The sequence below is a fragment of the Acomys minous genome (genome assembly GCF_964271855.1).
Source record: "Acomys minous genome assembly, chromosome: 13".
NCBI lineage: Eukaryota > Metazoa > Chordata > Mammalia > Rodentia > Muridae > Acomys > Acomys minous.
This window is the reverse complement of record NC_140495.1, coordinates 56984098-57391951: the sequence shown is the minus strand read 5'-3', so window position 1 is coordinate 57391951 and position 407854 is coordinate 56984098. Positions and strand designations below refer to the sequence as shown.

Here is a 407854-nt window from a genome sequence, read left to right as displayed (position 1 = left end):
CCTGGCTCACAGCTGGCTAGAACCGGTCATGTCAGGGACCCTTGTTCTGGCTTCCCTCTGCTCCCGGTGGCCGGATGCTACTTTGAGCTCCCTCAGAACCCTCTCCATCTCCCTGGCATGGCCTGCAGAAGGCCCAAGCTGCTCAGGGTTCACCTAGTCCCTGGGTCCCCTTCTCAATCTCAGCGCCCTGTCAGAAAAAAAAAAAAAGGAAACAACACTTTCTCCATTGTTCCATTCTCACCGTGGTCTATTCTGACACTCCACTTAGGTCTCCTGGTGCCGTAGGGCAGGGGGATGTCCCGTTAACTCTCCTGGGGTTGCTTGGTACTGACTGTCCTACATGTTCGCAGGTTAGCATTTTCCAAACTGAGCCAGGCCCAGGTGTCCCTTAGGTGAGGCTTTGGCAATTCCACAGGTCCCCAGAAGACACTCCATTTGAGTGGGTCTTAAGCCAAATCTGACCTTTCATATCCTAGGACCTGGCTACTACATGCTTTCCACATTCAGATCCACATAAATACCCCTTCAGGCTTTGCCTATCCCGTGCCCTGTCCCCAGGTTATCTGCTCCTTTTTTTTTTTTTTTCCTGTAGCCTAAGTTCTTCAAAAATAACTGGTGTCACATGTATTAGTACCTAAGGGCCAACGACACTCCCAGACCCACACTGAGGGCGCTGTCTCACGTCATCAGGTGCAGTATGCCCCTCCATTTCATAGAGAATCCTATAAGGCCTTAGTTTCTGCACCTCCCTCCCTGAGTCTTAGAGATGGTGTCCATTTCAGAACCCAGACAAGGAGACCTGCATTCTGCAGCATGGTGTCTCGAAGTCACATCATGGTAGCCACGACATTTTCCAAACCAAGGCTTTGAGATTCTTTCAGAGTTCTGAAATGTTTCCAGACAGCAGAAGACAACCATCTGCTTCCTGCCTTTCCTGAGGACAGGCCAGTGGTGAACAGCTTAGATTTGTAGCATAAGTCAGTGGTACTACAGGAAATGCGTCGCTTCCTGATGGCAAAGACAAAGCAATTGCACATGATAGCTGGCCTGCGTCAGAGACCCTCTGGAAAGTGGGCTCTGAGCCTCCTGCTGAAGACAAGCCTTACAAATTTATGTTTTCTCATGCACTGAGTTAATTTCAAGTCCCTTCTTAGAACATGAACAGTAAAACAAGCATCCTCAAAGCCACCCATTCTCATGGCTTGGATTTGAACTTTTCCTGTTTGGTTGGTTGGTTTCTGGTGTGAGTTTGCTTTGCTTGTTCTTGTCATTCTGTTTCCTCGTATTTTGAGACTTGGCGACTAAAGTTGGGCTAGAACTCACTCTGAAGCACAAACTGCCCTCACATGTCAAGTCCTCGTGTCTTCTCAGGGCTACGATTACAGGCATGTGCCGCCACACCAGCCTTCAGCTCTGTTTTGCTCATTTGCATGTCTGCACCTTCTCTCTGAATCTCTTGAATCTAAACCAGCCAGAGAATTCCTCAGAGGATTTTTTTTTCTTGGCTCTGTTTCCTGTTTTTACGACGAATGTAATGAGGGCTCACATGTGCACCCACTTATCTTTTTTCCTAATTCTTAGTTTTCAGTCTGATGGGTATGTTCAGGAAATTTCATAGAAGCACCTTGGAGAAATTCCAGTGTGCTGATTGCTGTAGAATCTGCAATTGTGGCATTTTTTTTTCTTCGTGGTACTGGCCATGAGCTCTTGGAACTGAAGACACTGCCCAGTCCTTGTCAGACAGGTAGGCTCAGTTTGCCCCTGGGACCTGCTGCAGGGGTTCAGAGCCAGAGATGGCCACTGCCGGTGACATAGAGACGAGATTCCTTCTTTCCCCCTCCCCCTCTTCCTGCCTCTTCTTCAACCTTCCCAGCAGGGGGTTGAACCCAGGGCTCACTTGCTAGGCAAGTGTCTTAGCAATGGTGTCCTGTTACACCCACACCCACTGTGCATAAATCTAATTTCTGGAATATAAAAGCTAATTGCAAAAAGGTCTAAGGAGAGCTTAACCCCTTTGAATTCAACACAGAGTAGGGAATACTAGCTGGGTTGATGGGTTTAAACTTTTGGTTCTGTGAGTCTATAGCAGTGCTTCTCAACCTTCCAACTGCTACAGCCCTTTAATACAGTTCTTCATGCTGAGGTGATCCCCACCCCAAACATAAAATTATTTTTGTTGTCTCTTCATACCTGTGATTTTGGTAACCTTATGAATAGTAATGTAAGTATCTGATGTGCAGGATATCTGATACGAGACTCTCCCCAAAGGGATCATGACCCACAAATCGAGAACTGCTAGTCTAGAGTCTACTTTGATAAAGGAAAATAAAAACTGTAAGAATATACATCCCAAGAGGAATTTGTTTCTAAAAGCCTCACTAAGATTGTAGGTGAGTGTAGTTCACACACACACACACACACACACACACACAGAGACCTTAAACTTCAAGGTCCTTGCTATCCTTACTCAGTGTGGACTACTGAAAGCTGTCTGTGGTGGCCACTGGAGATCAGGAGAAAATCCAAAGTTGACAGCTGGACCTTTGCTTTCTTGCTTTCCACCACCTCCTTGTCCTTTGGAAGAGACTTGAATACAAGTGAGCGACTTCCTTTGAATCTCAGACGCCTGGGCTGACTCTTCTAGTCAAAGGAGACAACAGGTTACTCCTCCCGCCGCCGGCCCCAGAGGACGGTCCTGGAGATGAGGAGCTGAGGCGCAGAAGTCCGAGCTGCTGCCCAGAGGGAGCAAGTGGACGCTCTTCCAGATCCAGAAGCGCTGAAAAGCCCAAACTTTGACGGGGGGTAAGGACTTGAGGGGGGTTGAGCTTGGAAGTTGCCAGGGCGCTGCGAGATGCTCTGGGAATGCAGAGTCTAGGCTGGTTCTGAAACAGCGGCGCCAAGCGGGTCGGGTGTGAGTCGGCGTGGCGCTGTCCGCAGCCCGCGGTACTGAAAGGGGTTTCGTCTGGGTGGAAACAACCGCCTGCCCCAGAGGGACACCCCACACCCTCCCTGTGCGTTTGGAACAAGGGATCCCCATAGCATCCCTTTCTGTAGACTCGCCGACACATCTAGGTAAGCCCGTTAAGCCGTCGAGGAGCCAAATACTATGCTTAAAGGCAGCATCTTCACTGACACTAAATCAAGAAGCGCTCAAGGTCTGCCTGGTCCCTGTGGCTCACCGGATTAGAGTTTTCCATCGCCAATAACTCGCTGGGGACACTGGGCTTAAAGATTTAAAGAAGTCACCCTGAGGCAGCAAGCAGGGGGTGTGAGGCACCTCTTTAGGTGGATTGAGGAAGGAAGCGTCTTTTTTGGTTTAATGGTAAAATTATATCTGACTTAGCTGCAGGGCCAGAAGGCTTCCTGGCTAGAGCGCAGGGAAGGCATTGGTAGCCCCTGATCCCTTAAAATCCGCTTATCTAATAGAGTGCCTGGTTCTGTCCTCAGGGTTTCTGCAATAGCTCGGCACTTGTCCTTATCTGCCACTCCTTCCTCCACTCCCAGCCCATCCCTGACACCCGCAGGTTGCTAGTCTGCCAGCCGGCTTGGGCTGGGACTGTGGGAGACAGGAAGTGGGAGAGCTGATCCAGTTTTGTTCCTCATTACCTCCCTCCCTGCTGCTGTCGGAACTTCGGTCCTCAGAGGAAAGCCTCTTCCTAGGCTCATCTTACCTCCTGGAAGAAGGAGGTGTAAGCAGAATGGTGTGGCGCCTGCAGCCTTGACTAGGTGCTGGGGAAACTGAGCCTCCCAGGTGAGACCTAATCTGCTCAGGACTTTCCCTGTAGCTCGACCCTGGGTAACATCTCCCCAGAAGCTAGACTGCCCCATGTGGGCAATCACCATCAAGTCTTGCTCTGGGCTGGGACTCTGGGGTCTGCTTTACCATCTCCAATCCCTCAAGCCTTAGACAGCAGCCCATCACCTGGGTGCAAACAGCATCCCACAGCAGGCAGTGCAGATCTATGCCAACACTCTCTATGGACCATCTTCTTCTACCCTCATACAATATCATTCGTTGAAACAGTGGTACAGTTGTTTGGTTATAGCACTCACTAATGGTGGTGCGCTTTGCTGCCCACACCTCCTAAGTGAGGATTCATGGGAAAAGCAGCCTGTAGGAAGTTGGACCCAGAGAGGGAGATGCGTATCATGACCAAACTAATCCTCTATGCCAAAATTCTGGCTGTAAGAAATTTAGTCACATCATTGTAGAGCTGAGTTTTGAGGGATCCTCTGGTGTGAGTGGAGATGGATATGAATTTTGCTCTGTTTTGCATCAATACACAGACATGCTCTTCCTCTTCAGCCTCTTTTCAGCCATGGAGGGGGCGGGTGTCACCTGTTGCCCTGAACACAAGGGGTTGCTTTCTGATGGCTGTCTGTATGGCACAGTACCTCAGTCACTTTCCCAGGACTTTGGCCAGGACTTTTTGTGCCTCTTGCCTTTGATGCACCTGATTTTATGCCTATTCTGTTCTCATTCACTGTCTTCTGGAGGATATGCTTGTGGTTAAGAATGGGGGTTGCTATGGTGACCAGTCTCAGGTTGCCATGGTACCCAGGGGTAAACAGTTGGAAGCTTCTCTAGTTCTAGAAGATCGCTCTGGCTGCCAGCTTCCAGCAGGAGTTTAAGGATGACAGTAGCCAAGTCCCAGAACCTTGCTCTGACTTGGCCCCAGCATGCTGCCCACTTGAAACCCTCACTAACTCCCACCACAAGGACTCAGGGTTGAGATGGGTCTGCCTTTTTCTCCCCTCCCCACCATTACACACCCTGGGGCTGGAGACAAGGGGAAATGGTTTTCCCTCTGGGCTCACTTATTTCATACTGGTGACTCCTTAGTACAAAACAAAGTGCAGTGGGAGAAGCAGAATTAAATTAATTAAGCAGGCACAGTCCCTGCCCTTGGGGACTTCCCTGTGCAATGTGATCGATGAGGCTTACAGCACCTGTGAGTGGCCTGCTTTCTAGACAGTCCTGAGGTTAAATAGATGTTGAGGGTTATTCCTGTCAGAGAACCTCTCAGAGAAGGTCATCTTGAAGCTAACTTCAAGCTGAAGTTGAGGAACAACGAAAGGATTCTCTTAGGTGAACGTGCCAGTAGAAGCAAAGGTGTGTGGTTGATCGGAAGATGGGAGGCCCGGAAACACATGACTCCAGCACCGCAGTAGCTTAGCCTGTAACTCGTGCCGCATTGATGCTATGAGGTATTGGGACCCTACATCATGGGTTCCTGAGCAATATGATTAGAACTACCTTTCAGAAAGACCCTGCAGCTACTCTCAGAGGCTCATTCATTCATTCATTCATTCATTCATTCATTTATTCATTCTTCTCAAACTCAATGAGAATTTCCCTATCCTAAGCACCAGGCTCTGGATGGATTTCAGGAGTGAAATACTAAGAAGAGTTCAGGGTATTCCAACAATCCTAGAGAGAGGGACCAAGGGCCTGCGCAAAGGTGGGTCTCAGAAGAAAGCAGCTAGGAAGCTGCCTCTGCCTGATTCCCAGCTAAATAGCCCCTAGTCCTCAAGCCGTTTCTGAATTAGTGAGTGGTGGACAGGGTAGAAAGTATCTTTGGCTATTTTGTGGTAACTGAACGGGCTTGGAAAGGCTGCCTCTGAGGCAGTAGGAAACACTGGGAGTGAAGTCTCATAGCCTTACTGAGTGGCCAGCTGGCTCTGCCCATCTTCCAAGTATCAGCCGAAACACGGCTTGAGCACATGCCTGGGAGTGCTTCAGACAGAGTGCTGCCTGCCCCCCAGGAGATCTCCTCTTTAGACATGCCGCACCCTTCACAGAGCCCTGTGTGGAAATAAACTCAGAGGACCACCTCTGTTGTCTGCAGGCCTTACATATTTCACCTTGAAGTACCATATTACAATGGAGGGGTTGAGAGATTAGAAGGACTTTTTTCTCACTTGCTGTCTAGTTCTGGTGCAGGGTGGCTTGGAACAAGCTACTTAACCATTCTGAATCCCAGGTTTTGTAAATCTTAAGTCATACTTGCATTTCATTGTCGGGGTGTGTGTGGGGGTGTCTGTTATTTCCTTCTGACATGTGAGTCCTGGAAGTCAAACTCAGGTCTTCAGACTTGGCAGCAGTCACCTTTACCCACTGAGCCAGCGCGCTGTCCCGACGCGAACACATTGGAACAGTTCCTGAACTCAGATATAACTATCAGTATTTGCAACCATAGCAAATCATTGCTTTCATAATCATGCCTTAAAGGTTAATTAGCAACAAACACCTCCCGTAGTTGGCATGGGGAAGTCATCCTTGGATAAGAAGCTGAGGCCCCCTGAACTGGCCTTACTGGTACAGGATATGGGGCAGGATAGACAGTAGCTCCCAAGAGGCCAGCAATGGGTTGACTTTGACTATAGGGATCTGGCTCCCTGGCTCTAGAAAAAGCTGGGAACCACTTTCATCTTCCTGTGATGCCAATTCAAACAGCTGGCTCTTATTACAACGCCTTGTGAGTGAGCTTGGACCTGAGGAGCCCAGGGCCCTGGTGGCTCCAGCCATCCCTGGAGAAGATCAAGGCACTTGCTAAGTATAAAACAGACCTCTAACAACTGTAATTGGTAATCTTGTTCCAGTGTCAGAACACTCTCTTTCACCCCAGTCCTTTCCTGTTCCTGGAAACAGTGCTCATTTCTCTTCTCAGGCAGGAATTGAAAATCTGCAGCTGGCATCTGGAAGCTTCTTGCTTCTGTTATGAAAAGGCATAAAGTTTAGAAGATGGAGGATCCCCCTCCACGCCATTTCCTTGGGTAACAACTGAACCCTCATAATTCAAGCACACTGCCTCCATCTTGCTGCTGGGGCAGGCTTGGGCTTCGGATGTCTACACACTCTGCAAAGACATCCCTTACCTACCTCCTTCCGTCAAAGCCCTGAACATAACCTAGTACACCCCGATACACCTTATCTAAGACCTGAGGTGTTCTTTGGGATGCTGTGAGTAGGTAGAGGATGCTGTGCTATTTATTGGCCCCAGAAATTTCCCTTGGGATTAAACCTGAAGAGTCATCATTAGATTAGTGCTGACTAGGTGGTCCTGGCTGTGTGAGTTCTTTACCTAATCTCACTGATTGGTAAAGAATATCATCGATACTACTTCATAGAGCTACCGGTAGGATTCAATTAGCTGATACAAGTAAAAGTTTGTAGTGTGGTACCTAGCATAGTCCCTTCTTGAATTGTCTTGGTGGTGGTGGTGATGTTGGTTTTATCGTTACTGTTCTGTTGCTTTGGTAAAACACCACAACCAAAACAAACATAAAATAAATAGAGTTCATCATGGTGAGAAGGTACAGGAGCAACAGGTATGGCAGTCAGAGCACCAAGTAGAGAGAGGCTGGGAGCAGGCTGAGACTGAGTACTCTCAGCATGTGGCATGCTTCTTCCAACAAGGCTGGACCACTTAAACCTCCTCAAATAGTACCATCAACTGGAGACCAAGTGTCCAAATATACAAGCTTCTGAAGAGTACCCTCATTAAACCACCATGGTGGTGGTGGTGGTGGTGGCGGTGGCAGTGCCAGTGGTGGTGGTGGTGGTGGTGACAGTGGTGACAGTGATGGTGATGATAGTGACGGTGGTGGTGGTGGTGGTGATGGTGGTAGTGGTGATGGTGATGATGGTAGTGATGTTGATGATGATAGTGGTGGAAAGTGCTGGTGATTGTGGTAGTGATGAATGTGCTATTTTGATATTTCTCCCTTTAATTGTTCTTTTTTGTATATATTGTGTTTAGTCAGGTCCTCATTGCAGATATTATGAGTTCTGCACTTCAGGGTATTTAAATTTTAGATTGACCATTATTTCTGGTAAAGAAATAATTGACACATTACTAAGATTACTCACTTAGAGTATTGAATTTTTAGTACAGCAACAGTTTTGGAACCATTACAATATAATTTTAGAACTTTTAAAACACCTCAAAAGGACACCCTGTACCTATCAGCGTCTGTCTTCTTTTTAAATTCCCTACTCCAACCAGACAATTAATCTTTCGGTCTTTATGAGTTTATCTGTTCTGCAAGTTTCTATGAAATTATGTGTCTCCCATGTCTGGCTTTTTCCACTTGGCACAATGCCTGACATGGACCAGCGTTTTATTTATTTTCATCGGCAGGTAACAATTCATTGTGTGGATTTACCACGTACTTGTCAGCTGATTGACATGTAGGCACATCTGTAGATAAGAGATATCTTTCCACTGAGTTATAACTCATTAAATATTTCTTAACTTGTCTTTTGTGTGAAGCCACTTAAACTCTTAGACATGGTTTGCCTTGGGAAGCTTGGGTTTTTGTTTTTTGTTTTTCCTTCTATACAATCCTAAAATTGAGCGAATATAATTCTTGAAACTGGGTATTGCAATGTCTGTCCCATGGCTAGCTGACAGGTCTCAGAGGGAGACAGGATCTGTAACTGAGAATTTCTCTCCTACTCTACAGTTTTGGGGTAGAAAGGAAGACTATAAAGACCATTAAACGTGGGTCTAGAAACAGTTCCAGACATGAGACACCATGGGAACTGTTGGAGTTTGGTTTGACAAAGTGAGCCTGTTCAGCTGCCCATTTCCAACTGAGATGGAAATTTCCAGTGTGAATCACTCATGGGACTGTGTGAGAATCTAATAAGTTAATACACACGTCAACTTATCAGAACAGAGACCAGAACCTGGCAGAGAGCAAGTGCCCAGGGCACGTGAGGCGGTCTATGGTACGTGTCATCCTTCAGATCAGCCACTCCACTCTCCCCACACCCTTCCTACTGGATTTCACATGCAAGCGCACGAAATCTGGAGAAGCAGTTTTTTAAGTAAAATAAAGGTTTTCTCCAAGGCCTTGGGTATCAGAAAGGGACAAAATGACTGATGTGTGTGAGGCATATTGATACTGGGCTTAATCACACTGCCAGGCAAACAACAAAGAGGAACACAAGTTCCATGGTATCAGATTCTCAGCCAGGTCCTTGAAGACCCACAGCGGGATGATTAATGGGGGATGGGGTTGAGCGAATATTGTGATTGTTTTCGAGAAGCTCCACACTGGTCCCTAAGGCAGGGCTGGGGTTTCCCCCACCGTCCACATGGCACTCCATCCTGCCTCTGTCTCAGCCTCAACACCTCTAGCACTAGCCTTTCCTACTGTTTCACACACGTGTTAGCCCACCTGCATATGCACACACACACACACATCACTGAATGCTGCGATCCCAGAGACACAGACCTGGTTTGTTTGTTTTTTTGTTTTTTTGTTTTTTTCCGCCTTCATAATCCTTAGGCACAGGTCTGGTTCCTGACCTGGTTCCTAGTTCCTGATACATATGGTCAAGGAGTCAATAAAAGGAACAGGCCATAAAGAAAATATGAGTTTCCTGGTCAAGTTCTAGAGCACACATATATATTTGGAAAATGGCTCACAAACCACTTTTAAGCTCTGACCTGTGAGTCCCCTTCAAGGTCACCTTCACAGCTGGCAGGATGTATCTTTTTCCTGTCTTGGAAAATAAAGTTATATTTGCACATTGCTAATCCCTTACAGTGTGGACAGTAAAAAAAAAAAAAAAAGCCCCACCTTCAGAGCCAGGCCGCACCAAGCTCCCTCTTCTCCATTGCAACAACAGCGTCTCTCCTGCCTACCTCGTGCGCTCTCAGGCTTAGCAGCCGCAGACGTGGGAGCCAGGCCCGCTGGGAGCTCCCCAGCACGGCAGTTTCTGTCCTCAGCGTAGCCTCAGGGTCACTGGTCTGTCTCATGAGAAGTCTCTGAATGCAGACTTAGGAGATGTGGCGGTATTGAGAGTCCACAACAGAAGAGCCGGTAAATAAAGAGAAAGAAATGAACCCCTGTTCTACCCTCTATGAACTGTGCACTCATCAAGTAACTAAAAAGTTAGGCTTTTTCTCTTTTCAGAACGTCTCAGCTTGTTGAGGCAGAGTGGTAGAGAATCACGGACTTGCAGCCTCTAATGATAGGCCTGGTTAGCAATCACCACCTAGAGCTGTGGTCAGGTTCAATATGGCTTCCAATAGAAGAATGAAGCACACCCCCCCACACACACACACACCCCACCCCCCACCCCCCACCCCCCCACACACACACACACCCCCGTGAAGTTACCTTACCAAAAAAATAAAACTGGATTCCGAATTTTAAACACCTCTTTGTATGTCACCAGACACAGGACATGGCTTAAAGTTGGACCTCAGAAGAATCTGTAGCATAGGAAAAGTCACTAAGACATCAGTCACTCAGAACATGTGCTCCCTATTGAATTCTGATCCATTTTACCTTTTTTTTATAAAGATGGTCACTTATGACACTTAAGAACCGATTAGAACAAAGTCTTATGATATGCATGTTGCCCTGTCAAATCCTAAAGATTAAATTATAAGAGACATTAGGTTTACCCCTAAACACTGAGGAACCTCATAATAGCTCACTCACTTCCCATAGGTTTAAATATCTAACTATCGCAGTGGTGATAGTCCTTACCCCGAAACCTAAACAACCCAAGACGTGGGCCAGAACACGCGTGCATGTGGCTTATTTGGAGAGTGATTTGAAGGAAGGGCAGGAGGGGCCTTGGACAAAAACAGAAGGGAGGAATGGAAGGCCAAGCCAGTGTGTGTCACCGGACAGACCAGGGCTCTAGGTGGCAGGGCCTCTCAAAGGAGCCTGCAGAGTGTTCGTCAGATTTCTCCTCCTGAGGGATAGAAGACTACACGTCCTCTGAACCCTGATTCAATTAATCAAGCGTTGCCCAAGGGGTATTAAGTCCGTTAAGTTTATTGAGGGAGGGGCATCAGTCTTTCTTGGCCGCTGCCTTCCTTATGGCTGCCAGCACGTTGCTAAGCTCCTCCTGCTTCCTTTGGCCCGGATGTGCGTGCCCACCCTCTTCTTGATTCACTTGAGCACACACTTGTCCTTGGACACCTTGAGCAGCTCCATGGCGTGCCACTCATAGGGCGCGAAGCCGCACACCTCCCTGATCATGTCCCGCACGAACTTGGTGTGCTTGGTGAGGCGCCCTCGGCTTGCTGACGTTGTTCATCACTTTGTGGCCCTTGTTGAGGCCCACAGCCATGGGGTAGCACAGGGCCATGGCTGCAGCTCTCCGATGGCAGCCGCGACAGCCTGCCTGGTACACTTCAAAGCCATGCTTCCACCTTGTGTCACAAGGGTCCTTATGCACATGCACTCGGACACTCTGCCCAAACTTTCACACTCCATTCCCTCATCCCTCGGAGACAACTGTCCCCCCTAGTCGCACCTGGACCTAGAGGAATCCACAGTGGGGCCCTGTCCTAGTATATTTCTGTTACCATGATAAGCCATTCGGGGCCAAAGCAACTTGAGGAGGAAAGGTTTCGGCTTTATTTGGCATACATGTCCGGATCATAATCCAGTTAATACTAGGAGAAGTCCGGGAAGGAACTCAAGTAGAAAAATGCATGTAGGAACCAGAGCAAACGCTATGGAAGAATGCCGTTTGCTGGCTTGCTCTTTGTGTCTTACTCAGTTCACTATACAATTCAACCCAGGACGGCCTGCTCCGGGATGTCACCACTCCCTATGGGCCGGACCATCACACATCAATCAGTTGTCAAGGAAACACCCCTAAAGATTCACCTACAGGCCTCTGATGGAGGCATTTTCTCAACTGAACTTCTTCTCGAATGACACTAGCTGTGTCAAGCCCACAAAAATGTAACCAACACCTGCCCATAAACGGGACCCGGTGGGTCTGTGACAGGTCAGAGCCTCAAGAGAATCGGGAGGGGCAGGGTGAGTCCCAGGACTTGGCACCCATAACCGTAAGGACCAGAGTTCTAGGTGAGCGTGTCCCCTTTGTGGCCAGGGGAGGAGCAGCAGCCCACTGCTGCTCAGGCCTAAGAAACACACCAGTTCTTTGCTGCTGTCAGCTTGCACTCAGGGCTGCTGGAGTCAGCCAGGTTGGCATAAGCAGCAAATCTTAGGCATCTGCTTGGCGCTGGACACTTTCATTTGTAAAGCAGGAGGCGAAACGGTTTTGAGACCCCAGTAAGGAAGTGTCTAGAGTGTCTATCCACAGCTGCACAGACAGAACGCAGGCCTGTAAGGGGACAGAACAGTTGCCTTAGTGCAGCAGCACTGAGCCAGAGTTTATGCCCAGAACAGAGGGCGCAGCTGAGGGGCAGAGGGGGGAAACAGGAGCTGAAGACAGAGTCCTTTATTTGGTGCCATTCGCTGCCAAATAGAAGAGTCACTTGATTGTTTTTCTAGACAGTGCCCAAACTGCTTTAAAACTTGCTGTGGACGCACTGGACTGTTAGCTCCTTCCGCAGAGAACAGAGAACATGCTAGCAGCTGGTGTTTATAATTTATCATTATCCTCCGATAAATCCCAGCTTCTAGAGTGTTCGCCAGTAGGTAGTTAAGCACTCTGATTAAAAACGCTGACTGGACAATTTTACATTAAGTTCATTGCTTTTTAACCAATCTCGTGCAGGGCTCTAAAGTTTCCACAGATGTGATGGATTGGATGAGAGATGCCCCCGTAGTCGGTCGTCTGAACAGTTGGTTCCCCTGTTTGGAGAGGACTGGGTTGGGCAGCCTTGCTGGAGGAAGTCACAGGGGCAGGGGCAGGGCAGCCTTTGAGATTAGGATCCTTGTACCTGTCCAGTTGGCTCTCTGCTTTGCTTTGCATTTGAAGGTGTGAGCTCTCAGTTTCCTGCTTCGGCTGCCACGCTTTCTCGACACAAGGGACTCTAATATCCCTCTGAAACCATAAGCCTAAGTGAACTCTCTACAACTTGTCCCGGCCATGGGGTCTTATCACTGCAGCAGAAAAGACTACACCCACCGGCAATCCCCAGCTGGAGTCACTCTCTTCTTTTTTTTTTTTTTTATTAATTTATTCAGATTACATCTCAATTGTTATCCCCTTGCTTGTCTCCTCCCGTTCCTCCCTCCCTCCCTCCCTCTTTCACCCTATTCCCCTCCCCTAGGTCTGTGACAGAAGGGGACCTCCTCCCCCACCATATGGTCACAGCCTATCAAGTCTCATCTTGGTAGCCTGCTTATCCTTTCTCTGAGTGCTACCAGACCTCCCCACCAAGGGGTGGTGGTCAAATATGGGGCACAAGAGTTCATGTCAGAGTCAATGCCCATCCTCCACACAACTGTGGATAATGTCCTGTCCATTGGGTAGATCTGAGTAGGGGTTCAATGTTTACTCCATGTATTGTCCTTGGATGGTGCAGTAGTTTGAGCAGACCTCCTTGGGTCCAGATCCACCTGAGTGAGTTAACCCAGACTCAGAAAGACTCACATGGTATATACTCACTTATAATCGAACACTGGCCCAAAAGGGATGTCCCATGAAAATCTTCACTTACAAGGAAATTGGGATAGATGCAGGGATATCCTACTGGGACTCTAGATGAGAAAAGTATGGGAGAATGGGGAAATAGAAGGATCCAGAGGGCCCTAGAAACCTACAAGAAGAGTCACTCTCTTCTTAAACCTGTCCCCCTTCCCCCAGTTCCCTGCTGTGAAAGCCAGCTGTCATGACGTCATCCTCAGCTCCTCCCTCTTGACCAGCCCTCCTCCTCCTGAGTCCTGGCAATCCCTCTCACTCACTGGTTCTTCAGTTTGCCCAGCCCATTATCAAGGCCAGGTGACTGTTTAGTACAGGTCACTAGTCTCTCTCCTCCTGAGCTCCTGCAGCAGATTTGAGCTGCTCCCCTCACTCACCCCCACCCCCACCCCCACCCTCATGCAGCCAGAGTGACCTTTGTACCTTTGAGCACATCCTCACTGGCATCAGAGTAAAGCCCAAGTTTCTTGGTGCCACCTGCAGGGCCATGTTGCAGCAGGCGCCTCTCTAGGTCCTTGGAAAAGGTGACCGCGTTAGTTTTTGGCAACTTTGATGCGTTAGTTTTTGTCAACTTAATGCAAGCTAGAGCTGTCAGGGAGGAAGGCTCTCGGTTGAGAAAAATGATCCGGTGAAGATTGGCCTGTGGTCAAGCCTGTGAGGTATTTTCTTGGCTGATGATTGATGTAGGATGGTCCAGCCCACTATGAGTGGTGCTACCCCTGGGTAGGTGGCCCGGGAGTGTATAAAAACAAAAGCACTGAGCAAGCCAAGAAGCACAGCCCCTCCATGGCGTCTGCATCAGTTCCTGCCTCCAGGTTCCTTGTCTTGAGGTCCTGTCTTGACAACAAGCTGTAAGATGAAATTAAACCCGGTCGTCCCGTAGTTCCTTTTGGTCATGGTTCCTTATCACAGCAATTTAAGAAAGAAAGAAGAAAGGGAGGAAGGAAGGAAGAAAAGAAGGAAGGAAAGCTGGCTAAAACAACAGGCTTTATTTTTCTTTTATTTATAGAACTTATAAAATTTAAAATTACAGCCAGGTGGTGGTAGCACACATCTGTAATCCCAGCACTTAGGAGGCAGAGGAAGGCAGATCTCTGTGAGTTCAAAGCCAGCATGGTCTACAGAGTGAGTTCCGGGAAATCTGACTTGAAAAACCAATAAATAAATAAATAATAAAATAATGAAGTGACAGGTTGAAACTATCAAACATCACAGATGAGTCAGGCCCCAGCCAAGGCAGGGCTGCCCTGTACAGCCAGGTGTCCTGACCTTGGTTGCAGGGCCACCGGCCACTTCCAATAGTGTCCTGGGCAATTTTAATTGACCTTCCTTTGGAAATAGAATTCATTTAATCCCTTGAGTCACTGGGCTATTTCTAAATTACTGCTTCTACTGACATTTGATACACTTGGGCCATGGGGTTCCTCCAGAGAGCCTGTGCTGGCCTGTCTCAGTGACCCCCAACCTCAGGGGACTGTCTTGAGGCTGCGAGAGTTCTCCAGCCAGTCACGGCAGCTGTGCCCTTTGCACCTCAGTCGTGGGGACACCGTCCCCTTTCAGCTTAGCCAACAGGCCACAGTGAAAGTTTGATCTGCTGTTTTGGCCGGATGCTCTAATTCACATCTCAGAGTCTTGGTTTGGCCACATATGAGAAGGGACAACATTGACAAAGTCTCCATGTGATCATTAAACGGGATGAGTGTGGCTTGCTTGATATCTCCTGTTTTTGTTTTTGGTTTGGTTTGGTTTGGTTTGGTTTGGTTCTTTGGTTTTGGTTTTGGTTTTTGGTTTTTCAAGACAGGGTTTCTCTGTGTTAGCCTTGGCTATCCTGGAGTCGTTTTGTAGACCAGGCTGGCCTCGAACTCACAGTGATCCACCTGCCTCTGCCTCCCAAGTGCTGGGATTAAAGGCATGTGCCCAGATTGCCATCTCCTGTTTTTAAGGAGGATCTCACTATGTAGTGTTGGCTGGCCTGGAGCTTACCAGTAAGCCAGGCTGGCCTTGAACGCCAGCAGCTCTCTATCTCAGTCTCCTGGGTGCTGGGTGGGGCACCACCACACCAGACCCAAGCCATCACCCCTAAGGGTTTATGAATACCAAATATTGTTACTTTCTTTCAAATGCTAAGCCCAAAGTCAAAACTTTTTTTTTTTCAGTGCTAGTGACCAAACTCAGTACCTTACATATGCTAGACGTGAGAAATGTGGACCCTGACGTCACAAGAGCCCTGAAGGCGCAGAGTAGCAACAATGGAGCTTGTTTGTTTTGCAGCCTTGCAGAGGCAGACATCATAGAGTCATAGAGCCGGCACTGACAGAGTGTGGAGAACAGTGTTTAGGACTCTGACTCAGGCCCCGCCCTCCCTTTTCTCACTGGCTGGGGGTGCGCTGAGCACCATCTGGGTTGTATCTTTCACTCTGCAGATTACATTACATTGGTTTGGTTTTGTTCTCAACAAAAACCATATGTGGTTTCATCTCTGTGTTTTATATCCTGTTTCCTTTAGAGCTTACGAAGTACCTGATTGTTATGTCTGCAGATTGTCAGCAAAGCTTGACTCAGAAATCTCTCAACTTCTAACAGAGTCAGCACAGGGGCTAGATCTGCGGCTCCCACTGTCTTCTGCTTGTCTGCAATTGAACCCACGCTCCTACAATGACTCAGGAACTTTTATTTTGAAAATAAATCCTCTGATTTTGTAACTTACACTAGGCAAGTCCAATCTACCAATTTTACTACTGTTATTTATTTATTATCACTTACATTAAGCAAGTGCAATCTACCACTGAGCAGAAAACCAACTTTAAAAGGTATATTCAGGTTGGAGAGATGGTTCAATAGTTAAGAACACTTGCGGCTCTTACAAGGGAGCCAGATTTGGTTCACAGCACCCATAAGATGGCTCTAAGCTGTCTGTAACTCCAGTTCCTGGAGATCTGCTCCCCTCTCCTGGCATCCATGTGACACTGAGCACACACATGATGAACAGACATAGATGAAAAAAAAACATTTATATATATACATATATAATAAAAATAAATCTTTTTTAAAACAGTGCTTTAAGAATTATAAAAAATGAAAATAAAAAGTGTAGCCCAGGCTGACCCTAAAATCATGGCCCTCCTGCCTCGTCTTCCACAGCTGGTTGATGTCCAGCATGTGCCACCATAATCCACTGCACTTTATGATAAAACATGACTCAGGGGAGTTACTGGAATATGTAGCAAATGACAGGATGAACATCCGGAAATGAGGCAGGTGGGGCCAGAGGGGACAGGGCATTGCCCTAGAGAACCCAGAGTGCTTGGGCTTTCCCCATCAGAATCCCACCCAGGCTCTCGTGCATTATTCATTAACTTCTCACTTAGCGCTGAAGTCTGAGCAGCTCATAGGCCTGTTGGATTGTGGGAAAGGCCTGCATGTGCAAGAAGACTGCAGGGGCAGCAGCAGGAGGGGGGGGCTGCAGAGGAACAGGTGTCAGCGGGAGGTGGAGGGGCTGCAGAGGAACAGGTGTCAGCGGGAGGTGGAGGGGCTGCAGAGGCACAGGTGTCAGCGGGAGGTGGGGGGCTGCAGAGGCACAGGTGTCAGTGGGAGGTGGAGGAGCTGCAGAGGCACAGGGGTCAGCGGAAGGTGGGGGGCTGCAGAGGCACAGGGGTCCTCGGGAGGTAGGGGGCTGCAGAGGCACAGGTCTCAGAGGGAGGTGGAGGGGCTGCAGAGGCACAGGTGTCAGCGGGAGGTGGAGGGGCTGCAGAGGCACAGGTGTCAGCGGGAGGTGGAGGGGCTGCAGAGGCACAGGTGTCAGCGGGAGGTGGAGGGGCTGCAGAGGCACAGGTGTCAGCGGGAGGTGGAGGGGCTGCAGAGGCACAGGTGTCAGCGGGAGGTGGAGGGGCTGCAGAGGCACAGGTGTCAGCGGGAGGTGGGGGGCTGCAGAGGCACAGGTGTCAGCGGGAGGTGGGGGGCTGCAGAGACACAGGTGTCAGCGGGAGGTGGAGGGGCTGCAGAGGCACAGGTGTCAGCGGGAGGTGGGGGGCTGCAGAGGCACAGGTGTCAGCGGGAGGTGGAGGGGCTGCAGAGGCACAGGTGTCAGTGGGAGGTGGGGGGCTGCAGAGACACAGATGTCAGTGGGAGGTGGGGGGCTGCAGAGGCACAGGTGTCAGCGGGAGGTGGGGGGCTGCAGAGGCACAGGTGTCAGCGGGAGGTGGAGGGGCTGCAGAGACACAGGTGTCAGCGGGAGGTGGAGGGGCTGCAGAGGCACAGGTGTCAGCGGGAGGTGGAGGGGCTGCAGAGGCACAGGTGTCAGAGGGAGGTGGAGGGGCTGCAGAGGCACAGGTGTCAGCGGGAGGTGGGGGGCTGCAGAGGCACAGGTGTCCTCGGGAGGTAGGGGGCTGCAGAGGCACAGGTGTCAGAGTGTGCCTGAGGACACTACACTGAGTAGCCCTCCCTCTACAGTAAGTCAGTTGTCCTGATGATGCCCCTACTTTGTGTTCATGTTTTAGCAGCCGCCTTGGGGCTGAATGTGACAAAAGTGAAGATGGCCAAGGTCAGCACCCAATGCTCCCAGCCCGCCCTGCCCCACCTTTCAGTAAACACCAGGGACAGAGACCGCGATCGCATAGAGAACAGCCTCGGCAGGTAAGATGGGCTTGTTCCGTGTGAGTTCATGGGCAGTTCCCATGATCCATATTATGGAGAAGAATGTCTTAGTGTTGGCCAGCCACATGATGGCGCCCGAGGGACTCAGGGTTCACTGTACTGTCTTAGTCTCTTCTCCTGTTCTTGTGATCATGTACCCTAACCAAATCAACTTAAGGGAGACAAGGCTTGTTGTGGCTCACAGTATGAGGCCATCATGGCGAGAAGTCAGGCAGCAGAAGCCTGAAACAGCAGGTCACATCGCATCCATAGTCAGAAGGCAGAGGGCAATGAATGATGCTGGTCATCACCACTCATACCCTCTGCCCCAGATCCCAGCCAGGGAATGGTGCCACCCACAGTGGGCATGTCCTGCCCTCAGTTAACACAAGATGACCTCTTCTGTATGTTCAGAGGCCCATTCCCCCAGAGGATTCTGGGTCGTGCCTGGTTGGCAGTCTTCACACTAATCCTCACAGACCCAATTCATTCTTATTTTAGAATAGCTCCTTATTTAAATGCATGTTTGATTTCCAAGTTTAGCGTAAAATGAAGAAAATGAGGCTCAGACTGCTACATTGCAGAATGGGGGGGGGGGGGGAACAGTTCAGTCTGGTAAAGTGCTTGCTTTACAGGCATGAAGATCTGAGTCAGAGCCCAGCATGCACCAACTCTGGGGAGGAGAGACAGGCAGACCCGTGGGGTGAACGGACTCAACCTAGCCTTATTGGTCCCTTGAGGCCAGTGAGTTACTGCCTCAAAGGAAGTGGATGTTGTTCCAAAGGGTGATACCGTAGGATGTCCTCCAGCCCCCACACGCATGTACATGTGTGCATACTCATGCATACACATGTATGCATGCACACACAGAGACACAGGCGTGTGCATGCACACATGCATGCATGCGCACACATACACACATGCACATGTATTCATGTGTGACACACACACATACACACACTTGCACACATGCATTAAACACAGTTTTGTTACTTTAAGAAGGTGAGCAAATGAAGACTCAAACGGTACCAAGTATATTTCTACCATAAAAATGTAGCCAGGCTACCACATGATCCCAGGGAGACACAGTAAGTGGACTGGACTGTCATTCTCCACCAGCCCCTGCCCTGACCACAGGGAGGCCCTGTTAAGTCACATGCTCTGCCTTTCATTTCTAAGGCAAGGTCAGGAAGCAGACAGTGACCTGAGCCCTTCCCTGCCAGGCACATCAGTGGCATCCAGACACAAGTAGCCATATAAAAACTTACTAGTAATATTGAGAGAGACGTCTGTGCCTCAGTGTTTTCATTTGTGAAATGGAGCAACATTTTCCCTCAGCTCTTGGTCAAAGAACACAGGAGCAAACCTAATTGGTGACTGCTTCATTTATTATTTTTTCAATTTATTTTATTTTATTAGGGGTATGTAGGTGCTACATGACACATGCGGGGGGCATAGGGGTTGGCTCTCTCCTTGTGCCATGGGGGGGGGGTAGGGTTCCGGGAATCAAACCCAAGCTTTCAGATTTGCATGGCATAGCCTTCCCCTGCTGAGCCATCTTGTAAGACCACAGTTCTTAAGTTCCTCCTGAGGGGATTGGGTTGGACCACAGGAAATGTTCTCCTACTTGTCATTTTGTCCCACCACTATAGAAATGCCCTACCCATATAAATCTAGAAGTTTCTCCCTGCTATCAGACATAAATACATGGTAACTAATGGCTCAGCGCAGCAATGACAGTCCCTCATTCCCCAAGCCCTCATCCATCATTTCTTCTTTCCCTTGCAAGCCACCTTCCTTTCTCAGATACATGTTTGCTTTTTTTTTCTTTTCTTTTTTTTTTTTTTTTTTTTTTTTTCCTTTGCCTAGGTTCTTAATCCTCAGGTCCAGAGCAAACCTTTAACAAATGTGGTGGTTGGCGTTGGTGGCCAGCTTACCCGGCTCCAACATCAGCTAGAAGACGCACTTCTGTGCATGTCCAGGAAGGAGCTTCAGGGTTAGGTCATTTGAGGTGCAGAAGAGAACCGCCCTAACCGTAAACAGCATGGCATGGGCTGGCTCCCAGGCTAAATGAAAGGGGAAAACTGGCAGACACCAGTATTCACCTCTGTCTGCCTCCTGGCTGTTGTCCCGGTGTGGGCAGCTGCCTCCTCATGGGCCGTACTCTCAGAGCCCAGATCCACCCTTAAGTTGGTTTTTTTTTTCCGGTTATGCAGCAGTGAGCAAAGTAACTGGCACAAGAAGTGATGGTCAGCAGTTTCTAAACACCAGTCCCTCTTACTGCAAACCTACGTCATAGTTCTAAGATGCCGTGAGGGGAAGGAACGTCCCAAACCCCAGGAGCCTGACGGTACTGCCGGGCCCTGTGCTGCGGCTCTTTCTCCTACACTCCCAAACCTGACATGGAAGCTCTCTTCAAGGACATGCATTAGACGGTGTTGGCCCCACCCCGGGGACCAATTCCTATTGCTTGAGTCATCGCTTCTTATTTCAAAGCAAGATGAACACCATTGGAACGTGTCTAGTGCTAAAAGCTTTTGCCTGCAAAACCATTTCTTTCCCATGATCAGCTGGTAAATAATATCCTTGAAGTGAGCATCCACGTCAGCTTGAGTGTGTAGGAGAAAGAGCCGCATGCAGCACAGGGCCCAGCAGTACCGTCAGGCTCCTGAGACTTCGGACTGAGGGGAGGAAGCACAGAGGCTGTCAAAGCCAAATGGAACTCCTCCCCCACCACCACCACCCTCCCCCACATACACGCCTGTTGCTTCCTTATTTCCCTGGGCAGAGAAGACAGCCTCGAGGTCTCCATCTGCTTCCTGACACCGAGATAAGCCACAAAGAAAGGCAGGCCCATTGGGAAGTAGAGAGCTGCAACCGCAGCCCAGAAGCTTGCTTAACCAGAAAGCACTGTGGCTCTTGTCCAGACTCTGCACTGACCGGTAACCTACGAGCCCTGTCTGACTTGTGAGATCATGGGAGCTCTTGATCTTCTGACAGATGCAGGTAGCACCATTCTATGGAGCCATGCTGGCTCCCTGCCATGGACCTCTGGCTCCCAGCAGGCTTCTACTGTGTTCTGAGCAGCCAAGGGTCATTTACACTCTGATGGTGTTGGCATCGTGGTCACAGGATCTGAACCGATGCCATCTTCGTGGATTTGGAACTTGAAATATCGCCCAGAGGCCCGAGTGTTAATCTAAGCTAATCTGGTTTGGGCTAAGGGAGGCGTTACTGGGGGAAGGCAGAACCTCTAAGAGACGGCTTTGTGCGAGCACCTTAAATCACTGGATGCATAATCCCAAAGGAAGTTGTGGGGCTCTGGCCCTATTCTTTGCTGCACTGTGTATGATGCCCAGCAGTTGGCTCAAAACAACAGAGTGGGTCTGTTGTGGACTAGAGTCTGCGAAGCTGTGAACCAAAAGGGGCCTGTTCTGTTTTCTAAGTGGATTATCACAGGTATTTCCTTATAATGACAGAAAGGTGACTCAGATATCCTCTGTTCCTTCCTGCCCTGCTTTCTATGACCAGCATGGCCCTGGGCAGACTGCCTGAGCCTGAACACTGGCTCTGCAGTTGCTTTAAGCCTCTGTGTCCTCATCCGTGGAAGAGCTCAGTCTAGCGCTGACTTCCTGGGTTGTGGTGAGGCTAATCTACTGATGAGCACTGAGCTCTTGCCATGGTCCTGGCTGCACAGAGCTGAATAGTCCGCCATCTTCTCGGCTACATTTAGGAATCGCAACTTTCCCTGGCCAGTCTTCCCGGGCCTCTCACATGGGAAGCCTTTTCCTCCTCTTTTGCTCTCAGACCTCTCAGGTGGCCAGGCCTGTGCCCAAGGAGTGCTTTCTCAGCCTGGCCACTCACTGTCTCACTGAGGCCCACGTGTGTCTGTATCCGAGCATTCCCGCAGTGAAAATGTGGCAACAGGTGAATACACATCCCCTGGGCTCGTACAGGTCTTTCCACCGAACAGCCAGGAAGAACGCTTCCTTTGGGAGAGAAAGATACTTTTTCTCACACAAGCAGAGGTTAACCTAAAAAAGAGATGCCACAGAGGGCGCTGAGCTAGGGACATTCCTTAGGGCTACAATATTTAGTTAATGCATGGCAAGCAAATCGACAACAGCATGGCAGGGACTCTGAGGAAAGGGAGCCTGGGTCCATGAGGACGGAGGAGATTTCACAGTTCAAGCTTGCACCCGTGCCCTCTCAGACCCAGGCAGGAGACAGAGAGGAGGGTGGGAAGCAGGATGTGCGGCCACCAATAAATACCCACTTTGATTTAAACTCACTTCTCAGGTAAGGTGCTGACACAGGGACACCTGCTATCCGGAGACTCCCAGTGTCTTAGTCAGAACCTGTTAGACTGGAAGAGAAATGCTGCAAGGCCCCGTTGCCTGAGCAGCCTTCGGATTCTAACATTGCATGTATACGAGGAGTTCTAGAATGTTCCTTGGGATCGGCAAGGAGAACCGAGCATGTGTTCAGGATAAAAGCAAAGCTGCCTTGGGACTGAGGCAGAGTTTAGGTTCCTCCGAGACATCCCAACCCAACCTAGCACTTAATTATTCTCCATGTAATTAATATTGGACAAATGGGGCTGGGGAGATGGAGCTAAGAGCACTGGCTGTTCTTCCAAAGGACAGGGGTTCAATTCCAGCACCCACATGTTGGTTCACAGCAATCTGAAGCCACTCCTGGGAAATCTGATTCCCTTTTCTGGCCTCTCAGGCACCAGGCACATATGTGATACATGGTCACACATGTGATACACAGGCACACATGTGATACATAGGCATACATGCAGTCAAAACACCCATGTATATTTTTTTTTAAATTTAAGCAGATTGAAAAAGTACTCTGACACATACACAAAACATTTTAAGTCTAAAAATCACAATTTTAGAGGAAGAAGTAGTGTTTGGACAAACCACATCATTGCCTTAAAATTCACGTCCTTTGGAGGAAGCTTTTGAAATAAATAATTGAGACTTGGTTACTGAAATACAGCACTTTGCTTCTTCCCAATCATAGAGAGGGCCTGTTGGCACCAGTGTGCCATGGCCCCTCCTTAAATACCCCTAATAAGAGAGAGCTGCCAATGCTTTGCCCCCTGAGAAAGCCTTGCCAGCAGATCTCTCACCTCATTGGAGACCCGGTTTTCTTTTCTCTTATTAAGTTTTCAGGATGATTTTCCTAAGGGAACATCATAAGAAAGGATGAAAGAAAGGATGCTTCCTTTGAATGAAAAAAAAAATACACTTTAAAAATACCAAAAACAAAAATGTCTCAACCTGGGGCCATGGTGGCGCATGTCTATAGTCTTGGTATTTGGAAGCTTGAGAACATACAATCATGAGTTCAAGACCAGCCTTGGTGACAGAAGAAGACTGTCTCACAAAAGTCTTGAACTTTTCTGTTTAGTTGTTTGGCTCAGTTATCTTGGAGCCATCCAACATATTTCTAAGGTACTACAATAGCAGAGGACTTCAGAATGTGCTAGAGAGAGCTACAGTGAGGTGAGGGCAACCCAAATCCCGACCCATTTCCTGGTGTAGCTATTTTGAGTGACCCTTGGGGCACAGGGCTCTGTGTCTTACACAGAAGAGGTTTTCTTTATGCTGCTGTCTGAGAAGAGCCCAAAGCAATTATCACCAAAGGAAACCATTTTCACCCTGCTTCTCAAGTACCAAAGGCTTAAAATTGCACTGGATTCCGTTCCCTGGTCACATGGGCCTAGCAGCACTGGATTCTCATCATTTGGAGCCCCCGGGCTTGAGAAGAAGAAAAGCATAGTGTCACGTTCTCTAGCCTGGAGCCAGCAGCTCCTGTCTGTTTGCTCTCGGGTCCCTATGTCACCTGAGTAAGACAAGATGTTACAGAGTGCAAAGTCAGCTGCAATTCTGTTATTTAAGGTATCTCTGCCCTTGCCCAGAGACAGGAGATGTTGAAACCCTCCCCAACACTCACTGCCCTCTACAAACAGACTTAAGAGAGCAGACGCCACAATCTGAAACTACTCTCATGATTTTTTGTTTTGTTTTGGGTTTTTGTTTGTTTGTTTGTTTGTTTTGGGTTTTGTTTTTGAGACAGGGTTTCTCTGTGTAGCCTTGGCTGTCCTAGACTCACTTTGTAGACCAGGCTGGCCTCAAACTCACAGCGATCTACCTGCCTCTGCCTCCCAAGTGCTGGGATTAAAGGCGTGCGCCACCACACCCTGCTCTGCTCTCATGTTTTAAACATCATCTCAGTGTATTGTACCAGCTGTTATTGTCATCCATATAGCCGTTGGCTTCAGGGAGCTTCTCATGCTGGGAGAGGAAGAGACTGAAACCAGCCAGAGGGGGACTGATCTCCTGAGAACAGATTTCACACATGGTTGGCAGTTAGCCAGACCACCTCACAGGAGGCACTGGAGCCCAGAGAAAGGTGGGCTAATGACCTCAGCCAGAATGACTTAGCTGTGTATACCTCAGGCCTTACTTCATGTCAGGACATCAAAGATAGGTGGGGGGAGGGGGCGGGGTGATTGCATCTCTCTGTCCCTCTTCCATGGCCATATTAAGTAATCTTTTTCTGCTTTTCACTATTAATTTGTCTCTTGAATTGGCTTATTTAGGGCAGATGGCTAAGGCTGGCTGTCAAGGCTGCCAGGGTCCAGCCTGACCTTATTAATAGTTTGTTCTTGGAAGGCAGTGTCACACTTGAAGTGCGACCAGCGTGGGGGTCAGATTCTGCTCCCTGGCAGCCCTCCCTGTCTTCTGCCTCTCGGTTTCCTCGGAAGCCCCTGTATCCCCATCGCCATATTGATTACCTGGTTGCTCCTCTTCAGTGCTGTGTCTTCTTGGGGGCTCAGAGGTCATCTCAGACACTCGGTTCCTCCCTGCTCTGTCTACCTCCCCTTGGTGAGAAATCAAGCAGTTGACAATCGGGATACCTTCCGGGAAGACTGTGTGTCCTGGTGATGTGATCAGAAAGTGTACGTTACTAGTTGGTGGGAATTCTTCGGTCCGTGGTACTCTGATAGGTTCGCTGTGGTCTGTGTGTTCCCTGCTGAGCTGAGCATATTTGGGAGGTATGGCCTATATTTAGATTTACTATGTAAAAAGTCCCCAGGCATTTACCAAGGTTAGAAGCCAAAAACAGAAATAACAGACAGCAGAATTTCAGGCATCCTGAAGCAAACGAGGAGACGCGTCAGGAAGAAAAAGCCTCCTTAGATCCCTGCCTTCACATCATAGAAAGGCCTGCTCATCCTGAGGGCATAGTGTGCCTTGCAGGGCTAGAGTATCTGGACAACACTTAAAGCGGCGTGGGACTGCGCATTCTCAAAGCGTTTCTTTCTGGAGATCAGGACACTTAAGTTCAGGGAGAGTAGGTGACTTAGTCCGCAGGTTAGGCAGTGGGCAGGGACTGGAACAAGAAGTGAAATCCAGTCCCTGACTCTGCATTCTGCTACTTCTCCTGAGAGTAGTGTGAGGCCGCCTGTACGCCGTGTCTCACAGCTCTGCCTTGCCCACCTCACGTGCCATAAGTCTGATTTCCCAGTAAGTCTGGCACTATACATCAAATAAACAGAAGACTGAGTGGAAACAGGGATAAGGGAGTGTACCTGAAGCCTAGAGCCTCCCCTGAGAGCTACTGTCCTTGGAATTGCCTCTGCATCTTCCGGGCACATGTGCTCTTTCAGAGCTCTAGCCATCAACTACTACCCGCCTCCCAGGGCATGGTGCCTTTTCAGATTCAAGGACTCAAGAGGGACACCCTTTTCCCCTGCTGCTGCCTCATAAAGCTGACCAGGGCACTGTGGGAGGCACTGTGGGGTGTACCTCCAACCTCTGTTGTCTACAGAATGTCAGGAGGACAGCCACAGCATCTACGGTACAGCAAGGCCTCAGGCAGGGTCTCTTCTGCACACTGGTAAGATATGAATTGTCTCTTAAGGGTGCAGGGGAGATTTGCATCCAGCAGTTTGAAAATAGAGCTCCACCCGTCATACAGCCAGGTGGACCATAGCCATGCCTCTGACAGCGTGCCACGGGGACCAAACCTCAGCCGCTAAAAGCCCCACTGTACTTTGTTTTCATGTATGCTGTCAGTGAAAACATCAAGGACAGCCCCATGAGGTAGATGAGGGAGGCTTTCAAAATGGGGTGGAATAACATTAGAATTGCCCCTTTGCCATTTGGCCTGGTGACCTCGGGGAAGGGCATAAACCCTCAACACTTCCGTTTCCTGTCTTCCAGCAGTTCTGCGTGGTCACCCACACAGTCAAATGGTTGCTGCTGCTGATAACACAGTTTGTGATCATGTTGGGGGCCACAGGAGCGATTCCTTTACATTCCAAAGATCCCAAAACATCACATGACTCAGATAAATGGGGGGGGGGGAGGGAGCCTGACATTCAACTCTAAAAACAAAAACAAACAACAACAACAACAAAAAAAATCAATCACACTTGTGCAAGTCAGGGACATGGAAGTCACCAGCAGTTTGTGTTGTAAGGCTTCGGGTTCGGCTGACAGCCGCCAACAGCACGCAAACCAACACAGACTTCCTGGCTTGGCCCCAGTAATCCCAGGGCAGTTTGGGTTTTCCTGCATGGCCAAGCCAGACCTCAGGAACGCAGTCACAGTGAGACGGCTGTGGTTAGGGGAGACTTGAACCTGAGGAACAATGACTTCGGCCTGTAGCCTGAGCAGCCGAGACACTGCACAGATCCCCATCTCGGAAGATGCTTAAATCCACGTGGTTCCACCTGGGAGAAAGCTGGGTGGAGGGAGTACCTGCTGGAAACGTGGCTATCCAGAGACACCCTGGATGCACTGTAGCATGGATGAGTCCCCACCCCGACTCCCACCCCGTCCCTGTGGCAGGCGCGCTGCTAGAAGGCACTCAGCACCAGGATTCAAGGACCCAGACTTCTAATCACTCACCACAGGGAGTGAAGCCTTTCCCTGAGGTTAACCGTTGCCTCCCGCTTCCCCCACCTCGTTAAGAAAGCCGATTAGTTTGGAGTAGGCCGTGTGGTAGAATTAATTTACCTTGCTGTGCTTCCTCAGGAGTCATGCAGTGAAGTGCAGCTCCTTAGGGACCGGTGCCCAGCTGGCTTTTAATCGGGCTGTCAAATTCAGCCTTAGGAGGTTTTTTTTAAAAAGAAAGAGACGTGCTCCTGGACACATTCCTGGTCTTCCTCTAGGCAGTTCATCGGACACCAGGCTCCATCGCCAGCAAGGCAGGTGCTGCGCGGAGGTGTGGTCGGCTGTCCTGTTGGCACGTGTGCTGTTTCACCCTGGACGTACAAAGGAAGTGGCTCCCCTTTGCTGTTGTATTGCTGGGGACAGAGACGGGGTTAGCCCAAGGGACAACGAATTTGTTTTGAAAGCACTGTTCAAATTATTTTAACTGTGCTTGGAGTGGTAGGGCAAATGCATGCAATGGTCCAGAATGGTAGGACGTCTGCCAGACGAGTGCATAGCTGCCCAGAGACTGCATCCACATTGAGTAGGAAGCAGGTGGGGGGGCAGGGGGGGACACAGGGGGGGAGGTGGGGGGGCGGGGCATCTAGAAGGAGGCAGTCTTGCCACAGAAGTCGATGACAGACACATTGGAAGCAAAAATCTTTGTTCAGGAAGCATTATATGGCAACGACTGCCATAGTCCAAGGCCGCAGGTACCAGGACCTCCCTTGGCTCCAATCTCTGATGGAGACCATGCTAACTGTTGCTGCTTCCTTCCCCACCTTCGCTTATCTCATATCCAGTAACTGATGAAAAGCTACTCTCCTTGGTCAGAACTGCTGTAAAGAAAGTGGCACTTAGGGCCAACAATATGGCTAAGCGGGTAAAGATGCTTGCTGCGAACTCTGAGAACCTGAGTTCAATCCCAAGGACACACATGTGGAAGGACAGGGCCAACTCCCACAAGTTATCCCCTATCTCCACACTGGTCCGGTAGGTACATGCACACGTGTACGTAAACCATAATAAATACATGTGAAAGAAAGGGTAGTTCTATCTCTGGAGTCAAGGTGTGTGACAGACCTCTGGTTTGAGAATCTGCAATGGTGTCTTTCCTCCTGCTGCAGGCACCTGCCCTCCTCACTCCTGACTGTCCGGGAGGAGGATGAGCTTGAAATCAATTAGCATGCTGCATATTTCATTTCCTAGGTCTCCCTCACCATGTGAGGAGACATCTTCCACACTGCAGCAAGGGATCGCCATGGAGACCCGAGGACTGGCTGGATCTGCCCGGAGCTTAGTCACAAGCCAGGCACCAGCCAGGTAACTGACCCAGCACAACCTTCACCTTGAGAACAGAGAGACAATAGCTCAGAAGGCATGCCAACAGGGCTGAGGATTTGCAGAACAGGGCAAGGCGCGGAGCACCCTGAGTAAGTAACTTCTATCCTCTTGGGCCAGATGTTCTTAGCTCAGAAAAGTTGAAGAAAAATAGTTTTGGTTTGAAATTACTATAATGATAATAATGATCATATAATAATAACAATGAAAAATAACATTGAGTGTTTCTCAGTCCTGGAGAAACTCAGCAAAGCCAGCAGAGACCGTCGTGTAAGTCTGGGTAGCTTTGGAGACAGTGGATGGACACAGCGACATGCTGAGGACAGTGCTTTCTGAAATGACAATGCAGAGTTCCCAGTCTAGACTCTGTGGCATGCATTCCTGCAGAAGCACGTGACAGATTAGCAGATGTCTAAGCTGCGGCTCCCTCCAAGGACACCAGTGCCTGGCTTTAACAACACTGGTACACGAAGAACGTCATTTCAGCTTTCCCAGCCTTATCTGAAACTGCTCCCAACCAGGGATGCCCCATGGGTAGCTAGGGCCACACCAGCAGCCTTCTCGTGGCTGGTGCTCCACAAATGCTGTGTTTATTGTTTTCTAACAAATTCATTTATCTATTTATTCATTATATTTTTTAATTAGGGGAATATTTTCCCACTCCGGTATGTGTCTGCCTGTGTGTCTATGTGTTTATGTTTATTTGGGGGTGGGGTGGGGTGGGTGTCTGTATATCTGTGTGTATGTATGGGTAGGGTATGTGTTATGTGTGTGGTGTGTATGTGTGTCTGTATGTCTGTGGTGTGTGTATGTCTGTGGGGGTGCCTATATCAGTGTATGTATATATGGGTAGGGTATTGTGTGTGTATGGTATGTCTATGTGAGTGTGTGTGTGTGTCTGTGTGTCTGGTGTGTCTGTGTGAGTGTGTTTGTGTCTGTGTGTGTGGTGTGTCTGTGTGAGTGTGTGTATGTCTGTGTGTGGTGTAATGTGGTGTGAGTGTGTGTGTGGTGTGTCTATGTGAGTGTGTTTGTGTCTGTGTATGTGGTGTGTCTATGTGAGTGTGTATGTGTCTGTGTGTGGTGTGATATGGTATGTGTCTGTGTGATGTATCTGTGTGGTATGGTGGTGTGTGTGTGTGTGTGTGTGTGTGTGTGTGTGTGTGTGTGTGTGTGTGTCAAGGATTGGCATTCAGTGTCTTTTTCCATTGCTGTCCACCTCAAGTCAATGAGTCTGAAGGTCATAACCAGCCACTCACTGCCAGAGTCCTCCTGTCCCTCAGTACTGAGACAACAGACACATGCCATCCCTGCTGGCTTTCTCATGGGTGCTGGGATCTGAAGTCAGAGTCTTTGTGCTTGCATAGCAAGGATAAAATGCTGTTTTTTTCTTTTTTTCTTTTTCTTTCTATATTTTTAATTTGTTTACTTCACATCCCAATTGTGGCCCCTCCTCCAGTGCCTCCTGGTCCCACCCTCTCTCCCTCCCTCACCCGCCTCCTCCCCTAGTCCTCAGAAAGGGAACCAGCACAGTGGGGCTGTGAGTTGTTCAGAGGCAGGAGGGGTGCAGTGCTGGCTGGGGCTGGAGCTGGAGAGAGAGGAAACTCCCTTAGCAAAAGGTGGGAGGGAGCACTCTCCAACAGCACCACCAACTGGAGACCAGGTGTCCAAACACAGGACCCTATGGGGGACCTTTCACACTTAAACCACAAGTATGTTTTTACTGCTCCTATGCTTAGCAATATTTTTCAAGTTTGATTTTTTAAACATTTTCCGTGTATGAGTGTTCTGCTTGGCATGCATGTGTTGCGCCATGTAAGTGTCTCGCGCCGCAGAGTTCAGATGAGGGAGTCAGACTCCCTAGAACTGGGATCACAAGTGGATGTAAGCTGCTTGGAAACAAACCAAAGAGCTCTTCAAGAGCAACAAGGGCCCTTAGTGAGGAGCTATCCATTCTCACTTAGCAAGAGATCTGCCCCTGGGGAAAAAGGAATAGTGAGTAGGCATGTTTGCTGGCGCCCATCGGAAGAAGCACAGCCATGGGAAAGTTGACAGGACAAAGCCATAATAACGAGATGGTGTAACTGAGCACGAGGCTCTGCCCAGACTGCAGAGGAAAAGGAAGAAGGGGAGAAAAGGGGCACAGTAGAGAGAAGCCGCAAGCCCAGACTCACCTCGACTGGTCACTTCTGCTTCTTCTGGGCCCCTCAAGGCCGGTTCAGGCTCTTTTCTTGTCCCTCACTCCTCAGCCGCTGTCTGTCCTTTTCCCTCCCAGGGTGTCACGCGTCATCGTCTCACTCCGTGCGTGGGCCCACAGGCACTTACACCACGAGGACCAGACACCTGATTCCTTCTTGGATCGTTTTCATGGAACTGAGCTTAAGGAGGTGTCCAGCCGGGAAAGCGATGCCCAGCCCAACCCAGGAGGACAGGAACCGCCAGACGGAGGGTAAGAAACAGAAAAGGGAGAGAGGGTCACCTGCACACCAGCCGAGACAGCTGAGAAGTACGTGGGCCCAGCTTAGCTGCCCAAGGAGACACCACCCCCTCCCCGAGCAACATCACTGTAAGACATTTCTGAGGCCGGGTGTGGTAGTGCACACCTTTAATCCCAGCACTCGGGAGGCAGAAGCAAGTGGATCGCTGTGAGTTCGAGGCCAGCCTGGTCCACAAAGCGAGTCCAGGATAGTCAAGGCTACACAGAGAAACTCTGTCTCGGAAAAAAAAAAACCAGAAACAAAAAAAGACATTTCTGGAAGGAAGCATATGTCTTTCAGGGAATGCTACATGCCCTTGTATTTTCCACCCCAAGTCCAGTGAGCCCTTGAACCAGAGTTCCCAGCCTCATTTAAACCTGACCCATCCTGCATAAAGCTCCAGGGATTTCTGGCCTCAACCCTTTCTCTACAGGGACCCTCATCCCCCGTTGCATTATGACCCATCTTGCTCAAATGCATGGCCTGTTTTGTCCGAGGAGACCTGAGCAGGCACCAGGACATGTGTAGAGGTGCATGCCTTTTCCTAGAAAGATTCACGGGTTAGTGTGATCTCCTGATAGAGTCACTCACAGTCAGTAAGTACCAGGTGGGGGAAGGCTGTGAGGGTAAGCACAGAGGAGACGGAAGATGGAGAGCTTGCTTCTGGTTGGAGTGTCTCTCTGAGCCATGGCTCCTGTATTCCTTCCTTCATGACCCAAACGCTCCTCCCCCAGGGAGCTGCAATTGTGCTCTTGAGTAGGGCTTGTCTCTCTGCCCCCACCAACACATGGGAATCTCCACCTCTCTTATTTGTGGAAAGTGTCTGTAGCCATGAAGCTACCCAACATCAAGGTCTTGTACAGCTCACATCAACTCGCTAATCGCTGAGCATCCAAAGGCCTCCTTAGGGTGTGCATGTCAGTCTGAAAGAGAGTCAAGGGTGGACCTGAAGAGAAAGCTCACACACATGTATGCATGCATGCACACACACACACATACACACCAACCCCACCAAGGTTCATGAGCAGGTGGATTCTTGCCCAAAACTTGCTTTATGGGAAGACACACACACACACACACACACACACACACACAAGATTTAAGCATTCTCTTTTGTCAGGCTCCTCTGAGAAACACATGTCCAGGTGCGCATCTACAACTGGAAGCCAACATGCTCTGCCATCCAGAGCCCTCTGATTAGTAAGGTGTGAACACAATGGAAGAATGAGTTACTTCCTGTATGGTTTGGCGGGGCTTCCAAGCGAACATGCAAGGCCCCTGGAGAGAGACACAATGCGACTTCAGGAGAAGCCTCGTGGATCTTTCCGGAATCTCCACTGTACTTCCATGTTTGCATACGAGGGGGCATCTTTTTACTGGAGGGCATGCAGTAGATTGTGGAATACACAACCACTGACACTCAGGGACCTGGGGAGAGAGCTTCGTCAGTGAAGCGCTTGTTTTGCAAACCTGAGGAGCCAAGAGCGTAACGTGGGGCAGGCAGAGACAGGTGAGACCTTGGGGCTTGCTGGATGGCCATCTTAACCTTCTTAGTAAGTTCCAGGCCAGTGGGAGACCCTGTCTCATGAAGAGTAGATACTGTTAGGATAGATGGTCCAGTGATAGAAGGTGCTGGCTGCTGCTTCAGGAGACTCAGGTTGGATTAGCAGCACCTAGAAAAGAGGCTCCTAGCTTTCTATTAGTCTTCGGAAGAGTGCCAAGCCAAGCACCATGACAGGCCCAGAAAAGGACTCAGCAGGATCCCTTTCCTCTGCACTTGCTTGCTTTTCAGGTGAAGGGAGTCTGGAACTTTCTACAGCTGGCTATGCTGGCTCTATTCCTTAGCCGATCTGATGTAATTATCTTCATACAACCCTAGACTGATGGAGACAGCTGCTGACCTGAATACATGACCCAGTGTGACCAGCTAAGGGGAGGGGTTGGTGAGAGCCACTTAGGGCAAGATCTGGCTAGCCTGGAAACACCTGGCCACCACCAGAAGGCTCCAAGCGGTAGATGAATGTGACGACGCAGGATGGGAAGCCTCAGGGGGGAGGAGGGTTCTGAATTTTTGGAGGCCAAGTCTCAACTAGAAAACAAAATATATGCTGAGATACCTCTCCATGTGGTCCTAACCTTGTGGAATTAGGGCCGCTGTACTCCAAGAGCTGAGTGTCCTCTCTAACATCTTCCAGGTATTTATAGACCTTGGGGAATTTTCAGATGAGTAGGACAATCCAGAAACAGGCAATTTAAGCCACATCTTAGATGGGGAGAGGAAGACTTGGACAAGGATAACCAAAATAGCAGAGAAGAAACACACGAGATCAGACCGGGGTGTCACCAGCCACTGGCTCCCACCGTGGTCTTCGATGACTGCTGATGGGCAAAGTCAACTGGCTTTCTTTTTCTTTTTCTTTTTCTTCTTTTTTAAAAAATATTTTTTTCAGATTATATCCCAATTTTTATCCCCTCACTTGTATCTTCCCATTCTCCCCTCCCTCCCTCTTTCACCCTATTCCCCTCCCCTGGACCTGTGACAGAAGGGGACCTCCTCCCCCACCATATGACCACAGCCTATCAGGTCTCATCTGGATAGCCTGCTTCCCCTTCCTCTCTGAGTGTCACCAGGCCTCCCCTGGTGGGAGTGATCATATAGGGGGCACCAGAGTTCATGTCAGAGGCAGTCCCTGCTCTCCCTACAACCATGGAGAATGAGCTATCCCTTGGCTAGATCTGAATAGGGTGTCTAGGTTTACTGCACACATTGTCCTTGGTTGGTGCAACAGTTTGTGCAGGCACCCTGGGTCCAGATCTGCCAGCATTGATGGTCTTCTTGTAGGGTTCCTGGGTGCTCTGGGTCCCTCTATCTCCCCATTCTTCCATACCACTCTTACCTGGAGTCCCAATAGCAAGTCCTAGCATCTATCCCTATCTCCCACTGAATGAAGACTTTCAGGGGACATCCATGGTGGGCTAGTGTCCAATTATAAGTGAGTATATACCATGCGTGTCTTTCTGGGTCTGGGTTACCTCACTCAGGATGATCATTTCTAGTTCCATCCATTTGCCTGAAATTTTCAAGATTTCTTTGTTTTTAATAGCTGAGTAGTATTCCATAGTGTAAATGTGCCACAGTTTCTTTATCCATTCTTAAACTGAGGGACATCTAGGTTGTTTCCAGATTCTGGCTATTGCAAATAAGGCTGCTATGAACATAGTTGAGCAAATGTCCTTGTTGTGAGGTGGAGCATCTTTCAGGTATATTCCAAGGAGTGGAATAGCTGGCTCTTGAGGTAGCCAGATTGATTTCCAAAGTGGTTGTACAAGTTTTCACTCCCACCAGCAATGAAGGAGTGTTCCCCTTTCTCCACATCCTTGCCAGCATATGCTGTCACTTGAGTTTTTGATCTTAGCCATTCTGTTGGGTGTAAGATGGAATCTCAGAGTCATTTTGATTTGCATTTCTTGATGACTAAGGACATTGAACATTTCTTTTTTTTTTTTTTATGATGTATTTACTTATTATGTATATACAATGCTTTGCCTGCATTAGGCCTGCAGGCCAGAAGAGGGCACCAGATCTCATTATAGATGGCTGTGAGCCACCATGTGGTTGCTGGGAATTGAACTCAGAACCTCTGGAAGAGCAGACAGTGCTCTTAACCTCTGAGCCATCTCTCCAGCCCCATCAAGCATTTCCTTAAGTGTTTCTCAGCCATTAGAGATTCCTCTGTTTAGAATTCTCTGTTTAGCCTGAACCCCATTTCTTAATTGGGTTATTTGGTTTGGTGGTATTTAATTTCTTGAGTTCTTTTTATATATTTGGAATATTAGCCCTTTGTCAGATGTAGGGTTGCTGAAGATCTTTTCCCAATCTGTAGGCTGTCACTTTGTTCTGTTGACAGTGTCCTTTGCCTTACAGAAGCTTTTCAGTTTCATGAGGTCCCATTTATTAATTAGAGCCTGGGCTATTGGTGTTCTATTCAGGAAGTTGTCTCCCGTGGCAATGAGTTCCAGGCTCTTCCTCACTTTTTCTTCTAAAAGATTTAATGTATCCAGCTTTATGTTGAGGTCTTTAATCCACTTGGATTTGAGTTTTGTGCATGGTGATAAATATGGATCTACTTGCATTTTTCTACATGTAGCCGTCCAGTTAGACCAGCACCATCACCTGGGTTTCTTACCTCTTGTGTCAAACGCTTATCCTGGAAGCATTCGCTTGAGAATAACACCCATGGGACGCTGTGAAGGACTGTGTCTAATTTGTATGAAACTGGCCCCTACCACACTGTTGTGCAGCTCAGAGACAGGGGACATAGGCCTAAAGCAGAGGGATCCCTGAAGGGGCTGGGAACAGAGAGGACAGAAGACTGACCGGGCAGATGAGTTTGTCTGGACATGAGGTCAATTGTCTGGACATGAGGTCAATTGTCTGGCCTGCTGATTAAAAGAAAGAAGTTACTGTGACTAAATTTCTAAGAGCGCGCACCCTGGAGAGCCATGTCTGGTCTGTGCAGATGAGGACAGCAAGTAGCTACTCCTTGGGTAGTGTGCGCCCCTCCCCCCAGGGTAGAAAGTTCTAGGCTCGATTCACCTGAAAAGGATGTAAGTACAGAAGGCAGAGGTCCCACCGAGTCCTGCTGTGATACCCGGTTCACATACACACACACACACACATACACATACACACACACACACACACACACACACACACACACACACACCCCGCTCAGGGTTGAACATAAGGAAATCTAGATGAATTTGAAACTTAGAAACTGAATGGGATTCAAACCATTAATCTTTGTTTACTGAGAGGCCTGGATTTAGCCAGGGGCTTTTCCTCTCTCTTTGCCCCAAGTCTGTTTGTTGGTTGGTTTCTTTGGCTTTTTGAGACAGGATTTCTATGTGTAGCCTTGGCTACAAGTTTTTTACCAGACCTCAGTACACACACAAACATGCATGCATGCATACAAAAATGCATGTGTGCACACACATACACACATACATGAAGCATGCATGCATGCACACATATACACATACAATACACACATACACATGCACGTACACGCACATACACATGTACATGTGCACACACACAGTTTGTTCCTGGAAATGATGCACTGTGAGCCAACAGTTGTGAACAGAAAGGCTGGGGAGAAGTGGGTGGGGTTGCTGCCGTAGTCACCTCAGTCGAGATGGTCTGAGTCATTAAAACCATTCCCAGTCCTGGACTGCTGCTGTCTCTCCGCCTCCCTACAGGGCCTGGCCCACAGCCAGAAATGATGCCAACACTTGCAACAACTTACCAGAGGAGAAGTACTCAAGCTCCAGCTCAGCATACTGGCCACCCCGCCACGCCACCCCTCCACCCCCCACCACCCCAACACCCAACACCCTGCAACCTCACCCCACCCCAACCTCCCCACCCCACCACCCACCACCCACCACCTTGAAACCCCACCCACCCCACCCTCCTCACCACCCACAACCCCACCCCCCCACCCCAACACCCAACACCCAACACCCTGCAACCCCACCCACCACCCTACAACCCCACCCCACCACCCACCACCCACCACCTTGAAACCGCACCCACCCCACCCTCCTCACCACCCTGCCACCCCACCCCACCTGCCACCCCACCACCCACCACCCTGCAACCCCATCCCACCCTCCCCACCCTGCCATCCCCCCACCCCGCCACCCCCCTTTGCCTCTCCTCTGCTTCTTGCCACATTCCCCACACACCAGGAAACCATTCTAGAATCATTCCTTTTGTTGGAAATCCACCCCCAAGGGCCGAGCAGGGGTGGGCTGGGCTGCACAGTCTGTTTGACTTCTCTAAGGAAGTCATATTACTTTTTCTTCTTTGTTTTTCTCATCTAAGAAGCTACGGGGGTTCAGGAAATAAGTCCTGTCAGCTTTAATGCCTTCTTTCACTACCATATTCCAGGGTTCTGTTGCCGAGCGGCGGGCAGCCTCCTGGCTATGAGGATGCATTTCTGTGGTACAACCTCAAGGTCCTGGCTTAGGGCCAACTTGAGCTAATCTCAAGGGAACTATCAGAGTGACCTGAGGGCTTCATTCCTTCCCTCTGGTGACCAGCCTCTTGAAGGGGTGACCTGTTGTGACTAGCTTCTGTCACAGATGCTGAGCTGGCTGTTGAGTTCAGTGTGAGTACCACAATGCCACACAGAAGCCCTGGGACTGTGTGAATGCGAGTGGCCCTGAGTGACAGCAGGCGTGTGTGGACCCATAGGTCCCTGGCTTCTGCCTCATAGGACCACCTGGAGTCCTCACCTTCGGTGAGGGGGAGCCATCAACATCACAGAGAAATGCCAATTGCTTGACTTCCAGTTGACAAAGGGCCAGAGCTTCGTACTTCCTTTCTTCCCTTCTGTTGAGTAGAACTTTAATTCCTTCCAGGAAAAAGGGGTGTGTTTGGTTTATAGAAACTATAACAGCAAAGCCAGAGACCCAGATGTCATCAATCAAGGAAAACAAAATTATTTCACCACAAAGCTGTGGCTGCTATGATATGTGCCTGCTCCCTGGAAACGCTGGTATCCAGGCGGGGAAGGGCTGTTAAGGATGAAAGCCACAAACAGCTTCTGGAATTCCTTAACGCTGTGCTGGCTGCCCCGGGCCGTTTCGTGGGTCCACACTGCAGCCACAGACCAAGAGATGACACTGAAAACGGTCATCAAATAAGGACATTTGACCATCGATGACAATTCTCTCTGGGTCCCTTTCTTTATACCTCCTTCTTTGTTTTTTTCTAGAATTTTCATTTAGTCCCCAAATATGGAATAAGGTCTCCCTTTAGAATCAATTGCTCTTGGCTCACGCCAGCAATATTTTTGCAAGTCTATATAAGGTTTGGAGGGCAGTGCTGGGTAGATCCATGGTGTAGCTGGATGACCCGGGTTAGGTCCTCAACTGTTGTGTAGCAGGAGTTTTAAAAAGCCAAAGCATTAACGGTCTCAAACCTGACAAAAGCAAGCTGAGGCTCTGTGCAGCCTAAAGTGGAACCAATCAGCTTGTGTGCACCGCCCTCTAGTGGTGACAGTCATTAAAACGCCAGTGGTCAAAACCACTCCAGCTGTGAGGACAGACGACTGGTGACTTTGTTCTCACCCACTGTCAAAAGATAAAATTATTTTTAATATCTCAATTGTTTCATCCACAATGCTAGAATCCAGTGGCCTGAAAACCTAACAGGATCTCAGAGCTGTAGCCTGTACCGACTGGCAGCATTTATGGCCAGGGTCGCGGTATGGCTGGAGCTTTGCACTTTGTCCTGTTTGAGTCAGGTGGTCACGTGTCGTGGTGAGGTCGGCTAGGTGATGCCTTCTGTGACTCCCCTCCTATGAAGGCAGGTTATAGTCCCACACCCAAGGACTCCTTCACAAAGGCATCCTCAGGCTTGGGTTGAATAAAGACCTTTTTATTTTTATTTTATTTTTTATTTTATTTTATTTTATTTTTTTGTTTTTTTGAGACAGGGTTTCTCTGTGTAGCCTTGGCTGTCCTGGACTCGCTTTGTAGACCAGGCTGGCCTCAAACTCACAGTGATTCGCCTGCCTCTGCCTCCCAAGTGCTGGGATTAAAGGTGTGTGCCACCACGCCCGGCTCATAAAGACCTTTTTTTAAAAAAATATACTTATTGACAAAACTTTGAAGGGCTAGACTGCTAATAGCTCACACTGAATATGGAAATGATGTCAAAAAAACAAGAAATGACATAGCTGCTTCTGCCATAGTGGCCTTTTCTCTCTCTCTCTCTCTCTCTCTCTCTCTCTCTCTCTCTCTCTCTCTCTCTCTCTGTCTCTGTCTCTCTCTCTCTCTGTCTCTCTCTCTCTCTCTCTCTCTCTCTCTCTCTCTCTCTCTCTTTTTGGGTTTTTCGAGACAGGGTCTCTCTGTGTAGCCTTGGCTGTCAGTATGGCCTCGAACTCACAGCGTTCCGCCTGCTCTGCTCCTGAATGCTGGGATTAAAGGCATGCACCACCACACCTGGCTTCCTTCCTCTTCTTAATAAGCTCAGGCCCATCAGCCTAGGGATGGTGCCGCCCACAGTGGGCTGACTCCCCCACATCAATCATTAATCAAGACAATTTCTCACAGTCATGGCAATAATTCAGACTCCCTCAAAAGACTCTGAGGTGTGCCAAGTTAACTAGCATTAGAAGAGTAGACACTATTTTTTTCTTTTTTCTCTCCTTCCTCCTCTTTCTTGCAAGTGTACATGTCTGTCTGTCTGTCTGTCTGTCTGTCTGTCTGTCTGTCTGTGTGGGTGCACACACATTTGTGCATGTGGAAACCTGAAATTGGGCCAGGTACCTTCCTCCATCCCTCTACACTATACCTTCTGAGGAAGGGCCTCTCACTGAACCCACAGCTCAACACTTCTGAGCCAGCTTGCCCCAGGCACACCCTGTCTCTGCCTCCTGGGCGCTGAGAATACAGGCAGCCACCATATCTTGCCGGCTACTACACCAGTTCCAGGCATCCAAACTCTGGTCCTTGTGCTGGTGCAGCAAACACTTTACCCACGCAGCCAGCCCCATGGCGCTGCCACTGCATCATGAAGCTAGGAATGGCTGTGCCTTACAGGCAGCCAGAACACGGGAGCTGCAGGCCCACGGGTCCTGCCAACACTACAAACAGGGAATGGGAAAATTGCTTCCTCTAAAACCTCCAGAAAAGATCACAGCTCTGTGTTCATTTTTCTCTGGCAGGATCCATTCTTGACTTTTCCAGCTATACATCTGCAAGGAAACAGGCTCATCTTTTATACCATATATCCTGAAAGCGGTGTATATGAAACGAGTTTGGCTATTATTTAAAGCGCCTTAGTGGCCTGCTTATCTTGGTTTGGTTGTGGTTTTGTCAGTGTCCTAATTAGCTTCAGCTGTCAACCTGACACAGACCGGAGTCATCTGGAGGAGTCTGAACTTGGGGATTTCCTAGATCAGATAGCCCTGTTTCCACATCTGTGAAGCGTTGCCCTGATTGAAGATTGATGGCTGAGTGAGGATAGGATGGAGCCCACTGTGGGCAGCACTGCCCCTAGGCTGCTGGGCCAGAGCAGAGGAGGAAGGTAGCTGAGGCAGTGAGAGAGAACTGCCTCCCTGTGGCTTTCTACTCCAGGTTCCTGCCTTGAGTTCCTGTCATGACCTACAAGTGTAAGTTGAAACAAAGCCCTTCCTCTCCCAAATTGCTTTAGGCCGTGGTATTTATCACAGCTACAGAAAACAAACTAGAGCAGTCAGAGTGTCCTATGTGGCGAAGGCTGCCCTTGAGCTTAACCCTCTTGTTCTAGCCTCCCCCGTGCTGAGGTTACAGGCATGCACCCCACATATGACCATCACAGCCAGCCTTGTAACAGAAGCCACTCGGCCAGTTGCCATGTGGCTGTGTGACTTTTAAAACCCCTCATGGCAGTTCCACCCCAGTGTGTGGATTTCGGTTCATAACTCATTGCTTTGAAACGCCTCTGGCCTTAGGCTGTGTGTTACTTCCCAGGGGTTGTGGGAGTGGATGGGAAAGTGTGTAACATTGGCCTGAAGCACTAATTTCTCAACCTCTGCCCTCCAGGATAACAGACAGTCATAACGACACGAGTAGCTCTGTCTTATAAATGGAGCAAGAGCTGACAAGGGCCCCGGGACACATTCCAGGGGTTTCAAGCTCAGTGTTGTCAACTGCCTCAGAGGCACCGAGTGCTACCCACATGCACACTTACGGCCTCAGTTCTGCAGAAGGCATGGGGTGGTCCCTGGGAACGGGCATTGCCCGAAGCTCTCCCCAAGATTCCATTGTTCCCTCACCAGCACTCAGCCACACTGCCATGTTGCCTTTTCATTCCCAGAACAAATCCTGAAGGGCAAGAATGGTGCCAGGGGTTCACATGGAAACATTGGCATCAAGATTTACTATTATGGAGGTCAGGCCGGGAGGGAGGAGCCTCCCAGTCCAGCCTGGAGCCCAGCCTGCTCTCCCCACAGACTGTTGTGACCTCCTCTACCTCTTCCTCCTCCTCTTCTTCCTCCTCTTTTTTTTTCTTTTCATTTTTTTTCTTTTCTTTTCTTTTTTTTTTTTTTCTTTTTCTTCTTTTTTTGGTTTTTCGAGACAGGGTTTCTCTGTGTAGCCTTGGTTGTCCTGGACTCACTTTGTAGACCAGGCTGGCCTCGAACTCAGAGATCCACCTGCCTCTGCCTCCCGAGTGCTAGGATTAAAGGCATATGCCACCATGCCCAGCTATGACCTCCACTTCTTTATCTTCACTCTAAAATTGTTCCCAGGTCACTGAGTTAATTGAGGCCTTTAGATGCCCTGCCCAAAGCCTTTTCATACATAGCACCGTATGTCTGTGTTTCCAGAAGGAAGAAGGACGCCGTGGTGGTGGACCCCTCCAGCAGCATCTATTACCGCTGGCTGACCGTCATCGCTGTGCCGGTCTTCTATAACTGGTGTCTACTTGTGTGCAGGTAGGCACTGGAGCAGGGACATCACTTCAGGATGCCGGGGTGGAGGGACAGGAGAGGTGAGGCCGGCAAAGCCTAGAAGTGCTGGGTCTCACCAGAGAAGGTTTCTCTCCTCTCGGTCACCATATACAGCTCTGTTGCCTTAGACTAGTGGTTCTCAGCCTCCCTAAGGCTATAAACCTTTAATACAGCACCTCATACTGCGGTGACCCACAGGTTGGGAGCTGCTGGCTTAGGTTCTTCATCTGTTAAGAAAACAAAACAAAAAAAACCCAGTCATTTCACAGAGGATTCTGAACCATGTCTGCAAAGGGCTCCAAGCTTGAAATGGATGCTGAAGGTTCTGGCACTCTGAAATCTGCCTTTGGGTTCTGTGAGGAAGGGGCAGTGGTTGGTCACCGTCCAGGGGGTGTCAGGGACACATCTCGAGTTAAGCTGCTGTGGGTTAAGCTGCGTAGAAGTGGGTTTTGGGGTGCTCCTAGGTAAGCCTGTTAGAAGGAGCTGTTGCCTTGTTGCAGAAGATGAGAGGCAGAAGAATTTCTTCCTGGGTGAACTGGTGAAAACGGAGAAAACCTGGCAGGACTTCACCAGCAAGTAGGTTGGTGAACCTGGGCTATGGCAGTACAGAGATTGGAGCCTTGGACCAGAGCTATAACTTTCTAGTAAGCATTTCCCCCTGGGAAGACTGTTGCTATGGTTACCAGGGCAGGATGCCTCCTCCCCTAGGGTTGGGGGAGTGGCAGGGGCTTTCCAAAGCAAGCCTGCAGGGTGTGCCTCCAGAGGGAACCATGCTGGCCTTTGAAATATTCTCCCCCACCCCTATTTATTTATTTATTTATTTATTTATTTAATCACTTTACAACCTGATCCCAGCCCTCTCCTCTTCTCCCAATCCAGCCCTCATACCCCCCCTCCGTTCTCCCCTTTCCTTTCTTCTCAGAGAAGTGGAGTCCGCCCTCCCCCATGGGTACCAACCCATCCTGGCACCTCAAGTCACAGCAGGACTAATAGCATCCTCTCCCACTGAGGCCAGACAAGACTGCTCAACTAATAGAAAGGGATCCAAAAGCAGGCAACAGAGTCAGAGACAGCCCCTACTACTCCCATTGTTAGGGAACCCACATGCTGACCAAGCTGCACATCTGCTACATCTAGGTCCAATTCATGCATGCTCTTGGTTGGTGCTTCAGTCTCTGTGAGCCCCCATGGGCCCAGGTTAGTTGCCTCTGCAGGTCTCCTTGTCATGTCCTTGACCCCTCATGTTCCTTCAATCCTTCCTCCCACTCTGCCACAAAACTCCCCGCACTTGGCCTATTGCTTGACTGCAGATCTCTGCATCTGTTTCCAATAGCTGCTGGATGAAGCCTCTCAGAAGACAGTTATGCTAGCTTCCCGTCTGCAAGCAGAGCAGAGTACCATTAACAGTGTCAAGGGTTGGCTCTCTCCCATGGGATGGGTCTCAGCTTGGGCCAGTCATTGGTTTTCCAGTCCCTCAATCTCTGCTCCAACTTAATCCCTACACTTCTTGTAGATGAGAGAAATGTTGAGTTGAAGGTGTTATGGGTGGGTTGGTGTCCCCTTCCCTCCACTGGAAGTCCCACCTGGCTACAAGAGGTGGTGACTTCAGGCTCCATATCCCCTGCTGCTACCAGACTCAGCTAGGGTCACCACCATAGACTCCCAGAAGCCTCCCCTCTCCCAAAGAGTTACCAGCTAAGGATGCTGGTGAAGGGGCCTTTCCTAAGCAAATCTACAGGGACCTGAGATTCCTGTTCCTCTGGGAAGGCCCTTCCTAGCAGGACTACAGGACAAGAGGTGTCCCTAATTAAGCATACAAGGAAGTCCTGCAGAGGCAGGTCTCTGTACTTGTAAGAGTAAGTTAGGCAGGGCAGCATCTCCTGAGCCAACCAGGATACAGCTCTCTGAGGATGACTGCATCTTCTAGTTTACCACGATTCAGCAGACAGTCCTCTTCTTTAAGTAAACAGTGGGGCCTGGGGTGTTCCTGGGAAACTCTGCATGACAGACACAGCTGCTCTGGGAGGCTAGGCAGTGACTTTTGGAACACTCCTGACCCTACTCCTCAACTGGGATGCAAAGAAGACCTGTGCTCCCTGCAGTTAGGCAGCGTTCCATTGATATGACAAAAGATCAATAGTGTAAAAGAAAGAAAATGAATCTGGCTCAGAGATTGAGAGAGTTCAGACAATGGTTTCTTAGTGTCACTGTTCTGGGCCACTAGGACAAGACATTGTGGCAGTGAAGAAGTAAAAATAGAGGAAAGGAACAGGCAGGGGACTAATATCCCTTTTAAAGGTAAGCCTCCTTGACCTACCAAGTGTTGGCGGCTGTGCAGGATGAACAGCAAAACAGCTCTAGAACTCTTGGAATAGGGCCCACCTGTTAGCATCGCCACGATGGGCGTGTCTCAGGAGGCAGAACCCCGAGAACCACGTGTCCTGAGGACTTCACGCTGCTATAGAGCACAGCTCTGCTTGTCATCCTTGTGGTCCTCATAATCCTCCCAATGCATGAACAATGTGAGTGTTATGAAGGAGGCTCCCAGCCCCTCACTGGGCAGTATCACTGGCATATGCAGTAACAATGCTTGATCTCTCTCAGGCGTTGCTGCTGGAGCAGGTTATTGATTCAACCACCACCCTTGAAAAGAACCTATGGATGTAGATTGCTAACAATGACCCTTAGAAAGAATTTGGAAAAATAGGCTGTTCAAGCCGGGCGTGGTGGCACACACCTTTAATCCCAGCACTCGGGAGGCAGAGGCAGGCGGATCGCTGTGAGTTCGAGGCCAGCCTGGTCTACAAAGTGAGTCTAGGATAGCCAAGGCTACACAGAGAAACCCTGTCTCAAAAAACCAAAAAAAAAAAAAAAATGGCTGTTCAACAAGGTTAGGTTAAGGTGTTTTTTGCTAGTGGCTCTAACATAGAAAGTCGTAGGGAAAAATAGATTGCTTAGCAAAGTTAGGTAAAAATGTTTTTGCGCTTGGCTCTGATGCAGAAAATCTTAGGGAACAATTTGAAGTTAAGAAAAAGTACACTTGCCGGGTGTGGTGGCGCATGCTTTTAATCCCAGCACTCGGGAGGCAGAGGCAGGCGATCGCTGTGAGTTCGAGGCCAGCCTGTTCTACAAAGTGAGTCCAGGACAGCCAAGGCTAATATAGAGAGACCCTGTCTCAAAAAACCAAAAGAAAGAAAGAAAGAAAGAAAGAAAGAAAGAAAGAAAGAACATTCTTCTTCTCCCTTGTCCCATTAAACTTGTTTTAATGGGTCTCAAAATCCTGTGACAGATTTTTGGTCAAGTTGTTTCCATTCAAAAGTACTGATTTTGAAAACTAATAACTTAAAACACACACACACACACACACACACACACACACAAATAAAATGGTCCACAAAACATTCTCCTTTCCTTCTGAAGGTTTTACAATGCATTGTTATCATTAACCAGTCTTTCAAATATATGGAACACTTCACGGATTTGCGTGTCATCCTTGTGCAGGGGCCATGCTAATCTTCTCTGTATCGTTCCAATTTTAGTATATGTGCTGCCGAAGCGAGCACAAAAAGTACACTCTTAATAGTGAAGCTAGGGGCTTTATGAGGTTGCTGAGCAAAGACAGCACCCCAATTAGTACTAGCTGACGTGACTCTCTCACACAAGGTGGACTTCAAGGTGACTAATTTCTTATACTTATTTTTGCCCTCAGCTTCCTGATATGATTTAATAGAAATTATTAATGAGTAGACGAGCACCTTTAGGATTTAAAGTAGAAATGGCTGGGATTTTTTTTTTTACATAGAACTTTAGATTTGTGATTCTTTTACGATTTTTTTAAGATTACTTTTTAAGATGATTCTTCATAACTGCAAATTGTAGCCTGCTAATAAAGAAAAGCTGGCTGAGAAATTACGTTGCTTGCTTATTCTGTTAATATATAACAAGTTGCTCAGTTACAAATGTATGTGGGTTCTTGGGAGTAATCTCCTTTTCATATTTGTTTCTCACCCCGTAATACATGAGGCATTTGATCATGTGACGGTATTGAAGAACATGTTTTTCTTATGTTTACTCACTCTAATCATTCACTTAAAGAAAATGGAATGTAATAGCATTGTGATTTTGTACTGCTTCAGAGATCTTGCTGGGATATATAATCTGTAGGAAAACTAATAAAGTTGTTGGAATCTTTTCCAGCCACACATATGTGTGTATGGGAATATATATGTGTATAAGTTCGTTGGAGCTCACTCTTTGGAGTTTGTTCCACTCACCAAAGTACATTTGTGTAAGTACAATAGCTGCTTGGGCTGGAACCTGCTCTTCAGAGTTTGTTCCATCCACCGTGTGTGTGTGTGTGTGTGTGTGTGTGTGTGTGTGTGTGTGTGTGTTTTCTCTCCTTCTTTCCCTTTCCTTTTTAGATGTTTGCCACCATCCGTGAAAGGCCCCTACACACTAGGAGTGATCATCCCTAGCCCCCCCGCTTGCCACCATCAGTGGCCCAGTTGGTCTGAGCCTCTTCCAGGCCCCTCAGTCAGCTGATCTCGGCTTCTTCCAGGCTGACTGGCTTGTCTGAGGATTTTCCTTGCAGCTTGGCTTGTCGGAGGGTGACTCTCAGCGGTCTTTACTGTTTAATACTCTTTGGGGAGGGAGGGTTCTAATGAATGCGGTCAGTCTCAGGGACTTCCTGAAGCTACTTTGAGTTGTTTACTTCCTGTCTTAGTGACACCCATGCGGTAGTTTACCTCCCTTTGCAACATGTGTTGCTTCCCCTCTCTATGAGAATCCTATCTTCAGAAAGTTCCTTCCAAAGAAGAATGTTGTGACCTCAGAGGAAATTGCCACGTAACATGTGTCACCCCACAGGGAAAACTGAGGCTGGTTCCAAGGAGCCTGTTCACAGCACGGGGCAGGGACACCAGGCCCTCCTGTCACATCTCACCCTTGGCTTCTTTAGGGCCTGTTTTGATGAGCTTCAGTCAGAGCAGCTGATGCTGTGGCTGGTCCTGGACTACTCCTCAGATGTCCTTTATGCTGTGGACATGCTGGTTCGAGCCCGGACAGGTGAGTGTTCCCCAAGCCCCAGGACTTAGCCCCTCAGTAGGGGGTCATAGCGTACTGAGGAAGACTCATGGTGGTAGACTGGCTGCTACCTACCTTTGACTAAGAGGTGCCTGGGAGATCTGGAGACCCATCAAACACAGAGTGGGGTGCTAGCATGTTGATGCTAGTATGCTGAATCCTTCAACAAGACCTGACAGGGGTTAAGACACCTGGGCTCTGGGATCTACTGTCCCAGTATTAAACGAGAAAGTCAAGTGCCTCTCTGGACCTTATTTTTGTCACCTGTGACATAAGGCTAAGCTATCATATCAAAGAAAACTTTTAGTTCTGACTGTGTGAGGTGACACTCAGTTCATCGTCTGAGTTCCTCTCCACAGAAACGTGGAAGGACCATGTAACTCTCAGAGGGGTTTTGCAATTTATTTTTTGTCTGTTTGTTTTAAAGATTTATTTATTTATTATTTGTATAATATTCTGTGACCCAGAAGAGGGTACCAGATCTCAGTATGAACCGCCATGTGGTTGCTGGGGATTGAACTCAGGATCTTTGGAAGAACAGCCAGTGCTCTTAACCCATGAATCATCTCTCCAGCCCTAAATATTTTATTTTTAATTAAGCGATGTGTGTGTGTGTGTGTGTGTGTGTGTGTGTGTGTGTGTGTGTGTGTGTACGCATGAGTGTAGTGCCCATACAGGCCAGAAGAGGGCATCAAACCCTACATGGAGCTGGAGTTACAGGCATTTGTGAGACACAAGTGCTAGGAACTGAACGTGAAACCCCGAAAGCGCACTGGGCACTCTTAACTGCTGAGTCCCCTCAAAGAAGTTTTAACATGTGAAGAGCTGAAATTCAAAAGTGGGCCCGGGAAGATAATTAGCTCTTTCAAACAGCCTCTGGGTGGGGTTGAGACCAACCTATATGTGAGAATTAGGGCTGTCCAATTCCAGGGATCTTTTTCTAAAGTGCACAGACATGTCCCCTAAACTTGTATAGGGCCTTCATATTGCTTCTAAGATTTTGGAACTCTCACCCACACCACCATGCTCGTGCTCAATAGAAACACACCAAATTGTACCATAAATTCACAACTTCCAAATCCTCTCAGCCCATCTTGCTTTCTTCGTAAAACCAGTACATGAGGCAGGAAGCAAGGCTGCCTCCACCTTACTGACTCAGAGACCAAGGCCCTAAGTGCATATTCACACCACGGTCAGGCAGACTGGCAGCTCCTGCTTCCTTCCACACTGGCGCCCAGTGTCTTAGCCTGAAAGATCTCAAGCACACAGCTAGAGGCTGGCCTCCGCTGCAGTCATATTGGCATATACAGGCACAGCGGTCTGTGAGTAGCCAGGGAGACCCTGCCCTTTGTCTCAGGCAAGCTTGAGTAGAATAAAATGCCCTTGTTCACCTCACTCAGACATCAACTGTACCCCTTCTCGGACTTGGGTACCTCCTTGGCGATGCCCGATTCAGGAGGAAGCTGGGGAAGAGAGGGGGCAAGAAAGCAGGTGGCCACGATCACAGCCCACAGGGAAACAGTCTTCAGATTTGGGAGAATCATAAGAGGACGAGGAGTCCAAAAGCAAGGATGCTACGCAAGGCACCCCGTAAACACACGCACAAGCACCCGTGCCGTCTGTACATCTGTACCTGGGAGCCAATCAACTGAATAGAAAATACTTGAAAAATAATTCTGTAAGCCGGGCGTGGTGGCACACGCCTTTAATCCCAGCACTCGGGAGGCAGAGATAGGCGGATCACTGTGAGTTCGAGGCCAGCCTGGTCTACAAAGTGGGTCCAGGACAGCCAAGGCTACACAGAGAGACCCTGTCTCGAAAAACCAAAAAAAAAAAAAAAAAAAAAAAAGAAAAATAATTCTGTGCTGAACATTTAGAGGTTTTATTTTTCCTTGTCATTGTCCTTACACAGCACAACATGACTTTGTAGTACTTATGCTATATTTATTGGGTACTCTAAGAAATCTAGAGAGAGGGCTGGAGAGATGGCTCAGCAGTTAAGAGCACTGACTGCTCTTCCAGACGTCCTGAGTTCAATTCCCAGCAACCACATAGTGGCTCACAAACATCTATAATGTGATCTGATGCATACCGTATACATAATAAATAAATCTTAAAAAAAAAAAAAGAACTATCCTAAAATAAATAAATAAATAAATAAATAAATAAATAAAACAGTGAGGATCTTGTAAGACATGGGTCCTTTAAAAAAAAAAAAAAGAAATCTAGAGAGAGTGTAAAATAAATAAGAAAATACGCATAGGTAATGTGCAAATAAGGACATCATTCTATGGAAGATACTTAAGCATCTAAGGGTCTTGGAAAGAGGCTAAGAGATCCTGGAGCGAGTCACTCTGTGGACCCTGAAGGGCAGCCATTTAACAAGAGTGAACTGAGGAACAGGAGAGCCGGAGCTTGTACGGGTCGTATATGACAACAACCTTACTTTGCATTTTTAACAAAGGTCTTGGGCTAGCAGCAGTGACACCTTGAATTTGTAAAAAGTGCCCGATGGCTTACGCTCTGGGGGACAAGCCCAGCCCTGTTCCACTGACCACCACTAGTGGCAATACCAGCTTGGTGGGCTTTATCTGAGCCTCTGAAGTTGCATGCTTAATGTTTTCAAGCGTATGTGAAAGGCAGAATGGCACTTCGAAGGCTCATGCTTCCTCACCCACCCCAATGGGCATCTCACATGTTTGTCTTTTAACACTCAGCTTTCATTCTTTGCTAATATTCAGTCTATTCTCAAAGTCACCCAATTGATGTGTAGGCTCAATTTTCTTAACAAATATATTTTATTATGAACTTATTAACCGAGAGTACCTCACTTATAACCCGACAAACCTAAACAATAGGAAAAGAAGATTAAAGAATACAATAATGCCAAGTGTGGTGGCGCACGCCTTTAATCCCAGCACTAAGGAGGCAGAGGAAGGTGGATCGCTGTGAGTTCAAGGCCAGCCTGGTCTACAAAGTAAGTCCAGGACAGTCAAGGCTACACAGAGAAACCCTGTCTCAAAAACAAACAAATATATATATATATATATATATATATATATATATATATATATATATATATATATATAATGAAACCGTAAGGATATCAGTTCCAAAGAACATTTCTCCTGACATAGTCAGCAGGATTTATTCTGCTGGAACCTGGAGAAACCAGAACCTGGAGCCTGAACTAAAGCCCGGAACCCCAAAGCCTTCCCTCGAGCGGTTCTCTCTAGAGGCTTCTCGAAGTGGAGCGACAAACAGCCAAAACTATCCCAAGTCTCCAAAGTCCCTGCCTCTTGTTTTTGGCTCATTTTTATACCTCCTTTCAGAATTTATTTGAGGATGTTTTTCAGCTGGTTAATAACCAATCTCCCCACATGGTGGTTTGAATTCTAAGGGGATAAACATCACCTGCGCTCACACAAGTCTTTTTCTCATCCTCCACTTGTGATATAAACAAAAAACATGTTTATCTCTTCTTCATTGAAACCTGAATGGAGAACTGGGGATGTAGCTCACTTATAGAACCCTTGCTTATGCAAAGCCCTGGCTTCAATTCCCAGTGGAGAAAAAAAAAAAAAAAAAAAAAAAAACAGAAGAGATTGAAACATTATAGAAAAAAATACCAGAGAGTTTCAGCATTAATGTGTTATGTCTAGTATTGTTTGCATCATATACACATCGCTGTCTATTGTATAACCACGATGGGAAATAGCTTTCTATAGCCAGTTTAAGCCTCTTTGGTGCCCAAGTAACCGTCCCCTTCTCCCTCCCTAGGTTTCCTTGAGCAAGGCTTGATGGTCAGGGATACCAAGAGGCTGTGGAAACATTACAGAGAGACCTTGCACTTCAAGCTCGACATCCTGTCTCTCATTCCCACAGACCTGGCTTATGTAAAGATGGGCATAAACTACCCGGAACTGAGGTTCAACCGTCTACTTAAGTTCTCTCGGCTCTTTGAATTCTTTGACCGCACGGAGACGAGGACCAACTACCCCAACGTGTTCAGGATAGGGAACTTGGTCCTCTACATCCTCATTATCATCCACTGGAATGCCTGCATCTACTTTGCCATTTCCAAGTTCATTGGTTTTGGGACAGACTCCTGGGTCTATCCGAACATCTCCAAGCCGGAGTACGGGCGCCTCTCCAGGAAGTACATCTACAGTCTCTACTGGTCCACCTTGACGCTGACCACCATTGGTGAAACCCCTCCCCCTGTGAAAGATGAGGAGTACCTCTTTGTGGTTGTAGACTTCCTGGTGGGCGTTCTGATCTTCGCCACGATAGTGGGCAATGTGGGCTCCATGATTTCCAACATGAATGCTTCGAGAGCCGAGTTCCAGGCTAAGATCGACTCCATCAAGCAGTACATGAAGTTCCGCAAGGTAACCAAGGATTTGGAGACCCGCGTTATCCGATGGTTTGACTACCTGTGGGCTAACAGGAAGACGGTGGATGAAAAGGAAGTGCTCAAAAACCTCCCCGACAAGCTGAAGGCTGAGATCGCCATCAACGTGCACCTGGACACGCTGAAGAAAGTCCGAATCTTCCAGGACTGTGAGGCCGGGCTGCTGGTGGAGCTGGTGCTGAAGCTTCGTCCCGCTGTGTTCAGCCCTGGGGACTACATATGCAAGAAGGGCGACATTGGCAGGGAGATGTACATCATCAAGGAGGGCAAGCTGGCTGTGGTGGCCGACGACGGCGTCACACAGTTCGTGGTCCTCAGCGACGGCAGTTACTTTGGGGAGATCAGCATCTTAAACATTAAAGGGAGCAAGTCGGGGAATCGCAGGACGGCCAACATCAGGAGCATTGGCTACTCAGACCTGTTCTGCCTGTCCAAGGACGACCTGATGGAGGCCCTCACCGAGTACCCGGATGCTAAGAAGGCCCTGGAGGAGAAAGGTCGGCAGATTCTGATGAAGGACAACTTAATCGATGAGGACCTGGCCAAGGCCAGGGCAGACACCAGGGACATCGAGGAGAAAGTGGAGTACCTGGAGTCGTCCTTGGACACCCTGCAGACAAGGTTTGCACGACTCCTGGCTGAGTACAACGCCTCACAGATGAAACTGAAACAGCGGCTCACCCACCTGGAGAGCCAGATGAGCGCGAGCAGTCATGGATTTGCACCTAACGGGGAGACTTCCGGGGATGCCTCAAAGGCAGAGTGAAAAGGCAGGTGGCTGTCTGCCCCCTGCTTCCCAGGGCCAGCTGCCAGTCAGACACCATCTACTTCTGCGTGGCACAGGGCGTGGCTGCGCTTTTACCTCAGCGCTATTGATCCTTTGCAAGTGCTGTGACAGCAAGAGAGTGCCTTGGTTCCCTTGCCTAGGAAGAGAGCTCGTGGCTGTCGGCTGGATGGAGTTGTAGATTGTTGTAAGCTCTACGTAATACGTAGCAAGGAGTGGAGCTTTGGAAAGCGTGAAGCGTTCACAACCGAGTGAATGAACGTATTATGCAGGATTCTAATGTTTTTAATTGTGTATGTGGGTACGTGCAGTTGCCTGTGGAGGCCAAGTAAGGGGGTAGAATTGCCTAGGCTGGACTTACATGCCTGCTGTAAGCTGCCCAGCGTGGGGTCTTGGACCACTCTTCATTAGGGTTGCTACTGCTTTGATGAAATATCATAACTAAAAGCAAGTTGGGGAGGAAAAGGTTTATTTGGCTTACACCTGGTTTTTTGGACAGACTCCTGGTCCCTCACTGAAGGAAGTCATTTAATGAAATCTGTGAGGTGTTTAAGCCTCTTAGCCTAGCTTTCTCATAATGAATATTTATTTAATCTCCTCTCTCATTCTCACTCCATCACCATCTGTGAAAGCACAAAAGGATATGGAGATATGTCGGTGGTAAAACACTTCCCCCGTGCGCACAGTGGCTCTGTTTAAACAGAGACTCTAAGTGGAAAGGTGGGGGAGTGGCCTAAGTTTTAAGAGCCGACGACAGCTAGGGTCGGAGGGATGATTCGGTGGCTAAGAGTATGTGCTGCGTTCCCAGAGGACTTGGGTTTGATTCTCAGGACCCAAACTGTGGCTTACAACCATCTGTTGTAACTCGACTTCCTGGGTATCCAGTGGCCTCTTCTGGCACTACACACGCATGTGGTACACAGACATATATGCAGGCAAAGCACCATTAGACACAAAATACTCAGCCAATGTCCTTGGGACCTGAGCCTTTACCCCGAAGAAGCTTCAAGCCCCCCACGGAACCACACCCTCAGGCCAAACCTCTTAGCTAGCCAAAAGCTTGCACAGGGCAAGAGCTAGCAACAGGTACTCCATTCTCCTATGTGCCCTTGGCTTCTGTGACTGTAAAGCATGGCATGGGTATTCTGCCCCTCATGTTAATACATGTTGGAAATTCTTTCCTCCCTTCCCATCTTTCTTCCTTCTTTCTCTTTCCTTTCTTCTCCCTTCATGCTTCTTCTGTCTTCCCCCTTCCTCCTCCTCCTCCTCCTTTCTTTTCTACCAAACAAAATCCTCCAGATCCTTGCTTTGACAGTGTTGCAGTCTCAGTGGCCAGATGTTATAACCTATAATTCGATCATAATGTAGTTCGTACAAAAGATGCTGTGTGTTCCGTTACGCATTTGGGTCTCTTCTTGTGGGTCACATGACCATCTCCTGTGCATCATCTGATGTTCAATGCTTTTAAATGGTTAGGGGAGGTCTATTAAAGAGCATAGATTCAATTTCATATCGGCAAAACTGTAATCAGCTATGCTATATATTTTGTAACATTGAATATTTATAACAATGAATTTGTTTTAACAGCCTTAGCTATCAATTATGCCCGCACCCGTATTTATACAGGAAAGATGAAGGGCAGGATTAAAATGTGCTAAGGGACTTCTGATTCAGCTCTTGTCATAAGGGCAGATTCAGCACCAGGGTGCATTTGTAGGGCAATGGCTTCCCTACAAAGATCAGGAGATGATAAAGGATAGCATTCACTCCACAGGAAGGGACACACACAGCCAGAAGCAGAAGAGACAACGCCCTGGGCACATAGACTCATGCACAAGTATTTACTGTAGCATAGATCCTAAAACAAACAAACAAACAAACAAAACACAATAGAAAAGAAACGAACATAAAGCAAGAACAAAAGAAAACTATGACACACTAAGTTCTACCAAAAAGAATGTATCAGAGGGAACTGACCACGTCAACAGTCTGAGGCAGCAGGAATGGGTGCTGAGGCTATTCAGGGGCAGTAAGTGCAAAGGGAGCTGACTACCCCCAGGCTTGGAACTAAAAGAAGGAAGGTACTAAAGGGCGTTGCCCAGCAACTAGAGCTCATACCGCTGAGGGTGAGTTACTGTTGGCTGTTACTGATAACCCAGAAACTTAGAGATGTCTGTAAACAAAGGGATGCTGGCAATATGTAGTGGGTGGCATTGCTCTGGGTGTTAGGTTCTAGAGTCCAAAAATGAAGCTAGAAGCAGCCCCCTTGACCAGATTAAACAGTGGCTGCTGCCTCTGTACCTGTTGGTACTTAAGCTCCAAACCCAGAGAATCATACAGGTAAGCAAAGGAAAGCCCACTCTCCCCTCCCTCTGCCTGCCTTCCAATCTCCCCGGGCTGCCTCTTAGAGAAAGTTCTAGAAGAATGAGGACAGTGAGAAGAACTTTTGAGTTTGACTGACAATACCTTCCACATACTTAAGGTCCCACCTTCCATGCACCTGGAACACATCCAGGAAAGAATCCTAAATAAATAAATCAGTCGGCATCAAATTCACTAGTCACATAAAACATGTACACAAATGTTTATAGTATCTCTATTTATAAATACACACATGGGGGGGCGGGGGGAGGACCCTGTTTTCACTCAAGAGGTGGAAGCCAGAAAAACATACAATCCAACACTGCTCAGCAATAGGAATGAACAAGCTGTTATACCGATTCATGCAAAACCATTCTAGAAAAAGAAAAACAAAGATGGAAAGGAACTCACTGCTTGTTGGGAGCTGGGAGAGGGAGAGTGGGTGGTTACAAAGGAGCTAATTCCTACTGTGACATATTTTATGGTCCTGGTGTTGTAGGTGCATGAGTTTATGCCCTTGCCTGAACTCCCATAGCTGTACATCACAGAGAGCCAACTCGAAGCCAGGTCTATAGTCTCAGCACCGGGAGATGGAGGCAGAAAGATCAAATGTTCAAGGCCAGCCTCAGCTACAAACAAAATTCGAGAGTAGCCAGAGCTACATGAGACCCTACCTCAAAGAAAAAAAAAAAGAGTAAACTTTAGGGTAAACAATGTTTTCAATATCAACAAGGATGTAGGGACATGCCAGGAAGGAAAGAAGATTCTAACAAATGAGTCTGTCTGTATTACGAACACAGGGCCTAATCTTATTGAGTCTATAGGGTAAAATGAAGGCTAAGTATCTTTTAAAACTGTAAGGTAAGGCAAAGGACAGAAGGAAGTGGCATGAACTCACATACTATAGATGTAAATTCTTTTTTTTAAGGATTTATTTATTATTATGTATACATTGTTCTGCCTGCACATACACCTGCACACCAGAAGAGGGCATCAGATCTCATTATAGATGGTTGTGAGCCACCATGTGGTTACTGGGAATTGAACTCATGACCTTTGGAAGGGCAGACAGTGCTCTTAACCGCTGAGCCATCTCTCCAGCCCCTAGATGTAAATTCTTTAACATGGAGGTATTGGTGAATACTTCTGAAATTACATGTATACTATGTATGGGTAAGTGGACAGATGGAAGGCTAGTAAAAATAAAAGACAAGATTACCATGGAGAAGGAAGTTTCAAATAGGTAAGGAGATGCTTTTGTTTTATTTCCATTGCTGTGATAAAATTGCTCTGGCGAAAAGGCAACTTAAAGAAGAAAAGGTTTATTTCAGCTTACCATTCCTCATTACAGTCAGGGCAGGAGCCTCAAACATCCAGTCACATCACATCCACATCGAAGAGCAGAGAGAAATGGATGCGTACACTTGCTTGCTTGCTTGCTTGCTTGCTTGCTTGCTTATCCTGGTTTAACCTCTCTTATACAGTTCCGATTCCCAGCCTAGGGAATGGTGCCGCCCACCGTGGGCTAGATCTTCCCACATCAGTCAACAAAGACAATCCCCTATGGACCACAGGCCCACCCAATGTAGACAACCCCGCATTGAGCCTCTCCTCCGAGGTGGTTCTGCAACGTGTCAAGTTGGCAATTAAAGCCAACCATCATAGGGGGCAAGAAAAAGTCCTGTGGTATAAATTTGTTTTTCTAGACAGATACACACACAGAGAGATCGTGTGTGTATGCACATAGATAGATCCCTAGCTCTGACTAATATCTTTTGTGAAGAACACAACTTGGTTCCTAAATATCTTTTTCCAATAAAAGGTACCCGGATGATTCTAGGGATAAACCATACACCCGGACCATCTTTGTGATGCTAGAAAGTGCTGGAAAAACACAAATGAGTATGTCAAAGGGACCCTGCCCACTGGGAATTTCTTTTGGTGTCATTTTGAAATTCCCAGTGCCAAAATTAAAACCATCTAGCAACATTAAAAAATTAGTATGAGATTCTAATCTAAACTACAACATGAAGGTCACTGAGTCTGTGCTCATTTTATAAATGACTGGAAAATAAACTAATGAGAGGGAAGGCACAGATATGTTTACAAGAGAATTCCAGGAAACATCTGTGAGTTATTTGGTGTTCCTTTTGTTTGAAGTAGATGTAGCCATATTTACATATCTTAGAATCAGAACTGGAGTCAGGTTTCTGTGTTTTGATAGAATTAAATGTATCAGTCTTTGATTTTTGCCATTTCGGTGTCATATTGAAGGCCTTTCATTTAAGACATAGATATTTACCCACACATACCTTTGTTACTTTTTACAGTTTCATCTCATATCAAAATATTTGGCCTACATTTTTCTTCTTGCTCTTTTTAGAAAGACTGCTTTTAGGTGAAAGTGGTCAAGAGAGAATAAGACCCCAGGGCTCGGGGAATGTTTAGTTACTGTGTGACATCTATACAGGGGAGCAGGCAGGTCCCACACCAGGAGTGTGACAGACATTTACACGTGGATATGTCCTCACTGCCCAGCATTTATAAGTGGTTAGGATAGATAGCCCAAAGCAGTAGCATTAACCAATAAAAAAATATTAACCTTGTTCTGACTCTTGTAGCATTTTCAACCGGTGGCACTTGATGATTTTCTCACTTCACATAAGTATTCACCTTGGTTCGTGGTTTTAAATGTGTAATTTACGCCTCTCTGCCTCTTACTTTTCCTCTCTCTCCCCTCTCTTCCTCTTCCCGCCCCCTCTCTCTCATACCCCTCCCCCGTTTCCTTCTCTCCCCATGCTCATTAAATAAACCTCATATTCTTAAAAAAAAAAAAAAAAACCCTGTAATTTACAGTTAGCACCCCCAAGTTCCAGGCCTTACTTTAATCATTAATGTCACTTCTGAGGTGACATGCACAGTGAGCTTGTCATAATGAAGTTAGGATAGGAGCCTCCCTGGGTACCTTGAATACTTAGATTAGGGTCTCAATATTAAAATCTGTGCTTCCATAGCACCCCCCCCCCAATATAGTCACTTCTGATGCTGGTGAGGCTGAAAGGCTACTCTGTAAAATGTCAGATAGTCAGAGCATGACTGTCCACTATGGCTAGGAATCCTCAGTTTGATATAGTCCAGCGTCACACCCTGGCTAAGGCACGCTGGAATTTCCTTGCCCAGCAATGGACAAGGAGAATGCACGTTCTGAGCTCCAAGGAACCAGACAGCTGGAAGGAATGGGGGTACTCAGACCCTGTGGTGGTTAAAATGAGAAATTACTCCCATAGTCTTGAACATTTGAACACTTCGTCCCCAGTTGATGGCTCTGTTTGGGGGAAGTTTAGGTGTTGCAGACTTGCTGGAGGAAGTATGTCACTAAGGGACAGCTTTGGCGTTAGAAGCCCCATGCTGCTTCCAGTTTGCTCTCTCTGCCTTGTGCTTGGGGTTCAAGATGTGAGCACTCAGCTTCCTGTGTCTGCCATGCCATGCTGCTAGCTGCCACAGTTCTCTGTGGCGGTGGGCTCTTAAGGCCTCTGGGAGCCTACGCCCAAATAACCCCTTTCTTCTATAGGCTGACTAGGCCCTGGTGTTTTATCACAGCAACAGAAAAGTAACTAATACAGTAAGATGCCTTACTGTGATGACATTGACCTGGAATGCATCGAGTCCCCTTCTGGATTCCAATATACGTCTTGGTACTTCTTCCCCCACTGCCTCATCCCCTGAAATATGATGGTGTTTTAGTGTACAGGACATTAGAGAATGGCTCAGACTCTCACACTCTGAGCCTGGACCAGGTGCCTGTCCAAGGCTTTCTGCCATAACTTGTACCCACCACCAGAGGTCAGTCTCCTGAAACAGTGAGCTGAAGGTAGCCTTCCAAATCGCCTTCCTCATGTACCCACAGGATACCACGAGAGCTACATTAGCCCTAGGCAAAGAAGCCTCATGTCAGTTTACAGGAGAAAGCTGACCATCTTTCATTTTTCACTTGTAATGATTCATCTTCGTTGTCAGCTTTATGGGATTAGGATCAACAAAGAAACACACCTCTCAGAGGGTCTGTCTTTTCCAGGAAGCATTAACTGAGGCAAGAAGACCCTCCCCTAAGGAGGATAGTACTTTCTAAGGGGTGCAACAACTATAAAACAGTCTGGGTGGGGGGTCTTGCTTGCCTGCCTGCCTTCCATTCTTGCTGATATGTGCACCTACCCCCATTGATGGCGCTGTTCCTGCTGCCGCCACCATCTTCTGCAAGGCACCAGACTCCAGCTTCTCTGGGTTTCCAACATGGACTGAAAACCAGCAGCTCTTGAAGGAGCTTCTAGGGCTTCTGCGCCTGATTAGGACTGCTGAGGCCGCCAGCCTCGTGGGCTGAGATGCTAAGAGGTTCTCAGACTCTGCAGCATGCAGACAGCCACTGTTGGACTGGCCAGCGTGTGTGTGATAATCTGTCAGTTCAGTTGCAGCATGCAGACAGTCACCGTTGGACTGAGCAGCGCGTGTACGCGTGTGCGCGTGCATGCGTGTGTGCGTGTGCGCGCATTAGTATATTATATATTCTAACAGTTCAGTCACTCCAGAAAATCTTGCCTAATACACTTTTCCTCCACAAAGGTTGCTAAAATCTCTATTCCTTGTCGTCCCTATTTGGCTGCCTGCAGACATTAGTGAATAGTAAGTCACATTCATGAAGACGGTGCTGGCTGCCAGGATGAATGGAGCCCAACACTGGGTGGCAGATGCCACATAAGTTTCTTATTCTGCCACTGTGCTGTGAGGGTGCACCTGGTTGCCACCGTGCAGTGAGGGTGCACGTGGCTGCCACCACGCAGCGAGGGTGCACCTGACTAGCACAGACCAGGGCACTGCTTTTGGTTTTGCTTTCCCCTTGATGCCAGAGTTCTGCAGCCTCCAGACAGAGCCTGGGGGTGTGGAGAGGCACTTTTGTTGCATCTTCATCTGTCCTAAAAGAGATACCCACCCTCTCGGTTTGACATTACTTCATACTATGGTGGTGCAATAGAGTCGGTCACATGCTTGTGCTCATTAACCATACCTACAGACATTTTCTATCTGAGTAGAATATTAGGTACATCAAGATTATCCCAGGGAATCTTTTGACCGTTCACTGTATATATATAGTCCAGGATGTCGTTAGGAGCAGTATAGACAGTGTCCCCTCCAGTGGGGCAGACTGTTCAGTCTTTGACTAGGAGCCAGAGGAAAAGTTAGCCTGTCCTTAGTGACCATGTTTGTTCAAGAATACCACATAATGGTTTGCTTTAGTTGGACACCACCACCAAATCTTTGAAAGGATTATTCTGTTGTTTTGATTATGACAATCTTCCAGCAGATGGCAGTAGAGGGTCCTGTTCCAATAAGTGATTCTAAGCAGTTTGACAATTTTTGTCAAGAGCCACAAAATCTTATCTGGACAGGGTGGCTGTATTTTATTCCCTTCTTCACAGCGATAAAGACAGGAGTTCCTCAAAATATTTGTCTATTTTCATTTTATGTATATAACTCTTTTCCCTGCATGAATCTGTGTGCCTGATACCCACAGAGACCAGAAGAGGGTGCTGGATCCCCTGGGATTGGAATTCCAGCTCATTCTGAACCATCAAGTGGGTGCTAGGAATTGAACCAGGTCCTCTGCAGGAGCAACAAATGCTCTCCACCTCTGAGCCACCTCTCCAGCCCCAAGGCAGGGGTTCTTAGTCATTGTCACTGTTCAACTCCCCCAGATACTGCAGCAACTCCTCAAAATGATATACTCCATTTCTGAGCTCTTTAGCACGCATTTGACTTTGCCAGTATCAGTTGCTAATGGATAACTCAGTGTCTCAAAATTTGAACTATTTTTAAACTCCTGAAGATTTACAATGTTGCCAAAACAAAACAAAACCAAGCTATGACTTCCATAAACAAAGGGATAACAAGATGTACATGCCTTAAAACTCAAAGAATTTCATTTTTACAAAACCAGTTATTTGTTTTCATACCAATTTACATATTTTAGTGACTTTAAGTTCTTAACTGTGACTAGGAATTCAAAAATATCCACGTTGGGTAATTTGTTTTCCATCATTTTAAAGAATGGCTTTGTTTGTTCCTTGGGGTTGGGGAGTAGAGAGGCCGCAAGAGGGTGGCAAGTTGGCGATCAGCCTGGGGTACTTAGTAAGACCTTGACTCGCTAAAGAAAGGAAAAATCAAAGAAAAGGAGCAAAGGTAAGGAAGAGAGAAGGGATATTAGATTAAAAGGTGATGTTTGTCCTGCTGCGGGGGGCGGGCTGTCCACATGATGAGCTGCTGAAATGTCCACCTCAGCTGAAGGACAGTGGGCTGCCCAGAGGAAGGGCATTCTGTATTCCTGCATCTACCTTCTTCAATGGACCCAACCAACCTTAGTCCTATGACCAAGGTAGCCCTGACCCAGTGTTTCCCAACATTAAAAAACAAAACAAAACTGTTCGGGCTGGGAGGAACTACTAGGGGAAAATTGTATTCACACTTAGTTGGATCTGTAGGAGGAAGGAACAAAACTGTTGTTTCCAGAAATTCTGTCAGCAAAGTATCCTGGTTTCGGGCTCTGGGGCTGTTGTGGGCTGGTCGTGTTGCAAAGCTATTGCATCCTTGGCACAGGGCAAGGGAATTCTGGTCAGCCAGGCCCCAAGGCTCCTGTAGTTCTGCTGCCCGCCTGGCAGGGGAGAGGGCGAGAGAGGGGGAGAGGGTGCCCATGGCGACTCACACCTGTTTTCAGCTCTCAGGAGGCTAAGGTGGGAAGATTACCACAGTTGGAGGTCAGCCTTGTTGGCTCTGGTTCCTTAACAATTCGATTTTATTATGAATTTATTAAACAAAGGTACCTTCCTTACAACCTGACTACTCTAAGCAAGAGGAAAAGGAAAAGCCGGGCGCGGTGGCGCATGCCTTTAATCCCAGCACTCGGGAGGCAGAGGCAGGTGGATGGATGTGAGTTTGTGACCAGCCTGGTCTACAAAGTGAGTCCAGGACAGCCAAGGCTACACAGAGAAACCCTGTCTAGAAAAACCAAAAAATGAAAGGAAAGGAAATTAAAGACAACCTTCCGGGTATCAGTTCCACAGGACGAATCGCTAGGTCTCTGGGCCTGCTCGCAGATCCTCTCCCCTAGAAGCTGTCTTAACTCCTTCAGCCTCTTCCCGTAGGTCCACAACCCCAGTCTCCTCTCTGGTTTGGTCCTCCCAGCAATGGTCGATTTGCAATACAATAGCCCGGCTGGAGTCCCCGGTCCTTCCCTTTAATCCCGCCCCACACCCCCCAGCACCAGGTTGGATCCTCTCAGTCCGTCACGATGTTTATCTCAGTGGGGTATCCATGGTGTCTCAAAGGGGTAAAGCCGGTCAAGATTGCCTTCCCCTTGGGCTCAGCCGTTTTTCTTCCACACAGAAACACAGAGGTTTCTGTCTCCTGGTCCTGGGGTGAGCCGTCTGAGCCCCAGCTCATTGGCTTGTGGTGGCCAGTGGTCCTATGACTAAGGTAGCTCTGACCCAGTGTCTCCCAACATTTATAACTGTCTTCATGCTGTGGGAGAAACAGGAACTGAAGTGGCTGGTTCTGAGTGTTCACAGGCAACACCTTTGTCTTGCGGCCAGAGGACACTGAGCCCCTCCCAGACACTAAAACACAAAGCAAGCACAAAGCCCACCTCCTACAGTTACCTTGACAACCCAGCTCCCCCTCCCTCACGCTGCGGGGTGGGGGGCGGGCAACAGGAGCTGAAGAGGCTGGTTCTGAGAGTTCACCGGCAACACCTTTGAGATTGTCCTGTGGCCAGAGGACATTGAGCCCCTCCCAGACACTAAAACACAAAGCAAGCACAAAGTCCACCCCCTACAGTCACCTTGACAACTCAGCCGCCCTCCTCACAGCTCCAGAACTCCTGGGGGCTGGCTGAGCGGCAGAGATGATCCCCTATGCAGTTGGCCTCAGACTCAGTACTGTTACTGAAACGGACCTCAAACTCTCAGAAATCGTCCTTTTGTTATGTCGAGATTACCCAGATCGCGAGACCCCCCAAAAAGACCACCAGGACTCGATACCGATGCAACAAACACAGGGTCCTGTATTTCGGGCTCAGAGCTTCGGCTCATCATCCTTCCTGACGCAGCAGGATAGGAGAGTGATCCCGGAGCTTTAAGGGCAATGGGTTTATAAGGAAAAACTGTAATTAGGAGTGGGGGTCACCGGGAAGCAAGGACAAAACCATAAACCGGAGTCGTGAGTCTCAGGAGTGCAGTCCTTTAGGCAGGCTGGGTGGGAACCGGATCTCCAGGGAAAAGTTGTGAGTCTCAGGAGTGCAGGCATTCCAGCAGGTTGGGTCCAGGAGGCTGAATCTCCAGGGATCATTGGGTATTAGTTGTATTTAATTGTTCCGGTGCAATTTCTGGAGAGTGCTGGCAGGTGTCATTCCCAAAACGCAGGAAGAAGGGCACCTGGAGGACAGGTTCTCATACAGACCATCATTAATTGCAGAATATAAATTATATATAAGATATGGCATTAATTTTGCCCCTACACTATTTCGGCCCTTGAGTGCTGATTGACTCATTAATTTGGCTTTTTAACAATTACTTGGGAGAGGGGTGTTCTATTGATTTCTATAGTTCTAATTAGACATAAGCTTGCATTGTTGGGGGGCTGGTCTGGGGCTATGCTTACAAATGCTAATTTCTGGGCCCCTAAGATCTGGTTGAAGTCCAGACCAGTGCAGTGCGTTCTCAGGAACACCAAATGATGTTGTGTAGGCGTTGCTCCCCAATATTCTCTGATTGGTTAAATAAAAGAGGCTGCACAGCCTATAACTGGGCAGAAGAGAAATGGGCGGGGCTTCAGTTTCTGGGCTTGGGGGTCTCAGGGAGGGGCAATGAGGAGGGAGGAAGAAGAAAAGAAGAAAGGAAAAAGATGGAAAGAAAGGGCGTGGCCTGATGGAGCAGATCCAGCCCAGACATGATTAAGTCTGGCAACCAACGCGGGGAGTGTGGTTGGGAGAACAATTTTAATCATGGCGGCATATTACTTTTGTCATTGTTTATTTCTTTAGTGTACCTGACTATGTGTATGTTTATGAAAGATGCAAATAGAATCCTGGACCAGGGGCCCTCAAGACCTTTAGTGAAGAGATCTGGGTCCTCCCCTTTCTGTCCTAGCCAGTGAGGACCCTGTGAGGTTGTTATTTTTTTATTCTCCTAGTCTTCTGATTTATCGATTTGCCTTGAGCCTGTATTTGCTAAATGGCATTGTTTTGAGGTATCTCAACGGGAGAGGACATGGACACGCTTAAAGCCAGGTAGGAAATCTTTACTTCATAGGCCAGTGGCTGCACAGGGAACTCATCCAAACCATGCAGAGCTGAGCCTTGCCAGTTTTGGCTTTATACATAAAAAATAAATAAATAAAATAAAATGCATCCTTGGGGCTGGAGAGATAGCTCAGTCATTAAGAGCACTGTGTACTTTCCCAGAGGTCCTGAGTTCAATTCTCAGCAACCACATGGTAGCTCACAACCATCTATAATGAGATTTGGTACTCTCTTCTGGCGGACAAGTGTACGTGCAGGCAGAGCGCTGTATACAAAATAAAAATGAATTAAAAATATTCTTTAATGCATCCTGGTTTGACACTGTTTAATTAGCAAGAACAGTTAGCAATCATTATAGCGATAGAAACCATGAAAGCAAGATTAGCACATTTAGAGACTTTCCTAGAACTGTGGATGGATCGTGTCTTTGTTTTGTTGTGGCAAGTGTCGGGGTGTATGCATTCTTAGGTGAGGATGGTGCCTCGAGCACGATGTCAGTTGTTTAAGGTCTGGAGCCTGTTATATTCCTTATTAGGCGTGAGCCAAATTGGACTCTGTATCATTTCCTCAGTATTAACAATTTAACAGAATTTATTCTCTGTCTCACATAGCTAAGTAGGCAGTTGAGCAAGCAGGATGCCACAGTAAGAGCTTGGAGCAAAAAGATTAATAGCCTAGCCATGGCCACAAGTAAAGGGCTTAGAGACACCCAGGGGGCTAGGGCCAGTGCAGAGATGTGGGCCTGAAGAAGGCCTCAGATGCTTTTTTTAGGGGTCACTCTATGTCAGGTGTGGTGGTCTACACCTGTAATCCCAGCACCAGGGAAGCAGAAGCAGGCTGATCCCTGTGAGTTCAAGGTCAGCCTGGTCTACAAAGGGAGTCCAGGATAGCCAAGGCTACATAGAGGAACCCTGTCTGGAAAAAAACAAAACAAAACAAGTCACTCCACATTTGGCTGGGTGTTGCTGGTGCTAGTAACACAGTGGCTTAGCTAGCTCCACAAACCGGGTATGCACAAGCAGCAATACCTGACTGCACTCGTAAACTCCTATGTCTGCTTCTTCGTCTCAGGCAAGGGAGCCACAGGATAATTAGTCTTGGTACAGAGTCTGCTTGCCTGCTTCCAACGGTACCCCAAGTAGGCGACAAGGCTAGGCCTTTTGAGTTAAGATCTGTAGTCTTTTTTAGTAGGCCTTCTGTGTCCTTTTTACATTTTTTTTTTCCTGTTTTTGAAGCTCTGAGGACATCATCCACATGCTAAAACAGAACGTTCTCCAGATACCTTTGTTGGAAAGTCAGGAGATCTGCATTCAGGGCTCATCAAAGCATCTGGGAGAGTTGTTTTATTTTGTTTGTTTGTTTGTTTTTGTTGCTGTTGTTGTTTTTCAAGACAGGGTTTCTCTGCATAGCCCTGGCTGTCCTGGACTAACTTTGTAGACCAGGCTGGCCTGGAACTCACAGCAATCCACCTGCCTCTGCCTCCTGAGTGCTGGGATTAAAGGCGTGCGCCACCACCTCCCGGCTATCTGGGGGAGTTTTTAAAGCCCTGAGGCAACTGAGTCCAGGTCAGTTGGCCTATAAGCTGTCCCTCAGAATCAGTCCATTCGAAGGCAAAAGTGGTTTGACTTCTAGGTGCTGAGTGGAGGCAAAGGAAGAGACCCATTAAGACCAGAACTGCATATACTTGTTTTTCAGGGGCAGGAGACTCAGGAGGGTGTGGGAGTTAGGAAACATGGGGTGCATGGTCTCTACACCTATTGGCCTCTCTGAGATCCTGTACTTGCTGGTAGCCCTAACTGCCCAGCTTTAGGACCAGGATCAGGGGGTATTCCAAAGGGATCCCTGTATCCCAGAGCCCATTAGTGTGTCTTGCAGTTCCCTGTTCACCTTCCCAGCTCACAGGATACTCTTTGACCCACGCTGGGGTAGCAGTACTTAGCAGTGTTCCCACCTTAGTCACCTAATCCAGGTGATGCCCCACAGTCAAGCCCAGAAGTTTGTTTCCATGGTGATTTGCAATAGTGTGGTCCAGTGCTTTGTGTTTGATTGTCAATTATTTTGCTTCCTGAGATCTGGCTGCTGCCCAGACAAGCACATTCTCGGGAACGGGCACACCTGTCCTTGTTGTGTAAACCTTGCTCTGCCTAGCTTAATGTTGATTGGTTAATAAAGAAAAAAAAAAGGTCTACACCTGGGAAGGGTAGACATGAAGGGCAGAGCTAAGGTTTGCAGGGTTAGGGACAGAAGAATCTTGGGAAAGAGGAGAAAAGGGAGGGGGTGAAGGAGGGAGGGGGAGGGGAGAGGGAGAGGAGAAGGGGCAGAGAGGGCAGGGGACCGGATCCTCATGGGATAGGAAAGAGCCACGTGGGCCAGGAGTCAGAATTCTGAATGGAAAGAAGCGGCCCAGATGAACAACCTAAGCAAGTGTATTCTGGGAGAATTGATGGGGAAGTAGCCAAGACAGAAACAATCAAAGCAAATGACATGAGATGGGGGCTGGGAGATAACGGGAGGTAGTTTATGGGGTTAATATCTGTCCAGTGCCAGGCAAAATAAGGCTTGTTCTAAAATGTAACAGGTGCCTGTGTCTTTAATTGATTATGATAGTGGGTTAGATAATACTGCTGTAATAATTATAGACCTTAATAATAAATGTTATTAGCATATTTTTATTATTTTCTACAATAGTGATTCTCCATCCTAAAGAAGTTGACAGTCCAGATTAACTAACTATTACTGTGCTCATGTGTCTGAGAGCTAGAAGTCCAAGTCAGGGCCACCAGCAGGCCCTGGGGAGCCCACCTCTTGCCTCGCTGCACCATGTGTGTGGCAATCATGAAGCTTATTGGCTATTCACACCTGACTGCCGTGGCTTTAGATGCCGAGGGTAAGGGTTTCCTTTTTTATTTTTATGTATTTATTTATTTATTTTGTTTTTTTGAGACAGGGTTTCTCTGTTTAGCCTTGGCTCTTATTGTAGACCAGGCTGGCCTCGAACTCACAAGGATCCACCTGCCTCTGCCTCCCAAGTGCTGGGATTAAAAGTGTGTGCCACCACCGCCTGGCAAGGGTTTCCTTTTTTAAATGAGGCGTCCATGGTGAAAGAGTAGGATATGAAAACTTCAAAGCTCTTCTGAAAGCCCTTTGAAATCATCTAAGTTTTCAATAAGGCAGGGCTTGTTAGATGAAAATAGTCTTAGGAAAAATCTCTTCACTTTCCTCTATACTTCCAAGTATTAAACATTAAAAGCAACATTTGCTTTATGTGTTAACAGAACTCTTACATTCCCAGGGACATTTTCTGAGATGGTGATGAATGACACACTGTGAGTCATCGGTAACATTTTTCTAGGGCTTCTGGTACAGTTGCTGATGCGTGAAAGTCCTGTTCATCAGGTGTTCCTGGATGAGGGTGGCAGTGGGGAACTCGTGGCCCAGATAACCAAGTCGACACCAACACAGTGGCTTGGTTCTTCTAGCTACTTCTTGTGGCTACACACAGTCTGCATTAGAGATACAACTCAGCATTCACAGATCTGGTGGTGATGCTGGGCTCTGGTGGAGATGCTGAACTCCTTCTGATGGTGATGCTGGGCTCTGGCAGAGATGCCTGGCTCTGGTGGTAATGCTGGCCTCTAGTGGAAATGCTGGGCTCTGGTGGAGATGCTGGCCTCCAGTGGAGATGCTGTGCTTGCTCTGATGGTGATGCTGGGCTCTGGTGGAGATGCTGGGCTTGCTCTGATGGTGATGCTGGCCTCCAGTGGAGATGCTGGGCTCCGGTGGAGATGCTGGGCTGGGCTCTGGTGGAGATGCTAGGCTCCAGTGAAGATGCTTGGCTTGCTCTGATGGTGATTCTGGGCTCTGGTGGAGATGCCTGGCTCTGGTGGCGGTACTAGGCTCTGGTGGCAGCGCTGGGCTCTGGTGGTTAAAGCACAGCCCACCTGTCTCCTAAACTTGTCAAAGAAGAGAAACCGTGTGTGTGTGTGTGTGTGTGTGTGTGTGTGTGTGTGTGTGTGTGTGTGTGTATTATGTATGATTATAGTACCAAAAAGAGTGACAGGAAAGGAGATTTGTAAAGAATGCCTGCCAGTGCTTTGAATGTAAGCAAGGCGTCTGGCGGAGCTATGCGTGTATTCCCACCCAAAGTCTCCCTCTGTGTAGGGAGCATCATTGAAAGACAAATCTGAGGAGGACCTCAGAGCTGAGTCTCTGAGGGGAAAGCTGCTTCCCACACAAACCTTTAAGTTGGAGGCTGGTAATGAGGCATCGCTGGTCTTTTAGTAATCGAGGCAGGGTTGCGAGGTAAACCTTCTGATTGATGTTAAGATGCAAGGACTGATAAGAAATAAATTACTAAGTGTGTGTCCGTCTCGGTGGACAAGAAGGCTTTTGACGATGGTCCTCTCCTTCTTGTCTATGTGAGGCAGACTCTATTTGTAGTTAGGCACCTTGGATCACATCCCCAGCTGGGTGAATATGAGTGGAAGTGGTGTATGTGTCTGAGTCTGTGGGTACATGTTATTCTCCTCTTTGGTGAGTGATCTTGTGGTCCTGATACTGAAGAGCTGGAACCTAAGCCCTTGCTGTAGTCCTTAAAGGTATGTGTGATATGGGGGCCAGCAAGATGCTTCCACCCATAAAGCCCTTGCTGCCGAGCCTGATGGCCTGAGGTCAATACCCAAAACCCACATTGGAAGGGGAGAACCAACCTCCCAAAGTAGATGTCTAACCTCTATGCATGTTTTGTGACACTTGTAACTACCCCCGGATATGAACACACACACACCACACACACACACACACACACACACACAGAGGGAAAGAATAAATAATAAATAAGCATAATAAAAAAGAACGTGTGTAGTGAAAGTGGAAAAATCAACCTCTGGGAAGCCAGTTATATTTGCTCTATGTAATTTTTTTTATATCATCTGCTTTGATTTCTTTTAGGTGGTTATTATAAAAATGTTAAGAGTTGTTGCAGGAGATAGGCATGCTTATTGCCTTGATCATTCATGGTGTTGGCATCACAGGCACATGCATATGTCTCAAATTGTACCCATTAAAACAAGCACTTTTTTGTTTGTTTGTTTGTTTTTTGTTTTTTGTTTTTTGAGACAGAGTTTCTCTATGTAGCTTTGACTGTCCTGGACTTGCTTTGTAGACCAGGCTGGCCTCGAACTCACAGCGATCCACCTGCCTCTGCCTCCCGAGTGCTGGGATTAAAGGCGTGCGCCACCACGCCCGGCAAAACACACACTTTTTGACTGTCAGTTTTACCAAAAAAAAAGGGGGGCTATTTTAAAAATCTACCTTCTCATGAGAAAAAGCACATCCTGTGCCAACAAGAAAGGCTGTATTTATAGTTGGCCAGTGTCACTTTTATAGTTGGGTTTGGTGCCTCATACCTGTGATCTCAGCACGTAGAAGGCTAAGGCAGGAACATCCGTTCAAGGCCATCCTTAGCTACATAGAAAATTTGCAGCCAGCGTCCGCTACATAAGACTCTTCATCATAAACGAAACAAAAAGCAAACTTGCCACCTGCATTCTAGTGCTCCTGAGGGCACTGTCCTTGTCCCTACACTCCCACGGTACACTTTGCCTGTTCCATGACATCTGGAGTTGAGGGGTCTCTGCCGTTGTGATTCCTGGGGCAGCCAAGGGTGAACTGGGGTGGGGAGAGAGATGTGGGATGAGGAGAAAGGAGCTTGAACTATACTCATTTTCAGGTAGAAAACTGAAAGTTTAGCAAAATGACTCAACTTGTTGATAGCATATGCCTTCAAAGTCAAATGAGGACTCTGTCACCACTGTCACCACGGTGCTAAGTTATGCAAGATAGAGTTGGATCCACTTCATAAATCTAAGCAGAAGACACCCAAATGCTTTCCTTTCAAATTTACTATGATTCTACTGAAAACTTAAAAATAAAATGTGGGTTGCAATACATTCTTCTTGAGTCATGGAATCAATCAAATTGCAAACTTGAAAGGAGTACAGTGGAAAATAAGAGGCTGCGTTGACACTGCTCTAGAAGCCCTGTGCTGATTGTGTCTGTTATACACACAGACCCACACATCTAGTAGCCGCACTGTGGCTGGAGAAATGGCTCAGTGGTTAGGAGCACTGGCTACTTTTGCAGAGGACATCCCTTCTGTCCCCAGCACTCACAGGAAGTTCACAACCATTTTGTAACTCCAGTTCCAGAGGATCCTATGTCCTCTCCTCACCTCAGAGGACACCAGGCACACGCATGGTACATAGACATCCGTGCAGGTAAACACTCATACACTGCAAAACTAATAGAGTCTAAAGGTACCTCAGAAGCTCTAGGCTTTAAACCTTTGTGAAGTTAGCAAATGTGAAACACGTGATGGGGCTGCGGTTCTGCCTCAGTCAAGAGGCTGCTCTCTTCGCATGCACAAAACTCTGGGCACAATTCCTAGTACCCCAAAATCATGCGTGTAACCCTAACTCTCAGAAGTCAGAGGCAGGAAGATCGGGAGTTCAAAGTCATCCTGAACTACAGAGTAAGTTCAAGGCTACCTTAGGATATATGGGACTCTCCCTAAAACACCAAAAACCTTGTTTGAAGGAAATTCAGAGTGTCCAACTGTTCCTTGACTGCAAAGCATGAGCTGAATGGAGCTGCACTGTCTTTAAAAAGCACCAGTGAGTCAATGTGTTCCCTGGCAACAGGATCCGCTTGCATGTTCCAGCCGGAGGGGCTGTGGCATCTCTCCAGCACACCTGGATCTTAAGGGAAGAACGAAGGCACGGAGGCTGTCAGAACAGACAGCATCCTTTCTAAGTAGCCCGTCAAAGGACTGCTGGAGGCTGAGCCACAGAGACTAAGAAGACCCCCCCACTTCCACCCCCCACCCCTCACCCCCCCACCCCCCACCTTCCCCGTTCCTTCCACACTCAGGGATCCTTTCTCTGCCAATCTCATTCTACCCTACCTAGCCTCAGCCTGTTTCAGACTAGAGGTCCCGTTTTTTTTTTTTTTACTTTAGAAGAGAATGGATTATGATAACACTCTTTGCAAGGGAAGCAAAACAGAGTGGGTGGAAAAGGAAATACAATTTATACCGAACAAGCAATTAAGCATGCACGGAACTCATCTGGGGATTTGTGCGAGCAAGACAGCGCGTCAGTAGGAGCAGGCAGGGCCTGACAGTCTACATTCATTCTACATTTCTAGCCTGTTTCCTGGTGATACTGACCCTGCTGGTCCCCGGGGCACACCTGGAGTAGCCCTTTGGTATTGAGGTTGTTACATAGTTGCCTCAGGAAGCTTTAATTGCTGATGTGGCCTTGGAGTTTGCGCAGAACACACCCAGATACCAAATCCTCAGCACAAAGTTTTATTGCCCAGAGGGACAAGGGGGTAGGGGCTGCCTCTGGAAGGAGCAAAGACAGCCGCAGCAGGTGACTTTCAAAGAGCAAAGGGGACGTCTGTGTTAGGATGGGTTGGTGAGGCCTGATTGGACATGTTCGGCAGTGTTGCCGTTAATGAATTGTGATGGCTGGACGTTGGTGTTTTGGTAGCAGGACCTTGGTGATCAATCTCACGAATAAGTTGGACATAAGGAAGCAGCCAAGCAAGGCATCAGACCTTGGTGGCCAGCTTTAGGAGTGTGGAAATGGCTCATAAAGAAAAGCTAAACCACTCAACGAGGGAAAAGGAGTACAAGGCCCACCAGCACCATGTTTGCCGAGCTTGGGCCTGTTAGGGCCCTTCGAATGGCGCCCGCAAAGCTTGCTGTAGTTACGTTGGTTCCTCTCCACATAAATTGTGTCATTTTTACATAATTAGCCCATCAGCATAGGCTTGGACTTAAGGTTTCATTTTCTTGTGTTGTTCTCTTTTTTAATTATAAATCTTTTATTTCGTGTGTATGAGTGGTTTTGCCTAACGTATATGTACCAGGTAACTTCCTGATACCCTTGGAAGTCAAAAGAGGGTGTCATGTCCCCTGGAACTGGAGTTATGAATGGTTGTGATCCATGTGGGTGCTGGGAACTAAACTCACATCCTGTGGAAGAGCAGCAGGAGCCCGTGTATGTGTGTGTATGTGTGTGTTTGCACATATGTGTGTGGGCACATTTCAGTGGCCTTCCTGTGGAGGCCAGATGACAGCCACTTGCAGGAGGAGTCAGTTCTCTCTTTCCACCATGTGGGTCCTGGGAAGTTGGACCTAGATCCTCGGACTTGGTGACAAATGACTTTACCCACTGAACCATCTCACAGGACCCCCTTGAAGTGTTTCTTTTAAGGTGGGTCTGCCAGAGTTAAATTCAAGTCTTAGTCTCTCCCCTATTTTTGATGGCTAGTTTTGCTAAAGGTTAATTCTAGGTTTGAAGTCTTTTCCTTTCACTGCCTGGACAATGTTAGTACAGGGTAGTTTTATATCAGCTTGACATAAGGCACTCTCATCTGAGAGAAGGAAACCTCAAAAGAGAAATTGCTCCCACAAGATGCAGTTGTAGTTGTAGACTGGCAAGCCTGTAGGACATTTTCTAAAGTAGTGTTTGATGGGAGAGGGCTCAGCCCATGGCGGGTGGTGCCAACCTAGCGGGTGGTCCTGGGCTCTATAAGAAAGCAGACTGAGCAAGCCATGGGGAGCAAGCCAGTAAGCAGCACCCCTCCTTGGCCTCTGCATCAGTTCCTGCCCTGCCTGAGTTCCTGTCCTGACTTCCTTTGGTGATAAACTATGATGTGGAAATATAAACCGAATACACCCTTTCCTCCCAAAATAGCTTTTGGTCATAGTGTTTTATCACAGCAACAGTAACCCTGACTAGGACAATGTTGCTGGCTTCTCTTTTTAAGAGAAGAGCTGTAAATTTTACTGAGCTCCATGTGTGACAAATGTCTTCCTTTGGCTTTCAGAGCTCTCTCTTCCTTCAGGATGCTGTGTTAAGGTGTGAATCTTCTTGACTCCATTTCAGAAGAAATCTATCTGTTGGATTTCTTGGATATAAGGGTTAATATTTTCTCATCAAACTTGGAAAGATTTTAGTGGTTATTTCTCCAGGGACTCCTCCATCTCTCTGTCTCCTTCCCCACAAAGCTCCCACTATGCTCCTTCCCCCTAAAGCCCCCACTATGCATAGCTAGAATGTTTAATGGCATTCTTCACACTTTCAAGCTCTTCCTATTTGATATTTCTCTGTAGATTTTCCTGTGTGTCCTCAGACTATGCAGTATCAACTGGCCAAACCCCTCATTTGCTAATTCCGTTTGCTGCTCAGACGTCACTGGTTGTGTTTTCCATTAAGTGATGCATCCTTAACTTAAAGCATTAATGTATAGTCTCTACATCTTTAACTTGCAGCATTAAGGTATAGTTTCTATATCTTGGTATTCTGTTTTTGGTGCAGTATTAGTCTTATAATTTGATTTTTGTTTTTTTGAGAAAGGATAAATCGTTTTTTGACTATATTTATAAGAGCTCATTCAAGATCTTTGTCTGGTAAACCCAACATTTATGTTATCTTTGGTTCAGTTTCGATTACCTCTTAGTCTGTGTCCATTCTTGACCCGTTACGTGTCTTGTAACTTCTTGTCAAAAGTTGGATATTTAAAATAGTGTGACAGCTGGGTGTGGTGGTGCATACCTGTAGTCCCAGCACTCAGGAGGCAGAAGTAGGAGGATCTCTGTGAGTTCGAGGCCAGCCTGGTCTACAAAGCGAGTCCAGGACAGCCAAGGCTACACAGAGAAACCCTGTTATGAAAAAGAAAAAAAATCATAAAAATAATGTGACAACTCTTGAAATAATATTTCATGCTTTCCCAGGGTCCATTGTTGCTACTATTGGTTGTTGTTGCCTTTGGCTTGCCTAGGGAGCCTCTTTGACTAACTCTGTCGTCTGTAGTTGGTCACTTGTGTCCATGGTCTTTATGACTTTCCTTGTTACTTTGACCAAACGTTCGACAAGAAGCAACCCACGGGAGACAGGATGTATTTTTGCTTACAATCTATTATAGTGGAGAAGGCATGATGAGTGGCTGGAGTGGCTTAAGGCAGCAGCAACTGGCGGCATAGATTGCTCATGTCTGAGCAGCAGGCCAGGAAGCCGAGAGGGAACCTGAGACTAAACCTGAGGGTCTCTGCTTCAACCTGTTAGCTGTGCCTCGTGACCCACTTCCTCCAGCAAGGGCCCACGCCTTTCTAAAGCAGCGCTACCAGTCAGTGTTCACATACTTAAATAAGCCTTAGCGGGGCATGGTGGCTTCCGCCTGGAATCCCATCTCTTAGGAGGCCAAAGAGCCCCCAGTCAGGCTGGGAAATACAAAGCCTTTCAAGTCAGCTGTGGCTGCTGTGGTGAGAGAAAAACTGAGTAATATAGCTGCTCATATCCCGTTTGACATTATTGTTGTGCTTTGAGGCAGTGTCTCACCCTGTATCCCTGGCTGGCCTGGAACTCTTTATGTAAAAAGCAGTCTGAGCTCTAACACACAGACATCCACCTGCCTCTGCCACCCAAGTTCTAGGATTAAAGGCATGTGCCACCTTCCCCAGTGGCTGGTGTTAAGATCAGTCATCTCTTGTTGTTTGTTTGTTTGTTTATTTGTTTTGGTGTTTTGAGAGAGGGGTTCTCTGTGTAGCCTTGGCTGTCCTGGACTCACTTTGTAGACCAGGCTGGCCTTGAACTCACAGAGATCCACTTGCCTATGCCTCTCTAGTGCTGGGATTAAAGGCGTGCGCCACTATGCCCAGCCCTAGATCAGTCATCTCTTGGATTAAGTTTCTCCATATTGTATAGAAGAGTGACTGTTCAGACTGTGTCTGGCTCTGACAAGCAGTGTTTGACTTCGTTCTGAGGATGAAGGATGACTGTGCACCTGGGCGAACATGTGAACGGTACCATCTGTTCACACAACCTATGTGGCACAGACTGATAAAATGTCTTATTTCTGGGAGTAAGAAGGATGTCACCCTATAAATTTATCAGGGGGGAATTGGGACTACAAGAACACACGAGTGTATTAAAATTATCTCAGGAAAGCCAGGCTTGAGGACCTGTAGGCCATACCACACTGAGGAAAAGTATAGACTCCCTCATTAGGAGGAGGAAGACACATAGCCCTTTGAAGGCAGTGTCCCCCACATCCTGTCATCTGACCCTCTGCCCTGGGCAGCAGGGGCTAACAGGCAGAGAACTCCTGACTATGCCAAGGGGGTCTCAGCTTGGTTTCTGCTATTACTATTTCCCATTGCAATTGTGCCTGCCTGTCCTCCTGTTTGTCTGTCTGGACCATCTCTCCATCTATTGGACACTCAGCTCCTCTGGGCTTCATCTCCTGCCCTTTTGCCTCTCCAGCTGGACTTAACTCCAGCCTTTCTCAAACCTGTGACCCACATCAGCCCAACTGACAAACAGCCTCTTCAGAAGCTCTCCAGGTTTGTCATCTTTTTCTAAAAAAAGATTTATTTATTATTATGTATACAGCGCTCTGCCTGCATGTACACCTACAGGCCAGAAGAGGGCATCAGATCACATTATAGATGCTTGTGAGCCACCATGTGGTTGCTGGGAACTGAACTCAGGACCTCTGCAAGAGCAGTCAGTGCTTTTAACCACTGAGCCATCTCTCCAGCCCCAGGTTTGTCATCTTAACTCCTATGATGGCTGTTTTGGTTTTCAATTTGGCCACATCTGGAATGAACGAAAACCCAAAAATGGCTGGGCATGCCTGCGAGAGATTTTTGCTTAATTGAATCATCGGTGGTAAGAAGACAAGCCTCTAACCTGGGCCACACCTTCTGCTGGGAGCCTGTCTAAAATACGCGGAAAGAGGAAGTCTGTTTGCCTGCTTGCTCTAGCCCTCCCTAGCAAGTCCACTCCTTCACTGGCATTAGAGCTTACTGGGGATTCCAGGATATACAGAGGAGCAGCTGGGACATCCATCCATGGGCACTGAACAGCTAGGACATCCTTAGACCTTCTGTTGATAGACGGCCTTTGTTGGATTAGCTGGACCACAGCCTGTAAGTCATTCTAATAAATCCGTCTGTCTGTCTGTCTGTATGCATGCATGTATGTATGTATGTATGTATGTGTGTATGTATGTGTGTGTGTATATGTATGTATGTATGTATGTGTGTGTATGTATGTATGTATGTGTGTGTATGTATGTATGTATGTGTGTGTGTGTATGTATGTATGTATGTATGTATGTATGTATGTATGTATTATTCATTTTATAAGTTCTGTTACTCTAGAGAACCATGACTAAAACACCCATGTTTCTTATCCATCTGTCTGTCTGACACAATTAGAACCATCTGAGAAGAGAGAACATAGCTGAGAAAATGCCTTCACCATATTAGCCAGAGGCACACCTATAGCATTTTTCTTTTCTGATGATTGATGTGGGAGGGTCCAGCCCATTGGTGGCTGTACCATCTCTGGGCATGAGATCTTTGGTTGTACAAGAAAGTGAATTGGGCACAAAGTGAGCAGCAATCCTCCATGCCCTCTGCCTCAGTTCCTTCCTCCAGGTTCCTACATTGAATTCCTGCTCTGCCATGCCTCAGTGAAGAACTGAGATTGGCCTTTTGGTCAGAGTGTTTATCACAGGAACAGAAAGGAAACTATGACAAAACCCTTTCCCGTGTGCAGATGTTGTCTTCATTTCCTCAGATGAGGGGATGAGATGATAGCTGTTCCCAAATCATTCTAGATCTTTCTGAACTCTCGCTGGCTGGTTCAACTCAGCTGTTCTGGCCTAAAACTCCTCTCCAAGCTGACAGATTCAAAATGGCTTTTCTTGGCTTCTGCCTGAACTGCTCTGTTAGACCTCAAACCAATTCTAGCAATATGTTTTAATCTTCTGCCTCCTTCTCATTCTCTGGCACGTTCGGTCTCCACCTGCGTTTTGCTTGTTCTCTCTGCAGCCTGTCTCTGTAAAACTCTCCCAGTAACTAACTCTTGGTTAAACAAAACAAAACAACTCTCTTCTCTCTCTCTGCACTGTTTTTTTTGTGTGTGTGTGGGTGGGGGTTTGAAACAGGGTTTCTCTGTGTAGCCTTGGCTGTCCTGGAGTCGCTTTGTAGACCAGGCTGGCCTCGAACTCACAGTGATCCGCCTGCGTCCGCCTTTATTGTTTGGGATTAAAGGTGTGTACCAAGGGCATGTCTGTATTCCAGTGAGATCATACTGTAATCCAGAGTGTGTCTGCCTTGCAGCCAGATCACATAGACCTAGAAGGTCTTTAGATGTGATCCCTTGTCGGAGCAGCCATGTTGCCACATTAAAGCTCCTGTACACTCATAGCTTTGCATTCCTATCCATTTCCCAGGTTTGAGGTCTCAAGCCTTTTAAGTCTTTGCAGCCATTCCATACCTAAGTGGGTACATCAGATACATTTACATTTATTATTGTGTAATATGTGATCAGAGAGTTAATATCAGTAATTAAGACTGGAATATATGAACTGGAGTTTGCTGGAAAACAGGACTATATAGCAAATTGCTGCCACTGAAAACATTGCACTTTGTGAATTTGTTATTCAATGGCTTCTGACATTGTAGAAAGACACAAACATGTTTGTCTCTCTCTGATAAAGTACACTCACCCGTGACAGCTACGAAGCAATACTCTGTTGTAGTGAAAACAAGAACAACAAGACGCAAATAAACAAGACCTCACGTTTCCAAAACAACAGGAAGTCTACATGAGTGTCAGGGCTGGGGGTGGGGCACATCCAAACCACCTCAGGTTCTGGCTCCCCGGTGAGAGGAGAATTCCTTAAGCCCTTCCTTCCTGTGTTTAGAGTTGGGGCTGTGTGTGCATGCTCACTGGGCTTGACGTCAGTTCCCAGGCAGACCCTGACAACTTCTGTAAGCTTCATATCCTGCTTGCTCTAAGTCTTGAAGTTAGCTGGAGGGGGAACATGGAGGATCTTTCAAGTCTTTCCTAGGCACGTGCTCAGTGGTGTTCAAGAGAAAATCATTTAGAATTTCAGAAACATTTCTCATCTTTTCAACTCCTTCCTCCATGGACATCTCACTTCGCATGTGTTCCTTTTCACAAATTTTAAATTAAGTTTATTTTTTATGTGTATGGATGTTTTGCCTGCATGCATGTCTACATGCCACATACACACCTGGTGACTGAGGAGCCCAGAGAAGGTCGTTGGCTCCCCCCCCCCCCCCCCCCGAATGTGTGTTACAAATGTTGATAACTGTGTGGGCACTGGGAATTCAACCCTCATCCTCTGGAAGAGCAGCCTGTGCTCTTAGTAGTCGAGCATTTCTCTTTCCCGTCTTTTAAAGTTTTAAAACTGTATTATAACTTTTTATAATTTTGAACATGCACATTATGTGGTTTGATCGGCCCCATCTCCAGAGTCCTCTTCCAGGCCCTTCACTGTCCCTCTCACCACTGCCACTTTCCCCTTCTTTTAATTTTTTTTTTCCTTTTTAAAATTATTTTATTTTATTATTTTATTTTTTTGGTTTTTCGAGACAGGGTCTCTCTGTGTTAGCCTTGGCTGTCCTGGACTCACTTTGTAGGCCAGGCTGTCCTCGAACTCACAGCCTCTGCCTCCCGAGTGCTGGGATTAAAAGCATGCGCCACCACACCCAGCACTTTCTGTTTTTTCAAGACAGGGTTTCTCTGTGTATCCTTGGCTGTCCTGGAACTCACTCTGTAGACCAGGCTGGCCTCGAACTCACAGTGATCCACCCGCCTTTGCCTCCCGAGTGCTGGGATTGGGTTTCTCTATGTTATCTTGGCTGTCCTGGACTCGCTTTGTAGACCAGGCTGGCCTCGAACTCACAGCGATCCACCTGCCTCTGCCTCCCAAGTGCTGGGATTAAAGGCATGTGCTGCCAAACCCGGCTTTCTTTTAAAATTTTTAAGTAAGTCTTTGTTCGGCTCCAATCAGCTCAGGCAGCTGCAGTGTTTAACACTTGTGGCTGGTTTTTTTGGTTTTGTTTTGTTTTGTTTTTTAGACCTGGCAAATAGCTCCATCTTCTAAGACAAAGTTCTCAGACATGCTACTTACAGACAAGCCCTGCCAGGGTGCTATTGGACAAATCCAATAGTGCTAAATCTTGGGGAACAGGCCTTTTTTAGGTGCTCACGTCCCTGTGGTCCTTTGGTGGACTTTGGGGTAGGTACTCCTCTTTTCACCGCTCTTTAGGGCTTCTGGACCCACGGTGCTCTAGTCTACATAGATTTCCTAACAAAGCTACCCATACATACGAGCATCGTATTTTCTGGCCTAAAGACAACGTATCATGCAGGACAGCTCTAGTCCTAATGATTTCACTGCTGAGCCCTTAGCTCTTTTTTTTTTTTTCAAGATAGGGTCTCTCTGTGTAGCCTTGACTGTCCTGGACTCACTTTGTATACCAGGCTGGCCTCGAACTCACAGCGATCCGCCTGCCTCTGCCTCCCGAGTGCTGGGATTAAGGCATGTGCCACCACGCCCGGCTATGAGCCCTAAATTCTTGTGCTAAACCGGCTATTTATTGAGCATAGATGGTTTAAGTTGGGATGCTCCTCATTACCCTTTACCGGGCTTGTTAAAATAGTTTGTCTTAGCTGGGCGAGGTTCACTGGCATAGTGTTTTGCACCGCTCTGCCCGCTGCAGTGCTGATCTGCAAGAGCGAACTGTAGCTGTTCCTGAAACAGCCCTTCTATTCACCTGAGTCAGGTCTGGCCTTTGTGGCTGCTGCCTCACTGGGTCTCCCTCCACTGCTTTGCCTCAGCTCTGGAGCCGGGTTGCAGCTGTAAACTGATCAGGTGGGGTGAACTATGTTCACCTGCACTGTCTGCGCTAAAGAGGCTGTTTAACTAACAAAGCCAGAACACGTTGCTTCGGAGAAGTTGTCTTCTCCCGCACCTCCAGCGGGACCGCAGGTCTTGTGGCATGGATTGTGTTCTGTGCTCCGCTTTTCCCCGCTCTGGAGCCCGACGTTCCTGAGGGAGACAGCACTCTGGACATGCATGTGTCGGTGGTGGAACTGAATCAGAAGACAATTTGTGGAAATTGGTTCTCGACTTCTACCATGTGGAGCACGGGGTTTGAACTCAGTTCCTCAGGCTTGATGGTAAGCACCATTATCTGCTAAGCCTATCTGGCCCCTACCTAGTCAACTTTTGAGGGAAAATTGAAGCTGCTTCTAGAGTTATTAGTGTCAGTGCTTGAGGTCTGACAGCCCTGGTTGGCTAGACTCAGCACAAGTCCTCAGCAGGCCAAATAAACAGACAATAGTGAAAAAAAATTATTCAGTGTCACTACAAAAAAGATCTAATGGCATCCTCTAGCACCCTTCCGGACCCCCCAGGCCATCTTCCCAGGTCCTAACACAAAGGTTCCATTTAAACACAGCAACAGGTCTGTGCAGCTAAGCAGACCCAGTCAAGGTCTGTCTCCTTCACCATTTTCTAGCCTCTGCAGCAGAGTGTTCTGACAAGTTGTGAGGCGTGTGTGAAGTCTCTTTCTGGGAGACAGGCTACACTTCTGACTGACACCAGATTCCCCGACCCCTTCTCTCTTCCAGCATGAGTGATTTGTGAGGCAATTCCAGTTTCTTGGATTGTGTTAGCTCAGTGGTTTGATGGTTAAGAGGAAGGGGCACTTGCGTCTGCTTGGAATGCTTTCATTCCCACCAACATGTTTACCCTGAAAGGCTGGGTACACCGTGCCACGGCTAAGTCTTTCTGTCATGTTGTCATGTATAGGGAATGCACTTTGTCATGTTTGTCCTCAAATGTGCCCCCTTCCCTTGCTAATTTTCATTCTACAGTGGAATGGGGGTGTCCACTGGCACACTGAAAACATGACTGATCTTTTACTATTATTCGGAAGTGCCCAGGAGTTGGAGGGACAAATATTGGAACTGTAGTCAGGTTTGTTACTGTCTTGAGTGACAGTTGAAATGAGATTGGTGTCTTTAAATTTATAATTTTTTTTTTTAAAAAAGGGAGGCTATTGATTTGAAAGTAGTAGATTTATAAGTAGATTTATAAGTAGTGTAGCTGTAGTAGTTTGCTTCTTTGTTTCTTTTCTTAGGTTGACGCAAACTAGAATCATCTAGGAAGAGGGAACATCAATTGAGAAAATACCTCCATCAGATTACTCTGCATCTCTGTGGAGGCATTTTTAAATTAGTGACTGATGTGGGAGGGCAGAGGCCCGTTGTGGGTGGTGCTACCCCTGGGCAGGTGGTCCTGGGCTGTATGAAAAAGCAAGCTCCGAATAAGTGGCCGAATAAGTAGCTTTTGTTTCAGTTCCTGCCTCTAGGTTTTTGCCTTGAGCTGCTGCTACTGGACTTGGAGTCTGTAAGTCAAGTAAACCTTTTCCTCCCGCAGTTGTTTTTGGTTATTGGTTTATCACAGCAATAGAGAAGCTATCTAGAACACTGGCCATAAAACTTATTATCTATATGGGATGCTTCTGAGAGCAAAAGGGCATTTCTACTAATTTTACTGAGAGAAAAATCAGATGTACCAGTCACTCGAATTCGAGAAAAAAATAGCAAAGTCTTCTTCATTTTTTACAAGCATGCTTGATTTTCTTGGGTCTTAGGGTTAAGGTTCTGTCAATATTTTCTCCCACTCATCTGAATAATAAAAGATAAGCATTTTGTTAATATGTTACTCTTTAGAAGGTAAAGGTAGGCGTGGCAGTACGTACCTGCCACCTCAGCATTTGGGAGGCAGTAGCAGGAACTTGAAGACAATCTCAGCTACAAAGTGAGTTGACGACCAACCCGGGTTACACGAGACCTTGCTTCCAAAAACAAAACTAAACGAAACAAGCAACAACAACAAGAAAACAAATGATGTGTAAAAGAACTGAAAAATGTTTTTGTTTAGCCTAGTAGTTTCCCTTCCACAGGCAAAAATGTTATAGTTAAATTAAAAAAAAAATTATCAGAGGCAGGGAACCCCTGTCCCAATTGAATAAGTAAATAATAAAATGAAATTAAAATAAACCTATCTCCCGAAAGTTCTGACTAGTCTTTTTCCCTATGGAAAAACAGAACTTTGAGGAAACCTAAAGACCATTATCTCTTGGAAGTCTATACTTGTACAAACAAGCTAGAACAGGATTCAAATGATGATAGCTCGGTTGATAACCACGCCCACGGAGTGATTGATTAGGTACACCTGCACTTCCCTCCACTGCTTTGCCCTAATCACCTGTTCTCTTGGCAGAAGCCTCAGGGCTAATGAAGGGGGAAAAAACCGCCCACTCCTTGATGACGTCAAAAGAGGGTGTTGCCTTATGGAAGGTGTGGTCTCCTGGGGGCGGAGTCAGCGAGGGGGGGCAGGGCGCCGGTCGGTAGCGGGGCGCGCATGCGCGGTGAGGGGGCGGAACCGGGGCGGGGCTGTGCGCTGCGTTCTGAGTGAAGGCGGCGGCAGGGTTCGTGCTGCACGGGGACAGCAGGTTCGGGTCTGGGGTGGACGCCACGGGCCGGAGCAAGGTGGCCTGCAAACAAGCCAGGGCCAGTCTGCAGCAGCAGCAGCAGCAGCAGCAGCAGCAGCAGCAGCAGCAGCCGGCGGGGCCGAGGCCGAGGTGCACGGCCTGAAGGACAGAGGCCGGAGCTGAGCAAGTGTCCGGGCCGGGGAGCTCCAGGTAGGTGGGCCGAGCTGGGCCGAGCTGGGTCCTGTGGTCCTGGGCTGACCTGAGCGGGCTGGCGGCTGGGAGCCAGGGACACTGGGGATTCAAGCGGATGGCGCCCGCGGTTGTCATGACAGTGGCACAGCCTAGCAGTTCGCTGGCTGCGTCTTTGGAGCGCGGTCCTAGACTTGCCCCTTGCCTCTCTGATTTCTCGGTGATCTGTAGGATGCTAGACACCGCGCCCTCTGGGCGCATCTCTTCTGGATCCCAGGCATCCGACGCTGAAGGCCTCGCGGTATCTCGGGTGTCAACACACCGGGTAAAAATAAACATGCATCTTGGTGGAAGACACAGACTCTGAGCCCTCGTAACTCTTCAGGCATTTTCTGTCCGCGCATCGTCCGGGACAGGATCTCCCTCACCTTTGCTTTCTGTATTTTGTATTCCTCCGGCTTTCCTACTAAGCTAATTGAGGCCTGAGAGGTTTGCAGGGATTCGTGGTTGTCTTTTGCGAAGCCAGTCATGAATGTGTAGGCCATGGAAACATTCAAAATGTCAGACACAAATTTATATCTTTGTGGGCGAAGGAAGGGAGCGTTGATGGGCCTTGGCTTCTCTTGCCCCCTTGTAGCCTGCCCTCTGACATTACATAACGGTGGGTTCCTCCTGCCCAGACTTGACGGCTCATGAAAATGTCCCTCTGGGTAAGAAGGAAGTACTGGCCGTGGCAAATCCCGTCTTCTTGTCCTTTGCTTTGCCTCTGAATGTGTTTGGTGTTGTTTGGTGTTGGGAATGTGATCTGTCACCTGCCAGTTAGGGCATCTGAGCCAAGGGAATGGGGGGGGGGTGGCATGGAAGTTGGGGTGTTGCAGTGATATTCTGCTTGGTTCACTCTTGTGCCCAGTGGGACACCAGGGGCCTGGGGACAGAGCGGGCTGATCTAAGGTCTGTCACTTGCTAACTCAGCTTTTCAACACTTTCATCTCTTAAGAGGTGAAAACGGAACCTCGTTTGCCGAGTTTGGAAACCTAAATGCCCATGTCGGGCAGTGAACAGTTATAGGCTGTCCTAGTTTTTCCGCCTAATTGTTGGTTAAAGACAGGCAATTTTGTCTTTGGATCTGGGCTGAGTACCTTGCTTGGGGAGCACTTTGACAAAAAGGTTTCTCCAGGAAAATTCAGTTCTTTGAAGGGAACCGGTGCTTATTCCATGAGGTCTGTGTGTTGATTGGTACATGTGGTGGTGTCAGGAGATCATAATGTCGTTTCCTGGGTGCCGCTGTGTGTGGACAGCATTGCCAGGAGGTGTTCCCTGTGTCTTGTCACCATGATGTAGAAATGAGTCAAAGTCCCTCTGAGGGTCATCTTAAAGGCTGGCCTTACAGGAATGGAGCTGGATGAATATAGGGAAAGACGAGGGCTACGTTTCTGCTGTGAGAGCATTTGTCATTCTTACTTAGCTGCTTTGCTTACCTAGTTATTTTTGTTTGTCATCATCCATCTTGGAAGTCGCTTAGGTAACCCCTGGCTCTCGGGCACTAGTCAATGGAACTGTTTATTCCATTGCTTTGGAAACTAGGGACTTTGTACTTTGTAGTATCACTGTTAAAATGGATAATTAGTTGTTAAAAATCACTTCAAGGAAATAACACACAGGCGCTTTGTATAAATGATGGAACACTGGAGACACAGGGAGTGTGTGGTGAAGAGTTACTGGGCCTCCCAGCTGCCTAAGCAGGAGAATTCTCAGCCAGCCTCTCTGAGTGCACTGAACTAGGAAAGCGCGGGGGGACCAGCCAGCTTCCATCTCCACACTCTGGTTTAGCTTCTCAAGCACGCAGTAAGGCAGAGTGGAGGGGAAAGCTTCCCTTTGAGGCTGTTTTCTCTCAGTTTGGCTTTTTAATGAGACACTCCTCCCCAGCTCCCATATTGGAGAGGGGGGCCTCAGCATCATCAGTACTTGACGGTGTCAGGGGTGTTGACTTACACTGTGACCGGCATGGTTCTGCAGCTGAGGAGGCTGGATTATGTTCACACTTCTTTTGCAGAACTTGATTGATGAGCAGGGGACCCGGTCATGGAGCAGACGCCCTGAGCGCAGCATGTGTACCCGAGACCAGTATTAACGCCTTGCAAGCTAGCTTCCCTTTACCTGTCTCTGTGCTGAAAGGGAAAGGCCGCTGTGGCCCCAATCCTCAGAAATCCCTGGAGTGCCCCCTGGCTCTCTTAACTAACTTTTCTTTTGTAAGTAGATGTCTGTTCATACTCTCATTAAAATAGTATAAATGTGAACAATTTTGGTGCCCTTTGTCCAGATTCTCCTAATGTTAGCATCTCGCCACATCTGTCACCCTTCTTCCACATTCATGCTTTTGTTTTTGTGCTGGGGTTATAGGCATGCGCCACCGTGCCCGGCAGAATCTCTTGGTTTTAAGAAAACTCCCTCAAAAGCCCACGAGCCATGTTCCCACTGACTATAGAGAGCGAGGAAGCTACTTCTGAGGGGATTACCAACGACTGCAGGTGCATATAGTTGAGAAACAGGAGCATGGAGGGCTTCTGTGACAATCTCTACCCTGATCCCCGCCCCCCACCTCCCAAAACCCAGCAACCTAAATAGGAAGCATCAAGGAGAACTCTTAGAAGGTGTGGTAAGGATGCTGAAGTGAAGCTCTCCACAGCCGATGGCTTCGGGCGGAGGTGCGGGAGGAGAGCTCAGTTCTACTTAAGGGGCAGCCTCTGAGAGTCTGACCATGCTCCAGTGAATATATAGGGAGCACAGACTGAACTTGTTTGTTGTTGTTTTAAATTTTTATTTCTATTTTTTATTCTATTTGGGGGCAAGTCCGAAGGATTGGGGGCAGACATGGAAAATGAATCTGATAGGGGGCATGATGGGAAATTCCCAAAGAATCAGTAAAAATATTATATTGAAAAAAATTTTTAAAAAGAAATCCACCTAGAAGTATTTAGAGGTACCGAGTATTCAGTATCAAGTTATGATTAAGTTGTTTTTATTAAAAAAAAAAAAAGTGGTGAAGCACATCTTTAATCCCACCACTCGGGAGGCAGAGGCAGGTGGATCTCTGAGTTTGAGGCCAGTCTGGTCTACAAAGAGAGTTCCAGGACAGCCAGGGCTACACAAAAAACAAAAACAAACAAACAAAAACCCCAGACATTCTGCACACCCAGTACTTAAACTCCAGGAAATGAACATTGACAAGATGCCGTCATTTAATGCATAAGTCTCATTTAGATCTTAGAAATTGCTCCAACGATGTTCCTTATCCCAAAAGAAAACCCTAGCTTATTGGTCGTTGTCAGCATTTTGTGGACGTAGTCTCTGTTAACTAGCGTCTCTCTGTATTTAATGACATGGGCGTGCTGGAAGACTGCCAACCATTTCAGATGATGGCCCGCAGTTTGGGGTTCCTGATACTTGGGTTCAGGTTAGGTGCTTCTTGCGGGAGCAGCAGAGGGTCGCCGTCTTCTCAGTGGGCAGAGACTGCTGGCTGTCTCCTTAGACTCCACACCAGGCTTGCTAGGTTTCCTGTCCTGATGAGGATGGTGTGGGCCTCACTGAGAAGTCACCTTTTCCCCTCTGTGATTGTTGCGTAGCCCTGAGTGATCAGGACAGTGTTACCTCCTTACTGTTTCCAGCCACAGCTAGACGCCATGGATGCCTTTTATCTGGCTCTTGTGAGAGTTGACAGACAGGGATTTTCAAATTCCCGCTTCCTTCTCACATGTATCGGTTGGCTGGTACTACAGCGCATCCCTTCTCTTCTTGCCAATGTGCACTTACTTTTGAGTTATATCCCTGAAATCTTGCCTCAGTCATTAAACGTCAGTCTGTTGCTGTCATTGCTTCTTTATTACCCAGTGCCCCAGACGTGGCCTTTGGGAGCCCCTGTCTTTGAACATGTTCCCGTCATTCCATAAGGATCTCTTTTCCATTCTGGTACAAAACCTTTGAGACTCAATCTTGTATTTTCCTTGCCCCAGCCTCAGAACCAGATGTTTCCAGAACTCTGTTCCTTTCGAGGAGTTGTGGCTTCAGACTCCAGGACGCCAGCAGCAGCTGTGCTAGTAGAGGTGGTGTCGCTGCCTTTCCTGCGTGTGGATTTGCAGTGCAGGAGAGCAAACCATGGCTTCATGTGTGCCAGGGGAGCCCCTGCCACCGACTCGCACGGCCAGCCCTTGTGCCCTTGCCTCTAGACCCTTCCGGTGGACCAAGGGCTCTTGTTAGAGCTGGCAAGATGGCTCAGCAGGTAGAGACACTTGCTTCATAGCCTGGCAGCCTGAGTTCAGTCCTTGGTGACTCAAAGTAAATTAAAATGTAGTAAGTTTAAGTTGCAGCTCACGTAAACGTAAGTTTCGTCATGTGATATACCATTTCCTCTTTTGCTTTTCCAGTCTCGCTCTGTGCTCTGGAGCACTGTCTGTGATGAGTTTGGCCCTTTTTGGAAGCAGGGCTCCGTTTTCCAGAGTAGGGCTGTGCTGGGACTCATTGAACCATCTTGTATGTGGGCCTGTGGGTCTGCTGTGAACACAGCTAGTTATCTGTGGGCCAGGCCCCTTTCAGTTGTGTGGGCCCCTGGTAGCACCAGTAGGACAAGGAGTAATTGCAAAACAAAAGTTTTGCTAAATTACCCCTCCTCTCTGCAGAGAGGGCCCGTTACTCACACCCTTCCATTATTTATTTCCCTTTAACTCTGCGGCGTTGCCGTCTTCGTTTTGCCAGCCCAATGGCCCACACGATATCATTTTAAAAATTACGTCTCCCAAATGGCCCAAATCATTGAATTCCTTTATATGTTGAACTCTTTAGTTTCTCTGAATGGCCTATTCACAGCCTTTGTGGCTTTTCATACTAGGTGGGTCTTATGTTACTAGAGATGGTTTCTTGGCCACTTTAAGTACGAACTGTTTCCCCAAGGAAAAGGAACCCAGCCTTTTCTGACCACACGCATGCCAGACAGAGGCTGTCAGTCCCCAGGTATGCTTTGAGAGGTCCTGTCAAGTGGTGAGCTTCGATCTTGAAGGGATGCTGGCGGGAGGTGTGACTCGGCCACTACCTGATGGTGCTGACAGAAGCCAGGTGGGGTCCGAGCCAGGTCTGTCCGGTCAAGGATTGTGAGATTTGTTCTTAGAACTTCATGAACTCTTGGCCGAACTTGCAGAGGCCTCAGAGAGCCGTGTGACTTTGGGCTATTCTCTCTGCCCATATATCTCATCTGCAAAACGGGGCTGATGGTGTTTGTCCAAAACCCTGACCTGCGTTTGACCTTTTATTATGCGGCTGTTCAGTGAGGATCCTGCTAAAGGCTCAGGAGTAGGAAGGTGAATCATACATGTGGGGCTGGGTTGAAGAGGCCCCTGCCATCACCTCATAACAAGAGTGACATGTCTGTGTTCTGGGACAGAGTCAGGACAACAGAGAGCTGTCCTCTGATCTCTGGAAGGAGGGGTGGGGACTCTGGTGGAGTAAAGTGTTTGTCCCCTCCGGTCCCTTCCCGTCCCCCCCCACCCCACCCCCACACCTGAGACTTCTGACCTCAGTTTCCCACAACACCCCTCTTGCTGTACCTGATAGGTAGGGTGCTGAGGTCTTCTGAAACCCCTGTCCAGTTGCTGCTCTGCACCTCTGGCGGCAGCCTGGCGCAGCTGGCATCGGCTGTTACAGAGGCTGTCTGGTTGATAGGTTGATAGTTACTAGGTTGTGGGCCACTTTCTTTGCCTGTCCTGCATCGCTTGCCTTTTAAATGATTTGTTTTGTAGCTCACTGACTCCGGTTTTTAAGACTGATGAGCTAGGCATGTAAATTCTGGACATCAGAAGGAAGTGTGTGTAGGCATGTGGACATCTCTGGGAGGCGCGTCCTCGTGGGAAAGGGAGGGGCGGTGCCCTGGATTAGAAGGTACCTGGCTGCGATGCCAAGTAGTCACGGCAGTGTTCCTGCGTCAGCAGCTCAGCAGTCTTGTCAGGGACCTGGATTCTTCTCCCCTGTCTGCAGCTGTCACTGCCGCTGCCTCGAGAACATGGGGCTAAGTGGTTTGTTCTCTGCCCCTCAGGGAGGGGAAAGAAGCAGACCGGTTGCCCAGTCCTTGTGCACGCCAGCCATTCTCTGCTCTGACAGGGAGCAGGGTCTTTCTAGACTAGCAGCATGAGAGTGCTGTGTGCTGATTGGCTTAGAGCAGGTTTCTCCAGGTGCTCCAGACCAGCAGCATCAGCAACACCTGAGAATGTGTTGGCCATGCAGCGGGTCAGCCCCACTCAGCTATAACTCACAAACCAGGATTGGAACCCAGAAACCCTCTTCAGTAAGCTCCCAGGAGGCTACCCTGCAAGGCAGTTGTGAAAGCACTACCCCCTCCCCCACACCCCCTCCAGATGAAGATGGGACCGGAGATTAGGACTCTTCCTAAAGAGAAAGTAATGCTGGGTGGTCAGCCATGATGTGAGCTGACAGGCGACTGAGGGCTACAGAGCTTTGTCCCCTCGGTCCCCTCTGCTCTGTGCCCCAGCTTACCCACCCAGCTGACTTTCCTTGCTCTGTGCCTGCATCCTGCCAGCTCCTTGTGGCTTGTGTCTCCCTGTAGACTGGGCACTAAAGGAAACAGTGAGGACCACATCCCAGCCCCAGGTAACACGTGTGGGCTCCGCTGGGCCTGGGCTCCCTCTGCTGAGTCACTGTTCCTCAACACTGCTGAGTGTGTTCTGGTGTGTAAGGTCCATCCAGCTCTCCTGCTGCTTGTGCTGTCAAACAAAACAAAACAAAACAAAACCAACAACAACAACAACAAAACCCAGAAGCAACCCCCCCCCCTGGCAATAACAACAACAACAACAAAACAAAACGCCCCCAGAGAGAGCAGTATGGCTGCAGGGCTGGCCTGGGCACAGCACAAGCGATGACTTTTGGTGGTGGTTGGTAGCACTCTGGTTTTGTCTACACACATCAGGCTGTGTTTCCATGTTTCATCAGCACAGTTCCTGCTCATGTCTGGGTGAAATAACAGCCACCACAACTGTGCTCAGAGTTGCCCACCCTTGCTTTTGCCCTGGAGTTAGGGAGCTGGGGTGTGGCTAGTTTTCTTGACAAAATGACTCAGCTCAGCTCACCAAAGCAACAGGAAGAGCAGACTTACCTTATCCTCGAGGCCCTGTGCACTGACACTGAGGAAGGAGGTGGCCAGAGAGCCTGGAGGAGGGGCCACTAGTGTGTCTCAAAGGGTGGCTGTGTAGAAATCAACTTGAGGTTGTGATCAGCACTTTAAACTTTTTGGAAATAAAACAGCAAATATCCAAGTGTGTTTCTTATGGGAAGAGTAAGCATTTTTTAAACAAAACGTTTAGTTATTTACATGTGGTATATTTTAAATATTGTAATAATGTGAATATCTCTTGCTGGGTTTGATAAAGAATTGTCAAACCTTAGGGGTGAGCGCAGGGGGAGTCTAACTTGCAGTTCGGAGGGGTATGACTGTGTGCACACATGGACCTTTCTTAGGGATAAGGCCTGCGACTTCCATGAGAATCTGGGTGTCTGACCTTGGTGTCAAGCACAGGGCCAGGAGAGTGAGGCAGTGGGGCTAGTGAACTTACATGCATGGCACTTTGTGGGGCTCACTCTCACCTGCATGGTACTCTGTGGGGCTCACTCTCACCTGCATGGCACTCTGTGGGGGCTCACTCTCACATGCATGGCTCTCTTTGGGGGCTCACTGTTACAGTGCTTTCCCCCAGTGCTCCAAGGAGGGCTAGTTATGGTGAAGGCAGAGGCAGGCAGGTCTCTGTGGGAGGTGAGCCTAGTTTACTAGCGAGTTCCAGGCTAGCCAGCGCTGTGTACTGTCTTAGAAAGAAAGACAGAAAGAAAAAAAGAGAAAGGAAAGAAGCAAGGAGGGAGGGACAGAGGGAGGGACAGGGGGAGGGAGGGGGAGAGAGAGAGAGAGAGAGAGAGAGAGAGAGAGAGAGAGAGAGAGAGAGAGAGGAGAGAGAGAGGAGAGAGAGAGGAGAGAGAGACACGAAGAAGAAGGAAGAGGAGGAGGAAAGAAGGGAAGAGATGGAAGAAGAAAGTGCTAACAGGGCTGTTGCCTGTCCCATCTCTAGTTACCACTGGGGACATAAATGTTGCAGAAGAGAGAGGTGGAGAGGTGGGGACTGCCAGCAGAGGCCAGGGAGCAAAATGTGGGTGATGGTGGAAGGAACAGGGGGAGGGGAGGGGATATGGTCGGGTTGGTCCATGACCTTTCAGTTTCTTTACCAACCCAGCTATTTTCCAGGAACTCCTTCAACACATACAAGTCTGTCATTGTGTGCCATGATGTGTCAGGTTTTCTCACATTTCCCACACACTGCTTTGTGTTCTACATACAAAATATCAGAGGATGTAGTCCCATCACATGACGGCATGACAAATGAAATAGGGCAGGCGGAATGACAGGCAGAGCTTAGTCAGAATGAGGCTAGAGGACAAGAAATGTCAAGGGGCCTTGGTTGGGAAAGAAGAGGGAGGTGGGTGAGAGGGCTGGCCATGGGCTCAGCGCCCCTCTGAGACCCCGTGCATGGGGAGGGAAGGGCTTGTGCCTTCTGGGTTTTGACTTGTACCTGAGCCTCGCTCTCCTCCTGCCTTCCCCATGTGGGCTGTATCCCTTTGTTTTTGCTGCTCTCTGCATCTTCTGAGATGACCAAATGGAGTATAGTGACTAAGGGCTGTGTGGGTAAAGTGTTGTGTATTTTTGATCTAGTTGACAGTGGGTCTATCCATCTGTGCATATTCTCTCTCTCTCTCTCTCTCTCTCTCTCTCTCTCTCTCTCTCTCTCTCTCTCTCTCTCTCACTCAGCCCGTTTGGGGAAGTTTTGCTTTCCTGCTCTGCCTCCCTGGACGCAGGCCTCTTCTTTCACTTTCTCCAGCATGACTTTCTATGAGTCTCCTCCTGATTAGCAAGGGTGAGTGGTGGGGAGGGGAGCTGCCCTCCCACCTGCTCCTCACCCCTGCACCTTCCTGCAGAGGCCTTTTCTGATAGCCCCACTACATCAGGGCAGCCCTGCAGTCCAAATCCCATGAACAGATGGAGACCGCCCTGCCTCAGCCAGTTTTCCCCTAATATTTTGTGCACCCAGGACCTGTGGCGAAGGTCTGTTTCCTTCCTGGTGGATGGATGCCATTCTCTGACTTCTCTGCTCCTCTCTGTCTTTGATCTGTGTCTCCTCTGACTGTTCCCCCCATTTTGGCCTAGTTTACTTACCTTTTTATTGTACTATTTTTAATCGACACCACAGGGTACAGAACATCTCGGAAACAAATTCATGATCAGGTGAAGGTAATTGGCATGTCTGTCACCTTGGTCTTAGAACAGTTCAGTACAACGCAAAACACTTAGTAATTGTTGTCAGTCATCACCACCATATTGTGCTGTACAACATGAAACACTAGGTGCTGCCAGTCATCACTAGCATATATTGTACAATGTGAAACACTCAGTAATTGTCAGTCATCACTAGCATATTGTGCTGTACAACGTGAAACACTATGCATTATCAGTCATCACTAGCATATATTGTACAATGTGAAACACTTGGTAATTTTCAGTCATCACTAGCATATTGTGCTGTACAACATGAGAAGACATTGTTGTGTCTGACTGAGCTGTGATCATTCACCAGCTACAAAGATGTTTCCTTGGCTCCACTAATCAGTGCTGTATTATCTACTTTAAAATATTTAAATAGGTTTACTTATCTTATTTTGTGAGTATGAGTGCTTGCCTACTCATATGTTCTGTGCACCATGTATGTGCAGTGCCCATGGTGGCCCAAGAGGGTGTTGCATCCCCTGGATCTGGAGTTACAGATGGTCGTGAGCTGCCATGTGGCTGCTGGGAACCACACCTGAGTCCTCTGCAGACAGGCAGTGCTCTTAACCTCTGACCTGCGTCCCTGGCTCCGTATTGTCTACTTTGATGTCACCTTTACGCTTCCACATCCACATGAGGATGCATGATACTGCCTGACATTGAATAGACTGTCCTCTAGTTCACTTACACTGTTGTGAATGGCAGGAATATGGCTGAATAGTATCTCCCCCCCCCCCCCGCCCGTGTGTGTGTGTGTGTGTGTGTGTGTGTGTGTGTGTGTGTGTGTGTGTGTGTGTGTTTCTTGTTCGGTCTTTAACTCTCGGGCTCAGCCCTCTAACTACTGGAACTTGAGGCACACTTTCAGTCTTTTCGATAGCTAATTGGGGTAAGATGATATTTCATTGTGGTTTCGATTTGCATTTTTCTGATTAGTGATGTTGAACATTTTTCATATGCTTCTTGGCCATTTATACATCCTCTTTGAGAAATGTCTGTTCAGATCATCATGTGTGTGTATGCTGTGTTCTCTCTCTCTCTCTCTCTCTCTCTCTCTCTCTCTCTCTCTCTCTCTGTGTGTGTGTGTGTGTGTGTAAGCTGGAGGTCAGAATCAGGTGTCTTCCTCTATTCTTCTCTTTGTATTTTAAGACAGGGTCTCTCCCTGAACCTGGATCTTGCCAGCGTGACTGGCCAGCACTTCCCAGGGCTTCTCTCATCCACTTCCCAGCATGGAGATTTCAGTTGTAGGCTGGTCTGCCTGGCCTTTATGTGGGAGCAGGGGATCTGAACTCAGGTACTCATGCATGCGTGGCAATCACTTTACTCACTGAGCCATCTGGCCAGCTCTTCTTTGATTTGGGTTGTTGGGTTGTATTTTTTTGCGGGGGCTGTTGTTGGTTTTATTTGAGTTCCTCTGGACATCAGTTCCTGTTTAGTGTGAATTTGCAATGTTTTCTGTCAGCTGCCCATCACTTCCTTCACTCTGCTGACATGAGGTAGTTTGATGAAATCCCACTGGTCATTTTTGGCTGTTGACATTGTATTAAAAAAACACCCACACTTATGTCCTGAAGCATTTTCTTTTTTGTAGTACATTTTTAGTTTTATGCAATAAGTGAGTCTGACTCCCTCTCTGCATGTGCGTTTCCAGTCTCCCAGCTCCAGGTGTTGAAGACACTTGGCCTCCCATTTCTGGTCTTGCTGCCTTAGTAGGAAGCCTGTTGGCTGCACATGCGTGGGCTGCACATGTGTGGGCTGCACATGCGTGGGCTGTACATGTGTGGGCTGCACATGCGTGGGCTGCACATGTGTGGGCTGCACATGTGTGGGCTGCACATGTGTGGGCTGTACATGTGTGGGCTGCACATGTGTGGGCTGCACATGTGTGGGCTGCACATGTGTGGGCTGCACATGTGTGGGCTGTACATGTGTGGGCTGCACATGTGTGGGCTGCACATGTGTGGGCTGCACATGTGTGGGCTGTACATGTGTGGGCTGCACATGTGTGGGCTGCACATGTGTGGGCTGTACATGTGTGGGCTGCACATGCGTGGGCTGCACATGTGTGGGCTGTACATGTGTGGGCTGCACATGTGTGGGCTGTACATGCGTGGGCTGTACATGCGTGGGCTGTACATGTGTGGGCTGTACATGTGTGGGCTGTACATGTGTGGGCTGCACATGTGTGGGCTGTACATGCGTGGGCTGCACATGCGTGGGCTGCACATGTGTGGGCTGTACATGTGTGGGCTGTACATGTGTGGGCTGTACATGCGTGGGCTGCACATGTGTGGGCTGCCTCTCGTTCTGCTCCGTCATGCTAATACCATGTTGTTTGCTTACTCTAGCTTCATGGTATGTTTTGAAGTCGGGTATTTAATGCCCCCACTTTGTTCTTTTCTTAAAGATCAAGATGGCTTTGTGCACTTCGGTCTTTTGAGGTTGCCTGTGAGTCTCCCGATGGTCTGCCCCGTCTGTGAAGATTGTTAGCGGTACTGTGATGGCCTGTCCTCTTTCCTGTGAGCTATTCTTGACTTGTGGCAAGAGGAGAGCTAAAGCACAAGCTGATTAAAGAGAGGCAAAACGCTTTACACGGACCCCAGCCAGCTGCGTGCTGCCCCTTCCTGAGCAGAGCCCTTAAGGGCCTCGCCGACTTTGCCGAAAGCATCGCGCTCTTTAGTCGGAGCCCTCTCTCCTGAAACGCTGCGCTGTACCCAGGTCTGGGGCCTTAAGTGCTCAGAGTCCAGCTTGCGTCCACCTAGCTATCACCCAGGATGTGTTCGGAGGCTGTTGCTGCGGGTCCCTGGGAAGTTTACAGTGTTTTGAAGAGCTCTGCTGGGAGGAGGAGGAGGAGCTTTTGTTCTGAGCCACGCTAATTAATGATCTAGTCATTTTTTTTTTCAATCAGCTAAATACCAAGCTAAGATTAACTTTTTGGTCAGAGAGAAGTCAGAGGACATCCTGGCTAACACAGAAAGAAGCTGCCAGTGGCCACACATCCAGTGCTGACCTGACTAGCGAGTGCTCCAGGGTTTCAGGGTAGCCTCAGTTTCTCGGAGGGATAGCACTGGCCTTTTGCAGTGAGGAGTTGCGTTGGGGTGTCCTGATTCTGTCAGGGTGCTGGGTCACACTGTGCTGTGCAGGTCTGTTCTTACAGCAAACATGGGTTCAGCCCCTTTGATAACAAAGAGAGCTCTCAGTATGGTGGCTAGGACTCATTTCAAACAGGATTTGCTATGCTGAGCAAGGTCTAGGGTAGCAGTTGTGCATCATTCATTCATATTGGGAATCCTGGGCTTTGACCTGTGCTATTTACTCAAGTGCTGGCTGATTAAGAAACTATTAGGGATCACACTGTCCTTTCTCAGGGTGTCTAGCAGCTGTGGCTTAGATCACGAACCTCTAACATAGTGGACTAATAAGTGTAATGACTAAAGCCAGGGCTTGTTTGTACCCTTGAACCTTGATTTGCCTGCACTACATATGTGAGCTGAGCTATCAGATGTTTGGAGTAGCAAACAACAATTTGATATATGAAGCTTTTTGTACTTGCTACTTAGGCAGGCCAGAAATAGGGCTGGTAGGTTTTGTTTTGTTTTGTTTTGTTTTTTAAGGTTTGTTGACTGTGGATTATATTATGGAGAAACTGGTTTGTAAAGAAACTGTAGCAAAGAGAATCTTGGTATACTTAAGAGGTCGTAGGGTCATGTTCTTACCCTAGCTGGAGCCCTGGGTAGATTTGAAGATGTTTTATTTAAGGACCTCTTTGTGGAAGCATGGAACAGTCACCAACCTTTAACCCAAAATAGTAGTTTTTTATTCCCAGCCCTTAGCAGTCTAGGGTGCAATATTCTGTGCTTTGGATACACAAGGGGACTGCCGAGGCCATTGGGACTTGACATGGTTGTCTCTAACAGAAAGAAGCAGAAGGAGAGAGACTTGCTCAAAGTATCACTTATGTGTGTTTCCTGCACTGAAAGTAGGGCTAGGCAGTCAGCACTTTCGCCTTGCTGTCTTCAGGATGAGGCCCAGGGCTTTGCGTGTAGGCGGTGGTTTAAGGTGAGGTCAGTGTGCAGGCATTCCAAACACCAGGCTAGGGGTGGAGGCACAGGTCAGTGGTAGGACGTGCCACCCTTGCCTAGCATGCATGAGGGCATGGGTTTCATTCACAGCACTGCAGAGAAAGAAATGTAAAATACTGAGCCAAGGAAAGAAGTGTTATTAGCACTCTCCTCAGTTCATCAGCCTTGTGGCTCTGTGACAAGAACTGACAGAACAAGCCTGCCCAGCTGCAAGGGAGGCAGGTAGCTGTGGGCCAGCTACAAGTTCCACACTTGTTACTAAGGAAGAAGGGAAAGGGAAGACACTGCCCACAGCGCTCTGAAGTTAAGGGGTTTTCTGAGTGATTGCAGAGGTAATAGTGAAAATAGGCTAATCTGTAGTTAACAGTTTTTCTTAGCTTTTAAGCTCTCTTTTTAACTTTACTTACATAAAAGCCCAGAATAGTCAAATAGCCCTCTACCCTTTTCTACCCTGGGCAGGGTGGGGGCTGCTGACTGCCAGTGAGCGGGATCCATTGTCTCCAGTCTCCCAGGTCTTTGGTGCCTATGATGTTCAAGCTGGTAATGATTACCAGAGTTATTTTTAGTTAATTCTTTCCCAATAGAAACGTTACCCCCCTTTAAAAAAAAAAAAAAAAAAAGAACAAAGCACCTGGCCTGAAGGATCATCCTGTCAAACTTCACAGAAATCCCTCTTCCGCTCCCATGGCTATGCTGCTCTGTGTGTCACTTGGAGCTTACCTCCTTATTTGCCTGGTGTCCCAGGTGGGCATCTGACTTCACTGTATGCTTTTGTTTAGAGGAAGCAAAGGCTACTGGGACACCTAAGCATACATCTTGTGTACAGAAAGCAAGGCCAAAGCCAGGAGGATCTAATACCCAAGTATCCTCTGGCACTCTTTCCCCCCGAGACAGGGTTTCTCTGTGTTATAGCCCTGGCTGCCTCAACCCACTTTGTAGACCAGGCTGGCCTCAAACTCACGAAGATCTACCTGCTTCTGCCTCCCGACTGCTGGGATTAAAGGTGTGTTCCTGGCTCTTCTCGCACTTTTTTTTCCTCCTTTTTTTTCTTTTGATATTTTGAGACAAGGTTTCTCTGTGCAGCGTTGGCTGTCCTGGTCTCCCTTTGTAGACCAAGTTGGCCTCAAACTCACAGAGATCCACCTGCCTCTGCCTCCTGAGTAGTGGGATTCAAGGCGTGCGCTACCATATCCTCTGGCACTCTTACGTGAGGAAAGTATTGCTGCAGGGCAGAGGAGGTTGAGGTCCTTGAAAGCTTGACCCACCAGGGATGGTGACTCATGAGTTCGTTGTGAGGCCACTGGTTGTGGTCAGTGCTTGTCAGGGACATTTCCAGTAGCCCTTGGAAAGCATCTCAGTTTAAGATGGCAGCCAGCACAGGCCTCAACACCAAAGCTGTCGATTTGTAGTGGCTTCTGCTAAGTTTGATGCAGATATGACTCAGGGACCTAGGTCAGACTGTAGAGTGCTCAGGCAGAGCTTTGCCTTTTGGGAACCATGCTCCCTTGGGGCAGACTGAGTGTTACAGATCCGCAAGGGAGTCCAGCTCACAGAGTTGACCCAGGCCTTGCCCTGAGGCCTGGAGTCTTCTGGCACAGTCAGCATTCTGGATGTCTGGCTAGGCCTCTGCCTACCCTTCCCCACCACAGTGGAGAGGGTGTGTGGTGCAGTTCCTTCCAACGGGGCGCAGGGAACTGTTATTTGGCAGAGGGTATGGAGGAGCTAGAGGAACCAGTGTGTTGTGGTTAAGTGAGAAGCAGCCTAAAGGTGAAATACTCTTGCCAGATCACCCTGAACAGTCAGTAGGTGACATGGTGTGTGACTGACTCACCCGCACTCAGGCTTGGGACCCCTCAGACTTGTTCTTTCTTATCCCTTCAGGGCTGATGAGGACCACTTGCAGTGTTAGTGCCTGCTGTCTCATTGAGGACAGGGGCCCCACAGTGGTATTCACAGGCGTGGAGATCACAGGGTTGTCTGGGGGACATGCTCCATGAACATTGTGGATCTATGGTAGAGTAAGACTTAAGTGTCCTGCAGGGCAAAGACCAGAGCTCTGCTTTTCTTGTGTCGCTAGTGTCTCACAGTGCCTGCCCCAAGTGTATAGCCGGTGTTGGTAGAGTCACTGAAAAGCCTTGGCCTCCCTGGAGACAGCCTCTTTCCAGAGGTGTATCTGGAGGTCTCCTTCTACCGGAGGAAACGAAGTTGGGACCAGAACCTGTGGCCAGCTCTTGTTTTGGTGACTTCTCTGTGAAACCGAACTGTCACTGCGCTCTCTGTAGTTCACAGGTAGAAGCCTGTTCTTAGCAAGGGCTTTTTATGTTCTTGTCACATGAGCCCCCTCCCTGAGCTGGCGAGGGCCCAAGGGCTTTCCTGAGCTTTTGGGTCAGAAGGTGCCCTGCTTTAAGGCCTGGGCATCTTACTTTTCAAGTTTAATTTCCTTAGAGCCCCCTCCTCCCCCCCAAAAGGTAAGTATTCACAGGTCTACATAGCAAATTCCAGGCCAGCCAGGCCTACGTAGTAATACTGTTGAAAGAAAGCCATTCCATTGTTACTGTCATGGTATGAGGAGAGCCTTGCTCAGATTGGAGTATTTCTTAAAACCGTATCTGTGCTCTCCCAAGATTGTTCTGTCTGTTTGCTTGTTTGTTTTATTTTTTGTCCCTCTCAGTGTTGCCTCTGAGACTGTAGGCATTGCTGACAGTTCTGAACGGCTGTGGCTCATGGTGAAGTGTGGCAGCAGTGTTGGGCTGAATCCATGTCCGTGAAGTGATCGAGGGAACCCCACTCTGAGCAAGAATAGTCTGTCCCTCCAAGCTACTCGTGAAACACTGCTGGCTGTGAGGAAGAAGAGTACCCCCAGATGTGTGTGGGTCCTAGGGTACTTACATCCAGGGCTCTCTCTGAAAGGCAGGGTGGGTTGTACTGCTTCGGCAGTGCCTGCCTTTGTAGCCGCACTGTCCTTTACGGAGTCTGTCTTGGGTGCCGTGCAGGCAGAGAACACAGTGATAACCTGTGAGCCCGTGGCTATGAAGGGTGGCTTCAGAATAAGGCACTATAGGGACAGAGGTGGCCTTGTGTTCTGCTAAGCCACCCTCCTGCCTAAGATCCCAGGACCTTGCTGCAGCTTGGAGCGTGGGCTTCACTGTGCTGTATGTCATGTGGCATAGGAGGGAGCCATGTTGGGAGTTGGGAAAGGATGGAGGGCAGCGGATGCTGTCAGTGCTGAGGTGGTAATGGCTATGGCTGGCAATGATGGCATGACCCTTTCTTCAAGTCTCTCACCTGTGGGGGTGACATGGCCCTCGAGACGGGGCCCTAGAAACCCACTTTGCTCTTATTTAGTGGCTTTGTACTAATATCACGTTGTGGAAGTTCTTAAAACCTGCCCAGACTTATCCTGACTTGACAAATTTGAAAATAATGTGTTTTATTTTAGGTTTTTCAATAGGAAAACGTATTCAAGGCTTAAAAATTGTAGTGCAGGCCTGAGGAGACAGTTTAGTCAATAAAGTGCTGCTGTGCAAGGATCGGACTGAAATCCAGTCTCAGAACCCTTGTGACAATGCTGGGCGTGGTAGTGTGTGCCTGCAGTCTCAGAGCCAGGAGGAGGCAGTGGATTGCTGGGCTTGCTGGCCAGCTGCTCTAGCCTCTTCTCTGAGTGCCTCTTCAAAAACAAGATGGATAGCCTCTGAGGACTGGTGACCAAGGTTGACATGTGACGACCTTTATACTACATGCAGGTGCGTCTGTGTGCATGTGTGCACCCGTACAAACAGCCTTCCACTTATTTATATGTACACACACATATGCACACACATGCACATGCACACGCACGTTATAATATGCAGCACTACATATGGTAAAGTCTGTTTCTCATCTCATCCCTGAGCCACCCAGATCCCTTCCCTGCAGGCACCAGTGCCATGTGGTCTGCAAAACTCTGTAAAAAAAATTACATATATTTATATATATATTATATATATATATATATAGTTTTATATACACACATATACACATTGACCACTTTCTCATACTCATGTATACTACACACTTGAGTGCAGTTCACTTTCCTCATTACTGTACATCACTGAAGCACGAGGAAGTGTGCAATCTTCTGTTTGTGTGTGTGCTAGGCTCTTTACAACCTGAGCTGGCCACCAGCGTGTTAGCAGTGTGAGAGAGGCTGGCCTGTGCCCTCTCGTCCCTCCTCTGGGGCCAGAGCTTTGTAGGAGTGAAGATCACTCTGACTGCAGGGCCAGTGTGGGCTTGGATGAAGCTCTTCCCCTTTATTTCAGTTGTGAAATGGCCTATGACTTTTTGTTTATAGAGGGCAGTTAATGATTCCTTGTTACTTATTGATACTAGTTACACATTTTCTTTTTCTTTTTTATTTATTTTTATTTTTTTTATTTTGGTTTTTTCAAGACAGGGTTTCTCTGTGTAGCCTTGGCTGTCCGGGACTCGCTTTGTAGACCAGGCTGGCCTTGAACTCACAGTGATCCGCCTGCCTCTGCCTCCCAAGTGCTGGGATTAAAGGCATGCGCCACCATGCCTGGCTTAGTTACACATTTTCAGACAGTGCCTTTCAGTTGCCACGTGAACCTTTAAAAATAAGCCCTGGTAGCCTGAGTGAACTTGGTCAGTGATGCCTTTAACCCCAGCTTTAAGAACAGTGGCTCTGAGGAACTTTGTTGTACCTGTCCCCAACAGAGCAATGCCAAGCATGTAAGGAAGGATCTCTCTGATAGCCAGGAGAGTCTGGCTGAGGCTGCTACTGGCTGGGCACGCCTGTGTATCTGTGGCTTCAGCCGGTGTGAGCTGTGTCTGAGGGGAGGGGAACAATCTGGGCAAGGGCGCCATAAATGCACTTTCAGAGCAAAGTGAGGATGTCCTCTTCAGTGTCTGCATCTCTGAGACGGCATGGAGGCTTAGGACAAGTGGATGTATGAGGAGTCGCAGCAGTGTCATGGAAGCAGAGGATTTCTCTGGTTACTTCAGGACTGTAGGTGGAGGCATTCTTGGGCACTTCAGCAAGTAGTTGTGGGGCAGACAGGAAGCCACTCTGGTAGTCCAGAGAGCAGAATGGATTGCTGTGTGCAGAGAGTTCATGGTATGTGCCTGTGAGGCTGCTGTGTGGACAGCGTTCACAGTGTGTGCCTGTGAGGCTGCTGTGTGGACAGTGTTCACAGTGTGTGTGCCTGTGAGGATGCTGTGTGTCCAGCACTCACAGTGTGTGTGCCTGTGAGGATGCTGTGTGGACAGTGTTCACAGTGTGTGCCTGTGAGGATGCTGTGTGGACAGTGTTCACAGTGTGTGCCTGTGAGGCTGCTGTGTGGACAGCGCTCACTGTGAGTGTGCCTGTGAGGATGCTGTGTGTCCAGCACTCACAGTGTGTGTGCCTGTGAGGATGCTGTGTGGACAGTGTTCACAGTGTGTGTGCCTGTGAGGATGCTGTGTGTACAGTGTTCACAGTGTGTGTGCCTGTGAGGATGTTGTGTGTACAGTGTTCACAGGGTGTGTGCCTGTGAGGATGCTGTGTGGAGTGGACAGTGTTCACAGTGTGTGTGCCTGTGAGGATGCTGTGTGGACAGTGTTCACAGTGTGTGTGCCTGTGAGGATGCTGTGTGGACAGTGTTCACAGTATGTGTGCCTGTGAGGCTGCTGTGTGGACAGTGTTCACAGTGTGTGTGCCTGTGAGGATGCTGTGTGTCCAACGCTCACAGTGTGTGTGCCTGTGAGGATGCTGTGTGTCCAGCGCTCACAGTGTGTGTGCCTGTGAGGATGCTGTGTGGACAGTGTTCACAGTGTGTGCCTGTGAGGCTGCTGTGTGGACAGCGTTCACAGTGTGTGTGCCTGTGAGGCTGCTGTGTGGACAGTGTTCACAGTGTGTGTGCCTGTGAGGCTGCTGTGTGGACAGCGTTTACAGTGTGTGTGCCTGTGAGGATGCTGTGTGGATAGTGTTCACAGTGTGTGTGCCTGTGAGGATGCTGTGTGGACAGCGTTCACAGTGTGTGCCTGTGAGGCTGCTGTGTGGACAGTGTTCACAGTGTGTGCCTGTGAGGATGCTGTGTGGACAGTGTTCACAGTGTGTGTGCCTGTGAGGATGCTGTGTGTCCAGCGCTCACAGTGTGTGTGCCTGTGAGGATGCTGTGTGTCCAGCGCTCACAGTGTGTGTGCCTGTGAGGATGCTGTGTGGGACTTAGGGGAGTTTGGAGCCATGTGATCCTGTGGGTAAGTAGAAGCATGGTACACTTTAGGAATTAGCCCTTTGAGGTCTGCTGTGTGTGGTTCCAGTGATGGGACACTAAGACACTAAGCTGCCTCTTGCTCCTGTCCAAGGCTTATTTTGTGCACCCATTGTCAGCTTCCTGCTCTCGGAGTATCAGCTAGCTTTGAGCACAAGGTCTCCACCAAGGGAACCCAGCCCTGACAGAAGGTCAGAGAAAGGGCGCAAAGGTGCCAGATCAGATGGTGGCTTTTCAGAAGGGAATACGTTTTTCTCTTGAGGTTTGGGGTTCCACCCTGGTCTTGGTGTGGTGGAGGCTTCTGTGGCTTTGTGATAGGGGTGATTATCAAATATCAAATCACATGCAAGCTAGGGAAGTGGGTTAGAGTTGGGTGGCACAGTCCCCAGGATAGCACAGACATGATTCTGAAACCAGAGGAGACAGCAGGCGGCCTGTCAGGATCACAAGACCTCGTCCTTAAAAAACCCAGAGGAAGCTGAGGCTGCAGCCTGCAGGGTGGGGGCGCCTTGAGAACAGTCTAGGAAGTAGAAGTCTTGCACATAGTGGGTTTCAACTTGTGTTCTCAGTCCTCAAGAAGGAAAATGGAGAGTTGGGGTGCCTTGAGCAAAGGCTGAAGAAGTCAGAAAAGGGCTCTGGAGGGAAGCTGCCTGCATGAGAACGCGCTGAGGGGCAGCCGAGGGCAGAGGCTAGCCAATGCTGACTCCTGCCTGTCCGCCTGCCCGTGTCCCGCTGACTGCCCTTACCTGGACAGCAGGTGCTAGCTCCCCCTCAGTAGCTGCAGGGCCTGGCATCAGGAGGGTCTGCTCGCTCCATAAGACCGTACCACAGTTCATCTGCAAACTGTTTGACTTCATCATAGCAGACACGAAGACAAATGTCTGTGGCAAAACCGTGTTCTTGTCGAACGGGCTGAGCCCCTGGGCAGCCTTGAGACACTCCTTTTAAAGACAGGATCAAGCTAGACAAGCCCCAAGAAGGATCTCTTGTTTGCACAACACAAGCCTTCTTTGGAGAGAAACTGCTGGTCCAGGGAGTGTGGCAGGACTCTCCTTACTGGGCGGAATTTCTTGAGTTCCTACCACATGCCAAGGGGGTGTGGATTGCTTCATAGCACTTCCTGTCTGCTTCTCTGTGCTCCTTTCTTTGGGTGGCCTCCATAGCAAATGTGGCTTAAAACACCATGTGGCTTAAAACACCAGTGCTGTTCTTTCTCACAGTCATGGAGGCCAGCTTAGAATCCGTATCAGCAGACAACTAACGTGTCAGCATAGCCATGTTCCCCTTAGCTCTAGGGGGATGGTATCTGAAATCTGACTGACAGACAGACAGACACATGCACACAGACAACACACACACACACACACACACACACACACACACACACACGCGCACACACACACACACACACACACACACACACACACACACACCCTACCAGATCTGTGATTTAACAGTGGGGTGGTTCTCCTTTTCTGTAAAGGGCCAGATAATCTCCCATGCTTTGTGGAGCACTTCATTTGTCACTGTTTCCCCACCATGAAGGTGTGTAACAACTGGGCATGACCCTGTGCCACTAAAACATTGTTCTACAGCAGGTTGCTAGGATTTGACCCTTAACCTGCACTTTGCCTGACTCCTTTGACACATTGTTATTTCCTTTTTCAAACACTTATTTTTGTGCACCAGTAGGTGTGTCCTTGCTGTGTACATGTGTGTGTACACCTTCCAAAACATACAAGTAGAGGTCAGGTGACAACTTGTGGGAATCAGTTCTCTCTTTCCAGCAATTGGATCCAGTGATCAAACTCAGGTCCCCAGGCTTGGTGACAGTCATCTTTACCCATTGGCCCTAAACTTCTTGCTTTCTCCTCAACCCCCTGACATTTCTAGCCTGGACTCTCACCCGACAGAGCATCCTATATTCCACTTTCCAACCTGATGCTCCTCATCTGGTTCTCAGCCTCCTGCCTTTCCCCTTAGCGGTCCACAGAGCTTGCTCCCAGCCTCATTAGGTCTTTGCTGAGATGTCACTTTCTTAGTGTAACTTATCCTGAAAACCCAGTAAAAACAGTTTAAAGATGGCCAGCAGTGTCAGGGCACACCTTTAATCCCAGCACTCGGAAGGTAGAGGCAGTTGGACCTCTGTGAGTAGCCTGGTCACATTGTGAGTTCCAGGCCACACATGGCTGCGCAGTGTGGTCTTGTCTCAGAAACAACAGGGGCTGGAGAAGTGGTTCAGCACTTATGAACATTGGTTTCTCCTGCAGCGGGACCTGTGTTTGGGTCCCAGCACACCCAGTGTGGCTCACAGTCACCTGCGGCTTCTAAATGACCCAGTTCCCTTTTCTGGTCTCTGTGGGTACCATGAATGCAGGGAATAAAACACTCACATACCTAAAATAAAATGAAAAAATAACTAGCAGCAACAAAAAGGTTTTAAAAAGGCCAGGTGGTGGTATTCCTTTAATTCCAGCACTTGGAGGCAGATGCAGGCAGATCTCCAGAGTTGGAGGCCAGCCTGGTCTACAGAGTGAGTTCCAGGATAGCCAAGGCTACCCAGAGAACCCTTGTCTCAAAACAAAAGAAACAAAAAGTATCCCCTCCTCAGCCTGTCCCATTAGTCTTGGCTGAGGTGACTCAGCTGCCATGGCAGGGACATGGGATGGGAGTTGCAGAAGGCCTGGTGTGTAGGCATCTCTTTTCAGATCCCTGTTAACAGGGCAGTGACCATGTTTGCCTCTAACAGGGGGTGAGAGTGGTGGATGGTGCAGCCAAGCCTGTGCAGTGAAGTCGGGTAGGCGATGAGGACCCCTGTGGAGCTTGCTTCTTCTTGATAACAAAGGCTATTTTGTTTCTCATTAGTAGCTTCAAAGCCGCCTCCTCCGGGTAGGGTTGGGCATGGGGTCTTTCTACATAGACCAGGCTGACATTGTGCTCACAGAGATCCCCCTGCCTCTGCCTCCCAAGTACTAGGAGGATTAAAGGTGTGCGCCACCACACCTGGCTTCAAAGCCCTCCTTTTTTTTTTGGTTTTTCGAGACAGGGTTTCTCTGTGTAGCCTTGTCTGTCCTGGACTTGCCTTGTAGACCAGGCTGGCCTCGAACTCGCAGCGCTCCGCCTGCCTCTGCCTCCCGAGTGCTGGGATTAAAGGCGTGCGCCGCCACCACTGCCCGGCTTTCAAAGCCCTCTTAACATCATGTTTGCCTTAGATGTATCAAGGGGACAGCCCAGACTGCAAGGATATTGCTGGGTCTGGTTGGTCAGTATTAGACTGACTGCAGCATGCAGGATTCCGGCTTCCAAGAGGACTTTACCCATCTCCCCTCTGCACCCCAACTTCTTGTTGTGTGGCTCTTCTCGAGGAGGCAATGCTGTCTGTTCACCCCAGTAGTGCACTGACCACAGACCAAGTCTCACACAGTAAAGCAGAGTGTTTATTGGGACTACTTATGAGAGTGTGGGAAAAGAGTTCCTCGTGTTAATGCCTCAGAGGCAGGGCCGCACACTTCCTGCTGCATCCATGGAGCTCTTGGCACAGCTTCCTGCTAGCTCTGGGGGTTTATGTCAGGGAGTCTCCTCTCCCGGGCAGCCTTGGGGGACGGGCTCTGTGACCCTTTGAAGTTCCAGCTTTCTGAAATTTCTAACTGTTGTACTTCCCAGAGTGTTAGGAGCCTCTCTCCAGGATGGAAATTTTCAGTTGCAAATGAATTGCTGCACAGTGTGGTTTTGGTCCTCAGGGAACTGGGCCCTGGCTCAGGTAGAGAGGGCTGTGAGGCTGAGTGAAAGGACACAGGAGCAGCTCCATCCAGTACCTTCCTTCCTGGGTGCTCCCCTTGTTCCGAGCCTCAGGAAGGCAGAAGGCATAGGCTGTACCCCAGTAACCTTCCCTTTTCCTCTAGATGGGGCCCTGTGCACTTTACCCAGGGAGGCTTAATGGGTCCTTTTCTCTTTGCTCCAGACTCCTCAGGGGCAGGCGCAGACTGGAAGGAGCAGTGGTGGAGAGTGGGATGCGGCCTTGGTGCCGCCTCTGGCCACGTGTGGTTCAGGGCCCTGCCTTGCAGAGTTACTTCTCCACTCCTCTGGGTCTATTTTTGCTATAGCCTTGCTGACCTGTAATTTCTGAAACAAGAATGGTTTGGGCTAAGTTTTTCATTGGGAGTTGCACTAAAATAATGCTTACTGCAGATGTTAGAGATAGCACATCTTTGTGTGTGTGCGTGTGCGTGCGTGTGTGTGTGTGTGTGTGTGTGTGTGTGTGTTTGTGTGCGTGTGTGGGGTTCTACCATGGATGACCACCACAAATGACATCTTTATCCAAATTCTTTGAGAAATATCGTTTAATCGTTTCCCTTCATTCTGTCAGGAAAGAGAAGGGCTGACTATGTAGTGTTAAAAATATATAAATTTTGAAAAAGCTTTTTTAAAAAAATTTAGCAATCTCGACCATGAAAATATAGAATTGAAATATGTAACAGGTAGGAGTGTAGATTTTTAAAGTTACCCCTGTGGTTTCTATGGTCCCTCCTCATGGAATCATTTCTGAGACACGGGAGAATTAAAACCCTGGTAGACAGATGCAAGTTGCTATTAAACGGAGGTTCTGGCCTCTCACTGGTCAGGTGCTGGGCACAGAAGCGTGATGTTTGTTTGCTAAGTGGCCTAAGCTGATTTGAAAGGCTGAGTCTGGTGGTTGGTGAGCCTCGGCCGCTTTCTTTAATATCCGTTCAGTGTCGAAGCCCTCAGGATATTGTTGACCTTGTAGGTGGATTTACCCTAACCCTCTTGAACTCCATGCTGGCCAGGAACTCCTGAGAGGACACTGCCACAAGCAGGACCTGAGATCCAGGACTGTAGACCTGGGTTTCTGTTCCATGCCAGGCATCCAGGCCAGGGTATGAGCTGACTTAAGGAACAGACATGGATGGACTGTCAAAGGCTCTGGAGAGTTCTTGTAGCTGTGGTGTTGGTGCTGGGACTCTGTCAGAGGACGGCCTGCCCTTGCCCCTTGTGAGGGAGCAGCAGCTGACTAGGCTGTGGCCCGACAGGTCCATTCCGCAGCTCTTTTTGCGTTTCCATTCTGCGGTGTCTCCTACAGCAAGGCCTGTTTCTGTAAGTTCTGGAGCAGCAGTGTTGTCTACTTGGGCGGAGACCTGGGAGACCATGGATATGGTGAGCCGGAGACCATGGATATGGTGAGCCAGAGCCCTGGGGACAGACCAGGAGGGGTCAAGGCACACAGCTGGGTTCCTTCCCAGCATGCCCCAACAGTCTCCATGAGGTCATGGAAGTGTCAGTAGTGTGAGCAACACTATGGGCAGAAATCTCTACTGTCCCTGTGCCTAGCCGTGCCCTAGCATCCCCATGTAAGTGCTAGGAGAAGGAGGTACAGTAAAACTTCCTGGAGATGTGCACTGCCTGTGGCAAAACCAAGCCACCATTGGAGGGCCATGTCCTGTGGTGAGGGTCTGCTGAAGCAATACCTCTCCCGTGTGTAGCTTTTCCTCTAGAAACAATAATGACTTCTCAAGGGAGTTGCCTTGCCCACAACCTGCAGCACCTCCTGCAGCCTCAGCTAGGCCTCGTGACCGTCTGCGAGGGCCCGTGAATTGATGGCTGTGCAGCACAGAGCATCTGCAGGAAGGAAGAGGGAAGTGATGAGAAGCGCTCAGAGCTACTCCCATTTCAGAAGAGGGAACCAAGGCCTAGAAAGGGCGAGGGCCTTGCCCAAGTCTCCAAAGTTAGCCAGGGTCATAGCTGGTTCTTAGGTGGAGGATTTCCCTCTTATTGAGGGCCCTGTGGAAATGTGTCAGAGATGGGCGCCCTGTGGGCGGCTGCAGAGATGGCTCTGGAGTCCACAGTGCACCAAGTAAGTGCTGCTCCCTCCCAGCCCCAGTGCCCACCAAAGGGGCTTAAAAAAAAACTAAATTAAATTTATTTCTTTTAAAGCAGAATTCAGACATGAAAGTATGTCCTCTGAGTTGTTAGGCTTGGAAGCCTAGTGTCTGTATTTTACTGTGTTAGCTCATGGAAATGCCTGAGGTTCTGAAGCAGCCTGGGTAAGCTGAGCCCCAGCTGCTACTGCATGACCCTTCACTCCAAACATGTCATCAGGTAGCGTCCGGCCTGCCAGGCTGGCTTGGTGACTGACAGACAAGGCCCAGACAGGCATCCGATCCTGCTCTGGCCTCATGCTATACATGGGTGTTCTGGGAGCTACCGAGCCATTTCAGCCGGCTGACCTCACCTGGATGTCTCGAGACCTGGCCTCTCTGTTGCCAATAGTGTGGGCCTAAGTAAGGTACAGGAAAACTGGTTCTAGAGAGTTTATAGTTACACTCTTTTTTTAAAAATATTTTTTATTTAATTTTAATTTATGTGCATTGGTGTGAGGGTGTCAGATCTTGGAGTTACAGACAGTTGTGAGTTGCCATGTGGGTGCTGGGAATTGAACCCGGGTCCTTTCAAAGAGCAGACAGTGCTCTTAACCACTGAGCCATCTCTCCAGCCCCACCACTGAGTCATCTCTCCAGCCCCTATAGTTACACTCTTAAGACACACTCTTGGTGACAGTTTACTTTCTTTCTTTCTTTTATTTTGTTTTTTGAGACAGGGTTTCTTTGTGTAATAGCCCTGGCTGTCTTGCAACTCTTTATAGACTAGGCTGGCCTCAAACTCACAGAGATCCTCCTGTCTCTGCCTCCCTAGTGCAGGGATTAAAGACGTGTGCCTCCATGCCTGGCGACAGTTTGCTTTCTGTTGATGTGATAAACACAAGTACTGAGCAACTTGAGCAGGAATGGTGGCTTTTATCTTACAGGCTACAAGGCATCTAAGCAGCTGGGTCACAGGCTCATTTGAGACAATTTCGCTTATGCACCAAATCTTTCTGGGGCATTGAGGATACAAAATGTAATAATTAAGAAAGCTTGTCCAGGGGTCCTTTTGTAGTTGGCTTTGTGTTCAGTACTGAGGCACCAGTGGTGACAGTGGAGTATTAGGGAGCTGAGGGTTTACATAGGACATTTGAGGTGGTGTCCTTAGGGCTGGCTGCAAAGAGCAGAGGGCGTTTCTTCTTTCCTGGAGAGACTGTGTTTAAATAGGCCGCGGAGCGTGAGTAAGAATAGTGTGCGAGCAGCCGAGCATTCCAGGCAGCAGCAGGGGCAGCGTGAGCAGAGGCTGGGGAGGGTGTGCGGCTCTGAGTGCTCTGTAGGCGTGGCGCTTGGGGAGCTGGGAAAGGTAGATGGCCTCCTGGGTGCCCACTTGATGCCACCTTCTATTTGTGCTAAGAGCCATGGAAATGACCTGAGCCAGGTGTTAGCCCTAGATTTATGAGTTACGAGAGCCCTCTAAACTCCATGCCCTGCACCTCACGTGCCTACACAACCCGCTTCCCGGGATGTCAGATGAGGCTAGCAGTGGGCACACAGAATGATGGGCAAAGGAGCCAGGCGGAATCCAGGCTGGTTAGAGTTACAGGTGAAGCTTAGTGTCCTGTTGCACTTTTACAAGTGGATGTGGCTTTCCTACTATAGGACCTGGTGGCCTTTGTCGGCTGTGCCTGTGTGGGGCAGTGTGGGCAGGTTAGGACCAGCAGCCCGCCCTCAGTCCAGCTTCTGTCAGCTGGGAGCATGGAGGAGGGGAGTACCACCCACGTGGGAGAGGTGGACAGGCCTTCCTGGGAGGCTGAGGGACCCCTTGGTTGCCCCTAATTCTAAACAACAGTGTCACAGTTATAATGGTTTAGTTTTAATCCTCTCCCCAAGTGGTTTTTTTTTTCTTCCCATTTGTTTACTGAGGCAGCCCACAGATGTTTAATCCTCTTGCGGGGTAACTCAGATGTACTGGCAGCCTCCTGATCAACTCTGCGCAGATTTTTTTTTCCTATTGAGTCTTCTTTGTAGCAAGAGTTTGCCAGTATTTTTCTCCTGAGTAAAATGAATCAGACTTGCCACCTGGGAAAAAAAAATCAAATATTTAAAATGAGTTTACTGTGTACATTAGCAAAGAACACACACACACACACACACACACACACACACATACACAAATTTAAAAAAATGACAAAAAGCCACAGATGAAAAGAAAAAGTAAGCACCAGTGTGATGTCCCCAAGTTTGAGGACCCAACTTCTGTCCCTGGAACTGTCATGGTAGAGAGAGAGAACTGACGCTTTTGTTGTTCTTTGACCTCTACACATGTGCCACGGCACATGCACACAAACACGCGCACACACACACATGCATGTGCAAACACATCAAGTAAACACACATAAATAAATTTGAAAACTGACCTTTAAAAAGATATCAATGAACCATACTGTAGAAACTTTAAGAGGCAAGGTTCAGTCACCCCTAGAATTCTAATTTCACTGACTTAGTGTTAGACAGTTCCCACGTTTGGACCAGGTATTACCAGGATGCAGGTTCAGCCTACATGTTAAACTATAGCCTGGTGGGTCCCCAGTGAAGCTGAAACACAGCCACATATTTGAGCAGTCTCCGGCAGGTACTCTCCTGCTAGGTCTGGGAAGAGCCCAGCCTGTCTCCTTCCCCGCAGAGAAGCAGAGCCAGGGAAGCCTTTGGCTGCAAGCACCGCAACCCAGCACTGGGTGGTAAGGGCCCTCCAGAGGGCAAATGGAGTGGGCTTCTTGGAGACTTCCCCTTGATGGGGCTGCATCCCAGAAATTCTCAGTGTTCCTGACCCACTCCCCTCCTGGCCTCTGAGGACAGAAGTACTTAGAGCAGGGCTTGTTACCTGTTGTAGGCTTTTCCTATTCTCCGGCTGCTAAGAGCCCCTTCCTGTCTTTGGTGTTGCCTGCTCTCAGGGGCCTTGTTTCTAATGGATAGAACACCACAGATGCAGAGCTCGAGAGATGGCTTAGGGTTTAAGAGCACTCACTGCTCTTCTGAAGGTTCTGAGTTCAATACCCAGCATCCACATGGCAGCTCACAACTGCCTGATGCTGTCTTCTTACATAAAGCTGCGGAGGTACATGCAAAGTTCTGATACACATTAAATACATAAATAAATCTTTAAAAAATCTATCAAGAAAGAAAGAAAGCCACAGTAACAAGAAGAGCAGAAACCTACACAGCAGTTCCACATTTCTGGGTGCCCAGGACTGAGCCAAAGGGAGCCAGTCTCTTTGCGCCTATCTCTTTTTCCAGGTGAGGCCTATGATGAGGAGAGGACAGTATTTTAGTCAGGAGAACTTGTGGCCAGCGCCTTAGTCTCTGGCCCTTAAAATGGGACTGGAGAGGGACACACGCCATCTGTAGTCCCCACCTCTGTGATGACTTACCAAGTGTTCCAGCTCTCGAAACCCCAGGTCTGCTAAGTGGCCAGTTTCAGAGCTGTTTGGAGTTCCCTAAAACAGAACGTGCTATTTTGAACACTTTTTTTGAGGGATATGTGTTTAAAACTAAAATAGAATGCACTTTTTAATTTACGGGTGTTTCTGTTCTCTTTTTCTGTCTTAGCCAAACTGTGTGTAAGCCCCCTTCACCCCCGGAGGACAGCTGCAGGCAAGGCTTTCCACTTGGTGACAGAGGAGCAGGAAAGGTGGACACAGAGAGAAGGGCTCCTGCCTGAGGGAGGCCTAGAGTTCCCGAGTTTCCCTCAAGGGAACTTTGGTACTGCTGTATTCATCTGGGGACCACGTCACTTGTCCGTGATGTTGAGAGAGTCCATGGCACAAGAGGGCGAGCCTGCTTCAATGCCCAGCTGAGAGGCTTTCTATCAGAGCTGTGCTGCACTGAGCATCTAGCCGGGGAGGGACAGGCCACACCCCTATTTACCAGTTCGCTGAGAAGCCCATGGCACCTGTCAGAACTCATCTTCTCCACCTTACAGCCAACTGTGGCCTCCTCTGATGGATGCTTGTGTGACTAAGAGGCCTCAGTTGGGGTGGGGTGGGCGAGTGTAGAAGGTGAGCTGCCCGTCCCGGTCTGTCCTAGCTTACTCTAATCAGTTGTCATTATGGTTTGTTAATGCCACTCACGTTTATGACTGTCTGCTGTGGTGCTGTTTTCTAATTTTTGGAAAAGAGAAATGTCCATTAAAAATCATCAGAAATTATTTTACGCGTCCTTATAAGAAAAGCAAATAAATAAACATCATATACTGAAATTAAGCAACCAGTGAACCATATACTGTTTGAGGAGCCACTCCGAATGGAAGCTATGAGGCTCCATATTGGATTTTATATTTTCACTGTGGAATATATTTTTATGTACTTATTCATCATCAAAAACGAAAAGAAAACCATGACAGTTAGAATTGGAAAACGACCTCACTGTTTATCCTCTCTCAGAACTGTCTTCGCTACCTGTTCCGCCCTCCCTCATCTCTTTGTATTTGGCTTTTTTTTTTTTCCTTTCTCATCCAGTGATTGAATGGCCTAAATTTTCAACTGGACAAAAGGAGTCCTTTGAAGTCAGAAGGAAAAGTATATGTAGTGTGTGCATTTGCACCCCAGCCACTGAAGAGTCCCCTGAACCTTTGTTGAGGTCCTTCTAGGAGGGGCACTCACTCTAGGGTCCCGGGCATGGCTGGCAATGCAGCCATTGGCTACTCTTCTCCAAATCCTGAGCTGCCTCCTGTGCCAGGCCACGATCAAGGTGTCTGAGTATCCCCACCAAGCCAGAACAGGACTGGAACTTCCGGCAGGAAGCAGTGCTGATGGTGGGAGTTGGCCTCACTTGTGCAGAAGCCTCTCCTGTGTGCCTTCTGAGGTGTACCAAGGGACCTTCACTTTGTGAACTGAACAGGATGTCCTAAAAGCCAGGATCTAGGCTGTTCTGTCACAGTTGTCCTATGCCATCTGTCATCATGGGGCCTCCGAGTCTAGAACATAGTCTGGCCGACAGCATCTGTGCATGAGGACTTGAGCTGGCTTGTCTCTGTTCTGGGACCACAGGTGCAGCCCAGCTGCTCACAAATCAACAGTGTGAGCTGCAGCAGTCTTCCCAGGCTTGTCAGGAGGCACAGAGCCACCATTAGATCGTGGTGTCTGCAGCACAAATGGGCCGACTACACACCACAAGAACATGTGGAAAGAGCGTAGGCTCCTGTGAGGACAGGTCCCTTGTTAATTGTGTGACATTATCAGCTTCTGTAGAACGATTTGCAAATGGAATTTGGGACACTAGAGATAGTGACAGATCTGTTCCCTTCTGGTATCAGGCAGTCCCTTCGGAGGAAAGCCAAGCTAGACATTTCCCTTGGCCCCAGCCACAGCTCCTCCTCTAGTGTCTATGGCTCAGGCTCTGCCTACATCTGATGCTGTCCCTATATACTTAGGACGTGACTTCCTCCGCAACCTAGGATCCTATGGTCACAAGCCATGGAAGCTGTCCTGGTGGGGCAGGGAAGCTGCCTTCAGGGGGGTGCTGCCCAGTGCCGCGATCGAACACCTGAAGCTGTGGGACTTCCTCATTGGACAGTTACCCCTCTTCTGTTCCCCCCGGCCCCCCTTCAAGCTGTCTCATTCTCTGCTGAGACTTGAAGTCTTCCCTTCGTTCTGTTTCTGAAGGGCTCCTGGTTGAGCCTGTCTCCGTGCTTTGGTCCTCTGACTGCCTAAGATGAATGCATGGTCTTACATGTCTCCTTCATATCAGAGTAGGCTTGTCACACCCACAGCAGATGTCATGTCCACAGCTGGGGTTTGAGCCTGGCATTCGTCATGGGTCGTTTATTACTCCTGGGCCACCCACTGAGGTCATTACTATCCACTTGTGTTTTATAGAGTAGGGAAGCCACGCTCAGATTTGCTCTGATTTTTACCCAGTGCTATGAAATGTGCTCGTGGCGCTGTGTGGTGCTTCTTGTTGTAGAAAGGGTGGTGGTGATTTCACTCTTGTAGGAGCATCATTACTAACGTGGCCCTGCGTCCAGTGCTAGAGACTTCCGGCCTGAGTTTTGCTCTCCTTTGCCTCTCTACCTTGTCATGCAGCCCCAGCCATTGGTGGTCCCCTGTGCATAAAAGACCATATTACTGAAGTGGCCAGCTAGCTCCTGTCCATTTAGTTCCTCGATCCTTCTTTCCTGGCAGCAGCATCTGCCAGGCACAGGGTCCCCATCTCCAGTCCCTTGGGTCTCCAGAGCAGTAAGTCTTTAATCTTTTAGCCTGGTTGGTGTCTGCTGTCCGTGTGTGCTTGGATCTGATTCCCAGCTGTCTTAGGGTTTCTATTGCTGTGAAGATACACCATGACCATGGCAACTCTTATAAGGGAAATAATTTAATTGTGGCTGGCTTACTGTTTCAGAGGCTTAGTCCATTATCATCATGGAGGGAAGCATGGCAGCACATAGGCAGACATAGTGCTGGAGAGGTAGCTGAGAGGTCTACATCGGGATCAGCAGGCAGCAGGAAGAGCATGTGAGCCATTAGACCTGGCTTGAGCTTCTGAGACCTCAGAGCCCACCCCCTAGTGACATACTTCCTCCAAGAAGGCCACGCCTCCTCCAACAAGCAGTCCACACCTCCTAATAGTGCCACTCCCTACGGGCCAAGCATCAGACACGAGTCCATGGGGGCCATTCCTATTCAAACCACCACAGCAGCCAATGTCAACTTCTGCTGTACTGGCCTAGGGAAGAACGAGCATTTGAGTAGGGACCACGTCACCCCTTGGACCTTCACATGTCCAGAAAGGAGATGGCCAGCACTCTGTGCTTACAAGCTGACCAAGCTGCTGTGTGGACAGCCAGCTGCCAAGCAGCCACACCTTCACATACAAGCCGACACCCAGGAAGTTAAATAGTGCCTGTGGATTGGCTCTGGGTCACACAGCCGTGCTGCAAGTTCAGCGCTCTTAAGATGGCACCCAAACAAAATACTTGACTGGAGCCTCTGTAGAACCTTGCTGCTTCACCTGCCAGGTTGCTCTAAACTCTGTGGTTTCCATTTCAAATATACATAGTTACTGATGCCAAGGAGTGGACCCAAGGCCTCACACGTGCTTCGCCAGCACCCCACTACTGCATGGTTGCCCTCGCCCCCACTCTGGCTCCAGTCTTCTCATCACTGGCTTCTTTCTCACGGTGATGGCCTCTGAAAGCAAACCCATGGTAACTTATTACCCATGGTCCCCCAAGTGCTCCTGCTTCCATCTCCCTTCCTGCAGTACACCCTCGCTGCCTCGTGTCTGCTTTGTGGATGCATGGAGTCTAAGTGAGTGTGGCCTTGTCCCACTAAGAAGGCCACCTGTGTCAGTGGAGACCATCCCCTGGCTGCCGTGTAAGGAATCCTGTAGGGTAAAGTTTTTGATATGGTAATCACGCAGCCTGGTTGCATCATGAGTGTCCTCACAACCTTAGATGCCTGTAAAGAAACAGGCGCTTCATCTGTGTGCTGATCTTGCCTATGTAGGGTATAGATAAAAGTATTGGCTTCAACTAAGGTCTGATCTGCTCCTTATCTTCCAAATGTTGATTAAGGAACTGTGGTAGTTATGATTCTAAAACAGAACAAAACAAACCCTTCTCTTATTGCCCTTGTTGGGCTATGTGAGGTGGGCTTGTGGACTAGAGTGTGTCTAATGCACCTGGCACACTTGGGACCCGCTCTCACGCAGGACTCTACCGACTGGCATCTGGTGATAGGAACCCAGTTGTAGATTCCTCTACTTCTTTGATTCTCATGGTAAGGGTTTTATCATTTGTAAGTATTTTGATTTTCAAATGCTTCGTGTTGCGGCTGGAGAGATGGCTCAGTAGCTAAGAGCACTGGCTGCTCTTCCAGAGGACCCAGGTTAGATTCTTAGCACTCACATAACAGCTCACAACTGTCTGTACTCTACCCCTAGGGCATCCTCTTCTGACCTCTGTGGGCATGAAACATGCATGTGGTGCACAGATATGCATACGTGCTGGTAGAACACCCATACACATATAAAAATAAGTAAAAGAAATAAAAATAAGGAACTTCCCTTTCCTTTGAATGGTCGGCCCAGGAGCTGGTTGTGAGAACGCTCCTCTTCAGATGCTCCGTGCCGAGGGTTTCCACAAATACTGCTCTTTCATGGAAGAAGTGATTGTCACGTCTAGGTTCTCCTCTTTGATGCTTAATATAATAAAGGGAGGGGCCTCCAGATGAGACTGCTAAATTAGAGGCAGGACCGTGTTGAAGTTCTGAAACCCAGCTGTCAGCGGGGAATTTGAATTCCACACAACAGGAAGTGAGCAGGTAGGCGGCCTCCTGACAAGAGGGCTGATGACTAACTTTCCCCACCCTGCTCCTGGGGATCTTCATGGACTGCTGTAATGACATCAGCTGCCTGGGGTTCGTCCCTGGAACTCATTCATAAATCAGGCTGACTGTTATGGAAATGCAGGAGCACTGTGAGCAGCCGTAAGATGCAGTCTGGGAATTATGTGTGTCCCAGAGACAGCCGGTGAAGTCCTGCGAGATCTCTGCGGTTCTCTCACAGGAGAATTTTCCTCCTTGTCCAGGCTGGCACATGACAGTTTACCCTCCTTTCTTTCTGAAAAGATCTATTATTTTAAAGTGTGTGTGTGCGCGTGCGTGTGAATGCAGAGTCTAGAGAGGGTACTGGCTCCCCTAGAGCTGCAGTTCTAGGCAGTGTGAGCCACTCTCTGTGGCTGCCGGGAGCGCGTACACTCTGGTAACTGCTGAGACCTTCAGCCCCTGCCCCTTCCTTTTTCCTCTGTCACTTGATTTCTCTGCTCTCGGTGATATTCTGGAATATCTCCCCACCTCTCTCAGCCATCTGTGTACAGCTTGTCCACTCCTGAAATGCTTGGAACAGAAGAGTGTCACGTTTTGGAGTCTGCCCTCTTTGAAATGTTTGGCATAGATAAAGCAGACCAGTTGAGCTGACGTTCGAGTTTGAAGCATTTCCAATACTGGATTTCCAGATCGGGGTTGCCCAGCCTGTGCTCCTGTCTTCCCAGGCAGTGGTCAGCCTCACAAAGGTGTGAAAGCCACTGACTTCTTGACGGGCTGTACAGAGCACCTTGGTGTTGCCCAGAGGCCTATGGCCCGAGGTGGAGAAGCAGGTTCAGATCAAAGGCTCCCCAGCATGTCTGGATTGTTGCGGCAGCGGGTTGCATCAGAAGGCGGCTAGAATTCCTAGAAGGCTGGTTGCATAAGGCAGAGTGGAGAAGGTTCACAGACACCAGCTCTTCTCAGATGTCTGGCTGCTCTGCTTCTGCTAGCCGCCTCCTGAAGGGAGCTGACTTGGGGAATTTGCCTGCCATGACCTGCCCTATTGACAGAGCATTGCGGTGGTGACATCAGGCAATGACAAGATGCCAGCAAGAGTGGGTCTATAAGCTGATGCTGGCCCTCAGGTGTGCTTTGGTAGGCTGAGGGTCAAGGATAGTGATGTGCTGGAGTGGAAGAGATCAAGCCTGGGTTACCACCCTCATGCTAAGAAAATGAGAAGGGCTAGTTCATTTAGTGGGTGGGGTTGTTTAAAATAAACGCAAGAGGCACTAGGTGGCTGACAGCGCTTGCTTCTCCTGCAGAGGTCCTGAGTTAGGTTCCTAGCACCCACAGCTGCCTGCGACTCCATCTCTAGAGGATTCAACACCCTTCTCTGTCTGACTTCTAGAGGCAACTGTACACACCCATATTCATTGTCTGTCTGTCCGTCTCTCTGTCTGTCTGTCTCTGTTTCTCTGTGTGTCTGTCTGTGTGTCTGTCTGTCTGTGTGTCTGTCTCTCTCTCAACAAAAGAAAAACCTAATTTAAGAGTGCCAGCCCCAGAGCCCCACTTGTTTAGCCTCTTAATTGCCATGCTGCATTTGTCGTAAACCAAATTGATATTAACTGAAGCAAATATTTTATTTTCATTTAGCTTTCTTTAACTTTTCATATAATGAGCCCTTTCCACTCCAGAGTTCCATCCAAGGCACTTTACATTATTTGTCGCCTTCTTAGGCATCTCTTGGTTGTAACCGTTTCTCATAGCATCCTTGCTGTAATGACCTTGGCAATGTTGGGGGCACATGTTCAGGAATTTGCAGTGTCTTTCAAATCTAACATTATTAGGCCAAGACTGAGTTTAGGGGGAGGACCTCATCACATTCCATCAACAGCACACAGTCAGGCTGCAGGGACAGCTCAGCAGTTAGAAACACCAGCTCACAGCCACCTGCAGCTCCAGCTCTAGGCGTCTGATGGTCTCTCTGGCCTCTGTGAACACCAGGTACACACTTGGAGCACAAGCATACAAAGGGCACAATAGCTGTACATGTTCAACTAACAATGCACAGCCAATAGAGCTTGGTCACCTGGCGAGGGTCACACTTGCGGAGTTGTTACACCGCACGTGTGGATTTGAGTGAGGAACATTTACATGGACTGTGTGCAGTGCTCACCTTACACAGTGTCGCCTTTCCTCCCGTTTCCTGTTTCCCGGGTCACTTGTTCAGAGTAGATGATGGCTGTTCTATTCTTGGGTCTAAGCCAGTACTAGGTGATTGTCTCACTGCTCATGTGGTTCCAGTTTTGCCATTGAGGGCTTATTCAGGTTTCTCCTGTGGTCTTTTGACACATACCGTCATCACTGTATCTGTGTTGTTTTTGTTTTTCAAGACAGGGTTTCTCTGTGTAGCCTTGGCTGTCCTGGACTCACTTTGTAGACCAAGCTGGCCTCAAACTTACAGAGATCTGCCTGCCTCTGCCTCCCAAGTGCTGGGATTAAAGGTGTGCCCACCACCACCCGGCTCTTTTTCTCAAGGTCTTCTTGCTTTTTGACACGAGGCTCCAGGCTCATGTGGTGTATTCCTTGACTCAGCTCTAGCATCAGTCATTTCTCCCAAGAGTCCCCATCAACTTGTGTTGCAGCATAGTGGGTACCAAGCCCTGGGACACTGCATCCTAAATTCCCTGTTGGGAGCTGTCTCTGTAGTGCTGATGGCCTATTCCTTCTCCCTGGCTCCAGGTGGGACCTGGAGTCTTGGGTCTTGATGATTGAGCCCTGCTCACTGCTCTCTGTGCCCTGTAGTGGCTCTGGGTTAATTACAGAAAACTCTCTAACTGAAGAGAAAACACCTGGGGAAAGAGTTTCAGAAGCCTGAGCACTGCAGACAAGAAGCAGGCTGGAACTCCTTAGAGGTAATGCTCGCCTGAGGGTAGATTCATAAAGAGGACTAAGAGATGGTGTTGCGGCCGGAGCCTGCAGGCTACAGCACGGCACAGGACCCGAGTGCTGGACATGCTAGACGTGCCTGATTTGCATACTTGCCATTGCGTGCACACAGACATTGGTGGGAAGGGAATGCTCGTACACACTGGGGCGGTCAGCCTGAGGCGGAGGCCAGCTTGGAGCTTTATCCTGTGTGGTGTTCTGGTATAAACAGCAAAGGGGGTAACAGGAAGCAGCTGGTATGAAGAGGGGGGCAGAACTCTCACTGGCGAGTGTGTTGGATAGAGGCGTCTGCTCTGGCCAACCTCCCACGAATCATGGTGCCTTGAGGGAACAGACACAGCAGAGTTTCTGTGTCATTAGTTCCAGGGACGTGGCTTGGACAGGCAGCCTGTGCCCCAGGAGAGTTGTTAGGGCCACAGATGTGCGTGACAGTGACTTCAGGAGTAGCCCCAGCAAGGGTGGAGAGTAGAATTATGTGTTAAGGACCACGCCTGGGCCTGTGGGTCTCAATGTTCTGGTATTAAAAAGAAGATGCCTCTAAGTGGCGAGTGTACAACTTGGGGCCTTGAGGCGGCTCAGGGAGCCGTCCCTCGCACACCAGCTGAGGCACTGTTGCTGGTAGTGGGTTAGAGTTCCTGCAGATCCAGGCCACTGAGCTAGAGACTGGGGTGCCAGTCTCCTCCTGCCAGCAGACTCTGAGGGGGAACTTGTTCCAGGTTACTTTTTGGTGCAGCAAACTCTTGCCTCCCTGTCCTTCCTGACGTGTTCACTGCTGGGTGTGGTGGCGCATGCCTGTGATCCCAGGAGTTAATGACAGCCCAGCTACAGAGTGAGTTATATAGGACCCAGTCTTAACAGTCCCAACAAATAAAAAACAAGGACAAAGTTTGCTGCTATATGATTATAAAATATAATTTTTAAAGATATTTTACTCTTTGAGAATCTCATACAATATATTTGGACATATTCACACCCAACCCCCTTCTATAGTCAACCTCTCCACCCTCATCTCTTCCTATATAGCTTTGAGATTTCTTTTCTTTTTTTTTTTTTTTAATTCAAGTTCAGTGTTGCTCAGACAGTCCTGGGAGTGGAATCTGCCTTGGAAAGTGGTTCCCAGGGCTCACATCATTAAACAAAATGAATTCTCCTCTCCCAGAAGCTGCCAAGACGCATAGCTCTTCAGCTAGTGATGGGATCTAGTGCCCACCCTCTCCCCTCTGTGCTGGGATCTTGTCCAGGTGGAGTTTGTGCAGGTCGTGCGCACACTGTCACAGTCGCTACCTACGAGTTCATTTGTGCAATTGCCCTGTTGTGTCTGGAAAACACTGTTTCCCTGATGTTATCCACTACCTCTGGCTCTTAAAATTTTTTTCTGCCTCTTTTTCCATGAGGCAGCCTTAACTCTGGTTGGAGGGAGCATGAGGTGTATGTCTAATTTAGGGCCGAGCACACCACAACCTCTTATTCTGTGTTAATTGCCGTGTGCTGCAAGGAGGACTGTGGACTGTCTTTAATGAGGGTTGAGAAATGATCTGTTCACTGGGTATGTGATGAGTTACTGGGGGTTGTTTTAATTGTATGCCCATAAGCCAAATAATAGCATTGGGTTTTTCCCTAGGGCCTGTGACCTATTTTGCCCCAGGTTCTTGGCCCCTTTAACAATTCCAGGTCTTAGTTCTATCTCATGGAGTAGGCCTTAGATCCAATCAGAAAGTAATTGGTTATAGACATTACATTTGTGCTACAGTTGCACCAGTGGGTGGAGATGTAATTTATGACTAAGTGGGAGTTGGGGTGGCGGCATCTTACGGTATCAAGTTTTATCCTTGCATGACATAGTGTTTCATATATAGTTACATATCCTGCCTTACCCAACAACAAAATTCTGACTGTCCTTTCCTCTCTTTCATAAATAATTAATGTCTTTGTACATCCCTATGGTTGTTGGGAAAGGCAGGGGAACAGTCTACAGAGGTTCAGCATGATGGAGCTCATCCAGAACTCAGATGTAATGGAGACCAAGGTGGAGCCATGGCCAGGTGAGAAGGGTCTGGTCCTCTATAGATTGCCAGATCGTTGGGAAGCAGGGAGCTGGCACAGGAAGAGAGGTCTCCATATTTTTGCCTTGTTCTCCTGGAAAGCTGTGGTACCATCCCCTGAGCTGCAGATGAGAGATGGAGAAGGCTGGCCACAGGAGCAGTGTGCACACCCCCAGGAAGCTAGCTGAAGCTGAAGCTGGTAGGTAGTGTCCCGACCCCAAGCCCCGTGCCTGTGCTGCTGTGGTTATAGCTAATAGATGTGCTGCCACAGGTGTCTGTGCTCTGACGGTTTGTTACCCTCATGGGGGTGCCTTCTTCCTGCTCTTGCCCTAGAATTGCCTCTCGCTCATGACCGCAGGGCCCTTGAGTACACAGAATCTAGAATCTAGAACAGCTGCTGCCTTCTCTGTCAGTGGCCACAGGGAGAGAATAGGGCAAGGTTGTGCCTGAGTCTGCCCACATCATAATCAGAACCTAATGCATCCTTTGGGTGTCAGGCCATGTTTTTGTTTTTAGAAATTACTATTTTACAGTGTGTGGACTCTTTCTGCTTATAAAACAAAATATGTTCCAAAGGAAGTAGGCACTCTAATGATAGCTTCTTAAATTGAAATGCCACAATAGGATAGGAAATGAGGTTACATTTCTTTCTTTGATGGAAAAATGATGAAAACTCAAACTGGGTCAGGCAGGTTGATTGTAGGAATAGTAGGTCCCCTCAGTAGCCAGTTGCAGCCACATCCAGTTAATGAAACTAAGGTGCATTTCCAAAAGGGAAGTTGGGCTTGGGGCTGGGACATGAGCCTTGTGCCCTTTGGAGGATTTGATGGTATGGATTGTCAGGTAGTCTGGTGGCACAGGCTTTTGAGTCTGGGGTAAGTTGTCTGTCTTCATCATCTGCTTCCTGTCCTGGCTGCCCACTGACCTGGTAGCATGGTAACGCCAGCCATGAGAGCCTCAGGAGCACTAGGGTAGGACCACACATGGCCTGCTCTGCCCTGTTCCTAGTCTCTTCAAAGCATTCACACATACCTCTCTGGAAGGCTTGGCCTCTACCCCACAGCCAGGAAGCACCAGTGCATGTCAGTTGACAACAACACTGACAACTCAGTGGGGAGAGAGGGAGCGGGGGGGGGGGGGGGAGAGAGGGAGGGGGGGGGAGAAGGAGCGGGGGGAGAAGGAGCGGGGGGGGGGGGAGAGGGAGTGGGGGGAGAGAGGGAGTGGGGGGAGAGAGGGAGTGGGGGGAGAGAGGGAGTGGGGGGGAGAGAGGGAGTGGGGGGGAGAGAGGGAGTGGGGGGAGAAGAAGTGGGGGGAGAGAGGGAGTGGGGGGAGAGAGGGAGTGGGGGGAGAAGAAGTGGGGGGAGAGAGGGAGCGGGGGGGGGGGAGAGAGGGAGTGGGGGGGGGGAGAGAGGGAGTGGGGGGAGAGAGGGAGTGGGGGGAGAGAGGGAGTGGGGGGAGAGAGGGAGTGGGGGGAGAGAGGGAGTGGGGGAGAAAGAAAAGGTGGATGAAGAGAGGGAGTGGGGTTGAAGACTGAAAAGAGCAGCAAGCCAGGTGCATTTAGTGCGAAAACCGAGCATATCCGCCCAGCTCAAGAGACGGGCCCTCTGTGTAGGGTTGTGCTGTTGAGCCACAGACGACCCTGGGGTGAGTAGCAGCAGTGCTCCAGGAGGGGACTTTGAGGGACACACTAGCCATGAGTAGATGGACCTGTACTCTTACTTTAGCTGTTTGGAGTCTTTTTTTTTTTCAGAGTTCCCTTCAGAAAGGAGTCTAATACGTTGTTTTCTAGTATGGTATGCTGGTTGGGTTTAATTGTTAGCTTGACACAAACTAGAGCCTCTCCAAAGAAAGAAACCTCAACTAAAGAATTTCCTCCATCTGATCGGCCCGTGGTCATGCCCGTAAGGAACTGTCTGGATGATTGCTGTGCGGGGCTATGATGGGCTGCTCCGTGCCTAGGCAGATGGGCCTGGGCTGTATGAAAAAGCAAGCTGAGCAACCTAGTACAGAAAGCAAAATAAGCAGCTTTCATGGGTTCTTCATAAGTAAGAAACTTCATGGTTTCTACTTCAGTTGCTGCCTTGGATTCCTGTCCTGACTTTCCTCATTGAAAGACTGAGGCCTGGAAGTGTAAGGCAAATAAACCGTTTCCTCTCCACATTACCTTTGATTATGATGTTTATCATGGCAACAGGAAAAGCAAACTAGGACATGGGGTTTGCTTTAAACTAGTTAACTAATTGTGTGTGTGTGTGTGTGTGTGTGTGTGTGTGTGTGTGTGTGTGTGTTTAGATGCGTGTGCATGGGGTCAGAGGTTGATGTTAGATACATTCCTCAATTACTTTCCACTTTATTTTTATTTTTTAAAACATATTGCTGACATGTTATCTATAGCACAATTCAAGTTTATTCCATTTGTTCTTGCAACACGAAACTTAAACACAGTATTAGTTAGCATTTGGATGTACATGAATTAGGATACTTATGAGAAACCCAACTGTGTCAAAGGGAATGACATTGTTCCACTTTATTTTTAAGAATTATTTTATGTGTCTGTGTGTACCTAAGTGTATGTGTGTGTGAATGAGGAGCCAGCAGAGGTGAGAAGAGGCATGGTCCTCTGGATCTGGGGTCACATATGTCTGTGAGCAAGTGTGTGTGGGTGCTGGGAACTAGCCTGGTCTTCTGTAAGAGCAGTAACTGCTCTTAACTGCTGAGCTGGCTCTCCAGCCAGACACCTCATGGTTTGAGAGAGCTTATTCTTTTTTTTTTTTTTTTTTTTTTTTTTTTTTACTTTTTTTTCTCCTATTAATTTATTCTTGTTACATCTCAATGGTTATCCCATCCCTTGTATCCTCCCATTCTTCCCTCCCTCCCATTTTCCCCTTATTCCCCTCCCCTATGACTGTTCCTGAGGGGGATTACCTCCCCCTGTATATGTTCATAGGGTATCAAGTCTCTTCTTGGTAACCTGCTGTCCTTCCTCTGAGTGCCACCAGGTCTTCCCCTCCAGGGGACATGGTCAAAGGTGAGGCACCAGAGTATGTGAGAAAGTAATATCCCACTCTCCACTCTACTGTGGAGACTGTTCTGTCCATTGGCTAGATCTGGGTAGGGGTTTAAGGTTTACCGCCTGTATTGTCCTTGGCTGGTGCCTTAGTTTGAGTGGGACCCCTGGGCCCAAATCTGCCTATCATAATGTTCTACTTGTAGGCTTCTAGGACCCTCTGGGTCCTTCTACTTTGCCATTCTCCCATGATTCTCTCATCTAGAGTCCCACTAGAATGTCCTCCCCTCTGTCTCAGTGTCCTGGTAAGTGAAGGCTTTCGTGGGCCATGTCCCTTGGGCTAGTATGCAGATATAAGTGAGTATATACCATGTGAGTCTTTCTGCTTCTGGGTTAACTCACTCGTTATGATCATTTCTAGCGAGAGAGCTTATTCTTGTTGAAACTGGTGCTTGGCATTCAGTTAGACTGGCTGGCCAGTGAATCCAGGAGTCCTCCTGTCTTTGCGTGCCCCATGCTGGAATTACAGGTGTGTGCCAGAGTCCTCATACTTAGACAGCAGGTGTTTTGCTGACCTATCCAGCTTCCCAGCCCCAAGATGCCAGCCAAACTGGATCAAACTGGCTAGAGGCAGTTGCCAGATGTCTGTTCTGACATGGTGTTCCTTGGAGGCATTTTACTCAGAGTCTGTCCTGTCAGGTACCTGGGAGGGGATCTCAAAGGAGGCAGGAATCTGGAGACTCTGGGCCTTTGCGAAGATGGAATCATTTTGTCTCATCATGAACGTTTGAGCAGCTGGGTTCCAGGGAGAGTACAGGCAAAAGCTGACCCTGGAGTGAGTATCTTGGGGCCTACACACACAACACAGACCTTGTATGAGCTTGGCCCTCCCAGCATTAGTCACTCCTATCTGGAGGAACTCTTATGTACAGTAGAGCCCACCAGAGCCTCTGTGTAGAGGAACAGCAGCTATATTTGCGAAGTATTGACTTTGGATGTTATTGATGGTCCCTGATTTGTAGATGCAGAGTTTGGGGCTGGAGGGCATCAGTCCAGCTCTGCTGCATTTTCTGCACGTCAGGGCAGAGTTGGCATCAGAGCCAGTTCCCATGTATCTGCCCTGGTGCTGTGGACAGTGACTTCATCCTAGAGTTTCAGCCTCTGGGATCCCCCTACCTGGCCACCAGCTGCCCATCAGAAAGATGTGGTTGGCTGATAGCTTCACATTCCCAGCTCTCGCTCTGACGTGAGTTCCAGGCACTGCCCCGGGGACTTCACAATACTTAGTAGAAGAAAATGCTGGTGACTCTCTGAGGCCTAAACTGCTTGGTTTTTTTCAAATGCAGGTTAGAACCTTTCTGACCTCCTCAGGGCGTGGCCCAGTTGAAAGGAGCCCCTTGAGGGCTTTTACTGTGAGGGATGTGCAGGTGTGTCTGCTCGGCTAGCTGCCTGATGGCTTGTGAGTGCACACTTCACACAAGGACAGATCCTCTCTCACACTTCACAAATGACTTGTGAAGTAGAATTTGTGTCTTGAGTGGTTATTTAAAGAGCCAAAACCAAAACAAAACCTATGGCCTTTTAAAAATTAACTTATTCAGATTACATCTCAGTTGTTATCCGCTTGCTTGTCTCCTCCCGTTCCTTCCTCCCTCTCTCCCTCCCTCTTTCACCCTATTCCCCTCCCCTAGGTCTATGACTGAGGTGGACCTCCTCCCCCACTATATGGTCATAGGCTATCAAGTCTCATGTTGGTAGCCTGCCTATTCTTTCTCTGAGGGCCACCAGGCCTCCACACCAAGGGGAAGTGGTCAAATATGGGGCATCAGAGTTCATGTCGGAGTCAGTCCCCGCTCTCCACACAACCGTGGAGAATGTCCTGTCTATTGGCTAGATCTGAGTAGGGGTTCAATGTTTACTGCATTTATTGTACACCCATCAGAATGGCTAAGATCAAAAACTCAAGTGACAGCACATGCTGGTGAGGATGTGGAGAAAGGGGAACACTCCTTCAGTGCTGGTGGGAGTGCAACCACTTTGGAAATCTGTCTGGCACTATCTCAGAAAACTGGGAGTAAGGCTTCCTCAAGACGCAGCTATTCCACTCCTTTGAATATACCTAGAAGATGCTCCAGCACACAACAAGGACATATGCTCAACTGTGTTCATAGCAGCCTTATTCGTAATAGCCAGAACCTAGAAACAACCTAAATGTCCCTCAGTCAAAGAATGGATAAAGAAACTGTGGTACACTTACACTATGGAATACTACTCAGCTATTAAAAGCAAGGAAATCCTGAAAATTGCAGGCAAATGGATGGAACTAGGAATGATCATACTGAGTGAATTAACCCAGACCCAGAAAGATTCGCATGGTATATACTCACTTATAAACCTATGGCTTTTTAAGTGCATGGCTTAGCACCTGCTAGGGGAGAAAGTCTCCTCACAGCGTGTGAAGAAATTGTTGTTTAGTGGGAACATAGCTCTTTAACATGGAATTTTACAGATTAACAATTAAGAAATTTAGAGTAAGTGAATTTAAACTTGGATCCACACTGGACTGGAGGTGTTAGGAAGTCTGCAGATCCACTCCTCAGTGAGTCATATAAATCATTAAAACTGTCACCAGTTGCATGTGACAGGCTGCTGCTAGCTCTCTTAGGTCTGGAGACTTTCTCCCCAGTGACATCTACTCAGGTGAAGCCAGGGCTTTGACTGGCCTGTTATTTATTTCTCTATTTAAAGAATTTTCTTTTGTAACTGAAACTGTAAGGTGGTTATTTGTGAGGTGCTTGGAGAAGAGTAGAACTTAAAGGATTTCTTACTTTGAAAAGGGGTTAAGATGTATTTAGTTTTTGAGCAAGGAGGTAGACACGCATAATTAGTATAACAGAAGCTATATTTTATTGTGCTGAAGGTCATCACACAAGGTTCACACTCTAAATTCCTAACTAGGGTCCTAAGTCTATCTCCTCAAGGCTGTTCATGGGTGTGACCTGTCTAAGCTGAGGGTCAGGTCCGGTCTCTAACAGAAGTCTCTGATTGAGGGTCAGGATCCTGGGGGAGACTCTCCAGCTACAGGGCAGATCAAGGTGGCATCTCTCCAGATGTGCAGAGCAGAGCATGGCTCTTGGTCTGTGCTTATACACTGTCCAGTGGGGCCATGGGGTTCCAGGACTGTGCCTGGTTATCTTGAGGGAGTGATGCTACTGGGTTCTGGTTATTAGGTGCAGCCTTGGGCATAGAGGGGTTCCTGGCTAAGCTATTTTTACATGTCTAAAAGGCCTTTTTTTTTTTTTTGCTTGTTTTTGTTTTTTTAAACTATGTTCATTACAGACAGGATCTAGTTAAGCATCAGCTGGCCTTGCTGAGGTTAGCCCTGGCACTTGCTGAGGTTAGCCCCAGGCAGGATCCTTGTCATCTTGCCTTCACCTGCCAAAGTGCTAGGATTATAGGCATGTGCCTCCATACCTGGCCAAGACATATGTTTTGATCTTGATCACGGTTCCTAAGCTGCTGTGATATTCTTGCTTGAGATGTCTCTCAGAAAAGGGAGTGTGGTCTATGTATGAGGTCTTGCAGTGGTTTTTGTCAGTTGTTTCAAAATTCCTGATGTCAACCAGTAAGAGATACAGGGAATAAGGAGCTCTTTTCCTTGTTGTGCCCTCTAATTGTCCCTTCCTTTCTGCCCTGCTTCAAAAATTATTTTAAGAAAGCACCCAGTTAAATTTTCTGGCAAATGTCCTAAAGGCATACAGCAAATGAGGTGACACATGTTTGTGAAAATCTCGTAAATGTTAGTAAGAAGAGCGGCAGAGGCTTTGTCACCAGAGCCTAGCGCATTCCTAGGCTGAGTTCTGGGAGAGCATGTTTAGAGCTCACTTGTCACCTGTTAGCACAGCGGCTTGAGAACAGAGATTCTGTCTCAGGAAAGTGGAGCCAAGGAGATAGTCTCACCTAGCATTCTGTGTGTGACATGGAAGTCATTCTGAAAGAAGCAGTCACTGTCCCTGTCTCTCCCTCCAAAGAATTGACTCGACGGGTGTGCTGAGTGGGTGTACACACACACACACACACACACACACACACAGCAGCAGCAGCAGCAGCGATCCAGAGAAGTATGTACTAACTCAGATAAAGCTGTTGTCACTGAGATGGGCTGTTTTGTGTACTCAAGGCTATTCTCCTGAGGACCAGCATTAGAGTGGATTATGGTGTGAAGATGCAGAGTACAGAATTCACTACACTAGCCCCAAACACCACTGAAGAATAAACAGATAAAAGGATGCCCTAGAAGAGAAGAGATCCAGGATCAGTGCCCAGGGTTGCTGTAAGTGAAACTGTAAGGCATCCCAAGAAGCAGGCCACAGATACTGCCTAACGGAGGGCCCAGTTATTGGACTTACAGATGTCAAACCTTTAAATGCTTAAAGTAAGGTATGGCAGCAGCGCCTTTCCAAATAAAGAGCATCATTAAGAAGATAGAATTAGTTAAACAAACAAAACAGAAACAAAACCTAAATGGAAATGCAAGAATTGCAAAACACGATATCTGAAATGAAAATCCACATGGGGCTGCATAACAGATCTAAGTGAAGAACATGAGTGAACTTTGTCCAGACTGACAGCATGATTGCCCCACAGTGTGTGTGGCTAAAGGGAAGGTTTTACTCCAGATATGAGAGAAAGAGCAGACAGAGGCACTTGGAAGAGCCCAGAGCAGAGAGAAAAATTAGAGTGAACATGGCCAGCAGATTGGACTTGCCATGAGGGAAGCAGGAGCAGATAGAGAAAGAGGAAGGGAGATGGGGGAGGGGCAGAGAGAGGGAGAGAGGAGGAGGAAGGGAGATGGGTGGTGGTGGGGGAGGGGCAGAGAGAGAGGGAGAGCAGACAGAGGGCAAAGCTGAACTAGCAGGGTCGTAAGGAGAGTGAGTGGCTGTGGAGAGGGAAGCCATGAGCTGCATGAGGTGGAGGGAGGTGAGGGAGGAGGTGAGAAGGGCTGGGATGCTCATGGACTTTGAAGTGTTTAACATGTACTTGTGAAACTGAGGGGAACGGGGCCAGCACATGCTTTGGTATGCTGTCAGGCCCCACAGATAGCCGTTTCCCCTTTTGGGCAGATGGAGTTTCCTTTGGACCTGATATAAGAGAATTAAGAGATCATGTGACCCAGATGACCGAGAGGAGAAAGAGGTGTAAGGAAGGGAGCGAACTAACAAGCATGGGTTTAGGAAGGAAGAGCTAACAAGCATGGGTTTAGGAAGGAAGGTGCTAGAAACTCCCAGACAGAATGAAAACACTTATCCTTACATCCAATAAATACAGTTACCTCCTAGTAGGCCAGACTCAAAAGATCCATGGCAAAGCTCATGGTAAAACTGTGGAAAGACAGAGGAAAGGGGCCTGATGCGTAGAAAAGGATCCCAGGAACGCTAATAGCTGACTTTAGAAACAGCGAAGCAGGAAACATGCTCAGAGTTCAGAAACAACGCAAGTCACCTCAGTATCTCATACAGCAAAACTTCTCTTCAGAGGTGAAGATGAAATAGATGGAATTAAAGGAACAAAAGCCCAAACTATACAGTAAAACCCCAGGACTGCCCTATAAGAAGTACCAAACAAGTGCTTCAGGCTTAAACCAATGGAGCCGGCCGTAATTTCAGATTAGATCAGAAGGAGAAAAACAGAGTGCTTGTAAAGGTAATTATGCAGTTGTAAAGCCATTACAATGCCTAGTTCTTTCCTTCTTTCTAATGACTGTCCAAAACAGTTTGACAAATAATATGCACATAGTTATGCCATTGGGCCTACAACATCTAGACGTGCAGCGTATCTGGGGCAGGAACTGGGGGGGCAGATGGGGCTGAGCAGTATCAGAGTGGTGTGGGGATGAGGCCAGATGGCCGCCCACAGCCTTAAGAAGAGGGAGGGGGAGAGAGAGAGAGAGAGAGAGGGAGAAAGGGAGAGAGGGGATGGGGCGAAAGGGAGAGGGTGCAGAGATATTTGTCCCTTCAGGGAGGGCAAGGAAGAGCTTGGACACCAAGGACGCCTCTGGATAGAGGAGACAGATGCTGTAGGGGAATGTCGGTTTATAGAGGTAAAAGGGGCGAACCCCATATTAGGATGAGGTGTTAATTAGGTGAGCCAAAGGGGGCCTTTGAGTGCTAGGATTCAATGCTTTGATACTTCAATGCTTTGATAGCTGGACCTTGGTAGTGAGCCTCAGGAGGAGGAAGTGGACAAATAAGAGACTAGGCCATGGTGGCTAGCTTTAGGAATGTCATCTAACAGTTTTTAGTAAGGCAGAGGGGGCAGGGGAGAAGGGCCAGGCCGGCCAGAGCCCTGTTTGCCCGCCGCTGTGCTCGAGCTTGAGTTGGCTAGAGTCCTTTCAGTCAAGACATAACAACGCGAGAGAGTGTAATACTGAGCATGTGTTACAGTGTTTGCACCATGTTTGGATGTAACATGAAGCAGTGGCTGATGGACAGGGCAGAAGTGGAGCTGGGACTAGCAACAGTCATGCTTTTGTGTCTCATGGGAAGCCTGTACTTAGAGAGCAGAGGTGACACTGGAAAGTGGCCTCTTAATACAAAGGAAAGACTGCATAGGAGCACAGGCAGAGCACCTGTGTCCTTGACACCCTTATGGTGTTTTATTGGCTTTTAAAGATTTGTTTAAATTGAATGTGTATGGGTGTTATGCCATGTGTATGTCACCATGTGTGTGCCTGGTGCCCATAGAAACCAGAAGAGGGTGTTGGATCCCCTGGGACTGGAGCAGCCAATTTTCATAACAGCCAGGTCTTTCCTCCAGCCCCTCTGTTCGTTTAAAAGATTTTTAACGTAAGAGTTGAAATGTTACTGTGTATAGAGAGTTCTACTAGGAAAGAAATTTTCTCAGCCTTCTGGCTGTTTTCCAGAGGTGTGTTTTAGTACTCTGGTCAGAGCACCTTGTACACCTGGCCTGGGGGCTGTGAGGTTTGTATAAAGAGCTGCAATGCTTGTTTCCTGTCTGGGATGGACCTTTGGTTCGCTTGTCTCTCTGACCTGGAGCTGGGCGTGGGAACCTTTCCCTCTCCTGGCCCTGGGACTCACATGTCCTGAGCTGGAGATCAACCGCAGTTTCCCCTCCTCAGCTCTCTGTGGTCTGGTGTGTGAAGGGAGCGAAAAAACTGTGCCCCATTGTGAGGCTCCCACACTCACCCTCTGCAGCTCCTGGGCTCCTTGGCTTCCCACTGGCAGCATGCACTGTGTCAGAGTCTGGACTTGCACAGTATGATTGATACAGGGCATGGCACAGAAGGCACTGGCTATGGACGATGCTCTTCCTGGGCTTAAGTAGTGAAGCCCTAACCCCCTGAGACAGCACTTAGTGGTAGAGTCCATAAAGAGTTAAGTAAGAGTCTATGAGATCACAAAGGTAGAACCTTAATCCCAGAGGATTATAAGAAGAAACACACACAGAGAAATGCTCAGAGGAAGATCAAAATGTGGGTACCCGCCAGGCACAGAGAGCGCCACTTGGAGTCCAGTCATCGCGGCACCTTCATCTTGGCCTGAAGAACTGAGAACACATCTGCTGTTTAAGGCCCTGGTCTGTGACCCTTAATTATGGCAGCCTCAGCCCACTAATTCTTGTCTAATGTGGAGCTGCATTACCGCACAGCCTCTGCTCCGGGGAGCCGAGACAGCAGCCCCTTTGGACTCATCAAGAATGTGCCCGGGAGGAGATCATCAGGCTGCTCAATTGTCTGCACCTTTCTCTCCTCCTGGCTGTTTACTGACCAGCCCGTGATGGAGGCCATCTGCCCATTGCTTTGGGGTCTGGCTGGTGTGCCCATTGACACGTGGGCACAGGATTACATGTCTACAGCTGGCCTAGAGATGCGTGGTTTGCTGTAGATCCTCTGTTTCCCCCACAGCTGGGAGGTGGCTCATCGAGGCTATTTTCAGAACAGCCTTCCCCTGGCCCCATGCAAGCCTCATTGAGCCTCCTGAGCAGCCTTGTTTAGTATCCACTGAGTGCTGCATTTGTTTGACTTTATTTGAAAATTTAAGGCTTTTCTGAACATTGTTCCAAGTAGTCTGATGAATCCAAAACTCCAGGATTTATACCTTAAATGGCAGATGGTTGGAGGCTTTTTTTTTTTTTTACTTACTAATCCCTGCCCTAGACCATGTGGGGCAGAGTTGCTATAACCTCCAGACTTAGTGTCAGAAGTCCTTCTTAGTTAACAAACATTATTTTAAGTCATTTTTGGGTCATACCAGAATTAATTGGAGAGGGAAGCTTCCCTGATCCGCTCCACGCGTAGACATCTGGTCCTGCTGCTGCGGCTGGAGGAGGCTGCAAAGGAGCAGCGGATGTCTCAGTCTGGCTGCTGACCTTACATGCTCAGAGCGTGCAAGCGTCAGGCCTCTGACCCTTCCGCAGCCCCCTGGCTGGCAGCTACGGTGCAAGTGCTAGGGACTAAACTTGGGTCCTCTACAAAAACAAGTGCTTTTCACTCCGAGCCATGGCTCCAGCCCCACACTAACTTTCTTATCTAGATTCCACAAACATGGAAGAAGGGACTGTCCTCTCTGCTATGTGGCTGTGAGCATGGCTTCGGGGTTAAGCTTTCCGTAGCCAGACGGTTGGGATTAAGACAGCAGGCTGTACTCCATGTGGCTGCTGCAAGGCCCTCTTAGAGGCGTGACTGCTGTTAGGGGACGGGCACTCGTGGGCACTGAGGAAGCTTTGTAAGGAAGACGTGAGCCTCTCAGTAGGTTCGGGGCCCCTGGGAAAAGGTGTTTTGGGCAGAAGGAAGATTGAAGCTCTGAGTACAGCATGGATGAGTGGGGATTTACAGGGCGGGAACAAGTTGGGGGTGAAAACTCAGCAAGAAGGGCATCAGGGATTACGGGATTTTGACTAAACTGACCTAGAGGAGTTCTTGCTGAGGGCGGGCGGGGGTAGAACGCCGGCATAGATCCTAGGTGAGGGGTGGAGGGGGTCAGATGTGGCTGGTGGTTCGCCACCGAGGACGGTGGTTATTTCTATGGCCACTTAGAAGAGCCCTTCAGTAAAACTGGATTTGGAAAGGGATGCAGGTGTGGAAATAGGAGAGGGTGCAGGTATAAGCTCGCAAGGAGAGAATCATTGTCGCTGCCCGGGTGGTATGGCTGAAGATATGAGTAGTTAAATTTGTGTATACATGTGCAAATATTCCATGTAGTTCCAAATGTTCCATGTAGTAAGTTTTAAGTTTAAAAATAAAGAAAAATGCCAGGCAGCGGTGGCGCACGCCTTTGATCCCAGCACTTGGGAGGCAGAGGCAGGTGGATCTCCGTGAGTTTGAGGTCAGCCTGGTCTACAGAGTGAGTTCTAGCACAGTCAAGGCTACACAGAGAAACCCTGTCTTGGAAATAAATCAAATCAAATCAAATCAGTTAATCAAAGAAGAACCTGGCAAGGTACTACAAACCTTTTTTTATTTTTTAATTGACTTTACATCCCAATCCTTGCCTTCCCCCTCTTCTCTTCCTGGCCCCACCCTCCTTCCCCTTTCCCACTGTTCCTCGCTTCCCTACTCCTCAGAAAAAGGGAGCCTAACCCACCCCAGCACATCAAGTCGCATCAGGACTAAGTGCGTCCTCATCCACTGAGGCCCAACATGGCAGCCCAGCTAGGGAAAGTGGTCATAAAGCAGGGAACAGAATCCATGTCAGAGACAGCCCCTGTCCTAATTGTTAAGGGACCCTCATGAAGACTGAGCTGCCCATCAACTACATATGCGTGTGGGGCCTACGTCCAGTCCATGCATGGCCCTTCATTGGCGCCTCAGTCTCCGTAAGCTCCCCTGGGCCCAGGTTAGTTGGCTCTGTTGGTCTTATAGAGTTCTGGTTCTCTCCGGCTCCTTCTATCCCCGCCCCCCCCCTTCCATATGGGTCCCTGTTCTCCGCCTAATGTTTTCTGTGACTCTCAGCGTCTGTTTAGATCCACTGCTGGTGAGGCCCTCAGAGGGCAGCTATGCTAGGCTGCCGCCTGCAAGCATAGCGAAGTATCATTAGTAGTGTCAGGATTTGGCTCTCTCCCGTGGGGTGGGTCTCAAGTTGGGCCCAGAATTGGTTGGACATTCCCTCAATCTCTGCTCTGTCTCTATCCCTGTACATCTTGTAGGCAGGGTCAATTTTGGGGTGAAGTTGATGTGGGTGGTTTGTTGTCCCTTCCCTCCACTAGAAGTCCTGTCTAGCTAGCAGGTGGCCTCTTCAGTCTTGACGCTCCCTGCTGCTAGGAGTCTTAGCGAGAGTCATCCATATCCTCCCATGAGCCTTCCCGGCATAGGTCTTCAGCTTGTCCCAGAGATGGCCCCCTTCCCCGCTTCTCTTCTCTCTCCAAACCTTCTGGCCTGTCCTCCCCTCTCTCCACATCCGACTCCCCACCCTCAGACCCCTCCCCACTCCTTCCCCTGCCCTGTTCCCTCTCTTCATCCACTTCCTGCTTCTCAGTGAGATTCAGGCATCCTCCCTTAGGCCCTCCTTGTACTTAGCTTGGGTCTGTGAATTGTTGTATGGTTATCCTATACGATCTGGCTAGTGTCTGCTTATAAGTGAGTGTATACCATGCGTGTCTTTCTGGGTCTGGGTTACTTCACTCAGGGTGATCTTTTCTAGTTCCATCCATTTGCCTGCAAATTTCATGGTGTCCTTTAAAAAACATTGGAGTAGTATTCCATTGTGTAAATGTACCACGTTTTCTTTATCTGTTCTTTGGTTGAGAATATCTGGGTTGTTTCCAGTTTCTGGCTATTACAAATAAAGCTGCTATGATTATAGTGGAGCAAGTGTCCTTGTTGTGTGGTGCAGCATCTTTTGGGTGTATGCCCAGGAGTGGAATAGCTGGGTCTTGAGGTAGAGCTAGTCTCAGTTTTCTGAGTAAGAAATTTCCAGAACATCAAAGGCCATACAGAGATACACTGTCTTGAAAAAAAAAATCAAATAAATAAATAGTCAGGCAAGGTGGTGCAAACCTTTAATTACAACACTTAGGAGGCAGAGACGGGTATATTTCTGTGAATTCAAGACCAGCCAGGGTCACACATCTCAAAAACAAAAAACCAACAAATAAATAAATACAGTGGTCAGCCCTGAAAATATGCATAAAGGTAACATTTTACAGACTAAGCAGGTTGTGTTCATATTTTAAGGAGTGTGTGTGCGCGTGCGTGCGTGCGTGCGTGCGTGCGTGTGTGTGTGTGTGTGTGTGTGTAAACAATTAAAGGAAAAGAAGTAGGTTTGAAAGAGAACAAGATAAGGGGTACATAGAGTTTGGGGTGAGGAAAGGGAAAGGATGTAATTATAGTCTCAAAGACAATTTTAAGAACCACAGTTCAAGGTCACGGAAGTGACTCTGAAAATGCAGTAGCATCCACAGCACCCGTGTGAGAGTAGCAGAGATGTCACATGCCCTCTTGGAAATAGGAAGTGGTGATTCCCCACTGTGGGCAGGCTTTGTTGTGGGTACAGGACAAATCCCAGGCATTGTGGTTGTCCTCATTGGGCCACCTTCACCAATGCAGCGTACTACACTGGGGAGAGGAGGTGAGATTTGAGGAGGAGGGAGCCACATATGGCAGGGAAGCCTAAATTGCTGAGTTTGTGATGAGACCAGAGAGCTAAATAAAAGCCTCAGCCATACCAAGAGCTGAGAGGTTCTGACTTTGTGTCTGCCGTGCGTCCACTGTGTTTCCTGCCTCTCATTTGTGGTTGAAAGGCCCCGCACTGTTGCTGAGCAGCACCATGAGAATTTTTGACTGCACCGCTGTTAGGAGCTTTGGCTCAGTGCAGGTGTCTGTCTCCACACAGCATGTCCCTCTCTCTCCAGTGTCCTGGAATAATGTGACTGTCTTCACACCTGCCCACTGCGTGTGCGTTTTGCCTCTAAGAGCCTAGTCCTAAATCCCTGCTGTAGTTCCAGCGTGGTATAGTCAATACCACGTGCTCCTCTGGCCTGCCTGAGTTCTCAGGTAAGAGAATGTCTCACTCGGCGGAGGTCCACTCATCCTGCTCTACTGCCAGGGATGCACTAGGGAGTCAGGCTCAGACTAGCTGGGAGAGGGCTACCTCAAAGGGCCCGGAGTGTATGCCTGCTACATGCTGGCTTCCAGGTTTTTATTTTTCTACAGATTTCTTCCAGCTGGACATGAATAGTTGTTAAAAGTGAATTTTGAGGGGCTGGAGCGATGGCTCTGTGGCTAAGACTCTTCTGCTCTCGCAGAGGACCAGGTTCAGTTCCCAGTGGCCGCAGCGAGCAGCTCACGTCTGCCTGTGGTTCCAGCTTCAGGGGTCTGACTCTTTTCTTCTGGCTTCTGCGCTCTCTCTCTCTCTCTCTCTCTCTCTCTCTCTCTCTCTCTCTCTCTCTCTCTCACACACACACACACACACACACAAACACAAACACACACACACACACACACACAAATCTTGATGGTACATCTCTCCCAATCCTTTTACCACCCAATTGCTATGCATTTTTAAAAATACGGAGGCAGCAGAGAGATTTTAATTAGCCTTCACTGTCACTGCTTTTGGTGATGGCAAATTTCCATTACTTCGTGGGAGCTTTTATTCTCTTTGCTGCAGAATTCAGCTGCAGATTGTGGAGAAAGGGATGATGGTGACGCGCCCTTGACATTTTTCCTCTTTCTGGCCGTTTGCAAACAATGCACAAACAACCTGTGGATCTTTCTGGAACAAGCTGCAGCGGAAAGAGAGGCAGTGGCAGCCATATTATCGAGAAGCTCCACTGCTGTACCAGTTATAGGGAGGCCTAAGAGACCAGGCACAGAGGCAAAGGATGCTTCCCCTCCCCCCACCCTCCAGAAAGACATGGCGGTGCCCTTAGTTGCTGTTACTGTGGGTTTTATGTATACAGAATCAGTGCTCACGAGCATGGCTCACATTACCTTTCCTTGTGCTGATGCCAAGCTCATCTGTGGAGTCCCTGAGTCCCCTGGGTCTGCCCTGCCTGTGTGGCTTGGTGGGCACCATCTTGACTCATGCATACCCATCCATAACAGGGTGGTTTCCTACAAGGTTTGTCCCTAGCATGCAAAGAGCTTTGTGCTCAAAAGCCTATCTGGAGAGAGAGGCTTAAGAGTGGCAGTACTTTGTCAATTTGTTTAAGGATTAAGATCCTGAGAGGTTTCCTTTCCCTCTGAGTTGACTCCTTTCTGGCTTCCCAGCTCTGCCTTCTCTGTCCCATAGAATGCTGGGCTTCCTGTTCCTTCAATCAGTGCTTCCCCTAAGTATGCCCGCCCGTGTGTGTAAAAGTCAGCTCTGGGCACACCTCACCTGCAGCATCGTTTGTACTGGATTCAGGCGTCGTCCTTGTTTCCCTCAGCACAGGCTTCACTGTATCTTCCATTCATTTAAATGACTTAGTAGTTTCTTACATTGTTGACTCAGCCATGTGGCTCTCTGTGGGTACCTGGTGTGGTGGCGTCTGCTAAGCAAGCGAATGCACAGCCGTAGTTACAGCTGTGGGTACAGAGGGTATCCCAGGCGGCTGAGCCGTGTGGACCAGGGGCCTGCCGGAGCCACTCTTTGTCCTCTGCCCCTGGGGCCCCCTTTTGTTGGTATGATCTTTGATAGTGCAAGAAGAATTGTCACCTGCAGGGAAGATATTACTGTTGAGCACTAGGGTGACACGGCCAGCTGGTACCTCGCCCTGCCCTGTTGAGGTTGGTCAGCAACAGCATTAGAAGGCAGCTCTGGAAGTTTCCTCAGAGAAGTGCATCAGCCTGAGTCAGGGCTCGAAAGCTGTGTTTATCGATGTGCCTTTTCTCCCTGGGCTCCCATCATTGCTGTCGGCTTTGCAGTGGCAGCTGTAGCCTGGCCGCCTTGGGCTGGACCCTTGGAAGGACCAGCTCAGTTGTGCTTCTTGTTGTGATTAAGGACCCACAACAGCCTGAGGGAAGGGACATTTGTTCTAAGTGGATATAGTCCACTGTGGTGGGAGGGATGGCAGCAGGAGCATGTGGCTGCCCTCACTTCACCACATCCGAGAGGAACAGGAAACAGAGAAAGAGACATGTTGGTGATCACGTGATGGGCCCCACCCCTCTTAGGCCATGAGATGGTACCACCCACACTGACGGCATGTCTTCTTGCCTCAGTTAAATTTCTCTGGAAATACCCACAAAGCCATGCTCCAGAGTTGTGTCCCCTGGGTGACCCTAAGTCCAGTCACTCTGTAGGTGACGATTAAGTGTCACAGGCCCCATTTCACCAAACACAAAAGGATAATAGCTGATTAGCTGAAGCTGCCGACCAGCTCTCCAGAGGAGTCCTGCATGAAGTGACACCACTGCCTCCGTCTCCTCCTCGCCACCCCCACCCCTCACTCTCCCTTTACTGAGAGCTTAGAAAGAAGCCCTGCCGGTGTCTGCCGCGTGTTCTCCACAGTCGGGAATTGCTCAGTGTTCCATTGTTGTAGCCGAAGCAAGCAGACAGCACCCCGCTTTGCTAGACATCTCCGCACAGTAGCACGTGCAAGCTGCGTGTCTCCTTTATGTGTCCATGGCACCTAGGCGGCCAGAACATCTCTCCTCAATTTTGATTTGCTGGAGTGGAATCTAGAAATTGGATGGTGTTACCCATTTGAAGGCCTTGGGCAGACCGTCCCTGGCCGCCTGGCTTGCTGCCTCGTCTCAAAAATAGCTTTATCTTCCTGGCACCTCATTGATCTGTGGTTGTTGCTTCGCATTCAGAGCCCTTTATGGAATTCTCTTGATACTCAGGAAATGTCATGCTTCCTCATGAAACCAACTTTGACAGTTTTGAATTAGAAAATAAGTTTTCCCAGTGATTATAAGAATAAACCAGCCGGGCGTGGTGGCGCACGCCTTTAATCCCAGCACTCGGGAGGCAGAGGCGGGCGGATCGCTGTGAGTTCGAGGCCAGCCTGGTCTACAAAGTGAGTCCAGGACAGCCAAGGCTACACAGAGAAACCTTGTCTCGAAAAACCAAAAAAAAAAAAAAAAAAAGAATAAACCTGGGGCTGGCAAGGTGGCTCACCGGGGAGAGGCACTTGCTGCCAAGTTTGATGACCTGAGTTCAATCCCTGGTCTTTATATAATAGAAGGAAGTAATCAATTCTCAAGTTTTCAAAGTTGCCCTTTGACCTCCACACATGCCTACATGTGCATGTGTGTACACACAAACTAATAAATGAAAGTAATAAAATTTGTAAAGCTTTTGGGATGGAGAGATGGCTCAGATCAGTGGTTAAGAACTGACTGCCCTTTCAGAGGATACGAGTTTGATCTCAGCATGCATATAGTGGCTAGCAGCCATCCATAACTTCAGATCCTTGGCTTGGTACCCTCTTCTGGCCTCAGCAGACACTGCATGCACATGGTGCACATGCATACTACATACATACATACATAAATACATACATATATACATACATGTGAAACACCCATACCTGTAAACTTTAAAAAAATTTCAAGCTTCTAAAAGTTAACAAGTCCCACCAGCTCTCCACACCTGTCCTTGTCAGGGTTCCTATTGTGCGATGAAACACCACTGACCAGAACCAGCTTGGGAAGGAAGGGTCTATTTCATCTTATACTTCCAGGTCATAGTTCACTGCTAAGCAAAGTCAGGGCATGGACCTGAAGGCAGGAGCTGATGCAGAGGCCATGGCTTGCTCAGCCTATATTCTTAAAGCACCTAGGACCACCAGCCCAGGCGTGGCACTGCCCACGTGAGGTGGGCCCTCTCCCATCAATTGTCAGTTGAGAAAACGCACCGCAGCCTTGCCCACAGGCCAGCTGATGGAGGCAGTTCTTCAGTTAAGCTTCTCTCTTCCCAAACAACTCTGGCTTATGTCACGTTTCTGTCAACGGAGCCAGCACAGCATTTAAAGCACAAGGACTTCGGGATTCTTAGTTCATTCTTTTTGTGGTTGTCTAGAAAGTGACTGTGCTCAGGGTGAGTGTGCAGGTGCCTCTTCCGGTTCCTACGCCGTCCTGCTGCGTATGTGGAGGAGAGGGCAGGTGTGCTGGGCTGCCTATGGCCTCTCTCTAGTGTGCTGCACAGGGCAGATGCTAGCACTGCGGTGGGCTTGAACCCATCTAGGTAGGTGTTTGTTTTCCCAAAGCGCCGTTAGTCTGGAGTTTTGGAAGATGTCTGGGTATAAAGACATTATGCTAACAAAGCCTGGCATCATGGCATTAGTGATCCACTATAAGCTATTAATCTTCCCACTCAGAACAGTCCAGAGTGGCGTTGAGCCTGGACCCTCCCAACCCTGCTGTGATGCCAACTGTGCTTTGCTTTTATGTTTGATGAAACTGGGATTGTTGTGTCCCACATGAACTGACCTTGGCCAAGGCCTGTGCTTTCCTGCAGTGGCCGGCCAGCCCTCCAATGGTGAGCCCTTCCCTGAGGGGCTTTGTAAGCCTGAAGCAGGACGTGGGGTGGTTGTAAGGAGGCAGGACGCATGCTTTGAGGACTGTGGAGTGTGTGGCCCTGTCTGAAGCACAGCAAGGTGACTTTCCTTAAGACCCTTCTGCACAATCTACGTGTGGCCAGTGAGTGAATAGCACCAGTTGAAAACAGCAAAGGGAGGGATATTGCAAGTCCCTGTGCAGAAACAGCAAAGGGGCCTGTACATAGCGCCTGTCACCACAGGGACCCAGCCTGGAGACAGGCCTGCCTAGTGGTGGGGCAGTGCCTAGTCCAGCTTCTCCCTGAGACGTGCTTAGGTTAGTGCTGTTCCACCATCAGGAACACAGGACCTTTGGCTTAGTTGTTATCGTTGACTAGATGTGTCTGTTTATCTGGTTAACTCACTCTTACTCTCTTAAAAGTACACCTTGAAATATTTTCAATACAAATACAGACAAGCTGGGTGTGGAAGTGGGGCATGTATGTGATCACAGTACTTGCGAGACTGAGGCAGGAGGATTCTGTGTTTAAGAGCAGCCTGGCTTATACTGGGATGCTTTGTCTCATTGTTTCAGAAAAACCAAACCAACCAACCAATCAAAGAAAACCAAACACACACACACACACACACACACACACACACACACACACACACACACACAAGGATCAAGCATCCATAAGTGACAAATGATCCAGACAGAGGCTTTCCCTCTAGCCCCTTGCCTCCCTTTTTGCTTTTTCTAGAAGCCATTTCTGCCTGATATCTGTATCCTTCGTGTGAAAGCTGGAGATCTGGTCAGGGCTTGTCAGGATGATGGGCGGAGACAAGGAGGCTGACCCTGCTTTGATGTGTTGAACCTGAAGTATTGTCCTGAAAGGAATGGGAGGAGGAAAGTGCTAATCCAAGAAACTATGTAAGATGAAAATGAGGTACATGAATGTGCTGAAAATGAGGAACACTAGAAGTGAAGATTGTTGAGATTGTTGATGCCTGAGCCGATGAGCTCAGGCTTAGGAAGGCCTACTGCTGGGCTCTGGCTTCCCTCTGTACTCTGTGGCCATGAGGTGGTCCCTCTCCTGCTTATCACTCAGGGTCACCACCCTGGCTTAGGGATGTGGTTCGGGGGCAGAGTGATTCCTAGGTTCCAATCTTCACCGTCCTCTGTGTAGCACAATGACCCAGGGGGCTATGGGCCAGGGACAGCATTTGTAAGCTGCCTGACAGTTGTCTGCACTTGCACTTCCTCCCTGGTGAGAATGCACCAAAGAGGTCTCTAGACAAGCTGTGTCTCTCTGTGCAGACTGGAAGAACCACCAGAAGGGATCACAAGCCTGGCACTTGTTGGTCTCCAGCTGTGTAACCCTGGAGGTCATTTACATGCAGTGGCAGGGAGCACTCCCTAAGACCTGGAGGTCATTTACATGCAGTGTCAGGGAGCACTCCCCAAGACCTGGAGGTCATTTACATGCAGTGTCGGGGAGCACTCCCTAAGACCTGGAGGTCATATGCAGTGGCAGAGAGCACTCACTAAGACTTGGAAGTCATTTACAGGTAGTGGCTGGGAGCACTCCCTAAGACATGGAGCAGCACAAGTCTATAAACAGACAGAGGGAGGAGTGGTGACTGCTCGCACGTCAGGAAGGAGTCGTGGGCAGCACGCTGAGTTAGCCGCTCTTAGTGGCTACAGCGTAGAGTTGCATTAAAGTCGATGAGTATTGAGGTGCCCAGCATTTTCAGGGCTGTGTTTTATATAGCAACTCAGATTGTTTTGTTTTGTTTCACAGCCATATTGATTTTTACTCCAACACTAAAAACAAGTACAAACCGTATGCTGAAGTGCAAGCTGTTTGGGAAGCTTTGACTGGCTGTTCACAGTTAGGGGAGATGTAGCCATAGCCTGTACCTCTGCTCTCTGCTCACGAAGCAGCTTGCAGTTTGGAAATCCAAAAGACTTGAGTCTTGGAGTTACTTGGCTTTATTCCTTTAAATCACATAGTAAGGAGACTGACTATTTGGTTTTTTTTTCAAGACAAGGGTTTTTCTGTGTAGCCTTGGCTGTCCTGGACTCTCTCTGTAGACCAGGCTGGCCTCGAACTCACAGAGATCCACCTATCTCTGCTGGGAATACAGGTGTGCTCCACCTTGTGTGGCAGAGACTCTTATTTAGTAATAATAAATTCAGGTTATGCTCTCTAGCTGTCTTTTAACCCTGGAAAAACCTTGCCTACACCTAAGCTCATGGTTAATATGGGAGTTGCAGGGACTATTTGACCCCAGCCCTCCAGCCGGAGTCACCTGGCTCCAGCTGAGTCCAGGGTCTCCCTTCCCCGGAGAAGTGCCGAGACACCCATGCAGTGTCTCTGGGAGCTAACACTGGAGCGTTGAACGTAGGGGGTTACCTTCTGCTCTGCCATGCAGGTAGCTTGTCTGCAGAGAGGGGGACTGGCTGGGATAAGTAGAGGGGAGCTGAGAAAGTCGTCTGTACTGCTGGCATCAGGCCACACGAGCCGTGCTCCTGCTCCGGTGCTCTCAGTCAGCTACTGGCTTTATGGCAGATGTGCCCTACTGCTTAAGCTCGTCCAAGTTGGGTCTCCCTCCTGCAGTGCAGTGTTCTGGCTGCCAGCTAGTAGTTTTCTCTTATCCTTAGGTAGACCCTTGTGGGCACTAGTACCAAACCTTATACCATGGTTTTTCCTAGACACACATATTCATGATAAAATTTAAGTTTCATAAATCAGGCAAAGAAACAAACAACAGTAACCAATAACAAGACAGAACAGCTGCTGTGTTGTAGTAAACAATTACTGTATTAAGTAGGATGAGGACTGCATGAACACAAACGCTGTGATACCATGCAGTGGGTCTCGCCATTGACATGGCACATACATTGAGGTGGCAGGGAGATGACACAAAGAGATGATTCATGTCATGAGTGGGACAGCAGGACAGCGTGAGGGCCCATCATGCTTATCTCAGCGGCGTATAATCTCAAACTCATCAAGTATGTCTGGAACTTACTATTCTCCAACCATAATTGCGTGTGGGCGCCTGAAACCCCAGCAGCTGAGTTGCAGAAGAGGCCCAGTGTATCTGGCGCGAGTCACGAGTCTTGGTGCCGCCTTCATCATGACCCCGTCATTGGGTGGGTGATACGGGCCGCATGGGGCACTGTTGTGGCTGGGGCGGCCTGCTGCCCAGGAGGATGCCCCCCTTTTGCACTGCTGCCCCAGGATGCAGGAACAGCTGTGCAGCCATGCCGCACCCTTGGGGAAGGAGGAGAGAGGCAGAGCTTGGGATAGAGGCTAGCCTGCTGTCTGGAGGTCCGTCTCCCAGTGGCCAGCTCTGGACAAGGAGAGGGAGAAGCTGTCACTGAGATTGGCTTCCTGGCTTTGAGGCTTGTTGAAAGAAGAGCGGGAAGAGGAGAACCTTCCGGTGGAGCATTTGGGCATACTCAGCTACTGTTGGGGTGCAGCGCACCCCACCCCGCCACAGAGGAACTGGGTAGGTCATGCTCTAAAGTCCTCTAGCTGTGCCTCCTAGAACCCAGACTGAGAAAGTGCTTGGGTGGGTGGGTGCTACCTTTCCCACTGACTGATGGCACATTATGGGTCACAGACAAGCCATTGTCCTCTTGACTTTGGCTCTTAGCTATTTGGAAACTGCATGTCTCAACGGGTGTGGGCGAGTTCATAAAAATTAATTTTGGATGGTTTCCATTTTTTCCCCCTGCATATCTGGAAAGTTGTGTGGCATTAAACCTTTACCCGCCAAAGTACTGGGAAACTCTCAGTTCATTGTGTGAGTTTCAAGTGGCTAAGCTAACAATAGTGAAGGAACCGAGAGCGGCCCTGAGCGGCCGGCATTGTCTCCAAGCAGCCCTGACACCGCTCGCTCATTAGGTTCCACACAGTGTGTCCATTGTCTTTCCACACTGGGACAGATGACGAGTGGAGCTTAGTGTGTGCCCATGAATGGAGATTGTGTAAGAACAGGGCTGGCTAGCCACAAGAAGCAGCCTCCATAAGCCCTGGTGCTGGCACCAGAGGATGGGGTGCTCTGTCTGGAAAGGAGCAGACTCCCTCACACAGGGGAGGGTTCAGAAGATGCTTGTCCAGCACCCATGTTTCCTGAGCTTGTTTTTGTCTCCTGTGACATAGCTCCCGAGGACGCCTCTATTTATCTTTGTGGTACCAAGGCATGCTTCATAAGGGACCCCCAGCTGCTCATTGCAGCGCCTGCCAGTTTGTAGGAAAGAGACACATGAGATACAGAAGCAAGAAAGTGTAGGTGTAAACAGGTGGCCGAAGTGTGAAGCTTAAGAGTTGCTTATAGCAGGGGCAGCCAGGGGACTCTTCACCAGCGCACATCTGCCCCTGGCGCTCCTCCAGCGTCACACGTCAGGATGGGCACACCTCTGACAGGCACCCAGACCGGGGCCTGGGCCTGCACCTGTGCTGCTCAGCACATGCTTTGGTTATTTCTGTTCGGCGGTTCTTCTCAGTGCGTTGCATGTGCTAGCAAGTGCTTAGCTTCAGCCACGCCCCCAGCCCTTTAGTTCCTTTCCTTTCGTCTCAGCTGGCCACAGACAACTCCATCCTCCTCCTTCAGCCTCCAGATTAGCTGGGACTTCAGGCTGCTCTGGAATCACGCCACAGTGCTAGCTCAGCATACATGACTTAAAGTACTCCTCCAGCGCATCTTATGTTTAAGCTGCTTCTGATGGGTCAATCTCCTGAAGGGTCATGGTTTGAAAGTGACACAGGGACCGGGTGCTGGCTCTGAACTGGGTTGTCCCTGACGGCCTTCTCAAGGAGACCGGTGTGAAGAAGAGCAGTCATAGGCTAGGCCCAAAGCCGTGCCAGGTAAAGTGTGTGTAAAAGAGGGTGCAGCAGGGCGCCCAGCGCTCACTGTTGCTTTTGTGGACAGAACAGTCTAGAACACAGAAGAGTCTGTGGAAGTCCTGGGACTTGAGGGGCTGAGCAGAGTGAAGCTGTGATGGACTGACGGGCGGAGTGAGAGGAGAAGGGGGACCTATGCTGTTCTAGGCACAGAGGAAGAGAAGGAGGGGAGGAGTGCATCCACAGAGACGGGAGCACTTGAGTGCAGAAAGAAGGCAGAAGCAGTCAAGACTAGTGTTGGAGCACTCCTTGGCCCCGTGTAAAGGTGCAGCCAGGCTTTTCCGACCACGTAACCAAGTGTCTGAGACTAGGTGATTCATCAGCGTCATTTCTTACGTTCTGAATTCCAAGGTTGGGGTGCAGCACTTGGTATCCGGTGAGAGCCTTCTTGTTGTGCCCTCCCACGGTGGGGTACAGAAGTGTGAAATGGTAGTTATGTTAGCCCCTTGTAGGGCACCCGCCCTATCGATGAGGATGGAGCTGTGGCACCTGGCTTCTAAAGGGCCACCTGGTAAGCCATCCACTGACTGCCGAGTTTCAGTACATGATTTTAGAGGGTGCGTTAAGTGACTGAGCTCTTGAATAGGGATAACTGGGTTCAGACACTGCATTATATCAATTACCATATTCATTAACTTACAAGGCATGTTACTTAAGTGGTGTTAAGCCACTACCATCATTATTTATTTATTGTTGTTAGCAGAAAACAGGAAATGGGAAGCAGGAGGTAAATAATTGGATTACTCTGTGAGAACAAGCGTGTATACACACACACACACACACGCACACATGTGTGTGTGCATGCACATGCATGTGTGTGTGTGTGTGTGTGTGTGTGTGTGTGTGCATGTGCTTGTGTGCTTGTGTGTGTGTGTGTGGTGTTTGGGTGAAGTTGCTTGTGCCCATGGATGAGAAGGGTTGTGCGTTGCTAGTGCTTTGTTTTTGCTTGTGCTTGACTTCTAAAGCACTTTCTTCTCTGCTCTTTAAACACTAGCCATACCGCACTGCTTTGTGGCATGGCTGCCCTGAGGCAGAGCTTTACACCTTGTACTGGTAGAAGTACGAGGTCCTCTTAGCAGAACAGCGCCGTGTGGTAGAGCAGTAGTTCCGCTGTGAGTGGCCATCACAGCTTCCCGCTGCCACTCCTCCTAGACAGTGGAATGCGGTTCTGCCCTGCTTGGTTCTGCCCTGCTTGCGTAGAGGGGTAGGGAGGATGGGGGCGGAGCTTCTAGAGCACATAGGTGCGAGGAAGTTGAGAGCAGCTCCCTCCATCTGTGTGGCTGAGAGGAAGCCGTCATCCATGCTGGGTTAAGGCTTTCTAGTGCAGCTGTTTTGGGGTCCCCTCTGCCCCTGCCAGCAGCCTCTCACCCATGCTCTGTAAAGTAAGCGCAGGGTGGGCTTTGGTTCCGACTCCCCGAGAAAAGGGTTTTTCCCAACACCCTGCAACTGTTGCTGTGGTGTTGGACTGTTGTGCAGACTGCTCTCCCCTCGGAAGGTAGTGTTCAGGAGCTGGGACTTGGCAGGAGACTTTTCACCAAGAGTCAACATCCGGGCTTCAGGGCACATGTCTCTTGTGGTTGTCACTCATAGTGACTTTTGGTGCCAGTGAATGGTGATGCCACAGTGATCTACGACTTTTAGCTCTTCTGGATTTGGAGCTTTAAGAGAAAATTCCTCATTTCCATCTTCTAGAGCAGGCTCTCCCTGGGGCCTGCTGACTCACTCTGACTCATGGCTTTCTTGCTACTTTCTCTCCCATTGCTTGTGTGTGGAGAGAGTGACGTGGGATCTGTAGGCACGGTCAGCGGTAGGGCCAGGCTGGGAGAAGAGTCCCATTTATATATTTGGCCTTTTTTCTTTCTCTTTTTTCTTCAGCTACCTTTCACTTCCATGTGATTTTTGAGAGGGTGCTTGCTCCCTGTATGTAGTACTCCCTGGCCCCATTCTTAGGAGCCCAATTTTAGAAAAATGCCATCGTCCTAAGATGGGCTAGAACAGCTCTTGTGGCTCGCCCTCCTCCGCCAGCGCCAGCCCACAGCCTCCGGGAGGTTGCTAGGTTACAGGGAGGCCCCAGCCCCTTCTCAGCTTGAGGATCCTTAGCTTCAGTGAGGAGAAGGAAGGCAGGCCTTTCTTCCCAAGACTCTTTAGAAGCCTCTGAGGTGCCTTGCAATCTCTCTCTCACTCTCTTTTTTAAAAAATTATTTTAAATTTATCCAACCATAGCTCCTCTCTTCCTGGTCCCCCGCCCATCCTTTCCTTTCTATCCCTCCTCTCCTTGTCTTCAGAAAGGGGCGTCCTACCGCCCCGCCCCGCAATCCACCTCGGCACATCGTCACATCAGGACTGAGCTCCCTCTTGTCCTCTGAGACCAGGCCTTGCCATCTTTTACATTCTAGTTGTTTCCCATAAGAATCCTGATGTTTCCCATATTTCTACCCTTTGCAGTCATCGCCCCTGCCCCTGCTTGGGGTTCAGGACATTGGTGTTTAGGGCCTCTCTTTGATGACTTTTGCTGTCCTGTCAGAAGGGATTCCATCCTCTGTAGTCTTGGAAGGAGGCAGGTCTCACCGGCTGCTGCCTTCTTTCTTCCAGCTCCTTAAGTCTTTCCCCAGAGTCTAGGTCCTCCTTGATTTAAGTGCAATTTTTCTTCTTCCTAATGAACTTCAGTCTTCAAATAGAACTAGGAGGAAAATTTGGGACACTGGGAATTTAGGATTCCTTGGTGAATTATCTTGAATTAATGAGACCAAGGAAGAAATCAAGTTCAGCTGTACAAATTGCCTTGCGTTCTGGGCCTTGATGACTTAAATTGTAGATTATAATTAAATGCCCCCAAATAGAACGAGAAATAGCTGTTAAAGTCATTGACCTAAAAGTTCCTGTGACCTATGAACTAGTATAAAATTAGTATGTAAATACCCTTTCTGAGAATTTCGATCTTCGGAGAACTCCCAGTGCATCTGCCACAAACCACCCTCCTCAGAGACAGGTGGGCAGAGGGAGGAGACAGGAAAGAGAGGGTGGGTTGTCAGCTGTGTGGGGCAAGATGTCAGGCTTTAGATGGGGCTGTCTGTTAGTGGCACATCTCTGCTGACCCAAGGGAAGGGCTTGCTTGCATCTTCCCGTTATGCAGAGAGAAAGGTAGCCAGGCAGGGCGTGGGGCACTAAGCGTACACTGAAGTGACGGTCAGGAGGCAACAGCTCCTTCCACAGACCAAGCCAGAGCCAGTGTGTAATGCAGCCTTTTAAACGTATGAAGACCACAGCATGGAAGACGGAAAACAGTTCCCTGGAACTACGCCAGACCTGGTGGCCATCTTGTTACAGCCTTCACAGGCTCTGTGCCTGTGTCTTTAAGTTGTTGTGGGTGGAGCAAAGCTGATGGGAGCATTTGCTGTGCTGCTGTGCTGTTACCATTGGTATAAGAATTAAGTACACTTCTCATGAAGCACAGAATCTACGCGTGAACTGGGCATAGGTGCCACTCATACACTTGCCCAGGGAACCTGGGCCCCAGCCAAGGATAGAACATCCTCAGAGGCCAGGAGCCACACACACCTTTGTAGTGGCCACCCAGCTCTGCATGAAATCCTTCTTGACTTCACAGCATAGACTCTGTGGCCGCTACCTGCCCATCACATCAGTGGACTGTCCCTGTCGGGCTTGGTATGGCCGCCTTTCCCAGGGATTCATCTGTTTTGCTTTGTACTTTTTACAGATGATGAACCTTTCTGTTGTCTCTAACATCCTCATCTCAATGACTGTACTGTTCTAAACAGCCCCCCCACCCCCGTGTGTGTGTGTGTGTGTGTGTGTGTGTGTGTGTGTGTGTGTGTACATACATACACAAACGAGCATTTCTGCCAGCAGTTACACACGTAATCATATCCCATGTTGTTGATGGATCATATGTGCCACTTGAGTCCGAACTGCCAGTTGTCCAGAGTAACTCCACTGGTCCTGCTGTACCACAGCACGGGTTCCAAGTGTCCTACACCCTTGTCAGCTCTTGGCTTTGTCTGTCTTTATCACTGTAGCCACTTGCGAGGTTGCTCTAGGCCTTATGGCTTCAGTTTATGTTGAGTGTGACTTCTTAGAATCATTTTGGTATCTCATGATGTTCCAGAATGTACTTTAGCTGGGCACTTGGATTGCTTCTAGTCTTCATTATTTACAGTAAGCAGTTCTATGCATGAGTCTTTATCACATTTGAAATGCTTGGCAAGAATTTTTTGTTTACAAAACTTAATAAATTGTATTCTGAAAATTTTGTATCACAACAAAATGTTGTACCCAGTATAGAAGGGTCCAGGCCTGCCAGCAGTATCTATTTTGGTAGAACAGTTGGACAACCTTGGAGAATTAGCTTAGGTGGGATAGTTGGATTTAGTGTTACTTTGCTGGAGTTTGACAGTTTTTCAAAGCATTTACCACACGTATTCCTCTTTCCTGAATTCCTTCTCTTGGTGCGCGCACCATGATGGCTTTGTTCATTCCTACAGCATTACTGCAGACTTCAGTAGTTGTCCTAGGGTCACTTCTGTTGCTATGACACATACACTGACGGAAAGCAACTTTGAGAAGAAAGGGCTCACTTGACTTACAGTTCAAAGGGCATCACATTATAGGCTGGGTGGGGGTAGCCAAAGCCGGACATCACTTTATAGGCTGGGTGGGGGTAGCCAAAGCCGGACATCACATTATAGGCTGGGTGGGGATAGCCAAAGCCGGACATCACATTATAGGCTGGGTGGGGTAGCCAAAGCCGGACATCACATTATAGGCTGGGTGGGGTAGCCAAAGCCGGACATCACATTATAGGCTGGGTGGGGGTAGCCAAAGCCGGACATCACTTTATAGGCTGGGTGGGGGTAGCCAAAGCCGGACATCACATTATAGGCTGGGTGGGGTAGCCAAAGCCGGACATCACTTTATAGGCTGGGTGGGGTAGCCAAAGCCGGACATCACATTATAGGCTGGGTGGGGTAGCCAAAGCCGGACATCACATTATAGGCTGGGTGGGGTAGCCAAAGCCGGACATCACATTATAGGCTGGGTGGGGTAGCCAAAGCCGGAGCTCAAGCAGGCAGAGGCAGAGAAGCAGGTGCATGCTTGGTCACTGACCGACCGCTTTCTCAGCTAGCTTTCTTCAGTGGGAGATGGCACTGCCCACAGTGGGTGGGGTCAGGTAGCTGTCAGGAGCATCTGCCACAGGCTTGCCCACAGACCAACACAATCTATATAACGCCTCAGCTGAGCCTCTCCTGCTGTGGTTCAAGGTTGTGATAAGACAAGATCAGCCGTGGAGGTAGTCTTGGTGCTTTCTAAGTTTCAATGTTTGCCTTGCAAATGGTTTTACTTGTGTGTCTTTTGGTAATAGCAGACCAGTGAGTAATTTCTTCCTTTTAGCAATATCTAGAGTGGCTCTCCAGCCAGTCTGTAGCCCTGTTGGCTGAGGCTCACAGGACAGAGAACTTTGGGTACCCCAGGAGGAAGTTACAAGCGCAGCCTGCAAAAGAACTTGCTGGGCCCTGAGACCTGCTGAAATGGCTCGGGGCAGTCCCTGGCCTGAGTGGTCCGTTCTACAGGAAAGTACCTGCTCACCGTGCAGTGGTGGCCCGGTACAGTGCACTGAGCCCCCTCCCACGACTATGGATTGGGTTCTCACTGTAGTTCTATGAGACAGTACAGGTAGCCTTATCATAGACACCAGAGAGCAGAGCTGCAGAGCTGCACTGCAGCCCCCCCCCCCCCCCCCCAGGCTCTGTGCCTGGTGAGAGGGCAAGCCAGGACCTAGCTTTCCTCACTTTCTCTGAACCACATTTTCCTCTTGGATCTTCAGGGTAGGCCCATACTCCATGACAGATAATCCTTGGAGTGGAAGGAAATGTACATTTTTCCTTCTCATTCTTTTGGGTGAAAAGTTAGATATAACTGTTGGCTTGCTACCATTCTGGGTGTCATGCGCTTGGGAGCTTGATGCTTGGTGTGCTCATCAAATTGTGCTGTTCTGTTTCTAGATGATGGATTTGGGTGTCCTATGAAGCAATGCCTCGTGATCCAAAAGCGAACATGTCTGGTAAGTCACTTCTTAAACTTGGGGAGTAGGCTAGGTCTTCAAGTGTGAGCAGAAGATGGTGTGAATTGACTGGAGCAGTAGCCCAGGTCTTCAGGTGTGAACAGGAGATGGTGTGAATTGACTTGAACAGTAGCCCAGGTCTTCAGGTGTGAACAGGAGATGGTGTGAATTGACTTGAGCAGTAACCTAGGTCTTCAGGTGTGAGCAGGAGATGGTGTGAATTGACTTGAGCAGTAACCCAGGTCTTCAGGTGTGAGCAGGAGATGGTGTGAATTGACTTGAGCAGTAGCCTGGGTCTTTAAGTGTGGGCAGGAGATGGTGTGTTTGGGTCTATGGACACCTTAGAGAGGGTTGTCTTCACAAGGCTAATGGCTCTGTTAGCTATCCTAACTTGTGAAGGCTAGTCCCTTCTAGAACCAGCAGGGCTTAGTGTACATGGGGTTGGATAAGCCTGAAGCTCCGCTCTTGCTGTTAAACATGAAACATAGTGGGAGCTCTGTGCTGAGCCAGGACAGCCTCACTCAGTCAGACTCAGCTGCAGTGGAGTTCTGTCACAGCCTCTCCCATCCCCAACATCCTCCCCTTTGGTTAAGGGTAGATTATCACTTGATGCTTTGGGAAAGTCTTGAGACCAAGGCACACCAGGACTTGGCTAGAAAGTCACGCTGGAGCTTCAAGCTTTGTCTCAGTCTGCTTCGAAGGTGGGCAGTGCCCTGGGCAGCAGAGGTCTTCACACAGTCTTTGTCCTTCTAGCCGAGGCTGTGCTGTGGGAGCTCATAGAAGCTCATAGAAGAGTGTAAAGATCTGTGACACCTGCCAATAGGAGGGCGCTAGAGAGCAATAAGGAGCTCGTGAAAGCCTTGTCCTGTGATTATAGTTAGGCCATCATGTATTGCGGCCCACCTTGTTAAAAGTGGACCCCCGGGTAGAGAAATGGGGAGGAGGAGCAGAGTAAACAGTGTCAGACATCTGAGCCAGTTCCACACTGTCACAAGACACTGGCCTCAGCATCTCGCCAGGGTTAGGTCCTGTTCTCTTCCCATAGGAACACAGTTTCTTCACTGGCACACTGCAGGCTCTGATCAGTGTTTGCTTCCATGTCTCAGGGCTGCTTCCACCTTAGGACTCCAAGGCCCGGAGACGGCTCTTCCTCGGGGAATCAGGTGAGGTGTGACCCAGGAACAAGAAGCATATCCTCACCAATGACAACATGACAGCAAGAGAGCACAGCCCTCGCCATGGGGCCAGGGCCCGTGCGATGCAGCGGGCTTCCACCATCGATGTGGCGGCTGACATGGTGGGCCTCTCTCTGGCAGGTGAGCCTCACAGGTCTGTACTAGACATGTATGCATGAACGTGAGGGATGCAGGCTGCCTGCTGTAACAGTGTTGGCAGGGCATGAGGTAGCTGGTGACCAGGCCTTAGAGACAGGGTGTCCTGCTGTGGTAGCCTTCTGGTTGGAGCAGGACACAGAAGGGACAGCTAGCGCTTCTGGGAACTGGTCTGGTGAAACTGATTGTCTTGTTTTTCTGTTTTTGTTTTTCCAGTTTGGGCAAGCCCCCTGGGCTTGTCTTCGAGTAGGCAGAATGGAACGGGTCTGAGAGTTTTTTCAGAATCTCTAAACTGTTTAAAAGATTAGAAATCATCTACTGTAACATTTTGGGGGTGGGCTCTAGGAATTAGTGTTTCTTGTTTCCATTTTTGTACAAAACAAATACAATCTACATTCCGGGGGAAGATTTATTTTGGGTGACTTTTTCCTGTCATTTCTCTTCTACCAGGAAATATCCAAGACCCGGACGAGCCCATTTTAGAATTCAGCTTAGGTGGGTGCCTCTCTCCTGCTTGTTTGTAGTCACCGTCAGTCTGTCTCTAGGCTGTCAGCACAGCGCTGAGCTGTTTCTGAGGAGATGCAGAGACGGCTTCTCGCAGCTGACTGCTCTTCTGTGATTGAGCTGCCTGCTGATGGAGATCTGAGTTGTGCTCAGATCAGACTCTTATGAGTAAAGTTGGAGTTGACACTGGGGTGTCAGTCTTTTTGTGGGGGCAAGTGTCCATGTCTTAAGAATGAAGCGTTTGCTCAGTTGTGTGCACAGGGCAGGCTAAGTGTGGCTGGCCACACTGTCCTATCTGCTACCAGTCACTTGTCTCTTTGGAGGGAGTGGGCGGTCACTTTCTATAGGAAGTGTCACCTGAGTGGAGGCTTACACCTGGCAGAATGGACAGGGGCAAAGGAGGGAAGACGCGAGAGTTTGGGCTCAGGTTCCCTTTAGTGGTAGGGATGGCGGGCGGCAGTGTTCTCACCTTAGCAGTGGGAGTGGCTGCATAGAGACAGGGACCTATAAAAGCCATTGAGCTGTGCACTTAAAATGCGTGTGTGCGGTAAGAAATGTGTATCTTAAAAGTGATTTAGAAGAAAACAAAAGAAGCGAAAGGCCAGCAGCCCCCTGTGATAGGCCAGCAGCCCCCTGTGATAGGCTTGCAGCCCCTGTGATAGGCCAGCAGCCCCCTGTGATAGGCCTGCAGCCCCTGTGATAGGCCTGCAGCCCCCTGTGATAGGCTTGCAGCCCCTGTGATAGGCCTGCAGCCCCTGTGATAGGCCTGCAGCCCCCTGTGATAGGCCAGCAGCCCCCTGTGATAGGCCAGCAGCCCCCTGTGATAGGCCAGCAGCCCCCTGTGATAGGCCAGCAGCCCCCTGTGATAGGCCAGCAGCCCCCTGTGATAGGCCAGCAGCCCCCTGTGATAGGCCTACAGCCCCCTGTGATAGGCCAGCAGCCCCCTGTGATAGGCCAGCAGCCCCTGTGATAGGCCAGCAGCCCCCTGTGATAGGCCAGCAGCCCCCTGTGATAGGCCAGCAGCCCCCTGTGATAGGCCAGCAGCCCCCTGTGATAGGCCTGCAGCCCCTGTGATAGGCCTGCAGCCCCCTGTGATAGGCTTGCAGCCCCTGTGATAGGCCTGCAGCCCCTGTGATAGGCCTGCAGCCCCCTGTGATAGGCCAGCAGCCCCCTGTGATAGGCCAGCAGCCCCCTGTGATAGGCCAGCAGCCCCTGTGATAGGCCAGCAGCCCCCTGTGATAGGCCAGCAGCCCCCTGTGATAGGCCAGCAGCCCCCTGTGATAGGCCAGCAGCCCCCTGTGATAGGCCAGCAGCCCCCTGTGATAGGCCAGCAGCCCCCTGTGATAGGCCAGCAGCCCCCTGTGCTAGGCCAGCAGCCCCCTGTGATAGGCCAGCAGCCCCCTGTGATAGGCCAGCAGCCCCCTGTGATAGGCCAGCAGCCCCCTGTGATAGGCCTGCAGCCCCTGTGATAGGCCTGCAGCCCCCTGTGATAGGCCTGCAGCGTGAAGCAAGGGAACTCGGATGAAACAGGCGCTGCAGAAGTGGAAAGTGCCAAAGAAATTGTGACTTGCACCTTTAAGAAAGGAGGATGTGCTGGCCTCTGTGGTACAGGCTTGTAATCCCAGGACTTGGGGAGATGGAGGCTGCAGATGGATCTCTAAGTTTGTAAGTTCGAGACCAGCTTTGTTTGCAAGGCGAGTCCAGGAAAGCCAGGGCTACACAGAGAGAAACCCTTTCTCAAATTTTAAAAAAGAAAAAGAAAGGAAGATGTGCCTGCATGTGCTCCCTAGCAGGGCACTGCTTATAAAAAGCAGCTGGACAACAAAGGACAATCACAGGTGAGCTTTACAAACCCAGTAGGCCTGGAGATATCCCAGGAACTGTCTCAGCAAGCAACACAGGGAACAGGAGCGGGCTGGACAGGCCAGGATGCCATCTTTTAAGAGAAAACGGAAAAGTGAGTGCAAAGAGGAAGTCTAAAAATAATACAAGAAATCCTTTAGAACTGAAGAATGTGAGTCTAGTTTAAAAATACCTCTCAGGCATCTTGTTTTCCATCCACTCTGGGAAGAGCCTGGCCGTTATGTTGTCAGTGTTTGTTTTCCCTCTCCTTTCAGGACTCTGACTAAGCCTGTGTTGGAGAACTTGATGACCTATCTTCAGGGACCTCTGACACTACTTTTTCTTCTTTTTCTTTCTTTCTTTGCTTCTTATTATTTCTAAGTAATCTTAGCTGATATCTCCCCAAGTATGCCAACTCTTTTTTTTTATCTGCCCACAGTTAAGCCCCTCTTAATGACTTTTTCAGTCCTGTTGCACTTTTGAGTATTCTCTATGTGGCTGGTTTTATGACCTCAGTTCCTCCACTGATGGACTCTATTTAATAAGACATTTCCTCGAATGTCACCTACTCTCCTAATAACTCAAACACCGTGTTCCCCTCAGGGAAGGGCACTCTTCACTATTTTAAAAATTAATTTATTTATCCACTTAACATCCTGATCATAGCCCCCTCCCTTCTCTACTGCTGATTGTTTTTTAGTTATTGAATTCATCCACGTATGAGCAATGTTTCTCTTGTGTGTTTTATTTTCCATGTTTCATAAATGTTGGTTAAAGATGAGACATTTTGAGCAATGTGATGTAGCAACTTTGGAAATCAAATTCTCCCCTTCCTCAGTGATTTCTGCTGCCACCACTCTTGTTACTAGCTTATCCGTGTGTGTGTGTGTGTGTGTGTGTGTGTGTGTGTGTGTGTGTGTGTGTATTTATTGGAGACAGAGTGTCACTGTGTAGCCCTGGCTGGCATAGAATTCACAGAGATCTCATACTAGCTGGATAGAAAAAATTTAAAAGCTCAAGAAGTAGAGACTTTTGGTGTGATTTTTGCCAGTGTGCATGTTGGCACATGACTTCAGAGTTCACTTCCTGTTCATGGTGAACACTAAAGGTAGGTAGTCTCATAATCTCCTCAGTTCTTTCTGAGCATGCAGACATCCTCAGACACACACACAACCCTCTCCATTGCTGGCTTCCATGACTGCGTCCAAGCTTTGCAAAGGCCCCGGTCCTGTCATGCGCTGCTTGGCTTGTCTCTTTTTTTTTTTTTTTTTTTTAATATTTTTATTTAATTTTTAAATCTATGTACATTGGTGTGAGAGTGTCAGATCTTGGAGTTACAGACAGTTGTGAGCTGCCATGTGGGTGCTAGTAATTGAACCCGGGACTTTTGGAAGAGCAGCCAGTGCTCTTAACCACTGAGCCAACTCTCTAGCCCCTTGGCTTGTCTCTTAAGTATCCATTTTCTGGTAAGCTTTTCTGGACAGCTTCTTGTTTGCCTCCCATGTTAGTGTTGCCTTCTTGAGCTGCGGCATGAAAAGAAACAGCTGTTGATTTTGGTTGCTGCTGCCATGGTCATGGTGGTAAAAATGGGATCCGGGCTTCATGTATTTTACAAGTGTGTGTGTGTGTGTGTGTGTGTGTGTGTGTGTGTGTGCACGTGCGCGTGCGCGTGTCTGTGTGTGTCTGTGTCTGTGCTTGTGCTTGTGCCTACAGAGGCCTGATGATGGCACCAGATCCCTTGGCACTGGAGATCCTGGCATTTGAGAGCAGCCAGACCTGGGTACTAGGCTCTGAACTCTAGCAGTCGAGGTAGAGCAGCAGGCACTGCCATCTCACCAGCCCCATCTGGATGATTTTAATATCTTCATTTCCCATTTTCTGACATTTTGTCATGATAAAACTTGCTAAATGTTCTTTTTGGAGCTGAGATAAACTCCAAAGAGAACCACACCTGCACTCATCCTAGCTAAACTGTAGAAAGTCAAGGACAGAATTTAAAAAGCAGCAAAAAAGTGTGTGCTTTACATTTAGATCCTGCTTAAAAATGCCAGAGGCCAGGGAGAGGGAAGAAGAGCAGGAGGGGAAAGGAGAGGGAGGAAGTTCAGAAGCAGTAGGGAAACACTCAAGTTCTTAGAAAGGCAGCCAACCTAGAATTAGATGTTAACCAAAATCATTTAAAACAGACGAGGCCCTATGTTCAGCAAGAACTAATCCACAGGTGTTTACAGTATCATTTGTAGTAACCAAGAGGCAGAAGCAATCAAAACATCCACTAACTGATGAACAGTATGTGGCGTGTTCATTCGGGCAAAGTAGTGACACTTGCTGTAGCATTAGTGAGGCCCCCAAAGCTGCCAAGTGGGAGGAGCCAGCCACCAAGTGTGTAGGCTACGCGTTCCTGTTACAGAAAATGTCCAGAGGAGGCAGGTCTACGTAGAAGGAGGTTCGTGCTTCCTGGAGGCTGGAGAAGAGGAGTGGGCAGTGCTTGCTGGTGGCTATAGATTTTTCTCTTGGAATGTGGCCAGATTAAGGACGTAGACAGTTGTAGTGGTTATGCAGCACGGGGTGGTGAATTGTCTTAAAAACACCGCAAAGCAAAATGAGCGCTGCTGAAGACTGAGTCGTGCAATGAGGGAGCAGCCCCAGCTCCAGAGTGTTAGCAGGCAGGCTTTCGAGTGAGAGAGAAGACAGCCTCTGCTTGTAACCTGTGGCAACTGAGAGATGAGCGATGAGAGAGACGGAAAGAGGAGCAGCAGGCCCAGGGCTCGCCCTAGTAGAAGGGCTGCTGAAGGCCCAGTGTGTCTACGAGTAGGTGTCTCCTGAAACCTCCAACATTGCACTGCAAATTCTTTAAAAGGCAGCCAACCTAGAATTATATATTCAGCAAAACCAGAGACCTTACATAGCCCCATTCTTAAGATAACTATCATTACTTGACTAGTTTCTGTGCGCGTGCACACACACACACACACACACACACACACACACACACACACACACACACACACACCTCTAGGGCTTGGCTCTTTTTGGCCAAAGCCAGAGTTTACTAATAGAACCCCCCCCCCCCCCCCCCCGAATGTCAGTCAGAGCAATCAGGTTGGGCCAGGGCTTGGAGCTCAGTGGTAGATCACCTGCTGCTGCATCTGCAGCTCGGATCCCATCCTTACCACCATGACTACAGCAGCAGCAACGAAAATCAAGTAGTTTCTTTTCATACCTAGCTGAAGAAGGCAACACTAACATGTTGCTGGCCAGAAAAGCTTACCACAAAATGGATACTTAAAAGAGAAGCCAGGCAGTGCATGACAGGGCCGGGGCCTTTGCGTAGCTCAGACATAGTCATGGAAGCCAGCAATGGAGAGGGTTGTGCATATGAACCAAATGAGCATTACAGAATTAAGACATAGAATAACCAAAGCTGAAAATCTATGGATAGGTTAAAAATTAAAAAGCGAATTTGAAACAATTGAAGAGAAAATTGGTGATTTTAGGTATAGGAGAAAATGAAACTTCCAAAATGATGACAGAGAAATGAAACAATAGAAAAAAAAAAGTTTACAGTATTAAAAACCATAGCAGGGCTGGGCATGGTGAACACACCTATAAATCTAGCACTTGGGAGAGACAGGTCAGTCCCTGAGTTCAAGTCCTCCTTAGTCTCTGAAGTCAGTTCCAGCCAGGGCTACATAGTAAGATCTTGTCTCAAAAACAAGCTAACAATCCCATAGAAACCACAGTTGTATCCAAGATAAAACAAAGAAGTGTTTAGTATTTATAGTTGAGCATTTCTTTCAAGCTAATAAAGTCAAAAAGGTTTCTAGGTATATCATAGTAGAACTATTGGAAGCCAATCTTGGAAAAACTGTGCTCAACATAACAGTAATTACATTGACTGTCAGTTTTATAGTGGGAAAAAATAGAAACTCTGAGACAAATATATTTAAAGATCTTAGAGAAAATAACTACCTAGGGAAAATACCCTTCAATCATCCAGGTGCAGTAAGATATTTTCAAACCATACAAGCTGAAACGTTGTGTCAGCCCCTCCCTAGCCTTGTGGTCTCAGCAGTGCTGTGGGGTGCCCAGGAGCAGACAGACGATTCCAGATAGAAATCCACAGTCGAAGAAAATGAGAGTCCAAACCAGGACTTATTGACAAACTGTGAATAAGTGAATAGTGACTATAAAATGGGTGTGATAGGGAAAGGTAGCTGGTACGGTAAGATTAAGGGCATGCACTGTAGAATTGGAACGCTGGAGGCCAGAGAGGCCGTAGAATTCCCTGGGAGTGGTGTTCGAGGCACACCTGCCACGTGGGTGCTGAGAATTGAACCTGCGTCCAGCCGTATCTTTCTGTAAGGAAATGTACTGTTTTCAATGGCGTTAGAGGTCAGTGACTGAGCCTCTTCTCGCCCTTCATGGTGATTTTATATCATGGAGCATGTGGGAGTCAGTGCAGTGTGGTGATTCTCTCCTGAGTCATTTTTGTGATAGATGTGTTTCAGACTTGGGATGTTTTTCAGGCAAGACAGATTTGTCTAGTCAGAATGCTCCTAGTCCTGTTTAGTTCTAAAAAGAAACATTTAAGAAATCTTACAGCTGATATGGGTTAAAAACAAGCATTGACCCTTTCTTTTAAAAAGAGCTTAAAGAACTTCAATTTTATTACAACACCTCCCCATCTGTATGCTGGGATTTTCATGGCTATCAGGGCTTCTCAGCCACAGCTGTCAGTATGCAGACACATGTTACCTGGGAGCTCAGAGAGGCTGCCGGTGTCTGAATCAGAAGGCCACCATGGCACAGGTTCCACCCCACTAGTGTGTGTGTGTGTGTGTGTGTGTCGGGGGGGGGGGGGAAAGAATGAGAAGACACAGTGTATATATACCACAGTTTCTTTATCCATTCTTTTACTGAGGGACACTTAGGCTATTTCCATGCTCTGGCTATTATGAATACAGCCGCTATGAACATGGTTGAGCATGTCCTTGTTGTGTGGTAGAGCATCTTCTGAGTATATCCCAAGGAGTGGAATAGCTGGGTCTTGAGGTAGACCTGCTTCCAGTTTTCTGAGAAAGCGCCAGATTGATTTCCAAAGTGGTTGTACTAGTTTGCACTCCCACCAACAAGGAAGGAGTGATCCCCTTTCTCCACATCCTTACCAGCATGTGCTGTCACTTGAGTTTTTTATCTTAGCCATTCTGAGGGGTATAAGATGGAATCTCATAGTCATTTTGATTTGCATTTCTCTGATGACTAAGGACATTGAGCATTTCTTTAAGTGTTTCTCGGCCATTCGATATTCCTCTGTTGAGACTTCTCTGTTTAATTCTGAGCCCCATTTCTTTTCTTCTTTTTTTTTTAAAGATTTATTTATTTATTTATTTATTTATTATGTATACACTTTGCCTGCATGTACACCTGCAGGCCAGAAGAGGGCATCAGATGTGGCTGTGAGCCACCATGTAGTTGCTGGGAATTGAACTCAGGGCCTCTGGAAGAGCAGACAGTGCTCTTAACCTCTGAGCCATCTCTCCAGCCTCCTGAGCCCCATTTCTTAATTGGGTTATTTGGTGTGGTGGTGTTTAATTTCTTGAGCTTTTTATATATTTTGGATATCAGTCCTTTGTCAGATGTAGGGCTGGGAAGATCTTTTTTTCCACAGTCTGCAGTCTGTCCCTTTGTTCTGTTGACAGTGTCTCCTGCCTTACCGAAGCTTCTCAGCCTCATGAGGTCCAACTTATTAATTGTTGACCTTAGAGCCTGGGCTGGTGAAGTTCTGTTCAGGAAGTTGTCTCCTGTGCCAATGAGTTCCAGACTCTTCCCCACTTTTTCTTCTAACAAATTTAGTGTCTCTGGTTTTATGTTGAGGGCTTTAATCCACTTGGACTTGTGTTTTGTCCAAATAATATTCAGCTATTAAAAACAAGGAAATCCTGAAATTTGCAGGCAAATGGATGGGACTAGAAATGATCATCCTGAGTGAGTTAACCCAGACCCAGAAAGATACACATGGTATATACTCACTTATAATTCGACACTAGTTCAACATGGATGTCCCCTGAAAGTCTTCACTTAGCAGGAGATTGGGACTCCAGGTGAGAGAGGTAAGGGAGAATGGGGAAATAGAAGGATCCAGAGGGTCCTACAAACCTACAAGAAGACCATTAAGGTTGGCGGATCTAGACCCAGGAGGGGTCTGCTCAAACTACTGTACCAACCAAGGACAATGCATGCAGTAAACCTAGACCCCCCTATTCAGATCTAGCCAATGGACAGTACATTCTCCACAGTTCTGTGGAGAGCAGGGATTGACTCTGACATGAACTCTGGTGCCCCCTATTTGACCACTTCCCCTTGGTGGGGAGGCCTGGTGGCACTCAGAGGGAAGGGTAAACAGGCTACCTGATAGCTGTGAGACCTGATAGGCTGTGATTATATGGTGGGGGAGGAGGTCCCCTTCTGTCACAGACCTAGTGGAGGAGAATATGGTGAAAGAGGGAGGGAGGGGAAAAATGGGAAGATACAAGTGAGGGGATAACAATTGAGATATAATCTGAATAAATTACTGAGATAGAAAAAAAATAAATAGACAAAAAAGAATGAGAAGACAGTTTTTTAAAATCCTCTTTCTGAATGCAAACTAGTACAACCACTTTGGAAATCTATCTGGTGCTATCTCAGAAGACTGGGAATAGGGCTTCCTCAAGACCCAGCATTTTCATTCCTTGGAGTATACCCAGAAGATAATATACCTGAAATTTGTAGACAAATGGATTGAACTAGAAATGATCATAATGAGTGAGTTAACCGAGAAGCAAATGGTATATACTCACTTATATCTGGACACTAGCCCAAGGGGCATGTCCTATGAAAGTCTTCACTTACTAGGAGAGTGGGTCAGAGGGGAGGACATCCTATTGGGACTCTAGGTGAGAGAAGTATGGGAGAATGCGGAAATAGAAGGATCCAGAGGATCCTAGAAAACTGCAAGAAGAACACTATGACGGGTGGATCTGGGCCCAGGGGTCCTGCTCAAACTATGGCACAAGCCAAGGACAATACGTGCAGTGAGCATCAAACCCCTATCCAAATCTACCCAATGGACAGGACATTCTTCACAGTTGAGTGGAGAGTGGGGTCTGACTTTCACATGAACTCTGGTGTCCCATATTTGACCACGACCCCTGAATGGGGAGGCCTGGGGGCACTCAGAGGAAGGACAGCAGGCTACCAAGAAGAGACTTGATACCCTATGAGCATATACAGGGGGAGGAGGTCCCCCTCAGTCACAGTCATAGGGGAGGGGAGGAGGGGGAAAGTGGGAGGGAGGGAGGAATGGGAGGATACAAGGGATGGGCTAACAATTGAAATGTAATATGAATGAATTAATAAAAAATTATAACGCAAAAAATTAAACTAAAACCCCCTTTCTCGCTGCCAGTGTAACCATGGTGTCTCCAGCGGGGTGTCGTTTTAAGCTTCTGGGGTTTGTTTAGAACAGTGAACTAACTAGAACGCTGCCTAAAAGGATTCTTTCTCCCCATCTTGATTCTGTAGCTTGTAGTGAGCTGCACACTCCATCGCTAGACCGAAAACCAAATAGTTTTGTGGCTGTGAGTGTCACCACCCCTCCGCAGGCGTTCTGGACGAAGCATGCGCAGACGGAGATCATTGAGGTGGGTGCTGCCAGCCCCTCTCCTTCGAGGGAGCCCTCATGCTCACGGTTGCCTGTGTCCCTGGTGGAAGGGCTTCGGTAGCTACACTTCCGTTTCCAGTTCATTTATCCTGTGTGCCACACTCCCCTGGGTGGCCCTTAGTCTGCCACATCCTTCATGAGTTCTGATCAACTGTTGGGTGCTGTTTTTAAGAAGTGATCCAATAAGACTGATTGATTTTTGAGAGGTGAGACCTAATTCTTCCTTTCACTTCCAGCTGCCTGCTGTGATTAGAGAATTATGCTCATTAACTGATGCTTGAAAGGGTGTTGGCTGTTAGGCTAGCACACATCTGTATTCCTTATTAACTTTCACTTTTGCATCTTTGGTGTTTTGTGTTGTGTGCTTTTAAAAATTTATATGGCTTTAGGGAAGTTTACAAAATCTTCTTAGTTGAGCACATTATATGAGTTACGGTTTAAAATGTAAGAGTTTCTGATACGGAATTCCACAGGGTTTTATTTATAATAGGAATAATTACCAGATTGAACTTTTAAATTTTTTAGTATTTCTATACTTTTATATAAGCACTCAGTAATATATACTTTTATACCAAGTTTTCCAATTTAGACGCCAGCCCCTTCTGGTCTCTCTCAGAAGCATATTTCCAAGTCAGGCTGTATGTGGCCTAAGCATCTGTTGAGCACTGGCCTCATGCCAAGCACTGTACTGACTGTTGGTACCTGTCCCACAAGGGCACAGTTCTGGCCCTTGAGAGTTTCCGCAGGTGGGGTGGGGTGGGACAAAATTGACCAGGTTACTTCCACGTACAGGAAAGCATGTGGGGGGCACTAGGGTAGCAGGGTGAGGACACAGAAGCAGGCTTCCTAGGTTGGTCTTCACAGTGAGTCCAGGCGGGGGCCCGGCTCTGGGTTGTCCATAGTTCTGACGCAGGGCGATAGCGGAGCACCACGGGGCTTAGGAAATAGCTATATCTGCTTAGCGTGTGTGAGAAACCAACGCTTTGCAGGCTGTGCAGGGGCACTTATGATACAGTGCAGCAGCAAGCTCTGTCATGTCTCTGACAGGTGTCTGGGGGAGGGAGACTTTAGCGGAAGGAAGGCGTGGGAAGAACAGGTGTGTGGGAAGAGCCACCAGAGGCGATTGTGGTCTCCCGGTCAACACCTGCTCAACAGACAAGAGGGCACCAAGGCTGAATCCCAGACCCCTCCCAGGGCACAGCAGGGCAGGGAAGACTGGAGGAGGCCTCAGAACCCCAAGGAGGGGCTGCCCAGCGGGCACTGAGAGACTGGGCCTGGAGCTGCTGAGGCCCGGGAGGCATCGTCACTCGGGTACAAAGCCCGGTGACTGTTCGCTGTGCTTCGCTGAAAGAGTGAGAAGAGCCAGGTGGAGCTCTGTGGCAGAGCTGCCAGAAAATAGGCACCCGTGACCTGGAAACCAGAACCGGCTCTTAAAAGAGGAGAGCTCTTAAAAGCCACTTTTAATTATTCCAGACACAGGACCTAGAAATACCAAAACCGTCCGTTTCCTCTTTCCTCTGCCTTTGCACACATTGAAAGGAGTGCACCTAAGTGACAGTCTAAATATAAGCACACCTGAAACTGCACCCCCTGACCTCGTCAGGGTTAGCATGAGTTCCGGGCGCGGCTTCTGCACTGCGCCTGGTGCTTGTGTCAGATCAGTGATTCTCCTCTGTGGGAAGCAGACTTCTTTGGTTCTTGTGCTGCCGTTAGCATTTGTGTTGATTTCCTCCTTCTGAAAACATTCGGGCAGCTCAAAAGCATTTCCTTAAGATGAACTCCAACTCTGTTTTCTGTTCTAGGGAACCAGCAACCCCATCTTTCTAAGCAGCATCGCCTTCTTTCAAGACTCCCTTATCAATCAGATGACACAGATCAAGCTGTCTGTGTATGATGTCAAAGATAGATCTCAGGGAACAGTTAAGTAACGCGTGGCTGCGGGGCAGTCTCCCTGCACTTACAGTTACGTAATGGTCCGAGCGCGATGCAGCACAAGGCTGAGTTCACTCCTTGCTTGTGAATGAGCCCATCTCGAAACATACTTGTCTCTGGAATTCACTTCCAGAACCTTGTTGTGGGTCGATGGGGCGAGGGTGGGAGGGAGGGGTTACGGGAACCACAAAGTTCCCTGTGCTGTGGGACATGGACCAGAGTGACGCCGAGTGTCCTTATGTTGCATCTCCCTGTCTCTGTCAGATGTATTTGCTGGGCTCTGGAACATTCGTTGTCAAAGATCTGCTCCAGGACAGGCATCACAGACTGCATCTCACACTGAGGTGGGTGTTCGCGTTAGCCCTTTGGAGGTTTTGCCCCTTCCACCCTCTCAGGGGCTGTCTAGTGGGGGAGGCCATGGCATCTGCCGAGGAGAGGTGAGGTGAACCTATCAGGAAGCCGCCTTGCTGCTCCCAGGACCCTGATGACCCAGGATGGCTAAACTTAGCCTTAAAAAGAGAAGCGGCCCAGCCAAACCAGCGCTTATCAGGGTGATGCTTCTGCAGGTCTGCAGAGAGTGACCGAGTGGGGAACGTCACTGTGATCGGGTGGCAGATGGAGGAGAAGTCAGACCAGAGGCCCCCTGTGGCCCGCTCTCTGGACACCGTCAATGGGAGGGTGAGTGGGTGCCTTTCTCACCTCCCTCACAGGCCTGGGAGAGTTGACTGTCTTCATGCATGTCTGCGCTCAGAAAGGGCTGCTCCCTGACGCTGCCTTCTAGGGGCCTCCCAGGTCTTTCTTGGCTTTGATGCCACGTGGAGCGGAAGGGCTCCCGCTCTGAAATACAAAGCGTGGCTGATCAGGAATGGCCTCCACTCTCCGAGCCACACTGGCCACTCCTGTGGCACAGGATTGAGAGCAGAACATCTTTGCTAGAGTATATGTGGGGGCAGCGGGGAGGGCACGAGTGGAGAGGTGATGGAGGCATACGCTGCCTTCTATTATACCCTGTAGTAAGTGTCCTTCCCAGTCACCCCCTCCACATTCCCATCCTCGGGACCCTCCCTTCCTGTCCCCCTTCCTCATGGCCCACACAGTCTCTCACTCAGCCAGTTATCAAATGAGAATTCCAACTTAAGGGCCCAGCATTGTCAAGGGGAGCATTTTTGTTTGTTTGTTTGTTTTGCTTTGTTTTTCAAGATAGGGTTTCTCCATGTAGCCTTAGCTGTCCTGGACTTGCTTTGTAGACCAGGCTGGCCTCGAACTCACAGCCATCCTCCTGCCTCTGCCTCCCAAGTGCTAGGATTAAAGGTGTGCGCCACCACGCCCTGCTCAAGGGAAGCATTAAAAAAAACATTTTGCCCGAAGTATGCTCAAAACATAGCACTGAGGATATTCTTGGTATCATCCGTCCTTCTTTTTAATTTTGGATACCACAGCACCGACACCCAAGGTGAAGTGACTTTAGAAGGCAGACATACCTGCAGTATGGGGAGGGACGTGTGTGTGTGTGTGTGTGTGTGTGTGTGTGTGTGTGTGTGTGTGTGTGTGTGTGGTGTGTGTGTGGTGTGTGTTGTGTGGCTTGTGCAGTAGACCAACACTGCATGATCAGCTGCCAGATCTTGTGTGATGCACAAGGCCCATTTCTGTGGATGCCCTGGAGTCCTCAGACCCAGTGTTCTTGCGCATGTCTCTAACCCAGATGGTTCTGCCTGTTGATGAGAGCTTAACCGAGGCCTTGGGAATCCGATCCAAATATGCTTCTTTACGAAAAGACACCTTACTGAAATCGGGTAAGCAGCACCCTTTACTCCCCACCCTCTGTGATTGTCACACACATGTCCCAGCTGCCACCTGCCTGCTGCTGTTCATCAACATGGCATTGCCTGCAGCATGGGAGTCAGAAGTCCCCTGAGAAGTGGCTCCGTCATTTCACTCTATTTGACACTGGTGTTGGTGGCTGACAGTGTCCCTGCCCCAGCTCCCCGCACTTTAGTTACCTCTGTCCTACCTGACATGGGGAGGAGTGGCCAGTACAGCCACTTGGCAGGGCCTGGTTCAAGTGGGTTTGGGTTTCGTTGTTTCTGCTTGCTTGCTTGTTAGTGCTCTTGGGATAGAAAGAGCTGAGGTCACTGAGGGCCTGAGTGGGAGGAACCTTGCAGGCGGGTCTGTCTGTAGCCGTTTCACCCACAGCCTGTCTCCTTACATTCCTATCTCAGTGTTCGGTGGTGCCATCTGCCGCATGTACCGGTTCCCAACCACTGATGGCAACCACCTACGGATCCTGGAGCAGATGGCGGAGAGCGTCCTCTCCCTGCATGTGCCTCGGCAGTTTGTGAAGCTCCTGCTGGAGGAAGATGCAGCCAGGTGAGACTGCATGGAGAGGAAGGACACTCACCATCCCATGTCATGTGTGCATGCCTTCCCCCCACCCCATGTCATGTGTGCATGCCTTCCCCCCACCCCATGTCATGTGTGCATGCCTTCCCCCCACCCCATGTCATGAGCACATGCCTTCCCCCCACCCCATGTCATGTGCACATGCCTTCCCCCCACCCCATGTCATGTGTTCATGCCTTCCCCCCACCCCATGTCATGTGCACATGCCTTCCCCCCACCCCATGTCATGTGTTCATGCCTTCCCCCCACCCCATGTCATGTGCACATGCCTTCCCCCCACCCCATGTCATGTGCGCATGCCTTCCCCCCACCCCATGTCATGTGCGCATGCCTTCCCCCCACCCCATGTCATGTGCGCATGCCTTCCCCCCACCCCATGTCATGTGCGCATGCCTTCCCCCCACCCCATGTCATGTGCGCATGCCTTCCCCCCACCCCATGTCATGTGCGCATGCCTTCCCCCCACCCCATGTCATGTGCGCATGCCTTCCCCCCACCCCATGTCATGTGCGCATGCCTTCCCCCCACCCCATGTCATGTGCGCATGCCTTCCCCCACCCCATGTCATGTGCGCATGCCTTCCCCCCACCCCATGTCAGGTGCGCATGCCTTCCCCCACCCCATGTCATGTGCGCATGCCTTCCCCCCACCCCATGTCAGGTGCGCATGCCTTCCCCCACCCCATGTCATGTGCGCATGCCTTCCCCCCACCCCATGTCAGGTGTGCATGCCTTCCCCCCACCCCATGTCAGGTGCGCATGCCTTCCCCCCACCCCATGTCATGTGCGCATGCCTTCCCCCCACCCCATGTCATGTGCGCATGCCTTCCCCCACCCCATGTCATGTGCGCATGCCTTCCCCCACCCCATGTCATGTGCGCATGCCTTCCCCCACCCCATGTCATGTGCGCATGCCTTCCCCCCACCCCATGTCATGTGCGCATGCCTTCCCCCACCCCATGTCATGTGCGCATGCCTTCCCCCCACCCCATGTCATGTGCGCATGCCTTCCCCCACCCCATGTCATGTGCGCATGCCTTCCCCCCACCCCATGTCATGTGCGCATGCCTTCCCCCCACCCCATGTCATGTGCACATGCCTTCCCCCACCCCATGTCATGTGCACATGCCTTCCCCCCACCCCATGTCATGTGCGCATGCCTTCCCCCCACCCCATGTCATGTGCGCATGCCTTCCCCCCACCCCATGTCATGTGCGCATGCCTTCCCCCCACCCCATGTCATGTGCGCATGCCTTCCCCTCACCCCATGTCATGTGCGCATGCCTTCCCCCCACCCCATGTCATGTGCGCATGCCTTCCCCCACCCCATGTCATGTGCGCATGCCTTCCCCCCACCCCATGTCATGTGCACATGCCTTCCCCCCACCCCATGTCATGTGCGCATGCCTTCCCCCCACCCCATGTCATGTGCGCATGCCTTCCCCCCACCCCATGTCATGTGCGCATGCCTTCCCCCCACCCCATGTCATGTGCGCATGCCTTCCCCTCACCCCATGTCATGTGCGCATGCCTTCCCCCCACCCCATGTCATGTGTGCATGCCTTCCCCCCACCCCATGTCATGTGTGCATGCCTTCCCCTCACCCCATGTCATGTGTGCATGCCTTCCCCCCACCCCATGTCATGTGTGCATGCCTTCCCCTCACCCCATGTCATGTGTGCATGCCTTCCCCCCACCCCATGTCATGTGTGCATGCCTTCCCCCCACCCCATGTCATGTGTGCATGCCTTCCCCTCACCCCATGTCATGTGCGCATGCCTTCCCCCCACCCCATGTCATGTGTGCATGCCTTCCCCTCACCCCATGTCATGTGCGCATGCCTTCCCCCACCCCATGTCATGTGCGCATGCCCTCCCCTCACCCCATGTCATGTGCGCATGCCCTCCCCCCACCCCATGTCATGTGCACATGCCTTCCCCCACCCCATGTCATGTGCACATGCCTTCCCCCCACCCCATGTCATGTGCACATGCCTTCCCCCCACCCCATGTCATGTGCGCATGCCTTCCCCCCACCCCATGTCATGTGCGCATGCCTTCCCCCCACCCCATGTCATGTGCGCATGCCTTCCCCCCACCCCATGTCATGTGCGCATGCCTTCCCCTCACCCCATGTCATGTGCGCATGCCTTCCCCCCACCCCATGTCATGTGTGCATGCCTTCCCCCCACCCCATGTCATGTGTGCATGCCTTCCCCTCACCCCATGTCATGTGTGCATGCCTTCCCCCCACCCCATGTCATGTGTGCATGCCTTCCCCTCACCCCATGTCATGTGTGCATGCCTTCCCCCCACCCCATGTCATGTGTGCATGCCTTCCCCCCACCCCATGTCATGTGTGCATGCCTTCCCCTCACCCCATGTCATGTGCGCATGCCTTCCCCCCACCCCATGTCATGTGTGCATGCCTTCCCCTCACCCCATGTCATGTGCGCATGCCTTCCCCCCACCCCATGTCATGTGCGCATGCCTTCCCCTCACCCCATGTCATGTGCGCATGCCCTCCCCCCACCCCATGTCATGTGCGCATGCCTTCCCCCACCCCATGTCATGTGCGCATGCCTTCCCCCACCCCATGTCATGTGCGCATGCCTTCCCCCCACCCCATGTCATGTGCGCATGCCCTCCCCCCACCCCATGTCATGTGCACATGCCTTCCCCCACCCCGTGTCATGTGCACATGCCTTCCCCCACCCCGTGTCATGTGCACATGCCTTCCCCCCATGTCATGTGCACATGCCTTCCCCCACCCCGTGTCATGTGCACATGCCTTCCCCCACCCCGTGTCATGTGCACATGCCTTCCCCCACCCCGTGTCATGTGCACATGCCTTCCCCCCATGTCATGTGCACATGCCTTCCCCCACCCCGTGTCATGTGCACATGCCTTCCCCCACCCCATGTCATGTGCACATGCCCTCCCCCCACCCCATGTCATGTGCACATGCCTTCCCCCACCCCGTGTCATGTGCACATGCCTTCCCCCACCCCGTGTCATGTGCACATGCCTTCCCCCACCCCGTGTCATGTGCACATGCCTTCCCCCCATGTCATGTGCACATCCTTCCAAAGGCTGGAGCACAGACCCGGGCTTCCCCTTTGCTGGCCCTGTGGCCCCTGCCTTCCTCTCAGTTTGCTCCTCTGTTTCACAGTTTGCTGCGTAAGAGTTTTATAAGGCTAACATTAACACATCTTCTCTTCTTTGTCTGTCTCTTTTCCTCTCATTCGTCCTGTCTGAGGCCACAGAGATAAGAGCTCAGAAGATGAACCTCAGGGTCTTCTCCCCACACAGAGCAAAGCTCTCATCCTGAGGCATATTTTTTCAGTTCCTAGTAAGGGTGAGGCTGTTCCCTGTCTCAGACTGTCCTCCACAACTTTTTCTAAGTCAGTGTTAGTGATTGACACCATGTAGCTAGAAACTCAGGGCCTTAATGCAGTTTTCAGTTTCACTCTGAAAAAAAATCAGAATTTGAGAAAAATATCAAGAATATAGTGAGTACCACATACCTTTCATCTAAATTTACAAACTATTATTTTGCTATTTTATTGTTTATCTACACATTTATATCATAATTTTAACTTTAAAATTGTCTTTATTTATATACATTTATTATAACTATAATCAGTTTCTCTGTGCATTTTCAGTTTTCATGGTGTAATTTTCACCAGGCAGGGGGTGGGGCATGTGTGTCATGGTATTATGTAGGAGGTCAGAGGACAGCTTTGTGGACTCAGCCTGGCTCCTGAGGATCTACCTCAGCCAATGAGCCCCGCCCCCCCCCCCATGTTGTGGTTTTTATTGTTGTCTGCTTTCCGTTTGACTGTGTTACTGCTTGAAGGAGCTCCTCCATTGGGCAGGTGCTTTAGAGCAGGTTAAGTAGGCAGCAACTGCACATGAGGCGCTAACACTCAGTGTGGGCAGCAAGGGTGCTCAGGAAAGGAGATGGCGCCACTCCCAGAAGTGAGATGCTGTTGTTGTGCACTTGACATAGAAAGGGGGTTGTTGGGATGAGGGTGGGGAGGTAAGTGGTTTCTCACATCTGTCCATTCTGTTCTGGAATAATTCACCATCCTGCAGAGAACTGGGCCAGTACCTCAATGGTGTCTTCATGTGCTTCCCATGTGCTTCGTGACCTCTCACGTCACCCTGTGCTCTGGCCAGCCTGGCCCTCCCGGCTGCTTCTCGCCTGCTCCGTTGTCCTAGTCTTAGCTCCAGGGGAGTCAGCCCCGTGGCCTGACATGTGTCTCATTTGCAGAGTATGTGAGCTGGAAGAGTTGGGGGAGTTGTCTCCTTGCTGGGAGAGCCTCCGGCGACAGATTGTCACCCAGTATCAGACTATTATCCTCACCTACCAGGAGAATCTGACTGACCTCCATCAGTACAAAGGTGGGTGTGGCCTGTGCTAGTGCCTGCATTCCCAACTCGATATCTGGGGTGCTCACAGACTCTCACTGATTATCTTGAGTGGGTCTTTAAAAATAGATTCTCATGTAGGTGTGAATTCTTTCAACTCTGGGGTTTTCAGAGCTTAATTAAAATGACAAATTAGTGACTTGAGAGAAGCCTTTCTCCAGTGTTCTCCTAAAACAGCTGCTGTAGAGTGGGGCTGAAGTGAGGCAGAGTCTCGACCTTGGTTCATGTGGGTTGTCCATCTTGGTGTTACCACCAAGAACCCAAAGGATATGGGCTGTTGGCCTGAGCAACGCCATTCTCTAGTTTACACACTCAACGTCACCTTCAATGAGTGTGTAAGTTGTCAGAGTACACACTCTATTTTAAGACTCCAAAGAGAAAGCCAAGTTCAGACACCTCAGTGTTCTTTTCTTTCTTGCCTTTTCTTCTTTCCAGCTGGAGTCTGGGGGTCAAGGCCGGGGCTTAGTGCATGCTAAGAAGGCACCCTTCTTGAAAATGATATTTGACTTTCAAACTACACGATTTCATTTTCTTTCTATTCCAAATGGGAGGATTTTTTTTTTGTTTGTTTGTTTCTTAATTGCTTTAGTCTTTCAAAGTACTTGTTACTTCTTATGATTTATTTTATAAAGATGTATTTTATTTTATTTTTGAGAGAGTAATATAATTATAACATTTCTCCCTTCCCTTTCTTTTAGAGTATTCTTTACCTTTGGCTTCTTTCAGTATATATAATGCTTTGTAGGTTTAAGGAAAAAATCATAGGTTTATGATTAATGTGCTTTTCACACAGAATATAGGGACTTGTCTATAAACTTAGAAAGATGGTGGTATGTGGGACTGGAGCAAGTCCAGCTGCATCACTTAGAGAGATGGCAGCATTTGCCTGAAGGGTTGAGGCACCGTTCCATGCTGGATATGCGCTCCTGAGGAAGCATGGAACCCATGTAAACTGGAATTCTCTAGGATGGAGCATCTCAAATGCCAGGAGCATCTTGCTGTTCTGAGAGTCTCAGCTAAACACAGGCCTTGGCTTTATTTTTTGCAGTGTCACAAGACAGGCACACTGCAGGTGTGAGGGTCACAGCATGGCTACCAGACTCTGTGACAGAAGGCAGACTATGCAGCTGCTCTCTGCTGAGCTTCTGATACATTGTTGTTTCCTACTAGTTAGATTGTTTCTTTCCTCACTCTCCTGTTGTCATTTCTGCCTGTAATTCCTTTGGCTGGTAGGTGTGTGATGCCTCATTTCGTTCTGGATTCTGATTCTAGAAATAAGGTTGTGGCTACTGGTTGCATCATCTGGTCTCTCTCGCCACAGCATGTGTGAGGGAACCTACTAAATGTGTTGGAGAGGTCAAGCAGGCTTCAGTGCCACCTTGCCTTGTGGATCTGGATGGACCCTAAGGTGAAGCACAAACCTCATCACTTCAGACTGAGATGTGCTGTTCCAGAAAGACCAGTTTCCAGGTGCTGGGAAGATAGCAATCTATAGAGTTGGCAGAGGGCAGCCTCTGGCATGGTCCACTGGCTTTTTATAATGTTGGCATCACACTGCCTAAGATCACATCTGTGATGTGTGTCACGTCTGTGAGTTGGACTGTGTCACAGGAGGGATGGCCTTATCACTGCTGCAGCCTTTGCGTTCAGAGCCAGTGCCTTGTACAAGTCAGCCTCCAACCTGCTCTCTTGAATGGCCACTCATTCTTTCTGGGCCCCTGTTGAGATAACCCCGCTTACATGCGGCGGCAGCAGCTCTAGGTCACTCTTTGTTGTTGGTGCTTGTTGACGGCCAGTTTCTTGCGTTCCGTTTCTTAGGTCCTTCGTTTAAAGCAAGCAGTTTGAAAGCAGATAAAAAGTTAGAATTTGTTCCCACAAACCTGCACATACAAAGGATGCGAGTTCAAGATGACGGAGGCTCAGGTACTTACTTTTCTACCCTGCTGTTGGCTGGTGGTCTGCTCCTTCCCTTCGGTGTACTTGGTCCCTCAGTTGCCCTATATCTGGCCCATGTTTCCTTTATGCTGGGCAACTAGAGAAAACTTTCCCTCCCTCCTCCCTCCCTCCCTCCCTCCCTCTCCCCCTTCTTCCCTTTCTCCTTTTCTCCCTCCTCTCTCTCTCCCAAGGACCTTTGAAATTTTTTACTTACAAGCTGCAAACCCCTTCCTTATCTCTTCAGCTTCCTTCTGTTTTTATGGCCTAGAGTGGCCATCAGTGAGCCTTCCCGAAGAGGGGTGGGTGGGAGCATTTAGCAGCCCAGGTGGCTCTACCTTCGGACACCAATAACTGTTCTTACTGAAAACTCAGTGTTGGCTCCAGCAAGCCCTCTTTTAGCCTCTAGAAGAGGGATTGGGGAGCCAGAGGCTGTTTCATGTGGGCGGTAGGTCCCACGGTGCTGTGCATGTTGCTGTAGCTGGCTTGTCTACAGGCGTGAGCCCAGAGTAATGGAGGAAAGCTCTCTGTCACTCAGATCAGAACTATGATGTCGTCACTATTGGAGCCCCAGCGGCACACTGCCAAGGTTTCAAGTCAGGAGGTCTTCGAAAAAAGCTGCACAAGTTTGAAGAGACCAAGAAACAGTAAGTGAAGGAGGGTATATGTGGTCCTTGCACAGCTGTGTCTGATGTTTGTGAGTTAAAATAAGAGCCAAAAACAGAAGTGCAAAAACATCCAGCCATCTGATCTGCTTCCGCGTGCGGCTGGAGGAGCTGCTTTAGGGACCCTGTGCTACTCCGTGTGTGCGCGCACGTGGCTAAGGAGAGTGAGTGCTCAGGGCACCTAGTCACCAGCCCAGTTCTGTCCATGTGAGCTGCACAGAGAGCCACCTCTGAGTGTTGCTTCAGGCAGTGCCTGTGTGCAGTCCTACCCTCAGCTGCCTTTATAACCCCGCTCAGCCGGTGGAGCGCCAGCCTTGTAAAGCCTCTGACAAGACTACACTTTCAGGGATTGTTTTGTAGTTCCTAAAGCCCCTGGCACTCTGTGTTCTTTCCTAAAGCACGGCAGTGCCAAGCATCCCCAGTATGGAGGTTTGTCCTGTTCTGTCCTGAGCAGGAAGCTGGAAGAGAGGCAGGGTGGGGAAAGGCCTCAGATGACACACTCTTGGCATAGCTTCCCAAAGTCACCCAGAAAAATGTAAGTGGGTCAGAGGGGCGCAACTGTAATAGACGAGAAGAGACGAGTGATGATCTTGTGACATGCTTGGGTAGAATGTGAGGTGGAGGAAGCAGCCCAAGGTCTCAGTTTCAGAAGACTGACGATGGTCTGGGTGTGACTGGGCCACTGGGGAACATGCCCGTATGTAAGGTGAGGTAGAGAGAACAGACCAGCTTGGTTTTCCCAGAAGGGAGAAGGTAGCAGGTGCGTTAGCAGAGAGGCCTTCAAGTGTGAGAGAATGAGACAGTGTTGCTGGAATGCCGCTGCAGAATGTGGTCTTGGGAGTACAGTGGTTTGAAAGACATGAAACAAAGGTCTGGGGAGCCCCCAGAGCCTCCTACACGCTGGCACAAGTGGCACTTGGTTGGTCATTGTCCAGTTCTGCTGCTGTGGCCAGAGTGAGCACACGACACCAGGATGCTGGCAAGTTAGCCCACAGCCAGCCCATCAGGGCCTGGTAGAGTCAGGAAGGCAGACTAGAGGCCACCGATGTAGGTGATGTCAGGGACTGAGCAGGGAGCAAGAACGGACATTCTCAGAGCGGTTGCCCGTGCAGTGTGTGCCAGCCAGTCCTGGATGTGGGGAGGAGATGCGTGGAAGTGCTGGGTTTAGCAAAGCCATTTCATTGTGCTCGTGAGGCCTTCGGACAGCCTTCATTCCTTCCTACCAAGTACACAAGCTAGGTGATCAGACCTCCTCAGCACTCATGACCACAGTGCCCTAGGGAGCAGGAAGAAGGGCAGGGCTTTCAGTGCCCACCGCAGATCTGCAGTCGGTCAGTGTGTGTGTATGTGTGTGTGTGTGCGCGTGCACGCGCGCGCGCCCCACCATTGCCTGTTGATGTGTGTAAAGTGTAAATGGATGAACTGAGGTGACGGGGTTCCCTGACAGAGAAAGTCCATTCATTCTAGGTGGCCAATCAGGAGGGGCCACCAGACTGTCCTTTGGTCAAGAAAGGCTGTAGTTTGGATAGCAGACCACTTTACATTTCAGCTTCAGGACTTATGGATTTTCTGTAACTTTGTACTAATGCCCTAAGTCCACTTTCTGACAGTTTGCACTCTGAGCTTTCCGTCAGGTATAGATGTCTGTGCCCCCAGTGAGAGGTCTCTGGGGTGAGCACAGGCCACAGACTGGCTCCAGGGAGTAAGCATTTGGGACTCCTAGTTTGCCTACCCTGTAGCCATGGCCTCAGCAAATTACCTCTAAGTATCTTGAGAAAAGAAAATCAGCCAGCCTTCAAATTGTGCTTTGCCTGTGATATTCGCTAACAATGGCTAATGCTTCGTTTGGTTTTTTTTTTCTTTAGCAGTTTTGAGGAGTGTTGGTGAGTTTTCTGTCTGGAGAGAGTGTATGTTGATTCTCGCTCTTGTGCAGAGAGAGCTTGTGCTGTCCTTCATCTGGGTGGCTACATCCCATTTGCCGCGTGCCTCCCAGTTACATGTCCTGTAGACGGAGCTCTTCCTTCCAACTGCAATGCTCTTTGTTAATGAATAGCTGGGCTGCAGGCTGCAGCCTTCCTTTCAAACCTGACAGCAGTTTCTTCCTGGGCTCGGTAGAGCCAGGGTCCAGTTGGCCCTCTCCCAGGATGCAGAAGAGAGGGCCAGGGTGCTGAGTGTCACATTATCCCGCGGGTACATTTGGCAGCACTCATCTTTACCCAGTGAGTCATTTTGTCCATCCAAGGCCATTTGGAACATTTTTTATTTTCAACACATGGTAGGCAAAGCTATGTCACTGTGTTCCACCTCTACCGTTTAAAATTTTTTTCTTTTGAGATAGGGCTCACTAACTTTCCCCAAGCTGGCCTTGAATTCATCCTGCACCAAGACTTTTCTCAAAGTTGTGATCCTCCTGCCTCAGCCTTCAGTAGCTAGGGCTACAGATCTGTGCAGTCATCATGCTCACTTCAGACAGCGTTTCTCTGTGCAGTGTGGCTGTCCTGGACTTGCTTGGTAGACCAGGCTGGCCTCGAACTCACAGTGAAGCAAGAAGCCTTGGCGTTTTCCTGTTCTCCTTGTCTGATGGAGTGTGCCTCCAGACTCCTATCCATTTCCCTCCTACAGCTTCTCTGAAGGGAGGCGCACTCTTCCATAGTAGGATGAGTTCAACCCCTGAGGGCCTGAGGGGTGAGCAGTGAAGGTAGAACACAGCGAGCCAGGGCCCCACTGCCCTTGCTAAGTTCCAACCCAGCTGGTTTATGTGAACCTTATCCGGAAAGTTCTGCAGGTTCCATCTTAACTGAAGATCCTGGATCTTCCCTCTCATAGGAAGGGCTTGGTTTCTCCTATCTTTCCACTCTCTTCTCCCAGAGTGCTGAGCATTCCCAAGACAGGTGGAGAACCTTCTGGCCTGAGAGCAAGGCCAGGCAAAGAGGCCCTACCCCAGGAGTGGGGGACCCAGTTCCATGAGACTGTCAGCTCTGCAGCGTCAGCCTTCCTCTTCCTATCCAGAGCGACTGCACGTTAGGCACTCTGCTCTTACATGGCATCACCTTTAACCCACGGCCTCCACTGTGAGTAGGTATATGTGGCCCAGCAGACCTGGGTCTAAGAAGCCCAAGGCCACACATAGGCTTTGCCTCCTGGGCTGGTGCAGGAAGAGCTGAGGGTAGGACACTCGGCCCCTCCCCTGGTGGCCTGTGTACTATAAGGCAGATGGCCCCTGTGCCCTGCTCCATTGCCTTTGTGTGGCTCCTGATTTTGGACCTAGCTCAGTACATGCACATCCCCAAGAGCAGGTCTTTGGACTTGCCCATTTGTGCCTTCACCGTGTGTCAGTCATAGGGGTGTCGCTATGACAGAGTGTGCACAGCCATGGCTATATGCAACAGTAGACCTACACACATGGCACATAAGCCACATAGACTCCAAAGGTTGGGGGCTGGAAAGACCAGATGCTGCTTTTTAGTTCTTCTTTGAAATGTGTTTCCAAGACCTGGTTGTCCCAAGTGGCAGCTATTCATTTGGGAGAGAGATTGCAGATTGGAAAGTGGCTCCTGCACGCGGTGCTGTGGCATGATGCTCCTGCTGCACAGGCGCAGTGGCCATGCTGCATGGGCTTCTGGCAATCCATCATTGTCTGCTGTGGGTGTGGGCTTGTGGTGGCGGTGTTTCTCTCTGGGGCAGTTTGGTGTGTGGTGTTTGCATGTTTGCCCCCTAGTCCAGAGAGAGAAATGGCAGAGGTGGTTTCTTGCTTCCTGACTTGTTTCTGGGTCTCCCTGGAAAGGTCTCAGGTGCCTCTCACCTCCAACAACCGGGCAGGGTGTGATGAGAGCGCCCTTTTGTTCTATGTGTTGTCCCTCTATTTCAGCCTTCATTTCAGAAGGGACAGCGTTCCATCTGGGGCTCAGAATCCGCAAATCCCAAAAGGAGACCTTTGCTTTGATGACTTTCATGTCTCCTCCTTATTTTCTCAGGCATTCTCAGGTGGCCGCAGAAACAAATTTATAGTCTTTGGTTGGTTGGAACCTGAGCTAAGAGACATAAGCTTATCACTGCCATCTTGGATGACCACACATGCTAGGTCCTCCCATGACACTAGAGCATGTGGAGTCGGCCCTCAGAGGCTCCTCATCATGCAGGGCAGCAGCTGGGCAGCAGCTGGCCTGGCCCTTTACATCCCGTTCCCAGACACACATGCCACGTGGTAGTGAGGGATGGGAAGGAGGCGCTGAGTTGCTGGGCCTGCCTCTGGTCAAATGCCGTTGTCCACGTAGGGAAGTCCTGAAGCAGGAAAGAGAAAGGAACCCAGTGCTGGGAACTTGCTACGGGTCACTGTGTGTGAGAGAAAGAAGTGGGCTGCTCACTCACAGGAAGCCTAAAGACCCTATTGGCCAGATGAGGAAGCAAGCCTCAGGGTGTGGTTTCGGTTCTTTGGGTTGTTCTTTTAAAACATAGTTCGGCATCTATTGTAGTGTGGTACTTGATCCCTTGTGGTGTGAGCAGACCCCATCTCCGAAGGACTGCTTATGAGTTAAGAGATGAAGCTCCCAGGCAAGATCCCAGCATTGGGTAATTGTTAGTGAGATCCAATATATTTATACACACCTACAAGTGTGTGGTAAATATACAGACACATACAGGTACAGGTACACACAAAAGTCTCAGTCTTACATCTATTTTATACCCCTTCCTTTGATTAAAAAAAAAAAAGGCCTTCTAAGATTGACCTTTGCCATTAGTGACCAAACTGCCCAGGAAACACCTCTTTCTTTGAGGGGCAGCTGTGGGTGGGTCGGATGATTGGGAGAGCCCCTTAGGACCTGTTGTTCCTTTCAGTACGCCATCCAGCTGCCAGTCCATAATCTACATACCACAGGACATCGTCCGCGCCAAGGAGATCATTGCCCAGATCAACACCCTGAAAACCCAGGTTAGCTACTACGCAGAACGGCTCTCAAGGGCGGCGAAGGACAGGTCTGCCACTGGCCTTGAGAGGACGCTCGCCATCTTGGCAGACAAGGTAGGAGGGGTTGCCAGGCTATGCGTTGGGTGGAGAGGTACCTTGGGATTCTGAAAGCTGCTGGGCCACCCAGAAGTGCCTGGAGCTGGCCTTAGGGAGTGGCATTGTGGTGACCTTGAAGGCTTTTCTTTTAAATCCACAAAGTTACAGGGAAGGCTGTGACTGTGACTCTCAGGCGTGGCTTCAGGCCAGTGTGTTCATGTGTCTTCCAGCAAGTAAATCTGCACTCATTTCCCCAGGACCTGTACAGCAAACAGCTTCCTTAGTGACATCCTGGGCAGCACTGACATAACAATTATTGGCTTATATATAATTAATTTTAAAAATTCTATTTAACGATAACCCAATCCTGATTAAAACGTATAAACATTGGTGCGCACTGAGAGAGTGGCTGATGGGCTGCTGATGCTGGCGCTCTTTCCCTTCACACACGCATCCTGATTCCACCTCTCCGCCCAGACCTGACTTGATGGTGGGTGCTGTTGTTCCTGCTTGGAATGTGTTATATTCTTCACATGAGTTCCCACAGTCAGAAGTCAGACCAGGACCACTGGGAAAGGACGCTATGGTTGTCAGCAGTCTCCAAGACGAAAGACGTGATGCCAGAAATCCAGTCGTTTAAAGTCTGCTGCATTAAAAAATGCTTTAGTCTTTGAACCCAAGTAATGTGTGACCCTGGGGACCAGACCTCCAGAGGCTGGGGCACAGTCCGCCACGCTGTCAGGCTGGGAATGAGCCCTTTTCTCTGGTGATGTAGAGTGAAAGGCAGGCAGAGACAGAAGAGGTCAGGTAGGGTTCCTCAGCCCCTTCGCATCTTCCTGGACCACTTCTGGGCTGAGCAGCCTTCAAGCAGACCCCTGCGACCTCTAGTCTTGCTGAGATTATCCTCCGATCACATGCTACCTTTGTGTTTAGAGAATGCTGTCCTAGCAGGCTCTGTGGGACCACAGCGGGGGTGGGAGGTGGCCTTGGCTTTAACCTGTCTACCCTCTAAGAGAAAGCATGCTTAGTGGCCCTGGTTTGTGTGTCCCTGCAGACTAGGCAGTTGGTCACTGTCTGCGACTGTAAGCTGCTGGCCAACTCCATCCATGGGCTGAATGCAGCACGGCCTGACTACATCGCTTCCAAGGCCTCGCCTACTTCAACTGAGGAGGAACAGGTGATGCTTCGGAATGACCAGGACACCCTCATGGCCAGGTGGGCAGGGAGGAGCAGCCGGTCTTCCCTGCAGGTGGACTGGCATGAGGAGGAGTGGGTGAGTCAGCTGCCCCTGCCCGTTGTCCTGCTGCTGGTTGTAAACTGTAGAAGTGCCGCCTGTCTTCCTTCACAGAGTGCCCCAAAGGCCAGCTGCTTTGTTAGCAAGCTCCAGGTCTGCTTCCCAGACTGCTCCAGGCCCCCTGATGATGAGGTAGACCATTTTCAGACCTTAGCGTGTGCAACGTGACATGATTGTGCTGGGAGCCAGGCCTCTCCTCTTCCTCAGGCCTCTTCTGCTCATCCTTTGCCCTTTAGGGGTCTTAGCGTTGAATGCAGGGGCTTAAGTGCTCAGGCTACAGTGACCCCTGACCACTGTTCCCGAGGTGTCTCTTTAGGCAGGGACACATCCTACTACAACTTGCTGTCATTTGTTGGGGCCGCTGCTCAGAGACATCCCATGAAGCATTGAATTATTAATTGGCAGCGAAGTGTTCCTCCAGCCCTGGCAGCCTGTGGTCTGTGTGGGTTTCTGCAGCTCACCCCCAGCCTGCTCTCCCCTCCTCCTGCCCTCCCAGCTTCCCCACCCCCTGCCACCAGCTGTTTCCATTCCTGCCCATCAGAAGGAAACTACGCTGTTTGTGATGGCTGTAGGTGGCCGGCAGTGGCCGGAGGCAAAGGGATGAGCTCTTAGTGCCCTCTGGCCTGTTAGTGAGACCGGAAGGCTGGCTGTCTCCCATAGAGTCGGCGGCAGATGTCTGCCAGGCTTTCCAGTCAGCGACCACAGGGCTGCAAGCTGTCTTTGAAGAACAAATCTGTCCTGAATGGCAATGTGGCTGTCGCTGGGCTGGGACAGGGGGAGAGATGGGTAGGCTGTGTCCTGCGCTTGGTTTTCCTTTGCACAAGCTGACCCAGTCTTTCTGGTCTCAGGAGAAAGTGTGGCTGAACGTGGACAAGAGCCTGGAGTGCATCATCCAGCGGGTAGACAAGCTGCTGCAGAAAGAGCGCCTGCACGGGGAGGGCTGTGAGGACGTGTTCCCCTGCCCAAGCACCTGCGCCAGCAAGAAAGGTAACCGGGACAGCCAAGCCTACTGGATCAGACCGGAGGACCCCTTCTGTGACGCCCCCTCCTCCATGCCCACTGCTGCATGCCATCCTCACCCAAACGCACGTGCGTATGCGTCCACACTTCCCACGCTTTGCCTCAGCTCGTGCCTCATCACTTCTGTGTGTCTGTGTCTCTGACTCCATGCCTGCCTCCACCAAGCCGACTGCAGGGAGGGCTGACAGGAAGTGCAGCAGTCAGGGGGAGTCCCCAGGCATAGAGCCGCAGACGGCAGGGTGGAAGCTACTGTCGTCTTCCCGTGCGGCTGAGCCCTCTGCATCTGCATCGCCATGGGCAGGTGGGCCGCGCGGGCCGCAGTGCCACGGTGGGAAACCTTCTCAGGGTTGTAAGTCACCCGGAGAAGCTGCCAGCCAGCGGCTGGATGCAGATGCCCCTGGGTGTTATGTTTGTTGTGTTGGGAATGGGTGCCGGCAGCCCGCAGGCTCTCATTGGCTGGACGTGCTCTTACCCAGCAGAAACATGTCACCTAGAGTCTCATAACTCAGGCAGATGGCAGAGAAGCTACCTTGACCTGTCCGACACCACTCTTAGAGGGGGCCCTTGAGTGTACAGCAGTGCCGCGCAGCAGCACACTTCAGACACAGGGCATGTTCACACCGCCCACATGATAGGCAGGGAGGCTGAGGACTGATGTGTCCCTCTGCGTTAGGGCCTCTCACCTTTTTCTGTAAGAGCTGGAGAACACTTGGGTGAAGTCATGTGAGTGCTGGCTGCACCCAGCTTCTGCCTCCTTCGCTCTCCACGAGGAGCTTTCAAGCTGCTGTGAGTCCAGCCAGGGTGTGCAGGCTTCCTGTGATGAGGAGCGCAGTTAGACAGTGGCCAGCAAGCACAGAGTCAGTGTCTTTCTCCGTCTCCTGATAAATCCTTCATGTGTTCATGCCCTTTGCCTTTTCTCTGTCCCACCTGAACCTCTGTGTCAGCAACGTCCACATGATCTGCCTTCCATCTTGGGGGGGGTGTGGGAGGGGGTGGTTACAGCTGGCACCTTTTCAAGCCTGTGATCGATTCATGGAAGTAGTTTGTGTCTGTTTTGTTCTCATTTTCCTGTTTATTTTATTTCCTGAAAGTTTACTTTTAAACATTTAATTATTTCATTACTTATGTCTCCTTCATATTCACTTGTTTGGAGGTCTAGAGTTGTAGTTATGTGGTAGATCACTTTCCAAGAGTGAATGAGGCCACTGCAAGACTGAAGAAGAAAAAAAAAAATATATATATATATATAATTTTGTTTGTAACTTTAAATATTTTCTGCAGATACAGAGGAAAGCATGGCTAGAAGTTTTAAAATTTAGGAGCAAGTGTGCTGTGTGATAAGGCGGTTTGTCTTTGACTCACTTGTCCGTGGTGCTCATCCCAGCTAGGGATTCTATGGCTCTGACAAAACACCATGACCAAAAGCAAGTTGGGGAGGAAAGAGTTTATTTCAAAGCTTATAGCTTACAGCCTGCCATCCAGCAGAGTCATGGCAGGGACTCAAGGCAGGAACCTGGTGGCAAAAAATGATGCACAGGCCATAGTGAACACGCCTTACAGGCTTGCTCAGCTTCCTTCCTTACACACCTGCCCAGGGGTGGCTACACCCACAGTGGACTGGGCCCTCCCACAGCAATCACTAATTAAGAAAATGCCCTACAGGGTTGCTGACAGGCCTGTCTGGTGGGAATATTTTCTCCATTGCTGCCCTGTTAACCCAGGACCTATGCACACACTGGCCTCATGTACCTATGAGATCACATGCTGAAATTTTAAGTGAACAGGAAGAAAGTCTAGAGCGTCATCAAATCTCTGCGACCAGTTAGGAGCCACTGATTGAGAATAATGGAGTCTTCTTCCTCCCTCTGCGTTGAAAGGCCTGTTTAGAGCCGGGCGTGGTGGCGTACGCCTTTAATCCCAGCATGAGGGAGGCAGAGGCAGGCGGATTGTTGTGAGTTCGAGGCCAGCCTGGTCTACAAAGTGAGTCTAGGACAGCCAAGGCTACACAGAGAAACCCTGTCTCGGGAAAAAAAAAAAGGCCTGTTTACCCACTGGATGGTCGCACCCTGCTGTTTGAGATCGCCACAGGCACTCAAAAGGCAGGCTACTAAACTCTCCTCCTCAGTCATAGACCAGAGTCCTGACGTAGAAGCTATGGATAGCAAAAACAAAAAAACACATATAAAAACATGTAGTGATTCAAGGCTTGGGATAATTTGCATTAGCCAGATAGAGGCTCAAGAGCGGCTGCCTCTACTGACTGCAGCGCGTCACACCTGAGGGGCCCTGTCCCTTAGCTAGCTGGGCTCAGGCCTTGAGTCCTGACAAAGAGGCTGAGCTCTTCAACTTACGAAAGGCTTTTCTCTCCCTCTTGCCAGCTTAATAAGTCATGTCCAAACACAACAGAGGAAGGAGCCCTATTCCCTCCGTCCCTGACAACCCCCTAAAACTTGTTCTGGCCAGTCTTGGGACCCTGAAGCCATCTCACCTCAGTTTCCTGTGGACAGACAGCCTTTGAACTGAAGTTCAGACATAATATGAAATACAGATTTACTCCTTTGATGCCTTTTCGCACTGTCTTTCCTCAGACGGCACATCCATTTAACCAGGAGTTTTAGCATTTTCAAGGGAAATGTGAAAATGAAATGAGGCACCCCAGTGGTGGTCTCTGAAGACCATGAGGGGCAGCCCAGATGGAGGAGTTTCCTCCTGGAGCTGCCTTCCAAATCCAGCATTCAGCTTCGTTGCATTTTAAGGACTGTCATAAGGTTCTCTGGGCATTTTTATCTTTGGGCTTTACCAGCTTAGCACTCAGAAGTCTATCTTGAGCTCTGGACTCCCTAATAAGTCAGGGCAGTGGGTTCCACTCATTTGATGCTAACACGGGTCTCCATGTCTGCGTCATCATCAATGTGGCATCCGTGCATTGTGTGTTGGCTCACTCGTCTTGAAGAGCACTTTATGTTGAAGGGTTAGCAACATGGATGTTGACTCGGGTGACTCACTGATGTTCACCACTGAGAGGGCTCGGCTGCTCCCAGCAGCAGGACCGCCCGGGGGAACCTGGGTAAGAGGAGCCTGAGCCCCAGGCCTCTTCTCTCTCCATGTGTTTAACCACCTTGCTGGCAGCTGCTGATGCAGCAGCTCTGAGACAGAGCTGCTCATGTTTGAACTGTGTGTTGCTCCTTAACCATCCCTGTACCCTCCATTTCTGTGCAGATTGCAGCCCCCCTCCTGAAGAGTCCAGTCCAGGTACGTGGTTTGCATTCAAGGCTCCGGCTGGTGTCTTTAAATATTCAGGTAGCGCTCGAAGCTCAATTACCAGAGGTTTTGTGCGTGTGTGTGTGTGTGTGTGTGTGTGTGTGTGTGTGTGTGTGCGCGCGCGCGCACACGTGCATTCCATAGTTGGGAGAATATCTCAGGATTTCCTTTGTTTTGAGATTTGGTGAGGGACCCGCGGGACTGAGGGAGTTATGGCCTGCAGCAGGCAGCTGGACACTGTGTTTTTCCTTCTACACCCTAAAACCTTTTCACTTGACTTATTTCTGAGTATGCTGGGCTTCCTGTGGCGGGCAATCTGATTTAGAAAGCTATAGGCCTGTAAATATTCCTGTAAATTTTCCTTGTAAGCTCACCTGCACTTCTGCTCGCAGCTCTGAGGGTGCAATCGGATGGGTTGTGTCCGCTGAGAGTGTGGAGGTGCACGTCTGCTCCCAGCTCTGGACACAGTGCAGCTTTGAACTCTTACCGAACGTTGATCTACTAAATTTTCATGGAGAGCCTAATGTTTCTAGTTCTAAGGGTCGACAAGCTACGTATGGTCTTGAGCTAAATCCTGGCCACAGCCTGCTTTATGCTTTTTTTTTTTTTTGGTCTATCACCTGCTGTTTTGTTAGTGCAGCAAGCAGAGTCTCTGTTGCTCTCATAGTCTGTAAAGACTCTATTGTAGGGTTAACCAACCCATGATGTAGTTTTCTTACCATGTGCCTTTCTCCCCAAAACAATTTTTTTAGTCTTAAAAAGAAATCAGCTATACGATCAGCCCAATGATTGCATATTTCTGAGTAGATATATAAGACGAGAGACACCCGATTTCAATCTAAAGTACAGCACACAATGGACGCAAGATTTACTAAGCCAGTTCTGCCCACTGACATAGTGACCTGGCATGAGCCCAGAACCACACCTAAGTCATTGTCTAACTGGGCTCCCCATGTCATCCCAGTTTGCTCTCTCTCCCCAAACATCAGTGCAGCAGCCCCGAGTGGGTCTTAGATCCCAGTGTCATGGATGAGCTGTCAGGGTCATCAAGCTTAGCCGATTCACAGTTTACCCTGCTCTCTACTTGTCTGCTGCCTGACTCAGCCAGAGCCTTCGGGTAGCAGATTTCACTGAGCCTCCGTGATGGGTGAGGCGGAGTCTGCGGCCATGGCCAGCAGTGAGGACCAGAAAGGGAGGCCTGTGAGCCTGTGGCAGGAGCTCAGGGTCGTCCTCCACCCTGGGTTTTGTCAGCACACAGATGATGCGTTTGAAGCAGAATCATTTTGGGAGGATTTGCTAGGCTCCCTTTCACTTCTAATTATCTATTAGGCGTTTCTACCCGACTTTAGACAGTTTAGTTCCTGAATAAAAGACACAGAAACTTTTCAGATATATAATAAGGTTTAAAGCACTAGAGCTGGGCAGATATCAGTCCTCTAAGCTATTTTGCTATTTCCTAGCCATGTCCCCCAATATTACTTGCCATATTGTTCCTGTCTGGGCTAATTCTGCTCATCAGACCAGCCTTCATGACCATGTGTTCATGGTCCACACTGCCCCATGGTGGCTTCGTTCTTCTTCTCCTTCTGCCTTCTGGTGGTCCCTACCTGAGACGCCCTCCCCCAAGCCCAGGAACCGAGGCTCTGCCTACTTCTTTTCTGCACAGCTATAGGCTGTCTACCTTTTCATTAACCAATTAGAGATAATTGGGGAGCAAAGTTTACACGACATAGTTCAGTGTACATGTGAATGCACATGTCTGGACTGCAGCCAGATCTTGGGGCCAGATCTGAATATACAGAACCAACCCCCAACATTTCCCCCTTTTTGTCTAAATAAAAACTGGCAACAAATGTAGTTGTGATGTTACAATGCTGGTTTTAAGAGCTTGGTGATTACTGGGGGCCTATGAGATGCATGTGTACCTGAGACGCTCTTTCTCTTAGCCAGCGGTACACATAGACTGTAAAAATGTGTATTCAGATGGTTCTGAACCAACACTGTCAGCTCAAGCAGGAAACCCTGGAATATGCCTTGGGTCTTGCTTAGAAAATGGAGTTTCTTCAGTGTTTTGGCTCACGGGTACCAGCACGCTAACAGGCAAGGTGTTCCTTCTGCTGTCCACACTCAGAGTGAACTGCATTTGGTGAGCTTGGGTTTTACCTTGTACTGCATTTACATGCAAAGTCGTCCAAGTTGATGACCTCATAACTGTAAAAGTAAACCTAAAAAAGTGACATGGTCCCTCGTGGAAGACTAGAGAAAGACACCAGGCACAGGTATTAAAAAGTCTCATTAAAACAATGTAGTCTTTTATGAATTATGCCTCAATTAAAATTTTAAGAAAAGTAGCCCTAAAATAAGCAGCTCTGAAAAGGAAAGTCTAACTTACGATATCTTGGGAAGACAAGGTGAGTACTGGTTCAAAAAAAAATTAAGACACATTTTCCAGGAATAGGCTGTAAAGAATTCTACCATTTCAATTTCACCACTAGCTGCTAGATGTCAGTTTACAAGTAAGGTGTTCATTTTTTGTTCCTTTATATAGAGAAAGATAAGTCTACCTTCAGACTAGATGATGAGGGTGGTGTTGGACGTGGTGATGGGGGAGGCAGGGGAAAAGCTAGAAAACAAGATCCAAACAATCCTATGTAAATATCACATTTCTCAAACGGAAGAGCTCTCGTTGTACTAGAAGTTTCTATCACTAAGACATTTCCCATTGAAATTATTTTAAGTACATATATAAAAGGGCCTAATACGGGCCTGACAGCCAAGTCTTTATTTTCTGGAAGAAAGGCCTCAAAAGCCTCGCTCAGTTCCAGGTAACAATGTTTTCAAAGACCAATTTAATGAGTTCTTAATTTCCTTTCATGATTGCTTTTTGGTTTCTAATCTTAAAGGCTAGGTTAAAACTTAGTTCAATTCCCAGAGGGCAGTGCAGTGCTTTACTTTGCTCTATCAAAGAATCCACAAAGACTTCTTCCTCAAAACCAGCTAGCTCCCAGCCTCCAACCTGGGCTTGCGACACATCTTTTTCAACATTTTGAAAAGATAATGTGCTCATGAACATGAAAACTAGTTGTTAGGAAGACTTGGCTAGCTTTATAATTTAAGTTTTAAAACATAAATACTTGCAGCCGACGTCCTCGCTTTCCATCTTCTTCCTTCCTCTCCCATTATCAACATAGAAAATGACCATCTTCTTTAATCTTAAAATCTCTCCCTAAGGACCCCATTTTCTTATATTTAAACCAAACACTTCTTCCTATGATTTTTCTTCCTTATACCTAGCTTCCCTAGTGGTTTTTGTTTGTTTATTTGGTTGTTTGGTTGTTTGGTTTTGTTCTTTCCCGTGTCAAGTGCTCAGTATATGGCCCTGGCTGGCTCTGCCCCAGCCACCCCAACTCAGCCCAGCTCTGGGTAGCCAAGATTTTTTTCTGTGGGGACCCAAATTGGGCTGTGGTCTTCAGAAAGTGTCCCCTAAGGGCAGCAGCTCAAGCAATCCAGCAGCTCCTGGGGAAAAACTCAAACTGCCGAGCTCTGAGGCTCCACCCTGTCTGTCCCAGGTCTACTGCAACTCTAGAAAGCCTTTTGTCTGTAGGTCATGCCCAAGACGCCAGTCTTAAAGAAATGGATAGGAAACTGTTCTGGGAATTGCTTGTTCCCTGCCTTTCCATCCAGGAATTCTCAGGTTCTAAGCCTGGATTTTTAGAGTCCCATGTTGGGCGCCATTTGAAGTAGAATCATTTTGGGGATTTTGCTATGCCCCTTTTTTCTTTTAATTATCTATTAGGGGTTCCTACCCTACTTTAGACAGTTTAGTTCCCAAGTAAAAGACACAGAAACTTTTTAGATTTATAATCTTTAAAGCACTAGAGCTGGGTAGATAGTCCTCTAAGCTATTTTGCTATTTCCTAGCCGTGTTTCCCAGTATTACTTGCCATATTGTTCCTGTCTGGGCTGCTTCTGCTCATTAGGCCAGTCCTCATGACCATGTGCTCATGGTCCACACTGCCCCATGGTGACTTCCTTCTTCTTCTGCCTTCTGATGGTCCCTACCTGGGGGCCTGGGCTCTGCCTACCTCAGACCTATAGGCTGTCTACCTTCTTATTAACCAATCAGATAATTGAGGAGCAAAGTTTACACAATATAGTTCAGTGTATGTGAGAATGCACATGTCTGGACTGCAACCAGATCTTGGGGCTAAATCATAATTTAGCCTCTGAATACACAACCCCCAAGCCGCCTTCAGGTAGTGGATTTCACTGGGCGTCAGTGATGGGTGATGTGGAAGTCTAGGGCCATGGCCAGCGGTGAGGACTAGAAAGGGAAGCCTGTGAGCAGGAGGTCAGGGGTCATTCTTCATTCTGGTTTCTCTAAGCACACAGGTGATGCCGAAGCACTGGTGGCTTTTCCACGGTTGATGTTGAAAATAGTTCCTTGCCAGGAATCCTGTACTGTGTATTGAACATGTATTTAGCACATACAACCCAGGGGCTGGAGAGATTACTTGATGGTTAAAGCCCTTGCTATGCAGTCATGGGGATCTGATGTCACAGGAAAAAGCCAGCAGTTGCCAAGCATATCTATGACGCAAACACCAGAGGGAAGGGGTGCAGATGGGCTGGGACCAGAGCTTGCTGGCCGGCCAGGATGTTAGCCTGCTGGTGAGCATCAGGTTCATTGAGAGACCCTATCCCAGAAAGTGAGGTGGGGAGTGATAGAAGAGAAGACAAGAGACATCAACTTCCGGTCTCTACACATCCATATAGGGATGCACATAACCTACACGTTTGCTCATACATGCATATACATAAAATCATACAAACATACAGACACTCATACATTCTGTATCTCATTCCTTGTTCATACTAATGGATTAATTTAAAAAAAAAAAGGAGCAAAAGTAGGCTGTGGGTTGAAAGAGCTCCTGAAGTTATTGAAAGCAGTGTAGACCATGGGTTGTCCAGGCATCACGTGTCACAGGTTAGCAGATAGCTACAGAGTTTACACCCAGAAGTGGAACAGCTGAAGCACTTGGGACATTGCTTAGTTGACCTGGTTCAATAGATGATGATGGTGATGACGATGATGATGTCTTTCTTTTTGAGGTATCCCATTGAAAACCCTTCACCAACTTTAACATTCTAGCCCTTTTTTATTTGACAGGTCTGGGTGGGTAGATACCATGTGTTACAGTTATTTTCATAAAACTATGTTTGTTTCTCAGTTTCTCTCTTACCCGGCTATCACACAAATAATTGAGACTATGACGTTATCTTAACAAGCCTCACAGCACGTGAACTGAGCAGTGTTCCTCTATTCCTAACCCTCCTAGCTAATCTGGCTTCCTGCAGAATGAATCCCAGAGATGCTTGCACTTTGCAGCTTTCCCGCTTCGGCTCCTCTCCCCTGAGGTCTCCTGGACCTCTGCAGGTGGCTGGGACCTCTGCTTCCTCCTCTAACTCCTCCTCTTTTGGCTGCCAGGAAGTCCAGCCCTATTCTCTCCCCTGCTGTAAGCTGCTTTATTGGCATATTAGGGGACAGTTGGGGAACAGTGTTTACACAGCATTGAGACAGGACATCCTCAGAACAAGGACTGCCACCTGATGTGGGGTGTACAGAAATCAGCATTTCACAATAATCTCATGCCTACAACCATGGGATGCCATTGAAATTAATTTGGCTGGGATTTTTCTTTTAATTGAGAGTTTCTACCTATGCATAAAGCACATATTACCCACTAAGTCCTGTTTTTCCTCAGCAGAAACAGGCTGACTACTAGAGATAATGGCTTTGGGAGTCAGATGTGTGCAGATGACCATTCTGTTTGTGTGTTGGAATAGCTCTTAGCCTCTAAGCCCACTTCCTCTCTCTGTGGATAAAGTAGGAAGGCTAGTAGAAATATTCAAAATGGTGGTTGGTGCCTTTCCAGGACTGTAGCCATCCAGACTTGCCTGGGACCATCTGGGAAGATGTCACACCTGCCCTCTGCAGGTTCATATCACCCATTTTTTAAGGACAAGTATTGAAAAATGCCTCTTGGCCGTTTCTTCTAGACTTGTTTTTTTCTAGTTTAGCAAATAACGCACTGTGATATGAATTTTATTTCTGAAAAAAAGTAAAGTGAAAAAGTCATATGGAGGAGCTTGGCTTAGCTGAACAAAACAACTTGTATACTCTGGTTATTTTCAAGCTAAAATAGCCACGATTACCCTGTGAGTTGTAATAATTGGAAAAGCAAAGTAAATACGGCTGAATTTGATCTAAGCATTTCAGTTCCTACTGAAGAGCAGTATTTGGAGGACAGGGAAGCTTGGTTGTTTTTCTGTTTTGAGGTTGCATATTAGTATATAGCCTGGGCCAGCCTTGAACTTGTGAGCCCCCTGCCTCAGCCCCCCAGGGCGTGGATTACAGACATGCACCAGCATACTCCCTATGAAAAAGACTCACTGTACGTACCTTTACCAAACGATTTGCCACACTCTCTAGTTTGTATTGTATGTGTTTGGTAGACTCTGCTGACAGAGGTCTTCAAAGAAGCAGGAAACTTGGTGTCTGAGGAGTTGAGAGAGAGAGAGTGTGAGGCCTGTGGGTCTCTCTAGTGCTCCTCTCAGATCTCCCCGAAAAGGTCCCACATGGCTGAGAAGTCCAGGGCTTTGCCTGTGTCTGCTGCTGCTCAGCAGCCAGGCCTGGAACTCATATTTTCCACTTCTCAGTCCAGTGTTCTCTGTTACTGTGTTATATTTGCTAAGACCTTCCTTTCTTCTTTAGATTCTAATTTAAGCCTCCTTTTTTTTTTTTCCATTACAGACATAACCTTGTCCCCATGCAGTATGCCTGCATAGCCAGTTAGACTATCTCCAGCCCAGCACTGTTGTGCACACTTAGGCCTGTCGCTGAGTGTGGGCATGTTCCTCCATATGTCCTCGGAGTTAAAGTGCTAGGCAGACGGTAGACAAGCAGAGCAAGTCTCTCTTCTCTTAGTGTCTTCGGACTCTGTATGCCAGAGACAGAGGCTCTCTGTGGTAGTGCAGTTGCTGCTCTGAGTGCGTCTTGCACTCCGTCACTCCAGATGCTCACTCCTCGGAGTGCTGGCTTCCCCAAGTAGGGATGTGTTGGTGCCTATTTTTGGACATGGCATATCTTCTCTTTTTGGTGTCTTCCAAGAAGGAAGGAAACACGGGCAGAGCCAAAGCTGCCCCTAACCCAACTCTTCCCCTTCAGGGCTCTATTTTTAAAGGGTTGTTTTGGTATAGAGTTAAAGTTCCCTTACATCTCTGAAAGAAAGCTAAGCTGGCAACAGTTGAGAACATGCGGGGAAGTGGGGGCTGAGGAGCAGTGAGTACAGGGGAGGTGACATGAGCAGAGTTAGCACTCCACTGTGGGAGGGCTGGAATGTGTACCCTGCCAGTGGGCCTCTCCTGTGGAGTAGAGGGACCACCACGCCAGGGAAGGAGACTGGTTCTTCTTGCACACAGGACTGTCTCTGGCCTTGTGACCTGCAGAGGCTTCTCTCTTGTTTCCCTCAGCTGCCATGGTCTTGCATATGGAGGAAAGGGTCCTTAGTAGTTTTAGGGTGCCTGGTGTATGAGGGGGGTACCAGAGTGAAGCTGACTTAGCTCACTGCAGGCAGAGGGATGGAGCAGGATGGCCTCTGGGCAGACTTAGTGCTACTTTCCCAGGCCGTGTGTGGGGCAAGCAGGGTCTGGAGGTATAGAGGAGGTAGGGCTGAGAGAGGAAGGATGGGGCAATGGTTATGGCTTACCGCTTTATAGGACTTGCTTCTTGAAGTGTTTCTTTCAAATTCTAACAAGCCCTTCACTCATGTGCAGGTGAATGGAGTGAGGCCCTTTACCCTCTGCTGACCACCCTCACAGACTGTGTGGCCATGATGAGCGACAAGGCCAAGAAGGCCATGGTCTTCTTGCTCATGCAGGACAGTGCCCCCACCATTGCCTCATACTTGAGCCTGCAGTACCGCCGTGACGTCGTCTTCTGCCAAACCGTAAGCCCCCAGAGGACACAAGGGTGGTCGTGGGCACCTCCTGCCTCAGAGAAAACAGGCTCGGGGAGCTCTGCCCTTCCCCCTTCACTTGTGAGAAGCATAGGTAGCCACATTTTCCCCACCCGTTACTTTTGGTTTCCTTAACAGAAAGGTACAGGCAGGAGCCCACCTCACTAATGAGTATTTTTTCCTCCTGAAGAGCCAGCTCTGACAGGACAGCCTGGCACCAAGAGGGCGATGGCAAAGGCCTCTTTGTCACCTCTTTCTTTTTCTCTACGAGGGATGTATATGGCCAGGGACCACATAGGTGCTTGTCAGTGTAGCTGCAACAGCAGGCACTCAGGTCCTGTGGTTTCTCACAGGGCTCCATTTAAAGATAGCAGTTACCACTCAGTGAGGTTGAGGTGACTCTCCCAAGTTAAAAGATGTCAGTAAAAAAAAACAAAAACAAAAACAAAAAAGAAGCAAACAAACAAACAACAACAACAAAAACCCCAAAAGATGTCAGTAATGAAACTAACGATGTGGGCAGCTTTGAGGCTGGTGCTTTGTAGTCCCCCACTGGTGCTGGGAAGCCTGGCTGTCCCACAGAAAACCTCCCTAAGGAAACCAGGCAGCGACGTTCACTCTTGTTCCAGACAGGGTCGGTGTGGGTCCGGGTGGGTAGCCCCTTCCCTGAGGGGAATTGAGTCTAAGCTTCCAAACAGTTTCAGCTCAGGAACAACCCAGGCAAGTCGAGTCAGAAGCTGAGCCCAACCCAAGCCCACCCCTGACAGGAGCCGCCAGCCTGTGGTGTCCCCCCATCCCACCCACAGCCGTAGATTACTGCGCTCTCAGGGCCAGGGAGTCGCTGGCTCTCAGCCCCCAGCCTTCCTTGACGGATATGAGATGTGGCTGGGGTCCCTTGAGCAGTGGACACAAGGGGAGCAGGGCACATGCTGACTGCTGCTTGGGGGGCAAAAGGCAGTTCCACCCTCCATCGCCCTGTGTCTCCCCACAGCTGACAGCCCTCATCTGCGGCTTCATCATCAAGCTGAGGAACTGCCTGCACGATGATGGTTTCCTGCGGCAGCTCTATACCATCGGGCTGCTGGCCCAGTTTGAGAGCCTGCTGAGCACCTATGGTGAGACCCCCCAGCTCGGGTGTGACCGCTGCCCAGGGCCACAAGCATGGTTGCATTTGTTCATCCAGAAGCCTGTCCTCCAGATGTTAAATGAGTTTAAACATGACCAGGATATGTAACAAAGAAGCAGGCGGTAGCCTGTGTGGCATTGCCCGCCCCTTGCTTTGCAGCGGTGAGGGTATGTGTCTTGAAGGTCTTCCTAGTGAGCGTGGATGAAGATTTGGGTTGCGCCTGAGTTCCTCCCACTAAATCTTGGGTGCGTGGACACTTGTGCACTGAAGACATTTGTAATGGAGTGAGCTCATTTCTATAACTCAGGAGAGTTGCCGGGTCAAGGACCAGGCACAGTTAGAAACTTAAAAGCTGATTCCAGATTCCCTTTAGGGAGACTCTCTTACCCCCAGGCTTATTTGTTTATTAGACTTACTTGTTTATTTCTTCCAAGAAGGTGAAAATGGATGGTTTAAAGGAAGTATTCATTCTTCTAGGGATTAAGGGTTCTTGATGCGGTATCCAGCCATGGGTGGTGGATGGAAGTGGCCACAGCAAAGTTGTTTTACTGTTTCTCTTCAAGTCCCTGAAGAGCTACAATGGCTTTTGAGCTTCTGTGCACAGAAAGCCCATTTCTACCAATGACATTTGCGCAGATTCTCACCGAGGACTATGTTGGGGGCAGGGGACTCAGAAAGCGTCTGTCCTCCCATCCTTGCTGTAGCCCTCTGTGCACACACGCCCTGAGGAGAGTAGCCTTGACGTCACGCTTCTCTCTCACGCTCAGGAGAGGAGTTGGCCATGCTGGAGGACATGAGCCTTGGAATCATGGACTTGAGGAACGTGACCTTCAAAGTCACTCAGGCCACTTCGAATGCATCCGCGGACATGCTGCCAGTTATCACAGGAAACCGGTAAAGTGACAGCATGGCTTTTATTTATGTTTGCCTAACGGGACATACACTACTCTGCTCTTCGCTTTTATTTTATTTTACTCTTTTAAAACATGGCATACAGCCTTAGCCCAACCCATGTCACTCTCATAATTTCTCCTTCATTGAACCACAGTGACCAGAGCATCACCCAGGGCTCTGAAGGATGGTTTGGGTCTGTCCCCTACTCTCAGTGTCCTGACCTCAGCCCTGCTTCTCCTATCACCATTGGGATGGCTTTAATGTGTGGATCCCTCTTGACCTCACCCCTGCTTCTCTCTCCATTGTGATGGCTTTATGTGTGGATCCCTCTTGACCTCACCCCTGCTTCTCCTCTCTCCACTGTGATGGCTTTAATGTGTGGATCCCTCCTGACCTCACCCCTGCTTCTCTCTCCGTTGTGATGGCTTTAATGTGTGGATCTCTCCTGACCTCACCCCTGCTTCTCTCTCCATTGTGATGGCTTTAATGTGTGGATCCCTCCTGACCTCACCCCTGCTTCTCTCTCCATTGTGATGGCTTTAATGTGCGGATCCCTCCTGACCTCACCCCTGCTTCTCTCTCCATTGTGATGGCTTTAATGTGTGGATCCCTCCTGACCTCACCCCTGCTTCTCTCTTCATTGTGATGGCTTTAATGTGTGGATCCCTCTTGACCTCACCCCTGCTTCTCTCTCCATTGTGATGGCTTTATGTGTGGATCCCTCTTGACCTCACCCCTGCTTCTCCTCTCTCCACTGTGATGGCTTTAATGTGTGGATCCCTCCTGACCTCACCCCTGCTTCTCTCTCCGTTGTGATGGCTTTAATGTGTGGATCTCTCCTGACCTCACCCCTGCTTCTCTCTCCATTGTGATGGCTTTAATGTGTGGATCCCTCCTGACCTCACCCCTGCTTCTCTCTCCATTGTGATGGCTTTAATGTGCGGATCCCTCCTGACCTCACCCCTGCTTCTCTCTCCATTGTGATGGCTTTAATGTGTGGATCCCTCCTGACCTCACCCCTGCTTCTCTCTTCATTGTGATGGCTTTATGTGTGGATCCCTCTTGACCTCACCCCTGCTTCTCCTCTCTCCACTGTGATGGCTTTAATGTGCGGATCCCTCTTGACCTCACCCCTGCTTTTCCTCTCTCCGCTAGTGATGGCTTTAATGTGCGGATCCCTCTGCCAGGCCCACTGTTTGACTCCCTACCCCGAGAGATCCAGAGTGGCATGTTGCTGCGGGTGCAGCCAGTGCTCTTCAACGTGGGCATCAACGAGCAGCAGACTCTGGCTGAGAGGTGTGTGCTGGCGCCTGCGCAGCTGGGGTCTCAATGTCCATGGAGCTGTAGGTGTGTGTGTCTGTGTGTGTGTCTGTGTGTGTGTGTCTGTGTGTGTGTGTGTCTGTGTGTGTGTGTTGGCACCTGCGCAGCTGGGGTCTCAGTGTCCATGGAGCTATAGTGTGTGTGTGTGTGTGTGTGTGTGTGTGTGTGTGTGTGTGTGTATGTGTGCTGGCACCTGTGCAGCTGGGGTTTCAGTGTCCATGGAGCTGTGGTATGTGGATGTTAGAGCAGGGTATGATGGGACGTACTAGGTGAAACTTCCGGCCATGGGTAGAAAGGATGCGAGGGAAACCTGAAGACGTTGCTGGAAAGGCTGGGCCACAGGGCAGTGCTGTGGAGCTGATCGGTCCATACATGGTGTCAGTGTCTGAGAAGGGACAACTGGAGAATGACAGTGTGGAGAGGAAGTAGAGTCTTGGCTTCTAGAGGCGACAAGTGGCTCAGTGCCTCCACTGAGCTCAGGACAGTGGGAAGGTCACGTTCAGAACAGGTGGTGACTGGGCGGGTGCTGAGGCACCATCTCAGGAGACAGACCCCGCCCCACCCCGCCCTGCCCCATGCAGGAGCTAGAAGAATCTATTTTGAGCATGGGCTCTTGTCCAGGAGAAAAGATAGCATTCCCTGCAGCCAGCTGCTGTGGGGCTGTTTCCGGGAGGGGCTGAGAGACCAGGGCAGTGCGCGGAGAAGGAGAAGCGGGTGGAGGAGGAGAGCGGCGCCTGGGGTGGAGCTAGCGTGCGCTCACTGGCTTGGCTGCTGCTCCAGCAGCACCTTCCTCAGTTTGCTTTGCTTGAGATGAAGGGAAACCACACAGAATGAGACAGGGAGCAAGTGCTGGGCAGGAGACAGTACTGCCGCCGATGTAGGTCATAGAGCAGTGAGGTGGCTGAGGGCCCAGGTCTCAGACTGCGTAATGGCAGGGCCTTCTCCCTGCCACCCTCCCCCCCTTAAAAAAAACTGTTTAGCACTTTAACTTGCAGGTAGCATCCACTACTTACGTAGGCATTTTGTATAGTCACCCTTGCAGCATGGAGCGGGCGCAGGGCATACCACTGAGGAGGAAACAGCAAAGATCCGAGGCCAGCCCACAGGACAGTTAGTTCATACAGCAGAGGGTGACTTCAGACCCCAGCACAGTCTCCTTCACTACTCTCCCCACTCACGTGCCCTTTCCTGGGTGTCCTTGAGGCAGGAAGACACAAAAACTCCAAGACGAGAGCCTGTGACACATAGTGGGCCTTTCACGTCTGAGCCTGGTGCTTGTGATCATTTTCATTGCTGTGACAAAATACCTTTAAAAAGATTAAAAAAACAAACTTAAGAAGTAAAGGCTTATTTTAGCTTATGATGTCAGAAGTTTCAGGCTGTGGTAGCTGGCTCAGCCTGTGCATGGCAAGACAGAAAATCTTGGTGTAGAAACCCTATGTGGGGCAAAGTAGCTTACCCCATGGTGTTCAGGAGATGGAAAGGAAGGGCCAAAAGACAAGGCCGACCCTTCAAAGATATGCCCCAGTGTCCTCTTCTTCCTACTAGGCCCCAGGTCCTAAGAGAGTGTTTAGCTGGGATCTCACCAGTGAACCCGTCAGGGTCCAGTCACCTCTCGCTAGTGCGCAGGGCCCAGGCCTTGCAGTGTGAACTCGCACGGGAGAGACTTCCTACCAGACCATAGCAAGTGTGCATCCAGCACCATTGCACTCATAGGGACACATATCGTGAGTCACAGTGGCTTCTGCCTGTGGAATCTGTCCCCAGGGCTGTGGGGACACCCTCGGGAACTAGAGAAAGACTTGGGACTTGGGCTTGGAGCTTGTCTACTTGGGGAATGGCTCCTCGAGATTTCCTGCAGCTTTCAACTTGCTAAGAATGGCATGGCCTCCCACTGACGTTCTCATCTCCCCCAAGGTTTGGCGATACATCCCTACAGGAAGTCATCAACGTGGAGAGTTTGGTGCGGCTAAATTCCTACTTTGAGCAGTTTAAGGAGGTTTTGCCGGAGGACTGTGAGTATCCTTCCCTCATGGCGTGCTCCGCACCGCTTGTGCAGCCTTCAGTTTGGACGCCTGAGCTCCCGTTCTCTGCTTCCTGGCCCGCGGTCTGCCTGGCTCACCCTACTGTAACACGCTGCACATCAGTTTGTGTGCACAAATCCCTACACGAATGTATTTGAGCTGTTCTTTCTCTGCCCCTCCCTCGCGCGCATGCACGCATCCCACTCGCCTGGCTTGAGTCCACTCAGGATGGCGTCCCTGGTGCTACAGCCTTGCTCCCCTCTTCTTCAGTCACATCTCTTGTGCTACACATGCAGTGCTTCCTGCCACTCTGTCCTGCTTCTCGTTGGTGCATTCCATGGCAGACTGTGTGTACCTGCTGGGAGCCCCAGGGGTGGGGTGGGGTGCTTGGAGGCAGTCCAGAGATTCTGCACAAGCTGTCCATGTATTTCCATCCCTGGCATAGAGAGGAAGATGCAGAAAAGATGCTTCATACTGAGTGTTTGTGGGCAAGATGACCCTACCCCAGTCCCCCCAGAGGCAGTGGAATCCCGTGTTGTGCCCACATGCAGTTCTCTATCCTCCACATGAGGACACCTCAGAGAGGGCTCCGGCAGCCGCAACAGTCAGGGAGGATCCCAGAGCTGCTCTGCAGAGCTTTTAGCTGCGCAGGTCTCTCAGTTCACCCCAGCGAGCTCACCGAGCTTCTGCCATGCTGAGCTGGAAGGAGACAGCCCTGCCTCTCTGGGTACCACACAGGGTGCACAGATGCCTGTGCCTGACTGGAGATAAGTTTCATTTCTCTTGTGTGTGGGCTGGCTCCGTAGAGGAACAGTGTATGTCATCTAGGAAGACTAGCAGGCTGTTATAGCTGAGAACCGATGATGAAAGAACAATGCACAGAACACGTGCAGTCACCGATGAGCCAAGTGCTAGGCTAAGTGCCCTGCTCACTGTTCTGTGGTCATTGTTGTGAATCATAAGAAGTCATCATCAATATGTGTGTGCGGGGACCAAAGGCTTGCCTGCCTGTGGAACCCATGTGTGCGGGGGACCAAAGGCTTGCCTGCCTGTGGAACCCATGTGTGCGGGGGACCAAAGGCTTGCCTGCCTGTGGAACCCGTGTGTTGCGGGGACCAAAGGCTTGCCTGCCTGTGGAACCCGTGTGTGTGTGGGGACCAAAGGCTTGCCTGCCTGTGGAACCCGTGTGTGCGAGGGACCAAAGGCTTGCCTGTCTGTGGAACCCGTGTGTGTGTGGGGACCAAAGGCTTGCCTGTCTGTGGAACCGTGTGTGTGCGGGGGACCAAAGGCTTGCCTGCCTGTGGAACTCGTGTGTGTGTGGGGACCAAAGGCTTGCCTGCCTGTGGAACCCGTGTGTGCGGGGACCAAAGGCTTGCCTGCCTGTGGAACCCGTGTGTGTGTGTGGGGACCAAAGGCTTGCCTGCCTGTGGAACCCGTGTGTGTGCGGGGACCAAAGGCTTGCCTGCCTGTGGAACCATGTGTGTGCGGGGGACCAAAGGCTTGCCTGCCTGTGGAACCCGTGTGTGGGGGGGGACCAAAGGCTTGCCTGTCTGTGGAACCCATGTGTGCGGGGGACCAAAGGCTTGCCTGCCTGTGGAACCCATGTGCGCGGGGACCAAAGGCTTGCCTGCCTGTGGAACCCGTGTGTGTGCGGGGACCAAAGGCTTGTCTGCCTGTGGAACCCGTGTGTGCGGGGACCAAAGGCTTGCCTGCCTGTGGAACCCGTGTGTGTGCGGGGACCAAAGGCTTGCCTGCCTGTGGAACCCGTGTGTGTGCGGGGACCAAAGGCTTGTCTGCCTGTGGAACCCGTGTGTGCGGGGACCAAAGGCTTGCCTGCCTGTGGAACCCGTGTGTGTGCGGGGACCAAAGGCTTGCCTGCCTGTGGAACCATGTGTGTGCGGGGGACCAAAGGCTTGCCTGCCTGTGGAACCCGTGTGTGGGGGGGGACCAAAGGCTTGCCTGTCTGTGGAACCATGTGTGTGCGGGGGACCGAAGGCTTGCCTGCCTGTGGAACCCATGTGCGCGGGGACCAAAGGCTTGCCTGCCTGTGGAACCCGTGTGTGTGCGGGGACCAAAGGCTTGCCTGCCTGTGGAACCCGTGTGTGCGAGGGACCAAAGGCTTGCCTGCCTGTGGAACCTGTGTGTGCGAGGGACCAAAGGCTTGCCTGCCTGTGGAACCGGTGTGTGCGAGGGACCAAAGGCTTGCCTGCCTGTGGAACCTGTGTGTGCGAGGGACCAAAGGCTTGCCTGCCTGTGGAACCGGTGTGTGTGGGGACCAAAGGCTTGCCTACCTGAGGAACCCGTGTGTGCGAGGGACCAAAGGCTTGCCTGCCTGTGGAACCCGTGTGTGTACACAGTAGAGAAGGAGCCAGGAAAAGGTGTTGGCATTCACTTGGCAGTACTCCTTTGGGAAATGGAAAATGCTGCCTCTGCTTGGGCTCCATGGTATGCTGGTTAGGCTGGAGGAGGGGACACGGGGCTACAGGCAGGGAAGGCTGAGAGTGTCAGCAGAAACATCGTGTCCTCTGTGGCCCTCACCTGCTGCTGCCATGGCATGGTCACAGGCAGAGGCACAAGCAAGGGTCCGAGAGCCAGGTCCACTGGAGCCAACTCCGTGAGAACTTTAAACATATTGGCCTTAAGCATAGTAATACTTTGATAGTGTCCTAGTGAGGGGTTCTATTGCTGTGATATAACATCATGACCAAAAACAACTTGGAGAGAAAAAGGGTTATTTCAGCTTATACTTTTACTTTACAGTCCATTATCAAAGGAAGTCAGGGTGGGGACTCAAGGCTGGACCTGATGCAGAGGCCACGGAGGAGTGTAGCTTCTTGCCTTGTTCCCCATGACTCTCTCAGCCTGCTTCCTTATAGAATTCAGGTGCGGGGCTGGAGAGATGGCTCAGTGGTTAAGAGCGCTGCCTGCTCTTCCAAAGGTCCTGAGTTCAATTCCCAGCAACCACATGGTGGCTCATAACCATCTGTAATGTGATATGGCGCCCTCTTCTGGCTTTCAGGAGCACATGCAAGCAGAGTACTGTATACATAATAATAAATAAAGAAATCTTTAAAATAGAATTCAGGAGCACCAGCCCAGGGTGGTGACATCACTCACAACAGGATTATCTTACAGAAAATGTACCATGAACTTGCCCACAGCCAATCTGATAGAGGTCTGGTTTTGTCTTCCGAAACAACCTTAGCTGGTTTGATATGAAACTTGCCCGCACACATCATGGTCCAGGAACTTGTCCAGCCTCTAGTCCCTTCCAGGACTGAGCTGCAGGTCGTCAGTGAGGTGTCCTCCATTTCTTCCTTAGTGCTCATCATTAAAAACTTCTGTCAAGTCCTTGCCTTGTGCCAAGGGCTCTGTCTCCTATCTGACCAGCTGTGTGGGTGCTGATCTTACACACACTTGACAAACAAGAACATTGAGGTGTCAAGGGTGTGGCTCCCCAGATACCACACCAATCCCATGGCATCTTATTTTTACAGCTATAAGGGGAGAACCAAGCTGAGCACAGATGGAGGGGCCAGTGCTCCTCTGAGGATGGAGGGTGGGGTGGGGGTAGTGAGCATTACCATGGGCAGTCCTGTGGCCAGCATTTTGGAAGGTGCTCAAACACATGTCACCTCAGCCATAATCTTGAGGCTCTTTTAATAATGCGTGTGTGAAAAATCCCACAGTACCTTCAGAAGTGGTTGCCTTGTCTTTGATATTTGTCCCAGGTTTCTTGGGTGAAGCAAGATGACATGTGGGCTCGGGAGGTCCTGCAAAGGCCTGGAAACTTCCACAGTGGAAGAGGGAAGCTGTTAGGATTAGTGGGGTTCAGCATCCCTGGGCCATTCAGAAATTCTTCCTTCAAGCGTGAGTTGAGGTCTCCCATGGGAGGCTGCACTTCCAGACTCTCCCCAGGTTGTATCCACCCCTAATCAGGACCGTTGCTCTAAGCATTTGCATCCCCAGTGTCAGTGTGGAGACCAGACAGCTTGCCCTCACTTCTGGCGTGAGTTATTACAGCCCTTTGATGTTCCCTTCTCCAGCCTCTCAGGAGAGCCATTGAAAGATTAAGTCCCCTCCCTTGGATGGTGTCACCAATAGCAGTGAAGGAAATTCGGGGCTCAGCATCCTGGCAGGGGACTACTTCCTCAGCAGCGGGACCCCACTTCCACGAACTCCTCTTCTCTTCCAGGTCTACCTCGGTCTCGGAGTCAGACCTGCCTGCCAGAGCTGCTGCGTTTTCTGGGACAGAACGTCCATGCACGCAAGAATAAGAATGTGGACATCCTCTGGCAAGCTGCTGAGGTAGTCATCACAGTGCGGAAGGGTCACGGTGCACCTGCCAGCGCTCACCATAGTGATGACAGATCAGAACCCCAGCCAGTGGGGAGAGCACAGTGACCCCCAAGGAAAGGTCACTGCATAGGTTTGGTGATGCCGGAAGACACTGAGCATCTTGCCCTGAGTTCATTCTGAAAGGGCCACCTAGATTCCCACAACAGACCCAGAAGCTGTTTCTGGGACATTTACCAGGAAGGCTGATGTGCTGTCTCTTATGACCCCAGCTGACACCTTCGCCTACCTGGGTTGAGAGGTTCAGAGGGAAACCGGCTGCCTCTCATAGTTCCTTAGGGAGGAGATGATGTCGGAGATGATGTCGGAGATGGTGTGGGAGGAGATGGTGTGGGCGGAGATGATGTGGGAGATGGTGTGGGAGGAGATGGTGTGGGAGGAGATGGTGTGGGAGGAGATGGTGTGGGAGATGGTGTGGGAGGAGATGGTGTGGGAGGAGATGGTGTGGGAGGAGATGGTGTAGGAAGAGATGGTGTGGGTGATGTGGTCCACTGTGGATCTTCTTTGTCTGCCTCGGCTGCCCTTTGAGCTTTAATTATAATGAAACATACTTTGAAACAATGGGTAACAAAAGTCTTAACAAGGTTCACAGACAGCATTTTCCCATTTTCTCTTAGTTTTGGACCTAGTTTGGCATTGTCAGGCTAGGCCCATCAAATGGACACACAAAAAGAGAGTGTGCCTTCTCTTGGGTCTTTGCAGCACAGCAGGGGCGTTCTCCTTTCTGTTAGTTTGACGGAACCACTATAAAGTGACAGCCTCTTTCATAGGCGCCTTTGGGAACCCCCGAGAGCCAGCCTTTTTCCTGCAACACAATGCAGAGGGACATGGACAGATGCTGAGCAACGGACTAGAGCCTCCCTTCCCTTACTGATCCATTCTTAGAACAGCACAGTGACTGACGGCTTTGCTGTGTACACATCCATGTACGCCTTGTGTGGAGACTTGCTCTCCGTCCCTTGCATGCTCCAGAGCAAGCATGAGTTAGATGTGGGGCATCTGACCCTCCCTGTCAATCCGGGATGCAGATCTTCTAGCCCTGTAGTTTTGTTCCTAGTGGAGCCCCAGGCATAGATGCATAGATTCAGGGATGTGGAGTTCTCAGGAACCTTTGTATGTTGCCCATATGGTCATCTGTGGGGTACAGTGGATATGGAACAGCAGGGCCATGCCACCTTGTGTCCCTTAGAGTCATTCTTCTTCTGAATCTTTTTGTATATGAACAAACTCCCAGCTAGTCAGCTGAAAAACTCTCAGTCAGGTCTAGCTTATCTCATATGTGGGGAGACCCAGTCCGAGCCCCGGAGCCGCCTGCAGACCTGGCCTGGGAGCCTAGCACTGCAGATCCCTTCTTGTACCGGGGCTGCTGTGTTTAGGAGCCAGGAATCTAGGATCGTATCTAGAAATGAATGGACGTGCCCTGGTGTTCTTGCAATGGGGGAGGGGTTACACTAGCATGTCCAGGGACAAGGGGACCGTGTGAGTGGCAGTAGCTTTCCTTGGCTGGGTTATCCTCTGTGTCCTCATTTCTCTGGGCTGAACATGCCAGGAAGGCTCAGCGTGGCTTAAAGAGATAGCTGGTAAGGGTCAGTGCAAAACAGTGATGGCCAAAAGTCTCTAGAAGGAACATCCCTTGGGAGAACACACAGGGACAGATTGTACTGAGGGATGGCAGTGTGGGCAGAGATGAGGTGGCAGGGCCCTCCAAGGACTCTTGTTTGGAGTTAACTTTGGTTCTGATAGCTGGAGAGCCAAGCAGTCAGGCTGGGAGATGCTGCTGACGTTCCCGCCAGGCCTGTGGGGCACTGCCTTTCTGCTGCCTGTTCTCTCCTAAGAGCCTGTCTCTTGTTGGCAGGTCTGTCGCCGCCTCAACGGGGTCCGATTCACCAGCTGCAAGAGTGCTAAGGACCGCACTGCCATGTCAGTGACTCTGGAGCAGTGCCTGATCCTGCAGCACGAGCACGGCATGGCCCCGCAGGTCTTCACCCAGGCCCTGGAGTGCATGCGCAGGTGAGTGAGGGCGACTGTCAGGCTGCGCCAGCCCAGCCACTTGCACCCCCTTTGCTGTGTAAACTGCAGATGAGCCAGGCCCCTGCCCCCAGGGGGCCCTAAACTTCCAGCACAGTTAAGTTTTTACCACTACGCAAACTACTGTCAAACTCGGGCAGTATTCTCTTAGAAGGCCAAGGGGACAAGCCAGCACCCCCTGAACAGAACTGAACTGACTCAGCAGAGTGGTGGGCAGGCTCGGGGTCAAACAATTCAACAGGGACGGGGAGCACCTGGCTGTGGTGGGGTTTAGGGTCCTCGCTTTCTCAGCAGGCAGCTGCTTTTACATAGTATGTATGTACGCATTGTATACTTCCAAACTCCAGGGAAGAAACCGTGTGTCTGCAGGTTGCACTGGTTTGCTCGCTGCCTCTCCAGTAGTTGGACAGAGGTTGCTCTCATGAGCAAATTGTCCAGTGAGTGTTCTCTGGTGGTAGCTGTCTGTGTGCCCTGGCCACTTCCCCCTAAGGCAGCAGATGTGTTTGCAGAATGAAACCCAGAATTCAGATTGTCCTCTGTTAATGGATGCCTTGTTTCAAGCACTGCTGGGATGCTCCCTACCTCGCATACCAAAAGAAAGGATAAGAAACCTGGTTCTCCTGTCTCCTTTGACGTACTCACCAATGCTGTTCCAGTCTCGTTTCCAACAGTCACTTCTACTGAATGTTCTGCATCGTGTGTCCTCTCACCAAATTCTTTAAAGCGTTCAATTCTCTTATCCTTTCTGTATGTTTCCGCTATTTGACCTTCTCACAAAGTGATGCCCGAGCTCACGCCTCTTGATAGCAGCAAAAATGGCGTCATTCTGTTCCTGTTTTGTCTCCACGTCCATTTAAACCTCTCCGTTAAAGTTTATCACTCCGTGCCTCTGTCCCTAGTGACGGAAAAGCAGAGGTGTCTTGGAGGCATAGGGCTCTGTGTGCAGAATCTGTACAGACTTGTAGCCTCCACGCCGCATGACTCTGGTTCCAAGGGCGGCAGCCATTCTGTGCCCGTTATTCGTGCTGTTGTGGAAAGGCTGGTGTAGTGAACCACAGATGCCTGAGGAAGTGAGGACAAGCCAGGCAGGAACCCCTCTGGTTGTACAGCAAAGGCTGTGACCAGCGTCCTTCAAAGGCACACCCCAGGCACCACTACCTCCCACTGTGCTCTCAGGCTGTACCCCAGTAATAGTGTAATGAGTTACAAGCCAGCCAATGGATTGATGTATTGAGAAAGCAGAGCCCTCACTCCCATCGCAGCCTCCTCTCGCTGGAGCCCAGGCCCTTGACACACAAGCTCCCGTCTGTTTAGAGACCACAACTTCCTTGGCCCAGCTTTGCCTGTGCCTCATTCTGGGCAAATTTGAGTTTTCAGACCTTTCGGTTCTTTGCTAGGATGTAGCGTGGATGGCCTCCAGTTTGGCTTCCAGTTGAGTTTGTTCCCATTGGAGAGAAGCCTCTAAGTCTTTAGTGTCCTCATGTGTTTGGCGTTCTGGCCATCTAAGCCTCGGAACTGCCCATGAAGCGCTGCTTATGGCGGTCTCTGCTTCTCTGTCCTCTTCCCAACTCCTCCTGAGTCTGAGGCTCCAGCAGTCACAGGACCCCACTTCTCTAGGACAAATCTGTGTGTTGCTCAGTTTCCCAAGTGGACTCAGTGGCGAGGCAGTCTCCTAGGAAGGGCGTGGCAGAGCACAGATGCTCACTTCGCAATAAGCAGGACACAGAGAGTGACAGATGCACCCTTTAAAGACACATGCCACTGCCAGTGCTCCAGTTAGTAAGCTCCCATCCACACTCTGGCAAGAAACTCTATAGCCAGTGGGCCATGCCCAGGAGGAGGAGGGACGCTGGTTGATAGGGTTCCTACAGGAGTAGGGAGAGACTTGGGGGTAGACATGACTCACCATTATATAAATGCATGGACCTGGCGAGGTGACTCGGTGCGTAAAGGGGCTTGCCACCAAGAATGCGGACCTGAGTTTGATCACTGCGACCCACATGGTAGATGGAGAGAGCCAACTCTTGCAAATCACGCATGCCCCACCCACCCCTACACACCATGGCACATGAATAAATGTAATTTAGAAGATTTTAAAGACACGTACTCTCCTGACACCCTCCAACATGGCCCATCTTCCACAGGTACCATCTCCCAATCTGTTAGTTTATGATGAAGGCAGAGGCCTTGCCCACCATGTCACAGAAGTCCCACCTTGAGCAAGCACTGCCTTCTGCTCAGGCCTTCAACACATGACCCTTTGGTAGAGGAACACCTCACAGACTGTAACAGCACATTTGGCACATCATTTTTGTAGATCTCGAGCAATTTGAATACAGGTTAGTAAGTTGCACAGTCTCGGTGTCCTGGAGCATCATTCCTGTCACCACTGTGAGCTCAGAGGCTGTTCAGTTAGGGTTGTGCTGCTGTGCTGTTTAGGAAATGGACACCAAGATCATGAGCAAGGGATGACCTTCCTAGGAAAGGAACGCACTGCCTGCTCTCCCTCCCCCTCTCCCTCTCTGTCTCTCTCTCTCCTCTCTCTCTGTTTCTCTCCATCTCTCTCTCCTCTCTCTCTCCCTCCCTCTCTCTCTCTCTCTCCCTCCCCTCTTTTCTCCCCCCCATCTCTCCTTTTCTGTCTCTGTCTCTCTCCCTCTCTCCTTGTCTCTCTGCCTCTTTGTCTCTGTCTCATTCAACACATTCCCTGTCTTTAACCACAGAAATTTATGGCATCTAAAATCTGTACAGTGGACACACTTTAGTTTAATGATGACTTTCAAGCTGGTCCACTGTCCTCAGCACAGTAACAGTGCTCACCATTGCCCTCTGCTGACCCTGAAGTGCCTTTGTTTTCAGGTGACACAGTCACACCAACATCTGTGTTTTCTGGATTAGCATTTGTAGTGAGGACACATTCTGTTAGTCATGCATAAGTCTGTGGCCACAGTGTAGACCAGCACTGCAGCAGAGAGCCCCAAAGAAGACAGTAGTGGATCCCAGCAATGCCCTGAGTAGAGCAGCGCGTTTGGTTCTCTTGCTTTCTCGCTGTGTCTTTTCAGATGATAAACTATGAGCCGGGAGCGGCCCTGACACTGTCCTGACTCTTGGAGGCATGCAGGCACACTTGTGCACACACATCCCTCCTCCCCACACACCACAGGCACATGTGCACGTGGCAGCAATGACAATAATGACTGATCTGTAGTGGCTGCCCACATGTGCAACATGAGTTTTTGTACCAGGCCCCACCTCAAGCCCCCACTGTATAGGAACATGAAGTTGGATCTGATTTCACCTACTCAGTTGCTATAAGTTATGTGGGCTGCGCCAGCCCCCTCCTGGCTGGGGCTGAGGGTAATGGCACAGGCAGAGGTGGCCTCTGTCCCATGTTAGGAATGAAGTCACCAAATAGTTCTCCTGGGCAGCTGCAGTGGCCCACCAAGCAGCCCTGGCAGACACTGTAATAAACACTCTGTGCTAGCCAGCTCGCAGTGTCCCCTGTCAGAAGCACATCCCAGCAGGGCCAGTCTAGAGCTTACAGCTTTTGCGCTACCGAAGGCATCTTGAAGTTCCTGCCGTGTCCTGAGAAGAGTCCGCGGTAGTGCTGCAGTCCCCAGCCGTGTGATCGGACACCATCCGACCACAGAACATCTTTTACTTTTTTGGTGCTAGGGCTTGAGCCCAGGGCCTAGTGCCAGTTAGCACAGTTTACCACGGAGCTACGCTCAGCCCCCAGGACATTTTTTTTCTTTAGCACTAAAAGAAGGAAAAGTCCCAAATTTCTGTTGTGAATTTGGTTGACTCCATTTTGATAGATCATCTTCTAGAATGGCATCTTACAAATATGCCCCTCCCCCCACCCCCACCCCGACACTCAGGCAGACTCAAGGCAGGCGGGGGGAGCACACTGCACTGGGTTGACACCGGGGAAATGCTTTTTGTTTGTGTGATTGATCAAGAGGCAGCTCTGTCCCCTCCCTCCCCGAGGCACCTGTGAGAAGGTCAAAGCCCCACGGTTCTTCATGTTCAGCTTGCTTCTCAGACACCCCCGTCTGCAGCATGTGGGGCCCGGCGGGCGGCATGGAGCTGTGCTTGGCCAGTCGAGAGAGGGTGAACATGGAAAACCATCCTTTCAACCTACATGTGTTTAATTTTGGTAGACTACAGTATTTTTTTCTTATTTTTCACTTCTCTTTCTCTCCTTTTTTTCCTGTGCCTGTGCTGGTTTTGTTTGGTCTTCTGTTCACACCTTCCCTGCACCTCATTTTTGTTTCTGTGTGGCTCATTCCACCTTTTTTTTTTTTTTTAAATCTTATCTTTTGGTTGTCCTTTCTCCCCATGCTTTTGGGTAAAATCCATCGCATGTGTCTTTTTTCTTTCTTTCTTTCTTTTCTTTTTCCCCTTTCTTTTCCTTTCTCCCAACTTTTTCCTTTTCACAGCGTTGGAACACGGGAGGTAGTCACCCAGAAGAACTTGAGCGGCCTGGGGCCCATCCGAGACCTAAGGCTAGACCCCAGCCTCCTGTGTTCTATCCCCTTATTGGCGCTGAGCCCCAATTTACTGATTGTGTGGCTCTTTCTGAGCATAGCATACCTGTTGGCTAAATTGCGTTGCAAATAAGTGTCATTGTGAAAAAAATTAATCAGTCACAAGATAGACAAAAGTGCCCGAATATGGCCAGCCACCGTGTACCAAACGGGACAGAAGGAAGGTGTCAAAGCGAGGTCTGCCAAGAAATATCTCATGCCTTACAGTTTGATGTTTGGTTCTTCCGAACTGTAAATCCCTGCCAAATTATCTCACCGAGAGGACTCGTTCATTTTGACTGTGTAGCGTCTTCAGTGCTTGTACCGTGCTCTTCTGGTGCCCTGCGATTGCATTACTTAGCTGGCCTGGAACTACCTGTACCAAATAGCTTACCTTCTGATGTGTAACTCTTTATTACCTGTACATCTCATGTGCCCTGTTCCAAGAGAAAGGGATGCTGTCTGAGAAGAGTTTGTATATTTGATACTATTCCTTAAGTGTATTGCTAACCGTCCTTGCCTTTTGGAGAAAAGTGATGGGAGAAAGAGCCAGTGTATCTATAAGCCCCTGCTTACCAGAGCCGTGTGTACTTGCTGCTGTCCTTCCAGCGTAGTCCTGGGAGTGCAGTAGCAAACAGTTCCTCAGCTCCAGCTATTTCCACTTGGTGACAACACAGCTGTGGATACAGGAGCGTGTGCCACCAAGTCCAGCACACAAAGATTACATGTTGCATGTGACTTCAGGGTTGGTTGCTCTTAATACACGTAGCAGCAACAGCTACATACTTTTCCTTGAAATGACATTTTTTAAATTTAAAAACTGTATGTTTAATTGCAGATAAAGTCTAGATATCTTTGTTTTTCCTTTTCCAATACGATAACATTAATAATGAATAACAACAACAAAATGAAAGGCAATGATCCAAAAGCGAGGTGCAAGTTTTGGCAGTTGTGAGAGATGGAGCTGTGAGGAAGAGGGCTAGTGGTGGGCCTCGCCACTGTCACTGCTAGTTGTAGCGTGGTGCTGCTGCTGAAACAGGAATGGCATGTCACCCTGACATTCACATGTGGCAGAGAGTGACTATCCTCTGTAAATTACCCATGATGCTATGAGCCTCGTGTAAGAAAGAGTGATGCCTTCTCCATCTTCTGCTTCCTGTCGGGTTAGGATTCTGACTTTGCCTTCCAGGTAGATGAAGAGATTTCTTTTCCTGAGTCTGGTAGAAAGCCTGGAGTGAGAGGCTGGAGCTTCTAGCAGCTTGACATTGTTGCGTCCACAGACCCGTACGCCTTAAGTCTGGTCCCTCTATTTTCCTGACTGTACTTGGAGGATTTTTTGACTTGACTTCCTCTAAAAGAGTGAGGCCTGGCAGCTGCAGAAGCAGTTAGTAGGGAACACCCAATGCCAGACTGAATCTGTAAAATGGGCTGGTAAGGCCGTCCTCACCATAGCTAGGGAGTCCCCTTCTTTTCCGGATCCCCAGGACAGTGTCTCACGTAAGTGTGGTGACAGCTCTGTAGCAACTTTCAGTTTAGCACCTCACCCACGGCCAGCCAACATTAGTCACCAGACAGGCCTGTCATTCAGCAGTTCTTTGAGAGGAATATTTGATAAGATGCCCTTTCACCTCAAAGCATGTGCTTCAGGCCTCTAGGACCATTTCATTTGCTTCATTGGATAGGGGAGAGAGCCCACAGCTTCCTTGCATCCTCATCCCACGGCCTCCCATCCCTGCTCTAGGTTGATACCCTCCTGATACCAGGGAGGGTACCAAGGAGATGAGTCATTTCCAGGGTTGTGCTGTGGCCAAGCAGAGACCATGGACAAGTGGGGGAGTCTACAGAGTAACTACTGCCCCCTCTGTCCCCTGGGGACCAGGATGACCATAGCTCTTTGCAGGGACTCTCCAAGAGCGCTGGGACGTAGTGGCTGGTTAGATCCTCAGCCTGAGGCAGAGGCGGCTCCGCATATGGTCTGCTGTGGTGCCAACCACCTTCCTGTCCCACATGGCCTTGGCTTTGGGGGTAAGAGAGAAATGGCTCAGAAAGGCAAGTGGTGGGGTTCCTTGTTGCTCTCCTCCATGGGTGAGCAGAGTGCAGTACAGCACCCGGGGCCTCCAGGACAAAAGGCTGCCCTGGATTAAACTCAGTACCACATTTGAGTTCTGCATTTCCTTTCCCCCTAATGCATGGGGAGTGCAGAGACCCACCTTAGTATGATCATCTTTTATGCTGTATTTTAATGTCATTAGGGCCCTTTGCTCATGAAATGAAATACGCATTCAAAACCTTGTCTACTTCAGCAGGAAATGAGGAGATCACTGTTGCTGTTGAGTGATGGCGTCTGGGTTGCTTTGGAGTAATCCGGAGCTGTGATGCAGACAGTCAGTACTGCACCCTGTGCAGCCAGCAGCTCTTAATGTAGGAAGCCATGCTCTGTGTCCTTGTCGGGTGGCCTTAGGTAATGGCTGCGTGAGTTCTCTGAGCCAGGCTGCCTGGCACTGCTTGCTCCTGTGGCATTCGGGCAGGGACGCTGAAACAGGGCCATGTTCCTTCCACAAGTCACGCCCCATGTCTGCTGTGGCCTGGCCTCAGCCTGGGGCCTTCAGATGAACTCTAAAGTAGGAGCTTTCACCCCAGAAAAGGGAAACCAGAGGTCTTTAGCACAGTCCTTTTAGACTTTCCATTCAGATTTCCAAAGTTGATGTCCTTGAAATGAAGTAACTTTTGAGATAATAAAAAAGAATCAAGCTGTACAGTAACTAAATGTCTTTTGCTACAATCTGCCTGAAATCTTGCCGTGTGTTATGGCCCCCTAATGACACTGTAGCAGTGTTGTCAGTGAAAGTGTGTCTCAGGCCATCATGCTGGGACATACATTACCACCTCTTCAGGCCTAGTCCCGAGCCTTCCAGCCAGGTCATGACACCTGGAGATTGTGCTGATAGTGGCAGCGCGCTCGCGTGCGCGCGCGCACGCGCATGCACACACACACACACACACACACACACACACACACACACACGCATACACATGTACACATGACAGGCATATCCGCCTGGACACCAACACACGGGAGACACAGTTTGATTTAAAAACCAAGTTAAAGGCATAATCTGAATTGTAAATTAACGTATTGGTGTACCATGTATGCAGCGAGCTAAACGTAGTGTTAGTTCCTGTCCCAGGTAAATACAGAGCCGGGCAGGGTTTCTGAGTTCAGAGGACTTGTCTGTCTAAATGGAGAAGCCAGGCATGAGGCAGTCTGTTAACCACGGAGCTTCCACAGCGAGCTCACTGTGCACAGCCTCCTAGAGCTTCTGCTTTAAATAGATTTATATTTTTATCCGGTTACTGAGTGTTCAGCAGATGCTGTCATTTGCTCTGGGTGGCCCAGGGTTTGCTCAGGTGACACATCTAGCCTAAGGCTTGATGCTCCGGAACAAGGATGTGCACGGTGGCTGGAGCAGTTAACAGCAGTGGGCGGATGCTTTTCCAAACAGCCCGGGCCTGCTCTCTTTTGAAGAAACATGACTGTCTCACCCAAAACTGCTTGACATGTTTTTCGTGAGGGGACTGTCATCTACATTTTGAAAAGCTTGAGATGCTATTTTTTAAAAAAATGTATGTTATGTGGTCTTCATAGAATTTGGAATACTTTTTGAAATCACTGTTTCTTGGTAACTGCAAATTTTACATCTCAGAAGAGGGATTTTTTTTTTCAACTGAATTTGACAACAACTTGATTTCATTAATACTCTTTGAACATTTTTATAAAACACATTTTGCTGTTCGTGGGAAGGCATTTATATTCAAAATCATTTTTGGCTATTAATCATATGCCCACCACAGACAGCTCACTTTAGGGTCTTCTTCATCCTCTTGGGCACCATTTGTTTGCCCCTGGGTTGCTGTGACAAGCCTCTATTAAGTACAGCTGAGATTCATTCTGGTGGTGAGTTCTCCAAGGGGAGAGCACCTATGGGCTCACACTGGGCTCATGAAAGCAGCTCACCTGGAGAACAGTGGCTAGCACCACCACGAGGTCCGCGGAGCCGTTAGCACATCAGCCTGATAGCCCTGAGGACCTGTTTGCAGACAGCGCTTGGGCCTGTATGGGAGGGAGCTCAGCACAGCTGCCCTTAGGTGGAGACAGGTATCGGAACAGCCTCCTCCGACAGATGGGTTTTTCTAACTGTTGAATTCTGCAAGGAAAATCAGCATGCGGGGTTGGAGGTGGTATGGCTTTGCTAACATACAAACGGTACCGTGTTTCAGAAGCTGTGGTTAGAGTTAAATATCCCTATTCACTCAGTTTGCTGTGTAATAACCTTTGACCCACGTTATGGTAGAACCCCGGTTACCCAAGCCCAAGATACACACAAAATCATGTACTACAAAACTGTGTCTGCTTAGATACAACATCGCTCTGGCACTCCAGCCACAGCTGCATCCACAGCTGCATCCACAGCTGCAGCCAGCATGTGCCCATCTCTGTGCTTTCTTACCCACTTTGTCCAGAAACCACCATCTTATGTGTGCGTTTGTTGTAAATGAGTCCGGCACCCATTTTAATTAATCTTTTTTTAATGCTATGAAAATAATCAGTTCATTTCATCTTAGCTTAAGTCTTTTCTTTTTTTCCTTTTTTACTGCTGTCATTTCTTGTGCTTGTTTTTCCCCAGTGAGGGTTGTCGAAGAGAAAACACAATGAAGAATGTTGGAAGTCGCAAATACGCATTTAACTCCCTGCAGCTGAAGGCCTTCCCCAAGCATTACAGGCCTCCAGAAGGGACTTACGGCAAAGTTGAGACATGAACACACGGTTTCCTCTAATTAGCTGTTGTGTAATCAATGTGGGTCCCCTCTAGTGTCACATACGATTCTTCAAGAAGACCTGAAGGATTGGCTTTTATTTTCATGTCTTTAAATACTTCACTAAAGAGTCTACGGAGCATGATTTTGTGTTGGAATCTGTAGGGGGGTCATGTGGGGCTCAGTAGCGTGGATAGTAGTGGCTGCCCTTAACAGTAGCTCTCACCCGTAACTCTACAGTTAATGTCATAGTTCCCACGAGACGCCAGCTAGGTTTGTCTAAAACTCCAGGAGACTTTCTCAAGTACCCACTTAGGCCCTGCTCACCCAACTTATTTTTCTATTCAGTAACCCACAAATGAGCATTGACTTAAAATCTACTTCCAAAACATCTGAATTAAAACAGGACGTACCTAACCCTTAGGCTCCAGTCCCCAGGCAGAGCTTGGGGGGAGAAGTCAGCTCCTTCGTGCTATAAGAGAAGCTGGTTCTAGTGGCCATCAAGGGCCACCAGTCTCTGTGAGCCTCGGAGTGGAAGGAAAGCTTGGTCAGTCACAGCGTGCACCTGGGCCACGCTGCTTCCTCCCTCACAGGTTGAGAAGAGCATCTGCTTGAGAGCCCAAGCAGCCACGAGGTCCCTGCACTCCGCTGCTCGCAGGCTTCTTGTATGTCCAGGCCCTCACACCCCCAGGCGCATCTCCTCCTCCTCTGCAACCGGAACGTCATCGTGGCTTGTCAGGTGTCGGGGGGGGGGGGGCACTCTCCAATTGTGGATTTAGGGCCATAGAGATGGTAGAAACTTACTTTCAGAATTAATCTTCTTCTGGGAGATTGCTAATAATCCAGAAGACTGTGGATCATGTTTGAACGTCTAAAGGGAATGTCTTGGTTTGGGGTTTGGAGTAATTGCTGCTGTTCTCATTCTGTTCGGTGGCTGCTGAGAAACGGACTACCCCTCCCTCGAGTCCGAGAGGGCCTTATGAGATGGAAAGTGAGGGCTTCATAGACAGTTTATCTGCTCATCTTTTATGAGGTGATGATGAGTCTTATCTGCACATAGCAGATCTTTTCCTTTAGAGGTTTATATGTTTTATAAATTCTGTTTCTCATAATTCCGTTATTTAAAAGGCTGTAAAAAGAAGCGTATATGGAGTATATTCATGATACTGATCCTAACGATTTGTGAACACCATGGGAAGAAATCTTATAGAAGCCTAGCTAGCTTCCTTTTGGCTCCTTTAGCAACAGGTAACAAACCTGGACCTGGGACATTGAGGCGTAGGAGGCTCAGTCCTTGGCAAGAGACAGGGAGGGTGCAGGCATCCCTTTCTACCAGTGAGTAGCCAGCCTCCTGCCTCCTGGTGCCTGCTAGGAGGAAGATGCACTCTGGGCAGTGTGTCGGCTCAGTGCCCCGCCCTCAGCACGCACTGTGCAAGGTGTGTGGTGGCAGGGAAGGTTTCTCCACCCTTCACACAGGGCCAGCTCTGGGGCTGTCAGCCTGTCCTGAAGCTAACTCTGACCCTGGGCCTCAGTGTGCCTGGCTAAACCCTTTACCTCGTCCTTGGCTCATTTACTCTTAACATTTTTAGTTTCTTTTTCTTTTTTTTTTTTTCTCTCATTTTGACATCACTGCCTTTTTGAAATATTTCTTTGGGTTTTAGAATTAAATGTTTCTTCACTAACTTTCCTTTCTGTGCAAAGGGCACCCATCCACTCTTATAAAGGGAATAGGTGACAGTTGAGTCACCTGCTAGCGGTTTTGCATGTGGATTATCTTATCAATTTCTGCTTTATAACATGAACCACTGTAAAACTCTAAGACTTGGCTAAGCGTGGAAGATTGTGGCCTCAGTGTTTCCTCTGAAGGCATTGTGACTGGCTTCCAGTGCACCGCAGCTCCTGGCTGCCCACAGGAGGCCAAGCTACTCCAGGAGGAGGAAGACGGTTTCACAGGTTTCCATAAAGCAGACATTCCGTCCAGTGTCTGTCCCCACTTGAATGAAAAGGAATGTGCGCTGTCTGGACCCCGGGAACGCCCTGCGGACCCTGTCAGAGCTCCTGCAGCACGGCTGCCTTTACTCTCCTTCAAAGCTGTAAAGACATTGTACAGTACTGTTTTATCCCCACACTTGTATCTGCCAAGCTTAGTGCATTTAAATACTTTTATTTATTTGTTTGGAACAGTATTAATATATATGAACATAGTTACTGTTTTATATATTCTTAGCTCATTTAAAGCCATGTATGCTGTAAATGTGCTTGTCTTTAGAATGATAAATAATAAAATCTGACAAGAACATTAAGCTTGGTCTCACTTCCTTCAGTCCCCTACACTGGATGGAGGTCCTACAGACAGCACCAGACTGGCGTGTTGTTTATAAGAGGGGGTCATGTGTTTAGTTAATTCAAATTAGGGTGTGGTTGAGAACGGGGACATCTGCAGACAGCCCTAGACCCCAATCCAGGCTCTGCCGCTCACTGGTCAGGGTCTTGGGGAAAGTTACTGGACATCTCTGAGGGTGTTCTGTGTGTGCCAACTGTGGACAACAGCAGTAGGCTCCTCAGAGGTGGCTGCGAGGACCTGGGTAAAATGTGTTCATAAATGCCTGTTGTTTCCGTCCCCTGAACCATTATCTCTTGGCACCACCCCAGTGCGACTTGCCGAGTTGGGTTTGGTACAGAGCTGCTGTCAGCAATACCGTGAGTCTCTGCTTCTCCTTCAAGGACCATGTGTGCAGTCACTGTCCCTGGAGATTCCTGACAATGGAAATGAGTTAAAAACAGCATAAATGTGCTTAGTTGTCTGACTTAATTACCATTACAGTAGCTGCTGAAATTGACTCCTACTTGTAGCCAGTGCTTTCCACCCTTTTCTCAGACAGGGAATGGAGTTTTGTTCCAGTTTCCATTTCTTTGAGTCTCTGGGAATATCAAAAGTCTGCTCTACTGGTACGTGTGTTTTTGTGAAGTTTTGATCTTTAATCACAGGTTGAAGTTTTTAAAACTGCTGGCTCGCTGGGCGTTGGTTTCATCTGTTAGGGCTACAGAATCGTAAATGTTTTTTAAATTAAATGTTTTGCTCCATTTGATACTTGTTGTGAAATCAAGTTGCAGCTTCTCTACTGAGGACACAGAGGGGGTGACCACGTCCTCATCTGTGAAAGTCAGTGTGCCCGTCGGGGAGGGCAGGGCTCCTTGGCGCATAGTGTGCTGCTCAACACTGTCAGTGGCTCCTGCCTTGGCTCTCCTGCTCCAGAGTGTGGTGGTGTTGTTATCCAGTGTCCTTCTGTCCCTGTTTGCAGTGTTCTTAGCATTTCACTTTATGTGTGTGTATGTATGTTCTCGTGGGCGTATGCCCACATGTGTCTGTGTGAGCAGACATGTAGGTTTCCAGGCAAAAATGTGTGGTGGGCTGGTCACATTGTCCTGCTCAGCAGCTCCTTCAGGGAAGGCCATTACTCTTTCTACAGCATAATGTGGATTAGATCCCTCAGAGGGTGGGAATGCTGCTGCAGTGCAGTGGTGAAGACATTGCTCTGTCAAACCACCATACCAGGAGAGGTCAGTGTCCCCAGTCAGCCCACCTCCACCACGTGACAGGACCCCGTTCTTTGCCAGCCAGCACCTTCACTTTAAATGACCCCCTTGGAGGAGGGGCACCTGCATCGTACCTCAGCCACAGGTGGTGAGGACTGGTCTTTGTTTCTGGCAGCTTCAGCACGGGCCTCACAGAATGTGGAGTGTGGGGGACTATATAGGGATTAATTGGCTTACATATTTGGAAGCTGTGGCTGGCTGCATGCTGGAGAGGCTGAGGACCTGGGAGAAGAGGCAGTGGGGAAGCTGGAAGCCTCAGAACAAGAGGAGCAGGCACACAGTCTGAGTGTTGAGCTGCAGACCCTGGGCGGCTGCTGGTCTGCAGTGGTGCTGAAAGGCTGCAGGAGCTGCGTCTCATCTCTGCAGGCAATGCAGAAGTGTGGTTTTGGTCAGTTTTACCATTTACTTTTGCATTCTAAAGGACAAGTGTAATTCTGGCAATAAAGGGGCAACTCGGAAATCATCTGATGACACTGAACATTCTATCTCCTCTATCTATACTGGCTATATTTAACAATGAATAGTAATTATTTAAACCCAACACTCAAAGAAAAGGAAATTTAGAAAACTGGGCCAAGGAGGTGGCTCAGTGGGTGTCTATACTTGTCACCAGGCATGAAGACCTGATCTTGACTCAGGGACGAATGTGGTGAAAGAAGGGACCTGACTCCTACAATCTGTCCTCTGACTTCCATGTGTGCAGTTACAGGCACATGCACCACCCCCTGCCCAAAAAAATAAAATAAAATAAAAAAATTAAAGAACGACAAAAGTGTATCTTCAAAGAGCAAGAGGTTTAGGAAAAAAACTATAAAAAGTGTAATACACTAAAGGCAGTACATTTCTGCTGTGATGTATGTGTGGACTGTAGGAGCAATCACAGTCCTAACATCAGTGCATCCAGGTGCTTGGGAGATTAAATGCATTCCCTATCCAAATGCCAACGGCACTTTTTTCTTTTTAGAGGAAGAAAATCTATCCTGAAATACAGAATCTCAAAGAGTTCCATTTACCCACCTGAAATAATCTTGAAAAAGAACAAAGATGGACTCACTTTCTGATTTCAAACTTTATTATACTGCTCCAGTAATTAAAACAGTGGCATTGGCATGAAGACAGAAGCCAAAACAGGGCCTCAGAAACAGCCCTACCACGCATAGCGGGGTGTTTTCCCACCAAAGGGAAAGCACGGAAAGGCAGACTCTTACATCACACACAAAGATGAACTCAAAATCGATCAAAGAGCAAACAATGCTAAGAGCTAAAACTAAACTTACCCAGAGCAAGCTATAGTTAGCTTCCTTGGGTGGGACAATGCTTTTGTGGATAAGACTACCAAAACCAACCAGAGCCATCAACAAACTAATAGGCAAAGAACTCAAAAAGGTTTCTTCACGTAATATTTAGAGGCAACCAATAAGCATAGAGGGCACGTGACATCACTAATCAGGGAAATACAAAGCAGACCACTGGTAGATCTTCACACCCATTAGATTGGCCACTAAAAGAGAGTAAGAAGTAAGCTGCCAAGCACACGGGACCGTTGGTCCTTGTGCACTGCTGACAGGAACATAAAATAGTGGTGTGGCTGCTACAGAAACTACGGCAGTGCCTTAAAACACAAATACAATTAACGTGCAGCACAGTCTGCTGGGTGTAGGCTAGAACTAAAAGCAAGGTCAGGTGATATTTATATATACACGTTCACAGCATAGTCAGGAGCTCCAAGGCGGAAACAACAGAGGTTTCCACTGCTGGGTGAGGAGGTACAAGATATAGACACACACACACACACACACACACACACACACACACATATACACACACATGCTATTTGGCCTTACAAAGGAAGGAAATTCTGATACAACATGCCTGAACCTTGAGGGCATTTTGCTACCTGAAACAAGCCAATTTCCATTCCATTCCTCAAACACACACACATTAAGACTCTGTCTATACTAGGCACTTAGGGTACTCAAATTCAGAAACAGGACACAGAATGGTGATGACCATGAAGAGAGTATGCCAAGGACAGGGTGGGGAGGGATGGTGACCTGACAGTGGCAGGGAGTTACATGATGTGCACACTTTACATTTTGTGGTGGTGTGCTGAAGACTGCCTGCACTGCAGTGTGAATGTACTCAACACTACAGAGCTATAGACTTTATGATGCTCTTTTATTATTCTACTTAATAAATTTTAAATATGGCTATGAATAAAGGTGTATAAAATTATTTTGAAAGCAAACATAGGCCTACAGTAAGAGGTAAAGTTTAAAAACTCTTCTGTGAAGAGTAAGTTTCTGTAAGTTTGGGTTAGGAATGGTTTCTTGGGGCACACTGAAAGAAAGAAAACCAACAAAAGACCCCCAGTTATTTTCCAATATTAAAGCTGCTCTTCAAGCCAAGCATGGTGGCGTGTGCCTTTTGGAAAGTGAAGTAGTCAAAATGCTTGCTCTATGTTCAAGGCTTCATTGGGCATTCCAGGCTAGCCTAGGCTAAGACTCAGTCTCAAAAACACATAAAGACAAAATATAAAATAAAAATTGTGCTTCAAAGAGTGTCAAGAGACTAAAAAGGGAAAACCAGAAGTTGAAGAGGAAAAAATGACAATTATCTTTAACTTGTATCAACAATAAATTTTAAAATCTTACAGGAAAATAAAGATAAGCAATTGAAAACCATACTGGAGACTGAAATAAACATCTCTCTGTACAGAGGCCAATGAAGACATGCACACACGCTCAAATTCTTAGGCAATAGAGAAGTGCACATCAAGACCCCATTTGATGCCTCTCCATAGCAAGCAGGATGGCTGTCAGCAGAGCGAGCACTGCTGTGGATGCTGAGCCAGATCCCAGGGGAGGATGAAATGCTGGTAACACCACTGTAGAGAAGGATAGACTGAGGCTGTCATGTGACCCTGTAATTCCACGCTAAGGCATGTACTAAATGAAACACTGAAGTTTTTCACAAGTGTTCATAGCATTAGCCAAAAGCTCCAAAGTCACACCAGCTCAGAGCTCATCAGCTGACGGATGGAGAAGGAAGCAGTGTACGTCTACTGTGGAATGCTGCCTAGCAACACTGAACTACAGGTTGATGTGACACGTGTGTAAACCTTTAAAATTGTTAAAGTTCAGAAAAGACCACACTAGATAATTCCACCTATCTACCAGCTCTGAAATAGGGAAGCGAGGGCCTCTTGTGGGCTGCTGCTGCTCTCTGAATCCACAGGACTGTGTCATCCAAGGTTCAATTTTTGAGATGTGAATTTCTCTAAATAGAGGTATTTTATACAAACACATTTCAGTTTATCAGAATTACTTTCAATTAAAATGGAAGTGCTTGTGGGAGGTGTGGCTCAGTGGTAGAGCTTCCTACATGCAGAAAGCATGATCCTCCACACTGTAGACATACACTGAGTTGGGCACATAGGCGGAAGGACTTGGAGGCAGCACATAAGGCACACCTAAGTGACATCATCCTCAAAGCTTCAGAACTTAAAACAGCAAGAAAACTACCCAACCCTAACTGCTTTAGCCCCAATGAACTAAAGAACAACAAAGAAGCCACTGTCTAATGCCAAAAATCAAACTGGAAGTTTAGTTTCCTGATGGCTCTCTAGTGTGTTAAGTGATCAAAATAAAATTATCACGATTCTAAGCTTGACCAGACACTTCATGTCACTGGCATTTGCTCCCTGGAGGGAACATCCATCTGTTGTTTCCATTTGCTGAAAATCCCAGTGTTTAGGGATGAGGCCCGAAACTCCTCCACTGTGACTGTGAGAAGAGTAGCCACAGCATGACACCAGCATCTAGCCACAGCCACACAGGTTGGAGCAAGACCATATGACCCAGAAAATAGCAGAGTCCTTCCTAGGGTGTGATTTGTGGGGCCACAGATCTTGAGGATGTGGACTATGGCTGAAAATGGAAACCAAGAAATGGAAACGAGAGTTGTAAGAGCCCTGATAACAGGTTCTGTGTTACTGTGTGATCACATTCTGTGTCATCCCATTAAAGAGTCATCCTTGAACACAGTCTTTCCATTAGGCAATTCCCCAAACACATTAAGTCTTTAACCCATAGGTGCTCAATCACACGTATCTTCTATAAGTGACTTCACACAACAGAATCATTCAGAAACAGCATTTATCTGTTCTCTCTAGTGTCCTAGGAGGGAACACCTGGCCCAGAAGTCAGATGCAGCAGCTACCGTGCTTCCTGTGAGGTTCTTTTCTGTTAAGGACCAGAGGCAATCCTGGGTCGTTTTCATCTTCCTTTCAGTAGAATGTTATCAATATCCTTTTCTTCCTCTGAATCTTGATCTTGTATCCAACTGAAAACAAGCACACATACATTTGATCATCTGGAATAATCAAACCCAGCTCTGGTAAGTAACTTTAGGAAAGGAGCAAACTAGCCACTAGAGAATGGAGAACTTGGCTGAACACATAGTTTTAGTGCCTACAGCCAGCACTCGGGGCCAAGGCAGGAAGCACTAATAAAATAACAAAAGTGCAAAGCCACCAAAGAAAAATAACGAAAGGGCATTGCAAACAAAAGAAACCACAGTTCTACCCAAGGCCAACAAAGACTTGCTCCTGTGAAGTCAAAATTAAACTTCCTTTTTGTTTCAGATATACTCAATGTATGTACTAGCAAGCCTACCTCTGTAAATTCAAATGTACCTGAAAAATTTAAACAGCAACTGGAAATATTAATGAAACAATTATGAGATTAAGAATCCTTGAGTTCCCTCCTCCTAGGCAGATCCCAAGTTCTTTGATTTAAGCCTCACACGGGAACCACTTCCCTAAGGTCACAGGTGGAGAAAAGAGTCTGAAGTCAAAGTCAATAGAGCTGTTCAGAAATCCCACAGGAGGAATTATTTTGGAGACAGGCCCTATGGTGAGTCTGATAGTAGAACAGCCAGGCACATACTTGAGCACAGCATGAAGCACCTGCAAGCCTTTTGTCTGAACTATACATTGAACTCAGGGCCTTAGATATGCTAAGCCAGCACTCAACTACTGAGCCACATTCCAGCCCTCTTTCTATTTACTTTTTTTTGAGACAGGGTCTCAGTAAGCTGTCCAGGCTGGCCTTGAACTTGCTCTATTGCCCAAGAAGTCCTTAAACCTGTTGTTCTCCTGCCTCAGTCTCTTCAAATAGCTGTTATCGTGGCTCTGCACCCCTGGGCCTGGCTGGCAGCTCTACGTTCAGAACCAAGCTCTTCAAACACAGGAAGCACATTAGGATGGTGTGCAGGTTCAACCAACCATCTCAGTCGCTGGGACTTCTGCTCTGAAACAGACTCATAGGCATGCTCCTGCTCCTCTCATGCCCAGACAGCTAACACTCCAATAGCTAAGTGTGACGTGATGCATTTTGGTTTGGAAGACTCACGGTCAGTCTTGGAGGAACAGTGTGAGAACCACTGTCTGCTCCAAGTCAAAGCATAAGGGAAGGTCTGCCTCTTACTGGGATCCATCAAATCACTGTCTTTTGTTTTTTGTGTTTTGAGACAGGGTTTCTCTGTGTAGCCTTGGCTGTTCTGGACTCACTTTGTAGACCAGCTGGCCTCAAAACTCAGAGATCCGCTTGCCTCTGCCTCCCTAAGTGCTGTGACTGCAAGCGTTGTATCACTGTGCACTAACAATTTAAATTCAAAATTATTACAATTACTTGGAAAGAGGTCACGCCCACCAGAAAATCAGGTAAGCTGCCTACAGACCTCCTCAGCTCTCTACTCCCCCAGACCCAACCTCGCAGTGTCCTCCCTAGCTCTGCAACAGAACACCAGATGCAGCATCCCTGTTCCCATCTCCTGAGGCAGCCACAGACCATCCCCCGCCTTGCACCTGTCACTGTACCCCAGCCTCCAACACCAACAGACACTCCTTGTGAACAGATCATTTGAGCAGACCAGTAATGGGCAACACGCAGCCACCATACTTTCTGAAAAGCCAGAAAAGAAACAGAAACCCAGGAGCATCACACCCACCCAACAAGGACAAACCTTGACCTGTAGTCATGTCAAACCCAGAGGCCTAGATGCCAGCATAAAAACACAGTAACAGCCAGAGCAGTATGTCTCCACTAGAGCCCAGCTATCTACCACAGCAGGCCCTGGATATTCCAACATAGCTGAAACACAAGAAAAAGACCTTAAAACCAACTATATGAAGGTGCTAGAGATCCTTATAGAGGAAATTAATAAATCCCTTAAAGAAATTCAGGAAAATACAAACAACTGGAGGATATGAATAAATACCTTAAAGAAAACCAAGAAAAAAAAAGTTAAGGAAATAAAACTCTTCAAGACCTGAAAATGGAAAAAGAAGTAATAAAGAAAATACAAACTGGGAATTACGGTAAGGAAAAAGTTAGGAATCTGAACAAGAATTACCAAAGCAGTCTTCTCCAACAGACTACAAGAGATGGAAGGAGGGGTCTCAGGGATGGAGCAGATGATGGAAGCTACTGATACCTGAGTGGGCGGGGCAGCGGGGTGGGAGGATGGGGAGGGAGGAGAGAGTGCGCCGAGAGTCCAGGGGGCAGCGGGGTGGGAGGATGGGAAGGGAGGAGAGAGTGCGCCGAGAGTCCAGGGAGAGACAGCTGCAACCGGGGGGCATGGGGGACGCTGTGGAAACCTAGTGTAGTAGAAGCTTCCTGGACTCTATGAAGTGGTCGTAATGAGCACTCCTAGTCATGGGAGATAGCGTCTCAACTGCCCATCTCTTTAGACAGGCAAGGCTTCCAGTGGTGGCTCTGGGGTTGCATTCAATTGAGTTGTTGGCCAAGAGGGGCCCACAGAAATCCCCAAACAACCCAGGCTGACACTAAGACAAGGGTTGCTCTCCACAAACTGACAGCAGCGCCCCATTGCTGAGGACAACACCCCACACGACTCACTGGGCATGGAGAATCTGAGCTGGTGCCACACGGAGCCCTCACCCCTATGTTCTGATCTCTTTGTGCAGGAAAGTAATTTGTAGGCTACCAAAGAGAAACATGGACACCAACCCAACCACAAAACCTTCGACAATCTGTCCTGCCTGAAATATATGCTAATGCAGGCCGGGCGTAGTGGTGCACACCTTTAATCCCAGCACTCGGGAGGTAGAGGCAGGTGGGTCATTGTGAGTCCAAGGCCAGCCTGGTCTACAAAGTGAGGCCAGGACAGCCAAGACTACACAGAGAAACCCTGTCTCGGAAAAAACAAAAAACAAAAACACCCCCCCAAAACAAACCAATGCTAGTGCAATGGTGGCACAGAATGTGTGAGAGTAGCCAACTCTGATTTAAGATCCATTCTACAAAAAAGAACCCACACCTGACGCTGCTTGGGCAACCAAGAAGCAGAAACTAGATAGCCCAAAGACCTAGGGTAAAATTAAACATGACTGGAAAAACAAAAACAAAAACCACACACCACCAACAAAGATCAATAAAATGACTCCTAATGCTATTCTGCTCTACTCGCAGATCAGTGCCTTACCCACGCATCATCAGAGAGGCTTCCTCTGTCCGCAGATGGCAACAGATGCAGAGACCCACAGGCGGGCATGAGTGGATAGTCTAAATTGGAGGTCTCCATCAAATCCTACCTAAGAGCTCAGGGAATGCCCCAGAAGAGGAGAAGCAAAGGACGAAAGCTGGAGAGGCTGGGGACACCAGAATAGCAAGGCACTCTGAGCTCACAGAGACTGACGCAGCAGAGCACAGGGACTACGTCAGCCTCTGCATATGCAGTACAGCTATTAGGTTAGTATCTGTATGGAACTTCTGACTGTAAGAATGAGTGGCTCTTTTGTCTGCTCTTAGGACTCTTTTCCTCCTGTTGGGTTGCCATGTCCAATTTCAATATGAAAGTTTTTGCTTCGCCATATTTTATTTTATTTATGTTTGGTTATTATCTCTTAGAAACCTGTTCTTTTCTAATCAGAAATAGAAAGGAAGTGGATCTGGAGTGGAGGGAGGGAAAACTGTAATTAGGATATATTGTATGAGAAAAGAATACTTTCAATAAAAAATTACTCACAAGACAGATACATTATGAAAAAACATGTTTTTTTTGTTTTGTTTTTACAAAAAAGGATTAATGCATGTCCATAGGATATGCTGATGATGTAAAGGCAGGAGGGTCACAAGTTCCCAGCCAGTCTGGGTTACACATTGCCAGCTGTGGCAGCATACACTTTCAATCCCAGGACTTGGGAGACAGAAGCAGGTGGATTTCTGTGAGTTTGAGGCCAGCCTGATCAATAAGAGTGAGTTCTAGTCTAGCCAGAGCTACACAGTAAGACCTTATCTCAAAAGGGGGGGGGGGGGGGAGGAGAAGAAAGAAAGGAATGAAAGAAAGTAAAATGAACAACTGAGCTCTATATGAGAAGTTTCAGGGAGTTTACTGTCACGTGATACAACGATAAGCAAAATTCATCACCTCCTGCACTGATCTTTATGCTGTCTCAGTGTTACAACACTGTTCAGTTTCTTCACGAACCTAAAAGCTTGCCTTTCACATAGCTCACAAAACTCCAGAGGGAGGCCTGCCGAGGGACAGTGGAGAGCTGTCACTTACAAACGGCAGCATGGCCACACGGCATCTCCTTTCCACTCCTTGGGGTTTGGTCTTCTGCGCCCTCTATTCCTTTATGAGCAGAGGGGCTCTCAGTGTAGTCCCAGAGCCAGCAAACACAGGCCTTCTTTCAAGGGAAGCTCACACTTCTGACTTCACCCTGTTTTCCACCCCACAGACCCGTGTCAATCTTCCAAGTTAAGGAATATTAACATAGACTCTCAGGGACCAGTGATGTCATTTGGGGCCCTCTGCCACCATCCATTACCCCAGAACACAAACACTAACACTTCCTCCTGGTCATGTATGACAAAGTGCAAACTCCATGCTTAGCCTTCCAGGCTTGTGTGTAAGTGCCAGGTGACCTGAATTCATGTTCCTCACTGTCAACTCCTCCCTTTATATTTGTTGAGACTTCATCTTCGGGCTTTCAGAAAACCCTGAGGGTCAGCCACTCTGTAGGATACCAAGGTTAGGGGCTTTCCTAACACTGCACATTGGAGTCCCAACACTATTATCCAAACCATTCCACTACAACCAATTTGGCATTACTAAATCATTCACATTTAATTCTACAGTTAACATAAGCTCTTCAAAATGGTTAATCACTTACCACTGATCTTTTACACTCAAAAAACGAATTCTGCAAAGCTCTGCAGTAGCCTTCTTTCAAACACTGCCGTGGGGATTTTCCTTCCTGTGACATACAGAGCAATATGAGTATCTGGGAAACTGTCCCACAAAGGACAAAACAACTGTTCTACTGAAAGTGGTTCTTAAAAAGAAAAAAAAGTTCTTAATTCCTTTTTAATAACCTTGGTGGTTAAAGGGAAAAAAATGTAAAGATTATCAAGTAACTGAATACTCTGAGCCTCGGTTTTTAAATTTAATTTCATAAATGAGTTGCCTGCATGTACAAACATGCCACACGTGCAGAGCTGGTGCCCACAGAGGTCAGAAGAGTGTGCCAGATCACCTGACCTGGAGTTACAGCTGCTTCTACACCACGGTATGGCTGCCAGGACCAAAGCGAGGATCTCGGTGAGAGCAACAAGTACTCTTTACCTTTGAGCCATCTATCTTTCCAGCCCTCAAGGCCTGAGATTTTTTTATCACATCATTAAATAGTTGTATAAACCTTCCTATGGATGAGAATTGGATGCCTTAAAAATGAGACCCTTTTAGTGTTGGTACTAAACACTGTATATAAATGCTAATGAGAAATGGCTGGAGAAATGGCTAAGGGAAAAAGGCACTGGCTGTGAATACGTGACTAAGGCTCCAGTTCAGCACCGCGTAAGAAGCTGGGCACGGTGGCAAGAGCTGATAATGCTAGAACTCAGAGCGCAGCTAAGCAGGCCTGGCTAGTCTGGCCAATCAGGTTTAATGACACACCTTGGAGAGATGAGTCAGTGGGCAAGAGGGCTTGCTCTTGTAGGGTCAACATCAGTCAGAGTTCTGTTGGAGACCCTGCTGAGTTCCCTCTAGCAGTTTCAACTTGTCCGGCTTCCCAGGAGTCATAAAATCTCAGGAATCTATTTCAGAGATGGTTCTGAACCTTCTCCCAACCCACCCCCTCTCGTCATTAGCCCCCCCCCCCCACTGGAACGTACATTCTTGTCATCCGAGTTCATACTTACTACCCTGAGATTCTCTGAGCCCTATAATACATCGACTGTCTCCCGTGGCAGTACAGAGAATACAGGCTTATGTTGCACTCCTCCCAGAATGCAACGCTGTAGGTTTTAAGATGGATTCAAGATCAGCAAGGAGAAACTATGGCCAAATCCTCCATATTCTATAGGCCAAGGAACCCAAAATTTCCATCACGGATCAAGTAGCCATCCGGAGAGCAGGCACAGACCTCCCCAGCTTCCCTTAGTGTGGGAGTCTCTGGAGGCAAGAGCCCAAAACCGAGCAAAGTGCCAGCGCTCGGGAATCGCGTCTTAAACAAAGATGGCTTAATATTTACAAAAGCCTGAGGTAGGCGGTGCGTTAATTATCTCCCATCTCACACCAGAGAGAACTGGGAATGAAAGCTCAAGAGATCTGTCCAAAGTTAGAACCTAAGGCTGCGACCTCCACCCTCGAGGTGACCTCCCTAAGAGGCCGACGTGCAGCCGGCCTTCACTGAGCTCTGCCACAGGGACGCGCTACCTGGAGCACACAGGCCGACTGCAGCAGACACGCACCCAGGTCCTCCTTCACGCCCGCGCACGCGCCGCCCTCCGGCTTGTCCTCGTAATACCGGGGCATGGCTGCACCGGCCGCCCTCGCCACACCAGATCCCCGTCCGCAGTCACTGGGGAGGTCGCCCGGACGGGCGTGAGCCCCGCCCACGGAAATCCTCAATAACTTCCGCTGGGCCCGCGGCTGGCCGGGTCATCTGGAGGGTGTGCGCATGCGTAACGGAAGTGTGTGTGTCCGTGACGTAAATACGGGGCGCCGCAAGCGCGGGCTACGTAGCTGTAAGGGGAAGTAGCCCCAGCGGCGGCTGGGCTCGGATACCCGGCGAAGGTGGCGGTCGTCCTAGGCCCGGGGAGAGGGCGCACGGGCCTTCAGGTGGGGCCTGCTCTGTGTGCGCGGGGTGGCATTCGTGCCCACGGCCGTTTCCACGGACAGCTCGTGGTGGCGTCTTCGCGGCCGGCAGCCCGAGCCCTGGGCCCGCCGTGGAGCTGCTGGGTAAAGCTAAAGACGCTTGTTTACGTTGGACTCGCAGAAACAGAACCGTTTTTTTTTTTTATTATTCTATTTTTTAAAATTCTAAGCAGGTCTGGAATTTTTCCCGAGGGACACACATCCTGAACCCTTGTCATTGCTTGTTCACGACTCAAATGTCACTAGGCATTCTGTATTTTTAGTTGACGGCGGACCGGCCGGCTTAGGGCAATGGAGCGGGCGGGGCAGAGCGAGCTGTGTGTTGGTGCTTGTGGGAGAGGAGGCTGGGCGGCCAGAGGGCCGGCGAGCAGCGCTCTTTCAGCTTAGGAATTGTTGGGCTGGACCGTCCGCGCTGTTATTCCTCCTGCTCAGCTATTGTGGGAGTAAAACCACCAGTGATTGGAATTTGCCTCGTTTTTATGTCACATTATGAATAGCCAGTACCTTGCTGGCCATCGCTGATGGACCTGTACGAATCAGCTGTGTATGTTTCCTTTTCAGTAACCTTGCTTTTAGCTTAAACGAAGTGTTTTGTGTGTGTGTGTGTAAATAATCTTGGCCATTAAATCCAGGAAAATTTGAGCCAGCGTTCCAGTCATTGCCAGTTCACAACCCTGTGCTGCTTTTTCCTCGTCCTCCACATCAGTAGTCGGCTAATAGAGCTGTCACAGGCTTGATTGAGTTGAATGTTGGGAAGCCAGGGACTGGAGATGAATGGTTTCAGATGGTGCAGTTAACACTCGGCCAGCCCTCAAATCAGCTCCATTGCTCTGGCCCGTAATGCTTCCTGAAGGCTGCAGGAGAAAATGTCACAGCACTGAAGTGAAGTGCATTTGTAGCCAAACAATTTTGGTTTTGGGTTTTTTGGTGTTTTTTGTTTGTTTTGTTTTGTTTTTGGGTTTTTTTGCTTTTGTTTGTTTTTTCTTGATACAGGGTTTCTTGGTGTAGCCTTGGCTGTCCTGGACTCACTTTGTAGTCCAGGCTGGCTTCGAACTCACAGGGATCTGCCTGCCTCTGCCTCCCGAGTGCTGGGATTACAGGCACAAGGCACCATGTCCAGTTGCCGAACAGCCCTTAAGACAACCTCTAAGAGAAATTTTTTATTCCATCTAGGAAGATGCTTCCGAGTACTGCAGTGAGTGCCTCAGTGCACGGGAATGGAGTCTTGAGTTCCAGGGACGCTGCAAGACACACGGCCGGGGCAAAACGTTACAAGTACCTCAGGAGGCTTTTCCGGTTTCGGCAGATGGACTTTGAGTTTGCTGCATGGCAGATGCTCTACCTGTTCACCTCCCCACAGAGGGTTTATAGAAACTTTCACTACCGGAAGCAAACAAAGGATCAGTGGGCCAGAGATGACCCTGCTTTCTTGGTCCTGTTAAGTATCTGGCTCTGTGGTAAGTGTGTGGTAGTTTGCAAGCAGTATGGTTAAAAAACAAATTGGGTATTTCTGAGGAAACTGTATTGGGAATATCTTTTGTGTTACTGTATAATGGATCAGAATTTGAGGGTATTTGAAGCTGTGGGGGTTTGGTTTTTTTCTAAAACCTTAAGATGCTGGCAGGAAGAAAGCAGTGTTCTTTTAGTTCAAGCTGTAGCCCCAGACCAGAGTAAACTACTATACTGGGGTATTTAAAAGTGGGTCAGGATTTAGTCCACAGCAGCTTTCTCCTGTGTGAGAGAGCTTCTAGATATGTAGGGGAAGCTGGTCTGTGTCACTGACCCCTCCCCCCTTTTTTAAACTAATAATGAACCAATACCACAATGTATGCAAAGAAATGTTAGGATGGAAAATTAAATTTCTTAATGAGGCAAATCTGTGGGGCTGGAAGGCTGTTGAGTTTGTTTGTTGGCAGGGGAGGAGCAGGGTTGGTAGAATCAGGGATAGAACAAGGGATTTAGACATAGCAGGCACATGTTCTACCCCAGAGCTATAACCCAGCTTTCAGAGTGAGGGTTCTGTGAGTAATGTTTCTCCAGAACATCAAGAAAGAGTCCAAGCCAGGCGGTGGTGGTGGTGCACGCCGTTAATCCTAGCACTCTGGAGGTAGAGTTAGGCAGATTGCTGTGAGTTCGAGGCCAGCCTGGTCTACAAAGCGACTCCAGGACAGCCAAGGCTACACAGAGAGACCCTGTCTCGAAAAACCAAAAAAAGGAAAAAAAGAAAAAAGAAAAGAAAGAAAGAAAGAAAAGAGTCCTAGTCAGCTATAGGGCATTGAAATGTGTGGGTGCTTCTTACATTTAACTTGATTTAAAAATAGTTGGGTGCTTCCTGCACAGGTGTTCTGAACTAGCCCATTGAATCCTGTTCCTTTACCTACACTCAAAGGTGGCATTTATTTTGACATGAATTGTATATAACGCCTTGAGGGTTTTAGTCATTGTCTGTGTACCACCTCTACACTGTGTGCAGCTGAGTGGGACTATGTCTTATACCCTAGAGCCTAGCAGTGAGCCTTGTCACTCTTTGTTTCAGTGTCCACCATAGGATTTGGCTTTGTGCTGGACATGGGATTTTTTGAGACAATAAAGCTGCTCCTGTGGGTTGTATTCATAGATTGTGTAGGCGTTGGCCTTCTGATATCAACTTTAATGTGGTAAGTACCATAATGAGGGTTTTTACATACTGTTGGGCTTCTGTTTACTTTAGAGGTACAGCAGATAATGGAAACTGAAGCCCAGAGAAAGTAGCTGAAGTTATCTGACGGACTGTAGCCTCCTGTGTCAGCACTAGACCAGAGAACACTTCAGTGGGTGCTCACTGTCACGGCAGCAGATCCCAGAGTGGTTACACTTGATTTTTCATGGCATTATGTCCGATTCTGCTTGTGTCTGGTTAGCTTAGTTGTCTGTATCTGTGACTGGATACAATTTTCCAGGTACACAATTGTTTTGGCAGTGTTTAGATACATTTAGATCTAGGGGGTTATCCTTTGGAGTTTTACTTTTGACTCTTTGACACTAAGTCAGGTGTGTTTGAAAAGGGTGTTGCCTTTAGGTAGCTCAGTCCTGCTGAGGAGAAAGCACACCCAGAGGTCTTCAAGGCCTGCAGCCTACTCCCGTCTGGGGTTGAGTGAGCAACAGTTGGCAAGTAGACTAGAGACCTGCTGTTGAGCTTCTCACTTCTCTCACAGAGAATGTGCCTTTGGCTTCCTGGGCAAAGGGCGGTGTATGTAACAAGCTGCCTACATGGAGGGTGAAGACTGAGGAGGAAGCAGACAGGTCCACATGCTAACAGTCATTCCTGTAGTTTCCTTTATAAAGTAGAGTTTGTTGTTTCATCAGATGGTTTTAGGAGTAGCGAGACGATCGCCCTTGGTACCTAGATGAATGTTTAGTATATGGTAGCTATTACTATTTTAAACTCAATGCCAAGGCTGTAACCTCTGATGAGACCAGCCCTTTGATTTTCTTTGTAACGTTTGACTGTTAAAGTACAGTTTTGTGGGTACTGGATAGTTAACATATGCTATTATGTAACATTTATCTAAATTTCTAATGCCTGGCACAAGATTAATACTGCTAATAGAAATCAAATGCTTGTTGTCAAGCAACTTATGGGAAAAATATGTAAAGCCTCCAAGAACAGTTTGTTGCAAGTGTCTGCCATGAGTGAAGTGGTCTGGATGGCCACCCAGCAAGTCCTAGAGGTGATTACCATTGGCTTTGTTTCTCCTGTAGTTTGATCAAGTAGGACATAGCTTGCTGTGCTGTTTATGAGAACACAGGCATCACAAACTTGTGAGGAGCTGGAAGTAGAAATGACATCCCAGTAAAAAAAAATCCCCGAAGTGCCATAGGAACCCGCACAAGGCCGTGTTTTGGGGAGTTCTGAGACGCTTGATTCCTATTCCAGAACGTGCAGCAGCATGCTGGGTCTGAGGACAGGTGACACTCAATGGCTACAAAGAATTGAGACTTAGAATATGGCCTTGGAGTTCAGGAAAAAGGAGGAGGGGAGGGCTTTCACGGTCATGTCTGCAGGTGTGGGTTGGAGGCTAGGAGGAGGCTAAGAACAAAGGCAAGTCAGATTCATGTTGAAAAAAATCTTTAACATGGCAGTGAAGGAGAAGTGCGCACCATCAAGTGCGAGGGGAGGGAGGGGCTGCCCAGTGGTGTGGGGGTCACAGGATGAGGGGAGGATCCAGAGCTCCTGAGGTGGCAGCATGTGGTGGCAGGAAGTTTGGGCTTAGGTGACTGTGTGGTAAGTGCTGGTGCAGCATTCTGTGGTGGCCATGTGGAGTCTGGGAGCTGGCGATGCCTCCTGCAGAAGGTAAACAAAGGCTGAAGGAAGACTAGAAACCCACGGACAGCAGCCTGGCCTGAGACGTGGCCGTCATGGAGGTGGGAGAGGTGGGCTAGTTGCCTTGGAGTTCTCTAGGAAAGAATGTCGCATTTAAGGGATGTGAGGAGGTAAAGCAGGAGGCCAGTGACTACATGAAGAACTTCCGGGGCATGAACTACAGGCTACGCACAATCCCTTTATTACTACTCGGTCTTAAATTTTACAATTCATGAACACTGTGTACAGTGTAATTAGTTTTCATCTCAAGCACTTACAGCTTATTGGTGGTGGGAACCTTCAGAGTCCTAGCTAGCTCTTACAGAACGTCTAGTGCCCCTGTGCTGTGAGCATTACCACATGTGCTGGGTTTGATAACCACAGTCCACCCTCCTTCACCCAGTTAGCCTCTGCTGACCATCACTCATTTCCTGTTCCTCTAGGTCAAGTTGTTTTACTCTTTCATATATGCCACATGTGGGTCCTGGCTTGTTTCACTAGGTCTGTAAAATCGAATTAGTGGCATGGGCTTAGCAGGTGAACGCATGTGCCCAGTTTAGCCCCCAGGACTCGCATGTGGACCAGCTCCACAAGGCTGGCCTCGGACTTCCTGCTTTGGCACCTACACCTGTACATAAATGTGGTAATAAAAAATCATTTAAAATTCAGTGACGTAAAGGACATGAACTTCCACAGGTGTAAGTCGTAGAGCAGTGATGGACACACGTGTGCACACTCTGGTGAACACCAGCCAGTCCTTCCCTTGTCTCCGCCGCCTCCTCTCTCCTTTTCATGGTCAGGGCAGCTGACACAGTGGGGCTGTTTGGGATGTTATGTTTTGGTGATGCCATTTAGGCTTTGAATGTCATTCTGTATAGCCTTGGACCTTTCAGCTGTAGGCTGTGTACGGTCAGCCCGTGATGCAGCACGCTTGCCATGCTGACTTACCAACCCCAAGTCTTGCCCTCTCCTCCATTCTCAGAACCACTCTTGGTGCCGCTCGGGTTGGCGCACAGCACCTCTATCTTCCTGCTTGTTCGGGACAGGGCTGTTGTCTGTGACTTTCTGGCCTTGTGCCAGATCTCTTAATCCTGCTGCTTCACCATCAACTAGTGTTGCACACCTCATCACCACCTCTACTGCTGCTTATCTCTAGTGACAAGCCATTGTCACCTCCTCTGCACAGGGTGCCACCAGAGACGCTCTCAGAACTTTTCAGACATTTCTTGCATCTTGATGGTGTTTTTTTTGTTTGTTTGTTTTTTAAAGCATGAGTAAAAGATTGAAGTCACAAAGTAGCCACAGGCACCCTACGAGCTGGCCCTGCATTTCCTTTCTGACTCACTTCCTGCCCCTCCAGGAACACACAGCCCTTCAGCTATGCCAGGCACCATCAGGGCCTTGGGTCTTTACCTAGATGTTGGGCTTTGAAGTCTCATCTCAGGGTTAAGTTTCCACTCTCAGCATCATTAGTGCCAGGTCAGGCTTCTCTCACGAGAAGGCAAGCAGAGGCCTCGGCCTGTCTCATTGGTTGCTGCACCGAGAAGGCGGCTGACACTGAGAACTAGGACGCCATGCAGGAAGTTTCCATTTTGTTCTTCAGGTTCATCTCAAACAAGTATCTAGTGAAGCGCCCGAGCAGAGACTGTGACGTGGAGTGGGGCTACGCCTTCGATGTGCATCTGAACGCCTTCTACCCGCTCCTGGTCATTTTGCATTTTATCCAGCTCTTCTTCATCAACCGTAAGTATCTGCTTCTCAGATGCTCTCAAAGCTGTTACGTGCGAGGGACTCACTGTATGCTTTCTTTTCTGGCAGATGTTATCCTTACAGATACATTTATTGGATATTTAGTTGGAAATACCTTATGGTTGATTGCTGTTGGCTATTATATCTATGTAACCTTCCTGGGATACAGTGGTAAGTTTTGGTGGCTTGAGAAGAGAACAGGGAAGGGTTGGAGGCATTAACAGTGGATTCACGGTGCATTGCCAGTCAGTCTCAGGTGTTTATATGGTTCACTTTGTATGATCTTCATAATTACACCAGTGTACTTACTTTCAGCTTGCTCACTGTCCAAACGTAGAGTGGCACAGGGACTGTATAACGCTTGGTGTAACTCGAGGAGCCATGCTCCTCACTGTTTCCAAAGTTACAGGCAGAAGTCCCTGACTGTTTCCTTGGATTTACCAAAGGGCAGAGAGGAAAAGGCATGGGCCTATGGCTGCAGGTTTCAGTTGTAAACATTATAGGATGATCTGAGACCATGCCATGTTTGCAAACTAACTGCTAAATCTTCTGGATTATGTTTCCTAATATGAATAAATAGAGGTTTAGGCTGTTCATTTAAGAGATGGTCTCAGACTTGCTGTGTGCAAGGTCCTGTTCAACACCCCGAAGTCCCCATTGCTAAAGTGCAGAGACCTTGAGATTGAGCTCACAGAACCATCCAGAGAACTTTGAGCTCTTCTTTGCTGCTTTGGATGACATGACTGTCTTTCCCCCCATGACCAGTTTCCTGGGGTCACTTAACCTTCCTTTTGTCTTGCTTGGGATATTAGGGTTTTTCCCAGTGAATTTTCTCATCTCTTGAAAGTAGTATGACCCATGGCAGCGAGGCACTGGTTCCTAGGGGACGTTCAGATGCTCTGCCTCACAGCTGTTGGTTTAGCAGTGTCTTCTAGGAACTGCCTGTGTGAGAAATGCTGAGGGCACTACACAGTAAGCAGCAGTACGGTGGGGCTACAGTATAGCCCCTAAGGTTCATCATACCTCAAACACTGGAAACGTCACATGGCTAAAGCTGACCTTGTGCCATCAGTCTGTGTATGAAAATACCGTGAGATCCATTACCTTGCATGCTAACAGAGATGGCTCTGTGTGTCTGGCTAGCTGCTCATCCCGCTGCTCCGTGTCCCACCAGCCCTAAATGAGATGTAGCTACAGATCTGTAAGGTCCCACGTGCCCCTTTCTTTGGCCTGGCGTGTTGAAGAAAAAGCCTTCTTTCAGCATGTGTACCTGTCAGTCATGACCTTGTTTCTTTTCCAGCACTGCCATTTTTGAGAAACACAGTGATCCTGCTCTATCCGTTTGCGCCTCTGGTTGTGCTATATGGGCTGTCACTGGCGCTGGGATGGAACTTTACCCACACGCTGTGTTCCTTCTACAAGTACAGAGTGAAATGACAGTAACCGCATCCTGGCTAAACTGTCTGGTGTGGGGAAGGGACAAGTTCTTGTAAATCTGTAAATATCTTAAAGATGTAAAGTTTACAAATTTGAGGCGATATTAACACTATTGTCTAGACCATTCCTTAAAACTAATTAAATGTACATTTCTAATAAATATTTTTAAACTAAAGCGTGTAATTGTTTGTTTTCATCTGACACTATATATAAAATACCAAGGGTACAGTAGGGAGTGGATAGCACACACCGTCTTGTACAGTCTGTCCCATTTTTAAAGAACATTTACACAGACTCACCTTCAAAAGCCTTTTCAGGTCATTACTGTGCAAAGCACAGTCCCTGGCGCCTCTCCCCTGAGAAGTGCCTGTGTGTATCTGCAGCTGTGAATGCCTGCAGTGATGGCCACTGTGTACCAGGATGGCACTGTCCCTTTTAAGGATTGAAGAGGAACCAGTAACTATCTGAAAAACAGATTGAGTTAACACCATAGTAATAGTGCTACAAAAATTCTGTGCACACATTCAATTTGCGCCATTTTTATTAGAAGGAGTCTTCATTCAGCATGGCTTTTCAAGCATCTTTATTTCAAATACACATGGACAGTTGTAGCACAGAGACAGTGATGAAGGCACAGTCAACAGGACATTATTCGGTTTCAATTATAGCAGCAAACTTGAAAATAAATAATCAGCCTTTATAAATCCAACAGGTACCTCAAATTTTACTGCAGCTATTACCTGTTTAACCCATGAAGACATTGTGAGCCAAGTATGTACAGAGGAAAAGGAAACCTGGTACAGCCTAGCAAAGCTGCTCGTTTGGCTGCTCCGAGAAACACCCCCAGTGCAGAGTTGGCCTTTCTGTACTAGTGCCCACCTGAGCTGTCACTCCCCTGCGAGAACCATGTGAGGCGTAGTGGACTCTGTCCACACTGAGAAGAGTCTGCTGGCTGCACCTGACAGGACTGTCCCAGCAGCCCTCTTGTAAAGCTCATAATGCTCTTCAAGTGCTTTTACACCTAGCTGGGGCATTTCCAGGAGAATGGGATGCTAAGGAAGCTAAAGGACCCTCCCCCCCTTTCATTTTTGGGGCCAAGTGCCAATTACTAGTTCAACTGGACTAGGAGCAGCTGTAGGAAGTGGCCTCCTTAGGATGCACAAGTATTTCCCCACAACAAACCAGCAAGGTCAGAGCAGCTGGAGTAATGCTGTGCACATTCACGCTCCTCCCAGCCTGGATCCTTCCCTTCCCTTCCCAGGGTTATTGTCTGATGCTGTCCCTCAGGGGCACATGCTACCCGCAGTGTGCCCTGCTGCCTGTCCTCGCATTTGATTTTTTAGGTAGTGCGAAAATTGGAGAAGGAAGCATTTCAGAAACAACGTTCCACTTAGCTAGGGATGGTATAGGGCATGGGTAACAGAACCCTTGGTTTGGTTTGGTTTTCTCTCTTTGTAAGAGATTGGTCATCTTTTTAGCACTTTATGTTCACATGCATTAAATTGAGCATATTAATGAGCATAGCATGTATCTGTTAAGAGTAATCATTTAAATCCTCAAAACTGTCAGAGTTTAAAGTTTACAAGCTATAAGCATTGCCACATAGCTCGGGAATGCCCTTTCTAGAAAAGTACTGAGCTGAGACTTCAGGTCCCTTACCTTATGAAGAGGACAGCGCACAAGGCTGTGTGACCTGACAGCGTTTAACCTCTAAAGCCTTACGGCAGTTTGGTTAAAAATGAACAATAAGCACAAATGAGTGAACCAAGATAAAAATAAACCTCATTGACAACAGCTTGGAAGCAGAGGTATTGGGGAAACATCTAAATACAAAACCTTGGTTGGTTGCGCTGTAAGCTGGCTATTGAGCTAGATACTCAACTAATGACTAAAACAAAACAAAACAATAACAACTTTACACCTGTCACAGCCTAAGCTCTAGCAGGTTATGTCCAGCCTGTGGCCCAGGATAGCGATAGCAATGAATGGCACAATACAAAGACTGTAAACTTACTTAGAGCTTTTTAATGTTTTTGTTTTTATAACTGGACCATGTGGTTTCTCAAACATGAACCCTGCAGGTGACAGAGCCATGCTGCACTGCTGCAAGGTTGGACACACTTGCAAGTCAACATAAAGGCAGGAATTTTTCTTCTCTTCAGTCTGATCTAAAGTACCATTGTTCCTTCTTTCAAGTACTTCTGGCAGCCCCTTAAGTCAGTATAGTTTAACCTCATCTAGGAGAACAGGATGCTCACACCTACACTCTCATCCTGGCAGCTCTTTTACAGAACAAAAATAATTCAAGTCTGACTTGTAGTGGAGCCAGTCTGGCCCAGAGCATCCTAGCAGAGACCCAGGAATATGGCTTGCTGGCAATGAGTCTATTCTTATGCTGAGAGGCAGCACTGGGAGGAGAGAAAGTTCAAGGCCAGCCTGGGATGCAAGGTGAGACCCAGTCTTAACCTACTGCAGGCAATCAGAAAGATTTCTCAGGACTGACTGAAATTCTTTCTGTTGATTGTTCAAACCACCACAAATTGGCCTCTTTCAGCATCGCCCATTTGTTAACCTCACTGTGGCACACTGGAAGTGTGGGCAGGCTTCCCTGTGCTGTCTGGGTAGGGCGCCCTTACAGAGCTGCAGGGAAGGTGTTTACCAGGCTGGTCGTTCATCTGAAGATGTCCATTTCCAAGCCTGGGCAAGTGTGGGGGTGAAGCTGTCCTGTGGCAAAGGGACTGCATCTCCCACCCACGTGGCTGGTATCAGAGCCTCCACTCCTTAAGGAAGGCCACTGCAGTCTTTCCACATTGGCCAGCAGCGTTCTTCAGAGTTCTGCTGCCCCTGTCTCACTTCTGCCAGCCTGACATGGCTCACAAGACTGGGTCACCCACACATACTCTCCTTTTTGTTAAGTAACAAGACACGATCGCAGATCACGGTCACAGTTCTCGCTACACTCCAAAGGGGTGGGTATCATACAAGGTCATGAGAGGGTCAGTCTTAGAAGCCTACGCACCACAAATACACAGCACTAACTGGAACAACCTTTCTGACCGTACTCTTTCCACATGGCCAGACCCTTCCTGGAAGGACAGCACTGCTGAGAATTCTAGTTCTCATGACAACGGAAGACTAAGATGAACTCTAGCCTCCAACTTTCCCGACAGCTTTTGAAATAAGTACACCTAATATTTTACATGTAACCAGTGACTTCAAAAGCCACAGAGAGCAGCTTTGTTCCAACACACCATAATGGATGCATACTCATGCCTAGCCTAAATGCGAAAATCATTTGTATTCACTTTCTCATGCTTCTCAACCAAACATACTTATTGAGGACACTGTTGCAATGCATGCTGGGAAGAATGGTGACCATAAACATAAAGCCAGGCAGTCTTGGCCTTCTTACCAAAACACACATACCCTCACCTGCACTATGATAAAGCCATAGGTCTGCTTTCAACCACAGCACGGCATCCATTGCTCCTCCTTTCTAGAATGTTCATTCATATTTACACTCTAGACACCATACTGACCAGCAGAACCTCCTACTATGATGTCAATGCCCTATACTTCCGGGACCAGTAATGGTGGCTGCTGGGCACATGTGGCCACTGAGCACCTGGAAGACTGCAAACGGGAGCCCAGGCCTCAGCTTTCCACTTCCACAGATGTAATCTGTGGCTTCTGTAGAGGCCGGCACTGCTTGAGTCTGGTTCATCTGAAATGTCCACCAGATGCCAACCACGACCTATTTTATATAGTTAGGACTGCATGTGGCACTTTCTCATTCACTATCTGGGTGAGAGGGTGTTGGCGGCCCCAAGGTTTAATGTGTACCCCTGCAGTTCTAAGCACGCTGGCTTCACCTCCTCCCATCTTCACCCTCACCAACCTCTAGGGCTCCCAGGAAAACGTCTTGCTTTGGGGCAAGCACATTTGCTTCTGATTGTCTGGTGCTGTGCTGGGCAGGAAGGAGGGAGCAACTAACACTGAGGGGTCAGATGAGCACCTGCTGGGGTGGAAGACAGGAGAGAGCTGGCCTCCAGAGCCTGCAGTGTGTCGGAGAACACACACCACAACTGATGAAAACTAGACACCGAGAGTGCGTGTCCGTGCATACCAAGGCGAACAGCTAGGAGAGAAATGTGAGCAATCTGGCTAGTTAATCGACACATCCAGATGCCAGGAGAGCCTGCCAAGGCCCAGGCATGTTCTAGGCACAGGGACCAAACTCACTCAGGAAAAGGAGGGATTCCTTGAGTGAAGGAAAAGACTTGGCTAAACAAGTCGCTCAGAGCAAGAAGGGTGAGAGGATGTACACAAAGGCCCCTTGCAAGGGCCATTCAAACGGTAGCAGGTGTTGCAATGTCCCCCCCCCGCCCCCGCCCCCGCCCCCGGTAGGTTTTCAAAGCATGGCCTTCCTGAAGTCACAGCCACTGAGAAACCAGAGACCTAAGGGGCCCTGCACCCATCTGCATGATGGTTTCACTACCTGGTACCCTGCTGCCTAATTTCGTGTGTGAAGACGCTGCTTAAATTTTATAATGAAAAGCTATTTCTTTTTTCAAAGGAGTTTGCTTAGGAAATCAGAGAAGAAAATTAAAAGTTGAAGGAAATGAGAGGGAAATTTACAAAACATCAAGAAAAACCTCAGCTGGGTTTTGACATAAAGCACAATAGTGTTATTCTACATTTTCCAAGTCATGCAAAAATGGCTGTTTAGTGCTATGCGTTCCAGATACCGGGCAACTAAGAAAGCTCCAGGCTGGCGGCCACCAGCTAGGACCTCCCATGTCCCCTGGCCCCACCACTCTGTTGGACATCTGCAGTCCCTGGAAAGCCAGACAAGACTGGCACCTGCTGCTTTCTAACCCTAAGAGTAAAGCACTTCGCCAACTAGTACTAGGTAGGCCTGCAAGGTGAGGTGGCATAAGCATTCTGTGGCCACAACATTTACCTCCAAGTTCATGACAGAGCAGAGCAAATCATTCTGTGGAAACATACAAGTGCTACAAGTATCTCTCACCAGAGCCCCAGAGTACAGGTTTAGTTGTAAAATTATACCCATTATGACTCACACAACGGCATCACCTAGAAAACACTGTCAGAACTCCAAAACCTAACACGGGTATAAAAGGACCAGTGAGAAAAAAGAAACAATGTGCCTAACTACTGATTAAAGACAGATTAAAAAGGAAAGGAGTCTCCTCAGCCACACAGAGGAAACCTGAAGGACTCTGTGTGGAGACTCAGGCAGGGGCCTCCCACCTGGATGCTGAAGATCACACTGGTTTTCTGTGGCTACACACCATACACAGTACAGTAAAATAACCCTCAAGAGGACATTGGTCGTTTAAAATCTTGGCTTTAGGAATGACAAATGCCTCTGAAAATATTTTCTTCAGATTGCTGTGATTATAAAAGTACTTCAAGTTAAGAAACCCATCAGAACCAATCTGGAATGGCAGTGCACTGGAAAAAATGGTGTTGGTCAATAATGTCTGCATTTCCAAATAAAAATATAGAAAGAACTTAAAAAAGCCAGGGAACTGCTTCTTCAAAAAAAGGTTTTGATCCAAAACTTTACTGCACAAAAATATGTACTTCTTAAGTGTTTCTAATAAATTAAGTCCATAACATCTTTATGTATATTTATATATTTATATTTATATATATAATATCCCTGATCGTCTATAAAAGAGGGTCTATAATAGTAAAATAAATGAACTTCAAAAGTACCCCCTTCACAAAATGTATTTAACGTTAGTTTTCTCAAATTGTAAGGAATGTAACAATATGTACAACTTTTGTGTATTAGTATAATACCAAAATAGTCCCAGTCACGCAAACAGGCTGTCAGAATTGTAAAATGCTTGTGTCAAGTTCACATTGGAGGACAGCCTAGTGTCAACTGAATGCAGTTCTCCATGGGAGGAGTCCCTGTGTGCGTGGAAACAACGATCATCTACAGCAGGCGTCAGGAGAGGTAGTGTTCAAAGTCCAGACAGAAGAGGACGGCTAACTATCTTTAATCGAGAGTCATAGGAAAGGATGCATTGGTTTCTCAGCAGATCAATTGGTGGCTTTTTTAATATGAATCTGAAATACAAAATAATGAAAGATCTGATAAAGCAGTGAATCTGCAACTCCCAGAAGTCTTCATTTGCAAAGTCGAAAGGCAATAAAAACGCAAACCAGCTAGGTGGCTCGCTGACCGAATACACGCTTACCTCATTAAGAATGGCCCAAACGGCAGAGTTCTGAATAACAGAGAGTCGAAAGGCTGAGATGGGGTTTAGAGCAGGGTCCACCATTCCCTCTGCGACACCGGACTCAAATTTTCCTTCAAAACAGAAAGGGTTTTTTTGCTGTTAAAGAATTGTTGAAGACTCTGACGTGACCATAACGTGCTAGCTACCAAAGGCTAAGTATTTCCAGTCGACAGACAGGAAATGCATGGCTCTCCTTCAGTCTGTTTTCACTCAGTTGTCTAAGTTCATAAAGTGATGTGCAGGTCAAGACCTTAGCAGAACCTGTCTAAAACAGGGGTTCGCTTCGCCCACTGTGAAAGCACAAAGCATATGGGGTTCACTTTGCCCACTGTAAACCCACGAGGCATGGTGGGGTTCACCTCACCCACTGTAAACCCACGAGGCATGGTGAAGATGCATTTGCTTTTACATCAACAGTTTATGACCTCCAGGACGGCAGCAAGGCCACACTCCACTCAAACCTGATCAAATGCATCTGTAACACAGGCGGTCGGAGACCTCTAATGTTAGCAGTCATAAAGACTTCACTGCTTCAGACCTCGGGCCCGGCCTCGGCAGGGGCTCTGTCCATGTGTAGCTTTCCAAGGCTCCATTGAGAAGAAATTTAGATGTGTTGCCTGCTCTATACAACTCCCATATACAACGCCGATAAAAATGAGAAGTGAATTCACTTGACAGGTTATTGTTATCCAAAATATATAGAGAAAACAAAACATCAAAAACAAAAACAAAAAAAACAAAAAACAAAAAATCCCAAATCACCAAAAATCAAATAATCCAATTATTGGTAAGTAAGTTGAAGGAAGGAAGTACAATAGATACATAGAAAGATATTCAATTCAATATTCCTTAGCCACCAGGACAACATAAATCAAACCTACACCAAGGGCCTGAGCGGTGGCTCGGTTGTTAAGAGCACTTCTTGTTCTTGAGTTTCTGGGTTCTGTTCCCAGCACCCACAGGGTAGGTCACAGCCATGCATGAGCCCAGCACCCACAGGGTAGGTCACAGCCATGCATGAGCCCAGCACCCACAGGGTAGGTCACAGCCATGCATGAGCCCAGCACCCACAGGGTAGGTCACAGCCATGCATGAGCCCAGCACCCACAGGGTAGGTCACAGCCATGCATGATCCCAGCCCCAGGGGATCTGACGCCCTCTTCTGACTTCATGGGCACCAAGTACACACGTGGTGCATATACATACATGAAAGCAAACACTCATACAAAAGAGACATATGAAAGGAGGCAAACTTTTAAAAGAAAAAACTTTGCACAACACTGAGAGTCTATCTCACCCTCGTCAAAATGGCTATCACCAAGAAAATGATCAGTTCTGGGCTGGATGCTGGGGAGAAGAGAGCCCTCTACACTGGCGGGGAACCTGGACCGGTGTGATATAGTGAACGCTGCTGTCGGGCCAGTGAGGTGACACGGACATGAGGGCACTTCCCACTCAGCCTGATAAACAGAGGTCAAGCCCGGGAGCTCACTTGTGCAAGGTTTCACTCTGGTGCATGTGCATGTGCACAAATAAATACAAATATAGGAGATTAAAGACAAGAGATGCATTGTTTTCTACAGTGAATACACACTAAAGAAAAAAAAAAAGCAGGAAAGGTCTGCTATAGGAAGAAGCAAGCTTTCCACAGATGGCAATGTGTCCCCTGTCCGTCTTTTCTTGCTGTAAAAATAATGTTCTTCTTAAAATAAAACACAGAGAGAGAGAGGGGGGGGGGGGAGGAAGAGGGAGAGAAGAAGAAGAAGGAGGAGGAGGAGGAAGAGGAGGAGAAGGAGGAGGAGGAGAAATAGAAATTTCTGGAGCAAAGTTCTCTAAGCCAGTGGTTAGGAGGCAACTTTTCAATGAAAGGCATTCTTTGTAGGCCACAAGGACAATCGAGGAAGGTAGACCAAAAAAAAAAAAAAAAGCCTCATTTTTATGGATAAACCTCAATATTCATTAATGTGTGTTCTGTGTTCTGGAACAAGACCACATACGTGCTGGGGAGATTAATGCAATTCCTTATTCTTGGACAACATTCCACTTAAATAAGAGTTTCCAGCTGGGTGTGGTGGTACATACCTATAATCCCAGCACTTGTGAGGCAGAGACAGGCAGATCTCTGTGAGTTCGAGGCCAGCCTGGTCTACACAGTGAGTCCAGGACAGCCAAGGCTACACAGAGAAACCCTATCTCAGAAAAAAAGTTTTCATTGTCATTGGAACTCTCTGCAAATGGCTGTCATCATCAATAGCGTCAACAGTAGTGTTTCATGCCTGTAACACCTACTGCCATAGTTCCGTCTCAGCTGCGGACCTTCTTCAAATAACAGGTTTTTTCTTTTCTCGTTTTTTTTTTTTTCTTTCTTTCCTTTCTTTTTCTCCTACAGAACTCAGCCCAATAGGTAACTATGAAATGATGGAGAGGAAATGCCAAAGAGAGGCTGCTAACCACAAACAAGGTCGTACCTTCAGGGGCATTCAGGTAAAACTTAAGAGCCAAGCTGAGCATGCCAAGGGCATTCCTGTCCGTCATGTTAATTTCTTTGGAATAGGCTCCATAACCCTAAACTGAGCATGCTCCAAGAGTACCCCTAAAATGTGCATGCTGAGGAAGGCCTTATCCAAGCCAGACTTTATGCCAGCTCAGTAAATAAAACCCAGCACTTCCTTTATTACAAGAGAGCACCACGCTGGGGGTTGGTGGCACACACCTCAGCACTCGGGAGGCAGAGTCTGGTGGAGCTCGGGTTTGAAGCCAGCCTGGTCTACAGAGTGAGTTTCAGGACAGCCAGGGCTATATAGAGAACCCCTGTCTTGAAAAAACAAAAAAGGGGCGGGGGCAGAATCTGTCTCCATTCTCTTGTCTCAGCTTTGTACTCACCAAGATGTGACCCCCACTGCATTTGGTCACAATTAAAACCCCAGACTAGGGGACCAGAAGGGACTTCACAGGTCCTGTGGAGATGACCCCCCCACCCCCTGCAAACTGGCCAGCAGTTCTTCCCCAAGGTTCTCAGTTCTCTACCGAAGGCTCTTTCTTCTGCTTCCTTAGAACTTTAACCCACTGAAATAAACCTACTATTTCTTTTCTAGCCCAAGCCATGCTGCCCAAGGCTTTTGCACAGAAGTAGAAACTCAGTTTGACAAAATTCAGTCCTGGCGCCCCTCCTACAGGCTGTTCAGGACCCATCTCTTTCCCTGGCTTCCCCATGAAATGCCTAGCTGAATCCTGATCCCATGTACCACCCCCAAGACCCTCCATCTCCCCAGGCGCCAGCCAGCAAGCACCACAACACCGAGGGCACGGCAGGGAGAGAGGGCCTGAGCCCTAGGCAGACTGGCATGAGGAAGCCGGATGAGGACGCAAAAATAGTAAAGACCACCCAGGAAGAGAAGGACGGAAAGAGGCAGCAAGGGAGACACAGGTGACAGAGAGAGCCAGCAAGACAGGGACCATACCCCGAGATCTGAAACTCTGTCAAGATCAGGAGCCCCGTCAGGTCAAGGGCATGCAGGGGACAGCTGGAGCACGCTGTGACTGTCACAGTCTAGCGGCTTAATGCTGGACAGGAACTTGAAACGACTTTGGGACTCAGTCCAGGAAGCGAGGGGCAGGCTGCTGAGAAGGCATTACCTATTCTGAAATAGCCGTCTTCTAATCGTTTGTCTTTGGTTTCTTTGCTGATTTCCAAACTGTCGCTCTAAAATAGAATAAAAGCAAGAACTGTGTAAGTTATTATGCCTGTTTAAGACAACTTTGTATAGAAAGTTGCACTTGTGGAACGGCTGTGAAGAAAAATAGCTTCTCAGTGGAGAATTCTGAAAAGCTGTCAGTAGAGTTACTTCAACATGCTCTCAATGGTCAGAAAATGAAAAGACTGTCTGTTAACAATTCCCTAGCATTCCCTAGAGCAGTGAATTCACTTTGTACAGTTCTTATCAGGCACTCAGATGTCCACCTGACGCTGTGGGACTCAAAATACACACAGTAACATGTGGCAAAAGGTGAACTCGTTTCCTAAAACTGTTTTCCAGTAGATTGTGAAATGAAGACTATAGATAAAACAAATGGGTAAATTAATATCAGGTATTCAATATTTTAAAAATGTATTACCACCAAGCATTAAAGTCCAACACCTCATAAGACTTTTTGTTTGTCTATTTAGAACAACCTCTAAGCACTGTGACAATTGTCAACCTGATATAACTACAGATCACCTGGGAGGAGAGCCTGTGAACATATCTATAGGAAGTTATCTTAATCAATTGACTTGCAAAGAGCCAGCCCACTGGGGCAGAAACATTCCCTAGGCTAGGGGTCCTGAGCCACATAAGAGTGTAAAAAACTGAGCTGAGTACAAGCAAACATGCATGAGATCATGCATGCATTCATTTCTCTCTGCTGGACTGTGGATTTGATGTAACTTGATATTTAATGTTCCTGCCTTGATTTCACGCAACGATGGCCTACAGTCTGGATTTGTAAGCCAAAATAAGCCCTGTTCTCTCCCCTAAACTGCTCTGTGTCCGGGCATTTTACCACAGCAACAGGAATGGAAGGAGAACATCAGCCGCAGCACAGCCATACCTTAAGAGGCAGGACATCCACAGTGGTGTTGAGCAGGATGTCCCCTGGGTGTTCTTGATTGCCGCTGTGGAACAAATAACTGAAAACACACGCCAAAGAATGAAAACCAGAGTCAGACCAGAGTGTAGAAGACTTGGGAACACATCCTCTCCCCAGAGTGAGCTCTTGGAAGGCTTTCTGAAGGCACAGGCTGGCCGAACCAGAACTGCAACCACCCAGCTGACTCCAATGTGCAGTAGTGGGGAAACTTAACCGTCAGGGACGAGGCACCAGGCTGTGTGGCGTTCCTGTCGGAAGCCAGAGTGCTTGCTGCTTGATACTCAACAGAGACAGAAGTGACAACAGGCTGACCCAGTTGCCACATTTCCCACAACAATCACAAATGTAGTGCCTTCATCACAGTGCAGGATCTGTGTCACAAAGTTTTCAGGAAGACAGCCATGGGTCATGCTGAGCTCAAAGCCGAGCTTCAGGGCTTTGAGTCTGACACAGTGGGAGAGCACTTCTCTAGCATATGCAAAGTCCTGAGGTCGTCCCCAGACAGGACACATAAAGTACGCCTCACAATAGCTGGGCTGGTCTACATAGTGAGTTCCAGGTGAGGCAGGACTACACAGTAAGATCCTGCCTCAACAAACAAACAAAACAAAAAAAATCAGAATAACCCTGTTGGTTTAGTCACATCAACTGGCTAAAAGTTTAGGCTTAGGAGTCAGAGGAGACCACGGCTCACACGCTGGCTCCCTTGAGTGAGAGGCCCCTTTGCAGGCCCAGCTACCTCTGTAGCACGACTGTCTGCTACCGCATGTACCTTTCCCGCCTGCCACACACCAGCCAAAGTTCACAAGAGCAGGCAAAAGGCACCCTGCACATGGAAAAGTCCTTAACCAATGTTTTGTTTTTATTATTATTACAAGTGATAACTTGCTTCCAGTGGGTACTTGTGGAAAAACCTCTCCCATGGCAGAAATTTGATTTTTAAACTAGGCAGAAGAGGTTTTCCTAGCATTTTCAGATGAGAAATACTATTTGCGTTGTTTTAAGGATATTATGTTTTATTTTTAAGTGTGTGTGTGTGTGTGTGTGTACACAGAGGCCAAAGGGCATCATCGCCCTCCCATCCCCCGAGCGGGAATTAAGGACAGATGTAGGCCGTGTGATAAGGGCTGAGAACTGTGTCTTCTACCCACTGGGTCACCTCTCCAGCCCAGCTGCCATTCTGGGGAGAGGACCTTGCTGTTGGCCACGCCGACACTGAACAGCTGGTCTCCAGCAATCCTCTCAGGTAGCTGGGGCCTGAGGTGCATGCCACCGGCTCCACAGAGAAGGGAACCATCACCCGGGAGCACTGGCTCACAGAAGCTGTCCATTCCTCTACCTCAGCTATGTATATCAAAGTGACAGAAGCCACAGTGACGATGAGGGTGGTGGCTGCTGAGGTAACCCAATTCAGAGATGTGGACCAGGTGATCACTTACAGGGGCAGGCCCAAAGCCACCCAACAGCATCACAGTAGAGCGTAACCACAGGGTGCGGGGTCATCCTTAAAATGCTATGGCAGAGCCGGGCGTGGTGGCGCATGCCTGTAATCCCAGCACTCGGGAGGCAGAGGCAGGTGGATCGATGTGAGTTTGAGGCCAGCCTGGTCTACAAAGTGAGTCCAGGACAGCCAAGGCTACACCGAGAAACCCTGTCTCAAAAAACAACACAACAACAACAACAACAACAACAACAACAACAACAACAAAAAAGCTATGGCAGAGTACCATGGGGCAAATGTGGACTGTGCCCCATGGCCAAGTACTCACAATCCCCAGGACAGGGAGCTGACACAGGCAGTGTTGGTCTGTGCTAGCATTTTTCTACTCTACATGCTTTTTTTTTTTTTTTAAAGATTTATTTATTTATTTACTATGTATTCTGCCTGCATGTACATCTGCACTCCAGAAGAGGGCACCAGATCTTACTATAGATGGTTGTGAGTCACCATGTGGTTGCTGGGAATTGAACTCAGAACCTTTGGAAGAACAGCCAGTGCTCTTGCCCTCTGAGCCATCTCTCCAGCCCCTCTACATACCTTTAAGGTTCTATATATTTAACACACATGTTATACAGAGGAGTCAGTGGGTTTGAAGGCAGGGCAATATAAAAATGACCTAAGCTAAAGAGAAAATAAACTACAAACTAAACCGAACCCAAGGACTGGAGAGGGGTGCGTGCATGCCACACCCGTATGTGTGTGCTGTAACAGGGGACCAGAGGGCCCTGCTATTGGGGTCTGGGAAGGAGAGAGGAAGAGGGTGGAGTGCAGAACTTCCAGGGAATGGAACGTCAAGGATGTGACGCTTCAACAGTAAAGGAAACTAAAAGTATAGCTTTAAAATCTCCAAAAGAAATCTTTAAGAGCAGATCTCTCAACTGCACTGGAGATTCCTAGAGCGCAGATTAAAAAGGTCAAAACAGACTGCACATCATCTCCACCCTAGAACAGAAGAAACTCTTCCCAACTCATCTGACCAAACCACTTGATTACAAACAAAATAAAGTGCAAAAGGTGAAAACTGCACACTAGCATGTCCTAGGGATATGCCCACAAAATTACAAAATGCTAGCATACAGATCTGACCATATATAGAATGCTTACACACCAGTAGTACAGAGTGCAGCCTAGAGCATTGTGACTGCTCTGAGTGCCAACATGAGCCATAATTCTAACCAGCTAAAGAAAACACACCACCACAGCAACTGTCCGAGAAAGTACATCTGACAAAAGACAACTGGGGCTTCCAAGATGGCTCAGTTGGTAAAAATCTTGTTATGTAAAGCACAGGACCTGAGTACAAGCCCTGAACCCACGCTAAAAATGTCAGCCTAGTCAAACCAATGAAGTTTGGGAAAACGTGAAAGATCCTCCCCGCTCCCCCTGTGCACCCACGCTAAAAATGTCAGCCTAGTCAAACTAGTGAGGTCTAGGAAAGTGAAAGATTCTCCCCCCAAAAAACAAAACAAAACAGGCAGAGACTGAGCAAGAAAACACCTGAGGTTCATCTCTGGCCTCCACTTATATGTGTACCCACAAAATAAAAATAATAGTAAGTCACACCCAAATTCCAGCTCAGCTGATGGGGTCTGTGTCAGCGTCATAGCAGGATGCAAGAACAGCGCACACAGTCAGCGGACATCCCTAGATGTGCCTCAGGACATGAGCGCCAGTACAGTAAGTGTGCCACTGACACTTTCGTAAAAGAGGGTAGAATATTATGTTTAAAAACACACACACACACACAGAAGAAAATAGTCCTAAATTTTATAAAATGGGTGTTGGTTCCACAAAACCTGAAAGGGTTGAAAACTCCCATGGGATGTTAAAAATGCCCTGCACCATGAACCTCTACCATTTTAACCAGTTGCTGGGCTGATGATGTGCTCTCTCTGTGTGTCTAATCCAAGAGAGAGACACATAAACTAGCTGAGATTTCAAGAAGACATTTAAATGAAAGTAACGGGTGGGGGGTGGGGGGGGAGAGGGAAGGGGGAAATTAAAGATTAACCCTAAGTCCATTAATACAGAATCTACCAAACATGAAGTCAGCAAGATGACTCAGCAGATAAAGACACCTGCTGCCAAGCCCGAGGACCCCAGTTCAAAGCCCAGCCGCCACAAGGCGGAAGGAAAGAACCAACCCACACGTGCTCTTCTCTGGCCTCCGCACATAAAGATAACATTTTTACAAAATAATGTATTCAGAACATTAAAATAGAGCATACGCCTGAAGACACGAGAGTTTTTTTATGCTTGGCCGTATGAAATTACTTCATAGCCCAAACTGTTGTGACTTGCTATCTCCTCAACCGATGGTGTACAAAGCACATTTTATCATGAACTACGCTACAAGCAGAGGGACTGGATTCTAGCACAAAATGTAATCCCATGGCCACTGACCTTTCTACATTGACCGGTTTGTCGAATTTAAACAAGATGTAGTCCCCAGCTGTGGGCGTGATGGCCCAGAAGAAGTCTTCGCCCATGTAGGTCTTCTCTAGCGTGTGGCCTTGGTACACCTTCAGGGAGGTGGACACCTCCGCGGGCGGGTTCACGTGGATCTTCAGAACCAATGGTTTCATGTAATCTTTATCCTGGGAGGACAGACATGCGCTGTTATGTAGCACACGGCTTGACTGCGCGCTAGGTAGCAACCTGTACGGCTAGGAAACACTCCGTTAAATCACCCACCGTGAGTTTCTGAATTTTCCCCGACAGTGATGAGTGCAGGCCCACGTGCTGGAAGAGGGACGGGCGGAAGCGGATTCGTAGATTTGCCTTCTGTCTGTCACAATGTTTCTAGACATTTGAAAGAATCTGATTTTATTACTCAATAAGGTACTCAATAAGTCAGGCAAAGGGTCCTGTGAGTTGGCATATGGCAACACTGCTATTTAGGTGTAATGGGGTCTGATACTATCCCAAAAGAACTGGGGGGGGGGGGGGGAAAGGGGGCAACTGACAAAACAGGAAGAAAATGCACTTCCGAAAGCTGGGTCTGATTACAGCCAATAGTAACAGCACTACAAAGCCTCAGGGCCCCACCAGAGAGTCTCAGCCATACAGGGGAGCCTGTAATCCCAGCACTCTGGAGGCAGGGGCAGGTGGATCTAGGCGAGTTCAAGGCCAGCCTGATCTAAAAAGAGAGTTCTAAAACAGTGAAGGCTACACAGAGAAACACTATCTGGAAACCAAAACCAAAACCTTTAAAAAATGCATCATATATGCATGCACACACATTGTCATGACTGGAGATTGAACCAAGGACCTTCATGCATGCTGTTTAAAGCACTCTACCACTATCTCTCTCTCACACACACACACACACACACACACACACACGCACACACGCACACACACACACACACACACACCCCTTTCTAACAGAACTTCGGACTGGCCTCAGAATGAAGCCAGGCCTGTGAGGAGCAGCGGAGACAGCTTCCCTGCCACGGCCTTATTTACCTCCTTACCAAGATCTGCGTCACTCAAAGTTACTGTCACAAACAAAGCACAGGGAAGCAGTCTCCAGGCCAGTCACCATGGCATAAGCCTGTGATCCCGGGACTCAGGCAGCTGAGGCAGGAGGATCTTCAAGTCTAGGCCAGCCTGGAGCTACACAGGGAGACCCTGTCTGAAAACAAAAGGAAGCGTCCCCCAGGCCCGTGGAGAACCGACTTACGGCATCCTTTTCAGGGTTGCAGACCTTCACCCAGAGAATGTGGTCCAGGAGCCAGTCAATGGGCTTCTCCTTATAGAACATGAGGACGAACTCCACCACCAGGGTGAGGTCTGGCGACTGAAACATTTTTCCTGAAAAGACATTGCCAGTCAACAGCTGTCTCAGAGAATCCATCTTTGAGATGCCTGCAGAAGGGATCTCTGTGAGCTAAACATGTTGAGGCTTCACAAAGGCGAACACACAAACTGCTTAAAGGATTCAGAAGGCAAGTCAAATCCCTCCCCCGCCCCCACATGGCAGTAAGACTGCTCCCGTAAATAAAGGAATTTGAGAGATATATGTTTCGCAAAAACAGTGTGTGGGGCTGGGAATATATGCATGAATGTATGTATGTATGTATGTATGTACATACGTACGTATTTATGTAGCTCAGTGGTATGGCACTTGCCTAGCATGTGGGTGGCCCTAAATTCAAGCAAGGGAAGGAAGGGAGGGAGGGGAGAGAGGGAGGGGAGGGAGGGAGGGAGCAGGGACCTAAATCAATATATACAAAAGAAGGAGGAAGATCAGGTGCGGGAGCAGCAGCAGGAGGTGGGGGAAAGGGGGAAGAGGCTTACTAATTTTGTTTTCACTGAAACTTTCCTCATTTTTTATTCTGAATATTTGAGTTAAATAAGAAACAAGGCCTGAGACTAAGCCTATAGTATTTGGGGTTTGGGTGGAACCCGAGGTCTCACACAGGCTAGGCAAGAGATCTACCACTAAGCTACATGCTCTCCTTGCATTTTTTAGTCAGGGTCTCACTGCACTGAGCAGCCTGGCCTTGGACTTGAGCTCCTTCCGTCTCAGCGTCTCAAAGGCAGGCATCCAAGCATCCCAGATGTGCAGCGCCACACCTGGCTTAAGGGGCTATTTAACCCTGTAAGTTTCCTCCACTCATTCAGCTTCAATTATGTTCTTGTTCACTGACTGTTTTAGAGACACTGGTCCTGCAAAGGCTTTCAATAAGAGCCCTAAACAGTTCATGAAAGAAACAAATGAACCAAAAAGAATCACTACAGCTGCATGCTACAGCCCCACTAAGAACCCCACCAGTGCCATGCTTCTGGGACCAGGCCCAGTGTTGTAAGCACAAAGGAACGGGAGGTGTCAGAGAAGAAATCAGACATATTCCCAGGACCGTGACAGCCACCAATGTGGCTCTCTAGAGGACACGGGACACTTCAGAAGTCAGAGTCATTTGCATGAGTCTAATTTTGTCAACAACAATTTCCCTGGGAAAAGGTAACTTTGTTGGGCAAATAAAAAAAGAAAAAGAAAAAGAAACTAGTTTAAGATTCTGAGACTTTGCTGTTTTATAAAGTAGATAAATCACATTTCTTACCAATGAAGCCAAGCTGGGAAAACTCCAGAATCATCCATTCTTCAGAAGAAAGTTGAAGTGCAAAATTTTTTATGGTATTAAAATAGTTTTGTTTGACAATAATATCATCTTCAAGCTAGAAAAGAAAATTGGACAATCACTTAAATAAATCAAAAAAGAGGTGGGGGAAAAAGAGGTTAAAGAGGAAAAATCTAAGCATATACTCACGAAAATCAAGAAAACTGTGGCTAAAACCAATTAAAATATAAAAATGGATGTTGTCAAAACAAAGGATATATTCTGTGGGTTAAATACCTAGGTCAGAGGTCAGAGGTCAGCAGCACTTCCCTCATCTACCTTCCACCTGGCTGAGAGGAACAACATGGAAACTGGGTATGTGTCCATTGACACCTTCTGTATGTACTCTGATTCAGACTCCTATGTAAAATTCTGTCTCTGTCTCCCGCCCCCCCTCTCTACACACACACACACACACACACACACACACACACACACACACACCACACACACACACACACACACACACACACTGAAGACAGAACGCAGGGCCCAGCCCAAGCTGGGTAAGGGCTCCACCACTGAGCTACAACCCTAGAAATGCCCTTTATATTTTAAAATGTGTACTTACTATTTGTATGTGTACATATGTCTCTGCATGAGTTTAAGTGCATCACATGTGTACAGCAGCCTGTGGAAGTGAGAAGGGACACTGGCTCCCCTGGAAGTGGAGCGACCGTGAGGGGTGTGATATAGTGAGGAGCACAAGATGGGACCAAAAGCACCTGCAGTGTCCCCGATCTTCACCCTTCAAGGCCCTTGCACTAGAGCCACCACCTTTTTTTTTTTTTTTTTACAAAGTATGAAAGGAACTTTATTCAAAGCTAACTGATAGCATTGGTCAGCAATGCACTGTCAAGAATGACAGTGGCCACAAGAGCGAAGATACTCAAGGGCCCCAGTTACAGCCTCCAGCTGCCTTTATGGGGTACGAGAAAAGGAGGGGTCTGATTGCTACAGGGGAGCAGCAAGGGCAGCTCTGTTTTCAGCGACAGATTAAGGCGTACAGCCATGTCTCTACTCCACACGTCCTGACCCATACTGTGTCTAATTGTAATCATGTGCATGCCCAATTATGTGTAGACATAAGCGGGTACATAGAGGAGTCTCCCTAAAAATTTACTTAGGGACACAGTTTTGCATTACTGTATATGCACTCTCAAACAGCTGAGGCCAGACTGGCCTTTCCATTGAGAGTATGAATGAACAGAATCTGTTGAAGGGGAGAAGAAACTCACTTCATTGTTGCTGGGGAGCGGGGGTAAACAGCTCAAAGCAGGTCGGGACCCTATGTCACTAACACGTATCTGGGTACCACGTTAGGAAAGGAGTTAGTCTGTGTGCAAGTACGTGCAGGTAAGAGCCTCAGGCTGTCCAGTGCACTGCTATAAAAGAGGAGTGTGTGCACAGCCCAAACCAAGTGGCGTCCCAGGCCAATGTGCTGGCCTGCATCATTCCTGAGATACGCAAATCACTTTGGGAACACTGAGACAGGAAATCATCACAAAAATGTGACACTGGAGTGGAAATCTGGAGGTTAAATATCATTGAATGAGGGAAAAGGCTGCGAGAGGCGTCCAAGCTTTGGGTCATCTACAAAGAGGACATAATTTGATGTTTGGCAATACAGCCCTAAAGAAATGGTATGATGCCGGGCGGGGTAGCGCACGCCTTTAATCCTAGCACTCGGAGGCAGAGGCAGGTGGATTGTTGTGAGTTTGAGGCCAGCCTGGCCTACAGAGCAAGTTCCAGGACAGCCAGCGATATTACACAGAGAAATCCTGTCTCAAAAAACCAGAGAGAGCGAGAGAGAAATGGTACGACACTGCCACTGTAAATCTCATCACAAGCCACAGGGAGAGCGCTAGGATGTTTGGTGTTTTCTTTCTTTCCTTCTTTCTTTCTTTCTTTCTTCCTTCCTTCCTTCCTTCCTTCCTTCCTTCCTTTCCTTCTTCCTGCATAAGCCCTTGATGATGCAGTTGACCTCAATCTACTCTCTTTTTTAAGTACCCAGTGTTTTTCCAACGCTGGGACCTCAATACAGGGCGGCATGCAGACTGACCAGCGCTCTCCACTGGACTACCTGCTGCCCACAGGCATCCTTTAGAAGCTTTCAGCCATGACACCACAGCCCAGGAAACACCTATGGCGTAAGAGATAAGATCCTTCGACTCCCTGTCGTCAGCCCTGGTTTCCTTGGATTTCCCAGGGGTGATCCCTTTGCTTTACAAACATTCCAGGCCTACTCATACTCTGTAGACAGATGACAATGAACTCAAGAATAACGTTACTCCAAGCAATGATTAAAACCCACAATTTCCATTCACTGGCATTCAAAGCTGTTGATACTATATTGTGACAATAAAACTGGTTTTGAGTGTGTGTGTGTGTGTGTGTGTGTGTGTGTGTGTGTGTGTGTGTGTGTGTGTGTGCACGGGCGCGCGTGAGATCCTGTAACTGTTAAAGATTTAAGACACTAGCGAGACAGTGAATGGCAAAACTCCACCCTCTTTCACCCACAGAGATGAGGCTTTAAAATCAGAGCATACAACAGCCAGGTCACTTCCCCTGGGCATGGTTCCCCAACTCGTAACCTCTTCCTAATTAGAGAAACCAGTTTCTACAAATCTACAAATCCCCGGAGCCTTTGACTTTCTGGCATGCATCCTGAGAATGTTGTTTCTGTCTTGTTTCAATCAAAGTGTGGACAGAAACAAGGCAGGCACCCAACAGTGGCCAAGAATGGAGGCTAACAATTTACTACCAGCGGCTGCAGTACCACAAAGGAGCACTAAGCAGTGCTCCACCTGGACAGCAGGGAGACACAGTGTTCTCATACACACACCCAGGAGTGGGGCTGTGCAAATCTCACCTGGGCTACACCCACAAGTCCAGAGAAGAGAGGACCCCACGAGCTGTGATTGTGACAGCACGTACAGGACCTGTATAAGCTCCTCCCAGACAAAAGACCCCGATAAAGGGGAAAGGTAGGCTCAAATCCTGGCCCCAGTCACCACCAGCTAAGGTGCTACTGGCATTCTCTAGGCCAAGGGGGGGGGGGGTGTCACTTTCTTTAATGATGTCACTCCTGGCAGGGGTGACCCCACATGCCAGGGCAGGCCTCACTCCCAAGACCAGCCTGGCAACACAAACTAGAGTCGATGAGTGTAAGAAGACTTCCTCCTGAAGAGCGGCATCCCGGCACAGCCCAGGATCCCCTGGAACTTGTCAGAGTCCACGCTGGCGTCAAATTAGAGACACTCTTGCTTCCCAATGCTGGGGTGCTAAGTCTGTGCCACTATGCTCAGGAAGGTTTGCAAAACATGATGCTGGTGTCACTTAAGGAAGTGAAAGGCTTATTCCAGGTGAACTATAAAATATTACTAATAGAAATCAAAGAAAACAAGTGCTGCATGCATGTGACCCCAGCACTTAACGACAGAGGTGAGAAAACCCCAAGTTTAAGGCCAGTTTGCTGTGCAAGTGGAGCGACCTGATTTCAAGGCCCAGCACCCATGTCACCAAGCCAGCCATGACTGTGCCTGAAATCCCACACTGAGCAGGCAGCCAGGAGGAATTCTGGAGTTTGTTAGCTAGCCAGCCTACCTGAACTGTAAAGTTCCATGTTTAGCACAAGACTCTGCCTCAAAAATATAAGGTAGAGATTAATTGAGGAAGACTCCCAACATTGACCTCTGACCCCACAAGTAAGCACACACATGCACTACACACACATACAGGACATGTGCACAAATATACACAACTCCCACATATAAGAAAAGAACAGAGATGCCCTGTAATGTGCCTTCCTGTCTTCCACATCCATGTGAACATTTTGACATAGACCTCTGAACCCCAACACTGTTAAACTATACACAGAATATGTTTATAGAATGTGGTCATCTTTACAAGGAACCAGGAAACAAATCTATTCTGAGTGATGTGTGCCTCACTTCTGCATTTCAAATCTTTTAGAAGCTACGTGCATTCCCTTATCTATTTTAGTAAGTGTATTTTACTTAGAAGAAAAAAAGAAGAAGAATTAAAACCACCAAACAAAAAGGCTAAGGAAGGTCTGCACTAATATACCCTCTTTAATACTTTTTCTTTAAAATGGTGAGAACAGCCTGAGGTGATAGCACACGCCTTTAATCCAGAGAGTTCAAGACCAGCCTGGTCTAGATAGCAAATTGCAGGCCGGCCAGATCTGCATAGTGAGATCCTATCTCAAGTAAAAGGACCAAGAGAAAAAGCCTCCTCTTACCTGAATGTAATAGATGCCCTTGTCCTGAGCATACATCATCAGAAAGCAATAGTCCAGGTTCTGCTTGGTTCTCCATCTGAAACAAACAGTTTCAGAGAAGTGAGGAGTCAGACTCAAAGTTAGTAAACTCAGATGGTCTGTATGAGCCTCGTGTCTACTGTAACAGACGGACTCACACACAGGAGGTGTGGTCAGAGACTGCCTTCCTCTAGTAAAGCCTTTATCACCTTGTACTTGTAGGAAGTCCAAGCCCTCAGCTGCTCCGTGCACAGAAGGCTCCCCACGAAGGAGACTGGGTAACACTGCACAGGCTTCCCCTTCTAAGAGACTAGCGCAGAAGATGCTAAAGCTGTCCAGCCGTGAGCACACGTACTGCGGCACTGAGGATGGAACTCATGGCTGCACGCACGCTTGGCTAATGCTTGGCATAACTTCTGAGCTATGAACCAGCATTTTCCAGACCGCCTTGTCCGTAAGACTTTTCTTTGGCAATATCTAACTGTCTCCTTGAAATAGGGCTTGGCAAAGTATACTTTAGGGAACATGGGGCCAGTGTCTAGAGCTGTGAGCTGAGTACTGCTAGAGACCAATGGCGCACACTCAATACAAACAGAAACTAATGTTATGTGTTAATGCCTTTAAAACACATTTAAAGCTACACTAGTAATCTGTTCAGTGCATTCGTAGCAGCTAACAGAAGCACACTATTTCTGAGTAAGAGACACGGTCCCAGAATCAGCTCAAGAAAGCACCATGACAGCCATCCCAAGCTCAGTTCAAGCCTCTCAAGGTGTGTTCCGAGCCAAACAAGACAGCCCGGACTAGCCCGCCATGACAGCCTGACCTCTTCTGAGTACTTTTTGGGGGTCCGCGGGGCTCACCTGACTCTCTCCTTAGAGTCCCCAAAGGTCTCCTTCAGGTTTGTCAAATCGGGGTAATAGCTCTCCGGAGGGGAGATTACTTCCAGCAGGCCGGAACTGATTTCTCTAGAAAACCTACCAAGAGAAAGGTTTAGCTGTATTATTTTAGCTCTCTGGGATTTCATTTGTCTTAATGCTTGATTTACTGCATTTAACCTGAAAACGCACAGGTAAGCAGGGGAGTGGGGTGGGGGCGGGGTGGGCACAGCGTGCTACGTGAAGGCAGCTCACCACTGAGCAGAAAACACAAACTCCTCTACTAGTACAAAATTTTGAGTTTCCCCTTTTTTCAACCATGCTTTTAAAAGGCAGTAAATATCAGAGTAGAAACAGTGAGACGGTAGCACAGAGAAGCCCAGGCAAAGCGCAGGCACGGCCATCTTAAAAGCAATTTACAATCCTAAGCAAATCAAGGTCCCACAGAAAGTGAGGAATTGAAGGGGGGAAAAAGTGAATCAGTATGCCTACCCAAAATATATTACTTATGAGGAAACAAAATTCTTCTACCTTTCTGGGCTGGTAAGATGGCTGCCCCCCTCCCCAAGCCTGCTGGACTCAGTTCAGTAGCCACACAGTAGAAGGAGGGGCAACTGCAAACGCCCCTCTGACCTCTACACGCACACCGCAACATGTGCGCACACAGACTAACAAATCAATAAATCTGAGGGTTTTTTTTCAAAAAAAAAAAAATTTTTTTTTTTTTGGTTTTTTGAGACAGGGTTTTTTTCTCTGTGTAGCCTTGGCTGTACTGGGCTCACTTGCAGACCAGGCTGGTCTTGAACTCACAGTGATCCACCTGCCTTGAAAACACAACATTCTCCAATATTCATGAAGCTTCAGCTGTGGGCTGCAGGCTCTATGTCATTCCAAACTGAGGTTTTATAGCTGAGGGGAACTTATGCCTCCTGGGATACTCGGAGGGGCCTGGAGACATTTTAGTTCTCACAACTAGTGACAAGTCTACTGATGCCTAATGAAAGGAAGCCAAGGACCCCACCACACATCCTATCACGCACAGAGCCCCTAGGCCCAGAGCCACCTCGCCTGATCAGTGGGCCCGGGCGAGGGAAGCCTTTCTGAGGTCTTGAGTCTGTGGTTTCTTTTGTATTCACATTTGAAGGAGAGATAAACTTGCTTTTTAGGATCCCAAGTGCGGGATTGGAATGGTCTTATGAGAGAACAGGTGAGGTTAACCCACTAAAAGACCGACCACCTTGTGCAGGAGCTTGATTGTTGTCAGCTGAAAAGATCCCGTGAACAGACTCTGGGAGAAGATACATAAATGAGCCCAGAACTGGAGGCGGGGCTTTTTGGAGACTTGGGATAGTTTTGGCTGTTCATCGCTGCACTTCGAGACGCTCCTAGAAAGAACCGCTCAAGGGAGGGCTTCGGGGCTCCGGCTCCTGCTGAGGTTCTGGGTTCTGGTTACCCCAGGTTCCAGCAGAAGAAATTCTGCAGATTGTGCCTGGAGAATCGTTCCTCAGAACTGATATCCTTACGGTCTTATTATTGTGTCCATTAATCCTCATTTCCTATTGTTTTGGTTAGTTGGGTTGTAAGTGACGTATGTTCGGTCACTAAGTTGTTAATAAAATATATTGGTTAAAAAAATTGAGCATGGGGCTGGAGAGATGGCTCAGTGGTTAAGAGCACTGTTTGCTCTTCCAAAGGACCCGAGTTCAATTCCCAGCCACCACATGGCAGCTCACAACTGTCTGTAATACCAGTTCCAATGGCAACACCCTCACACTAAAATAAAATTAAATAAATTATTTTTAAAAAATTGAGCACACACACGTTCTTGTCTCATTCAGCACTCATAATGCCGGCCTTTGTGCAGATGCCTGGAGTACGTGAATGCACTCACTTTCTGGCCTTGGTTTCCCTGCACATCAAGTCAGTCTGGAGAAGGGCCCCGAGGCCCATGGGGGAGGGAACCAGTCGATAGCACCCTGCTTCCTTATTTAAGAAGCCGCACACACTGCTCTCTATAGGCTGCCAGGAATGTGGCACTTGAGGACATGTTTAACACATAATAACTTGACCCTGAAGTAGTCACAGTATTTTTTTAAATCTCCAGCTTCCGTATTTTGATTGACAGGAGAAATTATTTTAAGTGTGGAGCTAGCAAATAACTACTGCTTTTAAGTCTTTTCCTTGGAGCCGGGCGTGGTGGCGCACACCTTTAATCCCAGCACTCGGGAGGCAGAGGCAGGTGGATTGCTGTGAGTTCGAGGCCAGCCTGCTCTTACAAAGTGAGTCCAGGACAGCCAAGGCTACACAGAGAAACCCTGTCTCAAAAGACCAAAAAAAAAAAAAAAAAAAGTCTTTTCCTTTTTAATTTTTAAAATTCTTTTTAACTCTGTGTATTTTGTGGGGAGGGGGTTCTGGGCGGGCAGAGGTAACAGATCTCCCTGCAGTAGTTTGAGGGTGAGAGTGAATCGCACAAAGCAACCGCAATCTCAGCAAGTGCCTGCAACCGCTGGGCCCTCTCTCCAGCTCCCTAAGTCTTTTCTAGGGGTAAAACCAGCTGAGATTTTGCTGAAGAAACCTGTCACATCTAACTTTAACACCAGCGAGTGGATAATCTGAAACTCTTGGTAACGCCTGAGACTCCTTAAGCTTTGCATCTGCCACCTGCCCACAATAAACTGAGGCCCAATCTTGGCAGGACAGAAAAACAAGCTCACATAGGGCTCAACTTTAATGTCTGTCTTGACAACAAACTTGCTAGGTGTGACTAGGGGTGAAGGATCCAAACAGTTCTGTACAACTGTAACTGTCTCTACTCTTTCGAGAGTAAAGATGACAGTTGGTAATACTCTGTACAGATGCTGTTCAAATCTTTTCTACAGTCGAACTAACCGATTTATCCACCAGGCTCCTGGATTTGTATACAGCTACTTCCTGAGAGCATACATGGTGCTGACATTGACACTGAACAGAGAAATGAATTAGAAAGGAATTTTCACAAAAAGTCAAAGTGACAGCAATGAAAACAGCGTCAACTTACTCTTTCTCCAAGTTGGCTACGACGCTGTGAACATAATCAAGATCTGTCTGGGAAAGAGAGAAAAGTATTATAATTTTTATTTCACAAAAGATTTTTATGTGTGAGTGTTAGCCTGCATGTATGTATCTATGTGCACTGGATGTGTGTGCACTACTATAAAAACGGCAAAGCAATCCCTATGTCTCTTGAAACATCCAAGTTCCCCCTCCCTCCCTCCTTTTCTTTCTTCTCTTTCTTCCTTCCTTCCTTTCTTTATTTTTGCTCTGAGTCAGGGTTTCTCTGTGTAGCCTTGGCTGTCCTGGACTCACAAAGATCCATCTGCCTCTGCCTCCCCGGTGCTGGGATTACAGGAGTGCATGCCACCACATCCAAACTCTTAAGTAGCAAGTGTGCACAGGGCATAGGCAGCCTGCGCCAGGCGGTACTTGGAACCTTGAGCCGAAACTGAGGCTCAAGATTCGTCTCTGAAGCTACAGTCTGTGGTGATTCTCTGAGCTCTAATGTTCTCTTCTACTCAAAGAGCAGGGGTGGGGCAGGGGAAGAAACCTTAGAGATACATTAAATACAGCCGTGTGATGCAAAGCGGCAGCATACTGTATTATTATGCTGATACTGAGAACTTGAATCAGGAGGATGAGAACCACAGTTAGAAATACAGGGTATGTTTCCATTATAAGCAATTTAAAATCTAGGCTGGAGATGGTAGAGCCTTTGCCTTACCTGAACCAGGCCCTAGGTTTGATATGCAGTGCCACCAAACACACACACACACACACACACACACACACGCACACACACACACACACACACACACACACACACCAAAACACCTGAAAATCCAATATTCTTGTGTTAGTCAGGGTTACTACTGCTGTAATGAAACACCATGACCAAAAGCAAACTGGGAAGAAAGGGTTATTTAGCTTAGACTTCTAGGTAACAGACCATCCTGAGGGACACCAGGACAGGAACACAGGCAGGGCAGGAACCTGGAGGCAGGAGCTGATGCAGAGGCCATGGATGGTATTGCTTACGACCTAGCTCAGCCTGCTTCCTTATACAATCCAGGACCACCCACCAGGGGTGGCTCCATCCACAATGGGCTGAGACCTCCTGCATCAATCACTAGTTAAGAAAATGCCCTACAGGTTTGCCTGCAGCCTGATCTTATGGAGGCAGCTTCACAGCTGAGTTCTCTCCTCTCCAGTGACTCTGGCTTGTATCAAGTTGACATAAAACTAGCCAGCACAATTCTCTATCCATTTTAAGCCCACTGACAACTTAAATACTGTTGACTGTTAGGACAGATCTGTGTTATGAAGGCTGACACACATCCAATGCTGACAAGTAGAAAGATAAAGCTAAACACTAGAAGTAACGAGAAAACCTCGTATTAAAAACTAATGCACATTTTTGCCTAATTTAACTTTTAATTTCTGTTAACTGAAATCCCAACTTTTATTAAGCTTACTGATTTAAGAATAAAATATCATGCTCAATGTCATTAGTCATCCGGGAAATGCTAATCAAAACGACTCTGAGATTCCACCTTAGAATGGCTAAGAACAAAAACTCAAGTGACAGCACATGCTGATAAGGATGTGGAGAAAGGGGAACACTCCTCATTGCTGATGGGAGTGCAAACTGTACAACCACTTTAGAAATCAATCTGGTGCTTTCTCAGATAATTGAAATAGTGCTACTTCAAGACCCAGCTATACCACTCCTGAGCATATACCTAAAAGATGCTCCATTCAACAAAGATGCTTGCTCAACTATGTTCATAGCAGCTTAATTCATAATAGGCAGAATCTGGAAACAACTGGATGTCCTTTAACTGAAGAATGGATAAAGAAACTGTGGTACACTTACACAATGGAATATCTCTCAGCTATTAAAAACAAGGAAATCAAGCCAGGCATGGTGGCACATGGAGGCTGAGGCAGGTGGATTGCTGTGAGTTCGAGGCCAGCCTGCTCTTACAAAGTGAGTCCAGGACAGCCAAGGAAACCTTGACATTTGCAGGCAAATGGATAGAACTAGAAAAGATCATCCTGCGTGAGGTAACCAGACCCAGAAAGACACACATGATATATATTTACTTATAAACAGATATTAGCCACATAATACAGGATAACCACACTATAATACACAGCCCTAAAGAAACTAAATAACAAGGAGGACCCTAGAGAAAATGCTTAATTCTCATGCAGAAGGGCAGAAGAGGGAACAGGACAGGAGCCTAGCATAGATGTCCTCTGAAAGACTCCACCCAGAGGGGGATCAAAGCAGATGCTGAGACTCACAGCCACAACCAAACTTCGGGGTGGAGCACAGAGAGTCTTATGGAAGAGTTGGGGGATAGAAGGACCTGCAGGGGACAGGAGCTCCACAAGGAGACCAATGGAGTCAGCAAGCTTGGGCAGGGGGCGGGGGTACCACAGAGACTGATGCACAACCAAGGACCATGCACGGTGACGACCTAGACCCTCTGCTCAGGTGTAGTAGATGGCAGCACAGTCTCCTTGCGGATTCCATAATTTGGGTAATAGGGGCTACTTCTGATATGGACTTTGGTGCCCTCTTGATCAAGTCCCACTGGTGGGGCAGCCTTGCCAGGCCACAGAGGAAGAGGATGCAGGCAGTACAGAGGAGATTGGTAGGCTGGGGTCAGATGATAGGGGAGGAGGGCTCCCACTTTGAAGACTAGGGGATGGGGGAGGAGGATGAGGGGGTGATGAAGGAGGGAGGGGGTGATGAGGGAGGAAGGGTGGGACCCAGTGACGATGAGGGAGGGGACTATAATCAGGATGTAAAGTGAATATATTAACAACAACAACAAAAAAAGAATGAAGTGTCTACCCAATACCACATCTTTCAGACCCTTAAGAAACAACTGGAGCGACAACACAGGACCACAGACCAAGCCCGTCTCTTTTCCCCTTACATGAGCTCAAATGTCAGCAATTAATCACCCACACGCTTGACCAGAGAGTATCTGAGACTGTAACAAAGCAGGGTTTGCGTAGACTATCAAATGCTCAGAAGCATCCTGAAGCTCAATGCGATGAACGCTTGGAGAGGAGCCAGGGTGATATGCAAAGGCACACTGAGAGGCAGAGCCCGCCCTCCTCTCCTGCGGGCTGCTCTGAGGCAGAGAAACAGGGAGTTACGTGTGAGCACAGGCTTGTTATGTGAGCTGTAAGCCATGTTTGAGCAATACAAAATGCAGCGATACAGAACAGTCCCCGCCATCCTTATCTCACCTACTGATGTATCTACAGACGACTTGTTTAGACAACGGTGATTGGTGGCCCTTTAAGCAAGAGAATTGAGCCTTTTTGGTGCCTACTGGAGATTGGGGGGGTTGGACTCCTCTGAAGAAAGCTCAAGCTATGATCAGTCTAGGAGCACTGGGCCACACTGGCCAGGTGTCTCTAATGGGACTTCTCCTGGACCCTCCCTTCATGGCTGGGGGCGTGGCTGGGCACTCAGGGCTGCTCATTTAAGAATGGCATTCTGCCTGAGATATTTTAAGAGCAATATGAAAACTGTAATAAAAGAGGAGTCACTCAAATCTATGAACTGAAAACTGGGATTTGTATATGCCAGGAATGGGATGCTGGGACAGCGGAGAATTAAGTATGCATAAAAAGCAAAGAAGGGCTGGAGATGGCTCCCTCAGTAAGCACAAGGACTCAAATGGGGCAGAGGAGCAGGTACAGCAGTGCTCACCCCAAATTCCAAAATTGGAGATGCAGAGGCAGGAGAACCCCTGGGTCTCAGCAGACAACCAGGCTGGTGGGCCCCAGGATCCCTGACAGAACCAGCCTGGCTTTAAAAACTAAGGTGGAGTGTAACAAAGAAAGACATCTGACTTTGACCTCTGTCTTATATATGCACTTTAAACCCAGACTTGGGAGGCAGAGACAGGTGGATCTCTGTGAGCTGGAGGACATCTTAGTCTACAGAGGCCCAGGCCAGATGAAGCTATTTAGTGAAACTGTGTTGAAAAAGGAAGGAAGGAAGGAAGGAAGGAAGGAAGGAAGGAAGGAAAGAGTTCAAGCAAATGAAAAACAAAAACAAGTCAACAAGAGATGTTCTTTTATGTGTTGAAACAGAGATGGCCCGTGAAGACACATTACATAAAAGGCACAAGGCAGAGGACCATGGACTGCACAGCTGCATTTGTAAGAATATCCCAAAGAGAAAACTACAGGAGCACAAAGTAGATCAACAACAGCCGGCTCCGGCTATGAGGAAGAGGCGAATGGGTTTTCTGTTTAGCGTTGTGAAACTGTTGTAAAACACCCTGGCACGGCAGCAGCCAGCTTGACTGAAATGGATGAGCTGAATATAACGTGAACATACACAAAGAAGCAAAGCACGGAGCAGAAGCAAACCCAGCGCCTCACACTGCACATACAACAGCAAGGAAGGTCATGGCTGCTCAGCTTTACTCAGGGGTCGATACACAGAAGAGGGGCATAGGCAGGGTGGGCCTCAGAGGTGGCGACATCAGCAGGAACCCGAAGTCTCAAGCTTCTTTCTCCACCAGGAAAATTTCAACTGGCAATCTCAGAAACCCCAATATTTGGAGAATTACTGGTGTTACCCTTCCTTTAGCCCAAGGCCATATTGAGAAGATGTCCCTGGGTTCATAGTTCTGTAGAGAAAGAATCCAGGTGCCCTTAGCATCTTGACATGTGTTCCAGGAGGTCACAGTAACAAGCGCTTGGTCATGGTGGTACCTCTGTGTAACCACCACCTGTGCACCTGATGTGGCAGCTGACATGGCAGCCCACTCACGAAGCTGAACTGGTGGTCACTTTCAGAAGCACTGCGGAAATCCAGCCTCACAGCCCATCCCCGTGGCCCAAGCGCCAACAGAGAGACCCTTGCTTCCGCATGTCACCGGCACACAGGGGAAGTGCTTGCCCTAAGAGTCAAAGCAGTGGCTCCCCTCAGCCAAAAAGCCTTCCAAAGTCCCTGGCTAGAGACAAGATTCCCAGCCCCATGCTCTACACAGCAGCTCTGGGCTATGGGTGTCTGAACTCAGACAGTATACACCAAGCCACACCACAGCCACACCCACGGAGAAGCCATCTTCAAGTGTGCACTTTTCAGGAGCATAGCCTCTCAGCCTGCTCACTCGGAAGCAGCTTTGCCTAACCTGGGATCTCTCCAGCTGCAGATTATAATTACAGTGATTATGAGTGCTTGGGCCAGAAGTTGCTGCAGGACCAACTTGCAAGACTCGCAAGCAGAGACTCAGGCAATTTTGTCGACATTGTCGCCAGATGGCCCCTCCAGAATAACATGCTAGCCCAACAGTTTTTATTCCTGCAAAGCAACACCTATAAAGGCCAGAAGAGGGAGCTGTTTCCCAAACCACAAAAACTCCAAGGACAGAAGGGATCAAGTGCATTTCCATACCCCAACCCCAACCCCTGGCAAAGCCTACTTCAGCTCCAATAGTGGACTCTAAAGAAACAGATCTATCAAACACGACTGTCAAAGAATTCAGAAGAGTCTTCACAAGAATATGCAGAAATAAATTTGCCTGTGCCTGGTCATTCAAGTCTATGATTTTTAGTTACTCAGGAGGCTGAAGGTTCAAGGCCTGCCTAAGCAGCTTAGTAAGACCCTGTCTTAGGAAACTAACAGTCTCGGCGTCTATGCCAACATCCACATAGTGGCAGAAGAGGTCACCAGTGACTCCCAACCCCAACTATCAAAACTCAAAACAAAGGAAAAAATCCCGAGAGCAGAAAGAGATAAGAAATCTATCACACACAAAGAAAGAAAGAAAGAAAGAAAGAAAAAGAAAGAAAGAAAGAGAAAGAAAGACAGAAGAAAGGAAGGAAGGGAGGAAAGAAAGAGAAAGAAAGAAAAGAAGAGAAAGGAACTGTGCACGTTTTTCTGCTGGGTGCCGGCTTCTTGCTGTTGGAATTTGAAAGTTCATGAAACCCGGGAAAGTGGTGCTGGTCCTGGCTGGACGCCACTCTGGATGCAAAGCCGTCATCGTGAAGAACATTGATGATGGAACCTCAGACCGCCCTGACAGCCACAGTCTGGTGGCTAGAATTGACCATTATCCCTGAAAAGTGACAGATGCCATGGGCAAGAAGAAAATCGCCAAGAGGTCAAAGATCAAGTCCTTTGTGAAAGTTTGTAACTACAATCACCTCGTGCCCACAAGACACTCTGTGGATATCACCTTGGACTGTTGCCCACAAGGATGTCTTAGAGACTCAGCCCTGAGATGAAAGGCCAGGGTCAAGTTTGAGGAATGATACAAGACAGGGAAGAACAAACAAATGGTTTCCCAGAAGCTTCGCTTTTAGGTATATTTTTGTTTCCATCATTAAAAAGAAAAAAAAGAAAAAGCAACCTAGCACATATAAAGGATGTCAATATAGCTATTAGTAGGATCCTTACTTAGCAGGGGCTCCCCAAGACAGGAAGCTTAAATAATCATTCAAGGAACCGAAGTGGGAAACTGACAAGAACACCCTGCAACGCTGCCTTTCAGAAATGGAGAAACAGGACTAGTAAGGTGGCTTGGTGGCAGGGCAACTTGCTGCCAAGTTTGAGTTTAATTCCCAGGGAAAGAGAGAACCCATCCCCGGAAGTGGTTCTCTGATCTCCGTGTGTGCCATAGCACTAGCATGCCCACCCATGCCCTGTACACAGCACAAATGCCTAAACTTTATATAAAGAAATGCGGGGGGGTGGGGGTGGGGTGTTACCTAAGTCATCACTTTACAGCACTTGCTAGATAAAGTTGAAATAAAAGGCCTGCAGTAATTAGGGGCTGGCTCGATGGTTTAGGAGTGCTCACTGCTCTTCCAAGGGACCCAGGTTTGATTTGCAGCATCCACATGGTGGGTCACAAGTGCCTGTAACCCTAGTCCTGGGGCATCTGACACCCTCTTCTGGTCTCCTTGGGCACTAGGCATGCAAACAGTGCACAGACATACTAGCAGGCCAATGCCTGCTGTATTTTTCAGACCATAAGACACATCTGATCATAAGACGCACCCCCATTTCCCCTCCACTTTTGGTGAGAAAAGTGTGTCTTGTGGCCCAAAAACTATAGTATACACATTTTTTAAGGCGCAGACAATATCAAAGAAGAAACTTGGTGGAAAATGGCCACATTCAGCTTTCTCCACCACTGACTGTGCTGGCATTTATAAAGCAACTCAGCCCTCAGTATGAAGTCTATTAACTGCAGTGAACACCGACTGTCCAGAGATAAACATTAGAAGACGATGAGACGTCTCCAGTCAGAAACAAGTGTGGGAGGAGGGAATGGAGGGGCGGAGCGGTTTGCACACAGATGACATTAGCTTCTCGGGCTGCTGTGTGTGAGCCGTGCAGTAACTGCAAAGCAGAACTCCTTGGTAGAGGCAGGAAACAAAACCAGAAAGTATTCAAAGCACTCAACTGCATGAAACCACAAAGGAACACAGTAAGAAAGAACACAGCCCCAGCTGACCCAGAAAGCCATGAGAAAGATGGCAGAGGAACTCCCTATCTGTCAGAGAGTGCTGTGAATGCAAAGGTCCCAGTTCCCCATGAAAAGAACTGACTGGGTAGATGACAATTATCATTCTCTCTCTCTCCCTCTCTCTCCCTCTCTCTCCCTCCCCCCACCTCTCTCCTTCTCCCTCTCTTGCTGCCCCCCCACCCCCCCACAGGCCCAAGAACCAAGAATTTATCTTCAATTACATACACGGTGAAGAGATTACAAAGATGCTCCAGGCAAATGGAGAGCAGAAGGGACCAGGGACTACCTCTACTTTAGTAAACAAAATAGGCTGTAATGATCAATTGACAGTCAATTAAGGCTTGAGGCCAGCCTGGTCTACATACTACAGGTTAGCCAGGGCTAAGTCTCAAAATAATGCCATTATATAATGAGAAAAAGTATTCATGTACTATTTTAAATATACATGAACTTCACATCTGATGGCATACTGCATACAACATGGAAGGAGCTGAAGAGGCCAAGCGGTCACCAAAGTCGGCCACTGTGGCCAGTAAGCTCAGCTGCTGGCTCCTCGGCTTCCGGCCGTAGGGTGTGTCCTCCTTGCCTGTGTGTCCCGACACAGCAAAGGCTCCTTTTTTCAGAACCCTTATCTGAGATTTGCCCAGCAGCTCGGTTTGGTATTCTCCCTTCTGCACTATGACGTAGGATGTGTCACCAGGCAGAAGGGGGAGGCTCTCGGCATTTGTCTGTCTGTCTCCTGGACAGCCTTATCTTGTGTAGTCTGAATATGTCACCACGTAGATGGGGGAGGGGGCGCGTTTCTGTCTGGACAGCCTGCCCCTGGGTAGCCTACTGTCTAGTGTCTTGGAACAGTCAATTCGGACATTTCCCCGTCTTTCCAGCTGCACCACCACCAGAAACACTATTTCTACATACTAAAGAACCAGCGAGAATTCCAGAAAGATAACGCGCACCTGTTACAAATCAGAAATCAGCAGGACCAAGAGCACAGGCAGTGCGTTCAAAACTGGGACTGAGAGCTTGTGAGGGGAAACAAAAAACCTATTTGCTCAGATCTCAGGCAAGAATATTATTGCCCACAAAAATGCTTGGTTTTCCCCTTTTACTTTAAACAAAGGCAAACACACGCCACAGTATTTTCGTGAGCTTTCCTAGTTTCTAAAATGGTCAAGTGCGATGACAGAATGAGTCAGAAAGAGGAAGCTAAAAGGCTAAAGGAAAAAAAGACCACGTCCTCATCTGAGTTACAGCTGTCCTGGCCTTCCCGCCACTGGCAGGAGACATTCCACGCACGCGCCAGGACTCGCTCTGCTCAAGCCTGCTCACCAGCTGACCGCTCTGGGGACCTCTTGGGATAGTCCAGTCCGAGACGCACCTGGACCGTGACAATAGTCCTTGTTCTTAACAAAGCTGCCAGTGGGAGCCCGTCTCACCAAAGGCCTGTAGCCACGGGGCAATCATTAGAACGTGTCAGAGAAATCTGAGCTGAGGCACTCTCAGCGTGGGCGAGTGGGACTCATAAAGACCATCCATTTCCTAAGGAGCCGCCACAGAGGAGAGACTGCGGGTTCAGGAGTGTCAGATGCAACCCAGGATGCCACAACAGATGCAGAAACAGTCACCATAGCACTAACGACGTGAATCCAAATGAAGTCTACGGTTAAAGCCAAGAGACTCAGAATGGTTGTACCTCCCCCTTCAGTCCCAGCAGGGAGGCAGAGCCATGTCGATCTCTGTGAGTTCAAGGCCAGTAGGTCTACATAGTGAGACTTCATTGCAACAAAACAAAACAAAACAAAAAAGGAGCACTGAGCACACAGGTCAGCTCAGCGGCTAAAAGCATCTAGTAAGGTACAAAGTATTTGGCAGTGCTCTGACTTCTGTGTGACACAGAACACACACACACACACACCACCACCACCACATAACCACATGCACATGCAAAACAAACATGTACACATAACACACACACAACTGCTCAAATGTGCACGCACATGACCATAAGAGACGGGGGCAGAGTGGGGGGGAAGGGGAAAGAGAGGGATGAACTGTGACAAACTCTAGGGGACATGAATTAAATATATTTTCTCGATAGTCATTTATATGACTTGTTTTTGTGTGTACGTACAATGGTTTATTGTAAAAAAAAAAAAGCAATTTGTACACTTCAACATTGAAAATGAGCATCTTTTTCCTTCTAGTGAAAACAAAAGAAAAATTAAAATGAAAAATAAAGTTACAACAGAGAATGTCAACTCCAAATCAAACCCTACAGATTCTGCTGATCCCCCCACTGAGCGGCGGGGCTCAGGCCATCATTAGGAGGGAATTTTATTTTAAAAGTGTCACCTTAAACTGCAAGGATGTCCGTTAAACATCACAATCAAACATGCCAAAGGAGAAGCCATGATGTCAAAATGCTCACTTAATGCTCCCGCAAGACTCATCAAATCCACCCTTTGCTGACTTTCTATAATGCCCCCCTTTTCTTCTTTTTATTAAACAAAAGAAAGTAGACAGATATAGGTCTACTACACATAAATGCTAACTGTCTGTATTCACATAGAAACACAGTGTAATCTCTGCACCAGAGAAAGAGAGAGAGAAAAAAAAAGCAAGCTAGAGTTCTATGCACTGCTACACAGAGGCCTAGCGCCCTCCAGCCTCTAGCAGAGCCAAGGGAGCTGGAGGGCTTCGCTTTTTTCCCACAGAGCACAGCGTTGGTATTGAATCCACAGTGTTTGAGACAAGAAGGGATAAAAATGAACTTAAAACAAAAAAGTGGAGAATCTTTCCTGTTGTATTTTGCTCAAAGTATTTTCCCTCCAAATAAGTTGAGAACTGTGGTGTTAAGAGAGACCGCAAACATGGTGACTGTGCACCAGGGGAGGGGGGGAGGGAATGGCTGCAACTTGCTCCTGGGGACTGGAGGAAATTAGAAAAGAAAAAAGAAGGTTGGAATGAGGTGGCACACGCCTTTAACCCCAGCACGCGGGAGGAAGAGGCAGACGGATATCTGAGAGTTTGGGATCAGCCTGGTCTACAGGGTGAGGGTAGGAGAGTCAAGGCTGCTTTGAAGAGAAATCCTGTCTCGAAAAACAAAACAAAAGGTTGGAATCCATCCGGCTTCATCCTCCTCTCCTCCCTCTGCTTCATCACCATCTTTACCTTCCTCACCTTTATCCACTTACATGATTTATAACTGACATGTATGTAAGTACCTTAAGGGTTTAGCTGCTGGAAAGCAACAGGCTAAGTAAGATACTACTGATGCCCTGGTGTGGTCATGCACAATTTAAGACGCAGACTAGAACCACAGCCAACTAGGTCAGATGGAGAGCACTCATGGACGCTGTGGACGCTCCAGCCACTGGCCTCCAGCCCCATCTGCCCCACTGTGGCTCTGCCTGGCCCCTTTAAGTGCTTCTCTCCCAGCCGCCTGCTCACAGGTACGCTTGGCACCAGGGGCAACAGAACCGATCAACAAACATCTCTGCGACTGCACTGGAACTCCGCCTAATCACAGAGCAGATGCTAAGGCTGAACCCCAGAGCAGGCGCAGGCACACCCAGAAACTGGATGGCCCCCTCAAGTGGTGACAGAGATAACAGCTTCTCCTGAATGCCTTGCAGAATCAGAACTGAGACACAGTTCTCAGACCACTGGCCTGTCCCAGATTTCTGTCTGTCAGTCAAGCAAACTTGAGAGCCTCTTCTGTTTCTACCAAATCTCCAAGTTCTGTCAGCGCTGCCCCCTCCACCCCCAACACAGACTTGGGGTTCTGAAGCCCTTTAATTGTTCTGCCCACATGGCCACATTAACTGAAGCAAAGTCCTTTCTCTGTTCTCATCAATGATAATCTAGACGTGTGGCTGAGGTTAGACCACCAATGATCATCTGGATATATGGCTGAGGTAATGAAATACAACAGGAAAACACACACACACACACACACACACACACACACACACACACACACACACACCAGTCACTGTGTTTTCACAGTCCTAATGCAAAAGTTAAAAGCATGATAGTTTTCAGAGGGATCTTTGCAATAGAGGTATGCAAGGGTTTATTAGCTCATAGGATACAGCTGCTGTAAAAGAAAACTGCCCATCAGGACAGTATGAAGAAAACGGGTAGGCAATCAAAGTGGGGGAAAAAAATCAAGTATAAATTTGACAAGAATGGTATCCACTTAATATAAAGAACTCGTAACTGAATTTTTTTTAAAAGAGAAAGGTCCAGCAGACCCATCACAAAACAATATTCATTTTTAGAATGGATCAATGATAAAGGATGGGCAGGTGAAGTGAAAGATGACAAACAAAAATATAAAGACCTCAAAAGAAGAATCGAGGTGGTAAATATACAGGTATTTTGTGTAAAGATTTTTCAACTTTGTTTTATGGCTTAAATTTTTCATAAGGAAATAAACCATGCTTTTTCAAGAAATTAAAGATTTAGGCCCAATAAATATAATGTGCCAGGGAAATATGACCCATAATGCCTGACACTGAATCATTACAGCAGAATTGCCACTCTTTAAGGACATAAAAAGACCCAGATGAGCAATTCATGTAAAACATGGGTTTCTAATACCTGAGAATAAAAAATTTTCAAGGCTGTCTGGGTGACGTCAGCTCTAGTACCCAAGCATACATGAAGAGAGGAGGGAGGGATAATTGAGAGTTTCTATACCCAGCTAAACTACAATGGCAGAAATGATCATTGTCCTAGTTAGCGTCGCTGTTGCTGTGATAAAACACTAAGCAAAAGCAACCTGGGAGAGGAAAGGGTTTGTCTGGCTTACAGGTTACCGTCCATCATCAGGAGAAGTCAGAGCAAAACCTCAGGCAGGAACCTAGAGGCAGGAACTGAAAAGCAGGGGTCTTAGAGGAACACTCCTTATTGGCTCAGGTACTGTCCTTACTCAGCCCAGGCCAACCTGCCTAGGGCACCACCCAAAATGGGCTGGCCCTCCCACAATAATAATCAAGAAAATGACATCTCCCCGCCCCCCCTGCCCACTACCAACATGTCAAAGGGATAGAAGCAAATTCCTTAATTGAGGTGCCTACTTTCCAAGTATATCTAAGTTTGTGTCAAGTTGACAAAAACCAAAACTACGACAACCATAAGGGACCTCAGAGACAATTGCTCACGTGAATCTTTGCTGAGATGAGTTCTTCTCAATCAGGAGAAGACAGGAGGGGCTACATCCAAAGGACAGCAGTGCTTGCTGAACACTGACACCTGAGCTCGAAGACAGAACAGACTGGAACGAGGACAGAGCAGACTACACCTCGACAGTGCAGCAAGGCCAGCAAAATCTAACAGAGCGGGTGGCACCACCACAGCCACCTCACCCTTGACCTCAGCCAAGGGCAGCACTGAGAGCAGATATATCCAGCATAAGCGAGATAACTTACCTGACACACAAGGCAGCCGTAGGGGGCGGGGCAAAGAGGGGAAATGGGGCGCACCAGTCTTAGTAAGACCATCTAAGAAAACAAAGGTGCCCACAAAGGGCTCTATACAAAGTTGCAAAGCTATGCATATATAAAACTTTTCTCCAGTAGCAGAAAAATAAAACATAAAAAATAAAGCAAAACAGATTACACAATGGGGGGGAAATCCTTTAAAAGCTGTAGAGGGAAAGCATCAGGCCTAAGCTACTAAACCCTCCCTCCCCCCATGTCCCTCCCCCCATACCCCACCCCGCTCACCCCCACCCCTCCCACCCCCTCTCTCCAGGACAGCCAGCCAGCACTGTAAAGAGAAGATGGGAGGCAACGGGAGTGGGCAGGGCAGGTGCTGTGATGCACACCTGCAGCCCCAGCTAAAGGACCACAGCTCAGGGCCTCCCAGGACCCTGTTTCAAAACTAAAGAATCTTCTTTAAAAGGCTGGTTATATGGCTCAGCCTAGGGAGTCTAGGGCCCCTTAGTCCAATCCCCTGGGGAGGGGGGAAGGCGGGAGAGGAAGGAAGGAGGAGAGACAAACCAACCAACACCTACTAGTCATATCAATACACGGAAGTCACCTAAACTCATCTGTTGAGAAAAAAAAAAAACAAACCTTTTCAACTCTAAGCTTTGGACTAAATGCATCGTGACATGGTTCAGGAAGGAAGGGAAACAAAAGTGTGAAGGAATGCTAGACAAGTCAGAGAAAGTACAAGTCACAATACTCTCACCCAGTGAGGCTGCCCCGACCACTAGCACAAGTGAATTCAGAAGCCAGGGCTGGTAGCACGCACCTTTAATCTCAGTGCTGGGGAGGCAGAGGCGGCGGCGGCTGGATCTCCGTGTGTTTGAGCCGGCCTGGTTTATACAGTGAGATCCAGGCCAGCCAGGGCTACGTAGTGAGATACTATCTCAAGGCCTTAACTAACAAATTAGTTAACTAATTAATTAACTAGAATATTAGCTGGATAGCTGCCGAAGAGCTGAAAGAACCTATGCTCATAACAACAATATTATCATTTATAAATAAAAAACTGCTAGAGAAGAATGGAAACGTTGGTGAAGACACTTCATTCCCCTCTCAGTCCAAAAGAAATCTAGCGGAAGGAACAGCAGCATCCTGCGGCGGCACAGCGGCGCTTTGACCTCATCAACAGTAACACCTAGCACCACCTGGGAAGGAAGGGGGTGTGCCTGGAGGGGATTATGTGGGTTCGGGTAGCAGAGGTGGGAAACCCTGTCCTCCGGCTCAGGCGCTGGCCTGGGAAGGGAGCTCAGTGTGCAGCGTGCAGCAGCAGCACTCGCCCCCTTCTGCTTCCTGCCTGTGGGTGTACAGGGACCAGCTGGTCGCTCCTGCCGCTTTGGTTTCCCCGCCCTCAACTGTGAGTTAGAACCAAACCCTTCTCCGTTAAGCTGCTCTTGCCTGAATGTTATGTCACGGCAATAGGAGCAGATATTTGAAACTGAACTCCAACAGGGCACATAGAATTAATGTCTACCAAAACAGAAACAAAAAACCTCTGACCTGAAAATAGAAAATATATCGTCTCTGGAATCCACACAGAAAACCCCCCAAAGCTAAGTGTTAAGTCACAAAGAAAACATCAATTAAAGTAGGACTTGTATGGGCATTACCCAATTAAGATATAGCTAGGCATCTGTAACTAACCAGAGGCTGAGTAGAAGAGACGAAGTGGAAATGGCACTTCTTTGGGCTGTATGTTTTTAGATAGATTATTTTTTAGAGCAGGGTCATGCTTCCCTTGTCCCATTACTCAAAGTAATTCAAAATAGTGACCCAGCACCTAGTGCTAGATCCACTGCTGGGAAGGAAGAATATACACAAGCACACCTAAGTAGACAAGGAGTTAAGCCCCGCCCAGAACAGTGCCTGGCCACGGAGAGGCTGAAGAAAGAAAACAAGACAATCAGCTTAGCAATTCAAAGCCTGCTTTGTGTTTATCTAACTTTGAAAAATAAGTAGATTCTTTGTGAATGCTGACAGCCAGGTTCTTCGCTTTGGGGAACCGGTTTAATAACTGAGGAGTGAGGGAAGGCTACAGAGGGCCCTGTGAGGCCGGAGTCACACAGCCCATTAAAAACTTATGGAGACATATAACCTCATACACACATAGAGGGCCATAAAACTACACAGAAACGAGGGGATCTCCACTAGAAGGGTCAGAAAAAAAATGGTCCCTCAGCTAATGAACACATATAGAATCAGGATCTTGATTTTGTGTGTGTGTGTGTGTGTGTGTGTGTGTGTGTGTGTGTGTGTGTGTGTGTGTGTGTGTTCCTGTATATCTGGGTACTTATATGTGCATGTGAGAACATAGGACAACTTTGCACCACCCTCAGAATTGCTATCCACTCACCTCCTTTGAGATAGCATCTCTCATTGGCCTTAGGCTCACAAATTAGGCTAGACTGGCTGGCAGGCAAATCCCAGGGATCCTCCTGCCTCTGCCTTGCCAGTGCTGTGAGTCCAACTGTGTGCCACCACACTGGCATTTTTCTGTGGGTTCTGGACCTGAACTCAGGTCCTCATGTTCGTAAGGAATACAGTTTACTTACTGAGCCATGCCTCCAGCCCCAGGTCTTGATTTCTGAGACCCATCAAAAAGAAGCAGGTTCCTTCAAGAACTGCCCAAGTTCAAGGCCAGGAAAACTGAAGGTCAGCTTAAAACTCTTCTGATACCACAAGTGACTAGAAGCAGCCAGGCCACAGCCAAGTGGAAGAGCACAATGCCCTGGACACACACGCACATGCACATACACACGCAGACACACAGAGGCACACGCACACACACTGAGGCATGCACACACAGATACACACACACACAGAGGCACGCACACACAGAGGTATGCACACACAGACACACAGAGGCAACACACACACAGAGGCAGACAGACAGACAGACAGACACACACACACACAGAAACCAGAATCAGTCATAATCTACAACTAAGTATAAGGAACTCCAACTAACAAGCTGAGAGACAATGGAATGAACCACACACAGCAGGCATTTCTGCAGGGACTCATGGGCTGTTGAGTTGCTGCCCACATTCTCAGGGGAAACAGGTACTTTCCCTGATCTTCAAGGCTTGCCCACCACAAGGCAACTACTGAACCCATAGAGAAAAACAGCACCTTTACAGTAGAAAGGCCCAGTGTACGCCAATTACAAATGCCACCATTATCTGACCGGCTCACTTATAAACTGACCTGATTTGTCAGTTCTTGCCCACAGGCTGACCACTGGCACTGTTAAAGCAATTTATGTCAGAGTTTGAAGAAGACACAAAGGGTTCCCAAACCCTCATGTAAAAAAATAAAACGTACAACTGTAAAAAGACTAAGTCCAAAGCAAACTGTCTCCTGGGGTCTTCTATGAACACCGTGAGGCAGGGAGCTCTTGCCACTCAGCACTTTACATTGACTGTGGTGTGTGCTCTCCCCAACTACACACACACACACACACACACACACCATGCTAAGTTGGTCCTGTCACTGTAAAACATTTCAAATTCTATATTTGGGACCTTAAAGATTAAGCAAAGGCTTTGGATATTTCCAGGCAAACTGCATAAACGCAGAAGGAGAGGGTGACATGTGACCTAGGGCTGCCGCTCCGAAGCCTTGGCAATCATTAGTTAGCACCAACATCACCACAGTCTGCCTGACACAGCCTCAAAAATCCATGTAACACCTCTAGTCCTCTCAACCAAGTGCCTGACCACCAGCAGGGCCCTGAGACTGCCACCAACCACCTGTTCTGTAGGTGGCAATCTATCAAATTCAAGTATTTTGGGTTTTGTTTGAAATGAGATAGAGTCCCATGAGACAGGATCTTAGCTGCAACCAGCAGAAGCAGACCCTGGAAGAACAGCTGGAAAAAAAATGACTTACTGAAAGATGGCCGGGGTGAATGCGTGCAGCTGTGGGTGGAAAGGTGGACACTACAGCTGGGAGTCACAGAGCAGGGAGTAAAGTACCGCAAGACAATGCCATCTGTGACACACAGCCTGTCGCCATAATGTCTATCTGAGCCTGGCTCCCTTTTATTTCATTTTTAATATGTGTTTACTAACTTGGGGAAAGGGACCATGCATGGCATGCATGTGGAGGTCAGAGGGTAACTCTAAATACTATAAATGAACTCTTAAGTTTAAAAAACAAAAACTCAAAAAGCACCAACCATACTTGGGTCACACACCCCTCCAGAGCAACTGGAATTCATTCCTCTTGAGCCCTTTCTCAGAGTTTATGGGATAAAAGCATAGCTAACGGTTACCCTCCCCAAAGACAGGCATCTATTAGTCCTTCCCCTCCAAAAACAGGGGCTGGGAGAGATGAAGCGCATCGGTGGGTTGAGAGCATTGGCTGATCTTCCAGAGGTCCCAGGTTCAATTCCCAGCACCCCCATGGCAGGTCACAACCATCTGTTAACTCCAGCCCTAGGAGATCCAACTCCCTCCTCTGGCCTCTGCTCATACAAGACTTACATTTGGTACCTAGACATAGAAACATCCATACACATAAAAACACTTCGATCTTTCTTTAGAGTCTCACCAGATAAGTGTGGTCCTCAGCCCTCATCTCGGAAAGTCTCTTTGCAACAGACGGAGACCATTTCAGAGAGCCACGAGCAATCCATCACTGCACAGGACTGTGAACTGTGGCGCCCAGCCCACCTACAACACAACTCCTGCACCTGAGGCTCAGGTGGAAAGATGCCCAGAGAAACAGGGAGCTTACTCTGAGGTCATGTCTCCTAAGGACGTCAGAAGCTACACCCATAAAGCCTCACCGGCACGGCTGCCTAAGCACCAGCTGAACCAGGATGACATCAATGGACATGCCAAAGTGAACGGAGAAGCCCACACGGCGGCCTCAACCTTGCGCAGAGAACTGCAGGCCACTAAGGAATGCTGAGCAGGAGAAATGGCCTTCCCCAGGGAAGAGCACACCAATGTGTTACCCGACAGAAACGGTCGGCCCTGAAAACACGCATATGCTTTATGTATTTAGGATTACACACACCACATATATAGCCACTATATAACACATACATATATAATCTCTACATAGAAAGAATTAATAAAAAAATGAGTCTACGAATTTGAAAGAATGAAAAAGAAAAAAGTGTACGGGTGGGTGGCACTGGAAGGAGGCAAGAAGAAATGACATCATTACAATCTCAAAACCCAAAAGTAATTTTAAAAATAAAAATGAATAAACACTTTAAATTCTAAAAAGAAAAATAAGAAATAAATAAGAATACAAAGAACAAAAAGTGACATATGGAAGAAAAGACGACAGCCCACGGTTACCTACAGGTGCCCTCCACTGTCCAGTACTCTGGTTTTGGAACAGTTTTTTTTACAGCCCTGACTGGCTTTGAACTCCCAGCAATCCTACTGTCTCAGCCTCCTGAGGTCTGGGTTTACAGGCAGGCACAACCGTGCCACGTCTCCAGAATTCTTTCACCCCAGTCTCCCTCGATACACTTAAACTAGAGGTAACGCACGCCTCTCTGGGAATTCCTGACAGTCGCCTGTTAGTGTCGTCACTAATTTAAATGGGAGGCCAGGGGTAGCTTCACAGAAGGTGACGAGCTGGGACGGAGCAAGAAGGGAGTGGAAAGAAAAGAGGCAGTGTTCAGACTGCGGCGCAATGCACACAGAAGGGAGAACACACAGGGCACACAGAGAACTCCCGTGAGCACATGGGGGCACTTGGGAGAGCAGCAGCTTGAGAAGGCCGGATTAGTTAAGTTCTAGACAAATTAAGAGTTGCCTGTCTCAGTCACTGTTCTATCACTGTGAGGAGACACCAGGACCAAGGCAGCTACCATAAAAGAAAGCATCTAACTGGGGGCTCACAGCTTCAGAGAGTTAGTCCATCAGCATCATGGCAGGGAGCATGGGCGGCGTGCAGGCCGACCTTGGAGCAGTGGCTTTGAAGACTCTGGGTTTGACATGGGATTTTAAAACCTTCAAGCCCACCCCCAATGGCACACCTTCTCCAACAGGGCCACACCTCTTAATCCTTCTAATCTTTTCCAATACTGCCACTCTCTGGTGATAAAGCACTCAAACACGTGAGCCTACGATGGCCACTCTTATTCAAACCACTACACTGCCCTCTTGGACAATCACACGATGCCATCAAGCAGGCACGGACCTGTTTAGTACCTGATGGCCCTGGGGCTACAGAACACGTAGGGAAAACTTCTACCTAACCCAGGGAGACACAAACAGACTCAGCAATGGTTTTAAGTTGCCTAGTGGCCGCACCCAGCGAAAACAGTTTGATTCTTCCGTTCACGACAGACTTTCTGCAGTGTAACTCTAAGGAGATGTGCAGACAAAGACTGCAGCCCAAGGGGGCTTCCGGGGATGGGAGCACTGCTCACACTGCCTGATACCCGTGAGCGACCTCACAGAGCTTCCCTGACGCAACGGTGAGCACATGGGGGCCACAGCATGCCTGCCACTCTAGCTGAAGGATGTGGAGGCTCTGGAGAAAGAAAGCAACCTCCTCGAGTGGCTCACGGCAGCCCTGAGCACAGATCCTCTCACCATAAATACGGTGATGTCACCTCGAGAGCACGAATGGTGCTGACGAGAGGGGCTCAGATGCCTACATACACTCATCTCGGAACTGGTGTTCAAGTGCATAAAGAGTATCTAGTTTTAGGCTTTTCCCCATTGAAATTAATATTCTCACCGTAAATAAATTCTACCTTTATAAAAATGTATCTGTCAGAAAATGGTGTCCCCCATAATCCTGAGTCTCAAGGCACTTGCCAGCTAGTAACAGTTTGAGTATACTCCAAGAGACAGTTCTTTCTTATAATTGGAGAGTTTGATGTAAGTGTTAATCTGCTTATGTACATTTCTGAATTTGCAAATGTGTGCACTGGAATATGGTTTTAGAAGCACAGTGTGCGAAGTCAAGAGTGCACTTCAGTATGAACAACCACTGCTCAGCTGTGGCAGACGCATGTGATTGGCAGGGTTGGTTACTTAAGGTGTGAAAAAAAGGCTACTTAAAAGGAAAAAAAAATCATAAAGTTAATACAAATAACCGGACAAACTACTTCAAAGGGGTAAAGCATGAAAAATAAGCAAAGTTTATAAAAACAATTATAAATATAGTCAGAAATCACACCAACCAACATTTAAGCCCACACAGTAAAGAAATCTAAATAAATAAGAGTTAAGAATTGCTTTTCAACCTAACAGTCTCCAAACTGAGCTACATTGGCAAAGTCCAGTGTCCCTGTTTACCCACCAAACTGCAAAATAAAATGCTCCAGTGTGCTTTTCTATTGCTTCAATTAAAACACAGAAACAAAACACAAACAAAATAAACCATTCTGACAGCCGGGCGTGGCGGCTCACACCTTTAATCCCAGCACTCAGGAGCGGGGCCAGGTGGATCCGTGAGTTCTAGGCCAGCCTGGTCTACAAAGTGAGTTCCAAGACAGCCAGGGCCACACAGAGAAACCCTGTCTTGGAAAAGGGGAAGAAGAAAAAAAAGGCAAGAAACCACTCTCACCAAAATCAACTCAAGGGAGGGTTAATCTGCTTGTGCTTCCAGGTCACAGTCCATCCTTGCTCTCTAGTACAAGCCAGGACCAACTGCACAGGGTTGGTGTCACCCACAGTGGCCTGGGCCACCCCACATCCATCATCCATCAAGACAGCCTGTCACAGACATGGCCACAGATCAAATACAATCTAGGCAGTTCCTTGAGGAGGATTCATTTTCCCGGTGACTGTAGGTTCTGTCAAGTTGACAACAGCAAACCAGTGCAGATTAACACTGCTTTGTTAGTGGGAAAAGAGAAACGATCTCTTTCGTAGACCGTTGAAGAGCAAGTGGCTCACTTTTCGCAGTGCATGCTGGGCACGTGTGAATATTTCATTGTGTTTGGATGCCATACAGTTTGTAGCCGTACAGACGCACATCGCTTCACTTACATAAATAGTTAATGCTGTTGCTGGTCACTGCAGGACACAAAAACTTACCCATGGACCAGGAAAAAAAAAAAAGATCTGAAACCAGACTACGAAATATCTGGAAGCCAGGAAAAAAAAGAAAAAAAAGAAAAAGAAAAAAAGATACAGCAACATATACAGGATGACCCTGTATACAATGTAAATGTATACAAGCCATAGGAAGAATTAAGTTTTTAAAAACTAATGGTTCTATTTGTATGAAGAACAGCAGGCAAGCTTCACTTGATGTTTCTGTGACAGACTTCAGTGGTATATAGTGTTTTCTTTGTCATCGAGACCACATTCATTTGAAAAGAATTAGAGAGCTCTGAGACAGTGGGACTCCATCCGGAAGCTCTTCTCGTGTGAGGGGGACGCTAAGGGCTGACCCTGGACCGCATCCGAGCCACTTAGCCACATGCCCTGCCCTCCCCCATCTAAAGCCCAGCAGGAAAGTAAGGCAATAGGGTCCCCTGGGGCAGCGCTTCTCAACCTTCCGGAAGCAGTTAATATGCAGTTAATAGAGTTCTTCACGCTGAGGTGACCCCAACCATAAAACTATCTCGCTGTTAGGTTGTAACTGTCACTTTCCCCACGGTTATGACCTGTCCATCACCGTCTGATATGCGCCCTCCAGTGGGGTCACCACCCACAGGTTGGGAACCGCTGGTTTAAATGCTCATAGAAACACATGCAGCTGCCCGGTTAGTGCCACGGCTCTCGGGTCGCACGTGGCGGGAGAATCACAAGGAATTACCTCTCCTATGAAGACAACGATAACGCAGTCCAGCTTCTCCTCCGGGTACAGATTGTCAATAAGGGAATGAAGGGTTTCTATGAGGTAAGATTTAACTTCTCTCTTCACGGTAGGAATTCCCATTACTATAGAAACTGGAAAAAAAAAACAGTAATTATGTAGAAATACTTTATAATAACAATATGGACAAATTTATAGGAGTAACTGAGGGACTCAACTTTAGAAAGGAAAAAAATAAAAGGGGTTGTCTATAGTACTATAATTCTCTCCCACGAGGCTAGGCCAGGAGTGTGTGCAAACACCACAGCAAATAGGTAATAATAATAAAAGACTCCGCCAAACCAGCCAGGCATCTGTTACTCCAAAGCAAAGCTCAGAAACACTGACACACCTTACCAATGGACATGCTGCTTATCAGAAGCTTAAGGAACACTGAAGAAGCACCAGGCAAACACAATGTGGGGACAAGCAGCCAGAGAAAGCTGAGGAAACACGGACGAACCACAAAACAAGCAGCCAGAGAAGGCTGAGGAAACACGGCTGTGCAGTGAGGAAACACGGCTGTGCAATGAGGAAACATGGCCGTGCAGTGAGGAAAACACAGCCGTACAGTGAGGAAACACGGCCGTGCAATGGAACTTGAGTTAGAACAGGAAGCTGAGCACGGTGAAAGCTCCATTCATTGGCCATATAACCTCAGTGTGAACTTCCCAGTTTGGGTCCCTGTGCCATGAGTTAGGATAACGGGGATATTTGCGGGTGCCGGGTCCTCAGCTGGCAGGGGGCTTTTGTGAATTACAGGGTATGGTGCACCACCTCAGAGTTCCAAAATTATAGTTTCTATACTGCCTGTTATGAATGCAAATTTACTCCTGCATGGTTAGTGCTCTAGGGAACATTTGGGCATAATACGAATTTCACATTTGTTTATGTGGATTTCTTCTCGGAGACACACACAGTAGGTGGGCACGTGAAAAATGAACCTAGCTAAGCCCAATTTGGAAAAACTGAACTGAACTGTGTGGGAGAACACCAAACGGACACACCTTAAACCTCTACCAGCTGCCATGAAGACAGTCACCCACATCAATCACAACGGCCTCTAGACTGCAGGCCTCCCGTCAAACAACTCTACCAAGCACGCGTTAAACAGAGTACCTTATTTACTGTAGTTAATGTGCCATATCTTAAACAGGTGGTTCTTCGGGTGCAACTGTGAGAGTTCAGCACCATGACCCCCATTTTTCTCATTTTACCACACGATTTTATCTGGCACAGTGATTTGGGGGATTTCATATTATCATGTCACAGATCTGTGTTTCAAAGTCTTTTTAAAAAATTGTATCTAAAGCCTTAAGGCATTAAATATTCTAGGTAGTACATATACACCACAGCAAATGTTAAAAATGATCTTAAACCATTGGCGTTGGTGGCACACACCTTCAGCCCCAGCACTCGGGAGGTAGAGGCAATCAGATCTCTGTGAGTTTAAGGCCAGCATGGTTCCAGAAAAGCCAAGGCTACAAAGAGTCCCTGTCTCAAACAAGAGTGAACCATAATCATGAACCGTTTACTGGAGATGCTAAGAAATACTTAGGACTCAAAGCTGAAAGCTCGACCATCACTGTTCCGCAGGTAGGAACGCTCAGGGACACCTGGTAGCAGGAACTGTCCCTAAGGTCCCTCTCCTCCCCTTTAGAGATAAGCAATTGCCAATGCCTCAGAGACTTACTCTACTTGTCCTGCACCCATTACATACAAGGCAGTATGTTTCAGGTGTCAGACATAACCTGGTGTACCCCTTAAAAACAAGGCAGTGGTCCAGGTGTCAAACATAATCTTGTGCACACCTTAAATACAGCTTTTGCCTTCATGAGACTTATGAGAGCTGAGGAAGAACATTCCAGAAGAGGAAGCAGCAGGATGCTGAGACACAACGATGCTGACATAAGACTCAGCAGGAACAAAATGGCTCAAAGGCAGAGGTAGCCTCTGTGGAGAGAATCAGGGGTCGAGCAGAACATGACAAACTGAGCAGGACAGACCGTCACTGCGAGGCTGTGAGCAGGGAAGCCACACTCCAAGTTCTAGAACTTATTTCCTTTAAACAAGAAGAAAAAAAGTAGAAACCATCTAAATTTAGCCTGCCCAATCGTCAATTGCTTGGTTGCTGGGAGCAATCACATGCTGGACTGGCAGAAGCGAGCACGTGAGCTCCCTGAAGGCAGCCCACTCGGTTTTGCAGGGCTGGCGAATGGGTGCATGCCTGGTTTAGGCAAGACCCCAAGGATTTTGTCTCAAGACTGCTTATACTGCCTTTCCACGCTTGCCTCCCATCTGGCATGGCAGAGAACCTCACGAACCATTGCTTCACTCTGTTGGGCAGATTTCCTACAGATTATTTTGAAGATGTACCTTCGTGACATAGTGTTGATTGAAACAAATTAATAATCAAGGAGATACGTCCATTCTAGGTTTAGTACAAGGATATGGCCCAGGTGTACACCAGGATAGGAAAGACCATAGGAATACAGAAACAAAGAACAAATGGTGGGTATTTATACAAGGCATGAGAGACACCTGTTTCTTAGAAAAAGCTTGACATAAAAGACTCTTTGAACACATAGCATACATTTGAAATAAGATTAAAAAAACCCTCTGCCTTGAACTCATAATGAACATATAGATAAAACCCACTGCTTTAAACATTACCAGGTTAGATATTAGGATCAATAGTCCTACTGTAACACCCCCCCTTTTTTTTCTCTTTCTTTCTTTTTCTTTTTTCTGTCTTTTCTTTTCTTTCTTTCTTTCTTTTTTTTTTTTTTTGTTGTTGTTGTTTTTCGAGACAGGATTTCTCTGTGTAGCTTTGGCTGTCATGGATTTTATAGACCAGGCTGGCCTTGAACTCACAGAGATCCACCTTCCTCTGCCTCCCAAGTGCTAGGATTAAAGGAGTGTGCCACCACCACCCAGCTGTAACTCCCTTTTTATGTAACAATTGTATCTATTTTTGAATGAAGTAATTTTTTCATTCATAGAGAGCTTTTGTAAACCCATGACAGAATTAAACAATTGTTGAGGCCATCTGCTTCATCCAAAAATGTGTCTGCCTGTTTATATGTCTAATTGTATATATTGTCCGTATGTATGTATGTATGTATGTATGTATGCATGCATGTATGTATGTGCTCCCTTGTTTTGTCTATTGGTTGTATGTGTACACGTGTACGTGAGGTTCATAAAAATCTCTTTGCTTTGTTTGCCAAATGAGTGCTTCTAAGTTTAGTAAATGATTAGTGGTCCAGGAGTGGTTCATGGGCCTTCCTAATTAGGTCTCTAACTTCCAGCAAACCACTGCTCCCTGCTAAGCCATCAGGTCATCACTCACCTGATTAAGACCTCCTGTTGCTAAACAACAAAAGTTCTCAGCTAGAGAGCTGTAGTGGCAGCAGAGAAGCCAAAAGGCCTGAAGAGTTACCTTCCTGTTCCTGAAGAGTTAAGGTGTAAAATGCAAGGCCACTAGCCTGAGAGATGAAGTTAATGTAGGTAAGTAGAGAAACACCAGCCACCAGCTGGTCGCTAGCAGATGCTGCGATGCTGCGACCTAACCCTGGTCACCGGTGTGCTGAAGTGAGTCTCTAGCATCCTGGCGCCCGAACACAGACCTGGGGAAGGACCTCACCTGTGCTGCTGCAGAGCCCCTAGCATACAGCTGGGAAAGGGCAGGTGAGCAGCTGGAGTTGAAATTGCCTGTTGCCACCGGCACAGGTTGATAAGCCATGTGCTGCCAGCACCTAGATGCTTTTTGTTGGGTACTGACACCTTTGTGTACATTTTCTAAATATCCCTCAGGATGGGACAAGGTGAATCTACTGACATACGGTCCTTTTTACCTATGGGATGTACAGATACTAGAGGGTTGCTAATATGAAACAGAAATTGGAGGAGCCTTTTGAGGAATTTATTGCTCAGCAGACAGATATAGTTGGGAAAGGTAGTTCCTAGCTCTGAGGTAAAAGATATCACTTTAAAGCAACTGGCCTTTGAAAATGTCAGTCATTACTGCGACCATTTAGAGAGACTGGACCTCTGTTCTACCACTACACAGAAAACAAATATGGTCCCTGGGGTGATTGATTCTGATTTCACTGGAGAAATTGAGATCATTGCAAAGCCTCTTATCAAAACGGTTTAAGTCTGTTCAGAACAGAAATTTGCTTAGTTGCTCTTACTCCCATATCAGGGCCTTAGCAAACAAACAAAATTGAAATAGCTATCTGTTCGGTGAAAGAGCAACTCTAAAAGAGTCACACTGACCCTTCCACTAGCCCTTGAAACACCTCAATTTTTGTTCTTAAAGAAAAAAAAATCACACATATGGAGACTATTACAAGACCTCAGAGAGATAACTGACGTTACAGAAGGCATGGGAACCCTTGAGCCTGGGCTACCATCCCCTTCTGTCACTGCAAACATGGTAATATTGTCATCGAGTCTCCAAGATTTCCTTCTTACCATTCCACTGCACCCCTCTGTCAGCGCTTTGCCTTTTGCTTAACTTCACCTAACTCTCAGAGACCTTATTAAAGGTCCTAATGAAAAATGTGTCCTTAAGGTATTATACATAATATATATAGTTAGTTAGTTGTCCCCAGTCTGCCTAGCAACCTATGACATCATCACCTGCCCACTACTAGGTGGGCCAGCTGCCCAGAATATAAAAAGGGAAAACCCACCTCGTCTCCTTCTCTCTTGCTGTCTCTATCTTTCCTTCTAGGGTGCCCCTCCCCCCTCCCTGCTCTCCCATGCTTCTATAATAAACTTCTCCATATCATATCTGTTGCCTGGCATCTTATTTTTCATATTAATATAATATAATATAATATAATATAATATAATATAATATATCCCTATCCTTTATTAGGACTTTGTGGATATTGCTGTCTTACACATCTATAAAGTTTATTCTGACATTTATCTTGTTCACCATATGGATGGCATTTTACTTTCTTATAAAGAGAGGGCTTATTCAGAAGAGGCCTTGAGTTCTAAGTTGGGCAGCTGAGCTCATATGGACTTCATATGGTTCCCAAAAAAAGTTCAGATACAATCTCCATGTTACACACAGTCAGCCCCTAACTGCTGGACCAGACAGCCTTAGATACAGATACATGAAAAAGGATAGAAATAAACACTAAGAAATGGAGGCTCTTATGGAGGTAGAGACAGGCCTCCTGCTGCGTATTTTATTTACAGCCCGGTTAGACAGACACTAACAAATAACAACAGAAGTTCCTGTATGCTCCGGAGGCCTCGGCCCCTCCTTCCTTTGTTGCAGCCTCAAGCGTGTGTGTCATCCCCCCCACCCCACCCCGTACAAAAGCCTAAAAATGACAGCTGGGGAGAGGGTATAACGTATGGGGAAAGAGGTTAACCAAGGGGGAGAAATCTAATGCAGGAGGGAGGCAACAAAGTACCAGAATTCCAACTGCCCACCCCTCCCTGCCCCCACAACACCTGGTCCTAAGCCGCTCCCTGAAACCTTTAAAAATAATGTAAACAGCCACTCAAAGACACTCATGAGATTTACTGCCATTGTTCTGGGCCCCCAAACATTAATACACTTTTAGCATGGGAAGAAGTGCAAACTAGCCCCCTCCAGAACCAGGTCATTATACCGAGGGAGAGAGAGAGAAGTGTGGTGCCCAGACTAATCTAATTCCCTAGGCCTGAAAGGACTGCACCCCACCCCCACCCCACCCAACCCCCACCCCCCCCATCCCCCTCCAGACCCACAGTGCTCTGAGTAGCTAATACAGACAGGACTGGTGGGAAGCAAGCCCAAAATCAGAGGCTTATTTATTTTGATAACACTATATATGCCACTTCAACATGGAGCCACATAGGATGGGAGGGGCCTTGTAAGGACTACTGCTTAACTAGATCCCCTCAGTTTCTACAGCTAAGAGAGGGAGGGGGGCCCTTAAAAGCACAGGTTGAGCGCTGCTGCTCTTCCCCCATTTCAAAAATTTCAAGTCAAGCCTACTAATAACTGCCTTTAAGCACACACCCCTAACAACATTCATTTTTATTCTATAAATAAATACGGCTAAACCTCTCAAAAACTTCTCTAAAATGTCAATTGGATTTGTCTTTAACAATATCTACAGCTAAGTTAAGGCTCTAGAACCAGCCTAGTCCTGCCCGCCAGGACGATGTTTACCTAGGGCTCTGTGATTACTGCGCCATCAGGTCACAGGCAGCCCAGCTACCCAGGCTCCACTGGGAGCTGCCGGGTTTGACTCTAACAACAAAGCTTTCTGGGTTCAAGAAATTACAATCTCCTATCCAATATCTTTCATGCTACAGATTAGCATGGTGTCTTCTCTTACGATTCCAGAGAATAGATAATTACAGGATTGGGCCACGGCCTTCCACAGCAGCACTTGCTTTCACGGATGGCCCAGCCTCAGGCCAGGCTGCTTTGATTCCTGATGGTCATCAAGAGTCTTTCCCTGCGCAGGAAACCTCTGCACTGTGGGCTGAGCTGGTAATAGTAGTCACTGCTTTTTAAAGTCTAAAGACAGGCAGCTCAGCAGAGCCATCCAGTCTCCTCTATTTGTGCCTTTGTCTGATCCTTCAAAGACAGGATACAGCACTTATTTTACTATTTTACAATTTGGGTATGCCAAGGGTTTTAGAAATTGTTTACTGTTTGTACTTAAAAAGATTTTAAAAATTGATGTTTAAAACGTTTGATGTTTCCACACTCCTCTGGCAATCCCTGTAGTCCACAGGGACAGGCTATTGTGGGACAAACTCATCAGACCTTTCAGAGCACAGACATGTAGATTATAGATACCATCTCCTTGTCATATGGTAACCCAAGCCTTATAGCTCTGTCAAGATTTAAAAAAAAAAAAGCCCCAGTAAACAGAAATGACAAGAAAAGAAACCGGATGGACCATCCCAAGAGAAGCTTGGTTTGCATGTCTCCACAGGCCACTGGTGTGGGAAGGATTGTAAGCTTTGTCACAGGTGAAAGCAGTCTTGGCGGGCTTTGCCCTTGGACACTCCGCGGATACTCCCTGAGATTAACCTTGAGATAGACTGGGTGGAGCCATCCTGGACTATTTTATTTCTAATCGACCCTCAATGGGAGAGGGAGACTGCTCCTTGCACATGAGAGACAGGCAGGCAGAGAGGACAGAGAGAGCAGCAGGTTCAGACCAGACTTGAGCACATGTGGATCGTGGAGATCGGGAAAAGGATCAGTGAACAGGCCGGACCAGCGCGCAGGCCAGACACACCTAGTGACCCGTCCCGTGGAACGGATACCGGAAGGTTCACTCTTGTTTCCCTTTAACCTTTTTTCTCTCTTGTGTAAACTAGCTGGGTTGTATAATAAAGTTTAATTGTTAAGAAACAGAGCCAACACACTGGTCCACCTGATTGGATGCCAGACCAATGGATGGTGCCAGGACACTCCCTCCAGCTTGAAGGCAGAGACTGTCACCCTCCGCCCCCCAGCTGTCAACATCTCCAGCCTGTGTCAGATGCTTCATCAAAAGAAGGCACTCAGGCCTGGCACCTGCATCCTCTACCTCTTACGAACTCTGACCCTGTTATTGCACCTTTTGCTATTCTACACCCAGGGATTACAGGGGATATAAAAAGTACTTAATGTGGGTCCTGTAAAAAGCTACTTAACTATTGCACAAGTTCCGCAGTGAGCCCCAATGTTCTTTCTCACTGTGTGCGTTGGTACCTGTTAGTCTCTCATAGCTTTGATAGGAGGACTTTGATCTCCATGCATTAGAATGGGTTGCTAATGCTCTTTTACAGTCAGATTTATTACTGCATTTATTCCAGATAGTAGGATCTGTGCGTCAGCTCAGACACTATCTAACTAACAGGTGCACACCATTAACCATTTCTACTCCTTGACTCAAATATTCCCTTAGCACTGAGTGCTCAGGAGAGAAATGAAATTAACAAATAGAGTTAATGCTTCAGAGAAAGTTATCTTCTACATAGAGACTCGGATTAAAAATACACGTCTAACTATGTCATGTCATGCTAATTATAAATAGACTTATGTTACTCCTTTACCCTGAAATGAGCCAGAGTTGTCTTGAGATCAGATACAAACACACCTATGCGGCATTTAACACAGTTCAGAGCTTGCTATTAACATGTGGGCTCTGTATTCTCAGTCAACTTCAAACATTTGTTAAGTCTTCTGTATGACCTGCCCAGAGAGAGACTCACACTTGACTTAATTAACTGGAAAGGGTGACTCAGTCTACGTTCAGTTATCACTAAGCCGTGTGCTGCTTTCGGCATCCACTGCCCTTCTTGGTTTCTTGAGAAGCCATGCTGGTCAATTGCTCCTCCCTCTTCTGTCTTCCTCTTTCACTGGGCACTGGCTGCTGGAAAGCCTCCAAGGCTGGGTCCTGTGCCCTGGGCTGTCGCGGCAGGCCACTTATTCTTGAGTGATGATTCACAGAATTAAACTATGGTGGACTTCCCCTCTGAGTCCCAGATCTAAGGGCCTGGTTGACATCTCCCTCCTGCAGCACCTCAAAGCTTCCTCAAAGCTTAACTTGTCCAAATTTAGCAGAGTCTCTTCTCTTGAAAAACCAATGCTGCAAGCTAGGGAGATAGCTCAATAGTTAATACCGAGTACTGGTTTGCAGAGGATCTGAGTTCGGTTCCCAGGTTCCCAGCACCCACATCGGGTGGCTCACAATGGCTTATAACTCAGGGCATCTGACACTTCTGACCTCCCCGGGCACCACACCCACATGCACGTAACGCCACACAGACACATACACCGCATAAAGACAATAAAACTAAATCGTAAAGAGCAGTGCTGCAGAACACACTGTCCTCTCTTGGGTTTCAGGAAACAGCATCCACCACTGGTTGTTACTCCATCTGGAATCTCAGAACTGTCCACAGGCAGTCTCTCAAGCCCAGCTGAGGTCAGTCCCTATGCCCTCTCCTAACGTGCTGGAAAAGCCTCCACGGCCCTCCAAACCCACCTATGCCCACCCTGTCTCCAGTGGATAACGAAGAGAACTAGGGTGAAACCCAGGGCAAGTGCTCGGCCGCTAAGCCACCCCAGCTCCCCCTCCACTTTTACTTTGAGGCAGAGTCTCTTCTAAGATGCTCAGGTTGGTCTTGACCTCATGGGTTTCCCACCTCAGCCTCCTGAGTACTCTCGAGGACCTACCCTTAGTTGGTGCATCTGAGAATTTCAACTTCGAGCATGAGAAGCAAACAAACGTTCTAATTGATCTTTTTTAACAGTTGGGTACTGCTTTATGGGTGTGATTTCCTTTTTCTTCCCTCTAAAATAATCACACCATTTGCTCTGCGGGCTCAGTTTTATAGATCACCAAGTTACCGGCCTTCTCATTGCCGGGCATGTCGCACTTGTAGATGCCACTGCTTTGCCACCTGTGTTTGCTGTGCCTGGCTACCTCACCCGCCTCCATGAGTGGCGCCATGTGGGAGAGCAGTTTCTGGGCTTGAGATTCCCGGCCTGTCTCTTTGGACACTCACCTGCTGGCCCACACCTGAGGACAGCTTTGCTGGTGATGTGTAGTCTGCCTTACCACTGAAGAACAGAAATTCTAGCAAGCAGAATCTCTCTGCAGGTCTAGACGGTGGATATTCTCAATGCCAAGTCCCTACAGGAGTTCTGGGCTTCCTCAAAACATGAATTCTAGAAATTGTGCACAAAATAAATTTTCTATATATGTTTTTCTAAGCAGAAGTCAATGGCTTTTTTTTTTTAAGGATGTCCTAAGGGTTCTTAGCTCTAGAACCACCAAGAACCACTTGTATAAGGATTTAGGAAAAAGAGGTTTTTGTTTTTAAATTAAATATGGTTTTCCCCATATTCCAACCTGCCTGCTTTTTCTACGTTTCAAGAACAGCATCTACTTTATAAGAGTGTGGACTCTATAAAAACTAGTTGGCCAAGATCTTGAAAAAAGGAATGAAACAGAAGAAATACCTTTAAAGGAAAGATAGAGTGTGGGTCATCAAACCAGAAGAGGTTACTAAGTAACAACCTACTAGAGAGTGTCAAAGTTTCAAATGACTTGGGGGAGGGAGCTGGCTGAGGGGACAGCATCTTGTTGTGTAGACCTGGCCAGCCTGGAAGGCATGGAGAGCTACCTGCTTCTGCCTCCCAAGTGTGACAAGATTTTAAAACACTATTTTCTTTTCACTTATTAGTTTGAGAATTAACACAGTCTCATTAATGAGAATACAGTCTAAATTGGCTGTGGAACTATACCCAAAGAGTGAGTACTAAAGGGAGGTGTCAACGCTGGCTTTTAAAAATAATTAACAATTGATGTTCTAAAGAGAGTAGTTAAGAGTGTCTTATACATCATGTTAGTATTTACCTACCTAGCCCTGAAGGAAGGATGCCTGGCCTCAATAAATACCGATCAAATAAATAAATAAAGCTTGAATCAATAAAGAAAAAAAATTTAAAGTAGATCTGAATGGGCAACTTAGAAGCCACAGCCTCCATAGGAAAAGCACACATTACTGTAAATTATTTATAAGACAGAAAAGACGGAAGAACCAAAGCAAGATGGATGCAGAGCCTTATGCTAACGGCTCAAAGACAGGAGAAAACAGGACCCTAAAAAGGAACATATGGAAGATTCCCATGACTCAAAATCCCCCAAAGCCATGAGGACAGCTCAGTGTAGGAATGCTGGTCTAGCATGCATAGGCCCTGAGTGCAAACACCAGAAATATGAAAAGGAAAGGCCAACCAAGCCAACTTTTCCAAAGCAGTAACACACAGGGGCTGGAGAGGTGGATCAGGTGCAAAGAGCACATGCTCCTCCTGCAGAAGACGTGGATTCCATCCCGGTGCCCACATGGTAGTTAACAACCATTTGTAATCTCAGTCCAGGGGACCCAGTGCCCTCTTCTGACTAACTTCTGAGGGCAACACTTCTGGTATCCCATGGGACATAGTTATACATATAAAATACATCTAAAAAACATTAACACAAAAATGAAATTCAAGGGGCTGGAGATGTGGCTCAGAGTTTAAGAGTATTGACTGCTCTTCCAGAGGTCATGAGTTCAATTCCCAGCAACCACATGGTGGCTCACAACCATCTACAATGTGATCTGATGCCCTCCTCTGGCCTGCAGGTGTGCATGCAGGCAAAGCATTGTATACATAATAATAAACAAATAAATATTTTTTAAAAAATGAAATCAAACTAGGAAGGACAGCACACAGCCATATATATATATATACATATGTATATATATATGGATGTGTGCACGCACATATATGTGGGTGCATATATATATTTAATCCTCTGTCCTGCTAGATTTCTTTCCAGTGGTTAACAGGGCCCGCCATATCACAGTTCAGATGACAGGCACACAGTGAAGGAACGCACCTCCTGTTCTTCCGCTGCCGATCTGCACGGCGGGCTGAAGGCTTCCTTCATTTTGCAGTAAATGAGGCAAATGATAATAAATACTCGGCACTTGAAGGGATTTTTTGCTCGTCAACTCTTTCAGTAGCTTTATGGTATTATCTGAAACACAAAAAGACAATTAAGTGGGGAGAAGCCCTTACCTTACAGGAGTAGCTGCTGATTCTTGAAAACTAGATGAGAAGGCTTAGGAGAACTAAAACCAAGCAGGCTCTAAATGTGTCAGCTACATAGGAAGTCAACAGCAAGCATGCGGCCACCAGTGAATTTCACTTTCCTGAATTTTGTTTTTTTTTAAAGGCTAGTTGTTGACACATAGCCCACGTTGGCCTCAAATCTTCTAGGAAGCCATGCTCTTCCATCCCAGGCATGTGCCATGATTCCTGTCTAACTTTCATGTTTTATATATATTAGCATTTCATCAAACTTTTATAGAGAAGATATATTTCTCTAAAATATTCAGTGAAAAAGTTTAAAGAGTATTAGCTGAGAGTGCTCAGCGCGTGTCAATCTTCAAGTGGTTTCAGTTCACCTGGAGGAACCCATGACTCACCGAGCAGCCTGTGGAGCAAATGCTCCTGTTAACTAGACAATACTGCTTTACATTTTCATCAATCTGAAATTTCACCTCCTAAGCTAGAAAGTTAGCATTAAGGACCTGTGGCCACAATGCCACTGAAAATATGATAGGAGATCTCAGATGTGGTGGCTCACGTCTTTAATCTCAGCATTCCAGAGGGAGAGGCAGGCGGATTTCTGTGAGTTCAAGGCCAGCCTGGTCTATAAACTGAGTCAAGAGCAGTCAGGGCTTTTAAGAAGGCTGGAAAGATGGCTCAGTGGTGAAAAGTACTGGCTGCTCTTCCAGAGGACGGTAACTCCAGTCCCAGGAGACCTGACACCTTCTTCCGGCTTCCTTGGGCACTGCTCACATGTGGTACACAGACACACAAGCAGACAAAAACACCCATTTCAAACCCACAAAAATCTATGTTATACATGAAATTTAAGAGGAATCTCACGTGTTAAGAGTCAGAAAGCGGCCGGGCGTGGTGGCGCACGCCTTTAATCCCAGCCCTTGGGAGGCAGAGGCAGGTGGATCGCTGTGAGTTGGAGGCTAGCCTGGTCTACAAAGCGAGTCCAGGACAGCCAAGGCTACACAGAGAAACCTTGTCTCAAAAAGCCAAAAAATAAAAAATAAAAAAATCAGAAAGCAACAGCCTACTCCCGCCCAGCCATGAGCAGCAGCTTGGATGACAGGATAACTGTTTAGACAGAACCAATGCCCTACAACAGCCCTGTCCTGAGACTCGGGCATTTCCTCTGGATGATTTGAGCTCTTCCGCCATCAACAAATAATTATTTGCTTTCTGTCTTGTTCCAGGAGTGATGCCAAGTGTTTGAAAATCACTGATCATCAAAACAAAATCTAATGAAGATCGCAGGGCCTGCCAGGAACGCAACAAATTGGTACACAGAAATGTCCCACAGAGCTATGATTTGGAGGAGGGAAAACGACCCAGGAAAACACTCATTTGCTAATTGGGAAAGGAAATGCTTAATTGGCTTGGTTTATTGTTAGCATATTAGCTATCAAAGTATTTTAGCCAATGTGGTGAGAGCACACTTGTATCCTAAGCACTCAGGAGGCTGAGGCAGGAGGATTGAAGTCTGAGGTTGGCCTGGACTACCCAGTTACTACTTGACCAGCCTGTGCCATGGTTAAGATCTTATCCCATTAAGATAAAATTTAATGTAAATAGTATTTTGAAAAATAATGATTCCAGACATTGTGGTGTGTGCCTTTTATCCCAATACCCTGGAGGCTGAGGCAGGTGTATCTTTGTGAGTTTGAGGCCAGCCTGGTCTACATAGCAAGTTCCAGGATAGCCAGAGCTACAAGAGAAAGGCACTGCCTCAAAAAAAAAAAAAAAAAAAAAAAAAGTAAAATTGCTCAATAGTATAATTTCCAGAGGTAATTAAAAAAAAAAGAAGAAGAAAAAGACTAAAAGGAAACAAAAAATGTTAATAGAAATCAGAGTGTAATTTCTTTAGCTATATCATTCTGTAATTGTATGCTTATAGTGACAGGAGGAAAAGGAGAAACACAAACCTTAAAAATAAAAAATGAGGTCAGTGTTGACATCAAGCTGAAAGGCATCCTGCCTTGATCTGTCCAGAGAACGCAAAGCTGATTCTAAAACTCCTTTCTGGAAGGAGCACTCGAGCCTGGGGTGCTGGCAAAAACAGTGAGCAACTGAACCATCAGAACAGAAGCCCCAAAGCCCCGAAAGAGAGAAGAGGTGCCTCTGCCTGGCCAGAAGTCCCCAGAGAAGGGAGGCTCCATCCCATGCTCCCCAAGTGCGACTATCAACCAGGTTCCCTCCTTGTTAGCGTTCAGACATAAGAGCAAGGACTGCTTGAGCAGCTCAGAGATTTCCCCAGAGGCCATCTAAGGTCCGACATTGGTTATTATCACATGCAGGCTGAAATAAACGCTAAAATTTATTTATTTTTAAACATCTATGTGTGTCTATGTGTGTAGGAAAAGACTCACTCTATATACCATGCAGGACCTGGAATTGAACCTGAGTCACTAGGCTTGGCCTCAAGCTGCTTTTACCCCGTGAGCCATCTTGCTAGCCCAAAAGTTAAAATTTAATCTCCTATGTACGCTTTCAAAAGATACAGGTTCTTCATTAGTGCTGATAAAATGTACAAAACTGAACCACAACAGCGTTCTATCAAAACTAAGTTCAGCAACTAACAAAGATGCATTTATAATCTACCAGAACAGCAAGTTTTGTGTGGTTTTTCTTTCTTAAAAGGGTGCCGCGTGCAGGCTGGCAAACCGTTGGCCAGGCCTCCCGCGCTGCACTCCGTGAGCGTGCGTGCGCTCCTTGCTCAGTACCTGAAAATGTACTCAGGGCAGCTTTACTTCCATTTGTTTCTGCGCCAACTCGGCGAAACTGCTGGACGATGGTGTTCAACTCAGAAGAGCGCTGAGATATCCTGTGTTCCGCTATTCGAAGACGTTCTTTCAGCGCAAGGAATTCTCGTTGATACGCTATTAGTTTTTCTAGAAGCAAAACAAAACGGAAACGTCCTTAGTATGATTTGTCTTTTAGTGTATGTCTTTAAAGAAAAAAAAAATTACACCACTCCGGCTTGAGGTAGCAGGCGAGCACCGAGCTGGAGCAGAACCGGGCGCTGCCATTTCCCTAAACCAGCGTAACTTCCGGCCGTGCTGAAATGGCCAGCCTCCTTCCCAAAGGTAACAGTAGCTCTCACTCCTCCTCAGAGAAGCTTCTTTTGGCAACAGAAGGGAACTATTACAGACTCACAACTGGTCAAACGCAAAGGACAAAGGACACAGAAAGGGGGTCAGATCGTTGGAGCCAGAGGGCCCCAGAGCCTGCTGCCAATGCCTTCTAGACGTGACAAGGAGGCTTGCGCCCATGAACTCTCAACAATGTGGCTGTCCAAATGAGACCTGCCTAACTCGACCACCAGGTGACATACCGATGTGTACGGGGAAGTTTCACAAGGCCCTACGTGCTAGATAAAGACAGGCAGGCCGTGACTGGGGAGGGAGGATGAGGATGAACTCCACGGCAGGTTACCCAATCCCTAAACACACGGAATTAGAAGCACACGTAGGTCCCTGTGCTCACACAGAAGCACCGGGGGAGAGAGAAGTGAATAACCTGCTTCCCACTCAGAAGCTGGGCGCGGACTGGAGTAATAGCCTGGTGACCTTTTCGGCGTGGCCAGCCCGTCCGTGTCTGCTTCCTCCCATACACCCTCCTATCTTGAGGCTGTTCGTCTCATCTATAGCATGTTGGGCTCCCTCCCAACCCCCACCCTGCTCTAGCTTGAGCTTGTTCTCTCAGCTCATCTCTAGACCCTATCTTTAAGGAGGATGCTGTTAGCATACAGGCGATTCAGCTGGCCTGCCCTCGGGGACCTAGCAATTGCCTACGTCACGACTTGAAGCTGCCAGGTACAGTGGGCGCGTGCGTGCGGTCCAATAAAAGGACCACTCACCACGCCCACGCACCCACCCACCCCCACCCCCCTCTGTTCCCAGCATCTTCTCTCCGTTTCTTTCCTCAGCACCCTCTTTTTCTCCCTGTTTCCACTCTCCCCTCCTGTTCACTCGCTGCCTCTACCCTTTCCCCCCAATAAGCCCCCTTTATACCAGATGTGTTGCATGGCGTAATTTCTAAGGGGCACACCTTGGCATGGGCCCGCCACCATAACCCCCTCGCCATTTTACATTTCATAGCAGACGTCACTTGTACTTTACAAAGAGTTTTGATGTAGTTGTGCCTCAAGCTTTGTTGTGCACAAGGACGGAGTTAACGATCACCAGGAAACTTTTGCCAAATTATGTGTGGTAAATATGCCTAAAATAAACCATTTGAGGTCAGACGCTCAAAGTCTGTACCAGCACCGGCTACTGAGTCCCGTTGAGCTAAGCTGCCTTCTCGCCTCCGTCAGATAGCTATCCTGATGGCCATGACGGTCGCAGAGACGCCTGAACATTTCCATATGAGCTGCACTGACTGGACTCTGCCCGCTGTGTACCCACGCACATACACGTGTATATGATATATGCAACAGTAATAGTTATATTACTGTAACTTTAGTTACACTAGAGCTCATGGATTTTAGAGGAAGTTGAGGAAGACACAGGAGGAATTGGAGGAAGGAGGTGGAAGGCTGAAAAGGGATATAAATACAATACTCATGTATAAAGTTCTCAAAATTTTTCTTAATTAAAATTTAAAAATATCTGTACAAATGCTTTCAAAACTTAAGTATGCTTCTTTAAAAAAAAAAAAAAGCCAGGCAGTGGTGGCGCACGCCTTTAATCCCAGCATTTGGGAGGCAGAGGCAGGCGGATCGCTGTGAGTTCGAGGCCAGCCTGGTCTACAAAGAGAGTCCAGGACAGTCAAGGCTACACAGAGAAACCCTGTCTCTAAAAATCCAAAAACAAACAAACAAACAAACAAACCCACATACATAATTAAGGTCAATATTTCGCAAGTCAACACTCACTGCACCAGAATTGAAAAATCACAACAGAACAGTTCCCCGCTTGTTGGACAAGAGAGCCCCTACTGATCTTGCTCTCGGTGAGCATCAGAATGTGCGCGCTCTACCACAGAGTGAAGGCGTCTGAAGGGAGGGGAGACACACGTGAGCCTGGTGCTGAAGCCCTGGGAAAGCGCTGCTCACGGCCCCTCATTCAGGTACACACAGCCAACTCTCTCTCTCTTTTTTTTTTTTTTTTTTTTGGTTTTTCGAGACAGGGTTTCTCTGTGTAGCCTTGACTGTCCTGGACTCACTTTGTAGACCAGGTTGGCCTCGAACTCACAGCAATCCGCCTGCCTCTGCCTCCCGAGTGCTGGGATTAAAGGCGTGCGCCACCACGCCCGGCCAAAGATTTGTTTATTTATTTTTTAAGTATACAGTGTTTTGCCTGCACGTGTGCCTACACGCCAGAAGCGAGTGTCAGATCTCATTACAGATGGTTGTGAGCCACTGTGTGGTTGCTGGGAATTGAACTCAGGACCTTTGGAAGAGCAGGCAGTGCTCTTAGCCTCTGAGCCACCTCTCCAGCCCCCAGCCAACTCTCAACAAGTCTGTGGCCGCGTAATTAGCTGGCGCCGGCACAACTAATTACGAAGCCAGGTAAGCGGCTGGGTCCCCTCCCAGGGCCGATGTAGGAAGGACAGAAATCAGAGAACTGTGACCAGGAAAGACTTTTAAGGGGAGTTCAGGATGGCACTGTGCCCTGTTTACTGATGTGGGTGAGGCACTTCTCTGTGTAAATGGATTAAATGCAAAACGACTAGAAAGCTGGGCGTGGTGGTGGGAGCCGAGGTGCCAGCTCCTCAGAAGACTGACGCAGGAGGTTCAGTGGAGACCACGGGTTCAATACCAACCTGGCAACAGAGCGAGACCCCAGCTCAGAAACAGAGGACTAAGAACATGTTGTAACGGTTATCACAGGAGACAGGATTTATGAACAAAACTGACTGAAGTCATTTGGGAGGTAAAGATAGAAATCGCCTCTTATTCCTGACTGGAAAGACCCAGTCTTGTACAGAAACTCTCCCCTAACCTATGTGACAAACCCAAGGCAGCATTTTCCAGAATGACAACTGGGAAGGAAGGCTTAGGGCACCCTAAAATTTATCTACCAACAGCAGCACTTTTTAAAGTGTCCAGAAAACGATACAGAGAGCACGGACTGAGTTGAGAGCCTATGCTAGGGCGCGGGAGTTAAGTGTGTGGCCGCTCAGTCTAAGACTGTGGACAAGCAGGATCGGCCTCGGCGTCGCCTGAGCCAGCAAGTGGGCTAACTAGCTCTCCACACAGCAGATAATGTCCCTCCCTTAACCCAGGCACGGCCTAAGCACTGGCTTTTGAATGCTATTCGCCACTAAAAAAAGAACTAGAACTCATTGGAGAAAAATAACTTCAAAGTAATAATATTAAAAGGGAAAAAAAAGCGAGTGGCTTGGCTCAGTGGATAAAGGCACTTGCTGCGCAACCCCAGAGACCCAAGTTCGAGTCCCAGAATCCACGTAAGGGTGGAAGGAAAGAGCCAACCCCACAAAGCTGTCCCGCTGGCTTCCACAGACCAGCTGGTCTCTGCACTGCCAACACACACCCACAAGAATAATTGTTTTGGGGTTTTTACTTTCTAGAAGACAAAATGGCAGGACGTTGACAAAAGGACACAAAGCTACATGAGAAACACTCACTAGCTACAGAGGGTGATTTAAATAACAAAACTAAACTACTGATGGTACTAGATTATATAGCCCACTGGATAAACTTAGAACCGATGAGTTCATACCAATAATAGAGTATAACTCTCAGACGAGGGGCAGAGCACATTACAGAAGAACACCAGTTACAACAGGAGGCGGATGGCCACAGCAGTTACTGCTCTGTAGTCATTTCAGCTGTAACTGATTCAGGCAAGAAAGGAGCATTGGATACTGTAACTACCAGGTACAAACCTGGGAAGGAATGAGGTATTTACATCATCTCAAAGTGTCTCCCCACCAAGCACTCATTTTACACAGGAAAATGCTAATTTTAGAGTGGAGAAACTTGGCAGCCATCCCTTAAGGGAGAGGCCACAGCTCTCATCAGCTGTAACAGGTCCGGGACCTCCTGAGGAGAGGCAGGGCTCATGTTGCAGTGCTCTTGCCAAGACCATGTAATCTCAATCTAATCTGAAGGAAACCGCAGGCTTTAGGAAGCCGAGACAATGTGTGAAACACATAGCATGTGCTTCAAGTGCTGTGGACTGGTCATCGCAGACAAAGGTTACGGAAACGCCCAAGACGAAGACTGGAGTCCAGATGGCTCCCGAGTGAGATTAAGAGACAAAACTAAGAAGGTATTCCCGGGCAGGTGTGGTGGCACAAGCCTTTAATCTCAGCACTTGAGAGGCAGAGGCAGGCGAATCGCTATGAGTTCGAGGCCAGGCTACACAAAGAAACCCTGTCTGGAAAAACAAAAATGAACAAACAAAGAAACCTAAGAAGGTATTAAGAACATTGTCAGAAAAACATAGAAGAGGCTGATGGGGGCGAAGAGAGGGAGAGGCTCACACTCCTGGAAATCAGCGTAGAGAGGGCCCCTTGGGCCATGGATAAAGTCACACGGAATTTCTGACCTGGACGCTGCTCTCAGTCCAAAGTCTATGGTGGCAAAAGGGTCCAGGTAGGCCTCGTCCTAGTGCTCATGCAACCTTTGTTTTAGAATCTACCCCTCCATTTTAGAGCTCCCTTCATTATATTCTACCTAGAAAACCCAGAGCTTTCTAGAAGTTTCTAGAATACTCTTACTTAGAATTTTCCCTATTTATATTTCCCAGAAATTTAGTTCAAACTTGAACAAACAAAAATAAATTCCTCCAAGTGACTGATGTGTTTATACAATGCCCCATTATCAAAAATCTGTAGCAAAATTCCTGTCTTTGCTCTGTTTTCCATCATCTGCCTTCTGCAGGCGCCATGGCAGGAGCTGGGGTATTCTCAGCCGCTCACTTCCTGAGTGGGCACCTGCTTTTGCTTATGGTTTTGTTTCCATTACGGATGGAATCTAAAGTGAAAAGCTTCCAAAAAAACACGAAACTGTTGGTGTTTGATCCTTTTGTGACAATGACAATCATGTGACTTGTTAATTTAAAATAACAGTTGTGGGCTCACTACAGGAAAAAACTGATACATAATATAAATGGGCAATATCAGCCAAGGCTACACAGAGAAACCCTGTCTAGAAAAAAGGGGGGGGGCAACATTATAAATGCATAAAGACAGAAATTTAAAAATTTTAAACAATAGAGCCATCTAATTAACAGGATATGGGGTTTACTACTGAATTTTGTAAACATTAAAGTTAACAAAAATTACAGCTCCATATTTGTTTATTATTTAAGAAATTAAGAACTATCGAACTGAAATTCTGGTTGCAAAGTACATTGATTACTTGCTCTGTCCCCAAATTAGAAAAAAAAAGAAAGAAAGAAAGAAAAGGAGGACAAGACTACTCCTGAAGTACGTAGAAGTTTTTATTTAAGGGAGAAAGCAGGCAGAAAGAAGAGTCTAGCCTCAACAGAAAAGATGAAGCAAGAGATGAGCCACAGAGCAAGAGACGCAGCCTGGGGCAAGAGGCGGGCGTGGCCAAAGGGTTGAGTTATAGGGATCACGCTGGGGGGGGGGGGGGGAGTGAGAAAGTCTAACCCCTATAGGGAGGGGGTCAGGGAGGGGACAGGACAAGAAATGCTGGGAGGAGCCACAGGTACTGAGGGATGCTGGGAGAGCTGGGAGGAGCAAGAGATACTGAGGGATGCGGGGAGAGCTGAGAAGAGCCACAGGTACTGAGGGATGCTGGGAGAGCTGAGAAGAGCCACCAGTACTGAGTGAGACTAGTCCTGAGTTCAAAACCTAGTAATTCCCTGCATGTCCTACCTCTCTTTCACACAGAAAAACTTTTAAACATATGCACATGCACGCATGCACACACACACACACACACACACACACACACACACACACACACACAAATGAACAACTCAGAAACACCATTCTTAAGCCTACAGACAATTTTCAGGAACACACTATCTTTGAAAGGTATTACATTTCAGTTTTTTTTTTAAGATGTATTTATTTATACAGTGTTCTGCCTGCACATTCACCCACAGGCCAGAAGAGGGCACCAGACCTCATTATAGATGGTTATAAGCCACCATGTGGTTGCTGGGAATTGAACTCAGAACCTTTGGAACAACAGTCAGCGCTCTTAACCTCTGAGTCATCTCTCCAGCCCCATTTCAGTTTATTTTTAAAAATCCACATTGGTCGTTCTTATACAATCAACTTAAAACTGAAAGACAGGGCTCTGGGAGAAATGGAAGGCAATTTGCCACTTGCAGAGTACTCAGATATGCTGAGAGGAGAGGGGCACCGGGAGACGGGAGAGAAAGGAAGGAGAAGGACAAGAGGAGCGAAGGGAGAATAAACAAACACTAGATTCCAAAGGCAGTTTGGGGAGCCCAAACAGGACCCCAAACAACACAGGCAGAGAGAATTTAACAGCTCCCCGGGCTGCTTTCTCCAAAGACATACAGCAGGCCCACAGAGTAGGAGCGAAATGAAACCCCCACCCCTCTACTCCCATTTTGGGTCTATGTACTCAGATTCCAGTTTGACTCGCCCTGGGTCTAAAGCCAGCCTCAACCACCTCCTTTCTCTTCAAGGATGGAGGCACAAAGATAAAAGTCACGGTCCTATGACAGTGGCCACTGAGAGTTCCAGGAACCACATATCTGACAGGACAGACCAACCCAGATAGGGATCATTATGCAAACCGCAAGACCACACCCTGGAGGAGAGTAAGTTTACCGAAACCAGACTGGTCCAGTTTAAGCAGTAACAGCGGTAACAACCTCAGAACCCTAGCAGGACCAGACCTACAGCCATGAGACGGTGCCTTGACCAGAACTGCTTAACTGCACATGCTCTAGCTATAGCCCAATCCTCCTCTATGTAAACCTCAAGCCCATGTCTGGACCCCGAAGACGACCTTGGGGTCACTGGACCCCTTTATCTGTTTCTCTTCCCACTGCAGCCTCTGATGATATGTTTGCTTCTACTTTTTGCCCCTCCTCATCTCTTTGACCGCCATGTTGACTGGCCAAGCCTAGGCTGTCAGGGATGCAGGAGTCCTACAAGTCCAATGACAGACAGACCATCCCTGCCCACAACAGAGAGGCAATGCTCATAAAAAAACACCAGTCAGCTCCATTTCCTCAGCCTCAACCTCCGTGTAAGGCAGCTGGAAGGGCCGATCAAACCAGAATGGCAGACTTCTCTCTAGAGAAATGCTGGTGCTCTGGGTGAGAGGGAAGGCCTGAGGTCAGCTGGCTCTTTCCACAGTGAGGTGGAAGGTGGACATCCACAGACCACCCACTCAGAAGTGTCCAACACTGTCCTCACAATTTAGACCCAACAAGTCCAGAGTTTATGGCATTCTCTCCCCAGGTGCGATGGCTTTTTATTCATTAGCATCAAAATACATCAGACTAAGCCCCAACTTTCCTCCTTCATCTCCTTCCTGTTACCCACATGGCCAGGGGACCCACAGGCAGAAGCTAACCAAAAAGTGTAGTGCCATAAAGCACAAGATGGGGTGTGGGGGTGTTCTCAGAGTCTCTGGTACACATCTTTTTCAAAAGTGACTTCCGAGTGTTCTGCCGGGTTACCCTGGAGGACACACGGAGGTGTCGCATACACAGGGACGTGTCCAAGCTCACAAGGACAAAGGGAGCTCATGAGTGCATTCCATCAGACACCCTTTAAACTTAAAGGAATGAGATTAACTCATTTCCGATTTCTCTACACCCACAGGACAAGACCCGTATTTGCGGGTGTCACGACCAGAAAAGCTCCCGAACACAGCTGCTATGTCCCTCCATCACCCTAAGGTAGAGCAATCATTAACGGGGTGATTCAAAACTTCACGCAGGTACAGGCTTGGTAAAAGTGGCCAAGAAGGAAAGCTAATGCTGCTGCATAGAGCTATGTGGCATTAGAGACACAGTCTTTTGTTGTTGTTGCTTTGTTTTGGAGGCAGGATTTCTCTGTGTAGCCTTGGCTATCCTGTACTTGCTTTGTAGACCAGGCTGGCCTCAAACTCACAGAGATCTGCCTGTCTCTGTCTCCCGAGTACTAGGGTTAAAGGCCACCACACCCGGTTTCTTAATCTAAACATATTTGCTCGGGTTTTTTTTTCCTGTGAGGGAAAAGCAGTATGTTTTTTCATAACTTTATTATAAATTCCATTATCATAGTGAAATGGGGGGGACAGCTGCATGGCTTAGAAGGGTATTTATTTTAGTCGACTTAGTTTTTTTACTTAGAGAAAGAAAGAAAGAAAGAAAGAAAGAAAGAAAGGAAGGAAGGAAGAAAGAAAGAAAAACTAAATGTGGGGCTGGAAAAATGGCTCAGTGGTTAAGAGCACAGAGGTCATGCGTTCAATTCCCAGCACCCACAAACAACTCAAAATCATCCGTAAGTCCAGTCTTAGGGGACTCGCTGCTCTCTCCTGGCCTCCATAGGCACTGTACACACACGGTGCACTAACACACATCAGGTAAAACACATAGAATAAAAATAAAAGCATTAGTCAGCTGGCGGGGTGAGCGTAAAGGCCGTCAGCAGTCTGTCTGCACGCCATTCTAGTCCCTTTGACTCACTTTGTGCAGTAGGTAGGTCCCCACAGCTGTCTGGCCACAGTTCACTCTTCACTTTCTGTTTTGAAAACTTGTTTGTTTGTTTCAAATGTTAGGGATCCAACCCAGGACTTCTTACAGACATGCAAGGTAATCATCTTTCATACTGAACCACTTCTCCAGACCTTGGAGAGTACTTTTAAACACTGACATTTCCTGACTTTTAGTCTTTCTCTGAAGTCTTCCAAAGAATAAAGAAAATACTCTTTAAAAAAAAAAAAAATTTACTTATTTATTATGCCTGCATGTACACCTGAAGGCCAGAAGAGGGCACCAGATCACGTTATAGATGGTTGTGAGCCACCATGTGGTTGCTGGGAATTGAACTCAGGCCCTCTGGAAGAACAGCCAGCGCTCTTAACCACTGAGCCATCTCTCCAGCCCAAGAAAATATTCTTAAAGGATAAAATTCAGTCTGAGAACTACCATTTCATTCACCAGACTCTTTATAAATCCACAATAACGCAACGGGCTCTAAGATGACCTGGGGGTCCTCTCTGCCCTGGGGTCCCCAGCCCAGCACTAGCCCCTCACCTTCAGCGTGAGAAGGGAAGGAGAGGGCTTTCTTCTCATCAGTGGAATACACGCTACAGCACATGGTGTCCTTGTAGGCTAATATATTACAGGAGACTGTCTGGCAAATGCTCTCTCTACAAAGACCCCTCCATCTCCACCTGAGCCTGGCTTTGAAGAAGCGAGAAGCTGGCCAGCAAGGCCCACGTAACAAGAGCTCAGAGCTTCCTCCAGCCGAGACCTAACAGCAGGCATGGCTTCACTCCTACAACCACAGAGAATGAGCTCCGCCAACAAACCTCAAAGATTCTGGACAAGCGTTCTTCCCCAGGCAAGTCTCAAGACAATGGTGCAGATAGATGACACCTTCCGTTCACATGTCTCAGGCCCTAGGTGGAGAGCCCAGGAGAGCATCCTGGGCCACTGTGAGATCATACAGTGAGTGCCACTTTTAGGCACAAGAGCTGTGGTAATTTTTAAGTGTAGAAGTTTATAACACATAACAGACAACTATTAACAATGTATATTATGAAGTTGTCCATAAAGACTCAGAATATGAATTTTTGGTTGAAGAATTATCCTTGAAGAAAATTTTCAAGATCAAGATATCTGTAATACAGGACACATTTCCTGTATTTGCTATGGACCGGTAACGGCCAGGACCTGTCCACAGCCATTCTCTGGGAAGCAAAAGGCACATACAGTGAAGCTTGGAACCCAAGAACTAACAGATTGAGGTCTCATTACCTTGTCTGTTCCAGATGGGGATTAGAAAATGCAGCAACCTGGGCACCAGCAAGGGCCACAAGAACAAACAAACAAACAAGCAACAACAACAACAAACAGCAACAACAAAGCCACAGGGCTAGAGAGATGCTCAGCGGTTTAGAATGCTTGCTGCTCTGGCCGAGGACCAGAGTTCAGTTCCCAGCACCCATGCCAGGTGACTCAGAACCACATGTAACTCCATTCCAAGGAATCTGATAGCCTCGTGTAGCCTCTGCAGATGCAACATACTTGAAGGAAGGAAGGGAGGGAGCAAGGGAGGGAGAGAGATGTTGGGTTCACTATAGCCAAAAGGCTACGGATGAAGCAACCGAGCCATGCAGGAAGCTTCCAGATAAAAACTATTCTACTCTAGTCACACACACACACACGCACACGCACACGCACACGCACACGCGCGCACACACACACACACCTCAAGAAAATCCCTGATTTTGGCCACCAACCATGGCCAAGTCTAAACCTCCACTCTTTGCAACTGTCACAAGGTCCTGGTGACATGAACACACAGGATACATTTTATACTGCTGAGTGTAGAGGGTTTTCATCCTATTCTAGCTGCAAGGCCTCTCTAATGAGGGAGGGGTCAATGGAGACCACGAGGAGACATAACAATGGGGCACTTCTTGTAGTCAGGGAGTGCCCACTCACTTGCCCAGGAGTGCCCACTCACCTGCCCAGGAGGGCCCACTCACCTGCCCAGGAGTGCCCACTCACCTGCCCAGGAGTGCCCACTCACGTGCCCAGGAGTGCCCACTCAGCTGCCCAGGAGTGCCCACTCAGCTGCCCAGGAGTACCCACTCACCTGCCCAGGAGTGCCCACTCAGCTGCCCAGGAGTGCCCACACAGCTGCCCAGGAGTGCCCACTCAGCTGCCCAGGAGTGCCCACTCAGCTGCCCAGGAGTGCCCACACAGCTGCCCAGGAGTGCCCACTCAGCTGCCCAGGAGTACCCACTCAACTGCCCAGGAGTACCCACTCACCTGCCCAGGAGTGCCCACTCACGTGCCCAGGAGTGCCCACTCAGCTGCCCAGGAGTGCCCACTCACCTGCCCAGGAGTGCCCACACAGCTGCCCAGGAGTACCCACTCAGCTGCCCAGGAGTACCCACTCAGCTGCCCAGGAGTGCCCACTCAGCTGCCCAGGAATACCCACTCAGCTGCCCAGGAGTGCCCACTCAGCTGCCCAGGAATACCCACTCAGCTGCCCAGGAGTGCCCACTCAGCTGCCCAGGAATACCCACTCAGCTGCCCAGGAGTGCCCACTCAGCTACCCAGGAGTGCCCACTCAGCTGCCCAGGAGTGCCCACTCAGCTGCCCAGGAGTGCCCACTCAGCTGCCCAGGAGTGCCCACACAGCTGCCCAGGAGTGCCCACTCAGCTACCCAGGAGTGCCCACACAGCTGCCCAGGAATACCCACACAGCTGCCCAGGAGTGCCCACACAGCTGCCCAGGAGTACCCACTCAGCAGCCCAGGAGTGCCCACTCAGCTGCCCAGGAGTGCCCACACAGCTGCCCAGGAGTGCCCACTCAGCTACCCAGGAGTGCCCACTCAGCTGCCCAGGAGTGCCCACTCAGCTACCCAGGAGTACCCACTCAGCTACCCAGGAGTGCCCACACAGCTGCCCAGGAGTGCCCACACAGCTGCCCAGGAGTACCCACTCAGCTACCCAGGAGTGCCCACTCAGCTGCCCAGGAGTGCCCACTCAGCTGCCCAGGAGTGCCCACTCAGCTGCCCAGGAGTGCCCACTCAGCTGCCCAGGAGTGCCCACTCAGCTGCCCAGGAGTGCCCACTCAGCTGCCCAGGAGTGCCCACTCAGCTGCCCAGGAGTGCCCTCACAGCTGCCCAGGAGTGCCCACTCACCTGCCCAGGAGTACCCACACAGCTGCCCAGGAGTACCCACTCAGCTGCCCAGGAGTGCCCACACAGCTGCCCAGGAGTGCCCACTCAGCTGCCCAGGAGTACCCACTCAGCTGCCCAGGAGTGCCCACTCACCTGCCCAGGAGTGCCCACTCAGCTGCCCAGGAGTACCCACTCAGCTGCCCAGGAGTGCCCACTCAGCTGCCCAGGAGTACCCACTCAGCTGCCCAGGAGTGCCCACTCACCTGCCCAGGAGTACCCACACAGCTGCCCAGGAGTACCCACTCAGCTGCCCAGGAGTTCCTGACTCCTCCCCTTCTGTCCTCATGGACTCTGGAATCCTACTCCATCTGCTTACCCTGAGGCCTTGCCACCCTCCTCCTCCACATCCATGCTCCTACAGACCCTTAAAGGACGCCAGCTGACATCTGAGATGATCTCTAGTGTGATCCGACATCATTCTTTGATGCCCCATGACCAAACTACTCAGAATTCTCCAAGCACACTGCACGGCTAGAATGCAGGACCATCCCCCAAGCCAAACGTCTCCATCTTCAGTCTGCTGGGCCTGTTCCCAGTGGATCATCCCAGCTGGGCTTGTTGACCTTCCGACCCTCATGGACAGAGGGAAATATAGCAATATTTATATTAGAAATTAAGATCTATCACAAATAACATGCTATAAAAGTAAGGGCATTTCCAGCAGGGTGTGGCAGTGTTCACCTTTAATCTCAGCACACAGGAGGCAGAGGCAGGCGGATCTCTGTGAATTCAAGGCCAGGATGGTCTACAAAGCAAGTCTAGGACAGCCAAGGCTACACAGGGAAATTCTGTCTCGAAAACAAACAAAAAGTAAAGACATTTTCAAAACCATAGCAAGGCTGGGCATGGTGATACATGCTGTAGCCCCATGCTTGGGAGCCTAACACGGAAGGGTTTTGAGCTTGAGTTTCGCCTGAGCTACACAGTGATACCCTTCCCAACAACACAAAACAAAACTAATAGTGAAGAGAGCAATATGTTTTATCAACTCTTACTCACGGCTGGCTTAACTGAAAACAGCTAAATTCTCACGACCACTTCTGCTCTTTTACAACAGGCACAGGCAAAGCACTCTCAATTACTACTATGAAATAATCTTACATTTGTGAGTCTCCTAGTGTTACTGTGAAAAAGATTCTTACAGGCGAGAGCCTCCTGAGCAGGACTAGAGGCCCTGGTTCCTTGTATTACATTTTGAGAGCCACCAGTCCAGAAAAATGTTGCAAATGCCACCGTTGCTGTGGATCCCTCTTGGTAGCACTTTAAAATCCCCGTGTGTCTGCGTCCTATTGCGTTGTTGTGTGCTTGCCCACTGAGGCTGAAAGGGACAAGGTGCTTTTATCTATACCCCAGTGGGTCTACAGCTGGACAACCGCTCCTATCTCTAAGATCTAATTGGCAGTCTTCCTGAAGCAGCGCCATAAAGTCAGCTAGCTAATGTTCCCTAATAACCCAATGTTCTCAATTTAGCCTCCTCTAATATGTCAGCCATGAATAATTTCCTTTCAGAGTTAAGAATACATCCAGCACAGATTCCAGACAACCTCAGGCACAGCACAGGTCTAACCAGCTTTCCAACCTGGAAAAATTCGATTAAAAGACGGTTGTAGGAAATGGCTGACAGTCAACTAAGCTGAAGAGAAAATAATGCCAGTCCCAGTCCAGGGGGCCCAACTGTCAACTCTAATACATAAACAGGACAGGCTGCTGGCCAAGTGGGCAGAGGCGAGAGAGAGCTCCACACTCTAGCCACTCTTTAGGACTTGTTTAAAATCAGGTTCTTATTTATAACGCCTAACGACCGTTTTCACGCCGAGGGACAACAGCGTGGTGAAAACACTGCCGAGCCATGATTTCATGCGCCAGATTTTCAGAGCCTGAGGAATCAGTCCTGGGGGTCATGGCCCCCACAAAGGCTGCACATCACTGCACCTGACGAGACAGGGGGTGCTTGGCTTCTGGCATAAAGGAGTGAAGAGGATCACAAATGCTCTCCCTAAGAAAGCAACTATAAAGCTGGTTAAGAGTCAGAAACAGCCATTTCAGTAACTCTGGAAATAAACCAGAGACAGTTAACAGACTGGCAAGTGTTTATTCATAAAAAAAAAAAAAAACTGTCTGGATTTGGGTTCTGAGGAACAGCACAAAGCCTCGCTTTCTTGCAGAAGCCACCCTCATCACTCCCCAGTGCTGTCCTGTCAGAAGGTCAGCATGGGGTGGGAGGGGCAGGCCTTGGAAACCAACTTTGCTGATCCTTCAAAGGGTTCATCTCACCCTGGATGTTGCCAGCGCACTCGGCAATCTACAAGGCAGATTAAGACCAGCCTCAGGCTACTGTTCCACTTGGAGAGGGCAATGGGCTGGCAGGCCAGCCAGCCACTCAACAGGAGCTGCAGGAAGACAGCCCTTCGAGGCTTAAAATGTTGACAGGAGGCTCTGAGCATGCCCAGCACCTGGCCAACAGAACCTGTGCGCACACAGAGAAGAATCAGAGCAGCAGAGGGAAGCCATGCTGGGACAGATGGGAAAACGGCCCAGAATACAGCTGCCCACTTGGCTGTACAACTGAGACTGTCTTACGGAGCGGAACAAGTGCCTTCACCCAGTATCAAGCTGAACCCCACACTGGGTGGGCACCAGTGTGGGTATCACCCCGCCCCCCCAGAAAGGCATAGGCTTAACAAGAAAGGCAAACCAAAACCCAACTACTGAGCCATCACATACAGTGGGTATGACAGAGTTTGAGACTTAGTCCATCTGGGTACCAAACCACTAGCTAACAAAGCAACAATCACCAGCACCTTCAGGGGTATTAAATAAGAATCCTGTTTGCATCAATGTATGGAGTAGCTAACAACATTCATTAGACTGGTAGGAAAGAAAAAAAAAAAGTATGACCTGGGCCTGCAAGAAAGCTCAGCTGGTAAGGCACTTGCTGCATAGCCTGACTATCTGAGTTCAATTCCCAAAACTCACATAGTAGAAAGAAAGTGTTCTCTGACCTCCACAGGCATGGCCTGGCCTGGCACATGCACACACATCGCAAAAGAAAACAACTGTTTTGTTTTTTTTTAATGTGACCTAAATTGGAGGTAGAGGAGTAAGAAGCAATCAAAGGAAATGGTCATGGAGGGCGACAAGCTTTTGAGTTTAGCAAAGACTTCGAGACAGCTACTCTAAACACGCTTTTAAAACTAAATAAAGCCAGCAGGGCGTGGTGGCACACTCCTTTAATCCCAGCATTCCGGAGGCTGACGCAGGCAGAGCTCTGAGTTCTAGGACAGCCTGGCCTACAAAGCAAGTCCAGGACAGCCAGGACTACACAAAGAAAACCCTGTCTCAAAAAAACAAACCAAACCGAAACAAAACTAAAACAAAAAGCTAAATAAAACCAAGTCGGATGGTGGTGGAACGGGAGTTTAATCCCAGCACTTGGGAGGCGAAGAAACCACATCTCATAAAACAAAAACAATAACAAAACAACAAACAAAAGCCTAAATGAAGCCATGTTGAAAGATGAAAGGCAAATGCAATGAAGCTGACTCAAAGGAAAGGGAAAAACAAGAGGGGGAAAAATAAAAGATGGAACAAAATGGAAACTAGAGCGGGAACTTACTTCAGAGGCCCAGCCACAGCTCAGCTGCCGACGGACAGAAGAGCCACACGGATCAGGGAGCAGGAAGGAGCCCACTGAAGAGCCGTCGGAAAAACAGACCGGAGAACCTGGGCAGTTTCCCAATGTGACCTAGCACCAACTGTGCCAGGAGAAAATGATGTTAAGAAGGAAAGCGGGTAGGGAAAAAAAGAGATGGAGTAAAGGTGGGGCAGAGGGAAGGAACCCTCACTCACCCACAAAAGCCTAAAGTTGACCCTGCACTCACACTAAGACCAGAACCACTGAATGCTGCACTACAGGTCCTCACTAGTGCAATAAAATAGGAAAAGGAAAGAAATGCGACACAGATTGTTAAGGAGACAAAAGAATTTTTTTTCTTTGCAGGTGCTGCATTTATGCAGAAAATCTCAAAGAATAAAATAGCAAAAAAAAAACCTCTCCTGGGACTAACAGGCAGTTAAAAAGAGCTGCTGGGTATAGCTAAATATATACATGACTATACAGACTTGGGGAGGGTCCACTGGGGCATCCGCTCTCTTATACTACAGTGATGAACAGCCAGACTTTTAAGAAGACGGTATTGAGGCTGGGTGTGGTTACACACACCTATAATCCCAGCACTCTGGAGGCAGAGGCAGGCAGATCTCTGTGAGTTCAAGGCCAGCCAGATCTACAAAGCAAGTCCAGGACAGTCAGGTCTGTTACACAAAGAAAGCCTTCCTTGGAAAACAAAACAATAACAAACACATATGCATACACACACACACACACACACACACACACACACACACACACCATGATACTGTTTATATTAGCAAAAAACAAAACAAACAAACTGAAAAAAAAAAACTAGATACAACCTTAACAAAGTATGTATGAAAAACTTCATATTTTGCTGGGTGTGGTGGAGCACGCCCTTAATCCCAGCACTCAGGAGGCAGAGGCAGGTAGATCCCTGTGAGTTCCAGGTCAGCCTGGTCTACAAAGTGAGTCCAGGACAGCGAGGGATACACACAGAAAAACCCTGTCTCGAAACCCCCACCCCGACCCCCGCCACCAAAAAGAAAAGAAAAAGAAATAATAAGCTTTACACATTTCTGGAGCTAGGGGTGTGGCTGTGGCAGAGCACAGCTGTTTAGCATGAACAGGGTCCTGGTGTGGTCCTCCGCAGTACGAGAACAAATGGTTCTAAGGGCAGGGAGGTCAGACAATGGCCACTAGAAGACAGTGAACACACTAAGCAGTCGGAGGACATCTGGCATGCTAGTGCATGCCTGTAATCCCAGGACCTCAGGAGACTGATACCCAAGGATTGGGAGTTCACAGCGTTTGGGCTATACAGTGGTCCCATGTCCAAAAACACCAGACAGCTTGATACTGGAGATCCTGCTCAGTGCTGCTTTCCCAGAGGATGCCAGTTCACAGCACCCAGGGCTGGCAGCTCACAACCATCTGTAGCTCCAGCTCCAGAGGATCTGATGCCTCTGGCCTCTGTTGGCACCTGGATGAACTCAAATGCACATACCTACACACACACACACACACACACACACCTTAAAATTATACACACAGAGAGATACAGCACGGAGCTGGGGAGATTGCTCCGTGGATAAAGCACTTGCCATGCAAGTATGAGGGTCTGAGTTCATATACAGAAACAAAGCAAGCACACCTGCAGTGAGGTGTGAGGCTCACACAGGCAAATCCCCAGAAACTCACAGGCTTCCTAGCCTGGCTTATAAAACACCAAACAAAATATCTGCCTCAAACAGGGCTGAAGTGAGGACTCACCCCTAAGGTTGTCTGCTGACCTTCACATGCATGCACAACACACACACACACACACACACACACACACACACACACACACACACACACACACACACTCATGGGGTGGGGGTGGGGCGCGGCAGGCAGGCATGGGGCGGTAAAAAAATAAATAAATTCAATAAACAGCCAACAACAATGAACTTCCACTGAAGGATCTCAACCCAATCTCCTGTCTAGAAGGACTATGCTTACCAGTGGTGCTCAGGAAAAACAAAAACAAAAACAATAGTAAGAAAGTAATGATGACGGGGGTCAGGGCCACTGAGAGCACTGGGAGAAAGAGGGAGGGCAGAGAGGTACCAACATGCCAACCCTACGCGATCTCAATAGAAAGGTGACAGAATTACACAGGGTCCACAGACCTGTCTCAGGTGTCATACTAGCAGGGACAGCAAGGCATCATGGGAACACTGAGGCCTTTAAGGCAGAACCAGGCAAACAGGTAAGGCAGGGGCAGACAGGGCTAGAGGACGAATGTTCTAGACCTGACTACATCAAGAGCAAAGGTGGCCGCCGACATGGGGTCGATATTCGTGGATCCTGAGGATGGAGAGGATGGAGATGAGCTGGGCACTGAGACTGGGAGACTCTGGGCTGGGAGCACAGCGGACCTGCCTCCATCTCACAGCACCCCCTGCCCCAGCACATCCCTCTCTGCCTCCCGCCTCCTGGCTTCCCTCTCAATGCAGTGAGCTTAGCCCCACCTGCTATTCTGCCACTTTGACCCCTCCCACCCCGCTCCATCAACCTTCCAAGACGGCCTCCTCCTCCTCCTCCTCCTCCTCCTCCTCCTCCTCCTCCTCGGAGGCTTTCTGACTATCCCTGCTTCCAAATATCCCTTCCCCCCAGGTCATCCCCCACCACATCAGCCTGCTTTACTGTCATAGCCCATTTCTATCTGAAAGACCAGCTCGGCCGCTACCATGTGAGGCCTTGCCCCTGAGCATCTCCACAAGCAGGCTCTGTGACAGCGAGGATGTCATCTGTCCCCACCACCAGGACCTAGTGCCCCAGCACCTAGCGCTAGATGGGTGGGGCCAGCTGACCCAGCTTATGCGAGAACAGGAATGTGGAGAGCAGCTTACAGATCACGGAGCACTGTGCCAACACACCACTAAGGCCCTGCAAGTAAATTCCTCCCAAGACCTGAGCCATTAGCACGGTAGTTTCAATTACAGTCACTGTCCAATCACTTCACTAGTTTAGCAGGCTGCATCTGGAGACCACAGATGCGGGAACAGCAGCAGAGGTACAGTGCCCATGCAGAAAGGCACCGTCCCTTAGGTGACAGAGGGTCTCAGGCGTTCCCACTGATACTGGACTGTTAATCCTATTTTCACACAAGAAAACCCAGAGTGCCTTGTCCCTGGGTCCCAGCAGGGCTGAAGGAGCAACGTTCATTTCCCTTGAGAAGACTGATGCTCTGGACGCAGGCCGACCTCTCTGACCACAGCTGTATCAGCTTCCACGCACCGACCACAGGAGAGACGCTCCCAGGGATATGCTTTCGTGGAGCAGGGGAGCCATGCCCAGCCCTGGCCACATTCTTAGTTAAGGTGTTTCCATTCAAACAGGTTTGCATTTTCACAGTGTTGGCAGGACTTTTGCACTCAGAACCTTACTGGCCGGGTGCAGTGAGGAGGTTTCTCTGTGGTGACACCGATCTCCGTAACAATCACAGAGACTAGCTTGTGGTGGCCCTCCCTTGTCCATACGAACTGATTCATCCATCTTCAAACTCAACCGCTCAGGATATGACCGAATGCAACCATATCCCTGATGAAAGGAACACACGAATGGCCCCACCCCACTTTGGTAAGGTCCTTGCTCGCCTCTGAAACCCGGGCAGCCAAGCTTCAGTGGCCACCACTTCTCCCAGCACTTGTCTCCCAGGATTCCACAGTCAGGGAGCCACAATCCCACCACAGATCCCGCTGATGGCATTCAAAGGCTTTTATAGCCCCAAGCTTTAGACTCATCCCCATTACTTCTTCCTCAAACTACGTCCATAGGCCTGAGAACCTGGACAAGTGATTGAGTGCGGCCATGGCACCACGCCTCAGAACGATCTTCAGTCTTAGTTTAACTCTTTTCCTGTTGCTGTAATCACAAAGGAAAAACAAACAAACAAACAAAAAACCACTCTAACAAAAGCAATTTAAGGGAGAAAGAGCTTACTTATTCTGGGCTCAAGGGGAAATCACAACGGCAGGAGCCTGAAGCCCGCAGAACATCACAGCCATCCGCCATGTAGCAAGCAAAGGCCTGCCCGGCTCGCTCTCTCCACTGATGGGACTCGATCTAGCAGCCCAGCCAAGGCTCCTACCTCAGCTGACACATCAAGATATTCCCCTCCCCCAACACAGGAAAACCTAGAGGTCATCTCCTGGGGCACTGCACTAATCATCACTGAGCAGTTTCAACTTACAAGTGGTGCGTACACACACACGCCCCGCCCCTGGGGAGGTGGCTAATAACACTCCATTCACACTCAAGTGCCCTGGATAATAAATTATATATGATGACTCACCGTAAGAGGACATAAGAGCCACTGGAAGTCCCCTATCGTCAGATCCTAATGTGAACTACAGCAGGGACTTAATGAAAACCCACTAACAAACAATACCATACACTGTAGTATACTGTACACACCTATATACCAGACACAGCTAGGCGTCTAAACTTTAAAAATGCCAAATATAGTATGGACGTTGAGTATGTTGGGATTCAGACCCAGGACAAGCAAATGAGGTGCGGATCTTACACACCACAGTGGACCTGGCCTGCAGGTTCTCCCAGCATGCCTCAGTTCCCACCTGAACCCTCGAGTCCAGGGCCTGGGCTTTCTCTCCCCCAGAGGCTCTTCACTATATAATCCAGACATTCTGGTTCCCTCTCTTCTCTCCTCCTCCTCCTCTTCCCCCCCCCCCACTCTTTCTTCCTCCCACTCTTCTCTGTCTCCCTGTCTGCATGACAGCATCCCTGGCCTATTCCTTGGAACCAGTGAACCCACCTGAGAGCTGCCCCCAATAAAAGCCTGCCTCTATACTTTGCCTTTCTACAATTCACTTGAACTGGCTCATTCCATCAGCAGAGAATACCCATCAGAGTAGCCAGATAAAGAGAGTAACACAGGGTCTGATGAGTCTCGGTCTTAAGTGTTACTACCACACGCAGACACACAGAGAGCCCAGGTTTGCTCTCTGACCTTCTCTACGGCTCAGTATGAACAGATACCTGAGAGGTTCAAGGTACCACACACTTCATGACACTCTGACTCTCAGCACGCACCCCTCTGATAAACTGGCCGAAGCTGTAAGCTCCCACCACACAGCCACATTCTGCACCAGGCTATGACTGCTTTACCTCCCCGACTCTGCAGCCAGCCAGCTTTGTAAGCCAAACCATGGCATCTCCCCCAGGAACTGCACACCGAAGGTACTTCAGCTCGTACAGCTGACAACAGGCTCCTTAGTGGGCTTGTGATAAGAGGAACTTAGAAGGTTAGCAGGGTTTTCTAAACTTGACAGACAGATCCCTGGAGCTCACTGGCCAGTCTAGCTCAATTGATAAGCTGGAGGTTTTGTGGGAGACCCTGTCTGGAGTAATATGGTGGAAGGCTAAGGATGGCTCAGTAGCTAAAAGCACATAGTGTTCTTCCAGAGGACCCTAGTTCAGTTACTGGAACCAAGTCAGGTGGTTCACAACTACCTGTAACTCTAACTCTCGGGGATCCAATGCCCTCTTCTGGCCTCTATGGGTACTACACTCATGTGTGCATACCCACACACAGGCACACACGTATACACACAATTAAAATTAAATAAGAAATAAGGCGAAGAACAAATGATGAAGACAACTGACAGTGACCTCTATCTCGACAAGGATGCACATATGTATGTGCATCTACCCACAGAAACACATACATACATACATACATACATACATACATGCATACATAGAGAGAGAAGAGAAGAGAAGAGAAGAGAAGAGAAGAGACTATTTGAGACCTAGCTATAGGCCTAAAGAGGGAAACCCTGGGATAAAAATTCAAATTATGAGAAATCAACAAAAATGAGCTCTCCTACCATAAATCTGAAGGTCAAGTTCTCCACCTCAACTCCCTCCAACCGAAGACATGACAACAGGGAAGTGAAGCCTAGACACTAGCTGCAAACTCCTGAAATACTCAACTCCGCTCTGTATACACAAATTTTCTTAGAGGTGGGAGCTGGGCAGAGTTCCTCTGAAACAGTAACCAAGAAGGCAACAGAAACTTCTCTGCAAAAAAGCTTGCTATTACAAAGTGTCAGCCAGAGTCAGCTGGCCACTTGCAGCTTGCTACCTATGGTGGACAAGCTGGCAAAGTCTTGTGTTCCACCTAGTTTTTCGAGTTTTTTGTTTGTTTGGTTGTTGGTTTTTTTCAAGACAAGGTTTCTCTGTGTTGGCCTTGGCTGTCCTGAACTCACCTGGTAGACCAGGCTGGCTTCGAGCTCACAGCGATCCGATCCGCCTGCCTCTCGAGTGCTGAGATTAAAGGCGTACGCCACCATGCCTAGCCAGTGTTTCAAGTTCTTTAAGTCACACATTCCATAAAACCTGAGTCAGCCTAGCAGCTTTTCCTGGAGCTAGGGCTCCCTGATGCAGAGCCAGCCTCCTTCAGGAGAGGGCCTCATGTTAAAGGTGGCTGGCTAAACAGAAGCCGCCAAGGACTCCTTGGGAGAACACCACCACTGCCCACTGCTAAGTCACATTGGCACCCGAACTTTGACCTGGCAGATAATCCCTACTGAAGAGCTAGGACTTTTCAAGTCCATCTGAGTCCACACCTTCTGGAAGGAAAATAGTAGTAGGGCAACCTAGAGGCTCAGAAACAAGAGTAGGCTGAGAAACTTCCAAGGAAAATATTTTAAACACACAGAAAACAGCTCAGGAGGACCCTCAGTGGCCAAGCTGCTTTGTTCGCTTGAATAAAAGGATTATTGAGACACCTGAGTACTTCTTCCCTCTAATGATCAAATAGCAAATAAGCCTGCACATACAGATGCGGAGCCTGTGTCTATCTGTGGATATCAAAAGTGGGAGGGAACAGGAAATTTTGTATAAGCCCACAGAGTTCTGAACAAGGAAACAAAGAGCAGGGCAGAGGTCATACAAACGAGCTTGGTGTGTATGAGAAAGAATGCCCTTGGGTACCGTGAATGCGGCACAGTTGGTGCTGTGCTTGCCCAGAGGCCTGGCTTCATTCCCAACACCACATCAGTCAGGTGTGGCGGGACACACCCGTGAGCCGAGCCGCAGGCTGTGGACACAGAAGGATCATAAGTTCAAAGGTCATCCCTTGGTTGCTCAAGTCTTGGGCTAACCTGGGCTATACAAGATCTTGTCTGAAAAGAAAAGAGAATCTACCAATACCTGGCCTAGGATGATGAAGATCCCCTCATCTCAAGAAAATTCTAGGTAGCTTTCTAATGAGAAGCACACACCCTTCCTCCCACCCCCCCCAAAAAAAAGACTGCTAAGTTTGCAGTATCTATTAGGCCAGAGAAGAAAAAGAAATCGATTTCCAAGGGGATTGAAAACTGCCGTGGAAAGAGCTGAAACTTCTGTGTGCAGTGGGAACCAAAGGACTCAGACATCTACGACGTCTAACCAGGAGGAGAAGAAAAAAGACGACGACAAAGAAGAAAACTGGCAGCGTCAGCTTTGTGTTAATAAGTACCTGAGATAATTAATGTATAAAAAGGAAAAGCTTGTTTTGGCTCAGTTCTTGAGGTTTCGGGCCCATGATTATCTGGCCGGTTGCTGTGGGCCTGGGGCACACAAAGTAGCATGTCGGGAAAATGTCTCTCTTTCCTCCTGGGCAGAAATTGGAAGTGTGAGAAAGAGAAACTGGTCAGAGTTGTAATGTGCCCACTACCCCTAATGGTGTGAAGCCTTCAGCACGCAGGTCTTTAGGGACATTTAAGAGACAAACTACAGTAGGACCTAACCTGAAAACCTGGATGGGACTTATTTGAGAAGGGGGTAGTAAATAGGTCTCTGTCTTCAAATCTCTCCCTCAGTGACCCCCAACCCTGTGGGGCATGGTAGCCTCAGAGGCATTCACTTTTTGCTTCCTGCCTATTAGCCCCCAAAATGTATAAAAAATAATAATCCTAGTCAAACCTGAGGAAAGTTAAGAAACAACAAAGAAAAGGAGCTGTGTGCGGTGGCCTGGACCTGTGATTCTAGCCCCAGGAGGCTGAGACAGAAAAATCCACACAAACCCGAGGCCAGCGTGGGCTTACACGGTGGCGGGTTCCAGACAGCCTGAGAAGGGCCTGGGAGACAGCAGCTCAGTGCTTAAAAGCTCATGTACTACTCTCACAAAGGACCCAACAGTGGCTTCCAGCACACAACTGCAACTCACAACCACTTCCAAGTCTAGTGCCACACCCTCTTCTGGCTTCTTAGGGCCCCTGCACACATACGCACAAGCCCACGCGGACACACAAGCATGCACATTATTTAACAAATAAGCATAGTGAAAGAAAGAAAGAAAGAAAGAAAGAAAGAAAGAAAGAAAGAAAGAAAGAAAGAAAGAAAGAAAAAAGGAGGCCTGTCACACTGAGAGCTTTGACTAAGTTTAAACATAAGCAGGACGGCAGGTGTTGCCGTATTTGTGCTTGCTTTTTCTGACTGCAGTGCTGTGAGTTCAAAACAATGAGTTGTATCTTCACATATAAAAAAGACACATAGATTGATGGAAAAGTCCAATTAGCATCAGTCCCCTCTGTATGTGTGTGACACACACACACACACACACACACACACACACACACACACACACACACACAACCCACCAGGCTACTGACAAGTCAGAACATTTTACAGGAAGTACAGTATAGGCCAGATAAGATAATGACACTTTCCATCACAAACTCCCCCAAGGGTCACCTCCTGCTACACTGCCATCACACCTGCTCTCAGAGCTCATAGAAGTTTCTGGTCCCCCATGATCTCCTGTCTACCCAGGTCACTTCCTGCTCTCCTCTACTCCATGCGTAGACAGACAGTCCTCTGCCGCACTGTCCGTCTGCCGCCTTGTGGACTCACATTGGTTCAATCCAGCGTCTCTCTCTACAGAAGTGAAGCGCCTTTCCTCTTATTTTATCTCACCTCAGAACACCTCAAGACGCCACATCTAGTAAGAAGCCCTTCCAGACTCCTCATGGGAAGGAGCTCATTTTGCCTACAAGCGCTCACAGACGTCCAGCCACGTATTTGTGAGCCAGTGGCCGGCCACCTTCCAATACTCATCCGTCAGTCCTGCCTGGGCTTTCCTTCTGTTTTCCCCGTTTGCGCTCTCATCTCTCAGTGTCAGAGACGACAGACAGACAGACAGCAAGTTACAGACATGGGAAGGGCAGGTGGGCTAAACACACACAGTGCATTAAGAAATGAAACCCAAGACCTGGTTCCTTCTGAGAAATGCTGTGAGCAAACTGGCAATTCCAGGCAAGCGGTCCAAAGGCTTGTTACCTAAGGCAGAGAAAGCCACGGCACTCGCCTTGTGCTGACACAGCGCACCTAGCCGTACTTGTGAGGGTCTAGCCAAAGTTCATATCCTCTGCCTAACCAGGAAAAGCCCTCAGGCAAGGGTACAGCCTTTAAAGTAACTACTAAGTCGATGCCAAGGTGTCCAGCAACAGAGCTAATTTTTCTGGTTAAGAAAACTAGGACCAGGGACTGGAGAGATGGCTCAGGGGTTAAGAGCACTGGCTGTTCGTCCAGAGGTCCTGAGTTCAGTTCCCAGCAACCACATGGTGGCTCACAACCATCTATAATGAGATCTGGTGCCCTCTTCTGTCTAATGCTCTCTTCTGTCATGCAGTCATACATGTAAACATAGTGTTTATATACACAAGTACACAAATAAATAAATCTTTTTTAAAACAGAAAGAAAGAAAGAAAGAAAGAAAGAAAGAAAGAAAGGAAGGAAGAAAGAAAGGAAGGAAGGAAGGAAGAAAGAAAGAAATTAGGCCCAACTTAGTGCTTACTTAGTGCTAAGTGCTCTAGGACAACTTGATGGTCACGTGCTGACAAGCCGATGGACCCAAGTTCAATTCCCACAGCCCACATGCTGGAAGGAGAGCACCAACTCCAGCGAGGTGTTCTCTGACCTCCATGTGTGCACGTACACACACAGTAATACATGAAATGTGACAGATGTGCCCTGTGAGGTGTTGATAATGGTGAGTGATGCTCTGCGGGCTAGGCTTTAGGCACTGACTGCAAAAATTAAGTCATTCTGTGCTAAAAATGCTTACAAGCAAGCAAGTGCTTACTGTTTAACTTATTTACTTCTCTACTGCATCTCTACTCCCTCACTCACTCCCTCCTCTTGTAATCGGAGTAGGACTTTTGACCTGCTCACCAACTAGTCCAGATCCAACAGCGCCCAGCACACCGAAGCCGTGCGACACACCTAAACACAGTCACAAGGGTGTACCAGCAATCTCAGGCTTACCTTTAGTTTTTCCTTAGACCCTGCTCAGCTTCCCTTTCTCTTTAAAGAAAAAGAAATCTATGGGGGAGGGGAGATAGGCCTGTCAGTGAAGGACTCGTCTTGGGGACGCAAGATCCCGAACTTAATCTTCACAAACTGCACTAGGGAGGCAGAGATGGGAGAATCCCTGGGGTCCCTAGCCTAGTAGGCAAGCTCCAAGCCAATAAGGGACTGTGAAAGAAAGGAAGGAAGAAAGAAAGAAAGGGACTAGTTTCCAAGGAACAATGCCTGAGGTTGTCTCCTGACCTGCACACACATACACCTGTACAAACATAAACATTCACATAAATACACACACACACACACCTTTGAGGGGCTGGAGTAATGGCTGAGGTTAAGAACACTTGCCACATCTAAAGAGGGTCCGAGTTTGATTGCCAGGACCAACACTGAGCCATTCACTTCCACCTGTAAATCCAGCTCTGGGGATCTGACATTTCCTTCCGGCCTCCACAGACATAGTACTCACAAGGCATATATGTACACACACACACACACACACACACACACACACACACACACACACACATTAAATCTTAAAACAGGAAAATGCAACTGGCTACTTTTGTTTACAAATGAGAAAGGTAGCTTTCAATAAAACCTTCTGGTGTCCTGGTGTTCACAACGTATCTCTTGGCATCTGTCTCTACGTGGCTACAGGCTTTCTCCTGGGCCTAGACTTGGGATTTGCAGAAGGCAACTGAAGCAAGAGGCAGCTAGGGGATGTCTCAAGGTCAAATAGCCAGCACCGGCCTCAGAAACGACTTTTATCAGAGGAAGCACAGTTTGATTAGTGGGAGCTGGATGTACGCTCCAGGGCATTGCTGTAAACAGCTAAGCAATCAGCCAGCAGAACGCAAGGGGGCCCTGGAGCAACTGTGTAACCAGGATGCCATAGGCAGAGCAGGGCCTCCCAGAGGAGCAACACTCGAGATTAGGGACAAGGATTTGCTTCCGGAGCACCCACAGCTGGGGAGCACAGCTAACTGAAAGCACGGTGCTCCCCTCTTCCCTCCCGTAGGGCTTCACATGTGCAGGTGGTGCACAGACTATACATACAGCCCAAACCGCACACACGTAAAATAATAAACAGAAAAAAAGATAGGAAGGGCAGGGTGGGAGGGCACTGCCCACGCCTTTAATCCCAACACTCAGGAGGCAAGGGCAACCAGATCTTGAGTTCAAGGCTCCTGTAGTCCACACAGTGAGTTCCAGGTCAGCCAGGGCTCCCTAGTGAGAACTTACCTTAAAATTACAACCACAACAAAAAGAAATATGGTAACATTGTGGTAAATGTCAAATCCCCATCAGGAGAGAGAAATTTAAGAGCAGAACTAGAGCTGAAAGTATGAGAGAAGTTAAAAAGAAATCACACTAGAGAGCCTCACATTGGGCCATTTTATCCACCAACTTGGCCGGGTTCAGGGATGCCCAGAGGCTGAGAAAACACTCCTTCAGGTGTGTCCATCTGTTTCTGGAAGAGATTAGCAAGCGAGCTGACAGACTGAGGAGAGCACCCTGACCAGTGTGGTTGGATACTGTCCAGTACACTGACCTCTTGGGGAGGGGAAGTGAAAAAGGGCGAGAAAAGGCAAGCCTGCTTCTCCCTCAGCAAGAACACGCCGCCTTCGGACTTCAGCCCGGACAGGGATGGGGGTTTATTCGTATTTTACCTTCAACTCACTTCATCCTTGGACACTGGACTCCAATTAAATCATGCTACCGGTGGCCCTGATGCTCTGACTTGTGGGTATCTTGTGGGACTTCCTGTCCTCTGTCATAAAATCTCCCTAGGCTACAGTTTGGATCTTAAATGTTCCCTAAAGGTTTCCACAGTAAAACCTTGTCCCCAGCCTGTGGCACCACTGGGAACTGGGGGCCTAGAGGAAGCTCAGTCAGTGTGGGACACTGGGACCCCAGCTCTTCCCGGTTCTCTGTGTGGAGGGGACAGTTTGGGGGTTTTGTTTGCTTGCTTGTTTTTGTTTTTGTTTTTGTTTTTGTTTTGAGATAGAGTCCTGCTGTGCCATCCAGTCTGGCCTTGAACCCACAGGCATCCTCCTGTTTCAGCTTCTGCAAGGCCATGATTATGGGCTTGCAACACCAAGTTCCTGTCTGTCTAGGCTTCCTGTCTGCAATGAGGTGACCAGGCCACCTTCCTGTTACATTCCCCACCATGAGGACAGACAGACAGTTCCGCCACCACAGGCCCAAAAGCAACAGGGCAAAAGGACCGTGAATGTGAACCTCAGAAGCCATGAACTGTAACTTCTCACTTTCTCAGACGTTGACACAAAGCTAGCGCATCTTATATGTAACATAAAAAGGGAAAATTTCACACGTGTGCACCTTTACGACATACACAGCGTCCACAGGGAAGCCCAGTACAACTGGAGACATGAGCCAGCATAAGGGATTAGCAAACCTTAATTATCCACGGAGGTGCTGTAAGCTGAACAGCAATGCCTCAGAAAAAGGAAGCCCAGATGTCTCACTGTGCTACATATAACGGGAACATGAGGAATAGAGGGGGCAAAAAAGGAAGAAAAATACGCACACAAGTCAAGGCTGAATACTTGCTAAATTTACTGAAAAAGAGCGATAGCCAGCTACCCAGCAGGAATAACACCGAGTCAGACGGCGTTGAAAGCAAAACAAAAACGCACCACGAGACTCCCGAGTTCATCGGTCCAAGTGAAAGTTGGGGCTGGAGAGATGCCTCGGTGGTTAAGAGCGTTTGTGCTCTCACCGAGATAAAATAAAAAATAAAAAAGCATGTATACCACTCCTACAAAGGATTGAGTTCAGTTCCCAGCACCTGCTTAAAACCACCTGTGACTCCAGTTCCAGGGGATCTGATGCCCTCTTGTAGCCTCTGTGGGCACCCACACTTGAGGACATACACCCACACACAAACATACACACATACATTTTTTTTTTAAAAAAATCTTGTTTAAATGAAAAGTCAAATAACAATACTCTAAAAAACAAAAACAGAATCCATTCCTAGCCAACCCACCTCACAAGAAACTGCAAAGGGCGTGCCCCAGTTTGACAAATGTGACCTCAAAAGATTGTTCAGACAACACATGTGCACTAGTAATCACGCAGCTAGAACAGACACTATAAATGTATCTGGGTTTCCTCCTTTTTATTAACCGATTTTAAGTATATAAAAAGTATATAAAAATAGACATAATGTATTGCTGGGTCTGTAACGCTGGGAAATACATGAATAATTGCCAATAACAGCACAAGGGAGGCAAATGGTAATAAAACTTCTGCAGGCCAAGGAAGTAAAGACAGATGGTAGAAACGTAATTGCCACAATATATAATGGCAGATGTGAGATCATAATTACAGCGCATTGTTGGGCTTGTAACATTAATAGATGCAAATATGCCTAACAACACTACCAGGCAAAAAGGGTAAAAGTAAACGGGGGGATCGGGAGGTGGCAATTCTTTTTTATTTTAGTTGTGTGCGCGGGAGTACATGATAGGGGAAGAGCACACGCGTGGACGGCAGAGAACTACTCTGTGGACCGGGGTTGCTCCTCCCACCTTTAGTCAGGTCCCAGGGATAGAACCCTGGTCACCAGGCTTGTGTGGCAAGGCCCTTTCACTGAGCCATGTCATCAGCCAAGGAGTAACACGTCTATACTGGATTAGAATTAAGATATTTAAGTCTAAAGCTGACTTTGATAAGCTAAAAATAAAAAAAATTAAAGAAACCAAAAACAGTTAGAAAATCATAAGTTAATTTTAAATGCTACCTTAGCATTTGATTAGTGAGAAACCAATTTGAGAAACTTGAGGGAAAAGATATGAAAAAATGAAATATAGAATAAATCTAACTACATCAAAAATAACATTAGATGTGAACCCACAAAGCAATTAAAAGGTGACCATCAGATTGAGTGAGAGCACGTGCTGCCTGGAGACACGCTGCAGCTTCAGACACAGCCAGATAAAAATAAAACAATGGAATAAGAATGCATAATGGTTCGGCCACTTTGGCAGCCTGATGTTCCTCAAATGACTAAATGGAGTTAGCACATGACTTAGAAATTGTGCTTTTCAACTGATCCCCAGAAGAACGAAAACACAGAACAGGTTCACGTTCGTGAGTGCTTAAAGCGTTGTCACCAAGATCCACCTAGGGGAGAACACAGATTTGGAACATTTCATACTAAGAAACATCACTGGGGACTGGAAAGATGGCTCAGTGGGTAAGGAGCCTGGTTACCTGAGAGGGATCCCCAGCACCTACATAAAAGCCAGGTAGAGCAACCGTGCCTGCACCAGCACTGGAGCAGACCAGGAGGACTCTGGGACTTGCTGGCCCACCAGCCAAGCCAAAACAGTGAGCTCCAGGTTCAGTGAAGGACACTGATCCAAATCTAAGGTATAAGGGTCTGGCTCAGTAGTTAAGAGCATTACTGCACTTCCGGAGAGCCAGACTTAAATTCCTAGCACCCATGTGGGGTAGCGCACAGCCACCTGTGACTCCAGCTTTCAATGTCCTCTTCCGGCCTCGACACACGTGAACACATAAATGAAAATAAATGTTTTAAAAGATCAATAGTAAGCTGGGCATGGTGGTGCACGTCTTTAATCCAAGCACTCGGGAGGCAAAGGCAGGTGGATCGCTGTGAGTTCGAGGCCAGCCTGGTCTACAAAGTGAGTCCAGGACAGTCAAGGCTACACAGGGAGACCCTGTCTCGAAAAACCAAAAAAAAAAAAAAAAAAAAAAAAAGATGAATAGTAGAAGATGGAGATGTCAACCTCTGCCCTACACACATGCCTGTACACACCAGTGCTCAGACACACACACACACACACACACACACACACACACACACACACACACACACACTCCATTCACACTCCATTCAGCTGAAAAGAGAAACAAAGGGCTGATCTACACCAGGTCGCAGCTGGACCTTAACGTAAACTAAAAGAAAACAGACACCAAAGACCACACATTCCACAATTCCATATATGTAGCCACCCTAGTCAGGGAAATCTGTAGACAGGAAGTGGATTATTAGTGACAGCCTAGGGCAGGCAATCAGGAGCTGTGATAGCTAAGTTACAGGACTCAAACCCACGACCTCACGCATATTCAGCTGCATCCCCCCCCCTCAGCGGGGTAACCCTGTCTGCGTGTACACACCCCGCCCCCAATTTTGTAAGCACTTTCAATGGTTGGACTGTTTAGAATGTAAATTATAACTCAATATGGCTTTTAAATCTTTTTTCCATACACATTCTTGCTGAATCAACCATCTGCGCTCACACCCTGTCTCGGAGGCATGACAAGCATGTGGCCCTGAGTCAGGCACATGGACACAGGGTCAGCCTGTGCAGGGATCCGTGATGCTGCCTTGGTTTTCCTGTTTCTGTACTGTGTCTGACCATGGAGTAAGTTCAGTGGTGTCCTGCTCACACCAGCACATGACACAGCTGATTGTTCTGGTCCCATTCTCCCAATCCCCGCCTACGGCTTTCCCAGCCTTCCCAATCCGCGTACCTGGAATGCCTTCTCATTTGTATGTGGGAATACAGTATGCCTGCTGGCCTGGCTCCCTGTCCTGAACCCAGCTTCTTGAACCTAAGCCAAGCTCATGGGCTAGCTCTGATCCTTCCAAGCAGTGAATGCAGACCACACCAAACTAGCCCCTCTAAGGAGCTGTGGGACCTGTTTTCCAGTTCCAGCGTGGAGCCAGCCTCGCAACCCCATGCGCCTGTCAAAACAAGCAGCTCCCAATTACAAAGCATGCATGCTCTATTCCCGTCCAGCATAACCATGAGCCTTTGTCCCTCACTACACACACACACACACACACACACAGAGTTCTGGGCAGCAGACCTACAGTGGCAAGCATAAGCTCCAACTGCAACTCTGCTACAGAGTGAACCCATGGCCTTGCCGAGTGTCTCTAGCACTCTGATTTCTCTAGCTACAGAAAAGAGGTAATGAGGACTAAGTGACTAACACACAAGGGACAGGACAAGCGCTGTTGTTGCCTCTCTCTCTCTCCTCTAGTGACCATATCACATTCGATGACATTCAACTTTCTCGCCAGTCCCTGCTCAAAGGCATGACGAGTCTTCGCTCTCTTCATTTTCATGGTTTGTAATACAGTGCTAGGCACAGGACAGGTTTAAGTAAGGGGCCATACATACGAGTATATATATATAAGGGACCATACATACGGGTATACATACGTAAGGGACCATACATATGAGTATACGTAAGGGACCATACATAAAAGTGTGTGTGTATGTATGTGTGTGTGTATATATGTACACACACACACATATACATACATACACGCATACATACATGCATGCATGTACAGGTATATGTAAGGACATACTGAGAGTGAAGGAAAAATTATGTTTCAATTAATCCAGTAGTGTGAAAGATTTTAGGAATTTTTAAAAAGAAGAATCAGAGCACATGGTTCCTGGGAACACTAGACGGAACAGCGCAATGAGGTCTGCCCCGGAAACCCTGGCTGCCTCAGTGTCCGAACTCTCTAGAAAGAACCCAAACCCTCAACACTTACAGTGGTTACAGAAACGACAGCAATCAACAGAGGGGATTTTACACACACACACAGAAGACCTGAGCTGACCCCTGAGCCTGGCCAGGAATAACGCAAAGAAACAGCGTGGGGACAACTGCAGAGCCGGGCAGAGGGCCGCGCACACCAGCACCGTGTGCACAGAACTGCACAGTGAAGGCACCTCAGCCCTCCCGGTTCCTCTCCCTGCTAAAGATAGGCACGTATTCATAAATTATAATTGATGGAGCTTTTGAGAGAAACACTAGTAATGCTGCCGGTACCTTTGCCTAAGAAACAAGATCAAAAACAGCATGATTCTAAACAAAGCAGGGGGGGGGGGAGTGGCGAGCATCTCTATCACTAGAACAAAATAGGTAAATTCCCTGGTAAGAAAAAACCCAAGTACTTTTGCTATGGTCAGTTTTCTTAAGAGTGAGTCATTTGTCTTATTTACGCCAAGAACAATCATCACTTTGACTCAAGCGCCTTCCTAATTAAGTCCTCTCATTAGGGGCAATGAAAACCTGAAACCCAGCCAGAGAGGCAGCTTGGTGCCCACAGGTGCTTGCCCTCAAGCCCAGTGACCTGGGTTCAACCCTCAGGACCCAAATGGTGCAGGAGTCAGCCAACTCCCGGAAGCTGTGCTCTTGACATCCAAATTATGCCACGGGTGGCACACACGCAAAATAAGCCAACTATATTTCCCAAACACATTTAAGCTGCCACCTAAAAAGTCTACCCAAAGAACCTGCCTTTAGCAACGTTTTCACCTACGGTTCTCCAGTGCACCCTAAATCAGAGCCCGGCCAGGAAGCAGGAAAAGAGTCTCAGACTTACCCACATGTGTTTCTCACGTCCATCTACTTAATGTATACACGCAAACGGCACACAGCTCCAATTGGAATGTGTATAAGCACATACACCCAGAGAGGTAAGTATCTCTAACACAGTACAGACATGGTAACTGTCGACACACATGTACAGCAGAAAAACAGCCATAAAATGATCTTTTCAACTGTCTTCGTGGAGCCAGGAAGACAATGTCAACAAAAGAAGCTTCAAATAAAACACCATCCCAACAGTTCTGGCCTTCCTAGCCTCAGCACTTCTTAAATCAGTGCCAGAAGGGGGGGGGGGGGGGGGGTAAGGGGAGGGCACAAAAAAAAAATCATCACCCTTTGACATAATTCTAATCAACAGACAAAAGTTCTAGAGTCTAAGCACAATTACAGACTATGAAACTTTTACTATTCCCATCAGAATTTCTCCTCGTTGCCTTCTTAAATACTTTTGCCAGAGAAGCAATGAGGCAGACAGGTTAGATCGTTAGCACCGAGTCAGGATCTTACCTAGTGTGCGCGTGTCTTGAAGAGCCTGCGCATGCCCCTGTAAGTGGCTTATACAATACCCAGTACACCAAAGCTCATTAAATATCTGTGATGACTCATTTTTAAAAAGGCAAAAAAAAAAAAAGTATTTTTACCCAACATGGCTTTCCAAAGTGCAGTTATAAGGCACTGAAAACAAACCAGCTGGACTCGGAAGTCTGAACCCTCTGTCCAAGAAAACTCTTTAGACCAGGCTGGCCTTGAACTCACAGCGATCTGCCTGCCTCTGCCTCCAGAGTGCTGGGATTAAAGACGTGCACCACCACCAGAAGAACAAAGGCACCGGGCGGGCTTTCCCATGGGCCACACTGTCACCCACCGCGGTCAGAGGACCTCCCCCTTACCTTTCCCATTTTGCCATGTTGTGTACCAGGACAGAGTAAGGAACGAGGTGAAAAACACTAACGCAGTGGCTACAGTTCCATTTCGGAGCCTCATCTCATTTCACCATCACACTGGTTCGCACGTTGGTGATGACAAGCAAGACCAAGGCCGGTGTGACTCCAGCCACCAGTCAACAGAATCCAGAATGCTTGGCTCTAGGCCAAAAACAGCGACCAGTGAGCGCAGTTCATTTCCAATGTTGGGCAGAAGGTGTCAGGCAGCAAGCAACACAGCGGGGAATGCTATTCCAGACTGCCCTCGTGGGCTTCGTGGGCTGAGGGCTTCTACTTCTTCTTCTTCTTCTTCTTCTTCTTCTTCTTCTTCTTCTTCTTCTTCTTCTTCTTCTTCTTTCTTCTTCTTCTTCTTCTTCTCTCTGTCAGGGAGAGAAGGGAAAGGAAAACTCACTAAATAATGCAAAGCGTAGGTCTTTTCCATTTATTATTCACCATTAGAGGCAGACTTTGGTCAAGGCTAAACTGTATCCAGAATCATCTCTATATCAAAACTATTCATTTCTCCTAGAAGAATTGTAAGGGTCTTGTCCCTCCAAGGGAAAAAGCTCCAGACTGTATTCCCTCCCGGCTGGTTCTGTCTATGGAAAAGATATATATATATAGTTACTCATTTAAAGAGAGAAGTTGGAGGCTCACAGATTCCCAAAGGGATCTCTAACAACTTAGCTGCAAGCTTTATTCCTCTAGTTATTACTCGGCTGCATAAATGACTAAAAATAAGTAAAAACAAGACAATGTGTGACTATAATAATTTGAAAAGTCAAAAGACTTGGATCCAAGATTAATCTCTGACTTTTTGTTGTTGTTGTTGTTGTTGGCTTTTGGCTCTTGAGACAGGGTCTCTCTGTGTAGCCTTGGCTGTCCTGGATTCCCTTTCTAAACCAGGCTGGCCTCGAACTCACAGAGCTCCAGCTGCCTCTGCCTCCCGGAGGGCTGGGATTACAGGCGTGCGCTGGCATCCTGCTCAGCTCTGATATTATTTATATGCCCCATAGTGTGCCCCTTCTCATCTGTACCTGCAAGTTCTGTCAATGAAATAAGCAATCACCGGGTCTTCACTCCCCACGTTATCATTAATTACAAAAAAAAAGGTTGCAGTTATCAATACTACTTATCCTCATTTATGTTTTAGAGAGAAAGCTGAAAATATTTATGCATTCAGAAGAGGCGGCAATGCAGCACCGACACTCCCAGCAATGGCCCCTCCCATCACCCCGCTCATACTCAAGAAAGTGGGACCATGACTACTCATCTAACTAAAATTCGGAAGAACCAAAGAGAAATGAGGTTGCAAGCAGACATAAGCAGAATGCCTGGCACAAGATAGGTTTTCAGTAAGCATCAACTGTATCAAAAAAGATGGCTCAGCAGTTAAGAGCGCTGTCTGTTCTTCCAGAGGTTCTGAGTTCAATTCTCAGCAACCACATGGTGACTCACAACCACCTATAATGAGATCTAGTGCCCTCTTCTGGAGGGCAGGTATACATGCAGATAGAACACTCTTATATGTAAAATAAATAAATCTTTAAAAAAAAATGGGCTGGCGAGATGGCTCAGAGGTCTTCCAAAGGTCCTGAGTTCAATTCCCAGATACCAATGGTGGCTCACAACCATCTATAATGAGATCTGGCGCCCTCTTCTGGCATGCAGTTGTCCATGCAGGCAAAACATTGTATACATAATAAGTAAATCTTTTTTTTTTTTTTAAGAAGAAATATAAGCCAACAACTGCAGCCCACCACTGCACTGTTCACTCCTCACAAAGCTGGTGTCACCCCCTAAGGGCTTCTCGGGCAATCTGAGATGTGCATTGAGTTCTAGTGGCATTAAGGAGTGGCAACATATCTCGTAATGATCCTCCAGTGGGTTGAGTTAATGCACCTCCAAAAACAACTAACAAACCCAGGAGACACATCTCTCAGTGGAAGGGCATGCCTGATTAAAGCAGTCATTTGCAGGCAATTCACAAACCACCACCTCAGCTATTTCTCCGCACTGAGAACCACTGGCAATCTCTACCAGCCAAGGAAGACTGCGGAGGGACCAATGACAAGAGCGATGGTGATGCTGCTTGCTGTAATTTACTGGCTTTTTCTCCTCATTCTGAAGCCCATTACATGACTTAAATTTTTATTAAATCCTTACAGGCAAGCATTACAAACCCTGTAGTACACACAAAGGAGATAAACGTGATGAGAAACCCCCATTTTCTTTCTTCCCGTTTTGTTTTGTTTTTCGAGACAGGGTTGCTCTATGTAGTCTTGGCTGTCCTAGACTCACTTTGTAGACAGACCAGGCTGGCCTCAATCTCACAGTGATCCGCCTGCCTCTGCCTCCTGAGTGCTGGGATTAAAAGTGTGTGCCACCACCACACCCAGCAAGAAATCCCCATTTTCAATAACTTCTATGCACAAGTTTTTTTGGGTTTTGATTTTGATTTTTTGGGGGGGGGGTTTTGGGGGGGGCGTTGAAGACAGGGTTTCACTGTGTATCTCTCCTTGGCTGTGCTGGAACTCAAGGCCAGGCTGGTCTCACTCTCAGAGAGATCCACCTGCCTCTTCCTCCTAAGTGCTGGAATTAAAGGCCTGTATCACCATTGCCTGGTTAAGTTCAAGTTCTTACCCGCCACTTTTTGCCCCACAGATTGACCACTGTCACCACAGCAGGATGGAGACACTGCAGCAGATGTCCCTCAGCTCAAATGAGACTACAGTGCCTTTCTGAGCATTAACTTGGCTCAACAGAAAACACACATTTTAAAAATGTGTCCTATTCTACAGTAAGCACAAGCCTGTTATGGTATAAATTACTAAGTGAACAGAAAATTTCACAGCCCAAACGTGCAACTCTAAACAAAATGTTCCACTTCCTGTAGCCTTTGGCTAATCCCTCACTTCTGAGTCCTCAACAAAGCACTCCTGTTAGTTTCTCTGGCCAATAGCTCTAATTTCCATGCAACATTCTGGAAGTGTTGCATTCCACGGCATCGCCGCCAGTGACTACCTGAGCACAGGATGTTCCAATGAGGTTCTCCAAGCTGCTGAGACCAAATTCATCCAGTTCCCATGGTTAACATAACTTGATCATAACCATGCACATATTGACTGCTTATAATCAAAATCTTCATTGAAAAAAAATCCAATAATTTTAAATTCCCAAAGCATCTAAGGTATTAAGTCAATAAAACACTCAATAATGATTATAAAAATGGGGGTAGTGTCTCAGTGAACTGTAAGCCTGGCATGACATTATACAATATGTTTTCACTTTCTGACCACATATCATGCAGTCATATTTTGCTTCAGGAAGGATTTTGGGGGTATTTTTGGGGGGGGGAATGGCTATTAGAATAAGTATCCAGCTGACATAAATTAGGAGCAGAGACACGTAGAATCATTTAAAAATGATTCTGGTCTACAGAGTGAGTTCCAGTATAACCAGAGCTACAGAGAAACCCTGTCTCAAAAATAAATAAGTTTTTGTTAAATACAAGCAAAGCCTATATAAATGTATAAATACTATAGGTTAACCATCCATAACACCTAAAAGCATAATAGAATATTAAATGCTAGACCTAAGAAGTTAGAAAACTCTGGTTTAGAGAGGAAGATACTTAGAATGAATTCCACTAGGAAATCTTCTGACATCCCAGAAGAAAAAGGGGTGTTCTGCCCCACAGGAATTGCAGCTATATATTTTAAATCAGGGTCTCCAACCAAGCATCATCGTGAAGCAGGAAGTGAATGAAATCTCCAGAGGGAAGCCATAGGCACAAGCCCTTAAACCAGCCCCCAGCCCAGGCAGCAGCTGCAGAGCTGTCTCGTTAGACACAGGTGACCTACGTTTGTGTATCAGCAGCCATATAGGTGAACACTTAAGTAGCGCCCATACCTTACGGCTGTCCCAGACACAGGTGACCCTCACGTGTGTATCAGCGGCCACACACGTGACCCTCACCAGTACCTTAAGGCTGTCCCAGGCTATCACTTAAACACAGCTGAACCTTTAAACAAAAGGTAGCGACTACCATTACTACTAGCCATTCTTCCACATGCCCGAAGATGAATGGGTCTTTCAACTCCAGACCTCAGGATGAGAATAGATTTAATTGATTTAAGAATCTACACCTTCTCGCATTATGTGTTTAAAAAAAAAAAGTTTTTAAAGTGTTCTCTGAGATATTCCATATGTTCCATGGCTGAGAACACTTTGCTTAACATTTGGCATATTCTTAATCAGCATCCCGCAGGCAACACAGAGGTGCCTGAAAGAGTAAGAGGCACGCTTCGTGAACCGGATCAATGAACACCATGACGTAAGCCTGCACAACTTTATAAGCCGCAATTATGAAAAACTTATGCCTTTTCCACTTCCAAAGCATTAAGTATTTCTTTTATACAGCTTACATAATTTCATTGTCTAGTATATCTTACGATTTACACATAGGGGCTAAAGGAAGCTATGTCACCATAACCTGTTAGTAAAACTATTCTTTAAGCATTAGGAAGAGAAAGGAGCCTGAACCACAGAGCGCGTGTTACTTGGTTCTAAATTTAGCTTTTTACATTCAAGAGAACAACGGTATCATTCTTTATCTTTTATCAAATAATTTGTTCGGCAGCAAAAGCACAGCAGCAAAATAGACAGCAGGCACAAATAAGATAACACAACATCTACTGCTATTTCCTAATTCAGAATGTAAGCTATGAATACACTCCGAGAAATAAAAGCGGGCGCGGGAAGCGTACCACGGCCACCACTTAACGCCTTGCCTTTCAGATATCACCTGGCACACCTGGAGGGGTCGGAGACCCCACGTGGAGTCGGGGGCTTCCTTGTGGTGGAGGAAACCCAGGCCTGGAAGGAGGCTAAGCTAGCTTCCCTGGTACCTCGGGCACATCTTAGTCCCCCCCCCCCCCGCGCCAGCAAGCAGCCCCCGCCCTACCTGCCCCGCGGCGGCGTCACCACCAGCCCTCCAGCCCCGGGGTCCTGCCCGCAACTCTTGTCCCCGCTGCACGCGCACACTCCACTGCACTTCGCCCCCGCCCCCCCCCCCGAAGTCCCGGTGCTCCGGGACCTCTCCAAACCGGCCACCCGGAGGAAGCGCGGCACGGAGGGGCTGCGGCGGCGGCGATGCGCGGAGGGCGCCGGCCCGCGCCCCGCTCCGAGGCCCCGCGCGCGCAACCAGACGCCAGCCTCAGGACGCACCGGCTCCGCTGCCAGCAGGTGGGTTCTCAGCGTACCCTGCCGTATCCAGCCTGGCCGCCCCCTCCCCCCGCCCGGCGCCCCGCACTCCTCACCTGCCGCGGGCCAGGGCGCTTCTGCCGCGGCCGCCGGCGACGCTCCTGGAGCCGCCTCCGCCGCCGCCGGCCGCGCGCCCCGCCCTCACCAGGGCCTGCCCCTGCCAGTCTCCGCCCCAGTCCCCGCCAGCCATTGGCCGCCACCGCACCAAACGCCCCGCCTCCGCTGCCAGTGGCCCGCCAGCCTGTCACTTAGCGGCGCAGTGGAGCAGCCTATATATTTCTCCCCAGCCCTTTTCCCCTGCATCGGTGTCGCGGCTGGGGCTGGTTCCTAGCTCTTCACATCTGGCATTGCACCCTCTGGCCTGAGCGCATGCATCCCTGGCAGCCAACAAAGGCCCCAGTGAGCCCTTGGCGCACAACCTGGCTACCATGGCCCTTCCTCCTAGCTCTGCGCCCCATCTCCTAGCGGTCCAGGCGCGGTGACAGGTCCTGGATCTAATCCAACCTTAGCTTCCAAGGCCCGCCTTTCCAAGCATCTCGCTGCCAGCACCAGAGAGGAGCATCGTTATCTGGCAACTCCCTGGAGGAGACAGATACAGGGAGGACCAACAGGAGCAACTAGAAGCAAGAAATATGACTAGGGTTTAAATGCACGCTATGCGGTGCTAATGTCCCTGGTTTTTTCTACTACGCCGTGCTAGTCTTCTTTTCTGAGCACGTGTCGGATCACCATTTCTTAAAGTTTAAGGTTGGCTTCAGACCCAAATGGATGAACGTCTATAGAACGTGTGCGTGGCCTGCCCATTGCAGCCACTAATAATTAACTACCCTTGTGCACATTGCCCTTTACGTATTTACCCTATACCAAGGCAGGCGGGTGTTACGATCTTTATTTGCATCTTATCATATGTTAATCCTCATTTCTCATATATGAGCTCAAAGGTTAAAGTAAGTTTAACTATGGTTACACAACTAATAAGATAAAGGGTGAGCTTGTCTTTCCTGTTACCACAATCCTCCCAACGACTCTGCAAAGATTTACAAGAAATCAAAGAACTAGGAGACAGCCTTGTTCCTGGCAACCCCAGGGCAATAAATAGATTTGTATCAAAAGACAGTAAGTCGAAAATGGAAAACTCTAGTAGACAACGTCAGAGTAAGGGGTTCTTGTTTTTTTTTTTTTAATCCTTTTATATTTATCTCAAAATAAGTCATTAATAATTAGCTATTATATTTATAGGTTTCTAACCTCTGCTGTGGTGAGATTTCTCTCTGTCATTCCTAAACTGTTTTAAAAATCCAGAAAAAATTAGCATAACCTCCCTCTTCTGGGGTCTGCACCAGCTAGGGCATGAGGGAAGTGATAAAGCCGAAGGCGACTGTGTGGAAAACGGAGCTAAATTTTCTGTATACTGTCACAAAAACACGGCCAGCTAGCAACCCAGCAATGCACTCATGATAGATACAAGCAATCCAAATGGAGCCCCTCCAAGGCACGATGTCTGAAACCCTGTAAGCAGAGACATACCAGGTCTTGCTATCTCTCCAGTGCTCTGGTGACAGCTCAGCTCATGGCTTCATGCAGAGGAAGAAAACACTGCTGTTTGACCGGAAAGAAACAGTCCTCAAGCTGAGTTTTATGTGACCAGGTACAAGACTGAGCAACACAACCAGCCATTCTCCTCATGTCCCTATTTTATATAGAGAGAAATTAGGGAATCTGGCAAGTAAGAATTGTTATGTTATGCGACTAACAATGATGAGACCCCAATCTCCTTGACTCGGGGCCTCTACCGCTCTACCTCTGCTTGCATCTGGTTTGTCTGTTTGACAAGCTTTTGGAGGAAGGGATGAATGTTTTAAAAGGCATATTTCCACTTTGTTTTTTTTTTTTTCTCTTGATCACTGAAGGAAATGAAAGTGTTCACAGACGTTTTCTAAGCAGAGACAAATGTGAGATTTTTTTTTAAAAAATTAGAAAAGATGTGTTGTGGTTGCGGACTAAAGTGGTACATTCAGAAAGCCTATATATCCAGGCAGCCCCTAGACCCTGGTTAATGGGGAAACATCAAAGGCCACCAGAAGCAACACAACTTCCACCCGTTGAGGACCCTTTATGCTTTTTTTTTTGTGGGGGGCTACATTTATTTAGTGTGAAGGCACCACACAGTTCTCATGTAGAGGGCGCTGGACCACTTGAGGGGGTCGCCTGCACTGCTGAGAACTAGAGATTGAGCTCAAGTGGGCAGGCTGGGCAGCACCGGCCTTTACAAACTGAGCCATTAAAAGCCCAACGGAAAGGGATTCCTTTCTGTGTACTTTGTTGCCCTTCATCTGGCAGAAGGACACTTTTTTTTTCTTTTTTGGTTTTTCAAGACAGGCTTTCTCTGTGTAGTCTTGGCTGTCCTGGACTCACTTTGTAGACCAGGCTGGCCTTGAACTCACAGAGATCTACCTGCCTCTACCTACCGAGTATATTTAGTGTTCTGCCTGCATATGTGACTTCATGCCAGAAGAGGGCACCAGATCTCATTACAGATGGTTGTGAGCCACCATGTGGTTGCTGGGAATTGAACTCAGGACCGTTGGAAGAGCAGTCAGTGCTTTTAACCACTGAGCCATCTCTCCAGCCCCAGAAGGACAGCTTTTCTAAGGTATCAGGGGGAAGCTGCCATGATTAAACTTGTCTCTGCAGAGAGAGGGAGGAGGCAGGTTTTCCGGGAAAGTTATACAGAGAGAAGTCGAATGAGAGAACAAGCTAGACAGAATGAAGACGGAAGGGACCAAAGCTAGGCACAGGTGAAGACAGAACGAGCCAGAGAATGAGAAGGAGCGAGGAGATTAGGAACGGCTCCTGGAGTTTAGTTTGAGGCCAAGCAGAGCAATTCAGAGGCCGAGAGAAAGAAGCCAGGTTGAGTAAGTCAGCTGGGAGAGGCATTTGAGGCAGAACAGCTGAGTTGCACCAGCCAGCCCAGAGCTCAGAAAGAACAAGTAAGGGTGAGCTTAGTCAGCAGTAAGTCTCAGAGGCTGAAAACATTCTAGGCCTAGGTTAGATTGTCCCGAGGCTAGAAGCTTCCAGGATTGGGCCTCGGTTAGCGGATGGAGACAGTAAGCCTCTGAGACAACAATTGAAATAGGCAAATAAAAGTTTTACAGTCTCTGTTTACATTGTTGCAGAGGAAGGTCCGCCTCTCACTTAGCTGAGCTAAGATGCTGGAGAGTGAGGTATAGGCCTCCCAGACGTGAGTTAGAATCCACGGTTCAACTCAATTTTGCAACAGTCACAACCTTGAATTTTCCAGCTATGTCCAAGAATATCTGCCTAGCAACACTTTAATAGCCACTCATAAATGATGCAAGTTTGATTACTAGTGTGTGAATGGAAACACAGAGGGAAACAGCTACCCATCTCGTGTTCTATTTCTTGGAAAATTATTAACTGGGTATTGGGTATTAAAGATCACTTTAACTTCTAGGCAAGGTAGCCCATAATCTCTAACCCAAGCACTCAGGAGGTTAAGGCAGGAGGGTTACAAGTTCAAGGCCAGCCTTAGTTACACAGCAAGTTTGAGGCCAGATTGATCTACATGAGATTCCGTCTCAAAATAAATTAATAAATAAAATATCCATCATAACTTTTTAAAATAGCAATCAAAGGGACTTACTCCAAATCCTGAGTCTGATCTATTTGTTTGTTTTTGTTTGGTTGGTTTGGTTTTGGTTTTTGTGTTTTGTTTGTTTGTTTGTTAGGTTTGGTTTTTCGAGACAGGGTTTCTCTATGTACCCTTGACTATCCTGTATTCACTTTGTTGACCAGGCTAGCCTCGAACTCACAGCGATCAACCTGCCTCTGCCTCCCAAGTGTTGTTTGTTTGTTTGTTTTAATCTCTTCCAGGATGATTGTCCATCTCTCTCACTGATTTTCCATAACTTACCTAGTTCCGTGGTTTCTCTTTTTGCCTTCACACTATCAATAAAATCAGAGTCAAGAAGTTCAGCCTGGGGCTAGAGAGATGGCTCAGAGGTTAAGGAAACTAACTACTGTTCCAGAGGACCTGAGTTCAATTCCCAGCAACCACATGGTGGCTCACAACCATCTACAATGTGATCTTCTGGCATGTAGGTGTACATGCATGCAGAATAATAAATAAATAATTATATATATTTATAAAAAAGAAGTTCAGCCTGTAACTTCACCATTCCATAGCCCAGTGATTCTCAACCCTTCTAATGCCGAGACCCTTCAGAACAATTCTTTATGTTGTGGTGACCCCACCACCACCATAAAATTATTTCTGTCACTACTTTGAAACTAATTTTGCTACTGTTATGAATCATACTGTAAACATCTTTGCTTTCTGATGGTCTTAAGCAACACCCGTGAAAGGGTCATTTAACCCCAGAGGGGTTGAGACCCACAGGTTGAGAACCGCTACTGTTGTCTGTCTCCCCCACAGGCTGCTGAGCTGTGACTCTTCTTTACACAAATATTCACTCTCCTACCAGACACACACACACACACACACACACACACACACACACATACACACACACCCAGCCTATGATTACAGAGGCAGCTGGTGCCTCCCCATGGAGTCTCACAGACTAGTGAGAGACTTAGATTAGTAATTAAACCGCAGGATCGTGAGGCAAAGTGCACGAGCTGGGCAGTGGTAGCAGGAGGCCATTAATCAGATTCCTGGGGCAGGGGAGGCTTCCTGGAAGTGACATTCAAGCTAAAAGCAGACTACACACAGGAAACGAATCTTTCCCTTTTATCTCTTTGATGGTGAATGTTTGGCAGTGGAACCTGTGGTGCATTAATCAGTTTCCAAGAAATTAAGCACAAGATTGCTAGGTTTGGGGGTTCCCCCCACCCCCACCCCATCCCTCCCAGTGTTAGCAAGCCGACTGGCGTGGTTTGCACTCGGCTATAAACGTGATCCCAGTGTCCTGCGTTAGATCTGTATTCGATAGAAGGGCTTCAAGAAGAGTCATGTCTGGAGATTCTCCCTGGCTTTTTCAAGTGGTATGTGCAGGGGATCCCTTGTTTTGATTGGGAGACACTAGGGGTGCTGCTTTTTGCCTCCAACTATCACCCCTCCTTCTGTTGTGAGCTCTAGCTCCATACAGGGTCATATAGCTGAATATTGGGAGTGTGGAAAATCTGGTAACAATAGGAGGTTTTGAACACATGAAAGACCAAACATTAATTCAAAGTTAAGCATGCAATGACTCCAAAGTGTGACAGCACCTGCCCATGTTACACACGGGCCTCCACAGCCACTGGTTTTGAACACACAGCACAGGCTTTTTGCCCTTGGCAGGCCATCGTCCACACAACGCCGGTAACAGCTTAGCTCAGACATGAGATTGCTGTGTGCTGTGGCTCCCAGTGTATTGTACATACAAAGTGCCTGCTCTTGCAGAAGCAGGATGCTTTCATTGTGGGGGAAAAAAAGCAGTTAATAATTTCTTACTGCTGCTCCTCGGCATGTAAGCACTAAATTAGTATGTCTTTGGTTTACGTTGTGCTCAAATGTTTGAGTTTACAACTTGCTACCTGAGCCAGGTATGGTCTTTAGACCCAGCACTTCAGAGGCAGAGGCAGAGGCAGAGGCAGAGGCAGAGGCAGAGGCAGAGGCAGGCAGACATCTTTGAGTTAGAGACCAGCCTGGTCTACATGGTAGGCTCCAGGCCAGCCCTGTCTCAAAACAACAACAACAACAAAAATTTGCTACTCTGGTTGCTGGCTTGAATTTTACTGAAAAAAAAAACAACCCATGAAATACATTTTGGCTGCTGATTAGGACAGAATTTCCAATGCTTTCTGAGAAGGCTCTAAACTTCCTTATGCCCTTTTGTATTATGTGTTTATGCAAACCAGTGTTCTCAACATTAGTGATCATAAAATCAAAACATCAATCAACTGTGAAAAGCACTAAAGATGTTCCACATCCTGCACCATCAAATATTCAACCCAAGATTTATTCTTTATGTTAAAGTGAACAAACACATCCACCTCATTAATATGCAGGCTTGCTTTTGTCTTTAATTAATGTTGAAAACATATGTATGGCAAAAAATTGTTTTAAAATAAATTTCTTTATAACTTATTGGCAGTAAATATTTGGCTTATATATGTATTTCCTATACCCTACATGCACAGTGTCATGTAAAAGTTTTCCAGGTGAAAAGGAGTCTCAAGTGGGAAAATTCAAGAAGTCATGATCTAGTGACATAAGATCTTGAGACATAAGAGTCTGTTGACGCAGGTGGGCTGGACGGCACAAGCCTGCCGTCCTACCCATGGAGGTGAAGCGGGAGGATCACAAGTTCAAGGCTTGTCTTGGTTTCAGAGTGAGTTCAAGACTAGCCTGAGGAACTTAGCAAGACCCTGACTCAAAACTAACAGTAAAATAAATGGCTGGCCGTGTACCTCAGTGGCACAGTGCTTGCCTAGAATGGAAGAGGACCCAGGTTCAAAACCCCAGTACTGAAGGGGGGGGTCTATTAATACTTTGTTATTTGTAGAACTTATATGTGGAGAGCAAGAGCTAGGGGGAGAGAGAGGGAGTGAGGGGGGGGGAGAGGAGGGGGGAGAGAGAGAGAGAGAGCGGCTGGTTCACAATATGACCCTAGCTGGTCTCGAACTTTTTATGCAGACCAGACTGGCCTTGAATTAACAGAGCTTTGCCTACCTCTACCACACACATGCTGTGTTTAAAGATGGGCTATGCCTACTTGACAGCCGTAGAAGATTTTAGGATAAAGTCCACAAACTCCTGTTATATAATCAGACAGGACAAGAAATTGAAAGAGAAGATAAGTGGGACCAAGCACCCCATTCGTCTTAGTTAGGGTTTCTAGTGCTGTGCTAAACCATCATGACCAAAAGCAACTTGGGGAGAAAGGGTTTATTTCAGCTTCAAAGGAAGTCAGGGCAGGGGCCTGGAGGCAGGAAGCCATGGCGGGGTGCTGCTTACTGGCTTGCTCCTCGTGGCTTGCACAGCTTCCTTATACAACTCAGGACCACCTGCTTACAGGTGCCACCCTCGCTGTGGGCTGGCCCCTCTCACAGTCTCTAATCAGGAAAATGCACCTCAGACTTCCCTATCGGCCAGTCTTTCAGGGGGCATTTTCTCGACTGATATTTATTTCTCTTTCCAGATAACTCTAACTTGTGTCGCGTTGACACAGAGCTCACCAGGCAACAGTCACCCGTCCATGTGCACACTAAGGCCAAATGAAAGGCCACCCAAAGCTGCTATCCTTGCTTTTAATTTTTACTCTCCCCCAACACAGACCTTTGCTCAGCGACGATCCCTTTCAGAGACACTTTGTATTCCCTCTTCAGTTCCCACGACTGAGGCATATTGTTCAGACAAAAGCCAGACTGTGTGGCTCCCTCACAATGGCATTAGCAGACCATGCCATACTTAAGTGCTGTAACACGCAGTGTTTACATGATGTGTATAAGACACTGCTAAACTGTTGTCAAGAAACCTCTAAAAACTCTTTTTTAGAGGTCCAAGTGTTTTTGCGGGAAGCAGGATGCCTCCTGTACATAGTTTAGGACAGCAGAGCAATGCTTCGTGTCAGCCAAAGACTCTGTTGCCAAGATGGTTTCCGAGGCTCGGAGGGACTCTTCTTCTCTAAGTGACTTGGCCATCTCATTAAGGCCGACTCACTTGTTTTTAATGATATTCGATGTGTATTCATAAGCCATGATCGACGAGATTTGAATATGAGAGAATTAAAGCGAAGTTGGGATCCCCCCCCCCCCCGCCCCTGTTTCTTTCTGAGTTCGGGACTTGTCATGTATCTGAAATCTACCCATGCATAAAATTCGAGCAATTCGAGCAATTCAACTCTCTTCCGCTCTGTTAATACATTTCAAACAAGACCAAAACCCTTCTTCACATAACACGCGCAGAGCTGTGGCTATCGGTAGTGGTAGATGGGGATCTAGGCTACTGAATCTGTGCTAATTTTTCATTCATTGCCTGAACATCCTCTAGGAAGTGTATCTATCAGGATCTACTCAGAAAGAGGAGGAAGAACAGGCAAAGGGAAGGAGGAGGAGGGAGACAAGAAAGAAAGAGAGGAGAAACAGAGGGAGGAGGGAGGAGGGAAGAAGAAAACATGAAAGGAGGTAAACGGAGACAGCAGGAAGGGGGAGGGGAAGGAAGGCAAGACGAGGGATCCTGAGTGTGGGGTTGCAGGTGCGTGCCACCACACCCTAGTTCTATTTGAGGCATTTTGTACAAAAGAAAAGTACAATGGGGTCTGCTTGCCGTGGTGCTGGTGAGGCTGGGAAAACTCAGCGCTGAAAGAAAGGAATAAAAAGCAAAGAGGACCTTTAATCCCAGCACTCGGGAGGCAGAGGCAGGCGGATCGCTGTGAGTTCGAGGCCAGCCTGGTCTACAAAGTGACTCCAGGACAGCCAAGGCTACACAGAGAAACCTTGTCTCGAAAAACCAAAAAAAAAAAAAAAAAAAAAAAAAAAAAAAAAAAAAAAAGCAAAGAGGAAGCCAGATGGGTGTGGAGGCTCCTGGGCTGGTATCTGCTGGGTACTGCCTGAGAACTGGTGGGGTTGGCTCAGAAGCCCTGAACCAACTCAACTTGTGGCTGGCAACCCCCAGCAACCACCACACCTGCAGAGGGAGGCAGGCACAGAAAGCATCTCTCTCTCTCTCTCTCTCTCTCTCTCTCTCTCTCTCTCTCTCTCTCTCTCTCTCCTCTGCCTTCTGATCTCCCATCATGCCTCCTTGTAGATCTTAACGGGCAAAGCCAGCTGGTGATGGAGGCCAGGAAGTGTTGCCAGCCAAGCCCCCAACACCTCCAGCATCAGAGGGCAGGGCAGGTGTCAGGAAGGCAGCCTGTGAGACTGGTGAGTGACAAGTCCAGAATCGGGTTAAAGAAGCATCTGAGACAGTCTTGCAAGCTAAAGCAAAGGCTGTGCTGGAAACTGAGGCTCTACAGGACTGCCAGCTTCTCTGATGTTTCACCTCAGCAGGGCTCATACAAACTTTAAAAGGGGCCTCTATTAGTCCCACTGTTCCTAAAAGAGATGGCTTGCCTCTCTCAGGACAGCCATCGATCGACCCTTAGTCACTAGGAGGATTTCCCCATCAGATTCTTATGACCAGCTATTTGCAAGACCGTGGCCTGGACCCTCCAGGAGTTTACAGTGTGGTTGGAGGAGGGCTAAAAAACAAAAAACAAAAAACAAAAAAACCCCAAAACAAACCATCCTTATCTCCTGCCTCCAGCACTATATAGGTCCGTCAACAGAGCCACGCCTTCACTTCCACCCAGGGGCACTGTGCCCCTGGCCCTCTCTTTCTCTGGCCCTACTCTGCTGCTCTCATTGGCTTCAGGGCTGAGCTTGAAGATTGCCACCTCCCTCACCCAAGCTTGGGAGAGGTTCTGCGTACCACTCAATGACACTTCTCGCATCCTGAGTTTCCAAGCCAGGGTGCTACCAGAAGATTAAAGAAAGGACGAACAGGAAAGGCCCTTTTCAGCTTTTGAAGGGGCTGAAGGAGCCTTGGTCCTTCTGGAACACTCCAGCTACAAGCAGCCCAGGTGGCACGATACACTGGAGCCATGTTTTTCTCTGTTTCGTTGAGTGGAAGTGCTGCGGCAACACAGAGTACTGAGTTACCAGCCTGCTGCCTGGGCTAGGGCAGGGATCACATCGTTCGCCAACCCCTGCCTCCTAGATACACACAAGGCCCTTCAGATGGTTGTGGACTGAATTAATGAGGACCACGAGGAAGAGGAAAGGCTGTGTCTGAGCCTTGAGGAACAGGAGTGGGATTTGGGGAGGGGAAGAAGCCACAGGTACACCAGGTCACAGAGGCCAGCACATCCCCATTGTTCCTAGCGCTTGGCTGGGAAGGCCTGACTCAGCTGAGGCCATCAAGAGAGGCATCATGGGAAACATGGGTGCTGTGTAGGAGAGTTTGCAAGGCAGCCTTAAGTAAGAGGAGAGCACTGAATATTTCTGAATAGACTGACAGGATTATAACAACAACAACAACAACAACAACAACAACAAAACACCCAAAGGTGAATAGTTCACATAACATATAAAGAACAAATGCCTATATATACACATGTATGTATGTATGTATGTATGTATGTATGTATGTATAAGACTTGAATAAAGGAAGCCTCCTGCCATTGATATCAGCTAGAAAAATGCTATTATAATTTTATCTGAATGAAAAAATTGGGCCTTATTTTGACCAAAACCAACAAATCTCCAAATCTGTATTTTTCCCAAAGGCATTTAGTTTGTTCATTAGTTTGATTTTCTTCTCCTAACCTGACAGAGGCCTACAATTATTATCACAAAGCATAAAACCAGATAAACAAGAGCAAAAGCTTATCTTTACATGACCAAATGTTCTTTTTTTTTTTTTTTTGTGACCAAATGTTCTAATGTTCATGTCTCAACAAAAGCAAAACAAAACACACACACAAAAAAATCATGTCACATTCTCTGTGAACTGTGGGGGAAACTGAGGTGTCTCTACAAAAAAGAACTTTCGAGAATTATGAGTTATGCATCATCTGTCTAATTGGTCTGGTCCAGTCAGCAACTGCATAAAGGGCATGAGAAGAGGCAGAGACAGCATCAAACATCAAAAAGAAAAAAGTTCGGTCCAAGGAAGCATCAGTAAATTGTCTAAGATCATCTCAGCAGCAGCAGAGCACATGCTGAACCTAGTTTTCATCAAGTTCTCTGAAAGCTTTTGTGGCCGTGAGCTTTTTCTGTAGTTAGAAATGCTTGGAAGACACAAGTGAACTACTCTGGTTCTTCAAAGAGACTAGATGGAGAAGTGATGCTCAGTTGGTCCTGGAGCTGAGAAGCTGGTCCCTACCAGGCTGGAAATCAGGAGAGCAACTCACCGAGTGACAGGGACTTAGCAGCTTTCCTAGTCCCTTACCATGGGGGCCTCAGGCTGGTTCCTAACTTTGAGCCACCTTCCAACCAGACCACCCTGCTTTCTGAGTTGATGTCTTTGTCCCTCGCCAACTGAAGTGTGGCTCCATATTCTCACCATGGAGAATGTTTTGTTCCCCTAGTTTCCCTCCTAGGTGCCCTGAAGCTTTTGCAAATACATTAAGTGTCATTCGCCTCGGAATCAATCAAATTATATCCAGACAGAAAGACAGATGATCAAAATTCTTTTCTTTTTTTTTCCTGAGACACAGTTTCCATGTGTAGCCTTACCTGTCCTGGACTCACTTTGTAGACCAGGCTGGCCTTGAACTCACAAAGATCCACCTGCCTCTGCCTCCCAAGCACTGGGATTAAAGGCCACCCAGCCCAGAATTCTTTTTGTAACCCTGTAACAAAGACAGGCAGACACACAGCCCATGGCACTTAACACTCAGACTCCTAGCCAATGAGATGACTATAAAGGGCTGAGGCCAGGAGAACTCCAGATTCACCTCTGGAGGCCTTTGAAGTACAATATGCAGCCTCCATCACCGCCAGACAGAAGCAGGAACACAGAGGCTCGCATAAGCAGAAGCAAAGTGCAAGCCACATAGAAGCTAAGCGCAGAGAAGAAAGTAGAGGAAAACGGTTGGTATAAGTGGAGAAGCAGCAGCTGAAGAAGAAGCAGGGACAGAGAAGTCAACACATGGGAAGTAGCTGGAGCTGCTCCAGGAACAGTTGCTGTGGGGGGGGGGGGGACCAGGAGTGTCTGCTGCCATGGGCTGGAGCCCAGTGGGTTTAAACTAGTCCCCGAGGCTGCCCTGGGCATTGCTCTGCACCTGCTTTTCCCAACATTCATTGCAGTGAGTGTGATGAGAAACATCGAGGGGCCTGGGAGCTGAGGAAGGGTACCATTTTCAGAGCAGCACTTGACAGTTTTTGTTTTTTAATGAAAGATGGATAGTTCTTACGATGTCACACGCATGACTTCACATGCAGACAAAACGCTGTAGGACAGAAGGCTTACAAGTTTTCCACATTATCTCTGGTGTCTCACTGTGTAGCCCAGGCTGGCCTGGAACCTGTGATCCTCCTGCCTCAGCTTCCTGAGGGCATGGGTTAAAGATGTGTGTCACAGCCCGGCATGCTTACTTATTTCCTCTTGAATCTCAGAGTTATGACAATTGAGTGTAGGGGGAAGGAGTGACTGTGCTAGCACTGACCTTTAAGGCAGCCACCTGGCCTTACTTCATTCTCTAACAGTGTGAGACTTATCAGCACAGGATCTAAAGCTTCCACAGAGAGGGACCAAAATGACCTAGTTCTGATCATCGTCACCGTCAGAACATCTCTGTTTCAGGTATCTTACTGAAAGCTAATCACATCATGTGATCGGTTCCCACAATAAACACTCTCCTCTCGGCACAGTCACCGGAACCACAGACATGATAGCGGTTTGGGTTTTTTTTCTTTTCCTTTTAGTTTTCTCATGTTTATGATTTTCTAACCTGAATCCTATCTCATGCGCCGTAACGATGCTGCCGAAGCTACTGCTCAGAAGTATTGAGGAACTGATCTCTGAAGCTTCTAGAAGAATGTGGATTTGGCAGCATAGCCTTATAGAGAGAAAACCATAGAGAAGAATTACTTAACACTACAGAAAAAATAAATTGAAACTGTATTGGAAATATGGCCCCAAAGACTTTCCCTCAGATGAGAACTGGGTGAATAGGAAAATCTGCAGTGTGCAGGGCTCCAATCACTTGATGATTTTTATGTTTTGTTTCACTACACCAGGCTCGGGACCTGAGTTCAAACTCCCGGCCCTCAGATAAAAGCCAGGTATGGCGGCACACATCTAAAATCCTAATCCCCGTGTTCCTACCTCAAGACAAGAGGTAGAGGCAGGAAGGAGGCTCACAGAGGAGCTAACTTGGCATCTACAGCAAAGAACAAGAAGAGGCCCAAATGGAAGGCAAGGCCTGACGCCTGAGGCTGTCTTCCTCTGATACTCACATGTGTGTATACTCACCACAACCCCCCCCCCCACACACACACGTGCAAAATAATAGTCATATGGTGGCAGACAGTATAATCCCAGCACTGGGGAAGCAGACACAGGTAGATCCTAAATGCTTGCTAGGAGCCAGGTAGCCCTGGCTACTCCCAGAGCTGTAGGCCACTGACCGACCCCATCTTAAAAAAAACAAAAACAGCCGGGCATGGTGGCTCCCGCCTTTAATCCCAGCACTTGGGAGGCAGAGGCAGGCCGATCGCTGTGAGTTCAAGGCCAGCCTGGTCTACAAAGCGAGTCCAGGGCAGCCAAGGCTAACACAGAGAGACCCTGTCTCAAAAAAACAAAACAAAACAAACAAACAAACAAAAACAAGAAACAAAGAAACAAACAACACAACATTACACCTTATGGAGAGCACTGTCTAAAATATACAGCAAATTAGGTCGCCTTCCTGCTACAGCAAAAAACTATTGTTCCTTCACCTTCCAAACACAGGAGGAAAAGCCCTCATCTTGGCCTCTACTAAGAACAAATATTTAGGAATTACTCTTTGATTATATGGAGTATTCCTTCCTGTTCGACAAATATTTACTGAACGCTTTCCTTGTGCCTGTACACGCAGCTAATGTGGCTCCATATTATGCTGGAGATGCATACTGAGAGCAAGAAATGAAATAGGGCTGGGGCCGTAGCACAAGCCCGGGGCGCGCGGGGTGCGCAGGGCGGCGGGGCGGGGCGGGGCGGGGCGGCCGGGCGCCGGCATTTGGGCTTGCGATTTTGCTTTCTGAAGTGGGAAAGTGTCATCACTAACTCGGGAATTTGAACTACATTATGCACAGAAGCCGCCGCTGCTGCCGAGCTCTTTAGAGAGTGAGCTGCTCAGAGCTGTGGCTCAGGAGATTGTCCTGGTGACAGCTGGCACAATCTGTGGAAGGTGACGAAGGGAGGGTGGGTCCTCCGAGCAGGAGCACCCCCTCACTCAGGCTCCGGAGGGGACAGATAAGAAGCGAAGGCAAAGGAGGGGCTTAGAGATGTCAAGCCCAGGGTCAGCGTGATGGCTGCACTCCAGGATGAAAGAGCCACTACCCGAAGGCACTGGGGAGGAGGGTGACTTCAGCAGAGCCGCCTCAGGGCCAGACTGCTAAGAGACACATCACTGCTGCTGGGAAATGAGCATTAGACTTTAAGAGAAGAGAAGGTAGACACATCAGTGACAGAGTGCTTGCTTGGCATCCGCAAGACCCCTGGCACAATCCTCAGTATAGCAAAAACAAACCAAGGAAAAAGAAAGAAAGAAAAAGAAAGAAGAAATAGCTTGTCAGAAAATGCAAAACCAGACCGAGGAGATAAAAGATGGAGCAAAACGGGCCTTATCCTCTCTTACTGCACCCATCACCTCCACGGAAGCTTAGTTCAGGAGAGCAAAGTTAGTCAAAAGCCACATAGTGGACCATCAAAAACTCAGGCCGAGGGGACATACCTCCCTTCCTCCCCTCCCAGCCACCACATATGCTGTTAGGTGGGAGAGAGGGAGCCAGTGCTATTTTTCTTTCCTAGGCTGAAGCAACGCCCTTCTCGTTTTTTCGTTTGAAGAGAGGAGGCTGTTGAAGAGGAAGGAGGAAGGTACTGAGTTGGGCTGTGGCTCAGGTGGTGGACGTGGAACATGCACTGTATAAAGCGGGTAGGGTGGCCCATGCCTCTAAGCCGAGCGCCACAGAGGGCAAGGTGGGAGGACCCAGTTTAAAGTCCTTCTCAGCTACATAGAGAAATAGAGAGCAGCCTGGGACACCTGAAACCCTGACTGCAAACAAAATGTGTCTCCCGTGACTGGCTCCCTCCAACTGGGCAGCCCCTTTCCTCACCGCTGCTGCTGCTGCTGCTGCTGCTGCTACGTTTTAAAATTCTGCATCGTGTGTGTGTGTGTGTGTGTGTGTGTGTGTGTATGTGTGTGTGTGTGTGTGTGTGCGCACGTGTGTAAATAAGAGGATAATTAACAGGACTTGGTTCTTTCCTTCTACCATGTAGATTCTGGGGATAGAATATTCTGGACGCTAGCCTTGGTGACAAGTGCCTTTACCCACTAAACCAGTGGTCCTCAACCTTCCTAATGCTGGGGGACTCCTTAATGTAGTTCCTCATGTTGTGGTGACCCCAACCATAAAAATATTTTTGTCGCTGTTTCATGACTGTAATTTTTTTGCTACGGTTACGATTCATACTGTGAATATCTGACATGCAGGATATGGGACCCCTGTGAAAAGGTCATTTATCACCCCACCCAGGGGTTGCGACACACAGGTTGACACCTACAGTACAAAACCATCTCCCCTGATAATTTTTGTTTGTTTGTTTGGTTGGTTGGTTGGTTCGTTGGTTGGTTTTTCAAGACAAGGTTTCTCTGTGTAGCCTTGGCTGTCCTGGACTCGCTTTGTAGACCAGGCTGGCCTCAAACTGGCTAGTTTTTTAACTGGAGGTAAGAATGAAACTCTAACCGTTCTTGCCCTCTGCGAGGCCTCACGCCAAGGATACACACGTTAGCTAATTTCATCTTATCAATACCCTAATAGGCTGGACTTTGATTTTGCCTGTTTCATGGATGAGAAAAATCAAGCAGGGGGCGTGGGGGGACGTCAGGAACGTCATCTACATAACTAGGACACAGTTCAGCTTCTAGTGTGGTCCTCTCGTCTGCTGCTGCCTGGGACTGAGGATGTGAGGACAGTCCCAGCCCACGTCAGGCTTCTTCCTCTTCCCTGAAGTGTTGTGTGTATGTGTGTGTGTGTGTGTGTGTGTGTGTGTGTGTGTGTGTGTGTGCGCGCGCGCACATGCACGTATGAGTGGGTGGACTTGTGTGTGCAGGAGTGCACATTCACGTGTGTGTACATACACGTGGAGGTCAGAGGACAACTTGGGGTGTCTTTAGTCCTCAGGGTCTCTCCCTGGCTGGAAACTTCACAACAGGAGGCTACACTAGGGAGTCGGTGAGCTTCTAGGGACCCACCATTTCACCATCACTAGGATGGCAGGGACCTGGGTTCTGGGAGATCAGGACTCAGGTCCTTACTTGGGAGGCAAGTGTTTCACAAACGGAGCCACCTCCCTAGACTCCAGTGGGGTCTTACGCTATCTCTAACCAGAAGAAGAATGCTGATGAAACTTACTTGTTAGTGTTTTGTAATAAACTGACCCATGCTTAAGGGAATGATCAATGGAAAATTGTAGAAGAAATGTTGCCCTGTGGATATGCCCTCCATCTACCAGGCAACTGAGGCTAGATCTCTGCCATAGAACCCCCTTGCTCCCCAAGAAAAGGCATGGCCTGTCCCAGGGTGAACTGTGCAGTGTCCATGGTCTGGTAAGAGTCATCCACTTCCCTTTAGCACCCCTGCGTAGGAGCTGCAGCTGGAAGCCCTGACCTTTGACTGGCAGCTCACTCTGCTGCCGACAGAGATGTAGAAGTGTGAAGGCACCAAACATGTGCCGCTTATAAAAACAACTTTCCATGAGAGAAAGGAAAAAGAGCCAACTTACTGTGGAAATGTGGTCATTCCTTAAATGCCCTTACATACAAGACAAGAAACAAAAAGTACATTTCCCCCAAACTCTTCCAGCCAATTTGGGGGGTGGTGTGACGTGTTGCCATCATTTGCATCTGGCTAGGAGGTGCATTATATTTTGAAACCATTCTACTACATAAAAATTTTTTTTAAACACTTGCTTTTCATATCTAAAATATGACTGTTTCCGGGCTTGTATTTGAAAGTATGTAGAATGGGTAGGTACCCACAGAGCTTTACTTATGAACACAAGGGCAAGCCCAGGCCAAGACAAATAAAACCCCTTTCTTGGGGATCCTGTGAGAGCTGGATATGGGCAGTTTAGTACTGCAGCGTAGGCTCTTCTGGCTGGATTTTACAGAAGGGCACCGCCTCACACGAAGGCTGAGGAAGGCCTGTTTATGGATGCGGACAGGGCATTGAACAAAAGCCAAGGAAAGACACTCCTGGCTGGAACACAAGATAAAAGAGCAACTGAGCCCCTAAGTCAGGAGAGCAGGGAGTGCTGGGAGCTGGTGACAAGCCAGCACCCGCTTTGTCCTGAAGAAGAAACTACATAGCCTAAGCCCATCGCCTCCTAAGAATAAAGAGACTAGGGGAACCACAGCCTTTGCATCAGAAAAAAAAGTGGAAATTTTCATTGTCCTCCCCTTCCTCCTCCCACCCTCCCTGCTCCCCCCCCCCAACATTGGGATTAAGTCTATTTTGGGGGAGGGCACTACTGATTTGGCCAGGATGTCTTTGAATTCATAATCCTGCCTTAGTCTTCTAAGTACCTAGGCTAACAGGCCCAAGGCATTGGGCCAGTCTTGAAAGTCTGACTCAGAAGTTATAATTTTCCTATTTTAGAATATCTGGAGAGCAAGATGCAACAATACTGGTTGTCATACTTCGTGTGAGAGATTTTGTGAAACCCTCTTCATTAATGTAAACCACTGTGCTGAGACTGCACATAGGATTCTGTCACAGACTTTGTATCCAGTACCTGAGTTTCATATGAATCTATGGCTTATATTCTGCTAATATATGTACTTCATACCAATATTATGTGTTATATATCATATTTTAGCATATTTTTATTAAATACATCTTAAATATAATATATTTACATTAGTACACTACATATTAGTATGCCATACATGATAATACTAGAGCATGCTAACATACTATTATACTACATACGTTAATTACATGTTACATATATCAATATACTAGAAATTAAGGACTCTTGGAAACTCTGTTTTCACATCTGTAAAATAAATATGACATCAGTTACTCTACTAACGAGCCTCTAATTACTCTGATGAAATACCTGAGGCAAGCTACTTTGCAAAGAAAGGATCTTTATTTCGGCTTACATCTGTGTGGTGCAAGGCCCATCAGTGTGGTTGTTCCTGTATGCTCTGTTCCCCTCTCAAAGACCCTGGTTTAGTTATGAGGCCCCTACTCTAGTGATCTAATTTACTATAACTATATCCCTACCTCTAAGTCCCATAGTAGGGTAACATTTCCACTCTTTTCTTGCCATGCATGCAAGACTTTAAGGAGGTAAACTCCCATTGGAGTTCAGGGGACAAGGCATTGTACAAACTATAGTAGCCACCTTGCAGGGACGCGTGTCTCTTGGCAACTTTCCCCCCTTTAGCTGACTGCTGTAGGGAAGCCATTTGAAACCCCAGGGCCTCCTAGACTCCATGTCTGATAGAAAAACCTCTCCTGGCATCACAGTGAGGCATCATGACCACCAGCAGAGGCTGACAAATAGCAAACCCCTGGTGGGTCCACAGAGGAGTGTGACCGTTAGACAAGTTAGCCTTCCCTCTCCTTGGTTTTCTGACTGCTTCAGCCTCTGTGGGTCTTTGCACGCATGTCTTCTGGTGGGACTAAGATCAGCAAAGGTTTGGGCGGTTGGGAGGGGCTGGGGCAGAAGGTGTTCTCAGTCAGCCTGTAGGGGGATTTCTCCCACAACGATGTACAGCCCCTCCCCCCCACACACACACAGGAAGTCTAAACAGCCCTCCTGATGGTTGCCCTGCTGTCTGCTTACCTCAGACCTGGCCAGACTCTGTAGCAATCATGTGGCTGTTCAGCCTATTATGTGAACTGCAACTCTAACCTCTAGAAATAATGGTCTGTTGGCAAATACAGGCAACCTCTTATGCAGACAGGCACCCAGATGCAGGTGAGAGGGACACTGGTGGGAGAGTGACATTTTCCCTTCTGGATAGGCAAGTTTGCCCAGGACCCCAGTTTGACATTATCCTCAGTCACTAGCAGCATGGAATTCTCTGGTTCCTTTGGGGGACAGCCCTCTGTGGGGCCGAGGACCTGGCTACTGTGCACCTCCTAGTTCTGAGTTAACCAAGTCTTCCTTGTTTCCTCTTGAACTTTGTACCTGCCCCTGCTGGGCCAGAGTCAGGGGTTAGGTGGAGTGGAAGACTCTTCTGGTCTCTTGTCTTTCTCCAAAGGCTTTCTTGCAGCCCCATTGCTGTGCCAGATGCAGATGTTTTTGCATCTGGAGTCCCAGCAACTTGATCCCTCTTTGTCTGAATGCAGAGCCAGCCCACAGATTTCCCAGAACATCCTTCCTGAGGGAGATGGGAAGGCCCAGCCACCATCCCCTCCCATCCAGGACCAAACTCATCATCTTCCTCCAAGTCCATCTCTCTGGCTCAGATGGATGTGTCTCCTGAGGGTTCCTGTGTTATAAGTTTGCCCCCCGCCCCCATGTACTCTCTTTTAAATGTCCTCTTGCCATGATGTCATCCACCATGGTTCCTTACAAGAGGAATACTGAGAAGACCACCCAGTCTCAGACTTTCAGCCTCCAAAACTGTCTTTATATAGCCAGCCTCAGGCATTTTGTTATAGTAACAGAAATCTAATTAATAAAACCCCAGCTCCACTATTTGGAGTATAGCATCTATTGCTCACTGCGACTACAGCTCATGTGTCGGGTTCAGTTTTTGTTCATCCCTTTCTTCCCCTGTGCACTGGTCAGCTGCCAACTGCCAGCTTTTTTTTTTAACTGTTTGGAGGACATGCATCTCCCTTCCTGTGTCCTGTGTCCTGTGTCCTGTGTCCTCATTATGACAAAGCCTCATGACGTCAGCCAGTGCTGGCTGCTCTTCTAGAAGACCTGAGCTCACTTCCTCACACCCACACTGGGCACCTCACAACTGCCCATAACTCCAGCTCCGGGGCATCTGATACCCTCTTCTGGCCTCTACAGGTGCTACATGCATGTGCACATATACATACACAGACATATAAAACACACACACTTAAACTTTTTTTTAATCTGAAAATATAAAGACTCATAAGCATTATATCCACTAGCTATGTAATTAGGAAAATGAAAACTAAAAATATAATGTGATGTCCACATATCTACTCTCTACTGATAGAAAGTGACTAAAATAAAAATTAACATAAAGGTTGCTAGGTTTTCCTACTACTAGTGGGAGGATAATTAATATAAATAAACCAGAAGACTGTCTGGGAGTATATAGAAAATATGAATCTTGAGAAAAAAGGAGAAATGTAGACTACTTTTAGCTATCTTTGACAACCACCAAAATTCCTCTCCCTACCCTCAAATTTAAAGTGCTTAAAAAGGAAAGGGCTCTCCACACCACCACCCAAGAGTGGAGGGCTCTGTAATCACACACTATGACTACAGTAATGACACAGGTGGGGCCATCTTGACCGGAAGACAGAAATACCTACCCCGGGTGAATTGTAAGAGGTCTTCCGGTGCACAGCGTGTCGTGATAATCAGGACTGTGTTGGTGGCAAGAAGAAGGACTCAAATTAGAATGAAATTTAGTAAAAAAAAAAAAAAAAAAAAAAGCTGGGAGACCACCTCCCAGCTGGGTGGCCTCTGCCTTCTGTCCCTCGGCTCTGCCTTTCCCCGGTGGCCTCACTCCTCCAGCTCCATATGCCGATGGGATGGATACTCATTTCTTTCTCATCGCCAGTTTTAAAACCCCAGGGAAGGTGACTCGTTAGCCAAGTATGGATCACGTTGGACCAATAGTGAGGCATGGTTGAGATATGCGAGCGGCCAGCACCAGCCAGGGACACGGCTTTGTATCTACTGACTATGGCCAGGAGGCAGATTGTTAGACTTCTTGCTCCAGTCACCACAAAGATATGATGAGCGCGAAGGGAGGCGAAGCCTAGGAACACAGAGAGGAAGCTGACACCCCCTTCCTGGGAAATCCAGCCGCTGGCATGGGTTTCTGTAAGAGAAGGGAAGCGTATCTGAGGCCTGGAGCTGCTGGAGAGTCAGCCACAGCCCCTGATCACAGCGTGCTTGGCCATGGATTCAGAAAAGCCTAGGGTATCTGGAGCAGCCACGTACCATGCTGTTTCTCACTGGATGGGGAGGCAATATGTACCCAGAACACAAACTTGATTTTAGTTTGTATGTCTTGATGCTTTCTCAAGACATAGATTGTGTGCATGTGACACACACAAACACAAACACACATATACACACACGTAGACCCTACAGTGCACTCTAAGCTGGAACTTAAGGCTGCTAGACAAAACTAAGCCACAAAGTATATGGCGACAACAGTATAGTCTGGTGGCATCTAATAGCATGTGTCTCGGTTACCTTTTTGTTACGGTGATAAAAACATGCTGACACAAGGCAATTTAGGGGAGGAAAGGGCCTTATTTTAGCTTAGAATTTTAAGTTACAGTTCATTACAGGCAGGAAGTCAAGGCGGTAAGAACCTAAAACAGCTAGTCGTATCACACTCACAAACAAAAGCTGAGAATAATAGATGTATGAATCCTCACTCTCCTGGTTGTCCTCAGTTTGAATTTCCCACTTTTTTTTTCCAGTTCAGGACTCCCTGCCTATGGTATGGTGACACCCATGGGGGGCTAAGTCATCCAATATTAATTAACTTAAGACATTCCCCATAGACATGCCACAGGCTAACCCAATATAGACAAGCCCTTATTAAAACTCTCTTCCCAAGGCGTTCTTAGATCATTTCAAGGTAAGAATAAAAACTAGGGCTGGAGAGACGGCTCAGAGGTTAAGAGCACTAGCTGCCCTTCCAAAGGTCCAGAGTTCAAGTCCCAGCAACCACATGGTGGCTCACAATCATCCCTAAAGAGATCTTGTGCAGGCAGGTGTACATGCAGGCAGAACACTGTATACATAATAAACCTAAAGCAAACAAACAAACAAACAAAAAGAGTGAAAACTAGCCATCATAGCATAGAATATATTTCTTTGAAGAGAGTCAGTTTAGGAGATTACAACAAACAAAACAAAACAAACAAACAAACAAATAAAACAAGGCTGGTTGTGGTGATGCACAATTTTAATCCCAGCACTCAGGAGGTAAAGGCTAGCCGATATCTATGAGTTTGGGGCTGGCCTGATCTACAGAGTTAGTTTTTGGCCAGCCAAGACTATATAGTGAAACCCTATCTCAAAAAACAAAAACAAAAACAAATAAAACAAAACAAAAAACCCCCAAACACCAAATTGTATGTGTTTATTACCCAAGACAAAACATAAAAGTAAAAATGTGTCAAATCCTAAAATAGTAGGCCGTTCTCTTATTTTCAAAGTGGGGTGGGGGAGATAGTGGGGGCAAATAATGACAGAAACGTCTTTGCTGGGGTTACTAGCCACCGGTAAGGAAGGCTTACCAGCTTTAAGACTCGATAATTACAACTAGCCATGACATATTCTAAACACATGGAAGAGACTTGGGTGACAGAAAACTGCATTTTCACCCAGAAACAGCATTTACAGAAAGTCGTACTAGTATTTTGACCCACACAGTCAGCCACCTGCCCCCAACAGCATAAGATTGACTCACCATGCGGTCCTCGGGTGGATGGCCCAGCAGGCACCCCGCACCGCGTTGGGACTTGTATGAGTTCAAATGTTATTTCACTGATCGCTTTCCAGTCTATTTCCTGAAAAACGCAACCATCTTCTTTCAATTCCCCAAAAGTACACGAACATTTATTGTGATAATGGTGTAGCTCCCAAAATTCTGGCTGGTAAGCACCAACAAAGAGCAGACTCTGAGGAAAGCCAAGGACCGCACTGCACCCTCCGTGGTACTGTAAACTAGTGCGTCATGGGAGTCATAAGGGAGATCCTTTGGAAAACTGTAACTAGAGCCACCCTATGGTCCATCAACCTCACTACTGGGTACTTAAAATCAGGGTGTTGGAGAGATATCTGCACCCACACGTTACTCGTGACATTGTTCACAGCAGGCAGGATGCTGAGGCAAGCTAAGTGTTAACCAATGGATAACCGTAAATAACCACAGCGAATGTGTGAGGTGGACAACACTAAGGAAGGAAATTCTGCCCTTGGCAACATGGGGCCTACTTGAAACAAGCCACATCCAAGACTGCAGGATCCCAGTTGTGTGTGGACCCTGAGAATGCTGTCCCTCCTACCAGCCGGGAGTAGGGGTGATGGTCTCACGGCCCAGGAGCAAGAGAACGGGAGGGGAAAGCGTAGACGTTAGCCGAAGGACACAAACTGCCCGTCAGATGTAAGGAACAAATTCCCAAAATTTATTTACAGTTTGATGAGTAAAATCCATAGCAGTACATTTGCAGTGGTTTGAATAATGATGCCCTCCATAGGCTCATATATTTGAGTGTTTGGTCACCAGAGAGTAGCACTATTTGAAAGGATTAGAAGGATTGGGCGCTGTGGCCTTGTTGGAGGAAGTGTGTCGCTGGAGATGACATGGCAAGCTCAGTGTCGCCCTCGCTGCCTGAGAACCAGCATACAGCGCTCAACGACTTTCTCCAGCACCATGCCTTCCCTTCCTCCCACCATGCTCCCCGCCATGATGCTAATGGGCTAACCCTCTGAAACTGTGAGCTAGTGGCCCCCAACCAAATGCTCCCTTTCATAAGAGTTTCATTGGTCACGGCATCACTTCACAGCAACCGAACAACTAAGATGATACTGTATACTTGAAGATAACCAAGATTGCAGGTATTTAGCCTGATGCAGCCATCCCATAATGTGTGCATACATAAAACATATGTTGTATACTGTAAGTGCATAGCTTTTGTCAACTAAAAATAAAAAGGGATCTGGATCCTACCTCTTGTTACCTGAAATTAATTTGTGTTTCAGTGTGACAGGAAAAGAGCAAGCTGTCTTTAACAGTCAAAAAGTCATTTACCTAAACTCTACTTACCTTGTGCACAGCTAGTGGGAGTGCAAATTAGTGCAGCCACAGTAGAAATCAGTGTGATGGGTCCTAAAATAGCAGGACTAGATCTACCCTATGGCACAGCTCTACCACTCCTGCAGCATTCCCCCCAGGACTCTCTGCTGCTACAGCGGTATGTGTACACCCCTGTTTCCTGCTGCTCTGCCTACAACAGGCAGACAATGGGAAGAATGCAGGTGCTCATCAACTCATGAATGGATAATGAAAACGCGGTGCCTGTATGTAACGCATATGTACTCAGCTATGAGAGAAAAATAGAGTTAGGAAACGTTATTCTGAGTGAGGTAACCCTAATCCAGAGTGAAAAGTGTCTCATGCCCCGTGCTGGACTCCTTACTCGTGTGTGGATGCTAGCATTGAATCTCTAGGTTTCTGTGTTTAGTCGGGAGTATATGTAGACTCTGTGAAAGCAGAAAGGGACCATTGGTGGGGGAGGGGGTAGTAGAACACGGAATGCCAGGCATAGGAAGGGCAGAGGGGAATAACGCAAGAGAGGTTTAGGTGGGCAGAGAGATGGGTGTGTAGGGCAGGAAGAGGCGTGGAGGAGGAAAATCTAACTCTACAGACGTTTAAATGTCATATGCAAACAAGTCCCAGAGGAAAACAAAAGAGCACCCCCACCCCCCCACCCCCATCCCCACCCCCCCCCACCCCCCGCCAAAGACGGTGAGATGTGGAGACCCGGGAGGACACCAAGGTGAGGTCTCTGTCACACGCAGTGGAGATGGGTCTGGCTCTAAAACAGAGAGGCGTCCTGGACGCAAACCCGTCTCCCCTCCCGGGCTTCTGTCACACTGGCAACACCCCGATAGCACAGAAGATGGACACAGGAGAGAAAACGGGTTCCGCATTTTCTGAGAGACGAAGGCGTGCTATCAGAGAAGGCTCAGCCCCTACTCCTGCTGTGCTTCCTCTTCTCCCTGTCTAGAGAACTTTAAGAAACGAGGAGAACCTGGGAGGAACAATCTGGAACAATCACGGACTTGGTAAAGTAGTATCTGGATTTGGAAATTATAACTGGTGCAAATGCCACACACTGGGGAAGGACACAATATACAGTATCAGAGGCTAGAGTTCCTTCCCATGAAAACCTGCCACTTGGGGTGGATGGAGAGTTCGGTGGCAAAGCGCTTGCTGTGCAAATGTGAAGAAACCAAGTTTAGACTTCCTAGAACCAGTGTAAAAGTAGCGTGCACCTGCAATCCCAGTGCTCCTGTGATGAGACAGGGGGTGGAGACATGAGAAGCCTTGCAGGTTTGCAAGCCACACAAGGTAGCATACAGGAGACCCTGCTTAAGCCAGGTAGGAACAGAACTGACGTGGGAGGTTGTCCTCTGATCTCTACATGCGTGCTGTGGTACACACACACACACACACACACACACACACACACACACACACACAGAGAGAGAGAGAGAGAGAGAGAGAGAGACAGAGAGACAGAGAGACAGAGAGAGACAGAGAGACAGAGAGAGAGAGAGAAACAGACAGAGACAGACAGACAGACAAACAGACAGACACAGATTAAAAATAAGTGAATTAAAATCAGAGAAACAGATGAATCAGCCCAGCTAAATTGGATCAATTAATTGGTGGGTCTGTCCAGCTCACCATTTAAAATAATTCAGATGTCTACATTAAAATCTGAGGAGCTGACTTTTTATGGCTAGAAAATTTGCAGCAACAAGCACATCTTTGCAAGGCTACAACCTGCTGGGTGTCTGGCCCAGCAGATGAGTCCAGACTCTTTGTTTGGATGCCTCCACCACGCTCACCCACCTCACAGCATAAGGCCAGTCATCGGTGCAACTATTTGGACTCTGTATAAAATTGTTATGTCTGGCCATAGGACAATTTTGAAGACTCTACAAAGGCCACTTGTACTGCATGGCTACCTTACTGTCATATGGCACCCAAAAGTTCTTAGAGGGAAGAGGTACATCATACATCAGTCGTAAGTTACCTACAGGTATGGGGTTTGCAGCTGGATGCAACCTTTGACTTGTCAGACCGACAAGGGAAATGAACAGTGTGGCCAGTTAGGTGCCAGCGGCTTGACAGACCAATCCTAGGATGGAGTATTGACCCTGTTTGCGTCTAGATGCTCAGCAGGAGGGCTGGGAGGACCTCTGGGTCCTGCCCTAATGTCAGCTCTCAACATGCGGGTGATGTGGGAGAATCCATGAATAATTCACATCCACACCCTGGGAATGAATTACCTTGTGTGTACTTCCTGCCTGAATGTCAGCAGACCCCTCCCTGGCGCCTGGGATGAGCGTATGAATAAGTGCATTCTCCTGATGCCTGGGCTTTCAGGGAGGCACTTTTGGGATCTTGGCTCCAGTTGGAGATTTCTGCCTTGCTGTTTACAACAACATCACAAGATTTCAAATATGGTAGGGCTAAAACTCACGCCCCATCCCCCTCAACTAAGAATCTGGTGGGAATCTAAGTGGTTTTTCAGGGGTTTGGTTTTGTTTTACATTTAAGTACATGTGCTGGGGAGAAGGGTGCACAGGCCACAGTGTAAGGGGTCAGAGGTCAGAGGACAGTTTGTGGCATCAAGTGTCTGCATCCACCATGTGGGGTTCAGGCTGTCAGGCTTTGCAGAAAGCACCTTCTTGCCTGAGTCCTCTTTCCAGCTCCAGTGTTTTCTAATGCACCTGGAGCGAGCGAACAAAAGCATGGTGGTTGGGGGCTGGAGGTGGAGGGTGTGAAGGAAAATGGATTTTTAGAACACAGGCTATTTGGGAAACTGCATAAGTAGCCCAGGCATACCTGGGAGATATGGAAGTTTCCACTCCAGACTACTGCCATGAAGCAAATATTGCAATGAGTGAGTCATACAGGTTGTTTTTGGTTTCTTGGTGCACACAGAAGTAGGGTTTATCCTGTACTTTAGCCTTGTAAATGTGTAACAGTATTATATGTAGAAAAAAATTAAAAGCAATGCGCACGCATTACTTTAAAAATGTTTCTGAGTTAGCGGTGCAGATCAGTGGCAGAGACCTTGCCTAGCAGGCTCCCGGCCCAGGGCTTGACCCTGAACAGCACTAAAAGAAACATTTGATTCAGAGTATGAATGATCATCCAAAGTGTTGGGAAAACTGACAGGCACTTGCTGGATGCAGGCCTTCAGCCAGCCCTCAGTTTGTGAAGGAATGTGGCATTTGCAACATCCAAACCTGTTTTCTCTAGTTCTGTGACATTGCTAGCCAATCAAATCCAATTGAGTCATGTTGGTACCTGAAAGTTTCTAGTTATTATGGGCTGGAGTGAAACTTATCAGTAGACTGCTTGCCTGGCCTCAGGTTCAATCCCAAGCATCACACACAACAACAACAACAACAACAAACAATCATCTTTAAAGTGACGAAAGTTAAGAGTACGGTTAGTTTGAACGACATGATGTTTTATTTTGAATAGTCAAAAACATTTAACGGAATTTGTACTAGATGTAAACATTTACTAGTTATTGGGCTAAGGCAATAGCACTGTGGGTAAAGTAGTTGCTGCACAAGCATAAAGACCTAAATTAAAATCTTTAGAGTTTATATAAAAGTCAGGTGACATAGTGCGCCTCTGCGATCTTTGTGTTTCTAGGACAAAATGGGAGGTAGAGACAAGATGCCCACCCACACCCACCCATGCCCACCCACCCATGGAAACTCAAGCAGATCTGGTCTGACAGAGGCAGAAAGACCCTGATCTTAAACAAGGTGGAAGGTAAAGGTTGACACCCAGGGCTGTTTCCCACACACGCTGTGGCTTGTGGACACCTGTACTCACATATGAACATGAGTGTGTTGACACCCAGGGCTGTTTCCCACACACGCTGTGGCTTGTGGACACCTGTACTCACATATGAACTTGAGTGCGTGAACCCATACACGCACACTAGAAAAAAAATTAGTAATTACTCATAAGATTTTTTTCTTTGGTGTGGCAACTCATGTCTGTACTTCTAGCCTCTCGGAAGCTGAGCCAAGCCTGTCTGGAGTTCGTGGCCAGCTAGTGACACATTGATGTCATTGTCTCCGGATATATAAACAAACTAATGAGATAGCTTGCATTCTTTTTTTCTACCTCAAGTCTTCCAAGTCCAGGACATCACTCATACTAAGACTCAACAGTTTTCAAGTGCTCCAACACCAAACATGGCTACCCGGACCTGAGAGAATGATGCTCCGTCTCATGGCCTTAGGCAAATAGGTGGACTTCTCTGGCTTACTGTTTCCTTATCATAAAATGAATATGGTACTAGTTGAGTTTTCCCCAGCTCAGGTCCATCTGCTTGGCTCCTCTTGATCTTAGGATCACAGGTAAGTGAGACACAGGGGTCATTGTTCCACTAGACAGGATGTCTGTCCTGCAGACAGTAGCGTGGTTATGCTCTGTGTGGTTAGGAGTGCCAGGTCGAAGGCTGATTTCACAACTGCTTTCTATATGGGATGATGCAATAGCAGTTAAAGCCTCAGCAGCTCTTCCCAGAAACTTCACGCAATGTCTATGCCTGTTCTAGCTCCCAAATAATGACACAGAGACCTATTAAATTTATTAATGAGCTTTAAGCACTATAGCTGGGCAGATACTGGTCTACTCTAACCCATCTGCACTCGCCTGGACTGGTTCCCAGCCATGTGTCCCATTCCCTGCCATCTAGTCTAGTCCTGGCTTCTCCTGCTCCATATTTGTCCTCATGGTGACCTCCTCATAGCCCCTGGTGACATTCCTCTTCTTCTCAACCTTCTCCTCAACTCTCTTCTCCTTGTGCCTCCCACCCCGTGCTGCTCCCTTTTAAGTCAACTCTCTTTTCTCTCTGTTCTCATGAGGGTTGAACATATACTATTCTGTCACATCTTTCTCTGATTTGTCACTTTTTCTGCCTCTTAATTAGACATCACTTTTAAAGACAGGTGCTTCCTTTTACAAACTAACTTTAGCATCATTGTTTGGGGTTAAGGGTGTGTCTGTATTCCAATGAGAGTAGCCATGTTGTTGGATTAAAACCTCTTTACATCTTCCCCATTTTGGCTTGAGCTAAAAGCTGTACACAGTTTAACTGTTACATTAGAAATAATTATCAATCTCCAAAACTTAACAGTCTGAATGCCCTTATGAAGACCCATCGCTGCAATGATCCTTATAACCAGAGTCCTGATCTTCTGTCTTCAGCAACAGTCTACTTCAGCATCAAGGTTTACCAGTCTGCCAGTCTGGGGAATGATCTGTTTTTCTTCAGCTGGTTTGGTGAGCTGTCCCTGCGCAGCAGCGATCTGCTTTCTGTGTCATCTGCACTGCTGTCTTTCTTTCTGCATCTCTCTTCCTTCCTTAAGTTGTGCCTTTCATGTAGAAGCTTTTCTTACTTGGAGCAGACCTTTATCAATTTTGATAGAATGCATAGGCATTCATCACTTGCGGAAATAGAGTCAAAACCTCTTCCCCAATGTAACATATCCCCCTGAACTTCCATCCTGATGATAAAACATCTTTAAAGTATACAGGTTGATCTAAGTCAGTAGCTTTTCCCCCTACCATCCAGTGTCTTTCAGATAATCTTATTCCCCCATTTTTAAAAGTGATATCTAATTGAGAGGCAGACAAAGTGATGAATCAGAAAAAGATTTGACAGAATAGGATATGATCGGTTGTCATGAGAAGAGAAAGGGACAGGTTACTTAAAAGGGAGTAGTGTAGAGAGAACAAGAGAGCAAGAGAATGAGAGCAAGAGAGAGAGAGACAGAGACACAGACAGAGACACAGACAGAGACAGACAGAAAGGGGAAGAGATCCTTTCATCAACCTTTCACACTAAGAGATAGGACAGACACATGCAAAACTGACACAGCCATTTAGTGTAGACAGTTGTGGCTGTTCAGTTCTACTCAGATGAATTAAGTAACAGGTTTGAAGAATTGGTATTATTTAGGCAAAACCCTCAGCTACCAAATTGGCTAGTGTGAAGATTGTTTAAATTGCCTTTGTAATCAAAATGGAATAGGTGAAGTACAAAATAGGTTATAACTCAACAATATCACAGATGGGCTGGGAACCGTGGAAGTCACAGGTGCTTGCGGCTCTGAAGCAGGAGAATTGCTCAGGTTTTTTTTTCTTTTTTGAGACAGGGTCTCTATGTAGCTGCGGCTGTCCTGGAATTTGCCATGAAGACCAGGCTGGCCTTGAAGTCTTAGAAATCCATCTGCCTCTGCCTCTCAAGCCCTGGGATTAAAGGTGTGCACTACCATGCCCGTCTGGTCTGCTTGATATTAGTTTGGCCATCATGGTAACAGGAGACCTCATTTTCAAACAAGCAAAAACCCGAAGTGATCCATTATTCTCATTTGTGAGATTATTCCTATTTCCCATTCCTACCACATATGCTCTCTTGAGAGTGTCCCCTCCCCCCATTATGCTCCACCACCTTCCTGACCTCCGTGGGTACTCCAATTTAAATACCCATACGCCAAACTACCATCTACATATTAGAAAGAACCAGAAGTGTTTTTGCCTTTCTGGATCTGGGTTCCCTCACTCAGAATGATTATTTCCAGCTCTACCAACTGGCCCGCAAACTTCATTTTTCTTAAGAGTCAAAATGCTATTTCACTGTGTAAAGGTACCACACTTTTGTCACACATACATCAGTTTGATGGGCAATTATGTTGTTTCTATTTCCTGGCTATTGTGACTAGAGCAGCAGTAATCTGATCGCGGGTGAGCACGTGTCTGTGTAGTAGGATACAGAGTCCTTCAGGCATACACCCAAGAGTGGTATAGCTGGATCATGCGGTAAACCAATTCTAGGTTTCTGAGGAACTGCCACACTTATTTCCATAGTGGCTGGGTAGGAAATGGGAGGCCGGAGTAGATAACGGAGCGGGATGGGGAATAGCTAACATTTAAGACTTCTGAGGAAGTAATGTGAAAACCTACTATTGCAGAAACTTCCTAAAATATATACACACACATATACTAAACATTGAAGTGAAGTTACCCTATAACAGGGTGAAATGCTCCTCTTAGACACCGCAGACTATCAAATAAGCCTAGCATCCGTAATGGGTTCTTTTGGAGTTGTTGGTCAGTGGGGTCCCGTACACCCCCAAACATTCCAGGCTATTGTTGTTACTCTTGGCTCTTTTCCAGGATTTGATGGAGAAGCCCTACTGCTGAAAACACTGCGTACTTAGGTCAGGGAACACGGAGACATGAAGCTGGTACGAGCCTGGAAACTTTATCCCTACTGGCTAGCTTTCATAGTTTTGGAAGCTGCTATGCATGCTACTGGAAGGAAAAAGTAATCATTAATCTTACCCAACTATGAGCCCTGTGAACTGCAACAACAGCCGGCCTGGCAGGATAGGCTCACTGGTGCAGTAGTGGAACAGCTGTTACAGGAGTAACCAACCACTTGCTGATTGGATTTAGGGCCCGCTGTACATAATAACCCATGCCTAGCACCTTTATCAGGGCCTGTGGCGAGATATGTCATAGGCCCCAAGGGAGAACCCACTACTATTATTCCATTGATGGGCATAGATTGAAACTGACTCCTAATGACTTACCACTATATCCAGAGATCCATGAGTTTCTCAACTGTCATTAGAGAAGCTTATTTTAGCAGTAGATGGCAGTTAACACCGGGATGCACAACTGGTCACTGTGCCAAGACTAAGAAACCATTGGGAGCTCAGCCTACATCAGACCTGCTCCTCCCAAGGCTCAGGGATCTCGCAGAAGAGCAGGCGGAGAGACTATAAGAACCAGAGGCAGAGGGTGACCACATGACACTGCTTTTACAATAAGACAGCAGCACATAGAAACTTATAGTGGCCGTGGACAGCATATGTGAAACCTGTGAGCCATCAAGCTAGGCAAAAATCCCAGCATGGAGTGGGGAGGGGATCACAGAGTCCCACTCCTAGCTGAGGGGCTATTGACAACGGATGGATGCTGGAAAAGGGAGAGTCCGTTTTCTTCAAGGATGTGCCTAAGGAGAATTTTGGTATGTTGGTTTCTTTAAAAACACAGAAATAGGGGCTGGAGAGATGGCTCAGAGGTTAAGAGCACTATCTGCTCTTGCAAAGGTCTTGAGTTCAATTCCCAGCAACCACATGTGGCTCACAACTACCTATAATGGGATCTGATGCCCTCTTCTGGCGTGCCGATGCACATGCAGGTAGAACATTGTATAAATGATAAATAAATACATCTTTAAAAAATAAACAGAAATATTATAACAATATGGTTTCGTTTGAATCCCAGGCATGGGATATAGGCCTGCCTGCTTCGCAGTGGCTGACTATGATTTGTCTCACGCTCTGGTGAAGGTTGTTTTTTTTTTGTTTGTTTTTTGTTTTTGTTTTGTGTGTGTGTGTGTGTGTGTGTGTGTGTGTGTGTGTGTGTGTGTGTGTGTGTGTGTTTTGCCAGCTCTAGTCAGTTTCTGTGCTTTAGAATTCTGGAGACTTTTCAGAGAGTATATAAATGCTAGATAAGTGGGTTGCTGGTTGCTGTAGGTTGTTGTTGGTCATGGTTTGTTAGGTAGCCATGTGTAAACAAGAAACGCACCGCAAACATCCAACTTACCTCAAGCAGCTGGATGCCCCAATCAGAAGGAAGTAGTCTAACCATAATGTCACCCCGGTTCCGGCCCCTGACTTTATTCAGGGATCTCTTTCCTTTCCTCTCCTTTTTCCCTTTCTTATCTAATGTTAGAGGATTGAAAAGCGTGGCGAGTGGTGAAAGCAATAAGAATCCACAATGTAGCTAAGCCCAGCTACAGACGTGGGGGGCCGGGTCTACCCACCCATGCTCCACATACGTACCCACATACGTATACATCCTGGCAACAATGTATAGGCTTAGTGCTTCCCCCATACCTTGTAACTATCTTCTGATCTTGAAAATGGAGGGTGAGGGCCAGAAAAGGCTATGCCTTTCTCCGTATCAGGGAAGCTTTGGATGTCTTTTTCTTTTTTAGTTTTTCAAGACAGGGTTTCTCTGGGTAGCCTTGACTGTCCTGGAACTCACTCTGTAGACCAGGCTGGACTCAAACTCACAGAGATTCGCCTGCCTCTGTCTCTGCCTCCCAAGTGCTGGGATTAAAGGCGTGTGCCACCACCGTTCAGCTGGATCTGGGTTTCTTTTTCTGCCCTTCATGTTCATGCTGTTTTCTGCATCCTTTCTTCCTTTTCTCCTGGTCTGGTGGGCAGTGTGTTTGTGTGGATGCAGATGGCATGGTCCATGTGTAAGGGTCAGAAGACAACTTTTATAGAGTCGTTTCCTTCTGTCTTTATGTGAGTTCTGGGCTCAAGCCCAGGGCATTGGGCTTGCATGGCGTCTTTACCTACTGAGCCATCATAACAGTCCTTTATTTTAATTTTGAGACAGAATATTTCACTAAACCCAGAACTCACGAATTGACTAGATTGGCTGCTCATGAAAGTCCCAGGGATCCTGCAGCGCCTGGATTCTAATCCTTTGATTACTGGTATGGACTATTGTGCCCAGCCTTTTATGTGCCTGCTGGGAATTAGAACTCAGACTCTCATATTTGCATGCTTTATTCACTAAGATGTCTCCTCGGCTCCCATCTTTCTACGCCAGAGAGAAAGGTAAACAATTAAAAACAGCTAAAGGCTTTGGGTGGTTTTGGTTTTGTATTTTGGGACCTAGTTGCCATGAACAAATAACAATAATTTTTTCTGATTAAGAAAATAACACATTTAATGTGTTTGGAAAATATGGAATAATGCATTTTAAAAATGACTAGTAATCAGAGATAAATAGTAACCATATTTTTATGCTCACCTTAATCATGTCCATATGGAAATGGTTTTCTTCTTTTTACTAAGTTGGAATGTTACTCTTTAAAGTAGTAGATCCCCATTCTTTATTTTTTTATTTGTATGTAGGTTTTTAAAAAATTATTTTTGTTGTTTTACTTTATGTGGGTGGGCTCTTTCCTAACTCCTGTGATGGCTCTTCCTTGTTGTCAACTTGACTGTGTCTGGACTTAAAACCCAAATGGCTGGGCATACCAATAGGGATTTTTTTTTCTTAATTAAGTCATTTGAAGTAGGAAGATCCACTTCTAATGCACTTTTAATCCAGATTTTTTTTTTTGAGGTAGAGAGATCTACCTATAATCTGAGCCACACCTTCTGCTAGCAGCCGATATAAAGGACATAGGAGAAGAAAGATGGCTCTCTCTTTGCCTGCTTGCCCTCACTCTTGCTAGCACACCCATTCCTTCACTGGCATTAGCACCTACTTCTTTAGGGCTTGGTGTATATTGAAGACCAGCTGAGACATCCAGCCTCATGGACAAACAGCTACTGGATAGACACCCAATTCAATTCATTATTAGAGTAGCTGGACCACAGCCCAGAAGCCACTCTGATAAATTCTCTTTACACACATGCATGCTCTCTTGTGCTCTCTCTCTCTCTCTCTCTCTCTCTCTCTCTCTCTCTCTCTCTCTCTCTCTCTCACACACACACACACACACACACACACACACACACACTCATTTTATAAGTTCTGTTCTTCTAGAGAACACTGACTAATGCAATTCCCATACCTTACTCTAGAAAAATCCTTAGAAAATTTTAGAACTTCTTTTATTTTTAAAATATTGCTCAAAGCCCTAGATTACTGGTTACATGATATTACACTACATTAAGGCACACTTTTGATGCAATCCTGATATAATTAAACAGCCTCCCAGTTTCCTCAGTACAGAAATTCTGTGTGATATTTTTGTACATGAATTTTGCTGCACATCTGGTCAAGTCTTTAGGATTAACTCCTAGGAGAAGAAGAGGAAATTCCCACGGTTTTTAGCTGTCCTGAAATTCACACTAGAGTGCTTTTCTGAACAACTGCAACAGTTGATGACCTTACCGTGAAGGTTTCTGCACCGTCTGGCCCCAGAAACAAACTATTGGCTACATTTCCAAAGGAACAGATATATATATATATATGCAGGACAGAGAGGTGGGAGCCCATTGGGGGCTTCTGTTTACTTCTCTGTAAACCATAGATATAATTATCCAATTGTCATTATGGCTATAGAAACTCACAAGTGAGCCAGATTACTTCCCCAAAAGGTAAGGTACCGAGGCTGGGAAACACTTATCAGCTCTGGAAAGCTGGTGCAATCGAGCACTAAGGAGGAAGTTCCCCCACAGAATGGCCAGTGGAAGGGTCAGCTCATAGTCTTCAGAAGGCAGATGGTGATCAGACCTCCATCTCTGGCAAAGGATGCTTCTGGCTGCCTGCCAGGTACAGCCAGCTAGAAAGGAGTGCACTATGGGACAAACAATAAATCAAAGGAAGGTGGGGCGGAGGCCAAGGTGTGGGTCTAAGCTTCAAGAAAGAAGGCTGGGTGAGTCCAATAAGGTCCTTGGGAATAATTGTGAGGTGGGTTGTAGGCGTTTCAGGGACTGTTAGGAGGAAGTCAGGCACATGTCGGGTGTACCTAGGCAGCAGTCTATACCACCAGCTTGGCCTGAGCCAGTGACTGCTACAACTGATGTGAGCTCTGTGTTATGTGAAGAGTCAATATTAAAGTTTATAAATGTGAAGGGTAATACTACAGAAATATGGGGAAAAAAGTTACTATGCATCCATTTAAGCCAGCGATACTCACAAACCGGAAGCCCCGGGGGTTAGAGAAACCGGGCAACTGTTGTTCTAGTAGCTCAGGGAGAGCTACCAAGACCACTTAAAAAACAGCGACACTGTTTCTCTAATCCTCGCAAAAGAAGATTCGTGACCACAGTCAGAGTGGACCACTGACTGCTCGTTCTGCAGGGATAAACACACAGTTCTCTTCAGCAAGCCTGAGGGATTAGCAAATCCTGTTGGCTTTGCAAAATCTAACTACTGGCTCCAAGTTTGGTAAATCACAGGTTGTCATTTTCTTCACATATCTTCACTTCTACAAAGGGTTGGAGTCATTACAGACACCTCCCAACCAACCAGGAAAACAACAGTAGTATCAGGAGGACAGAGAATGCAGGATGGCCTGGTCTTGGGCCAAAGCATCTGAACCTAGCTCAGCGATGACAGAGGAGGGTGTGTGATCGAACAAAAGAGGCAGCTTCATTATGGAGTATGCTCACAGTATGTGTGTGTGTGTGTATGTGTGTGTGTGTGTGTGTGTGTGTGTGCGCGCGCGCGCGCGCGCGCGCGCGCATGCATGCAGCCATGTACACTGGGGTGCCTTGGAAGCCAGAAGAGGATGTCAGATCTCCTAAAGCTAGAATTACAGATGTTGGTAAGCAGCCTAACAAGCTGGGATCCTCTGCAAGAGCAGTTGTACGCTCTTAACCACCGAGCCATTTCTTCGGTTCCATTACTCTTATTTTTTTCTTCTATTCAGAACAGGCCCCCCCCCCAATGCTATCTTTTGCCTCCCTTCTTTTTTAAAGAACCAGGAAGTATGAGTCTTCCTTGAACTGAAGATAGTCATTTATGACAAAATTTTATTAGGTTCAATTAACATTTATTGAACTTCCTTACTTTGTACCAAGAGTTCACGTTGACCTTTGGCCATTTTTAAACTTACTGGGTCAGGAAAGCATTGGGCTAAGTGATAGCTACCAAAGTAGTTGCTTCCATAGGGCATTTGTGATTCCATACAATGTTTATTTTAGCTAGTGTTTAGAGGCCAAAGACATGGGTATCAACCGGTGTTCCCAGCAAATAATGTGCTACCTAATCACCAGGGAAGGGAACAAAATGCTTAGCCACTACTATGTGTCATATACTTGACATCTAGTGTCTCCTCTGGTTCTTAGTATAATCATTACATAGGAATTGATAGCACCAAGCTATAGATAGGGAGGCATAGGCTCATGGAGCTACTCTTGATAATCCACTAAACATACCATGCTAAAGCCACATGCTAAACCCATGCAATCCTCACCAAATCGATTCTACAAGAGAGTTACCATTACTAAATCATTTTACGTATAGGCACTTAGGCAAAGAATCATTAAGTAACAGATCCAGGATTAAAACAGAAATCCCCTTCCTATCCTTGCAATGGGCAAAGATACCTTGCTGGTGGTGCTGTTCTTATCAGTCAGGGGCAGAGCAGATGGCAGTCCTTTGTTCATCCTAGCTTTGATGCCTGGCTTGGTGGCCAAAGATATTTATGTTTAGGACAGATAAACATCAAATCAAATTAAATCCAGGCAGCACAGAGCAGGAGAAAGAAGACAAAGACCTGTGTTTCGCCCCGCCACACAGTTGGGCAGGGCAAAAGATGTCCACAGACCTTTCTACCCCATAGACACACAGAGCCCCACCTACCACCATATAGACAGAGACCTACAGACCACCACGCCACCCTTAGGTCTGCCCTCTGGCACAGGGCACAGGTGGGCCATAGGTACCTGCTTGACACAACACCACACAGAGGTGACGGAGCACGTCACCTAGGGCCCATCAGCCATGTGGCCAACCTACAGTGGGAGTCACCACAATGTGCAAGTATGTGGTGGTCACATGGGAAAGAAAGAGAAATGGAGAATCTTGAACATCGTGAAGAGAGATGGAGCTGGAGACTCCAGGGTGGAGAGGCCAGGGTTGTGAGTGGCCAGCCCAGAAACCTGCGGCCATGCTGAGATCCCAGTTTGAACTGCCTCTGAGAGCCATGTTGGAGACTGTGGCTACACAGAATCAGAAGTGATTGATAGATAATACCTCTAGAAAACATAGGGGCATCCCTAAACAGGGCAGCTATTGGGGCTCACATAGCTGTTCAGGTTCTGTGCAGAGCTAGCCTCACCTCTCACTGGCTTGGGTGCTCTGGAGAGCAGGCCCCATCTCTCACCAGCAACAGCACCCGGGAAAGTGGGTCCTGTGCCTCACCCAAGCAACACAGTGGAGCTGGAGCTGGTGGCATAGGTATGGGTGAGCTGGCCCTGAGGGTGTGAATGTGGGAAAGTTGACTCTGGCAGTCAGGAAAGCTCCCCGCTAGATCATGAGCGCAGGGGAGCTGGCCTTGCCCCTCACCAGCTGCAGCACTCACTCCATCTTGACAGCACAGCAGAGCTGACCCTGGTGTTGGTAAGCAACCTGAGGATGAAAGTGCTGGCCCCATCATACATCTGACTGGAGGTGGCCTGGGTGCTGGGGTGATGCCCCCCCTTTGCCACCTGTGATAATTGGGAGACCTGGCACTGAGGAGGGTATGACAACAGGAGAGCTATCCCTGCCCACTTGCTGCCTATAGCCCTTGGGAGAAAAGGCTCTGCCTGCGCCTTGCCTGTGCAACATAGTGGGGCCCTGTTACAAGGTCACAAAAAAACTTGACAACAATAAAGGTTTCTGAACACACAATGACAAAAAAAAAATCAATTCACGATGCAATGTGTAATGAATCCAAGGTGTGTGTGGCATTAGGACTTCACTGCAGAATTGGTTCCTAGCACACAAGACAGGCACTTTGCACTATTCATGTCAACATACCATGCAACAAGTGAATGGGGCCGGAAAACCTCAGCTCAGACTTAAGACTGTGGAATATTATGAATTATACTCTTTACTGGACAAGCAGTTCTTATCAAAGCACAATGGCTTAATGAAAACAAAGACATTCAATATTTTCCTACCATCATGCCTCAGCATGTATCTGTAGTGTACCTTGTGGATAATACCAGGTTTGAATGTTTGAATGGCCGACTTACGTTTCATAAAACAACCACTAAATGAGTCTTGGCTTGGAATTAGGACATGAGTTCCAACAGTTTCTGAAATGGTCCTAAACAGCCTTCCGCCATTTTCTACTAGGTGTCTATGTGGAATGGTGCTCTCAGCATTGATGAATATAACATCAAAAAGTTGATCAACTCTAAAAAAAAACCGTTGACAATACTGGGGATACTCCATATTCCTTGCAGTATTCAACAACCAAGATTTAATTTGGGGGCCATGGGAAGTCGAGGCAAGGTTTCACTCTGTAGCTTTCAACTCACAGCTCCACTTGCCTCTGACTCAAGTAGTGCTGGGATTAAAGGTGTGAGCCACCACAGCCACAAAATTTAATTCTTTGTGTAAAATGAGCACATTTATCTCATTATGTAAACTTGCTCTTTAATAAATGGCAAAATTATATGTATATCAAATGATTCTTTTTAGAATAAGTTTCCTTATGACTATCCATAAATATTTTACTTTGTATTCTTTTTTTTTTCCCCGAGTCAGGGTCTCTCTGCGTAGCCTTGGCTGTGGCTGTCCTGGACTCACTTTGTAGACCACACTGGCCTCAAACTCACAGCGATCCACCTGCTTCTGCCTCCCGAGTGCTGGGATTAAAGGCATGTGCCACCATGCCTGGCTGTATCCATCTTTTATATAGGCTAAACACAGTGGGTCATGTAAAAGTTTCTTAGGCAAGCCAAGGTCCTGAGTAGGAAGTTTGAGAAACTCTTACATAAGGGAGAGTCTATGTGGGCAGATGAAAGGACGGTATTTAGCTTCAAGCAGGCATTTGGCTCTTTTGAGGTGGCTTGAGGGAACTACAGTGTCATTGGGCTTTCTTGCCTGAAAGAGTATTCTCATTTACAGTGCCATTACTTAGATTAAGGCTGTTTGTGGTTCCAGCAGCTGGCAGGATTGTGGCATCTGAATTCCTAATCTTTTTCTTATAAATAGGAGAGAGGAAGGTGGTGGGGGCCCTGGGGACCTCGGGAAGGCAGGGCCTGAGAAGCATCAGCTCCTGTTTTTTACATCCCTCACTCCAGAGACTAGACTGTTCTGTACAGTTTCTGTGCAGAGGCGGGGGTGGGGTGGGGTGGGGTGTGGTGGGGGTGGGGGTGGGAGGAGAGGGGTGTGGGAGGGTGGGGTGGGGGTGGGGTGGGGGTGGGAGGGTGGGGGGTAGTAGTGGGAGGGGAGGGGTGTGGAAGGGTGTGGTGTGGGTGTGGGTGGGGGTAGGGGTGGGAGGGGAGAGGTGTGGGAGGTGTGGGGTGTGGGTGTGGTAGAGGTGGGGAGGGTGGGGGTGGGGTGAGAGGGGAGGGGTGTGGGAGTGTTGGGTGGGGGTGGGGTATGAGGGGAAGGGTGTGGGAGGGTTGGGTGGAGGTGGGAGGGGTGGGGTGGGGAGGGGTGGGGGAGGGTGAGGTGGGGGTAGGAGGGGAGGGGTGTGGGAGGGTGGGGTAGGGTGGGAAGAGAGGGGTGTGGTAGGGTAGGGTAGGGTGGAAGGGATGGGGTGTGGGTGTGGTGGAGGTGGGGAGGTGGGGGGTAGGGCCTTACTCTCCTGAGCACTACCTGCCCTCTGCTATGAGGAACAAGAGCCCTACCCCTTGCGTCTGCACAAGGGCGGTGAGCTTGATTGCAGTGGCAGGCCTTTCTTCCTTGCAGACATCCTGGGACACAGAGGCCAGCAGCCAGCTGCTAGGTGTCTGCAGGGGCAGAATGCTGCCACACAGTAAGTTTTAGCTCATATTAGTGTCTGCTTCCCGCTCCCCAAACCATCTGGACCCATCCATCTCTCATGCCTCTGGGACAGGCCAATGTGACAAGGCTTTCTGGAGCCTAATGACAACTGTATCTCACACCTTTTACTTGTTGGGGTAACTTTAGGGGAGTGTGTTTAAAGACACACGCTCGTGGTTGGCTGAGATGTATAAAGCTGAACTGTGCAGAACCTCTCCCAAAATGAGTTTCCCCTCAAGGCTGATAGTTAATAGTTAAGAGATTTTTTTTTTTCTCCTGGTCTTTTCTAGCCATAAAGTATTACTCTAATTAGTGTGGTGTACCTGTGTGTACATATGTGTATGCACGGGCATGTGCGCATGGGTGTCCTCTTTCTCTTTCTCAGCCTCATTCCTTTGAAACGAGGTCTCTTACCATAACGGGAACTCATGTGGGACACAAAGGTTCTTGTCACACAGCAGCATGAGGGGAACCAGGCGTGTTAAACACACAGGCTGTTCCCTCAAAGAAAGCGGTATATAGCCTATTATCTGCCCAGAAGGCTGGGGGCGGATGTGGATAATAATATACTGACCGTTGTGTTATCTATGTGGCTGAGACCACACCGATCCTCCTGCAGACCCTTATGGTGAGCTTGTCAATCTATAGGTCCTATCTTTATGGAGGGTGTCCCATGTGGTCAATCTATAGGCCCTGTCTTTATGGAGGGTGTCCCATGTGGTCAATCTATAGGCCCTGTCTTTATGGAGGGTGTCCCATGTGGTCAATCTATAGGCCCTGTCTTTATGGAGGGTGTCCCATGTGGTCAATCTATAGGCCCTGTCTTTATGGAGGGTGTCCCATGTGGTCAATCTATAGGCCCTGTCTTTATGGAGGGTGTCCCATGTGGTCAATCTATAGGCCCTGTCTTTATGGAGGGTGTCCCATGTGGTCAATCTATAGGCCCTGTCTTTATGGAGGGTGTCCCATGTGGTCAATCTATAGGCCCTGTCTTTATGGAGGGTGTCCCATGTGGTCAATCTATAGACCCTGTCTTTATGGAGGGTGTCCCATGTGGTCAATCTATAAGCCCTGTCTTTATGGAAGATGTCATATGTACTTTACAAAGAGTTTCCGCGTAGTTGTGACTTAAGCTTTAATGTGCTCGTGGGCTTGAGCTAGTTATCACCAGGAAAGTTTTCACTAAATTATTCTGTGCTTAAATATTCCTAAAATAAACTACTTGGGGTCAGACTCCTGAAGTTTATAACAACACTGACTATGCAACCATTTCACCAGAGTCTTTCCTTGGCCTTCAGGTGGCTGTCTCTTCCCATCTCAGTGATGTCCCCTTGCATCTCAGTGATGTCCCCTCTATATGGTCTATATGCAATTTTCTTCTTTTAAATTTAGTTTTAAGAAAAACATATGCATTCGCATACTTGCACACATGCACCTGTATGTGCAGATGCTCAAGGAGGCCAAAAGAGGACATTAGGCCCCTGCATCTAGAGTTATAGTGCTAGTCTCTGATCGCCACAGTCCAGAGTTGATGCAAAAGCAAAGGAATTTTATTGAGCTGACGCGCTGGGGTCCACCAAGCTCAGAAGAGTTGGAAGACCCCGTTCTGTAAAAATGGAGAGTCTAAATACCCTTTATAGAAGCAGAACTCAGCACAATAGTTAGTTAACACGTGATAGGCTAACAACCTGAGGTAGTAAATTCCAAGTAGGGTAGGGTGACATGGGGGCAGTAAATTCCGAGGGCAGGGTGGACATGGAGGTGAATGGGGATCTAAGGTAGTAAGTTCCAAGTAGAGTGAGATGGGGGCAGTAAATTCTGAGGGCAGGGTGGAGATAGGAGCTAGGGGAGAATTTTTTAACTTCAGCCTGTAATTCTTAACTTGTTTCTGAGTTCAGGCCACCCAGAATCTTACAATACATGCTTGTGAGCCACTGGGTATGGGTGCTAGGAAACAAATTTCAGTCCTCTGTAAAGACAGCAAGTGCTCCTAACCAACAGGCTTTCTCTCCAGCCCTAAATTCCTCCCTCTTATGAGGACAATGTATGAAATTAGATTACATTCCCTCCAGTTCAGACTCCCTTTAAAAGGCCCCATTTCCAAATACTGTTACATTTCAGGGTCCTGGCCTCAAGGCCTCTGCATAAGGGCTTGGAGAGAGGGAAGAACGCAGTCCTAACGGACAGTGAGGGGGACACGTCCCAAGCTGCTTTTTCCAGCTCATAGAAGATAACAGAGTCACCTATGCTGAATGGTCTGTCCTATAGCCTCAGAGGATGTCCCAGGCCTAGGGGTTCCAAATGCTCCCGAGGAGTCTGGCAGGGCAGGGCAGAGCAGCCACAGCCATTCACCCTTACGATGACCAGGTGCCCAAGGCTGTTTGTCACTTTGAGATCCGGGAGGGAGCAAAGCTACTTCCTCTGCCCCACAGTTATGAAACATACTTATGGGAGAATCAGACTCTATGCTAATTTGCTAGTTATTAATAATTGATAGCACCTATTCCTCAAGGATTATTTGCACAGTGCTAGGGAGCTAGGGAAATAAGGATAATCAAATTTTAGGATAGATAAAACTGGGTTAAGAGTTACCCTGCCCATTTGAAATGTTCCAGTATAAAATATTCATCCTAGGCTATAAACTAATAGGCAGAGATGTCCTCTACAGGCCCCCTTGTGTAAAGGCTTAATGTGGTAATAAGAATAAAAATAGTAATAAACAAATTATAAGACAATGTGATTCACAATGAATAAATGATTCAGAAAATCATTTAATGAGAATAGGCACAGGTTGGGGAGGAGAAGAGGCTAGGCCCCTCCCCCTCCTCCACCACATAAAAGGACATGGGGATTTGATACAGGCAGCTCCTCCCTCCCTCCTGTCTTCAGGCACCCATTGGACATCAGTGATTGACAGGCTGTCTCCTCCATCCGGGGATTTGTAGCTCCAGATGTACCTTCTACCTCCTCCTCCAAAGTGAATCCACAAAGCAGGGGTAGAAATGAGTGGGGGCTGGTGAGGTAGCCCTGCTAGGACTGACTTCCTGTTTTGAATCTCCTGTGAGGAGGCGCATGTGCACTCACTCTCCTGCCTTCCACCTCCAGCTCCATTCTATTATCCTGGCCCTGAATGTCGGGGTCCCTCGGGGTGTCCTGCAGCTTCTGCTACTCTTTATCTATAACCCATCTTTTAGCCTTCGAGGTGCCTGTGCTGGGGATGTGGTCCAGAGGACCACATGCTTGGTGTGCATGAGGCCCTTGGTTCTGTCCCCAGCATTCTTACAAATTAAGCATCTCCTGAATTGACACTTCCCAATTCCCTCCCACTTCCTGTCCTGAGGGTGGAATCCAAGTATACACATCTCCAGGAGCAACATGCCCCAATAACTTCCTCTTTATATTTAAGCCAAGACTTTTCTTGGGACCCCATTTTTTGTTTGTTTGTTTGTTTGCTTTTGTTTTTCAAGACAGGGTTTCTCTGTGTATCCCTGGCTGTCCTGGAACTTGCTCGGTAGACCACAGGCTGGCCTCGAACTCACAACGATCCACCTGCCTCTGTCTCCCAAGGGCTGGGATTAAAGGTGTGCGCCACCACTGCCCAGCAGATCCCCATTCTTACCTAGCTGTCTCCTTGACGTTATCGTCACCCAGTCAGTGCCCTCAGGCTCAGCAACCGCAACTCTCTCAGCTCATCTTTCCACGTCAGTAAGTGACCAACAGAAACACCTGTGCTGAAGACAACTTCCCAAGAGGCACTACATCCTTCCTTCCTCCTCAGGGACCAGTTGTAGGCAAGGCCGTTAGTGGGTCCCTGCTGCTGTGTCTTTAAAACACACGTGGAATTAGCCTCCTTCTGTCCATGTCCGTCCCCCACTGGCCCGCCTGTCGGCATCTTAGCCTCCCAGGAGCTCCCCTCACTACCACTCAGGCCACCCAACTGCCAGCTCAAACGATTAGAAAGAAAACTTGTATCACATGACACCACCCCTACCCAGATCCTATATTCTAGCAGATGGCTGCACTAGAATGACCCCGCAGCTTCTCACTGAACCCCAAAGTCCCGAGTCCTTAGCCCTGCTAAAACTTTTCTATTTCAAATCATGAGTGAGAAAGTGTGTGTGTGTGTGTGTGTGTGTGTGTGTGTGTGTGTGTGTGTGTGTGTGTGTACCAGCAGCCTTTCCACTCACCCCCACTCCCACCCCCCACTTAGATATTCTGGCCAAATTGCCTTTAATGGTCCTAAGGCTCTGAGTCTCAGCATAGGCTGGAACTTGTTGGAAATGACAAGGCCTGCTCCAGACCTCCTGAATGGAATCAGGACTCTAGTGCAGACCCCAGGTGGGCCCTCTGCTCATTACAGGTAGAGAAACTTCTGTAGATTAGACGTGGGCGCAGGGGTTAGAAGAGGATTGTGACAGATCTTTACACCCCAGAGCCTCTGCGCACCCTCATCTTTAGCTAGGTCCCTTCTGATGTCATGTGTTCCCAGAACATCTCTAGGAACAGAAATGGTCAATCATAGCTTCTTTGGAGGGACACATGTGGTTCTGGAACCAGGGACAGGACAGGAAGTTACCTTTTATCATGCACTCTGATGCACCTTTAAATGAAAAGGCTGTTTCAGTGAATTTCTCATTTTCAGCCTCCAGTCCTGCTGCCAACCACCATCCTGTGGAAAGCAGCCTCTTTTATAGTGTTGCACAATTCGGCAGTTGTCTGTTTCCTCTTCAGGAAGCAGGAGCTGAGAACCACACGCGTCTCTCGGACAGCCCGACACTCTCAAATGCTTACAAAATGCTGGTCTGAAGCTGTGTGTGCAGCCACTCCTGCGTTTCGCCCTTCCATGCAGCCTGTGTGAATTTCCTCCCTTCCTTTGTCCCTGCTGAGGGCCTGAGCCCTCACCGGCTCTGCTTTCTGTCTATCAGATCTCCCCTTCCGGGGTTCGGGTGCTGTCCTCTGTGGCCCCGACACATGGCAGTAGACCATTCCGTGGCTAACAGAGAGAAACAGAAGTCTCATGTCCCCACCAAAAGCCCCCATGCCTGTCTGCTGTCATATGGTTGAGGTCTTAAATGTCCTCAGAAAGCTTAGGTGTTGAAGGCTTGGTCCTCATGTCATGGTCCTATAGAGAAGTCACGGAAACCTCTGGAGGCAGAAGAAGGAAGTTGGAGGAAGTCTTTTCAAGTGTGTTTTGAAGGACCCTGACCGCTCCCTGCTTTCATATCTCTCTCTCTCTCTCTCTCTCCCTCCCTCTCTCCCTCTTCCCCCCTCCCTCCCTCTCTCTCTCTCACCCATTCTCTTTCCTCCCCTCTTCTGTTCTCTCCTCTCCCCTTTATCTTCCCCCTTCTCCCCTCTTCCTTCTCACCCCTTTCTTATCTCTCCTCTCTCTACTCCCTTCTCCCCTCCTCTTCCTTCTGTCTTCGCTCTTTGCTCCCACTCCCCAACCCCCACCCCCATCCCGCTTTCCCAGGTGCCAGGAAGTGAGCAGCACAGCTGCGCATGCTCCATGCCGTCATGGTTCTGCATTGACATAGACCCAGGAGCAACAGAGCCAGCTGCCAACCGGCCGAAACTGGGAGCTGAATAAAACCCTTTTTCTTTCCTTTCCTTTTCTTTTCTTTCTTTCTTTTCTTTCTTTCTTTTTTTCTTTTTGTTTGTTTGTTTGTTTTGATTTTTGAGACAGGGTTTCTTTGTCCTGGACTTGCTTCGTAGACCAGGGATCCACCTGCCTCTGCCTCCCAAGGGCTGGGATTAAAGGCGTGCGCCACCACCACCCGGCTAAAACCCTTTCCTTAAGTGATTCACCTTGTGCATTTTGTCACAGTGACACGACGTTAACCCAGCTATTACCCTTTTCTCCTTTCCGTGTGCTTCCTTTCCACAAGTGCCCTTTGCCATGCTGAGAAACGCTGTACAGCCAGCAGCTTAGGAATGAAAAGCTCTGATTCGTGGAGTTTGCCGATTCTATGGTGCAAATACGCCCACCACAGCCCTACCACAAAGGTAGGGCTGTCAGTGAGAGGCAAGCCGACTGCACTCCGTATATGTGCAAGGGGAGCTGTTAGCACTCTGTAGTGAAATGCCAAGAATGGGTGAATTTTTTGTATCTGTTACCTCATTTTAAGATCAGGTAAGTTCCCACTCTCTGTGTTTGTGGGAAAGATTGTAAGGTTTGTCACAGGTGAAAGCAGTTTCGGCGGGCTTTGCCCTTGGACATACCATGGATACTCCCTGAGATTAACCTTGAGATAGACTGGGTGGAGTCATCCTGGGCCTGGAATTCAGGAAGCGACTGAGGCAGGTGGGAGGTGGGGGGGGGGTGACACTCTACCTGGATTATTGTTTCTAATTGACCCTTAATGGGAGAAGGAGACCGGCCCTTGCACGTGAGAAACACAAGAGAGGACAAGAGGGGCAGTAAGACTGAGCTCGAGTGCTAGTGGAAAAGGATCAGTGAACAGGCAGGACCAGCGCACAGGCCAGAGACACCTAGGGACCCGTCCTGTGGAACGGATACCGGAAGGTTCACTCTTGTTTCCCTTTAACCTTTTTTCCCTCTTGTGTAAGATAGTTGGGTTGTATAATAAAATTTAATTGTTAAGAAACAGAGCCAGATTCCAGTTCAGTTCCTGCCTGGAACAGTCGCTCTGCCACTGCCAGCACATGCACACAAACATCAGAGAGAGAGAGAGAGAGAGAGAGAGAGAGAGAGAGAGAGAGAGAGAGAGGGAGGGAGAGAGGGAGATGGTTTTGACACAAGTTGAGTGCCACACTGAGTCCTTGTGGATGGAGTGAGGTGAGGTCATGCCTCGCTATGGCCTCCTGGCATTTCACAGATCATTAGTCTCTTTTCTGTGCGTATCCGAGTGTCATTTCCTTGTGCTTGTTTGTGTAAATGTCTCCAGTTAGGCCTGGGATGGATGCATTTCTGTGAAATGTGTGCAGGCTATTTTATTTTATTTTACTTTTTGGTCATAATCCCTCAAACAATACAGCACAGCTCTTTACAAAGTGATGCCTACAGAACGGGGGCCGTGAGTGACCAAGACGTGAGTGGAAGTGTGCAGGAAGATGAGCTCCAGGCGTGTGTGAGAGACCTGAGCATCCGTGAATTCTGCTGCCCGCCCACAGAGGACAGAGAGGCCCTGGGGCTGTCTCCACGGCTGGAGCAGCTCACAGGCTCAGGAAAGCCCTGGTCTCTATTATAGGTTTATTACTAGAGAATAAGATTGGGGCACAGGCTGATGAAGAAGACACAGGGAAGGGCTGGGTGGCCTGGGCAGCTTCATGCCTCTACCAGCCCCTCTATGTGTTCTCTGTCGTGAACACTTGCAAACCCTGCCATGTGCAGGCTTTCATACAGGTTCCATTACTTAGGAGCAATGGTCTGTGGCTATCAGGTCAGTCTCCGCCCCACTCAAAGGTAGACCTGAAAGTTCCCGCCCAGTAATGATGAGGTCACTTCCTTCTACAAGCTCTACCCTGAGACATCCTACTCCCCCTACCCCATAGACTGAGAGACCATTGAAAGGGGAGCATATTCACTTCTGTCACTCAGGACATTTCAAGGTCTTGACCCCAAACCCTGTGACCTCACGGCCTACAGAGACTGGCACAGGAAGGGCACAGGAAAGGCAGATCCACACACTGGGCGATGCCTAGACCTGCAGGAGTCACTGGCCTCCTGGTGAGCTAGGGAGGCAGATTGTCATCAGAACAGAGGTCTGGAAGGAAATGGACAACTGGGGCTACTTAGCATATAGATGGTAGTAACTTCACAACTGAAATCAAGCATACATGGTGGTTGTGTGTGTGTGTGTGTGTGAGTGTGTGTGTGTGTGTGTGTGTGTGTGTGTGTGTGTGTGTGTGTGTGTTTAAGGATATATTCTAAACTCCCACCTTTCTTTCCCTGCAGTGTCCCTCAGCTTACTCTGAAGCATGGTTTGAGTCCCCAAGGCCAGTGCCAACTTTCTACCAACTCCTGATAGCAAATGTTCATTTTAATCTCCTCAAAGTACCATAGACCAGATGGCTTATAAACAATAGGAATTCATGTTTTCCAGTTCTGGAGGCTGGAATTCCAAACTCCAGGGCCTAGCAGATTGGGTGTCTGATAAAGTGTGAGGTCCATAGATTGTATCTTCTTGCTGAATTCTCACATGGTAGAAGAATAGAGTTTTTATTACACACAGACACACATACACACACACACATACACACACACATACACAGACACATCCTGAGGGCTTCACCCTCATAACCTAACCAGCTTTAATGACCTCATTAATAATCTCATCACACTCATTTCAATACATGACTCTGGGGGATGGACATCAGCATCCTCACTCGCCCTGCCTGCCTCTCATCGCATTTGCACAGGGAAGGACTATCTTGTGTCTACCACAGGACTTGTTCAACTTCTACAGCCTATGAAATGAGACCCTCTCATGCAATACCTCCTTCCTCACCGCTTTCCTCTTTCCCAGTGCACACCCCGCACGCGGTTCACGGGTGAAATTAAAGACCTTCATCTCAGGGTGAGATCTGAGCTGAACTTCACGAGCTCCAGAGAACGAAGATCCAACTGTTGGTTTTGGAAACACCTGGTCGGTGGGTCCTGGCCAGGCCCTCCTGAATGCTGTACATTGTGTGCTTGGGGAAAACGTGAAAAAATATCACAGGGTGCCAGAAATACGGGCCTAGTTTTTCTTCCAGCAGCCGACCCCACCTTTTCCGGACACATTAAAAATAAGCCTGAAACACCTGACCACTCCATGAAGCGTTCCCCAGCCCCACCTTGGATAAACACACAGCTGCCCCTGCCCCCTCCCACACGGGCACTTGCTTATTCTGTCTATATTATGTGCTTGGTGACAGCTTGGCTGCACACTGTGGCTCTTGGATTGGGACTCTCTCTGGAATAAAGGATCAGGATGGACTTTGAGGTTTAGCTGCTGGCTCAGACTTCCTGGAAGGACTTCAGGTACTCTTGTGAGAGGGGAGGGGTTGCTTAAACAGAGGTGACAAGAAAGAATATCCACTCCAGATTCATAATCTGGTGCTGTGCTGGGGGCCAAGACAAGCACAATTCACAAAGAAAAGAAATGAGCTGTTTAAACGGAGCAGGAAGCATCTGTCGCTGCTTTTTGTTCGGTTGATTAATGTGAAGGTGCCGATCAAGTGGTTACGAATGACTCTGGGAGACTACGAGAACTTCAGGTGTCAGGCCTGCCCTCCTGTCCAACCCTCAGCCCCCCACCTCCGGGCAGTCTCCTGCTGGCAACAGAAGACTCGATATGCTTCCGCATGGAGTGAGAGGCTTTTGGAAGAAATATATAGGGCTGAAGTTTGATTCTTATAAAGGAAGAAGACCTCCCCCCCCCCCAAAGCTTGTTGTGAGAAGACCCATGACATCTGGTGTTTTATGTACTCAGGTAACTTCATGTGGGCACACGTGTGTGTGTGTGTGTGTGTGTGTGTGTGTGTGTGTGTGTATGTGTGTGTGTGTGTATGTGTGTGTATGTGTGTGTGTGTGTGTGTTAGCATGGGGGGGTACAACACCTTTGTTTTGAGCTAGGGTCCAACTTCCAACACATGTAAATAAATTTTTACCTTCCTCCAAGCTGAGTTAGCACTAGGTAATTTCCAAGTCCAATGAAACACATGACTTTGTTCCTTGACTCTAGCTTTAAAGGAGAAGAGCCTCCTCCTCTTCCTCTTCCTTCTCCTCCTTCTGTCCTTACTTGTCTGCCAGTCCCCACATCCTCGTTCTGTCTGAGAAGCCGAGTGGGTGGGCTCACCTCTCAATGGACACATTGTCTTGCGGCCATGCCTCACCAACCTGTTTTCAAAGGAGGCATGAGTTAACAGCCCGCACATCTCAATGTTGACGTGAGCACAGACACTTGTTTGTGCAGTATATTTGAATCCACTGTTGAGGCTGTTGCTCAGACTCTCCTGAGAAACAACATCAGTGGGAGAAACACACTTGTGTAGATACACACACACACACACACACACACACACACACACACACACTCCTCCTCCGTCTGTTGTAAGATTTAGTCCTGATAAATCCATTCCAAGTTAAAAATAAGTAACAAGTTAAAAAATAAAAGCATTCACTATACCCAGCCCAGCCCACTAAAGTGTGCTCAGAGCACTTCCCTAGTCTACAGCAGGGCAAAGTCACAGGACATCAAGCTCGCCCTACAACTGACTGTCACAGAAGGTACAGTGCGGGCAGAATGGGTGTGTAGGTAGTCACCATTAAGACCCTCCACCGGAGCATACTGGACTGAAGAATGTGAGAAACATTCCACTCAGGAGGTCTGAGGGACAGGGGCAGAGTCATCAGTTCCTGACTGGACCTGCTCAGCATCCCAAGACAGCATCGGACTGTATTGCTAGGCCAGGAATGGAACGAAACCCCGAATCTGAAGTTTGGTTTCTACTGGGTCGTTTGTACCAGTATAGAGTTGGGAATACGTGAGTTCAACCATGATGCCCCTGGGGCAGTACGTAGTGGGGGAGGTCTGCTACGAGCTGCTGGTTCACGTGATTCTGAAGACTGAGAAGGCCCCCATCCGCCATATGTCAGGACACTAAGGCCTGAGGGTCAGTTGAGAGGCTTGGACTGAGAGCCAAAGGCATAAGCTCCACCTGGTTAAAGTCCTGAGAAGCAGGGCCCAGGAAGGAAGAAAAGGCCGATGTCTTCTCCTCACAGGCACAACTAAAAACAATGTTTAACCTGTTGTGGGGATCCCCAGACCTACTGAAGTCTAATGAACTGCCCTAACTGGTCATGCCACCGCCACTGCTGCCACCACAGCCACTGCCATCCCCATTGGTGCTGGTTCCTTCTCTGCTTTCTCTTCCAACATCACAGTCGCTAAAGTATAGTTGCTACGTGGGAAAGGCTTGCCGTCTCTGAGTCTAATTCAACAGTACACACGGAGTACTTAGTCTTGGCAGATGACACACAAGAGATAGCTTAAAAAACACAAGGATAAAGTGCCTCTCCCCCCCCCCCTTCTTTTTTCTACTTCAAGAAACATTCTTGGCAACACGTTCATGCATTTTGTGAAAAGGCTATAAGTCACATTATGGCCTTAATAACCATGGATGCCATCAGAGGCCCAGAAGGCCTCAGCACCAAATCATGTGGCTTCAGACATGCAGTCATAAATCTCTAGTCTTTCCAGGGTCAGTGTGGACTACATATTGGCTAGCCCCAGATAATTCATTAATTTAATTTATTCTTTGGGTTTATAAATAGATCCAATTAGCTAAGGTTTCATTGGCACTGCTTGGGTGGTTCTTCCTCAAGAAAGAAGAATTCCATTCCTGGGACCAGTGGCTAGTTTTGCTTGCTCTTCTGCTTGGCCTCTCCGCCCAGGTCTCTCCATCTGCGAAGTGAAGAGATTAACTGCCTGAGCACCAACGGGGACTCCAGTCATCTGGACAAACGGTTAGAAGCCTGTTCCACCAAGGGCCACCTCTTCAGGCTGCCAGGTCAGCTGCAGGGAAACACTCACTCCATCACCCAATGCTGGCCGAGACAAGGAAAAACTTCCCCCCACCCCCAAACCAAGGTTGGTGGCTTGGGCCTGGACTCTCTAGTAGTTGGGAAGTTGAGGCAGGAAAATTACAAGTTCAAGGCTAGCCTGGACAACTTAGGAGATTTTTGTCTCAAAAAAAAAACAAAAACAAAAACAGAAAAGGCTGGGGCTATTGCAAAATGTAGAATGCTTACCTAGCATGCATGAGGTCCTGCGTTTGATCCCCAGCTCTGTATAAACCCCTCATGATGACACATATGTACAATCCTAGCAAGATTAGGGATGAGTTCAGGGTCAGTCTGGACTTCACCAGACCCTGGAGAGAAGGGGAGAGAAGAGTTGAAATAGATAGATACATAGATAGATAGATAGATAGATAGATAGATAGATAGATACATACATACATACATACATACATACACAGATGATAGATACATAGATAGATAGATAAATAAATACATAGATAGATAGATGATAGATAGGAAGGAAGGATCAGGATGAATGTGCGTACGCGCGTGAGAGAGACCTCCTATGTTGGGGCACACCAGGCCTGGGATTGCTGCAGCTGTAGAGCTGGAAACTCCCTCTGGGGTTAGTCAGCCTGGGCTGCTGTATGAAATGACCAAGGACATCAGTACACAGGGAGGAAGGAGAAAACACTTTTGTCTAATAGATGAATCATAGTTTTTCAAGTATCCTAATACGTGAAGAAGTATGCCCAACCAATCACAAGCTTGTGAAATCAGTCACAAGCCTGTTTGGAAGACCACTTCCAAACTCATCCCAGTCTTGTATGTTATTCCTGGTTTTCTGCACGCACTCAGGTAGCTGCGCCATGTATACATGTGTGCGGAGGGAAGGGGGCGGCTTCCGGGAGTCGGTTTTCTCCTCCCACCGCAGCTCCGGGAAGTGGACGACGCAAGCTTGCTTAGCCCGCAGTCTTACCCTTAGATCTCTCACTGGGCTCGTCTCTTCTAGTTCAGTTTCCCTTTTGTAGTTCTGTGGCTCGAAGCCAAGGCTCTGCGCGTGCTAAGCGTGCGCTCTACTCCTAAACTGAACCTCCAGACCCACACCTCTCCTTTTACAAAAGCGCTTTCTTACACACATACCTGCAACCCCAGCATGAAGGAGACTAAAGCAGGAGGATTGCTATGAGTCCGAGGCCAGTTCTAGCCCCAGAGTAAGTTTGAGGCCAGACTGTGCTATATACACCCTCTCTATAAATAAACAAATGAATCAGCCTTATTTTCAAGCAACAGACATATAAGCAATTGCTTTCTGTGAAACTAGGATTAGTCCTACTGAGTATTTGGGGTTTTGCTTTTATTTGTCTTTTATTTCTTCTTTAAAAAAAAAAAATCATTACACGGCAGCTAGATAAAGTAAATCAACAAAAGGAAAAGAGCCCTAAGAGCAGGCACAAGAGTCAGAGGCCTGGCCCTGCAGCCCCAAAGCTGTGGGATCTCCATGCCACAGGGCAACTACAGGCTATCCGAGAGGAGTCCATGTGAGGAGCCAGTGTTAGGAATGTAGCAGAAGCCAGGGGCCACAAACCAGACCAGTGACTCATTGCAATGAAGGTTTGCAAGTAAAGAAAGTGTGGACAAAAGGGTGTACTGTGTGACACACTACAGCTTCCACAAGGAGATGGGGTTTTTGTTTGTTTTGTTTTTGTTTTTTGTTTTTTTCCCTTTTGTGGGGGATGTTGTAAAGGCAGAGGGAGGGTATGAAGAGACAGGGGGATGAGTGGGATTGGGGTGCATAATGTGAAATTCACAAAGAATGAATAAAAAGTAAGAAATAAAAATAAAAATGAGAGAATCAGAGACCCACTTGTTTACATATCAGGGGGTCCCATAAAGACACTAAACTGAAAGCTGTAACACACATGCAGAGGACCTGGGGCAGACCCCTGTCAGCCCTGTGCTTGCCGCCTCAGTCTCTGTGAGCTCAGATGAGTGTGGCTGAGTCGCTTTAGAAGGCCTTGCTCTCCTGCTGTCCCCCACCCTTCTGCCTCATCCATTCTTTCCACCTCCTCCTCAGCAGGGTTGGTTCCCTGAGCTCTGAAGGGATGTATCTGATGGAGATATCCCATTTGGTGTGGTGCTGTGCGTTTCAAAGCCCGCGACCCACCCCCCACCCTCCACGCAATGCATACTGTATATTTGTATGAATCATTCAGTTTACATTTTGTCAAAGTTAGCTCATGTATTCCAACTCGTGGGCAAACGGACCCTCAGTTGGTGGAGGTAGCCAGCTCATCATTCAGTGAAGGAGAGCTGCCTAAGACAGGGCGGCCACACCTTGCTGAGAATACTGTAGGAGGATCTAACACGGTGTCATTCCATGACAGGCGGAAGAAGGTACCAGAGGCCGGCCAGATTTTGACAGAATTCTGGAAGATGGGAAGTAGACGTGTGAATATTGCCAACTTTCTGTGGCCAAGTAAAGCAATCTGATAGAAGATAGAAATGAAAGAAGAAAAAAAGAAAAACCTCTCAGTGACAGAGCCTCTGGCTTTGCTCCTGGGAGGGGAGCACCTGAGAATAAACGGTGTCAGTGAGGTCCCTGCAGTTCTGCCTCCAAAGATCACCACAGCATGATGGCGGCCCGCTGAAGGCACGGCAAGGCAGGGCAGTGTGGGTGGGGCTAGGACTCAATTGAGTATTCAGTTCTCACCATAGAGGAAAATACATATTGGAGCATATGTAGGTAGGAGGGAAGGGCCAATTCTTCCCTTTTCGCCCTGAAATGGAGACACTGGTTCATCTCCGTTCATGGACTCGGTCCTCCCATTCTGAAAGTGGGGTCTGGGGGAGAAAAGGGCTTTTCTCATATAGAGGAACCCACCACACACTTTCCAGGTCAGACTGGCTTCCGTCCATCCATCCTTTCATCCATGCATCCATCCATGCATATGCCCACAACTCAGAGTGCCTTGAACAAAGCTGATTGCTTCAAGAAGAAGCAAGATAAGTGACGGATCCCAGGGAAAGAAAGGAGAACTCAAGGGTGTTGTCTGATAGATGGCAAACAGACAGACAAAGCAGAGCTGAGGCCAGGAGTTCCTGGGGCAGGTCTGTAAGTCCAGCAAGGGCGCAAGAGTCAGGCAGAGGTACTTAGAGCAACCCTGTCTCTAGGAGAGAGTGAGGAGGGGACGGGGCTGCCTTGAAGGTTACTGATGGGATGAGACTGAAAGCTGGAATGAAACCAGACCTTGAGCCTAAGAAATATCCACCTGCATGGCTCTGATGCGTGGAGCATCCGCTCCAGAGGTGTGTTTAGAATGAGTGGATTATGCTTATTTCTCTAAGCACACTGCTTAGTTGCTCTTTGATGACTAATATTTACTTTATTGAAACATTGTAAATGCTATTTTTCTTGGCTCACGACTTTTAGAACTAGCTCTGGCAGAAGGTCAAAGATCTAACTAACTGACCAACGGAATGCAAGCACATTGTTAGCAGTCTGCTTTAGTCTGCCTGCTTGTGATGTCATTGCTTAACTGCCATGGGGCGGGGGGGGGGCAGGCACAGCCCTGCCCAGGACTATATAAAAGAATAGACCCTCCTTGTAGACCCTCTCTCTACCCCCTTCTCCTCTCTCTCCCTCTCTCTCTCTCTCTCTCTCTCTCTCTCTCTCTCTCTCTCTCTCTCCTCTCTCTCTCTCTCTCTCCTCTTCCCTTCCTCTCTCTTCTTGCTCTCCCTGGCTCTGTCTTTGTCTCTCTCTGGGGCACCCTCCTCCCATTCCTTTTCCCCCATGCTCATTTAATAAACTCCTCTACAACATAATATCTGTTGCCTGGTACCTTATTATACCTTATAACTTATCTTACCTTACGTCTAATTATTAAACGTAACACACATGGCTCTTGTTAAAAAAAAAAAAAAAAAAGCAAAACAAAACAAAACAAAAATGACCACAGGGCTGACAGTAGTTGGGCAAGTCTGGAGAGGGGTGACAGGCTCGCCACAGCACATCGCCAGTTAGTGGAGGAAGAAACAGTTCTGCACACAGAGAAAAGCAGGAACGGGTGCACACAAACATACAATGCGGGGACACATCTTGGAGAGTCGCGGAGAAGAAATGGTAACGTAAGTTATGCCATTTTCTCAGTTTTCACTTATTTCACGAAGGAAACAGAAGAGACTACGTGAAATTAACAAATGAAGAAGTAGAAAGCAGGTGTGGTAGACACTCCGAAGGCAGAGGACAGAGGGTCAAGAGACTGGCCTGGGCTTCATGAGCCGTTATCTTAAAAAAAAAATGGACATCTCTCCCCCACCCCCACCACACCTCGCAAGTACCAGGGTTATGGACATGCTCCTGGTTTCAATTTTTCACTTTTTATAACTTGGTCATGACTCATCAAACTCTGGCCCATTGGTTGGCTTCCTGCTTTTGTGAACACAGTTTAATTGGGATGGAGTCAAGGTCACTCATGTGACATGTGGCTGATTTTATGTCAGTGGTGCAGTTTAGCACTTCTGACAGAAACCACATGGCTGCTACTTTGTCTGGTATCCTAAACTCTGCAGTAGAACACAACCCCCTTTGAAATGGTATGTTCGTTACCTGTGTTTTTATAAAAAGGAAACTGAAATGGGAGAAAAGCCTAAACACCCCACTTTTCCAAATGATTTCCAAATGACTGTAAACCTGAAATCTAGGATATAAAAAGCTTCCAACAACTGCAAACCGTTCTTAAACTGTCTCCAACCACGCTGCACTTGACCTTGGAATGGGCCTTTCGCCTGCACGAACCTGGAGAAGCTGATGGAACAGAGACGGTAACTTTCTGTCTGCTATGTCTTTCCCCTCACGAAAAGCCTGGTCTTTACAACGTGTTTGTTTTATTCCTCATGACATTTGAGTCTTTTTAACTCAAATGAAATGCAAAAATGAGAAAAACTAAAGAATGCAGGGCTTTTTTTTTTAAACAAGTTGCTGCTGCCTAACAACCAAGTATCAGATAGCGTTCCAATACAGTTGGCTAAGGAGATTGGAACAGACCCGGAGGGGGAACCAGGAGCCTCACCTTACTACAGAAAAGAGGTTCAGGATGAGCCAGCGTGAAACCGAGCTGAGTTTGAGTAGAGACGGATGTAAGTTGTTGTAAAGGCTGGCACCTTGCCAGCCCATCAGCGACTCAGCTTACCTCATCACCTAACATCAGCGGTGGCACATTTCCACTGTCCCTATTAGTTACCACCCCAGGTCACTCTGTCTTGTTCGGTCTCTGTCTGTCTGTCTGTCAGTCTCTGTCTTTCATGTCCCCACTCTGAGATAGACTTTCACACTCTCCCCTCCCCCAATAAACCTCTTGCACTAGATCCATTTCGTGGCGTGATTGCTTAGTGGCACAGCTTGGTCCCCAACCCACCAAAAGGCACCTTTCCACCACCTTGTCCTAACATGGTGGCAGCACATCCTCTACAGCTAAGCACAGAGTGGAGGGAGTGTCTTAAGGATATGTAAGGTCCTGCGGCTTTTAAAGTTACATTGTTCAAGTCGAGCAGTGGTGGCGCACGCCTTTAATCCCAGCACTCGAGAGACAGAGGCAGGTACTCCGTGAGTTCGAGGCCAGCCTGGTCTACAAAGTGAGTCCAGGACACAGCCAAGGCTACACAGAGAAACCTTGTCTTGAAAAAACAAAAACAAAAACAAACAAAAAGTTACATTGTTCAAAAGCTGTTATTTCAAAGATTAAGTAGAGTTTAAAACTTAAGGTCAGAATATGAGCTGGTCTGCTTCCTTCTCTCATTTTAAGGAATGAATTCTCTTCTTATAATGAAATTTCAAGGTGGTTTGATGAGGTCCGCCCCTCAGGTTTATGGGCCGACAGAGGGTGCTGATGTGTTAAACTCTAAGGTCACATATATCTGGTAAGCAGACTTGATGATTGCGACACTTGTCTTAGGGTTTCTGTTGCTACGGCAAAACACCATGACCAAAACGCAAGCTTGGGGAGGAAAGGGTTTATTTGATTTATACATCCACATTGCTGTTCATCATTGAAGGACGTTAGGGCAGGAACTCAAACAGGGCAGGAACCTGTAGCAGGAGCTGACGCAGAGCCATGGAGGGGTGCTGCTGACTGGCTTGCTCCACGTGGCTTGCTCACCCTGCTTTCTTATAGAACCCTGGACCACCAGCCCCACTCACAATGGGCTGAGCCCTCCCGCATCAATCATTAAGAACATGCCTGACGGCTAGATTTTATGGAGGCATTGTCTCAATTGAAGTTCCTTCCCTTCAGATAACTCTAGCTTGAGTGTCATGTTAACGTATCATTAGCCAGCAGATGGGCTCATCTAAGACAAGCCTCAGAGTTGTTTCCACATCAGTAACTTTCCCTTTGTCAGCTGTCGGGCAGGATTTACCTTTAGAAAGTTCTCCCATGGTGTGGCTGCGAAGGAGAGCAGTAGCCACTGTCTCGTTTCGCAATCCCACATCTCTGTCTCTCCTTGAGGGACCAGAGCTGTGGATTACGGCTACAGGTAGCAAAGGGCTGCGGGGGGTGAGCAGAGCTAACAGGAAGCTTGGCCTCCTCGCCAGAGCAGGGATATGTGTGAAGGTCACAGCTCTGTGTCCCAGTCAGTGATAAATCAGATTGCCCACCTCTTCTCCTCTCTCAGGTCGTCCACCCTCTAGCAAGCACGCTATGGAAGGAGCTGTGGAAAACGCCCAGGAGAACCTCAGGATCCAGGCTCTCTCTGGCGAACGCTGGGCCTACTCAAGGCCACACGCTGACTACACTCTCAGAAACCAACCTGGAAGATCGTCTCACAGCACAGATATAAAGAACTTGAGGCCTCTGTGTACTGGGGTACTGACAGGAAACTTCAACCCGGTTCCTGATAAGAATAACCTGACTCCTCACAGAGAAGGCCCAGGGAAAAGGCAGGCCCTCTCCCCACATTGGGAATATAATTTGCCTTGGTATCTATTGCTTTATTACAACCAGAAAAATCATGTGGCACCCAGAAATCACGTGGCACCCAGAAATCACATGGCACCCAGAAATCACATGGCACCCAGAAATCACATGGCACCCAGAAATCACATGGCACCCAGAAATCACATGGCACCCAGAAATCACATGGCAACCAGGAAGAGAAAATGGGGGTAAAATAACCTCAGTCTAAAGAACTGAAAATTTCCTTAAAACTAAATGTACTACACACACACACACACACACACACACACACGTGCACATGCACTCATACGCACACACACACACACACACACACACACACACACGGGTGCACATGCACTCATACCCACACACACACACCAACTGGGAGAGATGAACTGTGGTTAATGCTTTAAAGGCTCTAAAGGAAAAGTCGGCAGCATACAAGATCAGAAACATAATTTCAGTGAAAAGTGGAAACCATTAGAAGTCATCCAGTGGAACTGCAAAACACATTGACAGGGATGAAAACTGCTTTTAACAATTGATTGAATTTAACAATTTAATAACTGATAGAGCAGACTGAAGAATTGGCAAACTTGAATATTAGAATATAAATTATCCAAATAAGCCAGGTGTGGTGGCATGCGCTTTTAATTCCAGCAAAGACAGGTGGATTTCTGCAATTTCAATCAAGTTGTAGGCCAGCCAGAGCTATTTAGTAAGGTTCTGTTGAAAAAAAAAAAAAAGCAATGGAAAAAAGTTAAAAATGAACAATATTCGCCCTTCAAGAGTTGTGTGGCAGTCCAGAAATATCAGAGAGTCTAACATGAACACAACTGGGAAAGAAACAGGAAAATGGAGCAGTGTAGTGAGAGTTTTGTTTCTTTAAAAAGTCAGTTATGGTGAGTTCGAGGCCAGCCTGGTCTACAAAGAGAGTCCAGCACAGCCAAGGCTACACAGAGAAACCCTGTCTTGAAAAAAAAAAACTCAGTTATGTTATGTAAACATATTTTGTTTTAATCCCAAGTGTGGGATATGAGGCTGCTTCAGATTGTCCACAGCAGCAGACTATTTGTCTCGTGTGGGCTCTGAGAGGGGCATGGTCTTTGCCAGCAGCAGATGGCTTAATTCTGGGGACTCTGAGAGGGAATAAATGCCTGAGCCCAGAGAGGGATGGGGGCACTCAAAAGAAGAGTAGGGGGGATGAGGGGGGGAGTGGGGGGGTGGGAGGGGGGTGGTTCAAAGGAAGAAGGTGGCTGCTGTTCCTGGCTGCTGTTGCTGCAGTTTGAAGAGGAAGTTGGAGATATCCTGGAACAAAGATTGGACTTGCCCCAAGGAACGAACCCAACAACCTTACCTAACAAGAAGTAGCCTAAGAGACCTACACCCCTTCTCCCCACTAATCTTCTTTCTCTCCTACCTGGTGTTGGGGTGCTGGAAGGGATTGGGGAGGTAGAAGCATAAGAATCCCATTAAAGTAGATTTTTAAAAGGTAGAAACAGGGAAGATGGCATGTTTTAAAAAATAATGGCTTGAATTTTCCAAAATTAGTGACAGACACTAAGCCACACTTCAAGGAATAGCAGTGAACAACAATAAGGTAACTACTAAACCAAAGGAAACACACCTAGACATATCTTGCCGCAACTAAGGAAAGACAGGGAAAAATACTGAATGGAGTCAGAGAAACAGACATCCCTCAGAGAGCCACAGGTACACAACTTCTGTCATGACAACTCCAAGGTAACAGACTAACTGTACTAACTTTGTACACCCATCCACACATCCACCAATCTACCCACCCACCCATCCATCCATCCATGCATACACCCACCCACCTATCCATCCATCCCTGCATCCATCCATCCACACATCCGTCCATCCACGCATCCACCCATCCACGCATCCACCCATCCACGCATCCACCCATCCACGCATCCACCCATTTATCCACATATCCACCAACCCACTCACATATCCATGCATGCACACATCCGTCCTCCCATTCACCTATCCATCCAATTGTTCTATTATTTATTTGGCGCAAGGTCTCATTCTGTAGCCCAGGCTTGTTTTTTAATATGCAGCAATCAGCTTGCCTCAGCCTCCTGAGTGCCAGAATTACAGATACAAATGACCAGGGCCAGGCAATAACATCTTTAAAGTGCTGGGAAGTGGAGTGGGCTGGCAATACAACATTCTATAGTTACTTAGAATATTCTAAGGAAGTGAAAAAGAAAAGGAACATAGACATTCTCAGACAGAAATCAGGATACCAACCACCTCCAACTGTCCCATAAATGCTATCGCTGTGTTAAAGGGAAATATTCAGGCTTACGGGCTATGATTAAAGGGCAGAAGAAATGAAATCAACCCAGGCATGGAATTTTTAAAAGTACTCTAAAAGATGCATTTTGAAGAGCACCTGCAGTAGCAGTGGAAAGTGTGTTCATAGCACACGGAACTGGGAAATGGAAGATTACCACGGCACCAGGGAGCGAGGGAGGGGTTGGGAGTGTTGCCCTATAAAACCTCTGCAGTATATGCGAGACTGTATAACATTATTTGAAGGAACACTTAGGGCCTCTTCAGCTGATACATTGTAGGCTGCAGGCGGTACTCTGGGTACCTCCCAGCCCACTGCCCCTTGCAGTGCGCTCAGTTATACCCGTTAACAGATGGATGGATAACGAAAATGTAGAACACACACACACACAATAGGCTTTCATTCAGCCATGAATAAAACTGAAATCATGACATTTGCAAGGAAATGGAAGGCACTGGAAATTATTAGGCTGTGTGAGGTATCCAAGACAAATGGCACATTATCTCTCATGAGTAGATCTTTGGTTTTAATTTTTATATATGTGCCTATGTGTGTGGGGTTTATAGGTCATAAAAGGGTACTCCAAGAAGAGAAAACGAGACATGAAGGGGATGTTTGGAAGTTGGGGGGAAATGAGAGTAACCGAATTCCTGAAAGGGAGAGGGGACTTGGTAGGGGAAGGATGCTTGCAGGAGGCAGGCACAGTGTTGAGAGGGGAGTGGGGGAAGAGATCAACACAACGTATTTATGAGGATCCCACAATGAACCAATTACTGTGTGTGACTCTAAAAAAAAATAATAAATACACACGTACTGTAAACCTTAGAGGAGTTATTAAGTATTGTAAGAGATATAAACAATAAATCAATATAAGAGGTACATTTGAGTAATAAAATTGGGCACCTGGCATATGCTTACATATGCTATAGGAGGCAGGGGTCCTTGAGCCCTCATGAGCTCAAGAACGACCACCGTAACACAGTGAGACCCTGTATACCCACTGGAAACCAGAAAAAGCAGTAAAAGGCAAAAGGAACAATGCACACAGATGGAACAAACAGAAAAATAGATGGCAGACTGTTTAGATTTTAATCCAACCCTATCAACATCCATTTCAAATGTGAACGTCATAAACATATCAATTAAATGAGTGACATTAAATCATAGCACACTTCCACTACATATATATATTCTACTATATATTCCATTATATATGCATATACATTATGTTTGTATATAGTCTATGATAAATCCATTGGAAATATAAAGATATACGCAGATTAAAAGTAAGAGGTTAGGGCTGGCGTGTGAATCAGTGGCCTAGCATGCAAGGAGCCTTGGGTGTAATAACCTCACTCAGAAAAAAAAAAAAAAAGGTAGGGGAATGACCAAAAATAAATATATTGAGCAGTGTTGCTAAAATTCCTTCTCAGGAGCACACAGAAATAAGGTCCCTGTCTCTTCATAAGGCCCCATCAACAAATGGAGGTACGATTCCACCAAGGTTCACTCTGGGGGACCAATGAGTTTGTTGAGTGCTGTTTCCAACAAAATCCCAAATGTTTGATTTTACCTATAAAGATTTGCAGGCCAGATCCTGGGCGAAAGCCTGCTAGCTCAGAGAGGCAGAGAAAGCCTTCACCCCCTTAGCCACTATCCTGAAAGAAAAAAGGCCTCCTTCCCCACACTGTTTCAAAAACCCTCTAACTGAATGTTCCTCCCTTCTACTTCCTGTGTGTCTCTCTATCCATCCTCCTGACTCTCTTTTACTCTTGATGTTTTCTTCCTGTGTTCACTCCCTGTCAACTGGTTACTTGCTCTGCCTCTTGACCTATGGTTGATTTTTACTTAATTCAAGCAGAAAGCTCTTAGGTTAAAGGTATGATCTAGGGCTGAGCCACACAACAACTAGAAACAAGTTTTTCCAGGAAGCAACACAATCTTGGGGTTCACAGTGTGATCAAATATTCTGCGACAGCTGGGCTTACTTGCAGGGCGTAAGTCAGGAGTGTGTGTGTGCTCCTGTCAAAAAGACAGCACTGCAAAGTCTTTACCTAGCTGGTCATCGGCTTTTCATTTGCCACATACATGAAGTTCCAGCCAACCTTATACCCTTCTGCCTCTCCTACTCAGAGCCAGAGGCTTCCTTCACTAAGGCAGGACTGCAGTTAGCTGGCTGGGAGGGGCAGCTCAGGCGAGGTGTCAGGACCACCCCTGTCCCCGCCCTACCCCCCTGCCCCCCCCCCCCCCCCCCGCTGCCTGTTTGAGAGAGAGATACACAGAGGCCCAGCCATGCTGACCCTTTCCCAGCAGGCCCACCAGAACGCCTAAGATGGTGGTAGTTTGGCTCCGAGGGCAGCACTAAAAGTTTGGACATCTTTTTAGATTTTTAAATGTAAATATGATATCTGGGGGGGGGGGGGGGACTCAAATCTAGCCATGAAATCCACTGATGTTTCCTTACCTCTCACTCTAATAGCCTAATGGCAAGTTTACAAGCTTCTAAGAGTAATTTTGAGCATAGTCAGCTGATGGCTTACTGTGCGATTCAAGCAAGGAGGCTTATCAGCAGCAAAGAGAGACATCCCGTAGGGGAAAAAATCTGAGACCTCAAGCCCTCCAGAGGGCAGGACAACTCTCTGTGCTTGCGTGTGATGACAGCTTCAGCGTGCACGCCACGGACAGACAGGATGGCAGAAAGAGAGCACTCTGCAGCCAACTCCTCTACAGTGAGAGAGTAACAGGAAGGGAAACCAGAGAGGTGTAAATGACCTCAGCTAAGTCAGCGCCTCCAGACCATCCCACCTCCATGGGAGCAGCACCAGATTCTGAGCCACAGGCTGGAACTCTACACATGGACACAGTAACTATAGGTTTGGTCAGACATAACCAGAAGAGCAGTCTTGGGCAGTTTGGCAGAAATTCCTCAGGTGTTTCTGATGCCAGTTTCTGCCTCCTCGCTTACATCTGCCCTGCCCCGCCCCTCCCCACTAAGAACCTTTGTGCTGGATTCTGACAGTTATGGGGTGAGTGAGAGCGGGGCGTGTGTCATGTGACTGACAGACATGTTCCTGTACACCAGCCTTCATGGACTCACTCACATAGCTAAAGCTTGTGTTTGTTTATCTATCAGTAGACATTAATGGAGCACCTGTACAGGGCACTCTGCTTTCCCCACCACGGATGGGGACACAGCACAGAGGGCGCTGTATAAACTTTTCTGGTACTCCAAAGACTATTTCAGCCTAACCCCAGGAAGCTGTGCTCCAGGCAGACGGGCAACTTGAGGCCCTACACACTGCAATTTTGTGGGTGTCCAGCTTCTTCCTCCCACCCTGACCTTTTAGGAGCCTGCACAGCGCACCTGAGGGAGCACCTGAGCCTCAGCTAGAGGGCGGATTTGGTGTCAGGGGAAACGGCTTGATAATGGAAACAGCTTGGTCACGTCAATTCCACCAGTTTCTTGGGAGGAAACAGGATCTAAATTTAACGGCCTTCTAGAAGATTGGGTTTGTTTTGTTTTAGAGGACTCCCTAGCGATTCGGTTCCAGTTTTCGTTGTCTCCGTAGCAATTTGAAATTGTCCCAGGTCTGAGAGCAGAGCTGTCACCCCCATGGGGGGGGACTCTCAGGGGGGACGTGTTCTTCCTCAGATAGCAGGCTAAAAGTAGAACTTCTGTGGTTTGCGAGTGTAACAGCAACTGTGAAAGGAGGTGCTCTTCAGGGAGGACAACGTGCTCTCCAAGGCCTCTGGCCTCCCTGCAAATACTTGAGGGTGCTCCCAGGAGAGGCTAATAAGTACGTGCCCTCAGCACACCCCCACAGCCGGCCTCCCTGTTGTTTTTAATAATCCCGGCATCACAGCCGCAGGCCTCCCTTTATTTCAATGTTAATGAAGATAATTCCCCAATGGAGAAGGTGGAGCAAAGCTGACCAGCTCATATAAAGCAGGTGCCAGCGACCTCCTAAACACTTGTGCTCTGCCGCCAAAGCACGCCTTCAACTTCAGTTATTGTGGCAGCTTACTCCTAAAACGCCTGTCTCTAGAGATTTGCCTCTCTCTCCCCTCCCTCCCTCCCTGCCTCGTGGTACTGAGTGTAGTGGCTTTCTAGGTGTGGACTAGCTACAGGCTGTGACAACTTCTTTAATTTTGTTAAAAAATACAATGTACTGTGATCATTTCCACCCTGCACCCCTCTCTTCTTGCAGGGCAGGAAAGACCTCCTGCCTGAAGATGGCCCATCCCCCCTCTTCTTGCTTTCTGGGGTGCAACAGTACTCACTCCTGACCAGGCATCCTGCCTGTGTTAATAAACTCTGATAGTTTAAACTCTTCTTCCTCTGTCCCCTCTGAGTTTAGTTTATGGTTCTGGTTTGTCCCCATTGATTCCTTCTTCCTCCTTCTAACATCTGGCGGAGGCACTTCTGTTTCCTCTGCCAGGCATTTCCCGGACCGCACCCCATCCCTCCGGCTTCCTCTGTGAAGACTTCCCAGCTTGCCAGCCTCGTTCTCCCCTGGATCTTTTCTAGAAAATTAGCCATTTGTCTGCAGGGCACACACCACTGGTGCCCACTTTCTGTTAGCTAGCCCTCACTACACTGACAATAGACAGGTGTGTGCATTGGCTGTGGTTGTGGCTAAGGTCTCTACTTCTGAGAAGAGCCCCCACAGGATGCAAGGGGACCCCAGGTCTTGGATGCACTCCTCTTTGCTCTCTCTCCAGGTTGGGTAAAGGCAGATTATAGTTTGAGAGGTATTAATTACATTTTCTTATGTTGTGTTCTCAACCTGAACAGAAACATTAACTTCAAAATAAGCAGAATCTGGAAATAGTATCCTATCCGGGTCATCCTAGCACCTTGAAGGCTGAGGCAGAACAGTTAGTTTCAGGCCAGCCCGGGTTACATGGTACATCAGAGTAGATGCATATGATAGAGAAAGCACTTTATCTCACAGCCATGCAGACGAGAGAGAGAGAGAGAGAGAGAGAGAGAGAGAGAGAGAGACAGACAGACAGACAGACAGACAGACAGACAGACAGACAGGAAGAGCTTAGGATTTTGATATCCCCTTCAATGCCATCAATAACCTAACTTTCTTCCAGTAGGTCCCACTATCTCCCAACAGTACTGTGGGGTGGTAAGCAAAGCCTTGCATGTGTGTGTACCTGTGGGGGACAGTCAAAAGTCCAAACTAAACCACACCCAGGAAAGGACGTGGAAAGGCTGTATTAGTTGTCAGCACTATATAAAACAATCAGATGCAATGACGGAAAACAATGATGAACATTTATTTCTCACAGTTTCAGTGTTGTCACTGGGCAGTCTGATGTGGGATCGCTCATGAGACAGCAATCAATGCAGTAGCTTGTTGTGGTCACCTGACAGCATAGGGCTGGAGGAGACTGTTCCAAGACAGTGAAGCTAACAGGCTTTTCACACAGAGGCAGGCTGGTGCGAGACGGGAGGCCTTAGATTCCAGCAGCAAACTTTTCCAGACCGTTAAATGAACCACAAGAGCCTCTTCTCACCGAGGCCTCTCCACGAGTTCTTGGAGTATTTGTAAGTTACGGGGTCTTCCCTCAGAGCAGCGGTCCCAAAGTGTGTGATGTGAAAGCAACAACAGTAGGGCTGGAGACTGGCTCAGCGGGAGTGCTTGGAGCTCCTCCAGAGCACAGGAATTCTGTTCCTAGAACCCATGCTGGGTGGTTCACAACTGCCTGTAACCCCAGCACTTCCTGGCCTCAGCAGGAGCTTGCACACATGTGCATGCGTGCACGCATACCCACAGGCATGCATGCACACACACATACACACACATACACATACATGCATGCACGCAGTATCCATGTACACATGCAAATAAAAATAAATACTTGATTTAAAAATCAGCAATACCTTTTATTACCTAGCTCTAGATGTCACCCAGTGTTGCTTCTGTTACATTTGTGTGTGTGTGTGTGTGTGTGTGTGTGTGTGTGTGTGTGCATGCTGGTGCATATGTGTGCTTACGTGTATGGAAGCCAGAGGTTAACTTCTGTGGTGGAGATCCACCTATCCCTCCTCTTCTAGGCTGGGGTCACAAGTATGCCCCACCACACCTGAACCTGCTTTTTTATGTAAGTTCTGGGGCCAAACTCAAGTCCTCCTGCTTGCTTGCACAGTCAGCACTGACTGAGCATCTCCACAGCCCACTTCTGCTCCAGCCTAGACTGGTTCCCCTTTGTGCAGTTTCACTTACCCAAAGTCAACCCTGGCCCAGCATCAGTGGGAAATTCTAGAGATTTAAATTGCATGTGGTTTTATGGATGGATCATCATCGTCATCGTCGTCGTAGTCACCATCATCATCATCATCATCATCATCATCAGCCCTACTTTACCTCTCCACCCCTGCATTCTCTTTTCAAGCAGAATGAGAAGTCCCCCAGCATCCCACACGACCCAGCTCCCTCTTGCCTGAGGTATGGACGATCTCTTGGCAGACACCCCTGCTTGTCTGAGGGCAAGCGTACAACCAGGTTGTCACCACAGCCAGGCTTAGTACCTGTTCCAGTTACCATGTGGTTTATGGTGCTATGACAGTGCTTGTGTACACGGAACTCTTAATTTTACCGAATAAGAGGTCCCAGAGTACAAGAGGGCCCATGCTGCCGGTTCAGGCACACTGACGAGAAGCTACAAAGTGCTTCCTTCAATTTAAACGGTCCAGGTTTATTGTAGAGACACACATATTGCATGCGAAGCTGTGGGCAGTATCAGTTGTGGGGGGCGGGGACAGGGGACACTGCTGCAACTAGAAATGAACAGTAGCCTCATCCACCACGCTCGGGATGGGTGTATGCCCCACACTTTAAAGAGAGGATTGTTGAAGAATTTGTGGGCATATTTTAAATTCACAAGCCAAAATATTTGCTTTTTATTTTAAGCTATTGTCTTTTGTGTTCTTCCAGGCTCCTGTATAAAGAATATCTCCCATATACTGATGCAAAGCCAAAGCGCACGCCAGAGGCTGGCTGTTTGCTGCACGCATTTCTCCTGCTTGCCTTCTCACCTACCAAACAGGCACCCATCCTTTCCCCAGCTTGCACAGGAAGCCTTGGCTCTCCTCAAGCTGGCAGCTGACAGAGCTGGTGCGGCTGCCACAGTCCTAAGCTTACTGGAAGCTACCTAGGCCAGGGAGGGAGATCTTCAGGGCTGTTGACCGTCAGTCTTAATACAAGGGCTGTTTTGAGAAATGCGACCACTCAGATAGATGGAATCCATTGCTGGCCATGCTGGGAAATGCAGAGTGTGTCGTTGGTGCTGTTCAGCATTAATCAAAGGACAGGCTTGGATGGGGCTGGGAAATTTCCATCCATCAAGACTCCTGTCAGGGAGATGATGCCATTTGTTTGGAAGAGGCTCTCTGTTGGTTACTTGGAGTGGCACACGTGTGTAGATGGCCTGATGCTCTTGAGGCAAACAAGGGAGATTTGTCCTGCTATACAGGACTGAGAAGATAAAGAATGCTGTCTCTCTTCACACGCACACAACTATGATGCTACCCCACATGTTTAATGGGCACCATCAAGACAAAGGCTGTCAGGTGTGGGGCTAGGAGAACATCTGTAATCCTAGTGCTAGGAGCTGAGACAGGGGGATCCCTAAAGCTTGCTGGCTAGGCAGCCTAACCAACCAGCACCAGAGAAGTGATAAAGAAAGGTACCCTGTATTGACGGAGACCCCTGGTTACCATATGCACACATGTGCATTTGTACCTCGACACATGTACACACACACACAGAGAAACAGAGACACACACACATACACACACGAGACACACACAAGGATGTCATGTGCACATGGAATTCTACATACTGCTGAAGAAACCACCTTCTGGGTTAAGACAGCAACAATCATAAAAAATGCAGGAGTCCCAGGTATAGAGCAGAATGGGGGAGCAAAATGCCCAAGAATTGTGAAAGCTTTGGGTTTTCCCAGGCATGAAATGTGCTGTTATCTTCCTGGATTTTACCTAGATCTTTAAGTTGAAAAGAGACCACAGACTCAGTGAATGTGCTGTGGACTATTAGAGTAAAGAACCAGCCTGCTTCCCTCTCGGGCTTGAAAGCCATCTAATAGCAAAGGCAAACTAGGTTCATGTCTGTTTATGATTAAGCCTCTGTTTCTCATGGCCTGGGCTCTGCCCCACCTGTAGCCTTAAGTGCAAATGGCTCTATATTGTCTGTTCCAGGAACAGCAAACACGTCTTTTGTTTCAGGACTAACTATGACTAACTTGTTTGGCTTACATTCAGCTCCTATAACCCCACCCATTTGCCCACCAAGCCCCACATTTGGAAACCCCCTACCCCAAGCTATAAAAACCTTGTCTTCCTTAGGTCTGATGCTGACCTCTTGAACCCTGCCGCAGGTGGAGGCAGCCAGCGTGCACTTGACCAGTTTGTCCTTATCACACACGACAGGCAGGCTGACCATGACCACCACTAATTGGATCAGAACACAGGGCCCCTGTGGAGGCAGAGGCAGGCAGAACTCACTGTGAGTTCGAGGCCAGCCTGGTCTACAAAGAGACTCCAGGACAGCCAAGGCTACACAGAGAAACTCTGTCTCGAGGGGGGTGGGGGGAAGTCTTAAAAAATGTAGGCCCTGAATGCCTTAGCTTCAGTGTCCTCCTCTGTGCAGCAGAAATAAGTACTCACCCCATGGACTGAAGAGAGGGTTGTGAACAAAGCAGCTGACGGTCACCACCCAGCAGCGCCCTGTCCTCCTTCCTGGAAGCGACTCCCCTGAGGCAGTCGCCATGTTGTCACCACTCCAGGCTTCTAGATCACCGAGACGTGGCCGTTCTCCAGCTCTTCTAGAAGAGTAGAAGAGGCCAGTCTCCACATGGAGGGTGGCATTATGGGATGGCATCCCTCCTACTCATTCTCCTAGTGCCCTGAAACTGACAGCCTCTGTCCACCTCACCCTGAGACACAGAACAGCCGTGTCTGTTTCATCAAACCCAAACCACAGCTTTTTGATCTTACGGTGAAACCACTGCCTCCACAGGGCTCCTCTGAAATGCTCCGCTGGCCGGAGGAATGATGGTTTTGGGTGAGCGCAGACAAATGGATTTTTCTCTAGTTAAAACTATTCCGGCTGAGGCTTTAGCGTTCTTGTTCATGTTCTCTAAGACAATGCCATTAATAAATCAATTTGGCTGGGGAAAGAAACTGCCCCACGCTCTTTCAACAGAGGCAGATGCAATAAAATCGCTAACAGTACTAACAGCTAGAAAAGGAACTTTCATGAGAATGGAAAAATAGACTAAAAGTGGCAACTCTT

The 407854-nt window shown here is 48.0% G+C and overlaps 5 protein-coding genes and 1 pseudogene across 22 annotated transcripts; 3 read left to right on the top strand and 3 right to left on the bottom strand.

Moving 5' to 3' along the window:
• Window positions 1-10822: 10822 nt before the first annotated feature.
• LOC311580662 (large ribosomal subunit protein eL36-like) lies at window positions 10823-11122 on the bottom strand (annotated as a pseudogene). Its single transcript has one exon. The product of its transcript is annotated as a large ribosomal subunit protein eL36-like (transcript).
• Window positions 11123-17908: 6786 nt separating this feature from the next.
• Window positions 17909-52205, top strand: CNGA3 (cyclic nucleotide gated channel subunit alpha 3; the record flags this gene model as incomplete). 3 transcript variants are annotated; one of them, XM_084752209.1, is made up of 6 exons in its annotated part: window positions 17910-18010; window positions 28180-28293; window positions 30584-30757; window positions 41171-41278; window positions 46251-46357; window positions 50156-52205. In XM_084752209.1, the coding sequence occupies 6 exons, from the start codon at window positions 17910-17912 to the stop codon at window positions 51553-51555; spliced, it is 2004 nt and encodes a 667-aa protein (XP_084608335.1). In that variant the 3' UTR covers window positions 51556-52205. The 3 variants fall into 3 exon arrangements, with proteins under 3 accessions (XP_084608336.1, XP_084608335.1, XP_084608337.1); XM_084752210.1 differs by lacking the exon at window positions 28180-28293 and having other exon boundaries at window positions 17909-18010; XM_084752211.1 differs by lacking the exons at window positions 17910-18010; window positions 28180-28293 and adding an exon at window positions 28313-28403.
• A 29416-nt stretch (window positions 52206-81621) lies between these two features.
• INPP4A (inositol polyphosphate-4-phosphatase type I A) lies at window positions 81622-215878 on the top strand. 11 transcript variants are annotated; one of them, XM_084754611.1, is made up of 26 exons: window positions 81622-81887; window positions 151090-151148; window positions 152255-152464; window positions 152930-152974; window positions 162389-162507; window positions 164330-164446; window positions 164724-164803; window positions 165026-165137; window positions 166162-166252; window positions 166679-166826; window positions 171134-171264; window positions 173110-173214; window positions 173762-173870; window positions 175754-175771; window positions 178725-178908; window positions 179945-180067; window positions 181033-181273; window positions 184424-184456; window positions 192305-192477; window positions 193478-193601; window positions 194380-194506; window positions 195662-195802; window positions 197744-197841; window positions 202046-202158; window positions 204062-204216; window positions 208674-213439. In XM_084754611.1, exons 3-26 carry the CDS (start codon window positions 152359-152361, stop codon window positions 208852-208854), a joined length of 2874 nt encoding a protein of 957 aa, XP_084610737.1. In that variant the 5' UTR covers window positions 81622-81887; window positions 151090-151148; window positions 152255-152358; the 3' UTR covers window positions 208855-213439. The 11 variants fall into 11 exon arrangements, with proteins under 11 accessions (XP_084610737.1, XP_084610730.1, XP_084610733.1 ...); XM_084754604.1 differs by having other exon boundaries at window positions 179945-180163; XM_084754612.1 differs by having other exon boundaries at window positions 81623-81887; window positions 179945-180163; window positions 181033-181171.
• A 5434-nt stretch (window positions 215879-221312) lies between these two features.
• COA5 (cytochrome c oxidase assembly factor 5) lies at window positions 221313-228101 on the bottom strand. Its single transcript, XM_084754624.1, has 3 exons — window positions 227919-228101; window positions 226375-226458; window positions 221313-221516 (listed from the first exon to the last, which is right to left on the bottom strand). Exons 1-3 carry the CDS (start codon window positions 228015-228017, stop codon window positions 221475-221477), a joined length of 225 nt encoding a protein of 74 aa, XP_084610750.1. The 5' UTR covers window positions 228018-228101; the 3' UTR covers window positions 221313-221474.
• A 74-nt stretch (window positions 228102-228175) lies between these two features.
• Window positions 228176-236062, top strand: UNC50 (unc-50 inner nuclear membrane RNA binding protein). 2 transcript variants are annotated; one of them, XM_084754622.1, is made up of 6 exons: window positions 228176-228323; window positions 229533-229816; window positions 230896-231016; window positions 234305-234444; window positions 234520-234621; window positions 235751-236062. In XM_084754622.1, exons 2-6 carry the CDS (start codon window positions 229537-229539, stop codon window positions 235885-235887), a joined length of 780 nt encoding a protein of 259 aa, XP_084610748.1. In that variant the 5' UTR covers window positions 228176-228323; window positions 229533-229536; the 3' UTR covers window positions 235888-236062. The 2 variants fall into 2 exon arrangements, with proteins under 2 accessions (XP_084610748.1, XP_084610749.1); XM_084754623.1 differs by lacking the exon at window positions 228176-228323 and adding an exon at window positions 228339-228443.
• Window positions 236063-236453: 391 nt separating this feature from the next.
• Window positions 236454-337636, bottom strand: MGAT4A (alpha-1,3-mannosyl-glycoprotein 4-beta-N-acetylglucosaminyltransferase A). Of its 4 annotated transcripts, none has more exons than XM_084754618.1 (16): window positions 337543-337636; window positions 332196-332598; window positions 297781-297948; window positions 294834-294974; window positions 283378-283511; window positions 261619-261665; window positions 258567-258680; window positions 257686-257761; window positions 253365-253479; window positions 251981-252111; window positions 250990-251097; window positions 250699-250892; window positions 246756-246834; window positions 245802-245868; window positions 242124-242236; window positions 236454-241992 (listed from the first exon to the last, which is right to left on the bottom strand). In XM_084754618.1, the coding sequence occupies exons 2-16, from the start codon at window positions 332287-332289 to the stop codon at window positions 241966-241968; spliced, it is 1608 nt and encodes a 535-aa protein (XP_084610744.1). In that variant the 5' UTR covers window positions 332290-332598; window positions 337543-337636; the 3' UTR covers window positions 236454-241965. The 4 variants fall into 4 exon arrangements, with proteins under 4 accessions (XP_084610744.1, XP_084610745.1, XP_084610746.1 ...); XM_084754619.1 differs by having other exon boundaries at window positions 332196-332608; window positions 337550-337636; XM_084754620.1 differs by having other exon boundaries at window positions 332196-332589; window positions 337543-337603.
• Window positions 337637-407854: the final 70218 nt, after the last annotated feature.

Bases quoted from the DNA above. Each gene is read 5' to 3' on its own strand.
- INPP4A (XM_084754604.1), top strand. From the start codon at position 152,359: ATGACAGCAAGAGAGCACAGCCCTCGCCATGGGGCCAGGGCCCGTGCG. The intron at 164,804-165,025 runs GTGGGTGTTCGC...ATGCTTCTGCAG, and splicing joins AGACTGCATCTCACACTGAG to GTCTGCAGAGAGTGACCGAG. The intron at 166,827-171,133 runs GTGAGACTGCAT...TCTCATTTGCAG, and splicing joins CTGGAGGAAGATGCAGCCAG to AGTATGTGAGCTGGAAGAGT.
- COA5 (XM_084754624.1), bottom strand. From the start codon at position 228,017: ATGCCCCGGTATTACGAGGACAAGCCGGAGGGCGGCGCGTGCGCGGGC. The intron at 226,459-227,918 runs GTAGCGCGTCCC...TGTATGTCACAG, and splicing joins AGTCGGCCTGTGTGCTCCAG to GAAGGAAAATCCCCACGGCA. The intron at 221,517-226,374 runs GTAAGTGATTAA...GCTTGTTTTCAG, and splicing joins TTGAGTGTAAAAGATCAGTG to TTGGATACAAGATCAAGATT.
- UNC50 (XM_084754622.1), top strand. From the start codon at position 229,537: ATGCTTCCGAGTACTGCAGTGAGTGCCTCAGTGCACGGGAATGGAGTC. The intron at 231,017-234,304 runs GTAAGTACCATA...TTTGTTCTTCAG, and splicing joins CTGATATCAACTTTAATGTG to GTTCATCTCAAACAAGTATC. The intron at 234,445-234,519 runs GTAAGTATCTGC...CTTTTCTGGCAG, and splicing joins CCAGCTCTTCTTCATCAACC to ATGTTATCCTTACAGATACA.
- MGAT4A (XM_084754618.1), bottom strand. From the start codon at position 332,289: ATGAGGCTCCGAAATGGAACTGTAGCCACTGCGTTAGTGTTTTTCACC. The intron at 250,893-250,989 runs GTGGGTGATTTA...CTGTCCTCCCAG, and splicing joins GGAAAATTCAGAAACTCACG to GATAAAGATTACATGAAACC. The intron at 241,993-242,123 runs GTAAGCGTGTAT...TTTGTATTTCAG, and splicing joins TTTGGGCCATTCTTAATGAG to ATTCATATTAAAAAAGCCAC.